Source organism: Pempheris klunzingeri, chromosome 11, assembly GCF_042242105.1.
Source record: "Pempheris klunzingeri isolate RE-2024b chromosome 11, fPemKlu1.hap1, whole genome shotgun sequence".
In the NCBI taxonomy this organism is placed as follows: Eukaryota; Metazoa; Chordata; class Actinopteri; order Acropomatiformes; family Pempheridae; genus Pempheris; species Pempheris klunzingeri.
The window spans coordinates 11,950,075-12,479,944 of record NC_092022.1 but is presented as its reverse complement, the minus strand read 5'-3'; the positions used below and the strand labels follow the sequence as shown (position 1 = coordinate 12,479,944).

General features: G+C 42.1%; 27 protein-coding genes and 1 long non-coding RNA gene across 39 annotated transcripts; 11 read left to right on the top strand and 17 right to left on the bottom strand.

Annotated features, from left to right (window-relative positions):
* Window positions 1-1,142: 1,142 nt before the first annotated feature.
* hoxc13a (homeobox C13a) lies at window positions 1,143-5,343 on the bottom strand. The gene is made up of 2 exons (XM_070839581.1): window positions 4,644-5,343; window positions 1,143-2,324 (listed from the first exon to the last, which is right to left on the bottom strand). The coding sequence occupies exons 1-2, from the start codon at window positions 5,305-5,307 to the stop codon at window positions 2,068-2,070; spliced, it is 921 nt and encodes a 306-aa protein (XP_070695682.1). The 5' UTR covers window positions 5,308-5,343; the 3' UTR covers window positions 1,143-2,067.
* Window positions 5,344-47,730: 42,387 nt separating this feature from the next.
* calcoco1a (calcium binding and coiled-coil domain 1a) lies at window positions 47,731-59,727 on the top strand. Its single transcript, XM_070839551.1, has 14 exons — window positions 47,731-47,891; window positions 47,996-48,098; window positions 50,457-50,659; window positions 50,852-51,064; window positions 51,362-51,510; window positions 51,624-51,693; window positions 51,811-51,966; window positions 52,518-52,772; window positions 53,104-53,229; window positions 53,988-54,083; window positions 54,920-55,007; window positions 55,186-55,436; window positions 55,703-55,794; window positions 57,621-59,727. Exons 1-14 carry the CDS (start codon window positions 47,760-47,762, stop codon window positions 57,646-57,648), a joined length of 1,962 nt encoding a protein of 653 aa, XP_070695652.1. The 5' UTR covers window positions 47,731-47,759; the 3' UTR covers window positions 57,649-59,727.
* Window positions 59,728-62,862: 3,135 nt separating this feature from the next.
* Window positions 62,863-104,895, bottom strand: rarga (retinoic acid receptor gamma a). 3 transcript variants are annotated; one of them, XM_070839174.1, is made up of 10 exons: window positions 104,805-104,895; window positions 99,398-99,463; window positions 91,837-92,201; window positions 68,947-69,095; window positions 68,388-68,529; window positions 67,132-67,295; window positions 66,574-66,750; window positions 66,049-66,253; window positions 65,727-65,885; window positions 62,863-65,562 (listed from the first exon to the last, which is right to left on the bottom strand). In XM_070839174.1, the coding sequence occupies exons 3-10, from the start codon at window positions 92,003-92,005 to the stop codon at window positions 65,195-65,197; spliced, it is 1,533 nt and encodes a 510-aa protein (XP_070695275.1). In that variant the 5' UTR covers window positions 92,006-92,201; window positions 99,398-99,463; window positions 104,805-104,895; the 3' UTR covers window positions 62,863-65,194. The 3 variants fall into 3 exon arrangements, with proteins under 3 accessions (XP_070695275.1, XP_070695274.1, XP_070695276.1); XM_070839173.1 differs by lacking the exon at window positions 99,398-99,463; XM_070839175.1 differs by lacking the exons at window positions 91,837-92,201; window positions 99,398-99,463; window positions 104,805-104,895 and adding an exon at window positions 81,880-82,339.
* Window positions 104,896-106,533: 1,638 nt separating this feature from the next.
* nr1d4a (nuclear receptor subfamily 1, group D, member 4a) lies at window positions 106,534-119,503 on the top strand. The gene is made up of 8 exons (XM_070839654.1): window positions 106,534-107,240; window positions 113,320-113,619; window positions 113,711-113,799; window positions 113,894-114,038; window positions 116,710-117,287; window positions 117,389-117,574; window positions 117,698-117,908; window positions 118,027-119,503. The coding sequence occupies exons 1-8, from the start codon at window positions 107,219-107,221 to the stop codon at window positions 118,221-118,223; spliced, it is 1,728 nt and encodes a 575-aa protein (XP_070695755.1). The 5' UTR covers window positions 106,534-107,218; the 3' UTR covers window positions 118,224-119,503.
* A 1,079-nt stretch (window positions 119,504-120,582) lies between these two features.
* mfsd5 (major facilitator superfamily domain containing 5) lies at window positions 120,583-122,949 on the top strand. Its single transcript, XM_070839674.1, has 2 exons — window positions 120,583-120,690; window positions 121,081-122,949. The coding sequence occupies exon 2, from the start codon at window positions 121,162-121,164 to the stop codon at window positions 122,608-122,610; it is 1,449 nt and encodes a 482-aa protein (XP_070695775.1). The 5' UTR covers window positions 120,583-120,690; window positions 121,081-121,161; the 3' UTR covers window positions 122,611-122,949.
* A 1,020-nt stretch (window positions 122,950-123,969) lies between these two features.
* Window positions 123,970-129,538, top strand: LOC139209913 (protein lifeguard 2-like). The gene is made up of 12 exons (XM_070839813.1): window positions 123,970-124,109; window positions 125,931-126,021; window positions 126,186-126,274; window positions 126,386-126,450; window positions 126,574-126,627; window positions 126,730-126,780; window positions 126,869-126,908; window positions 127,202-127,239; window positions 127,484-127,571; window positions 127,701-127,796; window positions 128,034-128,087; window positions 128,207-129,538. Exons 1-12 carry the CDS (start codon window positions 124,095-124,097, stop codon window positions 128,354-128,356), a joined length of 831 nt encoding a protein of 276 aa, XP_070695914.1. The 5' UTR covers window positions 123,970-124,094; the 3' UTR covers window positions 128,357-129,538.
* A 1,262-nt stretch (window positions 129,539-130,800) lies between these two features.
* On the top strand, window positions 130,801-138,635 carry senp1 (SUMO specific peptidase 1). Of its 2 annotated transcripts, none has more exons than XM_070839431.1 (18): window positions 130,801-131,389; window positions 131,645-131,703; window positions 131,812-131,978; window positions 132,081-132,156; window positions 132,261-132,453; window positions 132,579-132,717; window positions 132,814-132,932; window positions 133,542-133,825; window positions 133,939-134,002; window positions 134,206-134,244; window positions 134,353-134,437; window positions 134,547-134,687; window positions 135,725-135,856; window positions 135,947-136,150; window positions 136,249-136,328; window positions 136,454-136,538; window positions 137,316-137,411; window positions 137,498-138,635. In XM_070839431.1, the coding sequence occupies exons 1-18, from the start codon at window positions 131,256-131,258 to the stop codon at window positions 137,558-137,560; spliced, it is 2,160 nt and encodes a 719-aa protein (XP_070695532.1). In that variant the 5' UTR covers window positions 130,801-131,255; the 3' UTR covers window positions 137,561-138,635. The 2 variants fall into 2 exon arrangements, with proteins under 2 accessions (XP_070695532.1, XP_070695531.1); XM_070839430.1 differs by having other exon boundaries at window positions 131,809-131,978.
* A 145-nt stretch (window positions 138,636-138,780) lies between these two features.
* LOC139209484 (RNA-binding motif, single-stranded-interacting protein 2-like) lies at window positions 138,781-157,377 on the bottom strand. Its single transcript, XM_070839206.1, has 14 exons — window positions 157,292-157,377; window positions 150,763-150,953; window positions 147,438-147,496; window positions 146,400-146,491; window positions 144,088-144,245; window positions 143,723-143,802; window positions 143,466-143,575; window positions 143,302-143,348; window positions 143,117-143,210; window positions 142,878-142,928; window positions 142,639-142,749; window positions 142,100-142,180; window positions 141,918-142,008; window positions 138,781-141,747 (listed from the first exon to the last, which is right to left on the bottom strand). The coding sequence occupies exons 1-13, from the start codon at window positions 157,361-157,363 to the stop codon at window positions 141,931-141,933; spliced, it is 1,224 nt and encodes a 407-aa protein (XP_070695307.1). The 5' UTR covers window positions 157,364-157,377; the 3' UTR covers window positions 138,781-141,747; window positions 141,918-141,930.
* A 6,396-nt stretch (window positions 157,378-163,773) lies between these two features.
* Window positions 163,774-247,333, top strand: lrp1ab (low density lipoprotein receptor-related protein 1Ab). The gene is made up of 89 exons (XM_070839152.1): window positions 163,774-163,846; window positions 174,903-175,043; window positions 186,694-186,831; window positions 193,718-193,837; window positions 194,143-194,271; window positions 194,565-194,825; window positions 200,924-201,086; window positions 201,582-201,804; window positions 202,784-202,973; window positions 203,095-203,238; window positions 203,406-203,642; window positions 203,826-204,006; window positions 204,410-204,632; window positions 204,755-204,944; window positions 205,040-205,162; window positions 205,450-205,590; window positions 205,980-206,105; window positions 206,538-206,654; window positions 206,764-206,844; window positions 206,941-207,108; window positions 208,326-208,508; window positions 208,728-208,925; window positions 209,033-209,278; window positions 209,621-209,818; window positions 211,028-211,232; window positions 211,405-211,569; window positions 211,844-212,088; window positions 213,024-213,155; window positions 214,129-214,356; window positions 214,464-214,638; window positions 215,048-215,142; window positions 215,291-215,440; window positions 215,610-215,750; window positions 215,952-216,080; window positions 216,162-216,293; window positions 216,417-216,551; window positions 216,653-216,782; window positions 216,930-217,056; window positions 217,670-217,821; window positions 217,983-218,107; window positions 218,364-218,735; window positions 223,035-223,224; window positions 223,416-223,620; window positions 223,720-223,912; window positions 224,674-224,799; window positions 224,914-225,042; window positions 225,406-225,525; window positions 226,117-226,230; window positions 226,388-226,537; window positions 226,625-226,747; window positions 226,926-227,042; window positions 227,153-227,281; window positions 227,414-227,542; window positions 227,725-227,865; window positions 228,020-228,207; window positions 229,071-229,254; window positions 229,350-229,435; window positions 229,531-229,650; window positions 229,812-229,999; window positions 230,110-230,315; window positions 232,251-232,439; window positions 232,597-232,745; window positions 232,981-233,074; window positions 233,268-233,384; window positions 233,563-233,682; window positions 233,780-233,902; window positions 233,995-234,120; window positions 234,262-234,378; window positions 235,126-235,232; window positions 235,351-235,483; window positions 235,739-235,861; window positions 235,957-236,079; window positions 236,179-236,316; window positions 236,427-236,564; window positions 236,697-236,816; window positions 236,935-237,218; window positions 237,331-237,509; window positions 237,641-237,747; window positions 237,904-238,023; window positions 238,145-238,321; window positions 238,466-238,606; window positions 240,098-240,271; window positions 240,878-241,039; window positions 242,242-242,413; window positions 242,671-242,772; window positions 243,304-243,384; window positions 243,464-243,553; window positions 244,403-244,547; window positions 245,294-247,333. The coding sequence occupies exons 1-89, from the start codon at window positions 163,774-163,776 to the stop codon at window positions 245,429-245,431; spliced, it is 13,659 nt and encodes a 4,552-aa protein (XP_070695253.1). The 3' UTR covers window positions 245,432-247,333.
* LOC139209443 (galanin receptor type 1) lies at window positions 219,494-221,023 on the bottom strand. The gene has a single exon (XM_070839158.1). It carries the CDS (start codon window positions 220,714-220,716, stop codon window positions 219,679-219,681), a length of 1,038 nt encoding a protein of 345 aa, XP_070695259.1. The 5' UTR covers window positions 220,717-221,023; the 3' UTR covers window positions 219,494-219,678.
* A 275-nt stretch (window positions 247,334-247,608) lies between the features above and the next one.
* fmnl3 (formin-like 3) lies at window positions 247,609-279,462 on the bottom strand. 5 transcript variants are annotated; one of them, XM_070839154.1, is made up of 26 exons: window positions 279,290-279,462; window positions 264,864-264,947; window positions 264,627-264,707; window positions 264,116-264,192; window positions 261,384-261,467; window positions 260,765-260,911; window positions 259,709-259,817; window positions 259,481-259,557; window positions 258,979-259,072; window positions 257,529-257,603; window positions 257,313-257,423; window positions 257,044-257,193; window positions 256,344-256,445; window positions 255,732-256,101; window positions 255,187-255,279; window positions 254,924-255,048; window positions 254,293-254,495; window positions 253,898-254,201; window positions 253,720-253,800; window positions 253,469-253,598; window positions 253,168-253,328; window positions 252,883-252,984; window positions 252,146-252,238; window positions 251,903-252,026; window positions 250,704-250,825; window positions 247,609-248,864 (listed from the first exon to the last, which is right to left on the bottom strand). In XM_070839154.1, exons 1-25 carry the CDS (start codon window positions 279,401-279,403, stop codon window positions 250,734-250,736), a joined length of 3,183 nt encoding a protein of 1,060 aa, XP_070695255.1. In that variant the 5' UTR covers window positions 279,404-279,462; the 3' UTR covers window positions 247,609-248,864; window positions 250,704-250,733. The 5 variants fall into 5 exon arrangements, with proteins under 5 accessions (XP_070695255.1, XP_070695257.1, XP_070695256.1 ...); XM_070839156.1 differs by lacking the exon at window positions 250,704-250,825 and adding an exon at window positions 250,133-250,176; XM_070839153.1 differs by having other exon boundaries at window positions 248,775-248,864; window positions 250,713-250,825.
* A 1,398-nt stretch (window positions 279,463-280,860) lies between these two features.
* On the bottom strand, window positions 280,861-295,448 carry esyt1a (extended synaptotagmin-like protein 1a). Its single transcript, XM_070839323.1, has 31 exons — window positions 294,984-295,448; window positions 293,870-293,911; window positions 292,028-292,162; window positions 291,680-291,753; window positions 291,371-291,443; window positions 291,189-291,278; window positions 291,024-291,079; window positions 289,501-289,621; window positions 289,131-289,307; window positions 288,534-288,616; window positions 288,317-288,365; window positions 287,949-288,038; window positions 287,394-287,489; window positions 287,234-287,305; window positions 287,051-287,137; window positions 286,710-286,859; window positions 285,987-286,169; window positions 285,696-285,872; window positions 285,502-285,584; window positions 285,347-285,395; window positions 285,151-285,240; window positions 284,079-284,174; window positions 283,814-283,885; window positions 283,632-283,718; window positions 283,352-283,498; window positions 282,941-283,059; window positions 282,707-282,802; window positions 282,484-282,615; window positions 282,293-282,398; window positions 282,105-282,154; window positions 280,861-281,979 (listed from the first exon to the last, which is right to left on the bottom strand). The coding sequence occupies exons 1-31, from the start codon at window positions 295,284-295,286 to the stop codon at window positions 281,952-281,954; spliced, it is 3,213 nt and encodes a 1,070-aa protein (XP_070695424.1). The 5' UTR covers window positions 295,287-295,448; the 3' UTR covers window positions 280,861-281,951.
* A 3,421-nt stretch (window positions 295,449-298,869) lies between these two features.
* LOC139210041 (uncharacterized) lies at window positions 298,870-299,731 on the bottom strand. Its single transcript, XR_011585232.1, has 4 exons — window positions 299,678-299,731; window positions 299,554-299,579; window positions 299,309-299,331; window positions 298,870-299,195 (listed from the first exon to the last, which is right to left on the bottom strand). It is a non-coding gene; the product is annotated as an uncharacterized lncRNA (long non-coding RNA).
* A 904-nt stretch (window positions 299,732-300,635) lies between these two features.
* pa2g4b (proliferation-associated 2G4, b) lies at window positions 300,636-307,827 on the bottom strand. Its single transcript, XM_070839727.1, has 13 exons — window positions 307,631-307,827; window positions 305,781-305,909; window positions 305,594-305,699; window positions 305,430-305,499; window positions 304,462-304,554; window positions 304,308-304,371; window positions 304,113-304,191; window positions 303,931-304,009; window positions 303,702-303,835; window positions 303,485-303,579; window positions 302,049-302,176; window positions 301,802-301,855; window positions 300,636-301,707 (listed from the first exon to the last, which is right to left on the bottom strand). The coding sequence occupies exons 1-13, from the start codon at window positions 307,716-307,718 to the stop codon at window positions 301,648-301,650; spliced, it is 1,179 nt and encodes a 392-aa protein (XP_070695828.1). The 5' UTR covers window positions 307,719-307,827; the 3' UTR covers window positions 300,636-301,647.
* Window positions 307,828-309,170: 1,343 nt separating this feature from the next.
* erbb3b (erb-b2 receptor tyrosine kinase 3b) lies at window positions 309,171-323,341 on the bottom strand. The gene is made up of 28 exons (XM_070840377.1): window positions 323,219-323,341; window positions 320,989-321,143; window positions 320,724-320,910; window positions 319,870-319,995; window positions 319,697-319,759; window positions 319,412-319,530; window positions 316,852-316,993; window positions 316,520-316,633; window positions 316,323-316,440; window positions 316,164-316,237; window positions 315,923-316,013; window positions 315,023-315,225; window positions 314,639-314,771; window positions 314,444-314,537; window positions 314,009-314,166; window positions 313,842-313,898; window positions 313,148-313,289; window positions 312,927-313,046; window positions 312,715-312,813; window positions 312,425-312,610; window positions 312,157-312,312; window positions 311,958-312,033; window positions 311,677-311,823; window positions 311,503-311,600; window positions 311,244-311,420; window positions 311,074-311,145; window positions 310,484-310,775; window positions 309,171-310,322 (listed from the first exon to the last, which is right to left on the bottom strand). Exons 1-28 carry the CDS (start codon window positions 323,295-323,297, stop codon window positions 309,397-309,399), a joined length of 4,404 nt encoding a protein of 1,467 aa, XP_070696478.1. The 5' UTR covers window positions 323,298-323,341; the 3' UTR covers window positions 309,171-309,396.
* A 5,057-nt stretch (window positions 323,342-328,398) lies between these two features.
* Window positions 328,399-330,693, bottom strand: arf3a (ADP-ribosylation factor 3a). The gene is made up of 5 exons (XM_070840378.1): window positions 330,653-330,693; window positions 329,331-329,513; window positions 329,120-329,230; window positions 328,667-328,791; window positions 328,399-328,560 (listed from the first exon to the last, which is right to left on the bottom strand). The coding sequence occupies exons 2-5, from the start codon at window positions 329,476-329,478 to the stop codon at window positions 328,399-328,401; spliced, it is 546 nt and encodes a 181-aa protein (XP_070696479.1). The 5' UTR covers window positions 329,479-329,513; window positions 330,653-330,693.
* Window positions 330,694-334,375: 3,682 nt separating this feature from the next.
* On the bottom strand, window positions 334,376-336,551 carry wnt10b (wingless-type MMTV integration site family, member 10b). The gene is made up of 4 exons (XM_070839905.1): window positions 336,478-336,551; window positions 335,615-335,877; window positions 334,997-335,448; window positions 334,376-334,876 (listed from the first exon to the last, which is right to left on the bottom strand). Exons 1-4 carry the CDS (start codon window positions 336,549-336,551, stop codon window positions 334,376-334,378), a joined length of 1,290 nt encoding a protein of 429 aa, XP_070696006.1.
* Window positions 336,552-339,957: 3,406 nt separating this feature from the next.
* wnt1 (wingless-type MMTV integration site family, member 1) lies at window positions 339,958-343,380 on the top strand. The gene is made up of 4 exons (XM_070839269.1): window positions 339,958-340,058; window positions 342,071-342,324; window positions 342,505-342,770; window positions 342,889-343,380. Exons 1-4 carry the CDS (start codon window positions 339,958-339,960, stop codon window positions 343,378-343,380), a joined length of 1,113 nt encoding a protein of 370 aa, XP_070695370.1.
* Window positions 343,381-360,117: 16,737 nt separating this feature from the next.
* Window positions 360,118-363,704, bottom strand: ikzf4 (IKAROS family zinc finger 4). Its single transcript, XM_070839950.1, has 8 exons — window positions 363,628-363,704; window positions 363,426-363,480; window positions 363,220-363,327; window positions 362,807-363,109; window positions 362,488-362,655; window positions 361,582-361,734; window positions 361,312-361,443; window positions 360,118-360,993 (listed from the first exon to the last, which is right to left on the bottom strand). The coding sequence occupies exons 2-8, from the start codon at window positions 363,463-363,465 to the stop codon at window positions 360,170-360,172; spliced, it is 1,728 nt and encodes a 575-aa protein (XP_070696051.1). The 5' UTR covers window positions 363,466-363,480; window positions 363,628-363,704; the 3' UTR covers window positions 360,118-360,169.
* Window positions 363,705-366,849: 3,145 nt separating this feature from the next.
* On the bottom strand, window positions 366,850-369,044 carry dnajc22 (DnaJ (Hsp40) homolog, subfamily C, member 22). Of its 3 annotated transcripts, none has more exons than XM_070839993.1 (4): window positions 368,967-369,044; window positions 367,734-368,337; window positions 367,336-367,628; window positions 366,850-367,235 (listed from the first exon to the last, which is right to left on the bottom strand). In XM_070839993.1, exons 2-4 carry the CDS (start codon window positions 368,281-368,283, stop codon window positions 367,059-367,061), a joined length of 1,020 nt encoding a protein of 339 aa, XP_070696094.1. In that variant the 5' UTR covers window positions 368,284-368,337; window positions 368,967-369,044; the 3' UTR covers window positions 366,850-367,058. The 3 variants fall into 3 exon arrangements, with proteins under 3 accessions (XP_070696094.1, XP_070696095.1, XP_070696096.1); XM_070839994.1 differs by having other exon boundaries at window positions 368,971-368,999; XM_070839995.1 differs by lacking the exon at window positions 368,967-369,044 and having other exon boundaries at window positions 367,734-367,928; window positions 368,026-368,114.
* A 2,741-nt stretch (window positions 369,045-371,785) lies between these two features.
* On the top strand, window positions 371,786-385,577 carry lmbr1l (limb development membrane protein 1-like). Its single transcript, XM_070839485.1, has 17 exons — window positions 371,786-371,966; window positions 377,234-377,318; window positions 379,080-379,113; window positions 379,468-379,607; window positions 380,166-380,269; window positions 380,374-380,497; window positions 380,588-380,656; window positions 380,747-380,811; window positions 380,935-381,007; window positions 381,114-381,200; window positions 381,332-381,408; window positions 381,505-381,582; window positions 381,674-381,747; window positions 381,950-382,040; window positions 382,146-382,212; window positions 383,115-383,276; window positions 383,823-385,577. Exons 1-17 carry the CDS (start codon window positions 371,904-371,906, stop codon window positions 383,906-383,908), a joined length of 1,479 nt encoding a protein of 492 aa, XP_070695586.1. The 5' UTR covers window positions 371,786-371,903; the 3' UTR covers window positions 383,909-385,577.
* Window positions 385,578-390,221: 4,644 nt separating this feature from the next.
* dhh (desert hedgehog signaling molecule) lies at window positions 390,222-395,254 on the top strand. Its single transcript, XM_070839277.1, has 3 exons — window positions 390,222-390,699; window positions 393,614-393,875; window positions 394,021-395,254. The coding sequence occupies exons 1-3, from the start codon at window positions 390,391-390,393 to the stop codon at window positions 394,848-394,850; spliced, it is 1,401 nt and encodes a 466-aa protein (XP_070695378.1). The 5' UTR covers window positions 390,222-390,390; the 3' UTR covers window positions 394,851-395,254.
* A 6,727-nt stretch (window positions 395,255-401,981) lies between these two features.
* Window positions 401,982-431,813, top strand: kmt2d (lysine (K)-specific methyltransferase 2D). 2 transcript variants are annotated; one of them, XM_070840310.1, is made up of 54 exons: window positions 401,982-402,052; window positions 402,379-402,490; window positions 402,597-402,799; window positions 402,939-403,048; window positions 403,157-403,319; window positions 403,804-403,975; window positions 404,131-404,245; window positions 404,438-404,616; window positions 404,731-405,032; window positions 405,153-405,272; window positions 405,416-406,227; window positions 406,383-406,496; window positions 406,639-406,752; window positions 407,947-408,051; window positions 408,135-408,316; window positions 408,573-408,737; window positions 408,942-409,051; window positions 409,196-409,240; window positions 409,344-409,532; window positions 409,642-409,809; window positions 409,908-410,030; window positions 410,562-410,683; window positions 410,778-410,913; window positions 411,014-411,100; window positions 411,189-411,266; window positions 411,372-411,530; window positions 411,682-411,751; window positions 411,893-412,131; window positions 412,267-412,340; window positions 412,762-412,812; window positions 412,913-414,523; window positions 414,609-414,779; window positions 415,344-415,483; window positions 415,819-417,656; window positions 417,749-417,872; window positions 418,839-418,920; window positions 419,013-419,079; window positions 419,200-419,432; window positions 419,528-422,488; window positions 422,575-422,724; window positions 422,804-422,968; window positions 423,094-423,241; window positions 423,339-423,420; window positions 423,518-423,690; window positions 423,901-424,025; window positions 424,105-424,240; window positions 424,492-424,613; window positions 425,353-426,724; window positions 426,845-426,981; window positions 427,382-427,512; window positions 427,977-428,262; window positions 428,424-428,497; window positions 428,592-428,700; window positions 428,828-431,813. In XM_070840310.1, the coding sequence occupies exons 1-54, from the start codon at window positions 402,004-402,006 to the stop codon at window positions 428,918-428,920; spliced, it is 15,198 nt and encodes a 5,065-aa protein (XP_070696411.1). In that variant the 5' UTR covers window positions 401,982-402,003; the 3' UTR covers window positions 428,921-431,813. The 2 variants fall into 2 exon arrangements, with proteins under 2 accessions (XP_070696411.1, XP_070696410.1); XM_070840309.1 differs by lacking the exons at window positions 401,982-402,052; window positions 402,379-402,490; window positions 402,597-402,799; ... (7 more) ...; window positions 405,416-406,227; window positions 406,383-406,496 and having other exon boundaries at window positions 406,656-406,752; window positions 409,199-409,240.
* Window positions 431,814-433,269: 1,456 nt separating this feature from the next.
* acvr1ba (activin A receptor type 1Ba) lies at window positions 433,270-447,415 on the bottom strand. Its single transcript, XM_070838983.1, has 9 exons — window positions 447,194-447,415; window positions 438,624-438,860; window positions 438,267-438,521; window positions 437,774-438,004; window positions 437,305-437,472; window positions 437,059-437,215; window positions 436,288-436,412; window positions 436,073-436,203; window positions 433,270-435,737 (listed from the first exon to the last, which is right to left on the bottom strand). Exons 1-9 carry the CDS (start codon window positions 447,255-447,257, stop codon window positions 435,612-435,614), a joined length of 1,494 nt encoding a protein of 497 aa, XP_070695084.1. The 5' UTR covers window positions 447,258-447,415; the 3' UTR covers window positions 433,270-435,611.
* A 3,771-nt stretch (window positions 447,416-451,186) lies between these two features.
* On the bottom strand, window positions 451,187-461,359 carry acvrl1 (activin A receptor like type 1). The gene is made up of 10 exons (XM_070839251.1): window positions 460,884-461,359; window positions 456,695-456,766; window positions 455,344-455,580; window positions 454,822-455,021; window positions 454,606-454,705; window positions 454,371-454,517; window positions 453,997-454,272; window positions 453,550-453,747; window positions 452,535-452,665; window positions 451,187-452,270 (listed from the first exon to the last, which is right to left on the bottom strand). The coding sequence occupies exons 2-10, from the start codon at window positions 456,762-456,764 to the stop codon at window positions 452,124-452,126; spliced, it is 1,506 nt and encodes a 501-aa protein (XP_070695352.1). The 5' UTR covers window positions 456,765-456,766; window positions 460,884-461,359; the 3' UTR covers window positions 451,187-452,123.
* Window positions 461,360-466,382: 5,023 nt separating this feature from the next.
* Window positions 466,383-468,557, bottom strand: ankrd33aa (ankyrin repeat domain 33Aa). The gene is made up of 4 exons (XM_070840354.1): window positions 468,300-468,557; window positions 468,043-468,172; window positions 467,800-467,940; window positions 466,383-467,206 (listed from the first exon to the last, which is right to left on the bottom strand). The coding sequence occupies exons 1-4, from the start codon at window positions 468,555-468,557 to the stop codon at window positions 466,383-466,385; spliced, it is 1,353 nt and encodes a 450-aa protein (XP_070696455.1).
* Window positions 468,558-487,384: 18,827 nt separating this feature from the next.
* Window positions 487,385-520,314, top strand: arhgef25a (Rho guanine nucleotide exchange factor (GEF) 25a). 2 transcript variants are annotated; one of them, XM_070840056.1, is made up of 16 exons: window positions 487,385-488,001; window positions 505,156-505,463; window positions 506,009-506,119; window positions 509,911-510,035; window positions 511,573-511,639; window positions 512,056-512,159; window positions 512,405-512,474; window positions 514,077-514,166; window positions 514,746-514,838; window positions 515,323-515,373; window positions 515,480-515,557; window positions 515,687-515,878; window positions 516,141-516,321; window positions 516,713-516,942; window positions 517,190-517,324; window positions 518,323-520,314. In XM_070840056.1, the coding sequence occupies exons 1-16, from the start codon at window positions 487,896-487,898 to the stop codon at window positions 518,443-518,445; spliced, it is 2,064 nt and encodes a 687-aa protein (XP_070696157.1). In that variant the 5' UTR covers window positions 487,385-487,895; the 3' UTR covers window positions 518,446-520,314. The 2 variants fall into 2 exon arrangements, with proteins under 2 accessions (XP_070696157.1, XP_070696156.1); XM_070840055.1 differs by having other exon boundaries at window positions 518,320-520,314.
* A 1,768-nt stretch (window positions 520,315-522,082) lies between these two features.
* On the bottom strand, window positions 522,083-523,552 carry sp5l (Sp5 transcription factor-like). The gene is made up of 2 exons (XM_070840285.1): window positions 523,499-523,552; window positions 522,083-523,120 (listed from the first exon to the last, which is right to left on the bottom strand). Exons 1-2 carry the CDS (start codon window positions 523,550-523,552, stop codon window positions 522,083-522,085), a joined length of 1,092 nt encoding a protein of 363 aa, XP_070696386.1.
* Window positions 523,553-529,870: the final 6,318 nt, after the last annotated feature.

Genomic DNA, 529,870 nt, shown 5'->3' with positions numbered 1-529,870 from the left:
ACAAAACTTCAGAGGCAAAGCAGCTTTGTATTGATTTAGGCGCTCAGTGTGTGTGTGTGTGTGTGAGAGAGAGAGAGAGCGCATGTGTAATATGACTATTAATACATGGTTGGATTAATAAAACAATGAGATCATATAGGTGACAGAATCTGATGCATTCTCAAGTTCACTGCAAAACTCGCCGTTGCTTTTTACAGAGAAAACAAACAAAATGTTACAACAGGGCCAAACTAAACTCTAAATACCCGCGAGGCTGCAAGACTGTATAGGTATTGTGTGCAAAAATGCATTTAAGCGAGCTAATGCTTCTCCATTTGAATGCAGGCGTGTATTCTTATTGTGTTTGAGATGACATAATCAGCTAAATATTGTGTGCACAAATTTCTTGAACATACTGGACGGTGGCGGAGTTTAATTCTGACAGGCTGTGGGTTATAATGTTCCTCTTATTAGTCCAACAATAGCCAGGCCTAATTTGTGGATGCAGGAATATGAAAATAATCCTGTGGTAAACCCAAGTAAATGTCTTTGTGAGAGGCAAGGCATTAATCGTATTGTCTGTGGGCTTGTTTGCAATGATTGTGCCGACTGAACTATTGCCAGGTAACAGGTAGCATATCTTAGGTATTGGCTGTAATTAAAGGTGCGGTGATGATTCGAGGGCGGGGTGGGACAGACTTGGAAGTAGCGAGTTTCTTTGCAGTCTTTGTTTCTCTAACTGATCCATTTGAAAGATCACATCCTGCCTGGATGAGAAAATTCTCCAAATATCATGATTCATTTGGGGTTTTTCTTTCATTTGGTATTTTTCTTAGTTTGCAATTGACAGAAAAAGCTGCGCGCCAACTCTGCGTAATCTCTGTACCATCTCCTGTTGCCATTAAGGAGACGCCCAATAAGTCCTAATCAAGCACTTTGCAACATAAAATCTTCACTCGTCCATCCGCTGCTGAGGTTATAGACTCAACCTAAACAGGAAAGACCACAGTGGTAACAGCTTTTGCTGCTTAATGACACCAGTGGAACTAGAAACGGAAGGAAATGCTGCAAATAGGACGGTTGATTGACTTGAATATTTAAGCATTTTCATAATCATCATTTATTTATGAAACACGTTACCAGTACGTAATTCAACACCACAATACAGTTCACATAGGCTACTGCACGAAAAGTAGAAATTACAGGCTTCGTGTGATCAGCTGCAATGCTACACTAACAAAGACAAAAAATAAAAAATAAACGATTGTGCATTTATGTGTAATACTCACTGACTTTAATGGTTTACAATCATTCCAGTTGCATGACAGAATCCTTCACTGACAAAGGAAAATATACAGGTCTTGGGATATTCCAGTTTACAGTTCCGCCATACTAGATAATATGAATTAAATAATAAAAGGCATTGCACTATACAGATTAACAACATAGCAGCCTTTGTTTTACCCCAGGCTTAAGTGAACATATCCCACACAGAGGAACATAGCTTTAAAATTCAGAAGGAATATATAAAATAAAAAAAAAAATCATTCTTTCTCTCCAAAGTCCTCTCTGTGAGCTTTGTTTGCTGAAAGATGTTTAAGTCTCAAGTTCAACGTGTCATTGCGCCACAATTCATGTCCATATGGCGAGTATTTTTCTAAAATGACATCAAAAGAACCGTCTCTTCTGTTTTCATCTGCTCGTTGAAAGTCTTAGAAATGTCATCAGATCCTTTTGAGATTTGGCTTTTTAAAAAAAGGAAGGAAAAAAAAGAAAAAACACGCAATACTTGTCTTTGAAATACAGATATCGTTTTAAATATTATATATTTATATATGTACATTCATATAAAACAAATGTGAAATGAATTTTCAATATTTTCACAGTTTTTAGAGCATTATGTCTAAGTTGAAAACGGGGGCTTGGTGGCATGGTCGATGGAGATGATGGAACTTAAATTAAAAAAAAAAGAAGAAAAAACACTCAGCCAAAATGTTCTTCAGCCACGATTTTCGATGCAAGAGGTAAATAAATGGCATGATGTTTTGGAAGTTATGAGTAGCAGTTTCAAGGAGGTCGCTGGTCTTATCAAGTGGTGTGCATGTGATTGCTCTTGGATTTACTGACAAATTTTTTCTCCTTGACTCGTCGGTTTTGAAACCAGATGGTGACTTGACGTTCTGAGAGGTTGGTGGCGGCCGAGATGCGCCTTCTCTTGTCTTTGGTGATGAACTTGCTGGCTGCGTACTCCTTCTCCAGCTCCTTCAGCTGGATCTTGGTGTAGGGGACGCGCTTTTTACGCCCACGCCGATAACTGCTGACCTCAGGCTGCAATGGCACAACATCTGCAGGGAGAGGAGGGGGGGAAAAAAAGCCAGGAAAATATTAGACTATGCGCAAAAACACCGCAATGTTTCACTTCACAGAATCAGCAGCACTGCAGCTGACAAGCCTGGTCTACTTCTGTGGCAAAGTGGGCAATGTTTAGGTTTAATGACTGACTTTACATCACAGATAATATGAAAGCAGTGTCAAAATAAGGAAGTTTTCAAGGTCGAACCCCAGCTCTAGCTATGACCGTGAGTGTGTGTTAGACAGAGAGAGACTGTGTGTGTGTGTGTGTGTGTGTGTGTGTGTGTGTGTGTGTGTGTGTGTGTGTTTTAGGGGGGCAGTTTAGTTGCAGGCAGGATCTCAGGTGTACTGCACCTGACATATACGAACGCAATTAAAAGATCGCCTAAGAGAGTTGACTAATGTAAAACTCACTCCGCCTGTGTTGCAGCGAGAGGTCAATCTTAGTTTCTGTGAATGAAGTATCAGTCTGTTAGGGCCAAAACAATTGTGCATTGTTTCCAGTGCTCAATGTTTTTCCTTAGGTTGCATGTCTACACTTAATCTACTAGTCGACTATCCACCAAACCTCGGTAATGGTATCTTAGATCCATCTCTGTTAGAGGTGTTGAATTCAACTGCGGGCAGGACTGCGTAATAAGCTACAATAAGTCTCAGTGTGGGTCAGTGCCTGCCTAGAAAATTCAAATCACAGCAACTTCAAAACTAAGTTTTGCATGATCATAAAAGTTGCACGTAACTCAAGTAGGCAAACAGTTCGATTTCTAAACGCTTCTCTGAATTTGTGGGAAAAAATGTCAATTTCTCTAATCAATGTTCTCTCTAACTCGTTTTTAAGTCCCAGATCCTTTTGGCAGTGGGAACCTTATTTGCTCAGGTAAGCAAAGTTCTGGGATTACACCCTTTCGCCAGGTCTGGAGCTGAGTTCAAGGCAGCCAGTGAGAAACATGACAGGACAAGTATGGCAGCACCTTGAGAAATAGTGGGAAGCTGTGAGACATGAAGCTTTTTACCCCCATGTAATTTTACAGTCAGGGCTTGTGGACATTTCGCTACAGTTAATGTGCATATAAGATTATGGCAGATCTTAATTTAGGCCAATGGATATTCTCCCTCATTTTGTCCTTATTCTTATTATATATGAAATATTGTGAATATTCTAAATTGAGCATAGCAGAGTGGCGTTCACTGTAATATTTTTATTCTAAAGCAAAACAGTCTGGTGTGTTTGTGTGCATGTGTGTGGACGGTATGTCTGACACTAGGGACAGAAAGACATGGACAGCGCGCGCCTGTGTTTTTGTGCATGTGTGCGCGCGCATTTGACGGCGTGCCCGTGCCTGCGTGGCTTGCTCTTGTGTATTTTCAATATAAAACCGGAGGGGGAAAGGTGTCGTGTTTGGAGGTTCAGTCCAGGTCTGAGAACATCCCTGTCCGAGAATAAAATACCTGCAGATTTCACAAAGATAATAAACCCATGTGGTAAAAGAAGCAGTCTAGTAAACACTCTGTAAACCGCATACTGTTCGGGCCCCATTATCAGATATCATGGGTGTTGTGTTATAGTGAGCAGCCTGAATTATAATGTGTCCTGATCAGTGGTTGAAAACTACTTTGGTAACATGGTGCTGAGGGCTGTATTCAATGTGAATGTTAAACAGATGAATCCTCTTATATACAAAAGTCTTTGGAAACATTGCAGGGCGCTGAGATGTACTGGCACAATCCAAACACAGTAGGCTAGCTTAGTCACTATATTGTCAAACAGGGGGCAAAGGTATGCACTGGTGTTACGTGACTGAAACTGAACTATATTCATCATATGACTTCACGAAAAAAAAAAAAAAAAAAACCCTGCAAACTGGCTAAAGGAAACGCAGTTTCTGAATTTACACTAACTATTAAAGGGATATGCATCTGACAATCTCCTTGGAATCACAATTCTGATCATCTGACATTTTTACGCACACTTCTAACTAAATGCATGATGAAATGTTTAATGTCAAAGCAGAATATCACTGCCTATGCTCATCCTGTGTCCTCCATTAAAGGCACTGACATGGGGCTTGACAGCTCATGTTTATTCAGCACATTTAGAGTTTCCCTAGTCTTCTTTGTAAGTTGCTAATAAATTATATTAGCAATAACATTTCAGCAGAGTAAAAATATCTGACTACATTTAAATAGCTTTCTTAATGTGATGACACAGGTACTAAAAGCCTACACGCCGCTAGACTAACACATGAATTCCAGCCTGCTGAAGGTAGCTTTAAAAAGAAAAAAAACAACTGACAAAGTAAAATTTTCCGTACCTGGAAAAGGTGATTTCCAAAGATGAGTTGACTGCGTTTGCTCTTTGGAGCAGTACACCTGCCCATCCCAGCCATTGGAGAGAGCCCAGTGCTGGTAGCCCTCCATGGGGATCAAGGCGTCGTGCCGCGGCTCAGGATGGGCACTGATACTGGGCACCACCGACACGTCGAGGTATCCGGGAACAGCCTGATATGAGCTGGCGAAACTCGGGTAGAAGGCAAACTCTTTGGCCCTGGTAGACAGTTCTTCCGTGGGCAGCGCTGTGCTGGGCTCGGCATATTTGTCTGCGGGATGGTACGAGCAAGGCTTCTGCTGCAAGTTCACGTTGTGCGAATGAGATAATCTACAGCCGTAATATGGGTTTCCAAAGGGATAACCGTAGCTCAAAGATGCACTGGAAGATGTCTGAGGAGCGGGGCACTGCCGGCCGGTGTCTGGGGAAGAAATATCCGAGTAGACGGAGCCCTGGTGGGTCGCTATGGTGCCAGAATGTCGTCCCAGCGCGGGGTGCGACATCAGGTCCCTGCAGTGGGTCGCAGGGCAATTACCGCTCAGTCCCTCCATTGTTTGGCTTTTATTCTGGTTGTTTTCATTCGGGCTTTTTTCATAAACGTACATCAAGGTGTCCGCCCAGCGTGGATGCAGAACCAGCGAAGTCGTCATATCAGGGGCTGCCGATGCTTTTTAAAAGTCGACTACTCCAAGACGGACACCTCATTTCCAACTACATTTTACACCACGCGCATGCGCACACGAGGCCCTCGTGTGTCCACTTCATTAAGAATCTGGCACGTGATACGCTAACAAGTCCTACGAGATTGGGCTTGTGAGTTGGGGCAGAGCAGCCCTTTAAAGACCCACTGCCTCACATGTCACAGTTTTTCCTGCAGAACACCGAGTCATATCATTGGCTTAAATCACCTAGACCCACACCCTTAAAGGGGAGTTTGGATACTTTCAAGATTGGGGCAAACGAAAACAACCTGTGAAATTTGGCCGACTCCGAGGACTGCCAGAGATTATAATAGCACATGATACATACCACTTGGTACATGGAAAAAAAAATCCAACAAAAAACAAACATTAACCTTTTTAATTAATTAAATCTCTAAATCTAATCTTTCAATTTGGTTCGTGACGTATGGGTGCGTAAACTTTGTGTGGACGGGGCACGCTCCGGCTGAGGTTTAGCTTTTTACTTACTAGATATAATAAAGAGAGAAATATTCAATCTAAAATACTCGATATGCTGTCAATTAAATGTGAAACATTTAACAGAGTATCGAGTATTTAGAAATACAGAACTGGCAAAGCAAACGTGTGTCTGTAAACGGTCCAATCTTATCAAGAGTCCTTTTCTGAAGGACGCACTTCCTTTAAACCCGTATAAATCTGCCACTGGGTCACCTATTAACATGCTGAGATGAGATTCTGTGACCAAACCTTGATGTGGAGTATTACTTTCCCCAACAGCGAATGAGAATTATGTTTACTAATAATACTGCCTTTCAGAGGCTCATATTGTAAATATAGCACATTACAACTTTTCAAGCATGATGAGGTTATTTTTTATTTTATCAGTTTGGTGATACATATACATAAATACACAAATTGCTATAAATATATAGCAAATTGGTATCTACAGAGTGTGTGTGTGTGTGTGTGTGTGTGTGTGTGTGTGTGTCAGTGTGTTTTGCGTGTCAGATGCAGAAGTAGGAGTTAGAGTGTTAGCAAAGTTGAATGTGTTGAGTGAGTGTCGTAACTCAGCAGTAACACACACGGGACGAGGTGAAAGCCATTTCAGGTAAGTTACCGTCATTACAAATCCCATTTCGGTACATAGCGCATTTTAAATTTGCAGATATTACAGTAACCTCCTACAAAGAATGGGCGTCTCCTTTAGCTTATATACAACTATCTAAAGAGCATCTTTGTCCAGCCGTTGCCTAATATTCTTTGGTAAGGCCCAAACGCTTTTTCAGCGATAACGTCAAAAATGATCATTAAAAGGGATTCATGTGATGTTTCAGTTTCGCTAGACTATTCATTCCCGTCATACAAGTGAATGGTAAACGCTTCCAGGCGAGAGGGAGAACAAGGGGCCGCTTTCAGCAGAACTGTGTGTGTGTGTGTAGGCTACAGATCTTATTTAATTAGACACCATGGTAGAAATGCGGACTTATTTCATACAGTAACCTTCTTCAGCCACTATTTTACAAGCGTCCTCTTCCAGATAAGCAGCAGTGGGAACTGGCCATTTTCAAAACCCAAAACGTCTCTTTAGTTCATCTCCTCTCCTGGCCCTATAATCAACACTTGCGGAGTTCCTCTATTCCTCTCATCTGCAGCACATTCTTTAAAATGCGTCAGGATTAATATTTAAAAGTTGCCTTTATTTTTGAGTTTGAAATATTACCGATGGGATAGGCCCACAAAGTATCCATAAAATAAGCCTGTGATGCCTATCCCATGAGTCACTCATAAAGCAGGCTACAAGCTGCCCCACGAAGGGTGCCTAGTTTATCAACATTTTTCCACTACTGAGGTGCCTTGGGAATAATCAGGCCACCGTTGTGTATTTGCATGCTAAGGAAGCTAAACCCCTGTCCTTCCTCAGACAGAGACTATAGATCTTTTGTCTCAAGGAAATTGCAGCTACGAGGGGCTCAACCAAACGGCAGCTGCACGGAAGTCCAAGGTCAAGGTAAAAAAACGCAGACAAACAGGTCGTAATCAGAGTCTAGACAGACAAGAATGAACTTCACACTAGAGTATGCATGCAAACTAGCTGTTGTTTAGAGACCCTTACTCTAAAATATTTGCTGTGTGTGTGAAGGGAGAGGAGGCTAAATAATCCCTTGGGTTTTCATTGAAGGGATCAGGAATTTGACATATTTTGCTCTGCAGGAAACCGGCTCCTTCCAAACAACACATTTTCCATGGAAGCTCAGACTTTAAGAGATAAGATCTTCTTTGCAATCTATGAATGACACTGTGTTATTAGTGTGTTATCATTAGTTCGCTGCTCTTTGTTTTCACTCTTCCAACCTGACAAACATTATCTCTAAATGTAGGCGGTAATAGTTTGGCCCTGAGGGATACACGGATGATGTAGCGTTGGTCGGGATGGGCGGCAAAGTCTCACATAATAGTTGAAGTTGTTAAATTTAGAAATAAAGAAAAATACTATGATTTGATTCAGTCATACTTTATATTGCAATAACTATAAATCATACGTTAAGCCTGTCTGTGGTTTTCTCCAAACCGAGAGTGAAAATATGATTTTTATTCTCATAATTAGTGTTTCAGGAAAAAAGAAAAATAGCATAATAAAGTAAAATCTTGTATATATGAACAACCACAGAATTCATAAATTAAGTATCATTTCTTTTTTGATCTAAGCAAGAACTAATACAATTATTATGTAGTTACAGTGAAAGCAATTAAATGATTATCCTTTTATTAAATATTTAAGCGTCTGGCGCATTTCCACTACAGCAAAATGTGCACTCACACTCCTAAACCACATGCATGCGACGACACTTTAGTCAGCGTCTAATACACGCCCTGCAAAAAAACACAAGTGACAATGAGCTCTAAAAGATGTCAAACTTATATTAAGTTTTGTTTTGATTATCTTTCGTCTACAGTGGACAGGTTGCAGAGACACAGGTGGAGCCTTTTTTCCCCTCCGAGTTCACGTATGTTTAAGTCCACAATGCATGTTTTATATTTAACATTAGCAGCCAAACTACCTACCAATGTGATAATTTGAAATAAACAATTAAGCCAAGAATACAACCTGCTTAAAACCGCCATCTGATATGAAAGTTGATATTTTCTTCCCCGTAATCCGGCCTAAACTTTAACTCTGAAATCTGAGATGCTTTTGGTTGCGTTGAATATCGCCTGTATTTGTAAACTTGGGAATGTTAAATTAATGTATGAGGAGCTAAAAACGGAAATATAAGAAATAAGCTGGGTTACATTTTTAAATAATCAGCCATGGGCGCAAGGAAAACGTGTAGTTCAATACTGGTCGTGTGGCTGTCAATCTTATTTAACCAAATTATATGCCAATACTGCCAGGTATAATCTTCAACCTAATGAAACAGTGTTTGTTATTGCAGACTTTTTACGTTACTAAATCCTGATATAAAACACTGCTACACTGCACTGCTGTGTCAGTTGTATTGAATTTGAGGGGTTTAAAAATGTAAGGGCTAATATGAAATACACTGCATATTCCCCTGCAAACAGTTTGTGGTGGAATTTCACTGAAAACATTTTTCATTCTAAAAACATTTTTTCCCCCTTAAAAAGGGCGTAAAACAATCTGCCAGGATGAGTGAAGCATTCCCTCTCCACTGCGGTTTCACTTATTTCAGGAACTGTTCATATCAATACCTTGACAAGCAGCCATGATGTGTTGCTGTAAATATCTTGACAAGCAGACATCATGTCCTCCCAGACAGGCCCTGTCAGACGGAGAGAGAGCCTGTCTGATGCGGACGTTTGTGGGGGAGGGGAGAGCATCCATCCCCATAGAAATGCTGCCTACCTGCGGCTTCAGCTCTCAGGAACTGACTGCATGAGCCCATGACTGAGCCAATGGATCTTATACAAGCAGAAAATGGCCTTAGATGCAGAGTACATGTGCAGCATATGTGGCTTTGATCCTGCAGTATGCTACACTATGCTGCTCTATAATCCTACTCATTTCAAAATCTATATCTTTTGTTGAAATAATAACGACACAGCGACCAAAAATTCAAATTGAAACAACTTATCACGTCACTTTTCTTGACTTTGGGGAATAAAAAAAAACTATTGGCCACATTTTCTGCAGTGCAGCCCCTCCATCAAAATAACTTGTGACAGAGATCTCTGCGTCTCTTACAAATGTGCACCAATAGGTTAAATGCAGATAAAATGATACTGAAAATAAATACCATTACGTCTAAAACATGATCTCACCGGTGTCGAGAGTGATGCAAATCCCTGGGCACAAGAAGTCTTTGGAGAGGCGACGCAGCGATCCAAGAATGTGTTGACAGCTTGCAGGTAGAGTCTGCGCCATGCATGCTGAAATCAGGTTGCGTTTATGTTTACGAGTGTGCAGCCAGCTTCAGACTTAGCTGTGAGATGAAACCATTTTTATAATCAAAGTAAACCAAGTGGTAATTGGTGGAGCAGTGGACTGTGTCAACCAAAATAACCAAATAGATTTTCGCACTGTAACATCATAAAAGGCCAAGGTGCGTTTTCAAAAATGAGGATGCGAAGGAGATTATATTAAGTGAACATGTCAGACTTTTGTGGAAACAACTTTGGACTCATTAAGCGTCTGAACCAATTGAATGAACCAAAATCTGACTGTAATGAAAGTATAAATCTAATAGTAAATAAAGGCTTGTGTTAGTTTGGAAGTTGAGCGAGTCTCGAGCTCCTTACATGCATTTTGCATGAAGGCTTCTGTTAATGCAACATTTTCCTATGCAAGACAGTGATTTTTCCGCTTCCTGTAATTTATATTTCTTCGTGGTGAGTGTGTGTGTGTGTGCGTGTGAAAAGAAAGTGGGCCGTTGTTCAGCAGGCAGGAGAGAGCAGACCACTGTCATGAAAACATTCCTACAAAACTAAAACAGCATCTCAATCTGATGTTTTCCCGTTCAGGCTGGCTTTAATTTACGATCAAAAATGTTCATAATCGTAAAAGCCAAGACCACTGGAGCCCAATGCCAAGGGCAAGGGCAAGGGCGGCATATGATTTTGTCAAGAAAAAGGTCAAAAATATATAACTAGGGCAGTGCAGCGCTGGTGCGTGATAAACAGGGTGAAATGCCTTTATGATAAGTTGAGAGGGACATTTTAACACAACCGTTGACGTGCCTAAATAGATCACATTGAACTATTTTGTTTCCCGTTTCATCTCGCTTCAACATTCACAAATTCCTAGTTGGCACATTTCTCTCACATGGATCTCGCTGCATATGTATGAGCACATTTTAAAATGCAGGGACGACACTGGCATGCAACTTTTGTGATTTCTAACTGCGGAGCAACAGCATCCACGTCTTAAAAATACTACTACTGCAGGCTGGTGTCGTCGGTGGGAAGCCATGTTTGCCAAGCAAACCGGAATTTGCTTAAGTATTCGTGAAACGACATACAGTGAATAGAAGACACAAAAGTGTCGAGTTTAGGCCAAAGAGAGGTGTGGGGGAGAGTAACTCCCCCTTTTAGACTCACTTTACCCACCGACACATTCTTATATGTGTGAAACGGACTGTTCTTAATCTTTACAAAGTCAACAGACGCACAGTGCAGCACATCTGTGAATGTAGAAACTTTAAAATCTGACCAGTGCTTCCATCAAATTCAGTAGATTTTTTGCTCATGTTGGTGGAGGGTTTCTTTAAGATAACCACCACGAGGTAGATCCATCTTCACTGAATCACACTGTGTATGATCACTGATCATACACAGTAGTGGTTAATAAGATGCTGGAAGGCCATGCATGAAGATGACTACCAAACACTGCAGCTTAGGCCTAATTTACAGTGGATTTGACTCGTCTAGCCTCACCCAGAGCAGGTAGAGTAGGAGAGGATGGCTGTGGGTTAACCGCAAAATAAAGCAGGCCAGGCGGAGCCGCGCCCACAGGACAGAGGGGCAGGCTGGCAGACCACCGCTACGGCCAGGCCACAGTGGATTTACACAGTACAGCACCGGATTTACAGCCTTTATATTTGATGCACTTATCATATTCTTAACGAAATGTCTGTGGTCCGTTTACTCGACGCTGGATGATCGGATTGCACCAAATTTGAGAGCAACATATCCCTGCGCTTCATTTACGCAACATAAAGTGGTAGTAGTTCCACAGTTTGGAGAATAAAAGCCCGTGAACTGCATTTAGTTATGTCAGAAACACAACACCGGTGTACTGGCGAGCATTTAAGTCTCAAACATCTGCAGAATGTCGTACAATTTAGATGATGAGATATACAAGCATGATCGTATAAATAAACATATGGATGTTTTCATACACTTGTAAAGTTAGAGAATAATGTATTTATCAAACAAAGTATATTTCTACAATTTTGTATATTTTTTATTTCCAGCTGTGTCTGGAAGTGCGCAGAGCCGTGAGTTGAAGTATCCATTACACAAGCTCACCAAATGATCTAAATATAGGTCACTCAAAATATTTTAATTAAAATGTACTTTAGAGAGACTAGTTACTCCAAATATAGAATTCTTTAACTAGACGAACACGTTATCAAACCGTCTGTATGTCATCACTGTGGGCCGAAGCCTGTCCTGCCTTATAGCTTTATGTGATTTATAAACAAACTGGCTGATTTTAAAAATGTCCCCAACACTTTAGTCTATCGCCGTCTACAAACGGTCCCTGCAGGAATGAGTCCTAAATGTTGCTGCTGCAGTCCACGGGGCGAAATGCTGAGAAAGCACGCTAAATAAATCCACAGTTGGACGCGTCTCGTCGGAAGTCCAAGTTCAAGTTAAGAGAGGCGGTCGCTCCATCCGTCCAGACAGCAAAACAAAAGACACACACGTTCATCATTAATCATCTCACTCCTTCACTCCTCAAAGAATAAAGCGCTTTAAAACTTTCTGATCATATTTCACTCTGTATGCAGAATAGTCCAAAGGGATCGAGCATGTGTGCAGGTGCATTTTAAAATGTTTTACGCATGGGTGCGTCCGAAGCAGAGAGCTTCGTTTCTAAAAGTAGCTTTGAAAATAGAAAGTTCCTGAAGGCTTCTTACACACATTAAATGTGCTCATTAGAAGTAAACTGATCCAACTTGACCATTCAGACAATGATGGGATTTGTGAAGGTTTAGTTTATTTTCAGGCCAACTGTGTTTGCTTCTGCAGCGCGGGAGGAAACTGAATCGCCTGGAAATTACAAACTGTATCAAACTAATCATCTTCAAGGGTATCTTCCTAAATCTTAGGGTTTGCGTTACAGGCCAATATTTCCACGCCACTTGGACTCATGCTAATGTGTATTACAGCTAGTAACACCACGCAGCTTTCTAAATATTCAAATATAGAAAATGTGTCAGATGCTGACAGAGTTCCGAGGACACGCGCTATGAATGTTTGGGAGCTTAACACGCCGCCATGTAGTCCACTGAGAAAGTCTTTCACCATAACTGTAGGAATAAAATAGAATAAAAACTGTTTCTGAGCGCACACAATAGACCGAGTGCTAAAAAAAGCAAATTAAATGTTTTCAATGTTGCCTGAAAGGTGAACTCACTTCTGCACTGCAGATCCAACTTTAATTCCATCTTCACAATCATTTAAACTAAAAAAAAAATTTTCTCTCCTCAAACTGACTAAACTAAACATGACTAAACATGCAAATTTACCCTCCCATTACCTTTTAATTCTCATGCACCTTAATATTCTTTAATAATAATAATATTCTTCCCACTTCCTGTGGGCGATATTTCTATATACTTTCACATCATGACAAAACTTGTAGCTTAAATCATAGTTTATTCCATATTACTTTCTTTACACTGTTATTAACAGCACAACATGTAGATTATATTTTGCTGCAGTGAATGTAAAACAGGAAGCCCACTATATTTGGTATAGGCATATGGTTTATTTATATAGCCCAAGCTGTGAAGCCCACTTTGCTTTAAGACACCAAATAAAAATCCCGGAGATTGAAAGTAAGCGAGGACAACAACTTCCTCATCAGCAGCCCGACAGAGACCGTCTGAGGAGCCCAAAGCCAACACGGGTCGTTGGTCTGGAAGAGCTGCGGGCTGGAAAATGATGCCTGCACCTGCTTGTTGTTGGTTAACTCGTTGTGATGGAGGAAATCTTTAACTGAAATGGTGCCGAGGAAGCTAAACCCTGAATCATATCAACAAGGCAAAAGTATAAAAAAAAAGGCATCTAATATGATCCAGAGCCTGCTACAGAGAGCAGCGCTGAGGCCACGGTGATACAGGCACACACATCACAGAGAGAGCAGCCAAATTAGGATTGAAGTGGCTTTTTTTTTTGTTTTTAATTCGTGTATTTTGTCAGAAGTGACTTTTAATCTCATCAACAGAATCACGCGGCTGTAACCGAGCCACAGCAAAGTGGAGTACTGAGAAGAGACATTTTTAAGAAATGCAGTTCTGTGGCACTGGGACTTTTTCTAACTCTGAAATCAGATTAAAATGTCTACACAAATAGCAATTCAACCAAAAACATCAGTTAGAGCCCGTTTTTTTTTCGTGAAGGTGAGTTTGTTATTTAGTTTCGAGATGTCTGCTAAAATAAACCATCGCTCTTCATGTGTCGGTAGGTTGGTACTGTAGGTCAAACCATATGCATTTAGATTACTTTACATATAATAATAAACAGCTCCAAGTGGCTCCGAGGAGGTGTTCTTTGTGTGTATTGCGCGCTTTCCCAGTGCACCTATCTGCAATCAAACATATGTGGTACCTACGCAACTAATGGCTCGTGCCCTTCAGCCCAAGCTCGAGGTAAAATGAAGTAATTGAACTGTAATACTCTGCCTTCATGCATATAGAAGCGTTTGCCAACAGCTGTCCTCAGATCAGCCTACTGATGTCGTTTTCGCAGGATGTTTTAATCAGATGAATGTCTTCATGCAGCAAAGAACATGTGCTTGTTACATGTGATGCATGAACTGAGGTGTTGGCTGCAAGAGCAGAAAAGACCAAGTAGTGAGTCATTTTTAATAAAGCAGTTTTAAGCACTCATTTTTGAAAATCTTTACAGAGGTGACAGACTCCTCCTGATAAGACATATTCATTTAAATGTGCACAAAAGCTTCTCATGGTTGAGATGAAACATTTCTCGTTTGTAGCTTTAAAATAACTCACTACTCAAAATATAACTGAGCCCCTCTACAGACCTAAGCAGATCCCTCTATTGGCTGTGACTATGACATGTTTAATGAACGTGGCCACAGGACGACTCCTGTGGAGGTTTTGGCTTAAAAAGCCTTTAATTGCTCAGGAGCGAGAGTTGAACATATTTTTGATATCCCATATGTCTCATTTAAAACCTCATCTCAGTCATTATAGTTTTCTGCGCCAGAAAAACAAAGTGGAAGGCAAAGTCAAGCTCTAGTTAAATGAAAGACAGATTGGAGAACTACAGTGGAAGCATGGAGGAGTTTGTACTGTTGCCTGCTGTCTGGGCCACTTCATACTGCTCTTTATTTATTTTGTGCGCACTTTTTTTGCGCATGGCCTCGATGAACGGAGATGGATCGACAGCCCAATGAGGCGAATTAATCCACTGCCCAGACTGAGTGCAGGTTCACTTTGCACCGGTGTATTACAAACGTTATGATGATGAGCACGACGAAGTTCAAGTTCAAAGTCACTGGGCTCAGACGGAGCTGGGTGTGCTCAGGAGAGGACACCCCTCACCTCTCTCACCTCGCTCGTAAACCAAAACAGTAGCAGTTTACATAAACGGGGTCCAAATCCGATCCTATATTAAAAGAAATACCCGAGACTCCCATTCGACACGCGAGCCAACAAAGAAACAAACAAAAACTGAGAATAATCTTATCAAGCTCTCCTGACAAATCTCCAGAAATTCATTTATTTTAGTAGAGCCATCATGAGCTGCCTAATCTAACCAGTAAATAATAGAGGTAAAGCAGTGGGCTGCAGGCTGATAACGTTTTATCCATCTTAACACTGCCCTGCCCATCTCCACGATTAGGTTCTCTGTTGTTTTAGGTCTGAAGTACATCAGAAATTCTAGATGGACTCCACCATTCCCCTTAATCAGGCCCATATTAAACAATAGAACGTCGTTTTTTAAGTCGGATTCTTATTCAAATGTGATATTTTCTTTCTAAGCTATGGTCTTATAGGCCAGCCCAAGCATGTCTTTTTTTCATACATTATTTGTCGGCTGAAAAGGATTTGAAACCGCATCTGAACTGCATGCCATCCTCCGAATTATTAATACTAACATTCATATTAATCAGAATTCATTACAAAACAAGAGCACGAGTGCGAGAACGACACAGATTAAGTCAGTTATTTGTTATTGAGTTATTTGTTGCATGAACACGAATAAATAAAACGGTACAATCCCATATCCTGATTAGATTTCCTAACTTTGTGTCCAGGTCCGGACCGTTTTACATTTTGATGTTAAGAGTGGTGATTTTAAAAAGCTGCACATCGTTTTTTTCCCCTGTAAATTACGCTGTAAAGAAAACTTAAAAGCAAACCGAATGTAAGAAATTGCAGCACTTTTATTAACATATTCGGAGGAGAAATAGGGCGATGAAAAACCACATTCTCTCACTTTTTCTTCTTGCGTGGGATTTTATGGAGAAGCCAACAAAATTTCGGACCCTGAATTGTGCTACTGCACCACCAGAAAAGTACAGCGTGCCTCAGAGCTTTAATTAATTTTCTATTTAATTGCATAATTAACGATTGAAGGGGCAGTAAAATAATCCGCATCGGCGAGATATTAAATGCGTGACAGGGTTTTACACGTAGTTATATGGCAATAATTTCGAGACTAAGATACAGGGTACAAATTAATGTGCGACATCAGGCCGTCTGACTGGTTTTAACCTGTTGACTAATAACGCAGAAGACAACAAAAAACAACAGAAATCCGTTTCTAATGCAAAATAGAGTCAGATATAATCTACAAAGAGAGAGAATGTCAAGAAAAAACATTTATAGTGGCATAATGAAAATTAAAATAAACACACTAAAGATTGATATTCAATATTCACAATATATTTCCCAATATTATAGATACCATAATCCAGGAAGAGTGCTTGTATTAATCAATAACGAATGACAGAAGAGCCCACTGTGTTTTTTGTGAAATTAATCAAATTAATGTCTTTTTTGGGTTTGAATGGGACACCCTTTGTTGTAGACTGCACTGTAGGTGCAAAATCTGCCTAAAACACTAGGTTAGTGTATTGGTCTACTCTCCTGTAATATTTAAGCATTTCAGCAGCAAAGTAACAGCAGCTGCAAAATGTGATGCTGAGGAAATGCAAGTGGAGAGAAGAATACAGAACCTTAAGGAAAGAAGTAGACACCTCCCAGGCATAATATTGACATGAGAGATGTCCTCTTTAGACTGGAAATATCCTCAAGTAGAAATATTTGTTCATGACCTTGCTTAAGGTCAGAGTAAACACAAAAAGACCATTGAGCTCGACTGAATTTGGCCAAGATTCTGGGGAAGTTTGGGGAAGCTGGTAGAGATGCCCAGCACATTACAAACATTTCAATGTTAAGCCATTCAACCAGATAAGCTGCAATTACATGACGGTCCTAAAATTACAGATTGAATTGACTGCAGGGCACTGGCTCTTAAAGCTGAGGAATTGATCGGGTAGGCAGCTTCAAGCCAGAGCCAGATGTGACCCACAGGCTGCTAAATGAGCATCACTGTTTTAAATCAATTAGGAACGGCTGCAGTAGCATACAGTTGTTCTCCGTACTGTTCTTTACTAGTGAAGTCAAATCTGTTTTATATACACCTGAAACAGTATTTACAAAGTTGAGTTGAGACTTTTGTAGAGTTCACACGAAAAGCCTTTTTGCTGCAGCTTTTTTGTCTCATTTTGTGGTGAATTTTTCACCAACACAGACATTATATACTGAAAACAATGGGAGTAATTTAGCAGGTAAAGTAGTTGCAGTAGTAAAAAAAAAGAAATCTAATACTGTGACACATTGATTTGAAAATCATGTAAAATATAATGTAATGTAAATGTACAGTCATGTAGTCATCTCCGTGTATGTTTAATAAATTAACATAATCATTATCCTGCTTTACCTTTAGCCTTTGGGAACCGCAACATTTAGTGCCTGTATTATTTCATGTTTACCAGCACAGTAGGACAGAAGTATCATAAAAATTATTATGATTAATGATTCAGTTCAGTTATGCACATTATTTTGATCACTTTAATGTCAAGTACATTGGGGAAAAACACAGTTTTGTGTTGCAGATCTTATGTCTGCACTTTTCTTTGTTTATGTGTCACCTTACATGTGTAACAACAAATTGAAAAGAGGAATCCTGGAAGACCCAAACAGTTTTTCAGATACAATACACAAGAGTGCAATTTGGCTCTGAAGAACTGTAACACCTACATGCCTAAAGCTTGACCATTGACTGTGGTGCTGATGAGTGTTTACTCATCAGCACCACATCCTCGATGAGGATTCATATCAGAGATAGTGGAATTGACCATTTAAGGGTCTTCATAAGCTTAGAATAGCAATTACCAAGCATCACACAAGCAAACAGCATACAGACAGTAGGAGTGTGGTATTTGTATTGTTTCCTATTGTTTGTAAACTGATTGTGTATGAATACTTCAGTAAAAGAGAACAGATTGTTCATTTGAATACATGATCTACAATCACACACAAAATTCTGTCTTTGATAATTTACCCGAAGACCTATTAAATCAAATATTTCATTCAGTTCCTGTTACCAAAACACAGAATACCCATCAGATATTTGAATGTTGCTATATAGTTTGATTGAAAAAAATGAGGACATCACATTTAACTTAATTAATTTGTAAAGATGCAAAAATTACATACAGCACATCATGAGTACACAAGAAAGTACCTTTAGAAAGAAAACATAACTCTCATGTAGATTCTCACTGCAGTCGTCACATGGCACTACACCCCCACGCAAACGCACTGACTTCATTCTGCAGTACGAAGGAGTGATGGATACTGTGGCAGACTTGTTTGTGTTTATTTATGAACACCCAACCAACTGAGCGAGGAAAATGTCTTTTTACAACTTGCTCCCATACTGCGTGTGGGTGTAATAACCACAAGAGAGAAGCATTTCCAAAACTGGATTCATCATGTGGAAAAAAAAGAGTTTTTCCACATGATTGATGACATGCAAGGGAATTCCATTTGATGCGATATTTTGAATAAAAAGATAAGTCACATTTTTTGGATATTCAGTGCAATTCTGACAATCTCTGCATTCTTCCTCGAGTCACCAGTTTTTACATTTCAGAGCCGAACAACAAGCCTAAAAGCAAGTTATTTTTCGGCCATCACTTACTTCTGTACCTCCATTTTGTCTTTTTAGAGGAGGAACACAGCTACAACATATCGTATATCTGCACAAACCTGTGCACTTTCTGAAGATACCGTACGCACTGTAAAATTGTAAAATGTATTTTAATTAATTTAACTGTAAAATTTTGTTTTCTTCATTGTACTGCATGTTCAATGAAGGATGGAAATATTTTACAAAATAAATATTCTGTATATTTTTCATTAATTTCTTTTTTTATGAAGTGTTTTTGGTGCCCAGACATCTGTCTTTACTTTCTAAATATGGCTCATCATACTGCACTGCTCTTATTTGGCACATGTTTTATACACGTCCTGTTTTCATTCCTATAATTTCTCTTAAAGTGTTCCAGTGCACAGACCATTCAGTACTCCCCCTTTTGCTCCACTATTCTGGTATTATGTTTTTCTTCTTTATATCCGTGTAGAATTTTCTGTTATTAATGACCCACTTTCATCAAGATCATTCATGTTCCTTCTCTTGTCATTTTAATAAATTTTAATGATAGTAAATCAGTATTCAGAGAAAAATGAACTTCTACTTTATGAAAGTTCCATTTCACTAGACAATTTACATCAGACTTTTAGGTACCCGGAGTCCAGCTGAGTCAGCCTCACTGACAACAACTTCCAAGAGGCTACAGCAGGTTTTACATCCATTTTATGGCTAGAAAGCAAATAAATCCTGACTGGGTTCTCTCCCCCTCTTCACCTTAACTCTTAATACTTACTTCTGCATTTTTCTTTCTTCTCTCCAGTAGATGCATAAGTTAAAATAAGCTTACAAGTCTGCTTCTTCACGGCTGAAGCCCTGGGCTGTAAGTCTGAATGGAAAGATTTCGATACATAGGAGCTTTATAAAAAGTAAATTTTAAGATGCTTTTACTGAGGCCTCCAGAATATATTATAAAAACATATACATAATTCTAGCGAGAAAGTGTTTCTTAATTTAGGACTCTGACCGTACCTGCACAGAGTTTATACACTCACTGATTAACACTGAGTGCAGAAATTCTACACTCACTGATAACCATTGAGTGCAGAAACTCTACAGACTATAGCCTGACTGAAGCAAATCGACAGTACACTTCTAGTACAGGGGACGTAAACATGTAGAAATGCATACAAAACCGCATCGGATCGTCGAAATAACAACCATTAAGAAACATATACAAGAAATATCCGTTGCAAGTCGTTCCCATTGATTGACTGCTTTTAGTGTAACAAAATAAGTCTCAGTTCAAGAAAATGGTTAACCTGTGGTTCAGGTCATCGAACCAATGAATATCTAAATTATTGGTGACATCAGCATTCATCTGAAAGTACTGTCACTGCAATGAAAACCATTACCAACTATGCAAATCAGAGGTTAATGAATCAGATGTCCTTACCTGCTGGGTGCTGATCAAAGATAAGTGTAAAAGATCTGGGGGGCTGTTCAAACACACGGCGTCCCAGCTGCCCGTTACCGCCCTGGGCCTCCAGCAATGACTGCAGCAGCTGAAAAACAAAATCAAGCAAACCGTTAAAGAGAATATACTGATTTACTAGATGTGTCTCTATAAGTCACTGCCAAAGTAAAAAAAAAAAAAAAAAGACATGGAGGCACAACATAAAATTCAGGATATCAGGTTGGTTCTGCTTTACAGGCACCACTGGCAACAATGCAAAGAAGGGCAGCAGGAGCACAATAACCAACTAAATGAATACAATTTAAGGTTTTTAATACCAACAAATCATGTGACGTAATATGCTATAAGTAATTTGGATGCAGTACATCACAGCGAACCACTTTGTGTCAAAAATACCAAATAGATGACTGCAATTCTGTAGCAACTTAATTTAGGGAAATAGGACACTGTCTTTTTCACTTGCCCAGTATAGCACACTACAGCACAGTACCATCACAGCAGGGGATAACCACGCTGATCCAACAATATTATGGTTTTGCAGGACAGCAGAACTGAGCCTGAAGGTCCCTGCCAGCAACTGAGCTGTCACAGCAAAACAACTGACTCAACATATGTAGTCACACAGCGACTAGAGAGAAGTGTCATTGTGAAAACGCTTGCAGCATTTTGCTTCCGCTAGTTTTGTAGCTCCTCAATAAACTTTGAGTTGCTGTGATTTGGATTTTTGTTTGACTTCTGGGTTGCTGTGCTGACATTCATTTAACAAACAGACGTTGCCGTTCCCTCCTTTTTGCTGTGCCATCAGAGCTGGAGTTAGGCCCCTTGCTGTGTCAAGCTATTGATAACGCAAACTGGGACACTTTTACTGTGGGGCAGCTAAAGGAAGTGTTGTCTTAGCAACAGACTGCCACTTATTTACACGCTGGTGACGTGGCTGTAGGGATAGTAGTGATGGGCTGTCGTTGAGTCCACCACTCTATTACTCTACACTCACTATTGGATGGAGCGCCATGACATTTTTCTACAGATATCCATGGTCCCCAGAGGATGAGGCCTACTGACTTTGGTGATCCTGACTTCCCCCAATTCCCCCATCATTTGTTTTTAGTGAAATGTCTCAAGTATTGTTTAGACTGCCAAGAAAGTTGGTACAGATAACCATATATCCAAACATTTACTGGATTAACTGATTCCACAACATTCATGGTCGTCAAAACCCCTCAGGATGAGTTAATAACTTTGGTAAATCTTTTTCAGTAATGCCATCATCAGCCCAAAATGGGCGGCACTGTGGTGCTCCAACTCCAAGCTTACCAGTCTAAAAACACACAGGTTAATTGGTCACTCCATATGTGAATGTGAATGGTTGTCTGACTGGATGTGTGACTGACCCAGTGTAAGCAGGGATTGGCTCCAGCCCCCACCTCACAACTCTAGGGACAATTGGTCTAGGAGAAGGATAGATGGATGAGCTCAGTTTGTCCAAAACTTGCAAATGTAATGCAATTCCCATCAGCCACACCTGCACGTTGCATTTAGTGCTAAAAACACAAAATGCCTGCTAACACTCAAACCAAGATGATGAATATGGTAAACACACCTGCTAAACATCAGCATGTTTTTTCATTTCATCATTGTCACAGCGAGCATGTTAGCATGCTGATGTTAGCATTAAGTTAAAAGCACCACTTAGCCTTAGTACAGCCTCACAGAGCTGCTGCTGTGGCTGAAGTGTAGACTAGGGTGAAGTCTTAGAGCGTAAATTCTGATTAAAACTGATCTTTATATAGATTTAAACACATCTCTGTCCCATTTATTTTCAGATAGAAAAGGAGAAAAAAAAAAGGGAAGAAAGATGCAGCCACAAGAGAACGATGAGAAACTGCCAGCAACTCTGCAGTCTGGTTGATGTGCAAAACCCTTCTGCACACAAGTCCAAAAGGGATTTCAAAGCATTCCCAGCAATCAACTCATTCATGTTTCAATGATCTATATCTTTCTGTTATTCCAGTCAATGGATCAACACTTATTCCTATTTTTCATGTGTATCGTGCTGGCAGTTGCATTCTGTGATAATATTCAGAAATGCTCAAACACCTTTGCTTCACTACTACAACAGACAATAATCAAGCATAAACTCAGAACACAGTCAGCAACAACAGCTTCATCTATTAGTCTTTCCATACAACATTAAAAGCCATTGTCATGCTATTTTAACAATCCGTTAAGAATTTGAGTCATTTTTCAAGGTAAAATGCTAAATTGCTGGTTCCAGTTTCTCAAATGTGAGGATTTGTTGCTTTTCTTCCTCAAATATACTTTGAGTCTTGAGACTCTTGGCCAAACAAATCAAAAATTTTAAATATGTGACTTTAGGCTCTCAATCTGTTTCAATCTTATGGAAAAACATTCAAAATTGAATCAAAAAAAGAATTGACGGGATCAATCAATAATAAATTGATTTCCATTTTGCTTTGCAATTAATTGCTGGAGGTTGTTAGACGATCAACATTTTCATAACCACTGTACAGTAAGGATAGTGTTTTTAGACGTTATTGTATACATTTTTCCATCGAAAAACACTAAGATACACATGATCTTTTGATGCCATGCATATCAGTGCATTTTTTTGTTTTTGTTTTTTTCTTAGTAACATGAAAACTGCCAGACCACCACCGACGATGCGATTGTCAAAGTCTTGGTGAGTCCTCATACTGCCTCAACAAAAACTCATTTTCACAACTGTGCTGCCTCAAGTGATCACAGCAAACAGCCTTTTGTATCTAATTCTACAGGAAAGGCGAGAGCCCCGCTGTTGAAGCAATACTTTGTAATGGTATTAGGAGGGCAATAAAAGTGTCAGAGCCCTGTAAACAGGCAATCAGAGAGTGAGCCATGGTCTGTTGCTTTTGCAGACATCAATCACTAAGTAATGTATATGAAGTCTGAAAAAAATGCCGGGCATTTGACATAATGTGATAGGTCTACTTTGTTTGGCATTATTAAATAGTAATACTTAAAAGTGCCTCCCCCATAAATGCACAAACATTTGTGTGCACATCTAGTGATTCAGAAAAAAAGACAAACATACAAAATATTGGCATGAAATTCAGAAGAAAACTGAGTGTCATCTAACGTTTTCTTGCATTTCCTTTGTCTACTGTCCTGTTCACATGAACCATAATAGTAATGGAAGGTAACAAATTGTTTCACGCTGCACATTTAAAGTCATTTTAAAGTATTGTTTTGTCTTTTACTTTCAGCAGTTTAGATATGAAATGATGATAATCACTCACACCAAAGCACATCTAGCTGTTCTTCTAGTGAACCTTCACTCAAAATTTCACCACAGTGTTCAGTATGAAAATATTCAAACTGCACGGATTAGACCAGTCATATAATGAAAGCTTTTTCTTAAAAAAGCATTTTTTTTAAAAGCACATTTCTGCCTTTGATAGCGGACAGCTGAGAGGTGACAGGAAACGAGGGGAAAGAGAAGTGGGAACGCCATGCAACAATCAAACCAGGATGGTGCATTTACAATACCTAGAATGCTTATTGGCCCTTTTCACTACAGACAGTTTGACTTGTGAAAGCAGGAAAAGCACAGGTGGAATTCATCACATTAATGATGGCTGAATTCCATTTAGGTGAGCCACTTCCAGGGCTCTGGTATTGTGCATGCTCACTCAGTATACCTCTTACTGAAACACTTAATGGAATGGAGCCATTGTTAATATCATTTACGCCAGTGCATTTCCTGCTTTCACAAGTCAAAATGTCTCCTGTGAAAGCCGTCTATTAGTCTACAAGGACACCCTCAGTAATGTAGGTATATCACTATATCATGGGGAGGTGCATTTCAAGCAAAAATACTATTCGATAGTCACAGTGAAATATTGGAATATCCTCCATATGAAATGGGACTCAGGCAGCCAAAGCAACAAAAAAAAAAAAAAAAAAAAAAGACTGTTTGTGCCCACATCTTTACAGAGACCTGGCTTCATCTGAATGCCCCTGATCAAGCTACTGCTCCTGACGGGGGTACTACCAGGCACAGATAAATACAAATGAAAACACATTTTTAAACAAGACACAATAATTTAAAACAACAATTTAATCGCTACTCAAATATTTGAAAAATCATGAACCATCCCTACTAATTTGAGATATAATACTTTACATAGTACTTGTAGTTCACTCTTAACTCTTATTGTTGGAATTTTGAATAGTTTGTCTTAACATTACAAACTAATTCTATAAATTCTTATTTCAGTCACATCTGTGTTTCAGTCCACCGCTTTGGTGAACATGTTGGTATTGTCACGGTGAGTAAGTTAGCACACTGTTGTAAGCATTCAGCTCCAGGCATTGTTGCGCTTAAGTACAGAGTCACATTTCACCTAGTATGGCTGCAGACTCTTAGTCCCGTTAATGAATGCAGCAAAATGTGACCAGTTTATGGGGTAAAGGCGATACTGGAATTCTGAGTAGAGATGATTTACTACCTGCAGTTGTATAAAAGTTTTGCGTGCTTCTTGCTCCTCTGACTCAGTGTTCAGTGCACCTTCTTTCCTCTGTCTTCTTGAGCTTGCAGAGGCAGGATTGGCTGACTCAGAGAGGGTGTGACAGATAAACATTTTTTTAAGTTTTCAGACTATCCAAAACATTAATATATCTGAAAAGAGGTGAATGGGATACTACACGGAAGACAGAGTAGCATAAAACGAAAAGCCGTGAAACTAGCCATGCAATGTAGAGTGTATGAAATTCAAGCTACACTGCGTAAATCTGCTACAGTGTATTTCCATTTTGTCACCACTGACTGAAAAACTAATTAAATTACATAAAGGAGTGAGGTATGGGCTACCCACACTTTTCTAAAGATGTTAAATGTTGGATCTTTGACCAAGTCTCATGCGGTAAAGTAAAAATGCAATAAAGATCAATGGGCCGATACCCAGTGGTCCTTGTGAGCTGCTTTCTATCAGCTTTGTTCATTTCTACTCCCTCTGTAAAGCTTGTATCAGAAGTGTACTACATGAAATAATCAAATGATGATAAATGACAAGTTATTTTTGTCAGGCCATTATCTCCATGAGTGATTCAACATTCAGCTGCATTAGTTTATCTGAGCAGTATAATAGCTCTTCTAACTGTACGACCATAGTTTTAGTTCTCAAGCAGAGTAGAAAAAAGCTGCACCTCAAATGTTTCTTATGAAGGCAGCTCTGACCATCTCAAGACCACACGGTAGAAGACCCAGGTGATGGTGAAATAGGGCTGAATGCTTAGTTGAATTCAAACCAACAGCACAATGTAATAGAACACTTTTCTAATCACAAAATCTGCAAAAAAGTTGTTGTTTTTTCTTAAATCACTACAGTCTAACCAACCAGAAGGTCAGAAAAACATGTGGCAGTGGGTCATATGCATGCACGCTGCCCTAAGCTTCACATGACACATGCAAGTGAGTAGATCAAGAAAACAACATGGAACACTTTAAAATGCCACGCACACGCTCTGAAGCTGGCAGTACTACCATGTGAAAATGGTTTTGGCAGAACAGAGCATCAAAGAGTGAGAGATGACTTCAGCATCAAAGAGAAACAGTACGGTGTAATACAGTAGTGTCTTGCAACCGTAGCTTCCAGAGGCACTTGAGTCTGTGTGGTTTGTTACTGTAATTGACCAGAGATCATATTTATTGTTCATTTATTAATGTTCACACCAGGCCTGTTCTGAAGTGCTTTGCTTTTCTTTTACAGGTTTTATTAAAAAAGTTAAACTCTAGATAATTCCTGTATATTATACGTTTACAACTTGTCAGTATTCTATTGTGATTGAAGGGTTTCACAGTTCAATAGTTGAATAAAGACATATCAACTCAGCTCATTTCATCATAACACATAGGCCTGGCCAACAGGAAAAAGCAGTTTATGAGTATAGAGGCTCCAATAGCTGCAGAAACACCTCATGCACAAGAATACCACAAACTGATGCCGTGGTGATAAAGGGGTAATTCACTTTTTAAAATAAGATTATTATGGTAGCTTCTTTGATGCTACTCTCAAATGGAATTACTGACTTTTCAGGACAAAAATAGCTTTAAAAAAAAAATAGTACCCACCAACTGGGTTATCTTACACAGACAGACAATATAAAAACAATAGCTTGAAGTAGGAAAAAGCTGATAGCCGATTAATTGGCAGAGAATCTACTAAGTTCACTATCGGTAGACCTCTAGTTGACTGTATCCAGTGTTGTTAGTCAAACTGTAGAGTGATTTCTTGCTTGTGTACCTTGAATAATACAGAAGATAAGGAATCACAGTATTGGTCATAAAAATTTTAATTACATTAATTTCCCATATCATTCAATCCTAACACGAAGGCACATGAACAACAAGAAACAGAAATCTGAATAAGCGTTGACATTACGTGGACCTTACTTGAGATAAAAACACTCAGTTAATGGAGCTTTAGCAAATTATCTATCCATTTTTCAAAGAGCTGACAGGCAGCCCATGAGCAAGCTTTAGGTATTTATTTCATCCCACTTTAAACAAGCTCAGGTATCTGTATTGAGTCTCAAATTAACAAATTATTTGCCCCATTACTGAGGACTACACTTTCGAGGTTACATTTTGGGAGAGGCCTAACAATGGTAGTTTAAACCAGTGAGGAAAAAAAAAAAAAAACATTCTCAAGGTATGTCCAATATTCTTTGGAATATCATAAGAGACAATGTTGGCCATATAATCATCAGACTAAGCTTCTACAGCCATGGGAGCTGCTCTGTGAGGCTTAGATACAGTGGTTCATTGAGCTAAATGCTAATGTCAGCATGCTAAAACACTCACGATAAAAAATAGCAGGCCGATGTTAAGCAGTATAATGTTAACCATGTTCATCATCTTAGTTTACCATGTCAGCATGCTAAAATTTGCTAATAAGCAATACACGTACAAAAAAGGATTATTATTCGTTTTTATACATAGTATTTTATACTGATGATGATGGTACTAGAAGAAAAGGTTAAGGGATCACCGAATGTAACTCGCCCAGAGAGGGACATAAAAATTTGTACAAACATTTCAAGGCATCCCATCTAATAGTAGAGTAGAGTATAGTAGAGACATTTTACTAAAAACTGCAAATGTGAACCTCATTGTGGTGTCAGCTGAAAAGTCAAGGGATCACAAAGGTCATTGGGGTACATTAACTGGGAACCATATCTGTACAACATTTTTCATCAATCTGTTAGATATTTTGGTATTTCACAGTATAGCTGAAACTCTGATCTATTGGTGGAGCTAAAGGAAAATTAAGAGAATCACCAGCATCATTATGATTCATCCTCCATCATGGATATCTGTACCACATTTCATGCCAATCCGTCAACAGTCATCAAGACATTTCACTAAAACCTAATGATGTCAATCAACAGGCTTCATCTTCTGGGGATCGTGAATGTCTGTTCAAAATTTTACAGCAATCCACAGTAGGTGGATTATTTACCAATTCTTGACAATTTCAAGTGAAGGCTTGGTAGTGAAGGTCAGAGTTTTTGTCTGCATTTAACAACCAAATGACAAAGAACAATACTCTGGAGAAATTGGCACATTTTTAGTGCTTACAGCCTTGTCAGAGGGTTTTTTTTTCTAATTAGAAATGCATTATTTGACCAGGGACCAGTATGTTAACATGATGCCATCCAGCCTTTTTTGTTCAAAGTGACACTCAGTACGAGTGTCAGTACGAGCGTTGTTCAGGTTGTTCGTTCAGGGTGTTAACCATTTAATGCACTGAGCAGCGTGGGTTTTGAGGATTAGTTCAACATTTTGGGACGTAGTTATTCTTGCTGAGAGTTGAATGCGAAGTCAGTGCCACTCTCATGTCAGTATGGTTAGTATGTAGCTGAACCCAGTAGTATTTACACATTTACAACACACCAATACAAATATGAAAAAGGTGCTGATACTGATTTTCTTATCCAACTCTTAGCAAGAAAGCAAATAAGCATATTTTCAAAAATGTCAAACTATTCCTTTAAAAATGTAAATAATTTCATGCTGTAATGTGTATAGATCTGCCTCGGTCCTGTGAGGTTCCTTGTAGTGGTCAGTGATAAATACTTACAACCATAAAAAAACAGGAAAATCAGACACTGATATTTTCAATATAGTTCTCAGTATGAGGTATATTAACATGTAGGTAAGTATAAATAATGTTAACTAAATTCAAGGCTGTCCTACAGGCTAATAAAGCCAGTAGCATTCTGATAGTAACTATGATTAACAATAATACAGACATAATTCTAACATTTAATATATAAATGTGATAGTTAAGGTGATATAATTATCTGACAGTATTGTATTCATCGAATGTAAACACAAAAACAGTATAACATGACTGATTAAACCTGGAGAGCATCTTACAAGGCTAACTCATTTGTGAATAAGTGATACAAGCTGTGGCTGATTTAATCACCGTCTTTGAGGTAATTAAGCTGTTTATATGTTCATCTCTGGAGTGTAGTGGAGGTACATGTGTTAAAAGACTGTAAAATAACAAAAAGGTAAGTATTTCTCCCAAGATCCAGTCTTACTGAGGTGTAGACTATTGCAGGGTGGACAGCAGACAGATGCCTTTTTAGAGCCTGTATTTCCTCACTAACACACTGATGCAGCAACAGACCGTCATATCACCATATGGGCCAGATAACAGTAGTGCCATTCTATCAAATCCATCTATCCATCCAAGCAAGATTAAATTCTATAGAAACCAGTCAAGATGTGACAGGTTTTCCCAACAACAGGCAGCAGGAAACACACACACACAGCAAGATAGCTATAAATGCACATAAGAGGATTCAACCCAGCTGCGGTGAAAAGCATAAATCATCAAGATTGATTCCTATGGTTTGATTACTTTACAATACAGATAAAAACACACATAGAGATGGAGATGAAGAGAAATAGATATAGATGGACTGGTTCAACTAAAATGTCCCAGCTTTTTTCTCAACAAGGACAATCTTGGAAATGATTTGATTGAGCAACTAAAAACACAGAACCACTGGAGAGAAAACATTCTGAACCGATTTCAGGAGACTTGATGAAAGAATGAAAAATGTGTTGTTTTGCTTTTGTTCTCCTTGTGTCATTTATCACAATCTTACAAGCAGCTCAAACACAGCCTTGCTATATTGCACACATTTCAGCATACAGTGCTTTGCTTCTCACTTTAGACCTGTACAGTTAAATGTCCACTGAGGAGCAGGACAACTTCTGTTGTTGCAGCGATTGTGCAAATGCAGAGAGATGGACTTGTACTTGGAGTAAACTCTTGGTAGCATAATGTTTGACTGACACATACATGGAGTCTAACATGGAATATGTGTTTTAGTGTGTGTTCCCGTTTCAAATTAGGTGTAACAAAAAATATTATACAAAGCTTAGGCTCCAGTTTTTGGCTATATTATGAGTATTTATAGATATTTCATGAGCCATAGCTTTTCACAGTTTTTTCATCACATCGTAACTCAAAAATAAAGGTCTTCTTTACTAGACCTTTTACAATCAATAAACTGTTTTTTTAATCTTGTTTAACAGTCACTTACTGTCAGTTTTTGTATAAAGAACTAGTATAAAGGCTATAAATTTAGGAATGAAATTTACTCCAATCGCTTGTTTTAACTTTCGGTGGGAGGTGGTTGTCTGTTTATTTATGATTGAACTTGGCACGGGTCCTTAAAGTCTTCTGCAACTGCAAAAGCTGTGAATCAGAATCACTTTCTGTGGTGCATCATTCTCGACTGCCACTGCTGTACCTCTAGAGAGTTAACCACTAACGGTCATTTGACAAGGTCTTTAATTCCCTTCATGTTAGCAGTTCTCCCTTTAACTACACTGGGTTTTCCATGTCTGCATGCGCACACACCCATGTCTGGAGCCTTGATGTGTCCCTGTGAATAATTACACAAGTACATACATATACCATTGTCATAAAATCCTTGCAAAAGGAAAAAAAGTATTATTTTTAATCAAACCACAAAACCATTTGCTTTGTACCAAAGAAAGGTGGAGTATAGTGTGGCTTTGTGGACTTATTTGGTCATGTGGGTGGAGTTTAAACTGCAAAACAGAAAACCATCCATCTTTCCTCGTCCACTTCTGACCAAATGGAGGGAATATGCCTCTGCACAACATGGCTCCAAGCAAGACCTTTCCAACACTCTCCACCGATTTTCCATATTAATTATTCAGAAGTTTCCTGTCTTTTTTTGACACCTGCAAAAGGAGTTCAACCTCACGTTCCATTACAGCGGATACTACGTAATTAGACTTCATATGTTTCCAGTTACATATGCTGATGTCACTCTTTTTCACTACTGCCTTCCAACTCTGTCTCCACCACCGCTAACCATTTCACAGCAACGTGGAAGCTATTAGGTAGCCTCTAATGAAATAGCCAGAAAGCCTTTATCACTATTTATTTCTGGCCAGAGATTGAATGGGTAACATGTCAATTGCAGACTGTCACAATGCATTCAAGTTTCCACCAAAACTTCTGTCAGAACAGATCCCATGAAGACATACATAATTTTAAGCTAATGTTGCTAAACATATTAGTTGCTCTGCTAATTCTGCATGGATTTAATTAATAGCAAAGATTAACCTCTCAGTAGCTATTGGTGTTTTGTGTGTGTATTGAAGATTCTGCTTGTCTTAATCATTTTTCCTCATGTCAAGCTTTTCTTAGGTACTGACATCTGGGCATTTATAGTGCTGGCAAGCAATGACTGCTGGCTGAGGTTTAGCATACTTCCAGCCATACCTTAGAGGGCTAAGCAGGGGTTTGTTCAAATGGACAGATATTCCAGCTCTAATTTGAGCTAAATCCTGAGACAAGCCAAAAGTTGCCCAGTTTGGACTGAGCTGGCTGAGGAAGCAAGAATACATTTATAGTGCATAGATCATTTGATTTAACTGATTTGTATTCCCTGTCAAAATGTAGCCAATGTGTGTAATATCCTTTTAGTCAGCAAAAGACATATAATAGACAAACTATGCAAATGCATGTGGTGTACTTCACTCTAACGAACAAATATGTGTCACTTTGTCATCTGACATTGCAATAGAACAGTTAATGATACTTTTGACCAAAAAGAAAATCAACTTGGTGGATACAATAAAATAACCTCTATGCAACTGAACACAATACACAAATAATACTACCTACTTCAGTGAATACCATGCCAGAGAATTGATGGTTTGCCTCATTTATCACACTTGTTGCAGTGGCTTGCATTATAATGTAAGGTGTGCCAGACAAATAAATTAAAAAACAAAGTATTACTCGTTTATATTTTGTTCTTCTAAAACACGCATCTGCTTCTGTACATTTGGGGGTTGGAGGAACAAAGTACTAAAGTTACAATAAAGTCGGAACAGTAAACTATATTATTATACTATATTACTTTTTTACAACCCATTTGCATTACACTGTGTGAGTGTTGGTTTTATTGTGTCCAGCTTCTGTATTTCATCCCATTGAGGATATAAATGCTAAATGTTGAATGAAACTTTATTTTAGACAACACAGCCCATAATTGTAACAAAGATGTAGCTTACTTTATGTTCGCCTTTTGTTGGGCAAGTATAAATCGCTCTTAACGGAATGAAAAGTCACAGAGTCTCTCTGCTCTTTTCCTCATTGTGGTGTCAATCACTGTGCCATCCCCACAAGTGTATAATATAACAATAAATATGTTTATAGCAAGACATAACATTTGACTGTAAATATGTCCTGCCCAACACACAAATAAATGGGTTTGCCAGTTGAGCACCATATGCAACTAATTATGAACTCTTTTTGTGTGTTTTAACAAGAAAGTGATGGAGGCGAGGAAAGATAAAGAGGGAGGCACAACAGTTAATCTTTTGGTGTAATTTTACTTGGCAGCACTTGCAGTGTTGCACTGGTGTATTCATACACAGAAAAGAAAATATTAAAAGAGCAAAAGGAAGCACAGTGTTGCTCTACATTTATGTTACACTGTTATTTAAAAGCGTGGCATGCAAGAAAGATGTTGCATTATTATTTAATAGGCAGATACGGTTTTAGATTTTAAGATAAGCAAAAGATTTATGGATCCTCAGGAGAAATTCAAGTGCTGCAGCAGTACAAGGACATAAAAAGTACAGATAAAAAGAGAAAGATAAAAAACAAATAAAAGTAAACATAAGCATAGAATAACCCATTAATAGAATCGCTGCAGTCCTCGTTTCTCCTTTGTTCCAAATCTTACTCCACCTCAATGAGAACACTTTGTTCTTCACTGGTACTGGCAGGGAGACCACTGTGGTTATGAAATCCAGCCAAACATTTCAGGGAATGCACCAGTCAGGAATAAAGGCTTAGCACCCTCACTCTAGCTCCATTTTACATGTTTCTTTCAATGGCATTCTGATACCTATGTGCAACAATTAACCAGTCAACATTAATGATATCAAACACAATTTTGAGACTTTCTTTAGTGGGTGATTGAGTTGTCCTTGGTCTTCAGAAACAAAAGACTTAAGGGTGAGCAATAAATCAATGCAGACCTTGTTTCCTCTGGGCTATTCAGCCACTTGGGGTGTAAAACGCTCAAAGGCAATGAGCACTTGAAAGTCTGGAGCTGCGGACAGATTCTGCCCAGCAATTATCCTGTCTGCGTGCCTCCTCAACGCTGCATACCAGATATGTTTGGGCCTCTTCAGCAACAGTCCCAGTTATGGAGACACAGATGCTAATGACACCATATTTTCAGAGCAGCAGAGACAGAGGGCCTCTGGCCATCACTTCTAAAACACATGCCACACAGCCTGCACCACCCACACCACACAGACCTGTTATTGATGACCACTGACGGCTCTTCTCTTCACATGACTCAGGGTGGCCGCCATAGGCAACAAAGCAGTAAATACAACTTGTCAAGGTAATGTTACTTAATCATAACTGCTTTTCAGTTACCTACACATCTCGTTAGTCAGGACAGATAACCTATAATGTGTTTATATTCTGACACATTTTCTCTTCCCCTGGAAGAGATGTGCTGTCCAAGTCTTTCTGTTTCCTTTTTGGGCTACTGCCCTGTAAGGAGCAGACTGACAAGCACCTGTCACATGGATTGATGTGTCCAGCTGGCAAGCAAGAGGTGGCCTGAGAGACAGAGGAGCAGGAGCAGCGCACATTAAATCTGATGGCCAAGATGAGAGGGGTGTGGTTGAGGCCTGAGCAGAAGGTTTGAAGGTGATAGAAAGATGAGGTAAGATGGAGGAGTGGAGGAGAGGGAGGGTGGATCATTTGAGAGAAGGTGACAGGAAGTGGCTCTACCTTGGATACCTTCAAGGTGACTCAGTACGAGAGAGCATTCCCAAGGGTTTACTGCAAAGCGGCATAGACAGAATTTCAAGGTGCAAAAGCTCTTTGCAGATGTCCAAATACATAGTAAATCACTCCGAGGACCTGAGGGTGCTCAAATGCTTTTTGACTGAATCTGTCTCCCAGCCCAGCGACTCCAGAATGACTAAAACATTAACAGGAGTCTTCAGGGTAGCGGCAGCAGCCCACCCTTCCCCCACTCGCGCCTGCACAATCCCAGGACTGTGCAAACATAAGGGCAAACCAAAATGGCCTCCATTCAGATGTTGTCCCAATGCACATTTGGTTTGAAACTAAGAGAATGCTTAACTGGAAGATAGGCTTGTACACAAACTATCTATTTAACCGTGTGTCCCCATTCCCATGAGTCATAAAGTTGCCCCTGGCATTTGAGTAGAGAGGTCTGTGTGTCAAGTTACAGGTGTTCTTTTTAACACAGTTGCTTGAAAAAAAAAAAGTTTATGGCTTTTCTTCTATGGCGGGCTGAGGAAACAGAAGTGACATTGGGCTTAAAAAACAAGTTTAAACCTAGGATGTAATCACCTTTATGGCACAATAACAAATAGACCTACACCGCGTGTTATGCAGCCATACTTCTGTAATCAACTTTTCTGCAAACACCCACAGAGCAAAAAACAGCAAACCTTTAATTACACGGACAGTCACGGTGCTGAGAGGGAGGAAACAAATTACTTGTGAATGAAAACAAACAGCAACATTTAATTTTGTTGTGTTCTATTATAAACGCATAAAGAAGCATTACAATGAATACAAACTATTTTTTTTAAAAAAAAAAAAAAAAGGAAAACTCATTAGTGGCCTGGAATCATTGCTTGGTTTTACTTTCTTTGGTTTAGAATAAAGGAAAAAACAAAACCATTTGGTGAATGTTCAGTAAGTAGTTTAGTGCAGTGCCATTATTCAAATGTGCAATAACATTAATGTATCTATTTCTTATTGCTCATAAATGGGGCGAGGACTGAAATGAGTAGTAGTGAAATGAATGAAATTCTTTCAACAGTTTTATGGGTGCAAAATTACAACTCCACATTTTGAATTCATTGAACTGTAACTGGCAAGCTTACTTTGCAGAGTGAATAAATGTTCTTTTTATGTACGCCGTTTAAACTTTTTGAATGCTTTAACATTAATGTGTTATAGTCTTAACGTTGTTTTTTTCCCCAGATACTGTCTTACAGATGAGACCTTCTTCAATCCATCCGACATTTTTCCCCCTCTGACCTCTAAATGGAAAATAACTGACATGATTTAATGCTAATGAAGAGAACATTAATAGGGGATATAAACCAGTGAGTGCTTATAATTACAGCAAAGCTTATCAGAACTATGTCCATGACTCAAAATCATTCAAATACATTTAGTATAACCAATCTCAATAATTAATCTAACATTACACAGATACACTTAACTTGCAACTTGCTTTAAACACCTTCTGATGGAAGGACAGGAACAGCAATTTTGCCACAAATGGAGAAATGGAGATCTTCAGGGGCAGGACTCTCCATGGCTCTCTGCTGCCTTGATGTGTGTGCTCGACTGCCCCCTGGCAGATGCAGCTGTCACTGCACTAACATTTCCTCAGAAAGGAAAACCACTCCCTGCTAGAGAACACCCCAGAAAAAAGGTCCTGTCCTAATATTGAATCATATTCATCCTCTCATTAATGCCATCTGCATTGTATTGGGTTAATGTCAAGAATGATCTGTCTGACGACGTCTAGTGATCCAGGAAGGAGGCCTGACATCAGAAACCCCCAAAGGTTCATCACTTCTTCAAAATCTTTAAGCACATTAGTCAAACAAATGAGCTTCTGAATATAAACACTGGGTACATAATGGTCTTCAGAGCTTTGCAAAAGTGCACAGTGTTAATTGAGGGCCGGTTCATGGCATCCGATCTTTCCAAACGACACATTAAATGTAACTGCAACCTAGACAAATGGAATGGAGACAATTAAGGCAGAATTTCCTGGTCTCTGGCATTGTGCAGCAAAACATTAAGGTAATCCACCACCATCCAGCTGAGATCAGAGCCTGTCCTTTTCATTTATATTTTGGGACAATGTTTAAAAGCCAACATTTTTACACAGATTACACATGCACAAAGAACTGCTTCAATCTGAGCCAGGAAAGAATGTGTATTACATGAGGGGAAAAACATGCTCACGACTTTAGCCTTAAAGGAACAACGCTAATAGATACTGATATGTAAGATTTCATGTGTGTAAAAAAAAAAAAAAAAGAAAAAAGAAAAAAAAAAGGATGCCACTTCAATTGATCAGCAAATATAAAGCAAAACACAAGCGTGGCAAGAGTCACATGACGACTAAATGTCTAACAAAACCCAAAATGCCTGGGAGGACAACACTGCTCACAAAGTCTGCCTAGTTATTTTTAAACATTAACCACACTCGGAGGGTGGAAAAGCTTAAACACAGTTGGACGGTATATCTTTGTGACAGCCCGTTTTACATAAAGCCTGCCTGTTCACTGGTACACTAGCTATAATGCAGTAAGGTTAGATGTGTTGTTAAACTACCCTCTGTCACAAACACATGCTGTGTGACTGAACTGCAGAGTAGCCCACCTAAACTGACGTTGTGGGAATGGCTACTGCATTACAGTACCTCAGTCCAACTAAGGGTGGCAGCACAGCCCCTGACACAAGACTTTGGTTAACTGTGATCACTCCCAGAGAATATCTTTAATATCTGAACATAACCCACCAGGACCACAGAGAACTCTTCAGTGGGTGACCAGGAAGTTTGGTGAATGAAGCCAGCACTGTGGCTGTCCAACATGAACATTTTAATTTCATAAACTCCTCAGAACCAGAACTATTAGATCTATATAAGCAATCAATAGTCCACTCCATCCCCGTTCCCATTTTCGGTGAGAAATACAGCATCGCCACTTTTCAGTCCTTGAGGACAGCTTTTTGCTCACCAACATCTTCCCCTGATAAATGGACACAGGGCAGAATATACTAGAGGGGCCACTGCAGATGAACATGCATCGGTGCATCCATTTTACAGTGCTTAAAGTCTGCTCAGTGCAGGATGACATCACTCAACCAAGATCACTGGAGCAGAACCAGAGCCTGTAAGGCTATTCAAATTAATTAACAAATGACCTTAGATTAAAGGGGGAGTCACAGATCAGACAATGAAGGCATTCATCAATTCAATAGGCAAGGGTACTCTCACATGATGCCTTTATACGTTTTCACTGTGCTACCAGCCAACACTCCCTTACACTGACTCAAGCAAGACACATGTTGTATTATACATAAGTTAATAAAAAACAGCTATAGGGTTTAGCATAATTTACTTTCGTTGCGCAGCCGTTTCAGTGAAGACCTGTCTTGTTTTAAAATGCCTTTGGATATAAAAGCTCCACTGGTTGTTTTTCTGTTTGGGGAAGAAAATTCCACAATAAAGAACCAACCGGGAATCCTGTCACAGTGCTGTCTGATAAAGTGTGAAATAAGCTGCAACCCAGATGGCATTTTCTTTTATTTCAAGAACAGACTATATCTGAACCATCTAAGAGAGACAAGTCAATCTCAGGTTTGCTAATACTGTCCCATGGACAGGGGATAAATCCCTGGTAGGCAACAAAAAGCAGATCAATAAAGAAAGCATGTAAACAAACCACAGTGGAAATGAAGTTGAGATGGATGGAGAGTGGGGTAGTGAGGGTGACCAGCAGTGGTTCAAATAAAGCACATGGCCAGGAACTGAAAGAAGAATAAAGGGCAGAAAGCCAGGGGGATCGTCAGGGTGAGGAGCAGTGGGAGTGCAAATGAGGAGAGCGAGATGCACCACCATGAAGGAGAGAAAGGAACACAGAAAGAGTGTGAGGGAGATGGGGGGAAGCGAGAAAATGAGCGAGCGAGAAAAACGGTAGTGTGGAAGTGATTTATGCTAGTTGTATAATTTTCTACAACGCTGCACCCCCCACCCCCCTTTCCCCTACGGCTCTCCTTTCCTCCTCAATATCCAACCCTCCCACCAGGGTGTGCTCCTCCTCACTGTCACACCAAGGAACAGTCCCTGGCCACACCAGCCAGTGATTAAGATTCTGCCGTGATGCGACTGCAGCACTTCGCAAATGGAAGACTGGACATAATTTCCCTAAAATGCTGTTTTTTATCACCTATTTCCCCTTCATCAGCTTGCCGCACACGATTGATAGCTGATGGCACCTCTGACAACTTAACGTTTTTATGGCTAGATTTATGGGCTATCTGCTCCTCTCCTTTTACAGCTCAAACTCTGTAAAAATGCTTATTTCTCAGATAAGGAGAGGGAGGGTGTGTGTCTATGTGTATGGAATGGTATCACACCCAGCTAAATGTATGTATGAGAGAAGGGCCCTTCTCACTGCATTGCAGTCTAGATCAGTGTTAGGCTTCCAGGGCTTTATAGCGACTCGGAGACCAAAATTACCCCTGCATAGCACCATGGATTAAATACTTCTCACTTCGGAGATAGCACACAACCCAACTCTCATCATCTCCTTAGCATCAAACATTTGTTGGCGCCCCCTTTCTAGGAAACAGTAAACACAAAAAGACAGTCTTCTCTATGCAAGCAAAATGTGTTTTAATTTTGAGACTCTTCCCTCTCATATTTAAGTCCATCAAGGCATGATTTCATTTTCGTAGTTTTTTTATTTTTTTTAATTTTATTTATCATGAAGCAAAACAGACTCATAATATTGTTATGAATCAACAATAAAAACACCCTCACTATATCCCACATGAGAAGCTCTAAAACATGTATTTTTTCCTTTAAAGAAAGTCTGTTAACATGTATAAGCATGCTGGTTGATTATGGGGGGAAATGGTAAAGATGGAGCATCATTATCACTCTCAGGTTAAGACAAGTTTAGCTACTTGCAGTGAAGTTAATTTAGGTGAGCTTTGATGGCAGTGAACACCTGAACACCTGAGTACAAACTGCCTTGTTGAGTGTTTGTGTGTGTGTGTGTACACATGTTGATGCAAGTAAGTGCATGTTAGTGTACTTGGGGGGCTGCTGGATGTATTGGGCTGCAGTGGAAGTGTGGCCACTGCAGGTTCCCCTCCCTCCCTGGTCAGATTTACAGCCAGTACGGGCTCCCAGTTAGCCTTCTCCTCTACTCCACTGATGAGCCTGGCAGATCCCAGACAGACGCCCCGGGGGACTGGAGTGTGACAGGGAATGGGGGAAGGGAGCAAAGGAAGGGAAAGAGGAAGACAGAGAGAGAGGTGCAGAGTAGGGAGGAGAGAGAAGGAGAGAACCAGTCTGATGAGATCAGTGATTCATAGGCACCCAGGAGGACACACCCTGGAATAGGGTAATACCACACATGTTTTAACTGGGTTGGCCCATAATTCATTAGGGTTACCAAGGCTACAAGGAGCACCTTAGGAAAGAGGCCCCAGAAATCATCTGTGCATGCTGTTAGATACAGCCCATATAAGTGTGTGTGTGTATGTGTTTGGGAGGGGGGGGTAATATTCAAGTATACAGTGTGCTCGCCTTTAGTGCAGAAGACTGCGTACTGTGTCCACATCTGAGTGAGTCTGTGGAAATTTTACAACAGCAAAAATGTCAAAAAGTGCAGCTCTAATTTGCTTAAACACAGCCGTCTTCCCCAATGCAATAAACCTTACATGGACCTAATCACTTCGAGAATTTTAAAAAAGCTGTAATGTTGCAAGTGACCATTGTGCCTTGTGCTACATTGCAAGAGATAAATACAATATGCCAATCACTGTGCATTACATGAAAAATTAGGCTGCATCACACGCAACAAGAATAGAGTTACACCCTACCACCATTGTTTATAAAAAAGGTCCTAATAAAGCCACCTTAGTATGAGACATCTCTTCTCACATTTAAAGCTATACCAGACTAGATGTCAGGACTGCTTTACTCTTCTCCCAGACATCAAGTATGCAGGACTTTTTTGAAAAAGAAAGCTTGATCTCAATGAGATAACCTGATTAAAGTAGTGTCATATATACACACATATCTGCATAACACTCAAGTTCATGAATTGATTATAGTGGAGCAGTGCATTCATGAGTTCAACTTTGCAGTTCCTGAACTAAATTCACTAAGTGTGTGTGTCCAAGACACTGCAGTTCCACAACCCTCATTGGCAGCCTTTTCCCATGAGGCCCAAAACAGCCTTCAGCTAAGCTCTGACTGGAGAGCTTAATTGCTCTGATTATTCCCTGTAATTGCTGTTCTTTCTCTGTCTTCAGTTTTATAGGGCCGCACAGAACAGGTATGGTCTGATTGTGGCTTTGGAGAGCAGACACAGCTCATGTTGTTTCAATTAAATTTGAGGCATTTCTGTATCACACTTTGGTTGACTGAGTCCTCATTTCTGTTTTCTGAAAGCCAAGCAGGATTAGGAACAGGAGACTAGAGGATGATGATGGTGAACGAGGCCATTACAACAACTCAGCACCTGGGAGGTCTTGTATGATTACGCTGCACTGCGGTTCATCATCACCTTGTTTCCTAACAACACCGGGCCGTTGACATCATACGGTGAAATTCTGGACATATGCAAAGTGTTGAAACAAATCCAGAACTACCAGGTAACAGCATGATCTCAGTGCAGTAAAAACTCTTCATCATCTAAATACAATTTAATAGAAACCTATTAATCGCATAATGTAAAACATGGTCTCTTCTAAAAGGCCACAAATTGGGTTATCCATTGAAAAATGGTCCCTTTCTGATTAAGCAATCACATTGCAAGCATAGGCTGCCTGGTTTCCATAAATCACTTCAAACATACATGGCATTTGATTAGAACCCATTAGCAATGAGCAACAGTGTGTATATGATGTGCATGTGCATGCATCTCATCTCACATTTTCCATGGTCTGCTCTGTAGGATGTTCCTCATTAGTGTGAATATTAATGCAACCAGAAAGGGGGGAAGAGAGGAAGAAAAATGTAAAAGGAATTTGGAAGAGCTTTTTAAAGGGGCCATTTCATCAGAATCGTTATTTTTTTGCGGTTCTCTGAAGGCTCGTAACCGGCGGTCTATGAAGAGAGACATGCCGCAGTGGGGCTTAATTTAAAACCAGAAAGGTCACTGCGCTAAGAAAGGTCCTCAGCTCAGCCAAAAATATAAAATGAGGAGGAGAAAGAGAAAGCAGTGGGGGAGGAGGAGTGGGCCAGGAAAGAGAGCAAAATGAAAGGAGATCAGAGGATGCCGATTGGGAAGGGGGGACACAGGCGGGAGGAAACGCGTTCAAATAATGTGGAAAGACAGTGTTATGGAAGGGAGTACAAAAATGGAAAAATACTGACGAAGGAGGAAAACTAAGAGAGGATAATGAACTGAGTTGCAATTGGACTGGAACAGGCCTAGCATCAAAACAGATGCAAGAGGGTTTTTTGTTTACTTTAATGGTGTTTTTGCAAGTAATTTGTTATAATGGCTGACAATTTCAGGGAAAAAACACTGCATCCATACACAGTGAAGGATTGCCAATCTGTCCAACAATCTGTGTTGGCAGAAACACAACCCTCCCCAAGCCTTTGCTGAATTAGGCTCCCTGTGCTTGGTACTGGACCAGAGTGCTAATGGTCAGATGGGAAATTAGTTTTGCCATATGCAACTCAGCACAGAATAGGTAAGACATAGAAAACAACATTTCTCCTCAGATCGGCCTGTTTATAAGTGATGAGGACACTTGATTTGGCTGAGAAATTCATGTCATGTGTTGGACTTGGCCTTGTTAACAACAGTGAACCGTTCAGTAATGAAGTCGCCCTCCCCCAACTTACATTCCACAAACTAGCATCCCTGTTTTCAATCACTTGTTTATCTATCAGTTCACTTTAATTGTCCGCTGGGTTTTTGACTGCACCACATTACATAAAAGCACACAGGAGCCTCATGGCAGCGGCATGACAGCCACTGATGTAAAGCCTCACGCTTTGCACAGATAAGACGGGTTCAATTTTAATGTTGCTAGCACACCGAGACGCACCAAGCTCACTTGTAAAACAGAATGCCCCCTTCGCTTGTAAACGCAGCAGCCCAAGAGGAGGAAAGGGGTGGGGGTTGGGCTGCCTGAGGTGGGGCTGAATTAAAAGGAGGAGAGGAATTCCACTTGTCCAACTCCTGCAATCCATCCAGTGGATCAATTTCTTCTCTCAAATTCCCAATCCATTCCCAATCTCTTTTAAAAACTAATACCCAATTCCAATCACAACTGCAGTAAAGCATATCTTGTAAAAGGTCATAGTGTGACCTCTGAATTCTCTAAATTGGATGCTGGTTGGCCCACTTTCCTTTGAAATACTGCACAGCCTGAAATGAAAACTGCCCGGTACACAATCACACCACCAATGGGACCTGCATCCAGCCCATCAGTAGATGTTCATTTTGATGTGAAGTATCGCAGCACAGAGACTTTAACAAGATATTGGTTGTCTGTGCTGAGGGGAACAGGAACCAGAACTCAAACCTAAACTAGAGCATGGGGGCGCAGGAATAATTCGGGAATAGGTGTATCCGTGTGCATGTGTGTAATTGTGCATGTGTGTGTGTGTGCTAGCCATAGGCAGCATGCCGGCATATAGTGAGCATCTCTCCTGCAGCCAGCCAAGGGAACTGATCAGATGGACGATCAAACACTAATCATTCCCTCACGGCCCATACCGAGTAAAGCTGTCATTAATTTTGCGGAATTACATCAAATCTGAGACATTCTTTATGTGGCCCACGGCCTGTAGACAGTTATACGACGGGGACTGCTGCGCTAAGCAGATGGGGCAGCTTGGCCGTGCATACTAAATACCTCCGTCCCCCATTTCTCTATCTCCGCCCTCCCAACACTCTGCCCTCCTTCCAAGCTCTCTGCGCCCTCTTCCTTTGTTTTCTACCCTCCTAATGCCTTTCCTTGACTATATATATTCATGCAGCACTTACTGATTACATCACTCAACCGACAGTAATGAGCATTATTTAACTCAGAAAATGCTCATATTGCTTTAAATAATCCTTGATAGAAAACAATAAGTTTCTAAAAGCTCTCTTCACTCACAACACACGTTAGACATTAATCTGGTATAATGAGAAAATAAATTGTTTACTGGCATAAATCTTTAACGTTTGTCTCTTGGATGTCAATAACTCCAACAGTTTACTTGCCTATACACAACAGAAGGTCATAATCCCATTTGAGGTTTCCTTGACAACTGATTACTGCTGAAGGCAAGTTACAATTTATGACTAGTGACACATACCTGCCATTCCCTTTGAATGAGACATGTGGTAAGCTATATTCAGAGACCACCTCAGGTAATAAAGCTGCAGTAGCACTCGGGGGCTATACCATTTTCTTATATTGAGAGGAATTCCAAGCCAGGCTGCTAGAAATCAGCAGACGACAGGGATTAAATTTGCGTGGAATAGTTCTACAATCGATAAACAAGCAGTACGCCGATGAATTTGTGCCAGAACAGTTGATAGTTTTTTTTTCTCTATCTGGTGCCTAAAAAGTGTTGCTATTAGTCCAGTTCACTCTTCCCAAAGAAAAAAAGTGTATATTCATATGGCATGTGTGTGTGCATGTGTGTGCTTGTGTTGGAGGTGGGGGCAGGGGGTTATGGCAGACAGAGGAGCCATAACAGCAGGCAGCCAGGTCAAGATCAAGCAGTTTCATGGACAATCCACTTTCAGTCTAGTCTCTATTAGGGGGAAGCCTCGCATTCCTACCGCACAGCCGTCTTCTAACTTCACACAACAGTGACGCTTCAAAGTCAAGGCTATCTGAGGTCTGCCATACTGTTTTCTGGAATAACAGTACCACAAAACATAATCACAGAGACTGTTACAAAGCCAGAGGGAGTCAGAGTGTATGATTAATCCATGAAGACGTCTTTCACATTCATTCACATTCATTCACATCTGGCTTTTACTGGTAAAAAAAAATAAATATAAAAAAACAAAGCAGAAGCAAAATTGTATATCTTGTGGAAGCTACAGTTCATCAAGAACTTGAACATTTTTCCATATTTTTATTCCCCAGTATCTTAGCCTAAAGCACACATGTAAACAAAGGCTACTGAATAAGCTGGTCATTGCAGTACAACCTATTTAATTATCCAACTGCATAGAGAGCCACTACTTGCAGCACCACTTTGCTCACACAGGCTCAGCACACTATTAATCCACTTAAACACAATTTATAGGGTCTCAACATCGACTGTCCGTCGGCATAAAATTACATGAAGCGTCCTTATAGTGTCTTCAACAGACTAAATTAGCTAAACTGGACTTACTAATTGAGGAGGAGTAAAGCACTGTGTGACTGGACTGACTCGTCAATGAGCACAGATAAATAAACATGCCACGGGGAGAACATCAATACCTATAATAACACAGGACAAGCATTATTTAAGCTGAAATGCTGAGGCATGATAACCTTGAATCTTAAATACGAACTTTAATTTCCTCTTCTGTAATTTGACTTTTTGCTTTTAGTGAGTGTACTACAAAGAAACTCCCTTAATCATGATTTTTTTCAATCCTTATTTAAAATCAAAATCCATTCAGATGAGTTTAAACACAAAGCCAAAATTTAAATGTCCCGTATTCAAAAACTTTTGGTTTAGGACAAACAATTTAATAAAATACTGATGTACACTTCCACTCAACGTTACAGTAATATTTTCCTCACCCTTGAATATTGTAATCAACCCACTTTGCTGTTCTGGTGTCATGTTTGAAAACCCTTATAGCACCAGGCTTAATTAAAGAAAAATTGAGGGGATGTTGACCTTAAAGGTCTTAATTTTTTTCTATTGCAGATCTCATGCCGCAGCCTAATTAAATAGCATATAATGTTTCTCCTACATTTCAGAAGAAGACAAAAAAAGTGCACTAATATTACTTCACAAGGCTGTGGGACAGTCTCAGAGGACTAAAGAACAGCCACTGTGTGTTATAGAGGGTTTAGGGTATGTGATCAGCATGTCACAAACCGAAAGACAAAGCCTTGGGTTTTGAAGATGGTATACTGCCATCTGCTGTCCGGTGCCGTAATTTCAGCACACTGTTCCATATTAAACTCCACGTTACAAGGCACACTGTGAGAAATGTGAGGCGTCTCTCCAACCAATTGCCAAACTGGGGCCTGTTCCAAAAAGGGAGATTACTGGATTTGAATAAAACCTGATTTCCCCACCAAATCGCAAACATGGACTGATGTCCAAAAAAAAAAAATCTATTCGGGTGCCTGATGTTCCTCAGCAAATCTATGCAGATGACCACTGATGGAGGAACTATTCAGATCCTTTACTGAAATGAAAGTACTATTACCACACTGTAAAAACACAAATTAAAGTCCTGCATTGAAAATGTTACTTAAGTAAAAGCATGTTGGTATAATCAGGAAAATGTAGACTACATAAGTATTACAAATCAAAGTACCCAATGCAGAAAAATGTCCGCTTTGATTGTTCTACTTCTATATATTATATCATCTGGTTATTATTAATGCTTTAATGTAAAACCAGGATTTTAATGCTGTAACTGGATGAGCTAATTTTTTTAAACTATTTAACCCTAACCCTAATTTAAACAGGACTGAAACTAATGATGATATTCATTATGGATTAATTTGTTGATTATTTTATTGAGTGATTGTTTGGTTTGTAAAAATTCTGAAAATAGTGAGAAATGCCAGCCCAGGGCCAAAAGTGACCCGTTTTGTCCAGCCAGTATGACAAGCCTCAAAATTAAAAATTCATTAAAACAATTAAAAGAAAAAGCAGCAGCTAACCCTAACCTTAACGATTATCAAATAATCAATTTTATGATAATCGACTAAATGATCGATCAACTTATCGTTTTAGCTGTGCTTGCATATACTGTTGAGGGGCTTAAATTCAAACAAAGCATAATATTTTATAAGCATAAGCTTATAGGTATAATATTTAATGTCTTATGTCTCTACACAAAAACAAAAAGTGAAGTAAAAAAAGTACAATATTTTCTTCTGAAATGTAGTGAAGTAGAAAGTGGACCAACATTAAATACTCAAGTACAGTAAAAGTTAAAGAAATACACTTAAATATGTAGCTTAGTTCAAATTGTACTTGAATAAAAGTAGGCTACTTGGTTACATTCCACCGCTGCAGATGACTTGGTAAACCTGAAACAGCCCACAGAGGACATTGATGCAACTGATTAAAAAAATAATAATAAAACAATAAAATTATATAGATTATGTGCAAGTCACAGAGATCCTGCAGTATTTTTATTGCCATTCAGATTAGTCTTCATACATAGTGTAACTTACAGCTGTATGGAAAATAATTCCTCATAATAACATTGATAAAAACAGTGCAGTCAAACAAATGTCTTCTTCATAGCAAATGAGATGAAAAGTTGCAAATGAAAAAGAAATCAAGAGGACAGCAAGAGGACAAGAGTCACACTTCTCTCTCCCCCGCTCTGCACACATCCGTCTCGCTGTAACACCGACACTAATCGTTTTTTCCTCATCGCATACCACAGATGCTGATTTCCATTGGTCAGTCTTCACAAGTATGTCAGACAACCAATGACGAGCTGTGCTTTGACATCACGATGAGAATAACAACGGCCGCCGATGAGGCGCATCATATTACGTCCAGCGCCACCTCTGCTGTTCTGCTCTGATCCTGGGGGTTGTAGTTTTAAGTGCAAAGCTTCGTCGTGGTTTCACTGACGTGCTGGACAACAGCTCCCATAATTCCTCGGTGGAGGTGAAGCTGTCATGCTTGTGTTTTGCTTTGGTTTTTTGTTATTGTTTCGGGTTTGTGGAGCAACTGAGCCCGAGGAGGAAAGCGCGACAGTATCGCCAAATGTTGTTTTGTCACGTATCGTGACTCCTGTATCTGATAGAGAGGCGGCGCGTTTAGACTGTTTACAAAGAAGTGAGGGCGACAAAAAAGGTAAGCGAGACATGAGAGACGGCCGAGAGATAATGTGCGCAGATGTCTTTTGTAGTTAACAAAGCCTGTTATTGTCTGGTCTGACGTGCACGCGCAGCACATCAACTAATTGGACAATGATAATTAACGAGTACAAGTTCAAATGTACCTCTAATGGCCTTGATTGCACGTTTGTCTCCCTAAACATGCATCGACACGCGTGGCACACTGTTTTCTCGACATGTGCTGCTGTTGGGCCTCAAGCCTTGAGCTGTGGTAATGTGAACCCTCCGAAAGCTACTGTATTTTTTCACCTCTGAGCTTTGGTTTTTATGCCATCTGCAAAATGTTCAGCGATATTTACACTAGAAAAGTTTCATCCCTTATCCGTCAGTTTAGAAGGATGCTTTATTAAAATAGAAAACTCTACACTTCTATAATTATATTGGATTATGACTGCACCACAGGAGATAAACATAAAGTATGGGAGAGTCACAGTTAATCCACAAGTGCAGCATATGTACACTGTAAGCCCAAATGGAGCTTTTAGAGTTTTCTCTAAGTGTTTTTTTCTTGTCGCATTAGTCTGTTGATAGTCTCTGAATTTCCAAACATATGAGTTATAGTGGAGTCAATACCCCACACAATGCTAAAGTGAATAAATAATGCTTTCTGTAAGCCACACGTGTCTCCAAGTGGTGTGGTTAACTGCAGGCATCAACTCATCACAATTCTTGGAGAGTGTATTTGCAGGTGGAATTTGAGCCCCATACATGCTGCAGGCCCCAGACACCTTGTACTGCATGCTGACACGTGACAGTGTACAATAGCAAATGATGTTGACTGTGACTGAAATAGCCCTAGTGACAAACATGTAATATGTCATGTTGCTCAAAGGCCATGCTGTCGCTGAGGTTTGGTTCTGGTGTCCTCTCCTCAGTTAGGATATCCTCTTACACTGAATGAATATTCACAGACTGCTGGCTCTGTGTTGTTTGTTCTTCTGTGCTCACCTCTTACCTATTTCACAATTAGCTCATCCCACTATGCATGTCAGTTTCTACCTTCCACCTGTAAATAACCTAACAGAAATAATCTCCAGGTTGAACATTGTGGGTTTTTTTTCCTGTAGGTGTAAAACAGCCCGCCTTACTTTTGTGTTGCCATGGAGAAGGCTTGGCGAGTGGAGTTTAGAAACGTGGGCTGCAGTTACTTCCCTCAGAGCAGAGTCGATTGCCACTACACACTGAGCTCTCAGCACAACTGGGCCAGCAGTGACTGGATAGGGCTCTTCAAGGTATTGTTACCCTGATGACGGTCACAAAAATCAAGTGAATAAAGAGTAAATGCATCCAACTGCAAAATAACAGCGTGTCCATGTTTTTTTTTTTTCCCTGTCAGGTGGGATGGACTTCAGTGAGGGACTACCACACGTTTGTTTGGGCACTTGCTCCGGCTGACTATCAAGAGGGCACAGATGTCAACTGCTGTGTGCACTTCCAGGGTACTCATGCCCTTGTTTTCTAATTGTATTTTATTTCCTATAGTTGGCCAGAATCTATACTGGTACACTGCTTACATCCGCACATAAAACCTTCAGCAGGAGATTGATGTTTCTGTAAATTGAATTGCTCTGTTGTATACAAAAGGCTAGCGACTGGTGTATTGAGTGGAGGACAATGTTGGTTATTTCTATTTTAAGAGTATTTCTACACATGTAAAAGGGAAAATATGCAGTGTAAAAGACAAATATCCCTCTTAGCTTGGTCTCTAACAACGACACAGTTTCCGTCGTGATTTGAATGAATTTCTTTAGAGTGCAGGAGGTTGCGTAATGAGGAGGACAAAGACAATGGCTCAGAGCCTGCTCGGACTACTACCACTCACTGGAGAGTACAGTGTTCACTCTGTCCTGTCTGTCATTGACATCTGATAAGCCTGATTCAGTGTGAGGGGGCACATGTGCAGCAGGTGTGGCGTTGACCTCTGACTTAGTGATTTATCACAAACCTAAGCATACTATCAATGTCATTCCTCACTTGAAGAAGAGCAGCGTAAGGAAAGTCAAAAGAAACTGCTGATGGTTCCTTATCAGTGATGCAGTGATTTAAAAAGAAGGTTGCCTGCACTGTGACCCAAGCTGGTGCTAGATGTTACAATATAGCCCATAAACTTTGCTGTATGTCATTCTTCCTGTCTGTTTCCCATCTTGCCCCTTTACCATACATGCGTTGTGAAACAGGAATTCCAAGTAAATCATTCTCAATATGAAGCTGCAGCCTGTGTGAGATAAGGATATTATTAGGTTAGCTTACTTTATGGGCTGGTTGAAGTCACTGCCTGCGGCTGGCTGCTCTCTGGTCAGAGTGGGAAGCATCATCGGTTCCTGTTTGTTTTGTTAAGGCTGGATAAAAAATGTAACAGAGAATCAACAATTTGGACATATGAACAAATATGGTTAAACTAGTAAATTAACTGGAAGTTAGCTGCAAGATTATACTAGTTATTTAGCAGAATTATGACTCTAGTAAAGTAAATGGATAGCAGGATGTTGTTATCTTTATTACTGGATGTGGTATTAGATGCACAATAAGATTCGAACTGGATTTAATAAGGAACAGTAGCTCTGTTGAGTGTTAGCCTAGCTAGCTTTGCAGAAACACTGGAAGTGACTGCATGTTTTTCTTAACAGGTATCGTCTGCATTAAACGTGTAAAGATACAATTGACTTATGAAACACTGTTGTGTAATGAGAAGTTAGCTTGCTGGAGTGGTGTTGGAGCTAATTAGCTAACATAAACAGCAGGGCTCAGAGCTCCTGTCCCCACAGTGAAGTCACTGGTTTTACCAACTATCTGAACGCTAAACAAAATCTAGCTGGCTCTTGTATGTATCTGGGTGAACTTGCTATCCAACTAAATACATCACAGCAATAAGACAAACTAGAAGATGTATTTTTCGTATTCAGGAGGTTGACCTGCTTCAACCGTTTCACCTGCTTCAGTTAACGCACCGCCATGCTAATGCTAAACATGTCCTGGATCAGTTATTATTCAACAGACAGAGGTGAAACTCCACACTATCATCTCACCAATCTCCAGTAAGACAACCAACAAGCCTATCTCACAAAATGTGAGTATTTCTTTAAGTACGACGGGTACTCTCCGTGAATTTACTGTCCAAAGTAAAACAGTACTTGTGGAGTTAGCTTAGCTAGCCCTGACACAGCACCGTTGGAGTGACCCGCCACTTTCAGGTATTCTGTGCTCGAAGCTAATTTAATGTTTGAATAATGAAAACAAGAACTCACCTGAGCCAAGCCAGACTTCGCCAAGAAATATCGGCGTAGAAACGGTGTTTTTCAGGTCGGTGTTAAGTAGCAAACTCCGAGCTAATTTCCAAGTCAGTACCTGTATTGGTAATTAAAGTGTTTGCGACTGCGGTAAGTTCAAAAAATGGCGCGGGACGCCATTTTTTTTTCACCTCAGCTGAACGATCTGAGTGCTGCCCCTGGTGGCCGGAAGCTGTACTGCAGCACACATACTTGATACATCACTGTTGTTGCAATACAACAAACAAAAATTCAATTTGTAGATAACATCTGAATATTCCATTTGTTAGTGTAGTGTTTAATCCACAATCATAATAAAGCCATATACAGTATAGTGTGAATACCAAAAATAGGTCCTGTAAAATTAGACGTAATTATATGAAGGGCACTTTGCTTCTACCTTGGTCTTATATATAACTAGCATAATGGGAAGCCAGCTCAAAAGTGAATTTTTTTTTTTATTGTGAAACACTGTTATTCTCTACTGCAAATCAATTTTAATATGACTCATCTTTGTCTACCCCTTTTTAGCCTCCTACCTACCCAAGCCCAGCTCCCAAGAGTATGAGTTTGTATATATCGATGCTAAGGGGGAAGTGTGCTCCCACAGCTCCAAATTCACTTTCTGTGCTCCGAAGCCACTTGAGGATTTGGTGACTCTTGAGGAGGAGCCCCATGGAGAAGGAGAAAGCACAGATATGTTGCTGGTAGTGCCTAGGGCTGAACTGCTGCAGGTGAGTATAGCAAATGTAGAACTGATTCAGACTAGATAAGGTAGTAAAAGGGACTATGTTTTCAGTGCAAAATGATTGAGTGATGATAAAACATATATGCTGCAAAACCAGTACTGTTGCTGCTGGCACACAAAGACAAGTGCTGAATTATGATTCCTCATCTGCTGCCCGCTTCCTTCTGTCTCATGTCAGAGCCGACTGCAGGAATGTCTTCGAGAGCGCGCCGAGCTGCTGCAGCTGCAGGAGGCAGCAAACTGGCAGAGGGAGAAAGAGAAGGGGGAGTATAAGAGGGCGAGGGAGGCCTGGGACAGACGACGTAAAGAGCTAGAAAGTGATATTGCCAGCCTGCAGGAAGAGCTGAAGAAGAGTCAAGAGAAGATAGAGGAGATGGAGACGAAGCGTAAGGTGACGTATAGAGCTAGGCAAATGACAGGGGCAAGGTCATTTGAATAGGACCAATTTGCCTGTCACCATTTCCTTGCTTTTTCAATCTGTGTCTGTGCCTTTATTCTCTGATGTAAAGCACAAGTTTCTGTTTAAACAATCTTCTGTCGTTTTTAATACAAAATTATAAATAATAGCAATTCAATAAAAATGTCTGAGTTGCTAAATGTAAAACATTTTCACTTGGGTCGCCTAGTTTAAATGTCATGATAAATTAGAATTGCTCATAAAAATTAAAAAGTGCCTCTGGTCTGTTAGGAGGAGCAGGCTTTAGGAGAATCACTAGCCCGAGAGAAAAGCACTTTATTGGATGCGAGGGAGGAGAGCAAAGTGCGAATCAAAGAGCTTGAGGAGGATATCAAAACCCTGACACAGAGAACTGTGGAAAGAGAGACAGAGTTGGAAAGGTATGACATTTAGCTTTTTCTACTTTGCCTCTTCTTCTCCTTCTGTTAATTTTATGTGGATCTCATGAATACTTTTGATTGATTGAGATTAGTATTCAAACCTCTGTGTGCAGGATGAAGGAAAGAGCAAAGAGGGCTGCAGCTCAGAGAAAAGAGGAGGAGGCTGAGAGAAAGAGTCTCCAGGTAAGTGTAATTTAGAACATGCTATATGATGTATTATGTATTTCATAATAAAAACCTGTGTCTCTATTGCTGTTTCCCTCTGCCTCTTCTCTTTTCCCATTTATTTCTGTCTTTCAGACCAAGCTGGAACAGACTGAGGGTGAACTCCGCAGTCTGTCTAAGGAGTTCCAGGGCCTGAGGAATTCTCTGGCCCAGAGAGACACGAGTGTCCTGCAGCTCCAAAGCACCATCACCACACTCACCCAGAAACTCACCACTGCCCACAGGAAAGAGGTCAGAGATTTCTTTGGAAATCACAGATGGGATGAAAGGAGGGTTGAGAGTAACATCTGGATTGATAGTAAAGCAGGACAAGGCAAATCTGCATGCTAGAGACTTCAAATGTGTTATGTATTGTAACCATCTGCACACTCTTTGTTTTTACCAAAGAATACTTCACTGATGTTCAAGAGTCATTTTGTATTTCTATCTTGATTTGTTAATTCGGCATCTTTTATAAGTATTTGCTTCAGAAAAAAGTAAACATGTGGTGTCATTTACAGGAGACTTGGTGATGTTTTCTATTATGTCTCTACATTTTCTCATACGGCTCATACGTGGATGTATCTCTTTATATATATATACACACATATATATATATGTATATATATGCTTAGCTTTAAATAGGAGCTGTATGTCAGCACATCCTAAAATTATTCCCTTAAAACATGATTCTGGCATTTCTATTTGCATATTAGTAATTTTCCGGACTGACATTTTCTATCAAATCATCTTCAGTTGTAGATATGTGGTCAACACATGCTCTCTTGTTTCTGTATGGCCAGGCGGAGAGCGAGGCAACACTGAAGGAAATGCGAAGCCTGCGGGAACGCCTGAACGCGAGTGAGCGTAGTGCAGAGGGCTTGAAGAGTGATCTAAGTGCCATGGTAGCCAAGAGGGATCAGGGGCAGGCTGAATTGCATCAGGCTCGTCTGCAGGCCGCCCAACTCACCCTCCAGCTTGCAGATTCCAGTTTGGCCCTTAGAGAGGGACGAGCACACTGGGCCCAGGAGAGGCAGCATCTGCAACGCACTGCTGAGGTGCTGTATCACTACAAAACATAGAATGTGGCATGTAGATTTGAGAAAATGTAATACACAGTATTTGTACTGGTAGAGTTCAGGTTTTGAAGTCAGTAAGTTATGTTGTTAGATGTCGTGATGTTTCAAAACAGCATTTGATGGCTTTAAGATTAAGTGTTCCCATAACTCTTCTAAATGGAATACATTGCTTATCTTATTGCACTTTGCAGCTGTGAAGTCCAATTGAGTTTGCAAACATGGTCCAGTGACCTCACTGCCTGAAGTAAATATTTTATAACCGAGTAAATGTGTGTGTGTGTGTGTGTGTGTGTGTGTGTCACTCCGACAGAAGGACCACGAGCGCCTGGAAAAGCTCAATGCAGAGATGCAGTGGATGGAGGAGAGGCTGCAGGAGGAGAGGATGGAAAGAGTGAAGCTGGAGGTTGAACTTGGGAGAGAACAGGACTGCAACAGGGTGAGAAAGACAAGTAAAAAATTACAGCATTCAGAGTTTCTTGTTATAGGGTCATTAATAAGTTCTTTCTTTCTTTCTAATTCTTTCTTTATTTGATTATTTATTTATTCATTCATTTATTGATTTATCTATTTCATCCTTGTATACTTGTATACATCCATGTATAAATTAGAATTTTCTGCAACTTATAGCCTTGCACTCCAGGAAAAAAGTACTCCATTGCCACTCTCATGTTTGTGCAATAAGTGGAAAAAGCTTGGCATAAAAGCTGGAAACAAGGCGAAACAGCTCGCCTAGCTTTGTCTATTTTAATTTTAAATGAATGAAATCCACCTACCAGCAGCTCACTAAAGTTCACTAACAAACACGTTGTATCTTGTTTGTTTAATCTGTACCAAACAGTAAAAGTAAAAATGATAAGTTGTGGGTTTACATGGATTTGCATGCTGGAACTATTTGTTGGCGTGGCACAGTGACTTCCTGGAGCAGTGTCCTCACCATAATTGCTTCCAGTCTGTATGCTAAGCTAATTACCTGCTGGCTCTGACTTACCGTTTGCCATCCAGAAATGAGAGTAGTATTGATCCTCTCATCCAACACTCTGCATGAAAGCAAATCAGCAAATTTCCCAAAATGTCAAGCTATTTGTTTAAGTGTACTCAGATTTAGTACATGCACTACACGGTTGTCATTCTGAGGTCACACGTCTGTCAGATGGTTCTGACATACCCTGTTGTCCTCTGATATCTGGCCTGCAGGTTCAGCTGAGTGAAACCTGTAGAGAGCTCCAGGAGCTGAAGGCCAGCCTGAGGGTCGCCCAAAAAGAGAAGGAGCAGCTACTTGCAGAGAAACAGGTCAGAAACACTGTTGGATTAGTTGAATCTGTGCTAACAAAATGTGTAAACTCTGTCCATGCATGATGTCACAGGCACTGGCCTTGTGCCCTGTTCATTACCAACCGATGAGGTCTTAAGGCTAATGAAACACTTATATGGATAAACAATTTATTCTAATTCAGCTCACAACAGCAGGACTTCACTCATTATCAGCTTTGAATTTAGTACATGATTTTTTATGGTTTGTACCACTCTCAAGCTGGAGTGGACCTATGAATAATAACAGTTTTTCTAAAAGCTCTGTATTGATAGTATATTCATAACCTAAAGCTTACTGATATAACACACACACAAGTACTCCGGGATCGTGAATGTCTCAGGTGTTGGGAATCTTGTGTCTGTTGTTGTCTTCTTAGTTGTTATTGTACAATATAAATTGTTTATAGTGCAATATAAATCAGTGGATTTCAAGGCAGTCAGTGCTGCTGCTGTTAAAGTGCCCGCAGAGTTTTTGTTGGCTTACCATCATCACATTTGCCCACTACTGGCAGAGTAGATGGCCAGTGTTTTTAAAATCAGCGTCCAGCTTAATTTTAACATCGACCATATGGGAGCATAGCAGCCAATCTGTGGCACGCCATAAATCAAATAAATGTTTAAATGTTTATTGAACTGTGATAATAATATTGATATAATAGCAAATCTTATGTTTGAGTATTCACTGTGTAACCAGTTAATGTGACTTTGGCTTGAAGAAGCCAAACATCATGAGAGTTATGATGCTGATGGCTGCTGAAGTCATGATGAAAGTCCTGCCCTGGTGTGTGATATGATGGCTGTATTTTCCACTGCAGGAGTTGATGGACTACATCTGTCAGCTGGAGCAGAAGATGGGAACAGTGGCCAGTGCCAAGTGGAGCGCTGCCCCGATTGCCTCTACAGGTGAATAGAGCCACACATTAATCTACTGTACGCCCTGCAGATGTGAACAATAAAAGTGTTAACTATCATTCAACAGCAACACTAAATATTGTTCAGAATGGCCTTTGTCGAGGGCGACAGGAGCAGTACTTTTAGGAAAAGTGACCACTTTTTCTTTGCCAATGTTTCTATCTGGCAGGGCGGCCCGACAGTGCATTATCTGAGGACTCTGAGGATGAGAACCCAGAGGCTTTGCAGCCCCTCCGTCCACCAAGACCTCTGGGACATTACAGCCTGTGTGAGCAGGGAGAGCCTGACTCCTTGCTCCTTGCCACCCCTCCTCCCTCTCCTAGGGAGGTGGAGAGGAGCGCTGTGGTTATCAACCAGCCAGCCCCACTGTCCTCGCCACACCAGGCCGGCACTGACACTTTGGTGCACAGCTCTGATTCGGTGAGACGCACTATCTGAGCCGTTCAGCATCACCATTATGTAATTATATGTGATACTGAAAATGAGCTATGTCTGCATGCTGATAGCCATGCACACCAGTTAAACATGGGCAGTGGGTCGTTTGATACAGACATTATCTCCTAGAAGCAATTAGGCCGCTAGTTTGCAGGTTATTAGACTGTTATACCTGCTCCACAGACACGCATTAAGTGTTTGTGTGTGTGTGTGTGTGTGTGTGTGTCTGTGTGATGCTCTCTCGTGTTCAGGAGGAAGAATCTGATCCACTTCAGTGTGGAAGGCACAGCTCTGGAGAGGAAACAGCACTTTTGCTGCCTGAGCACACAGACGCTGTTCTCAGGTACAGCCTCCCACTCCCACCTCAAACATACATAATCATGCATGGAATACACACACACACACATGCACGGGAGGAGGACAAAGTACATAAATCCTATAATTTTGAATATCAAAGGGGTAATTGACCATAAAAATGCCCTGTATTCAAAATTTTACCAATGCAAAGTATGTGCTGTGTGTTTTTGCAGTAAAACGTCATCATTGTGAGAAGTTCCTTTCACCAGTGATGGAACATGATTAAGTGACTGATTTGCTCAAGTACTGTTTTTCAAGTGTTTTTTAGTGCTTTACTTGAATTTTTCCATTATATGCTACTTTAGCCCCCTACGACATTACACTTTTTACTCCTCATAAAATACAATTCATTATATTTTATATTTTACGAGTGACCTCCCACAAACAACAGTGTGTTGCTGGGGTCTGCTGTCATGTCATAGCTGTCTGACTTGTTGTTGTAAGATTTCCCCGCTAAACCTCTCAAATTATTTCCTGTAAATAACTGTCCTTAGGTTGGGAACCAGTAGACTAAACTACCCAACTTTAAATCAAATAGTTAAACTCGACTTCAAACTACAACATTAAAATGCTATTCACACATTATTGCATTAGTATCAACCATCTAATATTGTCACATATAAGAAATAAATCAGTCACAGAGCCCATTTTTCTGTGGGACAAAAAGTTCTACTTGTGATACTTGCTGACAATACCTGTGTATTTATGCTTATGTAGGGTTTTAAATGCAGGACTTTTACTTGTAGTTGAGTATTTTTATTTTATTCATATTGTGTTTTTTACTGAAAAAAATGATCTAAGTAAATCTCCCTCCAATCCTTTCTTATTGTTTTGTTATTGTTGAATTAACACATGTTGAAACTGATATAACTAATATACTATTGCTGTTCTAGCCTCTGAAATGTGAAAATGATGTGAATGGACACATGGACATGCTACTTGCCTTCCCTTAGGATTTACGTTGGCATGTATCTCCCCTAATGAAGGGCAAGACAAGTGACGATTAGACAACCTCAACAAATCGAGCACAGTTGAAGATTTAATGTTCAAAAAAAGGAGATTTGCATTACTGACTGCATATTAAAATGAAAATTTCTTTGAAGCCAAACAAGCCAACAAATTTCTTCCTGTCATGCTGGCTGGTTTTAAACTCCAGCAATGCGTCATATTTTATGAGCTCGTGACTTGATTTGTGTGTACAACCTTACTCTGCAAAGTAATTTGTGAACACAGCAGCCAGATGAATGCAGTGGAGTGAAAAGTATCATATTTCTCCTTCAAAATTAAAAAAGTAAAAGCGCTTAAGTATCTAAAAATGGAAGAATTAAGTAGTTGTACTTTAAAATTGTTCTTAAGCATAGTGCCTGAGTAAATCTCCTTAGTTCCTTTCCACATCTGGTCTCACACAGTAATGGTTTCATGTGTACACGGTGAATTCAAAGCTTGCTAATGCACACAGACACATGCGACCAATTATTTATGGTGACAGGGTGAGTATGGCTGGAAGATGGAAGTTTTGAATATGTGGTCGTAAAAGAAGTTGAGTCAGGGTGAGGCGGGGGAGACTGTGTGAGACAGAGCCGGGGCGTGGGAGGGGCGAGATGGGAGGACAAGGGGACAGATAAGTTGACAGCAAGCTGTAGCAATGATTTACCTGAGGGGTGTACCGCAGTCACGGGCCAATTTTCAGCATCATTAAAGCCCTCTCTCTCCCACTCAGCCGCTCCTTCAGTCTAACCTCCTCTTTCAGACAGAATATGTGTTTCTTTCAGTTTTTCACACACGCACACTCTGCTTTGTGTCCCCTTCCAGTGATCTGGCCGACACCTCGCTATGGTAACCAGTCGACATGCAGCCACAGCCAGCGAGCGATCAAAAAGAGGAGGAGGGGGACTTTCTTGGAGTTAATGTGGCTCCACATTACTTCCACTAACAAGCACATACACAGCTCGCTCACCACACAGACAAAATGTTAATATGCAATTCACATTGTATCTGCCGTGAACCTTGGTTTTTCCCTCCTAGACTGTTGTGTTCTTGCTCTAGCTGTTTTGTTGTTAGGAATGACAAAATGCTTGTGGTGGCAGGTCAACGCTGTGTTTATGACTGACATAAGACTGTTGCACAGTTTTAGGCATGGGCTCTGGTGTTTGAGAGTTCGCAGACTGTAGCGGAGTGATTTCTGTTGAATCATTGCTATGTCGAGAGCTTTACGATGGATGTTATGTCGTTTTTATGACATTTGTGATTAGGAGTCATGACAGGCACTGTAATTATGATGTTTTGTGCAGGCCCGGCTCCACTGGAAATCATGGCAAAACTCTCTTCCAGCATTAAATTGTGCACAGCAGCTTTGAACACTATTCATGACGGCATAAAGTAATGCTATGATACAGCATCATGCTAGAATTATATTGCAGTAATGTGGGTCTATGACACCATATTTCTCCTCCATTTACTCAGAAGTAAGATTTGATATGCACTTTCTTGTACGCATTAGCACATGCAGATGCAGTTAAGGAGATTTAGCGACGCAGAGGCGCGCTAAGATGGACAAGCATTTGAAATACAGAGCTTATTGAACAGATTGTGTTTTAAAGTCTATTAAGATAAATGCCAGATGCAACTTTCTACTTCAGTAACTTCATATCATCACTATTATAAAATTAATGCTCATAAGCTTTTCACTATAGATCAGCTACAGTTTTTACTCGTTAATGATCCTGGGTTTTACATTTCACAATTACTGAGATGAAATGCTAATTTACTAGCTAGTCATTTGGATATTAAGTGCTGGTCTTTGTTACAGTTTGTATTGTACAGAAATCTTCTGTTCTAAATTTGTGCCTAAAATATTGAATAAAAGAGTCAAAGAGAATCACCTTTATAGATCCTGACATCATGGCATGGTGTTGGTATTTTCCCCTCACCCTGTGGCAATATACTGCCTAATAAAAGTTGCTGCCTACCTTTTAATCGATACTGTATGCATTTTTCATGATTTTCTATTTATAATTAACTTGAGTTATGCTGCAATGAAACTATATTCAGGTTTAGTTTGAAATAGGTGTTTGTTTTTCACACAGTTGTTTCTGCAATGTGGACAAAATTTTCCATGCTTGGCTAAGACGATTTGCTAGACACTTTGATGCTTGATTTTATCTGCTGTATTTGCACCCTATTTTTACTATAGAAGAGTTTTTAGATGAAAAGTTGATATATGGATACTTAACAATGTGTCGGCTGTGTCCTTTCATCATTATCTTAATCATTACCATTGTGTGTTGTCTTTACTCATATTTTATCTACACTTTTTGTATTTAATCATCTGCTTCCAAATACATGCTTTGACCTTATGAAGATTTTAACTTTATGTTATACTTTTGCAAGACATTGGTGCTAATGAAAGGGAAGGATACCAGCAGGGTGAGTTAATGGTAGAGGTGAAAATTTGTAAAAGAAATTGGTTTTAATGTTTAAACAGCTTCAGCCGGATTATATTCGTAGTCATGAAAGAAGTAAATGTCTTTCCAATCTCTTGTTTACCTTGTGTCACTACTTGTTCTGGTGTTGCAGTACGTGTCGATTCTCCGTATATAGAAATAGGAATGTTTTGAGGAGCCTGGTATTCTTTCCCACATGATAGCGCACTACGTGTATTCTCCATAGTCTTCGTTTGTGGTTGTAATCTGACTTTATGTCTTAGGGAAGCTATTTTTTTGTTGTTCCACTGAGAGCTCTAGTGTGAGTCCTCCTCGTCAGGACACCGTCTCCCATTGCAATAAAGCTCCAGTGGTTATGGTTTGTTTTGAAGTTTTGTGTGTGAAGGTTATCCCACATGTACCACCGTGTATTTTCTTATCAGTCATGTAACAGGGTTTTGGTGGGGTTCTGTATAATAAAATGGTTTATGTATCCATTATTGGGTCTAATGTGTCTTTTTCTGGCCAAAGATCATAGCAATATTTTGATCCTCACATGACATTTCACTGGTAATTAACTATGCCATTTCTTTTCACACAGCTATATAACCTATATTCCCCTTTGGCTCATTGCCTGTTTCAGATACATTCCTCAATCTGGATTTTTTTGTCTCCACTCATCTTTGGCTCACCCCCAATCACCCCTAAGGCCTCACCTTCTCATCATCTTCATCCTTGTGCCTCTCCACTCCTCCGGCGGTCTCCTGCTCCCTCTTTTAAGCTCTGCTCTTGCCCCTCTTATCACACTCCCTCCATCTTAAGTCTGGGGTGACGATAGCTAATTATAAAATCAATGATGCCGGGCTGCCTAGTTTACAGCCCCCTCTAAAACCTTAACTGGGAAATCACTGTGGGATTGATGACTCCCTCACTCTTTATCTCTTTTAATTAGAAATGTAAAAGATATGAAGACCCAGAGGCCAGAACACATCTCCTAGTGTTTATGACCCCGATGCCTGCCTTCCCCAGCTCTCACTCCCCTTCCCCAAATCACCCCTTCCTCTACCTGGCCTTGTTTATTTCCTCTGCCTCGCTGCTGGCACACCCTTCATCCTTACTCTTGTCACAGATACCTTTACCCGTTTCTTCCATCACTTTCTCCATTACCCTTTCTTTAAGATTGCCCGTCTGCCTCTCTGCTCGCACAGGGGAAGGTGTTAAATTTATGGTCTTTGCACTTGAAAACGTTTCTCACCTTCCCCTCACCTCTCCTCTCTTCCCATGACTGATTCCCAACCCTCCATGGATTCGCCGCATATGTAACAAATGATGAACACGTCCTTTTTGTCTGTTCTGACCCAAGCAGGAGACACACTGTAAATGATGTGCTGTTTCACATTATGACCCTGCTCCAAACCGCATGCATCCAGCGTATGACATATAGGCACCTTTGTCTTGTATATAGCCTTAGATCCACATAGAAAGACCCTCCTGTTTTTTTTTTTATCACATCAAACTCAGGTCACATGCACCTCCACTCTCTGCCTTCATCACACCCTGAGCAAAGGCCCTTCCTCCCTAACTGCTGCCAGGAGCGCTTGGGTTCACTGAGCTTTATCCTCCTGATCACCCTCTGAGGATCGAGCTTCTCCTGCTCCATTATCTCTCCTGTGCGTTGACGAAGGCACCACTGCAGTTTGCTGTTCAGAGCAAACTCAACGGATCTGCAGCAGGTTCTCCGCCTGGGTTTAAATATTCAAATGAATTTCTGTGGTATGCAGCACTCATGACCTACTTTTATGGATTCTTTACTATTTTTTATGAATAATTGATGTCCTGTGGCTGCAGGGATATTACAAGGGAGATTTTTACCCTTTATTAATTCATTGTACAGTTATACCTTTTAAACCTTTTTTTCAGGGGCCTTTCTTTTCATTTTCACTGAATAAGCCTTCCTACCTCAAGTAATTAGTTAATCAAGCATCACTGATGTGGAAGGATGAGTATATAGAAATCTCGCCCGGCTCCTTTAAATTCCCCCAAGCACACCCAAACCCTCCCATGGGTTCCCATGGCAACATCTTCCAGGGGCTCGGTATATGAGGCCGTTTGATTGTCCCTTGTAAAATAGTGTATAATGTATGGACCTTATTTTAATTTCTGTCTGGTGTTATTGATCTGTCTTTAATGATAGTTAATTAAAGCAATCGTATAATTGATAGAATCTCATCTCTGTTTATCACCCTCCTCTGATCTTCTCTCTCTCTCTCTTTCTCTCTATTAATAAAATGAAGGTGAGGCATTAGTATCCCACACTTGTACACTGAGAAAAGATAGATGTTTACTATCAGTAGCCCTTTACTGAGAAGGTTCCTGTTCTCCATCAGGATATCAAGAGAGATGATCAGTGACAGTGATGGACTCAAGGCAGGCGTTATAAAATCTGTGACAAATGTGTAACTCTTAATTTTTGGTGACATTCACAAGACCATTCGGAAAAAGGTTTGAGGCCATTAAAGGGTTTCCTTGTTTTATTCATTTGCTTGTTTCAAATGTGGTTTGTGCTACTAAGTTCAGTTTTAAGGGGGAAATTCTGGCAAATGTGTTGACTTTGAGTTGAGTTTAAAGCCCTGAAGTCCTTTCATATTTCACAGCTCATTACCAAAACAGGCTCGGCTTTGGATCCAAGATGCTCACTTCTACAAGATCAGATATCACATAAATCCAATAAAAACTGAGACCCTGTTGGACCATGTCCTGACTGTTTAGCGGAAGTGACATTTTAATTTTCCCTGGAGGTCCTCTTATATGGATATCACTGATAACTAGGGCTGCAGCTAACAATTGTTTTTAATATCAAGTAATTGTTTAGTCTACAAAACATAATAAAAAAAAAATGCCCATCACACGCAGAGCCAAAGGCGATGCCTTCAAAAGTCTAATTTTGCTCAACTGAGAGTTCAAAACTCAAAGACATTCAATTTACAGTAATATGACAACAAGCAAACAAGCACTGTGTCCCATTTTAAGAGGCTGAAATCAGATAATGTTAATAATGTTTGGCTTTTATCTTAATTATTTACTATTTCTTTTACTTCATGATATTTTTTGCACTTCTATTTTCTATTCTGCAATCTATTATATTTATTGTGGCGTGGTGTCCAACTGTCTACAGAACTCTCTAAAGTTCAATGAATAAATCATAACAGACAGATTTACTTTTTAACTTCTGGACCACTCTATCTTTGAGGCAACTATGGGAAAGAGTAAGCCTGTTTATTTTTCTTTCTTTAACGCTACAACCTACACTCCTCTCACTGCAGAGTGAACAAATCTTCGGACCAGACCTTTATCTGATGTCCTTGTTCAGCAGGAGGCTGCGATTTATTGGCCTCTGCACCCACAGCTCTCCATGACCTAACAGACCCTGCTCTTCCACTCCATGCAGGGTGAACACTGCTGCAAGCCCTCCAACCTGCAGTCATGGTTCAAGAGCTCCCTCTACTGATGCATCTCAGCAATGCATGGTAAAAGCTCGCACTCTGGTATTAGAGGACTCCTAAATACATTTCTAATGATGTCAGCCATTTTTGCCTGAGAGAGAAAATTAAAATTAGGAAAAAAAAGCCCAGTAATCTCACAAAAGTAGTTTATTGTGCCTCTTACTGTTTATATGGCTTTTCTTTTTATGACAAGAGTTGACATAAACAGAGGGTAGACAACACCTTGGCCATGTTGAAAAACAAAAACATAAAACAACATAATCTCAATGTTCTGCCTGCATTACCATCATTAACATCTTGACGGCCCAGCACAGAGAGAAGGGATGAGGTCATCACACACAAGATTTTGTATGACAGCACCATGCCGAGGACATTCACCCAATGACTGAAAACATGTTATGGCATTCACACTCACATGTTCGCCCGCCCGCACGCACACACACACGCACACACACGCAACTCATAATGAGGAGACCTGCCCATATTCAGTTGATGAGACCTCTCACCGCTACAGAAAGAATGTTCATATTGCTTCAAAGAGAGACAGGAAAAAAAAAAAAAACCCTCTGTACTGTATATCAGCCGCACTCTCCCAGCTGATGGCCAACAGAGACATTTTGGCAATAAAGAAATGATACATGAGAACACATAATCCTCCACAGCTCCTTTAAAGAGAGGTGAGGATGGACACAAGAAGACAAGATGATATAATGGCTTTTGGGATGAGAAGGCAGTTTGCTGCATGGATGCCAGCGAGAGCACAGGCAGGGCAGTGATGATGATGATGATGATGCTGATGATGATGATGATTTGTCCACCTCTAGGAGAGTCAGACTGGCATCCATGCTGTTTTTCAGACTTGTCACCTTCTATGTACACGCAGAGGAGTTGAGCTGATCAAAACGGAGTCAAGAATACACACATAAATATTGCCTGTTTCTAGCGTGCCTGAGAGCAGCTAGGGTTTGGTCCTTACTGAAAAGCCCTGAGTCTGATTCCAAAATGTCTTCCATAAGGATTCCTGCTTTTTTTTTTTGCATAATGTTGCTACTGTGTGTGGATGTTTTTGTCCGTGCTGAACGTGTGCATGTGTGATTTGTCTGCTGACATCATCAGGGACTGATCTAAGGTTGATTGTGTTGAATATGTTGACATTGTCATCAGTTTGGACGTGCTGACAGAGATTTAAGCTCACAGACGGTAACTCTACTCTACTCTCAGCGGATGAGATGTGCCTCACTTGAATAGAGGATCACAAAAGTGCTACATATACGGTGTAAAGTGTAAATCTCTGTCCGGGCACTTGATGCCAGGTCAGCACATCTGCTACAGCTGAGCGTAGAGTGAAAGGAGTGTATGTATGCGTTTGTGTGTATATACTGTGCGTGAGATCGTGGGTGTGCTTGTGTTGGTGCATGTGTGAGTGAGCACTCTGCTGCGGGGATCGCTGGATCGTGGCTGGAGTCCCTGCCAGTAGTCAAACTCATGCTCCAAAGATGACTTCTCCTAACTTTGGCACAAAGATACTTACTTACCGCATTGACAGAGAGCAAAAGAGAATAATGCCAATTCCCTGATAACAGAAACTGATTAAGTCACTGCAACATAACAATAGTCCTCTGGGTTGATTATCATTGACATCCACAGTGAGCCAAAGTGCCCAAAAAAGCCCCAGCTAAGCATATGTAGCTGCTAAGGAAGACCCAGCCAGTTCTGATTACCCTTCTTTCCCTCTGAATATCTTCTCAGGAAAGCTCTTCAAAGAAAAAAAAAACTTGTCTAAAGGAGTCATATATAAAACCAGAATAACAAATAAAGACAAAAATATAATGGTATATAGATATGTATGGACTTATTCCTAAATTGGAAAAAAAAAGAAAAACTGAAAACAATATTCAAAAGCAATAACCACAAGAACAAAAGATTAGCATACTCGATTTGGTTTTGCCCTGTACTCTTTTCTTTTGAGAAATGTGCTTGTTGTAATCCATCGGAATCAACTGCTCAGTTCTGGTGTCTGGTTTGGCCGTTCCCCTATTTAGATATAAACAACAATAGTGGAAAAAAAGACATTTCGCTTTCTCAAAGAGGTTGTGTTCTTATTGTCACCTTATCTTCCCTCTTGGCTATGCCAGGAGTTCATACGGTTTACTGTCATCTCTCCTTTACTTTATTTTTCTGTAGTTCACTTGTCATGGACCATGAGGCCTGAGTTAGAAAGTGTCTGTACACATAAGGCTCTGCTGTGCTCCACTGTGGAGGACACAGTGATGTGCAGTAAGGAGAGAGAAAGGAGAAAAGGGAAGGCCAGCATTTTCTTGAGGTGGGAGAGTAAGTGAGGTTGTGTGTTTGTGTCTACGCATGTATGTGTGTGTGTGTGTGTGTGTGTGTATGTGTGTGTGTGTGTGTATGTGTTTGAACTTGAATGCACATGAGTGTGTTTATGTGTGAAATGCTCTGTTCACTGCGCCCTCCCAACAAGGCCTTTCCTCGACCCATCTATGGCATCCAGAACCCCCCAGGGCTCCCCATCACTGTCCGAGCCCCTGTCTCGCTCTTCATCCCCCACGTCGTCATCGTCGTCTTCGTCCTCCTCCTCCGGCGATGGCTCGCTGCCGTTCTCTGTGGCCCAGCTGTCCTCCTCGTCCTCAGCCTCCTGCTTCAGGACCAGGGCTGGTGGTGGTGGAGGCGGCGGCGGTGGCGGAGGAGGCGGGCTCTCGTTGGACTCTGTTTGGTCCTCGAAGGCCTCTGGGTTTTCGAGCATCTCCCTGATCAAAGGAGGCATTGGCCCTGGGATCTCCATCTTCAGAGTGATGGCTCTCTCTGCACCTGGAGGCAGGAAAACAAGGTTGATGGTAGATAATTAGCAATGGTGGTTTAGGAACACTGTGTCTCAATCTATATGTTTGCTGACAATGCATGTGTGTGGCAGATTGGTTATGACTGACAGGCCTTTTCAGAATCAGAATTTGTTGTACTCTCTTCATACTAACCCTTTGTGCTGATGCCCCTGAGGTCGGTGATCTTCATCAGCATGCGGGGGAACATGTGAGGTTTGTTGGGGCGACGGCGACGGGCATAGATCTTCAGAGCCTCAAGTAAAGGTTCTTGCAGCTTATCCACTTTCTGGGGCTCCTCTAGATCCATGCGGTCTGATGAAGAGAGCAGAATAAACATATTGTTATTGATTATCTACATGAATTATCCATTTTCATATAAGAATTGCAGGAAGGTTACAAATCAAAACAAATATTTACTAAAACTACTCTTTCTTTACAGTTGATATCATCATTGTGCATGTGTACACTGCAGTACCTCCACAGATGAGGCAGATGGCACTGAGGAGGCCGGTTTCTGTGTCATCCATCTCCAGGGGTAGAAGCTGGCCAGCAAAAGCAAACACCAGGTCTGTGAGTGGTCCGAAGCCGGCATTGTGCATCTGAGTCCGGTTCAGAGTCAGGCCATCTGAGAAGGTCATAGTGTCCTGTTCTGGAGTGTAGCGTGTGCAGATCCTCAGCATCTGTGAGCAAAAGTGGAAAACGTTGTAAGCGTTGAGTAAAATATGATGTAAAGGCCATATAAGAAGGTTCTTTATTATCTGAAGTAGCTAAACAGATAGATATCAGCTCCAAGTGTCACTATTTCTGAGTAACTTTTCTTATGCCAACTTCAGTATGATCTGTATTACTTGTACTTGGGCAAACTACCCTGCATTACCACCTTACACCACCAGAGGCCAGTACTCCCTCATCTGTCAAGTAATTTGTTTGTAAGAAAAAGGCCCTTTGGCAGTGAAAGTGAGGAGGACAAAAGGGAAAAATGAAGACAAAAGTTCCTCACCAGTATGTCCAGGCAGGCCGACTTAAGTAGAGTAATCTGGTCAGCGATAGTGAGGGTGGTGAAACCTGGCAGCCGCTTGGCAAATTCCACAATCTTGATGATGCATTTGGTGGAGAGCTCACTGAATTTGTCCCATAAACCGAGATCCAGCTGGACACGGTGGTCTGAGCTGGAGTTCTGAACACACACACACACACACACACACACACACACACACATACACAGATTAGCGAGTGGTTACAAAGATGGTGCGCAACCGTGCTTGCGTCAAGAGTGAGTGTGTCCAAGCTTCACAACACATTTACATTTTACATCAATCACAGGAAAAAAAAAATCCATTTACATGTTGCATCAATCATTCAGAGGCCACACAGATGGCTTAATGGGGAACTGAATTAGTTAAACCACCACTATGTTGGGAAAGCTACGGTAAATTTTCGTCTTTGCATGCAATTTGGGAGCTCTCAGTGACGGCATAGCTTTGAGAATGTTGCCACACACAGTATGACTGAACAGTGGTTTATAAAGGATGTGTGTGTGTGTGAGAGAGAGACTTACGGTGGTGTATTTGCCCAACTGGCAAAGTGACGGGAAGGTTTCTTGGTGAGCTTTGCTGACTTTATTGACCAACTCCTCTAGCTCTCCACTTAGCTCATAGCTTTCTGGAAGCACCACCTCCTCCTTCACATCCTTCTTCTTTTTGTTTCTGTCATTACGCACAGCTATGTAAAGAAAAAAAACAAAGTAGTAGTAGTTAGAGTAGAGATTCACCATGACTACGCACAAAATTCTGTCCTCATCCAATTTCAGAGTTCAGCTACAGAATGTTCATCCCCTTTATCTGTGATCACATGTAAAAACATCCACAGCGCTCGTGCTCTGTGTCTTTCGCCACTGTCAAGGACATTGTGCTCACTAGTGGAAACCAGAACTCAGTAGCATCTGAGGTTGCTCTTAACAGTATTAACATATTTCCTACAGCACGACACGGACACAGGCTATCTCTTTCTTATCGCCCGCTCTCTTCCTTGCCCATCTCTCTATCCTCTTGACCGGTGCACATGAGCCAGTCTCCACTCTCTCCCTCTCTGCCTCTTCTCCCTCCTCCCATACTTTCCTTCCTCTCAGGATATCCAGTAATAGCAGAAGCACAATGTGATCCCGGTCTTAACACACATCCCACACAAACATTACACCCACATACATGTCCCACGGGCTCCCGTGAGGGGCAAGAAACTGCCATTTACACACCACTGTCCACACACAAGGTCAAACTAAAGAGGGTTCTTTGATTTGGCAAACGACGTGAATCGTGCCGCCATTAACTTTGTCAAAACTCCAAATTTTGCTTTCTGCTCTGTTGTCTTTATGAATGAAAGCAGTGTCTGTGCTGGCCAGAGAGGCGAGGCGTTGTGGTGAAACAGGAAGTCAGAATCATTTCGTAAAGCGATTAGTCATATGATTGGTACAGTGCCCAGCCTCGCCCTGATCACCACCCCTGGAAGGCTCATCATCTGCCTCTGTCTCCCTGCTGCATACTTTCCAAGAGTCTCTGACTGAGCATTAATACGTCAACAGCTTCACACTGTGTGAATCAAGTCAGATCTTTTGTTTGGCAGTTTGAAAGCAAAATCAGATCCGAGTAAAGTAGAATTAAAATATCAATGTCTCCAGGGTATGTATGTCTACAATATTTGAAAGCAGAAAGTATGTGTTCATGTACACACATGTTTTTTTTATGTGTATAGGGTGAGTAAATATCCATGTTTTGTGGGTCTCTCTGCCTCTTGGGACTCCAGTCCTGGAGGGCTCACCTTCCTTGGACATGCCGACCTCAAAGCACTTCTGCAGCCTGCAGTACTGGCAGCGGTTGCGTGTGACCTTGTTAATCTGACAGTTCTTGTCTCGGTGGCAGGTGTACACCATGTTCTTCTGGATACTGCGGCGGAAGAAACCCTGGAGCATCAGGAAGCAAGAGACAAAAGGGGAGAGGGCAAGAGAGAGAGAGGCGGAGAGGGGGAGAGAGAGAGATTGTGTATTTTAGTCAAGTCATCAAATCAAGAATGTGACATTTAACTGTCTCTCTTTTACAGTCACCCTTCTTTCATCTCTTTTTTTCTTATCTGAATCCAGAAAAGCATTTCAAGCATTATCATGATTGGGCCTTTTCATTTTCTTTTTCTTTGTCTTAGTGATTTTTCAAACTACAATCCAACACATACTACAGAAGTAGCTGCAGACTGCCTACAAGGCATTTTTCTTCTTATCTTGATGAAAAGGCAGGTAACTAATAACTCTTGCAACCCAGCATTTTTCTAAATGTATGTATCCACACAATGCAGAGCTCCAAAGAATCAGGCAGGTTCCTCTCACCTTGCAGCCCTCACAGGAGCTGACCCCATAGTGGTACCCTGAGGACTTGTCCTGGCACACAAAGCAGGGCTTGTAGATACGAGGTGGGGGAGGGGGAGACGGAGAACTGGGTACCATCTCCTCTGAGCTGGTGCTCTGGGTCTCCACCGCTATGGACAAAAAACCAACAAAAAGAAAGAAAGAAAGAAAGCAGAGCACATGAGCACATGATTTTGCACAAGTCATTGTCCAACAGCTACTGTGGAGTCACGTGTGCACATATCAATACATGTAGCAGATGTGGGTAGTCAAGTGCTTTTAACTGCATTCAAACATGATATGCCGACTGACATTTTCTTTTCCATTTGATTTGTGTGACCTGCAAAAGATGCTATGTAACAGTTGATTTTGCCTGTAGGTGGATTGAGATACATCATCACATACTCTTTTTTAGCATGTCTCCCTTATAAGAGAGAGAAAGATGGATACAGTATGAACACCAGGCAACAGTTTCTATCTCCATGCAGCAAATACCACCCTAAGGGGCAGCACTCAGGTGCATATTTGGGGAGATTATTGTTTCGTGTGAACACAGAGAAACAAAGGGAGGATGACTGTCTGACAACTGGGACAAAACTGTTTTTTACAGCAGTAAGCAAGAGTACCGGTGATTGACAGCTTCTCTGATAAGGACCAGAAAAAGAGTGAGATGTTGCAGCCAGGAGTAAAAGCTGGCTCTTCCTCATTCCATAGATTGACGCCAGCACATGATGACATCTTGCACACACAGAGTCGACACATGCCAAACACAAATGCGTGCAAAGCCGTTGTTAAGGTTTCCTTCTACCTTTCAGACTGGAACACAACTGTGACGTCAGCGCTACCTCGAGTCACATACTTGCTATGGTACATTAAACTTCACTATGTTCCAAAGTGGAATACACATAGGCTCTTTTTGGATGTGCGAGTGTGCAGCGTATGGATTCCATACTTCCCCTGAGAAACGTAAGCTGCTGCACACACACATGACCAGACCCTCATCACACATGCTAGCCTGCACAAACTCACAGGCACACATGTTACTCGGGGGAAGTATGGAATCCATACGCTGTGCACTTGAACATCCACTTACCCACTAGCACCTCTTTCAACTTTCACCCTTGGTTACCCTCAAACTTCAACCCCCCAACTCGGCATCCCACTACCCCCTGACACACAAACCCTATTTTCTCTTGTTTCCTGGCCCTAAATTCCTCAGTGCAGCCCTGCTAGGTTTTAATAGAGGCCTAGGCTCGTAAGGCGGCCTATAAAGGCAGTCCCATGGCTGGACTGGAGGCCCCAGCTCGGCTGGCCTAAACTTTATTAGGACTCGGTCACCTTGGGCAGCTATTCACACCACCAGCTGTAGCTCCCAGCCCGTAAAAAAAGCCAATCATAAAATAAAAAACAGGGAGGCTCTAAAATTCTAACTTTTACTGCCCCCACCTCCCCCCAGCACCTTCAATGGAAAGCACAGAGGGCTAGCCTAAACTTAACCTACAACCCCCCCCCTCTTCTCACTCACACCCAAGGCTGAGGCAAAAACCACCAGCTTGGCTTTTTACAAGAGAGGGGAGACTTCAAAAAGAAGAAAAAAAGGGGGCATAAAATGCGGAATTTGATAAAAAACAGAGAAAGGGGCAGAGGGGGAAAAGGGGAGGAGAGGACACAGTTGCTCCTGAGGGCAAGTCTTGTTCAAGACTGAGCTGACCATAACTACCACTTCTGCCATGACTGGCCAGCTACTACCTCATTAATGATACTAACAGAAATATGCCAGACATTTTCATTTGTTGCCTGCTGCTCAAACATCTGTTTCTCATATGTGTTTTTATATTTGACAATTCAAAATCCACAATCAAATTCCCCTTTGAAAGCCTTACTTTGCTGGAGGCAAAGATGTTTTCCATTAGATTTAAGAGTGATCCCAAAGCCAAATGTGCAAATCAATCTTAAACCTGAAGTTTACGCCCGCTGAATGTTTCTACAGCAGTTCTCATATCTTCCTGGCCAGAATGTAACAAAGCAGCAGGGTCAGTGGGAGAGCAGAAACCCTCTGAACGTGCCATGAACCTCTGTGTTTATGCAATAACAACAGCAGCAAATGAGGCTCCAGACCGAGCGCTGACAACCCCTTAGAAAAGGACAAACCATATGTGGCGTCAAGTAACGAACACTGACTGACACCGTCTAAATGGAGAAAGAAAGCGAGCCAAAGAGAGAAACGCCATCCCGGAGAAAAGTCGGACAGCAGCGAGAGAGAAAATACATCAGGCTCCGTCAACACGTTGAACCTGGTTCCTGCCAGAGAACATGACTCCTGTGCCCGCCTCCTGGACTTTGCCTCATTCAGCCCACTCTATCCAAATCCCCCTCACCACTTACCCCAGGGCGCCACAGTGAGAGGGCCCATTGAGGCAGCCGCCCTGAACCCCTTTCCCCAGTGTCCTCAACTCAGCTCATCACTGTTTAGAAAACAAAGCCCTGTGAAATGAGAGGCCCTCCTTATCAGCGCTCTGAGGCCTGGGGCACCATTTGCATGACAATCCGCCGGCCGAGGCCTGTGAGCCGATGACGGACGGATGAGATGAGAGGAGTGGGTTAGGTGGGTGGCTGCTGTTGTTGGGGGAGGAGAAGAGGATAAGAGAGGCAAGAAGGAGGTATAGTTGAGTTACCAGTAGCCACTGTTCGTTTCCTGCTAAGTATCAGTTTACTCCCTAATCCCTTCTCTCAGTGCTCTCTATGCACAAGTGGCCCAGCTGCACTGACCAGGCCTAATCCCCTGGCCATATACACACACAGATACTATTTAATGGCTACAAACTACACACATGCTCACAGGAGGATAATATTCACTGGCTACAACCTAGCAAACACACACAACACTCCCCCCCCCCACATTACCCTAAAGTGGAGTGAGATGTGCAGTACATCATTCAGTACATCATTCTCCGCAACCTCATTAGATGTAAAACGTAACTGCACATGACAGAAATAGCTATTTAGCTGAAGGTGACTTCAACTAGGTCAATTACATTAAATTCTAGGTCAAGTGAGTTGGGCCAATCCACATCCCTTTAGGTTCATTGGATAGAATAGGAGACAAAAAGAGAGAACAGGAAGAGATAATATAGAAAAACAAGTGACTTTCTGGTAACAGTAAAGCTGCCTGTTGTTCACTCGACTGAAAAGGGGAGTGTTTTTAATGTATGTGAGTAAAGGCATGACTATGCAGCTCGTGTTTTATGTTGCAACACACTCCTTTTTAACTGAGTAGCATATGACATTCTGGCAGGGAAACAAGTTTTCTTTCACAATAGGCATGCAGATTTTGTCTACGTGACTCGATCTGTGTGATTTGAATCTTTAGTGGGTCACTGTTCCAGAGTGTTTCTGTGTGAGGACAGTGCAGTACATGAGTGCATGACAAAGATATATTTGTAGGTGTTCACTTCTGTGTTTATGTCATTTGCGTGTGTGCCACTGCAGCCAGGGGCGCAACTCACTCTCTGCAGCCTCTATTTGATTTGCAAATGCAGGACGGTTCATAACAGTGCAGCAGCAAGCTCCACTGTTCCCCATTAAAATATCCTTCTCTCTCTCTGTGTGGGTGTGTGTGTGTGTGTGTGTGTGTGTGTGTGTGTGGCTCACTGTATTCATGTTCTTTCTCTATTCGTGTTAAACTGCAAGCACGGGCATGTGGGGTCTTTGTTTCCATCTCTACCTTCATTAAACAGCCTGCACAGCTTGCGAGTTCTTGTCAAATGCACCGAGCAGTAAAAGAGTGTGTGAGACTTGGAGGGAGTGTGTGAGAGAGGGGCACACAGTAGGGCTCACTCTGAAAAGAGGGGCGGGTACTGGGCAGACAACAGTGGCAGAAGGGGAGCAGATTGAGAGAGGATGGTGAACAGTGGGCTGGAAGACTTGCTGGCACACTAGGTGGGGCCTTTGAGGGTGCCCTTGGCCCTCTACCCCATGGCAGAGGCTACAGCACTGCAGGGTGCTCACTGAGTGACCATCAGCACACCAAAAGATTTCCGTGAAGAACTTGGCTTCATGAAAGAGGAAAAGAAAGTACCACACCCTTGTCAGTGGTGCCAGCATGTTTCGCTCTCCTTTTCTATTTCTCTGCCCACGTCTTCCTGTCATCCCTCTGAGACTTCTGCTACAAGGTTCTACACAACAGACTTTGTTTCCTTCCTCTTGTCAGTACCAGTCTTTCCGGAGGATCTCCGTCACTGCTTTTGTAGCCACTTCTCTGTGTCCCTCACTGTTACACCTTCTTACACCAGCTTTCATTTCCCACAGGTCGAATAGTACTGCTGCTCTGTTCAAGCTCTGCTGCACACAGTTGAGTCACCTGCGAGCTTTTAGGTGGTGGGAGGTCTGTCAAATCTCTGTTGTGTTGAGTTACACAAGCACTTTCAATATAACAAGCTTGCAACTGAGAAAGAAATAGTTTATATGGTGGAGAAGTCAAAGCTGGGAGGAGGATGGGAGGAATGTGTGTGTGTGTGTGTGTGTGTTGACAGGGAGAGGGGGATGCTTTTATTAAAGGTGCTGAGCAGTTGCAATGCCTTTCAACAGCTGTCAGAAAGCTCATTACCTGGGCTCCTACAGACACACACACGCATTCGCTCACAGGCCTGTAAAGAGGCCCCGCAAAGCTGTCTTTTACAACAAGGTCTATGATAAAGCAGGGCTGCTGACCAGGAGATGGCTCAGGTTTAAGCAGTGAAAACACACCAAGCTGGCCAGGAGTAGTGAGAAAACAGACATTAACACACACACCCCTCCAGGAATTTACACCCAGAACCAGCAGAAAGTCATGAAAAAGAGACAGACCCATGTGTGAATGCACATGATGCACACATATGATCCGAGACCAGATGTATTTGTGGAGTAGAACATTTTGGCGTGTGTTCATAGCTGCCATGAGTGATAATGACAAAACTCTGGACTTCAGAGAGTGACACAACATGACATGGCATACAAACTCCTGCCAACACACACACTTCACACTTCTTTATCTATAGCTCCACCAAAGAAAGCATACAAGCAGAGCAAAGCAGAAAAGGCAGCAGGTGGGATAAGCCTGTATCCTCAGGGCACATTTTAAAAAGTGGAATTACCCTTGCAGACTGGTGGTGCTCTCAAAACACCCTTTCTTCTTTACAGCACCTCATAAAGGGCCTTTTGATATTTTCTTGATGGAGTCGGCCAAGCCAACATTTGGCAGCAAGCACCCCCCTTTTCCTGCACCACACAACCCTGTCAAGAAACACACAAGTTGGCTTCAAACAGACCAACTTGCCCTGTCCCCCATGAACCCAGGAAAAAAGGTTTCCTTCAAATGTCCTTGTACAAAACCTGAGGAAGGAGGTATTAAAAATTTCAATGAAAGGATTTTAGTCAGTCGCCTTATATGGATAGTGCAGGAAAAAGCAGTCAGTCAAGTGCAAGTCTGTGGAAAAAATATGCCCCCTCATCCCTGTGGTGAGCTCCAGCTGACTCTTCATCTGCCCACCAGAAGACAGAGAGGAACACAGCTTTCCTCCAGTGACTGCAGAGTGAACCCAAACCTGGCAATCCGGCGCAGGCCTGGGCCATTGATCATGTCAAAAAGACAGGGCAGCTCACGGGCAGGCGAGGAAGCAGACAGAGAGCGGAGGCCGGCAGACAGGCGAGGTGAGGAGAGAGGAGAAGAGAGGAGAGTCATCGAGGCAAACCCTGAGTCTTTGATCCTCAGGTTGTTTCTCGTCCTTCCAGACTTCCTCTCACCATCTGTAGCCTTGGCTCTCACCTGTCTGTCTCTGGCAAGGCCACTAGCGCTCGTTCAATTGCTATTGCTTCCTCCCCACAACAATAGAAACCTACAAAAGTAGAAGTAGCCCAGCCATGGCTGTAGCCTCGCTCTGTCAGAGGAAGTGAGGGGAAAGGAGGATAACGTAAACAACAACAGTAGTACTCACTCCGAGTCATTGGGGAAGCACCACACACCAAAGCGTGCAAACACAAACCTCTTATTGGAAGGAACAAGCACACCCACAAGTAGTAGTACACAGTTCATTGTCACTCAACATGTAAATGTCCATGCTGCACTGAGTGTTTCCTCTTGCTTTTTTTCCTAGGCCTTACATATGCTGCAGCTTAATCACTGTTCATCATGCAAGGTCTTTTCGGATTTTACGGGGTCCAGATTTGAATTTATAGCTATATTTTTCCTCTATCTATTCACTGAGAAGCACTTTCAAGGCTGCACTTTGAGAGAAACAAAAGCAAAATCAAAGACCAAGAGTTAGATAACGTTAAGACAGCAGTCAGAAAATGACTTCCTTCTTGCTTCTTGAGTGATTTGCAGCCTATACTTGTGTGATATTGCAACACTGGCTAAGTCCCCTTAAACTGGCACAAACAACTGAAGTCATATCAGATGTAGAGGTGGCTGAGAAACTTCTGCTTTGAGTGGTTTAGCAGAGCAATGATGCATATCAGAGTTTTTCACTTTTGCTTGGCAACCAACCGCCAACAGGTTGCCCAACTCTGTGTCAGGGTGGAGGCTGTCAGCGCACTGACAAAAAAATTCAGATTGGGGCCCAACTGTGATTCATTTCCTTCTCTGTCTAGCCCTTGATGAGTTGGAAGTTCCATGTGAGATTAAAGTCACATTTTGACTACTGCCATTCAGAAAATACAAATAAGTAAGTGAGAAAGTAAGCAGTGTCCATTCAGTCAGTTCTCATAACAGCAGTGTACCCTGAACTCATTCAGCATTCCTTAACAAGACATAAATCATTCCAAGCAGCCCCTAACTCCTTTGCTGGATCGTTTCCTGTCTAACTGGCTGTCTGTCTGGCTGGCTGGTTTTCTCTCAGTGTTTTCTGGCAAATGTGAGGTTCTCAAACAGAGGAGCTGATAAATCCAGCTCTACTGACAGGATGACTACTGCCGGCTCTCATTCAATCACAGGTCACGCTGCAGTGAAGACATGAATATATTCTATGCTTGTAGCCACTGAGTAGCATGTGCTTTTTTCTTTGTGTGTATGTCATGTGTGGAAGTGAGAATGCACGTCTCCATGTTTCATGCAAAACATGTACTGTAGGCACCCACTGAAACAGTGAGTGTGTTTACATGCACTTCAGCAACCTGGTAATTGTCTGCTTTCTAGAGTAGTAAGAGAGATTACGAAAGACAAAAAAAATATTTAGAGGGCTACATTACTACAGAAGAAACCTGATTTTCTTAGCCAGGTTCATATCTGGGATTTTACATGTGTGCATGACAAAAAACCAGCACAGGCAATGCAGGTCGATCAAAAGAAAGATTGTTACTGTAACTGTTCATACAAAATTTGAAAAAAAAAATAAAATTGGACTAAAACATAAACAGAAATTAAAATAAATAAGTCCATTTCCACAGCTATACAGTAGACTATTTGTAAAATTTGGAAACATTGACACAGTAAAGAGGAAAAACTGTGTAGTGTGACAACACTGGCTCAGAAATATGACAGGAGGTTGGAGAGAAATCTGATTACTGACCAGCTGCACGTAAAGTTTTCAAGACGTGAACACATTCTCCTGTTTCCTGCCTTAACCTGATTTCGACCAATAATCTGGTTTCAAGTGTGCATTTAGTAACATAGTCAGTGAGTAAACACTCACGCACAAACACATGCACATAAAGGCATCTGTGAAGTTCTCCATTGACATTCATGTTCTCCCTGTAAAAAAGCCCTAAACTGTCATCTTAACACACATTTATAGGCATGCCAGCTAGCACACACCTGCTCCCTCTCAGTGATGTACACAAAAACAAATGAACTAATGCAAGTGTACACAAATTACAGAAAAGTTGTCATGGCAGTTGCACATTCGCACACTGGCAGAATTTGACTAATCAACGAGTCAACGTGAAAACAACACCAACGGGACCCCACCCCACCCCTCCCTCCCTCCTTCGACCAACTCCTCTTCCATCACTCTCCACCCCTGAGCCCAGATAATAGCTGTACTACACCAGCCGCCCACCACTCCCTGCCAAACACCGTCGGCTGCGTAAACACAGCCCATTCACACATACACAGAGGGAGGACAGTCAGGCTCGTCTGGGTTTTTAGTCCCTGCTTGGCTGTCCGAGCCCTCCGCTTCTCATAACAGAGAGCCCCTAGCAACCCTAGAGCCAAGCCGTCAGTCAATAACATGGTGGTAACAGAACTGCTCTCTTCACACTCGGCTCACACATGGCTCCGAGCTGACATACACATACTCCTATATACAGCACACTATACACAAACACGTATGCACAACAGTACATTGCGTGCTCACCAGTGAAATAAACTCTCACAGGTGCATGCATGAGTACAACACACACACACACAAGCACCAAGGTGCACACACATACACACATATTGCAAACCAGCTGCCCACGCCTTTGTACACGGGAAAATGTGCCTGGCAGGCAAAGAGCTGTTCTCAGTAAACAGCAACAATAGCAGCAGCCAGACATGGGTGTTAGGGTGGGCAGCCACAATACCTCCGTGACCAGCAAACTATTGTGAAAGAACTTACGAAAGTCTGCATTTTATAGTCTGCTGATACAAAGGGACAAACTGTTGGCCCAGTTGCCTCATAACAGCCTGTTCTGTCATATTGAGCTCTACAGATTTCCCTCATAATGTTTCAGCGTAAGCACTCTAGTGAAATACTGTTTGAAAATTTTACTATGATGGACAGGAAAAGACAAACAAAAAGTCAGAGGTGACAGATTCTGGGTGCACATGCTTGTTGATCAATTTTATTTACAGTGGTGTGACTGACGCTGCAGAAGGGCTATAAACTGTCATTAGAGCAGAAGTGGATTCCAGCACAGGCCTGTGGAATCCAGCCTGGCACATTGTCCGTCTCTGGATTTGACACAGCAGTCTGGGTGCCCAACGCCAGCCAAACAGGCGCGTAAACGCTACATACATGGACATATAGGAGTTCACATACAGACTCTACACACGCAAGCATGGGTTGACGCTTTCATATTTATGCATGGACAAAACCATGCATGAAAGAGGGTTGTGGAAACTGCAAGGAGTGAATCTGTTTATTTATAGGTGGCACAGCCTATTAATGGGCTCGGCTTAAACTGCAGGGCTGAGACAGATCTGTTAGCAAGGTGGTGTGATACTGCAACACAAGTAGTCCTTATACTGAAAATGGCTTCATGCTACAAAAATGTTTTCCATGTTGTAATGTAATATAATACAGTAAATATTATATAACTGTTATATGGTTACAATGAGATTATATTTAATATCATAGTTTCAGATTCAATTTATAGCAGAAGATTTTTGCAGCAGCCCAAGTTCCTGGAAAACACAGTATTATCAAGACATGAATACATTATATATACATGCACACCTCCATATTGTCCTGTACACAGACACACGCACTCACACAAACACACACATGTACACACAAATTCAAACACTTATGCACACATACCATTCCTCAGAGAGTAGTTCAGCGAAATAGAGGCTCTCTGCACTCTAAACCTAAGTGTTTTCTTGATTACAGGTTGGAATTACCGAACAAAAAAGCCACTCTTATGCTTCAGTGGTCTGTACATTTCACATTGTACCGATTTTCTACTTCAAGCAGCTAATTTAGTCGCACTGGCAACTAAATTGTAATTGTTTTCAGAGACAAGCGAAGGTTTTTCCATCAGACATATCAATTACAACTCAGTGACCTTGGAGCAGCTGACTACTTAAGCCCTTTTAACTTCAGCACATTCATTTGACATTATCTTGAAAGGATCAACAAGGTTTATGTATATATAACAGCAATGACAAGTCCTAATTAGAACTGCAACCACGGTATTATAGGTCTCCTTCATTCTCTCCCTTAAACACACACACACACACACACACACACACACACCCCATATACCACTATCTATTCCCAGCCCTGCCCCTTCAGGCATTCTAATCTTTTAATTGAATCTTTTGTAATTATAATGAAATAACTGCGGACTTCAATCAGGGGGAAAATGATCAGGGCCAGAATGTGCCAGCGGTCACAGGAAGCTCTTATTTCTCTGCCATTGCTGCAGAGATATACCCCCATTTCAATTAGCTCCTCAATTCACATTTGAACGGCACATTAAGGGAAAACAAAGAGGTGTGTGTTCCTGTGTATGTGTGTGTGAGACTGCACACATGGTGATGGATTACTCTAGTGATCTGTTACTGCCATGTCACTCTCTTGTATGTATCGCTTGCAAGCATCACAATTAATATCCAAACAGTGTTCAAAAAGGTCGAACTACGAGCGTGTTTTGGTAAGAAATACACACTTCCCTTTCTCCTGACCCTCGAGAACTGCTAAGCGTAATTGCCTCATTCTTCTAAGCAAATGAACATTGACAGAGGGGGGATCGGTCTGCATAGGCTCTCTCAAATGGCTTCCCTGGCAGTTGACTAATTCAGTTCTCATTGACGTATGACTAAATCAGTGTCCAATATCCTTACGCGCAGGGTAGCTCAGATGTAGTACCAGCTCTGTGGAAGAAGGCACTTAAGAGCATTACACAAGCCAAGCTGGTTGAAAGGGTCCCCTTTTCAGCAAGTTGACAAGGCCGCCACACATGGCGCAGGTCTGACATTGGCCAGCCTGTAGCCTCTGACTAACCTCTGACATTGAGGTCTCCCACTGGTGAACAAAAAAACAGGAAAACTGACCACACACTTTTTAAGTCCTCTGACACTCCCAGGCTAACGGCCAACAACAGTGACACTTATCACCACAGGAGATTTACTGCCAAGACAATAGGATATACTCATTTTGTATGAGATTTAGAAACATTATCTATTGTGTTTTCCACAGGTTATCAAAGAAACCCAGACAAATCTATGAATTCTAACAACATCCCTGTCTTTACTAAATTCATGTCATTGCATCATTTTTCCACACTTAAAAAAATACAGTCAAATCATTGTTGAGCATCATGCCAAGGCCAGGTGACTCTCTATACAATCCTGGTGGTTATTTTGGTGTGCAGAGTGTGCGCTTGTGTGAGTGTGGCATTAGGGGCCAGACAGGTCCTTCTATTGTGCAGCTGGGCTGGCTTAATGAGATATCAGACTCAAACATCAATTCATCACCCTCATTGATGGGGACAATGAGGGGCAACTGCTTCAGTAAAGGGAGGCATTATGGCTCCTTGTGTGGGGATAGGGCTGCCTTGTTTACAAAGGTTATTGGGCACAGAGGGCTTGAAACAGAACACCACTCCAGCCTCCACTTCGCTCTGCTCCGCTAGACTCAGCTCCTTTACCCTCGGGGCAGCTTCTTGGGACTTTTTATCTCTTTGATTTTCTGGAACAAAGACCCGAAAGAAAAATGTACCTCTGGAATCTTGAGGCCTAATTTTAAATGAGTACATGTGTGTGGATGCTTTAAAAGGAGAGGCCACAGACGCCTGATTGATTAAATAAACAAATCTCATCTTGTTATCATCAGGGCTCCCCTAGCTAAGCAGAGCAAGCTGGGCTGGCTGGAGCCCCCCCCTCCTGGCCTCGGCCTCAACTGACAGGGCATCTGTCTTCATTAAAGCTGAGCCAGTGTGCATGACAGCCACTGAAACGCTGGTGTCTTCACGATTAATGAAGACAGATGACTCCCTCCCGAGAGGCAGTGAAAAAGAACAAAAAGCAGGAGGATGAACAAACAGAAAAACACAAATAATTTCAGAACCAAATTCCGAGTTTCCCAAAAACATGAACACGGTTAAGCTGTTTATCCTACTTCTCTTCCTCTTTTTGTATTCGTGATTGTTTTTCCCCTGTCATATCTGGATTTGCTCCCTCCACACTCCACACACCCACCATACCTTGCCTATACACCCCCACTCTTTTCTCACTCTCACACACTCTCTCACAGCAGTGGTGGCCCCCTGGAAGTGCATGGAAATGGACCCCAGTTTTGTCTGTGCAGAGACAGGCCTGTTGTTGTAGTCAGAACCTTGTCTGAAGTGAGAGCCGGAAGGAGGGAGAGGGAAAAATGTGAGTCTGACAGAAAAAAAAGGAGAGAAAAGAAAGCTGGCCAGAATATCCTTCAGCTTTTTTAAGACTGTGTATGCATTCCACATTTCTAATTTATTCATCCATTTCTCCATTAAATAATTAATCTACTTATTAATTCATGGCTGTTTGGCTCGAGAGGAATATCATTATCCATCTAGTATCCAGGAGCGTAAACAAACCTCCGACCTATGAGGACTGAAGCAGGCACCACAAAACTTTTAACATCTGTAATATTAAGCAGGCTACATTTGTCAATAATCTTTCATGAGAGATACACAGGAAACAAAACTTCTGGCGCCAAAGCCACACTATGATTAGAAGATAAACTAAGGATGTACGTGTATCTAAAGTGTCACTCACCTATTCCTTTCCCCTCTCTTTCATCTGTACATAGTCATACTTTTGTTTTTAGTGTACCGCACCTGGCAAGGTCAAACCTCAGGTGGCTCACATTGTCACTGAAACTTGACTCCATGGGCTCATGCACACAGACACACACACAAGTACACACAAACACACATGCGCAGGCACACACTGCATATCATATCATAGCAGAGAGTTTCTTTCAGATGGCTGAGCAGCTCAAACTGGCTGTGGGCTGCGAGGGGGGAGAGAAGAGGAGAGGACAGGGGAGGAGAGGAGACTGTCTGTCCCAGTCTTTTCCTGTGCTGCTCTGTAGCCCCTGACAGCAGCCCCCTTGGCCGAGCCCTGAGGGGTAAGCGAGCCAGCAATGAGGGAGAGAGACACATACATACAGAGAGAGAGAGAGAGAGAGAGAGCGAGAGAAGGGAGACATGATTGTGTCATACAAGAAATCCAAACAGGATGCCACTTACACTGAACGCTGGCACTGCCGGTCCAAGCAAAGGGGTCCAGCCCTGCAAAGAAGGGGCTCGCCTTCCGCAGCATGCATGCACCGCGGCTGGTGACATCATAGAGCTGACGGGGGCCCATTCCCAGAGCCTCCATACAGTCAAACATGGCACCCCCCCCGCCCTCGGCAAAAATCACTATGAGCCCTCAGTCCTGCCTGCGTCCTGCCCTGCTTCCACTGACTCACGTCACTCGCTGAAGCAGTGACAACAACAAACAGCAGCAACAGCTAGCAGGATCTGCTACCTTCCCTTTCCTCCCTTCACTTATCTCTCGCTGTCACTCTCTCTGCTGTCCTTTCCTGCCAATGCTGGAGTTTCCCTCTTTCCCTCTCAGCTGGAATGCAGATCTGGTTCCTGCCTGGCTGAGCTGAGCGTGACTCTGACTCTCTACTCTCCCCCTGCCCTTGGGTGAGCTGCTCCCTGTCTGCTGTAACAGACCTAAATAACAGCCTCTCACAGCTCTCGCTGAGCCCCAGACACGGTGGAGCGAACCAACTGCCTCAGCATGACGCTCTGAGAGGGGGTGGAGAGAGAGAGAGAGAGAGAGAGAGAGAGAGAGAATGCCAGAGAGGGAGGGATAGAGAGAGGGACGCAGGAGGAGGGGGGAGAAGGGAGGGAGAGGGAGGAGAGGGGGCTGGCCAGCAGAGCCTGCACTGGAGGAAGAGCTGATCTGGTTAGTGGACAAAACTCTATTCCCATTCTTCTCTTGCTTTTTTGTCCATGCTTTTGTGTTTCATATTTCAGCCTCGATTGCAAACAAACACAGCCCTCTTCCCCTCGTATCCCATTCAAATCTGGTCCCTGTCTCTGTCTGTCTTTACATCGCACCTCCCCCAATTCCCCTGCAGTAAATATGAGCCCCTTCCCCTCCCTTCTCTGAGCCCCCGTCTCTAATCATAACCATATTAAAGTCCAGCCACTGGCCGGGTGAGTATGTGTGTGTGAGAAAGAGAGCCAGAGAGAGGGAGAGAAAGAACATTGTGCTGTGGTTGAACCCAGAAACCAGATGCCAGGGTAAATCCCTCCCTCCTCTCTGTCTGTTTGAGGGAACAGAGGATGGGCAGTTCTCTCTGTCTGTCCCTCTGGAAGTGCTTTAACAGTGATGAATGAGGGCTGCCTTGCTCAATCCCCGCAGTGAATTTACACAGACAAATACCCCCAATATACAAACACACCATGTGCTGGACACACTTCTCACAGGTTCACTTGACCTTGCTTGTGATTTTTCTCTGCGTGACCATTGCAAAGAATTAAAGCGAGATACAAGGATGCAGATGTGGTGTGTAATGAATTTGATGCATCAAAAGCCACGTGGATGTTTTTTATTGAGACTCACACCACAAAAGTCTGCCTTCCACATTTGGCCTTGTTTAACACAGGCTGTTCTGTGTATCGCTAAAACAATTTAATTTAAAACATGGCAGTGCAAAAGGACGGTAAATCAAAGGAAATCAATAGGCGGTCTGTGGTCAATAAAAAAGCCTGTCACTGGTCCTAACTGTTGCTCAGCAGACGAATAGACTCTGGCTGGGCTAAAGCAAACAACCCAATACAATGGGAGATATATGATAATAGAATGGCTTTAGTCTGCGTGTCCAGTTCATTCATCTCCCCCTGTCAGACCAGTACAAGTGGTACGACCCAGCAGGCAAAAAAGACAACATTTCCTGTCAATCTGTGCTGCTGGCTACACTCACCATAAACACACAGTGCCCTCCCTCCTCCCTCCTCCCTCCCTCCCTCCCTCCTCTTCTGTCTAACACTTCACTCTTTTTCCTGTCTTGTGAAAGAAACCATGCTTTCTCATTTTGGGCTATTTTGAATGATTTTGATTAAAATGTTTATTTGCCTAAAAGCTTTTCCTTCAGTTGAGACCTCCTGTTTATTTTCTTAAGCTGGCAACCGTCATACACACATGTGGGCTCATTCTCCTCGCACAGGCACACACTCATTCACACAAACAGACACACACATTTAACAGCTCCTTTGTTGCATCAAACAGTAAACAACATCAGTAGTTTTTTATGTGTTTCTTCATACAGCTGTCGGGTCATAAAGAGGAAGCTTTATGACAGCAGGTATAGAACAGTGAGGCTAGATAACAAACGGTTATCTATCAAATATGCGCCTGCTAACAGTTTATTGTTAAAATGGCCCTTTTTCTACCCCTCCACCCATTTACACAATAATTCAAAACAAATATCAGTCTGATCTGGATGCATTTCAGATGAAATCATCACTGTCCAGTGTCACATTTTTGTGATCCTCAAGCAGTCTTCTCACACTCGTCTTTCGCCTCCTTCCTGTCTTTTTTTCTTCTTCTAGCTGCTGGTTTAGTACAGCATCCTGGAAACTAAAAACTGGCGACTCCCCTGGTGTTCAAATGTTCTATGTAACATCAGTGTTGTTTGCCAGGGTTGCTCTCTGGACCAGCGAGCCGCAACACGACCGATTTATAATATCATGAGCTCACACTTGAAACTCTTTTGTTTTTAGAGATTTATGGACCCTATCGGACTCTCTCTGGGTTTTGACATTTCTTTTTACTGTGTTCGAGACTGTAATTCAGACCACTAACCCCAGGTTCTCCACTTACTGGCACACAGCACTCTGAGCTGTGAGTCTTCCAGCGCTTCAGAGGGTTTGCGGAGTGAGTTTAGACATCTAATCTACACATACTCCATACTGCTGTTGACCCAGGCCAATCCTTGCCTCCCCTCCTTCCCCTCCCTCCTCCCCTTCCTTCCCTGGCCAGAGAGGTTGAACTCTAGAAGAAACCCCCACTGGGCCACTAACTTTCCCCCCAAACTTATCCTGCCCTCCCTCCTTCTCTCCCTCACTCTCTGGCTCACAAGTCTCTCCATCGCTCTCCTTAATACCCCCCCTCCCTCTGTTTCTGCAAATACTCTCCCCATTTCATCAAGTTCCCTATGGCCATTTTTTCCTCACTGCATGATTTGTTTTAGTTGACAAAGTTCTCTGCTTTTGTTTCTGGTTTTGGAAATGTTTCATTTTCAGTGGCTGCCAACTCACTGGTCATTTTGTGTGATTGCTGCTTTCAATCATGTTTAATTACACAGATTAGACCAGACTTTCACACGTAATAAAAATGTTTAAATGATTCTTTTATGATAAGACTGTATATCTTTGATGTCTTGTCTTTTTATCTATACAGAAGACAGAAACACTCAGTCAGCTGGATCCAGTCTTCTTATACCTCCACGTGGACCAGAGCCCAGAAATCAGGCTTTACTACTGTCTGACACTGTGATGCCGATTACAGATAAGACGTATACAACACATTGTTGCCACTTCCTCTGTATACAGTCATTCAGGTTCCAGCCAAGCAGTCAACAACACAGTGGTGTGTGAGGCAATAAAGACAGCTTGTTTTTAAATGCCTATGTCCTAAACACAGCATGGCGATTTTGAAAGGAATGTCGAGCTTTTCCATCGCTGATGTGAGCATGTGTGCAGTGTGTGGACGTGCTGAAACAGATTGCCGGTGATGATAGAGACACTGAACACCAGTTCAGAGCGCCCTCCCACTGCAGGCAGATTGAGGTTACTCAGAACACACACACACACACACACACACACACACACACACACACACACACACACACACACACACACACACACACACTATTCATGTTGTTTTATACGAAAGATGCTTAATGAGAGGGCCAACAAAAAAGACCCATGCATCCAAAAACATTTTCAGTCCTTTTAACTTATGAGGTGATATGAAAAAAGTAATATCTTTTTCAAGCAATGGTGGGTTGCTATGTTCGTCAGTGAAAACAGAGCACAATCCTCGCGTTCTTACTCATCACATCCATCAACTGCTCCACCAGACGCAGGTTTTACACATGTTCATCTCTGACAAGATGTGTAATCTTATCCGCTCATCTACCTCCCTCTCTCACAATATATCTCTGGAAGATACCTGATGTGTCACTGAGGAGGGACGTGGGGAAAATGAGGCATGACTTATGAGAGCGCCCGTTTCTCAGCGGCAGCCATGTTGGCCTCTGTTCACATGCTTGTCCCACCAAAGGCCTTACAGAGCTACTTTTCAGAGCATTATCAGTCTTGGCCATCTTTCAGCAAAGTCTTTTTTGTTCTCTGTCTCTTCTATCTGCACTGTCATGACTTTCTGCTACCCGTGTTTTGTGGGAAAAAAAGAAAGATCTTTTAGTTGTGCGGCCAAAAAATCCGAACCCCCCATCCTGTTGTCATAGGTCCGCCCAGTGCCTGTGTGCCCTCCCACGCCTTCTGATGGCCCATCCCGCCTTTCTCGCCATTGCGCGCTCTTCGCCTTGCACGTGCCCACAAAGGCCCATCTGAGAACACACCACTCCCATTTTTAATAGTAGCCTCTTTATCTTCATCTGTCATCATGTCAGAGCTGTAGTATACTCTTTGGCCTCTCCCCTACCAGCAACTTTTGCTGACTTTCCACACACGCCGGCATGCAGGCACACGCAAGCACTCACACACACACTTAATACACAAACACACACAAAGTTTCAGCAAGTTTCCAGCACTTAAGGCAAATTGGCTTCAACTTGCACAGAGGGATAACAAGAGGAAATCCAAGGTGAAGGCTGAGACGAAAGAGAAAAAGAGGGAAGAGAAAAGAGCAAGGGAACTCGAGAGTGCATAAGCCGACAGGGTTTAGGTGGATATCATCTGAAGAGCAGATATTCCACTCAGTTTCACAAGAACTACTTCTGTGGGTACTTTAATTGACTGGAAAAACAAAGTGGGCCTTTCTGTCTTTTTTCTCTCTCATCTACTGAATCATGGCCAGCACTGGTTGATAAATAAAAGAGCAATGTGAGGGGAATCGATTTCCAAAAAGAAGTGGAGCGCCTCGCAGAGCTGTCATCTAGAGGCTAGTGGTCGCCTGGGGAGATGAAAGCAGGGATGTCAGACGATGCAAAGCTGTTTATTAAAGCGGAGAAGGCTCCAGTCCCACTGATATATCAAGGCCACAGCCAAACAATGCTGCACATGCTGTCATCACACACAAGTACACACAAATGGTCCAATCTTAGCATTGCTCATTTGCTTTGCAGATCATGGTCACAAGAGCAGAGATGCCAGCGCGCAGATGGTTCTATTAAAGTGTTTTTTTTTAAATTAATTTTTGGTACGCGTGACGATGAACGCTGGGGTCAAAACCAAACACGGCTAATGTTACTGCTACAGAACTATCTTGAACATGATTTGAGAATTCAAAATTGCTGCTGGATTGAGGTTTCATTTGTAGTTTTACATATTCAGAGCCTTTCTTTTATACTTGTGTCAGAAATGATCCAGGATTCATTTCTTGTATCGGTTTGAGAAAGGCTCAGATACCACTGTTGTTAATAATAGCTTAGCTCTCAAGAGCAAACAGAACATTGAACACTCAGGTATCTCCAAGAGCCTTTCACAGTTTCAAAACAGAGGAGACATCACAGTTTGTGAAAAGCACACAGGAAGAGGAGTAAAAAAAATAAAGATTTTGTCTTTCTCTAGGGAAGCATGTGCCTGCAGGGAAGTGAGGGGTATCGGGGCTGAGCTCATCATTTTCATATCCATACATAGCTCACTTTCTCTTTCGTCTCCCTCCCTCCCTTCACTCAAATATACAGTGTACCCACATAAGCACAGACATATGCACCCAGACAAATTCAAACCTTCACAGTCAGCCACGTACCTACCTACCTCCATCAAGGCTGGGCTGAAACCCAGCACTTCAACCTTTATGAAAATAAATATAGCAGTACAATGTGCTGTTTGTGCTCTGCTTCGCATCCAGTGGAGAAGCCTTCACTCTGCTAGTCGACATCCTTCCCTGCTGTCCGCTCTTCCATTTAAACGTTCGCTTTTACATTCCCTCTCATACCACATTTCCCACCAAAATGGCTCCTTTACGCAACTCCCTCAGCTCCCTAAGCCAACATGACCTCCTTGTGTGTGTGTGTGTGTGTGTGTGTGTTTAAGAATGCAATGAGTGTTTTTAATTATGTCACTCTGCATGAGGATATTTTTTTCTGCTGGAACATTTTGGTCTTTTTCACAGGCTGCCTGACTTAATGGTTTGTGCATGCATATGGGTGTGCTCACATGCGTGTTTGAGTGTACACACACACACGGGTGCATGCCTATATGCTCGGCAGCCAGTATGCTAATGTTTGTGCATGCCCAACACACATGCATAAACAGCACAGCTGTTCACCCTCTCTCCACCAGAGGCACAACTGGGCAGACTCAGGCAGCTTTTACAAGTTTCAACACGCAATTCATTCCATTCTATTAATAAGATGCTTTAATTTCATCCCACTGTGATGCTGAAAATGCTCACAGCTCAGACACTCATGAGTCTTCTGTACACATTACCCAACATAAAGCTAAACCGTATGGTCTGAGTGGGAAGTCCGAGCCCAGCAGAGGACCTCAGATTTTGGTCCGAGCCATGTGGGCTGAAGGAAATGACCTACTAGCTTTTCAAAACATCCCCGTGGCTGGCTTTGGGGCCAGGGCTCTGGCCCTGATTGGTGAAAGCTTAGAGAGGTGTTTCAGGGCTCAGTGGCGATGTTATCACATAGTAAGTGGCCTTAATGGGCTTCCAACTGTTTGTTTGAAGGGCTCCCATAATGACAGGGATCAACTGATAACGTCCTCTGCTACACACTGCAGAGACAGCCATCAGACCCTCTCATGGATGAACAAACGCATTTATAAAGCCATGGGTGGTAGGATGGGAGTCTTGCAGCACACCCACATGGTCAGTGAACCTCATTTACACATGATTTGAACATTGAAGTGAAGCGCTAAGGTTTTCTGGGTCCACTTACTCACTATATGCATTAAGAATGAAGAAAAGCCTACAATCTCTACATGTGCAAACACAGTCCGCCTACCCCATCCCTCCCATCTCCTGTCTCTTCCCACCGCTGTGCAAAACAGGTATTTCCAAAGACACTCTGGTGCCAAAACAGAGCGCCGCCATGGGAGGTGCTCCGACCTGTCGGCACCGCATGCTCACCCAACAAAAGGTAGGTGTCACCCTGGCTACCTTTCTAACTACAATTATGCACGGAGCTCTGAAGCTGGGCAAGAATGCAGAGCTATTTACTGCACACACATACGCACACAGAAATATCTGCAGTGCTACTCCCTTTATGTGGAAGGTATTTTCTCAGTCTGGCCTACAGACAGCCCTAACAACAATGAGCAGGCCTGTCAAGCCAACTCCTGCAGAAGAAGTAGAAAGAAAAAAACAGGGCCTGGGGAATGTCCAAACCAAGGCCTTTTGTCTTCTCCGCTAACATTTAAGAGAGCAGGGAATGAGACTGCTGTCAGTAAAATGACTTGTAACATTCCTTGTCAAGGGATACACCAAGAGGGGGTTTTAAAGGACAATACTAACAGTTGATAGTTTTCCATCCATTGGTCAGAAATTAAACTGACACTAAGATATATTTCAATATGAGTTTTAGCTCAAATAAGCTTTCAAGTGCTGAAAGAACTGACTGACTGATTAACTGATTAGTCAATCGATAGAAAATGAATTAACAACAAAACTGTAACTAGTCACATATCAAGCCATATGCTAATGATCCCCTGGCACCAGCTTCTCAAATATCTCAAATATCTCTTTTTAAATCATTTTAGTCTCAGTGTCTTTGGGTTTTGGACAGTTCGATCAAACAAAATCAGAACTTCAGCGACATTACTTGGGCTCTGGGATCTTGCATTTTTTATTATTTCTGGAGATTTTATAGAGTAAAAGTTTTCGATTAACCAAAGAAGTAATTCATAGATCACACGTCCTTAGTTACAGCTCTTGACATATCTGTTGTAAAGTACTTCATAGAATAAAATAAAGACAGAAATAGTTCACTTTTTTGCTTAGTTGATGCCTAAGAATAAACATTATAGTGTTCATAATATTCACAGAAAACAATATCAGACCAATACTGTCATTGATTTGTAAAGTTGAAATCAGCAAATAAAGAGGTAAAACTAAAAAAGAATCACCACACATAAAGCTGAATTGAAGCTAATTGTCTCTGTGATCCCAAATTAATCTTTGACCCCAGCCTTGTTTAAGCTCTGACACGGAGCTTAAACCAAATAACTGCTGTCCTTAACCCTTGTGAACGATACCGCTGCCAGCGTGGATGCGTCAGTGCAAGCAGTCATGTATGAAGCCCCAGCGCATGTGGTTGCCTGCATCTGTTTGTGCTTTGATATTTGTTTTTGTTTTAACTGATGCCAGTGTAAAAACCAAAAAGAATCCATCTGTCAGTGCTGTGGGAGTTTATTCTGCGTCAGGGGTATGTTTCGAGTTTTTAGATGAAAGAAGTGCTCTGTGTGTGAGACAGAGTGAGAGAGTGGGAAGAGAGTGTCTCTGGTGGTGTGTTTGCATGTGTGTATCTGTGTGTTTTCCTAGCAGGGTGTGTTCTTGGATTCCACCACACTAGGACATTACCCCCAGGTGCTCTCTCTCTCTCTCTCTCTCTCTTTCACTCTCTCTCTCTGGTTCTGTGAAAATACCTTGAGGATTAGGTGGGCAGCAGCGGCGAGGAGGAAGGGGGTGGAGGGGGTTGGGGGGGTGTAGTGATTGACGGCTGAAAGGCTAGAGAGGTGCTCAGGCATGCTGTGGTAGGGGAGAGAGGGGGACTGCACACACAGGCAGGGGGGCTCCCAGGCTCTGCACTCAGCTGTTGCCACCCACACCCATTATAGCCCCTCCACCACCTACCACCCAACACCACCTGCCGCCCCTTTAGCACTGCACCCAGATAAGATTTCAAATAACTCCTGCTTACCTTTACCTCATGCCCTAACCTCAACAAAAGTGCTCTATCTTTCTCTCCCTGTCTGTGTTCCTTTCTCTCACACTGACATCCTCAGCAGCGAATTATGCAGCAGTGGTTTTATAAAAGGATACTCCCTGACCTAGAATCCTGATGCTAATAAGCTGCGTTTTGAAACTAGCAGGTGCTGTGAACAATGAGCAATGTATGTCGGCAATGTGTGTGTAATCTGGCTAGTTTTTCCATGACTGAAAAACACTCTGCATTGCCAACAATCTCTTCTTTGTGCTCTACGCTCCATACATCACTCAGTCCTAGTGCTTCAGCATACAACAGTGCCCCCTGTGGTCAGGTCTGAAACTACAGGGCAGACACTAGGGGAGCACGCTGTTGTGGTTAAGTCTGGTTGTCTGAATCCTGCATTCAACCCACCTTTCTTACTACTAACAAAGAGTGTGTGGTATGCTCATTCTCAATAAACAGCCAGACAAGTCTTTGAATTGCGATTGTGCTCACTTTCAAATATTTGTTGATGCTAAGAGCTCTCATCACCTCACACTGAAAGAATGTTGTTTTGTCTCTAATTGCAGACTTGTGGGTTGCCTGCCTTACAAAAGCTCTGTGAGAGGTCCAGATACACACTTACACTGACACTGACACACACACACACCACACACACACACACGCACGCACACACACACGCACATACACATACACACACACACACCAGTAAAGCCAGAGCCAGAGTTTGTGGTCACAACCACACCATCTACAAGCATCTATAAGGAAACCACAGGATTAGAGTAATCATTGTATTGATGAAAGTGAACTTTTTCCTCACGGTTTCTTTGGGGGAGTTTTTTATACCACTCATCCTATATCACAAACAGATCCTAAAGTTTTCCATTTCCACAAAATTACACATAATGAAGTGTAATTTAAATAGCCATATTTTCCTATTTCCAGTGCACGTCCAAGTTAGTGAACATGACCTGAGTAAAATTAAGGTATGGGCCCTATATGTAGTTTGAGCTGAAATGGAAAATGATACACGAGAGGGAGGAAAAGTCAAACACACACAGTAATGAAAATAACTTACAGAGAGCGGCCATCTCTTTGGGCAGGTCAGCACCAAATCTCCCAAACAGGCTGCTGTTGGCCAGCAGGTCGAAAGGGGAGTGGCTTCTCATGGAGTTGAAGGCGAAGGGGTAGACAGCAGGTGGGAAGCTGGTCATGTGACCCACCTGCTGTTCCCTGTTGGTAGCCATGGCGACAAAGCACACCCAGGGGTCTGCAGCAGGCCGCTGGGTGACAGTAACGGCTCTCGCAACACCTGGAAATCCCTGGCAAAGTTGAAATCCTTGTCCTTTTCAATACTCTCAGGATGTGGGGAATGGATGAGCGACAATGTGGCCTCTGCTTTACTGAGGGAACGTCGGACTCCACTTTAGACAACTGACTTTTCTGAGGAAGAGAAAGCAGAGAAATGTGTTATTTCTTACTGGTAAATTCACCACATACACCAAGTGTTTCTGATTGGCATGAACATGATACAGTCAGTGGTTTGTGTTGAGATCTCTGGATTCCACAAACACGATTCACCTCACATCAACTCTGAGACCATCTACGCCCTGGGACGGAGAATAGTTTATCCACAGTTCTAATGTAAGAAGGATGTGCAAAGCTCATACCAACAGGTATGAGAGAATGGGAAGGAAAGAGGAAGTAAGGAAGGACAGCGAGAACCAAAACAGATAAAGACGTGAGAGAAAAAGAATGAGTGAGCTGTGAGAGGAAAAGCCAGAAAAACTGGGACTGGGTGAGGGGAAAAGAAAATAAGAAAGAAGTTTGGAAAAAGTTATAACAGGGAAGAGCGGGAGGGAGAGAGGGAGGGGAAAAAAGAGAGAGAGAAAAAGAGAGAGAGCTCTTGTTCCTGCAGTTTTGAAGAGCTTCCAGACTTCTACAGTGATTCCAGGCTATGCCATATGATTTAAATCACCAGAACTCCACTATAAAGAGCTCCTCTGTTCCTTCTGCCAGCCTAGCACAGCAGCCTGCCTCTCTGCCTCTTTCCCCCAGGACCAGAGGCCCAGACACGGGGTCCAGAGCATGAAGAAAGGGGGGGGTGGAGGGGGTCGATGGGGGTAGAGGGTAGGGAAAATGAGATCCACTGATTGCTAACTGCTGCTGTCACTTCCAACTATCTTCTCTTGAGGTCAGGCTCCCATCCCACAGAGTGATTTTGGCTCTAACCTCCTGCAGCCCGCTCGTCACTTTGACTCCACACAGTAGGCACAGACAAGTCAGGCTCAAGTGTGGACAAGGCTGCAGTTATGCCCCACTGTTGACTGTTAATACAAGAGGGGGGAAAAAAATCCCGGCAAAGCCTCCCATTTTCTTTTTCATGTTTTCTTTTTGCCTTTCGCTTCCCTAGCGTGATTTCATGAGTGGGTGGTGTGATCAGCTTGTTTTTTAAATGTGGCTTTGAAAAAGAGCAGAGCCAAGGAATTTTGAACTGCTGTGGCTTGTGAATCCGGGAGAAAAGACAGGGAAAAAAATCTTGGTAATGAATTCGGTATAAACAAAGAAATGAGGGGAGGAAAAAAAGATCTAAGGCTGAACCTGTGAACTGCTGAACTGAGCGAAAATGCACAGAGGAACAGTGACAGGGTCTGGGCACTGGGGGGCACTAAGAAGTGACGCCGTGCCCAGGAAAAAGAGGGAGCGCTTTCCAAGACGCACACATATGCACCACACAGTCTGAAACACATACACATGCAATCAAGAACTGGAAAGAAGGAAACCCCTCTGCACATGTGTGAGAGCACCCACTAATACACACAAACACACACATACGCACACACAAACACACACACACACACCTCTCACCCCTTGCCTTTTCCAGGGCTCTGGCTCCCTCCCTGCCTCTCTTTCTGGCTCTTTCTCTTTCAACAGAGCCAGTTAATTACACCCTACTGCTGCAGGCAGCTTCAAACCACCACTAATTTAGAGTTCCATTACAGTAAACTGTTCCACATGTGCTTCCAGGGCCCAGGCAGGCTCGGGTGGCCACGTTTCAGGAAGGAGCAGCCGCCGATAGGCACCCACCCCCATCCTGCCAACACAGCCGTATACTGCCATCTTTCTTTTCCTTTCCTCCATTCTCTCTGTATTTTTGCTTTCTTTCATTCCCCTTTTCAGCCTATCCCTCATCCAAACTACTTCTGAATTTATCCCCTTTTTCTGATCCACCCCGCATCTCCTCTCTATAATCATGTCCTTATACCCAGTCCTCTCCCCCCGCCTCCTCCACCCGCACCCCTTCTCCATCCCTCTACTGCTTATACAACTTGTACCATGACCCTGTGCAGCGGTTCCACTGTGTGGCTAACACACAAAAACATCACTAAAGATTTCACAGTGGGCCTAATGGGAGAAGAGGTACAGACTGGAAAAACAAAACTGCCAGCAACGCACAAGCTCATAATGTGTGTGCGGGTGTGTGTGTGTATGTGTGTGTGTGTGTGTGTGTGTATGCATGTGTGTTATGAGTATGTACTTGGCCAGCGTTTAGCCCGTTTGGGTATCTGCCTCATGAACTCAAACCAGGCCCCATAACGGCAGCACAATCTGTCTGTGAGTGCTGGGAGAGGAGAAAAGTATAAAGAGAAAAAGGAAGATGTGTGAGAAAAAGAACTGTACACATGTGACTTTTGTATTACCGCAGATGGAAACAAAAGAAAATTAATTCAAAAATTAAGCTTTAAATGAGCTTTAAGCCAACCGAGTCAGTCAGAGCACAATAAACCGCAGTGTACTATACGTTCATACATGTCAGGAAACAAAGAAAGAAAGTAAAAAACAAAGAAAGAAAAAAAGAACGACAGAAAGAAAAAGAGAGACAGCCTTTTAAAATAGAACCCAGTAACTTTACTCTCCCCAAACACAATAATGAATTAATAAAAGAGTTGGCGCCAGTGTTTTTTAATGAGTCACATCAGCCCAGCAGCTTTTTACAGAGCCATTTATGTTTTATGTTGGGTCCTGTGGTAGGCTCACTTCGCCAGCCCGTCTGGGGCTATAAGGGGATAAGGGGAATTTGGAGTGACCTCATCCCCTGTTAGCCAGGGCCAAATGGGCATGGAGGGCCTCCCCACTTCCCCTGAGCCTGGGGGGCACACAGGAGGCAGCAGGCGGCCAGGCAGGCGAGGAGCACCAGGACCAGCTATGGGTGGGTTCACGGCTGCTGCTGGGACTTTCCATCATTCCCTAAGAGGTGCACTGTAGCAGTTTAAATTTACTTTGGTTGTTTCTGTAAATAGTGGAGTGTCAGACCTCACAGTAGTTCATCACGCTAAAGCAGACTCATTGGTTACACTTGAGATAATACATTGATTTTATCAAGACAAACCGCCTTGTAGCAAATGAAATGAAATCAATCAAGTCGACAATTTGGAGACAGTGCCACAAGATGAGGCATGCTTAGAGAGAATGAGATTATCTTGTTTGCTGAAGAGTTTGGATTTCAACAAAAAGACGGAGCAGAACGTAGAATCGAACAAGAGTAAAAAGACAGAGAGAGAGAGAGAGAGAGAGAGAGAGAGAGAGAGAGAGAACACAGTTCCCACAGATTGAATGTCTGTCAAACAAAGGGTATCAAATCCTCTGTGAGCAAAACAACAATTGTGCCTTAACCGTTGTGACGGAGTGAGGCCCCTCAGGCAATAAGAACTGCAGTCAAACATAACAAATAAATCACGGCATCTCAGGAAGCTCTGCACCACACAACCAAGAGAGGCGGTGGGTTTTTTTCAGTCAGCACAATAAACCACAGGTGATTACTCGACATATGTGAGCAGGATTCTGCATGCTACGGCTGCCCTGGTTTGTTCACTGGAGGACACAAAAAATACATTGCTGTATGTGATGTTATATTGAGTTATAAGTGCATGTCTGTCTTTGTGAATATTCACCTTTGAAGTCTAATTTCCCCTCATACTGCTTTCTACTTTTTGTTTCACTTTTCTAGGACTGAGTGAGCTCACACATTTCCCAGAAGACCATAACATGCAATTTTGAGGAATTTTCTGTGGGGTAAAATAAAAATAAGTGCCAGTCCAGGCAGAGCAGCAAGTCAAAACCTCTACTGGAAGGACTGAATTGTAAATTCACAGCCTCGAGATAAATGAACTGTACCATGTACCCTGGCAGGGATAGCTTGGAGGAATCACAGACTCCCTTTTTCCACCTCTGACTTGCCCACTCCTGTTCATTTTTTTTTTTGACAGAAAACTGTGCATGTCTTCGAGGCACTGTCCTCCAATTGTCAACATCATAAAATAAGTGAAAAATTTATGTTCTGTAACTTTGTAAAGGAAATGACTTGAAGGAGAGAGGGTTATGTTTAAGTTTTGGGTCGAGGGTGAAGTCATACTACCACAGCAGTTAAACAATGATTTTACAGTCCTGACTGAGTTGACAGACTGGCTTTTCCAACTGCTTGGAGCAAAATTAACATTTATTTCATCATCGCTGCATAACATGCTCGCACAGAGCCATCAGCAAAGGTTTATGGACTTAACTGTCACAGACAAATGGAAATGCTCATATTGAAACGTGATCATAGGAGCGTTATCTGATTTTGCTGCTGGAGTCAGCAGTATTTTGGCTGTGAAAACAATATCCTCCATACCATTATCTGATGCAAAGCTGACAGCTCCAAGTCTTTCAACAAGTGGCTGGCTAATGGCTCTGAGAGAGACACCTAGTGACAGACGGTCCACTGTCTCCAAACAAAGCTGCATTCCTTCACCTCAAACTTGTTTGACGTCTGCCTGCTCTTGGCATCACACAAACACATATTTTCTTCCAGCAACAATGCATAGTAGCACCTCTGTGTAATCGTTTGTCACTTAAAGAGGTATTAATTCTCACGAGCGCCACTAGGGAGTATCGTGATGCAATGCTTATTTTTGTATCTCTAAATCATCAGACACTAAATCTTGTTTTGCTCTCTCTTTCTTTTCTTTGTTTAAGCATAATGTCAAAAAACAGGCTGTGTTGACTTGCAGTGGTGGAGCGAAGCATGGAAAGAGTGAGAACTTGCAGTGAGACATAAAACACTATGTGACATGATGAAGTCATCCTGACAGCTTGCTGTTTCCATGATGTGGTAGAGCGCTTTGGAGTACTCAACATGGAGACTCCAGCAGTGGGTCCGGCAAAACAAGAAAACACACCACAACAGGAAAAGGCAGAGACAGATGTCAGTGAGAAAACTGAGAAATAAAGAGGGAGTCAGAGAGGAAAATAAAGCAAGAAAGCTCCAAGTGGCAACAGTATGATGGCTACTCTTCAAGATTCAAAAGGTAAAGTTGGTGCTACTAATAACTCTTGGTTTGTAATTACTGAGAGAGGAATCACGCAGACGGCATCGAAGGTGTTTCCCTGCTTCAACTCAGAGAACAATCCTTTCTCTGTATGAAGAGATGCATAATGGATGCGTTTCACCACCGCCGCTTTAGCCTCAGGATTCAAAGCAACACAAGCAGGCCCAAACACACACATGCAAAACAACACACATTCACGCAAGTTTAACTTTGTGCCAAAAGATCTTTTAATGAGGGCTTCGAGGCAGGCTGAAAATGTAAATCCTCACAATCAGAGCTGCACACCTGCAAAAATAGACATAGGAAATGGTGTTCAGATAGTTTCCTTGTTAATTATAGAGTGTTAGCGGAGTGCCCCTCGATTCTCCTCAAACCACCTGTCTGACTCCTCCCTACAACTTGGCCTTAATTGCTAAAGAAATTCCAGAAAAAGACAGGTATCAGCAACTCCCACATTGACTACTCACACTCATGTCACAAAGAAGGGCTATTAGCAGATTTTGCAAGACAGACTTTTTCTGCGTCAGCTGCTCAGATTAATCTACATCTGAATAAGCACACAATGCACCAAATGTATAACTGTTAGTAAAATTTTTGACACTTTTCAACTTGGCTAGTTTTACTGGAATAATCCTCTCTGTATTATTTTTGATGACATACAAGCTTTTGATCCATACCAGACATGTCTAACTAGGCCACATATGACTGAAAACAACTACTAATCGCACTGTTTCAACAAACGACAAGTGTCCTCTTTTGTGATTTTGTACCAGGGTACTTATTTCTATAGGCATACAGTACATTTTACCAGTATATTGTTGCTGATTAATCGATGATACTGTATGTGAGCATTGACTACAGAATTTTGAGGCTGATCTGTTGCTTGATGTGTAAATATTTACAACAATGAAAACAGGAAAATGCTCTTGGTGAGGCTGATAAAGCTGACATACTCATAATCACAAGTAAAGGGATCATGAGTGATGACACATGGTCTTATGAAGCGTAGTACAAATAATAATTGATTCCAATCTGTCATTGAAGACAAGCAGAATGCTGTGACTGAACACCGTGAAGGTAAAGCTGCTCTGTATGGACAGGCTGTCCTCGAAAAAGACCCATGGTCGGTGCTCTGGAGGAGGAGAGCGCAGTGATATTTCTCTGCCTCAGAGATGAGCTCCGTTTCTTCCACTCCAGATGTCACTGACTCATATCACGCTGATAGACCAGATGACAGCGGAGGGCGATACAGATATCACCGGCCTTCAAGCAGACCTCACTCGACCGTGTGGGTGTTTTTTTCCAATTCACTTCAATCAAGCTGTCGCTCACACTTATGTCAGGTCCACCAGGGGATATAAGAAGTGGACAGCAGGTGCAAAGCCGATGCAGTCCAGCTGCAGCAGTTTACCTACTGACCAGTCACTGCTGGAACAATAAACCAAAGCACACTCTGACATCAGGTCCCTGATCTTCATCTGATATCCAAATCACACTAAATGCTCTGTGTTACACATGGCTGTAACAAGTGAAACCTGCTAACCTAGCACATATGCCAGCATCAATAAATAATCTTCACTGACACGCTGGCTAACACAATGAATAAACTTCCATGTAAACTAAGACAAGAGTTTCAGACACACCTCACTCCACAGGAATTAGCCAGTGCTGTTGTAAAGGTGGGAAACAATGCTCCTCTTTTAGTTGGTTATAGAAAAAAAAAGGTCAAGGACTGGTGACTCCACTGGTGAATACACATTCGTACACATCAAACACATGTAAGCGTGTACACACACACACACACACACACACTCACTCACTCTCACATATGCTAATAATAAAGAGCTCCACAGGCTCTGGGTAACACTTGAAACACTCACTAATAAGCACATATGTGCACACAGACACATGCAGGCACACACACATGCTCAAGTTTTCAGAGAAACTCAGTGTCAGACTCACATTAATAAAGCAGAAAGAAACAAACATACTAAAACACTGCAGGCAAACAAACATGTGCGTTAGAACATTTTAGTGTTTACACATTAAAGTCTGTTCATATTTTGGGAAAACAATGATTAAGTGTCTCAAAGGCTCTCAAGTGTTTTGAACGCTCAGTCTCTGTCTTCAATTAAAACTGTCGACTCCTTCCCAAAAAAATGCAGTCTCTCTTTCTTCCTCTCTCTTAGCAGAGAGAGAGAATGAGAAAAAGGAAGACAAACAATGACTAAAGTCACTGATTTCAAAACTTTTTCAGTATAAATTACTCACCAGTTCTGAGGTTGATGAGGCAGACGGACAGATGAAGTGGCTGACGGAAGCGACTGATGAGCAGAGCTAGCCAGGGAAAAGGAGAAAAGATGTGTGTACGTTCATCAGAGTCCTTCTGACAGCGAAGACAGAGTAGCAGTGAGCCTCTCTCTCTCTCCCTCTCTCCCCCTCTTCCACTCTCTCCTCCTCCTCCTCCTCACTCTCAGTCTCTACCTCTTAAAATCACTCTTTCACTCCCCAAACACAGGCACACACTCACTCTCTCACTCACTAAGAAATAATTATACTCTCTGATTCATAAAGCCTTCCTTTGTCACGTGACCCAACACTTCAAATATACAGCACATTTTTTCACAAGCCACGAAATGCCTGGAGGGAAGAAAAAGGCCCACAGAGCTTAAGTTTCTGTTTTTAATTCTCTCTCCCTTCTTTGTCTTTCGGGTAAATTCTTTTTCTCTCCTTCATCTTCTTGGCTACAGGGTCAGTTTACCTACAAACTGGAAATGCGGAGCCACGTCGTGATCTTAGATCATTCATGTTTAATCAAAAAATTCACAGTTTAATAGGAGAGGATGTTTGAGTATCCTGAACAACACAGATTATAATGTTTTGATCTAACACAGATGCCGTTTTAGTGGCAAGCCAATAGGTTTATTCTTCCAAGAAAGTCTAAGTAGTTTCACCTTGTCATTTATTCCCAGTGTGATCAATTTAGGGAGCAATCATTATGGATTTTGGCCCCACCTGTCTGCTCAGTACAAACATGTACTGTAGGTGCTGTTTTTGTGTGTGTTTGGCTCCGTGTTTTATTGCTTGTAGAGCAGTGACAATTAACCATTTCTATTATTACCACTTGTATTATAAACATTGCTGATGCTACTATAACTGATAGAACTGAAGAAAGCAAGTGTGAGGAGCCTTGTGAAACTAATTAGGGAAGTATTGGTCACAAAGAAAAATGGTAGAATATCTAAAACATACTCATTGAGGATAAATGAAAACCAGCATTTGGCATTCAAAGCTGGAATCTAACATTTGTTAGGATACACAACATCTGTCAACTTCCTGCCAAATATTATGAAGTTAGGAATATTTTTACACGAAGATTATTGGAAGAAAGAAATCTGCAGATTTCTGAACCATGATCACCTCAGTTCCTCAAATGAAACTGGTATTGGTACATCAGCTGAAGGGAAGTCCCGTGTGAGATGGCAGAGCTGTGCAGCAGCAACAGCGACAGATTTGGGTGTGCCCCTGAACGTGCCCCTCTCTCCATATGAGATCATATGTTTCAGATCTGTGTTTATGTGTTTGTGGTTCTGGGCGTGTGCCCTGTTTTTCTGAATGTAATGTTTCTCAAGTTGTTTTGGTTATGAGGAGCACCTCAAACCTCAGAACTGGGAGGAGAGGGCACACCTCAACTGGCACCTCAACAGGCACTTTTACCTCTGCAGCAGAGCACAGATAAACTACACTGTCTTAGGACAAAAAATGTAAACATGTCCAAGCCTTTGTAACACTTAAATAAGAAAAATCTAGTCTAATTAATGTCTAAACTAAGTAAATGCAGCAAGCTTTTTCAAAATAACCAACTTATACATGCACTACTTATTCTGAAACTTCATCTAAAATGATGCCCGTTGGGCATCTCGGCCATGCATCACTTCACAGTCTCCCAAATTTCACAGTCTGACGCAGACATCAATGCAGCATGAGAACTTTTCTTGCACAGATACCTTTACACTTCAGACCAACTATAACTGTTGCTTATTTTATTAGTAAATCACAGTAACTATTCTGATATAGGCAGAGATCTTATCCCCAAATACACTGACCCCAATATGCCTCCAGGATAAAGTCAAGCCATCATCATAAAAAAAAACTCTTGCCCAGCCTCTCTCTCGTTATTCTTATGTTATTCCGATCTTTACAGCCACATATGGTCTACAGAAGCCTACTGAAATGTTCTTTCATACATGTTTTGATGTGGATTTGCTTGAACATTATCAGGAAGAATGAATGGCTAAGCAGTGAGAGGTGCTGTTGCCTTTTTGTAGAAACCTTATATTCAGGAAGCACAGATCTAAGCCATACTGCAAAAAGCCCTTCCAGCTGATCCTTATCTCGTTTACATTTGATTTACGTGTTGCTCATGAGGCCACTAAGGCTAATAGAAATCCCTTAACTGTTTACATAGCAGTACTAAATCAGCAATTGTGTAAAATGGAACATGAAGGTAAATACAGCCATAGGACCCTGCAAAAACTAACTCCACGCTGGCCGCTGTGGTGATGTGAGCTGCAATGTGTGAATTTCAAGTCAGTGTGATGCCATCAGGCTGACTGAGACCATGCATTTGTGTCAGAATGTGCAATCAAGTACATGATGATAGTCGTGTGTGTGTCAGTGCGCAGGGCATGCTGCGTTCCTTATTAGATTATGACAGTGAGCTTGAGCAGTGGGTGCACTGAGGCTTTGTACATGTGTGTGTGCTTGGGTCTGTGAGCATGGATGAGTATGCGTAGGCAGTAGCAATGAGAAGGTCAGAGGTTACTAGTGTTTGTGTTTCAGTGTCAGTGAAGTGTGCTCCAGGCAGAGATTTATGATCATTGTGTCTGGGAGGCTGCAGAGTGGGGGATAATGAAGATAGATCAGGGTGCTATCTCTCTCTCAGGGCACCACTGGAAACATGGCCTATGGCCCCCTCCGTTCTCGTATCATTAACTTCAGCCTGTGACATCACAACGCACTGCCCTGACATCAATCCTAACACAGTGCGCTCTGACAAAAAGTCGAATGCAGAGAGGCCATTCCTCACAGGAAGTCATCCGGCAAACACAGGCATTGTTCAGCACGAAGCTTTGCAGCTTCTCTGGGAGTGTTTATGAAGATATAAAATATTCATGGAAACATCGTACTCAGTCGTGTGTTTCCACTTTAGATTCAACCTATTTGCATTCACAAAGCTATGGAGCAGAAGCCTGGGGCTCGCTGGCAGAGGAAAGGCAGAAAGGAAAGAGGAAAGGGGGATGATGGAGGGAGCAAGAGAGGGAGGAAGTGAGGTTAGAGGGGTTAAAGAGAGAGAGGGGGAGAGAGGAGGAGGCAAGAGGGCCAGTGGTACAGGGAATGTGAGAGAAAGGGGTGTGAAATAGCAAGGGGGAGGGATTGAAAACTGGAGGGTGAGATGGAGAGAGGGATGGATTGTAGAAGGAGGGATAAGGGGGGGGGGGGGGGGTGATGGGATTGGTGGTGGTGAGGTGAGAAGGGGCGCAGGGGGGTGGTGCCTGTGGCGGCAGGTTTTAATCAGTAACAAGATGCCTGTAATGAGATCACTATTTCCCCACATTCAGATTGATGTCATGTGAAGTTTGGTGCCACACTGAGACAGGCAAGGGATGCAGGGCGAACATACACACCCCACTCAAGAGTCATTTGTGCACACACATGCAGAAACAGTCATCCGCACACGCACACGCACACGCACACGCACACACACACACACACACACACACACACACACACACACACAAACGCACAACACATAAATATACACTTGCTTGCACTTTCTTGGTTACAGACTTAAACACACATCCTGTGAAATGAAGGAGCTCATTCATCCAGCCTGGCAAAGTGCGCTCATTTAGAGTCCAATCGCCTTGAAGTAAAAACATACACAGAGGAATACTACTCACAGGAAAATGAGTTACTCATGGCAAACGAGAAATGTATGTGTTAGAGGCTGAAGAGCATATACCACTCTGTGCTTGTCTAACAAAAACAAATGAGCACAAAGCTTGGAAAAGAGAGAGAGAGCCAAAAGCTTTTTTACTGCAGGAGAAACTACGGGAAAAAGAAAGGGGAGAGGGAGAGAAACAGAAAATAAAAAGAGGAGTGTGTGTGTGTGTGTGTTCTTTTTATGCATATTTTGGGGTGCATTCAGAGGCTGTCAACACAGCTACCAGTGTGTGTGCCAGCACATGAGCGCTCTACCTATTCCCCGACATGTGTGTCCAATGAAAGGTGAACGACTCTCCTGTCTATACTTTCCTCAAAAATCAGCCATGATGTCACCATGAACCCATCTTGAACCCACCTCTGTCAAAAAGCATTACTCCAGCCCTCCCTCTCTCTGCCTCATTTTCTGTTCCACCTCTCCCTCCTTCACGCTCTGTTCCTGCCTCTCGAATTCTTCACTGAGCTCCCATTCTTTTGCGCTCCTCTTTTTCATATTTCCGTATTCTTCAACATTTCCCCTCTCTGGTCCATGTCTCTTTTCTCTCTCTCACTCGTCTCTCACTGGAGCTCACAAACTCTCTTTTTTTTTTGTCAAGCGTAGTCTAATTGAATCACCAAAAAGCGCAGTCGTTTGCCAAAATGCCAGGATGTTCTGATTATCATAAACTTTGTTTAAGCTGTGGTTTTACAAAGAAAATGCTCTGAGTGCATGAGGGGAAGCCAAAAAAATAAAAGCAGAAAAAGTGAGGAATAGGGGAGCATGCAAATGAAAGAGGGGAGAGGGAAAGAGAAGGGTGGTGGGGGCAGCGAGAAGGCAGCCAGAGAGCCACATATGGAAGTGATTCTGTAATTACTGCAAATCTGTGAGCTCAAAAGGAAAGGTCTTCTTTTCCATGCCTCCTTCCCTGCACATAAAACTGCCCTTGTGAGAAAGCTGGGCACTAAATACTGAGCAGGAAACATGAAAAAAACAAAGTTTTCATTTGCTTTTGCTTTTTGGCCCACGGGATCAGTATATAAATATGTATATGGTACATGTTTAATATGCTCAGTTTAAATATGGGTCTGCTTTTGCCATTTCCCTGCACAGATGAAGAAGAAAAAATCTGATCATTCTCCACACAGTCTACTACTGGAAAATTTTCTGCATTCTTTTCTCATTTTCTTGGCTTTCCTGAGCTTAATCAACCATCCTGGAGGCTAACTTAAAAAAAAAAAAAGTGGGAGGTTCAGAGTGGAATAAACTGAAGTCTCTCATCAGCCACACACCTAACTGGCATCATTCACATAAAGCACACATTCAACAAGGTGTGTGTGTGTGTGTGTGTGTGTGTGTGTGGGGGGGGGGGGGGGTTGGGGTTTAAATCCGGGGATGGGTGACAGACACAGAGACAGACAGGCACTGATGAAGACTGCCTTTGGAGCCCCAGGCAAAGAAGTGCTTCGCAGGTGTGTATATTGGCAGCGACTTCTGTTCTGCTCAGTCCCCAAACAGTTTCAGCAGCCTGTAATTATCTCGTGCCCTGCCATAACGTGTTCTCATGATGAGTGCCTCAGTCTCGCACACATACAGTAAACACACCCGGATTGACGCAGCTTGAGCTACTTTTGCTCTTGCGCACATCCAATTAATCACGGAAGGAGGTGATTTATGTAAAGTGCACAGTCCTACCTTCTTCGCCTAGAGTAGCGTACGCCTCGGCTTCACGAGCGAGCACAATCCCCCTCAAGTTTGAAACATAAATAGTGGATGACAAGCGCACGCACGCACGCCGAAGTTTTCTGTTGAACGAGACAAAACAAAGTCATAAGCAGTCTTCAGAGAGATCCTCTGTTACAGCGTTGCGGCGTGTAAAGATCACGCTTGGTCTTAACGCTCCAGAGATCATTTCAGTCATTTGTCAGATTACCTTCGTTTGTTGCCAGTCCGTCACTGTGTCCCGGCGGCGGCTCAGGGGCGTTGATGGGAGCTACCGTGCGTAAAGATTTCTGGCGCTGTGACTCCCTCTAGTGATGGAGAGGAGGACTGCGGCGCACGTCCTGTCAAAAAGGACCGTATGAGATGGACGCCCCAAAGAAACGGGTGACAAGGCAAGAAAATGTCAAAATAAGTAGGTCAGTATGTAAAGAATTGCTAATAATAAAAATCAGATCTGTCACTTGGACCCACTGCCTGTGACCGTCTCTAATTTGAGCAAAATCTACTTTTTTGGGTTATCGGTTTAAACATGTCTGCATGAGAAAGGGAAGTAAAGCAATGCTGGTGTATTAACGAGTCATTTTATTCCTAGATGGACTAAAAGACAGAGAAAATATCAAATATGCTAATGTAAACATGCAAAGCACTCTTTTTTTTATTACAGCTTAGACATAAAACCATCACATGAGGTGTAACATACGTTTTTAAAACCTAATACATATAAAATTGATACCAGTCATATGCTCAATTAACTCAGTGTATTTTATTATTTAAAAGGCAGTTATTTCTGATTGCCTTTGACTTTTGACTAAGGGTTAGTGCAGGGGTGTCAAACTCGTTTTAGCTCAGGGGCCACATGCAGCCCAATTCGATCTCAAGTGGGCCGGGCCAGTAAAATCATAGCATAATAACCTATAAATAACGACAACTCCAAATGTTTCCCTTTGTTTTAGTGCAAAAAAGTACAAGTACATTCTGAAAATGTTCACATTTAATGAACTACCTTTTTACAAAACATTATGGACGACCTGAAATTTGTCTTCTCTGTAATTTTTACAATTTGGGTTAGTGCATACACTTTGTCTAGATAGATAGATAGATTCCTGTTTATGTGTCAATGCCATGAGTTGCCACTGGGGGGCGCTTTCCACATGCTGTATATAGCTGGTCCTGCATGTTTGCGAGCAGACAGCAGGTTTCAGTTTATTGCTGACTGATTGTTGTAGAACTGTTGTAAACCCAAATTTTAAAATAAGCTGTTCGATGCAAAACTGTGAGAACTGACTTCACCCACAAAGCGCACACAATGGGCCTAGTTATTAAAAGTGGTGACATGTGCAGAAATAATCGATTTGTAGGATTAACATTTTTCAGAAATCGACATTTTGGCTGAAGTTGTTTAAGTGTTTATACAGTTCAGTCAAACATCATGTCGTTGGCGTGTCAGAGGTCCAGTTGTGCGTCTCCAGTTTCCTTTGGCACATGGGCTTTAAACTTGGCACTCGCTTGTTGTTTGGCATGTCAACGTTTGGCACGTCTCGCTGTTTACCATCCGTTTGCAGCGCTGATTGTCAGAGAACAAGCAGTCACGGTGAGCCACGCCTATTGTCCATGTGCTCCATCCTCCAATCTCTCCATCCCTCTGCACCACGCGCTCTGTATTTTGCATAAAATGTGTATCAGTAGGGCAGCGCTCTCCCCGGCACATGCAGCGCGCACATGTAGAGTGGCTTTACTGAACACATACCACGGTCGAATAAGCGCATCAAACTCCCCTCAGCTCCAGATCCCCGCCAATGAAAATGCACAAAAGCGTGAAGGAGAGAGAGGGAGAGAAAGGACTCCGCGAGATACAAAGAGTGAGCCAAATCCCACACAAACAGACACAACACAAGTTGAGCGGACGGAAAGGCGGTCACATTTCCTACTCACCTGCAAACGTGATTGATGTGGGTGTTTGTATCAGTGGGTGTGTATGTCATGTGTGACACTCTGCTCACGGATATGCTGACTCTACTTTCTTGGAATTCATGAGAATCGTTTAATCTTCGCTCGTGCAACATCGCAGCAGTCGCAGTACTCAGAGCTCAGAAGGCATCCAGGTACCTTTGAAGAGACCAACCTGTCCACCTCACTTCTGTCGGACCACAACTGAGCACCGAGAAAGAGAGAGACACTTGTCTACAGTATACTGGGAGGACAAACTTTACGCGCACTGCACGTCTCCATCACTGCTTCCCATTTTTGCGCTCCATGGAGCAGGTGTTTTACGCAAAGCTTTTTCCACACTTTCTCATCTGTCTTCAAAAGACTTTTGCTCCAATCTAGTGACATTTACGGACATCTGTCTTCAAGTCTAATCAAGGTTGTCCACATCAACAAGAGGAATGGATAACAGCCCTGGTGGTGGTAAGATTAACTTTGATGTTATATTTGACATAATAGTAATAGCAATGCTGGGTTTTTTTCTAAGAATCAGAATTAACAGGTCAATGTTTAGAGTTTTCATTCATGTTGTTGCCAACAATCAATAGACGACAACTATTTTACTGTGTCTGATTCAATCTACTCATGAGTGAAATTAAGTCAAAATGGCAAAAAAATAAAATGACTTTGACTTAAATGTAATAAATATCTGAATAATATGAATGATAAATAATATTATTTACTCTTTGACTGCTTGTGTAAAACTCAATTTAATTTCGCATAATATGTGCAGAATTGGCAATCATGTGTGCAATCTAATGTGAATTCTTATCACATGCAGCAATGGGTGCAGGAAATATATTTTTTACATGCACGCATTTACGTGTCTTTGAATGAGCAGCGTAACTTTAGTGGTAAATCATGTGTTTGACAATTAGACTTATGCATGAGTTCGCAATCTTAGTCAATTAAATCGGCTCAACTTATCCCAAAGTTTAAAAAAATAATACTGTGTATCAGTGCGACTATGAGAAAAACTTGTCAAAAAAGTTGGTGTGCTGCGTTCAAATGTCAAAACGCTGCTCCACTGACAGCGAGCCGCGCCATATGGTTGTAGTGAGGCTGGTCACTTCCTGCTTCCCCCCATGAAAACAAACTCACGTGGAGCTACAGTACACTGCCTGTCACTGTAATCATGTCCCGTCAGAGGCAGAACTTTAACTGCGCACTAACTTTTCAGCATCCCATGGGGGGGAGCAAAGAAACTTTGGCGTAAAGGGCGTGTTTGTTTCTGAAATCAAGGCCATCGCATCAGAGCCTGCACCATGAACGTTGATAAACGCCGGGACGCCCATCCGTTAAGTGGCATTGGGCAGCGCTTTCTCGAGGTCAGCCAAATGTGCACATGCTTCCTGCCTTCCCCCACTAATTGACGGTGAATCATTTACAACAGCGGCAGTCACGTTCCAGCACAGGTGATGGGTGCCCCCTGTGTCCTGTCAACATGTTGCTCTAATCTGAGGGCAACACCAAACCCTCTCACCGGGTTATGACTTTCTATTTATGCTGATAAAGTGGGCCAATGTTTGTCACGGAACAAGCCAGGCAGTTAAGATATGAGTAATCATAGATAATCGCTGTAGTATTAGTCAGCCGATAAAGATGAAGACTGCCTGCTGGGCCTCTCTGTTGGTGTGTTATTGATGGTTGCAGGTTGTTTGTGTGAATGTGAGTGAGGGCAAATTCCACTCTTTTTAATCTGTTTAATTGTTTAGACTATTTATATATTTTTTATAGTTGATATAAGTGCTTATTTTCTATTTGAATGACAGAGCATCTTTTAATTTTCCATCAGTCTTTTGTGATTATTGATCTAAATGGCCACCTTGAACTGGGTTCACTGACCTTAAATGTTTCAGTAAAGTTATTAAATTGCACATGACTTCATTTCTCTCATGAGTTCAGTGCAGTGATTTAAACAAAGCTCGTAAACATCATCATAACCCGGCAAAAATACGGCTTCAGTGGTGGGCTGTATGGCTCATAAAGTTCAGCAGATAAAATGAGGTTGTGTGTGTGTGTGTGTGTGTGTGTGTATATGTGTGTTTGTGTGTGTGTGTGTGTTGACACAGAGCCCCCATTTCATCTGCAGAGATGATTGGGTTGTTCTGTTGGTGGGGTTGCATGTAAATGTGTTATGCGACCGGAAGATTGTTGCAATGATTCATTCTTGCAACAGCATGTCTTTTGTGCCATATGATGACCAAATACCAAAATGACCAAATTTTAGAAGAACAAAAATCAGTAGAAGATATAGGCTTCATAATATTTGAACATCTGTACATCTCCATTATCAAACAAGCATCAACAAGTATTTTGGAATATGTTAAATTAATATTTTCATCAAACTTGTCCTTCGTCAAACTTCCTTGACCTTTTGTGAGGGGTCATGTGTAGGTCAGATAACATTACTATGGTGTGGTTAATATTAGATATTTAGTCTTTCTTGACATCAATATCAATTTGCTCACCACAGCTAGATTTTATTTAGTGGTCAAATGATGCTTTTATGTTAAAAAGAGACATGCGCCTGAGAGACTGACACTCCCCATGTCTGCTGCTACTGTACCTCACTAATATTTCCTCTGACAGTCCCCTGATGGAGATTTAGATCCGCATTATTCTGAGCATGTTTAAAACAGTCTCAACAATAAATCGGGCCTTTTTAATCACCATCAATTGGCAACGATCATTACTCTGGTTCCAAGTCTTGCGTGTTTGACAAAAACATTCAGACAAAACTAATTAGTAGGAGGCCAATTTTGCCAACAGCAAAGCTAACTCCATAAAGTCAATTATAATAAAAACATGCACTAGCTAATGAGCTAACCACATAGTTTAAAGGCTGATAAAAACCCACATCCATTTCAAATTACAAGTCATTTCAGGTCAAAAACTTAAACAGTGTTCCCTAAATATATGGGCAATGGAAATACTGAAAAATGAACCCCAAAACCACATTTTCAGTACATGCAATGCAGGGCTCACTGACACTATTCAGTCTGAATGGAAGACACTGAGTGGTACAACTGACCTATGTTACAATTGAACCCGGTCTCCCCTATCCTAAGATAGTCAGTAGTACTAAGGAGGTTTTAAGAAAACTAAACTGCTTGTTTAACAAACCAGCTAGAAATGAAGTGAGTTTATCTTATGGGAAAATGTTATTATCATGCACTTGCATTTCCCCACAACAGAAACTTGGGTCTGTTCACAAAGGCTACTAAAGCTTCACGTAGATGGATCTTCCTGTTTTTAACTAGATGCAGCGCCTGGCTGACGGTGCAGGCGGTGCTGCTGGTGGTGCACAGTCAGACCACCCGGGCTGCATAACATGCTGCTCTGTTTAATTTGGCTCTTTGATTATAAGCCCCTGGCGGACTGTAGGAGCTCTGGCTCATGGCTGGAGCGCAGCTTCATGTCTTCCCAGTGAAAGCTCCGTCGAAAGCCTCCTCACGTGGCCTCCCTTGCAGAGCCGCGTGCGACGCGTGAGAGTTCCCGGTCCCGCCCCCCGCCGCTTCACCGCTCTCACGGACGCTTCTGTGTTGATGCCGCCTGCGGTGGTGGTGAGGGAGAGCTTGGTCAGTGGGTCAGCGATTCCATGCATTAACTTTTTTTTTTTCTCTCTCGTCACGTTTTCCCGCCTCATGCGCTTCTCGCTTGCCTGCAATGAAAGCATTTCCCCCCCCCTGCGTTGAATCACAGACCATGCACGCAGTGTGGTAGAAGCTGACTCGGTTTTGACTGCAACATCTGTCCCCAACTCATCGGTGCGGGGCACGCATCCGCTTAGGGTGTGTTTCAACCGGAACGTGACTCTGCTGTTAAACATAACATCTCAACTCTCATCAGATGCGCTTTCCAAACGATGCTGGAACAGATAACGGATTAAAAAACAGCGAGAGGCTGCATCTGTTTCTGATAAAATTGCACAACAATGAATGGAGCAATTTTAGCCACAACAACAGTAAAAACCCAGGACACTGAGTATAGAATTTCATTACCATATAGTGGTGTTTATAGATTATAGCTATCCACTGTGATAATCTAACACAGTTCCTCTTAATAATTTCATGAGCCAGAGCTGGTGTGTGATGCAGCACCAGTTTGGAGAGATGCTTGAGGCACATAGACACAATTCTATCAAGTTCCTGTGATATTGACCTACTTACACAAGCCTGAGTTAATGAAGCGCTGCAAACACCCAAGTAGTGTTCACAGATTGGCCATGTTCAGCAGTACACAAAAACTCTTTCTTTGTCGGCCACAGCCTGCATTATTTTCTGTTGCAGCATAATGAAAACTGTATTGCTCGAAGGAAACAATCCATACACCATGTTTTTAAACCACACCACAAGGGCAAACAAACTCCATGGTCACTTTAACTGTAGGCTATATGTGTCTGGACTCCATATGTGCTGCATTATAGGGTGAATAAAGTAGGAGATAAAGGACATGAGAGAAACCAGGGAGGAGTGGAGCTGTTGTGCCAATGAACTGCTCACGTTTCTTTGCCTGCCTCCAGTCCCAGGCAGATTAGTGCTCGCCTGGGCAGGCTAAGTTAAAATAGGCATTGAGGAAGGAATTTCATATCATTTGGAACATACAAATACATCTATAATCCAGTTCAGTTTAGAAGCTGATTGATATTACAGGCTGCCAATAATAAGAATAAAAACTGTAATGGTGCCAGTCACATAATAGAATGAATGCAGTTCCCAAAGTATATGGCTGTACTTTAACTTCCTGCAATGTTTGCAATAAAAAAAAAAAAAGTTTTTCCCCAACTGAGGACAAGGACAGATGCCAGCTGATGCATTCTTTGACATACATGGCGATAATGCTATGGTCACACTGAATGTAAGGAGAAGAATCTGTATTTTGTGCGCAACAGTGAAGGGAATTTGAGATATTTATATTTATTTGTATTAACCTTTCTACTATGACACTTGATACAGGTGATAGTTTTACAGCGTCCGTCCTTCACTACTCGAAATCATACAGTAAAATGGGTTGTTAATTGACAGTGTTTACAGCTCAGTGGCTCTGGGGGTCATTCATAAACACTTACTGCACATGTGAGTCTTCAGGTGCACATGCAATGTGTTTGGGTGGAGCGGGGGATGGGATGCGGCCGTCTGCATGTAAGCTCAGGAAGAGGTGAGGCTCAGGCCTGCATCTGCTGGGTCTGTCTATGGCTCTGGCATGAGTCAACAAACCACCAACACGTGCTGGTTGAGGGATTAGTAAAACATCTGAGCTAAAGCAAATACCTTGTGCGGCAAAGGGCAACACAGGGATAGTCCTGCTGCTCTTGTGCATGATTTGCATACACAAGGCAGAGTTGATCAAACCACTGGAGTGGACCATGGCATGAACTGTGGATGCTGGAAATTATTTGAATGTTGAGAATTTCTCAGTTGCATGTGCAAGCCATTCATAATTGGACCCAAATTTGTTTAGACATTTTGAATATTTAACTTTATTTGCATATAATGTGTGCTTCTGGGCTCTCTGTGCTGGGCTCTACCGTACACTGAGCTCTTAGTGTATTATTAAAGTAGCCCAGTCCATACAGTTGAGGCTTTTCCATTGCAAAAAAACGTGACTCACATTTTCCTACAGTTGGTGGCGCATGAACTTGAGACTTGGTGCCACCTGACGGCCGGGGAGCTTCCCAGTCAGAGTGTGTTTGTAAACACGGTTCTGACTTCAGATTGTTTTATATTTCAACACGAGACTGCGGATTTGGTTCGGGCAGTAACCGTGTCAGGAGTCCATGCATGTGAGGCGGCGGTCAGGTGTCGTGCTGTTAGCTGGCGCTGGGCACGGTGCCAGGGGAGCGAGGCTATTATTGGAGCGGAGGAGGCAGCAGACCCCGCAGACACGTGAGGCCGTGTCTCAGCTCATCCACAACGCATGACTAGAGGAGAGAGAGAGATGGGAGGGAGAGAGAGAGAGAGGGAGAGGGAGAGGGAGGGGGCGCGTGCAAGGGAATCTAAACTTCAGAAACAACTGCAGCAGACAAAAACCATTACATTTACTCGATGCCTTTTAGAAATACTGCATAAACATGACGCAGGGATTATTTACAGAAATTAGCGCTTAGTTGGAGCTTCTAGAGGAAGCCTGTCTGCTTTGTTGCTGTGCTACCAGCAGTATTTTTAGCGCCCACTTTATCCGCTTGAGCGCACCATCGCGCCTGTTACATCCAGGATGAGGCGGCGACGCTGCTGCACATTCTCAGAGCTGTTCTCTGCTGTCCAAAGATTGTGCAACATTGCATCACATCGCACACAAAGTTGTAGAGTAACTGATGAGTTTCTGAGGAAGTTTCTGAGGAAACTTGGCTGCATGTATGGCATACACAAAAAATAATTCCACTTCTTGTCAATGTCAGATTGACATGCTTTAAGAAGGAGCTTCAACTAAAAGTTGAATCACCTGACCGCAAACTCTGAGCTCACTGATGTCATGTCTCCATTCTGTCCTTTGTCTGCAGGAGTCATCCTGTATGCCAGCTCCTCTGGCAGTTCCAGCCCAAGCCCTGGCAGCCCCTCCAGTGGGTACCAGACGCAGTCGCCTTCTTCGCACTCCCAGCCCTCATCTCCAGAGGAAGTTACCTTCACAGAGATTGGGCCATTGAAACAGAGATCAGCTGGGTGCACTACCCCATCCTCCAAACTGGTCTTCCAGTTCCCAGAGGTCTACAGTGGCCCCTCAGCAGCAGCCACTCCACAGCACACCTATGCACACCCCATTGCAGGAAAGAGGCCATGCGGGTTCGCAGGAACTTTCACAAGTTAGTGTTTCCCCATCATCTATTATACATGAAGATTTATACCTCAATTTAAGTTTTCCATCTATCTAACTGTCTGTTTACCCTTCCTCAGAAACAGGTGGAATGGTCCTGCTTTGCAAAGTCTGTGGGGACATTGCATCTGGTTTTCACTATGGAGTGCATGCATGTGAGGGTTGCAAGGTAAGCCCCTGACCCAAAAAATCATGTGGAATGATTCAACAGTGTTTTGCTGTTGTTGCACTAGTTTCATGTGACTTTTTTGTGTGTGTTTCAGGGGTTTTTCCGTCGCAGCATCCAGCAGAACATCAACTACAAGATGTGTGTGAAGAATGAGAACTGTCTGATCATGCGCATGAACCGCAACCGGTGCCAACACTGCCGCTTCAAGAAATGCCTGTCTGTTGGCATGTCAAGAGATGGTGAGACATCCTGACACATTTTTAATGAGAGAGACCCTCGTGCAGTTCTGCCAGAATGCCACAGTGCTCTGATTAGCCAAAGCAGCAGGGAAATGGGCAGCTTGAAAGAGGCACAGCACCGATATGTAGGTCTGTGTGAAAAATGTAATGCGGAAAGTCTTTTGAGGTCATCGTGCCAGTAGCTCAGTCACTCACTTTATCAGCAGAGCTGCACCTGCCTTGCCCTTCCACGGTGTCACTGCACTGCAAAAGATTACCATCTGGTCTTGTATCACTCTCTTAAGTTTCTAAGTGTCTTTCTTGTGCCCTTTGCAGCATCCTCCCACAATACCGTTACCTCTGTGCTCTTGTTCACCACATCCCCTCCCCCTTCAAGTACCCAACATGTTCCCTCAGCTCTCTTACATCTCCCCCTCAGACAATGATTTATGAGAAGAGGAGCCTTGAAGTCCCTGAAGCTATCTATCATCTAGAAAACTGCAGCAAACACAAGAATTATTTTAGGAAATTGGAACAGGGTCAACTTGATTACCTTGTGTTTGCCCACAGAACATCTTTACTGCAATTAATGAGGGAATGGGCAACAATTAAGCAAGGGATGCAGAAAACAGCCAGTTGTTGTGACAGAATTTATCGGGTGTGACACTCGCATCACCTAGTTTTAAGTCTGATGTGGACATTGATTGATCACCTATCATTGCAGATTAAGAAAACAGCTGGGCTGACCTAGAAAAACAATACAGAATTGGGCCTATAGTGTACTCCTACATCGTGACCTACTTGGTGTAGTTTGCCTATCTACTTCCTCTCAGTATGGTTTCTGCTTATCTCCACCCTCCAGTACCCCGCATTGCCTAATCTAGTAAAGAGGTTAGTGTTATTTCTGCATGTGCTTGACACTTCTGGTGCACAGAGAAAATAGGGTGGCAAAATACGACTCAATAAAAGAACAAACAGTCAGGTTGACCCTCTTCTGGGAGATTTTCGAAAGCATTAAGGACCACAACCTAGAAACCCCTTTTTGCTCTGTTTCAGCCATTACGAAAACAGGAAAACCGCATGCAACTGCCTGCAGCCCACAATAAATAGTACACCCTGATTTCACACTAGGCAGATGTGTGACTTTGGCTCTGCAATATGGGCAAATATTTAAGTCCGTTGGCAAGACGGCACACTTTTTTTTTTTCTCTAACCAGAGCATAATTTTTTAGAGCAATGGCTCACTAGTACGCATTTACTTCTTTTTAACCATGATGAAAGGGATTAATCTCATGCCACATTATTGGCCCCATCGTCATCAACAGATCCTGCAGGGAATGAATAGATTACTGTATATTTGGTAAACATAGCAATATCTTCTGTGCATATTAATGGACCAAGCAAATAACCTCAAATAACCTGTGACCCAACACAGTGTCATCATGTTTTTAAGTAAATTGCATGTGTGCAACATGGAATAATGGTGCACTGCTTTACAAATTATTATATTACTGCTACACTAAACAAATCTGATATCCTATCCTTGCAAAAGTCTTTGAAGCTGTGCTACTTAAACTTTTCTGCCTTATCTAACTCCACCTCGCACAGTCACACACATGGGCACACACTCTCCCTTTCCACACATCACTGTCTCTCACGTCAGTCCTCTTCATGTACTGTTGTCCCAACTAATTTCTGCGCTTCAAGCCCACCTCCTCTCATCCTTTTCCCTCTCACGATCTCGATGCCAGTGACATCACGCTCACGTTGCCCCACTGCCCTACTTACAAATAGAGGGAGGGAGCAGGAGAGGAAGGAGACAGGGGTGGATAGAGGAGAGGATGAGGCAGATGGTAGCAGGGGGTCTATAAATAGCCTCTCCAGCTGATGGTTACTGTGGGAAGGGGGATGGGGGATATGGGTGAGCTGGGGGAAGTTTTCATCTCACAACTTCCATGATTCTCCTTGAAATCATTCCACACACTGGCTTCTGTGATGTGATGTGTGCGTGTGTATAAGGAGATGTTTCACCATGCTTAGCTTTACATTCTATTTACATATTTATGGCATTATAAACGTAATCAATGCACAACTTTGTCCATTATCAATATTCAGCATGTGCAATTTATATCTTATATCTGTACATGGAGGTTGTATATAGTGTATTTATGTCATTTATGTCCTTTACATTTCTAAGTCTATATCTTTACTTACTTCAGAACTGCTGTGACAAGGGAATTTCCCCGATGTGGGATTAATAAAGTTTATCTTATCTTATCTTATCTTTGATTTATAGTCAGTATACTTTACTCTTGCAGTCCTATGCTTCTAACAATAGCACCACGGTACATGTAAGATTTGAAAAAATTTTAACAAGGGAGAAGGACAATGTCATTTTAAGGATTTTAACAAGGTACTGAAATTATTTTAAAGAAAAACCATATCAAAACACAATGTATTAGTTCAGGCAGAGCATATTATATGTTTTAACACATGATGGTAGGGGATCTTTATGAAATGTGTTTGTCTTGTTTTGTCTTTTCAGTGAGCATTCTAATATTTTATCTATTTCTAGAAGAAGCAAAAAACTAAAAGTCTGAAAAAATAGTGCACAAAAAAGGTTCAGTGTAAATGTCCATGTTGTCACAACAACTGAAACCTGACCTGTCCTCACTGCTTCTGTGTTCCCTAGCTGTGCGCTTTGGCCGCATCCCTAAGAGAGAGAAGCAGCGACTTCTGGACGAGATGCAGAGCTACATGAACAGCCTAAATGAGTCGGCTGCCATGGAAATGGACTCATCTTCAGTGAGGGATACACCAACCAGCCCAGTAGATGGTAACTCAAAAGAGGCCATTGGGGCCATCTCCAGAGCCTACCATAACATTTTCACCAGCAGAAACAGCAGCAGCCAGGAAAGACCAGCCAAGAGGGCGAACATCACCACCAACAACAATACATCTAACTTTTCTCAGGATGCCAATTTTCCCCAAGTCTCCTCTCACACCACCTCTGCCCAGAGTTATCGGTCTTGCCCTGTTGCAACTGCCACTCTATGCCCAGTTTCCTCTAATGACAACCAACATGCATTCCACAATGTGGACAACAATCGCTACACTTATTTAGTGTCAACTAATCACAATCATGATCAGTCTAACAACACAATACCTCAAAGGGGCAGCTCTGTCAATCAGAACAGTCTTCGCAATGCAGGAAGTACCCAAGATCAGCCATCCTGCCCATGGAAATTAGCTTCAGGAGCTAAAGTGCTGGTAAGTGCAGGAAGCATGCTGAATTACATCAAGATTTCCGTGATATATACTTAATCAACAATTAATGATTTTTTTCTATGTTTTTTTTGTCTTTCTTTAAGGCATGTCCTCTCAATGCGTGGCCTGTATCAGGGGCAGACCGCACGAGTCAGGCGATATGGGAATCCTTCTCTCAGTGTTTCACTCCTGCTGTCAAGGAGGTGGTGGAGTTTGCTAAAGGCATCCCAGGATTTCAAGAACTTAGCCAACAAGACCAGGTCATGCTGCTCAAATCAGGCACCTTCCAGGTAATGAAATACATTTCAAATGATTTATTTCGCTTGCCATAAATGTGAAATATAAATGAGCCCAAATGTATTCTGGTGTAAGTATTTGTCTCAATCATGTCTTTGTTTTCCTTGTGTGTTTAGGTTCTTATGGTGCGGTTCTGCACCTTGTTCAATGCTGAGGAACGTACAGTTACCTTCCTGAATGGCCAAACTTACCCCCTGACAACCCTGCGGGCCTTGGGCATGGGCTCTCTGCTGGACGCAATGTTTGATTTCAGTGAAAAGCTGGGCTCCCTGGGCCTAGAGCCTGATGAGATGGCCCTCTTTATGGCTGTGGTGCTAGTCTCTGCAGGTGAGAAAAGGACACACTAAACAGTGACAAAAGCTGCAGAGAGTGACACTTAAATGAACCAATAATGTCATAACTACGTCTGGCAACCACTCACACAGGCATTTTCTGTGCTCCTTAGATCGTTCTGGCATCTCGGACATGCGGGCTGTGGAGCAGCTGCAGGAGGGTCTAATCCGTGCCCTACGGTCACTGATCACTCGCCGCCGCCCAGATGACTCCTCCCTCTTTCCCAAACTCCTCCTGCGCCTGCCCGACCTGCGCACCCTTAACAATCTGCACTCTGACAAACTGTTGGCCTTTCGCATTGACCCATAAGCAGGCCGCTTGCTCACTGGGCAAGGAATACGCAGAAAAATACGACACACCACATACTCACACACAAAACCAGCACATGCACAGATATTATCTTCCAAGGGCAGGACTTCCTTGAAAATTGAGGAACAAGGAATTGTGCAATCTGAGGAGTGTTTCTCCAAAGGATAAATGAGGGCTATGGCGAATTTATTTTTGATTCGTTATTGATCTTCAAGCAATGTTTTGGGACACATACACATACAAGTTCATGTATACACATAAAAATCAACACCTCTTGAAAGACATTGTTCCAGTAAATAATAATAAAAAAGATATCATGTAGAGTTACTATTACCCTTTTGGACAAATCATTTGTGCACTTGCTCATTATATCTTGTATACTAAAGAAAAAAGCCAGTTCACTTCTGTTTATTCCTTAGTCGTACAGTCGTATAGTATCAACAGGGCATCACTAAGCAGCAGCTGAAAGACAGATATCGTAGATCCAAGCAGTTATTACTTAGGGACCATTAGTGATGATTGACAATGTGTCAGTTTATTTTTAAGAGAAAGGGAACTTGTACATAATACATAGTGAAATCTGAAATATTAAGGTAATTGTGTATCACTGTTTCACAAACATACCATCTGCATTAGTACTGGAGTTAGACCACTATTTTAATGCATCACTTGTACACAATAGGATGCAAACTGTCTCTCACTATTTTTGACTGATCTTCCAGAAAACATTTGGTCAACGGCATTTTTTATTATTTCACAAAAACATTGTGTCTATGTCACTATATCTTATCACAACTGGACTGATGGAGACGCCCCATGCATGTTGGGTTTTGTAGTTCCTTTGTTTATTTTTGTTGCTGTAAATATTATGTTACCCCAATGTCTATGTATCATTGACTGAACTGATATGATGGATTGGACGATGAGTTCAGTGTAAAGAGGAATGTATTGACCTTCCTGTACCAGGTGGGGGTTTGGCTGTGCCAAGGGGGCTTTGCACAGGAGAATACATATGAGGGATTCCCAGATGGTTTAAACACACTTCCTGCTATCAGATGATGTAACCAACCAGCATAATCCCTGAAATCACCAGCACTCACTCCACATGCACCCTTCCTCTGCCCCCAATGTTTGTCATACAAACACAAGAAATATTTTTGGGTGAGAGATCTTATTTGATTGGTCCTCTCACTGTTTGCTTGTTTGATTATGGCTGATTGAGGACATCTTGTATATTTTGTAAATCTTTATTCCTAAATAGAAATGATATAAAGTTCGAATTATGTATGACTTGTGTGTCGTTCTTTTATGTCCATTCAGGCAAAATGCAGTAAAGTAGTTGGGTGGTAGTAGTCAGTCATGGGCAGTTCTTACTGTATGGATCTCAAAAATGAGTAATGCAACTAGAAGTGTACATCGGCTCATCTGAATAAAGTCAGATTCATTATTTAACACAGGTATATATCCTGTGTGCTATTAGGGTGCGCATTTTAGAGTCACTTAGATGGGTGATTGCCTTTATAGCTTGAAATCTACATTAGACAAAGGACAACAACATAGTTCTTTATCATTATCATGTTGTGTAATATTGTAGACTGTGCACCGATTTAATCAGAAAACATGGAAAAACTACAAAGCATTGTTCAGAGACTACTTAGTTCAAATAACAACCTGTTGGTAAATAAATAAAATCCACCTTTAAGAATGTACTGGCACCCCAAGAAAGTTGCCACATGGGATGTCTGGAAACACTAAACAACTTTTCTCCTTCCCCTTCCTTCAGGGAGGCACCACAGAGCACAGTACGCCAAAACACTAATTTCTTTCCACAGGCAATCACAGTTAATATCAGCCATACAGTGCCAGAAACACTTCTAGGAAATAAACCCATAATACTAGACAATCACTGGGCATACAAATTCTAAATATTATCTTGTAGTTTAAAAACAGTGTTAATATGTACATATCATCATTGCCAAATATAAACCTAAGCAAACTCTATATACTATAGGCTATATTGTACACATGCACATACTGTAATTTCCACCTACTTCATGTATATAAAGTAAGCTGAAGTAACCTATTAACAGTAATCATCCATATTTCTAACAGCATCATTGCACCATTACATTATGCTCATATTGTTAACATTTGCCATCATTGTTTCAATATGTGTGCATAGCCTTTTACACACAGCAGTTAACTGTGAATGTTCACCTTTGTGTTCACCATGTGTGTGTGTGTGTGTGTGTGTGTGTATGTGTATGCACATTCCTGGCTAGTATAGCTGATGCCACCAAAGACTACGGTGTGTGGATGCCACCTTGTGGTGAAATAGTAGTTCCCGGATGTTGGATCCCGGATGCTCTGTTTGCTTGTCCTTATCCTACACCATGATATAGCTATGCCTTATGATATCACTTTCGTACATCGTGTAACTAATATGGGACCGCTGTCAAATGGCACGGTAAGACATTTAAAGTAGTTCAATACAGTGTGGTTGGAAAACATAAGGTTGGATAGTCACAGCGGTGTATCGTAACGACAGTAGCAGGTTAGCTTGTAGGCTAGCGTTAGCTAAACAACAATAGCAGACAGGTACATTTCAGCGCCATTAATTGCATGTCAAAGTAAGACAAACTAAATTCTCACTAATCAAACTTTACGACATTGATGCGGGTAAGAGTATACTGCCGATACTAGCTAATGACGGTTTTGTTTGAGTGACTGAATTCCTAGAAGGAAAAGGTTATTAGCCAAGTTAGCTAATGTGGCGACTATAAATAACTGAAAGCTCTCCTGTGTGTGTGTGTGTGTGTGTGTGTGTGTGATACTTGATCACGTTGTGTCTCCACAGGTGTTGAGAAACAGAAAGAAAAGAGTTGAAACCGCCCCAGGACCTCAGGTTTGACCTCAAGTGGGTGCAGTTAATCACACCATGTTGGTGACCGCATACCTTGCCATCATTTTCCTGCTTGCCCTGTGTGTTGGTCTGGAGCTCACTGCACGCCGGCTCACCCCTCCTCAGTCCACCCCAACTGCTGTGGCCAACCCAGTGTTCCGTCGCTTCCAGAGTATATTCCTCCGGGCATACCTCTTGGCTTTGTGGGCAGACTGGCTCCAGGGTCCTTACCTCTACAAACTGTACCGCCACTACAGCTTCCTGGAATCCCAAATAGCCATCTTATATGTGTGTGGCCTGGCCTCGGGTGTTTTGTTTGCTCCTTTCTCAGGCTGGCTCCCTCAGGCCTTGGGCCGCAGACAGACATGTCTTCTCTTCTGCCTGTCCTACTCTGCTTGTTGTCTCACCAAGCTGTCCAGAAACTATTTTGTTTTGATCGTGGGCCGGGTACTGGGGGGTCTGTCCACGTCCCTGCTCACCACCACGTTTGAAGCCTGGTACGTGCACCGTCATGTAGATGTCCATGATTTTCCAAAGGAGTGGATCCCGAGCACCTTCACCAAAGCTGCTACCTGGAACCATGTGCTCGCTGTGGGAGCAGGGCTGGTGGCTAACTTGCTGGCTGAGTGGCTCCACTTGGGGCCCGTGGCTCCTTTTCTCCTTGCTATCCCCTGCCTGTTGTCCTGTGGCTGGGTTGTGCTGACAGACTGGGCCAAAGAAGAGTCAGAAGGAGGCCCTGAAGGAGACAAAAAAACACTGCTTCTTGGTACTCCAAATGGAGGGGTGACCCGTTTGTCTGCAAGGGCCCGATTCTCACGCAGCTGCCAAGATGGGTTGCGCTGCCTGCTGTCAGACAGGAGAGTCATGCTCTTGGGTGGAGTGCAGGCGCTGTTTGAAAGTGTTCTCTACATTTTTGTTTTCCTGTGGACCCCGGTACTAGACCCTCATGGCCCTCCTTTGGGAATAGTGTTCTCTTGCCTGATGGCTGCCAGCATGGCCGGTTCCTTGCTGTTCCGCCTAGCCACCTCCACACGCTACTGTCTACAGCCCGGTCATGTTCTCTGCCTGGCTGTGCTGATGGCCTTCTTCTCTTTTTTCATGTTGACCTTCTCCACCGCTCCAGGCCAGCCTAGACCTCATGAATCCTTTCTGGCCTTCCTGCTGCTGGAGCTGGCCTGTGGCCTCTACTTCCCTGCAGTCAGCTTTCTCCAGGGCAGGGTTATCCCAGAGGAGAAGCGGGCAGGTGTACTGGCCTGGTTCCGGCTGCCTCTCCACCTGCTGGCCTGCCTAGGGCTGCTGGCGCTCCATGGGGAGATATCAGGAACAGGTGCAGGGGAGGGTGGCAGTGGCACCAGACACATGTTTGGAGGCTGTGCAGTCATGATGCTGGCGGCTTTGATGGCTGTTGTTAGTCTGTTCACACTGGGCAGAAATGACACAGACCTGAGACTGGAGGGAACCAGAGGGGAGGGGGAGATGTACTGAGGAGATGGACCACATATGCATTTATGCTTGACTGATTCAAATGTATTGTGCCAGTTTTGTGTGTCTGAAAATACAAATCACATGTGTTCCACTGAAGTAGTCATAAATCTACATTTTGCCAAACAAGAAAATTAAAGTTCAAAGGAGGTTTCTTGGTAGATTGCAATTTAGTTGAATTTTTATATATTTATCTTGCTACTTCTTAGTAGTTGTTTTTTTTTTTGGGTGTAGCAACTCTCTGGAAACATGGCCATATCTATCTTCATTTGTAAATTCCTGAAAGCTTTGTCAGCCATGCCCCAAACCCTTGTATCATTCCATTAACTATTCCAGGTAAAATGTTACTGCCTCATTATGTCCACCTACAGGGAGATGGGGTGATGTGTTTGACATTATGTTAATAATTTCACATCTCAGCATCCCCGTGAGGATCAGTAAATGTAGTAATTCCATCAAATCTTTAAAAACAGACATGGAAATATGTGAGTTTACAGAGAGCTCAGTGAATATCCAAAGAAATAAGGTCATGACTAGCGTGCAGACCAGCATCTGAATGTCAGCTCTTACGAAACTTCCTTCACTGTACTTTGATTTCTGAATATTATCATTTTCCATAATCTGTGTCTGTTTTTAATGAAAAGATATATCTACAATGGGTCAGTTTTGCCTTTTGAAACTTTTTCTGCACCATCTACAAGATATTTTCTCTGTAAGGTTTAACATTTCTCTGTTCTTTACACTTTTAAATAAAAGTGTACATATTTTACATGAACATGAGTTTTTATTTCCTTGGTATTTACAGAATTTTGTATTGTGTCATATTGTTTTACAATATTTATTCAGTAGAATCAATTGAGGTTTCCAAACTATCTATATCAAATATTTTAATTTACTACATTTCTTAAAGAGAAAATGTTTTCCCAGTACAACTACTACTGTTTGAGTTCATTCAAAATGAACAAAACCACTCGGCATTAAAGAATCAATCTGCATCAGCCTTTTTTTATACACACTGATGCACTTGAGTTTCAGGTAATTAGGCCTATTTGGAGTAAACATTCTAACTACCATTGATCCTGGTTGTAAATCTGGAAATTTCTTAATATTTTGCCCCTGCAAATCCCCTCTCTTAGTTTTGCTGCAGACCATATTTCTAGATTTCTCTGGACAGACATCCATCCTCCCCATTTTCCCTGCTGCTGTGGTACAGTCCCAGCCTTTCTCTATGGTGCAGCTTCACCTGGATGCTGCTAGAACATCCCCCTGTGGGTGAGGGAGGGGTATCTGCAACTGCGTTGTTTGGGGATTAAATCACTACATCGTCAGAGGGTGTTGAGTCTGAGCAGGCAAGAAGACCACTGCTGATCTGGGGTCCTTTTTCACAGTTTTAGCAAGAATCACCTCATCAAGAAAGGAGACACCAGAGCCCCATTGACTGGTACACGGAACAGGACAAGCTCACTGCAGGACGACAGGCAGGCATCATGACACAGGGCAAGGTAATCATGTCATTCAGATAATCTTCCTGTCTTTATCTACATTTAATGACGACACTTAGAAACAGTAATGTAATTTGAATTTTTTTTTACGGGGCCTACTTATTATGTAACAGCTGATGGTGCGTGACTCCCCTCCGTCCCCTTCGTCTCACTATTGTGAAATGCCCGATGGCAGTGCAGGCTATTCAGCTGTGAATGGTAGATTTGGTCATTTCAATGAATAGTAACTAGAATTTGGGCATTTCATGTCCCGCAGGGTAGAATTTCTACCCACGGTCATTAAACCAATAGCTGTTAGTCAGAGTATTTTATTAATGGTCTCTTCACCCTGATGTAAATCTAATTTATGCTTATTTCATGTGTTTTGTGGCCATTGCTAAGCTTACTTTGCTGTTAGCTTACCTGAGTTTATGAGCGTGAAATGCGTCATCGGTTGTTTTACCTTGGTGCGTCACCATGACAACCCGTTTCTCTCTCTCTGTGTGTCTGATGCAGACTCACAGTATCCCTGTCTGAGCCTCATACTCTTTCATCCAAATGTTTCTAAACGACCTGGTTTTCTAAACATCGCCGGTTAATTGTCTTTAAACCGATGCTGTGTGACCCGAAAGTAAAGTTATAGCTGGCTGTTGTGGCTAACTGTGAGGCTGAACTAACTACAGTCGCACACAGTTAGGATCTGTGTCAACCCATCACTTAAAAAGGGGTTAAAAGTCCACTTGTTGCATGAAATGTGTGAAATTAGTTGTTGTTGAAGCAGTCATTGTGTCATTGTTTTTTTTTTTAGCATAAATGTGTCCCCAATGTGCCTACAGACTGCCCAACTCTAAGTAAAGATCATCTTCTCTCCTTTTCTCCTTCTCCATCTTTAAGTAAATGTGTTTGAAAACATGCTGTTTAGATTTGGCTCCCTTTATGATGCCATAAGGGGATCTGTTGATCATGTGACCTCCTCCAGCCCTTCAGCAGGCCGACTGGTCTCCATCAATGAAAATCCTCCAATGTGTGTCCGCCATTTTTTCCTCACTAACACCAGCACCCAGTAACACAAAGATGTCGTGGGCCAGAAAAATAATGTGTTTTTTGAACATTAAACCATGTAAACCTGTTCAAGTAGGACCTCCAAATATAAGTGAGAACTTAAAACCAGGTGAGGGTTTGTCAAGTGATCACTGCTATGAGCTGAAGATTAACAGCTGTGAGCTGTGGAGGTGCTGGAGATGGTTTGGTATGTTTATTGTGAGCAGTTGAAAATATCAGTTTTGTGAGTAAAGATGTTGGCCAAAGCAATGAAAGCACTTGAAATTTAAAATGGGGCATCAGCGTAAAATAGGATTGGTAAAAACATAAATTTAAATGATTTTAAATAAGCCTTGTGCAAAACAGTGCATAAAGTATTGCTGCATAAGCACTAATCATACATAAATCTTTCATAACTAGTGATCTTAATAATTTTGTTTTCAGTTTCTAAGGTGGAGAAGCTCCTGCAGTATGCCTCACTTGTAATGATCTTAGATAGTATTAAACAGTAAAAATAAAATGAATTAATGGGAAAATGTTGATTCTTTGTGCCATACATGTTTATAACTGTATATTTTCACGTAGAAACTGGTATTTGTATGTGTTATTCCATAATGGTTAACTAGTTACTTCATTGACAGACTAGCCAACAGTACCTGAAAGTTATACAACACTTGTAGTATATAAGACATTTGACACAATTCAAAGTTCAAATTAAGTGCAAAGGATTTTTTTTTCTTCAAATATTGATTTAGTTTAATCTAAAATGATATAACAATTTGTTCTTCTTTGTATTATCAGCTGTTACTTGCAAACAAGAGCACCAATGGCTCCTCCAGCGGACAGGCCTTGGTGCCACCGGCTCCTCCCAGCTATGAGGAAGCCACTGCGGGTATGACAACAGCTTATCCTTCTGTATTTAATCACAAAGTTAGTGTGCCATTATATTTCACAAATACATTTGATAGTGTTTATCATGCTTTGGGCTGGTATGGTAGTGATGGGATTGCAATAAAAACGCATTGTTAATCTTAACCATCAAAATGTGTCCTCCAGGCACCAGCGCTCCATGCTACAATGATGTTGAGATGCTCACAGAGTTCACCTGGGATGATCGCAATATCAGGAGGGTTTTCATCCGTAAGGTATCAAAAGATTAATCATCACATTGATTACAATATTAGCTTTGGTGTGAGCGCTGTGTATCACTGATAACTTACCTCAAATTAATATTGTTGAACTCTAATTTCTTTAAGGTGTACACCATCCTGTTGATCCAGCTTATAGTCACTCTTACTATTGTGGCTCTTTTCACATTCTGGTGAGTGTTTTAGGCCACCATTTTTTTAAATTTTCTCTCATGTGTGACAATATTGGATCAACTGAAGTAAATCTGATTACATTTACTGGTTAGTGTACTTACTATAGACTTTATTACTTGTAGTGACCCTGTGAAAGACTACATTCAAGTCAACCCTGGGTGGTACTGGGCCTCTTAGTAAGTAACAAATTCAGTCAGTCTCAAGTCAGTAATACTTAGTCTGTAAATGTTTGGTTTAAGTGTAGAAAAACATCTAACAATCTTTCTGTTATTTAACAGCATTGTGTTCTTTGTGACATATCTGACCCTATCTTGCTGCTCTGCACCAAGGTAAGTTTAAAAATTCCCAAAATTAAATGTACACCATAAAAAAATCACCTACAGTACTGACTTGTCAATCTTTTACTAACTCCTACAGGAGACAGTTTCCATGGAACCTGATTCTACTTGCCATCTTTGTAAGTACAGAGAAGATATTTGTTATGTTTTAAGTATTTTCATGTATCATAGGCTGAATCTTGTGTTCTTTATTAGACGAGCAGTGTTTTCAAATCAAACCTTCACACTGAGGTACAGGTTTACAAAGAGTACATTCATAGATGTACAATATTTGACAATATGTTACTTGCGCTCCACAAATTATTGTAAGTTGACAGGTAAAATTATCTAAAACAAATGTATGATGTCCTCCAATCATGTCTCACCTGAAGAGATTTTAAATTAATGTTCATATTCATATGTCCTGTTACAGACACTCTCGCTCTCCTACATGACAGGGATGTTGTCCAGGTACACTTGTTTGTTGCTCACTGTGTTATGTGACTGTATTGTGTTACTTTACTTAATGTCTTGCTGCTCCTCTCCTCAGCTAACATTTGGAGGCCTTTGCATTCAAATAATTAGGCAGCTTTGTATTTCCTTTACAGCATGTGAGGTTGGGATTGTGGCCAGTGAAGGCCTCTGCATAGTGTGTTGTTTTTCAAATGGTTTGAAACATTTTCAGTGAAGTTTAGCATGTGTCTTGTTTTAATAGCTTCTATAATACCAAGTCAGTGGTGATGTGTCTGGGCATCACAGCAGCAGTCTGTCTCCTGGTCACAATCTTCAGTTTCCAAACTAAGGTGAGATAAGTTCAATTTAATTTTTTAAAAATATTATATGTTATTTGGATGCCTGAATGAGACTGAATATCATTCATGTGTGTCAGCTTTTCACACGGTTGGATTTACATATGCACTTTCTCCATCCAGTTTGACGTGACATCATACCAAGGCGTGCTCTTTGTCTTCTGCATGGTCATGTTCATCTCTGGACTGGTGCTGGCTCTCGTCCTTCCCTTTCAATATGTAAGTACGACCATCCAAAATAATCACTTACACTATTGCAATTGTGTTCCATGTAACATTGGAATGCGGATGACTTTCAGACAACCAGGATACAGTTGCATCAATTACAAACGCCAATTGACAGTCAGTCTGATAAATATTTGAACTAACTATTGTACCATCAGATGCTATATAATGGACTTTCTATGTATCCTTTATACATTCTATGTATCTAATAAAGTCATTTTTGCCTTTTAGGTACCCTGGTTGGATGCTGTCTATGCTGTCTTGGGAGCCATACTGTTTACAATGGTAAGGGTACAGATACTGTCAAGCCATTATTGATAGAAATGATCACAGATTGTAAATGATCACAATCAGAAACCAACAAGAAGATGATGTCTCACTTAAAGTTTTATTTTCTGTTGCAGTTTTTGGCATTTGACACCCAGCTCCTCATGGGGAACAAGCGCTACAGCATGAGTCCAGAAGAGTACGTCTTCGCCACTCTTAACATCTACCTGGATATCATCTACATCTTCTCCTTCTTCCTCCAAATCTTTGGAAGAAAACAAGAGTAAAACATCACCCTACCTTTCTTACCAACAGACAAGGGATGCACCAGTGTGTGAAAATTAAGGCTGACATGATAAGAGTCTTCTGAAATGTTCTTGATTGTGATGACAATGCTTCCAATTGTAACAGCTTTATTTTTTGCCTGAGACTGATAGGGTCATGAATACTTTGTGAATTTCTTGTACAGCTGTACATGTACATAGACATGTGTCAGAATTCACATACAAAATGTCAATAAGCTTTCCCTCCTCTGTAGCATGTTGTGAACCCACACCCCATTGTGGGGATAGTTTACTATCTTTACCAGCCAAAAACCATGATCAGTGATCCATGATCTTCCTCCATTTGACGTAGATAAAACATATTGTGTGTGTTCATCTGAAGCTGTATGGTTGTCTTTATATCCATGCCTGCCTAGATATCACAAATCTCCTGCAAACAATAGATGTCAATGCTCTTTCATTGGTATTTGATCCATAATACACTATGCATGACTCTTAAAAAGGCCCTAAAAATGTTGACTATAGTCATCCCATCATTGGACTACTGCAGTGGGTGTTGATTTAGTGACTGGAAGCACAGATGTTACTTTAAACAAGCTTCAAAGACTTTAAGTTCCTGTATTAATAATATCAAATGTTGTCTGAATACTGTGACTTATAAGCAACTCCAATACCATTTTTAACAGTTTTCAGGTAGGTGACATGTTTCTCTGGCTTTGGAATGACAATCTGAAAATGTTATTTATTGGTTTTGGTATGTTGCTACTGATCTCTGCCTTGATTTGTTACTCATATTCACTTTACACTTTATGGTCTGCTTGTTGATTTTTGAATGAAGGTTAAGGGAGGATGTTTAGACTATTTTTTAAATGAAAAATATCTAGTTTGAAGGAACCTTGACAGATGGCATTATAGTTTTTGGTCTTAATATTATTTAACTTACTTAGCAGGTTTGAAATGGTGACACATAATAATGAAATATGACCATGACAGTGCCATTAATGCAAGAATTTACTATAACTTTTGATAAGGCCTGCATTTGTGAAGGGGCTTAAAATATATATTTAATGGCATTTGAAGTTTATTTTTTTTATGACAGAATGATATATTTCAGAAAGTGTGCAATATAAAATGGTGAGTTTGATGCTTGATATGAATTTATAAGTCTTCTAAAGTGCCCTTGGATTACTTTCATCTGATGATATTGATGCAGTGTATTGTTAGCACCCTACATTTCATCGTAGCATTGGTGTTGCTGTACTCATTTATTAAATGGTGAATGTGTATGAATGAACTCACTGGGTCTCCGAATTGCTTTAACACCCACATTACCTTTATTTTTAATGTATGTAACTAATGTGAAAATCCATGTCAGAAATTTATTTGGAAAATTTGTAAAAACGTGCCACTTTTCACAGGACTAAAGGGAGCTTAGTTTCAGTTTTATATTTTCACTCTAAACATCTTAATGCTGTGGAGGTGTCTTTCTAAACGCTCTGAATGTTCTTGTAAGATAAAATCAACTGATAACACACTCGCATCTTTAAAATATCATGCAGACGTTAGATGTGTTATTTACCACTATTCCGACCCTCAGACAAATTACTTCTCTGATTATTTCAGTTTGTTTTGTACCTGTAATTCTATTAAGTATTTCCCCAAAACCATTGGTACCATTAGCTGAGCAGATAAGTTGTAACTATGTTTAGTATAATGTGACTCTAGTTTTCCTCTGGTTGTTTAATTCACACACATTAGTCAGGGTAGATAATGGTATTAAAGGACTGTGGATAGGTTAAGCGCATGTAGTGCTGCTTTGGCAGGTAATGTAGCTGTAATTCTGTATATTGATGCACAGGTAATGCAATATTTGCTCATACTGAGCTGAAGTAATGATCAGCCTGGGCCTCCTCACTCATCCTCCAGTAGACAGACAGACTACATTATTAATGCTAAAGGGAAAGTGCAGTGTTAAAACAGCTATTACACATAAAACACAAATAGCAAAAACGAGAAACAAGCACAATTAAAAGTTAAGTACAATTATAAAGCCTAAAATAATATCAACTCTTACACCAGTCCCAATGTTTGCCATATTTGTTTTGTATTTTCTAACTTTCACTGGACAATTTATAAAAGTAAACAGGTAAGTGCAGCACGTGGCTGCTTTATTTTGCTGTTTGTCGGTTTAATCAGTCACAGAGTGAACAGAAATACCCACATATTATTGCACGGTATTGATGCACTGGGTGTCTACATACATGAGGGTGGAGGGAACCGAAATAGTGTTAAGAAGTCGATGCCGGCGGGTGTGACGTAATATTAAATGGCCTCCTTCGGCCTGCAGTCAACCAGTAAATGTCGGGAACACTCGGATGTGCAGCATCCTGTCATCCAATCAGAGGCAGCGATGGTGGAGGGTCCAGTTCAGCCATGTTGTGGTTTTGAATGAGGAAGAAGCGGGAGATAATATTCTTCAACGAGTTTATATGCAATTTAAAGTCACGCTAAGGATATATAAATGAGTTAGGGTGTGACTCAAAATGATAACCGTTTTTTTGAACGCGTTGGTTGCGACTTATCGCATTCCTGTTGGAATTTAAACATACTTCCATAAATTAGCCGTGTAGCTAACAACGTTAGCTAGCTAGGCAGTTAGCATTGTGTGCTAGCCAGGCAGCTAGCTAATTCTCAGCTAACTAGCTAACGGTTAGCTCGTTTCGTGGGAAAGTGAGATGATATTTGTTGGGAATGTTAGCCTCTGAAATAGCCTCAGCTAACCTGCTTTAGTCGAATGAAGCGTATCAGCTTCATTTGGGTTGACTTTATTGACAGGTAGACTGGAATCAGCTAAAGCGATTTATCTCTGAACCAGCGGCGTTATTTCTAAAACTTTTGAGCCATGTTGAATAAAATCTACGAATGGCTAGAAACCAGCTTTGCCAATCTTCGCAACGGTGTCCCAGCTGCGGAGCACTCTGACACACACCGGGCACCGGGAGATGGTCAGATGAGGAGGAAAAGACCAATTGAATGGTATGAGCTGTAACAGCGCTATTCCCCCGTGTAATCAAAAGTCGGAGTGTTTAAAAAGACATGGAATTAAATTGACTCCAAGCAGCTCTGAAGTTATTTTATGAGTCAGTGTCAGTACCGTGTTTGTAAACTCGCCATTCATTGCCTCGCTGGTCCTTTAGAGTTTCACTTGAAGAAAACTGTTCATTTTCAGTGTGGTGGAGTGGATGTAGCGTCTTATTAACTGTGTGGTATCAATGTGTGCTTTTCCTCAAGTTTGGAAGATGAACATAACATCGACCAAGATGGCTTAATGATAAAGAAATCTCGAATGGGTAATTAATCACTCACTTTGCTACATACTATGTTGTGTGAATACAGTTAAATCAGTGTTACCCGACTTAGAGTCTTGCCTGTCTGTCTGTTTCAAATGTGTCAAGGAGATTTTATTGACACAGTCAAGGTTGCAGCTGAAGGGGTTAAGAGTCACAGCTCCAGTGTGGCTACATGGATGAGGAACAGTGTGAGCCCTACCTTGAGGAATATACTGCCCGCCCCCCCTGGTCCTCCACCTGGAGAGCCTCAGCCGTCAACATCAGCAGCAGCTTGGGTAGGGAGGCCGCTAAGGAATACATTTTTGGGGGGGCTCACTGAAGATATGTCAAAACATTTTTGTCTTTATCTAAACTTGTCATGTATGCTTTGATTTAAGATTGTTGAAAGGGACTCTCTTGATGAGACGTTTGCTGCTCCCTCAACAACTTTGGAATGGAAAACATCCAAATCAGGTAAGGTGTTCACTTAGCAGCATTGGACAAGCTTTTGCATTAAGATTGCTACTGTTTGTAGAGGCTTTATTTAATTATTGTGCTGTTTTTTTGTCCAACTCTAGAATGCTTGCGTCCTGAGAAGTCCTTTATGGGATCGAAAGTCTGTAGGCGACAAGTGTGCATGAGTCCTACAGTTCGTGAAATGCCAAAAACGAACGGACATTCAGTCAACTTGCCACCCTCCATCACCCCTGAATTGCTCCCCTCTCCACGGTTAGGCAGGCCTCTAAACCTACGACCATATGGAACACCAAGGTAATCCTTACTTCTTGGTTTTTGACTGTAGAAAAAAAAATCCATCTCCATCTCTTGCTTCTTGTTATTTAATTTATCATCATACTGTGTGGATTCTTGTCAGTTGATGATGTTTGTGTCTGCAGTCTGTTAAGTGGAGTGGCAAGTAGCTCCTGCACCAGCATGTATGAGAAGACCTTTCCCATCAAGGTGGTACAGAGCCCAACACACAGCACCTCATCTGGTCGTGTCCACAGGGCCAGACCCCGATGCACAGCACAGGAGGTCAGACATCAGCACAATAAGACACCGTGTGATTTCTTCAGAATCTGTGATTGCATTTCTTTGTTGACTTCATGGTTGTCCTCTGTGTTTGTCCAGTCTGTTTGTGAAGAGGAAAAGGAGGTCTACAGGCAGCTTCTGACCATGGTCTCTGGTGGTCAGTCATCTTTCCTTCACAATGGAAACTCTCACGCCATCGTGAGGTCGCACAGAGATTTGTACGTATTCAGTAGACGTTAACAATGCCATATTCAAACTGTTAAATATGTATAGGTGAACAGGATAACGAGTACTGTCAGAATTCAGTCATAGGCCAGTGGGGGGCTCCAGAAGCATTTACTCTAACTTTGACAGTAGTAATTTATCCAATTCTCTATTTTTTCTTTTTTGTCATTTGCCCACACTGCATATCCAGAATGACAGATTTAACAATATTTTTTATTATAAAACATAGCTTTACTGTCAGAATTCAACAGTTTTAAAATTTCTGATTTATTGAAAGTGAACCGTGATTCCTTTTTAACAGCAGCAAAAAATATTATCATTTCTGTGCAAAGGTCCAACTAGTCAGTGAATGTAATCCAGCTTCTGTCCTCTGCTGTGCCATAGTTGAGGGATACTCTGTGGTAATCACGTGTATGTTATGTAGCTGGAACTGGCATCTTAAGAACACAACTACCAGTTAGTATCACAAACTCACATTACATTTATAGGGACAGTGAATTTAGATGATACATTTTAATTGTTCAGTGTCCTTTATCATTCTGACTGTGCTGGACTGTATTTAGATCTCTCTCATCTTCTTATCCATGTTACTTTCTCATCAGCACCAGCTTCCTGACCACCAGCCGCAGACTGCTACAGTTCTCCTCCCCTACTGGGTCAGCAGCAGGAGGAACTTCAGAGGGACCCAGCAGCCCTCCCAGCCCCAGGGGCGTGTCGAGCCAGAGCTCCAGCAACCTCCCCAGCCCAGTAGGGGCCTCCAACAGGCCAGCAATCCAGTCATGGTCTCTGGACATGGACCTCAGTTCCAACAGAGCAGCTACCCTCACGTCAGTTCCCTCCCCATCTGCTCTGCAGGATAACTCCTCTCAGGACACACAGTCATCAGGTAGGATTGTCACCTACTTGTGAGTACATTTAGCTTAAATATAGGCTTTGTGAAATAGGACATCTTAAGTGAATTGAATATTTGGGTGGTAATCTCCTTGTCTTTTCTTGCAGCTCAGGATGGTGATTCTGTAATCATAGTAAATGAGCAAAAGGGTAAAAAGCAAGACTGCTCAAGGTTAGTATTTGATTTCAGTCTTGCTATTTCTTAACTTCTCTCTTCGATTTCTAAACATTTCACGTTGGATGCTGTTAATCGAATTCATAATTTAGATTTAAATGTAATTTATATGCACACACCAAGTTCACTCTATGATACTGTGGAGTGTGAGTGAAGTAAAAACAACAAAGCTTGTTTAATACATCTGTCTGTCTTTGCAGTGTGCCATGTTTCCAAGCTGAGTTATGGATCAAAGAATTGTAAGTATACTCAAGTGTATTTATTATAGAATTCATCCAGTGTTTACAATTATTACGTTTGAATGGAGGAAAGCATTTTTGTTTTTGTTCTTATTTTGGTCACTGTAGAACTAGTATGTATGACTCTCGGGCGAGAGAAAGACGGAGACAGATAGAAGAGCAGGAGGCCCTGGCTGCCCAGCTGTTGCGACAGGTAAGCGTGCACCATCGAAGCCCTCTTTCTAATTCATTTAAATCATATCTGTTGTTTCTTGACCTCTTGTTATCCCACTAACCTGTGGCATGCTGTTACTGGTTCCCAGCGCCTGTCAGAAGAGGGGCAACGCAGCCCTGATGTGGAGGTTCATGTTCGAGTTCCTTTGGAGAAGGAGGTTCCTTTAACTCTTGTGATTGAAGAACCAAAGCCTTCGGAAGAGAAACCTGAATTCCCTGAACTCACAGAGGTGTGGTCATTATATCCTAATGTGCATGCAGCATTTTCCATGTATAGAATTTGTTTGGATGAGCCATCCAAATAGAGTAGCTTTCACTTAAAAGATTATGCAATTCTGAATGATTTATTCTCCTTCTTCTTGAATTTCTTATTTTTAAAAAGTGAAAAAGCAGTTGTAAGTTAAAGATTGAGTAGATGTTTGCATGATAAGTTAAGAGCAAATGGATTTGATCCCACCACCTAAGTCACATTCTTTGGTTCAAAACAAAAAAATTGTAAATAATTACAATACAGTGGTAACCACTGTGATCATGGTTACAGTGGTCAACTGCTTATATGGATCGAAAAGCTTGGGGCAGATTCATTCCTAAGCTGTCTAAAAATAATTTGCTTATTAAGTAGTTTTTTCCCCCCCTTTAACTCCCAGTAACCTGTTTGCCTCCAGCTGGCTACCTGAGGCTGGTGCTGCGTGCACATTGAATTGAGCCATTTTGTCATTTTGCCCACTGAGCTAATGACAAACTGCCAAATACGACCCTGCGAGATGCAGCAGTGAAACTTAGTGTTCCTTAGGCAACGTCTTGTAGTCTACGTCAACAACTAGAAACGGTCTTGGCTGGTGGTGATAGAGATGGAAAACGCACAGGCCAAGCACCTGTGGGTGAAGCTGCCCTCATCAAGTGGATTCATAATGCACGGTCATGTAATACATGACATAACGAATAGCAAAGCTAAGCTGTCCATTTCATTCCTAAATATTCATGAAATAAATATACAAATCTCAGTAAGGTGGTATCTGCATGAGAAATAAGCAAAAGCAAATTCAGTTATAATAATCACCTGCTTATAGTGATCAGTTTGACCTGGACGTGATCACTACAAGCTGTCTCCAGTGTATCAGAATTCAGAATGGTGTTGGGTGTAGCATGTTACCAGCTATTTTTTGTTAAAAAGTCCCGACAGGCACGATTTTTGGAATTAATTGACATGTAATGAGGTCGAGTTAATATTTCCTGTCTTACATGTATGCTCTTTATGTCTGTTAAGGAAATGGAGGCTGAGGTGAACAGGGTGCTGAGAGGAGGTAATTCTCATGAAGTATTAAGTGAAGGTTTTGGCTTAAGCCTTACACGCAAAGACCTGCAGACCCTCAGCAACCTCAACTGGCTCAATGATGAGGTGAGTACAGACTGTTCCTTTGGTCATGCATGCATCATAATATTCAGTAAAATACAGGATACACGAAACTCTTCCTCCTTAATCTCTCAGGTGATCAACTTTTACATGAACCTGCTGGTCGAGCGCAGCAAAGACCCCAACCTGCCATCAGTCAATACGTTCAACACTTTTTTCTATCCCAAGCTGCGTGGCAGTGGCTATGCTGCTGTTCGCCGCTGGACCAAAAAGATGGATATTTTTTCTAAAGACATCTTGTTGGTTCCTGTCCACTTGGGGGTGCACTGGTGCCTCTCTGTAAGTCTTTATGCCATAATTGAGAACCTGCAGTTGTCAATTTTGTGATTTTTCAGTGATACTTCAGGTTTTTTTTCTTGTGCAACTCTTTCTCCCAGGTGGTGGATTTTCGCAAAAAGGCTATACTGTACTTTGATTCTATGGGAGGAAACAATGATGAAGCATGCAGAATACTGTTGTAAGTTTAAATTTAAGATATGCTTGTTTGTATATTCTGAGAGCTAAATGTAACTCCTGCAAATAGTTTTTTTTTTTTTATGAGCCATCAAAGTGTATAGAAAGTAATTGATTCTGTTTCCCCAGTGAATACCTGCAACAGGAAAGTAAGGACAAGAAGGGCAAAGAACTGGATACCTCAGGCTGGACTCTGCACAGCAAAAAGCGCAACGTAAGCCCCACACAAGCTTTAAGTAGAGTGTTTAAATTGTTGTGTCGTGTCATCAAAGTACATGCGGTTAGGAGTTTTTGAGTTTTAATTGGTTGCCATCGTCAGCAGGACGTTCCAGGTTGTAGTTCTTGTAGTTGTAGTAGTGCCTCCATCCTTGGCTAGCTTGTCCATGTCCATGCTGCACTGAAGCATTGTTACCAATGTACTAGTTTTAATGTGCATGATATTGTTTTGTTTACATTTTAGAGTTGTTTAATTTGCACCATGTTTGCAATTGTACACCATGCACAGAGTTGGGGTGCATCAGCTATCTATAAATCCATCTCCAATGTTTGTATAAATAAGGGCAAAGAATCTTAAAAGGTGTGTTATTTGATGGAGCAAATTTAGATAAGAAAATGTATTGGAAAAGCATAGCTATCATCTAGCATCTACAGCTGTTTTTACTGGCACATCCATCAAGGGGCCAATATTTGTGCAGCCAGGCCTCTGGTCTTTAGATGTCTTGGGTAGTAAGTTCTCATTGGAAGGGTGGTGTTGTGTATGATGTTGCTTTGAGGAACTGTGCCGTCTGTTTTACACTTGTGAGTAAGGTTATTGGTGCAAAAAATAAAAACATTATCAAGAGCATAATTTCACAGTCAAATGTGACTGTGAATTTTTAGTGTTGGTTAATTATTTGTACCAATCAAAATCCTGTAAAAAATGTTTAATAATGAAAGTAATTTTGCTCTGTGGAATGACCAATAACATAGTTATTCCTCCTTTGCTCTTTAGGAAATCCCACAGCAGATGAATGGTAGCGACTGTGGAATGTTCACATGCAAATATGCAGATTACATTACCAAAGACAAGCCAATCACATTCACACAGGTAACCATGAACCGCATCAACAAAGATTCATCTGATTATCATCATGATGGTGAGCTAAAAAAGTAGCGTCTTTTTTTTTTTCACAGAAACACATGCCCTACTTCAGAAGACGGATGGTTTGGGAGATTGTGAACCATAAACTGTTGTGACTGAGTCAGTTTGAGGATTGTGATTGTATAGTCGGCTCACAACAAAATGATGGCCAAGCTACATTCAACAGCCGGATCCGCTAACCCGTTCTGGGACAAACTGCACATCAACTCATCGGATCAGGAACCAGCTCTGCTGCACTGCATCCTTTAAACCCTCAGCTGATTTAAGCTGATAGGATGTTGCTGGAGCACCAAGCACTGCCTCCCACTCCTCTACTCCACTGTTATTTTTTGGTGCACCCATGGAGCACCAGCATAGCAGCTGAAACACTGCGTGTTTTGTATTTCCCAGTCAGAACTGTTTTTGAAATCACACTTGTACTGACTTCAAAACCATACTCTGAGCTGCAATCTTCAGTTTGGTGCAGGCATACAAAGTTTACATGTTTTTGTCTTACAGGGAGATGAGGGTATAATGCTGCATAATTTTTTATAACGACAGTAATACTACATTTTGGTGTCACTGTTGAGGTTTGATACTCTATGTATGTGCAAAGGAAAATTGGCTTGACCGTGAAAAAATAAATGCCCACAAACCGGAAATTTAAATGACATCCAGTCTAAAAATCGGTCTGTTTATATTTGGCCATGAGTCTTTTAATCCATAATATAAACAGCCTATTTAAAACAAGATTATTATTTTGATTAAAAGGCACAAAAGTCTTCAAACACGGCATTGCCTCAGAGTATGATTTATAATGAAAACTGATGTCTTATCTTGCCACCAACTTGTAAGTGTAACAAAATGGACTTAGTTACACCCTGAAACAGTAAAAACGTTTTGCCATTTCTTTCTTACCCATTAGTCTTGATAAAAGATTGTAAATTAAGGTTCAAAGTCTATTTTATGTATTTCAGAGTCTTTTTGTTCAACAACTTTTGGGCATAGTCAGTATATTTTGAACTTTGTACATACATATACAGCCAATTGAACAGTGTAATATACTTTTTCGTTACGTATTTCCTATCTATTTTTTATCTAGATTCAAGTCTGTTTTAGAAATAAATTCTCATGTATTGTGACTGTTCTTTGTGTATTACCTCAAAACGAAGTTGGGTTTGATATAAAAACTGCCACATTTGATAAACATGAGAGAACCTGGACACGTGTCTTGACTTATTTGAGGTGCATCATCTCTTACAGGATGTATAACATAAGGTCATTTGTCTGATAAAAAAACACAAACCACAGTGAAAAATTTTTATTAACAAAAATGACAAATCCAAAATCAAACCAAGTTAAAAGTTTAATAGCCGTAAGGTTTTTTTTCTCTCAAGAAGACAAAGACCTGCATCATGACACGGACAAACATTTACCGAGGAGAGGTTGTTTGATGCACAAAACAAGAAGACTGCACGGACATTGCTGAACATAAGTTAACAGACTGACCCCAGATGTGACTTGATATATTGAATGACCTTCAGCTAAAAGATTTCTAAATACGCAGGAATTCAAAATTAGCAGCAATGGTTCTTCAGACTCAGTAAGCCACCATTAAGTTTCTTTTTTTTGGATAAAAAATAATGGAACACAAAATGGTAATTAAAAGTTGTAAATATTTCTTTGCTTCATAGATCTATGTTCAGAGTAGTTTGATATAACAAAAATCTTTTCAACATTAGTGCATGAGGAAAAAACAATTCCAGTCAGAGGTCAAGCCAACCAAATCTGAGTAGCACTTCACTATCCCTTCCAGTGAAATCTAAGGCATTTCTGTGAAGTTCAATTCTCCTGGAAATGGAACCGTTTCATGGTTTAAAAGAGGAAAACAATGTCAGTTATTCAGCACGAGAGCGAGTTAACAAACAGGACAAGAAGGGACACACAAAACCTAATGCAAGAATTACAGCTGGATGGAATGGTAAATTTTGTCTAACTCACCCCCATAGTGTCCATGGAAAGTAAAAGTTGGGTGGACAAGTGGGCAACTTGCCTTCGTTCACAAAAAGCACACTGCCATAGTTTGTTTTTTTAATATTTCCTACATTTCCTACAGTCATATTAACAACCACATTTTGGTATGAAATAGTTCCCTTTTAATGCAGCAATTTTACAATTAATGAACCAAAGATGAACATGTCATTCAGAAAACAAACAAATCTTATGTATAATGAAAGAGCCTGAACGTGAAGTCATACTGTGAGGTGATCCAAGTCATAATGTGAGGTGTCCCTCAGATATCTGTAGTATTGCATTTCTAAGGACAATAAATTAATTGCATAGATCATCAGACCTTGGGCGTGTGATTTCCAAACATTGGACGGAAGAGTTAAAGGATGTGGACACAGTACCAGCTGTGAACAGCCATGAGACCTACTGTAGTTTGTTTATTGCCTGTGAACCTTGTACACAAACTGAATCTACATTGCCCTGGCAGGATGAGGTAAGTCAAGGTTTTGAACATATATTTCTCTTACATTGTTCCCAACTGCTTCGGGGCACAACTCTGTAACATCTGAACCTAACACACATAATTCATCCATGATCAGGAGTCATGTTCACAAAGTGCCAACATTTGTGACACAGACAGAAGTGAAATGTCTTTAAAAAACATTAAAGCCTCTTTGACATCAACACTGAAACCAGAACAAGAAAAGTATACAAACAAACAACCAAATCATTATTTAAAAAAGAAGAAAAGAAAAGTTGAAAACATCTATTTCTCACTATGTGAAGCACACAACACACTATCAAAAATAAAATCAAAGCTTCTTTGAAAAATAGGATAAATCTTAAAAGTATTAAAACTGAAATTAAAAAAATTTAAGAAAACCTTTAAATAAGAAATGTAAAAAAAAAAAAATATGAGGATGGAAACCAGAAATGCAGAAGTAGATGCAAACACACAGCAACGGCCAGTAATATAGCATCTGTATACTGGCCTTAATAATCCACCTTTATAGAGTTTTCGGGAGAAATAACAGGACAGAGCCACACTTTGCCAGCTGATCTCCATGCCTATGTAATAAGAACTTCATACTCTAATAACAACATCTAATTCTTGCTTCAGGAAATACACTTTGGGGATTTAGTGGAGATTCAGCTTCCCCTTTTATAAAAGGGACTCAAGGGGAAGAAAAAAAAAAAACAGAAAATAGCAATAGATAAATTGCTATTTTCAGAGATTTTGGCATAATGTTGTTATTAGAATAGCTCAATCACTACTACACTGACAAAAGGAAATCAAAAGAAAGCCTAAATAAATTTTAAATCTCTTATTTACAGGCAGCTCTGTGAGATGTGATCCCTGTTAAGCAACTTTGGATTTCATCAAGTGGAGCAGCTCAAAGTGAACTTTCTGATAATAATCTCTGGAATGCTTTAAATCTATTTAGCTCTTTTAAAGAAGTCTTCTCTTTGAAATCTGCCATTAGTGACCATCATCTCTAAATTTTCTCTTCTTTGTAATCTTCTGATTGTCTAAAGCTTCGTTAGGATTGCTGGAACTATAAATTATTTGAGAACAAAGTGCCACAACGACGCGATACTACTTCAGGTAAGGTTTCATACCTGATAAACTTGCTGCCACTCCGAGAGGAGCTAATCTAATTCAGCACCAAATCTGTCTAAAGTATGAGTCATTTTGTCAGTTTGTGTTTTTTGAGCCTTCTGTATTCAAATATTTGCACCAATCAGTCAAACTATGACACATGAAACTAGAAACACACCAAAACAGAGAGTTATGTACAAAAAGGCAGGTTGAAAGTCTGAAAGTATCAGACAAAAAAAGTAAAGTAAAATCAGATTATTTTACAAAAGGACAAAACAAAACATGACTCAAAATAAAATATGGTGGTGAAATGTTCTTTTCCTGGTTTCATTCTAGCTCTCCGTAGTAGTATTAGAAAATAATATCAATAGCGTTCAGAAAAACCTCTTAACATATGTAGTGAGTGTATGTGTGTGTGTGTGTCTGTGCGTGACCTTTTTTTCTTCACTGTTATCAAAATAGATGCTCCTTGTTCTGTTCTTCCATTTCCCATTGCCTGCCATCCTCCAGCCTTGCTTGCTTGGAGTGAAAGAGTTTGTTTTAAAATATGAGTTTGTAGAAAATATTGTTTTTTGTCCTTTCTGTGTAACAGTCCATGTTCCTCCCGAGTGTCTGGTGCCTTTCGTGCAGAGTCTCTGTGCCGAGTTTCAGCACTTGGGGCCCTTGAGAGTCACTCCGGCTCCGGGGGAGGATCTGACACAGGCGACAAGACCGGCCAATTAGAAACAAGAGCTACTGCTGCACTGCCTCTTTTTTTGCAGCAACATCACAGTAAGGCAAAACAGTGTTTTTGGATTATGATGTAGGTACGTGCAGATACACAAAACAAGCACACGCAGACACCAGCAATGATCAAAACCCACCTCTGCCACCTCTTCACTTGTTATGCTGGTAGGAGTAGGTTGTGTGTTCTGTGGGCGTCTCTATGGCAACGGGCTGTTGGACGGCACTTTCCTGAGAGGGAGGCGGCGGATATTATATTTCATTTCACATAACATGTTAGTGTTAAATTGTTCTAGTGGGAGACAACAGAGGCCGTTATTACCTCAACTGAGATGTTGGTGGCAGGCACTTGGGTGTACTGGGGGATGTAGGTCCCCTGCATAGATGTGTTTGCAGGCATATACTGCGGGAGAATGGAGATTAGAAGTCCGTTAGACATGACGGCTACATTGGCAATAACATTGTTAAATACAGCTGCAGTGTTCAGGCTTTGCACGTCACATTACACCTGCCTTTATTAGCCTAAATTACAAAATGAATCGGCAACTTGAGAGGAACATTCCTTAAATCTTAATCTGATTTACGCAAGTTGCCCAAACACAAGCCTAGTGATCGCCACCTTAAGGATCAGATCCTGGCAGATCCTTGAAAGCAGGGAACGAAAAGTTGAGATCACTGCCTGTGTCATTCCTTTGGTATATTCTTGGATAACACGATCACAGACTGGCCAGCTTGGTGTATATGAATGCGCTTTGGTGAGGTTTGCTGACATCACCTCACATTTCAAGTATTTTCCAGCTGCCATTTTGAGCCACCAGTGTATCAAACTGCCTCGTGCAGCTATAGCAGTTAATTACTGACTGTGCCACTGCTGCCCATGGAGAGGTGGCTGAGCTGCTGTGTCAAGGGCCCCATCATCGAGGTGGGCTGGATGGACATGGTGTGGTCCATTCCTGGTGTCAGGACTGCTCCCTGTGAAAAACATATAGCAGTGTTAACGCTTGACATGAGGACAAAGACACTAGAGATTGATATTTAAGGCATCTCCTGCTACAAAAACAACAAGGAAGGCCAACAGCTTTAAGATTCAGGATACTCACTGTGGGCGGCATAATGTATGACTGATGGTGTATCCAGGATGGGTTGTGTACCTGCAGGAAAAAGAAAAACACAGGTGTACCAGGATAAGAATAAATAATATTAACAAAAAGGTTTAATCAAATTAAAGTATACACAAGTGAAACCCCATAAATTTAGCTGTGTTGTATTTTAAATTAAATTTTTAAATGACTATTGTTTCACAATACTGGGATTTCTAGCTTTGAGCTTCCTAAACTACCTGGTAAGTGGACACAGGTGAATGCATGTAAGGGGAGAGGGAGCTCGGTCCGATCATCCGGTTGGGGGCAATGCTGTAGGGAGAGGAGTAGAACCTACAAAAAGAGACACAGAGTTATTAGTCACCACAACATGATTGCAGCCCCTCTGGCTATACAAGGGATTTGTCAGATTAGCAGTGCTGACCCGTTCTGTAAGGCGGTGGTGGGGTCATAGGTAAGGGTCATTCCTCCCTGCAGAAAAAAGACAGAGGTCATTATGAGGCCGATCAATGTACCATAACACAATGTTGCATAATAAAGCGTTTTCATAAAAGTCATCAGGTCATGAAGGCAAAAAACTAAACCTACAGTCTCCCCGTCTCTTGTCCAGGGTCGGCCGTTCTGTAGATATTTTCCTTGGCTCTGACGCTTCTTCTGGCCTCCATCAGCAAATTTGCACAACAACGGCTCTGGCGGCACTGGAAAATATTATAGTAACATGAAAATACATTGTCAGTATCATAAACGTGAAGCTCTTTAGATGCTATTTTTTTTTTTTTAAAGATGCTAGATTCAAACAAGATGTCATCTCAAAGACATGAAGTGAAACAAAATAGAAACATTACCTGGAACTCCTGGTGGAGTCTTGATATATTTTCCATTGAAATGTTGGATGATGGCTTCACATTTCTCTGTTGACTCCATCCTATAGGAAAAGGTGATCGTATATATTTATTGAAAATAATCGCTGTTTTCTTCAGTATTTCCAGTTGGAGAGTCTCTACCTGTACTGGCCACCAGAGGGCTCACTCACCATGATTAATACTGAAAATATTAACCTGATCTGAAACTGAAGTACTGACAACTCAAATTTTTGCATTTTTCTTTGTACAACTAGATATTTTCTTCGAAGCACTTGTAGCTGCACCATCATTAATCAATAATGAACCAGCCGTCCTATGACGTGTGGCTAAATAACCGAAGCCTATACCTGGCAAAGCCAACTCCCCGGCTGGTTCCGTTGGCGTCGCGGAGGATGCGAGTGGAAATGGCCTGGCTGAAGGGCTTCAGCATGTTCTCCAGCTCCTGCTCGTCCATGGACAGAGGCAGGTTGGAGATGTATAAGTTGGTGGGGTCCTGCTCCTGTTGCTGAATGGAGAGAGAAGCCAAGAGAGGATTAATGAATGAGGATGTGGAGCAGACAGAGCTCTTCTGTATAATAGTACGAGGATGGATTTTTGTAACCTTTTAACAGGAAGTGTGTGTGATGTCTGATATTTGGAGGGGTGGCAGGTGTAGGACATTAGACAGTTAAAATAACAGTCTGAGAGAAAGGGTAGAGGGTTTGAAGTTGAAGGCAGATTTCATTTTGGCCTCGTATGAGAAATTGAGCTGAATGGATCTAAGGAGAAAACAGATATTCAGAGATGATGGAGATAGTATTCTGGCTGGACTTCAGCTGAACTTCTCTCTCATTTTGACTCCCTTTATTTCTGTCTCTTCTACTTCAGTTCATCCAGCTCACTCCTTTTCTTCTACACACTCCTCTCTCATACTCCGTCACCCATATGTTATTACCAAAAGCGTAGAAGACAGGGCCATTGTGTGAGACTAGCCTCTTAAGAGGATGAAAATGCAGGATCCAGGTAATGTGATATCAAAGCATAATTACATTTCAAATGGCTCTCCATCCGTGGACGATCGAAAATGATTATGTGCTCTCCCTCTGAGGAGAATCACAGCGGAGATATTCTGGATAAAGACCTTTGGAAATGATCTGAAGAACATCTGAAGCATTGTCCTATCATCTCCACACAAGGCAAACATTATCTTTCTGTTACCTAGGTCATGGTAATAATATGGCGCTTGCATACAAGCAGTTATATTCATGTGGTAATCCCGACCTTGAATGCAGGCACAGAGGCCAGCTCTGTTGGCTTGCATAAATCAGACCAATTATGCAGCTTTTCCAAATCTAAATTTAAAATTAGTAAAAGACATTATGAAAGAAAGTGCCACACTTTCATTTTAGGCTTTTGAACTAGTTTGTTTTTGGTTCTTCTTTTCTTTACTTTGCCTCCTGCTCAAATAAATTTAATTTCGACCAACAGTATCTTGTAAGATAACCAATCTGTATCACCCTCTAACCATTATGCATATTCATTATCTCAGAGTGCAGATGTGATTAAAAACCTGTAAATGCAGTGTGAATTAATTTTCATCCTATGAATAATGCATGCGTAATCGCTGCGACCTGCGGTGAAGGTGATTTCTCCTTCACCTCCCTCCTCCTCGTCCTCCACCACAGCAGTGCCAGCAAGCGCTGAAGCTCGGACCCGTGAACGCGAGCAGAGAAGACCCGCTGTGGGTTTCAACCGCGAATGAGTCAGACTGAGTCAGAGAGAAATCTGACGCAAACATAAGCCTTGTTGTAAACCCGGAGTGAAGGGGTGAGTGGAATCAAGTTATTTTGTGAGCAAGGAGCCGTATGAATGTCAGTGATCCAGCTTAACAAGAGATCAGCTTTCCCTGGGTGTTGGTGGTGTGCGTGTGTGTGCGCGCGCTTGTGAGTGTGTGTCATAATCCGGTTGAGGTGCATGTGTGATTGTCAAGTGTGCTCTGTGTGTGTGTGTGTGTGTGTGCTGACAGGGCGGGTGGCTGGGCATAGGGCCCTGCTGACTGCGGAGCTGCTCAGACACTGAGTCAGATGCCACCAGGGAGAACAGACAGGTCCTTTGTACAGGGAGCACAGAGAGCAGGCCCTGGGACACGCTCCCTCAACACCGTCACCACTACGAAGTAGACACATGCACATCATGCACATGTACACACGTACCTGTGTGCATCTGTGCACTCTTGTTTGTGTACACATGTATTCCACAGTGCATTAACACTTATTTAAGCATACACCCATATGCACACGCAGTGCACCGCCCAGAAAACACACATGCAGGCAGGCAGGCACGCACAAACGTAATTGGCTTATATTCCTGAACCACTGCCCATGTACAGAAAAAAAAACATGGGGAGAAAGCAAGCTGGAGAAAGGACTTGAAACTGCTTTAAAAGAGAAATTAATGAGGTCAAGAAACAATCTTTCTGCTGCGAGGTTAATAATTAACCATTTAATTTGTAATTAATAATTAATCCTTTAAATTTTTGCTGAGTCAGTTTCAAAATGTCTAAAAGGTTTTTTATTTCATCTGCTGAGAATTGATGTCAGACCAACGATTTTAGTTAAGCTGACACCATGTTGCACAAAATAACCCCCACAAATATTGGCATCTCAAGTGGAGTTCTTACCTTGGCCATCTGAGCCTGCACTCCACCCGCCTTCAGCGCAGTCACTGCCTTCTGAGCTGAGGCTGGACTGTCAAAGTCAACAAAGCCATAGCCTGCGGGGAACCGAGACATACGGCGAGACATGCAAGTTATGACAATGAGATAGAAGTACTGCAGGACTCTATGGATGCAGGCATGTAATTTGAACTCATGAAGTACTCATGGTAGTAGTGTTTGAATCTGAAGAGACAGCCAGCTATGTTTGGACTGTGACCTCTCCATGGAGGACAGATATAATAATATACATAATATACTAGTCGTTCCATATTATTTCACACAGCACATACCGGTTACGTAGATACAGTGTTAAGCTTAACACACAGTTAACACTTAGCAACTGAAAGCAAATGGCTTTATTGAGAAGAACGAATCAGAAATGGGCTGTAACCTTGTAAATCTCTTTACATTCAAACTACAGCAGACATGAGAAACTATGTAGTGTCGTGCTTGTGGCATTAAGGTGTTAGTGAATACATTATCTAGTGAGGCCATTAACAGCTGTGAACTGGAGAGGTGAAATCAGAAACAGAGCATAATGGTCTATTATATGAGGGTGGTTCAAATAAATTTACAGTAATGTGAAAATATTATGAATTTCAATTTCATAATTAGAACTGCAACGATTGGTTGATTAATCAATTAGTAGACAGAAATAATGAACAAAAAAATTATTATAAAATTACTTTGGTAATCGAACGTTTGAACGCTGAATGTTTAAGTAATTTTTTGAGCAAAAATGGTAAAAATGTAAATCCTGGCTTTCTTTAAAACCTACTAAATGTGATATTTGTGTTCCAGAAAGTTGTCATCAGACCCTCTAATTCCTAACTAAGCCTTTGATACAATAGGAAACTTTCCCCATTTAAGCTTCTGTTAAAATTCAACATGAAGATTAAACACTGACATAGTTTTGAGCTCGCTTTGCCACCTCCGTATGGACTGATCTTTCAACCTCCCCTCAGCATTTACTTTCAACCAGCTGATGCCTTTACACCTCACCTTTGCACTTGTTGGTGGTCTTGTCCAGGATGGCCTTGGTGGATACGATTTTCCCATACCTGAAAAACAGCGAGGTTTACACTCAAGAATCGTCCTTGAATTGTGAACTGATAACAATTACTTGTTTACAGTCAGTATTAGCACTGCAACAATGCTGAGGCAATGTAGTTTCCCCATCTAAACTTAACACACCCTGTGAGATTGCACATGATGGCTGAATTATAATTCACATTACAGGTTCCTAGAATACAATTATACCATCTGATAATAAATTATGTGCATAGAGAAAACCTTTAAAGCAGGGTGGGGCAATAATGAAATGAGAATAATGGGTTTTTAGCATGCTAGAAAGATTTTCCACATTTTATTCATCACACATAGATGTCAATAAGGATCATAACTCCAAGGGGAATCCAAGATGAAGTTAGAATATGGTAAACATAGATGCTGTATTTTCAGATTACTTCACAATGTGTTACCAATGTAAAAACCCTGCTTTATCTATCCAGCTGGCCAGCTATAGACACTGCAGATGCATAGGATAGTGCCTGGCTTGGGCAAATGCTTCTGTGCGGCAGAGTGTCTATCGGTTCCCATCTCTCCAGGCATGTGCATGCAGTGTAATCTGATATGCCTCTCCTTGGCTGTCCTGTCCAATGCTGGCTCCCAGCCATACTCTCATTCTACTAACCAGTTTCCCTCTGGGCAGCGCTCGTCCCTCCACTGGGTCTTAGTGCCCATCACAATGCAGTCCAGCTCTCATCCAGTGACCCTGCACCAATGCCATATTTCATCTCGGCTCAAAGAGTCACTTTAAATAATACACTCTATTAATAAGGATTAAGCCATGACCTGCTAAAACTGTAATCTGACAGTTAATCTGTTGGATTACTGCAAAATTTGAAATGAAATTGTTTCTCGAGTTAATTTAGGATTACTTTCCCTTTAGTGAAAAAAGATAAATGTAAACCTTAACCAAGGTGGCTTAAGGTCATACGTCAAGGTGATTGCGTTTTTACGAGAATATACAACTGTTTTAAATAATTGATTTAGGCACTGGTAGATTTTAGTAGTGCTTGTTAAGAATAGAAATATTAAATCACTAAATACACAGTATGTTCAAACTTTACTTGAAGACCAAGCCATCCTTGGTTTTATCCAAAAATGCTGTTTTTACCGTCAATTTAAATTGACATTATGGAACTCCCTCTTGATTATGTCATTAATCAAAGCTGAGGGCTTTGAGAAAGAACTTCAAATATATTTTGTACTGAATGGGTTTTAATTGTGTCTGATTTCCTGTTCAAATTCATTCTTAGGTCACATTTGTGTTCATACATTACATAAAAACACTTTCTTAAATTAAAGATTTCTTAAATAATGTTTTTTACCTGACAAGGCAAAGGTACAGCAGACAGACAAATAACTAAAACAAACATGTAGTTAATTACCTTCTCCTGCAAAATGAATCCATCCAGTGTTGGTTAACCGAATGCCTGTTGTATTATGCATTTGGCTTCCTATATAACATTACTATTTCATGGTGCATTTCTGATTCTGTGCCATAACATGACACCAACTGGACTGGATGGATATTCCAACATTGTTTTCCTATTTTCATATGCATCATTACTGTGGGTCCAAAGCAATCCCACCACATTATGAGTAACATTTAAGCTGTGAGCTTGCCGAACTCTACTGCTGCTTACACAGTTGAGATACCCGTTTACTTAATTGCGCTCAGAAGTCTTGGACTGCATGATGCAGAGCGAAAAGAGGAGCTAGAGACTCAGCCATGTGTGAGAGAGCACAGCATAATCCAGCCCAATGTCCATCCATGGTCAACCACCAGAGACGGACCAGGGCAAGAACCGGAGCGGCAGTGAGGCACCCAGAGAGACAACTGCAGGGGCCAGAGATGGAGAACCAACCCCCATTCCCTCCTCTATTCCCTCACTTCCAACACAGTCCATCTCAGAGCGAGCAACAACTCTCGGGTGGGGGAGGGGAGCTTTGGAAGTGTTGTGCCTTATACTATGCATACATTTACTGTTCAAACTTGAGTTAAGTAAGACAAATTCCCTCCGTGACTTGTCTTCCTACTGTTTTACATCCTCATCTACAAGCGTTTTCCCCAGTAACTATTATTGGATTCAGTATGCTGTCTCAGTCTGGTTTAACTGAGAATTACATTAGCCTTAATGTGCTCCGCTAAAAGGCAAATTTCATGCAGTGATTTTATCTGCTCTGTAAAAGCAGAAATATGAGAACTACCCCCACAGAACACCACCTGACACACAAACCCTGAACTCCATTCACTCCTCCCCCTCTGATTCTCTCCATCCACCCACTTCACCCCCCCTTCATGCCATTGCCCTTGTTTGTCTTTCCCTTTCCCCTGGGCTCGCCGTTTCCTGTAGGGTTGGGCAGCCTCATGTGAGCCATATCTTCCAGACAGCTGTAAAATAGCAGGCCTCTCCCTCCCGCTCTCCCTTATTCAATCTCTCTAGCCCCCTTTCCCTCCTTTTCTATCACATTCTCCTCTGCTCTTCTGGTCCTCATCACCAGGCTCACAAATTCAATTAAGTGAACCCAGATCATTCATCTCAGCCCGGCTTGTTTTGATGTGTTCCACTGAAGGCCTAACAAACATATCAGATGGACTGAATGATGCTATTGTTTGATGTCTGATGCAGCCCACAACAGAGTTTTCAAAGACTTATACTGATGAGCAACATAGTGAGGTATTTATAGTGCAGAGTATGACTTTGAATTAGGAGAGCATGGTCTCATTGTCATCATACTGTATGATGATAATCTATGAGACTGAAGCACGGGAGAGCAATAACTCATACAAGTCAAAGAGGCAGCAAGAGGAGACACACAGAAAGAATTAGCGTGAGAGAGGGAGACTAAACATTCTGTACCTAGTTGTAGGAAAGTCTGTGCTTAGCTATGCCAAACTGAGAGGTCTTAGTTTGCTGCCCAAATGAGTGTTTGTTTTTCCATAAGGCCACTAAATGATGGGCCTTAAAAACATCTGGCAGAAAATATGGCCTTCTTCAGTCCAGAAATACCTGCTAAGGTGTGCTTCAAAATACATGAGTAAAGCGAAAGGGAGGGGTGCAAATACTGTATTTAGTCGTGCAATCCTTGATGCATTCAGCCAGCAAACCATCGGCTATCTATCAATGCACCCATCACTCTATTCTTTCTTAATCTACTCTGCAACTCTAATCTGTTTCACGCGAGCAGTGGACTGCCACAGAGAGATTTACTGGGTGTACATGGAGAGGTTAGAGCAACTGGTTTTTGGGTGACTTACGGCTGACAGAGTTTGACCAGATCCTGGTCTGTGGTCCCAGGGTGGAGGCCACGGATGTACAGGTTGGTTTTACTCAGCTGCTCTCCCCCACTGCTGCTGCTGCCATTGCTGATGGAGGTAGTGGTGGAGTTGCTGTTGTTGTTGGGGCTTGGAGGAGCCATCTGATGGTTGGAGGGGGACACATACGTCTGCTGCAGAACAAATAGAGGGCGGAGTCAGATTTGGGATGGTGCACAATGCAGATCCTTATTTAGGTACATGAAGTTAAATGTATAGCAGCCAAATGGACACGAAGCAAGAAAAGCTTGTTAACAGTCTAATTAGTGGCCTGCTCAAACTGCAGACTTACGAGGAGAAACTCAATTAAAGACACAATAAGCCAGAATGTGAGCAACAGTGGCTGGTTGATGTCAGTGGCAATGAAGCTGCTTCTTCTGATTTGAGAGGTCAGGTGAGAATATACCATTTTTAGTGTGTCCAATACAAATAAGTTAAATAATAATAACCTTAACATTAGGCAATGTATGTGTCCAAAGAGAGAGGAGAAGAGAAAGAACAATATGTGAGGACATGTACTGTTAGCAGAATGTACAAAAACATGCACATATAAATATTAAAATCTCTATGTGGGTGTGAGGTGTAGATAATGTAATACAGGCTCTGAATGTTCCCAGGTTTAGCAGTAGTGGGAATCATCAAAATCACCAACTACTGGGTTACACACATACATTAAACATGCATTGTTAAAATCAATCAAACTCTACAAGCAGACAGTGGCGATTTAATCCCTCCAGCCCATCCTACTTGGGCAGGTGTTGATTGGTCAATGAATGGTGGCTGAACAAGTCCATGCTCACTATCAGTTTTCACAAAGATGGAGGAGGGCTGGAATATCAAGCATGATCTGGTCTTCAATGTTGCAACACTGAGTATCTTGAAAGAACAGATGTTATGAACTCATTCATTAGGAAAATAATTCACCCTATCTTTTGCAGTGATCCCCTATCTAGTAAAATGCTACTTGTAAATGTATTTTACATGCATTAGTGAAGCCTGAGACAGAACCATTGCTTGATTGCTGTGTCTGTATATCTGATTTGATGTATACTGATAATCATGGAGATATACCTCAGGGAAATGCCACTTTTGGCATTGGAAAAGTAAATTGTGAAAATGTATGTCTTACATGAGAACTATGCAATGCCTTTATCATGATGGCAATCGAGTGCATTTATAAATGTAAAAACAAAGGATATAAAATTAAATCTGATAGGAATAAAGTCCTTGAGCTCCAAACTGCTGCATGAGAGGCTTTTATCTGGTGGCTTGAAGCTGGAAGGATTTTTGCAAACAATTTTCATTGTGAGTTCCAATCAAAACTGTTCACAGAGAGATCTGTGGATTATCCACACTAACCAGGAAATTGTTTCTGGAAGGAAACTTTTATATTGGCTTTTTCAAATCAAATTTTTCAGTGCTTAGAGCAACAAAAACAAATTCCACTCACCACTATTTTCTTAGTGTGGCGGCAGAAATCTCAAAACCTAAACTATCTCAATGGCTAGATGGCAGCAAATGTTTTTTTTTTTTTAAACTGAACTATAAGTTAGGATACTAACATATAGTCACATAATTTTGTCGCAATCTCACATGACTGTATATATCAACAATGAAAACATTATATGCTCTGGGTTACGTGCTTGTACTAAACTTCGCGTATGCTTAACTGATTACATGACCTGGCGATTCAGTGTGCAACTGTACACTATGAAAGGAGCAGTATACTGAGACTTTGCACACCTCTATGCATGCTTGCAATAAGCATTTGACTGGTTGTGGCATGATATGTTCATCAGTTTAAACATACCCACATATAAGGCTGTGATAATAAATCTTTTTATTTTATGTGAGGGACGTATTGTTAATACTATGGACGCAATTGTGCAGAGTAAACTAAATCAAATTGGTATGAAAGTAAGTCAGCTAACTTTGGCCTTAATATTGCCTTTCTCCCTTTGCTGGTGGAGGAGGAACTGTTTGATTAGTTAGGGTCAGCAGGCCTGGCCCCAGGGAACAATGGGATGGCTTGTTGGACACCACAAGGTCAGCACTGGAGCACCAGCTTATTAACAGAGGGGGAGTTGTCAAAAGACTGCTGGAATCAAGCTAATTATGACCTCTCTATTCCTCTCTGCTGGGGATCTGTTCTAAGCAGCTAGTACACGTTTAATTTAGATTCCAGAAACAAACAAAACAAGCTCTGAGGGAACATCACATTTCACAAAATGAAAACTAGGATTTTAATGATCAAAAGCAACGATTTAAAGCGCAAACTGTGTGTTGAAAAGTGAGAAATAGGATTTGATATGAATGTTCATGTCATTCTCACAATGTTTGCAGTCTAACGTCAGCAATGTTACACAACTAAAGTCAGTGATTCATAGATTCAGATCTTGTCTGGATGTGGTTACATCAAAGATTAAAAGATCAGCCAATCATGTGTGCCTCAAACAAACCACAGCCAATCAACTAATAGAGCTCCGTCCGGACGCGCTTTTATTGGTCACAAGTCACGTCAGTGAAATCAGAAGTTCAGCACCAATTTATTAAGTCGGTGAAGTTAATTAGCAGGGAAATGGGATAAAGCTGCTTTAAACCTATAGCCTACTTCAAGCTAGCTAACTGTATACAGGCAGGATGACTAAAAAAAACTGATAGATTCATGATAAATGGCTAAAAATGTGCTCTCATATCTAATACTTATACATTTTATACATGTGTAATATAGCAACAACCTTTCAGACATTACAGACAAGAGTAGAAACAGGAGTGAGTCTTTTGCAAGCTGTATTATATCCATGCTACCCAGCTGCCATATGTTTTCCAAACTGTTTAGGGAATCGCCTTCGGATCTTACTCCCTGTCTTTTCAGTCAAGCTGGGAAAATCACAGTGACTCACAGGGCCCATTCATCTTGGTCTTTCTCTCTAATCTCCCTCTCTTCTTTAGCATCAATAGTACGCCGTTTGTTTTTCCACAATCACAGCCTCTTCCTGTGCTTTCCCTTGCCTTCACAGTAGGCGGCCTGCGCAGACTATCAGGAGGGATGCACCTGCAGAGGCTTGGGGAGATAGGATCTGACGGGAGACTGGGTCCGGTCCCGAGCCTAGCTAGTGAGGCCTGTCTAATTGGGATCTGAGCTTGTTAGTGGAAAGTGCTAATCCCTCTCATGTGCTCTGAAGTCAGAAGGTAGTGTCTCATTAAGACCGCTGTGCTAGGCTTCTTCTGAGAAAAGGATGGCAGAGAATCAGATCCACACCTACTCCCCATCTGCCCCAGTGCCCAGTGCCAGCTCCAGGTGTTTTGCCACCCATGTAAGGTAATAAAGTAATGCAGTTAGTTAGTCTATGCCCAGAGCCTGACCTTTTGGCATGTTATTGATTTCCTTCCTGCTTGTTACTCTTCAGTCCACAGCTGCCCACATATCTTTTCACACACTTCCTTACATGCACCACAGTGTCATCTCTGGGCATTCTTTACATTCCTCCTCAATACACAGGTTTGAGTTTCTCTTCCTGAAGAAGACAGGGGTTGTGGGGGACGTGTTTTGGGTTTAAGATTAGAGTTCAAGCTGTCATCGTTAAATTGAGCTACATTCCTGGAGGCATCACAGCTCCGCAAGAACTGGCTTTCTTGACAAGACAAGATCAACCCTGATAAATACAGGAAATCCTTCGGTGAACATACAACACACACACACACACACACACACACACACACACACACACACACACACACACACACACAGAGATTTACAATTGACATACAAAAAATGGATAAAAAACAAGAGCTGTTTATTTTTATAGAGTATAATAACAAAGTAATCCTATTCAACCCATGAGCAATTAATTTTCAGTTGATTTAAGCCACTCTACCACTACTGCTACAACTACTACCGCCATTACTCCGTGTTTAGAGAAGCTGGAAATATGTGTAGTCCTCACATCCCCATTACTATCACAGAGTCTGCAGTTACAGGTGCAAAAAGATTAGCTATTTGTTATATTATTATAGATGTGCAAGGAGCACTACTATAGTAAGCGGCCTACAGCATAGTACAGAGAAAGGAAGTGTCCTCCAGGCAGCAGCTGAAGACTGATGAGGTGATTACAGTTGCAGGGAGCAGAGGTGATGCCTATTGGGAGCGCAGGTGTCTCAAGGACTTTTTCATCCGAGAGAGAACAATGAGTGCCAAGTGAGACCGGATGTATGCCTTTAAGTCTACAGTAATAGCAAAGACGTGAGTCTTATGATCTGATGCTTGAATGCTTCATTACTCAGGCAACATAAACCTTTTGTGAAACTGCTACTGAGGCCGTAAGAACAATCGTTCAAAATCTTCATTTAATTGTCTTTATACAAAGACAAGCATGTAGGTGCCTAAAAAGTCCAAGTAAAAAAAATAATAGTATTGATTTTATAGTGTCAAACAGATTCATTATTTGAATTAGTCTTAGAATAAAATGTATTTTACTCATTATTACCAACGTAATGGTAAATGGTATACAGTCAATAATGCACAAGGAAACTATCAACATCATAATTTCTATATTGCCAAAACAGTTATTATTTATACCCTGCAACGAATATATGTCTATGAATACATCACACATTGCATCTTCAATCAGAGAGAAATATCTTAAAGTTGGAGTCCTACCTGCTTGGCTAAAGAAACTTTAAAAGGCACAGTGGAAAAGATCATAGTGTTACAGATGTAATCTTTTAATGTTGTATTTCTCCAGCTTCAGGCAAAAAAGACAAGAGAAACGAGAAACGGTGCAAGGTGGAAGAACTTAATCAGAAAAGTGATGAAAGTCCTTGCCGTCCTGTGGCTAAAAAAGAAAGAGATTTCTCCTTGATCTCCTTCTTCTGACTCAATCCAGTTTCATTAAAGAAAAAACACCAGAAAATTCCCAACAGACGCTTAAAAAAGTCTGTTTTCAACAGGTATCAAAGCACCCTGAAGAGAGTTGAAAGTCAATTCTTAGGTCAAGGGACTCATCAGTTAGGAGGAATGTTCAGACTTTCTTCTTCGTGTGAACTGAACCACTGACAGACAAGAAATCAAGGTATGTGAAACACACAGGGGAGAGAGAAAAAAGACGGGGGAGTTAATCGAAAGCAGAGGAAAGGGGGGGAAATCTCTTAATCCTTTCTTTTCTCCGCCCTTTTTCCCGTAGTAAAAGACACAGACCAGGGGTTACCACTTGGCGCTGGATTTACAAGTCTTCGCTCTGTGTGATTTTGGCGCTCTAACAATGCGAAATGTGAAGAAGAAAAAAAAAAAGTGTGTGCATGTCTTCTTTCAAGGAAAAGGTTTGAGTTTGCAGAGCCCCTTTTGAAATGAGCACATTGTCTGAATCCAGGATTCCAGGAATTCCAGGTCATTAATCTGAGTAATCTGAATTCCTGCCAGCCAAGAGGCAGGGAAGGGAATAACACAGGGAAGGAGGGACACATTTGATTTCAGCTTTGTTCAGTTGTGCATTCTAGAAATGCTTAAAATCAGGCATCAACATCCTCCAGATACCACACCAGCATTTTAAAGACACACTCCTTGGCATGACATTTAATAGTTTACATCCACAGGAATGAGCACTCAAAATGCTCCAACATTATAACAGTTCAGACTATTAGTGAAGTCTGCAATTTCTATATACCCCAGAAATGTAAATCGTGACAATTCAGACTATGCAGTCTGCAAGGAAAAAGTGGTGGGAAATGGATAACAATGTCACCTCATGAATTATTCATAAGAAAGCACAAGCTAATCAATATTAGACCTCGTATATTGTTTCAGCTCTGTCGTCCTTTTTCTACTAACTAACTAATCTGCACACGCAGTCACATATGCATTAGATTCATTAAATCAACTTTCATCTTTTTCACAGTGCCATGCAAAACCCTCTCAGTCTTCATCAGCAGGACTGAAGGGGTGGGGCATATCTGTACGCGTAAAAGAGGAGGAAAAAAAAAAAAAACTTTGCTAACTTGTGGTTAATTCAATGAAAACATTACCTAAGCGAAGACGCAGTTGCATCAACCCCCACGAATTCATTAAAAAAGTCGAATATAATCCGCCTTATTTAGCTTATTCAGAGCTTTAAGAGCATCTACGGCACATTTGTAAGCCTCTACTCTGTGCGCAGGCTAGGTGTAGGAAGAGACCAGAGACCGTGTCGGAAAAAAATGAAAGCAAACTGGAGTAGTAATCCACAGGCAACAATGTAACGGAGAGCGTGTTAGTTTGCATAACGTAACTACAACACGAAAGAGCCGACAGCAAAGGCTGCAAGTGCGCGCAAAGAGAATTTAAACGTCGCCTGTGATCCACTTTCAAGGACACTGCAGCTTAAACAGCCGAGCAGCTTTTAACTGAGGAGACAGAGCTCGAACAAGACCGCATCGAGAAATCACTCAGCGGTTTGCAAAGAGAGGACAGAAAGTAGGCTGCGGTGCTGCTATTTACCCTCTTGCTGTTTTTGCCGGTGTAGCCGTTGTATGGGTTGATTCCTGTCCTTGGCGGCACAGAGAGCAGCATTTTCACTCGGCGCTGTGTCCGGAGGAGCGGAGAGCCAAGGCAGTCAGCTGACGTCAGCCAGGGAAATAGAGCCAGGAACAGCCGTAGTGATTGGAGTCGCTCTTCCCTGCTCTCTGATGTGCTCCACACACACTTACACTGGCTATGAGCTCACGTAGAATATCTCACTGTATGTCGGGGCTTCACACCTGGGACCCCACAAGCCTCCTTTTTTTTTTTTTCTTACTTAAGAGATAAATGCCAAAATATCTGGCTAGAATCAGAATCAGCTTTAAGTTTGTGAACACATACAAGGAATTTGACTTAACACAACCAGGTAGACAAGGACGACAGAGTTGAACAAGTAAACAAAGTAAACACACATTTAACTCTAGCATAAACATTTAACCTCTATGTACTATGTAATTAAAAAAAAGTATATATATATATAAATATAAACGATACCAAAAAAAGACAGAAATGCAAATTCCACTGCACGGGGGCCAAGTCATCAAAGTAACCCTGTAGGCTTCAAGATTTGGTAAAAGAAATACTAAAAGCAGTATTTATAGCAGAGTCTGGCATGATAACTGTGATTTTGAGCACGTTGAAACCCACCCTATCCCACTCGCTCAGCCAATCTCTGTAGCAGCTGGCTTTAGTGTCAGGCTAAATGACTTTCAGGTCAAGAGGCTATAATGCACCAGAAATGAGAAAGAATAGCCCACTACTGTTATTTCCTGAGTAGTAAGTGGACATGACTCACTATGACCTGGAATAATATTTTCCTATGATTCCTGTATTTTACTTATTGGAAGGGTAGTAACGTGTCCCCAAGCTGACTGTAGTTAAAGGAAACTGAATCAGTAGATAGCTAAATATCTGGAATCCTGTGTTGATACAGAGTTTTAATACAAATAAAGATGCAGGAGGTATTGAAGTGTAAAATAACATTGGACCTGCCATGAAAGATACTTAAGAGTGTATTCAGTTTATTGCTCAGTAGAGTGTGAATTTTATGCAGTTCAAAGTCTTGAGGAGCTGTGCTGTCTCATGCATACACCTGCGTATACGCATGGTAAGGCATACACTGAGCTGTTGTCAGAGCCGAGCTGTTGCCATCTGGATGCCACCTTAAATCAGTAAGGTCAAGGTGTTTCGGAAAGTACCCAAAGCAAATCTGTGGCCAAGGCCGGTCCTGGTTATTTTATCTGAGCTATCTTTGTTAATTGTGCCCCCAGTTAATATAGCATCAAAAATATGTATTTTAAAGGTAAAAAAAAGTAATAAAAAAAAAAGCCAAGTTGCAACCAACAGCAGCATTCTCTTCTATTTGACCATTTTGTCAAAGCAGATGTATCTCCTAAGGGTGAAAATGCTTTGCTAAATAGCCTTTAGACCATCATGGTGCACTAAACAAATGACATTTATCTATAGTAAAGCAGCTCTTTACGGCTGGCTGACCATGGTCTACTGAGTAACACGGAGGCTAGATTACTGCCTTTGGTTAAGGAATAAATTAAAGGAAATGTTATTGCTACTACTGTTATGTAACAGCGGTATACTTTTAATTTGTTCTGTTCTGTTTGCAGTGCTAACAACGAATCAGATAAAAGACAAAAGTGGCATTAAATGTGTGGGGTTTGTCACATTTTGCTACTTTTGGACAAAACTAGCCATATATACCCGACATATTTGTGATCACAGTAATGTTTTAGAAGTATAAACAGTTAAAACCTGGAAGTGATGCTTTACTGTAAATATACCTGACATTTGGTATGGTACTCTATATGCCTGTGAGATACCTTTCAACTTACTTCTTCATTTCTTATATAATTCTAATGTTAACCCTGAAAAGTATGACTGCACCCCTGCTAATTTCCATGTTTTTATGTTTCTTTGTGAGGCCCAAATGTACAACTAACTCTTGATAAATAAGATAACTGTCTAACTAAGTCAAAAATGATCTTGCATCCCTTCCCTCTACCTTTTCATCAGTTGTCATGCTTTTAGACAACTCTCGTCATATGAATAAAATAAGCGTTTGTATCAACAGAAGTTGCCTGGCAACTAAATCCCCTGGCTCTTTTGCCTTGTCTTGTGTACCCTGACTGATTAGCCCTCAAGTGTGTAGAAAACATATGCAATCATTCATTCAGCCGTACAGTGTTGTTTTTTTCCAGACATGGCATTTGCATCTACAACTGCAAAAACTCAGCTGCACAGAAAGACAGAGGACAGACTTATATACTTGCGTTGATCTAGATGCACAAGGGATTTCATCCTGATTTCATCATGATGGTCTAGTCAGACAGACGGAAGAGGCTCAGCTGAATTCATAATCTCTATCTCTCTCTGTCTCTCTCCCACACATGTATTTGCATAATGTCAAAACTTGATACATTGGCTTCATCTGCATAAAAATAACATTATTCTGCATTGCCATCGCCCTCTCCAGCCAGATATTGACGCATTTTTCGACAGGACCGTTTTCAGACCACAATTAGGTCACCCAGAGTTGCTCACTACCCCGTTTCAATCAATGCAGTGTTTTGATATGTGTGTGCAAGTGTTCAGCCAGATGGGCTGTGAGTTCCACAGAGCTCAAGGACAGTTTGGGGAGTGACTCAGTGAGCAGAGTGCCCGAGCCAGCCAACACACACTGTGAATTCACTAGTACCGGGAATAGTGGGGCCTGCTGGGAGCTTTGGCTTTCAGATAGGGTTTCCTTCACTAGAAAAAAAAGTGATTTGATTGTAACTATATACTAGAATACAGATTTTGTCGATTAAGCAGTTTAATCTGGGATAATCAAGAGTTGAAGTATATGTCCTGATGGAACAACCAAAATATTACATAAAATAACATTTGCCTTATCTACACATCTAAGGCTCCTGTGAAAATGTCATGCTGAACTTTGTGTTGGACGGGATTCTCTTGCTAGTGGGTTGTATGGGGGAGGGCTGCAGATGGGGGAGAATTGTTGGGGTGAGTGGTGGTGGTGGTGGGGTGGTGGGGGGTTAGGAGGAACACAGGCTGCTGGTGCATGCTCCACATTCCTCAGGTGTTGTCAGCATAGCTCGCTCAGTAATTACCTCTCTGTGAAAACACGCACAAAACCACACTTTACTTGCAAACTGGAAGGCAGCAACCAAGAGAAGCTGTTAGGGGAGACGTCAGAGACAGATGGGAGTACATTTATATTTACATTTAGGCATAATGTGAGCTGGAATTATTGTTGAGAAAGTACAGGCATGGTGCATGGAGTGCATGCAGGGCAGCTGCAGATGGAGAGTGTTTGCTGTGTGCGTGATTTATACCGCAATCCATCTTCTCTCAAGGATATGGGCAGGTTGTCTAATGACTCTAGCCAAACAGACCTTGGCATGTGAATCTAGTTGTGTGATACACATGTACATTTACAGCGACGGTGGCCAGCAGTCACACACACCATTTTTATTACGTTTGCACAAAGGGATCAGATTCTTGTTATGCTCCCTATTGATGCTGCCTTTCATTCTTTCTTTCACATGTCATGGCTTTCATCATTGACACCACTGTCATAGAAAAAGCAGGTTCTGTCTGTCTGGGAACTCTTCTCTCCCCCTCTTCTCTCCCTCCTTTGCCCCGCTCCATCTCCTTGGCTGGCTTGCTAAAAGCTGAGGGATTGTGTGCAGATGTGCCTGGAGAGAGGCCAGCCCCTCTGCCCTGGGAGAACATGTGGTCTGGGAGTGTTTACGCTGGCACTCTTTCAAGCTGTCTCCCACACAGCATGCTGGTGTCTGTCTCTCCTGGATGACAATGCTCAGCCCTCCTCCCACAAAGGGGGCATTCTCAGGCTGAGGGGACACCAGCGATCATGTTGATTTACTGCGTTGACAAACGAGAAACAGCAATGTAAATAAAAAGCAAACAAAATGATTAACATCAAAAAATTGCCTTCTAGTGAACTTTAATAGGCGCATTAATGAAATGCATGTAATACATACTGCAACGCTAACTATTTTCTCCCTAAATTTCTTTGTGTTTATATTCTGTTCTGAAGCTCGGAGTGAAAATATGCTTGGATTCAACAGATATCCAGACACTTCAGGCATGTTTTTCAAAGATTCTCGACATACTTCACATTCTCCCCTGTGATTCAGGCTCTGGCTAAACATCTGTAAACTGAAAAGCCCTGAAAGGCACGTTTATTCTTAACACCAGTGGCAGCGAGGTTACTGTCAGTTTGTGTCGTGTGTGAAATGCACACCAGTTGTTTTTAGTCCCCATGATTAAATGCCAGTGGGAAAAGGAGACACACATTGCATAACACCATAGACTTGCAGAAAGAGTAGTTTATGAGGATCTCAGTTGGAAAGCGGTATGGAGCAAAGATCAACACATGGTTTTTAACCATAAGACTCTTTGATTGTGCCATGTAAAACTGACCAAATATTTGATTAAATGATTAGATTCTGTTTGTTGTGTTAATGAAATGACTTAAAGGCTGCATGTCTCTCTGTAATGTAAGTATTCACTGCCCCCTGCAGGTTTAGATGGTTTATGAGACTATCCAATCATACCGTACAATCACACCACTGAATAATAATTTCAGAAAGACTACATGCTTTTTATTCAGAGCTATAAACAGCAACATTATTACGTTTGCACTTGCCTTGTGGAAAATATTTTAATAAGGGAACTCAGGATAAATCTTTAATTTCCATTCAAGATGCCTGAAGATGCCATTCAAGATGCCTGTTTAAATCTTTGAGGGCACTTATGTTCCCCCGTAAGGGCAAATTTCGCCTGTTAACTTATTCATATTTTATTCCACTTCATTTTTATATTCAGATCCAGTTATCCATGCAGATAATTTGTTTTTACACTCAAAATAGTTAAATAGTTAGAGATAAGATAGATAAGGTCAACCCTTATACACCATCAAAATCTATCTACATTAGTGGAAATATCTTTGACCTTATTGTTGGCTAAAATGTTTATTTGTTCAATAGATTGGGGGATATACTGTAGGTGGTGTCTTTATCCAAACCCCTGCTTGATTTAGGTATTTTTCCCTTAAGCAGTTACAAGCAAAATAATACAATTAAATATTCATTTTGTGAAAAATTACCTTCACCTGAAACTGGCTACAGTTGCATATGCTCTTTCGTAAACATGTAGCCACATTCAATATCTTACAATCATACCCATTTGTCATTTCCATGCACCACTAGGGGGCGTGATTTCATGAAGAACGCAAAGGCTGATGGGCCTTCACAATGTAGGCTATACATACACTTCTCCCTCAACTGTTTCACTTTGTGCTTTTTTATTGTGGCTTGTAAAACTAGGTGTAACTCTGATTGTGTAAGGCCAAGAATAACAGCTCAGTGAGATTACAACGAGATGACATCATTTAAAATCAAAAGCAAACATTTATTTTAGGCAAAATTCAAGATTCAAGATAGGAATTTATATCAAAATATCACAATTTGAAAGTGAGATAGTGGATTTCTCAACAATCTGATTGATTTTGATGAAAAATCAAAATAAGTTTGGACCGATGAAGTCTGAAACTTGATGGTAGAAAGAAGCAGACATTATGTTCAACGACTCTGTGAGCAGCATGTCAGTGTTTAACACCTGTTTTAATTGACTGTTTCCTATAATTACAACTACTCACCGCTCATTTGACTTCCTAACCAGAAAAACTAAAGTCGTTATAATGTAGAAATATATTGAGCCAACATGGCTGATCCCAGAGCGGCAGTTTCCGGCAGCGCCGCCTCTCTCTCCCACCTCCACGGTGGATGAAAAAGCGCATGAAATAGGAGAAAAGGAGGTGTGTTTGAGCATGCGCAGATGGCGCCCATCGCTCAGTTATCCCAGTTTTTGAGGAGTCGAGCTTACGTCACGCGCTCGTCCACAGTGCTGGAGCTTGAGATTCACCATCCACTCATGCAACCACAAGCACAGGGAGGCATTGGCGCTACGAGGGGAAAAAACGCTTTTACTTTTTAATTTTTCTTTTTCTTTTTGGCACGGAATGAGCTGAACAGAGCCGGCGGCTGCAGGGGCTTCTGGACGTGCGGACGATTCTGGTGGCATGGTGTGGTGAAACAGAGACCCCAGCAAGCACACACACACAGAGACAGAGGTTACACCGTGCATCATGTTTGACTGCCGATAATCAATTAGAAATATACATGACTGTGCTGCTGCATTGCCTATAGCCTCGCCGGGCTGTAGCAGGACTCCTAATTTTGCAGAAGCCCGTCCGAAGCGGCCACCGTCCGGGGCTGGGGGTGCAGCTGAACGGACAATCGCACCCGGACCATTGAAGGGGTTCGGATGAGGTGGTTGATCGGATTGTTAGGTTGTAGAAATCCAGTCAACTTTTCCTCTATTCCTTTCTAACAGCAGTGCCATCGAGCATTGCTCAGGAGATGGCGATGAGGTTGCTCTACTTGGGATTTATACTCTGCTTGGAGATCACATCTCCTAACGGTGCCACCGTAGGTAAGAAGCCTGTTGTGTTATCTCGCATTGTGATACTCGGGGAAAGCATGACCACTTTTTTTTTTTCCTTTTTTGTGTGTGCAAAGCATCTGTGCACAGGCCTGTGTTCACCAGAGTTGGAGCCAACACCGCAAATAGGTTGCCTTCACAATAACACAGTGTGCCACAGCAGCCTCCTCAGAGGAGGACATCGATATTTAGGAAAACCTTTAATCAGAGAAAGTACCGCACAAATAAGCAGTGCGCTGATGATTTTAGCGTGAAATGTGTCTGCGTTTTTTAGCAGAGCTCCTGTCTGAGCAGACAGAATGGGCCTGCCCTGCAAGGATGGCAGACAGTGAGGTTATTCACTGTTGGATCATTCAGCAGGTAAAAGACAACACACGTTTTTTTTGTTTTTTTTTAAAAAGACATAATTTCTGACTGTCTGCGAAAAAAAAAAATCGCTAAATCCCCTCTTCATCTTCCACGATAAATACAATTCGTCCTTATGTATACTCTCTGGATGGCTACAGCTGATAGCTACAATTCAAACCAAACGTGCTGGGGTTTTTTTTTTCCAGCAAAAAAACAAAACAAAAACCGAGGCACCACGCTTGTGTTTCATATCAAACCTGTAGGAGCCACCGGTCAGATCAGTTTTCATGTTTGTTTTCAGTTACTTGGCGCATATGAAAACAACAGTTGTGTCTGCTCGCTAAGGTATAATCTCAATGGCGCGGCTTGTCCCGACGTGTAACGCAAGTAGTTGCCTGGGAATCACAATTTATTAGTGACATCCAGGTAGTGTCTGATAGCGAAATGAGTAGTCGTGCAGTTATCCTGTTACGTCCAGGTAGCTCCTTAATACTCCCGAATCCCTGATGGAAATAATGAGATATTAAATGCACCATTGCTCATGTGACAGTGCATTGCAAACCTGTTGAGCTAACAGCTTGCTTTTTCTTACATGAGCACTTGAAGAGAAACATGAGGGTACAAGATAGCTCAAGTAGTCTATTTGTGGTTATTCAGAAGATATATATATATATATATATATATATATATATATATATATTGTCACATTTAATATTACATTTTCATTCATAGTAGTATGAGTTAGATTTGCCCAGAAAGCATATGCTACATTCAGAAAGAAGCCTGTAGGTATATTGTCATATTCTGAGGTCTATTTTTGAGCTAATTTCACAATATTTTGTGGATATAAAACAGTGGGAAACTTGTGCGTTTGTACTTCTGATATCCTCCGTCCTGTCCAGCCTTGTATAAGGCCAAATATTAATCTGACAGTTCAATTCACTCTTTTAGTCCATGTTTACTTTGATGCCCAAAGGAAAAGTAACACATTAAAGCTGTATTTTTCTCTGTCTTGTGAGATCTTACATAAGTTTCATTTGAATTTGATGGAGGCTGCTCAGAGTGAAAGCCATAGAGCTGAGGTTACATGAGTGGGCAAGCTCCTCCCACCTCCTCCATCAGTATGTAACATCTGGACACAGGGAGACCATTAATCCAACATAGATGTGACTGCAAAAGGGGGGAGGGACCAACTGAAGAGCAGGGGGTGAGGGCGGGTGAAGCGAAATAAACTTCTTGGATAATCTCTGAAACTGGCATATAGTTACATCACAGGGAGTCAGGGATGGAAATGGTATATGTGAGTTACGTCATTAGTAACAGTTGATTTATCAGCCTCCCGTTGGAGCAGTGTTGGTCTAAAATGGTAGGAATGGTCAAGTGAGTGGATAGAAACCCTGAGGCCGGCCACTTGGACTGGATTTGTCTGGATCACCGCTGGGGCACAGCATGAATTTACGAATGAGAAAGGATTAGTGAGAGGAATGTCAGAAGGCCGTAGTTAACAGTTAAACATTGGACAGACCCCTTTGTTTGTTATTGATCTTTTGGTATTAGTCAGGAGTTTATTATTGTGCCACTTGAAGGTGTCATCCAGTCCAGTGCTGCACAATAGTTTGAGCCAAGTAGTTCTGGTGAATGATTGTTTATATTAGGGGTGCAACTAATAATCATTTCCATCACTGATTAAGCTGCAGATCCCTTTAGCAGTTTATTAACGAAATGCTTGGTCTACAAAAGAGAAAAGGAAAAAAAACAAAGTAGAGCATCACATTCTAATATTTGAAAAGCTGAATCCAACAAATGGTTGACGAATTACCAATTGCAAATCAATTGATCAATTCAGAAAATTGATTAATCTTTGTAGTCATTTGTAATCAAAGATGATAAAACATTCCAAAAGTTTTAGCTACTGAGTTGTGCGGATTTGCTACTTTTCTTTGATATTTGTTGTCTTAGGTTTTTGGAATCTTGTTTGGACAAAACAAGTAATTTGAAGATGATCCCCTGGGAACTGGGAAATTGTGATAGGTGTTTTTCTCTATTTTCTGACAGTTTGTAGTCTGATTAATTGAGAAAATATTTGACAGTGAGTTGACAGTGATCATTTTAATGAATAATGAAAATAATCATAAGTTGCAACCCTCATGAATGATCAACATAGTTGGATAGACTATTTTCTGTTAATCAGGACATAATTTTGGCCCTGGTTGACATTGGAGTATTATTTCAGCCATGTCATTTTAAGACTTTGATGTATTTGTCTCACGCAGCAAAACTGCACAATGTGAAAAGAAATCCTTCATATTTGCTTCCTGTTTGTAATCATACTATCAAGATGTCCATGTTGGATAACTTTATGACTACTGAGCTTACATATAGGATTTTAGAGGCAGAAGACTCCCATTGGTGGAAAGTGTAAATGTGGGTCAGAGGCTCAAGAGGTTGAATTCCTGAGGAGCCTACACTCTGTTTGCCTGACCTTTTCAATGGGACCTGGCTTACCTTTTCCTCACAACTGTCACTGGAAACATCTGCTGGAAAAATTCAGCATCCCTCATACAAATTCAACAGGTAATATAACTCTGATTGCTCTCTTCAGCTCTTCCAAGTGGAGGTCACTGGGGAGTGGTTATTGTAACTCTGTACACCTGAGGCTGTCTGCTGATGCACTCTTATCAGGTAACACAGATAATCCCTAAAATGATTTTCTTACCCTTCAGTCTTCTCACAAAGAAACAGAGGATAAAAAAGCATAAAATATTTGGAGTGAAATATAGCCAGAGTGTCCAGTTTTTATACATTCTTTGGCTTCTGAGCGAAGTATTATCTAAAGCTTGTGTGCAGGTGTTTTGCATTTTGGTCTTGACCTAGTGAAAATATTTGCAAAATGATAATAGCAGACGGTGGGATTCTTGACCGTAGCTGCAGAAAAGATCCCCTTTTTATCCCCCTGCTTCCTGCACTGCATTTCAATCAACTGTGACTAGAGGGTAAAACCATATTAACATAAATGCCCTCAGTGTTGCTCCCCACATATTGAAGGCGTGAGACTGCAGATGAAAGAGTGTCTGTTGATTGTGAAAAGCAGGGGTGTACTGTAATTGGTGTTTTCTGCTAGCTACATCACTGTTTACGCTGTTTTAGCTCCTAAGGCCTAAAAAAAGGAGCGGATTGGCTTCTTTAACAAATAGGGAGTGTGGGTGTGTGTTAATGCTGCTCTGTAGGATTCATTTGGCTTTTCTAGGTGATATAATCAAACTCGCCATGCGTTACTGCTTTCCTGACATTAATTCGATGATGTCTCTTAGAAACTATTTTTTTTAACATGCCACCACCCATTATCATAGCACATCTTCAAACAGGAACAGGAAATAGATCTGTTTGTCCTCTCACGTTATCAAGAGAGCACACAGACTTGTTCAAATGTTGCAAATGGCTGCAACGTTTACCTGACACCTGGCACAGCTGTGAGAATACTGGCTTTTTGACTCTTTTTACCTCAACATAATTAAAAGTGAACTCCTCGCCTGATGCCATAAGCTTACCACACAGATTGTCAGTTTTTGGAGACTTTCAGCAGCTGCTCTTTGTGTGTTGGTGTTGTTGGCTTTACTGGGTCACGCTCATGCACACCTCAGATGTTGCTTGCTTTGTGGTTGACTGGAGAATCGATTTCATCACAGGGACCCTTGGTTGCCTTCACACCTGGTCAGACGAGAGTATCTGATATATGGTGATAAGAATCCAATTTCATGGACTGCTGCAAAGTGTCAAAGCTGTTTACTTTCGTCAAAATCACAGCCATGGCTCTCAGTCATTGGTTTGTGGAGGTACATGAAACAAACATCTATGCTATCTGTGTCGTGGCAAAGATGTGGACACAACTTGAGTTTATTGTTATAGCACATTTGTAGAAGAGAACGTGCAAATGTTCCCTTTTGATGGATTGTGTCATGATTACAGTAGCTGACCACAAATTTGCAATATTAAGACATACAACATATTAGAAAATACAGTGTAAACATTATTGAGATGTGGGACATAGCAAAATTTTAAAAAAATCTATATATTCTAACTGTGTTGCATTAGGTAATCATCAACCATTGTTAGCCCAGCAGCATCAAAACACACAATAAGCACACTTTGTGATTTATTGTTTTGTCCTCTTCCCAACAAAAAAAGTATCTTTATCTAGATAATTATGGATGTGCTCAAAGCAACTTTGAGTAAGTGGCTCTTCTCTAGCTGATATAACACCTGCCTATGCAATATACTATATGTAACATGTCCTTGAATATCTATAAGAATTAAATAGTCAATCTACATAATGCTGAAAGGTTAAAACTTGTAGTGAAAATGCAACATCATAATGTAAGGTAATGCATTCCATAAATGTTCAATGCCGCATGGCTACGTAAAACAACAAGTATTTATAATTGTGCATGTCCCCTTTGAGTTTGCATTTCTTTGTCTGATTCTGTTATCACCTCAAAACTCTACTGCATATGACCAGGAACCACTGGTCTGCAGGCACTCAACAATATTATCATATTATCAAGATTGAAGGGCGCGTGCGGTCTTTGACTTTAACTGTGCTTGCCAACGTCCACAGCTTCTACATACAAGTGAAAATAACTACTGAAAGAGTTTCAGTCATTTGTGATACTCCATTATTCTGTTGTTGGGCAAACACACTCATTTTCAGAGGGCCATGTGAAGTTGAGGCCTTTAATGTTTCGTGTTTCGTGCTTTGTGAAGTTTTAGGAACTCACCGCTGAGCAAAGATGTCATCTGTTAAGATGTGAAGTGGATGACCACTCGTGTGTGCATTGTTTATGAGTAATTCCTGGAAATGATTAAGGCAGGAGCATTCCTCCCTCCTGTCTCTTTCTAATGAAAGATTCATAGAGATCTTGCTTTAATTCACAAACAATTCTTTCTTAAACCAAAGTAAACTGTAGACTCTACAGGGTGGGTGTAGAAGAACTTTGTAGAAGGCACCGTGAACCTATTTACATTTTTCTTTTATGTCCATCAATCACACTCACTCATTGTATGCCTTTTACTGCTCTGGTCTGTGACGTTCTGCAGAGCCTCATCAGGTTACCTCGGAGGTCAAAGCTGCACCCTTTTGTTGTGCAATGACACAAAAACAAGGCTTTCAGGCACAAGAGCAGGTACTAACTCAAATTAGAGTCAGAATCTGAACAGCCTATGGACATTGTATGTGAACTTTGAGCTGTTTAAAGTGCTCCAGTGCTCGGCTGTGGCTTTGCTTGACACAAAGCTAAGTGGTTGCTTCCACTGGATGAGCACTGCACAGTGTGGCCATTGAAGAAGTTGATTCAATAGTTACTGCAGTAGCCAGGGAAGAGACTTACATTAGATAATGTTTGATACACTTGTTCTGCACTTTCTACCCTCTGAAACCACAATATCACACATTTCACATCCAAATAGGCCCTGACTTTCGCTAAAAAATAGTGTTCCATCTGAATAATTAATACAGCACAAAATTCAGGAATAATGACTTCCCTCTGCCCTCATTCTCTTCCCTGTGGTCCTTGTTTGGTTTTAATTGTTACTTATAATGCATGGATTCTTGCTTTGAAATTCTGCTAAACTGAGCGCAGAGAAATCACTTCAAACTTGACCTCAGGGGTCTAATTACATACTGTAGTCGGTTTGCTTTCTTTTCACTCCCCGAAACACTCTGGAAGACCTGAGTTCCACAGTGGAGGACCAGGAAGCGGAGAAGTGATGGGGGATGAGAAACAGTCGTGGTTTTATTTCCATTTTCTCCTCTCACCGCCATGGTTCTCAGCAAGACCACTGAGACCCATTTATTTATTCATTCCTTCAAGTCATTTCACATTCCCATTCGGATTGTTATCTTTTAACAGCATTTAATAGAATCCATGCTCTATTGCTCACCCTAGAAATTATCCACAAGGGGGATTGGGTTGGTTGAATACGAGGATGTGCTCAGTGTTGGTTGAAAAACAAAAGTAAATTTCATATATCAATTTGTTTGGCGAACATTCCAGCTGAACCTGTATTCTGTGTTCATTCGGATGACGGCCCAAATGTGGCACGTTTTTAACTAAAGCAAACTTATAGTAATTACTACAGCCACTTAGAACTTTTGAAATAATCAGCAGTATGATGTTAGGCCTCTGTTACATTTAATATATTTTCCAGTAAGGAGAAATAAGCAACAAGTAATTTTCCCTTCAGCTGTTTGGTTTCTTTGAATGTAGCAGATTGTCTGTTACAGATTGTCTTTTTTGAGGCAAAGCTATACACATGAAATCAATTAGAAGGTGCTGGAATGTGCTGCATGGATCTGGAGTTGATTTGTAGAGCAGGGATGGCCATATTGACAGAGACAGATCGGGGATGGAGGGGTTGGGAGGGGGAGTAGGGGGGTGGTCAGTGTTGTGTCCCAGCTGGTGATGGTGTCTGGAAGCCTCCATAACTTGGCTGCTGAACTGGTGCCACAACACCACTGACTCATCATCCCATCCTGTTCCATCCCACAGAGTTCTTTTCGGCCTTTGAGATTGTTTTGTCAAGTTTTTGGATTACATAAAAACAAAATAACTCCTTAAATTTACAACTGCAAATGAAAGGATGGCCTTAAAGGTACTTTATTATTTTTACAAGGCACTAAGGAGGGACATTTCTATACAGGCCAGGCTCTGTGTACTTAAATGCATTTGCTCATTCACTCGTGTTTAATGCTTTTTGCCATGCACGGTGCTTAGGGGCAATTCACTCTGTGTGCACTGTTTAGACAGCGCAGAGCTCCAGTGGCCCTGCATAAGGAAATGCAGTGTGTGCTCCATACAACTGGCAGTATGCTCAAACTGAAACAAAGTCAGCCAACTGGACCCCAGGCAGCCACATACTTGGAAGTAACTCAGTGATTTATAGCATAGCGTGTACGTCAATTCAGTATTCTAACATTTGTTGGATGTATCTTTCAGTGACAACAACATGGAGGGACTTCTAAGTCAGTCAAGTGTCTCTTACACAATTTTGCTTAGCGCTCTATTGTCCCCTCAAAGCACCCAAACTACACAGGTGCACTTGTTGAATTGTATCAATTGAAATATAGCAAATGTAAAAATCTATTCTTTGTTTCTGGAAGTCACACCATGCAAAGCAAGTTTTCAGTACTTAATAACCAGAGGAAACCCCTTTTTAATGAAACTTTTTTTGGTCAGTGAAACAGCACTGACTACCATTCTTTTTTGATTTGACAAGATAACGGGGAAAGAAAAATAGAATTACATTTGATCATTTCTAATTTTAACCAACCATCCCAGTTTAATGTCCTTGGACGTCTCTTTAGTGAGAGCTTGAAAACCATTGAAAAAAAATGAAATTAGATGTTTAGTTGAGTGTAGAGAATTAGATCCTTAGTTGAGTAGAAACAGTAATCCTGTGCCTAATGGACAAATACTCGAGACATCTTTACAGACTACTGACTGGCCTTCAGGCATTCTTGGGCTTAAGGTTGCCACAAGGACTTTTCCAGCATTCATATTTAATGCCTTTGCTGTATCACTCTACCCCTGAAAATATTTTGAATGAAAGAAACTGTCAGTGCAACATATTGTAACTCCATCAGTGAGACAGTTTTTTTTTTGTGGAAGACAGCTGTTTAAAAATGTTGTACTTTTTCTTTTTTTAAACCAGCCAAATAAAGAAATTTGTTCATGGTGTAAATTTCAGAAATAGAAACTCTGTTTCCTGTAGAACTTCCAAAGTTGCCCTCACTGAGTAATAGTTTAAACCCTCAAGAGTTTTAAATTTCACACTAAGGTTGTGAGAGTTGTTTTCTTTTTTCTCATTTTCTTCTCCAATTAGATGCAATAGATATCCTTAGGATGGTTGTTCTCATGTTATCTTAATGCAGAGGCAGTGGTTTTTCATGTTCAAGTGTATACCATAACACGATCTTACTTGTAAAGATTGATCATAAGCAAGAGAAGATATTATTATTGTTTTTAAATGTGACAATCCTCCCATTTTGTGGATAGAAGAGTTGAATGCTGTGGGATTTCCTGCCATTTAGTCACAGCAGTGTGATCAAGTTGCCTTTCAGCTGTGGCAGGAAATGCTTTAGTTGGAGTGGCATTATCAGGAGAGGACTCTGTTGGAGGCGAACACACTGGGCTTATAGGAGTTCCTGTAAGTGGAGTATGTACCTTGATTCAATGGGATTGGTGTTTGCTGTTGGGCCAATCCCAGGAGGCTAAATAAAGACCTTCTTCATTCCCTTTTGTAGGTAAAGTGGACTCAAATGGTTTAACATCGCAGACCGATTTGTACCTTCCAAAAATTGTCAGCATTTTGGCAGTGATTTTGGAAAAAAAACGACTTTGCAGGCTGAATTAACAATTCACATCTCTGTTTGAGATATTTCAGGGGGCTTTGAAAGAGGACTGCTGAGGGGGAAGGCTGCCAGTCTTTCCCCCAGTCTCCAACCCCTCCTCTGCCACAACCTCCAATTAGGCTCAGAGGTTCTCCCCTCTGCGGTCATTTCATGCTGGTGTGTAAAGCGATGATAAAATTAGAACCCACAATGTTTTATTTCCAGTTTTATGCCTACTCATAGGGAACAACCGGCTCAGCCCAGCTGCTTCACACGGGGACCAGAGAGTTCAAGGGAATGCCTTCACATAGCAGCCGGTTGGAGGTTTCAATGCTTTTACTCATTTCAGCTCAGGGCCCAGTCAGGACGGCTGTTTGTTTGGTTGTTGGCTGTTTAGGCAGATTAAATGGCAACATATAAACATAGGCAAGTCCAGTCTATTAACCACCATACAAAATGTACCAGGACACTGGTAAGCTGAAAGGAAGCAAAACTAACAAGTTGGCCTCGGGCCATGGCTAGCCTCTCTCATTCCCTCACCAAGGGGTTGGATGTGTGCGTGTTGCCTAAACTGATCCAGCGACTGGTCTCTAGCCATTATTTTATATTTCTCGCCATCTATTTCTTACTCTCATCTTGAGTCCTGTCAAATTCTTATGGCACTTTATGCATACTTTCTGTTATAGCCTCTCACAGCTGAGTTTAAATTTTATCCTCTAGAATCCCTTGAATTGTGTTTTGTAAGCCTTGTCCCTGCTATTGTGTAAAAAGAAAACCGGTGTAAACACCTCATTTTAAAATCCAGCGCTCCCTCTTGATCTCCTCAAATATCAAGGTACTGTTATGAGGAACGCTGCGATCTGATCCCTGCAACCCTTCAGCTTGTAATTGTATTTACTAAAACATGACAGTCAGAAGTCTTACTGTGCAGCCAACACATACACTTCACTGTCACATGGAGAAAGACCAGGATCTGAAGCCCTTCGTCTGACAGTCAAAGAGAACGTGATTGCAATGTTACACTAGCCTCACGCTCTCTTGTGATTTCAGTCACATCCCAGCCCCCTTGCGGTGCGCCCCACCACCCACCTCAAACACCTCCCTGCCTGCCAAGTACGTAGGGAGGCAAGTCATCCAGGGCGAGAGAGGGCTCAGTCCCTGCAGAGAATCACAATGAGACCTTCGCTGCCGTCCTTGCCAGAGTGTTGCTGCACAACAGTACAGTAACAACCCTGCCTAAAATGGCCTTTGTGGTCTGTTTTTATTGCGTGTAACATTTTTGACCACTCGCATGAAAGAAAGAAGTTTGGCAGGCTATTTTCACTCTTCCTTATACTCAGAGAAAATGTTACCATAGAATTTCACTTTTCCCCATTGCAATTTTAGGATTATTCCTCTAATAAACTTGGAAATTTTGTAACACCGTTATAAAAATGTGTATGTTTTCAGTGATGTGAGTGGCACAACAGAAATCCCATTCACCTCAGCTTTTTTGGGGTGGAGGCAGAAATCTCAGAGACTGGGCAAATAATATCAAATCTATATCCATGGTTCGATACCCAAAGAGATAAGTGAGAAAATATGGGTTTTTTTTTCCTGTAATTTGGGTCAACTGACCCTTTTCAGATCAGACTGCTGATGGGTCATGAGCGTTGCTGTGGTGCTTCTAGCCTGTGGTACACCTCAACAATCTGTGCTGACTTACTGCCCAGAACTACCGCGCTCTGCAGTTTCCCATGGGTCAGGCGGTGATTGAATGCCCAGTTATGTCTGTGCTGTGACACATGAAAGAGCCTCTGTGGTAAAAGTTGAAAAACACCTTAGCAGTAATAAAAAAAAAAAAAAAAAAAAAAAAAAAAAAAAGCGGAAAGAAATGAGATGTCCGTAAGAAGAGAGGAAACAACAAACAAACCCAGAACTAAAAGGCACCACTGTTAGTAGTAAACTTGCAGAGGTTTTTTTTTTTCTGAATAGTGTGTGCCTGTGGGTCTTTTGATACAAAAACATCATTGTAAACTTGGGTTGACCCTTGCATGTTGCTTTGCCCTGCTGAGTTAAGATCTATACCACTTGAGGCTGGAAATTTCCTATGAAGTTTATGCACGGGAGAGAATAGTTGCTGAGAAGTGATTTAAAAAAAAAAAAAAAGGAGCAACATCATAACACCTTGAAAAAACTGTCACTTTCATGCGGATATTTTTCAAATTTGGGTACTTGAGAGTTGCATTTCTCCCTGAATGTATTTTGTCATTCAAAAACATTTCCAGCCACAGTTGCTGTTTATGATGACACATCAACTTTCTCCTCTTTCAGCTCCCAAAGCTGATGACCAGCCCAAGACCTGCAGCTCTAAGCAGTTTGTATGTAAGGACCAGGTGACCTGTATCTCCAAAGGCTGGCGCTGCGATGGGGAGAAGGACTGTCCAGATGGCTCGGATGAATCGCCAGATATCTGTAAGCACAGAAAGAAGCTACTTAAATTGTCTTTCTTTTATGTTTTCTCCAAGTTCTCTCCAAGCTGTTGGTTCAGGGCAGTAAGGATTATTACATGTTTTACTCGGCTCTGTATTTTTACATAGCTATTTTGCAAATCAAGCCTTTTAATTTTATATATTAAAATTTTGAGTCTTTGTTAATACTTCTTGTTGTCACTGTGTTGTTGCCGCACGTCGCAATAAGACATCAAATTCACTACCACTAAATAGCTTTGAAGAGACAACAGCACAATGTTCAGACAGTTTAATTTGGTCCTGAATAAGAGGGTAGGTTATGCCCTCTCTACGAAGGACACAGGCTCACAGTGTGTGCTCTGGCTGCTCTGTAGAATTATAGCTCTAATTATGCGGCCGTGTTTAGTCTGAATGTTCAGGGATGTGTCTGCTCTTGTCTGGACTCTTGCGGGATCTGTGCAGTCCCTAAGAGTCTTGTCCCAGCCACTCACATCTGTCAGCCCCCTCCATCCTCCTGTTCCATCCATAAACTGTCCTTGGTAAAAGCCTTTCCTCTGTTTATATGCTGGCACTAATGGTGATTTTACTGTCTGCATGTGCCACACCTTACATCTGTCATGCCACAAGCATTCTCACAATAGTCTAGCACGCAGAGACAAGCAGCTGACACCCAGCATTAAGGGACTTGTTGTTATGGGTGAAAACACAATTAAGTGTTAACACGTAGGATTAGGAACTGGAAGTGTGTGAGCTGGCTGAGGGTGACAAGATGTATCATTGGTGTGGTCATAGACACACAAAACGTTAACTGTAGGTGTTGAGATGGAGAAAGTTAAAATTATTTGGATCCTCCTCCCACAGATAGGTCAAGTGCTCTCCTCCATGCTCAGAAAATGTTGGGCAGTTCATCTCCAGACCAAATCATTTAAAAGATTGGATACTACTTACAGCAAAACTCTGATTCAGAGCTAAAATACAAGATTGAAGCCAAACAGACGACATTCTTCGATCCATCTTCTCTGTCGCTCTCCTATATTTATTAATTCGCACAGAGTTTATAATGAGAATTGACTGCTAACGGCTGAACACTTTTTTTTAAGTGCACACTTAGCAAAAATATATTGGTTAAAGACATTTTAGAAGGGGAAAAAAATTATCAGTTGTAGTTTTGTACATAACAGCAATCATAAAACATGAGCAATTGTATGTAAGTTTGACCCACATAATTCACTCAAACAGGCTGCAGCCATTTAATTTCTGCCCCTTTTACTAAGCAATTGAACTGAGTGAATTTTCCATAGCACTTATGTAATTTGGTGACACAGACAATGGTGTGATTCATCCTCTGCATGGAGAGATGGAGAGTGGTGTTTCACCAGAACATCAAGATATGTTCTGCTCAATTACCCACTTCCCATGGGCTCTAATCTGCCTGTCACTTTACCTTTAGTTAAGGCGCTTCTCTATTCATGTGAGTTTCTGAGGCAGTCATAATAAATATCTGTTACTGCAATTAATGCACTTTTTCACAGTACAGAACTATGTTTTTGCAGCCTAACAATCACAGTCAAAGGCGTGGCGCCTTTTAAGTATCACAATGAAAAGCAGCCAGAGTCAGATTTTATCCACAGTCGTTAAGTTGAGCCATCCATTAAATGTGAGTAGTGTTTGGAATGGAGGGCTGCAGATAAAACTTCTGAGTGAATGGGACTGAGCCAGCATAGATGGAGACATGAGAGTTTGGAGGAGTGTGACTCTGGAGGTTATTTAAAATCCAGCTCTGACTCAGAGGAATGTAAAAGTCTTTTCTTTTTATCCTGGCTTTTCCATTTGCGGGGTGAACAGTTTGCAGGTCATCAGCCTGGTTTCCCCCCTTCTGGAAAGAGGCATGCTGTAAACAGGGCTGCTCCTAACTGATGGAAATAGGAGATAGTAGACAGATAAAGGCAGGCCAAACATTGATCCATCTGAGAGGGGGGCTGAAAACTGGATCAACTGGGGAAGTTTTGTGTTGATTCAATTTTTTGTTTTGAAAGCTCCAGGTCATATCTGTTCATCTGTTCTGCTTCTTTGTCAGCTGCAAAGTTTACAAAAGCAGTCTAACTTTCTCTTTCAAATTTAGTTTTATGAAAGTTACAGAATTCCAAGAAAATTCCCTCCTCTCCAGGCCTTTGTTCCAACATGCCCCTGACCACAGTCTGGCTTTGTACGGTAATGTTGATGGGAATTAGAGTGGTGCATGCTACTATAATTACGACATTATCTCCAGTTCAAGTTAATTACTAACTACAGGCTTGGTTTACAAAGAGTACTTGCGGAGATTTTCTAAGGCAAAAACAGTTGGCTCTTATTTTCTTACTCTATTTCATTTCTTCTTTTCTATTCTTCCTCTCTCCCTCCTGTGGCTGCTGGGCTGTACCCCCATCTTGGTGCGGGATTACCTCACTACATGACAATTGTGTAACTCACAGGCTGTGACAGTGCAGGCAATGCATGCGGCCAACATGGAGCTTTGTTTCTTAAATAGATATGTATATAATTTGAAAAGAGTATGTGAAATTAAGAATCTGCCTGTGTTATTTCACTCATCCTCAAGCCCAAGTGTTATGATGAAAACCACTCAATGAGCTAATTTGAGTGAAGTGCCAGTTGTGTTTCTTGAAAATGCCACCTGTTTTGTTTATGATGATCATGAATTCACTTGCTGTCAGAGTGGTGGGTATTGTAAACCTGTTGTTGTCTGCCCCTGCTGAAGAAAGTGTACTCCTCAGTATCACACTGTCTGGAGGTCTAATTGCCTTTCATTTCCAAACCATTCATCTGGGCTGTAATTATGTTGAGAAGCTGAAGACAGACCTATGCCACAGTAGTGGGGTTGTGACATTGTTCATCTCATGAGGTGCTGACATGCTCTGGTTGAGGTTGCAGTTGATGCCAAGGGTCAATGTTGCATGTTAGCATCCTTACCCTGTGGACTTCTTTATTAGAGGGGCACTGAAGCAATGTGATGAGGAGGTATGTACATGGATGCATGTTTTTTCACATGGATCTGCATGACTTGTCATCATAGATGGATTGGTGGGGGTCTGGGCAGGTTGCCAGCTGCACGGCTGTCATAACCCTCAGACCCCGACTGTGCACCTCCCTCTTATAGCCCCTAGAACAAACTCAGATAGCCATCAGCAGGCTGCCTGTACAGGCCCCTGTCTGCAGGTGTGACCCTGTCATCCTCTCCCAGGGACTGCATTGGCTCCCCCTCACTGCATGGCTTCAATTGGTTTCAGACAAGCCATTTCACCTCAATTACATACAGGCTTAGGGCTCAGGAAGTGGTTGCCCTCGGGGCAGGAGTTTAGGCTCTGTGTGTCTCCACAGTGATGCTCAGGGCTGCTGCTTTTTTAATGCTCTCATAGTTAGTTGTGGTATGTTGTTAAAGTGTTCTCTATCTAGTAGAGCTAAAGCAGTGAGGGACAGGTTTGTTGTCAATGCATGCCTGCCGTGCAAAAGTTAAGCAAACAATGTAAAGAAGTCTTTTGAGACAAATTGTACTGTAATGTTCTCTGCAGCTCAGCTGATCCATTGGCCTCATCGACTGCTGGACTCTTTATTAGATTGTTTGTTCGCTTACACTTCTTGTTTATTTCAGTGAACTTTGTAAAGCACTGTGAGACAACTCTGTTGTGATATTGGGCTATACAAAATAAATTGAATTGAATTGTGAAATTTTCCATATCACCATGTCAAAATTGTGGCTATTGTGCAATTAATAGTTATTATTTGAACAAACATAACGTTAATGTTCAAACCATTCTGGTTACAGTTATTTCGTGATGCTGCTGCTGAAATTAAAAAAGCTGTGTCACAATTTCAATTTAATTTCATAGCTCTGTTGGAACATTAGCTATAAAAAACAGTGACTCCTTGTCTGTATCCTTAGCCTGTATGCAATTATGATTCTTGCGTGAACCACATTCATTGTGGTTGAGCCAGCAAATGGGAACAGATGTCTGACTAAGCCCTATCACGTAAGCACTTTCTCCATCATGAGAAGTGCTTGCCATGAAGGAATCTCTTTCATCATCAAAAACCTTATGCAACAATTGTCTGCCCCTAATTCTCTGTTAGACTTTTTAGCCCTTGATTTAGCATGAAAATGTCCACAGGAGGACTTCCAAGCAGGGGGTGAAATGCGTTTCAATCATGCAAATACACTGCCTTTCTTTTCCCACGCAGTGCTATCCACTTTCATTCAGAAAGAGAAAATGAGCTGATAACTCAAAGTAGTTAACACTTGCAAATGACAAACCACTGCCTGTGCTTGTGCTGCTAAGCTGTCATTAAAGTTGTCTCCACTGGCAAGTATAAGTGTTACACACATAAGATACACACAGATTCACATGTTTTTTCTCATGTTGATGCCTGAAAGTAATTTTGAGGAGATATACCTTGGAATGCAGCTTCATAATGAAACTTAGGGACCCTTGGCTGAAGAGGCTCAGGGTATTTAATGTAACAATAGCAAAATGTGGACACTCAAGTCCTGATACACACTCCTTTTCATTCAACATTCATGTTAAACATATGATTTCATTTGTTTTCAACACACACACACACACACACACACACACACACACACTATGCCCATGTCCGTGGATGCCATGGCCTGGGGCCGAGCTGGTAGGGAGTTCAGATGGGAAGATTGAGTTATCACCTCCATACAGCTGCCTGAGGCGGCCGTGGACCACACAACAAGGTTATCTGTCCATCTCTTGCCCTTGAGCCCCCTCTGGATGCTTGCCAGCCTGGTCCTTTGTCCGGCCCATCTGACTGTCATGCCTCAGCAGCCTCTCCAAGACGACAAGGAAGAGCCGTCTGCTGAGGTGGGATGGGGTGGAAGTGTGTAGCGATGGGGAGAAGGCATGATCCTACAGAAAAAGCCTTTGTATAGAAGAAAATGAGCAGATTAGCATTTAGGCTGAAGAGGAAAATGGAAATGCCTTTGCAAAGCTCTGATCCATTTTCTATAGAAACAGCCTTTTACAGTAAAGATGGGGGAACTCCTTTCATGGCCTATAATCAGCCATGTAGCGGTACTCGCAGGGGGCACCAGGCAGGGGCAGGAGGGTCTGTAGTAGCAGTGGTTGACACACTGCTTCCACAGAGGAAGAAGCAAAGCCCTGTAAATCCCTCTGGTCTGTGGCCCTGAGCCCTCCTCAGCTTCACCGGCCTATCAACAGACAGAGGACACAGGGCTTTCTCACGCCACACAGGCACCACTTCGCTTTCTCTGCTGTCTCCTCCACGCCCTGTCTCCTTCTCTCCCTCTTTCTTTCTTTCTTTCTTTCCTGTATCCTACGGTCTTCCTCTCTGTCAGTCAAAGCAGGCAGAGAAGCTAAACCCAAGTCATCTGTGTTCCATGTTCCTCATATCTCATCTCCAGTCTTTCCTCTGGTGTAATTGCCTCACAGTTTTTCCTCCTGCTTGCAGATGGTGACTTGGTTTGTTTTGCTAGCTGTCTCTTTGTAAGTTACTTTAAGGAAATTCTCTGCAGTACATTTTATATAGTGACAGTTTGATTGTATTTGAAGCAAGAGATCGTACTAAATTACTCAGATTTATGTACTATGTTATTCCACCCCAACTCTCTCTTTTAAGTGTCAAAGACTCACCCTCTGTGTGAGCTTGAAAGGTGGCTGCAAAGTGGCTTTCAGAAGCTGTGGATCTAGTTGGATCAAATTAATGTCACTTGATTACGATGGTCTTCATGGGACTTTCAGTGGCAAAAATCTGAAAACATCCATAGATCAATCTACTCATATACTATAATTCACGTCTCTCAGTAGTCCATCCACATACTCGGTATATTAGAAACACTTGTAATGTAAGCTCAAAATGACTTGATACACTACTTCTGGCAGAGGTTTGCAGAGGTTGATGTTGCGATATGAAGAGCAATGACTCTTAAGAATACTGTAATTATATGCATGGGCTGTAGAGAGATGGATTTTGCTGCAGGAGTTTTTTTTCAAAGAGACTGATTCTTATGAACTTGGCGGCCTTTTTTTTTTTTTCAAGCCTGCACAGGTGTTTCAAATATTCAAAAGATTTTAGGCGGAGTATCACTTTGACTTGCCAGGATCTCCAGAGTATGCTCATTTTCATAGTCAATCACAATATAATTCATAGTATAATACAGTTTTTTATTCATGTTGTGCTATTACAGTACTACTGTTAAGCTAATTGTTTCATTTATTAAGGTTAAGTGTGTTGGAAGTTAAACTAGCACATCAGGTCTTCTTTCAGTGACAGCGCTATGTGCCATACTGTAAGTCTTGTCTTGTGTGCTGTGGCTTCCTGAGTAGGGTCTGGCAAAGCCATGTGCTTGTTCTGCATGCTGCTGTAAAGTGTGATTCCAGAGTGGGGAGAGTCAGTCAGTGGGCAGGCCTGCCTGTCACTCCGCTCAACATATTTATTTGAGCTGACGGCAGACTTTCTGGGAGTCAGTCAGAGGCTGCCGTGGATCCTGAAGAGCTGGAAGAAAAGCAGGCTTTTATTCTCAGGACAAAAGATCGACAGGGGATCCAAATTTAAGGTCATTGCATAACCACAGGGACTGAGGGATGGGGGATGGTGGGGTCCAGAGGTTGAGGTGTTGGAGGGAAGCACACATTGGGAGAGATGGTCTTTCACATCACAACTCTGATGCTTAGTGCCAGTCAGACAAGCTAGTGGAACCCAGAGCCACTTGTGAGGGATGACTGCACTCTGTATTTTGGGAATTATTTGAAGGTGACACAGGTAGTGATGCATTACCTAAATCTACACTGTGCTCAGGGGAAATGTGTAATATTGTCTTTGCACAAAGTCATATTTCACTCCAAAGACTGCATGCTGCAATAAGAGTTTAAATAAAGCTGAACAACAAGTTTTATGTTATGACTCATAGTTTATATTTTAACCACAATGAATCTAGCACTCATTCCTTTTAATATGTGATTCATATAAGGGACTAAGAAAGAGATTACGCAGTAGATTGGAGAACGATTTTAACAATTAAGATCCCTGAGGACACAATGAGGATATGCTAATATCACTGTTAGCTGTTCACACAGTTTAATGCAATAATGTAATTATCCTCACCCTCTAATAGGTGCGAGGGTTGTAATATTCCCTCTTTTCTTTGTCTGTTACTGTCACTGCCATGCTTCTTACATTGTTCTCACTTGCAGTGCTGTGTCTCCAAGACTGCAAAACTTACTGAAGAATCTGTGCCATCGCAATGAAGCAACATGTGAAATTATTGTTAATTATTGCTCCGTGGTAATTGTATCCCTTCACTCCTATAGCACCTGCTAATGATACTTATGATAGGTCAAATAATACCCATTTTCATCAAAGGAGCATCCCAGATAATGGCCAAATTTCAATGTGTTCCCTACTCTTCGCGATACCATACTTATGGAGTGAGAGAGAAATCAGTTTCTGCACTGAAATGAAGAAGGAAATGGTTTCAGAAGGGGTCCTGGAAATGGAAAAAATAGAAGCAGTTTCACATTTCTATGTTGTGGCCCCTCACAGATGGAGATGATTATCATTTTATAATCTTATCTATGTTTTATAGAACTTTTTAAACAGAGTTATGAAGCATTTTACAAAGAGTAAAAAAAAAACCAGTGAAAGTAATACGAGCGTGGTAGGAAATGTAAGCCGCAGGGTGATAGATCTTATCTTTCGGTCTCATACAAATTCTAGCAGTTGCATTTTTTTGTAAGCTGAGAGCAAAGACACTTGTGACTCAAGGCAAGAGCATAGGAATTTGCTGTATTAAGTGTGACAACAAAAGCACAGATGACTTTGTCCAGATCACTAAATTATAAAAGATATGTCATTTTGGAAATGTTCCTCTGTCCAAAGAAGGATAGAACCCCTGTCAGCCTGTTTGCACAAGCTTAAACATGAAAAAACACCAGTCCTTTGCTAAATGCTGTGCAGTGACAGACCACCTGGATGAGGGCAGAAATCTCAGTTGACTTATATCTGCGGCATTTAGCATTTGGTGCAAGTGCCTCCAGTTTAAGTGTTACATTTATTTTCAAATCTAACAATGTACAATTGATAATGGAAACTACTGACATGCTGGCAGATTCAGTGTGTGCCCTACAAGCATGTGAATTGAAAATGACATGAAGCCCTAGTGTTAAGATAAAGTTGCCTGTGGTAACTGTAAACACTGTGCTGATTTTCCAGACGGGTTACCAATTAACCCAGAATTAGTGCTTAATATGGAAAAGTTTATGATGTTTCAGAAAGAAGCTTTGTTTGGAGATATTATATCTGTACAGTGTATACAGCCAATTGTCTTTGGGGACATTTTCATTCACATGGAATGTTCTTTCAGTTCAGAAAAGGCAGTGCAGACTTGATTAATTACTTTACATACTGTTGCTTCACTGGCATTACGTGAATATCCAGTTTAACAGTAGAAGAGTGGGAGTGTGGGCCATCTTGTTTGTGACAACAATCGGAGCTCCTACAGTAAAATGATATCCTCTGCGTTTTCTTTGCTGCTGTTATGACTCATTGTTTATCTGGATGTTGGTGAATATTTGTCTTCATGGAAATATTCTTAATAAGAATATGTTAAATCTAGGGCTGTGATTTTTAAAAGAATCATTTCACTTGTCTGGGGAAACCAGACCTTATATCCAAGACATTTCAAAAGGAACAAAACATGGAATTGATTAAGGCAAGATTTCTGAAGAAAATGTTGAAACACTGCAAACTACTAACAAGGGACATGCAGAAGATTTGGTTTAAGACATCAACTCATTTCGTCCAAAAGTTTGCAAGCACAGCAGAGCTGTCCACATAATGTGGTCAACTACAACACCTCCAGCAATGACTCCTGGTATGACAAAGGGCAAAATTGCTCACAAGAACAACAGCAGCTGCAGAAGAGTATTAAAAACATTTTATAGAGCTCAACGTACATAGTGTGTGTGTGTGTGTGTGTGTGTGTATATATACATGTGGAAAAAAAGGCAGAAGACGCTGTGCTGTGTTCTTTCCCTTCAAATTTGCACAGTAATGCTCTGCTTCCACTGACAGATGACACAGGAAATGGCTACTGCCAGTATGAGGGGAGCTTATTGTAATACACTGCCAACAACTTCCCAAACTGGAGCAGAGAGTACAGGGTTCGTCTCCATTGTCCATCCTGCAGAGTTATTTAATCCACCATATTGTCCTTTCTATTTAGTTTTCTGCTGCTGGTCCCTATTCAGCTCCTGCCAAGATATTACTGTGTGGTGGAACTCTAACAATTCTCTCTGGCTGTTGTGTATTGCTGGCAGTTGTTAGTGTGTCCAAAAACTTATTCTGTTGCTGCCTGGCTAGTAGAAAGGTAGGTGTGTATGTGTGGGAGAAGATATTCTCATGTGTCATGTAAAGTAGAGTTTGTGTTGTTGTCTCTTTAGTCCTTTAGTGGCTGCAGCGTGTAGGCACCCGGTTCCTTGGATGGTGTAACACACAGACACTATGTTGTTTAGTTAGTTTTTCTGTCTGTCTGCTCAATCCCTAACATATCACTTTTTGTCAAATATGCTTACATGTATGCCTAGTTGCAAAGACGCAGATTTATGCAGCGGATATCATTCAGATGACTTTCAGGATGCCTTGTTTTTTATACTCGCAGAAAACTGTTGACAAATGATAAATCCTTGGCAGGGGTTTCATTTCCCGTCTGCTTGGCAGTTTATTCCTGGTACTGCAGTTTATGTAGAAATCCCCCGGTTGGCGGTTTATTGAATGTAAATCAGGCTGGCTTAGAGGCCGAGGCTGTAGGAGGGCTGCTAATATGCTAGCATCCCCCAAACGGGAGAGCTGCTCTTCTTCTCCCTAAGCCAGATGTATTTAGAAGCTAATTTTCTGTTCGAATGTGGCACATTTTTCTACACAGACTGCTGTGGTGGGATCATTATGGGGGCTCTTGTTACTTTAAGGTACTTGTTTTAACTGAGTTACATTTTATGATCTGTGTGTGGTTACTAATCTCTGGGAAGGTTAGAGAGGACTTGTGGTTTTCTTCAAGGAAAGCCGACATGCAGGAAAATGTTCCCCCTCATATAAATCTTTATACACATCCGCACTTTGATTCTTTTAATGGCATGTCTTGCGTATGTATATATTTTTATCATAGCCATTGAGAGAGATGCATTTTTACTTTCATCTGAGGCCTAACAGGTTCTCACATCTCAAGTGGATGTGCATGACAGAAAGATATAAAATATAACATATAACACACTGAATATCATGTTAAGGCAATTATATTATTGCTCTCCAAAATATTTTCTCAGTGGGCTTTACATTATGTACAAGATGTAGTACGACAGCCTTTATCCTCACCTCAGATGAGGAAAAACTCCACATGGATAATGCAGAAATGCAGGTCACATGAACTGTGTTCTAGCTGCTTAATATTCATACAGTGAAGACATTGTGTATGTCAGATTCTGAAGGAGGCATCTGAGGCAGGTTTGCAGCTCAGGCTGCACATATTCAAATAGCATCCCCTCAAAGCTTCTCACAGCACCAAACACAACCCGCAGAACTCCACAGATTGTTTCCTGTGAAGGAGGCGAACTTTATTTTCTCTGCTTCTAGTGTTTTTCTAAAATGGGTCAGCAGATGTTAGGGAGAGAGAGAGAAAGGAAGAGAGAGGTGGAGGAGGTGGAGGAGGAGGAGGAAGAAAAAGAAGAAGAAAAACAGCCAAAGCAAACTGTTTGCTCTGCAGTGTGGGCTGATAGGAGAGATAGAGAGAAGAGTGGGAGAGTGAGGGAAAGAGACTGCATCTACTGTATGTTCTGGTCTGACGCTTCTTTTTCTGGTCCAGAGGAGATCACGTTCTGTCCTTTATCCTCCACAGCCCTTTAGATGCTATACATCTTTGTCAGTATTTACTTTTGTAATTTTCTAGTCATCTTCCTTTGATATTCACCAAATGATTTCACTCAAATTCACACAGATTCCATTACTTTGTCACACTGTACATATTGAGGGTAACTGCATTTGTGCACATATGTTACCTGTGTGCAATATTTGGCTCTGTTTCTGACACGTGTAGGGACCATTCAGTTTTGCATGTGCTAAAAAGTCATACTCTGACTGAACCTTTCATCGCCCAGAGGGTCATTACGATTTTATTTTTCATTGCAGGATTTAACTTGTTTAATGTTATTCCATCAAGACAAAACTTGGCTGATGTTTTAAGATTGTTTTCTGAATTAACTTCACTTTTAGATGCTCATTGGTGACACTGTCGTGCACACAAGAGAAGACAAATTAATAAAAAAAAAAAAAGGCTTTAAGTACTATAATGCCCCATTTTAGGATGAAAAACAAGAACTTAAAGCTAAATTGTCTACTATTTTTTATGAATGTAAGTATTGGCTTATATTACTCCTTTGGGACCCTCTATATGGCTGGAGTTGTTTTTCAAACCTAATTAAATTCAAATACCCAATTTGCTTTTATGATGTGTGTATTTTTTTTTTCTATGTAACAGACATGCACTAATGTTGCATTTTGTTTTACCACTGTATATAAGTTATTAGTTACTGCTGTGTTTCCTTACATGTGCTTTGCTTGTTTTCCAGGCTCACACAACAGGGTGAATCAGTGTCCTGTCAATGAGCTTGGGTGCCTGGACCCGGACGTGTGTATCCATTTGAGCAAATTGTGCGATGGAGTCCCCGACTGCACTGACGGTTGGGATGAGGGACCTCATTGTAGAGGTAATAAACACACAGAAGCATGCACACACATCTGCTAACTTCTGTTTTCTACACACTCAGAACAGATACTATCATCATTGTGTCCTCTGACACAGAGGCAAGACTGTCGACTTTTGTGGTGCGTCAAAAATGACCAGCCAGCCGCTCCTTGCAAGCATCTCCTTGTCTTCCCATCCAAAACTGTAATCTCTATCCAATAATCTCCTCCATTAGACCCTTTAATGAGCTGGCCTGCTCTGGCTTGTGCAATTACAATGGAATTTCTCTTTCTGGGGAAAAAAGTCATTAATTTATCAATCAGCTCAGCTCTAAGGCTTTTTCCCCTCTCCCTGTGGAAAAGATGAGCATTCAGCTCGGACGTAGCTTAAGAAGAATCCCATCAAATCCTCTACTATTAATTAGAGAAGATGGAAGAATGAGAGATGGAACATATTGGGTCCATAGTGTCACTCTTTGTTGCAGCAGACAAAGGAGCAAACACTGGCTGCCTACAGAGGATTGCCTCAGTATTCAGCAAGTGAGTCCTCTGATATAGCTGTCTTAAGCTCAGCCTGTTCTTAGTTGCAGTAACTCATGTTGGGATACATGTGTAGTAGTAGTGATGCACTTTGTTATTCAGTATCAATATCCCTTTCCTGGAATATGAAATCACTTCATCAAATATTTACGATGAAAAGTAAAGTCTCACTGGACCAAAGTCCTGGAACAAGGATTGGTCAGCCAAGTTCTCAAACAATGTCTGTAATCTTTGATCAACTTCTCTTTTCTGCTGATTTTAAAGTATTAACCGAGGCTCTTGTTGCCTATGCCATTATCTACAATGGTAATTGGAGTCACTTTAGATATTTTAGGTCACTGAAGTTTTTGCTTTTGCTGTTTCTTTTTATATCAGTTGCACCTTCACATGTTTTCATGTCAGTTTTACTTTTATATTTGTATAATTTCTTGCAATGTAATTTCTCTACGTCTTATTTTCCTCTCATCACAGTACACACATGCTAAAAAGAGTTTCCTTATTGGACTACCCTGTATAGATAAATACTGAGTAAATTAATAAATCTTCTGCCGTAGAATTGCATGATGAGATTAAAAAGTTGTAGAGAATTAGTCAGAGCATTTAAGTGTGATGCGCTTTGTCTGGAAGAGCATTAGCACTGTTGGGCTGATGAAGTGGACATTTGCGCAGAGTGGGTGAGAGTGTTAGTATCCCACACACTGGTCATCACTGCTAGACAAGCCTTTACACAACACACTGATGATGTCATCCAATCACAACATGCACTCCCTGTCCCCGAGGACACAAGTCCAGCTGTCCTCAGCAAGGCAGCGGTCGGCATGCACCAACACTTACACAGTACATACACCTACATGGTCACGGGCTTGTAATGCATGCACATACTCACATGTGCGCACAAACATGCACTCACACAGTCACATTCTTGCAAATACACACCCAAACACACCCATAACCCCACACACAAACACACCAGCGGTGTGTCCAGAACTTTTGGCACTGCTGTTTGTGTGCTCCCCTCTTTTCAGGGAAAGGCCTGGCCTTTCACAAGCATCCTAGTGTTTGCTTGTACAAACTGCCAGGTTGTGTAAGTATACCTGGGCGCTGATGTCTGAAAGCACACTTTGTCAGTCAGTGTGTCCAAGTAAGTCTGCCAATGTTGTTGACAAGAGTGGTTAGAAAGGGCAGCATAGCGAGGTAGGTAAGGCAGGAATTTTATCTGACTGAAATAAATTTCCCCAGCATTTTCATAGTGTGTGGCAAGGCTGGAGATTAGTTGGTGTGGTTTGTGTACAGGAATGATAGCAAGGGAGTAACCAGGTAAACTGCTGCTGTGATTGGTGGTGAGATAAATACTGGCAATGTGTTTTCAAGGTTCAGATACAGTAATTAATTTCAGACACACTTGATTTTAGTTTTCTTTTTGCAAAAGCAAAACCAAAGGGAAAACAAATCCAAACATGCATACGTGCTTATGCAGTCAATGGAAACGAGAACCTTTTTTGTTATAGGCTCTGAAAGTTTTGTGATCCAACGTTCTTTTACAGTTTGTAAAAAGTTAAAACAATTTAAACAGTTTCACATCAAACATTTGAGTTCTGTGTGTGCTCCTCTGGAACATGATGGAAAAGGAAATGGGTGAATTTCTGTCCACAAATCAGTATTTGACAAATTTGAATCTAAATCTGATGAGTTGTGATGTTATTTGCTTGTTGCCAGGGAGACATCACTGATAATAAAATCTGATCAAACCTCACCCACATGTTCCCGTTAGCTTCGTTTTGGAGCGTTAATCTTTGAATAAATGACATTGTGACTTTCCCCTAACATTAACTTTGATTGGTGTTCCATTTAGTCATGCATATTGTAATAGAGAACCACATTTTCAGGTGCTTTAGGTGTAACTCCACACTAAATTATTAACTCCTCTGTTGCATTTTTTAAATATGCTGTGAGGCAGAGCTTTAGCAGAATTTTAAGGTGTTGTTACCCTTTTAAAAACTTGATGTGGTTGCAAAAGAGATGAGCAATAAAAACTTCTAGTCACATACATAAAAGAGTAGTGCCTAGGTCAAGAGCATGGGAAAAGAAATATGTTAAGAATGTTTCCCAATGTGGTTTAGTGATACAAGCCAGTGACGCTCGAGTCTTTGCCTGTGTAACTTAAGATCTTTGCCATCCTTTAGTCAAAGTATAGTTCCAGGCCTATATTTAAAAGCCCTCTTTTACAGACAATTGGCAGTTATGTTCTTTTTTCTGTCATATGGGTGAAAGTTGAGTCTCTTCATCAATTCGTAGTCTGCATTTGTCCTTTCTCTGTCATTTTATGGGTGATGGGGCCTCTCTTGGGGGTCGAGGCCTAAGACCTGCTCCCTCAGAAGTGACTGATTGATAGGGAAGAGAAAATGGGGTCATGGCAGTACTCTAGAGAGCTTTTCCCTTTTCCTCACTGCCTCAAAGGGAACCCTGATTATTGTAGCGGCCTGATGCTATTGTTTATGCATGCAATGGGCTTCCATTATCCTTCATGTCCCACTAACTGTGGAATGAGAATCAGTCAAAGGCTACTTGAGGCTGCCTGTGGAAAGACCACATTTTCATCTTTATTCATGAGTGGGTCTTGACCTAAATGAGTTTATTGGCTGCAGTTAGAGTCGTCTTGCATGACAAGACCTGTTTTATTGCCAGTCTTTGCCAGTCACTGTATGTAGAGACACTACAGGGTTGTTAAACTGTCTTGCATTTCTTAACTCATAATAAATTGCAGATTGAAGAAAATCAGAGTATTGATTTTGTTTGGCAAGTTAAACTGTCATGTGTGTTTGAGAATGTTTTGTGCCACAGTGTGTGTACTTTCTGTGTTTGTTCGTGTGTGTGAGTTTAGCTTTAAGTGTCTGGGGCAGCATGCTGCCACTGTTTGGGACTACGACAGCTACTGGTTGCTCATTACTCAAGCTGCTGCCCTGCTTGTGTTTGCATATGGTTACTTTGCCCCCTTTGATTATGCAAACATCTGCCAATAAATACTCATTTATGCTCAGAATTGCTGAGCCACCCTGCCTACCCCTCTTCCACATACGCACACTTAGATACACATCATTATCTCCTTCAAGTCTGAATTACCGTACTCAACAGAGCTCGCTTTTCAGTAATGCAGCATTTAGGCTACCATCAGCCTCAGTGTGTGAAGGACTGCACCATGAAACCAAATAGTAGTTGCATAGGATGAAGCACCTGAAATGTCTTAGATTGTGCCTGATTTTGTGTTTAACAGAGAATGGAGATTTGCTAAACTTAAATATGATTGGTATTCTCAAAATTTTAGTTCAAGGTTTGTCCAAATTGTTCATACTATTGTGTGCAATGCTAGAATGCATATCCATACAAAATGAGCAGAAATATGCATTGACCCGTCAGTTAAAGAAGTAGAAATCAGATAATTTGATGGAAACATGTAGAAAACCAGTAGGCTCCTGTCAACTGCAGGTAGAGGAGGGGTGCATGTGCAGACTTGTTTGCAGACAGTGAGAGCACAAAGGTAGGAATGTCCTGAGAATTACCTCTCTTTAAAAAATGTCACACAGTCAAATAGCCTGTTCTTACAATGAGTGCTTGGTTCAATTATTGCTTTCAGTAACGGCCAAGGGATGCAGCAATAGAGAGACTTAATTTATTCAACTTTTTTCTTGTAAGGAAAATGATTTGTTTTCAAGCCAGTTGATGGATAACATGGATATCTTTTTTTAAGGAGTGAAGCTTATGAAATCATTCAGTTGTGATAGTTTTGTTGTGTAACCATGACCATGACCCCAACACCACCGGGTCTACGTTTCACATAACCTGTTGTACCTGGCCACCTCAACCACATTATTGGATCTTGGAAGAAAATGTGAACTTTCATATAACTAACTGTCATAACTTTTGTATTTCTTCATGGACTGGCTATGGAAAGTCCAATTACAGCTCTTCTTCTTCTCTCTGCCTCCATCATCTTTCCTTATTTTCTTTTTGTCACCATCACCCACTGGCTCTTTCATGTGCCCACCACAAGGCCGGACTTTTGTCAGACAAATATTGAGAATAGGCATATCAGCAGGATCTTGCTGCAGCCCTGCCTTTAGGAGGTTGCAACCTCAGTGGGTTGCATCTGGAAATTGTGCAGTCCTCACCATGTATGCCTCATATTTTCATCGGCTGTCCTGTGTTGTATGCTACCCTGAGTCATTGATGTTTGTTCAGTTGCATAAAAAAATTAGATGTCTTCGGATGAAACACAGTCTAGTGGGCCTTTTCACGAACAGCCTTATTCTCCCTGCTCCCTGCTTCCCTTTAAAGAGCTATAGATGAGTGAAATTGAGGGTTGCCATCCATGCAGTAACAGGATCAATGGCTTTGGCATGCTTGTTTAAGACTGAAGGCCTCCAGTGTGTCACTGTGTGATTTGTTTGCTTCGTTCATTAACCCCTGGTCAAACGTCTAACACGCTGCTGCTGCTGCTTGTTTGCGTGGAGCGGGAACTTTCTAACCACTCCATATCCTTAAGCCCTTTATACACTTGTTTCTACCTCTGTTTGCCCTGCCTGTCCTCTTTACCCCCCTCTTTCTCCTTTCCTCTCAATTCTTAGGGTATCTTGTTGTTTTCTGTCTTCACTTCTCTCCCTCCCTCTGATCTTCCTGCTACCAATTATAATAGATTTTCTGAAAATTATAGGATACATAAAACATTGGATGGATCTGTGTTTAATGTGTGATTTTAATACTTTGTAACATCATGGGCTGATATTGAGATAATGAAGAAACTATAAAGAAACTTCCCTGGGAGTTGAGCAAAAGTCAACTGGACTTGTTGAAGGTACTTGGAAGACGTTTCGCCTCCCATCCAAGCGGCTTCTTCAGAACAGAAGAAGCCTCTTTTGCTCAACTCCTAAGGAATAACTATGACCAGGATGACTGAGAATCTTCACAGGCATATTTAATGAGAAAATTATTAATTTTGTCCATATCGCCCACCCATAGCTAGACACTCAGAAACAAAATGACCCTGTACTGAGGTGCATTTTGTGGGTGTTTTAGCACTCCAGTTGCCTGTGGTCTCTCACAGTTTGAGGCCTGGTGAATAGATTCGATCTGCGCCACAGTGTTTGCTGGGGGACTCTTCCTTTCAGCAGCGCCACAACAAAAGGGTCATTGTGGCTCAGAGTGCCACAGGCTTTATATAATAAGGACCCTTCACTCGTCCAATCTCCGCTCTTCACAGCCATACTATCACTAGCTACTGTAAGCATGGTGTGTCCATGACCATTCACTCTTTGTTTTGTTGGTCGGTGAAATAAATTTCATTGTGTTAGCGGAAGCCTCTTCTCCCTTTTTACTTATTTACAGTCTTGTTATATCTGTGTTTACACTTTGTAAATGATTAAATAGGAATGTTTCTCAACAGGTTTATTCAGGTTTCGAGTAAAGTTTAGCTCTTAAAATCAGCATGGGGTGTGTGAGTGTTGGCAGGGTATGTGAAGGCTTTGGCCTCACTCATTAATACAGAATGTCGCTGTGGCCACTGTCCTGGATTTTCAAAGGGACGCCGGCGTGGCTCTACAGCATGAGAATACATGTTATGACATATTTCATGCACTCGTAAAGCTTCATTCAGAGATAAAAGCTTGTAGAATTGACGAGAGGAAGTTCCACTTGTTTGCTTGTGTGACATAGAAAGAATGACAGAGATCATAAAAGACCAAGAGAATATTGTTGAGTAAATGAGAGCTGAATAAGATCAGGATAATATCTGTCCCCCTGCTCTCACATACTATAATATCCGCTTAGATTTGATCTCTGTGGCTCCTACTCTGGTTTATTAAACTCTGGGGCACAACCTTGTGACCCACACTCGGTAATGAAATATTTTATCAGCCTCAGTTCAAGAATGTCACAAACTATTTTTTGAAGCTAATAGAAGTTGTCTGAAATATCATTTGTTGTGTAATATCTGATGTGTGCAACTGTCTGATTTCAGTCTACGACAAACACCTTATGCCTAGTCTAGACACACACATCTGCATGCACACACACCCCCTATAGATAGCATGATCAAAGGATGTGTGGAGACCCCTCGTTCATATCCTGCCAAAAGGATGTGTCCTTGAGTTCCCTCTGCAGTCGGGAAAGACGAGGTCCTCTAATGTGTGAACATTAAAATCACCTTGTCTGTCACATGCGCAGATGAATACGCATGCATGCACGTGTGTGCAAACCCCACTCTCTCTCAAACACATGTATACACATACATGCACAATCCTATCTGATCTCCGTACTTGTTAGCCTCCATAGTTTTTAATGTTCACTCTGTCTCTCTGTTTTTTTTCTTGGCCGTAGCTCGTGCACCAGACTGTGACTCCCATGAGTGCCAGTTTCACTGTGCTGTGACTCATGATGGGCCTCTGTGCTACTGTAGCAGTGGCTACGAGGTTGCTGCAGATGGAAAAACATGTAAAGGTGAGTGGGCAGATTGATTCTAGCTTGGCCAAAGTAAAAGTCAGAAAATCATCTGACTTTCTGCTACCCACTGGAATTTGTGTGAGGCAGCATGCAGAGAAGATTAGAATTGTTTATTAAACCACTTGCCTCTGGGAGGAGATCAATGAAAGTTCCTGGGTTTGGTAGTAAACTTTTGCTTTTTTTCCCCAAGTGCTGAAAAATGCTGTATCTAAGCACAACAAATGCATTAAGGTTAGAATAAGTACTGTACACTCTCTATATATTTTATCACAGACTGTCTGCAATGTGTTGTTCTCCTGTAGATTTCAATGAGTGCAATGTTTATGGGACGTGCAGTCAGAAGTGCACAAACACTGAGGGCTCCTACACCTGCAGCTGTGTGGAGGGCTACCTGCTGCAGCCAGACAACCGCTCCTGCAAAGCCAAAAATGGTGAGAATGCACACACTAAAAGTACAACACACCCCCTGAATGCAGTTCATGCTAAACCAAAAAAAGATTAGTTTATTTGTTTCTCTGTTGGAAATGGCTCCCTGCTGTATTATATTAGATAGACACACTGCATTGTGCTGCACCCCAATTTGTTTTACAAGCTAGTTTACCAGAGAGAGATAGATGACAAGTGTGCAATTAATGTATGACCTTTGACTCCTTTCCATCTCCTCCTCATATTTTTTCTCGCTTATGCCCCCTCTCCACTCTGCTGTCCTGATGATCCTCTTCAGAGCCGGTGGATCGTCTGCCTATGCTGTTGATTGCTAACCTCCATGACATCCGCTGCACCTCCCTGAGCGGCTCCACGTCCCGGCTGCCCTCCATTGCCACCAAGCAGACCATGGCTATGGACTTCATTTATGCAGAGGAGACTGTGTGCTGGATAGATGTGGGTGACACCCCCGCTGCCACCCAGCTAAAATGCGCCAGCATCCCTGACCTCAAGACTGTCACGAACATCCGCACCATCAACATCTCCCTCAGCCTCCACCGTGAGTAGAGGTTTCATTGACAAAAATGAGAGAAATCAATCTCAGAGATAAATGAGCTTTTATTTCCAGAAATAGTATTTTTTGCTGACACTCCTACAAAACGTGTTGTCAGAAAAACTAAGGACGTGACAGTTTAGCTGCAGACTGCCTCTGAAAGAGAAATTAATGCTTTGCAAAGGAGCAAGTAGCACTCAGATAATCAGTTCGAGTTGTCAGCTCACCCCGTGTGAAATTTCTGTATATTGCCCCAGGAATCAAATGGTCAGCTGTGCATTTGCTAGCTCAGACAAAAGTAAGATGTTAAGCAATACAGCCTCATCTCCGAAAGCTGCTCATACCAGCATAAAAGTGCCAAGTAGGAACGCTGAGTCAAGCTTTATTTTTCGAAAGGTTTGTCTTTGAAGAACAGGGGCACTCTGGCACATCACTAAATCATCCCATAGAAGCAATATGTGTGTAGCTTACTTGCATTGATATGATACATATTACGCTGCCAGCATGCTTTCATGTGTTCGTTTGCACATTTCTTGACAGGCAAACGGTACCTAAATTTATGCCCTGACTGTAAATGGTCAGTGAAAAGCTTGGAAATGTATCTGGCTCTGGTTTGATGAATCTAAATGTGATCGGTTCTATACCACCTTGTTTTGACATGATGACATTTGGCGTTAGGCTTTGCTGCCTTCAGAAGCACTCCCAAGTACTGAACATTTTGTTCTGGACGGTTACAGAGTTAGTGCATGTTTGTGGTGGTGTGTGTGTGCATGTAGGAGGAGATAGTATAGACCACAACTGATAAACAGTGACAACTGTAATGTCTGGCTTGTGGAGGTAATATCCTCATAACCATAGTCATTAACTCACATTCTCTCACCTCTTTCACAACACCCAGACACAGAGACGCACACAGACTAACATACACAGCATGTGAACAGTTCCTTTTGAGAGAATCAGTCATACAATGCTGACATGATTTATCTCTGATTATCAGCCTGACAAGGTTTGTTGTTATTCGCCTGGCTGACAGAGCCGTTACTCTTTAAGAATGGGGGCAGAAATGCAGACAAATCAAAAAGAGAGGGTATGTGTTTGTGTGTGTGTGTGCGCATACGTACGTGCATGTGGGAAGCGTTCCATTGAGAATTGGCCCCAGGCATGGAACGGCAGACGTGAAGAAAACAAGTGGAGAAGCCGGGTGTGTAGACCCTGAAATGTGGGACAAGAAACTTGCAACGTGATTAGAAGTGCCTTGGCTCTTATCCACTTCAGATGAAGCTTGTGTAACTGCTGTCACTGCTGACAGCTGGGGCAGAGCCGAGGCTTGGAGGCTCAGTGAACCCCAGCGTCCTAAAATGGGCTTTTTTCTAGTTGACTCACTGCACTCTCATGAGTGCCCCATATCCCACCTCGCCTTCATTGTGTTGACTTGCCTCTGTGGCTTTTTGATTCACGGCAAGTGGTCTGAGAGGTAAATGGGAGAGAGGGGTGGAAGTGAGGCGGGCGAGAGAGAAAAGATTGAAGCAAAGGAGACAACGTAATGATAAAATGAGAGGGAGAGGGAGATGGTAGTGATTTGCTGTACCTTGGAGGTGCATGTGGGTGTATAGTGGTCATGTAGATGGTATTTACATTCCTCTGTTGGGTTATGTCAGCCTGAACAGCCCTTACATTCCTCCGGCCGTCTCATGTCCTGTCCAGTCAGGTCACTTTAACACGCTCATAGCTGAGGCTCAGACACACAGACACACACAGACATCGACCTAAATACCTTTGACTCTTGCACCCATTACCTAGTGACATATTACCGTTATTAATTGAGAATTGAGATTTTTCACTGCCAGTTTAGATATTTCTGTTGTGTTTGTGTGTTGTTTCACTCGAGTAAATCTTAGAATATGAAATGCTTGGATTGTACCATTGTACATCTATGCCAAGTCATTAGTATTTTATCATTTGTCTTCCTCAGATGCTGCAATGAACTGATACAGTAAAGCTTGCATTAAACTTTTATATCCAATCTAATGTTGATATCGTAGAGTGCACTTTGGAATAAGACAATCAGGTGATTGACTTTCTGTTGAATTTAGGAAGTGACTCTGCAGTGCTCACACAATAAGCAGGGCAAAGTGAGCTGTGTCTGAGGTGTATTATCCGTGGATCTGGCTCTGTGCGGTGCTGGGATGTGCAGGAAGGGTTTCCCCCAGGAAATTGTTTAACAGCGTCAGTAGGCCACCCAGATCTTGTTGCATCTTGTCGTGTGTCTCTAAACAATAGCCACATTCATTAAATATGTCATTTTCCATGCAAAATGGTACAATTTTCGTTGAAGGTTAATGTTATTTCGTTAAAACATTAGTGGCATTGGCCTTAATTTCAGGAAAGGTGGTCCTCCTCCACTTTAAAGCACTGTGGAAAACTCTGACAGTGTGGGTGCAGTCATGTCTGCTGATGGGTTTTGGCTGTCCTTAGTCACCCAGGGAGCAAACAGACAGACAGACAAGAGGCTCTCTTTGCACTTTGGCTGACTTCATGCTTTTATGTTACATCAGTCTTTCAGCTGCAATAAGATAGCAGAAACCCTTTGTTAATTTTGTGGATCCCAGCCACATCAAAAGGCCATTTGCTGCATTTACTGTATAGTTTCCCTTGTGGTCATTTGCTTTAAAATGATATTTAATCTTTACTCATGTGAACTGTGCTGCTATTGATTGAAAGTGAACGTGCACTTTCAAAACAAATTCTGATCATATGATTGGGGCCAACATGGGCTCTTTGTCAGCTCTATTAAGTGTTTTATAACAAGCAAGGCTCAGGTGCACTCCTAAATGTTTGGTGAGCAGACCTGGGGATTGGCCTTAGATGGATATGGATGAAACTGTGGAGGCGGGGGGTTTGGGTTGGGCGGGGTGTAGCAGAGTTCACACAAACAAGGTGATTTATAGCTTCTGGGAGCCTGAGAGAGCAGAGCAGATAAGTAGACGAGGGTTCCAGATGTGGCCAGCTCTGTCCGCACGTGTGATTCTCTGCCTGGGAAGATAAAAGGGGAGCAGAGCCCGTCCCATCCTCTCCACCCTCCAAGCGGAACTCCACAGGAGGGACCAGTCCTTCTCCCCATGTCCCTCTGTCTGTCATTCAGCTCTCCTTCCTTCCTCTTCCTAGCCTTTGGTCTTGGGCTTTTTCCAGAATAAATTAGCGCACAGAAGGTCTTTGTAAATACCTGTCAAAGTCTGATTATAAATTTTATAGTTTCTTGGGGGAAAAAATCATCCAAGGCATTCTGTCTCACTGTCTCATTTTTTGTTTGCCTTTTTTTTTTCATCTAGTTGACATGAAGGTTTCCAATGTACCACATTATTCTGTCAGCTGCACCCAAGGCCCATATCTATTCTCATCCTGGTGTGTTTTGTTTTTTTTGACACAGGAATAAAGTCATCAGGTTTTCCTAGCCAGCCAATCACCTGTCCTTTTCACTTGCAGCAGAGGGGGATTTGCCAATGGCATAAATGTTAGGAATTATAGCCTCTTAAATAGATGTCATATGTCAGATCCTTATGGAAAATCATTATTGCTTAACTGCAAACTGTGCTCTCGAGAGGTCAAAGGGGTTTTTGCACAGATTAACAGGATCTTCTTGGCATGGGAAGGATTATGGAAGGAGCATGATAAAGATTATTTTCTGCTTTGCACTAACATGTAAATATAGGAGTACTTACTCTTACATGCAAATTGAAGAACAGTTTGAAGAACTAAACAGGCGGTGGCACTGTATGTAAATACCTTTGCTATTTGGGTGGAAAGTATGTTTGTTGTTTCCAGTAAGACCCCCTCAGTTTGTGAAATGTTTACACAGAGTAGTGTGAGCTGGTAGGTGTTAGGGGCAGGAAGTGTAAAGGGGTTGTGAGGGCAGGGTGGTTGGGTGAGGAGAAAGGGGTGGGTTCATTCAGTTTCCCAGCAAACTTTCCACTTACGAGAAGCTTGAATGAGTGAAGACGTCAACAGACTGGCTGGCTCTCTGAATAACGGGGTCCTCTAGTTGTAGACTGTTGCACAACGCAATAGTCACTGTGTTGCACAACTGGCTTTCTACTCTGTACATGAATCTAATCAATGCCTTGTGCAGCCAGGCTTCCAGCTGGATGTCACAAGTGTGGTTTTAGAGCCGATACCAATGGGAGTATCGCTATCACCACTCCATGACAAACTCTCCCCGTTGTCAGAATCTTGGTTCTGATGTTTGTGAAACATCTTGTACTGGTTTTTACTCCCTCTCTCTGTTCTTTTGACCATGGTTTTTATTGGCTCACATTTATTGTTACCTCCCTTTTTAGATGTGAGCTGGCCACTACCTTTCCCAACTGTCCATAAATTTTGTGCCGTTTATGTCTTTCTTTCCCAATCAATGCTACAACCCCACCCATCCCATTTCCTCCCTGACTGTGTTTACATTGTGGCACCTAGCATACCATACGGCACATAGCGGGGCAGGCCTTTTGAAGGTCTCTGTAGGTTTGGTAGGTGGGTTGGGGGTTCTACATTGGGCCCAGATGTGTGTATTCTCTGTTGTGGAAGTAGTTTTGGCTCTGTTTTTGCAGCATGGTTATCATTGATGGGGGGGCTCCAGTGTAGTGTGTTTTCTTCATGAGAAGTCAGAGCCCTGGGGCAGGCTGACGGCAGGCTCAATACTTTCAAAGGTGTTATAACCCACTCGTGTACCCGAAGATCAAAGTTATCCCTCAGATTAAGAGACGAGTGCGGCCACTTTGATACTGTATGTGTGAGCATTGAGCCTGTGTGATGTGCATGTGTGTATACAATGTTATGCTTTGAAAAGAAGTGTGGTGGCAGCTGTTAAAACACAAGGCTGTATGTATCTTCAGGCCCCCCTTTGCCCACAGCTGGGTCGCCTTGTGGGATGGGGTTTCTGCACCCAGTCTCATACAGGACAGAGTTTTCAGTTTTCAGAGTAAGAAATGTTTCCAGTGCTAACTTGGCACTTCAGCCCCTCAATGCTGGGGGTATATCTGAAGCAAAGGTCTCCCTCTTCCCCTTTTAGGTTGGCTTAGTAAGCACAGGGGTTACAAAATGTCAAGTTCCTTTTGTTAGAGGTGTTGCAACAGTATTTTGGGTCACTTTGAGTTGATCGATATATTGTCAGGGCATCATTTGTCGTGTATATGTGCTGCCGTGACAAAATCTTTTGCCTCCAGAAGATTCCTGACACATGTAAATTTTTCCTGTAATCCTGTTTTTGGCTGCATCATTGAAGTTTAAAATGAAAAATTGTCTTGCTATTGATATTAAGCTGACAATTTATGTAAGTATGTATATTTTTTACATTAATACCGCAAACAGTGCATTAAACGTCGTCTGTTTGTCCTAATATTAGTCTAGTTCTTCATCCCAAAACACCTTTTTAAAGTTCCTGAGTTCCTCAAAAGGTTCTGTGGAGAACTTCCTACAGTGCATATGCTTTATCAGTAGAGCAGTGTTGTGTCCTGTTAGTTGGTTTATGTGGCTCCTAAGCAGGCACAATTGGCAAAGTAAAAGTACTGTTCGTGAAACTTTGCTTTGAGTGACTTTCTCCTCATAGTTGAAGTCTTCTTTAGTATTTACAATGGGTGAGCCATGCATTCATAAGAGTTTCATAATACAGTATCTTCAGATTCATCCATAAGTAAAGTCTCGAGTCGCTCCCTACAGGGGTTCTGTGTGTCTGCTCAAATCCACTGGAAGGAGTTCAGCTTAGGAAGTGCAGGCCTTCAACTCTAGCTCTTTATCTGTCACTTTTTGTGTTTCTTTCCCTCCCTCATGCAGTGCTTGCTTTAATCAAAGACGAGTGGAGTGCTGGTAATGGACAACCTGTTTGACCCCGTAGTGCAGCAAGATGACAGAAGCTCATTAATTCAGCACTATTATTTTGTTTTTCATGAGTGTGGGCACTCTCGAGGAGAGGGTCACGGCATTATAAAATGAGAGGTTTTGAAATGAGGCTGGTATATGACCAAGAGTTATGACTGTACTCCCATGAGGCTCTTTTTTTTTTTTTTTTAATGGTACTGTTCTGTTCATTCTCCTCTTCTCTCCTCTGCATCCCTTAGATGTGGAGCAGATGGCTATAGACTGGCTGACCGGAAACTTCTACTTTGTGGATGATGTGGACGACAGGGTGTTTGTCTGCAACAAGAACGGCCAGACATGTGTGACCCTGCTGGACCAAGAGCTGTACAACCCTAAAGGCATCGCCTTGGACCCAGCCATGGGGTCTGTTCTTCCCTCCTCCTGTTCTTAGGTCTTCCTGACCTAACATTACCCTCAGCACTATTTTAGCAACGCTTGAGAGGAAAATGCTGTCTTATGTTCAGACGACATGCTGACCTTGCAGGCAGTCAAAAATCAAAGCACTTCCTCCAGATGGAAACCTAGACAGATATTTGTGTACCACATAAACACTTGCATGTTGGCTGTTTCAAGTTCCTGGTACTGACAAGTTGGAATCTGATGTAATTCCCTTTTCTCAAGTATCGCTTCCCTATATTTTATTGTCAAGGAAATAATTTCTAATCCATTACAATGACTAATACCGCTATCTCAGTTGTGGTCTGTAGTATAATGTCAGTAACTGACACATGAAGTCAAAGTGCAGTAATTCATTCTTACCCAAGTCACATAATTTCCTCTTGTTAACGAAATGTCTCTATTCCCTTCACCTTATCTTTACTGAACCGCCTTCCTTTTGCTCCTCCTCTTCTGCTACAGAAAAGTGTTCTTCACAGACTATGGGTCAACACCGAGGGTGGAGCGCTGTGACATGGATGGTCAGAACCGCACTAAGCTGGTGGACAGCAAGATTGTCTTCCCCCACGGTATTACACTGGACCTGGTCAACCGGTTGGTGTACTGGGCTGATGCCTACCTGGACTACATCGAAGTGGTCGACTATGAGGGCAAGAACCGACACACCATCATCCAGGGGCTGCTGGTGAGGTTTGAAGGATGGTTTGATGAGTGTATGCACAAAAAAAAAACCCAACTACACTGAACATACATATATACTCTCAAGAATGTAGACTTCAAATTGTTCAGTCTTCTTTTAAAAGGCTGAACTTTGCCAAACAGCCCAGAGTCCCTGCTGACTTTTTAGTCTTTCCTTTGATAACACAAAACATCTGTTTTCCAAATCTGTATCATCATTGATTTGATTTCATCATCTTTAGAGGCAGTACTGTTTCCCAGTTGTCTCCTGTATATGTAGGCAAAGAGTGTGCCTCTCCTGGAGATAAGTCCTTTTTATTGCCTTGATTGATATTACTTAAACAGTGTGTGATTTTCCTGGCTAGTGCCTCTCTAAACATATTAGTCTGGCTTTAGCGAAGCTTGGCTCAAAGTTATGGTGGAGTAATGATCTTAATGAAATCAGGACTGTAGCGGTGGGAGAAGGAGAAGGAGAAGGAGGAGGGTGGTGGTGGTGGTGGTGGTGGTAGCGTGTGTGTGAGAGGTGGGGGAGGTAATATGATTCCAAGTCATACATCTTTCTGACAGTAGAGGAGAGCTGGACAGAATAGACCCTTATAAAAGTAAAACCTCTCTCCGTCTCAGTTTAACAGCGAATGGGAAGTGGAGCCATTATGCTGCCCTGTACTAAGATTACACAAACACTCTCTCTTTATCCCTCTAAGTCTGTTTGCTTGTGTCTCTGTTTCTCAGTCTGTCTTTCAGAGATTTCTACATATTTTTGGAACATATCAAAATCAGTTTATGCTGATTGATAGTTTGTTTGGGAAGTTTCATCATGGAGAATTTACCAGGCGCTGTTCAAGATAAAAATGTGTTCACAAACGATATCACACAAGCCATTACTCATGTACCATGAGCTCCTTTACCTAGAAAGTCGGCAGTTTTGGCAGCAAAGTCAAGACAACTTGTTAATTTTGCTGCTTTATTGTCTCAATGTATTTCAGATTGAGCACCTGTACGGGCTAACTGTATTTGAGAACTACCTGTATGCCACAAACTCTGATGAAGGCAACCTCAACCCCAAGACCAGTGTGATCAAAGTGAATCGCTTCAACAGCTCCGACTTCCAGGTGGTCACACGAGTAGACCGGGGAGCTGCATTACACGTGTATCACCAGAGGCGCCAACCCCAAGGTACTTACTCTAGAAGACACAGCTCAGCTGTTAGCTTAACTGCGAACTCGTCTAATCCATGCCCATTGATAATGGTTACCATTGTATGACTGTTGTGTTTGTGTGCCTCTCTCTCGTTTAGTGCGCAGCCACGCGTGTGCCCTGGATCAGTTTGGGAAGGCTGGAGGTTGCTCCGATATCTGTCTCCTGAGCAACAGCCACAAGACCCGTACGTGCCGCTGTCGTTCTGGATTCAGCCTTGGCAGTGATGGCAAGTCCTGCAAGAGTGAGTATCAAGACTGAGGGAAAATTTAATTTGACAAAAATGAACACCTTCCCATTAGTTTCAGCAGTGATGATTGATGATGGCAATGAAGTGCTGGTGGGTATAGAATCGCTGGTAGGGGTAATGACAGTTATTCACTGAGAATGTTTTTTTCTTTTCTTCTGTAGAACCAGACCATGAGTTGTTCTTGGTATATGGTAAGGGCCGTCCTGGAGTCATCAGGGGCATGGACATGAATGCGAAGGTGCCCGATGAGTACATGATTCCCATTGAGAACCTAATGAATCCCAGAGCTCTGGATTTCCACGCTGCTAGTGAATTCATCTACTTTGCTGATGCCACCAGCTACATTATTGGCCGACAGAAGATAGATGGCACAGAGAGAGACACCATACTTAAGGAAGGTAAGAATGAAATGATTTTCACTGGGTTCTGGGAACTATTTCTGTTCTCTAACCAAATCCTGGCTACTACAGAGAATTTAGGGAGGAAAGGTTATTCCATATGATTTTCATTTTATTCTCTTGGTATCTGAATTGGGCAGCTAATTGTTTCTTTTTCACACCGGCTTCTTTCGCTTATCTCAGGTATTCACACAGTAGAGGGGATAGCGGTAGACTGGATGGGAAGTAATCTCTACTGGACAGATGACGGGCCTAAGAAGACTATCAGTGTTGCCAGGCTTGAGAAGGCTTCTCAGACACGCAAGACTCTCATTGAGGGCAAGATGAGCCACCCTCGAGCAATTGTGGTGGACCCCCAGCATGGGTGAGACACTGGAAGGGAGGGTATTGTTATTTTAATGGGTATTCCTTTCTCATAAATGCTATGGTGAAGTTGTTACTCCAGTTATAATGTTTTGGTGGAGCAGCATTCACTCTTTATGTTAGTGCAAGTTCCTCTACTGTAATGGGAGAAAATGGTCTGAGGGTTAGTTACTTGTGGGCTGCTTGCAATGTAGAGGTTTGTTGAACTCATTAGTTACATTGGTGTGTGTGGGAGCTGGTGAGTTTTTAAATGATTCTTGGATGCTCTTTCCTTTGTTTTTATTGTGGGATTTTCATCACAGAGCATGAAATTTCAAAGCTACATTTTGGAGGCTCAATCTCTCACAGAAATGTCTTATCTCGCAAGGCTTTTGAATGTATTGATACCTCCTCTCATCTCCCAGATGGATGTACTGGACTGACTGGGAGGAGGACCCCACAGAAAGCAACAGAGGGAAGATCAAGAAAGCTTGGATGGATGGTTCCCATCACCAAGTGTTCCTGACCAGCAAGACTGTGCTGTGGCCAAATGGCTTGAGTCTGGACATTCCCCAGGGCATCCTGTACTGGGTGGATGCTTACTACGACCGTATTGAAATGGTTTATCTCAACACCACTGAGCGAAAGGTAGGTAATGCATGGGAATAGATTTAGATTTGAGTGTATTTGCGTATTTACAGATGATATAAGAGATACTATGCTACATAATATTTGGAGATCTAACCCCTATCTCTCTCCTGATTTAACAGGTGGTGTATGAGTGGCAGGAGCTTAACCACGCCTTCGGCTTATGTCATTACAAGCAGTTTCTTTTTTGGAATGAGTACCGTGGTGGCAGCATCTACAAACTGGATCAGGTCACTAAGACAGTCACCCTACTTCGCAAGGAGCGGCCACCCATCTTTGAGATCAGAGTGTATGATGCACACCAGCAGCAAGGTATATTCCCCCTCTCTTCATTCATTGTCACTCAATGGCAAGCAAAATGTGATGATTATATTCGACCTTTCTTCTCGGTTTGTCTTTTCATGTAGGCTCCAATGCATGTCGAGTTAACAATGGCGGCTGTAGCAGTCTGTGCCTTGCGATTCCTAACAGCAGATCCTGTGGCTGTGCTGACGATCAAATCCTGGATGTCGATAATGTCACCTGCAAAGGTACTAGAAAGGTTTCTCCAAATATCCATGTGGAAGGCTATGGAAAATTAATTACTCAGCAGGAGTTAAGGCTGTTAAAGAAATAAAGACTGTATTTCCATTTGCAAGCTATACTATACACTGTCTGCTGAATCTGGAGAGACGTTTTGAATAAAACTTCCACCAATATTTGTGGAACGTTAAGAGAGATTAAAGCTGACCTAGGCACCAAAAAGCTTTGTTTTGGTGCTCGGCACTCGTCTCAATGGCCCATCTGTTTTTGCTCCTACCCCTGATCTCATCTACAGCCAACCCCTCCTACGTTCCCCCGCCCCAGTGCCAGCCCGGGGAGTTTGCCTGCAAGAACAACCGCTGCATCCAAGAGCGCTGGAAGTGTGATGGGGACAACGATTGTCTGGACAACAGTGATGAGGCCCCTGAGCTGTGCCGTAAGTGTGCCACATCATTGTCATGGTTACACAGCAACACAATGATAAACAAAAATTCTGTTTAAAGGTCTTAGTTAACACAAACTGACAGAGTGCACACTCCAGTGTCCAAGATTGTCTCTTTCCATGAAGTGTAATGTGGCTGTAATTGGTTGGTGGCTGTCACTGGCCAGCTTTTTCCTCATCACGCGATAGTGGCAACAGGGGTCTCATATTTGTCTTGGATGTTCTTCTCTTTTTTTATACTTCATTTAAAATGGCATACGTGGTTAGAGGATTATTTGGCAGGCTGAATTCTTCACTAAACACAAAATTGGTTAATAAACCAAGCAGCTTGGTGTTCAAAAAATAGAAATTAAAAAAAGTTTTTTTTTGTTCTCTTATCACAGACCAGCACACCTGCCCAGCTGACCGATTCAAATGCCAGAACAACCGCTGTATCCCCCTGCGATGGCTCTGCGATGGCGACAATGACTGTGGCAACGATGAAGATGAATCAAACACCACCTGCTCAGGTATGTACAGACATACATAGAGAATTTAAAAGTGAAATTAGAGTAACAAGTTGCCACTAAAACAGAGTTAATTCAGTCAAGATTAGTGTGGTGGATGCCAGTGTGATCTTACAAACAGTCCATGGCGACATAATGATCTACAGCATCAATGATAATGGGCTGAAACACAGCGATGGTCCCTGACTTACAGTATTTGTTGCTTTTGTAAGAGCTGTCTCAGCAGATTATGAACTGTCTTTTACTTAATTAAAATAAGATATCTGCTGTTTTGGGGTACTATTTTGAAGCAATACAACATGGTAAATTAGGGTGACAATGTCTTATTCAATAGTGATGAGTTATCGCGAGCATGAATGTTGAGTCAGGGATATTATAAAAAGAAGGAAGACTTTTTACAGCACTTAACTCTTTCACACCTTGTTCCCCTGCCAGCTCGCACTTGTCCACCAAACCAGTATCCTTGTGCCAGTGGGCGCTGCATCCCCATCTCCTGGACATGTGACCTGGATGATGACTGTGGAGATCGCTCAGATGAACCTGACTCCTGTGGTGAGTTTCTACTGTACTTTCTACTTTTCTTGAATAGCACACTTTATTTTGAGACGACAAATGTGCTTATGATTTTTTTTTAATGTATCCTCTCTTGGCTCCTCTTCAGCCTACCCAACCTGCTTCCCTCTGACTCAGTTCACCTGCGCCAATGGCCGCTGCATCAACATCAACTGGCGCTGTGACAACGGTAATCATTTTCTTAGTCTTCCTTGACCTTCTGTGAAGCTTTATTTTAAAACGGTCCAATAGCTGCAGATAAAATCTTTTGTATCCTCATCTACAGACAATGACTGTGGGGATAACAGCGATGAAGCAGGCTGCAGCCATTCCTGCTCCAGTGTCCAGTTTAAATGTAACAGTGGGCGCTGCATCCCAGAATATTGGACATGTGATGGCGACAATGACTGTGGAGACTACAGTGACGAGACTCATGCCAACTGCACAAACCAGGGTAAAGAACAATCTAATGTGTATCAAACTGAAATAGCACTTCTCTTCACTCAATCAATCAATTCACCTTTATTGATCCCTCAAGGGGGGAAATTCCATTCACAGCATTGTTTGTACTTTAGCCAGCTGTACTTTAGTCAGGCTTTCATCACATCATGTATTGTATTTCACTATGGTTACATGTTGCTGTTTGCAGTTGTAAAGAGGTTGTCATAATGAAGATGGGATTGCCCTCCTCGCTGTTTTGTTTCCGTTGCTCAGCATGCCCCTGCCTGCCCTCTGGCTTCCACTTATCATTTACAGCAAATCCTCTCTGTTGCTCTTTTCAGGAAGTGATTATGTTTTATGGTTAGATAACAATTAAAGTCTTTCAAATGGCACATATGTTTTGACTCTACTGTAGTGATAAGAATTTACATGTTTAGAGTCGAAATAGCTGGTGGCCATGTTGGGCTGATTTGGAACGTTTAGTTTTGCTGGTTAATCACTCTTTGTAACAATGGCTGAGGCAGCGTTGTGACCCTTTCTTCAGCAGTTGGTCTGCCTAGAAACATACGCTCCTGTACACTGTGTGTGTCCTAATGTTGCATGTACTGTTTGATCCATGCAGAAACGCCAACTGCTGTCAAGTCCCAGCATGTAAAAACAGGGGCCCAGCGTGACCTGTTGGTCTAATGAGCAATCTGTGTTCTGTGTGTGTGTCTGGCTGTGAGTGTATGCGGGCTGTCTTGGCTTTTCCGTCTGGAAGTCATCAGCTGAAATAAAAAAGCAATACTATCACCTTCCCCTCCTGTACATTGTAGTCCTGTGAAAGATCCGCAGCCCTTTTCCTGCTATAGCTGTGCCAAGAACTGACCTTTGCCATGAGGGGATGTCATTGTGCCACTTCCTCACTGGTGCCTTTAATCTGCCTGTGACATCAGTCAGTGAGCTGTGTGTGTCATTGTTGTTTGACTTGGCTCAGAGTCAGGTTGTTAACCCAGCATCCCAGTATACCTACACATTAATTAATGACTAGAATGGCCTATTCTTCCCCTTCTCAGTTTTTGGCTAAGTGTGTGCAGTCTGTGTTGTTTGCTGGTTTTGTTTCCAGTCCAGCTATTTTTCAGTTGCTGACTTATATTGATATTTTATTGCGTCTTTGACATTGGCTAAACTACACTCTCCATCTTTTTTGTCAGCTAACTATTACACTTTGTCTTGTTGTTTGCTTTCCAGCTACCCGTCCTCCAGGCGGCTGCCATGTAGATGAGTTCCAGTGTCGGATGGATGGCCTGTGCATTCCCATGCGCTGGCGCTGTGACGGTGACACAGACTGCATGGACCTGAGTGATGAGAGCAACTGCGAGGGTGTGACCCACATGTGTGACCCAGCAGTCAAGTTTAGCTGCAGGGACTCTGGTGAGGATGCTTTCAGGTGGCTTAAGTAACAGAGGTTAAGGGTGATGAACCTTTTTGACAATGTTGGTTTAAGATTTTGGTTTGAACTTTTCACTGTTATGTTTAAATGCTAGTGTAACTAACCCCTAAAACTCGTTTAAAGCCAATATCAATTACTACATTTGGATAATAATCTTAAAACAACACAAGCTGAAGGTAGATATTTTGTGGTGTTGACAGCTCGCTGCATCAGCAAGGCATGGGTGTGTGATGGTGACAGTGACTGTGAGGACAACTCGGATGAGGACAACTGCGAGGCGTTGGTGTGCAAGTTGTCTCACCACATGTGTGCTACCAACGACTCCATCTGTCTGCCCGCTGAGAAGCTGTGTGATGGCACTGACGACTGTCCGGATGGCTCTGATGAGAAACTTTGTGGTAAAACATTCATGCAAAAACCTTTGTAAAAGACACCAGAAACAGTAGATACAAATGTTCTGTCTTGGATACATTCCAACCCTTTCTTCTCTGTTTCTTGCCTGCAGACCTGTGTGCACTGGATAACGGTGGCTGTAGCCACAACTGCAGCATCATTCCTGGGGAGGGCTTTATGTGCTCCTGTCCCCTGGGGATGGAGCTGGGAGTCGACAACAAGACCTGCCACATCCAGAGCTTCTGTGCCAAACACCTGAAATGTAGCCAGAAGTGTGAACAGGAGAAATCCAGCATCAAGTGTTCCTGCTACAAGGGCTGGGAGCTTGAGTCTGACATGGAGAGCTGCAAAAGCACCGGTAAGGAAAAAACAAGGCCTTTTTTACATTAAGAGTTTATCCTGTGTAACCAGGACGGCTTACATTTCTTTTTGGCCTCTGATATAGAGCAAAAGTATTTTTTTTGTGTTAAAGTTCTACTGTACTGATTCTACTAGACGTTTACACAATATTTAATGTGTCATAGTGCACACCCATTCAATTTTTTTCGGAGAGAGACAGATGGAAGGGAGACATCACAGAGACAGCTGTGGCAGGTTTTGATCCAAGACCAACAAGGGGTTTTGCGAATCTGGACTTTGAGATGAGCTTTACTGTGTTGAGACATAAACACCTTTTTGGGTGCAACTTCTTTTTCTTCAGATCCCTTCAAGCCTTTCATCATATTCTCCAACCGCCATGAGATCAGACGGATTGATCTTCACAAGGGGGAGTTCAGTGTCCTGGTCCCAGGCTTGAGAAACACCATTGCCTTGGACTTCCACCTCAATGAGAGCACCCTATACTGGACTGATGTTGTGGAGGACAAAATCTACCGTGGGAAACTGTCTGACAATGGAGGTAAGGCAGCCAGTTAGCCATAGCTTTCAGTAAATGTAGGTTATGCAGAAAGATAGATGGGGCGGTGGAATGAATAGCCACATATAATAGTCTAATTTACATAGTAATAAGTTCATTTTTCAGTGTCATCTTTTTGTAAGTATAACAAAAATAGTAAAGTGGATTGTTCCTTGGGAGACATCAAATCATATTTGTGCCTTTGACGGTGCATTTCTAGGAAATTAACTTCAGCTCAGCGCATACGCTGTAATTTCTCAGAGCCAAATGTTTTTTAAAAGAGTCTGTGGTCAGCAGTGGTGGTCTGTGACCCTGAATAAATTTCCCAGGTCATGGTCAGCCTTGCCTGCTCCAAAACCCCAGGTCTCCTTGCCAATCAAGGCTATGTTCCCAGCACAGCACTTAGGGGGCACACGGAAGGCTTTGTCTCTTCCCATTTGTCTAAGTACTCACTGTGCGTGACTGCAGCCAGAACACTGATGTAGCGTAGGAGGCACAACACACTGCAGTTCCAGTTCCCAGCCCTCCAACTTCACCATTAAAATAGGGCTCCTGAGCAGAGACATTGTGACCAACTCATAGATCAGCTCCTGCTGCTTGTTACTGAAGCCATTTCAGAACCTCTAAAGTTGTTGGCATACTACCCACACATACACACAGAAGGGCAGCCATAACTCCAGCATTCCTTTAAGCAAACTGTGAAAAGACCTATCCATCTCTCTCTAACTACCACTGGAAGGCCTTGTGAAGAACTTGTCTTGTCGTACTCAGCCAGCTATGATCACACATTTTGGTGTGCACTTAGTCTGTATGGGAGCCCGTTGTTTCTTAGAAAGAATAAAGAAAGAGGGAGATCTGATAATGGGGATTTGTTTCCGTAGAAGTGGGGTTGGGAAGATAGTGCTGGTCAAAACCACACTGGCAGATATGGCTGCAGTGCATTCACTGACAGATTACATAAGTGTAAAGAATTCTAAACAATTCATTCATTTGTTAGTCAGTGTTTTGTTTTTGCCATGAGTTATATGTGTTTGATTTGTTCTCCTTGGTGAAAGTGACATGAGCCAAGCTATTAAACTAAATTAACCAAATTACAACAAAAACATCAATCTTGGTCTCTCTTTCAGCTTGTTCTTCAGTCATTAAATGTATGACAAAGAACCCAACATTATCCTAGTTTTAAATCCCTCTTTCTCTGTGTGTCCATTTCAGCCCTGACCAGTTTTGAGGTAGTGATTCAATATGGACTGGCTACTCCAGAAGGCCTGGCTGTGGACTGGATAGCAGGAAATATCTACTGGGTAGAGAGCAATCTGGACCAGATTGAGGTGGCCAAACTGGATGGGACCATGAGAACCACCCTGCTGGCTGGGGAGGTGGAGCACCCAAGAGCCATCGCCCTAGACCCTCGAGACGGGTATAAAGCACAGATCTAGGAATTCTTAAGCTGTCCTTCTAGAAATTTGGAAGTTATCAGAATTTTCAATACCTTTTTAGCCGAGGGCATATTTCCCCTATGAAACTGACATGTTGCCATGCAACAATACTCTGAAAATCCCTCCTCACATTGATTTATTTTCTGTTGGCAGTATTCTATTTTGGACAGACTGGGATGCCAGTCTACCCAGGATTGAGGCAGCATCTATGAGTGGCGAAGGCAGACGCACCATTCACAGGGAAACGGGCAGCGGTGGCTGGCCCAATGGACTCACTGTGGACTACATGGAAAGACGAATTGTGTGGATTGATGCCAGGTAGCATTTGCTGCTTGACTCTGAACATATAAAGTGCTCTCATTGCATTGCATCCACCCACCCACTTATTACATCATCCACTCCCTCAGTCTTTTTTCTTTTTGCATGCCATTATTAATTTTATTAATATACATGCAGATGTGCTTTGCTTATGTAAAACTACATGCAAAGTACAGACTCATCTAGTAGCATGAGCGGTGTGCATATACTTAAGCTGATGCACATGTTGCCCCTGTTATGTAAAGTATACATCTCTGCCTTAATACTTCTCTAGGTCAGATGCTATCTACTCTGCTATGTACGACGGTTCTGGGCTGATTGAAGTGTTGCGGGGTCATGAGTATTTGTCCCACCCCTTTGCTGTCACCATGTATGGAGGCGAGGTCTACTGGACTGACTGGAGGACTAACACTCTGGCCAAAGCTAACAAATGGACTGGACACAACGTTACCGTAGTCCAGCGCACCAACACACAGCCTTTTGACTTGCAGGTCTATCACCCATCCAGGCAACCCCAGGGTAGGTTGCACTCCAGACACAGATACATAAACACACTCAGAGAAACATGCACTTGTGGAGAAAGAGTCCCCATATCTCAGATTTACCCCTGCCTGTCAGCATGGCAGCCTGATTTGGGCTTTAACTCAAAGGAGAACTGTGACAAGCTCACAGTTCATTGCTGACCATGTTGATTCACGGCTCCTATCCCCCAAAGACAGCTGACCTTTTAGAGCTGTGAGACATGTTGTCTCCTCACACCAGCAGCAATTTGGACACCTCCTACTGACTCGTTGATCAAAAAGTCACCTCACTGTTTGGCATTTCCCACCGGCTGGGTAGGAAATAAAACCCTCCTCCTGCGACTTAAATGTCATGTGTTTATCTCAAAGACACACATGATTGACAAGATGACAAAAAAGATTTGTCAAAACAGTTTTGCCGGATTCTGTCACATTGAACTGTCACCTTGATGTTTAGTAGCCAATAGTTATCGGATCCCAAGGGCAGTAGAGAGGCACTGGTGTCCTGTAATTGGAGGCAGGAAAAGAGAGATCACACAGATTGTTGATTGACAGCTGGAACCAATGTCCATGACAGTGATGAGGCAACAAGCTGTGTTGACAGCTCTGGTAGATAAACTCTCTTTCTGCACTTTTACTTTCCTTGAGAGTCCAGTTATTGAGAAGTCCTTTGAACTTAAAAAAAATAACTCTAGACTGTTGTACTCTGAAATGGCATCTCAAATTAAGCTACTGGCTTAGTCTGATACCAGAATGTGTATGGCTTTTATGGGTATTTTGTGGAAATGCTTTTCGAAAATATAAACACAGCAATCTGCAGAACCCATTGTGAGCCTAAAAGGAGAAATCTCCCCACTGTCCCTCGCAAATCACATCTCCACTATCTTTTTGTTCTCTCTTTCACCACATTTTCTCTCTGACTGCCTCTTTCAGCTCCCAACCCATGTGCCACCAGTGATGGTAAAGGTCCTTGCTCCCACCTTTGTCTCATCAACTTCAACCAGACCTTCTCCTGTGCCTGCCCTCACCTCATGAAGCTGCAGCCTGACAAACGCACCTGCAAAGGTAAGGGTGCTGTCATGTATAATCCATGACATCAAGGAACAAGCGGCTCTCTGTTTTCAGTAATCTTTCTCATGACTTATCATGACTGCTAAGGTGCTCTCAGTCCCCAACGTGACATCAATGCCATTATCTGTCTTATCGTATGACTGGAGATCTGATTACATCACCTCTGTTTGTGCCACACGACCTTCTTCGCTCTCATTTCCATTTAATTTCAGATAAAAGATTGTCACAAACGATGTGCTGAGGTCCTCATTTATTGCAATTGTATATGTGATTTCATGAATGGGTTCCATGATGGTTTTGAGGGATTGCTATAGAAATTTGTGAGTATGTGTGTCTGACTAAATGTTAAGCATTCTGCAGAACAATTCCCATCTCAGCAGTGAAGATTCAAGGATAATTGGATTAAAGGGCATCTGATGCATTCCCCATTAACACAGGAATTTTCAAGGAGCAGGGGAGAGTTTCAGACAAATGCTGAACATTCACCACTTAAACTGTGTTAAAGCTGTATGAAGTTTTGATTTAGGGGGAGTCATTTGTTGTTGCTACCTCCCATCTACCAGGAGGTAATTGAGCCTCGACAAGGGCAGCATGTTACTGACTGGTCAGTTTGACTCTCTTCAGCTTCTGTGTCCTATGATCCCGCTGGCTCCATGCTTTTGATTGTGCGGCTTCTACAATGAGAAGAAACTCTTAACTAAATTTTAACACAATGTACTTATAAGAATACAGATAGGACAAAAATGAACATGAGAAAATGGGGTTCCTATACAGAGAAGTCTTTTTTGCTGACTTTGGACTTGTCTGATGATGTCTAGAGTATAGCAAGTAAGAAAAGCTGCCTAAATTATTCTGTATGTGTTTTCTCTTCCTGTCTCTTTTCACCTTCCCCTTCATTTAGTAGATAACTCATTAATTAAATTGCAAAGAATGATTAAACTCTTTCTCTGTGTTTTTTTTCCCCCAGAGTCCCGCAAGTTCCTTCTATATGCTCGTCAGATCGAGATCCGGGGTGTGGACATTGACAACCCCTACTACAACTACATCATCTCCTTCACTGTGCCGGACATAGACAACGTGACAGTGGTGGACTATGACGCTGTGGAGCACCGCATCTACTGGTCAGATGTCCGAACGCAGACAATCAAGAGAGCTTTCATAAACGGCACAGGGGTGGAGACTGTTGTGTCAGCTGGTATGAACAGTCACAGGAATATCTTTTCAAATTGTTAAAACATGTGTTTGTGTCTGAACATTAGATTAAACCCTAATTTTTTCCATTATGGTTCTAATGGTTCCCAGACCTTCCTAACGCTCACGGGCTGGCAGTAGACTGGGTGTCCAGAAACCTCTTCTGGACCAGCTATGATGCCAATAAGAAGCAGATTAATGTGGCCAGACTGGATGGATCTTTCAAGAACGCTGTCATCCAGGGCTTAGACAAGCCCCACTGTCTGGTGGTCCATCCTCTACTGGGGTGAGTTTTGGCTAGTCCAGTTAGTCAGGCCTACATTCAGTTTGAGATGTTTGAAATTAATAGGACACAGTTTGAATTCTCTCTGATGGGCTTTTTCTGTTTGTCATTACACTGATTTCTACTAATTGTTAAGATGACACAATTTTCATTTACTTTTCATTTCCTGTGGATTTTATTCAACTTTAAACCACAAGTGCTAGAGAATCTGCTTAGGCGCTTTATAACCATTCGCTTTGGTGATGGGTTTTGAGTTGCAGCACACTGTCCTTCCTTCGGCTACTATTTTTTCCTCATTTGTTGCCCCTGTTGTGTCTCCTACTATAATGCGTCTTTGGTAGAGTATTGTTGTTCCCCAGAATAGAGATTTCAGCCCATCTCCACGGCTCAAACCATTCATATCCCTCCTCAGGAAGCTTTACTGGACTGATGGCGATAACATAAGCATGGCTAACATGGATGGTAGCAATCACACCACACTTTTCACCAGTCAAAAAGGGCCAGTAGGTGAGTAGATGTATTTACAACTGCCAAAAATATCTGACTGCAAAATAATACTGAATCTCTATTTAACTCTACAGGAGTAAAGCACAAATCAAACATATTAATGTAAGAGATTTATGTGTATAATAGCATCATTATTCTTCCCACTCAGGCCTTTCTATTGACTATGAAAAAGAGCAGCTGTACTGGATCAGCTCAGGAAACGGCACCATTAACCGCTGTCAGCTGGATGGATCTAAACAGGAGACACTGGAAGGTGTTAAAGGCAAACTTACCAAGGCCACTGCACTGGCTATTATGGGTAAGATAAAAAAGATTTCAACATTTGTCCTCTTTGTTTTCACCGTCTGATCTGATGGTTGACAGTCAGACCATATTACTGCTCATATACTAAGATCAATATCTCAAATTCACTAGCCCATGTTAAAGGGGTGATGTACAAGGATAAGAATCAATTTCCCTCACTGTAGGAGACAAGCTGTGGTGGGCAGACCAGGGAACTGACCAGATAGGAACATGTGACAAGAAGGATGGAGGAAACTGGAAGGTTTTGCGAAACAACACATCCCCTATGATGCATATGAGGATCTATGATGAAGATGTACAAAAAGGTATCACTTGAAGAAAAATCTTACTTCTCCTCAAGGAGTAATTCTGTATCATTTGGATGAGTTGGAAAACCACTTTAGATTAAATTAAATGAGTCTGATGTTCTGAAGCAGATCTGAAACTCACCAAATTAGTGCTCCAGAAAACTACAAAAATATTTTTCTTTCTATTTGGTACTTACTTATCACCTTCTTTTCCTGAAGCGGGTATCAACCTGTGTAGTAACAACAATGGAGACTGCTCCCAGCTGTGTTTGCCCACCTCACCAACAACCAGGGCCTGCATGTGCACTGCTGGATACAGCCTCAAGACAGGACAGCAGTCCTGTGAAGGTAAGTCAGTGCTTCACAGCTACAGTCACACATACAGTAGGAATGTAAAAAACAAAAACAAATTGTACGGTCTCTGAGCAGGTATGGGCTCTTTCCTGCTTTACTCTGTTCATGAGGGGATCAGAGGAATTCCACTCGACCCAGCAGACAAATCTGACGCCCTGGTGCCAGTGTCTGGCACCTCTCTGGCTGTCGGCATCGACTTCCACGCTGGTGAGTGACATCGAGGGACAACATTAACTAGATTGCCTTGCTTAAGTGACATTTTAAAGCTCTCATGATCTTATTGACATAAGTATTTATAGGATGACACAAAAAGGCCTCCTTTCTTTTCAGAGAATGACACCATCTACTGGGTGGACATGGGTCTAAGCACCATCAGCAGGGCTAAGAGAGACCAGACATGGAGAGAAGATGTGGTCACCAATGGCATTGGCAGGGTGGAGGGCATCACCGTTGACTGGATAGCAGGTCATAAGAGATTTGAAATTCTAGTTTTCACTTGTGTAGGTTACACAATTTCAAAAGCACAGATAAAGGACCATATGTTTGATTTGCATCCCTTTTTATAGGAAATATTTACTGGACTGACCAGGGCTTTGATGTGATCGAGGTGGCCAGGCTGAATGGCTCCTTCCGCTATGTAGTCATTTCCCAGGGCCTGGACAAGCCCAGAGCCATCACTGTCCACCCAGTTAAAGGGTAAGGCTCCCTGCCAAGAGTTAAAGTCTGACTCCTGCAGTACTTTTGCCTTTAAGTATTTGCAATTTAATGAAAACGGTGGTACTATATTTCCTAATTCCCCTTAGATTCACTTTTAAATCATCCCGTGGGTGTTTCTGTGTTCAGGTATCTATTCTGGACTGAGTGGGGTCAGTACCCTCGTATTGAGCGCTCCAGGTTGGACGGCAGCCAGAGGTTGGTCTTGGTCAATGTGAGCATCAGTTGGCCCAATGGGATCTCCATCGACTATGAGGTATGGACCACAGCTGACATAATAACATTTAAGACCTTCCTGAACACATTTGTCATTATTAATAGGAATATTTCCTTTGTCTAGTTTGACCAAATATATACTATTATTTGTCAGCTTTTCATTTATGCAGCAAGAATTATCCTTAATTTTTACAGACTGATTTATAGTAATGGTTCATTCTATGCCCTTTGTTTTCATAGATTTATTTGAAATTGTTATATGGAATTAAGTCTTCTTATTGTAGCCACAATAATAATTCAAAATACTTATGTTAATTCTGTCTGAATTCTACCCCACAATTACTTTATCTGCTATAGATATATGTGTCTTAATAATATTTGAAAGTACTGATGATTTAGCTTTAGAGCTGCCACAAGTTCTAATATTTGCTCGTGCTGGTCTCCTAAAATGTGACATAAAAATCATGCAGTATTGTAAAATCAAGCATCAGGTGCTGTAGTGAAATGCTAAAGGGGACATTAGAATTATTGCTATAATGTGACTTACAATGTGTTTATGAATTAATAGTGTGCAGACTAGCCTGTCTCCCAATTTAAAAATGTGACCTACCATGAATAATCAACACAATTTTATTTCTGCTTTGTCTCTGCAGGAGGGTCTGCTGTATTGGTGCGATGCTAGGACAGACAAGATCGAGCGTATCAACCTTGAGACTGGAGAGAACAGGGAGCTGGTGCTGGCCAACAACAATATGGACATGTTTGCGGTGTCTGTTTTTGAGGATTACATTTATTGGAGTGACAGGTCAGTTCAGTGGTTAATTAATTAGTTTAACGAACCATCTATTTGCATTGCTCACACTTGTTAAGTCATACTTGGTAATGGGTGACAGCTTTTGAATCGCATGGAAGATTTAATATAGTTTCGTACTGTCAATTGATTCAGTCTTATTTTCTTTTGTTTAGGACTCATGCCAATGGCTCCATTAAGAGAGGCAACAAAGACAACGCTACAGATGCTGTGCAGCTCAGGACTGGCATTGGTGTACAGCTGAAGGACATCAAGGTTTTCAACAGGGCCAGGCAACAAGGTAGGAGCACACATTAAACACACTCCCCTAAACGTGAACACAAACCATAAAAATCTTTTTTTGTGAGAAATGGTCTCAAAAGAACAGTGGGTGACCTTGATTTCCACATGTATACAAAAACAAGCCATCACACATTTAATGATAAAAACCACCCAACTTAATCAACAGCCCCCCAGGAATCGATGAAATGCTGTGTTTAACCAGGCTCATTATTTGTTTAACAACACACCTCATGAACATGTCACACTCTCCCCAGGCACCAACGTCTGCAAAGATAACGGCGGCTGTGAACAGCTGTGTCTTTACCGTGGCAACGCGGAGCGCACCTGCGCCTGTGCTCACGGCATGCTGGCAGAGGACAACCGCAGTTGCCGCGACTATGACGGATATCTGCTGTACTCAGAGCGTACCATTCTAAAGAGCATCCACCTGTCCGATGAGACAAACCTCAACGCACCAATAAAACCATTTGAAGACCCTGAGCATATGAGGAATGTCATCGCCCTCAGCTTTGACTACCATGGCGGGGGAGGGAAAGGAGCCAACCGCGTCTTCTTCAGCGACATCCACTTTGGCAACATTCAGCAGATCAATGATGATGGCACAGACCGCAAGATTGTAGTGGACAGTAAGTATGGAGTCATCAGCCAAATGTCATTGTTTTTAACACCTCATAAATTCCCCAAAACTCTGCAGAACATCACTCATCACTTCACCTAAAGCGTTCCCTCTGCTCTGTCTGTCTACATATATTTCAGCTGTGTTGCTTTGTGGTACCATTTCTTTTATCCTGCCCATTAATAATTGAATGTTGTCCCTCGTCTCCTCGACACTATAAACAACCATCATCACGCATCTTGACAACACAAGCACCACCCAGGAGGATCCGCTGTAATGTGTACACACAGCTGCAGCTTCTCAACTAGAGGAGATTGACATCACTTAGGGCTGCCACTTGAAGAAGACACACTTGCACACGTAAACACACACAAGCAAATACTGTGCTTTTTGCTTGTTTCAATACTGAAGTGTCTATAAAATCCCACTCGCTTTAAATGATTCAAGAGTAGGTTGTTGAACCCCATCCAGAAAACCATCACATTTAAAAGCCCTGGACCAAAGCTCTTCTGAGCAAGCAATATTCAAAACATCAATTCTTTTATAGGAAAGACAGGAAAACAAGTGAAGTGCAGGGGGTCACTGTGTTTATTGATGTTAAATTGGGGTCAGGGTTTTGGATCAGGATTGTGAACATGATGGATAGTTTTTCCAGAGTGGTTTTTCACCCACCAAATACAGAGTGTATTCCAGCCAATTTTTACCTGAAGTCAATACATAACAATAGCATGAAGTTCATCGCATTAAATACAACTATTATTACCTTTGTAATTGTGAATACATTTCCACATAGTGATATATGCATATATAGAGAGATAGTAAAATGTTCTTAATGATGGAATGGTATTTCTTTAATATTTATATTCAATATTTCTTTTAATATTGCCACATTTTCTAGTCTTATTTCCAGGATTAAATGAGTAATGAGGTAGCATTACTTTCTGGCCGAACATTCAGTTTTGGTTTCCCTCCGAGGTTGTGTCCAGCTCAAAGGGCTGTACCATGTCCCTGCCCATCACACAAGGACAGCTAATCAGACAGCTTTTGCACCATGCCCAGCGTTCTTTCCCCAGCTCTAGTAAGTCCCGTCTAAACTTCTGAGACATAAACCCATACAGTAGAGGGTTTACCACTGCTACTGAGGAAGCCAACAGTCTGGCCAGGATGGCAATGGTGTTGTAGCCAGGTGAGCCTGTAATGGATCCTCCAATGAAGGAGAACATGAGGGCATAGGAGGGCAGCCAGAGCAGAGTGAAGACCAGGACCAGCAGAGCTGAAGTGTGAGTGACCTGGCTCTGGTAGCGCTCCAACTGGGGAGCGTTCCCAAGCAGCCGGGCATGTCGTAGAAAACAGTAAATCTTTGCGTACATCAGTACAATGATTCCCAGTGGTAGAGCGAAGCCAAACAGGAAGAGGGCGATGCTGTAGACCAGCTGGCTGAAGTCGGACAGGAATGCAAAGCAGTACACGGCACTGGACACCGTAACTGTGCGGAAGGCAAACTGCGGCGCTGCCAAGGCCGAGGCAGGGACCCAGAGCAGAGCAACAGTCAGCTTTATGCGTCGGTGCATTCTCGAGCGGTAAGCCCAGGTGGGGTGTACCACTGTAAGATAACGTGTCACGGCCAAAGCTGCTAGAGTAAAGACTGAAGCAGCTGAGCAAGCCACGCCCAGGAAGCTGATGGTCTTGCACAGGAAGCTGCCGAAAGGCCAGAAGCCCAGGGTGATGGCAGAGGTGTGGAAAGGCAGGCAGAGCAGCAGCAGCAGGTCAGCAGCACTCAGAGCCAGCAGCAGGGTGTCTGTACCATGTGGGGGTTGACTTTCTTTCCTCCTCCTGCCAGTAAGAATGGTGATGACCAGCATTTGGCCCACCAGGCCAGTCACCAGAATCAGCCCATCCAGGATGGGCACCAACGCCTTAATCAAAGCCTCATCTGGCCTATGAATTTGGCCAAGGCTGCTGCTGTTTACTTGCTGCCCGAAAGTCTCCATGAATACACAATAAAAGTCTATTGAGTAATTACTCTAATGGCCTGTTAAAGTTAAGTGTCAGAAAAGTATGTTCATGCAGTGGGTGATGCATCTCCTGGCTCCGGTTCAGGTAGTTTAGCAGTTAAGATCACACTGGTCAGCTGACTTCTTCAATGACATTTCTAATATGTGCTCTCTCAGGAAAAGAGAATAAAGAGGGTGTGTTCCAGTTTGGTTTTAGTTTGCCTCTTCAGTTGTAAATGTGACCTGCAAAATTATACAGTCCATCATTCTGCAGTCTGAATTCATTTTCAAGTGCCCAGAGATAGTCAAATCTGCTACCCATTGAGCCACAGGTGCATCTGTTCATGTCTGGTTGAATCCTTCTCAAAATGAGTTTTTCTAACTCTGTCACCTTTGCCGTTTGTTTGTAAAAAAAAAAAATGTAACCACTTAAAGTTGACGGGATATGATGGTCTCCTTATTTGGCAAAAGAAAATCTAGCGATAGTCTGTGAGATCATATCGTTGCATTGGACTGGTGTCAAAACTTTAAATACTTAAAAATACTTAAAATGTACTATTATGCAGTTTAAAAAAAAAGTAAAAATAAACATGACCTTTAAAGAGCAGTCCTTGCACAGTGGTTTCCTTGGCTCAACAGCATGTCCTTCGTAATCCAAGGAAGAGGGGGTCAAAACCGGAGAGATGTCAGTGCAGCAGTTACTCTGTGGCTGTATTGATTTCTTGAAACCAGGCAACAGAGGACAAATTCATCCCAGTGGTTGCTAACAGACATTCCACTTTAAAAGCAGTCAATGCTACTTGATGCTAAGTGGTCACCGCGGCTTCTTGTCCATTTAGAGGCTCTTCAGAGACATGTAACCAGTAGACTTCACTAGCAGAAGAGTTAATGTACAATTAACATAAAGTTCAGTCCTTGAAAGAAAAAAATTAGCAATTGAAAAAATGACCAGAAACAAAAGTAATTCTCAGGTGTCTCTTGGATTATTATACCACTCGTGTGATGGTTAGAAAGGCTCTGCACTGGGGGACAATGGTCATCCCGACAGGTTTACACCACTGTTTGCTCAGTAACCAGAGGCTGAGCTGATCTAGGCAAGGGGAGGGGAGACTGCTGTTTCTCATTACACATTCTCAATACTTATTCAAACCTACTTCATTCATTCCTGTTCAGTGTGTGATCTTCCTTTAATCCAAGCACTTAGCTGCACAGGAACGCCTTTTTCTTATTACTGTTTTGTACAGCCTGATTGTTCAGGATGAAAAATAAAAGCATGACTTTGTTTGCGCGACTCTGTTTGGCCCTAAACTGGTCTTTTAGTTACATTTAGGTTTGTAAACGACGTATTCAGACTTAAAATTGTCATTAAGGCTGATTATGGCACTCTGTCACCCATCTGAAACATCTATTAAACCTCAATTATTGACTTTGAGCCAAGAGTAAATAGTTGCGTGGAGTGTTCAGATTTTTATTGTTGAGTTTAAGTGGTCATAAATGTGGCTGCTAGTGTGACAAAGAACAGATGGATGCTCGCCTTGGTGCCTAAAAGGCTGTAGCACAGTGTCCTTTTCCATGATGATGTGAGTCATGTAGACACTACAGATGAAAATATTACTACTATTGTATGTACAATGAGTTGGGGGGGTCGCAGGACAAAAGGACAATGGATATTTAGAGCAGCTGCTTTATCTTTGCTGTCACGGCTGAATTCTTCACCCTGTCTTATGTCCCTAAAGTGATTCGAGCTGTTCCAGTGGCAGTTTTCTTCCCAGAACAAGAAGTCACCATGAATGAGAGTGTCCACAGGGAGCTGTATTTGTATGTGCAGGCAGTCAGCCATGAAATGACAGGATGATACAGACCCTTTAAACTCTCTCCAGCAACAGCAGGCGTGGCACAGCGTGCTCTGTGTGGTACCAATTTAGTTTTGGTCTTTCTTTTTTACTTCTCTTTTTAACTTTGTCTTTCCTCCTCAGAGTGTTTCACCATTTCTGAACTGATGTGGGAAGGTGGGGATAACTTTAAAGGCATTTACCGCTGCCCCTTTAATGAAATCTCACAAAGTTAATCATGGCGGCAACTTGGCAAACTATGACAGTGATAAATGATTTGTTGAATTATCGCTAAAGGTCCTCATTAAACCTCCTACTAACACCCCAGAGAGAAGCTATTTTATATAGTGAAATAAAAAGAGTTTGTTCTTCTCAAGCTTTATGCGTCTTACAGCTTTGACTGGAAGACAAAAGAAGTACAAACTGTCGTCATGGGTCCAAAATGTTTACCGAGGGCCAACTTCTGTCTTTTCTGTTACACAGATGTAGGGTCAGTTGAGGGCCTGGCATATCACCGTGGTTGGGATACACTCTACTGGACCAGTTACACCACTTCCACCATCACTCGCCACACTGTGGACCAGAGCCGCTCTGTGGCGTATAATCGCAACACTGTGGTCACCATGTCTGGAGAGGACCACCCCAGAGCCTTTGTGCTGGACGAGTGTCAGGAGTGAGTCACTAATATTGAAACTTTGTGTTCTGCACTGCATCAGGGCCCAGTTCCAATACTATTTTCCTTTTTTTCTTTCTTTTGAACAGGAGATCTATTTTAGTTCAGTCAAGCGTAACTTTGTGCCAAGACATTTTGGGATCCCCCCCTTCTGCATCACTATTTTTGTCCTGTGTTTGTTCCCACTACAGTATCATGTTCTGGACCAACTGGAATGAGCAGGCTCCCAGCATCATGAGGGCTTCGCTGAATGGAGCCAATGTGCTCGTGATCATCGGCAGTGACATCAAAACTCCCAACGGCCTGGCCATAGATCACCGTGCTGAGAAACTGTATTTCTCTGATGCCACACTAGACAAGATTGAGCGCTGCGAATATGATGGAAGCAGCCGTTATGTAAGACAGCCCTTCCTTTGGCTGTAAAGAAGTCTGCATCAAGGCATTGACTTACACTTCAGTGTTCTGTGAAATGATGCCTAAATTTTTCTGCTTCAGGTCTTGTTGAAGAACGAGCCTGTCCATCCGTTCGGCCTGGCTGTGTATGGAGACTACATCTTCTGGACTGACTGGGTGAGGAGGGCCGTCCTCAGAGCTGACAAATACACAGGAGGAGACATGAAAGTGCTGCGTGCTGACATCCCTCAGCAGCCAATGGGCATCGTTGCCGTGGCTAATGACACCAACAGCTGTAAGTATTATTCACTGAAATCACTCACTTTAAATTTTGTTTAAGTTGCTCCTTTCAAATCCAGACAGTAATTGATGTTATAAAGGCCTGCTTTGCCATCATCTGAAAATGGTTGGTTGTATTTTTTTAGCCCTGCTGTGGCTCTAGGGATGTCCATGTTGTTCTGTTGGTCGGTCTGCCTGTCCACCACTTTGGTTCTGACTAAAATACCTCAACAAGTATTTTTGATGCAATGAAATTTGGCACAGATAACCATGTCCTGCTCAGGATGAACTGTAATCACTTTTGTCTTGGACTTTTCCTCCAGTGCCATCATTAACGCCACCCAATTGTGTGATTTATGACCAAACACCTGCAAAACGAATGACATTTCCATCAGCCTCAGCTATACTTCACGTTTATTGCTGATTAGCAAACGTTAGAGTGCAAACACAGCTAACCCAGATTATGAAACATTGTAGCTGCTAAACACCAGCATGTTAGCATGCTTTTATGTTAGCATTTAGCCTCACAGAACCACTAGCATGGCTGTTGAGTCTTAGTCTCGTTATGTTGTACATCATGAAAGCCCATGTCCACACTATAAATATGGCCAAGTTAAATAGTTGATCTATTTCACTCACTCTGTGTTTGAGCATAGTGACTTTTTTATCATTAACTGCTTTACACGATGCTCCGCTTAACAGTCGGCCATTAACAATAGGTAAATAACACATAACATTACTACCCTAAAAAAACTTCCTGTATTATATATTTTTCAGGTGAGTTTTCTCCCTGCCGAACAAATAACGGAGGCTGCCAAGACCTGTGCCTGCCCACATCCGATGGACGGGTCAACTGTAGTTGCCGTGGAGACAGACAACTTCTGGAGGACAACACTTGCTCTTGTAAGAGAGAGATAAGAAAGAGAAACTCTTCAATCACTTGAGAATCAAATTTTACAAATCCTCCTCTCCTGAATGTTTTAATGTTGCTGAAGTCAAATGTTTCTGCCTCACCAGCACTGAATATGTCATGTGGAAGTGTGGATGACTTTGAGTGTGGAAACGGCGACTGTATTAACTACAGCCTGACCTGTGATGGCATGGCCCACTGCAAGGACAAGTCTGATGAGAAGCAGTCCTATTGTGGTGAGTTTTTATGGGGCTATTAGTCGGTAACCAATGAGCTGTCACAGCTCATCATTTATATTTTATCGTTTGTAGATAATTAGCTGATGGTCATATTCAAAGCAACGTAGAATGAGTGCACAAATACAATGAATTATTATTGGATCGTGAGGAGAGGAAGGGCTAATATGTGAATATAATTGCCAAGGAGAAAATGACTACCAGGAAAGAAAATGGATAGAAATGTTTTATGTTTGTCTGATACAGAACATGTCATCAGTTTCATTTATAGAATAGTAAATGAGTAGATTAGATTATATTGAACATGTACAAAATAGGACTGTGCTCTTTGGCTCAACCTAATGAACTATTCTTCCTCCACAGCCAATCGAATTTGTAAGAAAGGCTACAGACGCTGCATGAATGGCCGCTGTATCGGCCACCAGTTCTGGTGTGATGGCACTGACGACTGTGGTGACCACTCAGATGAGCTGCCCTGCAACAGTAAGTCATAAATGTTAATTTTGCACCTGTTTGAGAAATCATTAGTTAAGCTTTTGATTGATGTGAAAAGAGAATTGGTGTTAGCCATGTCATCAGATTTAGTGCAACACTTAAATGTTTTTTCTTATCTGATCAAACTGCCTGACCTGCACATTTTAATGACACTTTAACTGGATTGGTTGACTGAAGAACAAATTAATAAGATGAGAGGGCTTTATGGCCTGGGCTGCAGGTGTTGGATGTTCTCTGTTAAGCTTGTGTCTTGGCGTTTTGACGCGTCCTGCTAGCCAAATGGTTACATGACCACACAGTCATCCGCAGCCATCACAGGTTCAAGTCCAGCTGGCGACCATTATTGCATGTCGTATCCCTCTTTCTCTCTCTCTCCCTCATTTCCTATGAGGGAGGAAAAAAGTAATCTTAAAAAAACCAACTTGTTTTTAGTGCTTAGCGCTTGCTTAATTTTAGGCACATATCAAGCATTTAATGCTTCATTTGGCACTGTATAATTGTAGAGTCGACTAATAAGTTGTGTTTGCTTGTGAGGGTGTACTTCCTCCGCATTTGTAAACACTCCTGTGCATCCCACAGTGACTCTGTGCAAACTGGGAGAGTTCCAGTGCAAAGATGGAAGCTGTATCTCCAACTACAGCCGCTGTGACCAGGTGGTCAACTGTGAGGATGCTGGTGACGAAATGAACTGCCGTAAGTAATCTGTTGTAATGATTTGGGAACAATAATTCAAGAGGAAAGCTGGCTCTCCGCTGCATTTTAACAAGAACTATAGTCGCATGGAAAAATAATGAATTACAACCAGGTTTCTTTGAGGTTAGTGTTAAAAAGCTTTTTCCATTATTCCCAGAACCCACTGATTGCTCCCGTTTCTTCCGCCTGGGAGTGAAAGGAGTATCCTTCCAGAACTGTGAGAAAACTACTCTGTGTTATCTGTCCTCATGGGTGTGTGACGGTAACAACGACTGTGGAGATTTCTCAGATGAGAAAAACTGCCCAGGTCGGGTGCTTTGTTTACACTCTAAATTCCTTTCAGCTTTGCTTACAATGTCAAAGATTCTTACGCTTTTTCTGTTTTCTCTCACAGATAAAAGGAAGCTTAAATGTCCAGTCAACTTCTTTGCTTGTCCCAGTGGTCGCTGCATTCCTATGAGCTGGACCTGTGATAAGGAGAATGACTGTGAGAACGGAGCTGATGAGACACACTGTGGTCAGTCTCCTACAAAGTTGTCCTCAAATACCCTTATGTTCTTTAACACAAAGCATACCAGAAAAACCAGACTGTTTTTCCTTTGGCTTCCCACTGCACATGGAAAAACCTGACTTACGGTTAGGGTAAATTAAATAATTTGTCCAAAAAGCTGAGCTGTCTTTGCCCTCCTTTGCAGACAAATTTTGTACATCCACCCAGTTTGAATGTGGGAACCACCGCTGCATTTCTAGCCACTGGGTATGTGACGGCTCTGATGACTGTGGCGATGGTTCTGATGAGGATCAGAAATGCAGTAAGTGACATATTACTTACTGTACCGTCTAACCACTCCCAGTTGAGGCATTTAACTGTATGCGTAAGATTTCCTGATGATCATATAACTTTTCCATAATGTTGTCACAGAATCCAAGACCTGCAGTCCTGAGGCTTTCCAGTGTCCCGGCTCTCACATGTGTGTGCCCCAGCGCTGGAAGTGTGATGGAGACAAAGACTGTCCTGATGGAGCTGATGAGAGTGTCAAAGCTGGCTGCAGTGAGTGGGACAGTTACAAAATGACACCATGGAAAATCTGTCCTCTTTGTGTTGTGATTGAAGAAAAAAAATAGAAACACTCAGACACACTTCCATGTCCATTCACCACGGTGTGTTCTTTTCCATTTCCAGTGTACACCAACAACACTTGTAATGTTGAGACTGAGTTCATGTGCCAGAACAGACAGTGTATCCCCAAACACTTTGTGTGCGATCATGACATTGACTGCTCCGATGGCTCAGATGAATCCCCAGAATGTGGTGAGTGTGTGTGATTATGATCCTGGAAGAGAAATGCAGGAAGCACAGAGCGGAAAGTTAAAAAAAAAACAAAACAATCTTGCCACAAAATTTGTTGTGAAAGAATGTGATTCTTGATTATTTTTGTTGTGCCACAAACTGAGGTTGAGGTTAATAACAAACATGCTCTTGTTCTGGTGTAGAATACCCAACATGTGGTCCAGATGAGTTTCGCTGTGCAAATGGCCGCTGCCTCAACCAGGAGAAATGGCAGTGTGACGGAGAGTTTGACTGTCAGGATCGCTCCGATGAAGCTCCCAAGAACCCACGCTGCACTGACACAGGTAGGGATTATAATCACTGTTTTGTTTTTTTAATCTTTTTATAACTTTTATTTCTTTTCCAACATAATGAACTATGAATCATATGAGAAAGTCCAAAGCTGCACCCTGTCTCAAAGTGACACTAATATAACATGCCATTTGTCTATGATTTCAGAGAGGACGTGTAATGAGTCAGCTTTCATGTGCCGTAATGGGAAGTGTTTGAATGAGACTCTGCTGTGTGACCGCAATGATGACTGTGGTGATGGCTCGGATGAACTCAACTGCTTCATCAACGAGTGTCTTAGCAGTAAGCTGAGTGGCTGCTCGCAGCTCTGTGATGACCTCAAGATTGGCTTCAAGGTAATCGTTTTAATGCTTTTTTCCCCCCATTTTTTGCAATGCAACTAAAGCAAATCAAATTACTATACGTACTCACTGACTTGAATATGCCAAGAAATTATACGTCTAATAGGCACACAGTTACCTCACTGACAAATGGGGTGAGCGAGGGACGACCTAATGGTGAGTTAGGGACGACCTGAAGTAAAAAGGCTGAGAACCACTCACTTCAGGCATGTGGTTATGTAAGAGAAAAACATGTTTTGGCTCTCGTTCTTGAAAGTAGGAGGCCAGTCAAAGAACAGCTTGAACTCTGTGTGAACTCTCATGTTTGTGGTGTTGAGGCTGTGGTCAGAGCTTCATTTGAAAATAATAAGGAACAATTTATACACCAAACAGAATTCACTTTAGGCTAGTGGAGGGTTGGTAATATTGCAGAGTCAGTGTTCACCCACCATCATATTTACCCTGGTGTGTGATTTCCTTTGTGCATATATCTGCTTAATATACTGAGAAGGTATGGCGAAGGAGTAAAATTTGGAAGTGTGAGAATGTATTTTGGTGTCTTTCAAAACACAGACGTGCTCATGAGAAGTGACGTTTCAAGCTGATTTCGATTAGCAATGAATACATGTTTTTACCATGTCTTGTGGTAGGATGAAGCTATTTATGCAGCTTATTTAACAGCACCAACTGGTCTTTACATGTGAACTGGGCAAAAAATTGCCTTTTGGTGAAAGGAACATATCTATCAGGTTGATTGACAGAGGTTTTGTGGCAGGCAGTGGCAGGCCCTTGTAATTGGTCTAGACTAAAAGAGTGAGGTGTCAGAACTCATAGGCCGTGAGATTTTGACATCTCTCCTGTGCTCTTTGCCCCTTCAGTGCAGGTGTCATCCTGGCTTCCAGCTTAAGCGGGATGGAAAGACATGTGTGGATATAGACGAGTGCACAGCCACCTACCCCTGTTCTCAGCGCTGCATCAACACACATGGTAGTTTCCACTGTCTGTGCGTGGATGGCTTTGAACTCAGCCCCAATGACCCCACCATCTGCAAGTCCACATCGGGTAAGGCACACTTGTGAGTGCTTTGAATTTTTGCTGGCTACTCATAGCCAATTCATTCCTGACGCACATGTTTTCTGTCTTGTATTTGCTTATAGAAGAGGAGCCGTACTTGATCTTTGCTAACCGATACTACCTGAGAAAACTCAACCTGGATGGTACCAACTACACTCTTATAAAACAGGTGAGACTCACTGTTTCTCAGTTTGACTTGAAGTTCCTATTGCTAGCGTGCCACTCACCTATTGATACTACTACTAAAATCTACTTCTGTTCCAGGGTCTCAATAATGCAGTGGCACTGGACTTCCATTATGCAGAGCAGATGATCTACTGGACAGATGTGACGACTCAGGGCAGCATGATCCGACGCATGCATATGAATGGCAGCAACATGGAGGTCAGTGAGGAAATCAAATGCTATTTTTATCTAACTGAAGATTTTAGCTGTATGATATATGGCACAACCAACACATTAACCATAGTATTTCCTTCTTTTTGTGAAAATTATGTTAATCTCTGCCTGGAAAAGCTTTAACTGTGTAACGCATTGACTCGCAGGTTTTGCACCGGACTTCCCTGAGTAACCCAGATGGTCTGGCAGTGGATTGGGTTGGCGGGAACTTATATTGGTGTGACAAAGGCAGGGACACCATCGAGGTCTCAAAGCTCAATGGGGCCTACCGAACTGTGTTGGTTAACAGTGGTCTGAGAGAACCTCGAGCTGTGGCTGTGGATGTACGCTATGGGTGAGAAGCACAGCTTATATTAGGCTTCTTATATTTGGAATTTAAGGTAAATCATGATCAAGATTCACTATACTGTGAATGTAAAACTATGTTTTTCCCCTGCTGGTTAGGTACCTGTATTGGTCTGACTGGGGCGACAACCCACACATTGGAAGAATCGGGATGGACGGCACCAACAGAAGTGCCATCGTAGAAGATAAGATTACATGGCCCAATGGACTAACCCTGGACTTCATCAATGACCGTATATACTGGGCTGATGCCAGGGAGGATTATATTGAGTTTGCCAGCCTGGATGGATCAAACAGACACACAGGTAACAGATGAGTTAACACTCATATATGACACAATTTTTGACAATGTTACACTCACATGTACTAGTCTTAATATTAGTCTGTTGAAATATGAAATATACATGTGTGATTAAGTATTCGTATCTTGTTTGGATTGTTTTTTAATCAAACATAGCTAATAGCAGAAACAGCCAGGGAGCTGTCCAATGCCACATAGTTGTAACTATAGACAGAAGATACACTTAAGACGCCACTTGTGCATTTATTGATTTAGCCATTTAAATAAAACTGGTGGGGAAGCAAAGCATTAAATGGTTTTTTAGCTTCTCTACTTAACCTGAAAGACGACTTATGACAAAACCACTCTGATAGTGAAACAAGGAAATAAAGAAACTGAATATTCAGCAAATTAGGTTTTGCTGTGTCTAAATGCTGCAGGGTGACAGGCTAATGAGCTTGTCAACTGACTGAATGAGCTCCCTCTCCTCATGCATACATATACATACTTGTTTGGGAGCCACCAAGCACACACAGGCAGGTCAGATGGTTGTTTGCTGAGCTGGAGTCCTACAGCACAGGCTCATTGGACAGAACCACTGAATGGGGGAGATTGTTCTGATCAGGGAGGCCTCCAACATATATGACGTCTGCATAGCGCTCAGTTGTTAAGCACCCTCGCTACAATAGTTGATATTGTCAACCAAGCAGGCATGCAGATGAATTCTGGAGTGCAGCGGTCGTTTGTATTGAAATTTTCCACATTCACTAAGCTACATTGTGGATGTATAGGATAGTATACAGTCTTTTGAGCATGCTGAGTGTTTCATCCAACACAATCTTCCAACAGGAAAACCCTGCTGATTAATGTGGATGTTGGAGGGAAAACTACTATTAATTCAAAATTATAATTCATAACAGAACCCCTTACAGTCTTGTATTAGCTTGGTGGTGTTATACCACTAGTTAATGGCCTACACACACACACACACTGCAAACAGCGGTGTGGCCTTGTGTGTATATGCAGTGCAAGACTTGGCTTGTTTGAATTGAGATAAGGATTGTCCAAAGGGAGCGTCATGCTAATCTGACACATCACAATTCAACCTACTCCTGTCAGATGCTAACATTTAGTTGCACCTCACTTTTTATAATCCATACTCAAACCATGGTCACCGATTGACAAGGTGTTTTGAACTTGTGCCACAAGTGTTTTCCATGCATGCACATGTGCCGATCCGTGTGTGTGTGTGATGTATTTGGATTGCTGTGTTTTACGACAGAAACAGAGCGGCGTGTTTCCATAATGCACCAGCCTCAAATACTGAGAGCAAACACATGAAACAAAGTATATGGGAGCAGAAAAAGTGCAATTAGAGTGTAAAGACTAATGAGGCGTAGAAGCCATTACATAACACACAGATATACTGGAGCCAATGTAGCTGTGCACCCCACCCTGCCTCTGTTTTACATTTTAAGTGCAAGGTTGTCCCAACAGTTTCTCTTTTGGATATAGCAACATCTCAGCAGCAAGAAATAGTTGAATTTCTTGAATAATATAGACATTTTGAGATATTATGAAATGGGAAAAGTCAGGTATTTTCCTGTTTGTCATAAACTGTGACAAACTGTGATCTCTCTGATCTCTCCCTTTTTATCCCTGTTAAAGGGGAACTTTTCTTCGCCACCATCGTCAAGTGCTTGTTTGTGTGGGGTTTCTCAAATCATTGAATCTCTTTATGTTATGTTAAAGATTTTGGTCTTGAAGTCTTTTGCTATGAATTGGTGCCATATGAATAAAAAATTATTGATTGATTGATTAATTTGCTACAGAAATTCTTCACTTCACTACTGATAAACTAACACCACCAAGCTTCTGTTGACAAATTTATTGTACTTGACCACTCATTCAGTAGGCTTTCATGAACAATGTGGTTTAATGCTTATCTGTTGCTTTACAGTTCTCACTCAGGACATCCCCCACATCTTTGCCATGACCCTGTTTGAGGAGTACATATACTGGACAGACTGGGAGACAAAGTCCATCAACAGAGCTCATAAGACTCTGGGTACCAACAAGACCACCCTGATCAGCACCCTGCATCGGCCAATGGACATCCACATTTACCATCCATATCGTCAGCCCCAGGGTAAGAGACACACTGTAGTAAGCATATGTTAATGTCTCACTCGTTAACTACAAATGTCCCTATTTTAATCCAGATATCATAAAACCTCAGTGTTGTGCTGAGAAATATATCTGTGCAGTCAGAGGTTAAAACATTTCTCCTTTCATGTCTTTCCCAGTGCTTAACCACCCGTGCCAGATAAACAACGGCGGCTGCAGTAACCTCTGCCTCCTCTCTCCTGGAGAAGGCTACAAGTGTGCCTGTCCCACCAACTTCTATCTGGCCAATGATCACCGTACTTGCATGTCCAACTGTACAGCCAGCCAGGTAACAACACTGTGTAAACATCATCATCAATCCGATTATGGCTGAATGACTATAGATAATAACTCATAACTCGATGTCTCTGTATCCCTTGTTTGATGAACTCCTTGTGCCTGGTGATTGTCTATTGACAGCTGGCTGGCTGCCCAGTACTACAGTAGCTAGCAATTGCTCTTCTAATGGTATTAAAGTAGAGGAGCTCTGGTGTTATGTGTTCATTTTTCTCTTCCTGCTGTAGTTTGTGTGCAAGAATGACAAGTGCATTCCTTTCTGGTGGAAATGTGACACAGAGGACGATTGCGGCGACCGGTCAGATGAGCCAGCAGACTGCCGTAAGTGTTTGTGAAAGATGATTGGCAGACAATAGTGTGTATGATTCCTGTCAGCTCCATGTATGTGATTAGTTCTGATCTGAGCTCAACATAAAAGAGACAATTCTGCAGGGAGGAGTTGAATTGTTAAAACATATTGTGGTGTAAGTTAAGTGTGATCCTGACCAACTACGATTTCTTTTTTCCATGACAGCTCAGTTCAAATGCAGGCCGGGGCAGTTTCAGTGTGGCACAGGCATCTGCACCAACCCTGCTTACATCTGCGATGGAGACAATGACTGCCAGGACAACTCAGATGAGGCCAACTGTGGTACGTCTCTCTTTTTTTAACCCCAAATAATTATTTTACACATGTAAAAATCTACATTCTACCCTGGCTGTTTTTTTGTGAACTACCATCACCACTTTATTATTCATTACTTAGTAGTTTCAAACCTATTCCTTTGTTCCTCTTCTTCTGTGTGTCTGCCTGTATAATGGCACTGCAGATATTCACGTCTGCCTGCCCAGCCAGTTCAAATGCTCCCACCCAAGCCGCTGCATCCCAGGCATCTTCCGTTGTAACGGTCAGGACAACTGCGGAGAAGGAGAGGATGAGAAGGACTGCCGTGAGTACAGGCTTTTTTTTCAGTTTTATCATATATAATATATAATGTTTTTTTTAATTTCACATAGTAACTATAAATTTGTTATTCTCTCCCACAGCTGAGGTCACGTGTGCACCCACCCAGTTCCAGTGTGCCATCACCAAACGCTGCATACCTCGTGTCTGGGTGTGTGACCGTGACAATGACTGTGTGGACGGTTCTGATGAACCTGCCAACTGCAGTAAGACGCCCACTTTATTTCTCATTTTGTTTATTCTGAGTCATCCTTATCAACTCCCAAATGTAACCACCCTCAAATGTTTCCCTCTCCAGCCCAGATGACTTGTGGTGTGGATGAGTTCAGATGTAAAGACTCTGGACGCTGCATTCCTGCTCGCTGGAAGTGCGACGGCGAGGACGACTGTGGTGATGCATCAGATGAACCAAAAGAGGAGTGTGGTAAGAAGATCCTCTCCTTTTAAAATTAGATAGATGCACTAAAGATGCATTTATGATACTGATGTTTCCAAATTGTCATGTTAGGATTTTGTGTTTCTGTTTTTATATGATTGACAGTAACATTTTCTGTGATTTGTACAGCTGAGAGGACATGTGAGCCGTACCAATTCAGATGCAAGAACAACCGCTGTGTGCCGGGCCGCTGGCAATGTGACTACGACAACGACTGTGGGGACAACTCAGACGAAGACAAGTGCAGTAGGTGTCACTTTGAGCTAAGAGATGAGGGTCCCATACTGTATACTGTTAACATCTGTTATCTCACCTCGTCCAGTGTCAACCTACACTCGTGCCCATGCCTTGTCCTCAGGTAGCATACTCACATTGCGCCTTTACTCTGCGTACTAAGTCTAGCACTAACATCCATCCGCTGTCATTTCTGATGCACCTCACGTCATCTGATATTTGTTTCATTTCATACTGTCCTGTTGGCATGAGCCAGAGGTAAGTTACTCCATCTTCATACGTGAACAGCTTCCATATTCTGTGTCGTCTCTCTGCTTCGTCTCCTGCTCTGCGCTGTCTCCACTGTCATGCTCCTGTCCCACTGTGATCCCCATCCAGCCTGTGAGAGTCTGAAAACTAAGCTCTAAATACCTGAATTTTGTAATATTGTTGTACTTTTAAACTTTTGCCACTAAATACCACTGCATAAGGCTTTATTTTTTATGCCAATTGTAATCAGTACCACAAATATAGCTTACGGGAATGCATATAAACCTCTAAATTAAATAATGTATATTAAAAAATATGTTGTATGTAGACTTTTGAGCTTATTTCATTCTTTCATATCACTCCTTCAGTGTCTACAGTCTTCTTCTCTGGTTGTTTCCGCTCTTGTCCCATTGTGCTGAATGCCAAAACAGCTGTACTTACTGTAGCTTACTGTTAAGCGTTTTTAGTGATGTCATCATCAACATGAATGTTGTCTTTCTGCTTCTGCAGTGCCTCGACAATGTTCAGAAAGTGAGTTTGCCTGCACAAACGGCCGCTGTATTGCCGGGAGATGGAAATGCGATGGAGACCATGACTGTGCTGATGGATCCGATGAGGTGCAAAAATTTAACGTTTGGGTGCCCTCTCTTGTAATAATATGAAGTTGTTGTTTGGTATCAGTTCGTAAGTATAAATGCTTATCCTATTGCCTGCGGGCCATGATGTTTTTTTCAGCATGGTTGTGAACTGAAGTGTGACAACGACCAGTTCCAGTGTAAGAACGGACACTGTATCCCCATTCGCTGGCGCTGTGATGCCGACCCTGACTGCATGGACGGTAGTGATGAAGAGAATTGTGGAAGTGCTGGTAAGTGTTTGTTTGTGTCTGTATATGCTTTTTTACTACTATTCTAATTATTTGTTTTTGTTTTAACTATGTCTGCCTTTAAGAAATAAGAAATTAAATCGTCATTGTAATGAGACAGAAGTGTGCCACTATGACTGATCACAAATTTGGCCAGTTGTGCAGAAAAATCACCTAAATGCAAAGTACCCTGAAAAGGTGTGTCATGTTTTACACCCTTCGTAAAAGTCTTTCCCCATTTCTCTGTCTTTTTCTCAGCTGGGCGTCACTGCCCTCTGGATGAGTTCCAGTGTAATAACACTTTGTGTAAACCCCTCGCCTGGAAGTGCGACGGGGAGGACGACTGTGGGGACAACTCTGACGAGAACCCTGAAGAGTGCAGTGAGTGCATCCTTATGAATCACACATGTTAAATGTCTGTTAGTCTTCATCCTTTGTCTTTGACCCTCTTGTCTTTCTCTCTGTTTGTCGCTCAGGGAAGTTCCAGTGTCCTCCCACTAGAGTTCTTCGATGCCAAAACGACCGTGTATGTCTGCAGATGTCAAAGAGGTGTGATGGTGTCAATAACTGTGGCGACAACTCAGACGAAATTAACTGTGGTATGTTGTGGAGTCGTTCTAATCGCTATGAAATCCCCACCTTCCTCAGCTTTGATTAAGAAGATTGCTGACGTGTGTGTGGGTGTATTATGTCTACAGTGGCCCCTCCATCTGTTTCAACATGTGAGAAGGATGAGTTCCTGTGTGCCAATGGCAGATGCATCAGCTCCACTCTGCGCTGTAACTTCTTTAATGACTGTGAGGACTATGGCTCTGATGAGATCTACTGCAAGACAGGTGCATCATGTCGAACATAATTTATATATTGCAGCTAACCACAGGATTCCAATGTAAAGCATCAGCAGGGTTTGAATACGCTGACTCACATGGCTTGTCTCTGTGGTCAGACACCAAACTGAATGACTGCAGGAGTAACAGGACTCAGTGTGGCGACGGAGACGAGGCCCACTGTGTCACCAATGGCACAGACTCCTTCTGCTCCTGTAAACCAGGCTTCCAGAAGATAGGACACCACACCTGTGGAGGTACACGGTCACAAAACACAGCGCACACGGACAAACAATTACTCACTTGGACATTTACCCTTTGGAGGCGACCAGCTCTGCTGTAGTATTTTTCCATTTAATATGACTTTTCTTTGGCTGTCCATTTTCTAGATAAGAATGAGTGTCTGCAGTTCGGGGTGTGTTCTCACATTTGTAACAACACCAAAGGCTCCTCCAAGTGCAGCTGCCATAAGTACTTCACCAGGATTAATGACACCTGCAAGGCTGACAGTGAGTACCAGAACTGTATCTATTTTATGAACTGCTTTTTCTTTTAGGTTCCTTTTTTAAAACTCAGTCATTTTTTTTTTCAAATGCCATCCTTGTGACTTTTTTCTTTTCCTTCCAGGCATGAACAGCAGTCGACAGATTCTCTACATAGCTGACGACAATGAAATCCGCAGCCTGGACCCCGGCATGCCCAACTGGCGCTATGAGCAGACTTTCCAGGGCGATGCCAGCGTGCGTATTGATGCGATGGACCTGCACGTCAAGACCAACCACATCTTCTGGACCAACTGGCACACGGGTCGAATCTCCTCCTATGAACTTCCAGGACCGTCCACATCATCATCGTCCTCCAACTCTCGCCGTAACAGACGGCAGAGTGAAGGCAGAATCACAAACCTGCAGGTAATGCTGGTTAAATGTGTGTAGGAACACACACTCTCCACCATGCCACTACAAACACACCACACGCACAAGCACATGAACATCCTGTGAATGCGTTTCTGCTCATATCCAGATCAAAGAGCTGAAGATGCCTCGTGGTATAGCGGTGGACTGGGTGGCTGGTAACCTGTACTGGACAGACTCTGGTCGAGATGTCATTGAAGTAGCTCAAATGTCAGGCCAGCACTGCAAGACCCTCATCTCTGGCATGATAGACGAGCCTTATGCCATCGTAGTGGATCCACAGAGGGGGTAAGTGAGAGTTTTGAGCATTTTGACAGCGGCTGCAGGGCAGCAATGATATGAAATATGATTTATATCCAGGCTGTTTCTGCTGTTGTATGTTTTGTAATTGTATATTCCAACTATGTGTTTCACTTCAGTACCATGTATTGGGCAGACTGGGGGAACCACCCTAAAATTGAAACGGCTGCCATGGATGGCACTCTCAGGCAAACTCTAGTTCATGAGAACATCCAGTGGCCCACAGGTCAGTGCTGCATTAAAATTTATCTTAACCCTGATTTGTCCAACTTTCTACGCCGCACTGACAGCTAGACAGCTTTACATACAGCCTTTAATTCTATTTTATTCTATATAGGCGGTCATGTCTTTATCTGCACGGCTCACTACTTTGTCTCTACAGGTTTGGCTGTGGACTACTTCAACGAGCGTCTTTTCTGGGCGGACGCTAAACTCTCAGTGATTGGCAGTGTTCGTCTGGATGGCTCTGATCCCGTCATTGCCGTCTCTGGCATCAAAAACAGTTGAGTTCTTTCTGCACTGGAAAAACAAAATGGTGTGAAACAAGATTAGAAATCTTGCATTAATATGTCGTCTGCAGATTTTTGTCTTCATCGCCCATTTCTCGTTGTTCTTATTTCCAGACCTGCTCCATCCATTTAGTATAGACATATTTGAGGACTACATATATGGGGTCACCTATGTCAATAACGTTGTCTTCCGGGTCAACAAGTTTGGCAAAGGTCCCATGGAGAATCTTACCACAGGCATCAACCATGCTACTGACATAGTCCTCTACCACCGTTACAAGCAGCCAGAGAGTGAGTGATTTTCTACACTTACAGCGTACTGTTACCTGCATCCTGAAAACCATAAAATCTGTATGATTCTTATTAAAAATACATGTATACATTGCCTTTTTATACATTTCATGCATTTTTTTTTCTCATCTCTCTCTGCACCAGTGACTAACCCATGTGACAGGAAGAAGTGTGAGTGGTTGTGTCTGCTCAGCCCCAGTGGACCAGTGTGCACCTGCCCTAACAACTACATGGCTGACAATGGCACATGTGTGGTGAGGCCAAGCCCCACCCAATCCCCATTCTGTAAGTCTGCAGATACACACCCCTCCAAAAGTATTGGAACAGTGAGGCCAATTCCTTTATTTTTGCTGTAGACTGAAAACATTTGGGTTTGACATCAAAAGATGAATATGAGACAAGAGATCAACATTTCAGCTTTTATTTCCAGGTATTTACATCTGGATCTGATTCACAACTTAGAAGTTAGCACCTTTTGTTTGAACCCACCCATTTTTCATGTGAGCAAAAGTATTGGAACATGTGACTGACAGGTGTGTTTTGTTGCCCTGGTGTGTCCTGTTACATTGATTATTCAAACAATAAATCGCGCTGAATGTCTACGTTCAGTTTCAGATTTGGGTTTTGCCTGTGCAGACTGCATTTATAGTTAGAGGCGTAACCAACAAGAAAACCAGAGAGCTGTCCATGGGTGAAAAACAAGCAATTGTGAAGCTGAGAGAAGATGGAAAATCAACACACCAGAAGATGCAAAGCACTCATTAGCAAAAAGAATAGGAAGGCCAGGCTGGAATTTGCCAAAAAGTCCAGAGACAAGCCTAAAAATTCTGGGACAAAGTTTTATGGACTGATGAGACAAAGATGAACCTTTACCAAAGTGATGGAAAGGCTAAAGTTTGGAGAAAGAGAGGATCTGCTCATGATCCCAAACATACAAGCTCATCTGTGAAACACAGTGGAGGTCATGTCATGGCTTGGGCTTGCATGGCTTCTTCTGGGATGGGCTCATTCATCTTCATTGATGATGTAACACATGATGGCAGCAGCAAAATGAACTCAGAAGTCTACAGAAACATTTTGTCTGCCAATTTAAAGAAAGATGCAACCAAACTGATTGGGAGATCCTTCATGGTGCAGCAAGATAATGACTGAGTCCAATGAATGAGTCCATCAGGGGCAAGAAGTGGGAGGTTTTAGACTGGCCAAGTCAATCTCCAGACTTCAACCCTATAGAGCATGCATTTTACCTGCTAAAGAGCAGACTGAAGGGAGAAATCCCCCAAAACAAACCACAACTGAAAGAGGCTGCGGTGAAAGCCTGGAAAAGCATCACAAAAGCAGAATGCAAAAGTTTGGTGATGTCAATGGGTCACAGGCTTGATGCAGTTATTGCAAGCAAAGGATTTGCAACTAAATATTAACTCTTTTCACGTTAATCTATTTTAAGTCTATCGGTTCCAATACCTTTGCTCACCTAAAAATTTGGTGTTCCGTTACAAATAATGCTATCTTCTAAGTTGTGTATCAGATCCAGATGTAAATACCTGGAAATAAAAGCTGAAATGTTGATCTCTTGTCTCATATTCATCTTTTGATGTCAAACCCAAATGTTTTCAGTCTACAGCAAAAATAAAGGAACTGGCCTCACTGTTCCAATACTTTTGGAGGGGAGTGTACATTACACTGATTTAGTTTCACTGTAACAAACTTCTAGGTTGTTTTACATTCACATGCTGCATACAAAATGTTGGTTCATCGTGGAATTCCCCTCCACAGCTCCCCCCTCAGGGCCCTGCGATATTCAGTGTCAGAATGGCGGGAGCTGCTTCCTCAACGCCCGTCAGGTGGCCAAGTGTCGCTGCCAGTCAAGCTACACCGGAGAGAGATGTGAGATCAACCAGTGCAGGGACTACTGCAAGAATGGAGGCACATGCACTGCTTCTCTTACAGGTACTGGTCTCTCCCCTTTTTATGGGAACACATGGATTACAAGGCCTCAGTGGTATATATTTCTGAATTCAAAAAAGTAAATGGCCTTTGTGATGATTCTGTTGCACCAGCATGAGTGGGAATACCCTACCCTATTAAATAAGCATGTTTCCTTGTGGGAAAATTTTTCTAAATAAGAATTGTTTTAAATGAAATAAATGCAAACCTGATGAGAAGTGATAATTCTTTCCAAGCAAGTAATATAGGCCACTGATGGCAGCTAAACAAACATGTTTTACTTGTTCTGAAAATTATTAGTGTGCTTTCTGCCCATCGTTTTGATGTCCATGAAATGCCTCTGGAGTATTCATTAGTAACAGTCATTATGTGCCAAAGTCTGCAGCAAAGAGGGCATGAAGCAGGTGATTTCCAAATATCCCTAACTATTCGTCTGTGCTTGTTCTTCATTTATTCTTTAATATGGAAAACCAGTCAAAAAATAAGGAAAATCATAAATTTCTGCATCCAGTAGGGGAGGTGCACTGTTGATATGCATAACTACAACCTTTATGGCAGCAATTGCACTTTTTTCTTGAGCTCATATTTCATATGTTGCCTGTGTCCTAGGTGCTCCAACCTGCAGATGCCCAAAGGGCTTCACAGGGCCTAACTGTAACCGCCACACTTGTCAGGACCACTGCCTCAACGGAGGCAACTGCTCAGTCAATTCAGGCAACCAGCCAACCTGTAGCTGCCCGCCTGAGTACCGCGGAGACCAGTGCCAGTACAGTAAGTACCAACACTTAAAAGACTTTTACTTGCTGCAGATCAGTGGTTCTGAGTGTTTTGATGATTTAATATCTATTTATGGATGCAGCATATGATCGAGGGTTGCACAGGAAAAATGCACATACAAAAGAAAATATTATTACTATTTTAAATATGTTATTATTATTACTGATAAGTCATAATGATTATGAATTTGTTACTTCATCAACATAACTTATTGTGCTTGTTTTATTTATTGATTTATGGTGCCGATTCCCTCTGGTTGTACTTGTATTGCTGTCTGGCTCCATTCCCATCTCCACCACTAACTTTAGCTAACAGCACTGATGACAGCACGTCATTCCCACAACACTCACAAGGCGTCCATAGTTGCCATGCAACCAACAGCTTTCTACAAGCTGTCATTTCAGACCTGACAGACGCTTGTTGGGAGGGAGCAGTTTCAAAAAGCAGTTTGTTATAATGCAGGCTGTGAAAGTATTGAGGTTGACCGTTGATCATTGAATATGATGCATGCATTTCGTAGCACATTCAGGGACTGCACAAAAAGCCTCTGAGGGCCGCCTTTGGCCTGCTGTGGTTTGAGAATCACCGCCTTAGATGGTGGTAGAGTGATAAAACAATCTGTATGGATTCTCAGCTTTTTTGATATTTACCTTTATGTTGTACTAGATGTACAACAGCTGGCGACCTTCGCTGCATATCATACCGCTCTCTCTACCCCAATTCCTGTCAGCCTCATCACTGTCTAATGAAGGGTCTTTTAAAAAAGATGTATTATGATATTCAGATATTACGAATGTACACAAACATTTCATTATTAATTATAAGGGGAGTTTTTCCTTGCCACTGTTGTTCAATATAATATCTGATGCTTGCTCATGTGGGGATTCTTGAATCCTTAATTTTGAATTCCTGAATCGTTGGGTCTCTCTCTTAAAGAGTTTGGTCTAGACCTGCTCTTTATGTAAAGCATCTTGAGATAATGCTGCTATGAAATGGCGCTCTATAAATAAAGATTGATTGATTGATTGATTGATTGATTGATTGATATTAAAAAATGACCTGTAAAATTGTCACACGTCACAAAACAGTAAAAAATGCTCTATAATTGTTTCAGGGAAGAAATGGACTGCTATACAATCTAATGAACCATGTTTGAACCTATAACACTTCTCACACGTCTTCCTTTCCGTCCTCAGGTAAATGTGAAGGGTTCTGTCACAACGGTGGAACCTGCTTACAAACCTCCAACGGCACTAAACTCTGCCTGTGCCCCACTCAGTACATAGGACACCAGTGTGAGCTGGACAAATGTCAGTTCTGTGGAACGGGCAAGTGTTTGACGTCATCTTCAAGCGAGGTTTCCTGCAGGTACGCACAATGTGAAACATTCAGTCAGCAGAAAATAAATTAGATTTAAAGATGTAAATATTTGTTAATGTTTTTTCTTTTTTTGACTGTTTGATCTCATGCTCAGTGTGTAGACACTTGATCATAGCACCAATATTTGATCAATCTAAAACCATGGGTATTAATGCTGCTTTATCAGAACTCTGACAGCATATTATTGAGCAACATAACTAATGCTCTATATATATGTGTGTGTGTGTGTTTGTTTTTGTGTGTAGTTGTCCCAACGGTCAAATCCAACCCAGCTGCTATACCTGTTTGGACTACTGCTCAAACGGACAATGTTCAGTTGACACTCGCACACTGCTGCCTCAGTGCAAGTAAGATATGACACCCAATGACAATGACCCACCCTCACCCCGAATCTGATCACACACACATTAATATACTTTACCTTTCTCTTTTTCTGTATTTCAAACGCATACAAGTGTGTAAGTGGACCCCACTTCTTATGAAATGTATTGGTCCTGAGTGCATTTGTTGGTTTTTCTGTTTGTAGAAATTAGTAATCCGCCTGTATGTTGTCGAAAAACTGAAGTTTCTAACTAACACAGTGGGAATTTTAACCTCACATGTGATAGAAAGGAAAAAACAAAGGATTAATAATTTGATCATGAACAGAAAAATCTTTATAACATAATAATAAAGTATAATCATAGACTAGATTAATATTAAAAAAAGTTGTTACTGGTTCTGTTGTCATTCTATTGAGCCTTGAGTTTGTTCCGTTATTTATATGAAGCAACGATCAAATGAGGGAAATGGCACGCGCACACACACACACACACACACACACACACACACACACACACACACACACTCTTTGTAAGTGCGGCTCATTGTATGTCCAGGTGTCCAGCAGGATGGAGGGGATACAGATGTGAAGTCGCCGCAGCTTCTATTGATTCTCCTGAATCGAGTGGAAGTAAGTCATACAGTTCAGAGAGTCTTCCTAATAAAACATGTACCTTTGACCCTGTTTGCTCACATTATTTGCCCACTCGCAGGTACGGCCTCCATCATCATCCCTGTGCTTCTGCTGCTGTTACTGGCACTGCTGGTGGTTGGTGCCATCTTGTGGTACAAGCGGAGAATGCGCGGGTGAGTCCTGGTTTTAGAGACTTTAAAGATTTACTCTCTCATTTTTCATCTGTTACTCACTCCTATGCTATCTAGCTTCTCTTTTCTCGCTTCTCTTTTGATAACCATCTATTTCCTGTCTCCCAGGTCTCTATGGCCGGGCAAATCTCGTTCTCAGTGCTCGCGGTAACTTCATAGGGTTACATAATTCACCTGTTGACCCACAAATCCTGCCCCCCTCCCTTCCCTAATATCAAGTCCGATTGGCCATGCTTTCTGTCAGTCCCTTTGTTCGGTGTAGAAATCTGTCTGTTTGTCTTTGCCTGCCATCTCCTGTTTGCCTCCTACGGGGGATCCCACCCAGCAACTCAGGGACCTTTTGACTCCTATCTGAAGTAGCTTTGCTGGTGATGCGCAAACAATGGAACTGTTTCGTCCTTCCATACCTTCTCTTGTTCACATGTATAAATGTTAGGCTGACGCTATGTGCTTGCATAGTAAAATAGACAACTGTGCATCTATGAAAAATGTTTATATGCTTGCAAACAGCCGATTAGTTGCAATGTGAAAATGCAGCATTCTCCACAATAGACATGCTGCAGTATCTTCTCTGGGTTTGCTCAAATGCCCTTTTGTCAGAAGCTCATTTGACAACCTTTAATACATGTTGTCTTGATTTTGTGGATTGTATGTTGCTGGTGCTGCGTCAGTACCTGGTTTACGCCAAGTTATGATGCATTTCTAGCCGTTGTGAATTTAGTTTAAGGTCTCTGCCAAAAATGGTTCATGTCTTTGTTTTTTTAAATGAGGGTCTAAATCGTTTCATTGCTTGGATGCCTAAGTGGGTTGTTTATCTTTGTCTGTCTGCAGTGCAAAGGGCTTCCAGCACCACCGAATGACAAATGGAGCTATGAATGTTGAGATTGGGAACCCCGCCTATAAGATCTATGAGGGAGACCCTGACGATGATGCTGGGGAGCTCCTGGATTCAGACTTTGCTTTGGACCCAGACAAGGTAACGCAGCTAAAATCACCTTTATGACAAATGGGTTTAACTGGCAAATCTCAAAAGTATATGTTTAGTAGATATTAGTGCAGGGAGTTTTATGTGCCTAAATTTGAACATTTCTGATGCTTCTGCCACCACTCAATTACATGGGGGAGTGGAATTACATTTGTGCTGCCATTTCTTTGGTAGAAAGTAGCTCCAATGAAAACTGTCCTGAGAGAGGACTTTGAATTATCCAAACATTGTTTTTGGCAAGACACACTCATTGCTTTGACTCTGATTCATATTGGGGTGATAACAGAGATATCAGACTTGAATCTGTCAAAAAAACAACAACAGGCTACAGCTGCATGAACCAAACATAATTTTGTTAAATAAATCAAATAAAACCATAAACAATGTGGTGTGGGGAGGCTCTGCTTCTGGAGAGTCTACCAGCGGAGAGATGGAGAACTTTTCAAGCCTTGTCAGATGCTAGTGATTGGTTAGGAGGAACTGCTTGGTCATTTTACTTCCTGAAACAAAGAACCAGAGCAAGCAGGCACACGTTATGACATAACAGGCAGGACATCATAAAGACAAATAACAAACCCAGTATCAGTGGTTCTACTCATGAGAGGGGAATTGTTATTTTAATGGTGGTGTGCTTTGTGTGAACTGACCCTTTAAAGCACAAAATACAATAAATGCTGCTTTCACATTTAAAGAATCTTTGCCCTTTAAATTACAACCTAATTTTCTTTGCTCCACAGCCCACCAACTTCACCAACCCTGTGTATGCCACCCTGTACATGGGCGCCCACAACAGCCGCAACTCCCTGGCCAGCACAGATGAAAAGAAGGAGCTTCTCTCCCAGGGCGACGAGGACATGAGTGACCCGCTGGCGTAGAGCTCGGCAGGGATTGAACTCTGCCAACACTGCCCTGCCTGATCTAGTGCTGAGCCAACAAGCTCTCTCATCTTATGCCTTTACCAACTGAAAGAAAAGCAACAAAAAAAAAGCGAGAACACTGTATAAAATGTATAAAATGAAGGACTACTTTTTTAAGTGATTGCAGTATTATATTTTGTTCTTTGACAAAAAAAATCCTCTCGTGATGAAAAAGAACCATTTTATAGACATTTATTCAGTTCTTCTTTTTAATTTTGCTCACCTCCTCCTCACAGCTCTCCCCCCCTCACGCATATAGCCACTACCTCTGTGCAAATGTAAAAGATAGGGAGATACAAATGGCAGTGGAACAGTTTTAATTTTTTATTTTTGTATGAATTGTATAGGGGAAAAAAAAAAGAATATTGTTCCATCCTAGAAAACGTTGCCAAGTTTTGAGGAGAAGTGTCAGTGCTCACTATGAATGCTTCCTGGATGCTGGTTCGGCTCAGTCTTTCACATTATGTGTATATGTATGTTTGCTGCTGGAGGTCTGAATGGAGGCCGAGGCTGGGAGAGAGATGAGAAGTTGTTATACTGCACATGTACACATGGAGGACTCGGCATCGCAGACAGTGTCTGTTCTGTTGTCTCAAAGAACTACATTCAAGTGATTGTCTTTTACCTCCTTGCACAGACTAAAGTTATATATTTGCATATATATAAACCTATTAACAAAGTGTCTTGAGAATATACCCAGGAATACAAACATCAGTAACAAATAGCAGTCTGTACTTTTTAACAGTTTTTTTTTTTTTTTAAATCATTGTATAATTCACATAGTTTGTGTCAACAATGAATGAGTCAATGGCAGTGTGTGAGTGAGCTGGATGAAGATGATTGTAATACAGTCCACATTCCTGGATGAAAAGTCTGGGATGGATATCCGTGGCCTTGGTTTAGCCTACTGCAGGACACTCTGGACAGGAGCTGGATTTTGCTCTGAAACTGTTCTAGAAAGTTCATTTTGGGAGTGACGGCAAGCTTCTGTGAATTTCCGGTCATCACTGAAAATCGATCTGCGACAAATTATTAGCCGAGAATGGTTGCATTTAGCTTTTGTTCCTCGTCTTTTGATTGTAAATGTACTTCCAGGAAAGGTCAGGGGCACCGTTTGATGGTACGTACTTATGTGGGAGATTTTTTTTATTTTTTATTTCAATTGTTTGTAATTACATGGACATGTAATTTAGGTTAATGCTCATTGTTAAGTGCATTCCCAGGAAGGAGACTGATCGGCTTCCTGATAAGCATTCCTTTGTTAATTCCTTTGCCTTGCTGCTAACGCTAACCATCTGTCAGTCTATCCAACAAGGTTTCAGTCTTACAAGTGTTGCTGTCTTCATATCTCACTGCTCACCATGCTGCTTTTAACTGAGTTTACCAGCCATACCTGTCATATCACTCTGCATGGTGCTCACACACACCCATCCGAGAGGAAACTCTGGCTTTGCTCCTTACTTGTTAACAGTATTCATGACTTTTTTTTTTTTCTACACACATCCTGCTCTGTTTTCACCTGACCATGTAAATTAGAATAATCATTTTTCAGTTGGAGAATTTCTTTGGGTGGCAAAAACCCACATAGATATTTGTGGTTCTGATTGTTTTGTTATGATTCTATTTCTTTTTGATATAAGAAATTAAATGGATTTTTATAGTAGAAATGTATGGTGGCTCTGTCCGTCATTTGGAGAAATGGAGAGGAAAAGTAATCAGCTGTTATCTCTTGCTAGAGTACATCAAAAATGACCATAAAGTATCCTTAAAGTTAAGAAATAAAACATGAACATGTAGTAATCACTTGTTTTGAATGGTGATTCATCAAAGAAAGTCAAACCTTTGTTTTCACACTCCTGAGCTGTAATGACAGTCTTTGGTCTTGTAGTTACATAATTCATCTTATTTATTAAACAGGAAGTGTCATTTCTCAGCCAAAAGACAATATCACAGATAATTTATTCTGAAAAGTATATTTCTTGATTTGAATGTACACTAAACATAACTGTCCACTTAGAGAATAGTGTCTCATACAATCTTAAGCCAAATTAAGTAGTGTAAAGATGATGTCACTCCCTTTGTGCCAATATGTTTCAACGCATCATCTCTATTAAAACAGAGGGTTTTTAAAAAAAAAAAAAAAAAAGCTTATAACATAAAGACCTCATAGGAATAGAAACGTCCTTCATCCGTCCATCTATACATCTGTAGCAGGTTAACATCATCTTGGGCTTTAGACAGCAGTCCGTATGGAACCTTTTTCATACGTTTGTCACTTCCCAAATGTCACTTAGTGTGTGACTGAAAGTGTTGTCGAGGCATATAACATTCAATTTTTAAGAACTGCTTGGACAAGGCACAAACATTGTTATGAGCTTAAAGACACTGAAGTGTAATCTACAAATCATTACTCCCCTTTACCCTCTAGTTGCTGTATGCCTTTAAAACTGGAAACTTCAACTGTTGCATATTGTTGTCAGTATTATGAGGCTAATGTTATAGTACAAGGCAGTAAAAAGTACAATCTTTAACAAATGAAAGATGTAAAATAAACAAATTATGGCTGACTCATGAGAGATAACACTGTTTACACAAAAAAGGCACTTCTTAAGCAAAAAATGAGACAGAGAGATTTTGGTTTGGCTAGCTCGTCCAAAAGAACCAGTAGAATCGATGGTCTTTTCTCCACGGTACATGCAATTGAAATCTAAATAAACAACTGTCGATATTAAGTCCTGATTGACTGTGTTGACTTGGGTTAATGTAAGGAAACAGTCCCCAAATGTCTCATTATAATATCAAAGCTTCTCTGTTATTTGGAGCGAGGTTTTGCAAGTGTCTTGAAGGCAAACATCCCAGCGGCAGCGCTGGCATCTTCCCTTGGCTGCCTCCCAGTCTAAGTCCTGTTACGAGTGCATAATCTGAGGAAATTAATGGTTTTGGGAATAAGATCCACATGTTGGCAGGCACTTGCTAGTGAAAACACCGTTCTTCCTCCATTGTTGGTCCGCCAGTCCTCAACTCACCTCACCTGTTTTGTAGTCGTCCTCTGGCTGGTCTGCTTCTCAAATTGCAAGAGAGCAGGGAAAGTCTTGTGTTTGCAGTGAGAGAAGAGTAACCCATTGTGCTTCTGTAATGATGCCTGCTCACTCAAAGTGGCTGTAAAGGGCCTCCATAAATAAATAAATTACCCAGCTAAAACAAGGGCTCTGTCCTGTCTCTCTGTTCAGTCTTTGTGATCTGCAGCCTCAGGGTTGAGACAGACCATCGCAACACAGGGAGGGGGGTTATAATGGGGAGGGGAGTATAAGTGACGAATGAGTGGTTTAGGGTCTCTTCCAACCGCTCCGGATCAACGCGTCAGCTCGCAGGAAAGGCTGGTTTCGGAGATCTGTGAGTTGGCATGGAGACAGGGGGGACACACATGTTAGAGGACCCAGAGGTCAATCTGCAAACTTGCTTCTAACTTCTTTTTGCAGAGCTAAGAGTGTTTTTAAGCCATAAATGTAGAGGACATACACTCAGTTGCTGGTTTCTTTGATAAACCTAATAATGTGGCATGTTCCTATTATTTTCTCCACGCCATTATTATCAATGAGGGCAGGCTAAATAACAGAAACACCTCTGTGTTATGTAATACAGTTCAACACCACCACAAACTACAGCCTCCAAAATGACCAAACAGTTGAATCGACACCTCTCTAAAACAGTTTTCATCTCATGGAGGGAGGATTTAGTTTTAGTCAGGTGTACCTTATAAACTGGCAACTGAGTGTATCTTGTAGTATATTTCAGTCAAACAATTACAAAAAAATCTGCACTAACTTCTGCACTTAAACGTAAACTATGCAGACTTAATGATGAATGACACGTTCCCATAACCCTGTATTTTGACTGGCGATACACCAAAACAGTGAAATTCAAGGCTTTGGGAATGTAGTTTTGGAAACACTAATAATGCAGCAGTCATCATTATTACAGTTACAGTACAATGGTCAACAAGCTCTTCAGTTTACTGAGAAACAATCGAGCAGGCTTCACCACTCAAGTAAAACAAAACAAAAAAACAACCTGTCTGCTCAGTAAAATAATTTGGGCACAGACTGTATTTGTGTATATCTGACTGACTGAGTGTGTTTTTTCTAGAGCCTGTTGACCAAATAGCTGTTGAGCACACCGCAGATGACAGTTAGCAAAGACAAAACATGGCGGACGTTGTTGACAGGTGAGAGGTAAATGAACGCTGGACAACATGCAACACATAATAGGAGGGGGTGAGGATGACGATGATGATCTTAAGGGTACAGTTATGCAGTGAAACGGAACAATTTATGTTCTGTAAATGCCGCACAGGCTTTGTCTCTGAAGAAAAGTGGAGTACGTGACGTGAAAAAAAGATGAATTCATATTTAACTGGCTATTGGGGCAAGTTGTAATTTCTTCAGTACTATGAACATACGGCAGCTCGCTTCTTTGTTAATCTTCAATAATCTTGCTTTCTGAATATTGTGTTGTAAAGCAAATCTCAGTGTTGTGAAGCATCTTGTTTTTTTTTCTTTTGCATCCAAAGCACTAGCTGAAGCAGCTGACATCACTGTAGCAGCACACAGGAGCTGGAGGGCCAAGCGGGCCGGGTTTCAGCCAGGCTACCTTCCTTACCCTCTCTTAGGAGTGGGAACTACTGTCATTAATCTTCTTTTCAGCTGGAGGGGGTGGAATAAACAGTGGTGGTCGAGGAAAGAAGAGTCACATGTTAGACGGAAACCAACACCAAACAAGTTAGTTTCATGGAACAAGGCATCGCTGATAAATCCAGTAAATTGCCAAACCTCTTTATGTTATTATTGCTGAATTCAGCTCCATGAAAGGAAATTAAAAGAAGTATGCCATAATGATGCACAGCCTTTTACATCTGTCATGCATGCTGCTCTCACTTGATAATTTAATCACAGTAATGACTGATGTACTGTGAGTGTATCAACATATTTTCCACGCACAAAATATGTTGACATGCTGTACAATTGTTTTTTCCATGGAGATCTTTCCCAGGCAAAGAGGTTTGGCTGACTCCTATCACCAGACGCCTGATAGGAGTCCTCTGAAGTAGGACACAAACAACCAATGACGGCCCAAGTTAGTTCACAGTAGTTGTAGTGGTGGAGTTGAGTTTTGGTGGGTGACAGGGATCATGCTGCATGCACAGTGGGGTCAGGAGGCGTACGAGAGACACCTGGACAACCTTGGCATTAAGGGGGAAGGGCTAGCAGTTGGCGTCGTCACAGAGGTTGGCTTCACAGAAGAACCGTGAGCCTCGTTTAGCAGTGCGGGCTGTGAAGGGCACGCTCTTCAGTACTGGGGGCGGAGGGGAAGGAAGAGAAAACACGTCACACCTGAGACACTGCCCTTCTTGCGGGGGACAAAAAAAAAAAAAACACTGGACCACCTTCAAATTCTTTTCAGGAGACTGTAATGAACCTGAGAAAGTTGTGTTCTTTCTGAATGTAGCACAGATCCTTGGAGGCAAACCTCTTACAGCTCTCAGGAGGTTTATTAAAGGATTAGGGGCAACACTTCTCTTCAAGTCCCCCTATTTTGCATTTATAAGCACTATAAGTTATAAAGTTATACTCACTGACAAATACTGCACCTTAACCAACCACATTGTAATGTTTTATAAGCCATTTTATTAAATGTCTGTATACTGCTTATAAATGCCAAATAGGGGAACTGCTGTGTTATCGGATTAGGACACACTGAGCACGTTTTGGAAAGGCATCAGTTGCATAATAGACTGTTAACAGGTCTGATAGTACTGGCTTAGAAGCATTATTAACGCTATTCAAAATTACATTAATGCAACATTTATATTATTTACAATTTAAGCACTGATTAGTGGTTGTGACAAAAACCATTAATGAACATATGAGCTGAGCCTGAGGCTGTAGATGCTGCTCTTTACTCCCTTTAAAGAATTTTAAAATGTCTGACTTTGGCGACCCCCTAGTGGTAGATACAAGAAAGACACTCAAATAATCCCTCATCAATTTTAACTTGGATTGTCTATTTTTTTTACTACGCACGGTGTCATCAGAATACTTTGAAAAATACTGTAATCACATAAAAATATATAGATGTCATGGCTTTAAAAAAAAAGGATCACACAAATAAGGATCCCATAAATTGACAATCTGTCTACATTTTGAGGCTCTACAGCTTTAGTGTTGTACATAACTAGGAATCTGTCATGGAACAACTAGCGACTGCTGTGTTGCTACGTGCTGTGCTCCAGATGTTGTGGTGTCTGCACCACGTAGCACAAGGTGCACTTCAAAGGAGCTGAGCAGTGAATGACCACAGTCATCCTCGACCTGGGACGACCGGGGCTACTGGCTCCCACACGGGGTCTTTTTTGGGTGCTGTCTGGCCCACCTGTGATGATGTCCTCAATAGTGCCATCCTTCCCCTCGTACACGGGCCGGTGGTCTTTGGCTTGCCGCCGGCGCAGCTCAGCAATCAGCTCCTGCTGCTGGTGCCTCTTCTTCTGGGCCTGGACCTGAAGCAGCAGAGAGGAAACTTTCTGTACGGTTCACTGCATCCCACAAAGCTTTATTTAGCACTGAGTAAACATCAGATATGTTTCACTGAGCTCAGTTGCATGCACTCTGACTGTACCTTGGGGTCATGCTGTTTAGCCTCCTCAGCCAGTAACTTTTCTCTCATAGCTTCCTCCTGCTTTTTCCTCTGTTCGTTTTCTGCCACTGCATCCTGTCGGGGAGACAAAAAGGTGATCAGTCTTAACAAGAAACTGTAGCTCAAATAACTTCAAAGTCTTCACACTTTAAGGATAGAGAAAATTAATGAATTGATGTAAATTTATGCAGGGTTTTTGTTACATTCCTCCCCCCTTGTGACCAACAAGGAGTCGTAACTAGCATATTTCCTAAATGTCTAACTATTCCTTTAAGTTGCACATGCACACTCAGGCAAACACACACAAACGCAGAAATCCTTGTGTTGCACATTTCCTTAAGCAGATCCCATAAATCCAGACTGAGAACAATCTCAGGAAGTGTGCTGTGTGGTGGGGCAGGGCGAGGCTGTCCGGGGGTAAAAGGGGAGGAGGGACAAAAGGGGGGGAGGAGGAGGAGAACCAGTCTAAACACCACAGCTGCGGCCCTAGAGTCAGACCCAGCTGGCCTTTCCTGTTATTTGGCCTCGGACTATACGCCACGTCCTGTGGCACGGAGGCAGCCAAAGCTCTGCCCTGCTCCGCTCTCACTCAAACTGACAACATCCGTGAAAAGTGTGAAACCAGGGGACTTCCCATTTGACCAGCAGAGAAAGCTGCACCCTGTCAGTCCAGAAGCGAGAATAGATACGCAGATGCTGCATCTGCTCGGCGTCCTCACCTTGTAGGCCTTGATGAAGCGCACAAACACGGGGAAGAAAACTGAGGGTGGAGTCGTCTTGGCACTCTCTCCAAAGTAGTTCACCACATTGTTGAAGGCTTCCTAGAATTGGGAAGGAGGACAGAAGGAAGGAGTGGAAGCAGTGTATGTAAACACTGTCGAGTAGGGAGTCCTGATTGGTTGTGTGTTAGAGATCAGTGAGCTACATCTGGGGCAGAAGTTTACTTCATCTCTATCTTAATTTCTTTTTTTCCCTTTGAGGTTAGAGGGTGAGGACAGTGATACCTCTGCTGTCTTGGCGTCCTTCTGCAGCTTGTCCAGCTGTGTATCACTGGCCTGGATGAAGCCTTTCAGGACTGAATGATCGTGGAGACTGCACTCTCTCCGGATCAGGTCCATGCCTTTCCCCAGCTCTCGAACATCCAGCAGCACATTCTCCAGAGATACTTTTGTACACAGTCAATATGTTTTAATTACAGATCTATTTACTATAACAATGAATCATCATACTACTAACATGTTCTTATCTCTTAACTGAACATAATAGACATTTCTGTTTAAATGTTTTCATAATGTCTGAACTTACCTGCTGCAGCTTTTTCCACAAAGTGCAGTTCACTGTAGAAGTTGGCTAGTTCGGGATACTTCTCTTTCACAATGAGAGCTATGTAGTGGAGCAACGTCATTTTCCTGTCTGTAGATTTAGTGTCCAGCAGCTGTGTAACAACAGGAATGACTGGCAATGTCAGCAAAAGCACAGCACAACTGAAGTGTCTGGCATATTCTTTGTGGTGATTAGTAAGGAGATAAACTAAGCACTTGCTACATAATACTCACCAGATCAAGACTTTGTAATTTGAAGCCATAAACGCAGCCTCGCTTGCTGCTGTTCATGTAGTTTCCCAAGGCCAAGATGATCTACAAGTAAACCAGAAGAGTAAATGAATATGCCAACACATATGCTACTAATAATAATAAAAAAAAAAAAAAACTCAGCCAAATAAACACCTCTTACCTCGAGCATTTTTTTCAACTTTGGTGCAGATTTCACTGAGCCAGAAGCAGCAATGATTGCGTTGAGCTGCGGCGTGAGCATGCCGATGTTGTCGGAAAAGTTTCCAACGAAGGTGATGATGTTCATTCTCTGTGTGAGCCTCTCAATCTTGCTGAATATCAACATGAAGCGATCTTCCTCCGCCAGCTGATCCAGAGGGCGCCGCTCACGCTCGTACTGACGCAGCACCTTCACCTCCGCCTCCGTTGGCAGGAAACGCATCAGGCACTCCACAAAGTCGACAGGTAAGGCCTTGAGGTCGAACCTGAGTGAGCATAACATATAATATATATGAGGGACTTTTTCTATCTTGTCTGTGGTTAAAAAAGTACTTAAAATCCAGGAAAAGTGCGTACTTCTCTATTGCTTTGCAGATCTCCTCTGTGGTCTTGTTAGCCTTGCGCAGTGTGATGGCTAAGTTCTTGGAGCGATTGGCGTCCAGAAGGGTGACTTTGTTTACAGCCTTCTGGGCTACTTTGTTCTTTGTGCAGGCGAGATCCACAATCGGACCCTGGGCTCTGGTCTTAAACAGCTCCTCAAACCGCTCCAGATCCAGCTCCTGCACATGAGTGACAGCTCACTTACTTGTTCTGGACTCTTATTAAAGGCCCAGAAAACACATTTTTCCATAATCAGCTTCTTACTATAAGGCTTCTCCATGAATACACAGCATCAACAATTTTTGTCATTTCTTTTGATGTTGTTGTTTATCTCTGAGCTCTAGTTTGAAGTGGGCAGCACACAGCTGGAAAAAGGGACGTCATATATTTCCATGTACCACACAGGATTTACCGCTTAGTGTGTTGTTGATTATATTGTCAGAACTGTCAGTCAAATCTGATCAAACCACACCCAAACAGTCCTGATGAGGAAGTTTATCTGAGCTTTTGAGTGTTAAATTCCCAGTAAATAATACGAATGGATGTTGCTTATTTAGCACAAGTATTTTTTCAATTACTTTTTAGCAGTTTTATCTGCTTGATTTACCTCTAGCACACGTTCATCATCAATCTCGTTGAAGACTGTGCCATTGATCTGATTGGGCTTCAAGGCCGTCCAGTTAAACACAGGCAGGCGGAACTTGGTCTTGATGGGCTTCTTGATTCTGATAGCTGTAGTTGAGAATGTAATAAAATGTATAGAACTGTTATCTTTTGCTATTCTACACACGGAATACATGGAATAGAAAGCATAGACGCTTGTACATAAAGGCTTACAACAAAAAGATGCCAGGTTGTGTCGGCACTCACCTGAGAGACCCAGACTCAGGATAACTGAGGGAGAAGCGTCTGGTAGAGGTGGAGCGAGAGGAGGTGGTGGTGGTGGGACGGGTGCACTCAATCCTGTAATTAATGTACAAGAAAATATTGAAGCAATTTTCACACGGAAACAAAAGATCTAAAAGTTTTATCAATACATTCTATATATTACGTTTTTGGTGTTATGTGTCTTGTGATCATTAAATATTCTCTTCATATTTTCTCTAATTCATTATTGGCCTGCTTTATATGTTTCGTAATCTCTGTTTTGTTTTCAATGCGATGCTGGAAACCGCTCTAACAGTTGGTACCGTTTCCACTGTGCAACAGTCTGCTGCACAATCGCACACAAAGGAAACAAGCCTTGCGTTTCCTTTTCCTGTCTGGGGTGTAAGAACATTGCTGTGACCCATCACCTGGCTTGGCACGCATGAGCAAAGAAGTGTAACTGAAAATAGACCTCCTCTGAGAGCCTACAGTCGACTTTCACATATATGTGTCACCAGACATAATCTCTGTGAGTCACGGTCTCTCACCTGAGGCAGAGGGAAGAGGTGGGGGAGGTGGTGGAGGAGGGGGAGGAGGAGGAGGAGCTTCAGTGGCTGGTGGTAAACTGGTGTCTGGTCCTCCTGGTTCTGTTAGCCGAGCTGTTGAGCTCAGAGAGAGCTGCCCAATGTCACCCAGTGGGATCCCAAGGCCACTACTTCCAACACCACCCACGCCCCCGACACCTAGCGGCTCGATAGCAATGTCTCCATCAGGCTTCTTGTGCAAACGGATGGTGCCTTGCTGTTCGAGCTCCAGCAGCCGCCTCTCGATGTTGAAGTGCCTCTGGAAGGCGGCATCCTTCTCCTTGATCACCCTCCTCAGGGTGTTGACCTGGCTGTTCGTCGACTCATACGTCTCCTGAACAGTCACCAGGGGGCGATAAAAAGCACAACACAATGACTCTACATGCTGAAGAAACATCCTGTTTCCTGCTGACCTAATTTGCTATCACAGCAATTTAGCTACATGCAGCTGAAACTGATCTTTGTTAAACACACAGTGAAATGAAGTGAGGTGAAGTGAAGTGAAGTGAAGTGGAGTGAAGCCTTCCTGATGCGAGGCGGGTAAGCAATATTACATCACTACGACTGCCAGCTTACCCGTATAACTTGCAGGTCCTTATCTTTTTGAAGGAGCAGCTTCTCCAGATCAGCTACTTTCATCATTGTTTCATTCTCAACCTCCAACAGCTTCTCCGTCACCTGGGAGAGAAGACGAGGAGAGAGGCAGAGATGAGAGAAGAATTGATCCACAGCACGGGCATCTTTCCCAGTTCCACTCCCTCCCACTGTCTTCTCTATACACTGCGCATCATCAGTAAGAAATAAGATATGCCTATCAGTGTGATGCAGCAAGAGCATGACACAGCTTTTAGTTTTGATTTTGAGCAGATTACACATGTTGCATAGGAATTCACAGGGAATCTTCACCCTAATCCTCCCCCATCATTCCTGACCCCTGAGAACAGAGTTTGTTATGAAATTCCTAGAGTGATGTCAGGGCTGCCCACGACCTTTCCATGTGAAAAAGGTCTTTTGCGAAGCAGCGTGGGATGCGAAGGCAACTGCTCAGAAAGAATGAGCCAACATAAGAACAATATCGAGACTGTTTCACGCTCAGTTTTTTCCAGCGTTCTCCACCCCATCATTATTCTGAGCCACTTGTGAAAGGCAAACACTGAGAAGATTTCTAATCACCACGTAGAAACAGCCAAGTTAAGTACATGGCTGGTGAACCACAACAATCTCATAAAGGACCCAGAGAGCAGTGTTGGTGGTCCAGATTGGGTGGTGCACTTACATGAGACAGGTGCTCCTCCAGTTCCTCCACCTTCTCCAGAGCTGCATTCTTCGTCTCTGCATCTTCCAACAGACCACCCACGTCAAATACGTTATCCAGGTAGGCCTGGATCTGCACTGACAGCTTGTCACTCTCCGTATGTTTACATTTCTGACATGACGGAGAATAAATCAGCATTAGTGATACTTTACACGTACTGTACAAATAGTCTCCACTTGAGGAAATGTTTTTTGGGATTTCCCATTTTAACCACATTATCAACACCTTACCTCCAGGTAATCATCCAGTCCCAGCTTGGTGAATTCATACTGCAGATGGACTCTGAAGTTCATGTCCTCAACTGAGTGGACGACTATGTTGATGAACTGCATGCAAGCAACCTGGAGCACAGACACAGACTGATTAGATTTAAATATATCTAACTGGACGGACACAGATTCACTCCAACTAGAATCCATCTATCCAAAATACAAAGCTTGTTTTACCATGTAGTCGATGTTTCCCTCCTCACAGCGGAAATATTCCATCAGTCTCTCAAAGCGATGCTTTTCCTTGCACACCTAAAATCCAAAAGATGCACAATACAGAGGTTGTTCTTAGATTCTATAGTGATGAGTTACAGTGTTTTAAAAAACTGATATGATTATTTCAGATAAAACGTGGGAGGAAATTTGGAAACTGGACATGAACTAACAAAAAGCCCAGCATGCAGGTATTTTAAAGCTCAAAAATATAACGATCATGGTAGGGTACAAAACTCTAAAAACAAACAAACGCTAACACTTGTAATATTGACAAATGTTAAAAAATTGCACAGTGGAGAGAAAAATGATTATGGCATGGAGAAAATCACAGTAAAGCTGCAATTGAAAACAGAAGTTTTTAATCAAGAAATGGGCACCACTATGTATTTATGACTGAAAGCATTACTGTCAATTTTCTTTTTTCCTACAATTTGCTACTTCTTCTATTATCTATATCTACTTGTCAACAAGGTCATATACCCTCCATGTTTGTGAGTTTCTCTGTTGTATCTTGACTTAATGCACTAACTTAAAAAAAAACAACCAGTAGAGGTCCTCTAAAGTCCTCCTATGTAGAGACAAATCATAGCACAATATAGTATTTTATTTTGTTAAGATTAAAGACATTCCAGGATCAAACATAAGTCACCCCAAGAGTTTTTCTGTATGTAAACAGAGGATAACTTCCTCCATTTGCAACAACAACCTCTGCTTATTATCATAATTCATGGGAAGGGAAGCCAGAAAAAGATAAAGACATGAGACAGTTTTTTTTAGCCAATTTCCTACACAAAAATACTCTGGATGAGGAGAGAGCAAAACGTTTTCCAAGTTCAAGTCTAAAGTTTTTTTTAGTACTGTAAAAATAAAGAAACCCATGGCCATTTCTCACATTCTTAACTTGACTTAGTTGTGGACCTACTTCATGATTCCTAGCACAGCTGTGGCTGACTAATATAGGTGGCCTTCCTGTGAGAAGACCTGTCAATTTTTATTGATGTATCATTTAAAAAAATACCACTGCAGAAATACCCATCTTGTTTTGACTAGTGGGTTGATTAACTCTTGGGTTTCTCTGGGGTTTTTCGACTGCACAGTAATTGTCTTGTTCCGGTGTTTAGATGACTGTGTAGGCAGAAACTGAGAGGCTAACCAAACCTTTGTGGTCCACTGGCTCCCATCAGGGAGCTGATCCTTATCATTGTTCAAGGTTGGCTCACATCTGGTGTCTTAATGAGACGAACAGTCTCAGACAGGCCACCGTAGAGCTTTGCTTACACCCTCAGTACACATGAAAACTCCCAGATCTCCTCAACTTTCATTTGGCCCTTTATTCCGTCATGCACACCAGCAACGTGGGAAATGATGGCAATTCAATTACTGTCAGTTATAAACATGTTGCTTTGTGCACCTCTTTGAAGTTGTCAAATGCTGATAGGATGATCTCGTGACCTCCTCGGACGAGACAGACAGCAGCCAGCAGCTCAAGTACCAAGGCTTTCGTCCTGGGAGTACAGGAGACACTCGTTAGGAAACAATACCTGGATAAAGTTCAACTGCAAACACTATCTCTCTGTCAAATGAGTGGTGAAGAAGCACAGTATATCAGTACCATCAGAATTTGAAATCTATAATTCATACTGAAGTCTGAAGCAAAGGCAGGTCTTTACAGCTTTTTAAGTATTTACCTCCTAGCCTTCATTATGAAGTGATCAGCCCTCGCGGTTTTACCACTAATCTCCCTTTAGTAAACATTCCTTTAACAGCCTGTATATACGCCTCTGATCCCCGACTTCAGAGAGAAGCTGAGCCCCATGGAGAATGAGAGGCATATCATATGAACTGGCTGCAGGGTTTCCCCTATTGTTTGACCCAGCCCCACATCTATAGAGACAGGGGCCCTCAGTTCTTACCGTGAGTTCTTATTGTTCAAGCTGAGAGCAATTTCATTGACTGCATGTGCGTGAGACATGACCATATTGAAGCCATACTGCATGAAGAAGACAGAGAACAGGATGTGGTCAGAAAATGACGACACAGGAAACACATAATCCTCACGTTTTTAACACATATCTGTGTCGCAGTGTGCGTGAGCCATAACAATACCGATCTCGTGGAGTGTTGGTGTCACTGTTTGTTACCTGATAGTTCATGATAGCTCTCAAGCACATGATGCACACATGAACATCATCTTTTTGGCTCACTAGGCGGGAGTTCTTGATGGTTTTGCTGTTAGAAACCGAGCCATAGCTGCAACAGATGGCACGAGTTAATATCTGGTAGAGACTCAGTGATCAAACTTCTTCAAATTTGACGTTTAACCAAAGCTTGTTTCAATTGTTTCTGAACTTTATCTGGTACTCATATGATTCTTGTTTTAAGTGTGTCACATAGAGAGCGAGGCAGTGAGAGAAAATTACAGAGAACAAGGTCTGACAGAAAAAACTTCGATGGTTTTTGAGGTTACAGATGCATTATGGGAGATGCCTGGTTTCCTTGCTACTGTCAACAGACGAGGTCTATGCACACATACTGCTATTATGTAACTGTATTGCACAGTCATCATGTGCGCATAGTATTACTTTTCTGTTGCCCATAGAAATAGATATCTGGCTTTTAATGGCTTTTTAAGTGTTTCAGAAGTTTCACGGTGCAGCATTTCTGAATCATACACTACATTTTCTAAAGTTAGTGTTAACACATCATTCCTAATATGAATGCTATAACGCTTGAACGTTATTCTTGTGGACTATTTTTGTTCACTCTAATTATGTTTATTTACTCCTGTCAGACTTTACATCTTGTGTCTCTTCGTCTGTGTGTGGCTCAGTGATGAAGAAGAGAATCACAACTGTCCAACATATGCTGCAGCCCACAGCTGGCTCTCATCTGAAGACAGTGCAGACACACATCTGGACAGATGAGGGAGGACCATTAACAAAGAGAGAAACATAGCGCAAAAGGTCAAAGACTTAAGTTTCTATCTCCGACACAGCTCATCATCTGCAGAGCCTTGAGGTCAAGAAAGACTTCAGCAGACCCAAAACACATCAGCCATTCAGGCACCATCGTGAAACAAAACAGTACCAAGACAACTGGACTTGCATGCTAATAGATGTTTATAGCATTCAAGGTTAGCAGAGCGAGGCAATAACAGGGATAGGTAATAGCAGGGAAGCTAGCTTAGCAATACGTACCGGAGGACAGACTGGCGGGCAGAACGCACCAGTGTGTTGCAGAAGGGTTGGGTACTTGTATGATGCAGATCCTCTATGGACCTGCTCCAAGATTTAGCCTTGTCCAAGAAGCCATCCTCCCCATTCTCCAGCCCCTCAAAATCCAACCTGGGCCACATACAGACAGACAGACAGACAAGCCAACAAAGAGGCACGGGGGTGTAGATGAGAGGCACGGGGGAGGTTAGGTTAGCGAGGCAGCTTGGTAGAGAGCCGGCGGTTATCACAAGAACTGTCAACAAGCTGCATGATAAAGCTCAGCACAGAGACTCTGTCCCAGTCAGGCAAGGTATAGCTCAGCCTACACCACATAGCATCTGTCCAGAAACACATTCAGTTTGACAAGTATGCAACAAGTCACACACACACACACATCCAAAGAATGCAATTTTAGATGCACAAGCAGTTTTTACATTACAGGCTTTACAGGACACAACATGTTAACTCAGCAGCTGGATCCACTGCCCAACCCAGTTCCTTAGGAAAGGTTTTGGCTACAGACATGACGGTGTGTGTCTGTGTGAGTGTGTGTGTGTGTGTGTGTGTGTGTATAAAAGTGTACTTGTGCAAAAATACTCACATGACAGCACACTGGGCAAAGGAGAGGTACTCCACCAGGACATCAAGACCTCTGTTCTCATCATTGAGGAACTCCCTGACCCACCTGTGACGCATGAAAACACAGAGGGGTTAGCAGGGCAGCAAAGCAAGAACACACCCTCAGACTTTAGGACTGCACTTTACCCGTTAATAGATAAAAAGAGACAAGGAGACAGAGAAAAATAATAAATGGAGATGTGATAGAGGAGCAAATTAAAAACATGGAGAAAATCACTTTTAAGATCAGAGGCAACATTGCTGTTTTGAAACTAGTTGCTTAGGTGTTGATGTGAAGTAAAATCATGGAGGAACGTGTAGACGGGTGTATGTGCATTAATGTTGTTATATGTTTAGGTAAGCATGTTCACACAGGTTTGTGTATATGTATAAGTGCACGTATCTCTCCTCTGACTTTCCTGATGCATCAGTGAAAATGCTTACTGCGCTTCACTGTAGCGGAACCGATCGAAACACAACAGGAACAGGAAACAGCAACTAGTTTGATAATCAAATAATTGTTTTTCGTTTTTTCAATAAAAATGACAGTTGATGGTTCTATGCTCTCAACTATGAGGATTTGCTGTTTTTCCTGGTCTTTTATTATAGTAAATGGAATAATTTGGGGTTTTGGACAAAACATTCAATGGTGTCACATTGTGACCACTAGGATGTTCTGATGGACACTCTTCACTGTTTTGGAGAGCAAACGATTAATCAAGGAAGTAATCTTCAGATTAATCTATAATGAAAATGACTGCTAGTTGCAGCGTGACTTCGCTGTATCAAGGACGCATCTTCATTAAGAGCCGTTAATTCCTGAGAGCTGGGACCTCGCTAAGAAAATGTAGAGAGACAGAACATAACCCAAACAATTTGTTAATCTATTAACTTGTTTAAGTTTGGACTTTCCTCAGTTTTGCAAATGAGGGATTATTACAGATATTCAGGTTGCATCCACTTTCTGTTTTGGTGACCTTGCTAAACTTTCAGTTTGTTTTCAATCTCTCTGATCATATGACAGCTTCTGTTTCTTTCCTGTCTGACTTATTTTTGCAGCAGCGTCACCATGTCGCAGTATCTCAGCAATGAATTGTGAATATAATGTTATCATAACCGATAAAAGCAAAATTACAAATTACAAAAATAAGTACCAAGTTTTAATTAACCAGATTTATCCATTAAGGCAGCTCTGAAGGGGGTCTCCCCTCCCCTGACTGAAAGAACTTGGCAGGAATGCCATGGAAAGAAAACTAGAGCAAGGCTTCAGATTTCCTCCACATTTCATTCCAGTTTTTTGGAGAGAGAAACAACTCCAAACAAAGGAATTCCCATTGCGACGAGAGAAAGAATGTGGAGGGGCATATGGCTGAAGGAGCTGGGCTCAGGTCGACAGTCAACAGTATTTAGTCTGCCTCCCCCACAGACCCCCTTTCACCTCCTCTCCACTTCTTCAGGGACCTCCAGTGAGGGGGACAGGATTGGGGTAAAAGGTTCTTAAAATAGTCCTGAAATCCTGGTTATGCTGACAGACTGCTAGTCAGCCAATGGTGAGTCAGGCAGGAAAGCAATCAAGAGCCTCAAAGTAGCGAAGGGAGGGAAGGAGGGAGGGAGGGAAAGGGAAGAGAGGTGAGGAGAAGAACAGGGTAAAGCAAACAAAGCACTAAGAAATAAGATTGGGTGCAGGAGGGAAGCAGAGGAAGGGGTGGACAAGGAGGCGGGCTTGATCATCAGTTTCCTGTCTACCCCCCCCCCCCCCCCCCCTCTTGCCTCTGACCCCTCACTCCTTCCTCTCTCAATCCCTCTACTTCTCTCCAGCTAGCTGCTATTTCAGATTTTCTTGGCAGTCTCAGGAATAACACATCAGAAAGGGCCCAGGATTCGGACACACACAATAAACCAGCATCTGTTACACTTAATCCCACCCCCTAAAGTCTTCTGAAAATAGCTTTCTTTTTTCTTTGCCCGTGAGTTTTTCTGGGAAAAGCATTGAAACTGACCTTTATTGATGAAGCCTAATAGAATGCGAGTTATTCTTGGAGCTCAATGAACACTATGGAAAATGAAAGCCTTTTTTATAGGCTCCTTTTGGTTTGGGAATTCAGTGGCAAGTCACTGCAGCACATTTTTTTTATGTGGAGGTATCTGCACGTCAACGGATTATAAAGTAAAGGAACATGTGTGAGACACTGGAGATAAAGGCATAACATAACATCCAGATGCACAGTGGGTGTGTAGCGTACTGTGCTGTTCTGAATGCCTATTGTCTATTACAAAATATGACAAAACAATACAAAACTATTGTTTGCTTCTAAATGTGAGAAATGTATAAACACTGAAGTATCCTTGTATGTATGTGTGTGTGTGTTTGTGCTTTTCACTGGGTTCAGCCTTGGTCAGCCAGGCTTCCTGTCCCTCTGGCATACACAACAAAGCTTCCTGCTCAACACTATGGGGGAGTGGACAAGGCAGCACAATGACTACCATCTGGGCATTATGAGGACCAGTTCTATGAAGTGGAGCTGCAGAGCTTGGCAAGTTAGAACAATGGGGGATATCTGGGCACCAGAGAAAGCTCTGTGTCCCTGCAGCAGCAAGAGCACAGAAAGCACTATTCTTCACCAGGGAAACAATAACATGGTTTCCTTAAGCTTCGTGCACCAATAACAATCTGTGTAATTCACCTCACAGATAGGGGGGACAAGTATTGATTACCCAATGTGGTTTGTCCTCAGTGAGATCTCCAGCTCCCTCAAGACTTTTGTGGATTCCTGCACCCGCCGGCGAAACTTCTGTAACACACAATAAAAGCAGAGAGTTTTGCTGCAGACTTATCTTTGTGCAGATATTACTTAATAAGCAGCGAGAGTGTACAGGTTCCTTTTTAAAGAGTACTCCACCAATTTAGCACTCTACAGCATTGTCAGACTCACAATGGTCAGCTTAATTAAAAAAAAAGAAAAAATGTCAAAGCAGCAGAAACATCGATTCCGTCTTTTATTTTGAATCATTTTTTCTTCCTTGGTTCCTACATTACCAACAATGCAACTTGACCACTGACAGTTCATTTAGAAAATTTTACCAGACCTCATACAGCCAGAAAAACATTATAAAAATTTTGAAACTCCACAAGACTTGTAACTTTGATGTGACTTTGGTGTGTTGAATTGGTGGAGTTCCCCTTTAAACAGACACTATATTCGAGAGGTCATTTGCACTGTCCCACCTTTCGTGTGACTCCAGGGTCTAAGTATCCTCGTAGCTTCTGGATGTAGGTGTGAGGAGGATTCTTCACCTGAAACCTCTCCTGAAGACACACAGCAGGGTAAGCATTGTAATGTATGTTTGCTGAAGTGTATGTGTGTGTGTGTGTGTGTGCAGACTGATTAGTGTGATGATGGCAGGTGTGTGTGTATTGTGAGAGCTTGTTTGGTAATTTATGAACCAGAGATTATGAAAGCACCTGGTCGCAGATCAGGTCCCACTTCTTCTCGTTGTCGTATTGTCTGAGGAGTCGGGCTTTGTCTGGAGGCAGGTTCATAGAATTCTGTGAATATAAAGTATACGCATTAGTTTCTATTACAACCACATATTTCCCTTTTTCTGTTTAGCTGATTATTTATAGCAGCTCTGAGTGTTTGTCAGCAACACAGGCTTCACAGGCCTCTGGCGCCAGCAGCAGAGCACAGCCAAAATTTTGGGGACTTACATGATGACCTCACTTCCTGTGTTGACTTTCAGCATCCTGCCACAGGAGATGATCCGCATCTCGTCTGCACTCCCAAGTCTTGGTATCATTCGGGCAACGCTTAGCTTTTAACCACAACAAGGCTTTATCGAAGTAAGTGCCATTTATGGGACCTGTCAGCTAATCCACCCATAAAAACACTTAAACGAGACGACCTGGGGCAGTCAGTTTACTGTGGCTCAATTAAACCCTAAATGCTTTAATTTGTGTTTGGAGACCAACCCACTTAAGTGTTTTATGTCCTTGTGACAACTAGCACAAACTACATGACAAATTTTTGACCAATAACTTTCTTGATTGAGTCAAGTGCTGTAAACAGTTGACAGGGAAATCTGAAAAATGAGTCAGCCCCTGAAACTGATCGCCTCAGCATTTCTCTTTGAAGAGACATGAGGGATTGTTTGCACTGGGAACCCTCATTTACACCCGTATCAACAGAACCCCGTAAGCCCGGCCACAAACGGTCTGTCAGCTTGACTTTTAACCTGCAGCCATAACTCAGCCTGCCGTCTAATACGCAACACTCTGTTAACCCATCCCAGGCCAGATGTGACGTTCACACTGCCGTTTTGCCACTGGTGGCGCGTTTGATAGATGGAAAATAACATATACTTGTTCCTATGACAACCACTCAGTCACTGCTTGGGGTGGAATATCACATGTGAGTATTTCAAAATTAGTTTTCCACATTAGGACCACATTGCTCACTCTATCAGCACATCATGAATCATGTTGTCTAAAGGGGACTGAGGACAGAAGTGCCTCTGTATGTCTTCTACACATTTATTTTATGGAGCTGAACAATAATTTCACATTAAATAGCATATTTTTGTAATTGTAAATTACAAAAGAACATTAAAAAACACACACAGCAACCTTAAAGTGCCAAAGCATAGAAAAATCCTTAAAAAAAAAAAAACTGAATCCAATGCCTGACAAAGCCATAACAGAATATATGTAGTGGGAAGCAGTGCAAAGATGTCACATTATGGCCCTTTGACATAACCTGCTTTATAAATCCTGCACGGGAGAAAAGAGTGCAGCAACATGCATACCAGATGTCCAGAATTACAGGAGGAATGTGCCCTGTTTATAGTAGTAGTTTATAGTAGTAAATTTTCTCCCTTTTTTGTCTGACCCCCAAGCAGCTCCTCTGTCTCTCCTGGGACAAAATGTTATCAACAACACAGTCTTTAGGAAGGTTGTAGTAGGAAGAGAGGAATACTTTCTCCTGTCTGTATCAGTAATTATCTGTCTCAGAGCACATGTCACAAAGACTGGATTTAACAATGTTAAATAATAGATGGACTGTTGTTAATTAAAAGTTAATCTACTTTAGTTTTCACTGGTCCCTGAAACTAGTCTAGTGAATAATAATAACCTCCACTTGGTGATCATTCTAATAAAACAGAAGACAACTGAAATCAACATTTTCAAAGAGCTTTCACTTGTTCATTAAAGTGAATTCATATTAATTCAATGCATACATGCTATCAATAGAAATCATTAGGTTTTTACTGTAGAGTTGAAACAATTAGTCAATTATTAGACTATTAAGTCACCAGATAATTGGCAGCTATTTCATTTATTTATAATTTATTTATTTATTTATTTATTTATAGATTTTCAAATTTTTGCTGATCCCAGCTTGTAAAATATGAACATTTAATATTTCCATTGTTGTATATCACTGTAAACTGATCATTGTACTGTTGGTCAGACAAAACAAGACTGGGAGACCTGGACTTGCCCTTTTTAGACATTTTATAGACAAAACAACTACATGAGAAAATAATTGGCAGATTAATTGATAATGAGAATAATCATTGGCTCTACCCCTGATAATTTACTGTATGTGAGGCTCCATTTAAGATTAAACAGGTCGACCCTTAGTCTGATTCATAATGACGTAATGAAGGGAAGGAACCAACTGCTCTGAGTGAATCACTTTAATACACTCCACTAATGTCCCATAGGCCTGAATTTTGATGTAACACCTGAAGGGCAAATGAAGAAGTAAGCCCAGATATCTACTCCAGCATCTGTTCAGACCTGAAGCCTGGTTCGTCTTCGTTTTCCTGGTCAGTCATGCATACTAAAGTACAACTGCAGGGAAAACAGGCAAAGAGCAAGGTCCCATTTGCAGTAATGCAATTCTGAATTACAGGAAAAACATGCAGACCAGACACACAGATAGACACGCTTATGCTCATCCAGTTTTAGACAAAGACAAAAACAGCAAAGAAAAGAAAACACCTGCCTAATGTTATGTGATTTGAAAAATGATTTTAGGTAATGTTAGAGAAAAAGGAGCCAGTAAATGGTACGTGTCATCAAAAGGTACGTGTCATTATGTGCGATGAAGACACAGTGAAGACTTTGATGTTTAATATCATTCTGCTCTTTGTCAGTTAGAGCCTCAGGTAATGTAAACAAATACAGGTGGGACTGTGTGCACGTGTGTGGAGCCACAATAAAAAGCAGGATTGGGCAAATGATGAAGAAGTTTCTCCTGCGACAAGGCAAGAAGCAGAGGGCATGTTTCCTTTCTGACTAGATTTGGGTAATTTGAGCCAAGTAACCCAATTTAGCTAATTTCATTTCACTTTCTCCCACAGTGATACAATCTTGCACTTCCTGTGTTTATAGGAAGCTAAAAAGAAGTAGTTTTATGGGAGAGGAGTAACAGTGGCGCTTCACAGTTCACTGCCCCATTTTAGGGGTAAAATACTACAGAAATGCCAAAAATGTTTGGTGCTTGTTATGTTGCCTACATACTCTGTCCTCCAGCAGGGCCTTTCTCGTTTGACCTGAGACTGACTTGACAAAGGATTCAATGCGGAGCTTTGTTTTGATTTGGTGTCGTGCCATTCCCATCCTCTGACATTTGAGCTATTTTTTTTCCTCATAGAAAATCGCTAACAATGGCTAGTGGGCAGGGTCAGCGTATGCCCCCTGGTGCTGTGTAGTGCAAAATCCGGTTAAAACACAACACCAGGACACTGCACAACCAGCTGAACTGGTTTTATTATCACTACTATCTCTCAAATCATTAGGTCCCACATTGTGAGCCACAACAGGAGACAAACAGAGGAGACGGACTGAAAAACTCCACTGCAGTCAACTTTAGTGTAGTTACACTTGTTAAAAGACCCAAATACTATTCAGCACTATTTTTGCTTTTTATGTAGAGATCTCTTGAACACAAATCTCAGTTAGAGAAAATAAGCAATTAAAATGCAGTGGAATAAATCACAGACAGAAAATTATTTAACATTAATTCTGATTCATTGATTAATGGTTAAAATTCATTGTAAAATCATTGGAAATTGAATGAATTTGAGTATTGGACAAAAAAAGCAACCAAAAGATGTTACCCTGGACTCTGGGAAACTATGAGAGGTACTTATCACTGTTTTCTGACAATTTATAGACTAAATAGTTACTTAATAATATCATTAAACATTTAATATTGAAAGTAGTGCTTGATTGCAAACAAATAATCTAAGAAAAGAGAAAGTAATGTGCATAAACAAAGGAAAAACACAAAGTGGGACAAGTGGGAAGAGGTCTGAAGGATGTTGTGGATGAGATTTAAGCACACGAGTAACACCGACCAACAGAGCGGGCATAAACTCTAAAACAGAGAGACATTTGAGCCGTTGACAGAGGAAGACGGAAGTTTTAAAGACTCAACAGCTAAAGTAGTTGAGGGGGTCAGGTTGCCGGTTAAGGAGGCATGGAGAGTCCAGGAGAGCCATCCGGGACTCAGCAGAGCGCTCAGATCACACGTGTATGACCCCACAACTGAGGGGGTATGCTGCAGGGCCCAGGGTCACGTCAGACATCAGGGCAACTCCATCTGCCCTAAATTGGACAGTTTCCTAATCCGAGTTGATTTACAACTAGCCTTAAATTGAGTTTGTGACTTGCAACTCCAACCAGAGGCTCCCACGGAGACAAATGGAAAAGAGTGACAGGATGTTTCCCCCCTAATGTTTCTCACAGCTTCACACTCTCAGCCAGGATAAGATAAAACACCACCATGCTCACAACTGAAGAGCTTTAAATGTGAGAGCTCTGCGTGCAGACTTTCCTCTTGTTTCTGTAGAGGACTATATATTACTAGAGTTGTTCCCTAGGTAGACACTGAAAGTCTAAAAATGCGATTGTGAAAAAGATTTTAACTGATTGTCTTAAGTTTTGGACTTGTAGTATTGTATGATAATGTATTCTGGAGCTGATTTATATGAATTTCTGTTTGCTGTGGATAAGCTGGGCATGCTGTATACATGACACAATAATAAACAGGTGATGTGCTTTGCCTCATCCCATGTAAATCTTTTCAGATTCAGATTTTCAGATTCAAACACCCTATAGGTGGACTACTTAGCAAATGCATTCAATGTGATTCTCTTGCTGGTGCTCTGTATCAGTGGGTTGGAAACGAAGAGCCTGTGTTTTTTTATCTACTTTGATAGGTTTACACAGGCCAGACTTAGATGTCATCAGCTTAGAGGGAAATGAGTGGGTGGCTAAAGAGCTCACTCTGTCCGACAGAGCCTGTGGCAGTTCAGAGACTGAGACCCAGACAGCCCTCTTTACCCCCAACAAGTCTGAGTGTCTTCTCATCAGGGTGGGGTCCAGGACCAAGGGGCCTGTGGCACGACTGAACAACATTCAAAGTCACACAACAATGTAATGAGCTTAAAGCACATACTCAAGGCAAAGCAGGGTGGTTTACTTGTTCATGTATTGCATATTTCTTGCACACTGGCAATTCCAGGTGCTTTACAGACTGTGTTTTATACAACCAGGACACGATAAACAGACAACTAAGACTAATAATAGAAACCAACAGCACAAGATGATAATCTTGATATTGAATGAATAGTTTGACATTTTATTCACTTTCTTGTTCAGAGTTACATGAGAGGATCAATACTGTCTCAATTCTGTCCAGTAGATATGAAGGTGGTGCCAGCAGCCAGTTAGCTTAGCTTAGCACTTAGGCTGGAAACAGAGGTAAGATCGCCTGGCTCTGTCTAATGGAACAAAATGAGCCTTGCAACATCTCTAAACCAATGTGTTGTTTTTTGTACATGTGGCACAAACAAAATAGCAGCATGAACACGTCACAAAAAAGTTGAACTGTTCCTTTAAAACTATTAACAATAAACCCAGTGTCAACACAAAATTCATTTGATCCTGTCATTTGATTTGCAGACAAGTAACTTAAAAAAAAAAGAAAATCAATACTCTGAGCTTTTAGTTTCCAGTTTAAAGACCAGAAAATCAGTGTAATCATTCTTGTTTTGTGTTTTTTCACAACTTTAGCAGCTGTAATTTCTTTGACAACTTTAGTACCTGAGTGGAGACAGTTACTAACCTCCTGGAAATAAAAGCCAAGATGAGCGTTTTCGGATCCTGTTTGGACGTTGATCCTGTGACTCAATGTACTATACTTGGCCTGATTTTTTTCTTTTCGATGACAACAAAATAGTAAACACAAATGGGCGGCGTGTAAATGTTATCATTGATAATACAAGAGAAAAATTCTTGTCTGGCTCTTTTTTCTTAATGTAAATAAAAGTGCTAGCATATATTGTTTCAAAGCATCTCAGCTAAAAAACGAAAAAGCAACATGTTTCTGGACATACTTTGCTGATCTGGTAACAAAAGAAAATACTCGAGCAGCCAATGAGGGGGAAGATAAGACCAGAAGCTCTTTAAATGAAGGGTACTGTCTAAAGAGGGTGGAAAAAGCCAGGCCACTGATCCCTATCGGGAAGTAGAGCCAACAAGGAGGCAAAGAAAACACAATGAATATGGGACCTGGCATGACTATGTTTTCTCTAAGCATATTAACTGAGCATATTTTAGGCCTTCACAATGAGAAAAGAGAGCGATGCACCAGTTTCTATGCCAGAGTTGGCTGGATATAGTTCAAGATAAATGTGTCACTCAGAAAAAAGAAAAAAGATGAATAAATAAATAACTACACCCTCAGAAGAGCTGACAGGAAGTGTAAATACTTCTGGGCGTCTGTCTGTCACATACAGTCAGTCGATTATGACTACAGGAGGTGGGGTTCAAAAGGACAGATGATCTGATTAAATGAGATCATTCATGGTAAACGCCAGTGTGAATCAGACCCTATGACAGCATCTAAACATATCCTGCTAGCTTTTTATTAATGGATGTTGCTGCCAGGCTATTGTTTGGATTCCTACTTTTCCTTGATATTCAAACACAATGAGAGGAGACAGGATGAGAGGCTCAGCTGCTGTCGTCACGGAGCTGCAGGGACTTCCTTTCATTTTCAGGAAATCAAAATCTGCCATGAGCAATGTCAGGTTTGTACCATAGCTGTTACGTGTAATACGAGCGTCTGTGTTTTTGCACATCCACTCCCAACAATGTGATTATGTGTGTGTATGATTGAATTGTAGGTGTTTTTCCAGCTCCCAGGTAAGCCCAGCTGAATTGAAAGCGACAGAGGACAGTGTGAGAAAACACTGCCCCCCTTTCTCTGAGCAGACATCCGATCACCCTATTGCTCTTTTGCGAGGAAACCCGAACCAGGCAATCACAACAAAGCCTGAGTCTTGCACAAAGATGCTGGAAGTCCAGAGGGATTACAAAGAAGACGCTACCAGCTCTCCCAAAGACTCGGTGTGGGAGGGACAGAGAGCAAGGAGGAGAGGGTGACTGTCTCAGATGGAAGTAAAGTTTTCATGGGGCTCAGTACCCCTCCCTGTCCATCATCCTGATGCTGATCCTTGTTTACAAAGCAAATATAAACAGGGGCAGTTAAGAGCTTGTTTATAAAGATAACAGGTAAGAGCATGTTCTTCATTTAGACGCAAACATAGAGTCGGTGGCCAAACCGCATTCTTGACATGAGAAAATGAAAGTCTGTAGTGAGTGAAAACAATATAACACAACTGACCTAAACATAATTAACATGAATACATTTCCATTTTCCAACCCTAAAACTGTCAACAACAGTTCACTGTTCATTTCAGCACTACAATAGACGGGAGCACAAATGGTCAAAACTCAGAGCCGTTCAAATGGCCGACACCGTCTCTAAGTAGCGTTAAGACTCAAATCATGAGGTGTTAAGTCCCCATTAAGTCAGGAGTTTGAAGGCAACACAGATTACAGCTGTGGTTTGAGGATTTCAGACTCCTTTCGCCTCTTCTGCCCTCCTGCCAGTCCACAGTCTCTCTTCTCCCGTGACCTCTGAGTCACTTTGTTGAGAGAAATAGCTTTCCCTTCAGTGCTTTCTTTACAACACACGACCAAATGGACATTCCTCAACCAGTCAAAGCAACAGGAAGTTGGTGAAATGGCATTTTCTGTTGATAAATCAAGAACTACCTCCCAGAGCCCGTTCATGTACCCGATGTCAAAGAGGTGATCGGCAGCGGTGATAGCTGGGTTCAAGCTGGAGACCGTTATCATCACAAGACTCTTTAAGCCACAGTAAGGCCACGGCCTGAGATAAAGATGAAAATGCTCTAAGCTCAAGGTCGTACTGAAGCCAGATGTTCCTCAAGCTTCAGACGGACTTGTTTATATCGACTTCTCTGGGAAGTTTTTCCGTTCCAAAACAACAGCGACACAAATCTATTCCTGTACCAATCCCACCTGACAACTGTTGTCCAATTTATTTGTTTTTTTAAACATACTGTATCTAGGAAATGTGAATACAAACAAAGATATGAGTGAGGTTAGGACCCAGTTATAAATAAATACTACAATTGGTCATGAATCGGAGGCATTCATTCATTCCTGTGTGGCGAACATCCTGTTTGTTCTCCTCTGTACGTCCGTGCAGGGCCCAGGGAAGCCCCAGCCAACAGATGATATACACAAGGAATGTCAGGAATGCAGGTACATGAATGCCTCAATAACTCATGTCAGCCGGGCCTTTTGACACACTGCCCAGCTAAAAAAATGAAGGTCAGCCAAAACGAAAGGGTAACAAATCTGAGCCTGGGCTGTGTGAAAGTTAAAGTCTTGAATCAAGTGAGCTTTCGTGGGACTTTTCTTCTAGGTAGGAGTCTGTGCTGAAGGGAAGGAGAAACGGTGACAATACTATGAAGAGGAACAAAAACCAAAACCAAAATGAAGACACGTAGAGTTTGCACATGGATCACTGACTCACATTTCTAGTCATACATCTTAAAAAGTTCCCCGTTGCTTCTCTTGACGTGTTACTGCTAAAAGGCAGAAGTCTGGAGAAATTTAAGCAAGACCTGGGAAATAATGACATCATGACACTAGTGTAGGAGTCACACCATCAAGCCGTAACCCACTGGCTCTTTAAATGAGCTTACAACAGTTCTTCTGAGCGTCCACGTAAAAAGAGTGCAGCGGCACAAAAGGCACCAGGGGATGAGGCCCCCTTTCTAAAACAACACTGTCTGACAGAGTCCCCATTGTACTGAGGAGGAAACCACTTCTCCAACCTACAGCCTTGGTGCAGCTGCAGTAGAGCAGCATGCAAACCCCCCCACTGACACGCACAAATGCACGCAACATGCACATACCAAAACACTCTTACACATGCATATAAATGGAAAACACATGCGGTTTCTTTGCTTGGGTGAATAAATCCAGAACCAGACACATTTCATTGATGTGAACAAACAACGTATGTCTTACTAGTTGCTGTTTCCAAGGCTGGAGAGTCGATAGGGAGCCAATCTGTCCCTTAAAAACCAAATACTACTTGTGCTTTATCCCTTAGTGTGTCTGGTTTCAAGTGTAATCGTTTAGCATTTTGGGTAATTCATGGTAATTCATTCATTAGTCAGCTTTAGGTGCTTTTTTGTACTTTGAACAGTTTCCTCCTATTTCCAGTTTTTAATGTTACACTAAGCTAATTGGCTGCCGGCTGTAGCATCACCATAAAGGCATGAGAACTGCATTGATCTTTGATTGATCTAACTCTCTGCAAAAAAAAAACCCAACTAAGTGTATTTTCTAAAATTTCCTCCATAAAATCTATGTAGGCATGTTACATCTGCTCAGTCATGGTCTTTAACTTGACCTTTGCTTTCCAAAATAACTGCAAGGAGAGAAGTGGAGAAGCACTAAAACTCCCCATAAAGCCTGGCCCAGATTGGGGAATTGTAGCCTGAGGGTAGAGAGAGCCAGGTGGACAGCCTTGTGCTGAACCCCCCCTGCCTGCTCTGCTGCTCTAAAACCAAGTTAACTGTGTGTACTCAATTCCCATAATCCCCCTCTTCCTGGGACATAGTGGTGGGTGGCTGAGCCAGATGCACACGCTCTTCCAAATTAAGTGACGAAACAAACACATTTTGTCTCCTCAGAAAGGAGGGATGCTGGTGATGATGTGTGTGAGAAAGGGAGCTGTAGACATACAGAGCACATAAATAAACTGCATCCGCCATTAAACAAATCAAAATGATTTAGGTTTTGTCTCCAATAAACGCATTGCACAGCTTGACTCCATTAGTTCCACTTGAGTGGCATCTATCAGACACCGCAGATTTCTTTAGACTTCAGCCATCAAGAAACGGTGATGTCACACAGGGCGCTGGAGTCACATTGTCAGCACGTCTAGTTTCACTGCCACTGACTGAACTGTTTTGATTTGTAGTTTTCCCAACATTTGCTGTGACTTAATGATGAGACACCCATCTTGAACAATCAAATCCCCCCCAAAAAAAGCTGCAGCGGCACATCTACGCATGATGCAACTCGATGTCAGAGCAGAAAAGATGTGAGGAGTTGAGCAGAGTCAGACAAAATCAGTTAGGGTGGCTTCCAATGCAATCAAGTGGTGAAAATAATCCCATGTTGCTCCTTTAACAGCTTTTAAATATGTGCGCGCTGTTTAAAAATGTTGGTAAAGTCATTACAACCAAGAACAGTGGCAGACCGCCAGTTCAAAGGGAATTTTCCCTCCCCGAGTTCTCCTGTGGCCTCAGCCTAGACCAGACCGCAGGAATCCAGTGGTGGATTGGTGCTCGGGCACTTTGAAAGAGGATCCCAGGCCAGACGTGCACCTTTGAAAATGTCACTCACTCATCTCACATCATTTTCATAAGGACGGCGTCATATGGAGATGGTTACTTTGTAGGACAGACCCACAGTGAGAGTGAGTGTGAACTCAAGGAATGGGAAGATAGGAAACACTGACTGGGTGAGTGAATGAGAGGGTTCACTTCAATTTGGAACAGAACAAAGTTGAGGATAAGTAAAAGTTACCAAGGATAAAGTGAGGGGAAACTGAGCCAAGACTATCAGGACAATGCTACCAGTGAGCAAGATATCATGTTATAGATATGGCTGCTTTGTTGTGCATCTACATCTGTCTATCTGTGAGGTCCAGGTAGATCTGAATCACTATATGAACTAATGGTATGTTATGCACCCGTAGAAGCGTGCAGGAACACAGTTATTACTGTAAAGCAAACTAACCACAACGACCATTGGCTACAATGCAATTTCCCCTGTAAAACGAAGAAAGGAAAATGCCAGGCAGCTGTTTCCAGCCACAAAAGACAGAGCAGAGGCTGTTTCTGGCGATGCTGGACAAAAGAGTAGAGAATGAGACGATGCCTTTAGCACATGCTGCCGGTTAGAACTGACCCAGGCATTTTATTAGCAGACCGCATGAAGTAGTCGAAGCTAACCCAGGGGTCTCACCCCTCCTCCACTCCCCTCGACCATCTACAGTAGAGGGGGCCTGTTAAAGTCATTAGCCCAGGGATATTACTACACTGGCGAAAGCTGCTGCACCCATGACATCATTATGGGCTGCTGTCAGTCTGGTGGGACGTCTGTGCGCTGTGTCTGAGAGGAGAGGGCAGTCTCGCCACGCAGATGCAGACACATCTGTTTACATCAGCATGCCATCATGCAGGAGAAAACACAGTGGCTTAGAGGAGGGGAAATTACCCATCTTAGAATATCCATTTATGGGAAATGTGTTATTTCTGATTCTACAATGAAGCCAATTATGCCTCCACTAACAAATACTGAAGGAAGAAACCTAGAAAAAGCAAAGCTCGGACTATTTTTAGCATAGATATTATACTTTGGGAGCACCCAGATCTATATCCACTGCCAGATAACAGAACCATGACCTTGTCTTCCTGAGGACCTCCAACCGCGAAGACTGAAGCTTTTGATGCACCTTTATCTCACAACAAGGGGCGAGCAGGGCAGAGAGAAGAACCATTGTCTGATAAGACCGCTAAAATATACAAGCGTGTTGTTCTTTCCCACAAAGTAAAGGAAATCTGGAGCTGCTATAGGGTAGGGCAGGGTGGGGTTGGAGAGCTTGAAAACTTTTCCCAGTCCAAAGCACAACTGAAATGTTGAGTCTACTGCCTCTTGCATAGAAATCATCTGCTCTGCACGGCTGAACATAATGACAGGGATTGACTTTGTCTTGCAGGGCATTCAACATACTGCAAACTGTTCCAGTCTCTTGGCAGGATGTCGGTTGATATTTTTTGTTTGTTGGGAAATTGTACAAATCGGTCACATGGAAACATTCATACATTCATCTAAAATGTCCCAAGTAATGAGTGATCTGCATGAAAGAAACCCAAATCGAGTGGTCATAGAAGTGCTTACAGTGTATTAGAGTGTATAATTGTTAGAATTTATCATTATTATTATTATAATTGTCATAATAGCTGTGACTTATCACAGCAGTCAACAAGCAGGGCATGAATGGCTCCTTGCTGTGCTTGTCTCTTCATATGAGGGCTTCACTCTGTAGCTGGCAAGAAAATAATGGCTTTATTCCAGAAGCATGGAGGGTCCACAAAGTGTTCGTGTTATCTGAGTAATGCTGAGAGGATCCCAGCTCTTTGCTGCTTGATGCTGTAATTAAGGTCTTAAACAGCTGAAAATCAAGGCCGGGTGGGGTTATGTCTGAAATGTGGAGTGAGGAGCACAAAATGAGCACCTGTGAAAAACAAAAAAGAAACAGGCTGTATATTCTCTACATTAAAAATCCTCTCTGAATTTTGTCTTTATGTATTTTATGCTCTCTGAACCTGCTGTGCTGGAACACTTTAACAGAGCAACAGGTTGGAGTGATGTTACTGAGGTTTGGGGTGGGAGGAGTACTTAAATATGCAACTCAGATATAAGTCTTGTGAATAATGTTGCATAGAAAAAGTGTTACTTGAATAAATGTAAAAAAAATAGTAGCTTTTTTGAAGGATTTTTTTACTGCTTACTGTGAAAAATGTGTCATCCTAATGTAACTATTTCATGAAGTACGCCCTATTGAACTCTGGTCCCGGCCAGTTCTCTTCAGTGGAGTCTCTGATCTTGCCCTAAGATGAGCATTTCCATAATTGTGCCATCATAGCTTTACTATAGGCTGGTTGCTCCTACTGCTTTTGGCTTACAGCCCCCTTAAAATGAAGCAATGTCTACTTCACTTTCACAGGTTTTTATGCATTTTAAACCAAAGAGATATGACATGTTAGCCAGGCTGGCCGTTTCCACCTGTTTCCAGTCTTAAAGCTAAACTAAGCGAACCAGCTGATTGTTGTGGCCAGATATGAGGTTAAAAAAAGGTTGAATTACACCTTTAAAATTATTTACAGAGGCCCATAATAGTGACCAGAAAACACTACATCACATGCTGATCACTTGTATTAACCAATGAATTTCTTTGACCTTTATCAGGTAACATTCATATGAACTGTTATGAATGATGCAGATCTGAGAACCAAAACAGGAATAAAGTGAAGGATTTTTTTTGGGGGGGGGGGTTGACAGTAAAGGTTTGTTCTCCAATCCGCCTTTCTGTACAAGAACCTTTTGTTGTAATTAATACTACTACTAAAACTACATTTACATAAAAGTAAGAAAAACTAAACAATTTTCTGCAACAGATTTTTCCCAGACAGGTATCAGGTGCTACAGGCTGCTCTGATGCACTTTCACAAAAGTGAAACACAAAACCTCAAATCTGCTTAAGTGAATGAGCAGCGACTAAAGATTACTTTCAATATCCATTTTGTTTTCTTTTTTTTCTGGATACATAATCAGTTAATAATCTGGTCTGTAAAATGTCAGATAGTGAAAATGTCCATCACAAGTTTTTTTTTTAAGCCCAAGGCGACATCTTCAAATGTCTTGTTTCATCTAACAATCAGCCCAAAAATGCTCAGTTTACTAACACATAAGACAAATTAATTTAAAAGCTCTGCCTAGAATATAACTCATATGATAAATAGATTAGCAAAACAGTCAGTAGTGGATCAGATATCTTCCACCCTGACTGCAGCATCCTCTTAGTCATGGATGGTAATCATCTCTGACACTGAGGTTATTCTGAGAACAGCTCCACCTGGTAGCTCCTAAAACGCAGAAAATGAGTAAAGCCCCTTGTTGCGATGAACCAAGAGAAGAAATGTCCTCCTGATGTCGGATGACTGAGTCTCTTGAGTGTGTTGATAGTTGGTAAAAGTGGGTGTTGACTGTGTGCTCAGTATCACAAAGCGCTCAGACAGCTCAGCCCCAGCCTGATGTGGAGTGCGGAGGGAGGGGAGGAGAGACACTCTTCGGGTGTGGGAGTTTTGGGGGAATTCAGAAAATGTTGTTTTCAGATGGTTCGCCCGCAGCGAGAAAACTTTAAATAAACCCAGACGAAGAATGCCGAGATATGCGCTCTGTCAAGGATATACAGTATAATGTCCCTCCTCCCTGGAGATTAAAAAAAAAATAAAAAAAATCCTCCCCCTCCCTGCTCTCTCCATGCTGTGCTCGGTGTTTGCCACTTCAGCCAAACGCTGAGTTGTCTGATTTCAGGGGAGACAAAAGAACCGCAGGAGAGGGGGGACAGCAGGCAGAGAATGAGGGGAGGGACAGCTCAGGTCGGCTCAGTGCAAGAATCAGTGGCTCATAATGGGCGATGAAGACACGGAGAGGTGCAAAACACACACACACACACACACACACACACACACTTTAATGCAAGTTATTGAAACAAAAGCAGGACTCTTTAGGGATGCTTGTGTTTTGAATGTGAAATTGAATTTGAGTGAGGTTGAAATTAAAACAGACCACATGTGAAAGTTGTTAGATATCATTTAGATGCCATGACAAGCTGAGCGGATCAAACTTACCAAAACGATGGCAAATTTCTCCTCCAGCTCGGTGGGGTCAGGCATGGGCACCTTCAGGGGCATGATGTGATGCTTCATCTCCGACTGGCCATCCACACTTTCTATGTTACCCATTTTTACCCACAGATGTGATGAATCCTCCTCTGGCCACGAAACCTCGCAGTCCCTCAGCTTCTTTCAGTGATGATAATCCAAGTAAAACCTCCACAAGTATTCCAACAATTTCATTCACGGATTAATCCAAATAATCCACAGAGATAAACAGCTGACAGCGCAGTAGTCTCCTGTTAATGTCCCAAAATGCCATTTACACTTAACTCACGCGTTTAGGTTTACAGTGCGTCCCACTGTAGTTTCCCTTCAAAACTTTCAAAAGTAACAATAAAAGTACAGCTGCTTTCTCCTCCAGAAAGTACTTTCTAATTTACCTGGCCAATCCATTACTTACTACAGATTTCCCCTCACGACAGATGACTTTCAAATGCCGACAAACAGTTACTTTCAGAGGCTGCTCAACTTTCTTGGCCACGACGTGTTTCCATTCATTATTGTTGTGTGATCCTGATTAAGCCCTTTGCTGTTGCCTCCACTCAGAGGGCAGGTTTTCTCCTCTAGTCCCGCCCCCAGCGGAGGGAGGAGGCGCTCCTGTTGGCAGAAACACCTGTCAATCACTTCATCCCTGTCGGCCTGCCCCTCACATCTGTAGGCAGTGAGCCCATATACAGCTGGACAGGAAACTGAGGGTTCATCAGCACTTTATCGCGACCTGGTGGTGAGATATAAGCACGACATCTGACCAAAACATCCCGAAGTGTAATATTTTAGAATTTAGTTCAAATTGTTTGTTTGGCAAATTAATCAGGCACTACATACCCACTCAGTTATTCTTGTATAGCTACTGTTTATTTATCTCTTTTCTTTTTTTATGTATCTATTTATTGTTTTGATACTGAGGCAGCATTAAAGGCAACAGGGCAAAGCAAGAATTTCATTGTGCAATGAAACTTGTTTTTATCTGTACATATGACAATAAAACAACTTAATTCAATTGAACTGAACTGAACTGTATTGAATTGAATTCTATGATTTTCCCATTTTCCCTCCCTCCCATGTTTCATATTGTATGACTGTGGGGGCTCAAGCGCCACCATCTACAATCAGAAACCTCACATCCTTTTACAACCAGACACTGAAAATATTGGACAAAAAGCCTGTTAGGTGGCATCACATGAGCTATTTAGTTAATCTTAGTTAATTTTCAGATGTATCAACAGTGGAGTCCCAGAGATATGTCCAAAGACAGGACAGTGACGGAGTAATTAGGTGCAAAGTGAATGGCAATTGCAAAATCCCACATCACAGATCAAAATTTTGACAATCAGCTTTCTCCATAAAGGGCTGTTGACTGTGTACCAATTGAAATCACATTAATTTCAGATATAAAATCTTTCACAACAAAGGTGAAGTGCTGGCCAAAAGCAAACCAGAGCTGTACCGTTTTAAGCTGATTGTACTAATCACTATTGGTGTACAGTGTAGGTGTTTACACAAAAATGAAGTTACCAGACTGGTTTGATTCATGAGAATGCAAATTTTAATCAACAACTTCAGCAGATACATGATGATATGTCAAATAATGCCAAAGCTCAGCTGTTTTCTTCTTCAGTTTGGACACTTAAACATTATTTTCTCTCCATAACCACAAATCAGTGTCCAGGCCTTTGTGGTGCGGTGACAGCAGTGGTACGTGGAAGCTGTCCCACTGCTGGCAAACAATATTTGCTTCCTCTCATAAGGTCATGAGACTTTCTGCTTGAAAAATAAAGTGTAAACACGGCTGACAGCATCAGCCTGTTGCATTTAGCGCTACAAACACATACAAACACAAAGAAGCATGTGCGTAATAACACCAGCGATGTGTTTTCAGTATCTACAAAGTTTTCTCTTCATAAAAGCACAGTGAATTAGACTCTGCTTACAGTATCATACCTCTGTTTTCAGTGGTAAATATGAGGGTTTAGGTTTGTAATACTTTGATTTATAAAAGCAACTTTAAGAGAGCTCTGGTTAAAACATATAAAACATCATTTGAAACATAATTCCAAAACACTGACAAACTGCACAGTTTTGTAATACTTAAGGCAATAATAAAAACATATATAAACTGAGCAACATCAGGAATTATTTGAAGGTTGTAAAGAATAAAATCCAAAGGTATCTATTTCAGTTGTGTTGAATGCTGTAAATCCATAAAACATTGACATACTTTAGGATAATTACCTTTTAACATAAGCCCTTTTATAAATAAAACTCAAAGAGGACTTTGACATGCTTTTAAACATATAGAAATTTGGTAGGTTGTGCAACATAGTTGCATTATTATCAAATATCTATTCAGCCAAAATATTCTACTGAAGAATCTGTCCAGGGCGGCATCGATTCAGCACAGTTTACACTTTACGGATGATAAGCTACATGTAAAGTTTCTTCTCATGAATATGGATGGGCTCTGTTTTTGTGGAGCAGATATGATATCATCCTTTTTTTCTCCAGTGATGGTGGATTCTTTTTCATTTTAAGCTGAATATACAAACACACAAATCACAGTTCACAGAAGCAACACTTAATGTTATGTAGTACTAAAAACCAACCGTCGATTCTTCTAGTTGGTTTCTGCTACCAAATCGTACCTGGAAAAACAGAAAGAGCACAATTTGTCGTTTAAATAATCTCGAGTAAAGTCACATTTGGACATAGATTTGTTGACACAACTGTATTATTGCACAATATTGTTCAGAAGCTGTTTGAGTTTTACCATTGTGTGACACCAGTCTTTAGGTCAATTTGGTCAAGGTCCAGCTGCAACTGAGGGCAACAAGGAAAAGCAAAAGATGATGTTTCACGTGTCAGTATCTCTGGTGTCTGGTCATAATCGCTCCAGCAACACCAATGTGATGTTTGGAAAGAGCTAACTCCACTCCAAACGCATCTGATAATGCATACCTTGCCAATAAGCTCTCTCTCTCTGCTCATGAAGGAGACACTGTTCTTCACAGACAGGTCCAGTCTTCTCTGTGTGGACTCCTCCAGAGAGAACTCAAAGTCAAACCTACAGTGAGGGAGAGGAATAGGTGATCAGTCAGACTCCTCGCACTTCCTTCACTATCATGCGTGTCTCATTTGTTTTGTCTTGCCTCTCGTTGAATTCTGGGTTGAGGTCTCTCTTCTTGGTGCTGGTTCTCCTCTTGGTTGTGGCCTTCTTGTCAGGCAGCAGGATGAAGGAAACATAAGGGTCTGCGCCGTCCTTTGAACAGGCTGCCAGGTTTCTGCGGGTTAATAGCGATCACATTCACAACATGTGTTGGTACAGAGCACTCCAGGTCAAAAATGTGATGTTAAAGATGTGAGGTGTGTCACCTGCAGGAGTGAACGGTGATGAAGAGTCTGCTCTCCTCTGTGGAGTAGCCGATGCTAAGCTTCACCTGGCCTGCTGTGGGTGCGTTATCAACAACTCTAAACACACAGTGTGGTAAATGTGATTATTTTAATAAAGAACAGACACAAACCAGGATGTGCATCCTGTGCGCAGTGCACTAAGGAAACCCTGATAACTACTATCTTTACAGTAAAGGCTAGCATGTGTGAACTCACATGGAGAATCCACTTCTCTGTCTGATGTCTAGATGGGAAGGTACCCATCTGGGCATGACTTCTTCGATGCCTCCGTCCCCTGGAGACTTCCGACACACTGCCAGCTGAGTGTCCAAGATCTGCATAACATAAAGAAACAGAGCTCATGGCTTAGCATGACATTGCTGCTGCATAATTATCTTTTACCTCACATCTAAAGAAAGCCTGTATTCTACAGACTTGCTATGCAGAAAGACAGTAAACTGTGAAGTTCAGCATTCAGTGCATTGCAATATTGGTTCTATTCAGGGAAAAAGCTGCAAAAACCAAGTGATACAGTACAGAATTAATAACTTTAATCAGGACATTACTCACACAGGTACATGCTGCAATATATTGGTAGAGATTATAAGTAGGATGTATTGTCATCACCTTGAGTGTGGCCCTCAGTAGTATCTGGCTTTCCGGCAGTGCTCCATCCAGATTGAGCCAGCGGTCCAACACCAAGCCGGGCTCGACCAGCACCTCTCTGAGAGGAAGAGTCAAAGACCCAAGAGCCTGGCCCCAGCTATGGGAGAGCTAAATACACACATACAGAGATACACAAAATGCTGGCTTTAACACACTAATAAATGGTATTGATTGATTTTATCTGCTTCACAGATGCATAATTCAGACATGATGCTGAACAGTTACTGTTAATGACTCTCACCTTCACTATCAGTGTTTCATCTTTGGGGTCACGAACCAAAAAGTGGAAGGCCTCATCCCATCGGGGGGATGTGGAGCGCTCATAAATCTAGGAAAAATATGAACGGGAGAATTTAATGACTTTTTAAACAACACTTTTGTTTTGTTACATTCACAGCGTCATCTAAGAAGTCACAGTCCTACCTTGGTTCTGTGTGAGATGCTTTTGAGGATAATTTCAGCTCCAACTTTTGGCTCCTTTCCACTCTTCTTCAACTGGAAGAATATTGTAATACAAAAATTGTAACAAAGCACATCCACTACATTTATAGCACACATTACACCACTAGTGATTTAACGTATAAATGAAGTGATATAATACACTGGCAACTTCTGTACTTCTGCACTCTCTAGCACGAGGAAAAGCACACGTCAATAGAACCCAAAGGTCTCATGTGTATTATCTCACCGGCAGGCCATGGGCACGCTCCACATACACAAACAGCACAGCAGCTGACGGCACAACCTTGTTCTGGTACGACTGCTGGGACTGGTACTGCAGGATCTGTAGGAAGTGGGAAATTATGTCACACAGAGAGAGAAAAAGTGGAGGGGAGTAAGAAAGATGTGATTTACATTTCCCTCACCATACTACCAACAAAGATATGAACATAAATACTAATCTACATTCAGCATCTGCAAAGATAAGTTCATGGTCCACAACCACACGCACAAAGCAACCATCACTGCAAACGTCTCTTTCCTGTTGATTATAAGTGTTTGTATCTGTCATAGCAACCAAACAACTGCAGTGGTAAACAAGAGTACCAGACTCTCACAGTTTTTATTTTTTCATTCCTCCTGTCCATGAAGCAGTCCCTCCTTGGCACAACTCCACAGTAAAAGATGGTGGATAAAATCTACAGTCTTTCATCATTTTCTGTGCAAAAATGCACTTTCAAACTCCGCTGAAGTTAATATGAGGCTTCAGCAGACGGAGTTACACAAATCAAGAAGGAAGAATCATGTTACAGCTGTTGGGTCCCAGCCAGAAACAAACCTACATGCAAAAGTATCCCTCTGCTGCCACTGAGCAAGGAACCACAGTCTGTGGAAACACAGTCTGTTCATCGCAGACCGCTGAAGCCTCGTATTAACTTTGGCTAAACTCTGACATGCATTTCTGCACAGAGCCATGACAGACGATGGCAAGGTTTGTCCCCTTTCTCTTATACAGCAGTTGCACTGCAGGAGGAAGAATTATAACGACCAATAACTCTTTCATTGTACATATGGTATGCAAGTACTGTATTAAAAAAGACAAGTTGAAAAATATTTTATGAACGTTTTCATACCCGTATCTATTTTATTTTATTTTATTAATGTCTTTGTAATTACTTTGAATTTTGTGCCACTAAAGGTATGTACAACTATTAAACTATTATCATTACAACTATTAGATATCCAGTATTTGTATGCTGCTTTGGTAGATCCAAGAAAAGGATCATAAAAGAAATAAAACAAAAGAGTAATTATCTTACCTGCTCAAGTCTGGGTAGGTCAGAGACTCTGGGCAGCCACTCCAGCAACAGGTGAACTCGGCCTGACTTCACATCATTTAGAGTGTACCACTATAATGAGAGTGGCACAAAAATGTCTGGGTTGCAATACGAATATAAGTGTGAGTATCACTTGTTAAATTATCTGTTCAAAGCCTTTCAACTGTGTGTCACATACCGTATCAATAAATTGTGCGCTGATGATGTCTCGTAGGTTAAGCTTGAACCTGCAAAGACAGGAATCAATCAATGCTTAATCCTCAGTGATATATTTTCCGGGGACAGTGTGGTTATAAATGATGTGAAAGGTTTATTTGTGACGTCAGGGCACACCTCCCGAGGAAGTCATCCTGATCGATGTCCTTGTCAAACAACTCAAACTGGATCTCCTGACCAGGAAGCTGAGTCAAAATCACCTAAATCATAGAAACAAAAATAAAAATCTTATCTAAAACCTAATAATTTCATCAGATGAGTAGAATAACAAACTTCTTTCAGTAGAAGAATCTACTTATCACATGTAATACCTCATAGAGTTCATTCCAGATGGGATTGAGGTTTTCTTTGATGGTGTGGCTGCGGTAAGTGATACCAGCCACACGGATCTTGACATAGGGGTCGCTTTTTCCCTTCACCATGCCCCCCATGAAGTTGTCCTTCGCGATCAGGTTTTGGGCCTCCACCAGATTGATGCGCAGCACCCCCTGTGTGATAAATAAGGACAGGGAATGCTACTATAGTGTGTGTGTGTGTGTGTGTGAGGCTGACTGGTGTCTTCTGCTGATGTCTCTAGGTAACTTTTTAAAAAATTTTTTTACCTCAGTTGCAAACTCGGGGTCAGGCGTGGTGTGCTGTGGTCGTGTTGGTTGAGGTTTAGCTAACCCGCCAGGCCCCATAGGATTCAGCTCTGATGTGATTCCCCCTTGGCCCATCCCGGATGCAGAGTCTGAGGGCCGAGGAGATGGAGTTGTAGGAGTGGCATCATCGCTTAGCCACAAAACCTAGTAGGAAACAAATGACAAGTTATGGTGAACAAATGTGGTCCAGCAGCGAATTACTGAAGGAGACTCTTTCATGTTAGATTCTGAGAATAAACTTTACATGTGTTTCTGTATTAATAAGGACCACATGTTCACACAAGGATAGAAAAATGAAGCAGAAAAAAGAAATGTGAATAGTCTACCTTAGTCTAGTACTTTCATGTAGTGATGCAAATTTTTGGGTGTATTTTACAAGTATTTTATAATCTTTCCAGTATATTACATTCTTTATTTCCAAGGATAATAGACACACAAAGACCCGGGGGAACTTTAATTTTGGGTTCTCGATTTGAGGGTGTGATAATGAAGCATGTGTCTGATGGTAGTTTCCCAAGACCAAAGTAGGCCTTTCTGAGCTGGCTGGACATCAAAGTCGTCTGTAAGATACTTCAGCTGGGCCAAAACATGGCTCGAATCCACTTGCCATCTCACTTATTTACGGCACTCCACCAATGAGTCTGAAAATGCACAAAAATTTGTCTAAGTGTGGGAAATACCAACCCTAAGAACAATTTTGACATAGATGCGGCTGGCAGAGCCAGAATTCTCCAGCTGGAACCACTGGTCCATGGTGAGTTCAGAGGTCGCCAGAAGGCGGGTCAGAGGGATGGTCAGGCTGCCCAGGGACAGCGCACGATCATCATCTTTCACCTGATTGGAAATCACAGGAACAGAAGATGTGGAGTTAGGATGAAAGCAGCAGGAAACACAGATATAATGAAGGTAAAAGGCCATGAACAGATTAAATAGACAAACGTGAACAAAGGCACAAATTGACTAAAAGATCTTAGCAGCTAGTTTAATTGATGTGTTCAATGTGTTCATTGCTGATAATGACTTACTTGGATGTCGATGTCTTGTTTGCGAGGATCCTGAATAAAGAAGGTAAAGGCATCCTCCCACACAGGGCTGTTCGTCCCGTAGCAAGTCTGTAGACGAGAAGGGAAAACATAATTATGCTCAGATTACGAGCATTATTCTCATTTTGAGCAGTTCAATGTACTGAGAAAAAGCTAAAGTTTTACCTTGCTCTCTTTAGTTGCGTCCTGAATGGAAATCTGCACCATTGGGCTTGGGTCCTTATTGCCTTTTCTCATCTATGACATATCAAGTACATTGATGTGGGTGACAGAGGAAAATTGAACACACACTATAGCGGATGGTATTAAATAATGCTAATCTTACAGGAAGTTCGTGAGCTTGATCAAGATAGATGGCCAGGATGGCAGCAGATGGAGGATCCGCCGTCTTACTGGTCAAGTTCTGGTTCTTCTGGATCACCTGGTAGATGAACACAGAACAAAGGCAAAAAGCATGTGAGGAAATGATCTGAAACCCTCAAAGCCCAAAGCCACACACAGACCTAAACTCAAAAACAACATTTGAGTCAATGGGTAAAATATAAGTTGAACTTTTTATTTTGTAATTTTTGACAATTAAATAAAATAAATATCAGATAAATGTCCAATGACAGGGAGGTGGTCTAAGACATGTACAATGTAATTGCAGTGGTCAGTTGAATTATGGCCAGCAACCTTTGTCACGTGTCATCATCCTTTCTCTCCATGTTTCCTGTCTTTCTATACTGTCAAACACCATAAATAACAAGGCATAACAATATAAAAATAATGCTCTGCTACTTATCAGTGTTTGCATTTTGTCCACATCACTACCCAAAGCCCTGCTGCCTACTGGGCAAAACATATTTATTGGTACCATTAGGCCGTCCAGTAGACTCACCTCACTCAGTCTGTCAGCAGAGGACAGCAGAGAGAGCCACTCCAGCCGGAGGTGAACACTACCGGATGGGACGTCCCTCAGATTAAACCACTGTTTACACAAACAGGGGCCTCATCAAACACACATTTTTTCTCAGCTGGCTGATTTCTTTGAGGATAGAGGAAGATTAAAGCTGGTCATGAGGAGACACATGAGCTCTGTAATGTCACATGCTAACAGGATTACTGCAGTCTTACTCAGATATTTTCCTGAGAGAGAGAACATAAAAACTTAATTATTGTGGTTGGTGTTTATAATGTGATCTGAGTGAAGAACACCAAATCTTGTCCAAAACCTCAAAAAGGTTAAACATAAGCATTACAACTTACATCATCAACAACTCTGGCCTTCTTTACGATATCAAGATCCACCTTGACCCTGAAAGTGGGACAGATACAGAGAGAGAGAGAGAATCAATGAAGAGAATCAAAGAGACTAAGGTGGTAAAATTTTACAGAATCATGGCCCAACGTGGCAATAGCAGAGATGGGGATGACATGAGAAGCACATAGAGACAGAGTAAATGAATGAGAATGAATAAGCTACCTCCCCAGGAAGTCATCCTGGTCTGGGTCTTTGTCAAACACTTCCACTTCCAACTCCTGACCAGGTACTTCATGGACAATCACCTGACATACACACACATACACATAAATGGACAAATACGCAATACACACAACAAATATACAAATATAGATACAGCCACACATGACACAATAACACAAAGACATGCAAACAGAATCACAATGGCAAGAACTTTTCACTGTTGCACTCAGTAGATCATCTATTTAACATCTATTCAGTGTTTGGTTCAATTTTCATAAACCATGAGAAAATGTGTCCCTGAGCAAGCAGTTTTGCAAGAGCCGCTTATCTCATGAGCAGGGGCTTCCTATTACCACAGAAGTAGATCAAATCCCCACAGAGCCGTTTATCTCTGAATGTGGCAATGACAATGACGTTTATTACCAAAGATGTCCCTATGCAATCTGTATGAAGCAAGGACAACACCGGGCTATAACTTTTAGCACACAAGCTGGTGGGAAGTGCTGCACTTGAATTTCAAGGCAAAGCTGTACATCTCTTGTTTCTTCCAGCTCAGTTGCAGATATATTTTCCTCCCTCCCTCCCAGCCCCTCTCACCTCATACATCTCCCTCCACTGAGGGTTCAGATTGCTGTCCACGTGATGAGAGGTGAAGATCTGGGTTCCTACACGCAGAACGGCATACGGGTCCGACTTCCCATCGATTAGGCCCTTGATGACTGTGTCTTTGGCGGTCAGGTCCTCAGCCTCCAGCAGGTGGATACGCACAACTCCCTAGCATGTGCAGCAAAACACATGCAGGCACAAAGAAAGTCAAAAACATGGATCCATGTTGTTCATTCACAATGTGAATTTGCTGTTTGACTTTCAGGCTATGTGTTTGCTTGCGACTTATATGCTGACACAGATCTGCTTCAGTCTGTGCGGGTCCATGTTTTGCCAGGCCATTCATAATTAAGACAGTTACCCTTGGGAGAGGGGAACGGAGCTGCGCAACGTGCAGGTCGGCCACCAGGGGAACAGTGAGACGGTTGGGGAGCACCAGGTGGGAGGCTATTGCATCCATTATCATAGTGTCCGACATGGCACTGCAAATGAATGCCAGGACGACGTTGTGGACACACAGAGGAGGGACACACAGACAAACAGACAGAGGCTATATACTACTGCTTAACATATGAGCATGCATAAATAACATGATATTCAGGTTCTCAGCAACAGAACCAACAGGAAGCACCCATTGGCTAAAGATGAGGACAGATTTCTGTGAAATCATGTTGGCTAATGTCATCTAAAAGAGGAATACAATTAAAGAATAATGACAAACTGTCATTGAAAGCATTGCCAGAGGGAACTGATGTGCCAGCAACAAATGTACACCTCTGACAATGCTTTAATTGTATTTTCACTACAGTGTATTATATAAGATCGTAACACACAGTGGAGAATCAGCCACCATACAATTACACTGAATATGAATGTTAAATGGTGTTGCATCTTTTCCATTTGTCAGACCATCAGTTGATCTTCATATTCTATTTAATTGTACAGTAGTTGATTTTACATTGTCCGCAGTCTGACCTTACATAATGGACCTTAAAAACTACTTCAGTTTAAGTGCATAGAGTCATAATATATATACTGAATACAAAAAAAAAGAGCACCAGTATGGCATAAAGTTAAAGGATAAGGCTGACATTGCTCAATATTTTCCTTATTATCAACAAATGCCATAAAGAGAACAAAACCAACGACATGTTATTTTGTTTGTCTTTTGACTTCTCTATCCTGTCTGCAGTACTCTGCCCCAAGAACGAGTTTATACTCATCATTTACATTCATACCATAGAAATATATACATATATGTCATAAATATATTCTTTGGGTAAGTAACTTCCTAAAAACAGCTTGGCACTGCAGTTTTTAGAAAATGTTCCTCCACATGTCAAACAGGAGTAAATACTGGAATTGTTGGGGACTATTTTCTGACGTGGATTAATACACATTTGGTGCTTTATTGAGTATTTCAGGCAACAGGAAAGTGTGTGCGGCACGGACTCTAAATAAACGGAGGAACAATGTGGCAAAAATAAGAGCTCTGTGTTACACAGAAATGAGCTATCCGCTTCTTGGCTATTTGTGAGTAGGATGAATGTATTGTTGGTTTCAGTCTTTTCACAGGATTTGTTGACAAGAACAAAAATATAGGATACCACTACACTTACCCTTTAAGGATGTGACCACACAGATCCGTCACTGAACAGAAAAACCTCTGTGATTCTAGTGGCTAAATAAACAATAAATTCTCTGAAATGTATCTATCGTTACAAAAAAAAAGTAGCCCCTAAACTTTTCTGCATGTTAAATCGTCATCAGTGCTACTCCACACACAGGCACTCCTCATTAAAAAAAACAATTAAAAACAAACCGACACATTCGGTCACTGCAGCCTGAAAGAAATCCACACAGAAATGTATCGTATAAACTCACTTCAGTCCGGGGATATCTAACAGGTTAGTCAGCCCAGTCCAGTTGATGTCCAGTTTCTATGACACAGAGTATAGAGTCATATGAATACATAAGTGTAGACCTTGAATAACAACACAGTGCAAAACCGAAAAGTAATCAGATGTGGTTCACTGGTGCTACACTCACAGGCCTGCGGATGAAAAACATTGTGATGGCTCCAACCAGGGGCACATCTCCGATTAGAGGCTCGAGGATGACACGCAGCTTGCCATGCAGCTGCAAAGAGAAAATGTAATGTTGAAAGTTTGTTTTCAGGCCACTTAACTATGACAAATAATGTAAGAATATCTTAATATTCATTCTTATACCTGGACTCCTTTCACTCCAGCTTTGCAGAAGTACTTCTTGATTTCTACATTTATCTCGACATCTCCGGCGTAGCTGCAGGAGGAAGAGCAGTGACAAGTCTAAAGATATGTGTTTAACCAAGGGAAGCAGCTGATGTGACTTATGATTGGGGTGTTTTCTTTTTTAATGTTAAGTAAACAAAGATCTGCTATAACAGACAAACCCTATCCCAGTGAAGAGCTCAGAAATATCTAACTGTCTGACTTGACTGACTGGCTGCTTATACACAAGCGACAATATCAAAAAATGAAAAAGTTGTGATGCATTACCTCAGGTATAAATCCAACATAACTTGTCTCTTATCGTGCTCTGTGTGAGCCTTTACGCCAACCACTTTCACAGCCTGTGAACACAACAGCTGCTGTTACAAAAAAGTAAATAAGACTGATTGAGACTACATGAAAACACACGAGCAAAGACACACATGAAGATTATCATCCTCTTTGATGAAATCATTCATCTTTATGCTTGTAATATACAGGCTAGTGAAAACAGCCCTGTATTACCAGACTTACATACATATCACCCACATTAATACCCCGGGCTCCGCTGTCTTTTCTTGGTCGTGGAACATTAACAGAATAAATTGCTGCTTTTATGACGGGCCATTTAGCTACCTTGTCTCCTATGTTGACCTTGGTGAAGCTGAGAGTCTGCAGATGAATGCTGGAGGCACGGATGGCCGGAGCAATGGTTTCCACCAGCAACTTCTCCAGATACTGGCCAACAAAGGGCCAAGCCTGCTGAAGGATCTACATGACAGAACACATGGCCATTAATTCCTGGCAGATTTGAATATGGCAACAACATGATCCAATGTTTTGTTATATGTACGATTCATATGATAGTATAAAATAAATCAAGGAAGCAAATGGGGCTCACGGTTGTTTTGGTGGTAATATAACTGTGAGTAACGATGAATTTTCATTTATGTAAATACTTAGTCACAGCAAAGTGCTTCCTGAATTATTCAGTAAAGCATGACAGCAAATAACAAAGAACCATAAACACACAGACATACACGCGATTCACAAAACCATGACCACAGAATGTTTGCCCTGTGGTTGACAAGCTTTTCAGATAAATTTAGCCAAAACAGCCAATCTGACGGAGGATGAAAACAAAATAGTGAACAATAGTTCAGTCATCAATAATTCAGGAAGATGACTAAGAAATAAAGTAAGCACATGCCCTCCAGTTACTTTGGAGAGCATCATACTAAAGTAAAATTAAAGCAGGTCATGAGGAGGCACATGAGCACTTTATTCATTTTTTATGTCATGAGTCCATAACTTCCTCATAACTTCCTACAAGAGAGAACAATGTAATTTGGCTCTAATTATGAGGAAAAGTTCAACTGATACACTTCTAATTAATGGATTGACTCCTATTAAGTACTACTGTAACCTAGAAAGTATTTTACTCACTACAAAGTGAATAGTGTGAAATTTAGAAGATTAAAACCATTAAAGCAATAAGTTTCACTTGATATATTTTCCATTGATTCTATGTGATGATTTGAATGGCTGTATTAGTATTATCACTCCTCACAGCGTCACATTGGTGTTAGCTTCAGCGTTTCAGTGTGAAAGCAAGGCGCTAGGTCTTCTCACCTACTGTTTACTGATCCTCTGACCTTCAAACTCCTCATGGGAGTGGTGATGATAACATGCTACAGCGCCAGGAGAGTATCATATACAGTACATTATTTATGATACAGTTACAAACATGCAGTCAGGAACGGTGCACTCCATGTAGAGGTGCAACATCCTCAAAGGCTTTTTCGTGTACATCACATGAGCTTCATGTCTTTCCGGGCACTAATTTCTACAAGCTGCCAAATATAATAAAAGGTGTGAACATTTCAGGGCTGATGTGTGTTTGCTTTATGGCTGCAAGTGAGAAGGGTAAGTGTGAACGGCCAGATCACATGTCGGGAAGCCTGAAGGAGAGACGTGGGCTGGTGAAAGATGAGCGCAGCAAATTACCATCCTACAATCTGGGCCTCTTTCGATGAGTTCATTACATTTTTGCCTCCAGAAGGGAGCTTCGTATGATTAGCATTCATCTCCACGCTTGCCCTATGCTGATGCGAGGTTACTGTACTGACAGAGACAAAGAGTGCTGCGATATGATCTGAGCAGACTCTCCCTGCCTCTTAATTACACCAGCAGATGATCTGCTCTGATGGAGAGGCTGCAGCAGGAGCCAGGTCACTTTAAGTCCACATAAGTGTTCTTTATCTTCTTAAACGTGAGGCAGCAGAGCTACTGTTGGAGTAACTCAAGTGAAACATGAACACCTTATCTTGAAATTGTTGTTTCCTTTGCTTTGCTAAGAGTTTAGCTGAGTCAGGCAGAACATCGTACAAGGTGCTGAGGTACAGGGGATTCTTTAAAAAGTTCCTGATGCAAAATTGCACAGCTGCACATATGCAAAGTCTGAGTGGAAAAACATACCTTATTCAGCCACTCCACTTTTTCCACATCTGGAAAGTTGACCTGTGGACAAGTCATTTTGGTCAGGCTTGAACTCAAATTCAACACAGTGGTGTAAAATAACCTGCAGCCCTGAGCAGAGTAGTTAAAATACTTGAGATGATTCTTTTAGTGATATTATCTGAGCATGTGGAGTGAGCGGCAGCAGATACTTCAGTAACGTCCTCGTGTGTGTAAAACAAAGGATTTTCAGAACATGCAGTTTAATTTTATGTTAGAAGAGTTGAACTACAATGCAGCATTTCCACCGTGTTTTATCTGTAAAATATATAATGTATCTGTCAACATATCTAAATAAATACAGGCCTAACAAGAAATATTCAGGAAACCACCAACCACATGCACATCAGTCTAAAACCGTAGAGGCATGATCTCAAGATTAGGCCTATCCGCTCTAAAGAAAACCACACACACGCACACACGTACACGCACAGGCACACGCACACTGTGTTTGCTCTCTCTAGCTCTCTATCCAGATATGGTGGTCCTGGTCCCTGCCTCTGCTCGGAGGGATGTTTATGAGTCATCAGGTTTTTGGAGCCAGATAAGGTCAACAGCAGCTTTACTCAAGTGAACTGAGAGCAGAAAACATGCAGAGAATCTCTCCCATTGCCAGATGAATCATTTTAGTCTTTATACATGTGCGTATACAGTCTGTAAGGTCGCCTCAGTACTAATAAAATAATCCTTTCCACCTTCCCACTACAAAGATCTCATCTGACATGTGAAGTCACATTCCTCAGTGTGGCAGCCGTAATTCCCTTGGCACTGCACATTAGGAATGTCTAAATACGGGGCTGGTCAGGGACAGGAGGAAATACTGTGAACAAAAGGGACAGTCATACACACAGAAATGGTCTCCCTATCCTTTTTTTTTTTCCCTAAATGTGTCCACTTTATGAAGTCTGGAGCCTCTAAATAAACAGCATGCGCCTTTGAATTTGCAGCATTACAGACTGTCACAGTGATGCAAAGAAGCTGCAGCTTAAGTTCAGCCTGACAGATGTGGCAGATGTGACACAGGTGATACAGACTGCAGAGAATGACCGTGGCAGGTGCTGTGTGTCAGACTTACCCAGGGGGGCAAATCCCGTTTGGCTCTGAAAACGCTCTCAGTGGTGAATTTCTTTTCGTTCTCCAGAAGGTACATGGCAGACTTGAGCCTCATCACTTTCTCCAGTCGACTGTGTTTCCATCCCATGTAAATCATCAGACCGAACAGGACTACGCTGATGCTGAAGCCATAATATCCTGCCAGGTAGACCGGCAGAAGAGCACCCAGGCATTTCCCAAACGACCACAGCACGCTCACCGCTCGTCCACCGGGGGACTGGCTCGGTGAGGCCGGGGCTGCCCGCTCTGCATCCGCGCGTAGCATCGCAAGATCCGGTTAACTTCACAGGCTCGACCTGGCCTTCAGCTTCTCTGTTTCTGTGACTGAGTGGCGAGCGCCACCGAGGAGCTACCACCGACTTCTAACAGAGAGCATCGAGGAATCACCGACGAACTGCGGGCTTCGCTCGGTTAGATCATGGTCGCTGCTGCTCTCCCTCTCGTTTCTGCAGGGCACTAAAATGGGCAGATCCGAGTTTCATTTACGTGTAAAGCTTCTCTCACAGCTGGGTAAGCACAAGACCTGTGAGGGCGGGCTCTGCTTCAAGCCCTCCTTCATGAGAAATCCAGTGGAAACCCAAACCCGAGAATTAACTTGTAGCGTCATGCACCGACTGGCTCGGGCGGAGCGTATTACATACATGCAAAGTGAACGACTGTTTATTTTAAGTGAAGACGCGTGTAACTCAGAGTAGCACCATCATCACCGTGCAAACTAGCTGCACCCACCGTACGATGCACAGGCTGCTCAACCTTCTTTTTTTTTTTTTTTTTACATAACCGGATTAAATCCTGCTGCGTGCGCAAGCGCTCATCTCCACTGCAGCAGCTCTCACAGCTGACAGAGAGCTGTCCTGCCTCTGCTGCTTCACACTGAGTTGGAGCACCAGCTGAGGTGGCGTTCACTTTCCACTGGAGTGGGTGCAAGCGGCGCCTCCAGGAGGTGCGCTGTTATTACGCAATGTTAACGCACCACATAAAGGCAGGTGAACTGGGCTCCTCAGGCTGGGACCATGTGGTTTTTCCACATGTTACTCGTGGCAACTAAAACTGATCCTGTTTTAAATGTATCCCCGGTTGCCTGGTTGCCTGGCAGCCAATTAGCTGTGTTTGCTCGGAGGGTGAAAAGTTTGATCTCACTCTATGCAAACAGATAGATGAAGGCACTGAACATGGCCTAAGAGCAACAAAAGCGTCTGCATAGCTGATTTCTTTCATCTATAAACTGTATTTCGAACATAAATATTTAAGATTTCAGTTTGAGGTGTGAGATTCAGCGAGATTTGGAGAACACGTACAAAAAGTTTATGTTATTCCTAGAAAATGCAAAATACATTTATGGTTTTCCTTCCTGTTTAATCAATGGCTGTTTTTCTCTTTAAGTTGTTACTGTAGCTGCATTTGGTAGCCTGCTTTTATATTGTACATGTATAGACTGTTTTTCATTATTTATAATCAGGTCTGTTTATGTTTTTATCTATAAAGGACAAGGTATTAGATAGATAGATAGATAGATAGATAGATAGATAGATAGATAGATAGATAGATAGATAGATAGATTTTTTGTTAGATGTGAGAGTTCTGTTCACAGCTGAGATGAGAAACCAGTATTATAGATGTTTTTTTAACATCTATATAGCTTTGATTGTCTCTGCAATAGAAGTCTGTACTAACCACCAAAATACTTCCAGGCCGACTGACTCCATCTATAACCAACATTTGTTCACGTTTTAGCAAGGCTGTCAAACATAAGGAACAAGCACATTTCAACAAACAACCATCTGCATCTCAGTGATGAAATCAACTGCTTTGCTCTCCAGCAGGGAGAAGCAGAAGTAGCAGTCACAGGATGGTGAGTCTTATCTGTGATGTCGAAATGATGCGGCCAAATCATGTAAGACAAAGCCAAAGTTCAAACTGGGCCTCATGTCAGTCAAGTGCCAGTTCTTTGTTGCCATTAATTATGCACATGGATTTATGCTCAACAAAGCAAATGACTTTAGGGCAGCAAGGAAAGCTTTTAACTGAATGGACAAGTGAAAGTCCAATTATGGACTTCTGTGTTATAATTAGTGTAATTAAAACTGAACGCATCATTGAAGGGCCCTCACACCTCTGCACGCATCGGGACATGTCTACAGCTGCGGGCATGGGGCCACAGTTTGGCTGACAAGGCCTGAATTTCCGCAACCGTTGCAGCCAGCCCTGACATTTGAACATTTCCTGTAAGTCCCACGACGCTGGTAATGTTAACTGTCACAGCAGACAGGAGAACATATAAAAAAAATATGTACAGTTAATACAGAGAAGGGGGAGATATTAGAAAGTTTTGTACATTGTGAATTGAGGTAAAAGGATGAATAAAATCATGTCAATTATATTGAAGTTTCATGTAAATTCAAGGATCTATGTCACATGAAGCTGACCTCCTGTTGTAACTGTGTTGTGCTGTGCCTGTGACTCAATATGAAATGAGCAGATTCAGCATTTTTCAGTATTTTTGTGGTTAAAAACGGAAACTCCTAATTCACTAGCTATATTATCTAAATGGGACTAGTGTGGGTACTATAACGTCTGTTTTGGGGGCATTTCCACCCTGTCTGTTTTACCCTCTTAAAATATTCTGTATCCTAAAACTACATTCTTCTTTCACTGGTGAGGACAGAGTCAGCATATTTGGTTGCTGCCCTGTAATTAAATCTTCTATTTGACCTGGATTACATCCTCTAGTTTGTTAGGGTCAATACTAAGAGACAAGATCCTGAGGCTTTGACAGCTCACTCTCAAATCAACACCATCAGGGCAGTTTACAGTTACAGATGATACTTCCATGTATGGATGCCTCAGTCATCTCTTATCTGTAAACTGAAGCTAGATGACAGAGAGGATCACACAGAAAAGGGTATGTGTCTTCTAAAACCTTATGCACACATTAGCATTACGCTTCTTGAACTGTTTTAATCTTTGTCCTGTTTAGAAAATATATTGTCTAGGACCTTTAAAATATGTTTAATCATGCTTTAATTCCTGTGCCTTGAATAGGGAAGTTTTTCTTGCAGTTCCACAAGGTTTAATGTACTAAAGGGCAATGTAGACGGCATTATTCTTCTTACAGCTTTATCTTGAGTTGTGGCTGCAAATGGAAAAGAGAATGAAGTTGTAAAAACAGAACGATAGGGACACCATCCTCTTTAACACTGTTTTCCAGTAACAGCCTATTTGTAATCACCTTGGCTGAGGACAGGATGAATTATTGGACCGCCTTCAAGGGTAAAAACACAACAGTGAGTTGTTTTTCTTGAGATCTCTGTGCAAAGGTTACAGCAGTCACACTCACTCACGTCATGGGATCAATATGAAATGTTTTTTTAGAGAAATGTGCCCACAACAGTTACATGTGTCTGCAAACCATTTATCCATTTCACACTTCTACTTCACTAATGTAAAACTATCCAACTGCTTAATTATGGGATCTGAATAATTTGTTTCTCAAGTGAGCCATTGAAAGCAGTTATCTGGCTTAGTGACTGCCCTAATTGGCCATTTCCCATCAAGGCAGAAAAACCAGCTTGTGATATTAGGATCAAGTTATAGTGCAATTATAACATTGAACTCAAGTGGCACAATAGGACATGATTGTGAACCAGCATTCACATTACCAGGACCCTGAAATCAAAGCAGCTGAAAGAAAATCTAGGCATTTAATTAAATCCATGATTTTCCTATTTTGACACAAGAGCACCTAGAAGAGGACAGGTATAACTGGAAACTATTTTTAACCGCCACTATCAGCTAGACAAGAGACAACTTGTACTTTGACAGCTAATAAAAAAAAAACACAAGAAATCTATTTTTAAAACCAAACTTTTAATCGGTATAAACAAAAAACAAGTGACAAAACTTGAGGAATTAAGGACAAAGAGTCCAGAATGTCCCAGAAGAAAAGCCCGTCATCCAGCAGGTCTTCAATCAGCTCTCCAGCATCAATCGGCTGCCTCAGGTGATGGTGATGATGATGCTGCTGCGAGGCCACCGGCCTCAGACTTGGCACCGGGAGGGTCCTGGAGCTCCAGCTGAGCTCACCGATCTGGTTGTTGACAACACGTGCACAGCCATGGCGGAGAGGACAGCTTACTTAGACCTCTGCCTCATCTTTCTCCTTTTACGCTTCAGCCTATAAAGTGATTTTTACAGAGAGACAGTCAGCTGATAATCCTTCTCTAGAGGGCATAAAAGGGTGAAGTTGGTGCTACTGTATGACTGCAAACATGCTGCGTACAGTCTTACCTGCGCATGCGCTTCTTTCTCCACTACGGAAGAGAAAAACGTTTCATTAATTTCTCGTTAAAATGATGCATTTATGAAAACAAAAATGTACTAAGCTGAAGTAGACAAACAGTAGAAAAACGTGTATTTTACACTGAATGCTAACGGGCGTGCTGTACTAGCCCGTCAAGCTAGCTACCACGCCAGCATGTGTTAGCACAACTAGAAAATGGGATAATTTGATCACACAGACATTAAACACAAACCTTCGCTCTCATGTCGAAGGGGGAGGCTGTAAACAGAGAGGAAAGCGTGTAGGATTAGTTGGATTGATTCAAAAAGAGGATGATTAACTTGGATTGTGACACCAAACTTCAACGACTTACGTACCGATCGCTACGGAATCGACCCCACTGAGGACGTCATCGTTCAGCGACGTCAAATATATACCGGTTGTACGTCACTTTGATTGGACCGTTGTAAAACATGGGAAATGTAGTCTTTTCAGAGTGTGCTCTATTAAGCCACTGCTGCAGCCTTTTATGTGCTTTATTTCTAACTTGAAAACATGAAAAACCCTTTCCACATTTTTTAGCCTGTGCTAACATTTGTCTTAAGGATATATATGTCATATGTTAATGCTTCAGCAATTCTCCCCCAGAATTATATTGCTGTCAGTAAAGGCTTTGAAACTGCATTTAGACCGTAAATGAAGTTACCATAATATCTATATATGTTATCTGACCTATATTTTATACTATATTGTCTTAGTATTAGCATTACTTGTAATTACACTTGCACTACATATTTCATACTTTTGTTTTTTATCTGCACCAGCAACTGTAACTGTTGCAGTTGTGCATACTGTATATTATATATATACACTGTATATATTTAGTATATATATTACTGTATATTATAATATATATTATATTATATGTATATATCTTAGCATCATCATATCTTCCGCTCACTGTTATTTATATTTATACACATTTTCACTACTCTGCACTTTTCTGCTTTTTGCACCTCTGGCTAAATGTTAAACTGCATTTCATTGTCTCAGTACTTGACAGTACACTGCAATGACAAATTGATTAAAACCTAATTTAATCTGAATATATACTTCATAATTTATTTATGTTTGTTGAGCATAGGTCCATACTTCAGTGAAGCAGGCCATTAAACTGTTGTTTGCCCTGATTTGACCTTTGATAAATGTGATGCAATAAGAGTAAAAAAACTCCAGAAGTTTAATTTATGTTCAAAATCATGAAAAACACACTTTCACTCATCAGGAGAATCACCAGAATACAGTCCAAACAGTCCAAAAACACAAGCACACAAATGATGTCAGGTGGCTTTTTAATGTTTCCAAAAATAGTCTCTGAAACTGGGATTTGTTTTACAAAAGCATCCATATATCTAACAGGTATGGACTTCTTATGTAAACACAGACTGTCAGACTCAGTGGTGGCACCAGAAGACTGAATGCTGAACCCTTGGCAGGAGTTAGACCATCCACAACTGAGAAAAAGAAATTCTTCACTAGTTAAATTACTCAACCGGTAGGTCCTATAATATCAGTTTTAGAAAGTGTTAGCTGAGTAACCTACAATAGATGCCTAGAAGTATACATAATGTACTAATAGACAGACCTAAGCGAGAGCAGTATAAATGCGGTAATTATGCTGAATTCAACAGTAATAACTAATGATGTCATGCTTATAACTTGTGTGAATGTCATATGACATCAAGGTTTCTTGATAGGTGTTACACATTTCTGACCACAAGTTAAAAAACTCAGTTCAAAGGCATGGCTATAGGTTTATGACCTCAAGGAAGTTATCTAAATGCCACAAAATTACACTGACACAGTATTGTGCATTCATCATCCTTGGCCGCTCTGTCAAACTCACTTTATTTTCCATTTCTTTCACTACAGTTATTGTGGAGAAAGGGACGAAGGCTCAAGGGCAGTCGAATGGTTAAATGTTCCAGTGAATGTATGCCCTTCCACAAAATATCCTCCTTTGCAGCAGAATTGTATCCACTGTTAAGAGAAGAGGGCTGTTTCAAGGACAGTGAGATTTACTAGGGACGTGTGTGTGTGTGTGTGTGTGTGTGTGTGTGTGTATATATGTGTGTGTGTGTGTGTGTGTGTGTGTGTGTGTGTGTGTGTGTTTTAGGTGGAGTGACAGAATTTAGGAGCAGCATCTTCCCAGTCTGACATCAGTTAGATTCAGAGGTATTCAGAGCGGCTATGCCTGCAGGTGCCTCAGACAGTTGAGACAGAAGGATTCGTGACGTCTGTTCTTTGGGTCCTCAGATGTCTGTCAGAATTTCTTGGAGAGAGGAATCTATTCTGCGGCTTCATTCTCCATTGCCTGTCCTGTTGCGCTCTCGACAGTCTTTGAGGCCTTGCAAAAAAAAAAAAAAAAGGTTGAGATTAGAGGAAACATTTCAAACTGGCATTCTTGTGTATTTTATAAAACGCACTGCCCAGCAACTAACCTTCTTTTTCTTCTTCTTCTGAGTCTTACGGCTGGCTGAGCTTTGGAGCAAAGCCTTTATATGGGGGGGAAAAAAAAGTAGACAAAAATGACCTTTATTATCTCAAGAGGTAAAGCACACAATACTTCAACACATTATGGCTCTGAGAATGCCAAGTCAGCGAAAAGCATGCTATTGCCACCCCATTAGTCTAGTAATTTCCTCTTGGTTACAGGATACAATATCCCATCCATCAAATCCACGTTACCTTCAGCTCTGCGTCCTCCACTTCATGCTCAGACTTGTAGAGTTCCGGCTCAAAGAGGCTGTTTGTGATTCGCAGAGGACCATTGGCCATGAGCAGCACGGTGAACTTGAACTGGGCAACAAATTCACCTGCGCAGAGATGAGGTTGAAAGTTGCATTAAACACTCTCACTTGACAATTTGGCCATCAAATATTTCAGTTGATATGGTCGAACCAGACATGGACATTTGTGTCATTAATTACCTGATTAAAAGCTAATAAGGATTTCCCTTTGAATTACCTATTAGAACAGGCTGAATCTTAACATAGCTAATTAGTTAGTAGGATGTTCAAATATGCTATTTTTTAACAAGTCCTAAATCTGAAAATACAAAAAACTCGTCAACATGCCTGTATATCTGAGAAAAAAATTCCAGATTTGTTTTTTTTATATGAATGAACTGATTAGTTTAAGAAATGTTATGTATTTCTGTAGTTGTGCTGATCTCTGCTGGTGAGTCCATGAAGTACAATCCAGAAAGTCCAGTCTGAAAGGCACATTTTAATGCCAATCAGACACCTGAACATCTGACCACAACTTACAATGCTCTGAGACAGGACTTCACGACTATGGAAAGCTTTTCCGGCAGCAATGATTTTATGCATTTCACTTTATAGCTTCATAAGCCATCAGTTATGTTTGCGTGTCTGTGGCTCAGTGGTAAAGCTGGTCATCCATCTATTGAAAGATCAGCGGACTGATCCAAGTGAGGATGCTTGTGAAGGACCCTGATGGCAGGGTTGGCAACCTCCCTTCAGTGTATGAATGTGGTTTTAAAGTGCTTTGAATGGTCAAAAAGACTAGGCGATATACAAGTACAGTCCATTTATATGCATTTTGACATATTTAACATAGACTCAACTTCAATTAAAATGAATGAATAAAGGACATATGACACTTTGGACTCAGACATTATTGTGGGCTGTTCTCACAGTGTGTCTTCTGTTAGATAAAATAGGCAGTTCCTGTTACCAACTGGGCACAGTTTTTGTGTTCCGGTCACAGATTGTCATTTTTGACTGGCTGTCAGTGGCCTAACCACACAGATGAGTGAGCGACACTTTGGAGAACTAGTGCAGCGACAGCAGGACGTTAAATCAAGCTCACCAGGGTTCTAGCAAGACCTGCAACTTTTCCTTGTTGATCAACAACAGAGTCATTTCTCTTATGTGCGGCTTGTTAATAGCTGGTACAGCCATAAGGATTAGCGGTAATTAAATCCCATACTCCTCAAAACAAATCATTTTCCCAGTGACATGACATTTTTTCTCGAGATTCAAGGTCGTGAAGTTTTCCAACAACTTGCGACTCTCAACGTTCAGACCTCATTTCATTTTGTTCACTTATAAACAAAGCTTCTATAATTAAGGCCCTTAATTACATCCCTCACCACTCACCCTCTTTCTCATGCAGCACATTGAACGGCTGCAGCAGCTCATGTTTGGCACACTCCACCACCCCCAACCTGGCCTTGCCTTCATCCTCAAATGCTCTGAGGAGACAAAGAACAGAGAAAAGAAAAATGAGGGTGTGAAACCCAGGAGATGATTTTATCAAGGATAAAATAAATGAAAAACCAAGTCAAACATTTGATTTGAGGTTAAAAGGTGCTACCTCAGAGTGAAAGGCATTGTATCAAAGCGTCTCTCCATCTCACTGAAGAACGTCCGAGATGCCTTCATCTTCAAGCCGTACATCTTGTTGGGGTCTCGTTTGTAAACGGTGGTCCTCTGACCTCCATCCTTTGCCTGAATTGGAAAATAAAAACACAAATTGTAAACTCCTTGCCTTTATGGATTTTTCAGAATTAATGTACATTAATGTATACCGATTGTCCTCTCACCTTCCCCTCTCCAGTGCTGATTAGCACATCCACTGCATATACTTCATGCACCTCAAACTCAGCCTTCTCATGGTCCTTTCTGCAACAACAAAGCGACAAGATCACCCACTGGTTAAACACTCGTGACGTTAAACACGTCAAACACATTTTGGTGACGCGGAGCACTTGCTGAGTAAACTCACTTTTGCTGGTCCGTTGGGTTTTGAATGATAGTTTTCTCCCCATCGATCACGTGTTGTTTGAGCTGATGGGACAGCATGCCTGTAAACATTGCAGGAATAGAAACTGAGTCAAGCATGTCGAATTACATTCGGAAAATACATACCGCTGGAATAACGTGGAGCTTAAAAAGGTGCCAAACGTTCCCAAACACTCACCCTCAATGGGGGAGCACTTGAATGACTTTGCAATCTTGTTCCAGGCTTCTGTGACCTGCGTGTTCTGATACAAGAGAGATGATGTCGCTTATGAGAGGAGGTGCGAACAGTGATGCCGCTGGTCAAATCAGCTGTCACGGTGGGAGAGTTTTACCTGGTTTCCTGGCTTAACAAGACGCAGAGCAGCCTCAGCGCAGAGGTGAGCTGCTTTGATAACGTCAGCCTTCCGCCCCGTCACTGGGTTGTCCTGAAGTGAGACAGGAGGAGAGTTTAAGGGTTAAGAGGTGAAATAGCAAAGTATTACTAGCTATGAATGGTGTGACATTACGAATCATGGCTCTAGTGCATATATGTCAAACTCACATCCGGCCCGCGATACAATTATATATGGCCCGCGAGATAATTTCATGTGACTATTAAGAACAGCCCGTCGGTAAACAGCACTCCCACCTCTAATACTACAAATCCCACAATGCACTGAACAGCTGCTGCGCTAGTCAGGACCCGTGCAGCAGCCCCTCCTCCCGCAGGTATGATGACACATCGATCAGTGCTGTTATAGCGACACTTATGGCACGTTTCCACTAGTACCTACTCAGCTCTACTCGGCGTAGGTACGGAGTAGGTACTAGTGGAAACGCGCCATTAAGCTAGCCTCCCTAAAATAAATGGCTAAACGAAAAGTGGACTTTGAAAACAGAGACTTTCAAAGCAGGTGGAGGGCAGAGTTCTACCTGTGTGTCTTGTTTGTGGAGCCGATGTGGCCATAATTAAAGAATATAAATATAAGACGACACTATGAGACAAAAGATCAGGATAGTACAAAAAATAAAAAAATAATTTAAAATTCTATTTATTTTATTGAGGAAAAGTTGTTGAAGTTTGGCTATTTACATTCATATTTCTGGATAAAATATATATTATTATTATTATATTATATTATATACTATAATAAAAGAGTCACTTTTAGAGTCTTCACTAAATGTTGAGCCCGTTTGGCCCGCGACTTAGACCGTGTTTTAAATTTTGGCCCTTTCTTTGATTGAGTTTGACACCCCTGCTCTAGTGAATAAATCAATGAGTAGTAGTAGGTATAATTCATTCCAACAGTGATTTACATACCTTGGTCACTCCAACAATGAAGCTGTGAGCCACATTTGAGATGAAGCCATCAACATGCACTCCAAGATCGCTGTGAACAAACAGAAGAGGAAGACATAAGGCAAAGAATGAAACTATAATTTATCTAGTAAACAGGTTGGACAGGTACAAATTCAGCAGCTTACATTTTGACAATATCCCCATCCTTCAGTATGACATCAGGGTCACTCCTCAGGGGGGAATAATGGCATACGCAGTTGTTGACTGACACACAAGTGGGAAAAGCGCAACCTGCGAAAGAAAGGGAGCGAATGAGTGAGTGCTGAGCAGCTACATTGAGGGCGACTAATGAAACGCAACACAACACTTTACCTTTCTTCATGTCTTTTTCCTTCTTGAAGATTTTCCCAGTTTCTGCCATGATGAAGGCATCTCCCTTTTCACACAGGCTGAGCACGGAGACCCCAGCCACAGCTGTCCCAACCACTGTCTTCAGAGCCTCTGCAGGACAAGAGATGAAAAGAGACATGATGTGTTTACATGATATGCAAGTAACAGAGCGTATATAGTTTTGTGCTATTCATTATTGACTAATCTGTTAATCTGATTACTTTCTCAGCCAGTGAATTAATTGTTTGTTCCTTAAAAAGTCAGAAAACAGTGAAAATGACCATTAGAATTTCCCAAATGCCCAACGTAGTATCCTTAGGTTCCTTATTTTGTCTAACCTCCAAGTCCAAACCCAATCTATTATGCTCTCTCCATTAACCTGATTAATCGTCTAATCATTTCTGTGCTGTTATTCTCATTAAATTAACAAGCGCCAGGCTTCCACCACTGTGGACAGAAAGGATGGATGGTTTGCTCAACATTAACACGACTCTTACTCACTGTTCAAAGTTCAATTAATGGCTTGTAGGTGTTGAGAGCAAATTACACTGAATGACTCATTTGGTTTTGACTAAGCTGATGATACGTTAGTTAGACGCTAAATATTTGACAGATTGTCTGACAGCTGTATAGCTGAAGCGGTATAATGCTTGTAGTAAATTAGATGTCTTAACTTAAGATAAGTAGGTCAGCTGTGGTAAACTAGAATACAAAATCACAAGGACACAGCATGTCACTGATGTGAAGCATCTAAAGCATGCTGTCAGCTCAACAACTCAGCAGGACCTACAAGGACTGACTGTGAATAAAAACCCACCAGTCAATGGAAATTGACATTGAGCCACATGTAAGAGAAAGGGATAACTAGAAAAACTGATATTATGAAGCCGTCTTTTATTAGGAAGTTCAAGAACTGACTCCCTTGCACCACTAATACACTATTAGGGATTAGTTCAGTTCATATTAACTGTGATAGCCATCTAATGCTTGATGGCGTTAATACATGCCTTCAAATGTCAGGTGGCAGGAAGCTAATAGCTTATAGTTTATGGCCAGACACTGACTGGAGTTGAATTGGGGAGCAGACAGATTCGACTGAGAACAACCTACGAATGTGAAGTTGAAAAAGTGTGCCCATGCTTAGCAAGCTTTCACCGGATCAATTTAAGTTAAAAATAGCATATTTGCATTTGGAGTTCAGAGACTCTGCAAAATGCACACAGACGTTTAGGTTTCCTACATTTAGACAAAGTATGCACGTCTATTAGTTTAGTTTAATTCTCCAGAGCAAAATAAATGATGTTGAGCTTGATTTAATGAAGCAGAGTGTGTTAACTAGCTTCTGCTCACTCTCATTATGACTTTAAATGACACCATTCAGGTCATTTCAGTGAAGTCTCTTATGTGACACTTTTGCTCGATTTGAAAGAGCTGTAGATTTACATGCAAATATCTGCTCTTCGCTAATGTTGTTTGTAACATCCTCTTAGTGGCATCAAATTTTGTACTTGTCATTGTTATCTCTAACGTTAGCTGTTGCAGCTAGCTAGCTAACGCTAGTAAGTTAGCACAGCCTCGTAGCCACCTAGCTAGCTCACAGGGCTAATGTGACAGCAGCGTGACGCTAAACAACCACGGGTCACCAGAAATAAAAGCTCTGCCTGAATAAACAGCCACCTTAATGTTTGAGTCACGTCAAACAAAGGCCCGCTTCCTCACATGCTACATCGCTGCGGCACATGGCACAGCAGCTGCTGCTGCCGCTGCTAGCTAACACCAGACGGATCCTGATACTTGTGGACTGTTGAGTCTAAACGGGTCGTTTCACTTACGGTTCGCAATCTCGGCCCCCATCTTGTACTTGGTGACCACCAAGTCATCGGCGATGGTCTGCTCCTGTGTCTCGTCATCTCCAGACATGTTGGCAGTGTGTCCGCTAACTCAGAGTAACTTTTTTTCTCTCCCCCGGCGGGTGTCAGTCAGTCTCAGGCTGGACCACGCTGCTCTCTGCACCGGCCCGCCCGACTCAGGCTGGCAGCCCGAGATCACCAGATCCCGCCCGCTGCCAAAGACACACTTTACGGTCAAGATGAGTCACGGCCGGGCCCAGTGCGCACGTGTAAAGCCCGAAATAGTCAGCGGGGATGTTATTAAGTCATATCAGACCATTAATGAGAAGTCAGAGCCAACGGGATACTCTAGTATAGTCAGCTGCTAATATATGCAGCCTGTATTACATTTATGAAATGACTCACTGTCAAGGACTGCAGAGGCCAAAATTGCTGGTAGATAAAATAAAGGGAACAGGAAGTAGAAGCACTCTCAAAATATGTCTTTGTATATATTTCAGGCACGCTGTTAAGGAGAAAATGGAAATAAGTCTGTGGAAGGTATGAGGATTGTAATGATGTGAATGATACCAAACAACCTGTGCACTATTCATCATAGAATGAATAATTAAGTAATTAATAGAGTCCACATCACTTTGCTGTGATAAAGTGCATTACTGTATCTCTCATCTAAGAACATTTTAAAAGACTTTTCATCCATTTGCACAATAATTTTGTGTTAAACCCGTCAGCCTACGAACTTGATTTGAACGAAAACGGAAAAACAGTGAAGTAATTCTCTCACTTCTCTTCTTCATCTTTGAGCTGCCTTTGCCCAAATCGCGCGCGAGTCCGTGGCCGATGAGTTCACGTGCCTCCATCTCATTTTCTGCTGTTCATAGTGTCAGCGTTAGTGATGGGAATTTCGGCTCTTTTTAGAGAGTCGGCTCTTTTGGCTCTTTCGGCTCCCAAGTGGCTCCTCAGATTTTTTTTGTTGCTTCAATAAATTTATTATCAAATTATGTGAAAAATGAATTACTAATGTAAAATACACATTATATAGAATATTTATTGTTTATATTGCCTTATTGATTTGAAATTATTTAATTTTACCGGGGTCATAGAGCTCTATACAGGTGTTGTCCTGGATGATGCTGTAGACATTGTAGGAGCAGTAGACACACTGGCACCTTCATTAACAGCAGGTTCCCTTGCTTGTCTTTCCTGAATTGATGGGTGAACAGTACACGCATGCCTGTGCAGGTTATTTGTGGAGCCTGCCTGATATAAAATTTTAATTTTGCAAAGTCTACACTCTGCCTTTGAACTATCAATATTAAAAAAATAAATAATAAATAAATAAATATCATATTAAAATGTGTCCAAATTTTTATACATTTTCTGTCGCTCATTTTAGTGCTTTATTTCATATGCACATTGCTAAACAGTGTAAAACAAAAACTGCTCTACACAAATCAATGACACAAGTTGTTTGATATTTGCAAAATAATTGTATTTATTCACTTACATAACAATTCGCGCTGCAACACACTGTACAAAAAGACTGCTCTACAGAAATAGGCACAGTTTTCAGGTAAACTTTATATGCCTGTTTTCAACTCAGGAACTGCTCACGATACACTAATCTGTCAAAGTTTGTAGGATGCTGAAAAAAAAAAAGCTGGAAAACATTAGAAAACTACCCACATATTATGACAGGAACTAAAGCAACTGCCACTGTTGCTGTGTCTCAGTCCCAGTCCACATTATTAGGTACGTACAGCATCTGGCTTGAGGAACAGTCTGCTGTGCCAGTAGTCCGGGTTGTCAAATGATGTGTTGCTGCCAGGCTCCCCCATGCCAGCGCACACCTTGATGTATCCCCCGATCCCCGCACACCTGCCACTGGCCGTCTCCTCAGGAACAACCCTCCCCTTCACAGGGACGTTCTGGTAGTCTGCCTGCTCCCACCTGCTGGGCACCACTCCAAGTCTGGTCATCTCCTCATACTCCTCCACCTTGTCTGGCCCAGCTGTGAGCACATCTGGCCTGGGCATGACCGTACCACTGAGATTCCCCTGAAATGTGGGTTGTTTATTTGTGTTGTGGTACTTCTCCTCTTCCTCTTCCTCCTCAGGCTCTTTTTTCAGCACCTCCGCTATTTGGCCTGTTTCCTCTGTCTCTGCTGCACTCTTTGCAGATGTTTGACTCCCACGTCTCTCCAATGCCGGATCCTCTCCTTCTGTAGAGTCAGATCGCCTGATATCCATGTATTCATACCTGCCTACCCCTTGGGCTGCCTCTCCTTGGTCCTCCACAGTCTTGATCCCACAATCGGAGTCCCCAGTGAGCTGATGCTTTTCTGTGGAGTCTCTTTGCTCTGCAACACGTCCCTCACAGTCCTCATGTACTTGCTTACTCCTTGCAGCCTCAACTGGTGTCAGAGTTTCCAGAAGTGCTGTGTCCTCCACAGGTGACGGAGCCATGAAGGTTGGAGAGGGTAAAGGTGAGGATTTACAGCAAAGTGCCACAGAAGGGATGTGATCTGCCTGTGATAAAACGCCGCTGGTCAAGCAAGGAGGAGCATCAGACTCTTTGCTCATTATTTCGTACTCCTGGGAGGTATTTGTCACCACAAGAGGCAGGTTGTTTTTGAGTCTTGAATTTCTTGGCCCAGTATTAGAGACTCTACAGACTGTGAGACAAAATGTGTACAAGAAAGAAGATCAGGGGAAGAAAGCCTTGATTATGGATTGCTTATGCTGTATTTTGTCACTTATTTTCAAAAGGCAACAAAACAATCAAGAAAATTAGACAATAAGTCAACATGCTCCCATCTTAGTGCTGGTAATTTACCTCTCTCTGGAGTTACAGGTGACCCAGCCAGGACATAGCCATAGTGGTCCACCTCTTCCTCTTCCTCTGCCGTCCACACCTTATTCGAGGATGAACTTGATGCTGATGAGAGTTTCCTCTGCTGGCTGATGGCTGTGCGAGGATGACCCCTCTCTGAGCCAAACCTGGGCCTGTGAAGACCCCCACACCGAAATCCTTCCTCACGTGGCTCTGCCTCTCTGCCGCTCCCCCTGAACTCTGACCTCTCGGGAAGCGTCTGCACTGAGCTCAGTCGAGACCTCTGAAGCCACAACTGAAAGAGAAAAGCAGAGACCTGGACTGATGCCTTGAAATAAATCCTGTTATTATTTTTAAAGGAGACCAGGGGGACCAGAATGACACATTTTAATGTGTCTAACTTTAGTGCCAGGTCATAAAAAAGGATTTTAATCAGGCTATTGGCAAAGTGTAGTAATAATGTTGATTAAAGTTGTTGGGAGTTACAACTAAATATATCTGCTCTATCATCTGTGCACTGCAACAGCGTTAGTTTTACAAGGTGGGAATGTGTTTTTTCCATGCATTTGTGTGATTTTGTCCATCTGAATCACCTGGCGAATACTGTCCACAGGGCTGGGGGTCATTGGCAGATATCCAACAGGCCCGACCTGAGAGGTGCCACTCTACAAATCAAGGAAGAAATCGTGTTATGTGATTCCTTTGCCTGTGATCCAGTCAAGGTGGTCCTAAAATGTATAAAATCTAAAATGTATATCAATACCCTGTATGAATTAATCCGTGAACGTGACAGACTCCAAGATGGAGAGTGTTGGAGAGGAGGAGTAGCCAAACCATCCTCCAGTCCCTCCTCGTCTTGGTCGTCCAAATCTGCCTCCAGAAGTCCTCGCTCTGATTCTCTTCGATGGATTTCTCCCGAGGTGGTTTCTGCTCCCTCCAACTACAGAGTAACATTGGAGTTTAAGTTCTATGTAAACGGCCAGAGGGCACAGCTGTAGAATAAATGACGATAGTGGCCTCACCTTGATGACAAGATATCTATGTGGGTCTCTTGCCATGCGAGTAAAGTCACTGGCCAGCTCTTTGAAGGTCGGCCTTACATTTTCATCAATCATCCAGCCTAAACAGACGAAGAAAACAATTCAGATGATGTTTTTGTGTGCTTGTGCGTACTGGTGTGATATTGTCCAACTCACATTTAACCATCACCATGTAGACGTCTATGGTACAGATGTGGGGCTGTGACAGCCGTTCGCCCTTCTCCAACAGGCTCGGCACCTCCTGTGGCTGCACGGATGTGTACGGCTCCGCCCCAAATGACATCATCTCCCACACTGTCACCCCTGTCCGGGAAGAGAGACGCCACATTTGAATACTGTCCCTGCCAAAATTCTCAGAGGGCAACTTTCAAGAGAAAAGTTTGCATGCAGACAATTTATAACACTACACACACTCACACAAACACACAGCCCCTCACCGTAACTCCACACATCACTTTGATGAGTGTATCTTCGAAACAAGATGCTTTCAAGTGCCATCCATTTTATGGGCGTCTGGATTAAGAGACAAATTGCAGACAACATATACAGACTGATTTCATTAATGGAAGAGCCGGCAAAAACCTCTTAACTGTAACTTAAGAATTCAAAGTGTATCTCAAATGGAGTCATAACAACCTTGGTGTCAGTGTAGACGTATTTCTTGTCATCTGGATAAAGGAGATCTGCTACGCTGTAGTCTGAGATCTGGACCTGGTAGTCGTTCTTCAGCAGGATGTTGCGGGCAGCGAGGTTCCTGTGAACCATGCAGTGCTCCTCCAGGTAGTACATACCCTGAGATACAAACACACACACACACACACAGTATAACCTTCACATACTCTGACAGCTTATTCATAACATTTGGTTGCTCAAAAGAATCTATAAAGAATCAAGCTGCACTCACTTTGGCAATCTGCACACACCAGTTGAGCAGGCGCTGGGGGTCCAGGCAGTTCTTGTGGTGCCTGATGTGCTCCAGTAAGGAACCCTGTGAACTCAGCTGGGTCACCAGTTGCAGACTGGAACCTGGACAGATGCCCAGCAGCCTCACGATGTAGGGATGGTCCAGGCTGCCCATGGACAGCATATGCTATACAGAGAGTGTCAAACACTTTATTCAGTTTTTGACAGTTTTACAATGATATTTCCTATGATCCTGAGGTATGTCTCACTATGATGAGCTCTGATTCTCACATCAGTGATCTCAGTGAAGGTCTGTCGGCCTGAGCTGTCCTGGATGATCTTAATGGCCACAGGTATCTTCACTGTCTCTCCCTCTGGAGTCCAGAAACCCTTAAACACAGTTAAATGTACAGCAGCAGTCACATGCGTTAAGAAATCTTACATGAATGATAATGAACAGATAATCAGTGGATGTCCACAATGACAAAGAGGTTAATAAATACCTTGTGAACTGTGCCAAAAACTCCCGAGCCAAGGGCTTTGATTTTTTTCAGCTCCGAAGGCCTCAGGATGCGGGCATGAACCTTGGTACCTTTCTCTCCGGGACCCAGTGGCTCAAAGCTCTGCAAGAATCATTCCCAGATATTTTTTTTCCTCTCTGAAAACAAATACAAGTAGGCAGCTGATGGAATCTCGTGGGGTTGGACTGTCTCTGAAGTCTCACCTCTCCGCTCTCCAGGTACCTCCTCATGGCTCTCTTGCGCCGGATGGCCAGGCCTCGGTGGTATAGCACGCCCAGGAAAAACAACACCAGGCAGAAAATCAAGCCAGCCGGGACACCGAGGGCTATGCCTGTGATCTGACCACTGCAGAAAGAAGCAGAGAAAGATGCTGTTAGCAGGCTCTCAATAATGACTCCAAAGGTCATAGGTGTGGATAAGCACACTAGCTGGCAGTGCTCAAATGAGACATGTGAGCTATAGCACAGAAAACCCATTAGGGAAAAACATTAAAGCTGTGGATACAAGCATAGGGGTTGCAGAAGTTGAGCTTATCACCCTGCTCTGTTGGACAGACAAGATGGAAGAGACGGACAGAAGCAAAAAGGTAATTTCATCTATATGATTTGTCTTTCATAGGTTTTTTTATTTATAGTTACAGTATATGTCCAGTTTCAGTTTGTATTTTCAATATGTTTTGATGAAATTTCAGAGTAAAGGTAATGTCTCAAAACAAAATGAGAGGTTCAGGTGCGCAGTTTGTGACGTTGCAAGGTGTAGCACTTTTTCTAAATGTTTTCTCAGAAGCAGCTTCATTTGGATAATTGCCATCGCTATCCCCTGTATGTAGTGAGTTGCGGATAGGTCACACATATTGAAGTGTAGTGTTATATTAACCAGCAGATGGTGAACACTCACCTACTAACTGCCAGTCTGACTGCCTCTAAACAATCATTAACTCCTGGGCCTGAGCAACTGTGACACATAAACACATCATTATTGTCAGCATTTATTGTTTTAATTATTGTTACACATCTATGGATGGAAATGTGAAAATATACACATGTATATGAGTTAAATCTCACCCTTGTGTGCAGTTGGGGTGACATGCTTCACATTGACCCTCCTTGTTAGGGTATTTGAAGATCAGTCCCCTCTGACCATCATTCACTCCAGTTGGACAAGAGGACATGCAGTAAGGACCGTTGCGAAGGTTGGCACACGCCACACACTTGTCCGCACCCTACCAAAGACAAAGAGGGTGGGAAAAAATGTGGGTGAAGTTGAGACAGAGTGAGGCATCGTAACCTGCAATAAACGAGACATAGTGCAAGAAAGCTCATAGCTTGATTCAAGTAGAGAGAAAATGTAAAACATGACCAGATTGAGAATGCAATAAGACAAAATAATAGTGTGGCAGAGTCATATCCCCCCAAAATAGTAAGAGTGGGTAGCCAGATGCAAGTGAGAAGTCCTACAAAGGTATCGGGCAACAGTATACCATCAAAGGAAGTAATTACCAGTCCAGTGCAGCTGGCTTTCCCACTCTGAGGCTTACACTCTGGATGACAGGCAACACACTCGCCATCAGGCCCTGCAAATTCCCTTGGAGATCTGGAGACACAGAAATAGAAAAAATATATAGTTAGGTACAATCAATTAATTCCAAACACAACTAACATCAACAATATCAACACACACATGGATCTACTGACCCAGTGTAAAAATTACAGCTGCCCACACATGTGTTATCTCTGCTGTAGTTCCTACAGGACAGACACTGGTCGGGTCCTGGGCCCCAGCAGCCTGCGTCCGAACACAGCCGGTCACACACATGGCCTTCTGCAACTGCACACACAACCATGAAGAAAAGCATCAGGAACCTGCTGCATTTATGCAACAATAATTTTTACACTTCATCCAAACTAATCAACCAACCTAAAATTGACATCTAGAAAACAATTACGGGGAATTTTCTGACCATAGCATATGTAATATATTGATGTATATAGTATAGCTAAAAGAATAGCAACAGATAGCATATCCAGAGTTTCATTTGGATAATAGAGGAGTTTTTTTTTGCCAACCCCCGAGCTCACCACACTCTGCCAGTGGCCTGTTGCTGTTGAGGTTGTTGACTTGAAATCTGCTGCCTCTGAAGAGCTGTGACCAGTTTACCGTGTGGTGGTAACACAGGTTGGCGTTCTGACTGATGTACACACTGCCATCACTGATCTCCCGGAGAGAGCGCAGACCCAGTGACGTAAGAGTGGGGATACGCATCACCATCAGAGAAAAACGCCTTTGGTTAGAAGGTCAGAGGAAACAGACAAGAGGAAAAAAGAGAGAAAGAAAAACATTCAAGTCAGAGAGGTTTTAAATAGAGCAAATGTCAAAGAATTACTCAAAATGTGTAACACTGGTTTATATCTGCAGATTATGTTTCAGTGCTGAGGTAAATGGCATGCTGCAACTTTGGTGTCTGCGTTATATAGAGATCACACACACAGACAGACAGTCCATACCTGTTCACAGCTGTGAAGCATGGACAGATAAGAGAGAGGTTAGAAAGTGTCAACATGAGGCACAGGGGCTTCGTCACGAGGTGTTAATATAGAGAGCAGCAGAGAAAACTGTTCAGACAGGTAGGAGGGTAGGGAGTGTGTGAGAGAGCAGTGATGACACATGGTTATGCAACACACTTAACATGTAACACAGATAGACATGAGTTTAGGCAAGAACACATCAGAAAGCATCAGAACCAGCCTGAATAAAGCAGGTGCTTCGGGCCCAACAGCCATCAGATTCACCCTCTGTTCATTTTTCTGTTAAATATTAAATTACAATGACTTGACTACTATTAAAACATCTGCTTTTTCATTATGAAAGAAAATCTTGTTAACAGTATTACTTGTTTGACCAGGTTATTTCATCTTTAGGGCGGATCAGCTCCCACTGCTAATAAGCATGCACATCATTAGTAATCTCACAAGCCTTACTTGTAGAGTGACCTCCCTTGAATTGTTGTAAGACTCGAAAAAACAGACAGATCATTCAGTTCTTTGGGCCACGACTGGATGTTTAGGATATCTGACAATAAAACACAGAGGTAATATTCAAATTTTGTCAGGGAATCAATATAAACGTTGCTGGTTTGCTTTGGAAAACAGTTGAAAGTATCATACAGTAGTAGGTGTGCTATAACATGCAGAATCATTACCAAGCTTCACGATACAAAACCTGTAATTTCTCTGACGGTGCGGAACACTTCCAGCTTTTTGGCATCCAGGGGCGGGATGTTTTTAAAGTCATCGCTATAAGGAATAAAAACACAGATTATGAACAAGCCGACTGCACTGCACTGTACTCTCAGATGCTTCAGGTAGGGCAGACCATTACCCAAGAATCCCTGTGACCAGGAAGTGAAGACTTCCCTGGATCTTGGTGCAGTTGATGAAGCTGTCGATGTTGCTGGAGTCCACGGTCTGCCTGTGTTCAGCACCTGTGCCTTCACACACTACACGAATGACCAAACACCATCATTAGCTGTCAAATAAAGTCAGTGTGAGAAGTGGAAACTACGTATAAGTGTCAACCTTTTGGGCAGAGTCCACTGCAGAGCTCACACTGTCTCTGGCCTTCTCTCTCCACCTCCATCTTATCTGGAGGGCAAACGCTCACGCAGGAGCTACCGTCCACTACGAAATGGGCTACGAGGAGACAGAAAAGAAAGACTCTGTTGATAAAGTTGAGGAGAAATGGAAGATTTACTGGAAATGTTTAAGATCCACCATTATGTCAGGTCTTAAACCATTATCTCCTGTGTTACAGTGTTGAGAACCATTATGACACAGGTTTAGTATTTTTGACATTGCACTGTAAATAAGAAGACAATATGTATCCAAACACACAAACACAGGGCACTCACTGGGGCACTGGGAGACACAGATGGATCCGTACTGGTACTTGGCGTTAGGGTTGGTCTCCATCTGAAACGTCTGCTTGTTATAGATCAAAGTCTGAGGACACTGAGGCACACAGGCTCCAGAGTCGTTGAAATGACGGCATGCCTACACAGTACAAACACACATACACAGATAATTTGAACAATCGCTTTATAAAAACTAATGACTGAAAACCATATGTCAAACTTGTGGTTGCTATTCAAGCGCCGTATTTGCAAGTTTTGCAATTTTTTTTCAAATGACCGCTCTAAACGATTTCTTACTGCTGAAAGTCAAATATCTTAACAACTACAGTGCAGATTATCGTTAAATCTTGCACAGATCTTTAGCAGATTTTAGCAGGCTAGAAGTTCAAGTTCCTTCAAAGCACTGCTGTACCTACAACCCCTGGCAAAAATTATCTCGGAGGATGTTCATTCAGTTGTTTAATTTTGTAGAAAAAAAGCAGATCACAGACATGACACAAAACTAAAGTGGAATGGAATCATGAAAAAAACAAACAACAAAAGAACACTTCAACACACCACTAGTACTTTGTTGCACCACCTCTGGCTTTTATAACAGCTTGCAGTCTCAGAGGCATGGACTTAATGAGTGACAAACAGTACTCTTCATCAATCTGGCTCCAACTTTCTCTGATTGCTTTTGCCAGATCAGCTTTGCAGGTTGGAGCCTTATCATGGACCATTTTCTTCAACTTCCACCACAGATTTTCAATTGGATTGAGATCTGGACTATTTGCAGGCCATGACATTGACCTTATGTGTCTTTCTTCAAGGAATGTTTTCACAGTTTTTGCTCTATGGCAAGATGCATTATCCTGAAAAATGATTTCATCATCCCCAAACGCCCTTTCAATTGATGGGATAAGAAAAGTGTCCAAAATGTCAATGTAAACTTGTGCATTTATTGAAGATGTAATGACAGCCATCTCCCCAGTGCCTTTACCTGACATGCAGCCCCATATCATCAATGACTCAATCATCAATTTGCATGTTTTCATCAGGCAGTCGTCTTCATAAATCTCATTGGAACAGCACCAAATAAACGTTCCAGCATCATCACCTTGCCCAATGCAGATTTGCGATTCATCACTGAATATGACTTTCATCCAGTCATCCACAGTCCACGATTGCTTTTCCTTAGCCCATTGTAACCTTGTTTTTTTCTGTTTAGGTGTTTCGTTTAGCTTTCCTGTATGTAAATCTCATTTCCTTTAGGCGGTTTCTTACAGTTCGGTCACAGATGTTGACTCCAGTTTCCTCCCATTTGTTCCTCATTTGTTTTGCTGTGCATTTTCTGTTTTCAAGACATGTTGCTTTGAGTTTTCTGTCTTGACGCTTTGATGTCTTCCTTGGTCTACCAGTATGCTTGCCTTTAACAACCTTCCCATGTTGTTTGTACTTGGTCCAGATTTTAGACACAGCTGTGAACAACCAACATCTTTTGCAACATTGCGTGATGATTTACCTTCTTCAAGAAGTTTGATAATCCTCTCCTTTGTTTCAATTGACATCTCTTGTGTTGGAGCCATGATTCATGTCAGTCCACTTGGTGCAACAGCTCTCCAAGGTGTGATCACTCCTGTTTAACTGCAGACTAATGAGCAGATCTAATCTGATGCAGGTGTTAGTTTTGGGAATGGAAATTTACAGGGTGATTCCATAATTTTCCTCAGAACTGAATGATTCCATAATTTTTTCCTTCTACTTGGTCTAAAAATATAACTGTTACTGACTACCACGTCTTTTTTTCTTGATTTCTTTTAGTGTTTCTTGAAGCCAGAAAGTTGCCATTTGAAATGACTTTAGTTTTGTGTCATGTCTGTGATCAGCTTTTTTTCTACAAAATTAAACAACCGAATGAACATCCTCCGAGACTGGTGATTCCATAATTTTTGCCAGGGGTTGTAGTACAGCCTCACTGCTGCTAGCATGACTGTAGACTCTTAGTCTTGTTTGCCCTCCAGGCACCAGGGAGTTTAAAGTCAGCCACCATGAACTACTGAATTCACAAGCAATGTTGTTAGAAAATAAAACCCAGAAGACAAAAAATAAGCGTTTGGCAGATGACTTAAATGTCAAAAAAAGAGTGTTGAAAACAGTTTGGAAGCTCAACTGTATTAGCATACAGTCATAACATAGCAAAATTGAATGTGGGTTGACAATCCACAGTGAGCAAGTTTCAAGTGTCTGTAAGGGGATTTCCACACCGTACTAACAGACAGTATTAATGTAATAAAAACCAGTAGCTGCCTGCAAGATGGAAATTAAACCCAAAGGGCTGGGATGGTTTGAAATTGGGTAAAATCCTTAAAAACTTTCATGACTTTCATGCATGTATATTACAATAGAGTCAAATGTTACTGGAAGCACAGAAGTGAAAGTATGACGCATTGTAATTTTTCCATAAAGGAGACAAAGCAGAAAATAGGCCTTGATTTTATTTCACCTTCTTACTGAAGGATGAAAAGCCTACAGTATGATGTCTGTTATGGTAGAGAGGCAAAGATGGAGCACTTACAAAACAGTCCACGTCCAGAGGGCCTTTACATCCCGCTGCACACTCTATGTGACAGCAGTCCCTGGGGCTCGTGCCAAAACAACGGCCATTACACTGTGGCGCGCACACCGTCTTAGTCACTGAAACACACAGAAGAGACGGGTTGAACGAAGGTCACCAATGTGCATGTGTGTGTGTTGTGTTGTGTGTTGTGCATTTCGCTCTGTCTCTGCTCGTTTCTGCAGAAGAAAGCAGATCGTGAAGAGATGACTGACGAAAAGGGAAACTGAACAATTGGGCACTCACAGATCTGACATTGGTCCTTATTTGGCCCCCAGCAGTAATCTCCACAAGATTTGTGGCACGGGCCTGGGGGAGAGAGAAAGGCAGAAAGAGACAGAAAGACAGGCAGCACTCATAAATAAGCGACAATGGAGATAAACTGGAGATGTATGAAATAGGATTATCTCAACACTGACCCCTCTCTCCATTGTACTGGATGTCAATTGGAGCACTGTTGTCCCTGATTATGTCTTGCCAGAAGATCCAGGGGCCATAACTCAGGTACTTGTTATTGATAATCTGCACTCCTCCCTCCAGAATCTCTGTGAAGTGATGGACGAGACATTATGAAAAGCAACAGAGAGAGAGCAGACAGGATATCCTTTAGCAGATGTTACACTAACTCTTTAGAATGCAGCCCACAAATTACAGTGTAAATATTTTGAACATACTGGGTAAAATATGAAATATTCACTAGCTGCATGGTGGTAGGCACAACGGAGGAAATATGGGCAATAAAAGGATAACACATTCAATATGTTCTAGCTGTCCAATTACACGTGAGGTCTTGTCGCTTCAGTATTGATGTGTTCCTTGACACATGTCACTGTAGGAAAAGCACAGGAGTAAATGATAAAATTAACAATGGCTGAATTGCATTTAGCTGCTTTGATTTCAGGGTCCTGTATGCTGACTCATTGTCACACTGTCTGGTTTACTGGAACAGCTGAATAGAAGAGGCCGTCGTTAATGTGTTAAGGTCATTTGTCTCTTTGCTTTTCCTGCTATGATGAGTCAAAATGTCTGCTGTGAAAGAGGCCTCTTAGATTGACCTTGTTTAACGTGATCTTCTTGGATATCAGAGATTTTCCAAATGGAGGAGAGGAGGCTAAAGCCCCCTGTGCCACAATCACCTCTAGTTATTATGCTACTTAAGAAGACATCAGATGCCTTTGTTTAAATTGCTGTGGATGCCTTAAATCTCAGACAGGCACATCTTATACTTTACATACAGGACATCTTTTGCCTGTGCTTCTGTTTTCTCATTAACCTGTCAGATTTGCGAGCCCCAGCTGCCGCAGGCCGTTGGAGCCATCCTTGGGATAGTTGAAGAAGACAGAGAGAGCGAAACGTCTTTCATAAAGACTGTTTCCTCGGATTACCCGGAGCTGCCCTAGAGGAATCTCCTGAAAGTGGTTCATAGCGATGAGGACATAGCCAGTCACCTCACGGATTGTCTGGAGAGAAAAAAGAGGAGCACTCTTACAGCGTGTACATACAAATCAGTTGGTTTACGAGAAATGGAGGGTTTTTACCTTGAGGAAGGAGAAGTCCCAGTTGCTCTCAATCTGAGTGATCTCCAGGTTTCCCATGATGATCTCACAGCCATTGTACCGGTCCTTAGTCAGGTTGTACTGATTCTCCTGAGACCCTGTGGAGCTCAGTCCGTTCTGTGTACCAGGACACACCACTGACACGCACAGGGAAGAAAGCAATTACTTTAGTTTTAGTTTAGTTTCAAAACAAGGGGTTTTTCGAGGGGTGATTTATGGGACAGCGAAGACAATTGTGGCTCATTGTGCAACTTTCACTTGCTGTACTACAGGTGTAAGGACCATGCCAGTGGTTTGCATGTTAAGCCTATTTACTACAGATGTAACTTACATCATAGCTAACTAATTTGTAAGTTATGTCCGTGGTTTTTGGATGTATTTTCCTGATTTTTCCAATTACTTCATTTTTGTTATTGTCCAGGGGGTTTTTTGGTTCTGTTCATGTCACTTGAGAGACATTTGAAACTTGTGCGTGTTGTGCAATCCATCATAGTGAACATCAATTCTGTATTATGTTTTGTCAGTGTTACACTGTCATTGTGATGCTATGCACTGCATCACAGTGCTGTGATAATGTGATTTGGACAAGATTAGACCAGACTGTGCAGTACAAAATTGAAGCAATTTTTAAGAGTCTGTTCTTGATTTATTTTAATACCATATGAGAAATGAATGGAAACCAATGGCAGCTTCATTGGTTGAGAAAGAACAACAAAAACAGAGCATGCAATTGAATATGACAAAAAGTAGATCATACATTTAACTCTAACCACTTGCAGCTAAAGAGCGAAAACACCCAAAATATTTAGTATGTTCCTGTAAAAGAGAACAAATGGAGAATATTTTAATGCTAGGGTTTTATTTTTTCTGCAGTTGTTATGGGTTTGGTGATTCTTCCTGATGCTGTGTGTGCTGATGTGTTGGCTGCAGAGTTTGATGTGAAGCAGAGTGAAACAGGCAGGCTGTAACCGTGGTACATGGAGCAGTCCAGGCCTGGGGCTGATGGACTGGAGGCCGAGGGTCGAGGGAGCAGGGCTTTTACCAGACAAAGTGCCTCATTGTCATAAAGCTATAAATGTGGACAGTGTGTCCCAGTGAGTGAAGAGTGATGCAGTGACAGACAGTGCTTCTGTGTGTGTGCATGTGCGTAAGTGTGTGTCTGAGGGGTCTGCGTTGCTGAGATCATACCAACAGACAATGGGCCATGTGTGAGTAGCACATTCTGGCAGAGAGAAGGGAAATATCGGGAACGGAAAGAGACATACACACCATCTCGTACTGACCAACAAAAACTGTGGCACATGCCCTTTATGTGCAAAGCTGAGGCACCTGCAACAGTCAACACAAGTCACTCTTCCTGTCTTCATTGGCAACTTGCAGAGGTATAAACCAGACTCATCCAGCTACAGTAAAATGATGTTGATTTGAGGCTTGTTGCATCCATTTTAATGTAAAAGATTGGAGAGTTATCGACAGATAACTGCAGCATAATTCATATCTTCACACACTCATTCATGTACACTTGGTTGTCTCGAGTAAACATACGCACAGAATAGAAATTGAACTCTATTCAGCTGACATTTGCATGATAATTCTGACTATTAGAGCAACTTAAACTGCAGCCCACCTGCATAACTCAAGCAATCAAACATCCTCTTAAAAAGAAAATGAGCGATTGTCCTTAAGTGCCAAAACAAAAACAATCAGCTGCAGATTGCACAAATCAGCATGACCTGTTGACATCAGTAGCCTTTTACAACTGGGATCATTGCCACATAGTCAATTTAGTCTCCACTAGGACATTAATGTTGCTGCCATTCATCACTAGCAGTAGTATAAAGTGGTGATATATTGCACAATTAAGGGCCTTGATTAGAGCCCAGTAATAACAGTAAAAAAAAAAGAGAGCACAGTAAGTACTGTGTGATCTGACACAGAGGAAAGAAGAGTTTATGGAATGTCTTAACCACTGACAAGTCTAGATAACATCCATGTTAATCAATCTGTTCTATTCTATTCTATTGCACAACATACCATGTGACCTTTCAAAGCAGGCACATGCTGAGGGGCGGCTGCAAACAGGTGAATCCAAACAAGGAAAGTAAAACAATAATAATTAACTGGTTAATGTCTCTTACTGTATCTGAATTATTGAAATTAATGCAACCAAAGCAGGACAAAGTTTTATAAATGGAGGAATAAATTCACTTACCTTCATGGGTTTGTGATGATGCAGTTCGTAGCCTCCAGGATAATGTCACACACAGTAACAAGACTCGCCACTGGATCATGTTGATGTCGAATCTATTTAGTGAGATATTATCATGTCACACAGGTTTAGGTAGTCCTCCGAAAAGCCAGTGCTGTGTAGGAAAGTGTGGATGTACAAAAACAAGGACGGAAAAATGTGTAGCAAACCAAAAATTATCCGATCTCCACGCTCTGTAGTGTAAGAGGGGGGAAAAATCCAACTCCTTTTTTTTTTTAAACTTCGCAAAAAACATTCGTGATGAGAGCGAAAATTGCAAAACTGAAAACAAGCGGCGAACAAGTGGCAGTTTATTTTGACGCTGGGTTTTCCCTCCCAGAGAGGTAAATGTGATTGGCCAGGAGCCCGATTGATTCACCAATCAGAGGCGGGTCCGTCATTTTTTTTTTTTTGCGCGCTGGAGCTTCCATTGTTGCACTGAGCATCCAAAGGAGTAAACGCCTGTTAGATTTAGATAGAATATCTAATACGACATGTAAACTGTTTTTTTTCTCCCCCAACGAACACATTAGGTCTTCATAGAAAAGATAGAGCTGAATGACATAGAAAAGAATGAATCATTAGACTGACACATTTACCTTTAGTGCCTCTAACAAGCAGCTTCTGATATATGAAAAATAAATGCTTGTGATCTAAAGCTCTCGCATGTGCCGCAGTGTGAACACCATGTACCCTACGTGTCCCTGTATGTGCAGTTATTTTGGTTTCATGTTGTCAGCTGCTGCATGTGGAAGCCCTGCTGTGGTCTCCCAGTCAGCACCCAGTGCTGTGAGTGGCTGCACTGTTTTCCCTGTAAAGAGCAGTATTGTCCCCACAGCCCTGTCAACTGGTTAATCACCTCTTTGATGCGTATGGAGCGGCCTGTCACAATGGACACATTGTCAGATGGTCAAGTGACTTCTGAACCCAAAACAAGAACATGCTTAATTTGAGAAAATGGCCTCAGAGCAGGCGAGATTCCTGAACATGAAGCTGTGAGGGAAAAGAGGAGGGACTCACGAATGGATGGATGGATGTAACTGCTTCTGACAGATGCGCTGTTAATCTTATTTTGTGTGAGTGACACATAGCCAAACAGTTGCTGTTTGTTTGGGAGCATCCATATGTGGGAATTCAAATGATAGAGAGACTATTCAGTGATCATTATTATCAATTTTCAATGTAAATGTGACTCTATATCTGAAATCTATCTCGCTAATAAAAGCCACCAAATGAAAGAAAAGAAAACGAGGCATTTTATTGTAACGTATTTTTTAGAATGCATTAATTATTTGTGCATCAGCTCAAACCATTAAGTGAAACACTTAACTGTCCTCTTTCAGTATTCTGTCCAGCAGGAGGAGACAGAGTCTGAGGATCGGTGATCAGCGCTGCTGCAGGGCCTGTGGGAGGGGGTCTCTCAGACAGTGTTTGCACCTACATGACTGTTTTTGCATTTTTATTCTTTGATCCATGAATTTAGCTACAAACTCTAATCTGTTCTAATAAAATGAGATTTGTCCATTTGCCTACTGAATGATTGAAAACTTAACAGAGAAACATTACTCAGTAAGCTGGAACTAACAACATGAGTCAGTATTTGTAGTTAATCACGTGTGATTTTTGTTCACTCCAGTTCAGCAAAATAGTAGAAAATCAGAGGTGTTTGGTGATTATTTGTCACATTGTCAGGAGGGTTTCTTGGTTGGAAGGTCCACAGTGGCTTCAGTCAAGGCTAATGATGATGATTTTCTGATGGTTTGTGCAGGTTTCTGGTTTCTGGCGGTTTCACAACACCACTGTGGTGTCAGCCTCAGTGTCAGCCCTGGTGGCCCTGTCCCTTCCAAGGCGAGCTGTGGGGGTGACTGCTGTGGCCTTTTGCAGTTGCCACTCCCTTCAGAGATTGATGAATTGATTGTGGGGCTGCTGCCAGTGTGTCTGTGCCCTGGGTGAAGGCGTCCCGGTTACGGGTGGGAATCCCAGCTATGGCATCCGCCCTGGGGCTACTATTGTAGCCGTCCTGCAGGGGGCCCTGGGGGCTGGTGGCCCTGGGAGCAGCTCTGACCCACATACTGCTGTCACACCCCTGGAGACACAGCAGCACTCTCCCCTATGTGGACCTCTGATTGGCTCAGACGAAATGACTCTCTGTGGAGTGCAGCAATTCCACAGGGAAACTACCTGATTGTGCCAAACTTCTCTTGATGGCTGCAGTTAGGAAAGGCCAAAAGAGAAAACCGACAAAGATCCATGTTCTTCCCACCTACCCGACCTGCTCTTTCCCTGCCCATGTCCACCAGTGCATGTTCAATAACAAATGTGCTGTTCATTACTCTGGCTTCAATCAATCTTGGCAACTGGTGCTATGAACATTTGCTGAGTTTAAATGAATCCCGGGGTCAGAATCTTGACCAGGTTTACTGTCCTATTCTGCTTAAAAATGTGTTTTGCTTATAGTTACTTCACTTGGATGTTTAACCTGTGTAGAATGATGTGTGAGTTTGACACTTGAGGCTGTTTTCACATTAATCTGTTGCTCTGTGTTCACCTTAAATTCGAGTTTAATTCATGTATGCACAAACATTAATTCGTAACATCACAGCTTGTTTGAAAGCCAAACATGGTCCAACAGGCAGCATTCACATGTGTGATGAGGAAACTTGAACAGACACAGAATGGACTCAGCGAAGTAGGAACCATTTTGTGTCGAGTGGTTAAAATTTTGAAATTAACAATATTTCCACATACTGTATATGTTTTTTTTCATTGAGGCAGTAGTGGGTGTTATTAGAATTTTCTTTCTAACTATATCAGACATAAAGCATTATCACAGAAATTAAGCACAATCTTACTACTGAGGAACCAAATTATGACCACAGTGTGTGCAATAAAAATCAGCGAGGCAATGCAAAGTTGTGTTTTTGTCTTTTTATTGATTGATCGATGTAGTGCCAGGAATCACTCAACACTTTTGCACCAGGTTGTGTTGTAATTATTTCCTCCTCTTGATAATATTCCTCTAAATTATATAAATCCGTTTCCAGTTTGTTCCTTTTTGAATAAACATTATCAGCTGGAATGTTTTCTGCAGTCTTGGTTTTCTACATTTTTCAAGTTAAAGTCTGCCAATAGTCATTGAAAGAAGGATGATTAGCCACAACAGTACTGTGAGTGCATCAGTGTTACAGATCATAGGTGAGATACTTGAATGTCGGACATTCCTACATACAAACGTGTTATCAAAGAGAAATTAACCACTGGCAATATAAGGCCACAAAAACAATGCTCACACCAAACTGAATGTAATAGAGGGCACGTCACACACACAAGCTGCTGTCAGTTATACATATCTGCCAACACACTGATCCCGATATCTACAGGTGTATCAACAACACTTTCAATTTGACCGCGAATACCATGGTATACATTTCTTGTTACATAAACATATATACAGTTGCGCTGACATAGAAAAGCATGCTTTTGCATATTAGAAGGTTGTTTGGTAAACTTTACACTAAATCCATAACATTTATCAGTACAGCATTGTTCCAACCAGCAGCAGTAATTTAGACTAACAAATATAGTCTGAGGAAACAGGCTATTATAATTCACTTTTATTACAGATCTTGTACAGTATTAACATGCCTTATAATGCAGTATTACTATCAACCTCTCTCCTATTTTTTCAAATTATGTGATTTGTGTGAACACTGAAAAAGACAACCGTCTGATCTAGTTAGCAAATAAAGAAAAACAACACTAAAATCAACACTTGCCTTTTGGTCCAAAATAAATAAATACTCCATTCAAAAATACAAGAAAAAAATAAACAAAGACATTACATTTCGTACAACAACAATGCGTCTGGAGTTATTGTGTGCAGCATGGTACACAGAGATACGTTTAACACAAGAAACACATATAATGTCACGCCAATTAGGGATGAATAAATTAGGATGACAAGCGATGTGAGTTGTTCGGACGGATACAGTGCAGCTGCTCGCACCAACTGACTTAAAAAAATAAACATTCGAAAACCATGTAAGCTCTCTGATATTGCCAATCACATGCTCTGCTGCATCACTCTCCACAGGGCGGGCCAATAGCAGCATTTTATTGTAAGCCACAGAGCTGGTACGGTGTGCCTGTGCTGTCATCTGTATCAGTTCAGCTATCATACCTCACTGACGCTAGACAAAATGTTTTAACCCTTGTTCAGCCAGGCAAGTCGACTAAGAACAAATCTTTATTTACAGCAGCAGCCTGCAGTAGTTCACAGCTCTTACAAGCCCACGAGCCAGTACCGGGATGTCTCCATGCAGATTGGGAAGCGGTAATATACAGTGATACCGGGGCTTTGTTTTTTTCTGCAGCTGCCTTAGCAGGAAATGCACGTTGCAATAAAGGGAGACAAAACATGTGATGCACCAAAAAACAAACTTACAAATAAATATATAAATCAACTTTTTAAGACAATCCAGTATGTCATCAGGGTTTTGTGTTTGGTCAAATAAATAAAATCCAAATTAAGCAAAACATAAATACATTTAAATAAAATAACTTAAATAACTTAATACAAACTGAGCTCTGAAGCACATGATTTGGAAGTGGTTAAACATTGGTATGGACAGAAAATCACACTTTACATTTATCTGAGCCTGTATGAGTATAGGATTTGAAACAATGTGATAGTATTCTGAGATAGTAGTAGCATCCCCACTGTACTATTATGACATTCTTTATAATTTACATCAAGTTTAATGTATCTGAGGGAATCACTTTTTCTGAACAAAGGTCAAAGGTCATAGAGACTGCAAAGTAGGGGAAATACATATGCTTTTACGGTAACATTATACTATTACATCCCAATATTTATGTATTCAGCCTGTAGAATGTGAGTAATTTAGGTCAACTTCGACATCATTGGTTTGTAAATATTTAAAAACGTTCACCGCAGATCCAAACAAATTAAATTAATCAAAATAACGAGATGAAAATTAAAGTACTTTGGGGGAGAAAGCCATTGAGTCACCCCCTGGGAGCTTTTCAGCACTGCCTCTCCATGCAATCTCCACAATGGATCCACTATAACCTCTACCTGGAGCTGGCACCCAGGCTCTTCCCCACTTTACTGCCCGCACCCTTCACTTTTTGTTCTTCAGCTGGTTGGCCAGCCAGTCCAGGCCCTCGTAGAGACCGTCTCCACTGGTGGCGCAGGTGGCCTGAATGTACCAGTTGCGGTGGCGCAGAGAGTGCAGGCCCAGCTTGTCTGTGATCTCTGCAGCGTTCATGGCATTGGGCAGATCCTGGAAAAAAAAAAAAACACATCAGGAGCATCAATCAGGAAGGAAATTGGTGCAAAAGTGCAGAAAGTAGAGAATGCAAAAGGAGGAGACACAAGGGAGCCCATACCTGTTTATTGGCAAAGACGAGAAGAACAGCATCACGCAGCTCGTCCTCAGCCAGCATCCTCATCAGTTCCTCCCGAGCTTCGTTCACCCGCTCACGGTCATTGCTGTCCACCACAAAGATCAAACCTGCAGGCACAGATAAGACCTTGTTTAAGGGTTAAACAAAACAAAACCATCGGCTCAACTCTGCCAGAATCAATTTCATCCCACTTTTGAAAAATATGCTGACATCATATCGTTAAAAAAAATCATATTGCTGAACCACATTTATTCATTGTCAGGGCTTTCAACATGACTAAGACAGTAATAATTTGAACCAGTTGGCGGCTGTATGCAAATGACCTCATCTAAAGCATTAGTCAGATATGCCCTCAGGTGCTGGGGGCGAGTGTGTGCTGCAGGACTGTGAGGGGCTGACTAGTGTATCATCTAAGAGGCTGCCGGTCTAGCTCACCCTGGGTGTTCTGGAAGTAGTGCCTCCACAGGGGACGGATCTTGTCCTGGCCACCCACGTCCCACACGGTGAAGCTGATGTTCTTGTACTCCACTGTCTCTACATTGAAACCTGAGCGCAAAACAAAGCAAAAAGAGTTACACCAGCTGGACGAACTCACTGAGAGGTGTTTCAGCTGATGCTGTCTGTATGGAATTCCGTCCTCACACACCGATTGTGGGGATGGTGGTAACGATCTCCCCCAGCTTCAGCTTGTAGAGGATGGTGGTTTTCCCAGCAGCGTCCAGCCCCACCATGAGGATCCTCATCTCCTTTTTACCTATCAGGCTCTTCAGCAGGTTGCCAAAGATGTTTCCCATGATGACCGGCGGCTCTCACCTCAACTGCAACAGAACTATTACACAGGGAACTGAAGAGAGCAGCCAAAACAAACTGTGAACCACATATTGAGAGTCAAAACCACACACACACAAAAAAGACACAGTAGCTCTTCATGAGCAACTCTGAACATTACCGCCTCGTTAGGGCTCCAAGCCACCTTAGAGAAAAGCCAGTAACAGCGCAATTCACACCTCGGCAGGCGGCTGACCTGACTTTTGAGGCTGTTGCTTTACACTTTGACAGCTCGCTGGGGAAACTGGCCGCCATACTGGATCTCTGTTATGTGAATCAACTTTCATGCAGTGCGGAGTAACCACCTTTTATGCTTATGTTGGTTGGCAATTGAGTGAATGCCAGTGTAACAATCAATGCATATTACATTAAAGGCCACATAATAACATAAGATGGTGAAAATGTGCACACAGCCTTTAGAGTTAAGGTGAGAGGCTTTGGATTTTACTTCCCTGCAGCCTTTCTTGGTATGGCCCCTGTAACAGGCCAACTCTGCTGTCAACATGTTCTACCTGAGGTGCATTTTGGTGTTAGCAGATACAATTATAGAAATATCTTTTTTTTTTGTTAATGCACCCACAGCTTGCTCTGCGGCATTTGGAGCATCACCCTTTTCCTCCAGAGAGCCCTTTTCTTTCTTTTTAATAATCGATCATCTCAGCGCCTGTAACAGATGCTGTGACTGACTAGCGACGGGTCCATTCATTTTATATTAAATGCACAGGCTGTAGCTGCTAGCATAGCCTGTTACAGCTGCAGTGGCCGCACATCCGTGTACATCAGGGGAAGACGGCTGATGCTGCAGTCCAGCCAGGCGATGAATTTGAATGAGCCAAACTTACATATTTATAGCACAAAACGATGAATATTCGAGCGCAGTTTGCTTGCAACGACATTGGCAAGTGTCTTCAGTATTAAGGGGGGAAAAAAAGAAATTCTCCTGGTCAATTTGTGTGTGTTGTAATCCCCCCGTACAGTCACGACAAGCGCCCCAGTCGGCCTGATGTCGTCGATTAGCGGTGGTTCATTCACCGAGAGGCGTTACGAGGCGTGAAAAAGGCGACAAATACGCTGCGGTCACCTTTATTACTTGTATACATCTTTGAGCATTTTCACCATTTGCGTCTCATTCACACTTACCCGTCAAAGGCAGGCAGGCAGGCAACCAGCTGGGCTCAGGCACAGGACTGGATGATAGTCTCGCGAGAAGCAGCGGCTGTGGCGCCGAGTTCTCGCGGGAGTTTGGATTGTCAGGAGCACCTCTCATCCATGGCTTGTTAAAAGCCAGGAGCACTGCTGGAGGGCGGCTGTAATTGAATTATCTCTGTGTAAAATATGAAAAAATAATTGCATGTAGCATCAGCTATCAACCTGCCTCGAGATTGCGTTTGTGAGATCAAACACAGCAGTCCAGCTTTTGAGACATATGGCTCACACACATATCCCCTCTATGTAATAGTCTCTACATGTGTTTTATGTTACTCGTTATTTGTGTGCTGTTAAAGCAGGATACCAACAACTAAACTAATATGAAATGTAGCAAGGACTCTACAGGCAAACATGCTTAAATAATTAAAAGAGGAATCATCTTAATGAATAAGTAAATGGCTGACTGTAACAGGATGCCAAGTGATTCTTCCTGGCAGCCGCCCTCTGTGTGTCACAGATAATGAGGTGACAGGAGGAAGCAAAACATAGACTGAATAAATATTACAGCAGGTTACAAACCCCTGAGTACTGATTTTGTTAAGGTTTTGGGTTATGGTTATGTATTTCAAAAGGTGAAAACCTGCTGCACATTTACAGGTGATGCTACCATGTAGGAATTAAGAAGGAACTTCCTCTCCCTCCTAGGTGTGGGTTTAAGCCATTACCCATAAATAAAAACAACCCAGTGTGATTAAATGACATGCCAGAGACCAGCCCCACAGCCACAGGTGAATCCACCATTTTGCCTCCCTCTTCCTCTCTGTTGTGTGTCAGTTAGTGGTCCGGTGATAGATGTGTTTATCAATTCAGCGGTGACGGCACGGGAATAAAGAGGGGAGCAGATGTTTGCAGCTGCAGACCAGATTATGGGGTGGAGTGGATGGTGGGGGAGCCTGCCGAGTTTGTGTGCGCGGGGAATTTCGAGAGGGTTACAGGGGGGTTACAGCGGGCTCGGGTGGTGGCAGGAGAGGTGGGGTGGGGAGTTATGACTTAAAGGAGACTTTCCTCTGAAGTGTCTGCCAGCGTGCACCCCAGCAAACACAATCACAAGTCTCGTTGGTTCTGCTAGCTGAACTAATGAGGGCCTGCGCGTTGAGGGCAGGGGCTTTGATGTTCTGGGTAGCTGGCTCCTTGTGTTTTCTCTCCCGCTCTCCTTCTCTGCCTGTCCCACATCAAAAATGAAAGGGGAGTTGAGAAGCAGATGTTTTGAGGCATGTATTTATACAGAGTACACTTTATTCACCCCCTTCTCCAAACCCCATTTGTCCTTTGCTTCTGCATCTCCACTGTACGTAGAGCAAGGATCTATCTCCCTATCTTTATATCCAACTAAACACACCAAATCGCCTTACTTTATACATATAATCATCCTGTCAATCAAAGTGGGTAACTTTTATCTCTCGTAACTTCCTCTCTCTGCCTCCCTCTCTTTAATTTCAACCCAGTCTGGTTGTCATTACTCGGGGGGCAGTCAATGTGTTGCTATGCATGTGTCTATGTCTGCAGCGATGAGGGGGAGAGTGGGAAAAGAGAGAAAAAGAACGCAGAGAGGGAGAGAGAGAGCAATCCCAGGCTGTCCACCAACCTCTGTCTCACACATGGGAGAAACAGTGACAGGAAATTCCCTTTCGCAGCCGCTCCAGGGTGAAATGATAAAGGAATGAAGAAATGCAAACCAGAAATCCATCCATCCCTTATCATTCCTTACCAGTCGCTGTCTGCCTTTTATTCCCTCACTAAATACCAAGCAGGCAGTACAGTTGATTCAGCCACTGGCACTGTCATCTCTCAGGAGTCAAGGGATATTTACTTAAGTCCATACAAACACAACTTAATTGGCATTAAATCCTATATGGCAGAAGAGGTTTTCCCGGCAGACTGAGCATGGAGACAGTTTGGATCATCTGGGATGTCTTGGAATGCTGCTATCGTAAATTCAGCCAGGTGTTGACGTTAGCTTTTTGCTAAATCCGTAGTGTAACTAGACTGAACGTGCAAATCACTCAGGTCACCAGGAGCGCTGTCTGACAGTTCGTATGTGCGCACCAGCGTGCCTGTTTTTGATTCCGCATCATTGCCAGCATTTCTGCATTTAAGTGTCTTTGTACATAGACGCATGCATGTGTTTATGTTTGTGAGGTCTGTCTCCCAGGTAACAGGGGACACTGCGTTCCACGTGGTCCAGCCAGTCCCTCCTTTGGCTATGAACTCTGGACAGATGATCCCCTCAGATGCTCACACAGCAAAGACTGGTATAATAACCCCCATACTCTGCTCTCTTGATGCTCCTCTCCAGTAATAAAAGTCATACTTGAAGGAAACAATATCCTGCAGCCATAAAAAGTCCCTCTCTCAGCATGAAGTGGCCATAAAACAGGCTCTCACCTCCCAAATCTGCGGTGCGTAGAACTTGCCCCCCCATTTACACAGCAACAGACACACACGCTCAAACATACACACACCCCTTCAGCATCAGTTCAGGACTAAAGCAGGTCCATCTCTCACTTTGACATGTCCTACATGTGGGAAGAATCTAAGGAGTGCTCAGACTGATGGAACGGACAAAAGCAAGCAGAGAGTAAGAAGAGCTTGGTCATGATTTCATAGGAAAGTGACACACATCACATCACAGTTATATCAAGAGGAAGCATATGTCTGCCATAATATTGATATGAATTCACGGAAAACATGACCACTATCAACCACTCTAATGAAGAAATTACTATTGTTACAATAGTGTAAATAAATTAGAATGATTAGTTGACTCACTTAACTGAAAGACTGAATTTGTCTCCAATGTTGTAACTTGCTTTCCCATCTTGAGTTTTACAAGTATACAAACTTTGATAAGTTTATTTGGTCTCTGTCCTGCTGCCTCTGTGAGAAAGCTTTCTATCAGATGTATCAGTCCTTCAGAAAAGACAAAAACACTTCTTCAAAGAAGATAAGTCTTCTTCTATTACTAGAACCTTTGTGTAGAAAGACTTAAAGAAGCGACTCCTAAATAAGCATCAATGCTGTGTCTGAGTCACAGGTGCAAAAATGACAAATGGAGTAAATATCTTGGAGATCATTAGAAGAGCCCAGTAAAATGTAAACTAAAATGTGATGAGACTTAATTGTCTAAGAGCACTGATTCACAATCCTCTGTCACTCGGTCAACACAAGTCATTAACTAGAACCAATAACGCAAGCTCCAACACAGTAATAATATTAATAATAATACATTTACAAATATACATGTACACACCAAAATACACAACTACTGTACAATGAGATGAGTCAGCATGTAGACACTGAAACAGAGATGCCTCTCTGCTGTTGCTCGTCTTTGTTTTGTGGGATAGAAAAATGGGGTATAGGCCGTTTTCATGGCTGAGAGGGCAGCGTCTAAACAGAACATGGCAAGACAAACGACATGAGTCACCTCTTCAATCTCTGACTTGGCATTTTGAGAATAACAGCGGCTACAAAGAGAAAATAGATCCCAGATGATGGACTGAAAAAAAAAGGGGGGGGGGGGTAAACAGATTCTCTGGGAGAGTTACACAAGGAGCGAAACAAACACATGAACAACAGGAGTGGGCGAAGGGTCAGGCTCGCCATCTTGAGTCCTGGATGAGTAAAGGCAGCTGGGACGGGACGATCTGGAATCTACTTGCACACATTGACCCACTCTGTGAGACGACACTCCTCACACAGCACGTAGCAACACCAGTGGAACCTGCAGTTGCAGCGCTCGCTGCGAGTCTGTTTCAGGATGTTGTGTCCACGGCCGCAGCAAAGCGAGCTGCAGCTGTCTGTGCTGTAACTGGTTTTGTTGCAGATGCGTCCTTGTGTGCCTGGAGAGTCTACAGACGCATCCCGCTCACAGAAATCAGGAGACTTCTCAAAGTACACCAGCTCTCTGGACATGCTTCGACGGCGTCCTCCGTTGAGCCCCCCTGTGCTCCCGCTGGCACCGTTTCCTGTTCGAGGGTTGAAGACCCCATTGTTCTTGTTCTGGGAGTTGACAAAGATGGCTGACATGAACTTTTCCCTGAGTAGAGAACCCACAAGCCGGAACTCTGGAGACACGTGCCAGCAGGTCTTAAACTGACAGCTCCCTGATGTGCCATGACATTTGCACTTCCTCTTCATGTTGTCAGTCACTATCTGTGCAGAGAAAGGAAAATGACATAAGCAAATCAGAAATGCAATGATAATGATAAATGTCAATGAGGAGCTAGCCGGCTCTGTGAGGAACATTAAGAATACAGGGAATATATGAATCACCTGTCGTCCCATCCGGTTGTTATGCATCCTCATGCGAGCATAGATGTCTCTTGGAGACCCACGGGAATCCAGCCAGTCCCTGGAAAAACGGTCCCCAAAGCGGACGTCATGACTGCAGCCCCCCCACTCCCAGGTCTCCTGCATGGAGCTCAGCTCATCTGGTAAAGGCTTGAGCAGGGCGGAGGGGTGGGTGGAGCGCAGGTTGGCGGGCAGGTCGCCATGGTGACCGTTTAGCTCTGAGGGTAATGACCGTGTCATGCTGATGCCTACCCCGCCCTTCTGCAGGGTCTGCAGCTGCAGCTGTGTAAGTTTCAGCCGGATCTTGTCATCATCCTGGCGACGCTTGGCCTCACAGCCACATCCCCGCAGCTTGCCCATGCTGCAGGCCGAGGCCACAGAGTGAGCCACACCCGCTGCCAACAAGGCCAGGGAGAAGGCACTTTCCCGAAAACCTGGGAGCAGGAGATACACGCTCAAAGAATTGAAGAAATAAACACAGTAGCTCTAAGACTGTCCTGCGTCAGTGTGCAGGACAGTCTCTACTCTCGTAACCCACACCTCCACCCCTACAAACACAGGTCACATTTTGATCACCATCAGCTTGCCTCTGGCTCTCACCCCTGTTGAGGATGGTGTTGTGGTGGGGAAGCTTGCCAAGTCCCTCCAGTGAGGAGCAGTTCCAGCGCTGGTCCCGGAGCTGGTGCTGGCATTCGTGGATGGCCACCTGGATGCCCTGCAGAGCAGAGGCTGTCACATCGGGGCTCCGCACACACATCCGCATCTGACGTTTACTGAGGCCTGCCAGCCTCAGGCACACTGAGTTGGGGGTTAGCACTGGATCTCCTGCCACCTTCAGGCTGAGGATATCATTACACAGCACCCTGCAGAGAGAAAGAGAAAGAGTTAGTGGTGGGGGGTCATCAGAGCTGGACAGTTCATTAGTCAGATCCAGAGATCTATGTGGCAACGGGAAGATGTTTTGAATTGTTAAGAAAACACACACACAAAACAAGGAACAATTTGAGAAGGATATACTACAAAATACATCTCATCACCAATAAAATGTGTAAATCAATTGCACAAGAATTTACTACAGTGTTTCTACTAATATGGCTTAAAGCAAGGAAAAGCATAACTCCAAACAGATCATCCAGCTGAGAAGTCCCAAAAGCAGAGAATAAATTGCCAAATATGTCTAATGGAGGAATGACAACAGTAGGATTTATGTTGAATTGTTTATGGCATTGTTCAGAGTTGTCAAAGACTAGAAAATTAGTAAACAGTGATTCTATTGTTCCAATATTACAATAAACCAGCCTGTGAAATCAGAGGCAGATGTTTCACTTTCAAACTAAATATGTTGAATATTCATTTAAATCATACAGTCGTACACAGCAAATTCCCTCCACTCTTGCCGAATTCAGTGCAGCCAGAACCCGCATGTGAACATCAACTCTCTTGGCGCTCTCAAGTGCACTCACGTTAATGCAGGTGACATAAGTGCTGCTGCCAAAATCAGGAATTGGTCCCAACGGAGTTTGTTTGATAGCTCCATTTTGTCAAGAGTCTTTCGCGACGTGACATTAAAACACCGGTGATAAAGTCCTGTACTGAACAAGAATATCAAAAAAAAGGAGAAGAGTGGAGTATTATCGATGCACCGCCAAACGACCGAAGAGTGAAGTCGGAGAACAGAGGAGCTCTGGGGCGAGAGTAAACGGGAGGGGGAGAGGAAGAGGGGAGGGGAGGAGATGCCTCTACAGGCGGCTGTTTGCAAAATATTGGCCAATATGAGAGTTGGATCACCAGTTGATCATTTTATCATTTGGGACTGTGATCATTCGTGGAGGCGTAAAATGACGTGTCCAAACTTTTACGCATCAGCACCACTTTCCAAACCGTGCCAACAACGGTCTCAAGTCTTGGTGGGTAATCTAAAACACTGGACCCTATGAACATATCTAATAGGATATAGAAATATGACTTTATTTAGTCTTGCTTTTTATTGGTGGCTCCGTACATTGTGTAGCATAGAGTTCCAACTTTAAAAAAAAAAAAAAAAGAAATAACAAGGAGGCGCACAGAAAAATGAAATATGGAGACTAAAAGAAGATTTTGTTCATAAAGGGGTGAGTTAAATGATGGATGGGGGGAGGGGAGAGCTGCTGGTTCCACTGTACGACAGGGAGCCAGCAGCAGGCAAGCGGCTCCGCTAACAGACCCTCCAACAATACTGTTTTTAGTCATGTGGTCCCCCTTCCTCCCACCTCCATCAGAGCGTCTGTTCTTCATTGTTGTGTTTGAAACAACTTCACTTTGTCACTCCAAAGTCTTTATTTCAGAGTGTAAAATTATATGCATACATTAGGGGCGTGACAGGCCTGATTTTTGTGATTACTTATCATATTATGGCAAATCAAATAGTAGATAACGCTTATTGATTAATTTAAATGGACATGTGGTGCGTTATAGGAAATAGGACCTTAATGGGTTTTAAACACATTTCACACAGATTGAAGACAACCGAAGAGCATCTCAATTATCTATTTAAATTGGTTTTTCATACCCAGTAATGACTTGGCCTGTAAAACCAGATGCCCAGGCCTCGTGTTAGGACTTGGTTTGGGCGATGCAGCAGCTCTGCAATCAATCAATCGACATATTGATCCAAAATTAAACAGCAACCCTGCCACTGAATCAACAGGTCGGTCACTCATGTAGTGAGACCGCAAATTATCCCACGAATTAAAAATATTTTCTCGACCACACTCTAAACAAGAATAGACACTGCTGCTGCAGCCAGTGAGGGTGCATGTGGGCTACTTTCATAAAATTAAGTTAAAACCCCCCTCGAACACGGTTCGTATAGTGACACCAATTCATCTAATCTCCTTCCATTCCCTAAGCTGCGGCAATGAAAAGTGCATTAGCATTCTGCCTTGGCGTGTATATCTAAGTGGCTTAAAAAGTGATTTGAAGTTGATTTGTATATAAAAGGCCCCCTTTATCCGGATTGAAGCTCTAATCTGCTCGGTGTCGCATGACTGCTCCAGGAAACCCGTTTGAGCACCTTCATATAAGGCTGGAGCATAAACGTAGGACGGCTGTCATTAAAGCCTTTTTTTTTTTTTTTTTTTTTTACAAAAGCCCACTTCCTTTTACTGTCATCTGAGGGAGAGAGAGAGAGGGAGAGAGAGAGAGAGAGAGAGAGAGAGAGATGGAGAGGAAGGGAGAGAGATTATTCAAGCTGCAACCGACACAGTGACTAATGTGGAACATGCAAATTAGCAGATAAATGTCACATAATGAAACATTCACCCATGAACCAATATGGAGGAGTTTGGGGACACTGAAGCCTGCTAGTAGTCTGAGGTTAGATGGAGATGCCGCAAAGTGGCTCAAGCTGTGATTACACTGGGCTACATGTGCGTCGAGGGAGGTCTGCAGGCCAGATGTTTGGAAAGGTTTTTATTCTTACTCGTCCCCCTCTTTTTTTCCTGGTTCATCATACATCAAACTTCTGATTGGAGACCGTATTTCAGCTCTCCGGCTTTCGAAAAAATATTTAAGTAGCCCAGCAGGCAGTGTGAATTATATGACAACTAGGGGCTTATTATTGCCTCATTCCACATGCAAGCTTCGTTGTGCGTGTGCGCGCGCGTTTTGGGCTGTAAAAGACTGCTTATGATAGCTTTGTATATTGGGCCCAATCAAAGGAAGTGCGTAAAGATATTAGGAACCCCTCATAAAAGTGGCGTTTTAGCAGGCTATTGATCATTAAATATGTGTAATCGTGTAAAATAAATGTGCACTTGCAGAGAGATTTGTGTAAAAAGGAAACCAAATGTGCAGAAATGTCCTTAGTCACTGCACATTTTGAGAGCGCATTTGGAGAGAGGAGGAGGAGATGCGGTTAGGGAGTAGGCTAATCCAACCACCGGGTAAAAAGGGCAGTTTTAGATGGCTCATATTCCGCTGTAACTGTACTGCACCGTGACACCAGCGGCGGAGCACCAAACCGGGCGCACCCACAGCATCTGTACCAACACACCACTGCTCCAGGGGCACTTCTCCTTTCTGCAGGACTGGATGTGGAGGCAAACGCGCGCCCAGTGGGAAAATACTCGCAGACGCACTCATTTAACAGGGAATCGATTCTGTGATGACCGTGAGATTCCACAAGTAATATGCGCAACACTGTGGATTGCCCTATTTTTTTTCTCTCTTCCTTTCTCCTTTCTGCCCAGTTGTTTCCTTATTCATTGTGCGCCCTATGAAGAGCATTAACTATCCCTCCCTCCAATCCTATTGAAAAGGCTCCGAAAAAAACAGAGGGAGATGAGAGCAGCAAATCCCTTTTTTATTCCCCTCGTAGCGCTCAATAAGAGAAGAATGTGTTGCCTATCAGTCACCGAGGGGATCAAGTCTTCGGGACTGTCCCACGCGTTCAATGCGCCGTGCAGAGCATCACTGAGAGAGACAGAGTGAAGAGGACTGCAGCAGCAGTAGCATCCTGCCTGGACACTTCACATCATTTAGCAACCTGTCTCCACTCAAGATCCATTGAAGTCAATTAGGGCTGCCTGCTTCTCTCACCTTTCAAGTCCTCTCACCGGACTGTGGCGTGGTGAGTACAGTTTACACCCTGCAGCATTTCGATCATAATTCAGGGGATCATCATGATAAAAATGTGCTGTCACGTGTGCTCTCGTGCAAGACGTGGGGAAGCATGCAACTTTGGTGTCTTTTCTCTATTTGTTTTGGCTTAATGAGTATTTTTTTAACGTGTTATAAAATGTATTTATTCATAATTTATCTGTGCTGAAAGTGTTCAGATGAATTGCCCTCATGTCTCTTAATGTCTCATGTTTGGAACTACAGGCTATGACTTTGAGCACAATCCATGACTCAGAAAAGTTTTAATTTGACATTTTCCTCCTCATGCTTGACCCGAAGACACGATGAGGAGCCTGGCGCTGCTGTTAGGGGTGAAAGCCGCCTGCATCCTGCTGGTGTCCTCGCTCTCAGGCACGGGGGCCGTCAACAACAGCGGCCGGTGGTGGTGAGTTCGGCACATGATGGTTCAGACCGGTTCAGTGATCAGTGGTCCTGACACTGAACGCGTCCGCGAGCAGGGGGAAAAGACGCCCTCGTTACCGTTTCAGCTGGGTTACCACATTTCAGGCTGCACGGCTCGGAATAGTGTGTTAGTTTTGGCACCGTTCACAACTTCTGTTCAGCCTCTGAAGAAAAAAAAAAAAAAAAGAGCAACCGCATGATATTAAAGCGTGTGGGGCTCCAGCTGTCGTTTCCAAAATGTTGCACGAGAGCTCAGCTACAAAACTATTTAATTTTTTTTTTAATTTATTTATCATCCACTCAGTAAAATCAGCTGCATCAGACTATCTTTTTAACAATTAACGAATTAGATCTTCAGTTGTTGTAATTACAGTTTTACCTTTTATTTGCGGTACATTTAATTTACTCTCTCTCTCTCTCTCTGCTTCCCTGTCATTTGGACAATGTGGTTTGAGCAGGAGACAAGATTTTTTAGCCCAATGTGGGATAAATTAAATATGGATTTATTTCATAGCATACCAGGTCCTGTTCAGGGTCTTGTTGATCTAATACTGTACACCCCCCCTGTCTATACTGCGCCCTAAAAACAAAGCTGCCAATTTCACAATGCTGTGTTGTACAAAACAAAATTAGAGTGGGGTCTGAGTAGTTCTGCGTCAGCGGGCATATTGCCTCGCTTGTTTAAAAATCTATAAACTGTGGGTTAGGCTTGTTGAGGTAACGATTTAACGAAAGATTTTGTCGTTTTTGCGGTGTCATTAGAGGGGCCGTATTTGCGCACACAGTCGAGCGTTTTCAAATATTTATAATGTCAGCTGAAATCTAAGAAAACATCCAGACACAAAAAAAAAAAAAAAAAAACGACACCGCGGAGTTGTGGAATGAAGAAAACATCCAAAAGACGAGCTTATTATTAATGTTCCCAGGCCTCACCACACAACTGTCTGGGTCAGCCCTCTGACAGGCCATGGCTCGCCCGCTTTTTCCGGATGAAAATGTTTAACAGGAGACACAGCCATTACACCACACATGAACCAAAAATGTTGACACGGAAATCTCACGGAAATTGCCAGCAGATAAAGTGGAAAATTATACAGCCGGTGTACCGAAAACACTCACACTAGAAATGTTCTGAAATCTGACCATCAAAATGAGTGCATTTACAGGGATCCAACATTTGTATAAAACTGAAGCAGCACAGGTGCCATATTTGGACTCAAATATGAAGTTTCACAAACCCTAATGTCAGAATATTTTCTAATATCATGCTACAGAGGGACTACATAAATTGGGTTATTGATATTATAGTAGTTAACAGTATTGTTATTAGTAATATATGCCACTCCTTAAGGATAGCTTACAGAGTTATTAAAGTTTTTTGGCAGAATATTTTACATTTTCAGCATACAAATATAAAGTATTAAGGCCCACTATTAACTGACATGGGACATACTGACATTATGGCCATATTTATAAGTGAAATTGGACCTTCATAGTCTTTTTGGTTCATCACAGGGGACAGTGAGAATGAATGGAAAAAAGAAAAGAGTGATGCTTAATATGAGAGATGCAAACCTGTGAAGGGGCATTGCCTGCGAGGCTACAAGTGCACTCAGTCTTTGCATTTCACTGAGTGATGCTGTCTTTGTCCTGATGGGAGTAAGACAGATGCTAAATGTTTCGCAGGAGAACAGGAAATAAAAAGTGATATGGAGGTAAAAAAGAAAAGAAAAAAAGAGAGAAGAAAAACTCTCATTTATTTTCCAAGTCAGAAACCTGCATTTTGATTCGGAGACTTACTGTCTCCTCATGATCTTGGAACAGTGTGTGTCACTATTGTACATACTGAAAACTGTAATCTTAAAGGCATAAACAGAAACACTTGTGAGATGTCAAGACACGTCAGTTTAGGAGTTTAGAGGGTCACAGAAGGAGCTATTTGCATAAACCGCCAGCTACTTGACTCTGATTTCCTTTGTTCTTGTGTTCTGCCAGGGGTATTGTCAATGTGGCCTCCTCATCCAACCTCCTCACCAATTCCAAGAACGTGCAGTTGGTCCTGGACCCAAGCCTGGCCCTACTGAGTCGTCGCCAGCGCCGACTGATTCGGCAGAATCCTGGCATCCTGCATGCCATCGCCGCTGGGCTGCACACTGCCATAAAGGAGTGCAAGTGGCAGTTCCGCAACCGCCGCTGGAACTGCCCGACCACCCACAGCCCTGCAATTTTTGGCAAAATCGTCAATCGTGGTGAGCCTCTCTTGTCTTTCTAATCAGGCAATATTTGGAGAATTTTGGGCAGGATGTAATCAAATCTCTTGTACACATTTAAGAGACAAATATTTTCCAATTTTAGGCAAACAATTGGCACAGCCAAGTCTAAAAGACTGGATTGGGTTCTGATGGGAAGCTTTGATGTCGTTTCTTCAGGTTGCCGAGAGACAGCATTTATATTTGCCATTACCAGCGCAGGGGTGACCCATGCTGTGGCTCGCTCTTGCTCAGAAGGAGCCATTGAGTCGTGCACATGCGATTACCGCCGCAGAGGTCCTGGAGGGCCAGACTGGCACTGGGGGGGCTGCAGTGACAATGTAGACTTTGGTCGGATGTTCAGCCGTGAGTTTGTGGACTCCAGTGAGAGGGGAAGAGATCTGCGCTACCTCACCAACCTACACAACAATGAGGCTGGCAGAATGGTGAGAATTTGATACTCAAACGCACCATATTTGGTTATAATGTCCACATGCTGCAAATATATTTCTGATTTCCACTTTGTTAGTTTTCATCAGTAGCCTTTGGTCTTTGTCTCTGTAGACTGTGTCATCAGAGATGCGACAGGAGTGTAAGTGCCACGGCATGTCAGGCTCCTGCACCGTGCGTACCTGTTGGATGCGCCTGCCCAGCTTCCGCACAGTGGGAGACTTCCTGAAGGACCGGTTTGATGGTGCATCCAGAGTCGTTTATGCCAACAAGGGAAGCAACCGTGCCTCTCATCGAGCTGATCCTCGACATCTGGAGCCTGAAAACCCGGCTCACAAGCCTCCCTCTGCCATGGACCTGGTCTATTTTGAGAAATCACCAAACTTCTGCTCCTACAATGGCAAAACTGGCACTTTGGGAACTTCTGGGAGAACATGCAACAGCTCTTCTCCAGGCCTGGACGGATGTGAGCTGCTCTGCTGTGGACGTGGGTTTAAGACCCGGACTGAGAGCGTCACTGAACGTTGCCACTGCACCTTCCACTGGTGCTGTCATGTCAGCTGCTTGAACTGCACCAGTACACGAACGTTACACCAGTGTCTATGATCACAGGTGGACAACCAAGTGAATATATAGGCATATATAAAAAGGCAAAGAAGAACGTCTTATGAAAACGTATAGTTGGCTGAGAAAGCCACTAGCACACAGGTGGTTTGAGATGTTAGGTAGAAGCTAGGAAAGCTTCAAGTCGGGTAAACTGATACAGGGAACTTTCTGGCACAAAAATTCAATCAGTGTTTTTGAAAGAGGGATATGGAGAAAAGCACAAATGTATGAACAGGGTATAGAGGGAGTATATGTGCTTGCCCCTTGACTTTGATGCTTAACAGTGCTACAAGGGTACTTAAACCCTGCAACCATCCACGTAGAATGGAAATAATCCACATCCCTCAAGTGTTTACACTGTGGATAAATACAATTAGAAGTAAAGGGACAAAATGATGTGGTGGAGAATCGATTGCTGTAACCAGGTACTACAAGAGCCCTCTTCTCCCCCACTGAGGGCAGAAACTGGACACAATGCTTCACAGATGTTTCTGTGGCCAGAGAGCCACAAACATGTGCTCTCATAAACTGGTGAAGACCTCTGACAAGAGGGAAGTTATTTAAAAAAAAAAATCAGTGTTTTGTTTTCTTTTGCTGAAGTTTGGCTTCTCTCACATGAAACTGTGTGAAGTTTATCTCCAGGGATGGGCTGTCTGTTCCCGACTTGTGTACTTAGGCCCTGGATGCAGCCCAACCACTTGTAATTTCCTCACCACATTTGCCCCTTTATTTAGATTTCTCTGGAGTTGAATACACCTCAACTCTGGTTTGCCACTCTGACTTACCACAGGATGGTCCTGACATTACAGGACTGGGACCAGTGCTTGCCAAGGAAAATAGAAACTGGCTGAACAAATCTTACTGAGGCAATGTAATCTGAATGTATTATCAATACACTGAATATAATGGCATGACTAGACGTAGTGTGGCAAACCTGAAGGAGTCAATATTAAAAACATCAACTAAATGTGACCCACACCTTACTCTCAAAATGAGAACTAATGACACACTAGAACACTAAATTGCTGTTAATAGCAGGTTTGAAGTAGGCAAATGGTGTATTGTGTCAGGCTAGTCTGTAAAAAAGCATCATCAAGTCTCAGATAAACATTTTATTTTGAAGAATACAGCCTTCATCAAACTGTATATCAGCTAAGAGAACCAAAATGCTGTACATATTAAAATATATGGATATATTTATAATGACGTCATTTGTAAGTTTGCTGATTGGTTTATGCACGTGTCAGTGACTGGATAATATGCTATCATTGGTGTCAAGTCAGGAGATGTTTTGATCTTATGCCTTCTTCTATTTTGGTGTAATGTAGCTGACACAAAACCGACTCTTACTAGAAAGAGAACATTATCACTTCTTCGCTTGTTTCCTGTAAAAATACTTGTGTTCATGCACTGAATATTTACCTTTTTTATTAGTGTAAATACAAAATATTTATTTCTGAGGATTTTTATACTGTTATAGAGAGATGTAAGAGAAGACTTTTTAGATTTTAATCAAAAGATTTAGGTTCCTGTTGGTTTTGTATTGAATGATAGAACAATAAAGTCTATATTTTCAATTAAGATGCCCTCCTGAATGTGTCAAAAGATGCTATTATGTCTGTTGTAGTTCCAGTGTTTGAGATAGTTTTGACAACCAACTAAGTGAACATATAAGCCTGTCCCTGGGTGTCCTTTGCTTAATCCTATTACCACCACCAAAGCAGCCTCTCTCTCTCTCTCCAGCTCACAAAACATCTCTGCATCTGTGCTCCCAACCACAGAGACGGCCCCTGCTCGTCCAACCACATACCTTACTTTATACAGTATAGGATTTTACTGCATTGGATGTTTTGCTTCATTTGCTTAATGTCAGAAAAAAATAAAGAAATAGTATGAAAAATAATAAAAACCTAGAGTCTCCCCCCAGTCCCTGGCAACCTGACAAACCACGGGAGTTTGGAAAGTTTTCCACTTTCTGCATAGCCCACCACAGCACGGGAGCAGCCAGGGTCATCCAGAGCACAGTGGAGGCAAAGTAGGGCCACCAACACACACTCAAACGCCCAAAGGTCCAGATAAGGAGCAACAAAGTTGTAGCTGTAAGCGCAGATAAGGCGACATAGGATGGAGGATGGGGATGAGAGATTACAGGGTAAAAGGATCACAAGGGGCTGCTTTACCTGTGGCATAACAGAGGGCAAGAAGCTAAGCAATAAATCAATAAAAGGAAGTAGACAGTTTAAATCTGTAGATTGAGGATGTAAACTGAGGTGGAATGAGAGGATATCAAGAACAAACCAGAGAATATTTAATCAAAATATTGCAAATTATGGGGTCATATGAGGGCGGGTGGCCTACCAAAGCACAAAGATGAAAGCGCGATCACAGAGTAACACCTCTAATTGCTCAAAAACACTAATATTCTGCTTCTCAGCAGAGCACTCAATTGTGAAAATGATACAAACTTGGCTTGAGAGAGAATTGAGGGGCGATTGAGGATACTCAGAAAGAAACAAAAGAAAGAAAGTGGCAGACAGATTTCAGAAAAGAAGAGGGAAGGCAGAGTTCAAATCCCAGGCGTGAGAGTGAGGTGGGAGAGTCGGTAGAGAGAGTGAGTGGAGGGGGTGCTGCCTGTGGGAGTGCTGAGGAGTCAGTGATAATTAGCTCAATTAGTGACAAAGGCAGTGTAATAAATACCGACTTAGTGTCTGGGTCCCTGCTGGCCTCTCCCTGCGCAGCCTGCGATGTGGCCCTGGCCTGACGGACAATTCATTAAACTGACAAAATACCCCACCGTCCAGGCGTGACGCAGCGAGTTAGCCCCCTACAGGCCCGGCTCATTGTTCTAATTGTCTGGGCTGGAGTCACTTTGTGGCCGCCTCCTCCTTCACCCACCCTGCCTTCACGCTCTGCCTTCAGAAAACCCATGGAGTTAATGCCCCTACCTTACTCTGTAAGTAGGTGATCGGCAGGTTGGGAGAAAAAAAAGCAGTAAGAGTTCCTTGGGGTGGGGCGGCTGGTGGGGGAGGCAGTGGGATTAGCGAATGGAGGTTGCCTGGGAGTGCTGGGAGCAGCACCGATCGGAATGTAGGAGAGATGAGTCCAGAAGCTCGGATGCAGGACAAAGCGAGAGTTAATAAGGAAAGATTGAAGGGGCTGGCGACAATGGGCCGCCACCCGAGTCGAGATGAAATTGCTTCCGAGGATTATTGGGAGAGGGTGTGAGCGTTGTAGGCTTTTTGTGTGAGTGTGTGTTTGGTTGGGCATTTGTGTGTGCAGGGGCAGGGGGAGTGCTGGATTGATGGCTGCCCCTCTGGTTGGGGAGCAGGGGACCAGGGGAGGCTAACCGGCTGTTCCCACAGTCTGTTCTGCTGCAGCCACCTTTGACACACGGGGCTGCCAGGCGGCGAGCAGGCAGCCATGGTGAGAAGGGCACAAACAAAAACAACAGCTCCACTACACAAAAGTCACTAAGAGGCCGGTGGAGAAGCACAGGCTAAAGGTGAGGGTGAGAGGAGGGATAAAAAAAAAAAAGAGAGAGATGGCACAAAATTGTACAGTTGAGTCCTATTTTGGTTTGGATCCTGTCAGCTACTGTATCGCCAGTGTCCTAAGATAATAACACATTGACATCCAGTTGTGGCTTGCTCATGAGCAGCATATGTACTGTATCAAATTGTTCATACAATGTTAACTTTGTCACTTTCTGAGCTGTCATTTCCAGACGCTTACTAATTCCTACATTGCCAATTTCCTTCCAGTCTTTTTTCAAATTTTAATCAGAAAAAACTCTTAATTGAGCCACTCTAATAGAACCATTTTGCCATTTGAGTAACTTAACAATAAGAAATACAGCCACTCTGCCTGCATTTGACCTGAGCATCAGAGTGTGTCACTTAAAAAAAAACAGTGTTCATGATTTAAGCTTGAGAAAGGAAACAGCTTTTACTTGCCCAAATTGTGCTCCTTCCAATAAAGTAGAAATCAGGTCTATCACCACAGAACATGCAGAGAAGATGATACAGCATAATGGAGGCACAGCAGCTTCATATTAAAATTCCTGCTAAACTGTGGAAAAATGTTTGCCCGTTGGGTGGGGTTGGCTTTAATTTGAAGGGCGTATGATAAAGAATTTAGAATTGGGTTTGGGTCACCGCACTGAATGATAGGCTGCTCACAGTGGTTGTAATGGACAATGTGGCACGACTTGGATCTGGCACACTATACTGATTTGATTTCCGTGCTGCCCCAGCATTTCATTGTAATCCTAGCATTCAACTATGGGCCAAGTTCCAATTAATTAGGGCATTGTTATGACAGGAACACCCTTACACTGCTCATGTTATAGTCAGAAGCATTTATTTGGTGCCATTAGACTGGTGCCTGTGACCACAGGGCTATTATGTAATAATATATGCATTTATAGCCTCATCACATACACATTACATAAGGAATTACAATCAACTAAAGCTCACCTAAAGTTACATTAAAGTACAGAGTGGATTAATAGTGGTCAATTCAGTGGGTCAAATTTACTCAAATTCAATTCAGATTTCTAGGAAACAATGAAAAGAGCGTGAGTGTGCAAATGTGTTCATGTGTGTGTGAGTTTGTGTGCCTACTCAAGCCCCAGTGTGTGTGTGTGTGTGTGTGTGTGTGTGTGGATGGCAGCTGGGAGGCAGACACGGTCCAGGAGAATCGTCCCCTAGCAACTGACCTTTTCGGCAGATGGCAGTTCCAGAGTAACAGCCACCCAGCATCACAATGGCCGTGGCCTCCTAACATCTCCATCACTTCATCATCTACCAACCTGCCACAACCTGTCACACAGGAGAGAGGGAAGGTTACATTCATCTCAGCGAATGCACACACGCACTCAAGTGTCCTCTCTTTTTTTGTCCTCTCGCTTCAAGTCCAAAACATTCCACACACATCAGTTTCGGTCTGTGCTCCACTGTTCCCATGTTCCTGGGGTATGCGGCAGGGCAAGTCGAAGGGACGAGAGGAGGATAGATTTAGGAGAGACACGGCGGACACTCACTGCTGTCCGCAAACCTCCAGACACTCACAAACCACTGTTTTCCGTTGTTGGGTTTCTGCACATAGTGAATCAGGGTGGGAATGTGGACAGACCACTCGACCATGGTGAGCAATCAGTATGATGTCTGTGGTCAGGCTCTGTGCCCCTGTGGAGCGAGATCGAGAGCGAGCCCTGCAGTTAAGGTGGGAGGGATAGAACTTTGCGGTGTTTGTGCGTGCATACGCGTGTGCATTTGTGATATGCCAGCACTCTCCACATGTGTGTAAAGATGTCGTGAATGAACCAGCATGGGGTGATAATATATTTTGAGTTATCATCACCTCCCAACCCCGCACAGACACAGCATGAATTCTTGACCGTCTTGGCTTGATGGCTCTTTTCTCTGTAGGCCCATTTTTTGTTGATATTAAATACGGAGAAACACCTCATCACCAACACCTCTGATTGCAAGTGATCTTCAGTCCATTGCGAACACTGAGTGGTCAGCTTTAAGTACCATTTGACAAACTGGAACGCACAAGCAGTAGTTTGGAAAGAACCATTTACCAACAAGAGAAACTTAAGCTTCCTAATAACACTTCTGTGAATGGTTAACCTGGCAAGACCAGACAAGAGACAACAAACAGATTAAGTGACATGTCAAAATTGGTTCCACTTGGATTAAGCGTTTTAGGTGGAAAACTCTGCGTCAGAGTGCGACTTTAAACCACTGTATATTCTCGGGGAGATCATATGCTAGCAAACACTGTTAGTCCTCCTGTAAACAGAACTGTAATGACAGGGAAAGACGCTGAGCAAGGACAAGCAACAGCAGAATATGTTTACAGACATCTGACAACGTATGGGTACGGCACAGCAACGCTTCAGCTCTGAGATCCAGATGAAATGTGAGCACAAACTGTGGTGGAATCTATGGGACACAACATGAGCCTGTGCATCATTTCACCTGTCAGCAGGGATGAAGTCTGCATTTATTCAAATCAAACAGACTAGTCAATGATAAATTGCAGCAATATGTGCCTGGCTATATTGAATGTTAACATTTCTCTCCATCCAAACATATCTGAAACTGTCTAGCATTGGATTTAAATGTATGATGAATAGTGCTGTTTTACTTTCCTAGATGTGAGATCACTTGTGCTGCATTGTGAAATATGACTAACCACAGCATGTCAGAATTACTATATGTGCATTGCACGTAATAAATAAAGATGGTTCTGATTGTTTCATTACCGGTGGGCACACCTTGACATCATCTGGACTTCAGCATGCCATCTTTGAGTCAATAAACGCCACTGAGAAATATCTGAAGGCATGGGGCCATGATCTCTAATCTAGTAATACTGTTGGAGACAAAGGGAGAAATGCTCAGTTTTTGGTTTTAATTATAAGCTGTGTTTTACAGCGACAGTGGGCGAGGGCTCAGCACTGACACAGCAGTACAGGAATGTTTATTTGCTGCAGTTTAGGAGCTGAGTGGCTTGCAGGAACTGTGACACATTCCTGTGACACTGGCTCTCTCCCTCGCAGACACACCATCGCATTCACACACTGGCGCCCCATGTGTCGGTTCACAGCTACACACACACACACACACACACACACACACACAACTATTCCCTCCTAACACGTTCTGCACACATCAACAAAATGTGGCACCTCTGGAATCTGTAAGCATGCCCAAACTGTATGCTCATTCATGACGACTTAGTGTGACATGACTTACTGAGCCTAATACTTCCCCTGTGTGCCTGTGTCTGTGTGTGTGTGTGTTTGTGTGCGTGTGTGTGGCAGTTGGACAACAGTACTCGAAGATGAATTATTCACGCCTTACTTCAGCATTATGGTGATCCCTGCATACTGAGTGTGCAAACACTGTGTGTGTGTGCTCACTTGCATGTCTGTGTGGCTGGCTGCACACACCTCTCCATCTTTCCTTCTGCAGTTCTATCCATTATTCCAGGGATCTGGCAGCCAAAGCCTGTAAAGAAGACATTTCTCTTGGCAACTGTTTTTTAAAGGCAGTGACACAGGGGACAGCCAACCACAGGAGCCACACATCTTCCAATCTACATGCATACTGAGAACTGCTTGCATAACTGAACCGCCCCAATCTCCCTCTGTCTCTAAACACACACAAGTTCCTTCTCCATGTCCCACTCGCGCACACACGTGCACGTGCACACACACACACACGATACTGCTCCCACCCGCCCTTGTCTTTCTGCAATATACTCACCCAAGCTTTGAGGGCTAATCGCTTCCAGAGCCAGAGCTGTCCTACAAACTGTGCCAGCAGCCTTTCAGTACATGTTGCACCCTAAAAAGTTCCTTCTGGCCCCTAAATTAATATTGTGTGAGTGTAATACATGAGCTGGGTGAGCCACACTGCAGAAGTCGTAAGTAGTGTGATTTTATGTACAAATGTGTTTAATTTAGTGACATTAATGCTGACTGTTGTTGACATGGGCAATGCCCAAAGTGCAAAGTTAAATAATGAAAATTGCTCTGCAAATGTCATCATTTCGGATGCTACAAGTATCAACAAATGCTGATATAGTACTGAGCCCTCAATGGTGCCTTGCAGAGGAGACTGCTGAAAGACTAATTGTACCTAAATGTGTCTTTGGTTGACACTCAGCTGCTGAAAAATAAACACATTCTTTGTATAATAATTGAAATGGCATGATGAGTGCATTAATTGATATCACATGCATATTGTATCTCATTCAGGCTACAGCTGCAGTGAGCAGCTTCTCAGAAAAGTAAGCATGTTTGGAGACATCTTTATTTTTCTTGGCTGCTAAAAGATTTCTGGCATCTGAATCATCTAAAAGACAAATGGGTGTGTTAGCTTCATAGAATAATTGTTCTGATTCTGATAGGCTACCAGTTACACATTTGTCTAGCAGCCACAAAGTGTCCTTTCTAAATGCCCTGGGGTATAAACGAGTGTGTGTGTGTGTGTGTGTGTGTGGGGTACACTTTTTTACACAATAGTCCATGTGTCGTGTACATGCATGTGAGCTCACCTATGTTTGCACTGCAGGTGTTGGGAGATTTCTTCAGGTGTTCTGTTCTCCTTCCTTGTTCATAGTGGACTACTGTCCCCTGAGACACTTCCATCTGTGTCTTCATCTTCAAGGTTGTTCCCTGGAGAAAGAATGATAGAAATATGACATATTTATCACCCTGTGGAAATTCAACCTGCGCTTTTCACCTATTCAAACAGTTTATGAGTTAGTCCTGAGGACAGGGTGCTCCACATGAACACACTTCAGTCAACTCTGCTGGGTTTTTAACTCCAATCTTCTTGAGACAATAACGCTAACTAATGAGCCAATACACCTAAGCTCACACAAAAATAGAAGAAGAAAAAAAAAGACTACTGAACAATTTCTATTTCTGTTTCCCAGATTACAGTGGTCTCCAAGTTAACCTTCAGGTGGTGTGTGAGGAAACATGCAGCAAGAACCTGCGATGGGAATAAGGTAAACACACATGTGCCTTAAGACAGCACTGAGGGCACAAACACACTTTAGACCCAAACAAATCAAGCCAGCGCCAAGAAGCAGTGCTGACTTGGACATGATAAACGGCTGCCATCTAGTGGAATAAGATCCGCTTTACACATTTCCAAGTGGGTTATTCAAGAGTATACAGAACAGCAACCCACCTGCTAGTTACACACAGAGACGAACACTTAAAAACAGCTAAGCTAACAGTTAGCCACATTTTAGGCAGCGTTAATGGGCTTTAAGCTAAGCTAGCTAGCTGTCTTAACAGTGCCCTAACTTTAACTATAACGGTTGAAGTTAGCTAAAATCCGTACATGCATGGCATTAACAGGGTTAAAGTTCATCTACCGGAAAACACACAATCATACAGACATATTTGAAAGACTTACATAGTTAATAACATAATGAGCCGCAACGTTACCTGGAGTTTCCTACTCCTGATAAACACCGTGTATAAGGGCAGTCAGCTCAGATTCAGGCTCATCGCTGATAAGCCACCCAGGGAGTAAACCACAGCAACCGTAGCCCTGATGTTTTTATTAAAATATATTAAAATAATCAGCAAGGTGGTTGAGCGGACATGATCTCTCTTCATAGAGCAGATCGGCACATCCGGGAACTTCAGCTTGTAGCATGTCCCCGCCCCTTTCTGGGAAAAAAAACAAACCCCAACACTAACCATAGACTTTAATGTAAAATAGCTGTAAAAAAAAAAAAAAAATACAGAAAACAAACCAAATAAAATTACTTTGAATGGCTTGAAGACAACTTGTCAGGTCATTTGAAACACTTCAGAAGCACACTTATTAGCCGAAAGTAAAGGGCTCTCTGATTGGCCGAAAGAAAGAAGCGTCCTGGCGCCCACATCAAACTCTTGAAACAATTCAAAGTTTCACTGTCTTTATTTACAGTACATAGATATGAATTGACAACGAATGGTGTGGGCTTCTGCCAAGCCAAAAATAAAAAAGAGGAAGTCTTTAAATAACATACAGCATTGGAGCGAGCAACTTCCGGGGCACAAGAGTAAACAGACCTTCCGCATTATGGGGCCCATTGAGCATGCGCACTGGCGGCTCGGCTCTCGGCTATAATGACTGGGAATAAAACGATTTAACCATGCGTCTCCTCTAGACTTGGTTGTGACTTTCAGAAAAATTATAGTACATAACATTATGCCATTATTGATTTCCAGACGTCTCTTTCACAACATAAGTATATGGAAGAAAAATATTTTTGGGACGCTGTTATCGTCTATGTGGGACAAGGATTGTGGTATAGTGATGGGAATTTCGGCTCTTTTTAGAGAGTCGGCTCTTTTGGCTCTTTCGGCTCCCAAGTGGCTCCTCAGATTTTTTTTGTTGCTTCAATAAATTTATTACCAAATTATGTGAAAAATGAATTACTGATGTAAAATACACATTATATAGAATATTTATTGTTTATATTGCCTTATTGATTAGAAATTATTTAATTTTACCAGGGTCATAGAGCTCTATCCAGGTGTTGTCCTGGATGATGCTGTAGACATTGTAGGAGCAGTAGACACACTGGCACCTTCATTAACAGCAGGTTCCCTTGCTTGAAAAACAAATATATCGGCTCCCAATCAGGAGCCGGCTCTAAGAACCGGATCGTTCGCGACCGACACATCACTATCTTGGTGATGAGAGTTATCCTGGATGACATATTGCCGATCTTAATTGTACCAATAGGTGGCTGCAACGCACCACTTCCTGGTTGGCCGACCACCGGGATACAGAAAAAGAAGAAGAAGAAGCTACTGCTGCAGGAAATGTAGGGGAAGAAGAAGAAGTGTTGCATCGCTGCCTTTAACCATCACAGTTTGAAAACAGACGGGCTGGTTTGATGGTCCATAGCAGCTGTGTTTAGCGTTTGTCGATGTGACTTTGGCGACAACATATTGGTTTGTTTAACTTTCCTGTTTCCCAGCCGAGATCAAAGGCGATGACAGACCAGCTGTGAGTGATCAGTTCATCCTGTCCTGTGACACCTGATTTCACCCAGTCACAGGGCATCACAGTGGATGGAAAAGAAACATGCTGCAAAATAAGGTTGGCCCCCTTTATTCACAGTTATCTATATTGATTATACAGGCATGCACTGTTAAAATGCTCTGTTAGAAGTAAAAGTCCTGTATTTAAAATGTAAGTAAACATGCAAGTAAAAGTACTCAATTCAGAAAGTGGCCCCTGTGATTGTTATACTATTGCCTAATATTCAATAGATTATTATAACTCATGCATTCATGTAAAAGCAAGATTTTACTACTGTAGTTGGTTGAGGAGGAGTAAATTTTTAATTAGCCTATTATGTGTAGGACTGAAACTAATGATTGTTTTCATTGTGGATTAATTGATTAATCAATTGATTGTTGATGTCAAAGTGACACCATCACAACACTTGTTTTGTCCAAACACTAGTAGTCAAAACCTCAAATTGATTAATAACATATCAGAAATACAGTCTTGACATTTGTGAAGCTGGAATCATGAAATGTTTTTGAATGAAAATTGATTAGAAAAGTTGCCTATCAATTAATAGACTGATCATTTCAGCTGTACTTGTATATACAGCTGGGTAGTTCCATTTATACCAAAACATTTTATTTTATGAGCTCTGTGTTTTTTGTGCAAACATTTGTATAGTAACTAGTAATACAGCCTATCAGATAATTGTAGTGAAGTTAAACGCAAAATGTTTCCCTCTGAAATGTAGAGAAGTAAAAGTAGAAAGTGGTATGAAAAGAAAAGTAGTACAAGTACTTAAAAGTTGCACTTCAGTATAGTACTTGGGTGAATGTATTTAGTTATATTCCACCGCTGTAATTAAATGATTTGAAATGATAAAATTAGAATTTCTTAACTATCTGAAGTTAATTTCAGAGATAAAAGTGGGTCGTTTATTATATACTAACATAAACTGCTGTTTTTGCACGTTAAGCACATTCATTGTAAAACACACAATACTTACCATATTACAAAGTTTTCCAAAAAATATCATTTTTAAAAAAGATTTTTAAAATGTACCTCTAACGCAGGCACTTGTTTCAGTATGTTTTAAAGTTATGCTGCTCAGACTCATTCCTCTATACTTTTTTTGATTAATCAAATGGTTGATTAGCCTATAAAATGTCAGAAAATAGTGAAAAACGGCCATCATAATTTTGACTCTCCCATCAGCAGTCCTAATATATTTGATTCACAATGATATAAACCAGAGAAAAGTAAGACATCCTAACGTTTGACAAGCTCACATATTGAAAGTTTGCAGTAAACGACTAATTGATTATCAGATTTGTTGATCAAACTCTTTTCTTGATCAACGTATTGATGAATTGGCTATTCGTTTCAGCATTTGTTTGATAGGTGATCTATCACATGTATTGTCCTGTAATTTACCCCTATGGGGGATCAATAAAAAAAGAAAAGTCTATCTAATCAAAGTCATTATCATTGTGTGGTAAAGTACAGCTGAGCTGAGCTTCTGGGTTGGTGCATCCCAGTACTAGAGAATGGCATTTTAGTGCAACACTTATCCTTTTCATCATGTCTGTTTTGCTTGTTGTCCTTTTGGGTAAGATTTCCAACAACGCAGCTTTATGTTTGTGAATCAACAATCTGTCGTCTTCTCACTGAGCACAATGGATGGAGGGCTTTTCAGCGTCAACATCAAACAACAGCAACTAAAAACCATCAAGTCCCTGAAGATGGATTCTCATACCACACAGAAATAAGAGGAGAGCTGTGACTTCATTGGAAATAAGAAAGATGCATTAAAAATAAAAGCACCTAAAGCAGTCTAACAGTCGCTGTAGTGTTAGCGGTGTGTCGTGAGAGCCAGAGGAGCACGCCCTGTGAAAGCTTCCTGTTGAAGACCGGTGGTAGGTATTTCTTTGTAACTGCAAATTCACTGCTAAAACATATTCACACAGGGATTGCGAGCAGATTATTTACCTCAACTGTAAAGGCTGCACATACCACAAGTGCGCACGTTTCTCAAGTTGTACCAAATCTGCAAATTAGCTTTTATGATTAAAATGTTCCATCGTGTGTGCATTGCATTGTTTCGCAGCAGATTACTTTCATCCTATGAAAATGCTAAAGAAAACTTTTTTTTTTTAAAAAACAAAGACAATCAAACTGGGAAATGGTACACTCAAAAGAGGCAGTGAATGTGATATTTTTGTGAGCTGTTTATGTCAAAGCTGAAGTGATTTTGAATTGCACATGTCAAAATGGGTTAAAAATTTATCAGAATAACCTGTATATCAAAATCAAAACACACTGAAGAGCACTTCAGTCTAACGTAACTTCAGTAACCTCAGTAACCTCAGTGAGTGTCAGCACACTGTGCTCTGTTGCTTTCATTGGGGTGGTAATGGGTGCATTAAAGCTCACACTGCTCTGCGCCTTGCTATGCATGCTTTGTCTAAACATATTTGGCTTTTAAATAGACTTAAATAATTATTTGCGTGTATGATGATTTCTGCACATACTGTCCTTATTTGTACTTTCACTGTGGGGTTGGCTTTTTTACTTTTACTGTTTGAATTGCATCTGGAATGTGTATGTGGGAGATTTTCCACTGCAGAGGAAAAAAACCCTACAAAAACAGAACTAACCCGAGACAACAAACACAAGAATGTTTCTCACATCGGCCAAAAGGTCACGTGAATTCAAAGCAGTGTAAGTTTCAGGTTAGCCCTATTCATCACTCGTTGTTTTTCACTCAGATGTGTTTCTCAGAAGAAATACACTGTGTACCTGTACTCTGAAGTGCTGGCATTCAATATAGACAGTACAAAAATGCTAAAATACTATTTGAGCTTTATTACAGTTGCACTATAAATGTACATGCATATTTCTTTTCCCTTTTTGGACTGAGACTTATAATATACAATATATGTTTTTTTGTGACACTTATTTGCAATTATCTATAATATGCATTATTTACTTAAGACATTACATTTTAAAGATAAGGAAAGTGAGTGTGAAAATTCCTTCCCTTCTTTTATATGGGATTTATTGTATCACTGACAGTGTTTGATCAATATTTTATAGCTTATTCATTTATATTCTGAAAATGTGCTGAGTGAGAGGGGCTTTTGTGTTTGCTTTCCATATTTGTAATATGTTTTATGTATTTTCATATTTTATGGTCAAGTCTGTGTTCTGGCTATAAGACAAATTGCCTTGAGGGGACAGTAAAGATGAAGTTGAGAGTTTCAAGACATAATAAATTATTGGGTTTCCATTACAGTATCCCAAATTCATACACTGGAGTTTGACAGGACTAAATGTAATTATTGCTCATTTATTTGTAGTTATTTATTATATTTTTTAGGATGTTGCAAAACCGCAATCCTGGACTTACAAACCAGCTGTAGGTGTTTCTCCCATTCGATGCTGACAGTATGTTCACATTATTTAATCTCCCTACACTCTACAGTTCAGATAGATAGATTTTTTTGAGATTTATCTGTTTTTTCCCCCAAATAGAATTACTATAAAATTGAATGCCAAGTGATGATTAAAACTCATAGTATGTGCTGAAGGTCTGCTCTGCCTAACATATGAATTTTTTAAATACTGCAGATATTTTTCACTGGCTCACTTGAGCTATGATCAATCATGGGATTCCTTTTTGTGCCAGAATATTGAAATTATGCATACTATGTCTAGAAGATGCATAAAGCTTGGAATCGGTGCACTTTTTGTTAAATCACGTGAAGTAACACTGGAATATTTGCCTTAACCGTTGTAATTATGCAGATTTTAGTCTCCGGCTTGTAAAGGCAGTCATATATAGTGTAAACCTTATCTTATTGTGAATTAAAAATACAATGCAGATTACAAGTAGCCTCCCAGATCATGAATGTCAGTTCTGGCATGGACCAATGGCCATGTTTTATGAATTAAAAATCTGAAGGACTCTTGTGAATCCCCTTTTTTCTGTAATGGTTAATTGAAATATTTCCAGTCTGCTTGTTGTAGGAAGTTAAAGGAAGCAGTATATCAATAGAGTAATGTATGTCTATGACTTTGTGGAATTATTTTTATATTATCATATGTTATTTTTGTGAAATGAGTACATAAATATCTCTATAAATATTTCATCTGCTTGGTTTTTTTGTGTTGTCACACAGGAGACAGAAACTCTAAATGTGAGAAGCTTAAAATGTATCCGGTGAAAAATAAGCACAAAGATGTGGATGCCATCATAGTCAAACTAGAGAAGATCTCTTTTACAATAAACTTAACTTTATTGACAGTAAAAAGTTTTGAGAATATCGAGGGGCACGCGCTTGTAACTGCAAGAACATCTCGGAAAGCAACATGACTTTTTGAAATACAGTAATGAGGCAGTTGTACATCTTTAACTTTGAGGTAAAGTGTTTTGTCATGTTACATCATTCACAAAATATCGTATAACATTGAAAAGTCCACACAAGGAGACAAAAACCCATGCCTCATTTTCACTTTTTGAAATTACTTCACATTTAAAAAATAATTCACAATTCAGGGAAAAGCAGAAAATGACAAGCACACATGCTATATTCCATTCACACACACGTCTCTACTTATCAAACCAAGTGCATTTTTAGATTAATTTTTTCTCAAACAGTTTCAAGTATATTTTTACCTGCGATTAAAGGAAATTAAGTTAAACTATGAAGCAGCAAACCCACAATAACAAGTAAGAATACTGAGTTTGGTCTCATTCATGTTCCCAATATTAACATTACCAGATAACTCACCATACTGTAGCAATAAGGTTTTTGGGTGCTATAAAGAAGCAGGAGGTAACATTTCATGGACTTGAGGAATATGCTGGATAAGATTTGGAATATAGCTGATTAAATACACCAAGGCTGAAACAAACAACACTAAATAGATAATCACAAGTGATAACTGAACAGATCAAAAATGATTTGTTAATTAATCTTTAAATAATTCATTTGCTAATTCACTTACATTATGCAAATTGTTCAAAATCTCAGCCTCAACTGCTGAGTGCAAAACCACAAAAGAATTGTTTTAGTTGAACTGATATTTAATTCAGTCACACATTGCAGCAAACTTGAGTGTAGACGGCAGAACCAGTGCAACGCAGTGGAAGGCCGGCTCCATTAAAGATACACTGGTGTTGCAAATTAGATGATCAGTTGTTATTATTAAGTATTATGAGATTCATCAGTGCAGTAGAACAATCACAGAAAGAAATTGTAAAGCCATCAAGTGCTTCGGCAACGATGTTCATATATAAGCAGGGAACCTAAAAGTGCAATCCTGTGTAGGCATAGCACCCTGGGCCATCTCAGTCAGGCTCTTACTGTACACTACATAGCTCATGGTCTGATCTGCACCAGTATTCTGAGGCTCACTTTAAAATCCATAAAAAACCTGTTTTAGACCTGAACGCCTGTTCCACCCTCAGGTGAAACGTTGTCAAGTTCATTTCCTTCATGACTTTGCTTCATCCTGATAGTCTCGCTGTGCAGCTTCAAATATTCTCTCTTCTGAGGTGACTTCAAACACTGTTGAACCATGCTGTAAACAATGTATTCCTTCAGCAGCGTACTGCTGCAGGAGTTAAGGCAATCCATTTCTGTGCTTCCTCTGTGACAAAAGCTCCTCCCAAATCCAGAGGCACAAAAGCTCTCAGTGCATATTAAGCTTACCTGACACACTACACAAAATACCCTCCTCAATCACAAAACAAAGCTCTTAGTGCATACTAAGCATACCAAATATAATTCTTAAAATGTGCAAGCCATGCTTTTCTTAACTGCCTGTGCACATGACCTCTCAAAAGTGCTAACTAAATCGCTTAGCAAAAGATGGCTAGTCAAGATTTTTGAGCACCAGTTCCCCTTTACTTTTTTTTTTTTTTTTTTTTTTTAGTTAAGAGGAAATCCCCAAAGAAGGCACTTTCGAAGCAAAACCAGTGGCTTTGCCAGATGACTTGATATGGGAGTGCAATCAATCATAGAATGTAATTTGCCTCCACTAAACTTTAAATGTTGAGGTGAAAAGATTTTTCACTTGCGTCTGCTTTAGTTTAATAAATATTCTCTCAATAAAATTACAATTCCTTTAACCTAAATTACGGATTTAAAGCAACTGATCTGGTGCAGAACAAACGTGAGCCCATAACTTTAGAGAGCAGCCGTCACCGCTCCTCATCTGACCACTATCCCCTCGGCTCAGCCCACCTGATGCTCTCCACGGCTGATGTGAGACGAGAACTCGTAGCGGTCCTGGCTGCAGTGGCCACAGATGTTGCACTCAAAGGGTTGGTGGAAGCCATGACAACCCATGTGGATGGTGAACATGACATGGTCCAGGAAGAGGATGCGACAGTGATGACAGTGGAAGGAGCGCACAGGCCGGCCATCCCTCTCTAACACCTGCACAGTCTCCCTGGAAGAGAGGAGTGAGGAGTGAGGGTTCCTCTTTACTAGGGTGGGGGGCACAGGACACGCTCTCTCCCACTCTGGGTCCAAGTCTTTGGCCTGACTGGGGCTGGAAGTGGGGTGGCTGCGGGGCAGTGCTAGGGTTTGGTAGTGGAGGTGGTGGTTGTTGGAGGTACTTGTCGGGGCTGTAGCCCTTGTGCTCTGCTCCTCTGCTGTGCTCTCTGTGTCTGTAGAGTCAGGGCAGCCGTTGGGTGAGGTGGTTTGGCTGTGGGCTGAGGGTTGATCATCACGGCATTCACCTGCCTCCCGCCCAGCCAGGCCGAGAGGCGCTGCCGTCGGCCCACCTCCACCATGGGCTCGGGGGGCCTGAGGAGTTACGTTGCTGCTCATGGAGCCCATAACTGTGCGTAGCTCCGACAGGAAGGCAGGATGGAGCTGAGACAGTGCAGGCGGCTCATGATTCTCCCGTTTACTCCTGCTGCCTTGGAGGTGTGAACCAGCCAACCCAGAAGAGTCCCCAGCAGGCTGAGAGCTCATGAGGTCCCCCTCCTTCTCCGAGCCAGAGGACAACTCATAAGGTGCTTCAGGTACATCAAGGTGCATGTGCTTTTCACCTATAACAAGGACATATTGGTAAGAACCAGCAATTTAAGGGTTGACTTCATGTTCTCTGTTTGGCCCATTGGCTGACTTGCACTGCAGGACAGCAGATGATGTTAGACCTGTATCTTATCATTTCTATACTTTACAACCCCTTACCAAGCTGAAAATATGTCATTGTTATTGTATTGAATTAAAATTAGAACATATATATATGTGTGTGTGTGTGTGTACATGTATATGTATATATGTGTGTATACATGTATATGTATTAAATATGATTACCTGTTTAAATGAAGGATTCATGATAATTTTTTGTTTTTAAAACTCACCCAAAAACTTCTGTGGTGTTGACCTCTTCCGTTTGGTGATGCTAATAGCCAGTCTATCCACAAAATGCATTTTTTCATTGGATGGAGGAATCACAGGTTTAGTATTTGTCCCCATATTTACTGACTCTTCACCTGCAAACAGAAAGCCCTGTGCTGTCAGTGTACTCGCTAGCTCGTTGTGTGTATAAATATGGTAAACTTATCATGCAGGAACTTACAGGCTTAGTGTCTATTAAAGTCAGTGAGTTTCGTGTTTGTGTGATGTGTTACCCTGTGCCGTCTGTGTGTTGACTGCTGCCTGGTTGTCTTGACTCTTCAGATAACTATGGCAGCGCTCTAGATGTTCTTCCAATGTGCTCTGTTGTTTGTAGCTGCGACTACAGTAGCTGCACTTGAAAGGTTTTCCCACCGTTGGAGAAGAAACTGGAATTGAGAGAGGAAAAACAATTTCTTTTACTTCTTCCCAGATTGAAGTAACAGCCAAAATTTCACCCTAGACAATGGATGCTGTTCCTCGAATGAGTGAGAAATAGCATGTAAACTACTATAGCGGTGTTGTTTATTTATATGTTTGTACGAGGGGATTTTCATAAAAAATAATGAATTACTAGCTCAGTCTGAGAGAATGGATTTCCCCATTGATTAGCAATTCCTGACATTGTTCTATGTTACTTGCCAATGACGACAGAAAAACGCCTAACCCTTCACCGCAACGTTTCTTCTTAGTAAGCCATCGAAACAGCTGACGTCAATTCGCTGAAATCAAGTTTGAAGAATCTTTTCTTCGAAAATGAACCTTTGAGACCTGTGGAGATCCACCAAGACCTACTATACCAAGACTGTATGTCAACACCTGTTGAATGTGTGTTAACAAATTGAAAGCATGAGCAGGATTTCCTGTTTTCAGAAACTTAAATGTCATTTTTTTTTTCAGATTTTGTTGGGTTTTACAGTACACTCTCAAAGAGAAGACCTATTTCCTCTGAGCTTCACAGAAAGGGGAAAGTGGACCATTCGAATGAACCGTACCGTTGTTTCACACGAATGATATTGTTATGTAACAACTGCATCCATCAGGTTCAATAACCCAATAGGTACATTTCTTAAAAACATCTTCATGGCATATGTTTGATGCGTTCAGTATTGTGGTATCGTGTTTACAACTCACTGATTTACCTGCATGTGTGCGTAGATGTCCAGCCAGGGCATCTCTTCGGCGACAAGCATAGTTGCAAACGGGACATTTGAAAGGCTTCTCTCCTGAATGCAGCTTGATGTGGCGCAACAAGTTCCCCTTCTGGGTGAAGGAAGCTCCACACTGGTTACACTGGAACGGCCTCTCACCTATGAACGCATGGATGGACAGAGGATTTTATAGGTAAATTATTTGAAGTATTGCCTTAATGTATTGACATTTAGGGTAATTCTACATTTTGTCCATAAGCTGTACATGCCTTGCATTGTCTTGAGCACTGGCTTGCTGGCTTGTTCTTACCTGTGTGGCTCCGCTTGTGCACCATCAGCACGTTGGGTCCGATGCAGATCATCCCGCACACCTCACACTGGAGCTTCCCATTGGGCAGCCGTATAGGTCCTGGTGAAGAAGCGTTTGGACTGGCCATTTCATTGTAAATGCTCACTCTGTCTCTTCCGGTCCCAGCGTAGTCTGTGCTCCCTTCTTCCATGGGGTCCCCTCTGTCATCCGTCCTGCTATCGTCCCTCACAGCCTCTCTGTTCTCTGGCTGTGGAGCGCCCGGTGACTCATCATCACTGCACAGCTCAACCTTGATGGAGTTTGCTGTGTGGAGAGAGGATGAGGGAAAAACAATTTCCTTTCATTACATAATGTTAATGAAGAATTCTACATTGGTTATGCGACCACAATAAAACAAAGGAATGAGAACTGACCACTAAGGGAGCGGTGGGGTGAGGACTGCTGACTGTTTGGAGATCTCGCTGAAGGGCCCTGCAACCCGCCATAAAAATCCTGTTCCGTTGATGACTGTCCTCCATTACCTAAAACACAAATATGCTCACGTTATTAAAGTAAACATTAAAGTCTAGAGACTATACACACAAATGTATAGTATTTTTTCCTTGATAATTAAACTCACCTTGTGCATATGAGCGTCCATTGCAGTCATCAGCGTTCATTCTCTCACCAGATGCCTACAGAAAGATGATTTTAAAACAGATGAACAAAAATAACTTCTTTTCATTCATATCAATCATGTGTTAAAAGTTCCAATTTTCCACATTTTAGCCACATGAAAACTGGATATAATACCTAATGCTAAGCATGTAAAATATACTTACCAGCTGTTTGATGGTACAAAAATAAGGCTAGGAAACAGATAGCTTTATGCTTTCGACTCCAAGTGTCTAATAATAACTTCACTGTAATAAACTAATCTGGTAAACTTGGGTTCTGCCCTGCTATTTCTATATCAAGTAGATTCTTCTGCACTGTGGCCAGCAAATGAACATGAGAGGCTTCACATTTATAGCAAGCAAACGGAGTGTGAAGGAGGAGTTAAAACTACTGGGGGTGGACAAAATAGCTGGAACACCTCACACTATACAATAATTTAGTGCAACACCCCCACACACTATGCCTTCCATTGGAAGCTTTGACAAAATCTCAATAAAATTTGACATTAAGATAAAGTCAAAGTTTATTGAACCCAGAAGGCAAATTCATCACTAAAGCAGCAAAAGAAAAGGGCCAGAAAGGTAGAGAGGAAAATAATACAGATAGCAGTTTTCTACAAGTAGAAAAAATACTGTATAATACTGCATATATAGGGATAAAGGCAGAAAGACGTGTGTTACCCTGACTGCTCTGCGTAAACGTATGTGTAAAACCACCAGTTTTCTAATTGTGGTTGTACAGTATAAATACAGTATATACTATACTGTACATGTATATGGCTTCACAAATCTTAGAACATTGAATATTGCTGAGATTAAGTTTATAGGTTATATTTATTTGATGTATTTTTTAAAAAAAATCATATTTTCTGCTATTTTTCAAGATCATATATGTATTCACAGTACCTACAAGAAGAGGTTTACATGGTTTAATATTCAAACAGTAATTTTCTCATAGCAGATGTGGCTGCTGCAGCTGTTTTCAGCCTCTGTCTGTCTGAACGCTCTGTTTTAGAAGAAAAGAAACAATCTTCTGCTTTGCTCTCACCTACAACATCTTCATGTTACCAAGAGCTGGTGTTAGTGAGGAAAAAACAAGCGGACAGTGAGTTGGACTTTAGCGGACAGTTGGCCTGCTGAAGGGCTCATAGACTATAAAAGAAGTGGACGTGGCTTCCAGGTCTGGCAAGTGAAGCCAATGTGGAAGTGCCTTAAACCTGAATTTTTCTGAATGGCCAGCAGGGGGCGACTCTGCTGGTTGCAAAAAGACTTCTGGTTGTGTGGAAGTCTATGGAGAAAATGACCCTACTTCTCACTTGACTTATTACCACAGTTAACACTTTCCTACTGAGTTTATGCTCTCAGGCGCTAGTTTCAAGTCGTCCTCAATACACCATAATGTTTATTTAGTAAATCATGGTCCCATTTAGAGAAAATAGACGTTAAAGCAGGGTATGCTTTAGGGCGAGACTATGTGGTGACTAACCAATCACAGATGGTCCTTGTGGCGCAAACGTCACTTCTGGTTCCAAAAAAACAATATGGCGACGCCTGTGACACTGAACTCAAGGCTTCATGACAACGATCCACAAACCGATGGGTGACGTCACGGTGACTGCGTCCACTTCTTTTATACAGTCTATGGAAGGGCTGGCGGAGGTCACATGATGTGCAGATCCCCTTATGACATCATAAAGGTACTCAAATCTAAACAGCATGTTTTCACATTTCATATTTCTCATTTACTGAAAGATGGAGCAGAAGACAAAGAGAGAATGCTCTTTACTCAAAGTTTGGGGGTCTTTTGGCAAAGAAGGTCACATACATTAAAAGGTGCATTTCGCACTAAATGGGACCTTTAATTGCTCCTGTTATTTTGTCCACCCCTCTGTATATGTCCTAAAAGCTAATAAAGATGTGTGAATGTTTCTGTACATTATATGGTCCAGTTATCTAACAGCAGACAATAAAGTGAGGAATGTAGAATACAGAAATTTCCCTCACAAGCAGTGCTCAGTTACAACATGTTGAGGCACAGGCCCACAGTGTGTTGATTTTCTGTGACCACAGTCAAGGTGATGCTGTAGTCAGGTTCATGCTGGAATAAAGAGAAAAAGACGTATAGTGCTGCACCTTATGCTCAAATGGATGACAACAATGGACAGAGGAGACTATGGAGCGAGCAGGGCGGGAGTGGGGGCGGAGACAACGCATCGCAGGGAAAATTAATATCCTGGCATTGGCTGCTCATGGGGAGCAACAGGCACTGATACAGCCGGGAGACGCGACAGTCACACCAGGGCACGGCGATTAAAAAAAAAAAAAAGAAAAAAAAAAAAGCCAAGGGACGCGCACCAGCGCCGACCCTTGCCTGACTTGTCTCTCTCCTCGAGATGGGCGACTGTGCAGTAAAACACACAGCATTACATTTCCAAATAACTACCACTCTTCTCCATATGCATGACCACTTGTTTTAGCTGCACCGGAGGATGAGGTCCGTTATGGCACCAATCAGCTCATGGACGGTCGAGACGCCGGCACAGAGACACAGAGGCAATTTGTTGCAGGAGTTGCCACAGTCCAAATTGTCCGCATGAACGCAGCTGTCATCAAACATCGAGCACGTCAAACCGGCCCGAGCTATACAATGTTTCTCATGAGCCGTTGCTATGGCACCCGACCACACGACAAATGGCATTCAGCCTACCAACTACTCAAAAACATGCCGTACTTCCCAAATTAAACCGATGGATGGTCTTACCGAGCGCCGCGGTGAAGTCCACAAGCCTCTTCCTTACCTGGCGACCGATCGGTGTTTTCCTTTTTAATTGTCTGGATAGCTGTTTGTTTTCCCAGGCGACGACAGCATCTCCGGGATTTTTTTTTTTTTTTTTTTTTTTTTTTTTTTTTTACCTGGGAATCCCGAGCAACTTCCGGGCCCATGCTGGGATACAGACCGAATAATTGTACACCAGAGCTCTTGATTCAGTGATTGCCGAATGCATCGATGCATGTCAGCTCCGCGCACAGGTGGCACAAATGTGGCCAAATGTGTGCCATCGGGAGGACTGACAGGCTGCTGCGCACGGATGTCTGTTTTGACAAATGCCGGCCACAGGCTGGCCACATAAACTGCGAGATTGAGTCAGATTAGTCATTGGAAATTCAGACAGTTTATGATCAAGGCCTCTTCCGGAAATGCTGGGGGAGAATGGAGTAGGCGGGTTATTTTACAATTTCTGTTTCTTTTTTGGCGTCTGTGTACACCTTTATTACACCATGATTGTCACTGAGTAATTAATGTCGGTATTCGTGCTGTGAAATTAAAGGATGAGCTGCTGGCAGTGTTAGTTTGGCGGTTAATAGCAAGCAAGCACACATTAAAAGACAAGTAAAATTGTTGTGATGAATGAATAGTTTATAGTGATGTTACATCTGTAGCACCAAGAGGTGGCAGCAAACTGCTGTTAGAGACCAATTCTGCCAATCAGACATCTGTGTGTCAGGCTCTGGATTTATGTGGCACAGACAGGAGAGAGGAATGACTGAAAAGCAATGTGAGCAGAGTTTCACTGTCAGTAAAGAATGAAGGGCAACTATTTGAATCGATGAGGTCTGTGCCGTCGTAGGAGGACCTCATAAGCCTCATGGATCCTCATGAACATTGCCTCGGCATCTTTTCTGGAGTTGTGGTCCGGATGCCACGTCTTGGCCAGCTCCCTGTAGCTGCGAGTTATCTCTTCAAGAGAGGCCTCTACATCCAGTGACAGTACCTGACACGGAAATATAACCACACACATAGTTAGGAAGTTAGGACTATAATGCACTGACTCGTTGAAAATGCACAGTATCTTAAGTTGTGTGGTTGTTCACCTGCAGTGCCTCTTTTTCACTCTGAGTGTACTCTTTGAGCAGGATCTCCAGCACCTTCCTCCAAGCCTCTTCATAGTAACCCCCTCCAGTAAATACACACAGTATACGATATGGCATTAGAAGAACGTACTCCACCACACTTCTGAGCCAAGGCAGGAACCAGAACATATTCAGCAGTGCTGCTACACAGTCAGACAGGTAGTACAGTGTGGCTGTGGTGTTGTGGAAAATACAGTAACCCAGCGGGGCAGAGAAGGCCAGCCAGGCTAGACCGAGCCTGTAAAGCCGTGGGCCTGGACAGAGGACGGACATGAATGTAATTTTTGCATGGCTTAAAAATTCAGCGAGAAGGAAAGCTGTGAATGTGTGATAGTGTCATATTTTTGAGATCATCTCACCCAGTTCCTGTGTGCTTCCAGGTGGTCGGTGAGGTTTGAACCTGCGGTGCTGTGCAGCAGTGATACTGGCAGCCAGGCTTATAGGAAGAGGTGATAAGGTGCTGCCATAGAATATTGGGGAGGTTATGAGACAAGCAGTCATAGTTTTTTGGAGATCAGAGGTCTGCTGGCCAACACTGGACACCAGATGTACCCCTGCACCCACAGATAAAGGCAGAACGATCAGGTAGAAGAAACTAAGGGAGTTCAGTCCTATTAGAGCCACGGTGCCAAAGTAGATCCCAACACACACCTGTCCAGCAAATCTGATAGGGCCCACGGATGGAGGGGCCCTACTGAGTGGCCTTTTCCTCTCTTTCTCTGCATCTTGATTGGCCTCAGCAACATATGCAGGAATACGTATGAACTCTCTGACCCAGCCAAAGCCAAATCCGCCCAGGGTTAACATCCATAACAGAGCATGGCTGTCCCTCCTCAAGTATAGATGGTGAAGGCCCAAAGGCCCACTGACAGCCCACAGGGCGTAGGCTACCATTACACTTTTTACCATCCTTTGGCTGTAGTGGATCAGTACAAGTGAGTATTAGTCATCCTTGTTGAGTACCTGCAATGGAGCGAAGAGTTTAGTCTTACCTTGATACTTTCTTAGTTCTAGCAAACCTATTGTTCATGAATATCTTTATAATTAAAGGTGAGCCCATCTAACTCTCAGTGCTTTTGGATTATTTTATTCAGTTACATTGGAAAGTAAATCTAATTATATTGACTGCTGATAGCTATTTTACCAATTTTTCATTATGTTTTTAATCACATATTTGATCACGTGTGCTCTAATGACTTTTACAACCTCGTCTTATACAGTTTAGCTGGCTTATGTTTTCTCTATGACCTGTGAGCTGCTGGTATCTTGGCCAGGACACGCAAAGGGATTTTTAATCTCTGCGATCCATGTCCCTGATTAAATAATATGTTATATAAGAGGGATTTGTTTTAGCTCATGATGGCCATTATTATTTCATGTCATTATGTGATCCAAAACATGGTACATTGTGTTTTCTGAGACATAGCACATCACATGCTGTACAAAGAGTAATAATTTGAGCTGGTAAGCACTAACCTTACTCCATACCTAAGTATATAATATGATTCAATGTACCATTCAATGTATGTACTATTTTTTTTAACCCATTTAAGGACGATTTGGTTTTGTCTAATAACAACTAGGCTACTCACCGACCCCTTGACTTCAGTCCTCTCCGATCGTTTCCGTAGTTGAATTTGGTGCATGTTGTTGCAACAGTTGGACTTTGGATCATGACAATGAAATCACACTGTGCTTGAAGCCACCATCAATATAGGCTGTTGATCATCTGAACTGATAAGGCGAGGAAAAGGTCTAAAAGGGACACTGAAGTGCCTTAAACATTTTAAAGAAGAATGCAAACACAGAGCTATACACAAATTTAGAACATTAAACCCTAACATTCAATTTTGCTGTGCAAAACAACGTGACAACAAGGGGTGGTGGAAGAAGAAGACCTATTCATGTTCTTTATGTGCAGTAAGTAAAAGTTGTAACACGCAAGTCACTTTAAGTAAAACTCAAAATTTTACTTAAAGTGACATGACGAAGACAATTTACTTGAGGTATCAAAGGTTAAAATACTTGCATGTGTTAATGTTGCATTATTGTGTAGGCTATTATGATGTTAGATTATCCTTACTGATGCATTAACATGTGAGAAGCATTTAATCTGGTAGTGGAGCTACAAAGAAGAAACAGTAGCATATAACTGAATTTGTTGTATAACAGTTTATCAGTTTATATATGCTTATTCTAGGTTTTACCAATCAAAGTAACCAGTAACCATATCTTATCTTATAATTATATGACAGATATAGTTACTAGTTACTTGTTCTTTTTTACTAACTTTATTTGTATATACAGTGCTGTGAAAAAGTATTTGCCCCCTTACAGATTTCTTCTGTTTTTGCTTTTTTTGTCACACTTACATGTTTCAGATCAAACAAATTTTAGTATCACACAAAGATAACCTGAGTAAATACAAAAAGCAGTTTTTAAATGATGATTTTATTTATTAAGGGACAAAAGCTATCCAAACCAACCTGTCCCTTTGTGAAAAAGTAATTGCCCCCTAAACCTAATAACTGGTTGTGCCACCCTTGGTGACAACAACTGCAATCAAGCGTTTGCAGTAACTGGCGATGAGTCTTTCACATCGCTGTGGGGGAATTTTGGCTCACTCTTCTTTGCAGAATTGTCTTAATTCAGCCACATTGGAGGGTTTTCGAGCATGAACGGCCTGTTTAAGGTTATGCCTCAGCATCTCAATAGGATTTAAGTCCGGACTTTGACTGGGTCACTCCAAAACCTTCATTTTGGTTTTTTTGAACTATTCGGAGGTGGACTTGCTGGTGTGCTTCGGATCATTGTCCTGCTGCATAACCCAAGTGCGCTTGTGCTTAAGGTCACGAACTGATGGCCGGACATTCTCCTTCAGGATTTTCTGGTAGAGAGCAGAATTCATGGTTCCATCAATTACGGCAAGTTGTCCAGGTCCTGAAGCAGCAAAGCAGCCCCAGACCATCACACTACCACCACCATGTTTGACTGTCGGTATGATGTTCTTTCTCCGAAATGCTGTGTTAGTTTTACGCCAGATGTAACGGGACGCACACCTTCCAAAAAGTTCCACTTTTGTCTCGTCAGTCCACAGAATATTTTCCCAAAAGTGTGGGGGATCATCAAGATGTTTTTTGGCAAGTGTGAGATGTGCCTTTGTGTTCTTTTTGGTCAGCAGTGGTTTTCACCTTGGAACTCTCCCATGGAGACCATTTTTGCCCAGTGTCTTTCTTATTGTTGAATCATGGACACTGACCTTAACTGAGGCAAGTGAGGCCTGCAGTGCTTTAGATGTTGTTCGGGGTTCTTTTGTGACCTCCTGCATGAGACGTTGATGCACTCTTGGAGTCATTTTGGTAGGCCGGTAGTCCTGGGAAGGTTCACCACTGTTCCCAGTTATATCCATTCGTGGATAATGGCTCTCACTGTTGTTTGCTGGAGTCCCAAAGCCTTAGAAATGGCTTTGTAAACCTTTCTAGACTGATAGATGTCAATGACTTTGTTTCTTGTCTGTTCTTGAATTGCTTTAGATCGGGGTATGATGTGTTGCATTTTGAGATCTTTCAGCCTACTTCATGTTGTCTATTTAAGTGATTTCTTGATTCTACAGCTCTGGCAGTAATCAGGCCTGGGTGTGGCTAGTGAAATTGAACTCTTTCAAACATGTGGTTAATCACAGTTAATTCATGATTTAACAAGGGGGGGGCAATTACTTTTTCACATAGGGCCAGGTTGGTTTGGATAGCTTTTTTCCCTTAATAAATGAAATCATCATTTACTGCTTTTTGTGTTTACTCAGGTCATCTTTGTGTGATATTAAAATTTGTTTGATGATCTGAAACATGTAAGTGTGACAATAAAGCAAAAACAGAAGAAATCTGTAAGGGGGCAAATACTTTTTCACAGCACTGTATATGAACTTATTTCTTTCCTTGCGTTGCTGCAACAACTGAATTTTCCCTCTGGAGATCAACAAAGGTTGAAGATTGTTTTAAGATTTAGGACACTTTATGAATTTGCAATTCAGTTTAGTCAGTCTACATAGAATATATATGTATTACATATAACATTTTTATATCTATAAATTATATCTATATTCTACCTATAAAATGTAACATATTAACTTAAAGTAGCACAGTAAGAAGCTATATTATATCACCTATAGTACACTACAGTCAACTTAAATGTGTATAATGGAAACACTCAAGTGCAGTAGGCCAGACATGAGTGAACATATTAATATAAATGCATCATATTAATACGATGATGACCACTGATGGCAGTGATGAAGGCTACCTGGGAGCTGTCCAGACTCGCCCCGCCCATCTCCACGTGGCCCCGCCCCGGGCCGACCCCTCCCGGTCGGTGTGTTCCCGGAGCAGCAGCAGGCTCAGCTCCGCCGTCTAACGCAGCGGGGCCGGACAGCCGCACAGCCACGGCTCTCTACAAGAAGATGCCCGCTGCTCTCCCTTTTTAACCATTTCCCAGCGGTTTGAAGCCACGGGACACTGTAATGGTGTCGGAGGATGGAAACGGACGACGTGTCGGTTCGAGAGCAACTTTTCCACAACCGTGTCCGGGAGACCATAGTGAGTAATGTAACGTCGGTTATTATGCATATGAGGGTCGCCTCCAACAATACGAGCTGTACGAGAAAGGCCACGTCGGTCAGGCAGCTGTAAGTGTTTGTTCCCAACGCTCGGATTTAAGCTGTAGAAGTGTCGTGTTGCAGCACCGGACTGCAGCATCTGTAGCGATGAGTTTAACGTGTCTGTTTGGTGCAGTTCATGTGTGTAATTCGCCTGTTTGTGCCTCTCAAGCTGAAGCACAAACTTTAATTGTTGCCCGGATGCAGCTGGTCAGTGAGGTGGAAACGACAAGGAGCCCTGCACAGCATCAGGGCTCCTCACTGAGTTAGTAAAGACCAGGGCCTCCTCTCTCAAATCTTCCTTTGCTCTGGTTTTAATCACCCTGCTGGATAACCATCCATTTTAGTACACGGCTCAGGATGCATTTTGCAGTTTTTTTTTTTTCTTACATGTTGCTTTTGGCTCACTTTTTGTGTAACATCGAGAAATGAACTTCAGACTTGCCTCAGAGATCAGTTACAGCAAGGCACATGGTTACGGACCTTTAACCCTGTCACAGTCAGAGCTCATCAGCAGTTTATTTCCTTAGATTGGTGATATTGCTGATATGGTGCACCATAAGGGACAATGTCAAGCTGCATCCTCTCTCGCTGCATAATTTAGATTAAGTGGCTAACTTATCAATTTGTCCTGGTTTGCTTTACTGTAAGTAGATAAGAGGAAACTCTAAGACCACATTGTACTAGTACAGTAAGAGAGGATGAGCAAAAGCTGCACGGCTGTAGATCAGGCAAGCAAACAGGTGTGTATTTATCAAATTATATAAGGGGAGGTTTAGATTTAGTATAAGGAGCTGAATAAATAAACTAGTCAAACCAATGGATCATTTTCAGAGCACATATTTACACGTCATAGCAGCAAAATCACAGCAGTAACTAATAACATTAACAGCAACTGCACTATATTTAACAATTTCTGTTTCCCTTCCCTTTTGCTTTCAGCTGTAAACATCCAAAGCAAACTAATCTGAGGCGTTTTAAGGTGTTTTTGAAATGGACTTTGCTCTACAACACCAAAACTGTTTTTCTGCATTCCTGTTGATAGCCAAGGATATTTCCAAATTAAAGTTATTAGTGCCTAAAGCAGACAGCCCCTTTAGGTAGGCAGAGAGCCGATTACGTCCTCTGAGCTGTACCACGCCTTTACCAGTGCCTTTAGTAGCAGATGTATATTTTCAGTTGTGCAGTTATTCATAGAAATAACTTAACATGAGGAATAAATGAAGTGCCCATATGCATTTCAATGCCCTTGTCCCTTTCACCTAAAGACCTAATGCTATTAGCCGACACCCACTCCTTAAGCCAGCGGCTGGCCTCTACAGCTCACCATCTCCTCTCAGGCTGGTCAGCAGGCCCTGCATCTCTGCTTATTAAAGGCTTCAGGCCAAGCTTATCATCATTGACCAGCTCATTTTGAAGACAAGAATGTGTGGCAGCAGTCGTAGTGTTTCACACTGCAAAGTATCTAAGGATAGATAAATACAGAAATGCTAACATGGCAACGTAAGAAAATGACACACATGAGTGGTGTGTTTGTGAATGTAGCATTTTTAATGTGAGCATTATTATTAGAAAACATAACAAAATGTCAAAGAGAGGAGAGATAGACTGCTGTCATTTAAAGTTTAACTAATTTGATTAGTACACGTTAAAAAAAAGCAGAAAATACTTGATACAGATATACAAATATATATAAAAGGCTAGAATTAAGCATCTTATACAACTAAGTAAAGGTTCATTGATACCCCAAAGACATTTCTGCCAATCAGATGTATTAAATCATTACTGCTCCGTTTGTTTCCAAGCATCTTTTGAAAGAAGATCATTTTGTTTACTGATCTAAACCTACAAGCTGCAAACACTCAAAAAGATTAGCGCTCTAGAAACTGATCTGGCTAAACGTCTGTCCAGATGCACGAAAACCACTCTGCTATTAAAGTAGCATGTGTATTAAATAAATTCTCATAATCTGTGACAGAGGTGACCCATATAACTGTTTTGTGGCTCCTGCTCCAGAGTCACAGGACGTAACATTGCAAAGGCCAGGCCCTGTGGCCAGAGGAGCACCCACAGTGATCTCTCAGTGCTCAGAAGACAGAAGCGCTGTGCTTTTACAGTGCAATATGTTGCCAGAGCGCAGACGAATGGTGAAATTCTGTGCAGAAAAGTGATGTGTACAGCTTCTTGTCAAAGCCTCACAGCAACATCCACTGATGTCAGGTTCCTACAAGTAGGCAATGTCACTAAGTAAATATGCAGCTCTGAAGTCACACATTGGCTAAGGGGATGCACTATGTTTTCTTTCTCTGGGAAGATTTGATTGCAGCCAAATGCATGTCTCCGCTTGCACTGATGCAACATTGTAAATCATCCTAGATAGGAGCATCTGGCAAGTGTCACAAGTGTGCATTAAAGAAAACTGTCTGCATGAGATGATGTGAACGAGTAGAACCAGACGTGCACACCCAGAGCCTGCGCCCTGATCCTAGAGGGATCAAGAAGGATCAATGATCAGCACAATAAAAGGTCACATTAACTAGAGAAATGGAAAAAACCAGCATCAACACGCATTAAGGTATCCAGTCATTATGAGAAAAGTTGTTTGAGTGCCATGTTATCAGAGAAGGCAGAGAGACGGAGTGGTGGATCAGATCTGCTTTTTACTTAGTTTTACTTTATTTTTCTAAGGATCGGCTGTTCAATGGCTTTGTTGGTAACTGTCCTTTACTTTGTATTCTCAGTGACATAGTTACCTAACTGGATTTGCAGTTGTTCCTTCTCTGACACCATATGTCAACAAGCTAACATGTATGAGCAGAAACATTACAGTAAAATGATAAAAACTCTTGACACAACAGGCCGTAGCTGCCCACTTGCACTTGGATTAAGAAGGCTTTGCCCGTGCAACATTTTAAGTTATTCCTTTCTGTTGAATAAATCTCGAAAAGGTCTTGCCTAATCTATCCTCTTACTTGTAAACAAAGGCCGTCATGCTTCGCCTGAACGTGTTTAGCTGGACAAGAGGTTAGGTGCCCCTGAAATAACACACTCTGAGGGAGTCCGCTTGACATTTTGCAAGGATGTGCTGTCCTACTGCCAACGTCCGCTCCTTTGAATCATTACAGGAACTGCAAGGTTAAGCAAGACGTGAAAACATTTGAGCTTCATTGTTTTTCTTCTTGAATCAGCACAATGATGTTTAGGTTACTCTGTGAATTTTAAGATGCTCAGTGAACTCGGAGCCCTGGCACTTTGTGTTCAACACAAAGATGTCTCCTCTCGGTATCCTGCTATGTGCTGCCAGCTCTCAGCATTGCCAATCAGCATGTATCCCCACATACGTGGGCTAAAACAGTGTTATTCTGCCCCTCCACCTATTTCTCACCCAATACCCATCCTTTGTTTCCTGCATTTCCTTTTGTCGGATTAACCATAAAAAGCTCCTTGCCGTAACAGACTGCGTTATTGAACAATTGTGCAACTGAGCTGATTAATTATGTACGGTCCATTGTTGTTTGTGTGGTGCATTTATTATGTTATCAATGCTCATTCCCCCTTAACAGTAAAACATTGTATTTCTCAACACATTAACTTTAATTTTACTTTGAAGTGAAGTTTAACAGCTAAATGCGACTGTATAAGCCATGACGCCTGCATGTTTACTTTTTTAATTTACTTGTCACTGTGAACATTTTGAGGCTTAGCCGAGGAGGTGTTAGCTGCCAAACGGTATCAGAGATGCATAGAGCACAAATTCCAGGTGCAGTAGAACTTGTCTTTTGCTACTTGTTAAGACTGATCTGCACAGATGACAAATGCTTGGGTGTTGGTCCTGATTTTTCTTTGTCTAGATTTTTTTTAATTCTAAAATGGGTCAACATGTTGCACCTCCTGGAACCATACAGGAGGAGGGGCGTGTGCCCATAACCCCCCTTCCCCACCCTATTTATTATTGTACCACATGTCCATAATTGCCAAGAGATCCATTTAAAAAAAAACCTTTGTCATGATTTTGGAATAATAGAAACAGTAATAAATACATACATTCTCACCATGGATTGTTTTAATGTGGCTCTCCTACTGTTGTGGGACCTTTTATTGGTCATATAAAGAACTAACTGTCCTCGTGCTTTTGCACAAAACAGCCTATAAGTATGTTGCCATGTTTCTGTCATTCTCCAGAGAGCCTTTCTATCTTTGTTTGTTGCTGCTGTTACCTCAGGGACAAACCTGTGCATCCAGCAACCCTCACTGGCTTCCCTCCAAGCTGCCATGCAGAAATGTTTTCATTGAATGCTTGTGATCTGGCTACAGCATTTCATTCATCTGTCAGTCAACAATTTGCACAGTAACTCCACTGTTGGATGAATTTACATGAAAATGTACGACACAAAGTTTGCCTTCAGCACCACCAGCTGGGCAGAATTTACACTCGACTAACATTAAGCCTCATGACAGAATGGTACCTGTAATTCTTCAAATACCCCGAATTCCTTCCAGCCTTGTCTTCAGGATGAAATGTTGAGAGCATCGAGACAACAGATTGCTGAGGGAACATGGGCTCAGCCTAAATTTGTTGGCAGATTTAGTGTAATATCAGACAATGACCTTCATAGACTGTGTGGGGGCTATCTGTCCCGGGTATTAACCCTTCTTTCTTTTACTCCCCCTTAATCCTTCCTAGTTTATCACTGTCACCCATTTTGCTCTTTGCTGGAGTAAAGTGATAATCTTCAGACTCCATCTGTCTCTCTTGACCTTGGCAAAATGGTGAATGGTTTTGGCTCTTTGCATTTGTAGCAATACATGTTTTGTTTATTTGTTGCTGTACAAAATAAAACCACACATTCTGCGGAACAAATCTGTTGTAGCCGTACCATTTCCTCATCTCTCCTCCTCCTCTCTGTTTGCCTTGTTATGCCTCTTCCGCATGTTTGTGGTATCTGTGCTGGATACCCACCCCCACTTTTCTAAGACCTACTGGAAAACATGAAATCCGAGATATGAGCCAACCTGAATACATGTGTTGCTCATCAGTAGTATCGGACAGAATATGACAGTTTATGTACAAGCCTGCACTTTCTTTATGCGACTAGCTGCTGAAACAAAAGAAATAACATTATGTCCTTTTTTTAGTCATGTTCTTGGACATGGCTAAAAAAAAAAGAAAATACGACTAATAAAATCCCCTTTCTGTCTCCTCTGCAGATCTGTGTACTCCTGTTTACATGCCTTTACATGGTGTCCTACCTCATACTTACCCACTTCAGGAAGCCTGCAGAGTTTGTCACAGGTGAGTCTTAAAGTAACTCTGCTCTGAGAGAAACGTTTGTGGAGAATCGCCTGGAGGGGAATTGATGGTGTTGACAAGCATACTAATTACACTGGTATTCTGGGTAGTTTTTTCCACAGAGGTGTTGTCCAGACATTACTCATTCTATTTTGGTCAACTAGTCTCATTTATAGTTGGAGGGGGGTAGATGGATATAGGAGTAAACAGGGTCTCATTTTTGAGCCTCACGTTTATGGTTCACCAGAAAGCTAGGTGACATCAAATAATCAAGCAATGAAATTGATATTGCCTGTTTCACAATCCTTACTCATGTTGTAAACAGTGTTGTCATACTCTTAAATAATATTTCATTGCATAAAAATTCTAAGCTGTATGGATTTACACATTTGTAAGGAGATTTGTTTGTGAATAATAGCTGTTTTCTGTGTTTGCTTAACATGGAAATATAGGTTAAGTTTACACACTGCCAGGATCGTAAATTTCAACCCAAGACTCTGGACCTTTAGGGGGAGCAATCCATAGGTGCAGACAGCATGTTATGTAACATGTAACCACCTCCACCTCTTTAGACAGTATCCCTGTGGATCAGGATGGTGGAGTGGCAGTGAAGAATGTTGCTACAGAATAAACAGAGTTGTATCTTTGGCCCCTCTGTTTGGACGAAAACAACTCAAAACAGATCTCTTTTTCAACAAGTATACACTTTATGACTAATACCATAAAACTGGCTTAATTGGTTACTGGCTTTTATTCTGTGCAGTGGGAACAGTGTAGAAAAAACTATTTGTAAAAAACTTTGTAGCTGACAAACAGGTTGTTATGGTTTGTGTGTAACTGCAACATACCTCATATGATTGGCTCTACAATATGCTCCCTATTATTAAAGCTAGAAAAATGTTTAAAGTCCTGCAGTGTGACTGGACTGACTGTTGCATAAGAAATCCAATAATTTGCCAATATTGGAAGCAGATGTAGGATGTCCAACTAGCCAGGTTCCTCTGCTCCGCTGCAGCTGGGCTGGAACCTGGGATCTGGCCAGCTCTTTTTTCTTTTCTTTTTTTTTTCTTTTCGAAACCTGCTATGCATTAACCCGCCGTTGTAAATGTTGTCTGTGCATCAACAACAGCAGAACAGTTCTCCCCTTCAGCTAAATGACGATCCTGCAATGCCACTCAGCAGGGTTGTTTTTGACACAGGGAAGCCAAGAACTGGTTTTTGCTCCTAAGGCTGTACTTCATAATTTAGCAGCTGTGTCAATATTTGCATAGACAGAAGTTACAGTATTGTGTCCTGTTTTGTATATTGATTGGCAAAGTAAAGTACGTCGCACAGTATAGTTCCTCACTAGAGACCCTTTTGTGTTGTAAATGCTCCACTCTCTGCAGCTTCCTACCCAAATGTAATTCAGTTTTTACTAGAGTCCTGGTCTTGCTTGAACAAAATGTTCCCAACACGCTCGTCCCCAACCCACTCCCCACACTGAGGCCAGTGAGGACTGCTTTTTTTCATGCTTTTATGGACTGCTTCTATTACAGCTTTCCCCCATACCTCTATGTATACACACTATGACAACACAGACTTGCTATGTATTAACATTTCAACACTTCCACTCAGAATGAACTGTGTTTAGGCCTTCCTCAGTTACAGAGTTATAGAAAATAAGATGGTTGTCTCTGATAACTTGTTCTTGTAAAAACAAATAGAAGTCTAAATCTCTTTTGTAAAATATGGAATCTGACTTGTTTCTCCACTCTGTTTCAGATGACATTGAAGATGCCACTGTCAACAAAATTGCGTAAGTGAAAACCTGTAATGATTAACTGACCCATGGCAATCTGTTCTCGCTCACTTATTTAGATTAGTGTCAGTGTGAATGGTTGAGCAGATACCTTAGTCAACGTGACATGTTTAGTGGCCCAAGGCTATTTGGCTGTACATTTATTGCCCTGTCTTGTGTGCGCCTGTGCGGTTATGTAGTTGTTAGTTGGGGTGGGGGGGCATGTCGCTGTCACTCCGCCCTTTGTCCCTACACGCTGGCACTGTATTACCTTATCCTCGGCCATCCTCGCCTTTCACCTCGGCTGTGCTGTTAAACCGAGACACACAAACAGGTGACTTGACTGATAGCTTGTCTTTCTCCTTCTCCCAGGCTGTGGTTATGTACATTCACCCTGTCAGTGGCAGTGTGTGCTGTGCTCCTGCTCCCCATCTCCATTCTGTCCAATGAGGTGCTGCTCACCTTCCCACAGAGCTACTACATGCAGTGGCTCAACGGATCTCTTATCCATGGTACATGTTATTGTTTTTATTAGTCGACAACATCAAGAGGCTGATAATTGGATTGTGTCCAACAACAGAGGGCATTACCGTCTGAAACTGTATCAGATTTAATGCGGATCACTGGTAATGATCTCCTGATCAATATACTACAGGCATGTGTCCAAACAGATAATTATTATGGAAAGAATGGCTGTGACCTCGCTGTGAACATTATACAAGTCCTTTAAAGATGGTCTGACTGTTAAACAACTGTTGCTGTTTACCTCAGCCAAGCCCTCCAACTTAATAACAATGTTTTTCCTGTTATTCAACTAAGATGTAAACCAAGTAGTTATGAATGTGAAAAACATTTTGATGATAATCTCAGCTTTTCTTTTTTACCAACTGTTCTTGTTTATGAGCACATGTATCTTGGTAGCCAGTCTTGTCATGCTGCACTGTGTGGCAGGACTGTATCTCATATTGGATGACAGTAGTATTGCCAAAATGCTCCACTGCAATATCAACTCTGATGAATGTTTGTGCTGAAAACTAACATTTGGAACATCTCTCTTCCTCTCTTGTCAGGCTTGTGGAACCTAGTTTTCCTTTTCTCCAATTTGTCCCTGGTCTTCCTCATGCCCTTTGCGTACTTCTTCACAGAGTCTGAGGGCTTTGTAGGATCCAAAAAGGTCCCCGTTTTGGTATTTCTTCACAAATGGCCACTCTAGACTGTAAATTGACAGCATCTGTGTGTGAACCCGTTGATCACAGAGCGTCTGTTATGTTCATGTAGGGGGTAATGGCTCGGGTCTATGAAGCCATTGTGCTGCTGTTGCTGCTGGCTCTGCTTGTGCTGGGCATTGTGTGGGTGGCATCAGCCCTCCTACACGACAACATAGCCAGGAAGAGCCTCTACGGTGAGTGCATTATACCCGAATAGCACCCAGTGACAACTGGTTTTACAGTTTTTCATATAGTTGCTTATACTCTACTTCTCTGAATTCCAGACCTGTGGGAGTATTACCTTCCCTACTTGTACTCAGGCATCTCCTTGTTTGGAGTGTTAATGCTTTTGCGTAAGTATATCTGAATAAAAATTACTTGAGCGGTTAAAAACTGTAGTGCATGACGCTTACATATCACCATCTGTGTGTTTTTTTCCTCAGTGTGCACTCCCTTTGGGTTGTCCCGCATGTTCAGTGTAACGGGCAGCCTATTGGTCAAACCGCGGGTGAGTCACAGACCCAGTGATAAAACACTTCCCACTTCACATAGAGTAGCCTTTACACTAACAGTTGTCTTGTGGCAGTGAACAGTAGTTTCATGACTGACTGATGTGTCTCATCCCCCTCAGCTGTTGGAGGATGTAGAAGATACTTTGAGTTGCACCACATTTGAGGAAGACTCGCTCTACAGGAAACTGAACTGTGAGTGCGTCACCATGAACACAGTCCTCTGGCCTTTTCTGATGATTCAGTTTAAAGCTGACTGATTGACTTTTTGTCTCTGTCGTGTGTTGCTGTCTGGTTGAAGGTGGCAGTACGTCATGCTGGGTCAAGTTGAACATGGAGGCGATGAAAAAAGAGCACAAAACAGTCCGGAGCAAACGCATCGCCCTGGGTGAGATTGACAGCACAGGCTGCTCTCTGTTGGGCCTCTCTCACAGTTAATACATTGTATAGGTGTTTGTCACTGTGAACGTAATTATCGTTGTTGCTTTTTTCATTTATTTGTTCGTGTTTTTCTGACAGAAATGCGTATGAAAGCTTCCGCATGGCAGCGAAACTTGGGCTATCCACTGGCCATGCTTGCACTCCTCGCACTGACGGTACATGGTTTTTTATTATATGATCTCACGGGCTGTTTTATTTATTGACAGAGACGTTTGTTTTAATTGTTTTATAATGAATGCGTGTTTCTCCAGGTGATGTGTGTATTGATGGTCTGTTTCAATGTGCTGGAGTTGCTCCTGGATGAGACGGCTTTGCCCAGAGGAATGGAGGTGAGGATTTAGCCCGAAAGAACGTGTGAATATTTCATCCTTGGTGTGTACACAGCCATGTTGATTACTGTTATTTTTGTGTGCCTCTTAGGACCCTCACCTGGGTATGGCCTCCTTCTCCATGTTTGGTTCACTGGGCGCTGCGGTTCAAGTAGTCCTCATCCTGTATCCTTTTATCCCATTCACGTATTAGTGCGTCCACAAAGCGTTAACTTGTCATGTCCATTTGGTTCTGAGTCAGCCACTTACAGACTGTCCTCTATATGACCAGTGTGTGATGTTGACTAAAGCTGTTGCATTCATACATTTCAATACTGTGAGCATGTTAGTCTTTATTTCCAGTGTTGTCCTTAAAAATGAATTTCAGCTATCTGATGGTGTCCTCAGTGGTGGGTTTCTATAGCTCTCCTCTCTTTACAGGACTCCTGCCTCGTGTGCAGGACACCAACCTCACACAGGCATGTGACAGCTCACCTTTACATGTATCTTCTCTCACAGTGAAATGTAACCAGAAACTTGTGTTTGTTCCTTTATAATAACGTCAACATTTCTGTTAATTTCAGATAATTGCAAACTGTGTTTCACTGCTAATCCTGAGCTCAGCGCTGCCCGTCTTTTCACGCACACTTGGTAAGGACGTAGAATAAATGACAAATGCAGCATTTATTAAACACAGACAGTGGTAATTCTTAACAGGTTTTGAGTATGTAGTATGAATGTAGCGCATAATTATACGTATTTAAGGGTTCAGAACCACTGGATGTTGCATTGGTGAACCAGCATCTCAGACTAAACTGTGTGCAAGAAAAACAGCTACTAACAAGATAAACTGGAATAAATGTACCCTTTTCTGACCAATGTCAAGTGATGAGGAAAGTACACTAGGCAAGCAAGGCATTTAGCTTGCCAGCGGCAGCCATCTTTGATATGAGGGAGAAGGTGACATGGCTGTAGAGGTGGAGAAGCCCAGATTACAGCACACACGGAGGGAGTGTGACTGATTCTCTGCACAGGATGCCATTTCTCCACTATATCTTTACATTGCAAATAGCGGTTTGCTGCTCATTTTTAAAAGGTTGTAAATAGGACCTTATATTTAGGATGCCTACCAAAAATGCTTGATCTTCCAATGTGCTGTTGGATGTAAACTATTGCCCCATGATGCAGTGCACAAATGAAAGTAGTAAGCTACTTATTGCTGACAGAACACAGCACACAGACAGAAAACATAAAATACAGTCTGCTTTTTCTCTTTGACACAGACATAGATTCATGGTGTAGTAACTGCAAAAAAAGTATACTTTTTTTTTACATATGGTACATGACATATAATGTGTACAATTAATATGGAGTATGAAATTGGGAATTGGGCATAGTATTTAAGAGTTGCTGAATCGACACTTTTGTAGTTTTAGTAATGCCCACAAGAGGGCATGTGTATGCCATAAATACTGTAGCTGCAGGTGAGGTCTGGCCCGAGCAGTTCAGTCACAAGTGAAACATTTTCTTTTGCTTCTATTGCATTGTGTCAGGGATCACCCGCTTCGATCTACTGGGAGACTTTGGTCGCTATAACTGGCTCGGGAACTTTTACATCGTCTTCCTGTACAACATGCTGTTTGCTGGTCTCACCTCTGCCTCCCTGATCAAGACCGTCACCTGGGCAGTACAGAGGGAGCTCATCCGTGCCTTTGGTCGGTCCACTTTTAAGTTTTATTTTATGAAGCGTGGCTGAAAGTACTTTGTACATGCATGTGCTTGTTTTTGTGTCTGTGGGATTGTGTTGTCCTGAAACTCACTGCCCTTGGGTAGCTGTGTTAAGTTTTCCCACCTTTGGCCCGATTTCCCCATGGGCTGGTCTCTCTTCCTCAGATAGAAAGAATACAATTCTTTCAGGAAAGTGTAAAGGGACAAGAGGAGAGTCAAATCCCCTTGGGGACCTTCAGGCACACCGCCCCAGACCCCACACAACACACACGCCCTCTACCCCTCCACCCAACACAAACAAGCGCTCCGAGCATGGACACGCCAAACACACACATGCATACACGCAATTCCCTTCCTCACAGTGCAGATAGGATCTCTGCACCATGGCAGCTCTCCTGTACTTTCCCATTGCCTCCCAACTCACTTTTGTTCTGTGATTAATAGACTTTCATTTCGCCTAAATAACTGTTTTTAGTAGCTTTGCAACTTCAATGCTCCGCCTTCTAATTGTGCGTGATGTTATGTTTTTGCAGGTCTCCACAGACTGCCTTTAACGGTGTCGCGCTCCACCGTCCCCTTCAGACTCCTCCTGGCCAGTGGACTGTCTAAAATCCAGTGACTTTTCCTCCTCGCCACTGCCATTCCTAACCTTTAGAAACTGAGCCACTTCAAATGTGCACCTATTGGATTAAAGGCATTTGCAATTCAGTCCCATGGCCAAGTGGTGCATGGGTCAGGTCGCCGTGTGTGAAGAGACTGGAAAAGGTGGAGTCTGTCTGCAATGTGCCCAGCGGGAGCTCTGCTTGAAACTGCGTTTAATGACCAATATCAAGGTCCACTTTTGTGCAGTTATTTGATTGCAAGGACAAGTGCTGGTAAAAGCAGTTAGCTGAGTCATGGATACGACTGGAACAAGGGGAAAAGGGATTCAAGCCATATTGGCTGTTGTGCCATAGTGGACAATAACGGAGCAGCCCTCCAACAAAACCTGGTGTCTAATGAAAAGAGGATCCAGTGGATAGCCGTTGTTCTGTTGACACATAAGAGAGTCAGCAGAGTTATTTTGAAATATTACATTGCAACTATGACATAATTTCCTCTTCCTGCTCCAGGTCGATTAAGTGCTCTCTCTGTCTCTGTGGCTTCCCCGCACTTTCCTCTCCCTAGGTTGTAGCACTATTTTAAGATTGGGAATCTTACTTCGCTGGTCCAGTCTGCACCAATGTTATTTTAGTTAATGAGAGGAATTTTTTATGGGAGCAAATAGGACACAGATCACCTTGTCTATCTATGGATCTGAAGGTTACACAGGGAATATGAGAGTGAGGTTGTAGTTTCAGTGTTGTAGCTCTTTTACAAACCTAGTTTACTTATAGAATTAAGAGCATTTTCTGTGGTGATTTATCATTATACAGGGTTTTTACTTTTTTAAATGACGGTAAACTGAGGATTACTTGTTGATTTACAAAAATACACTAAAAAGAAAGCTTTACACTTTGTCTTATGCAAGACTTTTGAATGCCATGTGACACTCACTTGGAGGAACTTCTGCCTTCTGACCAATCAAACTGTGAATTATAAAGAATTTGTCTGGGGAAGTGCAATATTTTATAAGCAAAAGCACAGTTTTTAACTACAATTAAGTTCAAAATTTTCAGTATGCTTACTATTGTTTTTCCGTGAAGTATTTTCACCTGTTTGTTGGATGTCGGGTGAATGCTTAGTGTTTTCAAAAAGCAAATGTGACTATCAATCCATGCAATCCTTTCTGGTGTCAGTTTTCATATCTTGTCTATCGACTGTATCTCATCATCGCCAATGTGTTGGTGATCATGTATCACAGTTTGCCTTTGCTGCTGTATCAGCAGGTTATTAGCTGTTGGTTTAACCAGCAGGGGACAGTGTCTTTCAAATCCAACACCAGCCTCTGTGTTGTGTTAGTTCCCTACTCTCTCTCTGGTTAGCTACTATATGTATTATATACGGAGCACTCTGAGGTTAACTCATTTCAGTTTTTCTGGGAATTTTCTTTGGTTTTTGGGAACACAGATTTTTTTTAATGTGCTGTTTTTATCATTATTTATGGGCATCTCATGTTGGGTCATTCCTCTTATAACAGTTGTTAAAAATGTGATACAGTTGAGACAAAAATCTTTAGAGCTGTTCTCAAAGATAAAGGGTGTTTATTTACTATCGAAATGCTCTAATATTTCAGATTTTCTGAACTGGATTTTTAACCATCATTGTTTTATGAGCAGAAGTCAATAAAAATCATCCTGTTTCTTTAACTTCTGTGTTTCCTTTTGGATACACATCAAGGTGGCTTTCACTGTAAACTGTCTTTGATCCTGCTGCATGTTACATTTTATGAAATGTAACGGTATTGTGACTGATCTGATGTGGCCTGTGGTGGGTGTGTGTGACTGGTGAGGGCGTCTGTCCTCTGCGTCCCTCCACCCTTTTGTTGCACTTCTTTAATCAGCAGCAGAAGAAAGCCATATTTTGGCCTGTCTGTCAGCGGTGTCCAGCCACGACGCCAATACAGCCGTAGCCCACGCTTTCCCTGCTCCGATGCAACTGCCAGATAAAAACCCAGCAAATCAGGAGGAGAAGCGACGTTCACTCACATTCACTCCTTCACATCCACCACCCACCCACCTCCTTTCTTCTATCCCTTTTCCTTGCCTATTGTTCATTTCCTCATCTCATTTTTCTGAAGTCAGTTCAAGAAAACCCCGGCTCTGATTAATTTCTCCCTCTTGATTTTTGTTTGCATTTCTTGTTTTGTTTTGTTGGATGTTTTAATTAAGCTTATTTGGTTTGGGTATTGTTTTGCATTGCACTTCCTTTGCTTAAAGGAAATGAACTCAAATGTCGCCGTAACATTACTTGCACATCTGGAGACTGGTTACCCCCTTTGAGGAAGTGACATGTAAGCCAGATATAAGGTGTATGAGAAAGAGCTTAGTGCATTATCAGTGGGTCCTGAAAGAGAGAGGAGTTTGTTCAATGTGATTAATGTTTGAACAAAGTCAGACGGATGCTGCCAGAAGTGTGCTCAGGAGGTGGTGACTCAGAGCGCCAAAAACGATTTAAGAAACAAAATCTGCAGTAATTGTTCTCTGTAATTCTTGGGAGGTAAGATGGAATGCACATTTTGGACAATATTTTGTCATTGTAGTTAATATAAACCTGTTCTGTGAGGCATATGAGTCCCACCCCCCCTGAACTAAAATTCATTAAAAGAACATTAAAAACTGTGCTGCTGAAAGTCTATCTATCTAGCAAACAGAATTTCCTAATATTTATCTATTAATGTGCATTGTTCACACACATAAAACAGTCCTACATAACACTTAACTGTGGATTTAGTTGGGGAAACAATAGGATAGCACCTCTCCCTACAGCAAAATATAAAGGTCGATAGCAGTGCAATCAAAGTGTCCCAGCAGTCCCATTGGGCAACACACTCTATTGGACTGGTTGTCAGGCGTATCGGGGACAAGGCGGGAGACGGGCAGCTTGTAATGGGATGAGATAGGCTATCTTTATTGTCAAAACATAAGAATGAAGGGGGGAAAAAGACACAGATTAGCTTTCCTGACAGTCGGCTGTTTGAAGTTCATGCCAAAGTGCATTAAGGGCTGTTATTCCCTCGTTTTGTACGCTCACAAATGCAGAACCACTCGCAGGAAAAGGCGAGACTTGCTCGCTAATCAACTGATAATGGGTCCCACTGTCCGTTTGCCATAGCTGCCCGCCATCCTGCGTGCACACTCACGGCACACTTGCTTCACACAGTTGACTGGCACAGGCCCTTTGTTTCATGGTTAACTTTGGGTGGATGGTGGTGTGTGCATTTTTAGGGAGAAACCTGAAACATCACAACTTGATTCAATTAAGCAGAGAACTCTCAAAGCTAATACTATGTAATCTATACTATGTAAATAATTTCTTGGGGTCAGATTCACAAAACAATGTATAGCATCATAACTGACCTTTGACCTGCTTGTCTGGTGCCAGGAAGTTCCACCCTTCTCAGTCTATTGTCCACTTCAGTGCAGCATCGCCTTAAACTCAGCTCGCTGGTGCTCTTTTTCAAGGGCCAAAACCAAGGCTGAGCAAAGCAACTTAAACCTGGACTTGGACGTTCACATTTTAGATCAGTGTGTGTGTTACACCTGAAGTCATCACAGAACACCTTCAGTAAAATGGCGAGTAACCACCAACACAAAGTTAACAATACATAGGCCAAGAATCATCAAGTGTGTGCAGCCACATCAGAATGCACCACCCTGCCTCTTCCTGCACTGATAACATGGTGAGAGACAGTGGAATGGGCGGTGCAGCGGTGGGCAAGAGTGTGTGTGTGTGTGTGTGTTTGGGAGAGAGGAGGGAGGTGGTTAGGTGTCAGTTCCTTGACTTTCCTTTTCCCCCCTAACCCTTCAAACGGCCTCCATCTGAGGAAGTGGATCCTGCAGAGTGTCTATTCAGCTCCAAGAGACAAGACAAACACTTGAGATGTCAAAGACAGCATTGTTTCAAAGCCTAATTTCTGTTCTACAATGCCTGTACCCTTAAAAACAGCGCTTGCAGTCTCATTTTAATTTAATCTAATTTCATCCCTGGCTGCTTTTGGAGATGTCCAGTATTTGCCAACATTAGTGGACCTGTAGGCCAGTAGCACATCCACAGAAGAAGGAAAGACTAGCTTGCAGGTATGTACTGTATTTGACCACTAGCCCAGGTGCAAGCACAGACATCCAAGTGGGAAAAAACAAAGCAGCGCAGGCGAACTCAGGCAGGAAAGATCTCGTTTTCTGTGCTGTGAGTTTGCAGGAAACCCAACCATTCACCAAGCCATGTACTCCCATCCTGAAATGGGGGAGTAAAGTAAAATGCTAAGAGCCAGAAGGAGGCAGGGGGAGGCAGGAGGATGGGGGCACCAAAATAAAAACCAATAATAATGACTTTATTTCCATCTCCAACCCGCACATGTTTGCTTCCTTCCTTTCCCTTTCATGTGAGATGGAAATCTCCTCACTTGTACAGCTTTGAAGAGAAACATCGGTGCGGGTAATTGTAGATATGAAAGTGTTTGTTGCTTTTTTTTGATTGAGTCGTTCCCTGCGTTTGTCGTGAAGGCTGATATCTCTCATCTGTGTTGCTTGGGCCAGATTCGAGCCTTCCTCCATGTTTACCGTAAGGACAGGAAGATGAAGCTTCGCCTTGCCACCCCTCCCTACAACATCCTGGGATCTTCTGGAAGCTTCCCTAACAAGGATGCCTTTCCATTTTCAGGTCACTGTGGAGCTCAGTGACCTTTGCCTCATCACCGCACAAAAGCAGCTATTTAGATTAGACGCCGCATGAGAATTTGCTGTGGATTTTTAGATAAGAATGTTTTTGTGCTCACTGGATGTTAACTGGATGTCTTAATCACAATCTAAACTTGAAGCATCTTTAGCAACATAGACACAAAAGTATGTATACAAACATCCAGAAAGTACTGAGCAGCTCTGTTGTGAGAGGGCTGAAGATTCCTTGAAACAAAGTCACTGTGAAGAGACTGGCCATGATGCATTGAGTCCTCAAGTGTTCCAGGAAGCTACAGATAGGACGGTGACACTTCGACCTTTAATCCTCCATTAATTCAAGCTTCCGAATGTGATTACAGACGTCAGACCCCTGAGACACAACGATCCCTCTCTTTTCTGCCCCCTCTCTGGCATTATCTGACACATTTCATGACTCTCCCAGCTATTGTTCTGCGGTGGATAAAAATAATATGTTGATGTGGCCAGCGGGTGTTTCCAGTGGAGAGGTCTTGGGTGCACTGGGTTCAGGGGGTCAGGCTGGCTCCCCAAACACAGGAAGGCAGCACTTTAAGTCCCAGTCAGGGGTGTCAAGGCTGGACTCTTGTGTTCCCTCTCAGACCCTCACCTTCAGCTCTGCCTATTAATAACATAAGCACAGAGTCATCACAGCTGACCCGACCGCTCTGATGGGTGGGATGAGCGGACTGAAGCAAGGGCATGTTGGTTCAAAGTTATTCAACTGACATGTTTGAATTTCCACTATGAATATACTGCACGTGCTCAAAATATGCCTAATAAAAGCTGACATTTTCATCTATGTGTCTGAAAAGTTTTAGAAAATGAAAGGTGATCATTGATTTAACTTAAAGTCTGGGGTGGAAAAGTTGGTCAGACTATCAGTATTTGATTTGCCCTGAAATGTTTAATGGGGTGGAGGGGTCATTGTGTTAACAGAAGTAGGCTAATCATATGTCCTTTGTAAGGTTGAATTGGAGGCGTGTGCTGTCGCAGTGAGAGCGCGCAGAGGAAGGGAGGGCAATCTTGTCCGGACGCTAATAAGACCCAATGGCTGGTGCAAGGTGGCCAGGAGCTCTGAAACGCGACAGAAGACGTTGGACGAAGGAGAGAAGGAGGAAAAAAAAAAAAAAAAAGTCTCAAGAGGGACATTTCTGGATGGACAAAGAGGATGAGAGCGCCGCCGGAGCGTCCATAGGAACTGCGGGGAGGCAGTCGGGCTTTTGGTGTGCGTCAGTTTGTGTGTCTCGCCAGAGGAACTGCGTGAAGAGAGAAGCGGTAAGTGAATGAGAAACACATGAACAACACCTGCGAAGAGACTGGTACCTGCGAAGGACGTGTGAAGATGACTTTCAGCTCGCAAGAGGCTCAGAGGCGCCTCATGGCTGGCGAAATCTTTGGAGAGCAACCTTACAGACCAATTATGTCTTTTTATTTTTGATAGCTGATGCCAAACTGCAGAAAATTTAGTTTCGGCCAATCAGATCATTCATTGGACTATAGCTTTTGGTCAGTTCAATCATCAAAACTGTTCTAGAGTCAGAACTGACTTTGTACTACTAAGATCTTTTCTGATCAAGAGTGAAAACAGTGAAAAATAAGTACCCATATGTTCCAACAATTAGTAAGTTTTTGTCATATAAATATCAGCTCTAATACCACATGATTTGGAATGGACCAAGATTTGACCCTCATATACATGCTATCACACACCTGGACCTGGGGTATCACTGTAGGCACTGTGAGCCACTGACTCCAACCCTCCCCAATGAAGCAGTCCTGGTGGGGCCGTCTGGCACAGCTCGGCCTGCTTGCCGTGTGGACTTGTATATGGCTGGTGCAGGGATGCGGACCAGGCCCTAGCTACGGCATCCGCCCCAGGCCCAGGAAACTCACAGCCATGCACTACAAGCAGTTTTTCCCCAACTTCTCAGAAAACAACCTCGGTGCCAGCGGGAGAGCAGAGGGCAAGATCACACGCAACTCTGAGCACTTCAATGAACTTGTGTGCAACTACAATCCAGACATTGTCTTCAAAGATGAGGAGAACACCAACGCAGACCGATTCATGACTAAGGTGAGATCGGTGTGCTATCAACTGCAGCCGTCATAGAGTTTAGGGATTTTGCTGAATGGGATGATACACCAGATCACTTGTTTCCTTTAACCACAGTAAAACCTGCTGACTGTTATATGGCAAGTACAATGAAAGGGCCAGTGGTTGAGCTGCAGAGTCACTGAAGGATGCTCTCACAGGTGTCTCTTGAACCTTTACAAGCCAATTCCTCTGCTGGATGATTCATCAACTACATTCACTTGCAGCGACAGACAGCAGCTCACAGCTCATACGCTCACACCCAGCATGGCACCTTCAAATCAAATCACACAACCTCATTCATTGTTTGCTGTACTCTACATTACCTGCCCCCACCAGGCTCTTAACACACAAACAAATGTTCCGCACAGAGTGTGTAAGTTTTATCCAAACTTCCCCTCCCTTTTCTTGAGATAAGAAAATCAGGATGTAATTCAACACTACCCTTTAAGAGACTGTGTTCCCCTTCAGGAACACTTCCTTTTAATCTTTAACCAACGTCTTTGTTGTTGCAAATAAAACTATTCCTGTGGCAGGTTCTCAGTGTGCCTGCAAGGAGAAATATCCACGCATGGCAGTTTAACTTGGTGGCCTGGAGGATTTAAGATCTTGGCAGGGAGAGGGACAGCGTTGCGCCAAAACATTTTGAATGCCACACTGCTGATGATGACCGTGGGGCTTCCTGACACTCATGCCACCCTGCTTGGGATGCTGCGGCTTTCTGTGATTGTTTAGGATATGAATCTGTGATCCTTCCCCTCCCCAAGTGGTTCTATGTGATGGAAATCTGCAGTGATGTATATGTGTGCCCTGCTGATGCCCAGTTTGAGTGTGTGTATGCGTGCATGTGCCCCTCTTTTGCCCAGGCGTGAAAGACGCTCTTTGTGCATCATTTGGAGACTCAGAGGGGTCGCCTATACAAAATTCCCGCCTGCTGAAGTAATGGCACCGTCGGAAAAGCGACTATTGTAGTTCTGACAATGAAACGCCTCTCTTCAATGGCATTGCGAGAAAAATGTACCCAGTTTGTTTTCTGTCCCTCTCGCTTTCTCACTCTTGCTGTCACATTCCCAAGTCCATGCCCATACATTCTTCCCCTCTGCCCTCTCTCTTTAGTCCCAACCTCGGCCCTCCGCCACACTGCTTCTCACCCAACTTTTTCTCCCTCCGTCACTCTAACTCACACCCTCATCACTTTCTTTCCCAACCTTTCTTAATATTCAGTCGCAAGATAAGCTTTATTCAATCAATTATGGACCGCAAGACCTGCCACATCACAAGTCACAAGAGAATATGTGTTCGGGAGCAAATGAGTATATCACCTCGCTTGCTGACGACATCATTTTTCAGTCTGCTATTTTGTGACAATGCTGACACAGTCCGTAACATCACGGCCCACAGTGTTAAAAGTCACCGCGCACATTTCTGATCAAATGTCTCAGGGGTGAAACCCAGAAACTCATGCCTGGAACAATCTGGTAAGGCAGAGAATGGCCTTGATTATTCTGTCACCCTGTCCAGAAGGTCAAGGAATGTGCCAAACTGGCTACAGTAGCTTTGTTCTTGTACTCTTTATTGTCTGAGCAAGGTTGAGATGGCCTTTAGCAGAGTAGAGGAGGAATTGTGTGCTGATGCCAGCGGACAATCATAACATGGAAGCCAGAGACGGTGTTGAAACACTGGAATCATTTTCTTCTGGGCTGCACTGAAATCAGTCTGTGCACTGAGGTGTATGGGAGGCTTGCATACTGTACATGCCTCTGGTACACTTTAGTTGTGCCATTCTCCCTGTTAATAAATGATTGCAAGTGCCACTTCTTGAAAGTGAAGGCATGTGTGAACCCCTGTTCACTTTACATGGCACACCTAAAAATATAATTATTGCCTTTTAAAGTAAACTGAATATACTTTTTTTTCTCCATTCTCTCTCAGCTGAAGTTTTGAGGTTATAATCTGAAATATCTAAAAGATGCATGAGGGAAAAACCCAGTAAAGTACACAAAAAGCCCAACCGCCGCCCAACTGTTCCCTCCTTCCCAACATACAATACATTTTAAAAGGCAAAACAATAAACTAAAAGAGGGATTACAATAAAAAAGTAAACAGAAACATTCAGAATTACACATTACAATAATATTGATACAATAACTCGCATTTCTACGCATAACGGGTGCTATTAGTCACACCACTGTGCTATTGATAATGATTTTGAGTTAATTTTTTAGGATCTTCTGTTGATTCTATTTTTCAACAACTTTGAGCAACAAAAATGATATACGGTTTAATTTTTAAGAACTAAATCTCAAAGATTGTCATTCAGCTGCATGATATATAGTATAATCTATTGTTCTGTGTGAATATACTTTGCTGTTAAACTAAATGTTAAGTATGTAAGAGATTTTCAAGAATCTTGGCTTAATGAATCTGGATATTTTAAGTGCTTGGAACCTGATCCAAATTGGAGCCAGTTATCTGATTCCAACTCTACACATAACAGCAGTTTTCTGTACAGTGATGCTACACTAGAGCCCAGCCCACACTGGAGCTGAAGCTGACATTTCTATTTGAGGCAAATCTTATAATGACGTCTTGGCTGATGCTCATTTTTAGCATAAATTTACAACAAGCATTTTTGACAGGGATCTCTCAACTTTGGTTTAAAAGCCAAGATAAGAACTGTTATATTTTGCATATTTTACAGTGGAAGAATAATTCTCAATGCTTTGGGGTAGATTTTAACGCTGTCTCTAAATGTCCTCAAACATACGGCCATTCAGCAAATTCTTGTTACTCATCGACCAATGCATGTGTCAGTACTGATGTATCTGTAATAAGATAATATTGTCAGATCATACTGGCTGATTTATCAGTTAACTCTGTCTCTCTCTATTCTTAGAGATGTAAGGACTGTTTAAACAGGCTGGCTATTGCAGTGATGAACCAGTGGCCGGGGGTGCACTTACGTGTGACAGAGGCCTGGGATGAGGACGGTCATCACCCTACCGGCTCTCTGCACTATGAAGGACGGGCCGTGGATATCACCACAGATGACAGAGAAACAGAGAAGTACGGTCTGCTAGCCCAGCTGGCGGTGGAGGCCGGCTTTGACTGGGTCCACTATGAGTCCAAATATCACATCCACTGCTCGGTAAAAGCTGGTAAGTTAAAGGAGAGCTTTCACAGTAAATCGCGTCGTTAACTGTGTCTAATTACATCACTTCTGTGGATTGTGTAACAGGACATTTAGGTCAAAAAAATGAATGCAATCTATATTTTGTCATGTTGGATTTTTTTTCCCTGCAGATCACTCTGTCGCAGTGGAAAAAGGTGGCTGTTTCCCAGGCTGGGCCCGGGTCACCGTTGCTGGGGGGGTGCAGAGGAGCCTGTCATCACTGGCTCCTGGGGACAGAGTCATGGCCCTGTCAGGGACAGGCCAAGTCGTGTTTAGCCGAGTCCTCTTGTTTCTGCATCGAGACCAAGAAAGCTGGTCTACTTTCCTGGCTCTGGAGACAGAAGATGGCCGTAGATTGGCCCTGACTCCACATCACTTGGTCTTTTTAGCCCCCCATTGCGGACTCCACAGCAGTGAGTACCAGGCTCAGCTTGCTAGCAGAGCCAAAACAGGAGACTGTGTTCTCATTTATGCAGCAGAGGGTAAAGTACGTCCATCTCGAATCATCTCAGTTTCAGTAGAGGAGGGTGTGGGAGTGTATGCACCATTGACAGAAGCTGGAACTGTGTTTGTTGATGGGGTGCTAGCATCCAGCTATGCACTGGTGGAGGACCATGGACTTGCACACTGGGCATTTGGACCTGTGCGACTCTTCTTCTCATTTAGACAGCTACTATGGGGGGAGAAGACACAAGAACAGCAAACCACAGACACTGACACAGCTCTCGCTAAGACTCCATTTCATTGTAGCACTTTGGCCACAAAGCACAAAGCAGGTGTATCCGTGAATAATGGCATTCTGAACAAACAAGACAATGTGAGTGAACCTCTGAGGACAGAAATCAAACAGGAGCACTGCCTGCAAAGACAGACATCTCATGTGCACTGGTATGCTAGACTACTGTACAGTTTTGGATGTATCTTTTTAGACTGCGACACATTTCATCCTTTAAAAGCCTAAAACTATAAACTGAGTTGTGGCACTGTTCAGTGTTACAGCTTTAGTGCACACATTTACGCTAAACCTTCTGGACTGGCTTGCTTGCTTTTATTTAACCATCATTTGCATTGTAATCTAGCACAATGATATACATGCTAATACTCATGTAATACTTCGTAATAGAGTGATTTTGTTGAGACAAATTGTCTGCGCAGGTGAAGATGGTCATGCCAAAATGACTGTGTCATAGTCTATTTGTACATCATGTTATTTCTTTTAATTATTTCCGTTATATATGTAAAAGATATTCTAATGGGATAAGAATGGATTTTCCCACAACAGAAACTTTATTTTTGTACTTTTTGAATCATAATATATAAATGTTTCATTTTATTATAATAATTACACTACATGTATTGTATATTTTCACTCACTGTCATGTCATAAAACAAATTAAAAATGTCATTTGATTGAGCAACACTGCATTTTTTTTTTTTTTCATTTGCTCTGGGGTCAGTTTTGTCTGTTAAGCTGATTTGTCTTTTGCTGGTTTAGCAAAACTGAGTTAAAAATCTGAGACGTCTGCAAAAGACGATTACTGGTGTCGTAGCTGAGCGTCATGTACTGTATGTTTTTCAGTGTTCGAGACCTACGCGGAAGTCCAGTCGACCAAGCTGGCGGGTTAATGAAAAGCCCAGACGTACTTTCCCCAGTCTGTGCCACCACCTTGACTTTATCACAGTCACAGACCTTATCACAAAACTACTTCTAGGGAGTTATCAGATTTCTTCTTAGTTTAATGAGTATCCACTGATCAATTCGGGTCACAAGTACCATGTCTGGTAAGAGGGTCAGTACAGTTCACTGTTTACACAACTTTGTCTTGTGTATCTACGTCCACTAGACTTGACTGATTTTTTTTTTTTTGTAAGAGGTGCAGTCAATCATTTACTAGTAAACATTTACTGTACTTTATTTTTTTAAATGTAAAACTACTTTTAAAAGGTTCAGAAAAATGTGTAAGTCTAAATTCAGGACCTGTAGTCCAGGGTTGTACACCCCCTTGTGGAGAAACTGGTATTAATTTTATTTCACATCATTTCTTAAATGCTTGTTTGTATAAAAACTATCATTGATAATAAACTTTGTAATTTAACAAACCTTTATTTGATTTGTAATGGCTGTAACTTATTGGTAACAATCTACATACTATGAAATCTGTTTGATTTGTAATTGTGTCAGTGAGTGCATTTTTACAGCACTGACAATACAGTAAATATGAATGGAGTGCTCCACACTATGATGTCAGAACTATGAACTCAAAACAGACACAATATTAAGAAAACAAATCACAAACAGGCCGAACTGCATCCCTTAAAAGTAGGCTGCACTGTTTTTTTCCAGTACTCTTTGACGTATATACCTGTGACAAATTGCACACTGAGGAGCCAAACTGTATTCTCTTCTTCTGGTTTATGCTCTGTTGTAAACATCTGTGGAGGTATTGTAGGGGATTATCCTTGAAATACAGGAGGCAGATGGGAAAGCACCCGCTCTGCTGACTGGCCAATAGCAAAAGCCTGGTGTCCTAATACCAGCCTCTATTTACACCCATCACCCAATCGGCAACTGTCTTCCAACCAGTCTCAGCCCCCCCAAAATCTAATCCAATCTCGCTAAAGCTGAATGGGGAGTTAACTAATCCTGTCAGGGGGACCAGTAATAACCTATTTTCCAAATGAAAACCTGCAAACCCCAAACTCAGGCACGGACAAACACATATTTCCTGACAAAGATTTTGTTTCTGTGTAAAATACCACATCCATGTCCAGTGTCACAACCAAACAAACTGGGTCAATGTTTTTAGTATTGCAAACAATAGAGCTTAAGACCCCACATTGACTTGTCAATATTCTAAAGCATCAGAAACCAATTCTTTATGGTCTTATGTGGTGAACAGTTATCAAAAACCAAATGACTTAATATGAAACCACTTTCATTCTTCAACTACTTGTAACCATTTCAAGGGTGCTGTTAAGTCCAACAGTCATTATTTTTTTTTAAAAAAGGCATGGTGTTCTTTTCCGGTTTCATTAGGAGCTGCTGTCAACTATTTGAAGTTTTCTGTATGCAAATAGCTCATGATAACTATGAAAAGCTTTCAACTACATTATTTGGAAGTATACCAGTTGGATACGAGTTCTAGCGTTATACCACAACTAAAACATTCATAAGTTCAGGTCACATTTGGAGGCTTTATTTAGTAACGTGGAGCTTTAGAGTCCCAACTGCATATGATAAGAATTCTTGTAACATTTTTCTCTCTCTGTGTGTGGTTTCATCTGAGCCCTGGGGTGCACATTCTGCATATAGATACCTCTGCACAAATGCAGTGCAGGGTCAGCTGCAGATCATCCCCTCCTGCAGCAGGTGGTTGTCGCTGCTTACATAGCACACGATGTATTGCAGATGAGCCGTCGGGCTGGGTTAGTTTATGAACACGAACGCTACCTTTACATTTGAGACATTTAGCAGATGCTCTTCTCTACAGTTACTTAGAAGTGTTGAGTTATAGCCTAAGTAAGCTACTTATCTGTAAGAGTTTAGTGTTTTGCTCTGGGGCATGACAGGAGATATACAGTAACTGATGTGGATTAAACCTGTGACCTTCTCACAATGGGACAGACTGTTACCCAACCTAATTTTCTGTAAGTTCACAGGATCATTCCAACATCTCAGCTTTACTCCGTGCACTGCCTCAGGCTTTTTCGTTCACAATGTGTGGCCCCTGAATTAAAAAGAGCTAGACACATACATGAACTGATAGTACACAGTTTAGTTGTCTACAGAACTTCAGATTTTTTTTCCATTAAATTCCTTTCGGGCTGTGCCACCCTTTCTCTGAGGGGTCTTTCTGCCCTAATCTGTGCAACAACTGAAAGTTGCCATATTCAAGGTAGTTGGATCATAACACGCCATCACGTCGTACTTTAACTCAAAACTCAACACGTAGGGAATTGAGCCTTTATCAGAGCAACTCTCTTGAACCTGTCTCCTTGGCCACCCATGCCACTGTGATTTTCTCACAGTGATAAGGCAGCCTCATGATAAATAAGGCCCAGCCAACCCCAACCCCCCATAGGATCCCTGTTGTGTTCACCCACAGTAGGCCTATACAGTTGAACCTTAGTTGAAGACCATATTTAAATCACATGAACAAATAATTATTGATAGTTACAAAATGGAAAAGTCATCCACTGAAAACATGGTGTCAGAGGATAACAGCTTTGTCTGCTGGAGAGTTGAGCTTGTTGTCAACCTTTTAACACAAGGACTAAAACTATATGTTAGTTTGATTATTCATTCACATGTTGCTTGATAAAAAAATCACAAACAGTGGATGGCATTCACTTGCCTGGATAAGAAGGTAAAATAATGTGGCCATAAATTACCAGAGTACATCACTTAACAAATCAAAATTACCGACAAAAGGTGCTCTTAATTCGGTTATTCTAAGGGTACATGCTGCAAACTTGATCGCGGTTTAATAGGCAAATGTATGCCATCGATTACTCTTCCCAATTGTTCTCAGTCACTTCAGCCTGGTGCGCAATGCACAGCACTGAAAAAAAGAAAAAGAAAACAAGCGGAATAAGGAATTAGCAACCACGATGAAGACCTCAATACACATTTGTTATGATAATTACAGCATTAATTTGCACTCATGAAATATGAATCTAATCGGACTCGGTTAGATTGTGGCCGATCATTTATCAAACAAATGCATTAATCGGCAGGCATATTAACATAGCTTTAGTCCTACAATCATAATAATCTAATGAAAAATGGCTTCCCTGGATCCGAAAATCTAATGACCTAATATCTGATATCTACCATATTTCACTGGTCCGCGCTCCCCAGATTAAAATCTCGTGTCCTGTCGCAAATGATCAACTTCGCACAAATTTGCTCATCGTTGTGCTAAACCTGTGACACGTTTTTACTGACCTCTAGTAATAAAACACGCATTTTTGCTCGTTCTTTTGCATGAATTATTTTTTGACGTAGTTGTTATTAGCTAGCACTGCTAGCAGCGGCTAGCCAGTTGGCGGAGCAGCCGTATGCAGACGCGTTGCAGTTCAGCGAAGTGAAGAGATGCTAGTGACCCATACAAGGGTACCCATGCAAAGTTGAGCTGCAAATTTAGGTAGATGAATGTCTGCAGTCGACTGAAACTTAAAGAAAAATATATTTACTGGCGTGTCAACAAAGTTTGGCGCTGTAATTTTCGGATGCACTATTTTGTTCAAACTTGCAGCAGCTCTGACGACCTACTGCTAGCTGCTGTTAGGTTATTAGCCTTCGAGCTAAATCCACAAGCAAAGAGGCAGACAGATAGGTAGTTTGTGGGTTCAGTGCATGGAGCTGGGGGGCCTTCTGGACTGGTTGAAAGCTTGTCTCGGTGCTTAGTAGTTCCCCGGCAGTGTACGACCACTCGTCACAAATCTCAAGTTGCTGGCTAGCTAGCTAAGCATAGCATTATCCATCTAGTAGGAGAGCTAGCTAGCATCACCGCACAGCCTGCCTTCCGCCGACGTGCACTTCCCCCACTCTCCCTCCAGCCGGCTAGCCGCAGCGTTAGTCCGGTACATAAAATGAAGCGACCATCAGCATTTTGGGACGCTGTGTGGCTGTTTGGATTTTGCTGATGTATGAGGAGACGATATTGTTTTTGTGAGGTGAGCTGTTTTAATTATGGCCTCTTTGAACTACTTGCAACAGACATACCTTAAGACACACCAACCCTGACCTTAGACCGGGTAATGTTAGCTCTGCTATCGGTAACACTTAGCTGTTAGCTTCGGCTACATGGGAGTGTCTATTTACTGGAGACCTAGCCATGTTACCTGGGTGCTAACTTTGGGTTGAAATATGTTCTTCGTTGGCTACGTCCAAGGTGCTGTCCAATTGGCAGTCGGTTGACATTTTTAAAAGTGTATGCGCCTGTGCATGAGGTTGTTTATATTTCTCGTAGTTTAGCCTCTTCGGGACACTTTGCTGCTACGTCACCGTTGGTAGTTGTTAGCTTTTCCCTGCCTACCCGTCGCCAGTGACAGGGACCAGGCTATTTCCTGGACAGAGCCAACCCTTTGAAGTCGGTGTTTACATTGAGGAATAGTGCTTAGCTCTGCAATTATTCAACTATTAAACCTCAATAGCTTTCACAGTGGCATTGCAACAAATAGCAAATGTTGTTAGCTAATAGTACTAAATCAGAATAAGCACATTTACCGTGAAAGTTAATTTGTAACGTAAACACTTTTCGCGTTAACTCAGCTAGCCAGGATGTTAAGACGTTAACTTAACGTTAGCCATCATGTCATCACTTTTGCTCTGGACGTTGCCAACTTAATTTGAAAGGAGAAAGCCCATTTTGTATCCTCACTAGCTGTGCTTCAACACCAGTTAGGTTTTCTGTTTGTTGTGGTTTTGGATTTGATGTTAGTTTGTTGTCTAAAAGAGAGACGGAGAGTGTGTTTCCAGTGCTGCTGCCACCGATTAACGTTACATGCAGAAATTCATTTTGTCCATCAACTCAACTGTATTCTGCCATGAAAGCTTTTGGAGCCATTTGCTAAACGGCGGTGTAATGTAGCGGCATACCGTACTGTGTAATGTGTAGCTTAACGTTAGGTTAATAATGCATGTGTGTTTATTTTGGCTGTAATGTTTAAGTACCGACTCTGTAACTGGACAGCCATTTGAAAACACCCCTAAATACATTTGACAAAGCTACATGCACATTGGCATTGGTTAGGTGTTATAATTCATTACATTTTGGTCTTGATGTGTGATTAGTTTCTGCTCATGTGCATTGAAAACACTTCAACAAGCGCTCCCGTCCTCGGACTGGGATCTATTTCCAGCTGAATGAATAGGGAACATGTCGAAATGAATAGGGAACATATGTATGGCTTTTCAAACTATGATTGCACAGTTTATGTTTTGTAACTGGGGAAACATTGCGAGACTCTTAGCTTGATCTGTATGTCAAAGTCACTGTTACGTTTATTGTTTTGAGTCTGTTACATCAGGACACATAGCATCGCATTACGGGCGACTCTCTCGATTGTCCTATTTTCTAAAATGCGGATATTCACGATGATATCAACAAATATCACTGAGGCAGCCAGACCATAAGTGAAATAACCCATGCGAATCGACGCCGATCGACCCCTATTTTTAAGTATCGTTTGCTAATTGTCTTTTAAGCGTTAAAAATGACTTGAGATGAGATGACTTCCTGTGATTGGCTGTGTGGATGAAAATAATGGCGAGCCCGTCCACCCCTGCATTGTTTGTTTTACAGTATTTTTGTTAATGGCCTGAATCTCATAGCGGAACTATGAAGCGAGCGACAAAGGTTCAGCACGACAGGAGCGTCGCTGCAACAGGAAGTCATGCATACGGAAGTTGTGTTTTCTTTGTGTATCCCGATTTATGGTTGTTTTATTTGGGAAAACACCATTTTAGTTTTAACATTTCGTGCTTTTTCACGTAGCAGTTTCACCGATTTGGATTATGCATTGCTGGGTAAATAATATGTTGAATTGTTAAAGCGTTTTCCGATTGATCTGTCTCCTGTAACCCTCGCGCTATTTTCATGAGTTTGCGAGAAAGCTCGATTGCATTGGTCCTAACGTAAGTCAGATTAACCCAAGGAAATCATCTAAAGTGAGGACATAACAGCCATATTCAATTGGCTGCATTCTTGGTTTGAAGTCTTTATATGAAACGTGTTTTTTGACGATTAGGGAGACTTATGTTTAGTAAATTGAAGATGCATTTTAGGGATTCCTTCACTGTAATGGTAAACATTCTGGCTAATGAACAGTGCCATATTCTATTTTGGTTATTGCTTAGCTTTTCATTTTTCTTCGGAGCAAACCTAAATATCATGTGTTTAGTCATTCCCTCAACATCATCGAATCTACATTCATTATACAGTGAAACAGACCTGGTGTTAAAGGCATATCCAGTGATGAGAGACAATGACGAAAGATTGTGTACATTCTGTAAATAATTTTATTAAGCTATACTACTTCTGATTCAACATTTACTTATTCTTTTAAATTGCAGATCTCTGTCAAGGAGGTCACAATCAGTACAGGGGATGGACGAGCAGAAATCAAACTGCGAAGAGAATGACTCTGAACCAACAGGTACATTTTTCTTTTTCCCCATGTCCCAATGTCATCCATTATCAATGTACACTATTTTTCAGGAAGATGAATAATATCACTGTGCCTTTGTCCTAAAAGAGAAATGCACTTGGTTGATCACAGAAGCACTTTTTAAAAAACATTTTCTCACAATTGAAATTTATAAGCTTAATTTATTAGAGGTGATGACAATAGAGCAAAATGAGTGAGAATGTTTTTACTTCTCCATAGCAGATAGCCAGTATGGGTTAGGAGAAAACATTTTATTTTCATTGGTTCATGCAGTGTTTGCTTTTAAGTGAGAGTTTCTCTTTTCTGTTCTCTAGCTGATGACAATGCCCCTTCAAAGCAGCTTGTCTCCTCTGAGGAGGAGTCCAAAGCCCTTCCTGCTGCTGAGGATGCGCCTGGTGCTACTGTAGCCTCTTCTAGCACACCTGTGTAAGTTTTTCCAGCGAGATCATAAAGGATATCGTATACACTGTCGTGGTGATCATCCCAAGATGCTGTTGTTAATCTCTGTATCTCTGGATCGCTGATTGTACAGAGAGAGCGTTCGAGCCTGTGCGCTTTGTAACTGTGTGGAGCGGAGCCTGCATGGACAGCGGGAACTGAGACAGTTTGGGCCATCTTCAGAGCGGCTGACTCTTAAGCCATCAGCTTCCCCACTGCCACAGCCCGGGAATGATGACCTGTCTTCCATTGGATTTTCCAACTCCCCCTGTCTGGCGGCACTCTTTGACGACTCAGGTTAGATTTAAATCATTACACTGTTATACTTCATTAGCGCACAACAAACATAGGTTCCATCTACTAGACATACAACATACAGATGTGGAATTGACATTTGGTTAGAAATGTTTCTGATGTTGGGCTTTATAATGAACAGGGGGCTGTTGGGTTCATCACTGGTGTGCGGTGTGGTCGGAGGGAGTGAAGCGATTGGAGAATGAGGAGCTGGAGAACGTGGATAAGGCCGTTATCTCAGGGACACAGCGGGTAAGTGCGCTGTCTTTAGACTTGGATTGGATAGTATCAGGTGGGAATACAGGTATTGGCAAAGACTTCCATCACAAAATCTTATTTGTTACCCTTGGTTTGTTTCAGCTTTGTGAATACTGCAAAAGGCTGGGTGCAACCATTCGATGCCACGCTGAGGGCTGCTCACGGTTCTACCACTTCCCCTGCTCAGCAGCCAGTGGATCCTTCCAGTCCATGAAGCAGCTGATCCTCCTCTGTCCAGAGCACATAGACAAGGCAGAGGAGTTGGGTAAGAGAACCAGACAGTCTTCATCGAAATTGTGATGTCATTACTTAGGGCATGCTCGCGGTATAAGGCTTGTGGTAAGCAAAGATGATTAACAGCTGTAAATATCATTGAGGTGCACTGAAGTCCAAAGCTGTAACTCTTACTCAGTATTTGTTTGCTCCATATTGATTTTGGTTTATGTTTTGTCAGTTTGTAGACTGTTAATTTTTCAAGGTTTTGAACATTTTCATGCTCTTATTTTTTTCACAATATATCAGCTGCCTGCATAAATTAAAAGTTAGAAAAACAGTCTTTGGTGGTCTGTCTTTTCTAACAATTTGAAACTTTCTCAAATTTGAAAAAATACATACTTTACTTTAAAAGTGGCCACTAGGTACCTACCTTGTGATTATTCCCTGTTCACTTTCATGTTGAGCTAAAAGAATCAAATCATTCTGTGTGATTTTACTTTTCCAACACTCATTCATCTGTATTTTTTTTATAGCAGGTGAAGAGGCTTGGTGTGCAGTGTGTGACTCAGCAGGGGAGCTGACGGACTTGCTGTTCTGTACGGGTTGTGGCCTACATTATCATGCGGCCTGTCTGGAGATTGGTGCCACGCCCATTCAGCGAGCAGGGTGGCAGTGCCCAGAGTGTAAAGTGTGTCAGACTTGCAGGTGAGTCAAGTTTCCCCCTATATGAGCAATTCAGATGTCCTCTCTAATGTTTTGTATGATATTTACATTGTTTTTTTGTAAAGACAAGTTTCTCGTTGTACTTGAGCTTTATTTCCCAATTTTAACAGTAATGTCTCAATTCTTCATTTTCTTAGACAACCGGGAGAAGACTCCAAAATGTTGGTATGCGATGCCTGTGATAAGGGCTACCACACCTTCTGTCTCCAGCCTGCCATGGATTCTGTTCCCTCTGACCCATGGAAATGCAGAGTACGTCACATTGGTTATTCACCTCTGTACATTGTGATGACTTTACCTTGGAAACTTACTGTGAAAGCATCTTAATTGACTTTTTTAAGACTTTTTGTCAGAAAAACTTTTATATATCAGGACATTTGAGAGAAAGATTCTTGCTATTATCATTTGGTTTACATTTTATCCCCATAATCTGTATCATTTCAGAGGTGTCGTATATGTACGGAGTGTGGTGTCCGTGGATTGGTGCTGCCAGGTTCAGCCCAGTGGTTTGACAACTACACCGTGTGTGAAGGCTGCCAGCATCACCGCAGCTCTGTGTGTGGCGTGTGCAGCAAAGCTGCCAACCCATCTGTCACTCTGCAGTGCTGCAGCATGTGCCACAGGTTAGTTTAATGCGCATAAGCGCTAGAGTTTTCTTTGGAGGTAGCTGTCATGTGTGGGCTTAACACCCATGTTGTCATAAATTATTTTTTTTCATGGTCTCTTTATTGTCCTAGGTGGGTGCACAGCGAGTGTGCTTTACCAGGGGAGCTTCCACAAGCCAAGTGCATTTGCCTGCTTTGCAAGGAAGATCAGCAGCAGCCTGTCACTCAACCATACACAGCAGAGATACAGACTAGAGAGGTTTCTGAGGAGACAGAAGGACACGTGGATTTGGTGGAGATGACAATCCAAACGGATGTAGATATGGTAACAGAAGAGCGCGCAAACTTACATCAGGTGACACCAGGACTGAGAGGCGCATCAGAGACGGGCACATCAGAGGCCACAACTGAAAAAGAGACCCCTATGGACTTGGGTAAGTCTGACGCAACATAAAAAAAGCTTACAAGACATGCCAATCATTTATTGGACCTGTAAAGGAATGTAACTTGTTTATTTCCATGTTCCTATTTAAATGAACCACTTTTGGTTTCAGGGGTGGATTCTGCAGTTGCTGCGACAATAGACATTGGGGAGAGTATCAAGAAGGAAGAGTCAAAGGTAGCAACAGAAGAATTCACTTCTGAGGCGCCTGCTGCTTCAATCGAGTCTACAGGTAAACTCAGAATACATTCTAGACATACATATTTGAAAATGAACACAAAGCAGTACTTTATTTGTATGATGTTGTGCCGTAACTAATGATAGATTTATAAATGTTGACCCTAATAACCACGCATTCCTTAATCTCAAATGTAGAATGTGCAACAACAGAACAGGGAGCCTCTTGTCTACCTGCTGATGAAGAGAGAGCAAAAGAGGCAGTCAGCCAGGTGACCCAAGCCACCCCTTCCCAGGACCCCACAGCAGAGACACGGTCTGACGACCCAAAAGTAGAACCAACACTGGTGTTAGAGCAGGGCCCTGAAAGTATGGATATAGAGAGAGAGGAGGAGAAGCAGGAGGCTACTCCCTCAGTGCAACAAGAGCTATCACCAGAGTTATTAAACAGCGGCTCTGATGGTATACCAATCACAGAACCATTAAGCAAGGATCCACCAAAGTTACCAGCTTCTCCTGCCTCTGTGGATAAAACGGAGCATTTGCCCATGGCTAATCAGCAGGAAATAAGTCTATCCCAGGACCCCGAGTCTTCTCCTCCTCTTTCTTTATCAGTAGACACACAAGAGGCCCCCTCTGCTGTGGACATGGAGGGGAGTTTGCTACTTCACTCTGAGGAGGAGGAGGAAGAAGAGGATGACGAGCCAATGAAAGAAGGACTTAATGAGGACATAAAGCAGGAACTGCATGAGCAAGAGGTTAAGCCGGAATTGCTGCTGGACGAGATGTCCAACATGAGCCATGGAGATGAGAGCAGCAGTGGCTTTCTGGGGTCTCCGGGAGAACCCGATCCTCAGCTCTCCATGGAATTTGGCCTTGTACCTGCTGGCCGCTCGCACACAGACAACCTGCTTACGGAGACTGACGACTCGCTTCCCTTCGAACCCCTCAGAAGCGACAGAGAAAAGGCAAAACGCAGAGGATCCCCAGGCCGCTCACGGGTTAAACAGGTGAGGTCACCATGTACAAGTTGGTTTATATTTATTGAGCGTTTGTGTTTAACCAGCTGACATTCTACTTTAATTCTTGTTTTTTAAGATTCCATTATCTTATTGTCACAGCATGAGCACAGCATTTAAATTATTTTTTTTTTCTCTTCTTGTAGGGGCGAAGCAATAGTTTTCCAGGGAAGCGTAGACCTCGAGGGGGTGGTGGAGGGAGGGGGCGTGGTGGGAGGTCACGCCTCAAGGCCATGGCCTCTTGCATTGATGCCTTCTTGGTGAGCTGTACTTTACATGCCATTGAGATGTTATTTTATATTCTTTCACTTTTATGTGTTCATAATCACTATTTTTGTCATTTAAATACATATTTTGGCAATGTGTGTATGTATATGTAACCATTTATCCCCTGCCCCACAGCTAAGCATGACCGCAGACACTGGAATGAACAAGGAGGAAGATGATGAGGAAGATGACACCATGCAGAACACAGTGGTTCTTTTCTCAAACACTGATAAATTTGTCCTGCTCCAGGTACATCTCTTGTTGTAGTTAGGGATGCACAATTGCACCGGAAGTGATGTTGGATATTTGGTAGATGCTCACTCAAATAGCTGCAGTAGCAAATTTCAGTGATGATGGGTCGATCTCTTCAATCGAAGTCCATGTTTACGTGTACAAGTGTGTACGATGTGTCAGCAGCACACCAGTAGTCTCACTCTGATGAAGAGAAATGCTTCCATACTACTCTGGATTAGGTTGCTGCGCTTTTAGAATAATTTACTTTCAACAACAAGCATGTCTGGTTTTCTGGACTGAAATTTTGCAATTTAACAGCCTGATTGAACAGACCCCTTGCCTAGTGATGGTACCTCAATGCTTACTTATAAGCAAGTTAAACTGGCTTCATGTCAGCTAATGCTAACATTACTTCGCAAAGCTCCAGAAAAAGAGACGGAAAGATTAGGAGTGCTGGGTGGTTGGAAATTACGCGTGCAACAGCTACACTGGGCCGCCAAACAGAACCTCCTGTAACTGCATTTACCAACCGTACGACCGCAAACATAGCCTACCAGCACGTCTGTGAACAGCTCCCCACGCCACTGTCGAGAGCATGGCTATGATTCATCATATTTAGACCACTTATAGACCACTTTAGACCCATATGAGATCCAAAAGCCAATGTAACCAAAGCTCAGGGGTTAAAGAAAAGAACACAGAAAAACAGTACAACAGGAAGTACAAGAACACATCTAAAGAAACAACCAGCAAAATGAAAATCAAAAACCAGATGGACATATTGTCGCTGGGATTAAAATGTTCATACTTGAATTGTAATTCCTGTTAATTTTGAAGACTTTTTTACCAAGTCGCTGGGGCATGATTACTTATTATTTTAATGATAAATAAGAAATCCGTAAATCTTTATCTGAAAAATCTATTTGTTTTCCAATGTTGGGAAAGCAACATTTAAGTTAAGCCAGATATTGCCTTACACATAAAAGAATGCTCACAGTCTCTTCCACAGCTTATTTGTTAAACACAGGTTTCATATTGGTACTTGGAATCGGGACTGAAAAAGATTTTTGCATTCCTAGTTTATAGTATGTAATTTCTGATCATCCTGTGGCACTTGTTGTGCTAAAAACCACAGTTATCACTTTCAGATGCAACATAAACTTGTTTCCTCTCTTATTTTTCCTTCTCATTTTCTCTCCCCCGTTTTAGGATATGTGTGTTGTGTGTGGCAGTTTTGGAAAAGGTACAGAAGGGCAGTTGTTGGCTTGTGCCCAGTGTGCTCAGTGTTACCATCCTTACTGTGTGAACAGCAAAGTAAGTATGTCATCCTTTGATATATTTTTTAATCACTGTATTTTTTGCAAGTTCTGATAGATTAAACTTGATGTCTCCTGTAGATCACCAAGACGATGCTCCGTAAGGGCTGGCGCTGTCTGGAATGTATTGTGTGTGAGGTGTGTGGAAAGGCTTCGGACCCATCCCGTCTGCTGCTGTGTGATGACTGTGATGTCAGTTATCACACCTACTGCTTGGACCCACCCCTGCACAATGTTCCTAAGGGTGGTTGGAAGTGCAAATGGTAAAAAACAAATTTAAACTCTTAAGAGCACAATGCTTCGTTCAGCCTTGCAGCTTTGAATGGGGTCAAATGGAAATGAATACATGTAAATTTGCATATTATGTAAAACACTCATGCTTCAGTCCTGCATTAGCAAGTCAGAGGCCTATCCCTCTGCCTCTTGCTTCTGCAGCATTGGCCCACCACTCACACCGACATCTTTTTTTTTTTTTTTTTAACCTTCCATATTAACTGTATAATTGTTACTTCTGTGCAGGTGTGTGTGCTGTGTGCAGTGTGGTTCCAACTCACCGGGTTTCCACTGTGAGTGGCAGAACAACTACACCCACTGTGGACCCTGCGCCAGCCTTGTCACTTGTCCAGTATGCAGAGAAAACTTCATGGAGGAGGAACTGCTGCTGCAGTGTCAGTACTGCGATCGGTGGGTGCCGCTCATTAGAACTAAACATGCACACAGCAGACTCAGAAACTGAGGTATTCATGAGACTGCAGCTAATGAACACAAGTGGGGAATGGATTATTAATGTATTTTTCATGTCATGAATTATTCCATAACATCTTTGATTTGCGGTGTGATTTGTTATGAAAAGCATGCGGATCAGTGTATTTCTGTGTGCCTGTGCAGATGGGTCCATGCTGTGTGTGAGAGTTTGTACACAGAGGATGAGGTGGAACAAGCTTCTGATGAGGGCTTTGCATGCACATCCTGCACCCCATATGTTCCAAAACCTGTGGGTAAGTCTCTGAACAACACTACTTTAAAACTGAAGACATGAAGACTACCGTTTACAAAAATATATACACTGGATATTCTTCTGTATGTACTGATGACATTATTTTCTTTGGCTTTCTCTACCTGCTTTTTTCCTTTTCTCACAGTAGTAGAGTCAGCCATTATGGCTTCAATAAAGATCAAAGAGCCAGGTTTGTGGATTTTGCTTTTTTATGTTAGTTATCACAAGCACATTCTACATGGTCATCTTTTGTTTGTTTTTATTGAAAGGCACTTGCAAATGTCATGTTACAGAACCCCAGTTCTACCGGTTGGAGGGTGTGTGGCTTACGGAGTCGGGTATGTCCCTGCTTCGTAGCATCTCCATGTCTCCCCTACACAAGAGACGGCAGCGTCGCTCCCGTCTCGGCACTCTGTGTTGTGAAGGAGGTCCTGATGGAATGGATCTGAGGGAGGTTGACGGAGAAGGGGAAGAGGGAAAAGGTTGGCACACTTTCTGCTCATCCACTGGTGTGTGGACCATTTTCAGGGGTGTTTAGCTCCTTCTTAATGTAAGACTGTGTGCAAAGTCAATGTTATTCTTTGTATGTAGGCTGTGGGGAGCCCATGGAATGTGAACCCAAAATGGAGAACCCTGGAAGCCCTGACAGAGAAGGTGGTGCAGAGGGAAATGAAGGCATGGCTGACTGTGAGGGGCTCAAAGGAGGAGCCGAGGAGACAGATGATAGCAAAAAAAGGAAGCGGAAACCTTACAGGCCTGGTAAGCTACCCAGAATTTCACAAGACAACTTTTAACATCCACCAAAGTATGACCATGCACAAAATATTAATACGTATTTTATTTTCAAATTGTACTAGGAATTGGAGGCTTCATGGTGCGACAAAGGAAGTGTCACACACGGATGAAGAAGGAATTTTTTGCCCAGCTGGCTGGAGAGACCATGTTAGATGGACAGCCAATAGGGAGAACCATTGATGAAGGTTAGTGACAACAGTAGACTGTTGAATTTCATTTCATCCAGTATTTGAATTTTATCATAAAATAATCCTGCAATTTTCTGAATTTGATATCAGAACGAAGCAGTGTCCAAATTGGGTGGGGGTTCAGTGCTTAATGTTGGAAAATTTTGACATAGGACAAATGTGCTGCTTTTCAGCTGTTAATCATGGGATCCCCCTGCTTATGGTCTACCATCCATAGGGCCACAAAACTTGTTCATTTGATTAAAGTCACTCTGTTGAACCAGTGTGACTAACAGAAGGCTAGTCTAGCAAAAAAAGTCGACCTGGCTTAACTCTTAGTGCAATGCAATGCAATGTCATGTCATCTACTCGCTAAGTTGCTAAAGCTACATGTGCGATATTGCTTTTATTGGTGCTTGAATGTTTTTAGTCTGAATGCCCTCTCATCTCTGCATTTACCAGTGGCAGTGTGGCTCATTTGTTTTGTTTTTTTTGTGAATATTTCAAATTTGGGAAACTGACACTTCATGAATGGGTATATATCCATAGGACCCCACCCTGACACGGATAACATAATGGATCCTAAGCCAGTGGAGGGCGAGGAACAGGCCAAGAAACGTAGGGGTCGGAAGAAGAGCAAACTTGAGGACATGTTTCCAACTTATCTCCAGGTTTCTTGTCTCTCTATGTCGATACTTGAAACAGTTTCAATATGGTACCAGTGATATAATGTTTATATCTTAAATATTTTCTAACTCACTGCAGGAGGCTTTCTTTGGGAAGACACTAATAGACTTGAGTAAGAAAGCTGTGATGACGCCACCAGGGCAGAGGCCAGGTGCCTGCATTGTTCGACCTTCATTACCAGCACCGTCAGGGGTCAAAACTACAGCCTCGGAGAGTAAGAACACTAACTTAACCTGTGACACATGAAAACTCTTCACATTATTTGTGAGAAAAGGTCAGTACATGGTGTGTGACCTTTGTGCTTATCTCACTAGCTGAGGCTAAGGATCGTGTGGCAAGAGAGAATTTTCCTCTCAAGCAAGAGGGGGATGAGGCCCTCCAGGCTCAGGGAGAAGGTGCAGGTTAGTGTCTGTTCGGACAGTGATACTACTGGTTTGTTTTTATGGGCTTAAGTTAATTGCAGTTTAATTTAAAATTACACATTTTTAGGAGTTTCTGCACCATCCTCATCGCTGAAGGACCAGCCCTCAACTGATCCTCATGACTCTGATGCAGAAAAAAGTGAAGGTACTACTATGAGAGGATATGCTGGTATATACAATCTTCATTAACTTAGGAAAAGGTTTAATATCTAATGTTTACATCTTGCCTTATTATGTCCTTTCACAACAGGCCTTCCACAAGGTGTGGAGAGTCAAGACTCTGAGCAGTTCTTCAGGAAGGTTCTGGGAGTGTCAGATGGCTCCTCTTTGGGGGGCATGAAGCCCATCTTGGAGGGCAGTAAGGGAGAACTCAATCGTAGCGCCCTGCCACAAAGAGCTCTCCTCTCAGGTGTGTTCAAGGGGACGCCTGCAGATGATCATTAAAACCTTTTTGAAGTTCAAAACCATAATTGTTGTAGGAGTGAGGTCTGTAAGGACTAAGTAGTCAAGTAATTAAGGGAAGTTTGGCTTGGGATTCACACATGGAAAATCTCTTGCAGGGTCTCTGCCCTCAGCTGGAATGATGGACGCCTTTCCTGGCCTCTCTCAGTCACCGTTCTTTGACATGCGGTAAGACCAACACTGAATCAACTAGTGCATTTTGTTTTGGAACGGTCTGTAATGCGTAGCTCAGCAACAGCTTTATACCTGATGTTGACAAATGTAAGACCTTTATTTTAGATAATACAATACCCTCTCATATGCCTACAGGGACCGAGGAGGACTATTCAGTCCAGATGGGGGTGAGGAGAGCCCCTGGGCCACTCCCTCTACCCCAGCAACCCCCTCCTCCCCACCGACACCCACTGAGGCAGAGGGTGATGGGCTGTCCTACAACCAACGCAGTCTCCAGCGTTGGGAGAAAGATGAGGAGCTGGGGGAACTCTCAACCATTTCCCCTGTGCTATATGCCAATACCAACTTTCCCACTCTGAAACAGGACTACCCAGGTCTGTGTGAAAGATGTACTATTCCATCATTTACCACTTATTACCAGACGAAACAGGTTTATATCACTGTCTGATATTGAACAGATGTCATTTCTAACCCTAACCCTTTCATTTCAATCATTTCTCCTGTCACAGACTGGGCTAGTCGCTGTAAGCAAATCATGAAGATCTGGAGGAAGGTGTCAGCTGCTGACAAGGTTCCATATCTGGTAGGTTCTCTTCTTGTTTAACAAAAGGACTTATTCGTATTAACTTAGAAATTATGTTTAAGACAAAATTCTAAATTACAGTCAATTATACCAGGTTCTGATTATTCTGTGTTTATTGATTGATTATTCTCCCTAGTGGCTTAAGGTACCTTAACACCTTTAGAGTATGCCTCAGGGAAAAAATTACCATACACACAGATGCACAAAACTGTAGTTGTGAAATTTTAAATGTCTGCTGGGTACAGCTTATTTGAACCCCAATGGAGAATTCGGCATTAGTAGTATTCAGGTTCCATCTACACAATGTGTTCCGTTTCAAAACAAAAATAAATGATTATTTTTTGTGATGCATGAGTAAATGATTACTTTTTAAATCTTGTAAGATTCTTATCTTAATAATAATCCTAATTTCTTTCTGTAGCAAAAGGCCAAAGATAACCGAGCAGCTCAGAGGATAAACAAGGCACAGAAGGTTAGTCATAGCATCATCTTGTAATGAAAGGTTTGGTAACTGCCATTGGAGACATGGTGCAGATTGTTATTGTTTCCCCTGTACTCTGCTCTTCTTACAGCAGGCAGAGAGTCAGGTCTGCAGGCCAATCAAGACAGAAGGAGGGCGTGTGAAAGGAGAGCGGCCCAGTTTACACCTCCAGATCCCTCCACCTTCAGGCTCTACATCGATCTCTTCCCAGCCCAGCTCTGCAGAAAGCCCATTTCCCTTCCCTCCAGATTCAGGATCATCTTCTGTCTTTTTCTCAGATGGACCTGTTAAGACTCCGGGGTCAGCTGAAATCCAGACAGATCCCTTGGCCAAGCTTCCTCCTCAGTCACCCCATTCTCACTCCCACCCAACCACACCCTTCTCTCATGCTGGGGCTAGCCCCATGCAAGCCTCTTCCTCAGGTTATTCCGCTTCCGGCCCACAGGGTCCTCCTCAGGGACGGCCAGCCAGTCTTAGCCCTTTTGACATGCAACCAGGAACTCCTGGAACCCCCAGACGGGCTCAGCAGGTTGACCCCTACTTCAGATCACAGCTGCAGCAGCAACAGGGTCATCTACCACAGTCACAGCAAGGCTCTCAGGAGTCCCTAGGACCTCCAGAAAGTCCTCATTCTAGAGGTACTGGGCTTGGGGAGTCACCCATCTTCTCGCCACCCCACAATACCCACTATGGAGACCCTTTCAGAACCCAGCAAGGTATGGGACGGCCAGAATATGGTTCATCCCCATCACCCTCTGCAGTGGCTTCCTCACCTGCAAGCACAGGACAGTACAGGGCTGATATGAGTGCACCTTCTCCACGCACCTCAGCAGTTGGAAGGCCTGAACTATCCACTGGCTCCCCTGCTGGGATGCTGGAGTCTGGGAGTGGTTTATTCAAGGCACCTATGACGCCACGAATGCACCAAGGGGAGAGTGGTGCACTTCATCCTGGAGCTTCCCCTAGCCACCACTCTGAAGGCTACAGGCAGTCTCCCTCCCACCCTTTCTCTGACCCCCACACTCAGCCACTAACTCCGAGACCACAGTCAGGTGACAATTGTTCTCTTGGACCACAGAGACACCCTGTAGGTCAGCAGGAACTATGTCCTAGAGTGCCCTCCAGCCCACAGTCCCAGGGCAGCTCTCAGTCTCCCCACACTCCTAGTGGCCTCTCCAATGATGCTTACTCTGTCCAGTCTCCTGCTACCCCTCGTTTCCAATCCCCAGATCCTTGTTCTCAGCCACCTTCAAGGCCACAATCTAGAGAACCTTTTGCTACTATCCACAAACCCCCTCGTCCCTCCTCTGTTGCCCCAGAGGGAACTGCAAGTTATAAAAGCTCACCTCATCCTAACCAGCCACCTCCATCCCATCCCACCAACAGTTCCATAGGGGATCCTCTCTCTGGTAAACCGTCAGCACCTCCTACTTTCAGTCGCAGCCCCAGTACCGGAGGCTTCCAAACAACCCAACAGCAGAGTCAGATGTTACAGGGTCAGCTTCAGCAGCCACAGACTCAGCAGAGTATGGGTGCAGACAGCTTCAGCTCCAGGGCGCCACCTCCTTCTGGATCTCAAGAACTACCAGCTGTCCGCCCTCCAGACGCCCCTCCTCAGCCAGCTGAGATGGCTGACATTTCGGCAGTACAGGACCCAGCATTAGTAGGCCTTAGCCCCTCTGAGCTGGAGAAGCACAGACAGGTATCAAAGTATTGGCCACTAAACAATCATTTTATGCACCTCTCAGGTGTTCTGCTAATTAATGCTTCTTGTGTTTTTTTTTTAGCGCCAGAAACTGAGAGAATTCTTAATCAGACAACAAATGCAGAGGAATTCCATTAGACAAGAGAAGGAGGCTGCTGCTGCTGCTGGCAGTGCATCCCCCGGCTGGTCTGGAGGAGAGATGGGAGCCTTTCAACAAGACAAGGCCCACAGAGCACCACCGCCGTATCCACAGGTACATACCTTGAGCAATATGCCCCAAACCACACAATGAAACATCTTGACAACAGTGCAATTTAGCAGTTACAAAGATGTTTTTGTACGGCCTGGGTAAAATCCCAGCAAGTACCTGCACTGCTAAAAAGTTAATGGGGAAAAAAGAAAACAGAAATGCTGAATTAAAATAACAGATGCACAATTTTATAGCTGAGTGTACATCTATAGCATATGATGTAATAGCCTAATAGAATATAGCTGTCCTTTAGCCTAATGGTTGACTTGTTCATGCTCAATGATAAAGTGAGTGGGGTGACTGTGATTAATATACGACGTACTTTGCCTGCTCCACGGAGTGCTTCGATCTTAAGCTCCTCCTGTGCACATGTCAAAGTCCATGCACAAGACATTGATCGATGGTCAGATAAGCCTTGCATCATGTCTTATTGCCATCAGTGTGCAAATGTGAAGAAAATTGTAAATGCTTTGGAAGAAAGCACTGTATAGACGCAATGATTTACCATTTATTACAAATAAAAGAAATAGTACATTTACCTCTTTTTGCTGTTATGACCTCCTTTAGGATCGTGGTGTTTCTAATGCTGCTGGAGCTCAGGCTTCTGTGGCAGGGAAGATGCCCATGGCTGTTGGAGGCATGGAGGACAAGCTAATTCGCCCACCACCTACAGGAACCCCTGCCATCATGGATCCTAGTGCACTAAGGTAAGCACTTAATTGAAATAGATTCACAATTATTGTGAAATAATAAAACTTTGTTCCCCTATCACAAATCCAAATTATCCTCCACTGTTTTAAAAATAGTAACAAAAAAGAAATGTTTTGGCATCTCATTACAACAGCATGGTTATAGCTAGCATACATGTCCAAATAAAAACATGCCTGAATTGTAATGTTGCTGGAAATGGTCAGAGCAATAATTATTTGGCTCCAAAGAAATAATTGGCAACCTAAGTTAGTCCCACTCTTTACCTTCAGAATTTTGTAATGCTGTTTATAAATTTGTTAAATTTTCCCTTTTCTGCATCTCTGTCCTTCAGGCCACCAGGGCCTACCAGACCTCAGGGCATGTTTGCCCGTCCACCATACCCTCCTCAGTGGCAAGGCCAGGCCCCAGGGCCAAGGAGGTTCCCTCAGCCTGGCATGGAGGCTATGGGCATCAGGCACAATCTCAACCCTGCTGTCAACATCCAAAGTATGGAAGGCATGGGTAACCCTCACAACATGATGCCAGGACATGGCGGAGAGACCATGCAGCCAATGGGTCAGGGGCCCCCACCGCAGTTCATTGAATTGCGACACAACTCACAGAGGCTACCCCTACGACCTCAGTTTATGGCCCGTGGACCCCAGCCCAGACCACGTCTCTTTGTCCCACAGCAAGAGGTGGCTGCACCATATGTCCAGCAGCATCCCATGGCTCAAGCTGGAGGCATTCAAGAGGGGAGCAGCAACTCACAGCTAGGGTTACAGCAGGGTGGACTGTCAGTTTTACTGCCTCAGCAGTCGGCAGGTCCAGTGACACAACAGCCGCACCTGCAGCCCCAGGCAGCTACTCCCACACCACACATTCCTAGCACTGAACAGCATCAGCTTCCACAACAAAGCGTAGTCACAGGGCCCCAGCCTGCAACAGTAGGAAACAGCGATGAACTGCCAGAGCCTGACCTTGAGGGGCTTGGGGATACCACAGGGGATGGAGGTGTGGAGGATGAGGATGATTTAGCTCTGGACTTGGATCCTGACAAAGGAGATGATGACTTGGGCAACCTGGACAACCTTGAAACCAATGATCCACATCTAGATGACTTGCTTAACAGTGATGAGTTTGACCTGCTGGCTTACACTGACCCTGAACTGGACCAAGGAGACCCTAAAGATGTTTTCTCAGACCAGCTTCGGTTAGTGGAAGCAGAAAGTGAAGCACCTTCATCTTCTTCTGGATCTGCACTTGTTAAGGTGGAAGAGAAAGCCAAAGCAGAGCCAGGGCAGAAAGCACTCACAACAGCCCGTGCCACTGCAGGGGGGTCTGCTACCCAACTGCCACCTTCCGCAGAAACTGTTGATATCTCCAAGGTCAAAATAGAGGACAGAGGTCTGACTGCTCAGCTGCAGCCAGGACAGCCTGTGGTGAAAGATGAGATAGGCGAGGCTGTGTCAATGCTTCTTGGTGGAACCACACCATCAGCCAAGCCTGCAAAACCAGAAAACCAGCCGGCTTCACTCAGTTCTGTTCGATTAGGGGGACTTCCATACCCCCTGCCAGGCCAAGCGGATCCATTACCCTTTCCTCCAGCTGCTCCACATGCAGATATTGGTGATGATCCACTGGGGCTGCCTGATGTAGGAGGACAGCACTCCCCTGCGGTAGATTTGGCAAAGGTAGAGAGCTCTTTGGAAGGTGAGCTGCCTCTTCTAATACAGGATTTGTTGGAGCATGAAAAGAAGGAACAACAAAAGCAGCAACAGCAGCAACAGCTCAGTTCCCTCCACCAGGGAGGCATGGCGCCTCATTTCCCTGGCCTCTCAAGTCAACAGCCAAACCCACAGGCACCTGGGCAGATAATGCTGCCACACCACCATCGTCCGCCACCCCAAGGAATGATGGCTCAGCCAGGGATGGTACCCCGTGCGCCGCACATGTTGCAGCAGCAGCAGCAAAGGCTTATGGGAACTGGAATGGCACCTCCACCTCACATGGCCATGGCCCAGCAGCAAGCTATGATGAGGATGGGGCAGCCAGGGATCCATCACAGTCATCAGCAGCAGCAGCAGCAGCAGCAGCAACAGCAGCAGCAGCAGCAGCAGCAGCAGCAGCAGCAGCAGCAGCCAGTGGTTAAACAGTCACCTCTGGCCAACAATTTCTTCCCAGATAAAGGTAAGAACTATGGCTCATCATTGTCATTACTCTGTGTAATGTTGTTGTTTTTATGCTATGTCAACAGATATTGTCTTATTCCTTTATTGTAGATTTAGACAAGTTTGCTACTGATGACATCATGGACCCCATTGCCAAGGCAAAGATGGTGGCACTTAAGGGTATCAAGAGAGTGTTGGCACAGGATCCAATGGTTGTTCCCTCTGGCATTAACAGGTACTTCTTGCCATTTAAACTTATTATGTATTAGTTGAATATTTCTACAAACAAGACCTATATGGAAATTTGAATTTAATTTAAAAATCTGTAGCTTCCTCATCTGTAGGCACATTATTGTACACGCAGTAGCGCATGCATCCCTCTACAGAACCAAAAATAAAAGTGGAAGGATGCCACAAACTGTCTGCAGTGTTTGGACAGAGTAATTATAGTTTTTCCTGCATATGCAATATTTTTATGTAACATTGACAGTAATTGAAGTAGTCTGTCAGCCGGTGAACTCCCCTCAGGAGTTGTTGGGGACCAAACAAATTAGATGTTCATGAATATTGAACGACAAATGTCTAACACCTCTCAACATAAAGTAGGCAAATGCGGGCTTGTGCATCCACTTAAAATCTAGCTCATGTTGATTTGTTTCATTTAGAAATAAATGAATAAATATAGGTTCAGAAGGGTACAGTTCAGGAAATAAAGGTAATTTAGAGCCAGAAAAAAGCCTGTACTGGTGTTTTTTTAAATGATTTTTTAAGCCAAGTAATCCCATCTCGCTTCTCATTCAAATTGACCTCATTACGTACAACCGTGCAATGTATTGTAGTTCAGATATACTTAAGTATGTACAACAGTAAAGGAATGTGTCATCATTCCTACCACCGAGATCAATGCTGAATCTGTCTCCACTTCAGTAATGTGTCAGTTCAACACAAAACCGGGCCCATGCAAGCACTGTTTCAAGTTTGATCTGTTCAGACATACTTTACACCTACTACAAGAACTGCAATGTTGCTGAGGAAGAGTTAAAAATGATTTCAATAAGTGCACATTGTACACTTTTGTTTTCTCAAGGCTGTTCTTTACCTGTCCTCCAAAAGTGGTGCTTAGCATCACAAGAAAGGGAAAATGCATACCCATACAGATCATTGTTCAGTACACTGTTTATAGGTTTTGCTTTCTCTTCAGGCAACAAGTTTCTCTGCTTGCTCAGAGGCTGGCCTCAGCCCCAGGCACAGATCCTGGTCAACTTGCATCTGGCCCTCTGAAGGTATGCTGTATTGCTTGTCAGAGGTGATTGATTTACTTTGATTTTATGTCCTATGTAGCTGATTTATTTAAATTCTTGCTTTTTGTGTTTAGGAGGGAGAAACAAGTGATCCCACCCAGTCAAGACCCAACCCACCCCAGTTTGTACAAGGAATTATCAGTATGTTCTGCCAATACTGTTTGTTTTTTTTTAATGTGTATTTGGCCATTTGGAAAGATGTTATATTGTTTGCCCCATACTCTTTTATTTATGTATTAAATTGTCCTTTTTTTGTTATAGATGATGCCGAACAGCACCAATATGAAGAATGGCTTCTTCACACTCAGCAGTTACTCCAAATGCAGCTGAAATTTTTGGAGGAACAGATTGGAGTTCACCGCAAATCACGCAAGGCACTGTGTGCTAAGCAACGCACTGCTAAGAAAGCTGGCAGGGAGTTTGCTGAGGCAGATGCAGAAAAACTGAAGTTGGTTACAGAAGAGCAGAGCAAAATTCAGAAACAGCTTGACCAGGTATGTAGATATCACTTTCACAAACTTGTCCACAGCGAAGACACTCTGCATCTCGATTTCCATATTCATATCTGTTCATAATTATTCTGCTCTAGGTGCGCAAGCAGCAGAAGGAGCACACAAATCTTATTGCAGAGTACAGAAGCAAGCAGCAGCAACATCAGCAAGGCTCAGGCCTTCTTACCCCTGGTCATTCTGCACAAGGGGGGGTACCTCACATGTTTCCCAAGATGCCTGGCCAGATGGCGATGGGCCAACAGGGACCGCCAGTAATGGGTCAGCATCCTGGCATGATGCCCCAAGGTGGAATGCCTGTCAGAATGCCCCAAGGGCAGCCCTTTATTGGCCCAGCCCAACCCCAGCTTCCTGCAGCTCTTGGAGCTAGTGGTGCAAGAGCCCCAGGTCCTCCCGGGGCTCCAACAGGATTTTTCCCACAGGGGCCTGGAATGCAAGGTGCAGACCCCAGGCTCCTCCAAGAAAGACAACTTCAGCATAGAATGCAGATAGCAAAGCTCCAGCAGCAGCAGCAACAACAACAACAACAGCAGGTGATGATGGGCCAGCAACAGATGCCACACCTAAATCAACAATCGGGCTTAATTGCCCAACAACAGTCCGGTATGATGGCGAACCCACTTATAGCCCAACAACAAGCAAATACACAACAGGGAATGTTAGCCAACCAGGCCAATCAACAGAGCATGGTGCAGGGTCCGCAAGGAATGGTTGGAGGCCAGTCTGTGGGCCCAGTGCCACAGAACCTTGCAGGAAGCCAGCCTATCAACCATGCTCAAGCCATGATGACAACTCAACCAGGGATTATGGGGAACCAGCCAGTTGCACCATCCCAGCAACACAGACCTCAGCTGATTATGGGTCAGCAGGGAATGGTTGGATCTCCAGGCCATCCTGGCCTCAGGGGTCCCCAGGTCCAATTAACTCCACAGCAACAGAACATTTTGGCCCAACGAATGATTGCATCTCAGCAGCAGCAGAATGTTACAAAGAATTTGGCCCACCTTCAGCAGCAGCAGATGGCCCAACAAAGACAACCATCACAGTTGATCAGTCAGTCCAGCCAAGAGCAAGGAGGTCTCTCTCAGCCCTCTACCCCACAAATGAGGTCTTCTCCTTCAGCAGGAAGTATCACACCACAGGGAGCTACAGACAGCCTTAACTCAGGCCCCAAAGAGGGTGGAATCCTCAGCTCTGATTCAAGAACGCCACCACAGCAGAGTGGACCCTCCACTCCTAATCAGTTGTCCCAACTAGGCTCTGCTAATGATCATCAAACTGACATGGGTAGACAGCAGTTACAACAGCAGCAGCAAAATCAAAACCAGGTTTATATGGCCCAGCAGCAGCAGTCAAATCCTCCCTCGTTACCTGAGCAGCAAACAGGTTTGATTGGAAATCAACAAACTACCATGCTGCAGCAGCAACAACCTCCACTGACTCTCCAGAGACAAGTTTCCCTCAGTGTTGACAAGCACAGTTTGACTACTGTTAATGAGGAAGGAAAACAAATTGATTTCTTAGCTCAGCAGCAACAACAGCAAACAGTTCAAAATGCCATGCAGCAGTCACAAGATCCCAGCATCCAGCAACAGATCATGGGCCAGAACCATCCTGGCCAGCCACAGCCTGTTGTGATGGGTCATAGTCCACAACAGCAGGCCCTAATGGCCCAGCAGCAAAAACAGGCCATGATGGGGATGATGAGAGCCCAGCAACAAGGCATGATGGCACAGAGGCCTGCGCTTCCACCTGGACAGATCCGCACCCCTATCAACATCCAGGCTATTATTGCTCAGAATCCTCAGCTCCGTAGTCTTCCCCCAAACCAGCAGATACAGCACATCCAGGCCATGATTGCCCAGAGGCAGCTCCAACAAGGACAGATGCTGCGAATGTCAATGGGTCAAGGCCAGCAAAGTCAGTTGAGGTCTCACATACCACCAGGACAGGGGCCTCAGGTTGGCCAGCAAATGCCAGGGATGGAAGGCCAACAAATGCCATATGGAGCCATGGGGAAGCCGGGAGCAGTGGGCACTCAGCAACAGTCAGGCATATTAGGCCAACAACCTGGTGGTGTTCCTCAGATGCAGCAGGGGATGATGGTTCCTGGACAACAACAGCCACAAGTAGGGGATATGATGCAACATATGATGAGAGGTCAGGTACCAGTGCCACCCTCGCCCATGGACCAGGGCCGCATGGTAAGGCCAACATCTCCACGTCAGCCATTGGCCAACTCTCCTGGGGATCCACAGCGGCACGCATATAATCAGGCTATGGGGATGCGTCCACCCACTCCCAATCAGAACCAACAAGCGCTAATGGTAGCTGCAGCAGGCCGCATGCAGGGTTCTCCATCTCATGCATATTCTCCACGAGGTCCCTTTGGCATGAGCCCAGCCCACCCAGCCTCACCCCATTCATCCCATGTCTCCTCACCCTCTATAGCTGACAGTAGAGCCGGAAGGGGAAGTCCATACAGCCAAATCAAGGCATCTCCACTCAGGTCACCTGGAGCCAAGAGTCCACTTGATTGTCCAGGAATGAAAGTAGAAACTCAGACATCAGGTAGTGAAGTATCTCATACAACCTCAGTTATCCCCAATGGACCCCAGAAAGGCATGAATGTTCAGCAGGTCGCAGAGAGCCATGTTCCTCACACACAGCATGGCTCTATAGGAGGGGAGCTGTGCAAGGCAACCCTACAGAACATTAAACAGGAACCAAGAGAGGTTCAGTGTGATGGTTCGGCAGAGGCTCAGCATGGGGCTATAAAGCGAGAAGCATCAGTTGAGACAGTTCCTTCTGGTAACAACACAAGCTTTATTAATGCTGGAAACATGGCTGGAGACGCTGGGGCTCAAGGGCCTAGATCTGAGACTGGACAGCAACTACTACAGAAACTCCTAAGAACCAAGAACCTTCAGCTTGGTGCTCAGAGGCCTTCTGAAGGCATCCACAATGAGATCAACGGCCACATCAACAGCAAACTAGCAATGCTGGAGCAAAAACTTCAAGGGACTCCACGTAATATGGAGGTATGTTCTAGTTGGTGCATTCATTCCTTTTGACCTCATCGTGTTGTTTGTAGGGAACTTCTCACTCATTTTCTTGACCCTTACAGGATTTACAGTCTATAACAAAAAGGGCTCCTGTACAAAAGCCAAAACGGGCTAATAAAGCAACTGGAGACCGAGGGCCTAATGCACGGAAGAAGAATAAGAAGGAAGAAGTTGGAAAAAGTGCTGAAGCCCTGATAAAGCAACTCAAACAGGTAAAAGGATGACTTTTTCTTTTTTTCTTTTTAAGAGTGGTTCCTTTATCATGTAGACTAACGGACATATACCCTCCAGGGTCTCTCCCTGCTGCCCCTGATGGAGCCATCAATCACTGCCAGTCTGGATCTTTTTGCCCCTTTTGGAAGCAGCCCAGCCAATGGCAAAGCCCAGCTCAAAGGATCCTTTGGAAATGCAGTGCTGGACAATACGCCAGACTACTATTCTCAATTACTTACTAAGGTATCACTAAGCTGCAACATTTAACAGTTTCTAAGTTTTGCAGGCTGTGACAACATTTGGTTGTCCATTAATGCTACTTGACTAACAAAGTTGTTTCATGAGGACATTGTTTTGTGCCTTTACAGAGTAACCTCAGCAACCCACCAACACCCCCATCCTCCCTGCCACCTACTCCTCCGCCTTCAGTACAGCACAAGCTACAGAATGGAGTGACTCCAGGGGAGGAGCTTTCTGAGGGTCAGAAGGACACAGAGCCAGCAGAAGAACCAATGGGTAAACAATGGGGGATTTGGCAACTTTTTCATGAATATTTTATCTGCAGTTGTACAGTAAATGGGTTCTGAATACTAAGTTATACATTTCCCTTTAGATTCTGTTACAGAGGAGGTGAAGAGTGTTGACATTCTAGCAGCTCTCCCCACCCCACCACATAACCAGAATGAGGACATCAGGTACAATAGGACAATTCTCCTATTAGTTATTTGTTAACCAGCATATATGTATTTTGTTGCTGAATGGCTATAAATGTAGGAAATATCTTTTTAACAGGATGGAGAGTGATGACGAGGATGCCCCCGAAAGCATCATCCCGGCATCATCCCCTGAGAGCACCGTAGGCGATGAAACACCACGTTTCCCTCATCTACGGGAGCCTAAAGAGGAGGAGACAGAAAGAGCAATATCCCCCATCATCCCTCTCATACCTCGCACTGCCATCCCAGGTATTATGCAACATTTGAAAGACAACATCAACATGGGTGATGTACTGTATATATATATGTGTGTACATTTCCTGGTGAAATCAATCCTGAGTGTGTTGCATTCTTGTATTGCTTCGTTTAGTTTTAAGTCTGATTTTATTATACCATTAAAACCATTTATATTGCTAAAATGCAAACTGCTAAAAGATTAATTTACATTTTCTTTTTTAGCATTCCCAGAAAACAAACCGTTTGAAGCAGATGATGGCAAGGTAGTTTCCACATCGAACCACTGGGACAAGGCCAAAGGCAACGAAGTGTCTGTTACCTTCACATTGTCCTCTGCTGCAGCCAAGGTATGACGCCGTGATGTCATTGCACCCTGTTTAAACTTTCTTGATCTTACTGCATAGTTAACAAGAACTTTTTCCCCAGAAACTGAACCATGTGATGATGGCCATGGCTCAGCTGCTTAACATCAGGATGCCAGGTTCTTATGAGGTGACTTTCCCTCCCCAAAACCCTGACATGCCTGGAGGGGATGGGTCTGGAAAAGGACCGGGCCAGTCAGGTATGCATTTAGAGATTGTTTGTTTGGATTGTCCTCTTGTCTCATTGGGTTTGAATGATCATGACAGTAGGGAGCAAGTCTGTCTGAAGACATTTTTCATATTACCCTGCCACACCAAGTCACGAGACAAATATCCTGAACCATTTGCTTGTAATTTAGAATATTTATTAAAGGAAACATCTTTTGCATGTAGCTTTTACATTCATTGAATTGTAAATCAAGACTAACATTACAGTGGCCATGTTTTCCAGGGGTTTTGTGTACAAAGGAGAGTCCTTCACCCAGCCAGGATGAGTGGCTAAGGCAATTTGATGTGTCTCTACCGGGCTGTACATTGAAGAAACAAGTGGACATTCTGTCACTTATTAAACAGGTCAGTCATTACAGGTCTCTTGACAACTGTGTTTATAATCCACAGCATACGATTAAAGAAAAATATAAATTTTTCACAGTGAAAACTGCTTATAGTAATCATCTCTGTCTGGGTCGACTTGATCATTAGAAATGTCATAACCAAATTTATTTTCTTTTTCCTCATGTCGATGCCATGTAATTGACATTTGTATATTTATTACATGACTATAAAGTAATGAAATGGACATGAGAGTTGACAAATGGCCCCAGAGGGTAAAACGACACAACACTGGACAGCTGTTAAAAGCTTAATGGACTTTTTGATGGTCTACCAGCCCACTTGGATTTTTCCAGGTCTGCCAATATGGTAGCCTTAGGAACACCAAGCTTTGCTGCTGCATCTCTTTGGCTCTTTGTTTGACAGTTAAACTGTTTCCTATTGAGATAAGAAGACTTTCTTTTTCCTGTCATGGTATCAATGTGCACACTGCACCAGCCTCAGGTAGCCAGCCGGAGGCAGATGCATTACCACCAGGCAAAGTATCGTGAGAATATAGAAAAAATTAATTACTGTAGTTTTAAATTATTTATCCATATGTTGTAAGTATGAAAGGACCCAAAATGAACATTGTAAGTGGACGACTTGATTACTATAAGCAAATTATGTAAACAGCTCTTTGACTGTAACTGATCACTATAATCAGTTTGCGCTGTATCTATTGAAAGCTGTCGATTTCACATGTGCATTTTTCTCTCAGGAATTCCCTGATAAAGAAGACAAACCAGTCCAGCACTGTTACACAACCAATGTCAGTGACTTGGATGTGCGCCACCTTCCTAGTATACCAGTGGAGGAATCTCCTCCCCCATCACCATCCCCTCCACATCCTCCGCCATCTGACCCAGTTCCAACAAGTGAAGCTGAACCTTCCAAAAAATCGGCTTCTCCCTCCCCTTCTCCCTCCAGTCCCACCAATGTCCAGATCAAGTCTGAGCCTGAACACGATGTTGGTCCTACTATTGATGCTGCTCAACCAACTGATGTCACAGAGTCTGAAGCTGCTGCTCCAGAGTCACTCACAGCTCCAGCGACTGCCTCCGCAGTTCCAGATCCAGCTGTTCCTACTGAGGATCATTCAGGTCCTGCTGTTAAAGAGGAGCCATTGTCCGCTGATCCATGTCAACCTCCTGAAGATTCACCCAGCAACATGGAGTCTTCCCCTAAGGCTGTCAAGCAGCGCAGACCTCTCTCCCCTGATGAGGAGGTGGTACATCCCAAAGTTAAAAAATGGAAGGGGATTCGCTGGAAGCGTCTTCAGATTGTCATCTCAATACGTAAAGGTGGTTCTAAGAAAGAGAGCAGCCGTGAGGTGTCTGAGCTAATGGAACGCCTGCGCATCACTCTTAGACCAGACAAGCTGCCGCGGGACAAACGTAAATGCTGCTTCTGCCATGAGGAGGGCGATGGAGCCACAGATGGGCCCGCCCGGTTGCTTAACATTGATGTGGACCTGTGGGTGCACCTCAACTGTGCCTTGTGGTCCACAGAGGTGTATGAGACACAGGGAGGTGCCCTTATTAATGTGGAGGTAGCTCTGCGTCGCGGATTGCGGACTCTTTGCGCATACTGCCAGAAAACTGGGGCCACCAACAGCTGCAACAGAATGCGCTGCCCGAATGTCTACCACTTCGCCTGTGCCATCCGGGCACGCTGCATGTTCTTCAAGGACAAAACCATGTTGTGCACCCAGCATAAGCTGAAGGGCCCTAGTGAAGATGAACTCGATGCATTCGCTGTTTTACGGCGTGTCTACATTGAGCGCGATGAAGTGAAGCAGATTGCCAGCATCTTACAGCGAGGTGACCGTATCCACCTGTTCCGTGTTGGCGGTCTCATCTTTCATGCTGTTGGTCAGTTGCTACCCTCCCAGATGGCCAACTTCCACTCATCCACTGCCATCTTCCCTGTCGGCTATGAGGCCACACGCATCTACTGGAGCACACGTCTGCCCAACAAGCGCTGTCGCTACCGCTGCCGCATCAGCGAGGATGAGGGTCGCCCCCTTTTTGAGGTCCGTGTTCTGGAGCATGGCATGGAGGATTTGCATTACCGTGACACTTCTCCAGAGGGTAAGATCTTATACACTGCTCCTATTTTATGTTGCATAGTATCTCATAGTGTTGAACTTTTCCACTTGAAGTGATTCTGTTGGCCAGTGAGTGTATTTAATTCACCATCCTTGCCTTTAGGGATCTGGGAGCGGGTGGTTAAGGAGGTGGCTAAACTACGAGAGGAATCATCCATGTTGAAGCTGTTTACTGAACATGTCAAAGGAGAAGAGATGTATGGCCTCACAGTTCATGCTGTCATGCGTATCACTGAGTCGGTAAGAACATGCAGCAGGAAAAAGTATCACTTTGTCTCATTTAATTTAGTCTTTGTTTCTCAGATAGACTTAAAGCCTTTTGCAAGCCAATATCCACACATAGTATAGCGTGATATGTCCTTTGGATAGACTTTCAAATTAGTCAATGGATAGTTTCAGTGATAACAAAAGTGGTCAAATTTGATTTTTAAATTGAAGTAAATCTGGTACATTTTTGGAAACCAGCAAAAGTCACTTGTAGACTAAAGTAAACATCGCAAGCAGACGTGACATTATACAGAATGAAGCCCAGTTGTTGAGATTTGTGCATTACAGGGCCTCACAAGTCTGCTATGATAAGAGTACTACTGTTGATTGAGTCCATGCTCAACATAATTTGTATTGCTTTGTTGTGTTTTAGTTACCTGGAGTGGAGAACTGCCAGAACTACCAGTTCAGATATGGCCGTCACCCTCTGATGGAGCTCCCTCTTATGATCAATCCCACTGGCTGCGCTCGCTCTGAGCCCAAGGTCCCGACGCAATGCAAGAGGTAAAGCAGCATCATTTTACCAGTATGCCATAAGAAGCTGGACCCAACAGTAACAGCCAACATTTTCTGGGAGGCACATCATCAAGCAGATGGTTCTAAAATCGAAGAGGCTTGTTGGTTTAATATGAATACTTCTGTACAGTAATTCAGCATTTTTATCAGTGAAGCATAACAATAAAGCAGTATAATGAAAATATTTATTTGAGTAATTATTAAGTTTGTCCTCCACCTGGTAACATGTTCTTTATGGTTGATAAAAAATAAAAAGTGCGGATTTGCTCAGATCAAATAGCATGCAGTGATTTTTATTTAATTCTATAATATGTTACTTAACCAAATATTCAGTGCTATTTTGAGGAAAGGGCAGCTTTTTAAACAAATTCTTTAATGCACAGTTGTTGTAGACATCTTATACCAATGTATCTTAAAAATGCATGCACACATCATCTTTTGTTTGTCTCAAGGCCTCACACACTAAACAGCACCAGCGTGTCAAAGGCCTACCAGAGTACCTTCACCGGAGAGCTCAATACACCATACAGCAAGCAGTTCGTCCACTCCAAATCGTCCCAGTATCGGCGCCTAAAGACAGAGTGGAAGAATAACGTGTATCTGGCACGATCCCGCATTCAGGGCCTGGGTCTGTACGCCGCCAAGGATCTGGAGAAGCACACCATGGTCATCGAGTACATTGGTACCGTCATACGCAACGAGGTGGCCAATCGCCGTGAGAAGATCTACGAGTCGCAGGTACACCGATTAAACCCTGGCGTGTGAATGACAAGTACACAAAATGCATGGCTACGAATAGTCTTAAGCTGGACAACACTTCAGAACATATAGGTCTATAAGAAATGAAAATTCTGAACAGAAAAATGTAATGTTCAACCTTTCCTGTTGCTCTGACTTAGAACCGTGGGATCTACATGTTCCGCATCAACAATGAGCAGGTGATTGATGCCACTCTGACTGGTGGCCCAGCTCGGTAAGTCTTGATTGGTTCCCTCATTGTAAAACTCTGAGCGTAGTGTTTTGGTGTTTTTTGTTTTTGTTAACTGACCTTTTTTTCTCCTCTCCAGCTACGTCAACCACTCCTGTGCCCCCAACTGTGTTGCAGAGGTTGTAACATTTGACAAAGAAGACAAGATCATCATCATTTCCAGCCGAAGGATCCCCAAGGGAGAAGAGGTACGGGACAATAGAAAACTGGCCACTCCCCTCTCCTACATACCCCTAATTCACCACCTTTTGTGTGTTTTTGAAGTTCATCTTAAAATCTGAGCAGCCGCTAACTGTCTCCGCCTCTTTGTTCCAGCTGACCTACGACTACCAGTTTGATTTCGAGGACGATCAGCACAAGATCCCTTGCCACTGCGGAGCCTGGAATTGCCGAAAGTGGATGAACTAACCAGAAGAAAGAAAAGTGGAGAATTCCCCTCTCACTGGTGCCAGAACACTCCTGCGCCAAAGCCTTTGAATCCTACATAGCCAGTGCATAAGCTGTTCTGAAAGATGTGGAGGCGGGCAGGCTTTCCGTTATTGAAAGACTAAAGCGTTGACACCTGTAGCCAAAGGTTTGAAAAGCATTAATCAATAAAAGCAACCGACCACCTCCGTCAACAGCAGCTTGACGGTGGGACTAACTTTCATGTTTGGACTAGTGACTCACCCTCTCCTCAGCCAAAACCCTTTTCCCCCCCTCAACTGTTCTCAATAAGCTGACAGTGGCTGGAAAACAATCCTCAACATCAACCAAATGATTCTGACCCTCCGGTATCAATACTCGTAGTGCAGAGCTCACCTGGAGCTTCGACAAAAAGCCATTTTAAAATACTAAGAATGAACTAATGATGCATTTTTATGTTTTAAGTCGGACCTATTTCCTTTCCCACCCGACCACACCTCCCCCTCACCTCCCAGAAAAGGCACTTTCCCCATCAAGTCATCAATGAAGACAACACGGATATTTGGCTAGCTAGACAATCTTGATGTGGCTCTGCGTAAGAACTACATATGATCGATGGAGAGAAAAGAAAAAAAAAAAAAAAGATGTAAGTTAATATAAAATTTGAGATGTTATTGATCTGTGGCTCCAGAGGCACCAGAAGTTCTGACTGTGTGGAGTCCCAAGGTGGGTTAGTTGGACCCAGTCTACCTCATTGATTTAGCGGGAAGTGACTGCTTTGTATAAAAACTGTTAACTGCTACTGTGGAACGGGGGGAAAGGGGGAATGTTTTTATGGGCTTAGCCTTCTCGGACAAGCAGGGAATCTTAAGCAGCAGGTTTGCTCTATCTACTCTATGCTGATGATGATTTACAATAATGAGCCAACATAATTATTATTCATGAATTGTTTATACAGAGGAAATATATGACCGTTTTGATAAGATATTGCATTAAAATCACAATCAGAAGCTTAGCGGGTGTCCTGTATGCCACCAAATCATCCTGGATATTAATGTAGCTTTTTTTTTTTTTAATTTTTATTTATGCGTCTCAAAACCATGTTATTAGCTGCGTGAAAGCACATTAACATCCACATTTTGAGTTGCTTGAAGGTGGTAATGGTGCGAGTGAATGGCTCTAGCGTCGCAGGGCACTTCGGTCTTTGAAGAAGACTACAGAGTCCAAAACTAAACCAAGTACACATTTGCTTGTTGCTTCATACATTGAAGTTCCACTCGCTGAAAACCAGCCGGTGGATGCATGACTACTGTCCCATGAAATGCTTTTTTTAATTCCCTGACAGCTCAATCTTTTCACAACTCGACCTTAAACTTTGAATCATGCCTCTTCCTCTCTGTATTATTTAGTGGACTGTTGTTAAAACTTTACTGTACTAAGTCTTCCTCTGCCTGAGTACAGCCTGCAGTGTTTCTACTTCCCCTGTAGTGTGCTTTTCTAGTGCTGGTACTGTCCTCACAAGGCTGAACTGACGGCAGGGAAAGACTTATTGGAAAAAAGGGCATTTGTTTTCATTTCTATGTAAGATGAATGAAAAAAGTCTTTAAAGGGAGCTTTACTAAAACTCCACCTTCCCATACTACTTTTTCCTCCTTCCCCTAACCTAAGACCTCACATGATTTAAAAATGCAAAGTTGTACAAACTGTATATATAGTATATGCATTAGGGGACAGCAACTCTTTATCCAGCCCCTTTGTAATCAATAAAGTCAAAAGTGTAGAGAAATAAAATTGAAAAAAAAAAATCAACCACTGGATATCATTTTAACAAAGATAAAGCTGTATATAAATATAAATATATGTAAAATGGCAAACTAATATCTTTATGTATATGAACCAGAGTGTTTTGCATTTACCTGTTTTTTCTATTAGTGTTTTTGCTATAAGCTCTCAGAGACAAGTTTGTTAAAATAGGTATGAGAAAATGTCTGGTCTTCTCCAATCAATCGCGAGGAGAAACCGGCGTGATTACAAAACTGTTTGGATTCATGCGGAGGGTCGTTTAATTAGACATGAAAATCACTTCTTGCGTACAACAGTACAACGGTGCATAGCATTTGTATTTATGTAATATTCGTGTTTTTTTTGTTTTTTTTTCTTTTTATTTATGCTACTGCTTGTTGATGATTACCAAAACCTGTCCCTTAATCGGTCACAATTGGATTAATATACTCTTGAATGGAAAATCTTGAACTCCCTAGAATATTGTTAGTGTTTTGCTTTTTTATATCTTCCCTATAGAAGTGAATGTGTTGGTAAACCTTGTGAAATGGTTACTTGGCCTAATGTATGTTATGATGTAATACTCAAAGTTAATCCCATACTTAACCTGGTAATGAATTGCACTCTCATAGTATAACGGAGAAAACTTCTCTAAAGTGGTAGATATTGATCAAGTATCCGAAGCAGTGATATATATATTTTTTGGTATGTTTCTATTTCAAGGGAAGACCATGACGAGACATTATGCCGCTCACTGGATTTTAGCCTGAATAATTTTTAACTTCTCTGAATCTTAATTTAAGTTCTCTGCATATCTTATAATTTAATAAAGTTTGCTCAAATTGAAGGTTTTTTTTAACCTCACCTACTTTTTAAAAAGATGTTGCATCTGTACAGCAGAGATACTTTTAGGGAATATGAATAAATATAATGATCATTTTTATTGTATGTGGCATGTTTTGTATGGATATTATTTTGAATTGTACATATTTTTTTCAGGACGCCAGAGGTTGCATCTCTTTATATACAGCTTTCCCACTCCCTCTCCCCTTCATCTTATTTCTTTGTCTGCTTTTGTTTCTTGTAAAGAAAAATAAAAATGCATTTTAAATAACTGCTCCCCTTTTTTTTCCCCCTTCAATCAAACCTCAAGCAGCATCAACACAAACTGCAATTGAACAAACCTTTTTGATTTCAAGAATTCAGACTGCTGATGTCTCACTAACTCCAGGTAAACTTTGGAAGATTCAATTCAATTTATTTGTATAGCCCAATATCACAACAGAGTTGTCTCACAGTGCTTTATAAAGTTCACTGAAATTTTCACTGACCCTTTATGACCCTCCTTCTTCGGGAAGGAAAAACTCAAAAAACCCAGTGGGAAAAGGGAAACCTCCAGGAGCACCACAATGAAGGAGAGATCCAGCTCCCAAGGACGGACAGGCTGTAGCCTTGGACATGGACAAGATATATTTAAAGGGCTGAATTTAAAGGGGAGCTCCACTTATTTTACACAGAAGTCTACAGCTTTTGAGCAGCACTGCTGCATATATGAATAAAGGAAGTTGTATAAAGCTTTTTTGTGGCTACATAAAATCTGAGTCCAATCATGTAGAGCAAAGCAGAATCAGTGGATCCTCTTAGTGGACAGCATGAACAGGAGTGATCAGAGAAAAACCTGTTTTAAGACACACTTAATAATGAACCTGTCTTTTAATCCTAAATTAAAGGTAATGTTTTGTTTTCTTTTACCCCTGACTGTATGTTAAAGGGATAGTTCCATTTTCATTAAATTGTGTTTTATGAAGTACTTACCCATAGTCAGTGTTTTGCCTACCTGCAGTAGATAGAAGTCAACACGCCCCCAGTTTGGAGAAGCAGCCAGGATTCCCCAGACAGATGCTAAGTAACGTACTGCTGTGGACAAGGGCAGCAGAGAAACACATTTTACCCTAAAGATCTATCAGATTAAGTGTATGCTATATTTACAATATTTTCTACGCATTACATTGCCACCAGACAACCCTTTCTGACAGGCACCAGACTCCATTGACAAAAACAGTAATTTTACTTCAGAGCATGAGAGTTGCTGCTCTGCAGCTGTGTTGTGTGATTTTGGTGCTTTAAATGGTTATTTTGGTTCAAACTGACTTGTTGATCGAGACCGGGACAGACTAGCAACTCTTTTTTGTTAATGGATTCAGGCTGATTTGAAGAGAGAGAACGGCTTCAGTGCCTGTCAGAAAGGGCCATCTGATGCAATGTGAAGCAGTGAAAATGTTCTAATTATAGCATACGCTAATGTACCTTTTCCTGCTGCCCCCCTCCACAGCAGCACATTGCTCTGCTTCTGTGCTGGGACTCGTGACCTCTTCTGCACACTGAGGTCAAGCCAACCGAAATATACTGTAGGTATGTTACACCGAGGGCAAGTACTTCACACAACCCCACTTCAAAAAAAAAAATCCAAACCATTCCTTTAATGTTGTGATGTTCTATAACAGGAGCAGCAGCCAACAATGAAAACACTGCATGACATTTTGAATGAGCACCACAGAAGAAGTCGCAGATAAGAAAAAGAGGAATTTATTGTATATCATCTATATACACATTTGAACTAATTCTGAAAGGATTTCCACAACATGATTTGAAGTCTTGAAGTATTACTCATGAACAGGAAGTCTGATGGTCATATACCCATGGCAACAAACCAAACATGGACAGGAGCGTTTCGACTATTTTGGTTCGACTGACAGCAGCTTCCCGTTTCCCCTCCCAGCTCTCCTTCTCCAGTCTGCCTGCTGAACTTCTACCCATGTTAACAGTAGCAGCAACATTTCTGGGGTACACAGCCAATGACCCGAATGGAGAAAAAAAAAGAAAAGAAAAGAAAGAGAGGTACAGGTAGGGAGAGGGAAAGACAAGTTCATCTACCTCAGTGCAGAGGACCAGTGTTTGAGACAGCATGCACAATGGATACGAATATGACACATGGATTCTGGATCAAGTGATGACATAACTAACATTAACTAAAGTCCATGTGGACATAACAGTGCAGAGCCCAACGGTGACGAATGTCAGTGTAATACTTTCATAGTTTTGTCTGCAGACAGACTCCAAGCTGCAGACGATAAAGTAGAATGAAAACATGCAGTTTCACTTTACAGCATGTCAGTCTTTGAAGGTAAAACGTCTCGACTACTTTTCACATATCTAACCGCATGTTCCCTGTGTGTGAACTGTCAGCGGCTGTCTTGATTTCCGAATAAACAGCCGTTGGCAGTATCAGAATTCAAGGTTACACAATGCTCCTAAATATTCCAGTGTCAATGAGAAAGAGATGTCACCCCGGAGGACGTATATGTAGAAACGGATCTGCGTTACCGAGCTCTGAAAAGAACTCAGCAAGCAATTCCAACAATTATACACAAAAAAAAAAAAAAACAGCAAAATTATCTGGGATCAGTAGTACCACCAAAATTGCCATGAGAGGAGCAAGTTAAAAATAAATTCCAGCAGATGACAGTCTATTTCCTGGCACAGTTAGAAACCATGCGGACAGACCAAACAACAGACAACAGAAAGTACCATTCATCAACAAAAAAAAAAAAAAAGACTGTTCAAATGTCACACCGGTGCTTGTGGCATTAAAGGAAAAGAATGCATATTTTATATACAAATCATATGTACCCATCATCAGTAGTGTCTAATGTCAACGTCAAAAAGAAAACACCCATCATGATGTCTTTACACAAAACACAAAAATATATTAAAAAAAAAACAAACAAATGCATTTTTCATTGCCATTTCAAACACCTCTGAATTGCTCAGTGTGCACGATGTCATCGCCTGTCACCAGAGGAGTTATGGCTGCATCCATATTAGCACTCAGTATCCGATTAAATGAATGCGACAACCCCTTTATCAAACATCTTAAAGACGGCGAAGGCTCGGACTGAACTATGACGTTAATTTTCATGTCAAGACTCTGGTTTGTCACATCATCTCATCTCACAGTGTTCATCAAAATGAAACAAAAACTATCGACAAATAAATTAAAAGAAAAAAAAAAAAAAGAAATAAAAAGGTAAAACCATCCCAAACATTATCCCTGCCACATTTCAGACTAACGCCAGGACTGGACCACATTTGGTATGTGATACCTGCAGGTCTCGCGCATGATGAGGAAGCTACAGTTGAGTGCAACTAATTTCTGTTCGTAGGAGATTCAAGTGAGGGATTGAAAAGCGAAACGCGGCTGTTCGTGCTCAATCGCCGCATGTCCAATGACGTCTAACAGACTGCAGCCTACACCAGAGGACATCTTGGCGTCTTAGAAACATGCTAGTAGTGCAGACACCTTTTACACACGGGCCTTGAAATGGCGCTTCACACACACACACTCACAGCAACAGAGTGGGATGCTGCGTGGCCAAAAGAATATGAAGTGTGATTATCCTCTAACTTAAAACCCACAACGTTCTTGCTGCCTTCTGGACGACAGTTAGTCCATCGCTGGACAGATTTCAGAGGTAAAAAAGATCAAACAAAATAATCCCGTCGCTGTACAATAGTAAATATTCCTGCCATGGGAAATGAAAAACAAACAAAAAAAGGTCGAGTGTGATGATATTAACAGTGGTAGTGCTGTAGTGTTGTGGCCCATGGAGAAGAGGGGAAGAGGGGTGGAGACACGAGGGACGAAGGGGGAGGCGGAGGAGAGAAAAGTCAGTAAGGGAAGAGTGACTCTCAGTAGTTTTGGCTAAAAAGGTGAGGTAGGCCTCGTCACAACTTGGAGTGTGGCTTTAAAACTGGCAGGGTTTTCACTTGCAGTCTGTCTTTAGTGTTTGTTTCCTATGGGAGTGTGGTCTGGTTGTGCGTCTCGGAGCGTCTCTTTTCGCCGCCTGGCTGCTCACATCTTGACGTCCTCCTCCACACTGAGCTGAGACAGGGTCTTCTTGATGCGCAGGGCCGTCAGCCGGGCGGCTCCATTGGCGTACCAGCACTCCCTCATGATTTTCCCCATCACGCGCAGGGACTGCACAGGAAAGGGACCAGAGGTTACTTTCGACAAAAAAAACTTGTATTAATCTTAAAGAGGTTTGAAACATTTGACAACTATTATCAAAGCTGGCAGATAATGAGCTCTTACAGGATATAGGGTAACACCTTGGACTAACAAAACTATAACATTTTAACAATTTAACATTAAAGATAATTTAATGACGCCACACAGCAGCGATCGAGAAACTCTGCAGTCCACACTCAAGTGCTAAAGTCAGGACATCCTGGACTGGCCTTCTGTTCAGCCACTGAATGTATCTTTTAGTCGGTGCAGCTGTCGGTTTATAGTGTATATGGAGTGTGAAATACCTCGTAGCTCTGCCACCAGTTGGGCACATTGGGCCTCAGTTTCTGGTCACACACCACCTTCCTCATCTCCTCTATGGAGGGGTCGGAGGGCACGAGGTCGTAGTAGGGCAGCTGGTACTCCTCGTGGATACCTGCGGTACACAGCAAAGAAGCATTCTCAGTCTCTGGCTTCGTCAGATCGACTCATTCCCATCAGCTACCGTTTGCGATTTTACCTCCTGCGTTGCAGCGACGTGCGATTTCCCAGTACACCAGGCCCAGCGCGTAAATGTCGGCACACTTGAAGGAATCGAAGTGTTTCATGTTGATGGTTTCGTCCAGGACTTCTGGAGCCATGTACCTGGGGTGGACACAAAGGGCAGCGATGAGTAGTAGCACCAAATGAATTTTTGTGTGACTGAGTAAACCTTCAAGGTCCAAATCACATCAATCACCTTATTTAATACAGGGTTCAGGGAGGTTTATTGGGTAAAATTCAGGCACTTTTAAAAGGCACCTAAACCAAAGATTTCAAGACTTGAAGCCTTTATAATTAAATCTAAATTGTTGCTATAAATGCATTTGTGAAAAATAAAGTTAACAGAATTCCTTTCATCAAAGTTCATGACAATAACATGATACTTTAAGAGGATAATGCTGGCAACATCCTACATTTTTGTTATTGTCTACAGTTTCTATATAAAGTCCACAAGCAACACATTTCTACCCTGTTTGTGCCCTGAGCTCATTGGCCTGCTGAAGATGGAAATCATGAAAAAAAGGAGAATAAAAAGGTTCACAAATATATAGTAAAGAATGAATCCACAGTGATTGTGATCATTGTAGAGAGGAACAAGCTGTATAGCAGAAGCCAATACTTGTTGGTAGGTCTTATTTACAATGAGAAAAATAAAGGGTGCTGCCAGACTTGGCCTTCAAAGACCTGCAAGTTCCCTAATGTGCATCTTGATCTGAGCTTATGAGTGAATGAGTATGGAAACATTTACCTCTTAGTGCCCACGCGCTGGTTCGGTGCTATATCGATTGTGTCTGTGATGGACTCGTGGCGGACTGCCAGGCCGAGGTCAGCTATGGCACACATGCCGTTCTTCTTAACCAGGATATTTTTAGATTTGAGGTCACGGTGAGCAATACCGGGCTTACCTGCAGGAGAGCAGATAACACATTGTCACATTTGCATCAAGAGCTCAACAGAAACGGCACATTCAGCAAGAATGTAAATCACTACTCACCCTGAGTGCCGAGGATCTCCATGTGTAGGTGTGCCAGGCCGCTGGCGGCGGACAGCGCCAGTTTGATCATGCCCTCAATGGTGACAGAGTAGCGGTTCAGGTAGTCAAAAAGAGAGCCGTGCTCATGATAGTCTGACACCAGCCACAGCTGAGTCCATGTGCCATTGTCTGGAAGAGGGCATAAAAAAATGTTACCACATTACCATGAAGGAATATATACATGCAATATTAAATTTCACTTGAATATTAGATAAGCTTAAACAAAAACTGAGCTTTGCAAAAAAATAAAAAATTTCTAAACATCGATATGGATCCCTCTACCCATCTGCACCTCCTTTTCATTTAACTTTTAAATGACTGCCTTCTGAGAATTCACCTTATCAACACTTTGCTTGTATGATTTGAATAAATGCCTGAAAGTGTTCATATGAATGGTCCATGTCTCCACGCAGCCCACACACTTCCTCACCTTTATTATCCGCTGCGATGAATCCTAGGATGTTTTCGTGGCGCAGCATGATTGTCTGGTAGATCTCAGCCTCTCTAAACCATGAGCGCTCCTCTCTGGATGAGAAGATCTTCACCGCTACATCTCCTCCCCTCCACTTCCCTCTCCACACCTCACCAAAGCGACCTTTTCCTATTATCTCCTGCAGCACAATGGTCCTGGCAACTGTGCGCTGCACAAACAGGGGTAAACCTGCAGGGGGCAGTAAAGAGACAAAAAAAATTTTTATTACCAGCATTCCCTGCAGACTTGTCCTGCAGATGTGGAGTGGTGCAGGAACCCTCAGCAGACGTCAGGAGGATTTCCACTACGTTCTGCAGCTGGATTAATCATTTATGAAGATATTTTTTTAATGACCTATTTAACACTGTAGCTGTTAAAAAGATTGTGTTTTCCAAAGCAATTACATTTTTCCATTTCATCAGTGTGTCACATTGTGTAGGCATGTACTGACCAGAGCCTGATCCAGAGGTGGACATGTCATAAATGAGGTCCTGCAAGGTCTTGTCCTTGGCCAAGTACAGATGGTCGCAGGATGGGTCCTCTACCTCCAGCCTCTGCCTGTGGCTGTAGGCCCTCTGATGATACTGGAACAGGAAGACGCCGACCATCAGCAGCACACAGAGAAGGAACACCGGCCCTGCGATAACCGCCACCAGCTCCACTGGCCCCCAGGAGCTTCCTGAGGTTGGCCAGTCCTTTGTTGGGACTGTTGGGGCAAAATGGAAGAAACAGAGAGGCAAATTTACCAGACTGAATCAGTGCAAGTGCTGAACTGAAAGAGCTTCGATGTTTGATGATGAAGCCTCACCAGGAACTTTCAGGTCAATACTGTTGCAGTAATCTTCGTAGCAGCAATGTGTGTTTAGCAGGCCTTCAGCACTCAGACAATAAAAGGGTTGTCCAGGGGGGACCAGGTTGTCCCGGGTGATGCAGATGCGTACATGTTGCTCCTTCCCCTGGATGTAGTAGGTGGAGGCCATGCAGGCGCCATCTGTCTCACACTCATAGCCTGTCTTCTCACAGTTTGTACAGTTACAGCGCAGAGCTGTGGGAAGAGTTACAGAACCATGAGGTTAAAAGAAGAAAACAAAACATTTTACACTTTACCATTTTGTCCAGCAGGGGGCAATCTAGTCCAATAATTTCAACGTGGGATGTAAAGAGTGTAGAGTCCCATTCAGTTGTAGGCGTTTTGTGATATGCAGACACAGAGCTTTGAGTTAAGCAGCAGCAGCCAGACGGCCCCGGCGGCCCTGAAATCAGATCCTTCACTGCAGATGAACCCAAACACGCAGGGTGGAGACGGACCTGCCCAGTGGGACAGACAAAGTGAAACCCAACAAGGGGAGAGGGCTCCTGCCAAATCCCCAATGCAGCACTCTGCTTCATTCCTCTCCTCTGTCTTTCTCACACTGACTCAAAGAGCTGCCACTGTTTAAGCTAATGAGAGAGGAGTTTTATTAAACACAGCACACTCCTGCGCGGGGACCTATTAAAGCAGACACAATGGAACATCGGCGTAATAAAACTACGGTGGTCCATCTACACACTCAAATGAGGTCAGTGCCAGAAAGTCCACACAAATGTGCCACATCCAAAACAGAACCAGAGCTCGTCGGGCAACCAAGAGAGCAAGAAAACTGCAAACTTATTAGATTTAGAGCGAAATGTGATTTTGAGTCTCAGCACACATGCTTCTCATTTGGAATACGGTCAGCACAAAAGGCATCTTCCAAGGTTTTCTAAGAACAAACAGAGTGCAAAGCAGGACCGGGCAAGGCTAGATGGCTGTTCTGCTGTGGGACTAGATTTCACATGGGAAAAACACAGGGAAGTGGGTAAGCTCAACTGAACCCCTGTTCGTGTTTAATGACAAACTCTCTGGCTGACAACAGAGCTGTGAGTGAGGCGTGACAGGCAAAGAGCTGATCATTGGTCAGAAAACAAAGGTTAGACCACTCAAGACTAATCGCCGAGGACTTGGCGAAGACAAGACCACCGTACCAACAACAACACAGGAGGAGACACAAAGCAGAGAGGAATTTCAATCCTTATTCTCCTACAACAAGAAGAGGCTCAGCATCGGCTGGACCACTGACAATGTCTGGCTCAGAGGAAAGAAAAGATTTTAAGAGTGGCAAGCTTCCACTAATCCTCTGTGTCTTATCCTGAGGGTTTCTTTGACCAGATGAGCTCACTGATCTTCCCTGTTTGCACCAACTTGGGTCTCTGTCAAAAGGTGTCAGCAGATTTGAGCACATTCTTGAACCAACAAAGTTGTCACACTATTAGGCTTTTGTACTGCACATTTCAGTTAAAGGAAATGACTGATCCACTGATTGCACCATTAGCATGTAACATCCAAGTGGCCAAAACCGCAAACCTCTGTGCCAAAGGAGTGGTTTACTGAACTGAACTCTGGGAGGTTGTATTCTGTGTGGGAGCATTTTTCGCGTGTAGCGTGTATGCTGATGTGTCTATGCTTGTCCACTGAGCAGTAACTGGAAATGTGGAACACTTGAAGCACGATTTCAGTAATATTTCTCATCTGTTTGGCGTTTGTGTCTTTCTCTCCAGGAGGTGAGCGGGAAAGTAACAGGAACTCTTAGCGGAGTGTGTCCAAATTCACTACAGTTCGCATGCAGATGGAATTTCCTGCAGATTACACAGAGGTGAAGCAGGCTGGGCCTGATAAAGAGAGAAAAACAAGCCCTGTACCACATCACGCTAATCTGCAACATTAATGGAGCAAATAGTTAAGCTAAATAAAACAGATGACAGGAGCAACAGCTGCAGATTAGAAAGCTGGACGTTGCTCAATAAACATCAAATGCAGCCAACTTGAATCCCTCCTTCCATTAGGTTCCTCTCTTGTGGGCCTCATGTTTTGGTGGTTGTCAGTGAAATGAATCAATCTTCAGCTAGTGAGTCCAGACAGGAGCCATTTGGATCAATCCATCTACAAAGTAATAGTGACATACAACAAAAAACAAACCCAAAAACAGTTCGCCACTCACACAAACCCAACTGTTGTTAGCTTGGTTTAATGTCCTTTGCCTTTCTCTTAGGAATCAAACTTAAGGCAATAACAGTTTTTACAACATGAACATTGCACCAGCATACGGCAATAAATTCTGAGAAGAACACCACGGTCTGAAATGAACAGGCGCATCCATCATGGAGACTCTGTGTGTGGTAAGACAGATGGCGCACAGACATACAGACAGAAGCTCAGGAAGGAAACCAAACATGGCTGAAAAACACACACATCCCCCCATTGAGTTTGCCACGGAGGGTTTGTGGTCTACCAAGAGTTTGGTTTGTGGAAAGTCTTCCCTTTTGTTAGAGGCTACTTTGTGACTATACCATATGTTGCCTGCTTCAACAGAAATAAGAAACACCACCATGGAGGGCAGATACAGAGAAAATCTATGGGCAAATATGCAATTCTACATTTTGACAGACAGAAACAATTAAAAAGATTAAATGGCCTGACAATAACCATACCAAATTATGGCAATTTATTACATTTTTTAATATTTTTAATAAAATTTATTAAGCATTAATCCTGTAAACACAACACTGACAAAAAAAACAGCCTGTAAAATATTACAGGAAAACCTCTATGGGCTGAGAAATCACTGACACACCACAGTCTAGGACAGGACACTAGTACATACTTCTACCAAACAGTGCCTAAGAAAGAACTCCTGGCCCAATAGCATTTACCCAATGCTATGTTGTTTGCACAGTGCTCTGCATATCTTACTGGATTCAGAGCAGAAGTGTTACAAAGCTCAACTTGAAGGAATAATATCAAGCCTAAATACACATGTATTAGAGTAGTGGCCGGGTGTGTGTGGTTTTTGAGTGAACTCTGCTCTTGTATCCACATAATTGGTGGTCTTTACACTGGTCCTTTGTGTGGAGATTAAGACGACATGAGGAGGGATTGGACTGGCCCTGCATGAACAAAGAGCTGAGTGGAGTGGGGGAGCGCACTTCTGCGTGGAGCAGTGAGGGGGGATGGGTGGCGCGCTGGGGACAGGCCAGGGTAACAGTATCAACCCCGATGTTTGGGGGCTGCTCTAGGCCAGACAGGATGGGGGCTGGTCCCCAATCGGGCGGGACAATATGGAGGGGAGGGGGCAGAGGGGGTTACGAGTGGGACCTTACAGGGCCCCCCAGCTGCGAATGAGGTCTGCCCAAGTGACCAGCTGCGACCATCATTAAAACCTAGTCTAGACTTTGACTTACAGGAGGGGGTAAATAACAGGAAAAAGGAACAGTGGAGGAAAAAGTGGGGGGAACGCAGCACAAAGAGTGATTCCTTTGAGCTGCTAGTGTGTTAAGTTCCTATCATTCCGTTCGTGTTGAGACAGGAAATGGCAGACACCGTGAGGAAGGGATTAATAAAACATTGTTGCCATAACCAGTGTTGCCTTAACTTGGACCGGGCTAAAAACCACAGCACTGTCTCAGTCCAAACACCTCTACACATTAACCCCGGTGACTGTGTTTTGTGTGGATGTCAGTGTATACACGTTGTTGTTCAGACCTACTCGTGCGGAGCAACTCTGTCAAAACAAAGGTGAACTTTCTAGTTCAGTAAGATGATGAAGTCTTTGGAAAATACTCTAAGCGTGCTCAGTACAGGATGGCGGGGTTAAACAAACACAGTGGGTTTCTGGGGGCTGAGCGACGCAGACAGAGACAGTTTCGTGCGTGTGTACGGGGAGCACAGCACCATTACCAAAATGCACTGGCTGAAATTAGATCCATACAGATACCAGACTGAGAGCTGATCAAGACAAGCAGACGCCACCAGACAGTGTGAGTGCAAACGCGTGCACACACGCACACACACACCACAACTGTGTCCTAATCAATGCTAGGGGAAGGAGGAAAGTCATTACCTTTGTCTGCATCTCAGGGTCAGATTACTGATCTGATTCTAAAGTGAAGTCTCTGGGGCTGAGGCTGCTTCTACTATCTCTATCAACCACCATCTCCTAGGCTACATCCCATCCTGTCTGTCCGTCTGTCTGCTGCCCCGGATGAGTTCAAAGGCACACAAGTGTGAGCAGAGGTTCACTCTGGACTTTACGCTGCTGCTCACACTCCCAAACTGGTCGATGTTGCCTCTATAATGCCCATGCATGTTGCAGCACTGTACTTACAGCACAATACATCTGCTATATGACTTAGGTTCAAAAACCCTCCAGATTATCTGCAGACCAGAGACTTTCCTTTTCTGTCTTTTGTCAACTGTTGAAAACGTTTTATTCTGTCAACATTTACTGCAAAGTATCAAACCTTAATGCTGTTTTAGTGCACAAACCAAAAGAAACTGAAGTATCAAAGTCTGGCATCAAAGGTCTGGTCAGATTTGTGATGTTATCTTAATCTTTGATCAAAAAGTGCCATATTTAAAACAAAATGCTAATTTTAGATGATTTTATTTGGGCAATATGTTCACATTTGCTTGTGTTTTGACAACATGTAACACTTAAGAACTTTGGTTTCCTGAATGAAAAAATATGAAAACTACTTATATTCCTCAAAGTATATTTTAGCATCAGTACTGAACCTGGTATTTTATCAGCATTAGTATAGTAAATTTCAGCTCTAGTTATAGACCAGCAAAGCAGTGGGATAACTCTGTATCAGGGTACCATCTTTTACAAGAATCACATTTGACTACAATCATGACACTGATTTTTTGGTGATCCATGCTTTCAATCTATAAATAAGCTAAAGAAATTAAGCTGGATAAAAATATTTCTGACAAAACAACTGTAGATAATGATGCTATGCTGTTCAATGTGGAAAACCATAGAATAATCGCTATCTATGCTATTTTGCACATACTGTGTAATCAGAACACAGTATCAGACACCAAAACAACTTATTCTTGTTATCAAATAGTTCAGCGCTCATGCTGTATTGATGTAGAAAATACACAGGAACAGTCATAAAGAGTTCTGCCACATTAATATCAAAATCATATGCGCTCAAAAACAGTAGCAACTTTGTATACTGGGGTTTATTGCTGAGCTGCCAAGTGAAACACACTGAGGAGAAAGGTAGAGGTTTAAACTGAACTTGGAGAACTAGTTAGATATGCTCTCAGACTATATACCCAAAGCAAAAACTAGGATCACACCCATCTAAGCAGATCATTGTCAGGGAAAGATTGGAGAAAACTTGACAAGTAGACTGCGCACCTTCCAGCAAAAAATGACAAGGCAGAGCAGGTCTAATCTACATTCCAACAACAGCCAAAACAAATCAAACACCTCTACAAAGAGACATGTAATGGAGGATGGGTGTCAGGTTAAGCCCTATAGACATGAACTCAAATAGCTACCGGGTCTGTCTGGGTGTACTGTGACAATAACAACCCCATCTCCAAGTACATTCAAGGTATGGCATGAAAAGCAGATGACATTCTGCCGCCAACAAATATACTACAAAACCCCTTTAAACAAAGGCAAAGTGTTCTGAGTAAATGAACAGCGTGGAGAAATGGGCAACCGAAGGTGAAATTGCTGGCTCTGCCGTGGTAGTAATCACTTGTGGTCCAACATCAGTAATGGTGGAGCTGGGTCAGTCAGAGGCTACGCTGTCTGCTGTGGCAATTAGGGCTCCGTGCCTCCGGGCCAACGGAGGTCATTAACGACACTGGTCATTATGGAGGGAAAACTAGACCACCCCGACCTGGCCTGACCCTGACTGGCTCAGTGCCACATTACAGAAACTGTTGGTAAACACAAGTTTCTAAAGGAGGGAGAGTATGGGCCAGGAAGTAACCTGAAATTTTATACAGAGAATATGCAACTCCATTTGATCACAATTTAGCTGCAGGGATGAGGCAGCCAAAACATCTATCTATCTAAAAACAGGTCTAGACAACTGCTACACACATAGGAAAAAAAAAAATCTCCTTTTTAAGCTTAAGCCACCCACCCCCACCCCCTGTCCAAACTACAAACTACCTTTGAACCCAATAAGTTTCAACCTTTCGCCGTACATTCCCTTGGCTCCGATCTAATGGGCAGGTGCACACATGTTCCAATCTAAATAGCTCATGCTTCCTCCACCTGAACTCCTTCACATCAAATTTGACATGAAACAGCACCTGTACCGGAGTTTAGCTCCGCACAGGAAGTTCCCCGAACAAGTTGAGAAGTAGGGACTTTTCTGTTTCCAGTCGCCCCGTCTTCGATTTTACACAGAGGTGCATCGGGGAATGACAAGACTTTGGCATAGTCTTGATAGTATGTGGAAGGGCTACAAAAATTATGTTCAGGGTTCAGGAGATAGTGGCAACTCATCTAACCAAATGCCTTGCTTTAATCTAAGGGGGGAAAACAACAGTCCATGCCAAAGCTTTCTTCAACACCCTATGGTGGCAGTGAGTAAGTGAAAGCAGAAGTGGGACCACAGATAACAGAGTACAGATTAAATTCTGATAAAGCAGCAGGCCTTTTATATGACAGAGATAGAGAATGGAGAGGGCGGGAGGAAAAGAGAAAGAGAGGGACGCGCCCTACCTCACGGCAGTGTGGTTGACAGTGCCCATATCACATTGCTATTGTGTTCAATGCACCCAGGCAGGCTGCGTCACACAGGCATGTAATGCACATAACACCAGTGACTCCTCGTCCTTATGAAGTCAACAACACGTGACAGATTAATCAAACCTATGAGTAAAGCGTTTTCTCACAAGAACATACTACGCTTGCCACAGGCCTGAAATCCGCTCCAGCATAGCTACTTTCAGGTTTGTCTGGTTTCAGCCCTTGCACGGTGTAATCCATTATATGCCGTGAAACCATGGCTACAGACAGACATGAGGGCCCCTTACAAGACAGACCCCGCCAGCTGGACAAACCCATCATCGCCCCATGTCTGCTCAGGCCGCACACCCACCCCCCACTATCCCCTCACACATCACTGTTAATGTTGGAGTAACCCAGTCAAACAAACTGACCACACAGGTGTGAGAATTTCCTAGCGTGCCTTATATGAACTGGTCAACCTTGGTGTACTGCACCCTTACCTAAACTAAGCGGGGGAGGAATGGTGATATGTTTTCTTGAAAGGGTGACTCAAGCGTTAAAAGCACAAAACATGCACTTATAGAGATGACAATGCTGTCAGGATATTTATTCTGGCACACACAGTTGAATTTTATTACTTTGTTTATCTGCTGAGTGCTAGGTTGAAATAAGGCCATGCGGCTGCAAATTAGGGGTTTGCACAATTCAAGACATACTTGTGTCTCAAGTGGAAATCTATTAAACCCTAACATAAGAGTGGGGGTGTTTGAAATCTAAAAAGGTGAGCAGACACAGTGCAGAGGAAAACACCCACCCCAAGTTTAGAGCAGCATATGCTTATTAGAGGCCTTGGTGAGGAGCTGGGCATCAGCTGCTCCAGCAGACGGAGAGGATTCAGACTGGAGCAGCCCCATAACTGGCGCCTCAAAAGACCCCACTTGCCACATTTCCATCACAATGAACCCAGACTTCAACTCTGACTTCTGTCTGGGATGGCTGAATGCACGGCTGTTGTCACCCTATGCCAGCATTCACTTTCTGCTGGAGGCCACTAAGCAGCCTTTTCACTCCTTACAAATGGTCACCAATGGAAGAGCTGCCAGTGTTTACTCTCAAAAACACATTTCATGCACAAAGTAGGTTAGGCCTTCATTCAGAGGCTGCTTTATGCTCCTTTCTCAGCGTGGAAACCATTGCATGCAACACGGGACGACACTGTTACTGACCAAAATGGCATTTATTTGTCATTACAGAGCGCTGAGCAGTACGAGAGATTGTTTTGTAAATATGTTAGCTTAACAGCGACACACAACTTCAACATCAACAGCCCGCTATTAGCACATTATTATTCACCAAAAGCTTTGTCAACACGCTACGATAATAAACAATTTTAATTCAGTCTTGTAGCTCACAAATGAAACACAATTAATATGATAAAAGACAATATTCAACTTTAAACAGTCCATTATCAGGTTAGCTAGCCAACATTAGCTGGCGCCTCGAAACAAACAACCCCACCATGTTGTTGTTGTTGTGGTTTAGCTAGTTGTTCGCTCCGGGTTCCATAACGACAATTAGCACGTCGGGTATTTTTGTCAGTCGATAAAAATCACCATCAACAACAAATAAACACACAGCATGACGGTTAGTTCGGGCCAAACAGCCACCGAGGCTCCGAGAGGTCGACGCTAGCTAGGCACGGTTAGCCAAATGCCCGATTCAGAGCGCCATGACGAGGAGCGACAACAGGCGATGCCCAGTCCGGGAAAACACAGCGAGACAAAAGCCGGAGAGGTGCTCAGCTGAAACTTACCGTCACCGACAGCCACCGACCCGAGCAGGGCCAGCAGCGTTAGGGCGATTTCATTCAAAGCCATTTCTTCTGAATTCCCATCTCTCCACGATGAAATGCGTCCGCGAAGCGTGTCGATGCGAAGACGAGCAGACCTGAAACACAACCACAGTCCGACCGCGCGCACACACACACACACATACACACCACACCGCCAAATACTAGCCAGCCAGCCTGGCGAGTGACGTGTTTAAAGGGGTGTGTGTGTGTGTGTGTGTGTGTGTGTGTGTAGTGTGTGTGTGTGTGTAGTGTGTGTAGCGTGTGTGTTTAAAGGGGAGGGCTGCCTGCTGCATGTCACCTTGTGCCACCGAGGTCAGGGCTGTGTGTTGTAAATAAAAACTTGGGTGAATTACAGTCTTCCAGTCTCCTGTTATCAGGAGACAGAGGGAACAGTGTCAGCACAAAATATGCACAGAAAAGATTAAGATTATTCATTCATATCTATATTGCCAGTTTGCTTGCTAAGTCTGCAATATGGTTTTTATTTTGTTATGTATGAAGATTCATGCCAGATTAATACATTATTGTAAATTTGGTGCACATTTTTTATGTCATATGCTGTGTTTTCAATGATTTTATGGACGAAATCATCCTTTAACATTGATTAAGGTCATTATGCAACACAGTGGATTTGATGAATGATCTATATGGATTAAAAATGTATTCAGCGCAAACTGGGTCTGACTGGCCGTCCTCCACTGTTGCTGTTATCCTATTGAACATGTGAAATCATAAAATGTATTTTTTGACATGACATAAAAGAGAAACAAATGATTGAAAAGATTGGAAATAAACTGATTATCACTTTGTTTTAGCTGCATCGATTCAATTATCTGGAGTCAGTCTCTATTTTACTAGAAATGCAGCAAATTATGATGACTTCTTATATTCAGTTTCATTTCCTTGACTTTATTTTATGTCCTAATTATGCTGTTAGCTATTATTATTATTTTCAATCAACTTTGGATTAACTTTGCTGGGTAGTTTTATTGATTTGTGGTTATCATTTAAGATCAGGCTTTTGGTGATTGATCTATTTGAAACAAAAAGTTTTCAGGAAACAAACCAGGTTAATACTTATCTACATTATTAGTTTACTTTTTGAGACTATACTATCAGTTTTTGTCCTTAAGGTCATATCAGACACTTTTCTTTGGGTGGATTCAGCTTTGATTAGTTTTGTCCTGATTTTAGTGCTTTTGAAGCAAAAACATATTCTTGGTGCAAACTGGGTCTATCTGGCCACATTCCACTGTTAATATAACAGCATAAAATGTCTCTTTTTATGACGTAAGAAATCAGTTTCACTCATAAAGATGTTATTTAAAAGTAGTTTTTCCCGCAAAATACATACACACAGGGATTTAATAATCCGATTTTAGTATAGCAGCAAATTGTAACAATAAATTATGACTTCTTCTCTACACGATTAGTTTAGTTTCTATGATAATACAATGATTTTTACATGTACTGAATGTTTAATGGTTTCAAGGCATGAAACAGAGAGCAATAACATAAAGTGGTTACATCAATTTCATTTGCTGGCGTTAACTCCAATGTGATTAATTCATGCATTCCTGATCGAGGTTATTACCCAAGACAGTACTTTTTGGTGACTGATCCAGGGAACAAACTGGGTCCACCATCCACTGACATTATTACTGAAAATGTAAAACCATGAAATTGCTCTTCTGTTGAAATAAAAAAGGTCTATCTGAAGATAACTTAAAAACAATGATGGACGTATCTGATGACTGATTAGCTCTTGTTCCTTCAAATTATGTACACAGGGTCAGTCACTAACTCATGACTCATAAGACTACACCACGCCAACATTCAAAGTAGACATTTGAAGTCATGCTGGATATAGTCCTCTAATGCAAATGGAGGAGGAATTAAATGTGACAAACTACTACACCCTTCCTCTTCGTATGGATGTGGGTTAGAAGGAGCAGAGGACGAGCTGACAGGCCTTTTATGCACAGCAGGTGACTTTGGGACTCCTTGCATTTGTCCTGACAGCACCAGTATTAGACCAGTTCGAGTGGGACAAACATGTGTTCATCCATTTATTTTCAATGACTGATCAATTATCAAACAAATCCCTTATTCATACTGTAGCTCTGGGACACTGCAGCGGTCTAATCTATACTTCCATCAGCTGTGCCCAGATCTAAATCTGTGAAACCAATTTAGTTTGAAAAATATTTCATTCCGAATGGCTCCAGTTTATCTCAGATCACACATCAGCTGTATCAAATGTTTGAGGAAGTTACAGCTGCCTGCAGTTTTTAATGAGAGTGTAAAATAATCATAGACCTAAAGATCACAGGAGGTTTTTTTTTTTATTATTATGTCCAGAACCATACAGCGTTTTCTCTCAGCTTGGGGCTTGTCTATAACCCACTAACACATCCAGCTGTCACTGTTGTAGAAAATGTTGCTGAGGAGAGGAGCAGTGTGTGTATCCAGGTGCATTTGGGACTTGATCTGTGCCTGCTTTTATCACCTGTCCTCTTGCCAGCACATCACTGATCTATCCTCAAGCCTAATTGTGTCTGCATAGTCTCCTCTGTGGCTTTATATCTGTCCACTACTGGCCCTGTCCAATTTATCTCCACATTTCGTCAGCGTGAGTTGTCTGCTGAACAAATCCCCCTGTCTCTACCGAGTTATTTGGAATGATCCCACTGTGAAAAAGAATACATGGAGGAGGGGAACAGAGGGCGAGGTGAGATGGGCTTCTGCGCTCACAGACGGGGAGTTTGGCCTCTCTGATACTTGAACAACCCCCCTGCAGTGTTAAAAATAACCAGCTCTGCATCAGACTGACCAGACAGGCTTGGGCTTTGAGGGAGTATTATCTCCCTGGAGTTTGTTCAACAACCAGGCAGACAGAAAACACACACACGTGCACACACCAACAGATAAAGGAAGCACAAGCACGACCGATACAGAAAGAAAACATTGGCACGCAAACATAACATTAGGGGGACAGAGCTGATACAGCTATTCCACTGGGAAATGTTCTCGGCAGGTTTGATTCTTATTGGACATTTTGTGGTCTGTCTGATATTCTGCACCTCAAACTTGTTACTTTTATGTTTCACTTCGGCCACATTTTCTCCAGATTGTTGGTAAAGCGAAATATTTTGTTCTTGAAAGAATGCTTATAAAATGAGATAAATCTGACATCTAATCACACACTATGGTTGCTAGAGTTAAAGCTAAAACCAAATGGCTGTGGTGAGATTTGAGACTCATCTGAGCTATGAATAAATAATAATGATAAGAAATATAAGTTATAAGGTATAAGGTTTTGAGAAAAGAACTGTTTTTTATTTTTTGAAATTCATATTTCCATCCTTTTTAAATAGGACCAATAAATTAGTTTGAAATGTGACACCTCAGAATTGATAGGCCTCAATGTTTGCATTCATCCTTTAAAAATGTTAAAATAAAACATAACAAATGGAAGATTTTGTTAGTAATAATGCAAAAAAAACAAAAAACACGTAAACATATTTTACGTTTATTCATGAAGTCCCCATTCAGTCAGGCTTGTCTTACATTAATCTATTTATATTTTCTAGTATTTCACTTCATGAGGTTAGTGAGAAAAAATGTGAATGTTATCGAACTAACATGATGTGATATGATGTATATAAGTCCTGTAAAATAATCAATGCCCTAGCTTCCCCTGGCGTGGTAACAGTTAAATATACTTCTGTGTTATGATGGAAATATTTGTCTTATTTTGGTTGTTGAATAATTTTAAGGTAATGCAATGCAAATGAAAACACGACTGCAAAACAGCTTATACCATAAATATCCCAAGGTAAGCTGCTCTACTGTAAGCAACCTGGATCACTGTCTATTATCTGATGACCTCTGCTGGTCATGGAGAAAACTGCAAATATCAGCGGTACAAAGTCATATCCACAGCGCAAACAGTTAAAAAATACAATCCTTTATTTAACATATACAATATTACATGTCTATTGGTGAATTCCTTTACTGACCATAGTGATGGTGATGGTACATTTTAGGCCTACAAAAATGTAAAAAAACATAATTTGAAAAAGTAGAAAATTTGTCTTATTGGTGAATAATAGAAAATAATACCCCTTTGAAATATATTTACAATAAACCCAATGGTGATTAAAGACAACAGCTTCAATGCTGTTGCAATATATACAACTAAATAGCTCAATGTGCCTGTGTGCAGATAATTAATGCTCATTCTATAGAAGTTAAATATGCTTACACAACAGGCAGCGTGCTTTGGCATGAGCATGTTATTTCTTACATATTTCCTGTATTCATAGTAAAAGAAGGTATTCGTGTTCTCTGTGAATTTCTGTGGCTTTGGTCATTATGGGAAAACCCATAAGTGCAATGTTACTGTATATCAGAGAAAGTCCAGAATGACTCGAAGAGGGTGAGTGATTGTGCTGTGCTAGATTTTCCCTTTCTGTCGTAGTGATGGAGGGATTTAGGCAAAATGAAATAAAACCCTGTGTGTGTAGGACAGCCTATGATTTGTTTGGTATATCATTTTGCTGTAGAAATGTCTGATCTAAACTTTTTATTAGCTGAAAAGAAAAAGAAAAATACCTTGATAAAATGTTTTGGGCTTAATAGTTTTCTTTTTGGGGCCTCTTGGTTTGAGGCAGATGAAAATTAGGCTACGCAAAAAAAATAGCCTTGGGTGCGAGCCAGTCTAGACACTACTGCTCAAAGTCATATGGTTTTAATGTAATGCAGTGACTGTGTGAGTCATTAGCTCAAAACATGCTAATGATATGCACCTCGCCTTTGTCGGAATGTGGTGCAAAATCCCTTATGGCGTTTTCAATCTTGTGTCCCTTTTTCATCCTGATGCTCTGGTCTAGACGTCCTGCTTGAGTTTGTCAATGCTGAAATCACTGTCGTGGTCCAGTTTGGAGAGCGTCTTCTTCACCCGCAGGGCTGTGAGACGAGCTGGTGGGCTCTGGTACCAACATTCCTTCATGATCTTAACAATGGCCACCAGGATCTGGACACACAGATAAAAATATAAAATACCGGCAGGCCATCACAGTAGACTGTAACATGCTCCATATTGTTTCTGTTTCTGGGTCCTATGAAGTGTGTGAGTCTATCATCAAGTATGTATGTTTATGTGTTTGCTTGCATGCCTGTTTATCAGGCGTAACTGTGTAAATTGGAGTGTGCCAAAGATTAGAAGTGGTGACAACATGTATTGAGATTTTCACAGGCAGGGAAAATATAATTGCATTTGTGTGATCAGATGGCCTACGGGATGGGAATGGAGCCTGTTGTGTAGACAGGGCCTCTGCTGGTCCACACACACCACCTTCTTCATTTCCTCAAAGCTGGGATCTAAGGGCACCAGGTCAAAGAAGGGAGGACGATACTCTTCCACAATCCCTAAAACAATGACAAAATAAAAAAAGACTCAGTGTGCTGTTTTGTCCCCAGTTGAGCAGAAAAACAACAGCTATAACAACAAGTCTTGGTTGTGGGCTTCAGCGGGGTGGTCAGGTGAGAAAAATGCAGACTGTATTATCAATATTGTAAGAAAACTCACTAGCAACTACACAAGCAGATAACCATTAAACCTCTGATTTAGCAACTCATACATTTTCTGAACATACATTTCTTTTCATAAAAGGCCTGAAACAGCACACTTGGAAATTGAGATAGTCTGTAGTGGGAATTTTGTAAAGTATGTTTGACTAAACAACAGAGCAGGGAAAGATATCAATTCCCTAGCGACTAAATGGGATGGAGAAATGCAAGGCCTGCTGAGTGTGTGTACGTGTATGTGGTTGTTTGTGTCAGAACACACACACACACACACACACACACACACGAGTTATGAATGTCTATCACTCTGGATGTAGTATGGTTGTGCATGTGTGTGTGTGCTTGCATCTACAAATTGTGTGAACGAGCATCTGGACTACGTACAAGTGAGTGCTGACACCAGATAAGACTGTTTATAATTACTGCAGTGCTAATCATGAGAGAGGATAGCAGAGACAGACACAGACTGGGAAAACACTGGAGTGCTGAGAGACACGGGACTAACTGCCTCTTATGTATACTCTACTACAGCCAGACAGACATGACAGACAAAACACATTTCCACCATGATGTGCCTGAATGGATGGACGATACATCAACTTATAAAAGATCCACTTCTGTATACACAACCTGTGTACAATTTTCTTCCTGAAGTTTGAGTAGGTAAAAACACCTCTGCAGATGACTGTGAAGACACCTCAGTCCAATAGACTGTTTTTCCTTACCGTTGACCATGGTCCTGCGGGTAATTTCCCAGAAGACCAGGCCCAGGGCCCAGATGTCAGTTTGCTTGTAGGACTCAAAGACGTCCATATGAATAGTCTCATCGAGCACCTCAGGGGCCATGTAGCGCTTGGTCCCCACCCGAGGGTTGTTGCCAACATCGAGGTAGTCATGGGACTGAGAGTGTATCACAGCCAAACCTGAAGAGAGAGCAGGCATAGAGAATAGATGCAACCTTTTCATGTACAGTGAATTAAATTTTCAACAATTTCCCTCAGGATAAAGTATTATCTTATCTTATAGAACAATTTTTAATATGACTGACCACAACAGCAAAACTTGAAATAGCATGAAATAGCTGCTTTGACTCAACACATGGAGACAAATAGAACTACAAGTCTAGCGGATTAATTGTGATTTTGCTGTCCTTGCTTTTACACCACCCTCACCTAGATCAGCGATGCAGCACTGTCCGTTACGCTTCACCAGAATGTTTCGGCTTTTCAGGTCTCGGTGGGCGATAGCTGGCTTTTCCTGGGAGCTGACAATCTCAGTATGGAGGTGGACCAGGCCACAGGCCACAGACAGACACATCCTCAGGCAGCTCTCAGGCTCCAAGCTGTTGTTCTGCAGGAAGTCGTACAGCGACCCCGGCTCATGAAAGTGGGTGACTAACCACAGCTGGGTGCTGGAATTCTTGGACGTCATATCAGAGGCTATGAAACCTAAGGCCAGAATGAGAGATCGCAATTTCAATGGTGCTTTTTGAAGTCTTTCTCTCTCACAAGAATAATTTTTTTGGAACTGTAATCTGCTGCCGTACCCAGTATGTTGTCGTGTCGCAGCTGTACAGTATTGTAGATCTCAGTCTCTCTGAACCAGGAATGCTCGTCCCTGGAGGAGAAGATCTTGACGGCCACACTCTCCCCCATCCATGTTCCCCTCCACACCTCCCCGTACCTGCCTTTACCTGGAAAGAGAGTGACACTATGACACAACTGCAAAGTAATAAACAAAACAGGGCAAGGAAGAGTAGCAGCGTGAAGATGGAGACTGACCGACACACTTAACAAGAGAGATTTGTCTGGCCATAGTCCGTTGGACCAGATAGGGAAGCCCTGTTCCACTCCCCGATGTACAAAACTCATCAAAGATAACCTGGACAAGGAGACAGAGACACAAAGACAATCCATATGTGAGGACTCAGAAACTTGGACATCTTTTGACTGTATTGTGTCCTATGTCAACTACGTCAAACATCGAATGTCTCTTACGCCGTACGTGGGGTCATTTCCGTTAGGGAGCATGGCGACATCGTGGATTTCAGGAGGTTCCTTTTTGGAGGATGCACATCGGAAGCACAGGAACAGCACCAGGCCACACACACTAGCAGTCATGATTAACAACAGCAATGACACTGTGATCCACAGCTCTGGACGACTGAGCTCCGGTGGAGTTGTTGTCGTCACTCCATCTGGATACACATGAGCATTCACATACACACACATTTCAGTACATTGAGGGAGACAGGTTCTAGTTTGGGAGTTTTTTGATTAAAGGTAGATACCAATACAGAAAGCAACACAGTATCAGTTTTCTCCAGCTGACCACAAGGGGGAACCAGCTGCTATCTGGAGGGAAGCTTTGGATCCCATCAGTACAAAGTAGTGCTGTAAAACTGTCGTGCAAGCCTGTTAGGACTAAATTACACTAAACTAGGAGGCTCGGTACCACAGTGCTTCTTCAAGATGGATGTCATGGTAAAATAATGTAAAGCAATGGCTTTAGGTACTGACTTATGTTTGGAGGTGGTGTGGTGAGGGCGTTGCAGTGATCCTTTTTGCAGCAGTGGACAAAAAAGCGTCTGAAGGAGGTCATGCACTGCTCCATGGCGTGCATTGCAGAGAAACAGCCCCTCTCCTCATCGCCGTTCACCCAGGTGTAAAAGCAAATGTCTCCTCTGCAAGTTCCATTCACGCATGTGCCTTTTAGATTCTCGCATGTGCACAACAGCTTTCCATCATCTTTGGAGTCTGGAGCACAAGGAAGACGCACAGACAACATTGACAGAAAGGCATGTGCACATATGATGACACGTATAATTGCTCGGACAATAACAAATTATGCAATCTACCACCATCATGGAAATGTAAAAGTAAAGAAAGGCCAAACACTCTCCACAACGTTATTCAAGGATTAGTGGTAAATTGATATGCTGTACTTGTAAAGAAACCTTGGCTTCCTCAAGGGGAAACTCTGAAGGCAATAGAAAGAGATATGTTAGTAACATTTCCTGGCAGGCTCACGGCACCGCATATATGAGAGAGACTGTGTGATTAACCAGGAGAGGTATTTTTTTTGCTTTGAAATTATAAAGTACTCAGCGTGTCTGAATGAGAGTTTCAGAAAATGAAACAACAGAAAAGGAAATGTCTAAATGACTAAATCGAGAGATGTGATGTTCATGGTGGTTAGGGGACTTTTCCACCATAAACTCTCCCTACTTTGCAAGTCTCTACATCATGGTACTGAATATTGTTTCAATCTTATCTAAACCCCAATGTGTGTTAAAGAAGTAACGGTCCAGTCACTTGACACATGGGCTGAACACAGAAGCATAAAAGTTATAATGTCCATGCACCATTCAATGATTGTTTATGGAAAGGCACAAAGACCAGAGAATGGATTATTTGTTCAAAATGGTTAAAACTGCATTAAGCAATTTTTTACCACTAGGAGGCAGAAAGACTTTGATACGGGGCAACATGAGCATCCCTTAGAAGTCCTGTTTCTGAGCACCTGACAAATGTTAAGTCCAATATTCCTGAATATCTTAGCCGTGGTTTGGCCCACCAATGCCCCGAATACCTGAGCTGATATTTGACTGTCTTCACCAGCCACTCATTTACTTTGACTCCTGACAGGTACACTCTGCCTGTCTGAACTTGTTAGAAACAACTGCCTATTGTTTGACATTGAGGGCGAGAACTGTGAGACTGAGCTTCGCAGTCTCTGTGTGAACTGGAGACCAAAAATAAAGAACTAAAAGCTGCATGCTGGGTGGGTTCTGCTCGACTAGTGACACCTTCATAATAAAGTTATGGGATTCAGAATCAGTTTATTTTCTACATTTGACCATTAACTCACCTGCATGGATAGCAGAGATCCACAGAAGTGCCCCAGCTAGCACCACCGTGAGCAGAGCAGAGCTTCCCATCTCTGTGAAACAACAAACAAATTAATTAAAATAATTCTGATAATACAATAACTGTTGTTTCTTTAATAGAAACTGTCATGATGAGGAATCACAGATTTAATTTGGGGTATTGTGGAAAAATAAGGCCATTTCCCATAATCCCGTAATTTTAAATTTACAGACTATAACTTAATAGTGGCATGTATGAGAAGTCGAGCAGTGGTTAAAGCTGGGACTGTTTGGCAGAGGAAACTATGAGGTCAAAAACAACAGTCACAGGGCCCAGCCTGTCTGCCTGCGATGTAATTGCATTGGGTGGGAAAGGGGGCTTAGGGGAAGGAGGCTGTAACAGCACTCCAGAGTGATTGTGTATGTGTGCTGAGCCTATGTGTGGTGCTGTGCTACCCAGGCTCCAGGCCTGTCGACTCCGCGACTACCCTGCTAGCAGAGTAAATATTGATGGCAACGCTTCCTGCCATTGAGTGGCCCCACCCGGCTGGCCTGCGAGACTCAGGTCTGCTTATTGTTTAGGGCTGCGCTGCCGAGGGTCACGCAAGCACGAGGGCCATCATACAATTCAGCCTCTCTCACTGCCGAAGCACACTCTAGTTTGTAACTTGACACCCAGATGAGCATGTTAAATCTAATCAAAACAAGATGATCAACGAGATGATTGCAATATTTTCAAAAACATTAAAAACTGTACAAATATCGAACAGATCAAGAAGCAATCTGTGGACTGTGTTACATGCAACACCTGAGGTCTGTCCTGTAAACTCTGAGGTGGGTGGAGCTTATATTTAATCTCAAATGTGTGCAATTGGATGGACTGAAATAGCCGTCAACTAGACTGTGGACAAGTGTGCATTTAGAGGCACATAGTAGTTGCCATAGATGCTGAAAAAGTCGAAAAGGGATTAAAAAAAATGGTTTCTAGAGCTGCCTTACAGGTTTAGATTTACAGGTCAGGTTTTATCCCAAAATTAGGCAAAATGTCTCAACAGAAATAATACCCAATGATTTACTCTGGGCATCTTAAAAGACCACTTGTGTAAACCATATTCCAAAAAACGACAGGCTACATTGATTACTTGTGATACATTTTTCCTACCCTTAAAGCAGACTTGCATGTTGTGAGAAAGACAACTTGACATATGTATTACATCACAAAAAGATACTGGACTGACAGCAATGCAGTTAACAGTCGGGACTGTATGGAAAGGGGGACAAAAATCATTCATCACTCAAGGAAAAACTAGAGTACTGCATGCCTCAGGGCGGTAGTGTGTAATTTATTGAATAATGTATAAATAATATAAGTAATACCAACACAACTCCATTATCTTGGTAAGATGGAAACCTAAGACTCTGGCTGCAGCAATATGAAATCATATATAAATTGTTGCCACTTTGGTTGTTTTGTACTGGGCCAATATGCTGCACATTTTTATACAATCTTTGCTCTTAGTAGCCAAATTAAAACCTCTAATCCAAGTGAGCAAGAACAGAGTTGTGAGTTGAAGTGAGTTAGTGTTAGTAAAAAGGATTTGTATGCTTTGTATGCTTAAGGAAAAATCCTCACCAGTCTGTTCCCACACCTTACAAACTTAGAAACAATGTAGAAGGCTGAATCAGATTGAATTAGGTAAAGTCAGACTCAGGTGCAGTCCTATCCACATATAAATTAAAGTGAAGTAATCTTTCTAAAATGGGCACATTTTCCCAGCAAGTCATCACTTGCTTTAATTGAACAGTACGACATGTTTAATCATCAAGCATTGTTATGAAAATAGTTATCCTACCTCACATCTCTCACAGCAAATAACCTTTGAACTGCACACATCTGGCAGTTGAACATGCCCATGTCAGCACAAAACTACGGATATCCTCTTTTGGTGTTGATGTATCTAGCTAGATTTATTTAGGTTCAAAATGCAGGAAGTCATCACATCGCCTTCGTCATTTCATCAAGTCAAGTCAAATGCCACAGAAGAGAAACCAGGGGAGAGAAGATGAACATGAATATCTATATTTTACTTATTTCCTTTAAAAAACATATTTTCTAAGAATACACATAGCTGTCTGTGGTGAAAATGAGAACACGTACTGATCGGGGATTCCCACGTTTATCAGTGCGTCAAATCAAATGTGCAATCTTTGCTAGAACAGGTTCTTTCTATTGCACATGACAAACTTGTTAAAAATATCTGACACATTATCCTCACACCTTCCTTCTATGCGGGTTAGGTGCGAGGCTCCGACTCAACAGATAAGAACCTACGACACTCAGCTCTAACTCGCTGAAACCACAAGCCATATTTTGACCAAACAGAAAAGAGCACTTCCTGTATCATGCAGCCAGCATGTCAGTGGTGGTTGGTCTGTGGGTTCAGCAGAGGAACGATCTAAACACAACTCCACCCACAGAATGAATTTATTCTCTGAGGAGGAGCATGTGTCCTAGTTCGCTAGCTATCATTTTTATCACCCACAGGGTCCCGACATAGGAGAGAGCTGTAATCACGTCCTCAATCGTAGGCAGCCGGACTTCCTCTCTGAGCTCTCTCCTGTGTCTCCATTCTGTCCAACGCTACACCCATGTGACCCAAAGGGAATAGATCCATTGTCATCTCTTCCTCTCATCTACTGAACTTTGGCTCGGGAGGAGAGATCTCTCATTCCATCTGGATGACTGTGTGGTTACAGCGGTGGATTGTGGGGGCATGGCATAGCACAGTAGCCAAGAGTATCCACGAGCCCTTCCACTGGGCCTCATCACACCAAAAAGCCCTATAACTCTGTCTCTGGAAAGTAACTTCAAGCAGTGTTACTGTAACTGCTTCTATCATGTGGTTTAAATGGGAAGGCAACAACACAGTTAGTTTATTTTTAATAACACACATTTAAAATGCTTGTGTTCTGTGAGTGTGTTTTAAGTGGTAAAAACCCTAAATCTGTAATCCAGTGATTGTGACCGTCTGCTAGTTACAGCGACAGACTGATTGTATCTACATGTCACAGACAAAGCTAGGCTTGGCAGGCTTTATGGCTCAGTTGCTGTCTGCATGCTGTCACATGCATATCTGCAATGACTGCATGTCTGGGGAAGAAAAGGATGGAAGGACTATACCACAGGTTTACTGTGCACACAAATTGGTCTTTGCTTCCAAAGAAGAATAAGAGGAAGAGGAATAAATTACTAAAAGTGAAAAATACATGGAGGTTTGGTTATGAGAATGAGTGACACGCACCACGCATAATGGACCAACAATAACACCCACCTGGAAAGAGCCCATGAGACTCAATAAGGGCAAATGTCTCCCCTGTCTGTGTGTCTGTGTGTGTGTGTGTGTGTGTGTGAGAGAGAGAGTGTGTGGGTATGTGCGTACATTCATGCAAACCAACATCCCCAGCAAATATGCCAATTCTGCACATTTCAAGAGGTGTGAACTAGTATTCAGTATTCAGATCCTTTACTTATTTAATCAAAGGCAGTCCTTCAACGATGCAAACGCACTTCACTATTAAAGTAAAAGTACAAAAACTATCATGATCAAATGGGCTTATGGTATTGAAAGTACTCATTATGCAGCAGAGTGACCCCTGTCAGTTTTACATTAGTATGTAATGATGAAAGATAAATGGAGTGGAGTTTAAAGTGAGCTACTTACAAACGATATTTGCCTCTGAAATGTAACTTCATGAGCCAGAAGTTTGCAGGATCAAATGAAAATACACCTACACCAATACAAACACCTCAGCACTGTACAGTACATACATGAAGTACAGTCCACCGCCTGTAAACAGATATGTTCTTATGTGCAAGAGTTCAAGAACTAAAATCTATGTATTTATCATTATTATTATTAACATTATCATTACTATTATTATTATTATGATTATTATTATTATACCTGTCAGGGCCTACCTATGTGTATTACTGTTAATTTGCCCTTGGGTCCAGGTAGGCCACTTTTTGACACCTGTTGACTCACATCTGGCAACACGTGGAGTGATGTCAAAGGTGACTTAGAGTTCAGTGTGTTTTTTTTTTTTTTACACCTTAAACTATTTAGGACTTACAGCACAGCATGAAACACTTGAAGAAAGAGTAAAGTTTTGGCTGAACCTTTGGCCTACCTGTTTTCTGCTCGCCCTTTTAACGCGACAGACGCGAACGCCGCACGTCTCCCATATTAAAAAGCAGCTTGAAGCGTCCCTCCGCGGCCAAAGTAAGATACCTTCAAAACTCAACTGGCTCCATCTCCAGAGCTAAAAGTTTTTTGGTTTTTTTTAAACTTTTCTTCTAAGCGGCTTAGCTGCAAGATGTTTCATGCAGGGAGCAGCTCCACATCCTTTCCTGCTTCGGGGACGACGTTTCTGGGAAGAGTTTTTTTTTCCCTCTTTGCTCCAAGAAAATGAAAACCTCTCACGCGTTTAGCAAAAAAGTTATGTCTCTGAATGTGAAAAGAAGAGAAAAATAAAGGAAATAAGTGGCAGCTGTGTGCTGGCAGGACGACAAACAGCGGGCTGTAGTCTATCTCATCTCGGTCCAAATCTGCGCTGATAAACCCACAATCATGGTCGTCGGTTTGGGTCCAGACCAGAATCCTTCCTCCTCATAAGTAAAAGCTTTCTGAAAGTCCTCTCTCACTAAGTAAGAACTTCTTCTGTTGTTGTGATCTACAAGCAAGATTACATATTTTTAAATAGTATACAGCCTCGTCCCACCCCTTATTGTCCCGTACAGGGTCTGCTTTGCCTGGAATGTGTTCTCATAGCGGTTTTCCTGTTGCTCGCAAAACCTCTCATTTTCCTCTTTCCCCTGTGGACTGGTGTGGTGTCTGCACTGCTCTGACAGGAATGTGCTTTAAAGACCCCACTATGATATAACAACAGTTCTCCGAGTGAAAACAGGAACTTCTTAACAACTTGAGCTCCACAATTTTATCAGTGGTTAAACCATAATCCTATTTTTTTTTTAAATCTAAGTTCAGAGGCCAGTGGGGTTTTTTGTCATGGCAGTTGAGCAACAGTGATGCACTTAAAGATCCCCTCCATGTATTTTTTATACTTTGTTTGAATTAATAATTTGTGTTTGGTATGTTTTTTTTTCCCACGAAGAACTTAAGATAGGTGATAATAGTGGGCGTTGGTCTCCTGCTTTTCTTAATAAAAGATACACAACATGAGTATGCAAATATTTTCTGTTTCAAACGTTAAATCTGCAATAACTGTTTTTTTTTACCCACTTCAGCACTGCGGTAACAAATGGGGGAACACAATATTGGCATCAGATACTTTTACATTGAGCAAACATGTCTTGTTTACACAAAAACAGTAATGGAAAAACAGTATGATTCATTTGGAGTCTGTTTCTGTCATAAACCTTTTATCTCTGTTTTTGGTCTGCACCACCTATTGATGGAAATATGTGGCTCTTTAGCTAGCTTTGTCAGCTGAGCAGGTAGTGTAAAGTGGTTGTTTTAGAGCTTTTTTTCTCTGAAAACAGCCATGAGGGAAGTAAGAGTGAGCCAAAACTCTTACTTTACTTATGAAGTGGACGTGTCACGCATTGGAATGTCGACTGTCATTTTGAAGCCTCAAACTGAGCATTTTCAAAATCGCCATCATGATTTAATGGTTGTCCCCTCTTGAGTTTGGAGCCACGAGTGACACATGTTTTTGATTGTGTTGTGTTGATTGTGAAGGCCGATTGGTTATTAACAAGTCTCACCCTAAAGTATAGCCTGCTTTATCATCTATTTTACTCTAAATCAGACCATAATTTACTAAATGAACATCATTCTGTATTGAACTAGTCTGAGAACATTAATTCATTAGGGAAGTAATTAGTCAAGTGGGAAGTTGAATCATTTTCTCATAGACTTACATTCAACTGGACTTCTTTTTTGGAGCCAGTGGAGTTGCCCCCTGCTGGCTGTTAGAAAGGATGCAGATTTAAGGCATTTCTGCATTGGCTTCACTTTCCAGACCCACAAGCTACGTTCACTGCTTTTATGACCGGACACCTAAACATGAAACTCACTTTGAAGCTCCGTGAAGCACACATTGTTTTCAGGTTGTAATTTGATCCCTCATTATTATATAAAATATTGATCATAGCTACTTTAACCACCAGATACTGCTTCACTGAAAAGGCTGTTCTCAGTGTGTGTGCAGTGGTGGTTTCAAATTCCCACATCACACTTGTGTAAGTTGCATACTGGACAATGATTTATTTCCTAACTAGTTGCAATGTCATAAAATGCTGCTCTTACATACACCTCTTAATCTCACATTTAAATTCAACAAAGGACACTTTTGGCAGATTAATGTGAAGACGGCCTTCTCTTGTCAAACTCTGCACATGCATCATTCTGCACTGTAAAACGTCAAACATCGAACATCCATTTTTGAGCGGATTGGGACTTTAATATCAGTCTTCTCTTAAGAAACCACTTAATCCTGCTAATCTGTGTGTCTAATGTTGAGCATTGCACAGTTTACATATCCCCTCAAATCAAGGATAACATAATGACACTCCCTTCTGTTACAGCAGTCAAAGTGTGTCTTAATGGCAAATGCACTTGTCTCTTGGGTGCCAGACAGACTCTGCTGTGTGAAAACACTTCATTCAGCAGAGCCTGAGAGAGATGTCTTCATGTCTGTAATATAAATTCCCCTCCTTGTTCTCAGGCTCTGTAATCTCTCCGTTTTTGGCTTACGGCTGAAGAAACAGCTGGAAGATCTCACATGAGCTGTCATGTAGAAAAAAGAGCAAATTGTTGTTCTTTTGAAATTCAGCCCTTATTTTTCTTCTGCTAATCTATGTGATTAAAAGAAGAAAGATTTTTCTAAAAAGCCTCCATTTGTGGTGTAATCTAGTAGAGAAAGGGAGATGTGATATTACTTCAACAGAAATTTTTTCATGCTGCAAGCTTTTTAAAGCCAGATTCTCAGTAAAGAGAAGACTTGTTTTCAATACTTTAGTCATTACTTTAGCTGTTTACAATATGACACAGCATATATAGTCCAAATGTAATACTGACTTTAGTAATATTTGTGCTTCACACTGTGATACATAATTTTTTAGAGATCAAAACCTGCACAAACTAGTCCACTCTAGGTGATACAACTGTATGAAGGTATGTGTTTACAATCTTAGTCTCCATAGGCACGGTTAAAGTCAAATGTGTTCCTTCATTGAACTCTAGTACTTGTTTTAGAGCTGTCCTAGGTTCCCTCCTGTGAAGAGGAAGTGAGCAGCAATGCTGAAAATATAATGTGACAACGTTTCACTCCTAGAAAAACAAGCCGAACAAAACTGTTTTATGTGTGTGTGAATTTGTGTCTTCTTGGTAACATTAAGGATGTGATTTGGATTTTATGTTTCCTTCAATTAAAATCAATTGTTATGTAATGATACTGCCCATTGGATTAAGAGATTACAGGCCAGGGTTCAAAAGACATCCCATGCCACTCAAGAAAGCGCATTATAGACTTCCTTAAGAAGCTCAAAGTAACTTTATTCTGAAAGAGTGACCAAATTATTGTGCCAGAGAAGAGGCTCATCAGTCACATGCATGCCAGTTAAGGAAAGGCTATCCTTCTGACGTGTGAATACAGTGTATCCATGTTATAAAACAATAAAATGTAGTAGGTTGTGTAAGAGCAGTTTTGTGGAGGTAACTTTAAAATTCTTCTCACTAAATGTGTATGCCATCGTGTAAACACACTAAACACACTTATATACAGTATTGTGGTACTTGGTGAAGTACAGCACAGTGATGACAAACAAAGTCTCTTGCAAAGGCTTGTAAATTTATTCCAAGCTTGAATACAAACACACATTTTTATCTGTCTCACAGTTTATCAAGATGTAGAAAACCTAAACTTTCTGAGCCTTTTGCTTTCACTTTAAAATGAACAACCCCAGTAATCTTCAGTTTTTGTAAGAACAGTATCTGAATACATCATTTGTTGTAGATAACATGTTTAAATACATGAACACATGATTTTACCAAGTTTACCTATACACAGAATAATTTACAATGCCCCAGCGCAAGCTGAACCCCAACAGAGATTTCTTGCCTTAATAGATAGTTACTGTATAATGCCCAACATATTCTTAACAAAAGATTTCCTGAGTAACATTATGTACAAATAGTTTCTTTCCTGTGCGTAGGTAACTCTGCACATATGAGGTCTGCTACTGGTCTCTAAGAAAATATTGCAAGCAGCAATTCTGGAGGCCAAGTAAAAGCCCATCAAACACGGTACTTTAAGCACTTAGGACTTGTACACCAGTGAGAAGTGTTTCTCATGGTCAGACAACATTTTGCCGATATGACTCGCTTCCTTTTTTCTGTATCTTCCCTGCTAACATCATTCACATGCCACTGCCAAACAGTTTGGATTATTAAAAGTCTGTCAAAAAGACATAATAAAGGCATCCCGGTAGATGCTACATGTTGCATACAATGAAGATCGGATAACCTTTATAGAAGAAAAAGAGTAAAACAAGTGTTTGATAGAGTCAAAATGGTGACATATTTCATTTAACAAAATCTGTAAGATGGACCTAGAAATAATCAGTTTGAAGCTCAGCCAAGAGTTGTAAGGTCAAAAGTAGATTTGATCATGGCTGAAGGATGTATTTCATAGTTGTGATTCACTTCCTAATTCTGATTTGTGCATTATGACCATACTGTGTGAAGTAACAAAAGCCTGTTGAATAAAAGCATCCCCCAGAGGCTGATATGTCATAACACGAAGGTCAGATTACTTTTATTGAAGTAAAAGCAATAGAACTGTCAAGTCAAATATGTTCAAACTATTGTCTGAACGGCTTATGCTGATGGGAAATAATTAAGCAACTCAATTCTGGGCTGATGACGGCACTATGCCCTTGAAAGTGATTTTTCTGTGGAAACAGCCAGGGCCCCTCTGAGAATTTGGTGTAGAGGAACAAAGTACAAAGTACATCACACACAGTCATTTAAATTAACTGGAACATAAATGTATTTGCAGAAGGCTGCTGCTCACCCTTATATACAGTATTTGCTTTGGTTGTCTTGACTTACAACTGTCTTTTTGTCTTTTCAGGCAAATACATTGGGTGTGCAGTAATGAAGAGGAGGTGTGTGTGTGTGTGTGTGTGTGTGTGAGAGAGAGAGAGAGAGAGAGAGAGAGAGAGTTTGTGCCTCTTTTGAGTGCAGTTTTGATAAAAGTCCAGATTTCATCTGCTGAGCTGCTAAAACAAATTACTCTCGCCACTGGCAGATTAAGTCTCATGGGGATGTGCAGTTATACTGAATGACATTAGTTCATTTCGAAAACATTTGTGAGGATCTTATCAATCTATTTCTTGTGAATAATTACCAAGTAGCGTTACATTGTGGTATACAACTGCAACACAACCAAATCTACAAATCTAATCTTCCAATCCATCTGGTAGGAGTTGGAATAAGAAGCAGCCTTGGGAAGAGATGTCACCCTATGTCTCAAAAACCAAACAGTGTTTTGCAATTCTTTTTCTTCCGTTAAAGTCGGCCACAGAGTCACTGTAGTCACATGCTCATACCTCATGCATGACATTATCACAGTGAAATTGTCTCAGGAAAAGAGAATAATGCCTCATTTTTGGCTTGATGAGCGCTTAGACCCCTTAGATTCTTTCTCTTGTCCTTTTTCCCTTTCATGCTTCTTCTTCTCTCTCTTTTTCTCCTCCTTGGCCTCCTTGTACTTCCAGACAGGGGGCTCCAGATAACCTCTCTGCCTTTTCTTCTTTTTTTCCTTCTTTGGAGTGGGCTCCCCAGATTTTGTCACTTCAATCTTAGGAATACAGCCTGAGGGGAAGATGCTGTTCCTATGTGCCATGCTTCGGGGAATGAAGCCTTTCATGCTACCTGACGGCATGTTTTCCCTGGGCTCTGAGTCCTGGCAGCAGGAGGTCAGAGATACCGAGGCAGCTGACACAGTAGTGAGAGAATCTGAGGAGATAGAGCCTTTACTGTGGCTTACTGTGCTCTCCTCCAACTCCTTGCTGCTGTGCTTCTCAAGCAGTTCTGGGACGGCAAACCGTTGTTTGCCAATCTGTGGGGGGCTGGTGGGACAGAGCGGACGGCAACCAGTGGTTATCAGGGGGCTGTGGATACCTGTGGTCATCCGTACCATATGGTCCATGATCCCATTGTCTTGGGGATCCTGAGGGAAGCTGAAAGTGAGACTGTCTTTTAAGCGTTGCCTCAGCTTTTGACCTGCTGTTTTGGTGGCAGTGGCCTTTGCTACTAGTTGCTTAAGCTCAGGCCACTCAGGGATGTAGCTTTCACAGAATTGCTCAGCGACAGGATGAGCCTGCAGGCGACGTAGTCTGTTAAGAGTCTCAAACCCTCCTGTCCTAACAACCCAATCCTTGAGCCCTCTCCCTTGGACCAGGTCAGCAGCATTTAGATCAGCACCTGCACATGAAATGGCAAAAAAAACAACAGAACGCAGTAAAAAACAAGGAAACAAATTAATAACCACTTGATGCTGAGAGATGTGAGGAAATCAATTGCTCCATCAACTCAGTAAAATTACCCCACCACGTGGCCGCTTTTGAAGCATAATTTACCGAGTAGATGTATAGCATAACACAACCAGGAGTAAATCAGGCCATACAGACCATCTTATGTCTTATGTCTCCTGTGTCTGACATAATCGAACTTTGAATAGAATGCGGTTGGAGTTTTTATAGTGCTATCCTAAATGTGTCCCTGTACAGTTTATACAGTACTAATCCCTGTGGCCTAGAGACGATCAGATTAGTTCACAGATTAGATGTCTGGATTTATCCTGTATATCATCATGGATATAACATTTATAGTTTTTATCATATGTTTTCCGGAGCAGGTTCATGAAATATGAATATTTCCCATCATTACACTTACTAATGTAAGAATCTGAGCTGACTTTTTGTCCACATGTGCACACAGGAACATCAAATGTTTCTCCTGTCTGAATTAAGAAATACTGCAAAGTTTATAGGGGGTCTTGTGTACCACACACTTACCATGCATTAGCAGTGCAGACACACACTCTTCTCGGCCCTGCAGGCCTGCCTTGAGGAGGGCTGTGAAGCCGCGAGGATCCCTGACCTCAGTGTCTACACCAGAGTAGTAGTTAAGGATATAGTTTAGAATGGTGATGAAGCCTGGATTGACAAAAACAATTTTTTTACACAACAAATTAATATAGTAGGATTGACTTGAAACTAGATGTTGAGGTTATGTGCTGTATATGTCATCTGACATACCTGATTGGGCAGCAATCATGATGGCAGTATTGCCATCATTATCTTGGTGGTTGATGTCTATTAATGGACACATGTGCAGCAGGGTGACGATGTCAACGAATCCCTTGGCCACAGCCATCATCAGTCCATTCTGACAAGGAACAAGGGACAGATAAATTGACCTTTGATTTACACCTTTTTCGTTGCAGAAAAATTTTTCAGGTTGTGTCAAAGTCACTTTCCTTGTGTGATAAAAAGTAAAATGAAATCCATCTCACCCTGCCATTAATGTCCAGCTCCATGGCCTCTTCTTTAGTGATTCCTCTCTCCAGTATCCTGCGCAGGGATGTGGAGTCATTCTTAATGCAGGCCTCATATAACGTTTTAGCTGGTTCTGTATCGTTTTCATCCCTTTCATATTCAGGAATCACTGAGTCATCAGAGAGCACGCTGTCTGAGTCAGAATCATCCAGCAGGGTCTCAGAGTCCTCAGAAGGGCCTGCGCCCAGGTGGGGGTCATATAATGCAGTGGCCATCGGACCCCTTCTGCCCGGGATCACACCTGGGTGTCGGATCTGCTGCACACCACCCACATCTTGAACAGGAAAACATTACATGTTGTTATCATGGACGCAGAATGAACACATTTCCATTTTCTAGATCCCCTCCCCTTTTAACTGAGCCATATGATTCCAATGAGTTCAGACAAAGGTGCCAAAGGGGAGTGTGGTAAAGGGCATGACTTTAACACCTTCATATGTTGTGTGCCTTTCAGCAGACACCAGAAGACGCAAACCCTGCACTACTGGCCCAGCTCATTTTATATTGGGTGCAAAATGTGCTACAGTGATAGAAGAATGGCCACTGAACAAATTCTGCTGTTATAAGCAAATGTAATTTTTTTAAAAACAGTTTAGAAACATTTCTCATATTCCATTTCAGGTGCTGTCAAAATGTGTGTCTATCCTAATATGAAAACATGATTTTGAAAAAGTTTTATCATTACAACTGCATTTTCTTAAGTGCCGTCTACTTTATCCTCTCAAAATATATATGTCACAGTAGTGAAAGTGTGACTAGCAAGACTCGCAGCAAAACACTGGCAGCCTTTGACGCTGGCATGTTAAATTGACCTGAAGACCTGAAAGGCATGATGTCTATAGAAGATAAGGAGCTTCACTTCACCTCAGCCTTCCTGTCACAGCGGCTGATCCGTAAGTCTGTGATTTACAAGATAGGCAAGCTGACTGTATAACATGCTTTGTTTTCATGCTATGTTTTTTCACCAGCTTGGCCCATTATAGAATAAAAGAACATTGTGAGTAGTTAGTAGGACTATGAGATTAATCTGATATTTTCACCATATTTGAGCTGATTAACACTCGGAAATTTGTAAAAATTAGCAAGACATATGTATATATCTTCAAATAAACAACAGTAACAGTAAATGATCAAGAGACACTATACATCTGTGGAGGCTCAGTCTGTGGAAGTAATGTGAATGAAGGCATAGTAGGAGGAGTGTACTGGGTTGAGAAAGGCCATATGGTGCCAGAAGCAATGAGAGGCCAGGCAAGTGACAGCATCTGTCATGGTGTCTTAACCGTGCCACACTGCTCTGCTGTACAAGTACGCTAGGGCATCCAGTGGTTTTCTGGCATAAAACAACAAACTATACAAAGACAATTCATACACATTTTATATTTCTACAAAGTGTATTTTGAAACCAGTGGTGACACTGTCTCTCAAGGCTTAGACCTTGGTTGGGGCAGACTTAGTCATTCTTAATGTTTTGAAGAAGCTGCAGATGAGAGTGAGAAAGAGCTTGATTGCTTTCCAGTGAGAGATTGAGGGTTTCAGTCATCACGCTGCCTCAGCCCTGCATACATCACAACACCGTATCCACACTAGACACAAATTCACACAGATAATTGTTTGCAAAGATGTAACTTTGGATCTGTGTACAGTAATGCTTAGTTGTTAGAATCATAGCATCTTTTGGAGCTCTCATCAAATGCCAGATAGAACTGCTCAACTCTTTTAATCCAGAAAAACATATATTTCTATTTCAGCATTGCGTTATGCAGAAGAATGAAGATTACTGTTACACAAAGTTTTCTCTCTCTTCCGCCGTCTGCACAAACATAGAAGGCTCCTACTTTAACTCTACCACTGTGGCCTACACTTCCTGCTGAGCAATACCTTACAATCTGGCTAGGCTTCTGTCTCTGGAATAAATGTGAGCTGCCTCTGTGGCCTCTCCAGACATTGAGCGAAGATGTAAAAATATGCAACCATTTGTGCCAAAGCAAAGGGAAACAATTTTTAGATTGTCAAAGTCTCACCCTAAAATAATCCAGCCATGGGTTAGTCCTCTTCTCTTTTTCTGTCTTTTTGAACGTCTTGGTGGTTAAATCATCCTCATATATTTGGCTTCCAGTCTTCCTGTTGGCTCTTGGTAAAAACTGGTTAAGTTTAAGTTTCCCAAACTGACTCCTGCTGAATGCCTCCTCCCTCCCTCCATCTCTCTTACCGGCCAGTTAGGTTGCCTCATCAGTCGACAATCCGTCCAGGTCCCAACATAGACTCTGCTGTCCTAAGTCAGGCAACATGCTCTCTCCCTCTCATCCTGATTATAGAAGATTTAAGGATTAACCAAAAGAAACAGACAGCAGCCAACCTTGCTCCCCTTACAGTCTGTTGAGTTGGTCTGTTCTCTCCTTCTCTTCTTTCTCACTTGTCTCCACAGCTCTCTCAGGATGTGTCCATCCACAGCTCTCTGCTGCCCGTCTGTTGTGTCAGAGCAAACCTCTCTATTGGTCCAAATAAGTGCTGTGACTCAATCGTGGAAGCTATGGCTTCCAAATCTGCTGCACTGCTGAGGACCCCCTGCCTGAATAATTTCAGTGTGTCTGTGTGATAGGAGACAGCGTCATAGGTCTGTTTTCCCATGGAAATCCATTTGCTGGGACAACAAACTAACCCTGCTGTTACTCTAAACCAGGGGGGCTTGGTAGTAATTATTCCCATGACATGGACGACACACACAGACATGCACGGAAACACATGGACGCCGCGTGTGCACACAAATGCTCAAATATAAAACACTATGCACACACAAGCACAACTCATTGTACACCCACTCAGATGCTTTAAACATTGGAGAAAGCAACTGATTAGCCAAATCTGCATGCTTACATTGAAAGGCATCTTAGGAACTAAAGCAGGCTCACAAGGTTTTTCCACGGTTCTAGCATATTATTTGTGTTTAACATGCTCAGGGGGAGTTCAAAGGGGAGCATATTGTGATTATAATATTTAATTGTCTTCTTAAACTAGGTAATGCAATTACATTAATACCAGAAGTTTGAATAACCCAAGTAACCTTATATTCAAACATAAGAAACCAGGTTTAAATGCTTGAATTTGCTTTTTACTAGTTTTACATTAGTTTAAGCCTTTTGTTGAGCCGTAACCGCAACCTTTTTATTTGGAGCTGCGTCCCATATGTGGACAGGAATATGTCAACAGGTTCATTCATAGCATCATAGACTCAATCACGTGTGATCAAAGGTGCATGCAAACTGGTTATGCATGATATTGAATTGACTGTGACTTTGTGCATGTGAATGTAGTCTGTGTTATGCAACAACTCATTTCTCTTAGAGGGATGTAGACTGCCCCCTTCTGCCATAACTGGGTAATGCAGTGCTTGGACACAAGCCTTATTTATGTTCAACAAGACACTCAGACAGCTCATGTTTAAAATAGCCATAACATTAATCCTCACTGTAGGTACAGCTGCTGTCTACATCACCTCCAAATATAAACTCATAACAAGGCACATTTTGTTTGCTCTGATCTTCACGTCTCCGCTTTGCTCTGTGAGTGGAACATACCACCAAGAAGTTATTATCAAATGCTTCGTGCCAGCACCATTAACAAGCAAAACTATTGCGATGTCAGATGTCCGTCACCACAGATCACTGTCTTGACTGAGTAAAGCCACTGTCACAAATTGGACACTCATTCAAAAGCATTTTGATCCTGAGAATTATAGTTGCTGATCTGCTCTGAAGAATTAACCAACAGAGAGACATGTTGTTGATTCCACCCAGTTGAAGCTGACACACCTCCCACAACGTAATCCCACTAAATCCCATCAAATGCCCCGACCAGTTCCTTATCAGAAGCTGCCTTTTTGGCTGTGAACCATCCAATCTGATTTATAGCATTGCACTAACCTGAGCCATTACTCAAAGGGTGCTATGTTTAGACACAAGAGCCTGAGGTGGGTCTTGACTTCTCACTGATATGAAACACAGGAAGAGGAAAAAAGGGGGCATGCTTGGGGCCAAAGGTCTATAGCTTGTCAAAGGCCACACTGAAATGAAGTTGATAGGAAGAATTACAGAGGAAACTAACCCACCACACCATTACCCCACCCTATATGGCACAACAGGATGGGGCAGTGGCGTGGGTGATTTCGTTGTTTTCCTTTATCCTTTTAGATATGCAAGAATGATTCAACTACTTCACCAGACGAGGGCAGCACAGCACATACAGCACACTGATCAAAGTCTTTGCTATGGTTCATCAAAGAGAACCCATCAGATTTTTACGAGTGATTACTAATCTGATGTATGACTTGAAGAACATTTTGTTCTGATTCCCACCTCCTGATAGTACTCACACTTTCCTTTTAGGGTCAGAGTTATTTTCCTCCTATTCTGCAAATTCCTCACAGAGTCATTCACTCATCACTGCAAAAGGCAGCCCAACTTCTCCCCAGACAGCCAGTACCCAGCAGAGGTCAGTGGTAGAGCAAAAGAACTTGGAAAGAGTCTTGGGAAGCAATGAACTAAGTTTAGCCAGCTTAGTGACTGATTCTAAAGGCAGCCATGTGCTCTGCTAATATTAGATTTTTGGCAGTCTTTCCAGAACCAGTCTTACCAGCCCCTTGCTCAGACTCTGTGAGCATCTGCTATATTATTTCCAGCTAAAAGACAGAACCCCCATCTGCTACTTGCTCTAAAGCATCTAAAAGCCTCCGGGGATCTGGTGAATGGAAGGAAGCAGAAAGGAAATGGAGCTAAACTTGTTAATGTAAGGCAAGGAGGAGATTTTGGATGATTTGGGAGAAGTTATTACAATGGGAAAATTACTTTTGGTTGTGTTTGTACTTTGAATCAAGATTGGGTGAAAAGGGAAAGAGTAACAAAAACTGTACACAAAGGAAATTATTCCATTTAGAGCCAGGGTATTCAAACTTTTTCCTTAGGAGGGCCCAAATGAATCTTGCTTCGAGCTGGGTTTGGGTTTAGGTTAGGCCAAGTAAACTTAAAGAAACATGGAAGTATGAAGTATGTTATTACTCATATTTTTGAAGATGAAAACAAATGTAGTTTATACAGACAGATGGTGCAACCACTAAATGGAATGGACTGATTTTCATGGTGATGTAGCATATTCAGTTATTACTGAAAATAATTTCATTTTCCTGGCTCAACAGATCCAGGAAAGACATATTCAGATATTGTAAGATTTTTGCAACATTTCTTGTAGTTTGTAGTTTTCCCATGAAATCTTGAAATAATTGAAGTATTTGCTCTGTACTACAAAGCAATGCAGCACAAGTCTGACCATTTACTCTTTTTTGAATTATTCTTTTGGGGGCGTTTTGTGCCTTTATTAGAGAGTGATGGTGGAGAGGTGACAAAGAATTATAGAGAAGGAGATATAGGAGTGCCAAAGTGGTTATTTGTGCCAATTGTGTGCATTTTCATCAAAACACAGGGTCGTCACAGGCTTGTGCGCTTCTGACTGCCCTGGTCAGTGAAAGCGATTCTGATGCGTCCACAGTCTTCTTGACCTTGTGCTAATGGCTGACGTGAGTGGTTTGGAAACTTGGAAGCTCTCACGTTCTCTTTACTTAGTCATTTCTCAGAGGTCTTCACTTAAGCATTAAGTTAAGTTGTACCTTTGAATTCTTTCATCACAAGAGCTTTAATGCTCTCTTTTAAAGATGTCTTAACTGACAGGTCTGACTTGGTTTAATGAGAACACACAAGCGTAAGTTACCGTTATGGTTAAGAATTTATTTAGTTAGGCTCGGTATGAAAGCAACTTCTTTACAGTTTTTAAAAGGATTGTTGGAAGATCTTTACTTTGTTCATTCAACAATTGAAGTATTTTCATTGATTGATAAAATGCTTTCTAGGCCTTTTTACTCTCAGATTATTAACATGCAGTCATGCAGCCACTCCTTGATAAATTAACATAGATGCTTTAAATTAAATTAAAACAGGTGTTGTCATCAAACTTCCATTTTTATAAAAGGTGATAAATCAGCATAGATTTTCACAGAATTAATCATTTGAAAAATATCTGTCAAAAGAGAAAGCTTTTAGTTCAACAGGGCTTCATCTGAGCACGCCAAACACATGGAACAAATACCCTCACAGGGATGGTCATATCAATTACCACATCTGAGGTGATCAGAAAACATCTTTGAATGATGCAAAACATTTGAGTACCACCAAGCATTGCCAGAAAATATATCTTATGTTTTTAGACTCTCTTAGCTTTTGATTTTTGTACATATCATGCTGAGGAAAAGTGTGAAAGGTGGTAAATTCCTTGTCAGTGGTGCACATTATTCCAGTCACTCCTTACTGTCAAATATTTTATTGAAACATTTGTATTTACTTTACTTAGATGGCTACCTATAGGCCAACACATTTAAAATGTTCCCATCTGTTCATATGCAAAGATTCAGCACCAGAAATAAGCTGAAACTGGTGAATATTTCTCCCAGTTCTAAGAAACGCTTCTGTGACCACACTACAAGACTGTTTTTCTCTTGCTGAAATTGTTTCTATCACAACAGTTTCATTGGGTAGATTGGGTAAAAAAAATTCAATGTCAAAGGTGGGTGCAAAACCTAATGTTTTTTTTCAGGTCATTCTACTGCTATTTGTTTTAGTTTTCATTGTATTTGGACATCAATAAGATTAAACTGCAGCGTTTTGTTGTTTCTCTGGCTGTATTTCACTATTTTACTAGTCTTTGTCAAAAAGGACGGAGGATGTTAAAAATGTTTTGTATAATTCTTAACAGGTGTGCTGTTTTAAAATTACAAATTGATGAATTAATGCAAGAATCAAATGAAGACACTAGCTTGGCAACCCTTTTGCGGGCCAGATCTTATAAAAGCTCTCATGGAGGAAGCTCGATCACCCTTAGCCTAGACTGTGTATGACCAAAACAGGGCAGCGTGAGGCTGCTCTCTGGCTCAGTGGAGGTTAAAAACTCTGAGACATAGGTTGTTCAAAATATGCCTGAAATTCAATAGATAGAAAAAAAAAAAATAAAAAAAAAATAAATAAATATATATATATATATATATTTCTGTAGCCAACAGGGTGAAGTTAAAATGGCTCTAAAACTGTCTACAGCAACATGTTGGACTGTCTGCAATATCGAAATCCTCAGCTGTGTCCGACAGTTGTACCAGGATTTTCAGAGTTTATACAGTACCAATCAAAAGTTTGGACACACTTTCCCTCTTAAAGAATGACAACATGTGTGCAAACTTTTGACCGGTACTGGAAATGAAAAAAAACATGGATCATAGTTTCCATATGGATTAAAATATATGTCAGAGTCTACTGATGCGCTGCAAACATCCCTGTTTTGTAAGACTGAGTTTCTCCAGGCTTAAAACTGAATTAAATAGAGGAGGCTATGTTCAGTGTTGCCCAAATAGCAAAAGTTTGCATGTTAACCTGCAAAACTAAGAAGATAAACATGAACATGATAGAAATTATACCCGTCAGCATGTTAGCTCAAAGCACTCTTCTTCCTCACCACAGCCTCACAGAGCCAGTAAAATGACTGGAGACTTTTAATCTTGATTGTACTTATGAGTTGAGTTTGAAAGAACACTTGCCTGCTGTCAGTGTGATTTCTCTTCTCCATTAAACCACCAATAAAGACGTGGTTTTAATAACTCACATCTCTGTAGACTGATGCTGTTTTTTCTATGCTGTTGCAGTACTGAGGTGCCTCCTCTTTCTTCTTCATTTTCTTTTTAACTGTACACTGAGCGTACAGTTATCAGCAAAGTGCGTATCAGTGTGCTTGTGCATATCAATAATATAAATTGTCAAGTCACACATTCCCATTTGTCTCATTTGTGAATTTATTCAGACAATTATTGTGCTTAGAGATAAAATAAGTCAAAACCTGAAGCTTTCTTTGTTGGAGTTACAAGAGCCAGGTTTTAAAAAAAATAGCAGCACAGGAAGTGTGATTTATATGTTGCTCTTGGACGAACACTTTTATTAAATGCTGCAGTGAAATATTAAATGGATCTAGTGGTCATAGAAAGACACTGTGATAACATGATGATTGGAGGGTTTCTAACTCCAGCAGTTATTGTAACATAACCTGTTTGTATTAATGCACAAGTCCTTGATAATCGGTAATCCAAAAATACAGGATCCCCATGTGTCCTCCAGGGATAATCAATCACTTTATGTTTTTGCAAGCCTTCCAACTGTTTTAATGGCAAATAATCTTTGCCACAATCAAACAATGCTAGTCATTAATCCATACCTTAGCAGTTTAAGAAGTTGAGAAGTGTAAAAGAGGTGTAAAATGTGTGTGCATTGGTGACAGTCTCCTAAATAGTTGAGCTTCACGGGCTGTGTATTCATACCTTATTTGGGGCTGCCCCGCTGCTCAAGAGTTCACACAATCCATGTGTCACTGCCTGAGACAGATGAAGAGAGAGCGAAGGGTGCCAGGATAGTTCAAAGAAAGACCAGAAAGAGATACAGAAAAGATTGACATGATTTAAAACAGGGAAAAAACTGAAAAAGTGATAGAAGAGAGAGAACGATGGAAGGAGGAGAGGTTTTGGGTTGGTGGGTGGTGATCCTCTATAGCCAATGAAGAACAAGAAAGGAGGACTTCAGGGAGGTTGATGCACTCAGTGCTGAAATCACAGCTCACCGTTTCAGCATTCAGCAGAAGGACAGAAGACCAGCCTCACAGAGAAATACTTCAACACTGTCTACACTCCTCATTTAGAGGAGAGTCCAAGAAGAGGACAGTCGACTCTGCTCAGCAAGGCCCAAGAAAATCTTCTATCTCAGTTTCCAGAGGAAGCTTACACTACCAACACAAGGTGGATATTTTCACTGGACTAAAACACACTTAGAGACACCTCTACCCCACTACACCTGTGTCTGAATTAGGGGAAGTGAGAGGGACAAGGAGGGAAGAGCTCTGAGATTCCTGTCCAAGCGCATGTTCCCAGGTCAAGACATGCCCCCCTCCTCCAGGATCAATTATTCATATACACGAGGTTTCCTGTGTGTCAGGGCAGAACAAGGCGGGCTGCGGTGGCTCAGCTCCAAACTGTGGCACAGTGCGCTCTGAGACAAGAGCTGGAGGAGCAGAAAAACAGACGGACAGGGGAGATAAAAGACACTCAGAGAGACAGATTGTGTGAGAGTTGGAGATCAAAGGTCACAACAGCGGAGGAGAATCATTTGAGGAGAGTTTTTGTGTGGCTTTGGGAAAAAAATGAAGGCTCTACAGAAGAATCAGGGACGCACTGACCAGATGTTGGGAGCCATGGCTGACGTGCTTACTTCTGTGGCCATGCCCAACCAACAGTGGGTGAGTTGTTGATCTGTTTGTGTATTTACTGGCTGTTTATGTGGAAGCATAATCGCACAAATTGAAAAAGACAGCAACAGACACATATGGAGGTATTTTAGAAGAAAGATGTTCAGCTTATGTCTGGCCCACATCGTTACATACCAACAACTTCGTCATGAACCTAAAATGGTCAAGCCAGACAGGCCGAGAGAGGAGAGAGAGAGAGAGAGAGAGAGGGATGGAAGGATTGCTAGTCTCTGTTCAGTGCTTGAGAGGAATCTTGGACGTCTCAGGGGAACAAGAAGCAGAGTAGTGGTGATTAAACCATCTGACCATAAACAAACTCACGCAGGTCTAACGCCTCAGTGCAATCAGGCAAATTCATTTTCTCTACTCCATCCTTACCTTTATCTTTCTCTGTCTCTCTTCTCCTTTTCAATAACACATGTAGAGGTGTCTGCATTCAAAACTCTGGTGCCATTAAAACAGAAACTATGGCAGACACTGCAATTTTTCATTTGTTAATAAACTGTTTCATCATCCATTATATGTATATTTACAAAACCATTATATTGTCTACTATAAATTCATGCAAAAATTGCATTTATTGAAGCGTTTAGGGTGTAACACATCTGGAAATTCGAACACACAGATGTACCAAAAGGTCCAAAGGGGTTTCTCTTTGAAAACTGTCTGTCTTTGAAAAAACACAACAATTATTATAATCTCCCTCCATCCCTGCAGAGGACTGATAACTGCTTGCCTCTATTAACCTCTACTCTGGTGCTGCTGGGTTTTAAATAAAGATTGAAGCTAGTACGAGAATTAGCTAGTGTCCAAGCTCTGTGGCAGAAGTTGGACCTCAATAATTTCTGTTGCATTCTTGCTCGGTGTGTAATGGAGAGAAAGATGAAAGAGATGCAGGGAATAGTGGAAAAAAGTGGCCACTGGTATAATGTTTAGTGGTTATGTGACCAAAAGCACTCTGTGCAATCTTACCATCACTTCCTCCTTGAGAGCAGGGCTCCACCGCTGACAAAGGCATCTCTGTGTGTAGCTCTCAGAGGGGGGTGAGGCAGACCTCCCATCAAGCGAAGAGGAAAAGGGGCCTGTGCAGGGCCAGTGGGAGCCAGAGGGGCTGGAGTGGGAGCAGCCAGCCGCTACAACAGAAAACCCAGAGCGGAGAGAAAGAACAGGTAAGACCTGAAAGGGCTGCAGTGAGCGTGACAGGCCATTTTGTGACCCCAGACCCACAATGCTAGTCCAAACATTGGCCCTCACCAAACCTGTCAGAGCTTAGAGACTAGTCGAAACACAAACTTCCAGAATCAGCTTTGATTCTTTGTGTGAAACGGCTCAGATTTCTGCACAGTGACATCTAAAACAGCCTGCTCAGCCACTCAATCACTTTCATGAAAAACTCCTGGCTACAATGTTGACACACATACAGTGATTTCTTGACTTAAATATCATGACATAAAAAAAAAAAGTCTTGGATCTGTAAGTGTGTACGTGCCACGTGAGCCCAGGCCTTTAGTTTCAGCTCAGCCTGTTCTTGCATGTTAGCCATATGCGAAGTCCGGATAAAAACAGGCCTGCCATATCTGATGGTGGTCATTAGGCAGTAATAACTTCAAGGAAAGTATCAGATTAAAGTCACCTGAGTGATGGTAGTTTACTCTTATTAAACTCCACCCTCTGTATCCTCTATTAGCACTGATAACAGTAAATTGCTTTGCTGTAATGTACCATGCATAAGTATGCGAGGAAGAGAAAGAGTTCTTGTGTGTATACACATGCACACTTTCCAGATGGGGCAAGAAAACATGTTCAGCTGCCTCCCTTCCCCTTCTGCAACACTGTTGGCTGCACTTATTCTGACTGTGGCTGTGAAAGGGTTGCGTGCGTTGCCATTTTCCTTGAGTGCAATGGAACAAAGGAGTGTTGTAGATGGATCTGGGTTTAGGTTAGAGGGAGTGTGTGTGTGTGTGTGTGTGTGTGTGTATATAAGGGGTTTGGTGGGGTGTACCATGTGGTTGGACCACTAACTGTTGTGCAGAACAGTGCATGGCATACACGGGGGCTGTGAGTGAGGCCGGAAGAAGCTGTCAGTGATGCTTATCTGTAATAGTCTCACTCGGATGGGATGTTGAGGTTAATGTTGTTGCCAAATATTGTTTTAGCATACAGCTCAGGTCTCAGAAAAGCAAAAAAGAAAACAAATGCATTATTCAGGGTCAAGTGAAAGGATGATGACCAAACGCAAGATTGTTTATTCCAGTTCCACAGACAAGCTCCTTTGCTCAATTGTTTTTGCATAGCCCAATTTCCTCCGGATGAGAAATTGGATGGAAAATCAATGAAAGGCAGAAAAACATCTGAACCACAACAACAAGATACAGACATTGTTGTAGCCCAGAGTAGGGCTGGACGAGAGGTATTTTCATTAATCAGGTCTCCACATGATCGAATTATGACAAAACACCCATAATGAAATGTCATGATTCAGGATTTTATTCTCTAAATTGATACATTTACTTAATTAAGTGATAGAGCACTTGGTCTTCAATACTAGAGTGTATATTAAAAAAAACAAAACTCTTTTTGGATTGATTGTTATTGCAGTGTCATTTGTTTGCAGTGAAGGACATAAAATATAAATCCCACAAAACCTTGAATTTTTATGGTTTGTGGTGACATAATTTCATATTTCATATGTGTACAATCACTAAAATCACAACTTTGTTAAACATGTTAAAAATATAGTGTTGATGTTTTTTTTTTTGTTATGTTTTATGCTTTAAACTATTTTAAAAGAGCTTTTTGCCTGTAATGATTTTCCTACTGGCCATAGCACATTTTTATTATTGTTTATATAAGATATTGTTAATATAATTAATATAATATTAGTTATTCAAAGTGAATTTTGAAACAGGACAGAAGACATGTGATAACATTTTGCCATGGTTTGACTGGCAGAGATCATAGTGTTGTTTCCATCTCTTGCTGTGTCAGTTGAAGAGAAGAAGTGAGGCCCCTGCTTTCTTTTAAGACATAGGGCCATAAGGGACATCTGTTATATGTTAGAAACAAGATGCCTGCTTGTGGCTTCCTAGGAATCACAGGACAGTGCCAACCTCCATGAATTCAGATCCTTTTCTCCGCCAGTTCTTCTCATTTCTGAAGTTCATTGTACTTTACTCTCCACTCCCCTTCTCGGTAGCGAATCTCTCTACAGTTTGACTTCTTCTTTTCCTCTGATCATCTTCTTTGTTTTCCCTCTCCTCTCCTTCCTTTACCTCTCCACTACCTATGTATCTCTTCGAAGCAATGTGTTCAGCTATGGTATTTTAAGCCCAGCCTCCCCTCAGTATACAGAGCTGCTGATCATATTACTCTCATCAGTTGTTTTCTCTGTCTCTTCGCTCCTTAGACTCCCACCCGTATAGTTTACAACATATGTGAGGGGAGAGTGTCTGTTTTGTAACACTGATTGGTGATTAATGGCCACGTGTGTCTGTACACTGTGTTTTACAACGTTGTCTTTTTTTCAAGGTAAAATGCATGAATCCACATCAACAGGAAGCTGCACTGAACCAGTAAAAATAACAGTGTTGTATCCACAGCTGCATGCACACACTGTTCATGTGTACAGACACATACACACCATGCATGTCTCTATTTATCTTTGAATGTGCTCATTTTCATCTTAGACCACATGCTTATTGTTAGTGTAGAAAAAGTTATGCCAATGAAGTGTTTATAGGAAACACGATATTATGTTAGACATACAGAAGTAATGATGAACATTTATGGGAACATAATGTGAGGGACAATTACATAATACTCTGCCCCACAAATTCTTCATAATCAATGATCGAGAATAGCATTTTTTGCGATATGAAAGTTTGATGTCTTTTCCCTTTAATTTTCTCAATTTTCTACCGATAACATCCTGAAATAATGAATGGATTCTCATTTCTCATTACGAAATACTAGAGATCAAAGTAAGAACATGGTGAGAGTTTAAAAAGTCTTGAGCGAGTTTTTCTGTCCTTCCTGATAAAAAGTGATACCTATTAAAACATGTTATGTTTGGAAGGCCTGCGTATCCACTTTGGCGCTCAGGACCTCATTGGGGAACAAATTCAATGGCATCATTCGCCATATTCATCAGTAGTTGTGAGGTAAACTATGTAGAAAATGCACGCCTTTGTCCATATCGGGTTTTGTGAGAGGCTGGGAGAGCGTGCCATCCAAGAAGTGCTGATCCCAGAGGACCCTGGGACTGAACTGTGTGTGTGACCTTAAATGGGCAGAGATCAACCTGAAGCTGCATCATATTGTGTTGAAAGGGCCAGTGTGTGTGTGTTTACATGATTTCTTATGTAATGCAGACTAGGTGTACTGTGTCAGATGACTTCATACATTTTGAATCAGAAAATATATAATAGAACTACGTAGCAGCTACCTGCTATTCACATAAATAGCAAATGTTTACTCTGTATATGAAGGCCCATCAATTGTTATACGTGACTATGCTGTTGTGCAATTGCCAAAAATATTTCCCATTCTCTAGTTGTGAACAATGAACAAACAACAGTCCTAATTCTATTATCTGCCACATTGACCTATTGATCTGACTCTTTCTGAAAAGTGTTTTTGTGAAATAATGGCCATTGACCTCGTGTATATGTGGACGTCTTACCACATGGATTTAATTCGCAGTGAATTGGCAACATTAATCAAGTTCTTAAACTTGCCCTTCAGCTGAGTTTTTTTGGCCACTTGGGGGCAGTGGAAACAAATTGTGAACACAAAAATAGCTGGCATTCACAGAGCAAGATTATCATTATTCTTGGGTCATGTTTTTTTGCCACCTGATGAATGTAAGTCCTATATTCACTCTCTTTCGGCTCTGTTTTTAGCCTATACCAACTCTTGAGGGAAGCATCTTACCTTTTAGCTGCTAAATGCTCCACTATGTTCACCAGCTGGTCACTAACAGTGTCTGGCTGCTGTTTGGTACAGAGAAGGTAGTGCACAATGAGGTTGTAGAGTGTTTTGGCAAAAAACACCTGCCTGGTGCAGCCAAAAACAACGCTATGAGAGTGTTTTAAGTGAACCATAACAGCTGGACAGAAACTGTGAGCTGAAACTTGCTGTAAAGCTCCTTAAAACAAGGGGGAACTGTCTCTCCATGTGGTCCCTTGATTTGCTTTTGTTTGATTAACATTTTCTCCTTTGGGTGGCGTTTTAGCTCATGCTTAAACCTTGAACACAGTCATCAGCAGTCCCAGAGTCTCAGCGCTGGCTTGCTACTTCTGGAGCAAGGTTCACAGACCAGTTCCAAAGAGATAAAGAGAGTGAGGGCAGCTGTGGGTCAGGTAGAAGAGGAAAGTCTGACAAGCTGCACTTTAATTACTGTCACCGCAGTCTGGTGGAAAAAGAGGAGCTGGATGGAGAAAGGTTGGTAACAACTGAGGAAGTGTTTGTGTAAATGCGTGCTTGTGCTATGTGTGTCTCGGTGTGTGTGCTCGTAATAGTGGGTGGTACGTGAGTATTGGGGATGTTTTGAGACACAAGTCTCCATGGGTGGTGTTCCTCCCTTGTGTGTACTGCAGAGTTTCTTCTGCCTGAGTGCTGCACTGCATGGGTGAGGTATAACAGTGGGAGGTACTGAGTGGTACTAGTGGTTGAAGCATACACACACACACATGCTAATGGACACACACACACACACACACACAGAAACACACCTGTCTGTCTCTCTGGTGTATGTCTGCAGTGTAGTTCAGTCTAATTGGACAAAAACAGCTGCTCTCTGCAGACCAGCAGGACAGAAAAGAAGAGAACAAGACAGTTACTCTGTGACTCCTGCTCTATGATGGGACCTCAGCCAAAACCAAAAACCTCCCCCTCACACCGGCTTGTCCAGAATGCCAGTTTGCCTTAATTGGCGCTCAGCTGAGAGATGAAAGGAGGGAGGGAGAGAGAGAGATAGAGGAACCAAGGAAGAAAAAGCAAGAGAGAGGGAGGAAGGAAAATGAAATATAAGTGAGCATATTTTGGCAGGATTTCAGCTGGCTGATGGGGTGAGGAGAGGCTAATGTCAGTGGGGGGTTGGGGAACAAACTGCGAATAAGCAACTGCATATCTGCTGAACTGAGACTTGCTGTAGCTATTAGTATGCAGGCATATGTCACATGAGTTCTGCGTATTTCCCTGTTCCTTCTGTGTGTATACTGTTTACATTTGGAATGAATTTACTCCACGGTGTGTTGTTTACAATATCTTTATTGAAAACATGTCAATGCAAAAGAATATTAGGAAATTCTGTGAATTTACATAAACTGATTTTAATTCATAGATCTTCACACTCCTTATATGACAGTCCCCTATATAAAGTGGAAAGAACACACATTCTCTCTGTTTGGCTTTCTTGGCTCAGACACATCCTTCTTCTAGCGTGCTAATCTTCAGCCAAGCTTTTAAATCCAGTCTGGTGTGAACGTACATGTATAGATTTTATTCATCCTCCTTATTCATCACTATAGTCATCCAGGTCTTTCTCTCCACATCTGCACAAGCAAACGTGTGCTGATGAATCATCTTTAGTGTGCATGTGTGTGTCTCGTGTGGGAGATGGAGAGAGAAGGAAGGAGTGAGGGAGCGGAGGAGATAGATAAAAGGAGAGAGATGAATGGGTGTTAATGCACGCCTCACCTCACATCCCCCTCTCCCCTCCCTCAAGTCAGGGGAGGAACATTTTTTCCATATTTCTGTTAACATTCAGGGCTTTGTACATGTCTCCTGGGCCAATTGCAGTGTTCACTTATTTAAAGGTTTCATTCCTTACTGAGAAAGTGATACTGTGGGTGCTGAACCTCAGGCAGAAATGAGATTCTCAGTCACACAAATCAGCATTCAATAAAACAACTACATGTCAGGTTTGGCCATTCTGTGCATTACACTGTAACAATGTTATTGTCAACCTTTTTGTTATTGTTACTGCAGAAAATATTGATCTGTAAAAGTAGAGAGAAATTCATCTCTATGCTTTGAAGCAGCTCTGCCAAACAAGTGAATCAACCAATCAACCTCATGCAACAAGTACAAATGCCCCCTACTGGGTGCCTTGTAGAAAGACAAGCTGGCATCTTCAAACTTTAGAGCACATGAAAAGATTCCCATGCATTCATGAATTTTGAATGCACCTCAAGAGCTGTGTATTTTTCATTATCTCTCTGCTGTGTAGTCTGTGTGTAGAGTAATAGCGGAGGCAGCGTTCTGACAGTTTGTAATGCTTTGAGTCTTCATTTTTATCTTGTATCTTTTAAACCCTCTGTTATCCTGTCAAATCCATTGTTTCTCAACCCACTTTGAATTGTGGGCCTGTGCTTCGACAGCGTTTGGCAGCCATATCAGCATCAGTCAAGTAGAGACATTCAGATGCACCGTTCAATATTCCTCTACTGACTTGCCCCTTCAATCACAGTTGCTTAAAGCATCCATTATATGCAAAGGAAGAAGCGGGGGGGGGGGGGGGGGGGGGCTAATGTATCTGTGACTAAAGTTTCTCTTTCTAGTGAACAACTTCTTTGACATGTTATAGCTGCTTGGGTTTGTCGTGTAATGTTTGAGTTAGGGGAAAGAATCAAAGAGATGGTAAGAGAGTAATGGCTAATACAACTATGTGCGTGTGTACTCTGCGTGTGTGGCTAATGGGTGAGGCAGCCAGGCCTCCCTGTTTGCTTGGACTGTCTCCTGTTGATGGCAGAAACATCCTGACAACATCTGCCACCGCCTTGTCACTGTGGAGAGGTGGATGCTGAAGAGACAGCCCTGCCAACCATTGAAGTACCTGAAGCACCTCAGGGATGTCTGTGCTTGTGTGTGTGTGTGTGTGTGTGCAGGCTTGTTCAATGCCAGCTGATACTCAGCCTACTCTTGTTTCAGTTGATGCCCCCAAAAAGGAACCTGAGTGGGTGCTGTCATGTCGCTCGTCTTTGTTGCAATAATCAGGTGGTGATTTCCACATAGTTGAACTGTAGCATGTGTGACAGGAGCATAGCATGATGAATGCTGCAAAAATGAGATGAGATCACATACTGAGTCATAAGCTCAGCAGCTTCGGGCCTAAGAGTTGCTGTTTGTTGGTTAGAAAATTGGTAGAACACGTATAATAGTGTTATCACGGACCTCTTTTGTTTCCTGCCTCTGTCGGTTACAAACTCTATTTCCAGGTTCATCAGCTGACACAGAGGAGAAAACCAAAAGCTTTACGAAGACTTGCAAATTGTGTGTGAGCTCTGATACAGTGCTGTGTTTTTCCCCTGAGACACACAACCCCACTCATGTCTAGTACCAGACACAAATGCCCATGTATGCACTGTTTGATAATCTGAACACTCAAAATCACACACAAACACACCCACAAGCATATTATTTTCTGTATAAGGAGTTGAAATAGTTGTACAGTAGACATCTGGGCAAACTAATGTCTTTGATGAGAGTACAGCTGGGTGATATGATGATATACTCCCATAGATGTTGATTGCTCTACGTTCTGTTGTCATTTTTCTTGTATAGCATTGACCATACTATTCTGACCATAGTGTTTAGAGCAGGCCTGCAGTGACAGGTTTACAGAACCTTTGCATCAATAGGATAAAGTACCTTCAGTACCTTTTGTAGAGACATACAAGACAAACATCTCTTTTTTATTAACAAAAAAAAGGAAAAAACAGTAGCATGGTGTTATTTTATCTATAACTGTTTTTTAAAATACAAAAAATGTTTAAATGTTAAAACTTTATTATGATATACAGTATATTAATATGACAATGTAAAATTCCACATTGTAGTCGAGGATTTCAGAGGATCAGTATCAGTTTTGTCTTGACAGTACAGATTTGTTAAGTCTCGCTTATTGCAAAGACTTGCTGGGCTGCTTTTCAGCTCAATAAGTCAGTGGTTAGACTCTCCCAGTTTGTACTACAATGAATTATCAGGCTAAATGACTAGTGTTACACTCTCTCTCTCTCTCTCTCTCTCTCTCTCTCTCTCTCACACACACACACATACACACACCACAAGAATACCAACATGCCCACATTGTGAAATTCGAGACCACCTGCTCACTCCATGGAAACACAGTTTAAAAAAAAGCCTACTATGCTGGCCTCGTCATCATAAAAGACCACAGAAGTCAATATTGGAGCTGCCCCATTCAGGAAAACCCAATGTGATCCGTTAAGTGAACACACACTCTTTTACTGCCAGAGAGTGAAACACACTTAGAGACGGCGGTGATGACACTGTCGTCGCCTTACTGGAAAATACATGACGCCTTCAACCCAACATGGCCTCTCCTCTGTAAATAGCATTATGTATCATTACAGACCTGGGTGTTACTATTTCCAGGGTGAGCTCTGAGCAGACACTAGAGAGCGTGGCATTTCATCTGGTCTCCGAGTTGGATAGTTGGGGACAGCAGACGAGTGAGGAAACAGAAGGGAGCAGAGGAGGAAAAACAGCTGAGAGAAGAGAAACAGAGGACAGGAAGAGAGAAAATCAGGGGAGTGGGAACCTTATCCTGGAATAGCCAGCAACTAGAGCTGCTGACTCCACCCTTCTCACCCCTCCCCTTACTCTCTCTCTCTCTTTCTCTCTCTCTCTCTCTCTCTCTCTCTCTCTCTCTCTCTCTCTCTCTCTCTCTCTCTCTCTCTCGAAGCAGTCTCCTAGTCTGTCATTTGACCAGGCAGTTCACAGAGGCGAGAGCTCAGCACCAAACAGAAAACAGAGAGAAAAAGAGACACAGAGGGAAGGGAGAGCATTCAATATAACGATAAGCCTGCTGGAATGTTTCCTTGGCTGTGAATCACCAGCTGAAAAACCCTGTGAGTGTGGATTTCCTCTTGGCTGCTGCTTTTGTGGACTCTTTCTCTTCCTCTCGGTCTGGATGTGTGGGCTTTAAGTCTATCTGCAGTCAACTGAGGACGAGGATCAACTGACATCTTTTTGGGAATTTACACTTTGAAGAGTGAATCTCCACTTGTGTGAAGGCGAGAGAGGAAGACTAAGAGGGACATAGAAAGGAAGAGGGAGAAAGAGAGAGAGAACGAGAGACAGAAAGAGAGAGAGAGCGAGAGAGAGAGAGAGTGCCGGGCCATGCCCACCTCTGCTCATGGTTCAACAGCATGAAAGGGGGCCACCACCACCATCGCCACCACCGAGGCTGTGGCTGCCAACACTTGTTCCGTAAAGTCCTGGTCAAGTGTGGCTGCTGCTATGCCCGAGTCAGAGGTCAGTGTCACACACTTACACACACTTGGACACAGAAACAAACTCCCAGCACTTCAAGAGTGATTTTCATTGAGTTTGTTATTGTCAGTCTGAGTTTCTAGCTTCTTTCTTCCGTGCTTTTGGGTTTCTATTGATCGTTTTTGTCTGTGAGTAGTTACTTCTATGTGTGCGTTTTTGTTGATAATACTGAACAGAAGCAATAACTCCTCTCCTCTCCTCTCCTCTCCTCTCCTCTCCTCTCCTCTCCTCTCCTCTCCTCTCCTCTCCTCTCCTCTCCTCTCCTCTCCTTTTAGTACCTCCACATTCAGTCACTCTTCCTCTCCTCCACATTTTCTTAGATGTCCACCCACCTCCCCCTTATCTCTCCTTCCATTCCTTTCAGCGTATGCTAATGGTTTATGTGTAAGCCTCAATCCTTTCGCCTGCACTCTCTGCCTCCAGCTAAAGCAACAGATGTGTGTCACATACACATCAGAGCAGCAGGTGAAAAAGAATCCTTCCTATAGATGACTATAAAGTGAGGAACAGGAAAAGAAGACATGCATCACACATTCAGAGAGAGAGACAGAGAGAGTGAGTGAGTGAGTGAGTGAGTGAGTGTGTGTGTGTGTGTGTGAGTGAGAGATTTGGAAAGTGTCCTCATCATGATGAGTGTGTGTCAGTTGGGTATGTGCAGCACATGGATGGAAACAGCCACTCTGAAACGGTCCTCTCCCCCAAACTGCAGCAACAAAACAGCAGTAATGTCCGCTTTCTCTCTCTCTCTCTCTCTCTCTCTCCCTCTCTCTCTCTCTCTCTCTCTCTTCCCTGTTTGTTGTAATGAAGTTAGCAGCGGTCCATTAGAATAGTGTGGTTGAGTAAAAGCAGTGGGTGGCATGATATGTAATAACAACAGGGCTGGTGAGTGTGCCATACCGTTCTTTTTTAAAACATTTTTTTAGAGCTTATACAAAACTTAAGACTCACTGTAACATCCAGCTGAGAGCAGAAAAAATAGAAATCAGATATGTTTGTCTTCTCTATCTCTTTCTGTCACTTGTTTTTGTCTCTGGCCCGGTCGCTGTCTTATCCCCACACATGACCTCTGTCACTGTGGCTTGGAGGTAAAGTTAAAACAACAACTGTGTCTAATAGCACTATATGAGTTAACGCCGTGGCTGTGTTGCCACGCTGTGAGTTTGTTCCCTTTCTACAAGCCTACATCAAAGGGATAAACAGTGGACCTGCCGGCTGAGGCTCCGTACATAGAGGGGGGGGGGCACATGAAGTAGGCTTTCATATTATTGGGCAGCGTTGTTGGATACATACCTCAGATTCCTTCATTTTAATCTCTTATGTAATGGATATTCTCCTTTTCCATAGCCTGCAGCTCCTCACTGCACCTCTGCCATGTTATCTTAGCAAATACAGACACACTTAGATCATAATGTATAAACATGTGGGGGATTGAAGGAATAAAACATTTCAGGCTATTAAAAGAAATCTCAATAAACATATAGTAAGAACATTATTCCAACTATCCAATAACAGATTTCTTGAAACAACCTTTAACGTATCTGGAGGCTGGTTTTGGTCCAACGTGACAAGAAGAAATGTTTTATATTTTACAGTTAGAAGCAGAAAACCTCTTGATCTCATTTTACAATCTGAGCAGGAGAAATATGAGCGCTCTACCCCCTTTAGGGAAGCCACATTATAAAACTACAGTAGACTCTTAGAGTAACTTTAACTATTGATGTGAAGCTGTGTGCTCTATAAAATCTCCTCACAGAGCATGTAAAGAGCATTTCTGTGTCGCTACCATTACTCTGGTTTCACCCCACTAGTATGTGGAGGAGCTCACGAAGTCCTCTCCAGTCATCTACTGTAAAGCAGTTTCTATAATTAACATGATGTAAGGGGGAAAAGCGTCAGCTGTGGTGGACTTTTCTAATAGCACTTCATCTTTCTCTCTCTTTTTATATATTGTCTCTTCATAACTCTGTCCCTTCTCTGGCATTTTGTCTGATACATTTTCCTTTTCAAACGCGTTTACTGTGTTAATCTGACACTCTTGACCCTCTTGTTTCTATTGTGGCGTTTACAGCAAAAACACTGAACAATGCAGGTCGGACTTCATTGGATAAGGTCCTCAGCACTTCTGGTGGCCCCAAAGGCAATGTTTTTGCAGGTCAAGCCTGTCTCAGTATCACATAAAATCGATACTGTAAAAGAGGGGATTGCTTTTATGATACACTTGCTGAAGTGGTGACTGTTTTCCCTAAGCTGAGATAATCAGGATCAAAATACAAAATAATGGCTTGGTGTGAGCTGACACATTTCTAATGTGACTCTGATATCAACGGCAAACAAAGAATTTCCTCTTTGTGGTAATTCTTATCTCAGTGACAGACTCGGTCTCGGTCTATTGTATGGGACTAAACTGTTCACACTGCATGTACACCGTTCATTGATTCTAAAAAAGCCACTCCACTGACACAAGAGGAAATTGTAGTGTACAGCATGATTCATTCCCTACTTAGGCATAATAACACTTGTACGCTGGATGATGACACACATTACAGTATGCCATTAAGTCACACCATATGTATAGCCAGAGTGTGCCTTCATTCACACGCACCCTCAGATCAACACACTCACATGTATAAATGACTAAATTTGAAGTAATTTTAGCTGATGTCACTCTGGCTAAATGACTTGCCAAAGATCGCCGTCATTCCTGCTTCTAACCAATTCACTTTAATGGAGAAAAGGGACTGCAATGGGGGGAATCAATGGCTTTCTGTGCTGGCTTATATGGGCTGTTCTGCCACATTTCTTTTCACTTCTTAATCAATGTGAAATGAAACAGGAAGACAAGCTGTGGAGCCTTAAGCTAAGCATGATAATGTGTGCATGTGAATGGGGGTGTTGTTTGTTGCTGTAATGTGTGGGAAGTCACATTGTGTGTTTGTTATAGGACTCATAAGTGTCTGGTGGCATCAGAAATAGAGTCAGAGGAAAAACATGACAATATATAAACATGGGTGCAGGGATAGGGTGGGGGTGTGTGTGTGTGGGGGGGGGTGTTATTGATCTCACCAGTAGTCAACATAATAGAGAATCCCAGAAAGACGGACAGGTGGAGAGATGGGTATAATGAAAGAGAAATGCTTGTATCATTTTAGCTCTGATCTCAGTGCTGCTCTGCACGGCACATTAGCAGATTGGCTGCCAGAGGGCCATTAGTGAGGGCTGTTTCCCAGCAAATACTGTTGACAAACCATTTAAAAATAGATGGTGTGCCATTGTTGCTTATTGCCCGCAGTCAATTGCCTCCACGGGCCAAGGGGAAGAAATGCCACCTGTGGATTCACCAAATCAGATCGGATAGGAGGGTTGAGGTTTGGGAAATTTGTAATGTGTGAGGGGGAAGGCAGACGAATAAGACTGCTAATATCAGAGCTTGCAGCAGGGCGCTGACTAAATGTGCGTTTGAAGATCAAATAGCGACTTTAAAACAAAGGAAGGAATTCACATAAAAAACCTATACAATCAAATCAACTTTATTGGCTAAGTTTGAACAGGCAAACAAGGAATTTGACTCGGTGAAGCTTATACAGACTTCCAATGTTTTTCTTATACATAAATGGTAATGTTCAACCTATATATACCACTGTGTTCTAAGCCCAAACAATAATTTCTACATAGCATCTTTACTGCAGCACAGCCTCCCACACACCTAATGGTATTTGGGATGCGGCCTTAGGTAAATCTGACACGCATAAATGCAGAGAGACAGTGGAAACAAAAGAAAGATAAGGATGGGATGGAGGTAAGACACTTCAACAAGGCAGATAGCCAGGCCATATGGAAATAAATATATCCAAAATATATACCTCTTTTTTGCTCTATTGAACTGGCTCTTCAGAATGTGTTAGTCCATGTTAATGCACCAAATTTCTTTCTCAAATGTTATCTAAGAAAGCATATAACCTGAATGTGTCATAGCAAATATATTTTAAATCTTTTTCTGCGGCTTAAAGTCAAAATATACAGTTCAATTAGACAATGCACTTTAAACACGCACTTCAAATTGGTTGGTCATACAACTGCAACTGTTTTAAAATGTAGTCGAAAGACATGAACAGATTTCTCGAAGAAGAAATACATTTCAATTAGAAATGCGTTGCAATAATGCAGTATATTGATCAAAGTATGTACAATTACACAAATGTGGGTATATTTTTATATACAAACCGTACTAGATGCACCATATGTCAAATACACACACACACACACACACACACACACACACACACACACACACACACACACACACAGGGATTCATCCATTTAGTTGTGTGTTTTTTTCAACATGTCCCTGACCTGCTATATTCCCCCCACAACAACTACAAACAACTTTTCCATCTGTGGATACCTAAAAAAATCATCCCTTCTTCCACAACTACCTTAACTATCTGTCTCTCTACTCCAAGCACGTTCTTTCTCTTTTTGTCTCCCCGTTTCTTTATGTTCGTCTAAAGAAGGAAAAGGCTACGTGCTGCCGTGTATATGTGTTGTGCATCCATATGTGTTGCCTGTGCATCTGTGAGTGTGTTTATTTGTGAGTGTTGACTCATGCATGCAATGAGTTAGGACAAGGATCCCCCCCAGCAATGACACACACACACACACACACACACACACATACACATATATTTACATGGTTGAATGCCAGAGACAGAGAGAACAGAGACTTACATGGAAAAACATAAAAAAGACTCAACATTTTTAATTCAAAGAACATTAAGTGGAACTGTAACTGCCTCCCACTTCACTGCATGTCTGCATGTGTCCACTGCATAGACATACATGCAATCACAAATACATTAACATAGTATACAGTTCATTGTACCCGCAACATTGATGTACTGCATAATTATACCTGGACTACACTAACACTGGACTACATCTACAATATAATCCAATACTTAAGACCTGTGATAAATACCATAAAAAAATTTAAATGCTTCTAAAATTTGCTTCTAAAAATATTTTTTGACAAAGGTCTGAGAATTGCTGTGAAGTTGTTGCATTAAAGTTCGGCTACAGCTTCCAATGATGTTCTGCTAATTATTTCTTCGATGAACTGATTCATTGTTTTGTCAAAAACGTCAGAAAATAGTGGAAAATGGCCGTAAGAACATCCTAAAGCTCATAGTGACGTCATCAGATTGCTTGTTTTGTCTGACCAACAATCCAAAACCTAAAGATCTTAAGATAAGATAAGATAAGAAGCACCTTTATTCATCCCCCAAAGGGGAAATTCACATATACACAACAGCTACATCCGAAACTCGAAAATTACAGTGAGAATTACAGTGAAAAGAAAAAGAAATTAAAAATTAAAAAATAGAATAAAATACAAATATACAAAATATAATGCAAAGGTACAAAAATACAAAATAAAAAATTTACAAAATTAAATATAATGCAAATATACAAAATGTGCCACATAAGACAAAGAAAAGCAGCAAATTCTCAAAATTAAAATAGATCTATCATCAGAGTACTTTGCGAGAGTTTCTAATTGATAAATCAATTGTTTCAGCTGTATTTAATTGCATTACTTAGTAAAGCGCCCACCCCATGTACTTTTCAGCTATTTGGCAAAGTTTCCGCTTCAGTACATGGCTCATTTGCTGTCGTTTCCAGGGAATTTGAAATTAAATACTTAATCACTGGAGAACAAATATTTTTATCCTCTTGCCCTCCTTCTCAGACTAGTTAGAGTGTGTGATGTGTTCCAGGGCCTGGAGGTGACACGGTTCAGTGTCTTGCTTATGGGCACTTCATCACTGAGCTTGCTCTCAGACACAGCAACTTGATCCCCAGGTTTCCCATCGCTAACCTGCGACCCCAAGACCCATGCATAATTTTGATAACAAGTCGAGCATGCTTTTGACAGAAAGCAGCCCTGCTGGCAAACGTGAGGGAAAATTTCAGCGACAGAACCAGTGCGTCTTTTTATGTCTCAGCCGGAGAACCGTCTTTGTCATCAGCTTATAAGGCAGCCTTCCGACATTATGGAAAAAGCAACAAAAATAGCTGAAATTGAAGGTATGCTGGTGGACTGCTGTGGCCGAGCCTTGTGTTTGGCAGTCTGAGATATTTTTAAACTTTACACCCCTGCCCACCCTCCACTTCGTCATCTCCTCTAGCCCTCCCACCCAACCCCCCCTGTCTCCCCTCTGCTGTGCAACTGATCTCCTCCGTATTGTTTCTCTCTCGCACATGCAAAAGAGGAAAGGACAGCAAGAGAAAGAAATGGAGCGAGAGAAAGGACGAAGAGACTTATGACAACACAGTGCATCCCAGTCTTCCAGCAGGATGAAGAAATCACCCAGTCTGGATTTTGGGCTGAATGTTGCCTGATTTGCCGGCTTGGAATGTGAACATCAAGTGGAGCATTAAGATCATTCCTGGGGCATTCTCATTTCCTCTTTCCTACTCTTCCCTTCGTTCCTCTCTCCCAGCTCTCTCTCTCTTTGACTGGTCGGCATGAAGCCAGTCAGACGCTTATTAATTATGGCTTCTCCCCTTTTCACTATTTTCACCATCTCCCTTTTTTCACAGTTCATTCTCCTTCCCTTTTTGCTCTACTAAACGGCCTTGCCGTGACATATTTCCAGGGCTCCCATGCACTTCTCCTCGTCTATCTCCCACTCCCTTTGACTCTCTTTTTTTCTCCTCCTCAGGGCTGTTTGTAAACGTGCAGAGGAGAAGAATGAGGGAACAAATTATGAAACACAGGAGTGCATTCCATACCTTGTTTAGAAAGAATTCTCCTACAGCGCAGAAGGGGAGAGGAGCCACTTCCCCCTGCGATTCTACCCCCACTTTCAGCCCATATGGGTCTTTTTATGTCTGCAGTCTTTAGGGGTGTCGATGACATTTGTTTTTACCATACTAAAACTCGTTTATTACCCTCATGGTGTTTTTACTCACTCTTTCTTGTGCTCCATCAAATTCTACAAGTTCTAACTGTGCTGTAATGAAGTGAGACTGACCACAGTGGGGGAAAAAAAAAGAACTTCACTTTCTTCATCCAGTAGGGTCAGTGCATGGTTACTGTAAATCTTAGCAACAAGTTGACTACAATGATCCCCTCAGGCTGTCAGAGCAGAGAGGTACTCTGATTCTGGCTGCCCTCCTCTGCAGCTCTCCCCAGAGAATACTTGATAGAGGCCTCACTGAGAAACTTTCCAAAACAGTGCACAAAGCAAAGCAAACAATGGAAAGTGACAATATTAAAAGCAATGTGTAGCTGTGTTGAAGAAGGAGGCTTGAGCTTTAATTACAATTCGGAGGAACTGAACATGCTGACTCCATGTTTACTGACCCTGAGAACAAGTAACTGCCTGTTGTATCTGGGAAATGTTACCTTGTTCTTAATCAAATTTACAGTTGGATATAAGTGGCCCAACCAATTTGTTAGTGGTGTACGCTAAAGGCAGGCCTAAACCCGTTAGTATCTCTACAGTAAGTGTGTGGAACAATACTGTGTTGACTTCTGACCTGAATTCTCCCTCTTGTTCATCTCATTGTGACCAGAGGCTAGTCGTACAAGTTAACAGTTCATCGGTTGCTCTAAAGTATCTTACTAAATCAAATGAATCCCGGGCAAGTTAAGATCCTTTTGAAACCGATCAACACAGCTGACCTAGCTTCTGGGCTCTGTTCACTCCAGCAGAAAACCTGTGTCTTGTGGAAGAATGTACAAGATGTTTTTACTAGGAAATTAAGTGATAAAGACAGCAAAGGATAACAGAAACCATTTCCAAGAGGTCACTGTGGTCTTTAATAAACTTTTTCCCTCCTCTCTGCCTGCTAACAACACTGTTAGCAAACCAAAATTGAGCTATTATCCTTTTCTTTTGCAGACAACATTGATTGTCAGTTATCAGCAGGTACCATTGATTGTTACCATAGAGACACAGCCCTTAGTTCAGAGGTAGCATTTTGTAACACTAAAAGGTTTTAAATCTGTCTTGGTGGCTTAGTGGTTAAGACAAAAAACAAAACTATCAAAACAAAAAGGACCATAGCTATAATAATTTCAAGACTAAAAAGTTAGAAAAAAGCACAACCTCCAGACTGAATCAGAATTATGTGTTTTTGTAGTAACACTCAAATGACACCTGCTGACAAAAAGGAGGAAAACAAAGCAGTTCCATGAGCAATGAGGATATAAACTGTTTTTAGAGACTGCAGGAACCCTCTGGCTGTATTTATACTTCTATTGTTTTGCTTCACATTCATTATTAAATTGTATGATCCTCAGTCAGTCAGTCCCTATGGTAGACAACACTGTTCAATCCATGCATGTTAAACATGGATTTAAAGGTGGATGTGAGCCCCAGGTTTCTTTAACGCTTGAATGGATTTTGCGTATTCATAAGACACCCTCTTAATGGCCATATGGAGAGCTCTTGCTACAAATGCAGGATTTGATCTGAAATGGACAAAAGCTGACAGGTGCAGATGGTTTTCTTGAATGTAAAATTAGCTTTTCAAAGGCATCCTTTGTGCACACGGCATTGTTTTACAAATAACCATAAGGCATGAAAACATTTCGTGGGCTGTTTCTGTATGAATGTTGATGCTAATCTATGATAATTATTACACTTTTGTTGTCTGTGTTTGCCACAGACAGGCATGTATATATGTGCAACATATGTTTGTGTGTGTGCCCACATGTGTAGGTTGATTTCATTTCTAGGTGATGGCTAATGTTTTGCACGGCTGTCCCTTACTCTGTCTCCCTATGGGCTTAGTTGCTATGGTGATTAGAGAGGGGAGTGGTGGAGAGCCATAGAAAGGAATGAGACTATGTGTCTGGAAAGCTCATCAAGTCTGACTGAGAATAAATGTACCAGCACATCTTTACATCAGCAGGTCAACACAGTGTGCACACTCAGCATGAGAGCGATGCTTCACTCTCTGGCTCACTGTGTGGCTTCGGCATGCAATGCTTTTATACTTAGCTCAAATAACCACTTTGTCAGAATGTGCAGCATACGTAGATGCTGAAGACATGATTAAAGGTAATGCAATTTGCCGTTAGAGGAATTCAGTTCTGGCAGTTAAAGCAAATCCAACCCAGAATTCACATCCAACACATTTAGGTATATACAGTGGCCTTGGCTACTTGGTGACCTTGTATACAGCTTGTGTGAAAAACAGTAAGAGCCTGGAGCCCAGAGCTGAGAGTACCAGAGCTGTCAGGCAGACTGGGGCCAGGAGGAGAGGCTCCACATCCCCACGGCCCAGCAGGCTCCACAGCTCTGTCTCCTGCTATCCTGGCAGGCCTCCTGACTGGCACTGCCACAGCTGCCATATGGAATCACAATCGCTTTTAATTTGCTCTTTTTTTTTTAGTGTGTCTATGTGTGTGTGTTTGTGCCCAGATAATCATAGTGATGATCAACAGTACCCTGTGCGCGTGAGTGTGCATGTTTGTTGCCCGCTGCTAAAGAGGCTGAGAGGGTAGTGCTGATCATCACTATGATTATCTGGACGTGCGTGCACACACACAAACACACACACACACCCACACACCCACACACACACACACACACACACACAGTACAAATTTGGAAAACAGAGTAGACACTGCAGGCTAATGTAAGTGCTTTGCCATCTCATATTTTTGCTACCAAATGCTGCCAAGTGTATCTCAGTTGGCATATACAGTGTGAAACCTTTTTCAGATGGATGATATATAATATAATCAACAATTGATCATCATATATTATTATAGTTTAAGATTAGACCTTTTTATTTCTATTGGGAGCTATGCAGTTTACAGGCTGAAACATTAAAGTGATGCACGCATTGATGCACCAGTAATTGTACTTTATACTTTATATACTTTTACTTGAAACAGTGATTTTTCCACTGTCGCATTGCTTCTTTTATTAAAGTAAATGATCCGAACAGGTCTTGCTCTATGGTTCAGTATCAATCATCTGTTATATGGCCTACTTGACAGGACATGTCTTGATTCATTCTTCCATGATTGTTTCTGTCAGACCACAATCAAAGTAAATATTCTTTGCCAGGCTACTTGATGAAGGCCTCAAGCCGAGAACATCAAGTCTTTGCTCTGCTGCTTCTGAAAGGAAAAAAAAAGTTCTATAGGAGTTAAAGTTAAGAATGAACACCTGTGTGTGATTTTCTCATCACTGTATACTTTGGCCGCACAACAAATCCAGATTCACATTGACCTTCTATCGACTCTGCTTTGTTCCTGATGATCAAAACTCAGTTCAAACTTTGAAAACATTGTTTTTTTTTTTTTACAGAGTAAAGAGATCAGAATGCACAAACTCTGACCCAATTTTCAAAAACGCTGAGTCTAAATTGTTTGAGACACACACAGCAAGGTGCAGATACTCAGAATCAGCAGCTTTCTCTTACTGCAATGCTGACAAGGCGTGATTTTGTTCCTTTCATGGCTCAATAGTGATCAATAATATTTACACCAGACACAGCAGGGAAAAAATTAAGGTTACGTCTTGGTGATGTCCACATCATTCACACACACACACGCACACACATAGAAGTGGCGGTCTCTTTGTGTGTGTGTGTGTGTGTGTGTGTGTGTGTGTGTGTGTGGTTGTGTGTGTTTGTTTGAAGGGGATTAAAGGGGCACTCCACTGATTTTATACAAGAAGATCAGCTTACTCGGAGTGCTGCTTTGCCTGTGAAAACAACATAAGATTCAAGTCTCAGTGGCTGTTATTTGCTTCCATATGAAAAGAGAAGTTTGAACAAATGTCAGATTTGGCTTGAGAATTAAAACAAAACAGAAACACTTTGTTACAAACTTGGGATGTGGAGTTGTGGGCAGTTACCATACTGGGGGCGTCTAATCAAAGACACAATGAGTTGCATTATGGGACATCAAGGATAGGATGTTTTTGTCTTGATTCATACTAGAGTCAAATATCTCAGTCTCTGCTGCTTTGATTTTGACCATTCTTGAACGCAGTGCTAAATTGCTGGAATGCCCCCTGGTTGGAATATGTAAATCATGATGTGATGAAGAGTGTGAAATGGACCATACTGGAATTTGACTGCTCGAGTGTGTGTCCCTTTGGTTCCCAGTATCTTACATTGAGGGAAATAAAGGCAGACGGTGCTAGGACCTTGGCAAGTCTCTCTCTGAATGGTTCTAGAGGAATGTCTGGAGTTTTCAGACCCACTAACCGCAAACTTGGTTCCAGTCTCTCACTGCCAGAAGCCTGACAGCAGCAGCAGCTGAGGAAAAAGCAGTGACTGCAGTGAGATTGCCCCTGTCATGCTGATGCATCCATTTTTGGTATAAGTAAAGTAAAGTAACTTTGGCTGAGATAGTTGGAGCAATATCTCACCAGGTAGCAGCAAATGTATCATAAATGCACAGCTATACCCATGCTGACCTGATTTTGCGAGTCAATGGCACTGGAGGTGGTTTAGATCTATCTATCACCTAGGGCCGTTTCGTAAGCCCTCATCAGGAGAAGTGTCTGAATCACTCTTCCACATTGTTCCATAGACAATAGGATTAATGCCAGCATCATCTATTCAGGTCTGTTTTTCTGCGACTGACATTGCTTTGATGCTTTATGCTGATGAAAAACATGCCAAAGAGTCTGGCTGAGTGCGCTGATGGCAGGAGACCGACCCTGATGGCTTGCTTGTGTGTCACTTGACTGTGTCTACCACCTATTTCCTTCTGTGCTCCTGGAGCACAGCAGTGTGTGTGCATGTGTGTCTGCATAAAGTAGGTCAGTAGGAGGACAGGAAATCTCAGTTCACTTGTCTGTCTGACTGCAATGTGTCTCTCCAAAAGTTCTTGCACACAAACACTCTCAAATGCGACATAATGATGAAAGCAGTTGTGCTATTGCACACATGTCCATGTTCCTATGCATAAGATTAGGAATTTGCCAACTTCCTGCTTATATGCTCTCAAGTACATTTTAAGCTTGTTCCCTAATCGGCCACCCCCCCTTCTTCTCTTCAGCATCTCATCCTCTACTCTCACTCAAGGTTTTAGCTTCAATCTGTCTGCCGTTTGTGCTTAACCTTCATTTGCTGCTTAATCATGCTCTCCCCATCAGCCCATCTCTTAGTCTCTCCCCCTTTTTTCTGCTAAAATTCTGACCTCATATTCACAGGAGAGATGTGCTAGCTTTATAATTTCAGAGGATTTCAGGGTTGTGGGTTCAGCTGCTTAAGTCGGACAGTCAGAATCACCAGAGAGGAGAAGAGAAGAGAGATGTTCCAAGTACTTTTTCCTTTGCTCCTGTGTCACTGTCTTCTTTGCCCGTTGGTTTTGCATGTCGAGCTTGTGCTGGTCTCAGCAGCTTTGGGGCATTGCATCACAGGAGGGGGGTGTGTGTCGTGATCCCAGAGCAGAACTCAGCGAAACACTGCAGTGCAGAGAGGGGAAGAGAGGGTTAGAGTGCAAAAAGGGGTGGCAGAGAAAGGGGTGGGGGCAAGTTGTAGAGATGAAGAAGAAGGGAAGAGGGAGAGCAGCCAAATGCCAGGATTTATTCATCAGAAGCAGCACAAGCAAAATACACTTAAATCAGCCTGGGGCCAACAGAATGAAATATAATGGCAAAAAAGTCAAAGAAAGGAGACAAAGAGTCGGGAGATTCAAAAGATCTTTTCATTGAGAATCACAGCTGACATGTATACAGAAGAAATTTAAATGCTTTACAGTAAAAAGCCTTGAAGAAAATGTTTCTGTAAAGGTTCATCAGAGGACAGTTAGAGATTTTCCAGTCATATGCTTCGAGTACTAAGTGCCTCCTTGACTCACAGGTCTTTCAGTCTGCACATTTGAATGCCTGAGTGCAGCTCAGGTACTGTTATTTCATGGGAAGAGTGTCCATTTCCTCTGAGTGGGTGAAATGTAATATACAAGTAGAGCCCAGGCTGATGAGCATAAGGTGGGAAGAGCAATGAAAGAGGGAGAGAACTGAGAAGATAAGCATGGTGTTTTGCGTTGTTAGCGGTGACGCATGCAGGCGTCTGGTGCCTTTGTGTTGACTGCGATACTCTCAGACCCCCGGAGTTGTGATCTGTGAGTTGCTGGCACTGACTGGCAGCTTTAAGAGTCTCTTAGACTCAGCTGGACGTTTGACATGTTTGGCACTGTGGTGACCAGCAGGACGCCTGCCTCTGATGTGCTGTGTGTTGTTTGGTCCGACAGGTCCACAAGTAAACAGCATGCAACCACCCATCTGGACAGCTACCACCCTGGGAAAGTGCACATGTGCCATTTTTGTGTACGTGCAAGTGTGTCAGCACTGGGCACCTGCATGTCTGTCTGCATGTGTGTATTGGTGTAGTCCAGCGATGCCTAAATTGCCTATATGGTCCCAAGAGGATGTAGGATTGACAGAGAGCTCCAGACTGGAGTGGCTGTGAACAAGTTTGCTCCATTACAGTCAACGCTTTTAGCCTGATTTGTTGGCTCAGCAGCACTCACTTATCAACTGATCAATAAAGGGAAGTTGGACAAAACTTACAGCACATCCACCAACAATCTGGAGGCTGCTTTGCCTGCATGATTTGCCTTATTTTCTCTCCCGTCTTTGCTTTCAAATGCAAATTGACAGGAAATGTTCATTTTATTTAATCATATCCAACCTCACATCCATAATCCAAACCTTTGTGACCCTCATGAGAATATTATATCGCATGTTTACCCCTTCCACATGACTGGGCAAGCTGTGACACAGATACTCACTGGATAATTCAATTGAGCTGCAATTAAATTTGAAACTTTGTTGAGCAGACATGGTTCACTGTAAAACACATGAAAAAACTAAATAAACATGAAATGATTTAGAGCTGCAAAAACCAAACAAGAAAGTGATCTTCAGAAAATTAAGTGGCAATTGTTTTGATAATCAAATTGACCATTTTCTGCTTTTCCTTGTCTGATACTATATTTTTTGGTTTTAGGCTGCTTTCTGACACCGAAAGAATAAGATGATAAATCACTGTGTGTGATCTAATCACATTATGGATAAATGAACCATAGACTGCATAGACTCTTGCGTTGGCCTTTCAGGCAGTAAGTACCACCAACAGTCCGTGTTGTGAGTGAGCAGCATCAAGATAAAGTCTGGAACTACTTTGCAGCAGAAACCCACTCTGCTCTAAAGTTACATAGCACAGCAACTTTTTGGGCAAGCCTCCCACCGGTCTGCTGCTCAATCCTTTCAGACAGTGAGTGGGCGACTGGTGAAAGCCCAGCATTAACTGAATACCACAGATCGGACCAGCTTAATGCAGCCCTGTTGCCTTGTGCATTCAACTGTCAATTATCACTATAAACAATAGTCAAGTTGCATTAACGAATCAACCTGGGCATTCTTTTCTTAGCAGCACCATTACGGAGATGAATGTCACTGAGCTTTAGGATACAGCAAGACAGAGAGTGGGAAGAATTGTTTTTTTGCCTTCATTTCTGGTGTCACTGCTGTATGAGTGGAGAGATGCTTCTCTGAGGGGAAGCTCATCAGTTCCTTTTGTTTTTTACAGTTTCCTTGCTATTGCTGTGATAAAAACACTGTATATGCGCCCTGTGATGGCATATAATACGGAGATTAAGCTTTGCAGGATCTACAGGGAAAGCAACCAATATACACAACCATCAGTTGGGGGAACTGCACAGTTGCCATGGTGACAGATGCAGATGTAACAATCTTTATTAGAAAACCGGTAAATTATGTACACACGGCACGTTGTAAATCTGTGCATTTGACACAGCCACTGTGTCATTCTGACGCAGAGCTTCAAATCATAAAGCTGCATGGCTGTCTCCACTCACTTTTAATTGCTTCCAGGCACAGAGAGTGTGTCAGCCTCTCTTCCACCCTTCTTCTTTTTTGATAAGCTATCTCAGCTGATGTCTGGGGCTGGCTAGAAACTCTGTTACTGGCTGTATGTCTGCACTGTGACCCCTAAACCCTGGCCTGGCTGAACCTGAGCAGGGAACACTGGGAAACACAACCCTCCAGGCTTGGCCCTTGTTAGAGGTCAGAGAAGCTGGGGTTGGGGTTATCACATGTGCTCAGCATCATTTTTACATCCACTCCTCTCTCTCTAGTGGGGGACCTAACTCAGTGATGGTGCATGCTTTGCCTCAGGCTTTTTTTTTACAGCACCAGCCATAAATGCAATAGCTTTCAGATGATTTTTGAGGTCCCATTGCCTTCTACAGCTAAGACGTTTAACATCGGGCAAAGGCTTGAACTAAGACTGCTGTTTCTTCTTTATGTCATCTTGCTGTCTGTACCCATGTGTTCAAATTTTCCGCCTATTCCTAGCGGGGTGTAGACATCCCCCCTCTTTGTAACCCTCTCTGCTCCTTGTCTGTTCCCTCTTTTCAACCCCCCCCCCCCCACACACCACCACCACCACCACCAAGCTCAGATCTTCTTACACTCCCCAGTCTTTCATGTGGATGGGGGTGGGAGTGGTGGAAGAGAGGATAGGGAAACAGCAACATTGGGATCACACACACACGCGCACACATACGTATACATGCACACACACACACACACACACACAGACATGCATGGGGAGACATGTTGGAGAAAGATTACAGGGAAATGCTGTTTCTGTGGTGACATATTAGAGGTTTTTGTTAGCAGCCAAGATCCACAAATTATCCATTTTACTCAAATTTATCTACACTAGTAATTTGATGTCATGTTGGTTGCTTTGTTAGCCATTTCTTAAACTCTGTGGCTGATGTCCTTGCAGTTGAGAATAGGCGACATTTTTACACAGCTAATTTTCATTGATGAGTCTAGTGGTTACTATTGTATTTCCAAGGGAAAGAATTGAATGACTGAGTGTGGAAATGCTCTTGCTTTAAGTATGAACTTTGAGGGTGAGTTTATTCTGTCTTTGCCTTTGAAGACAGTGCACTCAAAAAATGGGCCGCGCTGTGTCAGTGTGGCTCCTGCAGTCTGGGTCTTGCGGAGTTGTGTTGATAAGATCTTCCTCTGTGGCTCACATAAGGAACACTGGAATGAGGTCAGTGTTGTCCTACTATAAACAAATGCGATACAAACTATTTGAGAAGTGTGTTTTCTTGGGTACTGAAGGTGACTCATTTAGTTCATCCATCAACTTTGTCACATTCAGTTGACAATTGGTTTAAAATAGTGGCTTTATTTGAACAATATAATCCATGGCTGTGAGTCTTAGCAGGAGAAAGTGTTCTTCCATCTGTTGGAGAGTAGTGATCAAGGGTCAGAAGTCGGGTCTAGGGCAAGAAGACGGATGGGAGGCATGACTGAACTGCATTTGCACACAACAGATAAAACACTCCAGACACAGAGGAAGAGCTATCTCAAGACTGAGGAAGGCAGGAGGATGGGCGGTAGGGTTGGTTGAATGAGGCAGGATGGGAATGGAGGACAAGACAGAAAAAACAAACAGCCCCAGCAAAGATCTTCCCTTCTACAAAGGATTAAAGTGGATGTCCGGTCCCAGCTCACCCCCCTGCCCACTTCCCATGTCCTTCTGACACTGCTGCACAGCAGCCGGCCTGCAACTGGTCCAGAGTCGACCGTCCTGACCTCTGCTGTCTGCCTTGCATCAGAGTGTGCGCTGGTCATGTGATTGGATGCACAGCTCAAATTTTAAAACCATGGTCTACTTGACGTAAACAGCACAGCGCATCATTTATGGTGCGGCTCACAGCTGCACAGCTGTGTTTGAAGAGGAAGGCTATTTATAAATCCATTCTTTATTTTATTTCTCTTTACTTCTCTTCTCCTGGTGTTTACACCTCCTCTGCTTCCACTTCTCCGTCACCTCTTCCTGACCTGAACCGCTGCCCTCATTTAATGGTCAATCAAGATTTATAATGCCTTAAAAAATACTATTTTTAGCACTTTTTTGTTCATAGATATATTGATTCATTGACTGTAGAGGTCTAAATGTGGAGAGTCAGGGTGCACTTTGCCATTTGACCGAATAAGCCTTTATTTACTAATTGCCTACCTCCACATTATTGTACCCTCAGACACTCAGTGTTTTACCAATAACCTTCTGCTCTCTCTTCCTCTCCCTGTCTCTTTTCTCCAGACTCATACTCGGCAGCAGGCAGTGAGGGCAGCATCTCCACCTCTGTGGCGTCACTGCCCCCGCAAGCATCAGGCAGCTCGGCCCCCAGCTCCCCGGGCTCCAGGCGCTCTGTGAGCACCCTGAAGAAGTGGCTCACCAACCCTGTCCGCAAACTCAGCGCCGGAGCCACCGCCAAAGGGGAGCGTCAGGTCCGCAAACTTGAGGGAAAACCTCCACCTCTTCCGTCCCACAGTCACAGCCAGGACCTGGGCAGCCCTCCGAGGCCTGACGAGACTCTCACCATCCTGCCCGTCACCCACAGAGAACTGGTGAGATGTAAAAAGCTGTGGCAAGGATGCATCATTTTCTTTTTCTTGGACACATAAACTAATCAAACAAGGCTCTGAAGACCGGCTTTGTGCTTCAGGTTCTTTTATTATATATTTGACATGAACCACCTCTTAAGTAAACTCATTAAGTTGAATCATACAAGGCCTTCTTATGAACTGGTTCTGAAGTAAATATGCAACGCTTCAGTCTTATATCAATACAAACTAGTCTGTGGTTTGTTTACATTAGGTAGCTCAGCAATATCACCAGAGAGGCAGGTTTGATGTAGGATTGATCCACAAAATACTGAGTACATTGGCAGGTGACGATGTTGTTACATAACAGCAGCAGTGCTGGCTCAGCCCTCAGGAACTCACGCTGCCATGTTCTGTGATTCATGTGCTCTCTTTTGCTGCTGTGCAGCTGCCTGTGTGCCTTTGCGTGTCTCTGTGCTCCCCAACGCATGAGCATGCCACAGAAATTTTGCATTGTGTTTGTATTGTTTTAGCTCTAGTGTGGACATGTGTCTGTGTGTGTGTTCCAGGAGTGGAAAGATGGTCTGGCAAGCCCTGAGGACCTGTCACCGGCTACACTACAGTCCCCCAGCTACATAACAGACTCACTGATAGGCTGCACATCACTGCCAAACACCCAGGTCTGTCTGCATGACATGAAATAATGTATACTTTATCTAACCTGTTGTATTTGTCACCACATATTAAACACACGTAGTAACATTTGTCAGGTAACCAGAAAACTTAAGTGTACCCTTATTCTTTATGGAATCAATAATTAGCTATGATGAGATTCAAACTAGGCCCAGTGATTGGCTGGCGACCGTTCCAGGGTGTATCCTGCCTCTCGCCCAAAGTCAGCTGGGATTGGCTCCAGCCCCCCTGTGACCTTTAAGGATAAGCGGTATAGATGATGGATGGATGGATGGAGATTCAAGCTCGCAGAAGTAAATCCATTTATGGTTCATTTTAGCTGACAGTTTACTGTAGACAGTCTGAGAGGAGTAGCAGTAATACTCTCAGTGAGGACCCAGCCTGGTGGGGAGGTGACATAAGTACTGTTTGTCTCCATGGCCCTCCAGCCAGATCTGGAAATGACTAACTCTAATGCTGCTGGTGGAGCTCAACTACCAAGCAAAACAAACAGACAGATGCACACAGGAGCGATGCATTCTGCAACCACACATATACACCCATTACCATGGTCGCAAAGATATATAGACCCTCACGTATAGACATAGAGCACACACACACACACACACACACACACACACACACACACACACACACACACACACGTAAAGGAGTCTTAATGAATACAAGGTTCTCTCAGAGCAGATCGATGCACTAGAAGACCAGAGGGCAGGGTTTGACAGTGACCTGTGTGATGTATGACTCACATTCAACATGTTATAAAAGGACATGCCTGGAGATAAATATAAAAAAACGCGAAATGGCAGATGTAATGAAAGATGACTCCACTTCTATGAACCGACAAAGAACACCATGTGCACACACGCTTTCATCAGTTGTTCGTGGCAAAGGAACATATCAGGTTGCTCAGAGGGTCCCTGTTTGCTGTGCAGCGGAAACATGGCAGAAATTGGGACTTGCTTGAGCTGCAGTAATGTTGAATGAATCAGCAGTGTCTGAGCAATTAACAGTAAAACAATAATAATATGAGTGTTTGAGCATTGCAGAGTGTCTCCTGTTTGTGAATCGACACCAGAGCACTTAAATCCTAATTTCAGTCTTAACAACACATCAAAAGCCACTAATACGATTACATCAGAGGGATGAGGTCAGTGCTTTGGTGTTTTTACTGCCAATCTTTGCAGAGACAGAGGTAGAGAGAGGGGGGGAGGTAGAAGTAGAGAGATTAAATTATGTAGGTCAGTCCCTTCTGAGCTGTGGTCTCTCTACCCCACCTTCAATTACCACATGTCCACTTTTGTACCTACCATTTTTTCCCCCCTTTTCGTCACACTGTTGTATGAAGGTTTTAGTAAGATGTTTATTGTTTCTTGGTCAATGGAAAGTTCTTGTGGTTTTCAGCAGAAGCCAGAACTTCAGATCACAATATTTATTAAATTGCTTTTCCTGCAGAGCTCTTTGTACAGTCTGTCATTCTGACCCACAGATAAAAACATAAATAACTTAGGAGCCGTTTCTCAGTGAAACAGGAAAAAAATAGTGAAAAGAAACGAGTGGTGCTGTTCTGCTGTGAGCTCTTCAAAGCCACCTTTTTCTTTGCAGCACAAGCAACAATGCTGTTAAATGACAGTTTCAGCACTTGAGACCATGTAATTGTATTCCTCCTTAGCAGAGTACCGTACCTCTGATTTGTGCTAGTATGTCTAAGGATTGATGGGCTCTGTGAATGCTCTGCTCCATTACAAAATAAGAAATTACTACTACTACTACGACTACTACTGCTGGAACACACCAGTTTCAAGCTTCAGCAAACATTCCTGGGAATGATGCTTTACAACTGGTGTTAAAAACATCACATTTAAAGCCATAAAGAGCTGCATTTCTTTATGCACATGAAAATCCCTGAATATAATTTTATGTGTTCCAACAATTAATAGTTAGTTTGTCCCCAAAGGAGCTATGAAAAAATTTGAGACATAGTTACAAACATAAAATAGAATAATAGATGAATATTGTGCTCTTGGACAACAACGAACAGCAAAATTGATCTTTATTTTACAATCCTACAAAACATTTTTTGTTTTAATATCAATATTTTTAAGATGAAAATTTGCTTTTTGATTGCTTTCACTTGAAACGTGTTGCTTAAGATTTTTTGAACCATTCATTTTTTCAGATAACAGAATCTGATACAAGCCCGTTCTAGATCGATGGATCTGTTTGGACTTTTTTTTTTTAAGATCCTACACAAAAGAAGAGCACGACTTCTGCTTTTTCTAAAACTGTTGTCAGTTTTTTCGATGGGTTTTGTCAGTAGAAAAGCAAAACTTGCAACAGAGGGAGGCGAAGGGAATTTTTCCTGTGGGCTTTGCCACAGCACATCTGGAAGTGATCAGGGAGCCGGGGAGACCTGTCAGCCAGGCTGGAGCACTCCGAGCGGGGCAAGACGAGCTAGGGGAGCGAGTGTCTTTATGGAGCCTCTCTGTCTCTCCCTACACCCAATTCTTACTACTTCACTTTGTCTCGTTCACTCTTTTTCTCGCTCACACACACACACATCACTGTGAGGATGCCAATGTTTATCAAGGCAATGGCAGGTATACAAATTGGACTAGGCCAGAGGAGAAAAGAAGAATGTCTGTCCCTTTTTCCATTTGCTTATATGTCTATCTATCCAATCTATCTATTTATTTCTCCATTAGGCAGCCACCTGTCAGGGGAGTCTGAGGGATTAGGCATATGTCTGTGGCGTGTGTGCAGGTTTGTGTATATGTTTAAGGTGGGGAGGTTCTGCATGACTAGGACAATGGGGCACAGGGATTAAGGTGAAGACAGGAGGCTGCCTCCATAAATTTACACAGTCAGGAGAGAGTGAATGGCGTGAAAAGAAATGGCTGAACAACATGGCTAAAAATAGGCAAGCGGGAAGACAGTTCTATGTAGATACAATTGAACGGAGAGATGGCAGCGAGTCATTTTACAACCATACAAAGGTGATAAGTGTGTTTTTCGTGAGAGACAAATAGGTTACATAAACACGAGGGAGGTGTGCAGATGTGAGGTATGTATCTACTGAGTTAGCAATGATTTTAGTCTTACAGGCTTTGTTGAGGTTTGCACAATGACTCTATATTTGCACCAAGACCCCAACAGGAAATGATATCAATTCCAGGAAAAAGCATGAAAAGGAGGTCATGTGTATAACATATGAACACAATCGATTAGATCTGAGTAACCTCGGGTTTATTCTGCATGCATTTAGGCAGTACTGATAATAATAAAATTAAAAACTGTGATGCATTTAGATATCTGTTTGAATCCTCAGCTGGCAAAACAAGAAAATGTGATTTTTGAATTCATTCATAAATCAGAAATGTAATATCATTGCCGTGCATGTAGTAATTGTATTCCTCCCCCTCTGAAGCGAAAACTCCATTAAGAACCTTCACAGCTTTATTTGTCATCTCCTACAGTTATGGAACCTGTTGCTCCCTCTAACTATTTATCTTCTAATCTCTTTCCCTCCATCTATCTGTAGCTGATGTGCACAGCACGGATCATTAACGGTGACAATCTGATTCTGATCTTCTTATCATTCAATCTCTGTTCCTCGTGTCTGTCTGCTCTCTCTGGTCACCTTGGCAACCTGCCTCATTATCATCTCTCTCTTGCTCTTTATCTGCATTTGCGTACTTTATTCCTGACATGATCCACAACACTGGCACTGGACCTTTGATAAACAGTTTCTCTGTCTGTGTGTCTGTCTGTGCCTCCTCAGGACACTCAGTCCACCAGTGTTTTGCCAGATGACAGTGGCTCTGTCTTGATGGACGACACCTCCAGCCAATGGTCAGCTGCGGCTGATACTGAGGAGGAGAGGAGGAATGCCTTAGAGAAAAGCATGTACGTGTTGCATTGTGCTGCCACATATTCTGTAATTAAATGTCTTATGGCACAAACTGTGAAGTTGTATAATGTAGTTGTCATCTAGGAATACATACAATTTAACCTCTTAAATTGATTAATTTAACTTAATTTAAAGTCTCCACCATATCACGCTCATATTTTAACACACAAGTAATTTTCTATGTTCACCATCAGAGTTTAGCATGTGAGCATGCTAATATTTGCTAATTGATACTGAACACGAAGTACGACCAAGGCTGCTGGGAATGTCATGAAGCAGACAGTTGGTCATAAACCAAAGTATTTGACAAACTGAATTTTTGACCTCGTGGTGACGCTAGTTGAGAAGTCATTAGGATGCATCATTTGTCTCGTCTTGTCATTTGATTCCAATAGATATCAAACTGTCTTTATCAAAACAGATTGGGCCTCTTTAGAACAAAACATTATGACACATCACCACCGTAGGAAATGCTCAGGCTGCTGAATTCCATTTAGCTGCTTCAGCTTTAGGATAGTGTGCGTACTGGTTCCCTGTCATGCTGTTATTGCTGACTTGGATGGTTCAGTAGAATGAAGCTATGGTTAATGTGATTACTGGTACTTTTTCCTACTATGACAAGACTAATGTCCACTGCGGAAAAGGTCTTAAGTGAAACTAAGTAAAAGATGGGTAAACTCTTTGTTTTAGTTTTCCCATAATCTGTGAGTCATTTCCTAGGCTGTTTCTTGAGAAAGAACTATGCAATTTGATGCTACTTTAGGGAAAATAGAGTGTTCTAAGACTGCAGGCTACATATACTGTAAGTACATGTGTACCTGTTTGAGTTTTCAAGAAAGAACCAGGATATTAGGATATAAACAGTTGCTTATTTGGTTAAATTAGACCGAGTAAAACATGGGAAACTATTAATTCATTTGTTGGAATGCTGATTCACCATATTACCACATTTGCTGAATGTTATACTTGTCTGTATTTTACACTTGCACAGACAAATTTGACAAAATAATGGTAACCTAAGGTCCACTTAGTAATGTAGCTCTCTCTGAAGCTTTCAACTGCATCTCACAGTCTTTATCAGCTTTATTATGACCATACTCACGTGACGACAACTGAGCCAAATCCATTGCCTGATGAAGACTGCGGCATGCAGTTGAAAGCCTTTTGAAAACGCTAGTAAATGGACATTGAGTTAAGATTACTTCTTGAAAATGTTTTTTTTCCTGGATGAGTATCAAATTTCACACCCAAATTTTGCATGTTCAGCTGATCTGCTATAGGTTACGCTAATTCATTTGATTTAATTGAAAGTGGACAAGTTGAACACTGTCTCTATTTTTCCAGTGCCTAGAACTTAATCACATAGTCTTTACCAGGAAATTTCTGATTAAATTACAATTTTGTTTCATGTCCTTTCTGGAAAATTATCAGGAAACTGGGACCCATAAAGTGTTACCAAGATTTTCGCAGTGTGCAAAATAAATTTGGTAGCATAACTCTAACACTAATCCTCCCTCATTTGTATCTTTATAGGTATGTGCTGAAGGAGCTTATTGAGACAGAGAAGCACTATGTGGTTGACCTGGGGCTCATAGTGGAGGTAAACCTCACAGTCTGCCAGCTAAGAACTTACAGTCTGCACTGACAGAGAAGAGGGAATTTAGTCATCCACCCAGTCTGTCAGAGAGAGCCTTAAATCCTTATCATCACAGTTCGTCCACTTTCCTCCACACTTTGGTCTGCCTCCATCCCGCTGTCTCCACTCTTAAGCAGATTTTGTGACTTATTAGCTTGAGGAGTATTATGTTGCAAGGCGATCCATCTTCCGGCCTTAAATAGCTGGAAGTGTTTTGGTTCATGGAAGCATTCTTACCATCTGAAAATTCATGAGCTCAATAATAGCTGTTGTATGGTTGTTGTGGTGTGACACAGCTATATTTACTGGTGTGATTCAGAGCCAGATGTTGGCTTTTGTAGGTGTGAACAGACCTCAGCCGTTCTGTCATTTCCTTGCAGGGCTACATGGCCACAATGACCTCCAAAGGTATGCCGGAGGACATGAAGGGAAAAGACAAGATTGTTTTTGGGAACATTCACCAAATATTTGACTGGCATAAAGAGTGAGTCCCTGATTTTTTTAAACGCATTTTATTTCCACATGTGGCAAATGTATGTAAGTTTTGATGCAGTTGCATTCAAAGCGAAAGACAAACAGTGATTTGCAGAGTATTGTGTTTGCGGTAGAGTGGAGGACAAAGGAACAATAGGTCAGGAGACAAATCTGACCTTCCGTTTTGGGGATGATTGTGCTTTTGTGTGTGTGTGTGTTTGTGTGTGTGTCTGTGTGTGTGTTTTCTTTCTGTAGCTACTTCCTGGGAGAGCTGGAGAAGTGTTTGGCAGAACCAGAGAGGCTGGCTCAACTCTTCATAAAACATGTGAGTATGACTACCTTGCAGGCACACACACACACACACACACACACACACACACACACACACACACACACACACACACACACATCAGTGGAAGTGTCTACGTCTACTTCCTTGTGCTGTTTGCATGAGGGTAAATAGAGCTAAGAAAACATGCAGCACTCCTGTTTATCCTATACCGTAGCTCTCTCCTTCTTCCTCAGCTGCCAGCGTCTCTCCTTCCACTTCCCTGTTACTGATACGTCTCAGTCCAGGCTGTGTTTTTATAACAGTGCACACGGCAAACACTCACATACACACAAATGACACACTGGCCAATTTCCAGTCGGGGCTGGACTGGTCAGGAAACACAAGGGAAAAAACAGTCAGAAAAGACAACAAGAATAAGATGAGGAATAACAAACCCTCGGCTCAGGCTCTTTGATATGAAGGCTTTTTTCCACCCAAAATGGCGACCTATTTCTTCCTACACTTCTTTACTTGAAAAATGAGAGGAGCAAAAAAGCAAAGTGATACATGCAAGAAGCATGCATCACAGTTAAGTATATTGTTCTTAAAATTGAATAGACCCTGAGCTGGTATAAGGTCACAGGGCTTATACAGGGAGAAAAATTAGATTTATGTATATTGGTTAAGTGGTGGCACATGCAGACTGGGCAGACATGATGTGTAATTTGACTAACTTGGCTTCGCTTCTTGTCTGAAGATGATTAAGTTAAATGTCTGTGTGTCTTTTTAGCTATATTCACTCTGTCTGGTTGTGGCTCTTTAAACAAGTCAATAAGGCTCAGCCCACTGGATAATCAACTTAAGTAGCCTGTGGGGGAATATAGAAACTTGTAACTAAATCTAAGTGTGGTGTCAAACTGTGAAAACAAGCAGACTGAGAACATGGCCCTAATGAAAAGCAGAAAGCCCAATCCGCTTTTAACAAGGGCTGTGTCATCGATATGCAACATATGTGCTCGCTCACACACATGCAACATATAAACACATGTAAACATGCAACCACGCCAGTATTCTAAATGCTGGTAGACAGGTACACTCCACGCACAGCAAAATCCCTCATATTTCACATGTAGCCGTCTTCTGCAGTGTTACACGATGTCCATATTCAGGTGGAGCAGCTCACCGTCTCTAGGTTACAGAGTCATCCAGCCTGTTGCTAGGTACAGTCTTATATCGACCGACTCTAAAAGGGTCTGGTTACACTGAAGGTAACCTGGGTAAATTATACATAACCTGATGCTCATCTACATGTAACTCCATTAGGGCTCTCAGGGCTGCCACATCTGCACTCACATGCCAATTAGTCACAGAAGACTAAGCGCTAACCAAAAAGAGTCAACTTCAAAGGCTCCAAGCTCTGAGACAAATCATTATTGCTCTGCTCCCAAAAGCAACCTGAGACACTGCACTGTGAATGTGTATTGTTGTTTTTGCTCAGGGTTTTTCCATTTATTTGTAATGCAATTAAAGATACATTTTCTCACAGTGAGGCTCATGTTGAAGTCTTAAAGTCTTTTTCACTTTGTTGCTAATTTGTATCAAAGGTTCAACTGAATCATTTTGTAATGAATTTTCTTTTAAACTTTTTTTTTGCAGGAGAGGCGTCTGCACATGTATGTTGTATACTGCCAGAACAAGCCGAAGTCGGAACATATCGTCTCAGAGTATATCGAGACTTACTTTGAGGTGTGTAGCTATTAGCATTTAAATGTTTTCGACCCTACATCCTTTTCAAGTGAATGTCTGAAAATAGTGAAAATTTCCATCAAACTTCCTCTGTCAAAGATGACATCTCCACTTTGCCTGTTTTTGCCTAACCAACAGTCCAAAACCCCCAAATAGTCCATCAAGCAGATGTTTGGGATTTATATTTAATGGATGACCTAAATGACTATAGAATTATAAAAGTTGTTATTGAGTAATTTTCTGTCCATTGATTTGTTGATTCAGGACAAACACCTAATACCCACATTGTTCATCTGCCACTCGGGCTAGTAGTTGATAAAGCATTTAGTATGCATGAATGTCTAACTGCTCCTAAACTATATATTATACATGGCCATGTGGGTGTCTTTTCAGCTGCCATTTATTATTCAGACTGTCATCACATTCTTTTCATTGGCAGTAAACACAAGACAAATAGACAAAGAGTATAATCCCTGTGATATCTAATCTTTATTCTGATTATATTGGCCATTAACTAGTTTTGTGCTGTAGCTGTCATGCTGACTGGTGTCGTGTTGTTGTGTCCGTCTCCGCCGTCAGGAGCTGCGGCAACAGCTGGGCCACAGGCTGCAGCTCAACGACCTGCTCATCACACCTGTCCAGAGGATCATGAAGTACCAGCTGCTGCTCAAGGTGAAAAGCAGAGCACTGATGTGTTGTTGATCTCACACACACACACACACACACACACACTGGTGTCACACAGTTGTCTGACACACTCAGCAGGGTCAGCCATGGAGTTGTAAACATATATGCACACACACATACACACACACACTCACAAACACACATACACCCCTCTGTGGAGAAACAATGATGACACACCGGCAGGATTGTCTATTTGGGCGACTTTCCACCCTGAGAGGAAGACGCAAATTACATAATGAGAGAATGAGGGAATCTTACCATAGGATTTATGCAATCACATGGCAGTGGCTTTGAAGAGGATCATAAAATGACATCCCTGGTATTAAACGTTGCCTAAATATAAAACTTTGCCCTTTGGCATTCAAATGAAAGATGGGTTCACCACCCATAAATACTCCTCCAGATGTCCTCACCTTACTCTGAGCAGTAAACCTGGAATGCTCTGTCCATGCTGTGTTTATTTGAGCAGGACTTCCTGAAGTATTACACCAAAGCAGGGATGGACACAGAGGAGTTGGAGGTGGGTTTTTTGATTAATAAAAGTAAGGTTTAATATGATTTTTTTGTGTGTACAAAGCCATGCTGTTTATTAGTATGCTTGATAACAACCTCTATCCTTTAAACAGAAAGCAGTAGAAGTGATGTGCTTTGTGCCAAAACGTTGCAATGATATGATGAATGTGGGCAGACTACAAGGCTTTGAGGTATGTCTCAGGAATTTAGACCATCCTTCGCAGTCTTCAAAACATTTCTAATGCCAACCTTTCAGCCCATGAAAATCACACCGTAACCACTTCCTCTGTTTGTTGTTTTTGTCTTCACTGTGGTACTAGGGGAAGATCACGGCCCAGGGCAAACTGCTTCAGCAAGACACCTTCACTGTTACCGAGCAGGACAGTAGCTTTCTGTCCCGAACCAAGGAAAGACGGGTCTTCCTGTTTGAACAGCTGGTCATCTTCAGTGAACCAATCGACAGGAAGAAAGGTTTCTCACTGCCTGGATACATCTTTAAGAACAGCATCAAGGTGGGCGACTGACTGCTCAGCCTTAGTGAATTCACATCAGCTATGCAGGATACTTTAGCAAAGATGAGACAGTATATCTTACTCCCAGGTTATGAGTTACACAACAGATTTACACCACCCTAATTCTTGCCTAAATCAGCACACGTTATATAATCCCACGGCAGGGACCTTTTAGAGGCTTGCATGCGTTAGTGAAGTATTTAACAAGCAACTCAGCTGGATGGACTCGTCACAGATGCTAGTCAGATGTGATATGTTCCAGGTGAGCTGCCTGGGGGTGGAGCCCAGTGTGGACGGCGATGATGCGCGCTTCGTGCTGACATCACGCAACCCTGACGGGAGTGTAGTGCGCTTCCAGCTGCAGGCCTCCTCCCCTGAGATCTGCAGGGCCTGGGTCAATGATGTTGTTCAGATCTTGGAATCCCAGCGCAACTTCCTCAATGGTAAGTCCTAGCTGAGCTGCGTCTGAAGGCTACTCTATATCCCCCTCGATCCATAAATCACGTTTAGTCTTGGCATGTTTTCCATTTATTGACTTTGTTGGCAGCTTGTGTGCATTATTAGCAGTTGAATTTTTTTTGACTGTGTAGTTTTCGTCTATGGAAGCCCATTCCTGCCACAAAGAAAAGAAAAATGTTCTGAGTCAAAACTAAAAAATAGTCATGGTAACTCAAAAGTATGAGATGCCAATAAATGAAATACTTTCTGCTGAGTATCGTTAGAATAAAGCGTCAAGACTAAGTGGTGAATTTATGTGATACAATACATTGTAAACCATTTGGAATCAGATGTAGAGTTTTATCAGAACTGTCACTGTTTCTCTATGTCTTTCAGCCTTACAGTCGCCTATTGAGTACCAGCGACGAGAGAGCAAGTCTAATAGCCTGGGCCGCTGCATGAGGCCCCCTCTGTCTGCTGCCAGTGCCCTTCGACCCCACTCCTCTGCCTCTATTGACCGTCATAAGCTGCCCTCCCTTCACTCTCACAACACCTCCCTGCCCACACTCTACCTACCCAGCCAAGGCCAGGGCCAAGGACCCAGCGAGACATACTCACTGCAGGACGTAGGTTTCTTTACCTGTCTCTTTCTCTGCCCTACATACAGTGACACAGTCCCGCAGTAACCGGCTGCTCAAACACAGCATTTCTTTTTATGAGACACTTAAGACGCTGCCAGGCTTGCTAATCTCTTAAGCTTTTTTGGCTGCGGGACTGCACTGTCACACAAATGGAATAATAAAAACAACAAATGGTATTGTGTGCATGCACAACATTGTTAGAAAGTGACCTACCTGTTGTTTTCATCTGCAGCCCACTGTGGTCCAGCCAAACCCTGCTGACTCCCACACTGTTTCTCCTTCACATATCCAACTGGGCTTCACCGATCAGCCAAATTGTCAAGCTGTGTCAAATGGGCTATACACACCCACCACACAAAGTGCACAGGTAGTGTATATGCATGCATTTAGAGACAAAACTGTGTATATTGGGGCCTCAGTGTTACATTTAACATGTCGTTATTTTGCACATAGCTGAACATTGTGCTCCTGGGTTTTCTAGCAGTCATTATTCAACACCAGCTTTGGGAAAATTTATGACAAAACAAGCCGCAGGAGGCTAACCACTGGGGACATAATGGGCCATTGTACAATGCCTAACAATAATTCCAGTGTGCTCATTAATGTTAATTAAAAGATGAAAGACTTTAGTAAATGCTAACCATTTATTTAGACACTCATACAGTGAAGGGATGTGTTGAGTCATATGAAGAGTTATTTCTCCCCCTATTGGATGAAAAAGGAATAAATATGAATCAAGGTATTTCTGAAGGGAATGGATAACAGCATTAGCTGCAGGCAGTTGAATACAAAGAATGAACATTTGTACATTTCAGTGTTTTACAGAAAATATCAACTTTTTACAGAATTCCTGTCCTGTCAGTCTTTATTTTGGAGTCTTAACCATCTGGTGAGTCAACAATGGGAGCATCCTGTTGTTGGGCTTTACATTAGATACAAACCATTAGCAACGTCACCCTCTGTCATCACTGGGCTGTTGTCCTCGGTGAGATTGTGCGGACAGAGCAGCAGTTGTTGTTCACCACTTCTCTGTTTACACAGGCTGGATAGGCTTTATACAAAACAAACAGGAAACAGGCTGAGCCAGACGAGGAAATCAAGAGGAGATGCTTATCAAAGGCAGATAATCGCTGTCTATACTTGTCCTGGGGTTGAATAGATGGAACTTGCGCCAATGCATTTTTCGACTGAGGCTGTAAAGGAAGAATTCCTGATGTACAACTTTTTCACATTTTCCATTAAATGTTTGGCAGGTTATTTACACTGTTATTGATAAGTGTGAAGGAGAAATTAAAGTTTTATATGTGTGTGCAGGAGTTTATAGCTTTATAGCTGTGTGATGAATGTTCCATCTCTCCCCAGCAGAGAGCAGGAGAGGGCTGCCGAAGGGGTCAGGCTGCTGATGTTGGGATCCAGGCCCCCATGTCAGGCCCCTCTGCTGGACGACGCCCCAGCAACCTGGCTCAGCTAGCCGAGGATGACCTATGAACTCCGATAACTATCTGTCTCCTGGGTCAGGAGGACAGCAGCTAGCACCACAGCTGTGGAGACATAAACACTTATCTACTGTCTGTTTATGCCAGGCTGGACCCTCACCTGGTCCAGTTGTGATTTCTGGAGGATAATGAAAGAACCTGAAGGAGCATATGAAGGAATTATGGGCTGCAATTATAAAATGACTCTGCTCTTGTTTTTAGAGAGCCATTTAGTGGGGGGTGACTAGCCTTGGTCACCTTGAGTGTACATGAACAGCACCCAGTGGGATGTTACTGGGCTCAGACACAATTTCTGCTTTTTACCTTTTTGAGAGTTTGTATACCATGCTCGTCTCTCTTTCGAAGGACAAGGGGAATTTGTTTGAAGAAATAACCATTCCTAATTGGGGCGGTCACTGGAGTTACGTGTGCCTGAATGTATGTTTATGCAACAATGTGTGGATGTGTTGGAGTGCATGAGAGTGTGCAAGGAGTGGCAGTGGCTTCTCTTGTACTCATTTTTTTTTTTCTTTCTTTTTCTGATGCCCCATTGTGAAGAACACCGACATTAATACATTTTGTCATTCCCCTGCTGACAACTGAGTTTGCTGTTTATGTCGACAAGAATAGGAAACGCTGAACACTTGATTTGAACATGCCGCGAGGAGTTTACTCACTTGAATTTCAACTGAAAGTGAAAAACTTTCTTTCTTGCCACCGTGTCGAGAGCTCCTGTGTGCTCTGTTATTCTGTTTGACTGGCCCCTGTTTGATCTGGACAAAAAAGGCATGATAGATCCCCCTGGAGGTCCTCTGTGGGTATGACGTCACATTAGAATACATTTTGCTCTTTGGGCAACTCCAGAGGTGTTGCTAGAAACAGTACGTGCATTCAAAGGGACTGCTGTGCTGACCCAAAGTGTTGCATGCAACATCCCCTTGGCGATTGAGTAGCGCAATGCTGCATCACACAGATTGTTCCTTCCATGCTGAAGTGAGGCGCTTGTGGTTTTAGATGACACAAGTCCTTAAAAGTGCATCGGTTTAAACTAATATGAATTGTTTTATTAGTCCACTGTTGTCATGTCAAGGCTGTGCACCATTTCTATAATCTCTGTTAGCTTTTGCCCTCATGGACTAAATACTGTACAGTGCATACCATAAAGGCAATCATACATTTCCACTTATAAGATGAAGAATGACCCAGGTATGCCAGGAAATGTTACTGTTCCAGTTGGTTAAAATGAAGGATAATATGTCGCTGGACAAACGGAGTAATGCTGATGAATCTGCATGTTTCCTCTTCCTCAGACAACAGTGCCAAAAACAGCAGCTCGCCACTCAAAATTTTCATGCTCTTACTCCATAGTTCAGTTTGCCACTACTCTAACTAAACAATCGCAGATATCTGTGTTTCTATCTGGATTATCACGCCTAAGTGGCCAAAACAGGAGAGCAGAGTAGATGAAGGTGGCTATCCTGTTAATATCAGGTCATTTCTTCTTTGTGGCCAGTAGAGGTCCCCACAAGGCTTTCACTCTCAGTTTAGTTGGATCATACAGCTGCACCAAAGATTAATAGGCCTCATATTTCAATGCTCAAAGCTGCTCAATAATCTGTCTGAAAAACCATAATAAATTACTCAAAGTAAACTGAAAATTGAGACATTAGGTGAGTGAAGGCATCTCACAGAATCCATATGCAGTTAATGTGAACTGGTGTGTTTTCATTGGGGATTACTGATCTGTATTAAAACACGATGATACCACTACAGAGAACCAGAAGCAAGGACGTAAAACCAAGAGAGGGTTGGTTAATGCCATGTTTGACTGAGTAGAAACTGTTGTATCATATCAAATAAAAAAGTCTCTTTTTAAAGCTAAGCGCAGTGTTGGTGTTTCTCTACACAGCCTCTCTTGATTCTGCATACTTTTAATGTCTGTGGAAGCTTTAATTAATACTGTCATCATTAGGCATTCTCACTTTGTGCCCATTGCTTAGTAATTTAACTAATAGTTACTAATGTTTTTTTTTTCTTCTATAGAGCCCTTGAAGGCCCTCAGATTCCACTTTTGGGAGCCTCTGTTAAAAAGAAATGCAAAGTATTTTGCTTGCTTCGACATCCCCCTTGGAGAAAGTTCAAACAGGATTAAAAACAAAGAGAAGAAACCCCTGGATGAGCAGACATCTGGTTGGCTGGCCTCTGAATAAAGCCCCATTCTGGGCAGTAAAGCAGGGCCGATCGTAACACGGCTGTGATATATGGAGGCTGGGGACGGAAGGGGTGGGGGCGGTGGGGTGGGGGGGGCGTGAGGGGTATTAACTTTCACAAGGGTGCAAAATCAAAGGGAGTTCCTGTCACCACCGAGGGGGTCTCGACAACAGGGGTCCCATTCACAGGGAATTCCTCTCCAGTGCCCTCTGTTGCATCTGTTGACTCAATCTTCTCCATTGAGAGAAAGAAAACACTCATTAAAAGCCACATGACTGTGAACTTGATTGCAGCAGGCGAGACAAACAGCCCCATCAATAGATTGAGTATTTACTTTGAGGTGTGAAAATCTTTGAACAGCCCACCATGTTAGGTCTTCTTCAGGAGCTTCTTCCTTCACACCAACAGCACAATGAGCAGCATTAATATTCTGAGTGCAATTGAATTACAATTCAAATAAAATGTTAGATCTTTAGGAGCTCTGGGGCACTTGAATTCACAAATTTATTGAATGAGCTAAGAAGGTTAAAGCCATTGACTCTCACTGTCAGTCATAGATATTTACTTCACAATCAGTCGTCAAGATGTAAGAAAATCACATTATAAGAAACAGAGAAATTGTTTCAGCAAGGACAATGTTTATTAAAATTTACATGCGGCCATAACCCCAATAAAATTGTTCATGATATTTATACATAATTTACAAAGAACTTAAAAATTTTAAATGTTTGGAGGAATGGTGCTTCACATTTCTGCTCAAGAGCAGATGAGATAAATCTGTAGATCAAAGACACATTTCAAAAACAATCCCTACCTTGAAGCTGACAAATTAGGATATGTTTTGGAATAAAAATCTAATTATCATCAGCAAGAGAAGTGTTTTTCCAGTCTGAACCTGTTTTCAAGAGTGGAAATTATCATTTTTGTGCAGCAACCTTTAGCTGCACTAAGGCATACATTTATTTTGATCATGATAATATGAACAACATATTAACCTAAACCTTGTGGAATTTCGCTCATGTCTGCCACTTCCTTCGTATTGGATAAATTATTTACAAAATGAACTCTGAAAAAAAAAAAGATTTTCACATCGGCTGAAATCTTCAATTGTTTAAGAAATCAATTTTGTTTCAGGTGAAATCAGTCTGTGCGGCATTTTGAAAAGTACACTGAATTCAGCAAAACTCTCACAATATCACTGAAAAAGGCTTCAAGTGTTCTTTAAAGGTGCCTTGCCTTAAACAGCACACAATTACTTTATTAAAATGGTCTCTAAATATATTTTCATGGTACTACTTGAAGTCAAATGCAGAGCTTTGACAACAGAAGATATTTGGGGAGCTTGATGCTTACCCTCTAGTGCAAACCTATGGCAGTAAGTGTAAGTCACACAGTCTGTTCACTGTTGGTAATTATTTGTGAATGATGGACCACAGAGATTACTCTCTCTTGATATTGGTGAGCAGAGGGTCTGTGCTCTGTGAAGGCTGCCCAGACCGGCTCTTCCTGGTCTGGTGGGTCTTGACATGTTTGGAGAGGTGGTCACTCCTCATGAACCTCTTGCCGCACTGCTGGCACCCAAAGCGCTTTTCTCCAGTGTGAGTGCGGAGGTGCCGCTGGAGCTCGTCTGAACGGGTGAAGCTTTTACCACAGAAGAGCCAGTTACAGATGAAGGGCCTCTCCCCGGCATGCCAGCGCAGATGTGCCTTGAGGTGAGAGGTCTTCTTGTACACTTTGCCACACTCTGGGATATGGCAGATGTGCAGTCTCTTCTTGCCGAACTCTAACCCCCCACCATTCGCCTGGCAGTTGGGGCATTTGCAGCGGCGGCAGCGGCGTGTGGAGCTCAGCAGGCCCTTCGAGGTACCCTGGAGAAGAGCGGCTATCTGAGGCTGGTGCCCCAAAACCAGCTGTCTCCCTAGGGAGAAGGGATGGTTTGAGGGGGTGGCGTTGGTTTGGGGTAGGCTCCACCATTGCTGCCCTTCCTCCATATGGCCTCCAGGCAGGTGATGCCTGGCTGAGGAGTTCTGGAGGAAGCTGGGGAAGTTTTGTCCCACACTGTTGTGCTGAGGATAATAGGGGCCGCCGGCCTGTGGCTGCGAGGACAGCACTTTGACAGGGGAGAGTTCGAAAGAGTAGGAGGAGGGAGGTTCAGCTGGAGGGGTGAGAGGCAGCTCATGGTGGTGGTGATGATGAGGGTGATGATGATGGTGACCCAGGCCAGACTGCATGTGTCCGGAGAACTGCACCTTGGGTACGGTGAAGGTCATCTGGTGTGTGCTCAGGGCTGTGCTGGGCGCCATGTCGTTGCTCCAGAGCTGAAACATTCCTGACGTGGAGCTGACGGTGCTTTCATAGGGGAACTGGGAACCCTCTGAGCCCATACTGCCTCCCACCTGCCAGGCCTGGCTACAGGTGGTGGCCAGGAAGGAGAGGGCGTTAGGTGCTCCCTCCGGAGACGAGCTGGGCGTCCGGTCCTATGTGGTGACACACAAACACACATCAGATTACATGGGCCACTTTGATGATAACTACAAGTATAAAATCTACCTTAATCTCAATAAGCATTTTCTTTTATTCACACAATCACAAAACTTTCAAAAACTGATTTAGTTTATTTCAGTTAGTTCAGATGAATTATCAGTTATCAAATCATTGATTACCTGGTGTTTCATTTGCTTTATTATTTCAGTCTCTTTTTCTGTGAGCCCAGTGTTTGACAAATGATTTTTACCACTATAGCACATCTAATTACTTTCACATAACGTGAAGCATATTCAACCACTGGTGTCTTTCACCACCATGAAAATAGGTAATAAATCCAATGCGTCAAAAAGGATGATTATACAACAAACCTGTAAAAATGTGTGCAAAAAGTTGTCAGTCCTTTGTATCGCCAGGGCAGCCATCTGTCCTCGCGCTCCTTCCAAACGCACCTGCAACACAAACTGCGCCGAGAGGCGACGACGCACAAAGTCTAAACTAGAGCTCGGAGCGCACAAGAAAACGATGCTCACATTCGGGTCTTGGATGACTCAGACACTTTGGCAGAATAGACAGGGAAATCCCGCGTCATTCAAATGTCCCTCAGTCCGCTAGGTAAATATTTCTAGTACGCTCGCAGTCCAGATGAATTTGGTGCTGAAGCAGCCGAGGATGCCCGTCTGAAGTCAGAGGCAGAGAGGCGCGCAGTAAATCCTTGCGATCATCTCAAAGGCGCCTGAGCTGCATCTTCTCTTTATAGAGAGAAAAGATCCTCTCAACGGGGTCTCCAGTATGATGCAGGAGAGCCAGTCAATAGAGGGGAGATGTGAGGGAGGAAGGGGGGGGGGGGATTGTTAGGTGAAGGGGTGGGCTACTCATAATTTCACTCAATTTCAACCAAATGCTGACCCCAAGGACTGACTCCTCCTCCAATTGTTCTGGAGGAGAAAAAAGAAGAAGATTTGATTCATGATAAGAACTGTCCTGTAATATTTACTTTTCACGGCATCACATCAATTTGAACTTCTGGCTTCATCTTGTGTTCTTTCCCACCTCTTTAAATTTCAAAAGAAACCCACACAACTACATGATTAAAAACCATTTCATAGTGATAACATTTATTGTTTCAGCAACTTTCAATATCTACATTTAGGACTACATTTTGCACAAGAACAAAATGCTTAGTCTGATGAAAAATAAAATAGATTAATATAGCCAGCTTAGTCAAAATATTTTTCACTCTGGGAGTATTTGCATACTGCTTCAACTCCACTACGGGAATTCAAGTAAAGATAGTAAATACATGGATTTTTATTTTTGGCAGCAATCAGTGATGCCATGTGAAATGAAAATGTGGGCAAACTATCATCTCTGTTCAATAAATATCAATACAACAACTATCACTACAAAGAATAATGGATTTATATCATGTTGTGCACCACTTAATGCTCAAAGTAGGGTGAACACTAAAATATTATGTCAGATGGGCTGATTTCAGGTCAAAGAGGTGAATAAATTTAGTTTAGATTTTGTTCCTGAAATATCTGGTAAGAATAGAGACTCACGTGTACTTTTGGTTTTGTTAAATTCAAGATATACAGCTGGAGTTAATGTGTATAATTCTGATGAAATGATGTCAATCATGCACTCTTGAAATGGCATCGCCTTGCAGATGATGGGCATAAAAAGTTTTTTTTTTACTTTTTGTGTGGAGGTGAATAAGTGGACAGTAGTTCTCCTGATGACACATAACAAACCTTTAGTTTCTTAAGGCGGCAGCAGGCGCTTTCTCGGCCTGGCAGGCCTGAGGCTCACACACGAGGAAGACAGTCACAGTATTTTCCCTCACAAAGCTAATTGATAAAACTCAATCAAAGCCTCAGAGTTCTCACCAGTGGGTGACATGTCAAATAGGCTACCCTGTGTGACATTCTCACATTTCAGAGTTCAAGTAGAGGCCGCTTCAGATCTGCTCCATTAAATGCAGATTGAGGTTTAATCTCATTCTGTAAATCTGTTCACCATTACAATGTTAAGAGTTTAAATCCAGGCTGGGAACCTGTTTCTCATGTAAATTCCTAGTTCCTCACTTATCCACTGCTCCCTGTTTCACAGACTGTGATCCTTAAATAAACATACTCAAAGGAGGAGCCAGATAAAGTTAGAAATAACTAAACTTAAGAAATGTTTCCTTTATAAATTTTGTTTTAATTGTTAGAATTAACAGCTTTTTGAAAACTAAATGAAAGGCAATACATGTAATCACTTAACTGTACCATTTGGTTAAGGCCTTTTTGAAGCTATTGGTGTGAAGGCAGAGCTGACAGAGTGTGTTATGTCCTTGACAGAGAGACACCTCAGCTTTAAACAAAAGATTTCTCCAGACTCACCATGACATGCAGACTTCAGCTGGAGTCAGCTAATAAATCACGCAGATTGTGTACTTTTTAGGTGGGAACAAAACTGAGAAAAAAGGAAAATCTGTGTTTTGGAATAAGAAAATGATGATATTTCTCCATAAAAATATTCACAGGACATTTGAACGGGCTGATTATATTTATTGTTTTACTCAGCAAAAGCAGCAAGTCCAAGAAAGATACTTTTTAATGAATTATAATTATAAATGTTTCCTAATGCCTCTGAGTTGAAACACAAATTCAACCGAATGGTTTCAGAAAAGATGAATATCTGCAGGTCGATACAGCCGTTGAAATAAGAAATAAATATAATGCAGAGATTTAGTATGATACAAGTACCCCATGCAAACATTAATACACATGATGTAATTCCAGCAGCGTTGAGAAAAAATACTCTAATTCCAAATTAAAGTGAACATTAAGGATGAAAGAAAACAGTAGTAAAGGAAAAGAGCGCGGAGGACATGAAAATAGGAGTGTATCTTGGAGGCAGAGGTATGCTATGTCTCTGGTTTATTACGGAGCAGAAGTTGTTAATTACCCTGATTCTTATTTCCTGTCCCCTCTCCCCCACGCCACCCCACCCCCACTGTACTGCCTCCCAGATGAGTGGCTTTGAAGTGCAAAGTACTCTCTCCTCACTTTGAACTGTGAAAACAATGCTCATGTGGTGGTGCTTACCTTCCCCATGTTACCTCATTTAAATAGACCTGGATACGGCTTCCTCAGTTTTCAAGGGAAAACTCATTTCCAGAGAAAGAGGTCCCTGTGTTCATTAAACAGCTGGTGAGATTGCTGGTAATCAGGCCCCTCCGTCATACATTACAGGCTGCTCTGACTGGGTGGCTACCAGAAAACTCAACTTCAAAATGGACACAGACTACATGAGGCGATGCAGACAAGCTCGTGCACTTATTTCCGAACAAAAAACCAAAAAATGAACAGACATTAAGTCTCAACAGGGTTTTCTGTCCCGATACTGGAGGAGATTTAAATCCCTTTTCCCAATGTAGAAAGCAAATGGTGATGTTTTTGTTGCAGGCATCTTACTCTTAAGCTCAGAACGTAGAATATGCAAGTAGCTTCTCAAGCTGTTTTTATCATGCCTGGGGGGCAGTTTAAAAGCCTCAGATCACTAAATTGTCCCAGCTGTCTTGACCATCTGCACTAGAAAAGGGCAGCCATGGAGGGGAGCAGCCTTTGTACTGGTGGTCATGTCAAAAAGCCAATTTTACAGCACTGTGCTGACTCAATGGTCCTCATGTGACAAATGTGGCCTAATGGATGAGACAGACAGCATGTAAAAGCCTGCTGCTAACTGTAGTGCCCCACTCTGTAACCATTCACCAATCCAAGGCAGGACAAGATGGGGCGTAATTACCATGACACTCGGTTTCATTGGCATGAGGAGTAACACCAACAGCTGGACTTTACAGTGCAACAATTTAATACCTCATTCAGGAGTCTCTTTCCTGTGTCCCATTGAGCTAGAAATGTGTTTGTTTGTGTGTGAGTGGCTGAGAGGGAGGTGCAGAGGGAAATATTGAGGAAAGATTGATGCAGAATCAGACAAAAGGTTTACCTCTGTAGCCTAATGTGCCTTGCTCATTAGATGATTTGCAAATCACATTGAGCTCATTGATGTCCTTGTTTCCTGTCTGCCCATTCAGACATGCAAACCTCTTCAAAACTCACCTCTTACCCAACCTCAAAACTACCTCTGCTCTTGATTTCTTTCTATATTTCACATTATTCCTAAAGACATTTACTTGGCAAAGCTAAGGCCCAATGAAGGGACAGAAATATCGTGTCTTTATGAAACTGCATTGCAAGTAAAAGGACAGTATGTGGGAGCTTTGTCTTCTCTTGCCTCGGGACATTTTCTCCTATGCACCGGTCTACAAGAAATACAAGGTGTTCATGAACCTTCAAAACAAAATGTTAACTAAGAAAACGATGGAGCAACTGAGGAAAACAAATGGTTTTCTTCATCTGCTTCTAATCACACATGGGTAATGCAATGGTGAATGAATTCTGGAGGAATATGTCAATAACATCATTCAGTCATATAATACATTTTTTTGGAGGAGTAATTAAACATCAGTTCATAATTCCCTCATTTTTACTTATGTGAGTGTATAATTGCTAAATTTAATTTTGTTTTGGTTTTATCTCTCACAGATGATTTAATTTAGATTTTAGATTGCAAATGAAATAAAATGGTAAATCCTGTTATGTGTAATCAGAATCTAACACAAATTAAAGCATAAATTACAGAAGTGCTGTATTTTTGCGTTTGTACTATAGCACCCTGATATCACAACAAGAATTTTTGGTGATTGCTACTCCTGCACCATGGTTTACATTGCTAGGTGTTTGAGAAATAGAAAAATGTAATGATTCCCTCATCTCTTGTCCATTAGCATGTACGAAAACCCCAAAATCTCCAGTCTTGGGCAGACACAGGCAGACAGCACGCATCTCCACTTGTCAAAGAAAACTTTTATCAATACCAAGAGCACTTGAAGTTTGTTTGCATTTTGTTTTCCAGCACTCTTAACAACTTCAGAAGTCAGATCACAGGAGTATCTGATCAAAGCGCTTCGTGGTTAGTTCTGGAAACACAGGAGTGCTACGCCACGCTTTGATACTCCACATCAATATTTCAATTCAACAATCACTTGACATGCACCCATACTCCCGGAGACGAAAGAGGAAAGGGGAGAGAGAGAGAGAGAGAGAGAGAGAGAGAGAGAGAGAGAGAGAGAGAGAGAGAGAGAGAGAGAGAGATCCAGGGAAGATGGGGCAGGTTTGAGACATATATATAAAAGAAATGGATTGAAGAAATCGTGGCCTTCTTCACCTTCATGGCACCACTATACAAAAAATGAATTAATGAACTGAGATGGCCCTTACACTTCTAATGCAATCTACTAAAATCTTGAATATGGCAGCCTATGTTAAGTCAGTAAGTTTTATCATGCAACACATTTTAAATAATTTTAGATTTCAGAAACAACTAAATGTTTTGTTGCCTGGTAACTTCATGTCACAAATGGAAAATTAAACCACAAAACTGACTTTAACTTTTTGTTTGAGAGTCTCAAGATTCACAATAACCTTACTTATGTATCAGTGCTGAAGCTAAAACACTTGTCACAGACTGAAACGCCGAGCCGAGGATGTGTTTCATGTTTTATCAAAGGAAAGTAGTACAGGAACTCTGCAGTGATAAAGATGAATACAGTCCATCTGCCAAATGTCACTTTCATGGTGCTTCATAATCATTTCATCATCTCAACAGGATATGACACGCTTTGAAGGTTTCGGCCTATAAAATATTGTGTTTGATCTGAAATAGAGACTTGTGGCGAAGTTGCATGAAAAGACGTGTAGTCAATCAAGAGATAATAAGTGACACTGCAACTAGTTAAGCCTTAAATATGGAGAAATAAATTGAGTTATGTACAGTCAGTTAAGGGCATAGTTAAACATTTTGGGAATTACCCTCATTTGCTTTCTTGCCGAGAGTTAGACGAGAAGTTTGAGACCACTCACATAGCTGTCTGTTAAATATGGAGCTGGAGGCAGCGGTCAGTTAGCTTAGCTTAGCATAAAGAATGTAAACATGGGAAAACAGTTAGCCTTACTCATTCTTAAGCTCATCAAATAACAACAGAAGTTTTAAAACAACATGTTGTAGTTTTTGGGGGCTAAACGTGGGAACTTTTCTTAACTGGGTGCAGAAACTTCCAAGAAGTTTTGACTGGTTGCTTGAGAACCTTACGGTGAAGACAAGACTTCATTTAATCAAACAAATGAGAAAAACATGTTAATCAGGGAGTCATAGAATTGATGGTCTGCAGATTTTGTTACTTTTAGACAGAGCCAGACTTGCTGCGTCTCTTAGTTTCCAGTTTTTTACGCTATTTTGAACTAACCAGCTGCTGGTTCCTGCATCATATTGAATGTACAGACTAGAGACTGGTTTCCATCTTTTTATTAATATCAAGCAATAACTTTAATATATATGCATCTATAATTAACTGCATGTATATGCTGCACGTTACAAACCACAGCCAATAGAGATACTATGTGTTTCTCTAGTTTATAGGTGTATAAAAATATAGTTGTTTTCATCTACTTTTACATAATAGATATACATTTTCTACTCATCTTTGTTTAATTTTGTGTCTACATTATTGCATCTTGTGGATGACAAGCGGAATCAAATTCCTTGTAATTGTCAACATACTTGGCCAATAAAGTTGTTTCTGATTGCTGTTAAATAAAAGATGCTGACAGTGTGTCTTACATCCTGAATTG

Excerpts from the sequence above, each read along its gene's own strand:
- erbb3b (XM_070840377.1), bottom strand. The coding sequence starts at position 323,297 with ATGATCCAGTGGCGAGTCTTGTTACTGTGTGTGACATTATCCTGGAGG. Across the intron at positions 313,290-313,841 it reads GTCAGACTGGCAGTTAGTAG|TGGTCAGATCACAGGCATAG; the intron begins GTGAGTGTTCAC and ends TTCTTTCTGCAG. Across the intron at positions 312,034-312,156 it reads ACGTCTACACTGACACCAAG|ACGCCCATAAAATGGATGGC; the intron begins GTTGTTATGACT and ends CTCTTAATCCAG.
- calcoco1a (XM_070839551.1), top strand. The coding sequence starts at position 47,760 with ATGGAGAAGGCTTGGCGAGTGGAGTTTAGAAACGTGGGCTGCAGTTAC. Across the intron at positions 51,967-52,517 it reads CCACTGCCCACAGGAAAGAG|GCGGAGAGCGAGGCAACACT; the intron begins GTCAGAGATTTC and ends CTGTATGGCCAG. Across the intron at positions 54,084-54,919 it reads AGCTACTTGCAGAGAAACAG|GAGTTGATGGACTACATCTG; the intron begins GTCAGAAACACT and ends TTTCCACTGCAG.
- mfsd5 (XM_070839674.1), top strand. The coding sequence starts at position 121,162 with ATGTTGGTGACCGCATACCTTGCCATCATTTTCCTGCTTGCCCTGTGT.
- LOC139209913 (XM_070839813.1), top strand. Across the intron at positions 126,275-126,385 it reads GGAGGGTTTTCATCCGTAAG|GTGTACACCATCCTGTTGAT; the intron begins GTATCAAAAGAT and ends AATTTCTTTAAG. Across the intron at positions 126,628-126,729 it reads GGGTGGTACTGGGCCTCTTA|CATTGTGTTCTTTGTGACAT; the intron begins GTAAGTAACAAA and ends GTTATTTAACAG.
- hoxc13a (XM_070839581.1), bottom strand. The coding sequence starts at position 5,307 with ATGACGACTTCGCTGGTTCTGCATCCACGCTGGGCGGACACCTTGATG. Across the intron at positions 2,325-4,643 it reads TTGGAAATCACCTTTTCCAG|ATGTTGTGCCATTGCAGCCT; the intron begins GTACGGAAAATT and ends CTCTCCCTGCAG.
- esyt1a (XM_070839323.1), bottom strand. The coding sequence starts at position 295,286 with ATGCTACGCGCGGATGCAGAGCGGGCAGCCCCGGCCTCACCGAGCCAG. Across the intron at positions 286,860-287,050 it reads AACAAGACATCGACATCCAA|GTGAAAGATGATGATCGTGC; the intron begins GTAAGTCATTAT and ends ATTTCCAATCAG. Across the intron at positions 286,170-286,709 it reads ATGTCAAAATTGTTCTTAGG|GTTTTGTGGCTAAGCGATGA; the intron begins GTTGGTATTTCC and ends GTTTCCTACTAG.
- arhgef25a (XM_070840055.1), top strand. The coding sequence starts at position 487,896 with ATGAAAGGGGGCCACCACCACCATCGCCACCACCGAGGCTGTGGCTGC. Across the intron at positions 512,160-512,404 it reads ATATTTGACTGGCATAAAGA|CTACTTCCTGGGAGAGCTGG; the intron begins GTGAGTCCCTGA and ends TTCTTTCTGTAG. Across the intron at positions 514,839-515,322 it reads AGTACCAGCTGCTGCTCAAG|GACTTCCTGAAGTATTACAC; the intron begins GTGAAAAGCAGA and ends TTATTTGAGCAG.
- LOC139209484 (XM_070839206.1), bottom strand. The coding sequence starts at position 157,363 with ATGCTGCTCTCTGTGCCGCCAAGGACAGGAATCAACCCATACAACGGC. Across the intron at positions 143,803-144,087 it reads CGGGGAGTTGGCTTTGCCAG|GATGGAGTCAACAGAGAAAT; the intron begins GTATAGGCTTCG and ends CTTTTCCTATAG. Across the intron at positions 142,929-143,116 it reads CACCTGTGTCCACTTACCAG|GTACACAACCCATCCTGGAT; the intron begins GTAGTTTAGGAA and ends TTTTTCCTGCAG.
- ikzf4 (XM_070839950.1), bottom strand. The coding sequence starts at position 363,465 with ATGAACGCTGATGACTGCAATGGACGCTCATATGCACAAG. Across the intron at positions 363,328-363,425 it reads TGGACGCTCATATGCACAAG|GTAATGGAGGACAGTCATCA; the intron begins GTGAGTTTAATT and ends TTTGTGTTTTAG. Across the intron at positions 362,656-362,806 it reads GCACAAGCGGAGCCACACAG|GTGAGAGGCCGTTCCAGTGT; the intron begins GTAAGAACAAGC and ends ATGCGTTCATAG.
- senp1 (XM_070839430.1), top strand. The coding sequence starts at position 131,256 with ATGTTGAATAAAATCTACGAATGGCTAGAAACCAGCTTTGCCAATCTT. Across the intron at positions 132,933-133,541 it reads GTGAGGTCGCACAGAGATTT|CACCAGCTTCCTGACCACCA; the intron begins GTACGTATTCAG and ends CTTTCTCATCAG. Across the intron at positions 133,826-133,938 it reads TCAGGACACACAGTCATCAG|CTCAGGATGGTGATTCTGTA; the intron begins GTAGGATTGTCA and ends CTTTTCTTGCAG.
- dnajc22 (XM_070839993.1), bottom strand. The coding sequence starts at position 368,283 with ATGGTAAAAAGTGTAATGGTAGCCTACGCCCTGTGGGCTGTCAGTGGG. Across the intron at positions 367,629-367,733 it reads TGGAAGCACACAGGAACTGG|GCCCACGGCTTTACAGGCTC; the intron begins GTGAGATGATCT and ends TCCTCTGTCCAG. Across the intron at positions 367,236-367,335 it reads GTGAAAAAGAGGCACTGCAG|GTACTGTCACTGGATGTAGA; the intron begins GTGAACAACCAC and ends TTTCCGTGTCAG.
- LOC139209443 (XM_070839158.1), bottom strand. The coding sequence starts at position 220,716 with ATGGAGACTTTCGGGCAGCAAGTAAACAGCAGCAGCCTTGGCCAAATT.
- pa2g4b (XM_070839727.1), bottom strand. The coding sequence starts at position 307,718 with ATGTCTGGAGATGACGAGACACAGGAGCAGACCATCGCCGATGACTTG. Across the intron at positions 302,177-303,484 it reads TGTGCTGCATGAGAAAGAGG|GTGAATTTGTTGCCCAGTTC; the intron begins GTGAGTGGTGAG and ends ATCTCTGCGCAG. Across the intron at positions 301,856-302,048 it reads TGGAGGACGCAGAGCTGAAG|GCTTTGCTCCAAAGCTCAGC; the intron begins GTAACGTGGATT and ends CCCCATATAAAG.
- wnt1 (XM_070839269.1), top strand. The coding sequence starts at position 339,958 with ATGAGGAGCCTGGCGCTGCTGTTAGGGGTGAAAGCCGCCTGCATCCTG. Across the intron at positions 340,059-342,070 it reads AACAACAGCGGCCGGTGGTG|GGGTATTGTCAATGTGGCCT; the intron begins GTGAGTTCGGCA and ends GTGTTCTGCCAG. Across the intron at positions 342,325-342,504 it reads TGGCAAAATCGTCAATCGTG|GTTGCCGAGAGACAGCATTT; the intron begins GTGAGCCTCTCT and ends TCGTTTCTTCAG.
- ankrd33aa (XM_070840354.1), bottom strand. The coding sequence starts at position 468,557 with ATGGCCACTGCATTATATGACCCCCACCTGGGCGCAGGCCCTTCTGAG. Across the intron at positions 468,173-468,299 it reads AGCTGGACATTAATGGCAGG|AATGGACTGATGATGGCTGT; the intron begins GTGAGATGGATT and ends GTTCCTTGTCAG. Across the intron at positions 467,207-467,799 it reads GTCTGCACTGCTAATGCATG|GTGCTGATCTAAATGCTGCT; the intron begins GTAAGTGTGTGG and ends TTTCATGTGCAG.
- nr1d4a (XM_070839654.1), top strand. The coding sequence starts at position 107,219 with ATGGATAACAGCCCTGGTGGTG. Across the intron at positions 113,620-113,710 it reads GTTCGCAGGAACTTTCACAA|AAACAGGTGGAATGGTCCTG; the intron begins GTTAGTGTTTCC and ends ACCCTTCCTCAG. Across the intron at positions 117,909-118,026 it reads TGTGGTGCTAGTCTCTGCAG|ATCGTTCTGGCATCTCGGAC; the intron begins GTGAGAAAAGGA and ends TGTGCTCCTTAG.
- rarga (XM_070839174.1), bottom strand. The coding sequence starts at position 92,005 with ATGGCTACCAACAGGGAACAGCAGGTGGGTCACATGACCAGCTTCCCA. Across the intron at positions 68,530-68,946 it reads GCTCCTGTGAGGGCTGCAAG|GGTTTCTTCCGCCGCAGTAT; the intron begins GTGAGAGGAACC and ends CTGATGCTCCAG. Across the intron at positions 66,254-66,573 it reads CGGCCTGCCTGGACATACTG|ATGCTGAGGATCTGCACACG; the intron begins GTGAGGAACTTT and ends TTTTGCTCACAG.
- kmt2d (XM_070840310.1), top strand. The coding sequence starts at position 402,004 with ATGGACGAGCAGAAATCAAACTGCGAAGAGAATGACTCTGAACCAACA. Across the intron at positions 410,684-410,777 it reads TGTTTCCAACTTATCTCCAG|GAGGCTTTCTTTGGGAAGAC; the intron begins GTTTCTTGTCTC and ends AACTCACTGCAG. Across the intron at positions 414,780-415,343 it reads CACCACCGCCGTATCCACAG|GATCGTGGTGTTTCTAATGC; the intron begins GTACATACCTTG and ends GACCTCCTTTAG.
- dhh (XM_070839277.1), top strand. The coding sequence starts at position 390,391 with ATGAAGCAGTCCTGGTGGGGCCGTCTGGCACAGCTCGGCCTGCTTGCC. Across the intron at positions 390,700-393,613 it reads CAGACCGATTCATGACTAAG|AGATGTAAGGACTGTTTAAA; the intron begins GTGAGATCGGTG and ends CTCTATTCTTAG. Across the intron at positions 393,876-394,020 it reads CCACTGCTCGGTAAAAGCTG|ATCACTCTGTCGCAGTGGAA; the intron begins GTAAGTTAAAGG and ends TTTTCCCTGCAG.
- acvr1ba (XM_070838983.1), bottom strand. The coding sequence starts at position 447,257 with ATGGCTTTGAATGAAATCGCCCTAACGCTGCTGGCCCTGCTCGGGTCG. Across the intron at positions 437,216-437,304 it reads GGAGATCCTCGGCACTCAGG|GTAAGCCCGGTATTGCTCAC; the intron begins GTGAGTAGTGAT and ends GCTCTCCTGCAG. Across the intron at positions 436,204-436,287 it reads ACGTCGCTGCAACGCAGGAG|GTATCCACGAGGAGTACCAG; the intron begins GTAAAATCGCAA and ends TGTGTACCGCAG.
- lrp1ab (XM_070839152.1), top strand. The coding sequence starts at position 163,774 with ATGGCGATGAGGTTGCTCTACTTGGGATTTATACTCTGCTTGGAGATC. Across the intron at positions 216,294-216,416 it reads CGGCATCGACTTCCACGCTG|AGAATGACACCATCTACTGG; the intron begins GTGAGTGACATC and ends CTTTCTTTTCAG. Across the intron at positions 240,272-240,877 it reads ATGCACTGCTTCTCTTACAG|GTGCTCCAACCTGCAGATGC; the intron begins GTACTGGTCTCT and ends CCTGTGTCCTAG.
- fmnl3 (XM_070839154.1), bottom strand. The coding sequence starts at position 279,403 with ATGGGTAACATAGAAAGTGTGGATGGCCAGTCGGAGATGAAGCATCAC. Across the intron at positions 264,708-264,863 it reads GGGACCTGATCTGCGACCAG|GAGAGGTTTCAGGTGAAGAA; the intron begins GTGCTTTCATAA and ends GTGTGTCTTCAG. Across the intron at positions 256,446-257,043 it reads TGGAGGAGCACCTGTCTCAT|GTGACGGAGAAGCTGTTGGA; the intron begins GTAAGTGCACCA and ends CTTCTCTCCCAG.
- wnt10b (XM_070839905.1), bottom strand. The coding sequence starts at position 336,551 with ATGGAGCTATCAAACAAACTCCGTTGGGACCAATTCCTGATTTTGGCA. Across the intron at positions 335,878-336,477 it reads CTTATGTCACCTGCATTAAC|GGTGCTGTGTAATGATATCC; the intron begins GTGAGTGCACTT and ends TTCTCTCTGCAG. Across the intron at positions 334,877-334,996 it reads ACAACCGGATGGGACGACAG|ATAGTGACTGACAACATGAA; the intron begins GTGATTCATATA and ends TTCTCTGCACAG.
- sp5l (XM_070840285.1), bottom strand. The coding sequence starts at position 523,552 with ATGGCTGCCCTGGCGATACAAAGGACTGACAACTTTTTGCACACATTT. Across the intron at positions 523,121-523,498 it reads TTTTGCACACATTTTTACAG|GACCGGACGCCCAGCTCGTC; the intron begins GTTTGTTGTATA and ends GTCACCACATAG.
- arf3a (XM_070840378.1), bottom strand. The coding sequence starts at position 329,478 with ATGGGAAACATCTTTGGCAACCTGCTGAAGAGCCTGATAGGTAAAAAG. Across the intron at positions 329,231-329,330 it reads TACCACCATCCCCACAATCG|GTTTCAATGTAGAGACAGTG; the intron begins GTGTGTGAGGAC and ends TTTTGCGCTCAG. Across the intron at positions 328,561-328,666 it reads TCGTCTTTGCCAATAAACAG|GATCTGCCCAATGCCATGAA; the intron begins GTATGGGCTCCC and ends TTTTTTTTCCAG.
- lmbr1l (XM_070839485.1), top strand. The coding sequence starts at position 371,904 with ATGGAAACGGACGACGTGTCGGTTCGAGAGCAACTTTTCCACAACCGT. Across the intron at positions 380,498-380,587 it reads AGCCAGGAAGAGCCTCTACG|ACCTGTGGGAGTATTACCTT; the intron begins GTGAGTGCATTA and ends TCTGAATTCCAG. Across the intron at positions 382,041-382,145 it reads AGGACACCAACCTCACACAG|ATAATTGCAAACTGTGTTTC; the intron begins GCATGTGACAGC and ends TGTTAATTTCAG.
- acvrl1 (XM_070839251.1), bottom strand. The coding sequence starts at position 456,764 with ATGGGAAGCTCTGCTCTGCTCACGGTGGTGCTAGCTGGGGCACTTCTG. Across the intron at positions 455,022-455,343 it reads CACACCACCTCCAAACATAA|ATGGAGTGACGACAACAACT; the intron begins GTCAGTACCTAA and ends ATGTGTATCCAG. Across the intron at positions 452,666-453,549 it reads CCGCAGGACCATGGTCAACG|GGATTGTGGAAGAGTATCGT; the intron begins GTAAGGAAAAAC and ends TCATTGTTTTAG.